The 575304-nt window shown below is 42.7% G+C and overlaps 8 protein-coding genes and 2 pseudogenes across 19 annotated transcripts; 4 read left to right on the top strand and 6 right to left on the bottom strand.

Annotated features, from left to right (window-relative positions):
• Window positions 1-26261: 26261 nt before the first annotated feature.
• FBXO3 (F-box protein 3) lies at window positions 26262-59872 on the top strand. Its single transcript, XM_079787068.1, has 11 exons — window positions 26262-26389; window positions 30609-30698; window positions 33803-33966; window positions 41605-41719; window positions 43301-43505; window positions 44742-44787; window positions 48048-48132; window positions 48946-49068; window positions 50961-51076; window positions 52304-52494; window positions 58695-59872. Exons 1-11 carry the CDS (start codon window positions 26286-26288, stop codon window positions 58860-58862), a joined length of 1407 nt encoding a protein of 468 aa, XP_079643194.1. The 5' UTR covers window positions 26262-26285; the 3' UTR covers window positions 58863-59872.
• A 2839-nt stretch (window positions 59873-62711) lies between these two features.
• Window positions 62712-78836, top strand: CD59 (CD59 molecule (CD59 blood group)). Its single transcript, XM_079787067.1, has 4 exons — window positions 62712-62781; window positions 67653-67731; window positions 71585-71686; window positions 77180-78836. Exons 2-4 carry the CDS (start codon window positions 67665-67667, stop codon window positions 77374-77376), a joined length of 366 nt encoding a protein of 121 aa, XP_079643193.1. The 5' UTR covers window positions 62712-62781; window positions 67653-67664; the 3' UTR covers window positions 77377-78836.
• Window positions 78837-84839: 6003 nt separating this feature from the next.
• LOC307109838 (uncharacterized protein C11orf91 homolog) lies at window positions 84840-86469 on the top strand (the record flags this gene model as incomplete). Its single annotated transcript, XM_079788800.1, has 2 exons — window positions 84840-85320; window positions 86384-86469. Exons 1-2 carry the CDS (start codon window positions 84843-84845, stop codon window positions 86467-86469), a joined length of 564 nt encoding a protein of 187 aa, XP_079644926.1. The 5' UTR covers window positions 84840-84842.
• A 13567-nt stretch (window positions 86470-100036) lies between these two features.
• On the bottom strand, window positions 100037-319118 carry KIAA1549L (KIAA1549 like; the record flags this gene model as incomplete). Of its 3 annotated transcripts, XM_079789062.1 has the most annotated exons (22): window positions 100037-103159; window positions 104950-105101; window positions 106729-106877; window positions 109509-109606; window positions 118448-118798; window positions 130687-130816; window positions 136069-136286; window positions 139991-140169; window positions 147156-147286; window positions 151579-151769; window positions 158006-158169; window positions 164921-165092; window positions 171330-171481; window positions 176248-176307; window positions 177976-178138; window positions 185847-185980; window positions 186755-186974; window positions 189926-190041; window positions 191937-192554; window positions 192926-194764; window positions 195134-195478; window positions 318875-319118. In XM_079789062.1, the coding sequence occupies 22 exons, from the start codon at window positions 319116-319118 to the stop codon at window positions 102878-102880; spliced, it is 6108 nt and encodes a 2035-aa protein (XP_079645188.1). In that variant the 3' UTR covers window positions 100037-102877. The 3 variants fall into 3 exon arrangements, with proteins under 3 accessions (XP_079645188.1, XP_079645186.1, XP_079645187.1); XM_079789060.1 differs by having other exon boundaries at window positions 192926-195478; XM_079789061.1 differs by having other exon boundaries at window positions 192974-195478.
• Window positions 319119-330138: 11020 nt separating this feature from the next.
• On the bottom strand, window positions 330139-395069 carry HIPK3 (homeodomain interacting protein kinase 3). 4 transcript variants are annotated; one of them, XM_079787676.1, is made up of 17 exons: window positions 394482-395069; window positions 372795-373890; window positions 350350-350473; window positions 347761-347880; window positions 346232-346318; window positions 345561-345745; window positions 343441-343600; window positions 342947-343070; window positions 339913-340034; window positions 339482-339609; window positions 339230-339391; window positions 339011-339073; window positions 338418-338711; window positions 338001-338141; window positions 336377-336612; window positions 334910-335037; window positions 330139-334044 (listed from the first exon to the last, which is right to left on the bottom strand). In XM_079787676.1, the coding sequence occupies exons 2-17, from the start codon at window positions 373886-373888 to the stop codon at window positions 333571-333573; spliced, it is 3642 nt and encodes a 1213-aa protein (XP_079643802.1). In that variant the 5' UTR covers window positions 373889-373890; window positions 394482-395069; the 3' UTR covers window positions 330139-333570. The 4 variants fall into 4 exon arrangements, with proteins under 4 accessions (XP_079643802.1, XP_079643803.1, XP_079643804.1 ...); XM_079787677.1 differs by having other exon boundaries at window positions 339482-339606; XM_079787678.1 differs by lacking the exon at window positions 339011-339073.
• On the bottom strand, window positions 376694-394463 carry LOC307109110 (S-phase kinase-associated protein 1-like; annotated as a pseudogene). Its single transcript, XR_013815278.1, has 2 exons — window positions 393700-394463; window positions 376694-379055 (listed from the first exon to the last, which is right to left on the bottom strand). The product of XR_013815278.1 is annotated as an S-phase kinase-associated protein 1-like (transcript).
• A 49951-nt stretch (window positions 395070-445020) lies between the features above and the next one.
• CSTF3 (cleavage stimulation factor subunit 3) lies at window positions 445021-523562 on the top strand. The gene is made up of 21 exons (XM_079788672.1): window positions 445021-445195; window positions 464769-464870; window positions 464990-465085; window positions 498368-498400; window positions 498718-498815; window positions 499805-499871; window positions 499956-499990; window positions 500075-500201; window positions 502020-502097; window positions 502911-503073; window positions 505785-505894; window positions 506495-506611; window positions 506876-506950; window positions 508485-508628; window positions 509081-509183; window positions 512068-512137; window positions 513441-513636; window positions 516263-516416; window positions 517106-517200; window positions 518466-518526; window positions 518963-523562. The coding sequence occupies exons 1-21, from the start codon at window positions 445169-445171 to the stop codon at window positions 519163-519165; spliced, it is 2154 nt and encodes a 717-aa protein (XP_079644798.1). The 5' UTR covers window positions 445021-445168; the 3' UTR covers window positions 519166-523562.
• LOC307110381 (cysteine-rich and transmembrane domain-containing protein 1-like) lies at window positions 450130-451821 on the bottom strand (annotated as a pseudogene). Its single transcript has one exon. The product of its transcript is annotated as a cysteine-rich and transmembrane domain-containing protein 1-like (transcript).
• Window positions 523563-523709: 147 nt separating the features above from the next.
• On the bottom strand, window positions 523710-550997 carry TCP11L1 (t-complex 11 like 1). Of its 5 annotated transcripts, none has more exons than XM_079788673.1 (12): window positions 550766-550997; window positions 550281-550433; window positions 548355-548454; window positions 547254-547437; window positions 542564-542696; window positions 539793-539913; window positions 538507-538727; window positions 535208-535344; window positions 532430-532626; window positions 528209-528390; window positions 525836-526008; window positions 523710-524142 (listed from the first exon to the last, which is right to left on the bottom strand). In XM_079788673.1, the coding sequence occupies exons 4-12, from the start codon at window positions 547411-547413 to the stop codon at window positions 523940-523942; spliced, it is 1527 nt and encodes a 508-aa protein (XP_079644799.1). In that variant the 5' UTR covers window positions 547414-547437; window positions 548355-548454; window positions 550281-550433; window positions 550766-550997; the 3' UTR covers window positions 523710-523939. The 5 variants fall into 5 exon arrangements, with proteins under 5 accessions (XP_079644799.1, XP_079644803.1, XP_079644800.1 ...); XM_079788674.1 differs by lacking the exon at window positions 550766-550997 and adding an exon at window positions 525052-525124 and having other exon boundaries at window positions 523960-524142; window positions 550281-550737; XM_079788676.1 differs by lacking the exon at window positions 550766-550997 and having other exon boundaries at window positions 524011-525378; window positions 550281-550737.
• Window positions 550998-555495: 4498 nt separating this feature from the next.
• Window positions 555496-572846, bottom strand: DEPDC7 (DEP domain containing 7). The gene is made up of 9 exons (XM_079788881.1): window positions 572733-572846; window positions 562990-563380; window positions 560932-561059; window positions 559926-560115; window positions 557815-558026; window positions 556970-557112; window positions 556662-556787; window positions 556310-556388; window positions 555496-555796 (listed from the first exon to the last, which is right to left on the bottom strand). The coding sequence occupies exons 1-9, from the start codon at window positions 572803-572805 to the stop codon at window positions 555603-555605; spliced, it is 1536 nt and encodes a 511-aa protein (XP_079645007.1). The 5' UTR covers window positions 572806-572846; the 3' UTR covers window positions 555496-555602.
• Window positions 572847-575304: the final 2458 nt, after the last annotated feature.

Genomic DNA, 575304 nt, shown 5'->3' with positions numbered 1-575304 from the left:
CCATCCATATTTTACTGTTGGGGAAACTGAAGCACAGACAGGTTACGCAACTTGCCGAAGGCCCTACAGCTAATAAATGACAGGGGTCGGCTTTAACCGAGGGAGGGCCTTCACCTTGTGCTCGGCTGCCTCTCTCGGTCTCACTCACCTGAACCTCAGGTTTACCACCTGCAGAATAAAAAGTAACACCTTCGTCCCTATGTTATTTGAAAATATCTTGAGTTTAGCCTAACCAGAAATGTAACCGAAGCACACTAATACAAGACTAACACCATAATGATGGTATGCAAAAAGTGCTATGGAAACACACAGAAGGGAACAATTAAATTGGCCCAGGGGTGGCTAACTGGAGTGAAGTGGAAATGACATTTGAAATGACCCTGGACCCGGAAGATGGTGACACTGGAAGGGCAAAAACTCAGAGACCTTGACCTTCAGAGCAAGGTGTCAGGGGAGCCCAGGGTCTTCACGCTGACTGTGCTGGTGGGGCTGGGGCTGAGCTTTGGTCGGAGAGGGGCCAATGAGTAAGTAAATAGGGGAGATGAGTTTGTCACAAATCTAAGTCAAAACCCAGGAATCTCTGAGGGGCAGAAGCAAGGGAGGTAAAAGATGGGCCCGGAACATCTTTCTATGCCAGAAAGTAAGGAAGTGTTCAAAAGAATAATATAAGCATGACAAAGAAGCCAGCTTGTAGGGGCTATCAATGGCCACATCTGGAACAACTTGACTACCGAAATAATTAAGGACAATAATGAGCTAGAAACCACTGGGGTTGGGGGGGGGGGAGAGGTAATTTGTGAGCTAATGCCAAAAATAAATAAATGGAGAGAAGGGAGGGCTCTTGCTCACAGCAGAATCTTGAGCTCCAACTGGTAAATGTGAAGAGCGTGTGGGAGTAGGAAAATCATTTTGCAACTCTCACAGTACGATGACAGAATCAAACAGGAATCATCAGTCGCTGCTACATTTCTACAAAGAAACAGCCGGATACTTGGATGTTCTCAAAGTGCCTTCCCATATGTTGCTTATTAGCTGCAAGGGGAGGGGGCAGTCATTACACAGTGGAGACCTGGATAGCACCTTGAGCAGGTGGTCAGTGAGGGGCAGATGGGCACGGTGCGCCCCCAGATGTGATACCCTGCCAAGGACACAGGACCACTCTCTTTAGTATTCTGACTGCGAATGCATGACCGGAATCTAACTATGAGACAAATTACCAGACAAACTCAAAATCATGAATGTCGTACTTTAAAAGGCCGGGAGCAGACTCTATTGTTCAAAAATGTCAACATTGCCTTGACCAGTTTGGCTCAGTGGATAGAGCGTCGGCCTGCAGACTCAAGGGTCCCGGGTTCGGTTCTGGTCAAGGGCATATACCTTGGTTGCGGGACATGCCCAGTGGGGAGTGTGCAGGAGGCGGCTGATCGATGTTTCTCTCTCATCGATGTTTCTAACTCTCTGTCCCTCTCCCTTCCTCTGTAAAAAAAAACAAAAACAAAAACAAAAACAATAAAATATAAAATTAAAAGAATGTCAACATTGTAAAAAGCAAAGATGGGCTGTGTTCTAGATAAAAGAAAGCTGAGGAGACCTGACCACTAAAGCCAACACCTGGCTCTATGCTGGATCCAGGGCTGGAGCGGGGGACATTTCTCTGAAGGACAGCCTTGGGTTCATTGATAAAATTGGAATGTGAATGGATAGATTTGTTCAAAGCATAGCTGGTAAATTCAGTGGAGCCGATACCTGCACTGTGTTCTCTGGAAACACACACTGAAATATTTAGGAAAAAAAGTCATGAGGTGTATAACTTATTCTCAAACGAGTGAGAAAAAATTCATGTGGGTGTTGTGTGTGTTTGTGGAGAGAGAGGGAGAATCAATGTTAAAGCAAATGCGGTAAAAATGTTAACAGGAGATTCTAGGTAAAGGACACATAAGTGTGCTAGTTTTATTCTTGCAGTTTTCCTGTAAGTTTTAAACTACTTTCAAATAAAAAGTTTGTTAAAAATTCAGGAATTTAGATTATTTTTTTCTCTTTTCATGTGTTTTTTGATGATTTTAGAGAGAGAGGAAGGAAGAGAGAGACATCAATGTCAGAGTGAAACATGGATCGGCTGCCTCCTGCACACCCCCTCCTAGGGATGGAGCCTACAACCCGGATATGTGCCCCGATCAGAAATTGAAGCCATGACTTCTCAGTACATGGGACGATGCTCAACCAACTGAGCCATACTGGCCAGGGCTGGACTTTTTCTTGTTTTGGGTTTTCATTTCAATTAGGAGAAGAACAAGGAGATAAAGAGAGAGAAAATATACTTTCGAATTCAGTAATATACTACTATTCATTTCTCATCATTTCAATGCACTTTGACCTTGGAAGTGAAGGTCATGTGTCTCAAGCAAGTAATCTGCCCCCCCCCCCCCCCGATACACATGCACTAGAGTGTTTAGGAGGATTCACTGCGTGCCAATGCCTGAAGCAGGTTATTTCGAAACCTTATAAAATGAGCTTACTGCCAGTTCTGCATTTCCTTTGCAATTAGGATCAAGATGTAATCATCTGGCTCTGAAATGTGCGTATCAGAGGGCCAGGAATCGAAGCTATAATATTTTATGTCTTATACCTAGATCTAAGAGTTGAGTTAAAAGATGTTTCAAAGCGCCAAAGCCATTTCCGTTCTCTACCAGTGGCTGTGTATAAATTCTCCCAGAAAATCATCATTTCTCTGAGTTAATAGAATCTTTGAAGCTAAATCAAGTCAATTTCCATTGTCACATTGTGAAGCTTTTGAACTGAGCCCACTGAATTATCCTATTTGATGGCCACCTTGAGGATGGCTTTGTGGTGAGCCTAAGAAAGCCCCCGGCAGCAGCCCCTGTGGACCCCAGCCTTCCCACCCCGCCCCATGCACTCTCATTACTTAATGAGCAGCTCAAGGCAAATGCCCCCTTCATATGCAGTAGGTACAACAGATATGAAGGCAACGTAATGTCACAGAGAGAACACTAAAATGGAAATCTGATTTGGCCGCTAGTTAGGGGTGTCTTTAAGCAGACCCCAGTTTCCTCATTTGCACAGAATTCAAATCCTAATATAACCAATGAAAGTAAAATGTCCAAAGCATTTGCCAACCTGGAATCTTTTCATTGCACTTAATGTTACCTGACAAAATGAGAGGGGGTGTAATGTAGAAGAGCAGTTTTTAGAGACGAATGGGCTTGGGTCTAGTTCTAGTCAGTCTTCTCATCTGTAAAATGCAGATAATAATACTTACATATATTAGCATATTCTTGCAAAACATTATGGGTAATCTATGTAAAGCAACAAGATTAGTTCCTGGCATTCGTGATGCCATAAATATGTGTTGAGCATCTTCTACGTGCCAGGCACTGTTCGTGGCAATGGAGACACCATGGTAAGCAAGACAGGCATGATTCCAGTTACTATGGCCCTTATATTCTCCTGGGAGGAAGCAGAAAATAAATAAGTACATAAAGAAATGGACATGTTTATTTTAATGATAAATGAAGTTAAGATACAGAGTGATGTTTTCATTCTAGAATTGGGGGTGGTCAGGGAAAGCCTAGGTGAGCAAGCGACTTTGAGCTAAGTCCAGATGACATGAAGCATCCAGCCATGTAAACATTTGGAAACAGAGGGCAAGTACAGTGGTCATAAGCCAACAGCGACTTGGGGAGTTCACAGAACTCTCAGACGTCCCGGAGGAGCTGGAGAAGACAAGCCATCCTGAGGCCAGATCATGCAGGATCTTGTAGGTCTGGAGATGAGCTCAGATTTTATTCCGAGCAGAATGGCAAGCATTTGGGATCTTTTAAGCAGGAGGGTGACATACTACTCTGATTAGCGTTTTAAAAGATTGCCCTGCATGAATACATGGAACAGACTGACAGCTGTCAGGGGGGAGGGAGTTGGGGGACTAGACAAAAGAAGGTGAAGGGATTAAGCGATAGAGATAGAGATAGAGATAGAGATAGAGATAGAGATAGAGATAGAGATAGAGATAGAGATAGAGATAGGTACAGATGTAAATAGCAAATATTATGAGTATAGGACTGATGAGTACTGGACTGAAAATTTAAAACACTGTTTAGAATTAACATCACTATGTAGCTTATCTGACCAATAGAAATGCACTCCTTCTATTGATATAATTGTTCCCTTTCCTGTTCCCATAAACACCCCTTGCCTTTGTCTCCTACTTGGAACACTATTTGGGTTTCTGTCTTAATGAAGCAGTGCTTCCTGAATTGCTATTTTTTTTAAATCTCAAATTAATAATCATTTCTTCTCACTTTGGCCTTTTATTTTTAGGGTAACGCATATAAAATTTCTATAAGGAAACATAAGAGGAAATCTTGCAATCTTGAGCTAGGCAGTAATTTCTTAGATGCAATATAAACAGCATGAATCACAATTTTTTAATTGATAAAATGCACTTTATCAAAATTTTAAAATTTTTGTCTTTCAAATAAACCATTAAGAAAATGAAAAAGCAGCCCAGCCAACGTAGCCCAGTGGTTGAGCATCGACTATGAACCATTAGGTCAGGGTTTGTTTCCCCAATCAGGGCACATGCCCAGGTTGCAGGCTCGATCCCCAGTGTGAGGTGTGCAGGAAGCAGCCTATCAATGATTCTCTCTCATCATTGATGTTCCTATCTCTCTCTCCCTCTCCCTTTCTCTCTGAAACCAATATAAATATATTTTTTTAAAAAGAAAATGAAAAAGCAAGGTATAGACTGGAAGAAAATACTTGCAAAGCATGTATCTGATAAAGGACTTGTATCCTGAATATATAAAGAACTCTTATAGCTCAATAACAGAAGACCACTCAACTAAAGGGCATAAAAGATCTGAATAGACACTTGGCACTGAAGAAGATATGCAAATGAAAGACTCCTCAGCAATAAAAAGAAAAAAAATACACCTACTGATACATGCAACATGAATGGATCTCAAAAGCATTGCATTAACTTCGTGAAAGAAGCCAGATACAAAAGACTTCCACTCACACAAAGTTCTAAAAAAGGGAAACGTACAGTGACAAAATCAAAACAAATTAGCGGTTGCCAGGAGCTGGGGTGTGGGGCAGGTGGGCAGGGGTGGAGCGTGGGCAGGGAGTATAGATTCACCTCAGAATGGCGTAAGGGAGCCTTTGGGGACAATGCAAATGTTCCATTTCATGACTGTGGCCGTAGTTACATGAGTGTACATTTGTTAACGTGTTGAATTGAACACTTAAAATTGGTGAATTTGGTCATATGTAAATTATGCCTCAATAAAGCTTATTTTAAGAAACAGAACATGGTCTCTTGTTGGACAGGACTAGAAATATATATCGGAATAGATTCCTATGCCCTTTGACCATACACAATACATAATCACAATACACAACAGCTGTGTGGCATGGGAGATAATAACGGAATATTACAGGTTGTTATGGGGACCAAATTAAATGATGTACATAAAGCAATTTGAATAGTGCCTGCATGGAATTCAATCACCAGCTCAGAGACACTTTCTAAGCCTCTTGTCTTTATTCGGACTCACTCAACAGCCTTCTCCACAGCCTTCGCTGCTCACTCCACAAGCTTCTGTGAGGGCTTGCTCCCGGTGGTTTTCCTACGGGGAGTGTTGGCCCTAAGAGTGTCCAGTGCCCCAGATAATTTTATTTTCAAATGTCAAAATTACATTGTGTATTATAGTTTAATCTCGCATGAGTTTGGTTAGTATGAGTCACCCCCATCCCCCTGTCCCATCGCCTCTAGGACACAGATAGGATCATAGGTCTAGACTTGAAAGGCCTAGGACCTCATTCCCTAATGTCAATGAAGGAGGCACAAATGAGTGGATGCCCCTGGCACCTCTTCTGGACCATCATGCTTTAGTGGTAACTCAAGATGGTGGCAATAAATGCCAGAGAGGAGATCCCCTGTGCTAAGCACTCCTGTCTTTAAAAATAGTTTAGGATACAAGAAGAATAGTTTACCTTGTTTGGCGAGGGGCACAGTGAGGGAGGGAATGCGTGAAGGAGGGAGTGAGGGAGGGAGGGACTAATGAAATATGATTTAATTTTCTTGGAATAGGCATAACTCTGGCTTATTCTGTGTGGCTATTCTGGTTTATAAATGATATTCTCTTTTTTTGTTCTATGGGGAATTCCTGACCTTGACCTAAAATAGACGTTTTGGTTGAATTCTCATTCCCAGAAAGAGCAAGTAGCAAAGAAACAATAAATTCTCTTCTAGTGCTTCCTCGTTATTTCCTTATCCTGGCACATGCAGAATGGGATGCTGCAGCGATGGGAGGATGCTGCTGGTGGCAGGTGTTGATAATATAGACCCAACTGTAACTGATAATATAGACCCGACTGTAAGTACATCCGGGTTCCCCAACACACCGATGGCTTGGCCTCAGGTCTAATAGCTGCAAAGGAAGCAATTGCTAGAGAGGAAGGAATTGTGGTCTAAATGTTGGCTAGTGTAATACTAACTCTGCAGCCAGAGACCTGTATGGACCCATGACAACATTCCTGGATAGTTTTCATGAAAATAAACCAATACCACTGCTGAATTTATATTTGCTCCTTGGACATTGGCTTAATGTCTTTGTTTGACCCTAAATTCATGAATGCAGGAGAAAGGCTGGATTTGGGGATGTATTATTGATGAATTTTTATTTATTCATTATCCCTTTTTGACCGTCTTTCCAATGTATTTCGGTAGCAGAAACAAAAGACATTTGAAATCATTTCTTAAAGTTGTAAAATTGGAATCATTTCTACCTACCTGCTTCATGGGGTTATTGTGAAAGTAAATAACGCATTAGAACAGCACATGCCACATAGTAAGTGCTATGTAAATGGTGGCAATTATTATTTACATGTTCACACTCTGAGAACGAAATCCCGAGATTAAGAACGAGTCAAAATGTTAAACTTGCCAAACTCACCTTAAAGGTGTGTGATTTTTACAGGAAATGTGGCAACAAGATGCTTGGGAATTCAGTCAATGATACTATCCGTATACATTATCACACGAGAGAGATCATAGAATCAGGGAACTGGGACCTCGAGGGAAAGACCAACACTTCCCTTTCCTAGATGCAGAAAAGGGGATCCCAAGAAAGAAGCCACAATAGCAAACCTGCAATCATGACCAGCAGCCCACAGTCCCTGCCCAGGGCTCTCCAGAATGCTTGCTGTGGCTAATAAGGCATATCGTATCTAATAAAAGAGTAATATGTAAATTGACCATCACTTCAACACACAAGGTGGCCACCCCCATATAGTCAAAGATGGCCGTCCACATGTCGACACAAGATGGCTGCCACAAGATGGCCGGCAGGGTAGGGCAGTTGTGGGTGATCAGGCCAGCAGGGGAGGGCAGTTGTGGGGGACCAGGCCTGCAAGGGAGGGCAGTTGTGGGGGACCCAGGCCTGCAGGGGAGGGCAGTTGTGGGGGACCCAGGCCTGCAGGGGAGGGCAGTTGGGGGTGACCAGGCCTGCAGGGGAGGGCAGGTGGGGGGGACCAGGCCTGCAGGGGAGGGCAGTTAGGGGTGGACAGGCTGGCACAGGAGGGCAGTTAGGGGTGACCAGGCCGGCAGGGGAGGGCAGGTAGGGGAAATCGGGCTGGCAGGGGAGCAGTTAGGCATCGATTAGGCTGGCAGAGAAGTGATTAGGGGGTGATCAGGCTGGAAGACAGAAGCAGTTAGGGGCAATCAGGCAGGCAGGCAGGTGAGTGGTTGGGAGCCAGCAGTCTGGATTGTGAGAGGGATGTCCCAGTGGGATTGGGCCTAAATGGGCAGTTGGACATCTCTCGAGGGGTCCCAGATTGGAGAGGATGCAGGCTGGGCTGAGGGACAAACCACCCCCTCCCCAGATCTCCTGCTATTACTGACGGACTCCTCCCAGCTATGATACCTGGGCAAATGGTACCGCATGCAGCCAACAAAGACACATTTCAAAGGAGAAGAAGCAAGTGATGCTACATGTTGCAAAGCCACCCAATATTCAAATGTGCTCTCCTGAGCTGTGTCTAATGCCAGCATCCTTTTTTTAAAGAGACATATCCGTTTCAGTCAAGGTTTTCATTTCACTTTCCCCATTCCTCACTGCCTGGACTAGTGTAAACACACACACACACACACACACACACACACACACACACACACACACACACAAAGAATTAGCAGCTCCATTACTTTTTAATTTAATGCCCTTGATCAGGACGACAGCAGCGAGGCATGAGAGAGATTTCAGGGAGGACGGTGGTTAGGCCGCACTTTCCATGAATACTGGTTGCAGCAGCCGGCTCTGCCATCGTCCTCTCAAGGTAATGCCTTGCTTGCCATTGTCATTGCATCTCGGCATCAGATTGTTGGAATTCCACACGCATCGACAGCACACCGAAGGGCCCCTGCCAATGTGTGCCGCTCGCTGGGAGAAGAGCTTCAGGAAGCATTACTCATTTATACGACGCCCGGGCTCCCGCTGTAAATTCAGCGCGCAGGACTGCCTGCAGGTGTGGCCTTCAGCTTAGCTCTCTAATCCTGCGACCCTTTACCCCCAGCTCCTTCCCATAAACATGTGCAACAAATCCCCGGGCTGGTGTCCCAGCTCCGGGAGCTTCTGTTCCTGCAGATGGAGCCGGGGCTGCCAGAGGCGACCTGGAGCCGGAGCCAGGATCTGGCTTCAGACCAGCCTTGGGGTGACAGCCCTGAAGCACAGCACACACGCCCCCCCCCCCCAACATTTGCATACCGCTGAAGTCTGGTTAAAATGCACATCTGTCCTACACTAGTGAAGCAGCTGATAATGGCTCACCTCCTGTTGGATGGGGCGGGGGCGGGGGGGGGGGAGCATTAGCAAGGGAGTTTGGGGAGATTTTTTTTTCCTTTTTTAAATACATTTTATTGATTTTCTTACAGAGAAGAAGGGGGAGGGATAGAGAGCTAGAAACATCAATGAGAGAAAAACATTGATCAGCTGCCTCCTGCACACCTCCTACTGGGGATGTGCCCACAACCAAGGTACATGCCCTTGACCGGAATCGAACCTGGGACCCTTCAGTCCGCAGGCCAACGCTCTAGCCACTGAGCCAAACCGGTTGGGGCGAGATTTTTTTTTTTTTTTAATGAGCTAGGAAAAAGTCTCACAACATAAATGGAAAAATAAATGCTGTGTAATCCCAAATCTTATATATATGTTTTATCTATGCATGTGAGTATGCATACACATACATGTTTAACGGAAGAAAATACGTTAACATGAACAGTGATGGGTTTTTTTTCTTTATCTTTGTCTATATTTTGTAAAAACAAACAAGTGTTGTTTTTATATCCAGGCAAGTAAATGCTGTTTAGAAAGAAAATTTCCAACAAGGGTGTTTTTTAAAAGAAAAGGACTATTTTCAAAAGGTTCACTACACCTCAGCCCATAAAGCCCCCATTCTGAAAGGAAGGGGTTCCTGCCCGCTGCCTCCTGCTTACAGAGGTTGCCACAAGGGGGTCCTCTAAGCACAAGTCTGGGGTCCAGTGAGGAGTTGGTCTAGCAGGATCATCAGTGACCACATCAGTCCAGAGAGAGAGAGAGAGAGAGAGAGAGAGAGAGAGAGAGAGAAACATTGACTTGCTGCTCCACTGATTTATGCTTTCATTGGTTGAGTCTTGCATGTGCCCTGACCAGGGATCGAACTCACAACCTTGGCGTATCAGGATGATGCTCCAACCAACAGAGTTATCCAGCCAGAGCGAATTCTCTCCAGATCGACCCAGAGGAAATAGCGAAGGCGGGAACAGAGGGGAAAGAGGAAGAGGGGAAAGGATGAGCCACTTGAGTGGCTAGAGGTGGACTGCTGAGAAGAAATGCAGGACTTGATGCTGGAGCTGCCGTGGGCCCTGGACGAGCTTTCGGTTCTAGGGTTCTATGCCATGCAGATCCATAATTTCTACTTTTCCCATGAGGTCTTGGTGGTTGTTCCTGGGTATCTCGGAGAGAACCATGGCCAAGAATCCCGTTTTCCTTAGCACCGCGGGTATCCTCATAACCATCTATTTGGGGTCAGGTTGTACTTTGATCCTTCTAATCACACAAGGTAGGAACTTCAGGCTATCAGAGCCCTGAAAACAGGCAAATAGGTGCCATAGGTCATTTTATTCTTTATTAAATACACTACCAAACCAAGGCTACCGCCAGCCCATGTGGCATTTTATACAAATTTGGAAAAGCTACCCTTTCCTCAAGTTAACACAAAAGTTATGTTACTTATTTCTCAATAATAACAAATACTAGGAAACAAAGTGACTGTATATAAATTATACAAATAAATGATTGACTAAAAAATAATGGAAAATTCAAATGTTTAATTATAATATTAGAAACTTAAGTCACTTGGATTTAATAATCTGTTGTAAGATAGATACACGTCTTTTCTTGGTAGAAATGATTCTTTTGCTAGTTTTAAGGCTTACTTTTTTTTTTATAGCTCATATGTTGCAGAAAGGATCACCAGATTGGTCATCTTTCTTATGGTACTGTGGACTTTGCACTGGTTTTAACATATTTAATTTTGAGAGGCCACATTCTTCACCTATCATGGTTAATTGTACATCGAAAGTTTCAAAATTGTTTGAAAATGGATCTGGTAAATTATTGCCATAAAAATATTGCAAAATGTTGGTGAGAGAATACTAGATTGTACAAAGACAACTTTAGGTTTTCGTTCTTTATACGTTGAAGAATGAGGCATAACACTCTTCAATTTCAACTGTACTTTCTTTTTTCCAGTGTAAAATTTTTATATGTAGAATTAGGCAGCTGGACTCAGTGTGGATGGTGCCAATTTTAGTCAGGAGCCAGTCGAACGTATGCCTTCTCTCCCTCAGGCCTGATCAGGGTGTTGACCTCGGCCACCGCAGTGTCATAGAGCTTCCTCACAGCCTGTTGGATCTGGTGCTCGTTGGCCTTGACATCCACTGTGAACACAGTGTATGGCTGTCTTCTCCCTTCTCCATGGCGGACTCGGTGGTCAGGGGGAGTTTGATGCTGGCACAGTGGGCAGGCTTGTTTCTCCTGGGTGCGCTCTTCCGGGAATATTTAGGCGACCTTCAGAGCCTCAGTGTCTTTGGCCACAGAAGGTGGGTGACGTGCGGATCTTTTTTGTGTGGCTGTGGACGCCTTTCAGCGCCGCTTTCTTTGCCTTCAAAGCCTTTGCTTTGGCTTCGGCGTTGGGAGGGGCAGGGCTTCCTTCTTAGCTTCCGGCACCATCTTCGTAAAAAGGCTCACTGGTACATTTTTACCCATTTTGATAGTAATGAGCTCTCTAGAACCTTGCTCCTCCAAGGACCCGGCATCCGGCACCCCCAGGAGCGTGGTAGGAAGGCATAATCTCAGACCTCACCTCCCAATGACTGAGTCAGAATTTGCATTTTCATGAGATCCCTGGGTGCTCTGTTCACACGTGGAAACGAGAAATACTGATCTAGGGTGCTGGAAAGGCCGTGATATCTCCCAGCAATGTAAACTTTTCCTTTACAGAGAATAGAGGAGAAATAGAAATAGATTTTGGATAAGTGGGTTGTCTGTGGAAATAACGTTTGAAACGAATCTCCCTCCCCTCGCTGGTATTTTCACATTGAAGAGTTGGGGTCAATGTCAAGTTAACTGCGACATGTTTATCAGCAATGACATCCTTTTGGAGTGGTCATAAATTCATTTTTCTTGGAAGATTTCTTTAGCCCATTACAGGCTGTCAGGGGAATAATATACACTGACTTCTGGTTCCCACCTAATTTTGCTTATCACACTAATTTTACCTTCATTCCAAATTAGTCCTGAGCAGTGCATTTTTTTTCTTTCTTTCTTTTCCCCCTTCCTCCTACCTCTCCCCATCCCCCCAGGGGTGCCACCCTTACCTTCCTCACTGGTAAGCTCCAAGGACCCTTCCTGTGCCTTTATAACTTGTTTCCTCAGTCCATTCCCTCTTCGAATTACTTATTCCACCTCTGTGATTTTATAAATAAACTAGAGGCCCGTTGCACAAAGAGATTCGTGCAATAGGCCTTCCTTCCCTTGGCTTCCACCACTGGTTTTCCTCCGGCACCCGGGACCCAGGCCTTCGCTCCGGCTAGAGTCTGCCACCTTCGTCTTTGCTGCAGACTCCGGCCAGAGTCTGCCATCTTCCGGGCAGACTCCAGAGTCTGCAGTCTTGTCTTCGCTGTGGCACTCCGCTCCTGTAGATCCCTTCGCCCCCCCCCCCCCCCGCCCTCCCTCTCATAGCAGGCGTCCTGCCCCTCCTGGCCACTCCACTCCGCACCTGGAGCAGCTGGGCGGCCGCTATCTTTGGCCTTCTAATTTGCATACTCACTCTGATTGGCTGTGGGCATAGTGGAGGTACGGTCAATTTACATGTTTGTCTATTATTAGGTAAGATGTTATAGTTGGAGTCTTGGCTCTGAATTCTTCCCTAGCCAGAACTCAAGTACTGAGGCTGCTGAACCCAGGTCTGGCCTTCATGCCACTGCCAGCATTTCCTCGTCTTAAAACAGTAAAATGGAGAATTTTAGAGGTAGAGGGGACCCCAGAGATGATCTTGCCCAATATCCTTATTTTACAGATAAAAAAACTAAAATTCAGAAACCAAATAAAGAGATCAAAGATGGCAGTGGAGTAGGTGCAAGCTATACTCATTGCCTCTTAGGTACAAACTGGAATTACAAGCGAAATATAGAGCAACTAATCTGAATAACCAACGGAAGACTAGCCGAAGAGAAGCCTCATAGCAAGGATTTACAGGTGGAGGATTTCCCTGGAGGCTGGTGGGAGGGTGACACGGCTGGCCCTGCTTCCACAGGTGGCTGCTGAGATGCTGGAGGGACACCTCACCCTAAGGAGAGCGAGGGCTCAGCCGCAAGCTGGGCTCCCTGGCCCGCTGAGCGGTGCTTGTTAAAGAGAGTATTTCAAAGGCATGCATGCATGTTCTAGAACCTCTGTTTGTGTTCACATCATCAACAGGCGCGGCAGACTCCCTCTCATTACGTTTCAGCAGCAAGACGGCATCTACTCAATTTTCCCATCTCGGATTCAACAATGACCTTAAATTTTATGGTCCATAAATGCATTTTCAATATACTCCACCACTTGGTTAAAGCCAAAAGAGTTGTTATATAATTCCTTAGATGATATAAAAAATTCAGTGCTGGCAAAATAGATGTGTGCTGCATGGTTCCATACCGAACGTCAAGAAGATGCACAACAAAAAATATAGAATGCCCTCGATTTTTTTTTTAATTTTTTTTTTGAGGATCTGTGGCAATCCATCATGTTCTCTACACTTTCTTCCGGCATTGCTCTATCCAGTTTTTCTTTAGATTCCGTTTTTGTAAGTAGTCTTCTGAAAATACACACACCCTTTCTTTTGTTTTGCCATCTGCTGGACAACCCCTTTTGTCCAAATGGTCGCATCTGAAATGTTTACTTTTTTGGAAATCCACAAATCTAATAACTTCCAAATGGCTTATGCCAGGAGTTGTATCTAAAATAATCAAATAATATTTGCATTTCTTACCTTTTTCAAAAACAGGTCATTCATTGCATCTGCTATAACTTTATTTGGTTTTACATTTCATGCCTTAAAATGTGTAATATTATCTGTTAATTGATGTGCCATCATGTAACCCAATTTTGTGTACTCTCCACCAAAGGAAGACAATTCTCATCATTGTACTCATAGTTCTTTGGATAAATCCTCCCCTTACCTGTGGCCTTACCAAAAGCTGAGCGTGCAGAGTACGTGTTCCAATGTGGTTTCTCCTCCTCTTCACAGCATCTTTGTCACCTGCATCTCTCTCATTGAACATCCTCAAATTAAACTTTGACTTTTTAACACTATTGTTAAAGTACATTCGCCTTCTTTTTATTAGTGATATGTGATATATGCTGCCAATTTTTGCTCACATTTTCATTCTTCAGTTTATTTTTCATCCCCGAAGAATTTGCCACATAGATAAAGCACAGAAATAACAAAGGTACATTAATTTGAGGTTTATGATCATTAGTAAGAATTTATGAATAAATAATTTCTGAAAATTTTCTACCTATATGGATGGTAGTTAAATTTGATTAAATTTGATGGTAGTTAAATTTGTTATATAAAACAGACAAATTTCAACTAGAGTGTTATTAATATTCAAATTCTTAAATATTCAAATTATATAGCCAGGTACCTGGCTATATCCAGTTTAATGTGTTTATTTTCCCTTCCACTTTTTCTCAAAATTAACCAGTCATGTGTGACATAAATATTGATGGTAAATTCCCATCCTAGTCCAGCAGTCTTTGCTGCCCCCATTCTCAAAAAAAAAAAAGTATTCATTTTCATTTTCTTTTCTGTGTTCTGATTCTGAAATTAATTTTAAAAACTCTTTCATAATAGTCGAGCAAAAAAATAATTAGTATTTTATTTTAGAACCTACATGTATGTAACATACAAAGTATATAGTTAACTAGCTGCTAAATATTAAGTGTTAATATTCTTACTAACAGGACATCTGTAACAATGAGCAACTGCTATTATGTAATTACCAGATCATTAAAAGGGGAATTTCTGATTTATGTGCATGTAATTTATGTTGTGGATTATGTGTGCACATGTAGAGCGATGGAGAGTTACAATAATGAAAGTTGTAGGTTTGCGTTGGGCAGTCAGCAGCACCTTGAGTGCAGCCGATCAACAGCAGGCGGCGTGATGCAACCTGCAACGCTAAATTAGCTGGGCACTAACAACAATGGGGACTTTGCCATTATTTTTGAAACCCTCACCTACCAGCACCTCGATTAGAAAAGCAGTTTCTTGTTCAGAAGCAGAAATGCTTTTAGACGAACCGACCTTAGGGCTGTTGTTGGCTTTGATGAGCAAAAGCAGAACAAAACATGGGAAACCTCTTCAGACACGTTGCTGCCATCTGCAGGGAAATTGTGATAAATGTACAGTCACCCCTCTCTGTGATACCCAATGGCAATAGGCAGGCAAACGGGGCAAGAACGGCGCCCTTCGCCCTTCGCCCTTCGCCCTGCCATAGGAGCATGGGCGCAGTGCCCACGAGAAACAGTCAGCCTCGGCTACCCGGCTACCACCCCCCGGGAGTCGGCTGGTGCCACTGGAAACAGGTGACCTTCTTTAGCCGCGAGGTTTTGTTTTTGAAAACCACAAATCTCAGCATGGACTCTGGTGGGGTGAGTGTCCTCAGGGACAAACAGGCCTTTAGCTGACATGAGAGTCCCTTCAGGGTAAGATGTGACAAGACGAACAGCTGGCGAATGAGGCGTGTCCGTAAGGTCCCCAGTGGAGGAGACGGGCCCCTGGACCATCCGAGGCCGGAGGTGGCATCCTCTCACACAGACCAGCTGGGTAACTGGTTTCTGGAAGAGGCTGGCAGATTCCCCGGCTCCCTGGATGCTTGGCAGCCCCTGGAAACGCCAGGTCCACGGGCCCTGGGCCCCGGGGGGGGGGGGTCTGCAGGAAGATCCCAGTGCAGGAGCTGGGGGGCCCTGGCGGGGAGGGAGAGGCAGAGACGGGCGGGAAGACTAGGGCCTGGGTTTGGTCCCGAGAGGCAGGACACAGGGCGGGGTGCCCGCAGCCCCCTCCGCAGGGTCACTTTGGAAGGTGCTGGGGAGAAAAGGCCGGCAGGGGTGCGGGAAAGCCCAGACTTTTCTGTCTGAGGCTGGCCTGTGCGCTGGGCCTTGTCCCTGGGCCTTTGGGCCAATTCCCTCCTCTCAGGGCCCGTCACCAGGGGCCCTTGTCACCCATTCTAGAAGCTTCTGTGGCCAGTTTCTCCAGCTCCCTGCTTTCTGAGAGCCCGCTGCTTGCCCAAAGCTCCCAGGATACTGTGAGCACCGAGGGGGGAGGGGAGCACGGAGCCCACCCTGCAAACCCCTGACCTGCCCCTCAGGCCACAGGGCCTGGAGTTTCCATAGCGATGGTAACCAGGCTAAGAGGCTAATCTGAAACTGCTGCCTCTTCAAGCTGCTCCAAAGACAGTGATGGGGGAGAGGAATACAGGGGAGAGTCCCACGGTGAAGAATGTGGGGGTGTGGGTGGGAGTGGGAAGGCGTGAGCGGCGGACAGCAGGCCCATTTTCCCCTCCCACTCTCTGCAATGACGTCCACACCTTTTCGTCTCTCCTCCCACCTCCCACAGCCCTGGTCTCCTCCCTCTCAGCTGCTGCAGGGCTTCCTGTAGCCAGGAAGACAGATAAACTGCCCCTGATTCTACCAGGAGCCAGTATTCCTGCTAAGCACCGGGCCCTCCCCGCTTCCTGGTCTAGGACATCCCTCCTGCAGTTGACCTCCGCCCACAGCATCATTCCCTTTTCCCTCTCCATGGGACCACTTTCCAGCAAATGAAGTCAAGCCGGGAGAGTGAACTATTAAAATCAACTCCACTGAGGTACAACTTGGATATAACGTGCACCCGTTGTAAGTGTAAAGTTAGAGGAGTGTTGATAGATGTCTACACCCTGGGTGAATCCAGCTCCTCTTTTTTTTTAAAAAAATATATTTTTACTGATTTCAGAAAGGAAGGGAGAGGGAGAGAGAGATAGAAACATTAATGATGAGAGAGAATCATGGATCGGCTGCCTCCTACACGCCCCCTACTGGGGGATCAAGCCCACAACCCGGCATGTGCCCTTGACTGCAATCGAACCCGGGACCCTTCAGTCCACAAGCCAACGCTCTATCCCTGAGCCAAACCAGCCAGGGCCCAGCTCCTCTTGTTTATGCATTCGCCTGTCGAGATTCACCTGGGCTGTTTCTGTTGGCTATTATGAATAAAAAGTTCAGTGAACATTCAAGTCTAAGTCTTTGTATGAACGGATGCTATCATTTCTCTTGAGTAAATATCTACAGGCGAATAGCTGGGCCACAGCATAATCTGTGTTTTAGTTTATGAGGAACTCCCAGACTATTTCCCAAGTGGTCGTACCAGTTTACATTTCCCTCGTGGCCTATGAAAGTGCCAGGGGCTGCACTTAGTAGGGCCAGATTTTTCTCCCCAACTTCAGCCGTTGTGTGTGAACAGAGCTATGTTCATTTTAGTTGCAATTTGCATTTCTCTGATGACGATGTTGAGCCTCCTGCCGTGTACTTATTGGTTACTCATCTACTTTTTATTTTGTGAAGTATGCCATCATTTTCCTATTGCATTCGCTGTCTACATAGCACCACCGATGTGTCCAATTAAACCAAGTACATTTATTGTCTCGGTTTCTGAGTCTCCTGCTGAAGGCCTCATAGGCTTCGTGCGAGCCGGGCGTGGGCCGGGGCTGCAGGCTCACCTGAGGCCCAGGTCCTCCACGCGCACGTGGCTGTTGTGCAGCTGTAGAACTCCTGGTGGTTTGCTGCAAGGCCAACAGGAGAGCCTCCTTTAGAAGACTCACCTGATTATGTCAGGCCCACCCAGATGAATATCTCTTTTGATTGACTCAAAGGCAACTGATCAGGAACCTTAATTACATCTACCAACCCCTTCATATAATGTAATGTAACCTAATCACAGAGTGACATCCATAATATCCCCAGGTCCTAGCCACACTCAAGGGGAGGTCATGGCACAAGGGCGTGGGTCATCTCAGCATTCCTCTCACCCTACCCATTTTTTGGTGACAGGACGATGCTCCAACCAATTGAGCCACCCAGCCAGGGCACCCTACCCATTTTTAATTGGTTGGTTTGTCTCCTTCATATTAAGTTATATGAGTACTTTATATAAATTCTGGATACAAGTCTGATGCCAGATATGTGTGGGGCAAATATTTTCTCCTGTCTTCTTTTAGAAATCTTATAGTTTTAATTCTTACACTTAGTTCTGTGACTCGTTTTAAACCAACTTTTGTGTATGATGTGAAATAAGAGTTGAAGTTCACTTCTTTTTTCCAAAATGGATATGCCATTTACCAGCACTATCTGTTAAAAACACCATCCTCCCCCCAATTGCTCTAGAACTTTAAGTGAAAAAACAATAGCCCTTATGCATATATTATTCTTATTGATTTCTATTAAATCTACACATACTTAGCTCTAGCTGGTTTGGCTCAGTGGCTAGAGCATCGGCCTGTGGACTGAAGGGTCCCAGGTTCGATTCCAGTCAAGGGCACATGCCCGTGTTGCAAGCTCGATCCCCAGTGTGGGGTGTGCAGGAGGCAGCCGATCAATGATTCTCTTTCATCATTGATGTTTCTATCTCTCTCTCCCTCTCCCTTCCTCTCTGAAATCAATAAAATATATTTTAAAAAATAAATATACAGACATTTAAATCTACTTCACTACTGCATGTTTATATTATCTGAAAGTCAGGCAGATTACATTCTCAGCTTTGTTCTTTTGGAAAAATTGTTTGGCTATTCCATGGCCTGGGAATTCCTACATAAATTTTAGCATCAGCTTGTCAACTTCGGAAACAAAAACAAGCCTGCTGGGATCTGTGAATGCACCCACTGGTCGCTAACCGATTCCCAGAGCGCACGAAGGAGGTGGAGTCAGCTAAGCTGTAAACCCACCTAACTATGATCAAAACTGATCCTTCACCTGAGTAGCTCCCTCACGCATGGCAGGGCTGGAGTCCCCATCTCCTCCTACTGCCCCTGGTCCGATGTGAGAGAACAGCTTACCCTTTGGCACCTCTTTAGGGAAAAGGGTTAGGTGATTCCTAAAAGCCTTTACAGTTTTCAGGATTTAATGTGCTCCATGAGTGGTTCTCAACTCTGTGTACCTGAGAAACGAGCAACACCTGTGCCCTATTCCCAGGCATAGAAGATGCAATTGACTTGCGGTGGAGACCACAAGCCAATTATATAACATCAGGCACCCGTAATTTTACAAAAGGTCATCAGATGATTCTAATGTGCCAGACAGGACTGGGAACCCAAGATCGCGTTTGGGAGGGGAGCTGCTGATTTAAAGGGACCTGGTCCTGGTCAGACAGACAAAGTTACGGTCTCGTGCTGCCCTCTGGTGGTCAGATTGCGCACTACAGGCAGCTTTCCACATCTAAGTGTTTCAACCTGGGGCAGGAATCTTTAATTGAGGACAAGCAGAGAAGAGGAAGAGGAAGGGTAGAAAAGAGGAAGGAGAAGGAGAAGACCTGGCTTCTCCGTGACCCAAGGGTGAACAGAGTCACAGGCATTTCCCTCCCCACTTTTCCCTACGACAAATGAAATTCCCAGAGACTGAGTCCTGGGGGCAGTCACATATATCTCCCTCTGGGTCCACACGCTAGACCCTGTAAGGGGGATTCAGAAGGAAAAATGCTTAGAGGAGCTCCTTTTTTTCTCCTGTAAGCCAAGTGGGAGACTTGAGGGGATGTGTAAATATTTCTCTCTTTTCCGTGTCCAGCGTGGCTAGAGAGTGGTCCGGTTCCTGAGTAGGGGTGTCTGGGGATTGAGAAAATGAAAGAAAGAGACAGACACAGAGATGGAAGGAAAAAGCTGGGGCTGGGTGGGACCACTGTCCTCTGACAGGGACAGGGACAGGGACCCTGAGCCAATACAGCATGTTTATTTTATACAGCAAAAAAAAAAAGGAAGTTTTACTAAAAGTCAAGACAAAGGAGATTATGTGCATTCTTGGGTGGGCCAGAGTTGTATTCATGCCTTTTGCTTGGCTGAATTTAAATGACAAAACCCAACCCCTGGCACCTGGGCTGAAGGTCAAGCTGACAACACTCCTGCCTTTTGGCAAAGCGTGTTTCCAGGACGTGGCTTTGCCAACGCCACTGGATTCAGCTGACAATAATTAAAGAAATGCCCATGTGCCTTCCCAGGCGCTCTCTACAGGAATGAGATAATCTAGATAAAGGTCTGGAAAATGAGTCTCCATGTAGCTTTGTTTGTTCACCGGTCACTGTAACGTTGGGCAAGATCATTTCTCTGAGCCTCGGAGACGACTGGACACCTCACAGCACTATTCTGAACACCAGAGTGTTTGTGGACAAAGTGCTCTGTCAGGTCCTGGCACTGGAACAGACTCCAGACTGTCCAAACTCCAGGCCTCTTTGATGTGGTATAGGCCAGGGTAGCTGTCTCGGTTGCAATTCTGGTCCCGCCTCTACTGCTTCGTTGCGTGGACCCCGCCACACGGTGAATGCTAGATAAAGGCTAGCACTCACCATCACCGCTGTTACCTCCACATCACCACTGTGGCGGGGCGGGGGGGTCCCAGCCCCCTGCTTGGTCCTTGGCAATTTTCCCCGCCTCCTTGTGGATCTGCGTGGATCTCCCATATCATCTGCTTCTCCCTGGGTGGAAAACAAGTCGTTTCTGAACTTCCGCAACTCAGCATTGAACTTCCGATCTAGGTTATAAAGTTCCTGCTCGGTCTCTTCCAGTCTCTTCCGATGACCAAGAATGCTTTTCAGGTTTTTCTTCTAAGACGAATGTAAAATGTTTAATAATAATAATAATAATATGTCAAGGGGAGGGAACCGTGTTACCGGAGCGGGAGGGCACAGCCATGGCCAACCCCAGCTGGTGGGGATCAGACACCCTCATTTCTCTTTCCTGCCCCTTCCCCAGTCTCCTTCAATGGCTTCCCACCGGCGGAACCATCCGGAAGCCAGGTGACAAGAGAACCAGACGAAGGAGCTCCCAGCCTCCTGGGGCCCAGGGCAGAGCTGGGGCGCGGACTGACCTTTCCCTTCCTCCTGGAGAGCGTTCCCACCCCCAGCACACCCCAAAGAGCCCAGCATTAGCCCACCCAAACCTGCGTGCCCAGTGTCCCTCACTCAGCCACGCCCATGTCCGCCCCGGACTACAGGAAGGACGGTGGGCAGCCTGACCTGTTTAATCCCCAACAGGACACAGTGAGACCCCGGCCCTAGTGGCTTCCCCGGACCTACAGGCTACTGACGTGGGGGGTGGCGCCCTGGCCTGTGTTACATCTCGCACACACCAGAACGCTACATCTTCTCAGCCCCTGGTAGGAGACATTGTGTCAGTGATGTAACCTTAACATCAGCCACAGGGGAGACTTTAAATGTATCCAACTGGCAGCTCTGCTCACCACGCATCCAAGAAAGTTCGTCTCAATTGCATAGGCTGCCGGGAAACACGTTGCAAACAAAACAACAGACATTTGTTGAGCAAGTGAAGGGATAGTTAAAGTCTCACCTAAGGAGCCGGGGACCAAGTCCCACAACCTGGTTTGAATGACGAGGAACTGTACCTTTAAATCCCCTCTCCATTCCAGGCTTCGGATGAGCCACGGGTGTGTCTGGGTGTGTGCTCCACAGGACCAACGAAATCCATCCCAGAGTTTTGCATCCACCCAGCAGCCCGCCTGCCATGCTAACCTTCACACATCCCAGGAACGTTATCCTTCTCCCTGCTTCCAGCCATAAAGCAGAAGCATCCCCCCCCCCCCCCGCCCCCGGATTCCCTGGACTCCACGGGGGCAGCCTTTAGGCCCGGGGTCTTTCTTTTGGGTGACACACTTGTTTGGGGGAGTTGGTGTCTGGCAGTTCCGTCCTGGCCGTCCCACCCCCTCATCTCCTGGGCTCTCTCACAACCGGACAGCCACCCTGGGACCCCACCCCCACCCCCACCCCCAAAATCTCCTGAGAATGTCTCTTGCCCCTAAGAGGCCCAATTGGACAAGGCCATTTCCCAAAACAGTGTGAGACAAAGTGGAGCGTGACCTTCATGCAGCTACTAGCACCACCAATGCCATTGGGAATAAATACAAAATGTTGGGGTGCGGTGGGGGGGGGGCGGGTGCTGCAAGCAGAGAAGGAGGAGACTGCACGGGGCCCCTCTCCCTAACCTCACTCCCCATCCAGTCCTCCCCCTGAGAGTTGTGACTCCGGAGCTGGAGGGCACAGCCATGGCCAACCCCAGAAGACTGGACACATCCCAGAAAGAGCTCAAGAGAGAGGGACCCTACATGATGGCATTTACCTGTGGGGCGGGCCACAGCCAAGCCACCATCTAGCGGGAGCCTCCAGACCTCAGCATCTGGTGACTGCCTGGCCTGCCTCCCAGCAAACTCAGGTCCCCTGGGGCAGCTCCTCGCTGAATCCTGAAAAGAGGGGGGCAATGAGGCTGGAGGGCCATAGGGACTTGTCTCTCCCCGCACCGGGCAGCAGTGTATCTCTCACCGCTAAAGAGCAATTGCATCAACGCAGAAACCGCACTGCGCTCATCCCGATTCCTTACAACCCCGAGTCCAGACCCCTGGGATAAGGTATGCATCAATGTCTGAGCACTAGCTGATGGCAACCTTGTAGCTGATGAAGCTACACTATCACGACCTAGAGGTAGGGCACAGTGCGCTAAACACGATTAGCCCGCCCTAGCCGGCTTGGCTCAGTGGATAGAGCCTGCAGACGGAAGAGTCCCAGGTTCAATGCCGGTCAAGGCCTCGTACCTGGGTTGCAGGCTCCTCCCCAGCCTGGGCCCTGGTTGGGGCTCCTGAAGGAGGCAGCCAGTGGATGTGTTTCTCTCACATGGATATTTCTCTGTCTGTCTTTCCCTCTCTCTTCCACTCTCTCTAAAAATCAATGGGGGAAAAAAAATCCTTGGGTGAGGATTAAAAAAGAACTATTAGCCATATTCCAAGGTGACACGGGGGTTCTGAAGAGAACATGGACGTATATTTATTTCTTAGGCATTATCCATCCCTATTCCTGAGAGGAGAGAGAACCCTTTTTTTAAAAAAATTGCCACGTACGGACTCTTCTTTCAGAACCTTGTGCCTTTCTGATCTACCACGGGACTAGAAATGGCGAGAAATACTGTTTGAATGAGATCCTTCTGTGCTCTTTAGAGATTAGCTTCCAATGAGCAGACCAGGAGGGACTGCTCCCCGCAACAGGCACACAGACTCCAGAGCCCTCAACCTCAGCCTTAGCCAGAGGCCCCAAAGAGCTAACTCTCCAGCCATTATTGGGGATATGGAGGTGGAGGGGGTAATAGGAGACCACAGCCCAGCAGAGGGCTCACCAGCATCCTCCTCCACCGCCCCTACCTGCTCCATCTTGCGTTGGGGAGGAAAACGGAGCCTGGGTTGGGACCTCCCCGGGGAGGCGTGGGCTGTTGCAGAAGGGGCTGCCAACAGATGGCACTTGCCAAGGTGGGAAGTGGCAGAGGCTGGCAGCCTGGGCGAGAGGGGCCAGGGAGGATGGCAGGGGCTCCGAGCCCAGCCACCTGGAAGAAGCAAGCCCTCCGCCCGAGTGTCCGTTCTGGCCTTCGGGGGAGGGGATGAGGGATGGCCATTTAGGAAGATAAAAGCATGTAGTTAGGTGCACATTTTTTCTTCTGGCCATAGGCTCCAATATGGCTTGCACAGCGCTGTGGGATCCTGGGTGATTTTATTTCATTTGATTAGGATTTTGTTCATGATGGATTTTTAAAAGCATTAGTTTTGATTTTTTTAAAATGGCATTAAAATAGTATGTATTTTTATTATTGAGAGTGTTCGGCACTCCCGCCCCCTTACAGGTTGTGCTGCAGGTAAGTGTCTCTCTCGCCTCACCTTCATCCTGACCATGATGGTAGGGTAGCTTCACACCTTCAGTTTTCTCCTTAGGTCATAACTGGACCCAGTCCAGAGGAAAGGAAATGGCGGTAAGAGAGCAGAAGCAAAGGCTTTCGGATTAAAACAAGTAGAGTAGCCCTAACCGGTTTGGCTCAGTGGATAGAGCGTCGGCCCGTGGACTGAAGGGTCCCAGGTTCAATTCTGCTCAAGGACATGTACCTTGGTCTCGGGCACATCCCCAGTAGGAGGTGTGCAGGAGGCGGCTGACTGATGTTTCCGTCTCATCGATGTTTCTAACTCTCTATGCCTCTCCCTTCCTCCCTGTAAAAAAATCAATAAAATATATTTTAAAAAAATAAAACAAGTAGAGTAGCCCATCTGAGGGAGAAGTAGAGACAAACATAAATTAGGAGCAAATGCCTTTATGAAAATATATATGTGTATGTGTCTCTATTTTCCCTGTAAGCAGCAATGACTGTCTTCACCCATTCAACTTGAGTTTAAACTTTCTACTTGTTGAATGCGAGGCTAGGCGGTGGGGTTACAGGGATGAAAAAGACTGAGAGTTGAGTCTGGGGAGAGAGACAAGCAGAGAACAACTGACTTCAGTCCAATTCTGTACGTGCTTTAAATGCCGGCATGAATAGCTTGGAAGTCCAGAGATATAAGCAGAAGGGTTTGTGTTTGGCTTTTGCTGGGAGTGTCTCCTTTGTATCCGAGGGGCTTTCATGTATGGAGATGACGGCGTGTCCCCATGGCAACGCCCCTGCCATGGAAAGAGTTGTCTTACTCACATTTCCCTGGAGACGGGGCACAACCAGGCCACGCAGGGCCACGGCGGAGCATCAGGCCTTGGTCAGGAGGCAGAGCGAGAGCAAGGGGAACTTTTAGGCCGGAGACTTCATTGGGGCCTGCAGGGCAGAGTAAACAGTTTGGGATTGGCTGGTTGGAAGAATACATGTGGGCTTGGGGGTACAGGGGTGCTCTTCAGTTGCCTGGTGCCTGGCCCTGAGGTGATCGAGAGCAGGGGAAGTATTAGCTTGGTGTGTGAGTGTTAGATAAAGGGGGTGGTTGCTTGCATAGGAGAGGTGTACTCCCAAGTAAGCTGCTTGCTATCTTTAGGAATTAGCTAGCCCTAGCAGGGTCGTCTATTCCCAGTCAGCACCATTTTTAGGATGTCAAAATCGTAAGATGCCGAAAATAAACATGGTTAATATCATCCTGTGGAGGGGGGAGGGAAGGGTAATTAATATTAGACAAAACCATAAAGCATTAATGATATGGTGAGCGGAGGAAATGGAGTGGGATTATTTTTTTGGGGGGGGAGGCGTGGAAGTTGGGAAGATCATTTCACTTTTCCAAATAATTGGGAGGAAACTTTATCCAGCATATGGAAAAATTTGGAAAACTCAGTAATGTATGTATGTATAGGCTTGAAAAATGAATATTTATTGGATCTAGAGCTTCATTGCCATCCATAAGCCACCTGGTTTTTAGAGTAAACGGGCTTCAGAGTTAGGCATTCTGAACCAGTCCACCATCCCACTTCTGGCAAAGGACGTGACCTGTGTGAAGTGGAGGTCTGACTGCAGTCCCCAAAGCCCTTACACCTTCCTGCCTTTGGAAAAGCAAAGAAAAATAAGGAACCAGGTAAGATAAATGATGTACTCTCTAGCTCACAATTCATGACACTTCTCCCTCTCCCAGTCCCGCTCTCATACCTCCTTGGCAAAGCTGATCCTGCTCACTTACCCAGGGTAATGGTGGTGGGGGGAGTGTTCCACTCACCCTGTGACATCTGGATGCTTAACCCTCCGAGATCAGACCATGGCAAAAAAACAAAACAAAAATCCATTGGGGGTAGGGGGGAGAGATCAACCAAAGGACTTGTGTGCATGCATACAAGCCTAACCAATGGTTAAGGACAACAGGGGGGTGGGGGCATCCGTGGGGAGGGGTGGGGGATGGGAATGGGGGATGAGGACAAATATGTGACACCTTAATCAATAAAGAAATTAAAAAAAAAATCCATTGACTACCGACGCTGCATTGCTCCAATTGCCGTAAAATAACCACGGCGACCCAGTGACAGCGGCTGACCCTTAGACTCAGTCCCGGCACCCCTTTCACTCGGGGTGAAAATGATGCCCTCGGTGCTCGCGTCCCCCGCGTGGGAGGAGAGCCGCCCGCCGGCGCCTCTGGCTGAGTCCTGCCCCTACTCAGCGGAACGTGGCTGGGGGCCGCCTCGCTCTGCGCCAGGGACCCGCGGATCGAGGGAGGCTGAAGCGGGGACGGGAAGGGTTTCCAGGTCGGAAAACGAAGAGAAGCAATGGGTTTGGAGGCCCAGGGCGGAGAGGATTTAGCGTGAGATTTGGGGCGAAGCTTTGAGGATACGAGGTGTAAAATTTCGCATGAGGGACTGGAGGCTGAACATTTTGGAACCAAGGCTGTCAGGGGGCCGGGCCGGGCCAGTTTGGAGACCTGAATGGGACAGGGGAGACCAGCGAGCTCAGGTGCTGCAGAGCTCGCGCATATCCTGGAAGAGCCGGCACTCAGGACGCAGAGTGGGCGTGGCCTCTCCTGGCCCCGCCCCCACGGCCCGCCCAATGGGCGGGGCCAGCCCGGCAGTTACATAACAAACCTGAGTGAGTCGCTGAGGAGCGGCGCCCGTGCCGGCGGCGGGGGCGGGGCATAGCCGGGCCTGGGCGGGGCCAGGCCTGCACCGGGCCAGGCAAGATGGCCGCCGTGGAGCCGGAGTCCGCGCCTCTGACCCTAGAATCGCTGCCCACCGACCCCCTGCTCCTGATCCTGTCTTTCTTGGACTACCGGGACCTCATCAAGTAATGGGGCGGCGCGCGTGGCAGGGGCGGGGTCCCGGGGGCGGGAGGAGGCGGTGAGGCTGGAGGGACAGGGGGCCCGGCTCGCTGACTGGACCTGGACCTTGCGGGAACCAGAGGTGATGCGGGGCCGCCCTCCTGCGGAGCCACCCAAGGGGCCCGGGCGAGACCGGGGCAGTCCGGGCCCCGCCTTGAAGGTCTTCCCTCCGGGACCCAGACCCGAGGAGCGACGGGAGCCCTGTCTCCCAGGCCTCGGTGGAGGCTCATTTCCGGGGCGAAGGAGGGACTGCTTCCCTCTGCCGCCCCCCACGACCCCCGCACCCCACACACCCCCCCGGCCTGCACCCGCTGTGTCCCAGCCCCGGCCGCTTGGCAAAGACCCTTTCCGGCCCGAGCGCTCTTGTCCGCGGGGGCCCCGGAACAGGCAGGCAGGGCGCCGGCGAGAAAGGAGCCGGGCGACCCCCCTGATCCCAGGTGCGGCTCCCGCGCACCTTTGTACCTGGCGGGGCGCAGCGCACTCGGGGACTTCTGCTGCTGCAGACATTGCCCTGCGGTCAGCCTTCCTCCTCGCTGTCACAGGTTGCATTTTGTGTTTCTGGGGACTGACTTCCGTTGGTGCGATACAGGTGACCGCTATCTCTCCGGTACGCGCTGGGTCGCCCGGATTACTAGCATCTGTTCCAAAAATAAACACCGCTTGCCGGTCGGGGTGGTTCAGTGCCCAGTTCCTTCAGCCCAGTTCCTTCCGCGCTTGAGACTGGCTGGGATGGTGGAAGAGATGGCGCTGTTTACACCCTTGACAGCTGGTGGCATGGCTCTTTTTTTTTTTTTTTTTTTGTGCTGCCACATCTATTGAAGAGGAGGTGAAGTCGCCCTCTTAAGGACGGGTAGGCGAGATTCAGGGTTTTTGTTTTTGTTTTTTGGGTGTGTTTTTTTTTTTTGCACTTGATCTTAGCCAAAAGGCCGAGAAGCGATGTGTGTTTTTTTTTGGATTAACTATTGGATTCTGGCCGTTTGATGATGGTGCCCTGTGTTATCAGGGATCCTTACAGAAATAGAGCCTTTTGGGAGCTACTGGGAGCTGTTGGTTGGTCTAGCTGAGTAGTGACCGAGGGATAACGCCAAGTGTCTGGCTGTGTAGTACCTGTAACACTTATTTTTTCCCAAAAACAAATTTTTGTCTGCAGGCCGGTACTAAAGCAGAGATAAAGTTTCTCTTTTCTCTGGGGAAAGGCTGATCCAGCTGCAGGCTGTCTTCATCTGAAATATTCTAGTTGCGATAGCCTCTTAGAAATCGAAGACAGACACACACCCTTATGATCTATGGACCACATTGCTGCAGGGTGAACTTTCTAAGGCAGATCTTGCTGTCATTCTCCTTAAAAACTTAGACGCCTCTTGTTTGCAGACTATAAGCTAAATTTCTGGAAGCATTTAAGACGCTCACCATTTGGCTCAGTGTGCTGTAGCCAAGTCAGACTTTTGCCAGCACACCGCATGCTTGTGTTCTGTGGCTTCAGCTCTTGACCTTGCCCACAATGCCTTGTCCCCTTCTTCCCATCCTGGCAAGATGACATTTCTTTAAGACCCCCCCCCCCACACACACACACACACACACTTGGTTCCTTTCTCTTAACTTCTTTCTCTGTTTATTTGCCATGCCAGATGGGTTGTGTACACTTCTTAAATGTAAAGACTGTCTTGTTTATCTTTGTGATCATCATTTATTCACTGATTATTTTTTTTAATGCCTGTTGTGTGTGCCAGTCTGTTAAATGTCTTGGATACAATAGTGAGGAAGACAGATAAGGCCCCTCTCATGAAGCTTACAGTCTAGTGGGAAAGATGGAAAACAAACAAGTGCAAATACAAGAGATACTAAGTGCTATGAAGGAAATAAATGAACTACTATGTTAGGGAATGAGAGGGAGAGACAATTCACTTCGGAAGGGGCTACCATATATGAAGGACGCCATAGAGCAGTCCTGGCAGAGGGAACAGTGTGCTCAGAAGCTGATTGGACAGCGGCATGGCCTGTTGGAGGAGCTAGAAGGCTGGTGTTGCAGGAGGTAGGGAGTGACTCAGGCAGAGCGGCTTGAGAAGAAGCTGGTGAGCTCATGCAGGACCTCGGGAGCCGAGGTGAGGAGATCAGATTTTATTTTAAATGCTTTAGGTAGTAATCAAAGTTGTAAACAGATGTGACAGGATCCCTCCATAAATGTTTATGAAAGTGAGCTGAGTTGAATACCGTATTAGGGTTCTTGAGAGAAAAAGAATGTGTGTGTGTGTGTGTGTGACTTATCATAAGGTATTGGCTCATGAATCATGGAGGCTGAGAAGTCCTACTATCTGCCATCTGCAAGCTGGAGACTCAAGAAAGCTGGTGGTATAATTCCAAGGGCTGAGAGCTGGAGAGCCGATGGTGTAGATGCCAGCCTGGGTCGGAAAGCCTGAGAACCAGGGATGCCACGGACAAAGAAGATCCCTGGCTCAGCTCAAGCTGTCAGTCAGAGAGCAGATCTAACCTTCCTCTGCCTTTTTGTTCTAGTCAGGCCCACACTGGATTGGATGATGTCCACTCACATTGGGGAAGGTCATCTGGCTTACTTAGTCTATCCATTCAAGTGCTAATCTTTTCCAGAAACATCCACACAGGCACAACGCAGAAATAATGTTTAACCAGCTGTCTAGGCATCCCTGGGCCCAAGCAAGTAGACACCTAACATTAACAAAAACCATTGAATTTTATCCACAGAAAAGTTTCCAATGTACCGCAGCTTCTTTCCTACACTGTATTCCTTCTAAGAAAAATACAGCCCGACTTTGTCAAGTGTCCTGCTCATCGCTAAGCTCTGAAGGTTTTGGTGCATATTGCTGCACTGGATTAGGTTGGATTGGATTCATTCATTAGGGTCATTGTGTAATAGCAACTCCATAATTTGAATCTCCTTCTCCATTCCAGGGTGACTTATTATGTACCAATCATTCTTAACCCTCAGTGTGTATCAGAATTACATGTGGCACTTTTTAAACATACTTGTGCCTGAGGTAAAGATCTTGCCCCAAGCAAACGGAGTCGGAATCTCTAGAACAGTAGTTCTCATCCTTGTTGTACATCAGAATCACCTTTGGTGCTTATTTCAGATTCCTTTATGTTGTTTAACTCTTGAGACAGAGGAGGAGAAGGATCAAGAAAAGGACTCTGAATTACAAAACTGGACAGATTTAGTGTTTGCAAATGTTTGTTTGGGCATCTTGTGAGCTTGGCAGAAAAGGGTGAGGTTGAATTTTGTGTAAAATCTGAAAATTGAGGAACAGTTTTTAACATGGTCTTGACAAACCCCATGTGATTTGAGATTCCATTAATTGATTAGCCATGGCCCAAGTGAGATCTTTGAATACTATTTTCTATAACTTGTGATTCCTCTTCTGAAAAGATAGAAATCCATTTTCCTAATCTTAGGTTCATCCTTTTTGTAAATTAAACATGTAGTGTTGGATTTGCAGGATAGGAACACTGTTGTATTAGGACACAGTATAGCACTGGCCGGTGTGGTTTAACATATTTTTTAAAAGAACACAATGTAGAATATAATATGTAACAAGGAATTTATTTGTTTCTAACATTCCATGCTTTTGAGCAGTTGATACTAACTTGAATAGCTATGGCTATTGAAATAGAATTGTTATGATGGTGACACTTTATAGATGGGCTCTCCAATAGTTGGTATAATTAAAAAGTGGTTTTAGCTGCAATATTCATTTCTTTTAAGAAAAATTAGAACAAAACAAACAAAAGTCTTGTGTATTAATATAAAAGGTCTCACAGATCTTAAAAATAAACACACTGAACAACACTCTTCCCGTGTGCAGAAATGATTATCATCACAAGGAGTGAAGAAAGGCTCTTTGATTTGAAATTAACTCCAGTGATTTATATATTTTGTAGACTTCCATAAGAAAATTACCATTGTAGAGATTTTGGGGTTTATTTGTGAACTCAAATAAGATTTCAGTACTCAAAAGGTAATTATACTAGCTAACACATTAAACAGATTTTGAAAATACTGTTTTGTAATTATAAGGGTAGAAAGTGGAAAAGGAGAAAAGCAAAAGGAATAGAATAAATCTTAACGTTGAATATTTTCATCTTGATTTTTAAATTGTTTTCTTTTTCTTTTCTTTTTTTTTTTATACTAACCGTGAACCTGGTTACTGTCAGTTGTTGCTACGTCAGTCGAAGACTTAGCCAGCTATCAAGTCATGATCCTCTGTGGAGAAGACATTGCAAAAAATACTGGCTGATATCTGAGTGAGTATTCAAGAAATATGTGTTCTTGAAACTTGGCCCCGGCTTCTACAACACTAGTCTATCCGGGTTCTCCTCTCTAACCCCTCTCTCTCTGTCTCCTTTGGTGGCTCTTCCGTGCCTGCCACTAAATGCTGGTGTTCTCCCAGCCTCTGTCCTTGGCCCCTGCTCTCTTCCCTCTGAACTCTCCGGCATGCACTGTGGCGGTTTACAGTGACTGCTTGTGTGCTGCTCACTCCCAACCCTGGATGTCCTCCCTGACATCCCCACTGGGCTCCAGACTTATTGCATAACCTCCTGCTCAACATCTCCATTGGATGACCCACAAGGGCTCATGAATTCAGTAAATATTAATAGATTTGACAGAATAAAAGTGTAGATAGCAGAAGGTGGGAGTTGGGAAAAGTGAAAGAGGGTAGGATTGCTACTGTCTTTTTCTTAGATTGAGGGGAATTGGGTAGTGACTGAAGTTGTAAAGCAAGAAGTAGAGGTTTAAATGTATTATTGAAAGTTGCAAGCTACTTAGTAGAACTGAATATTAATAACAGCTGTCAAACATTGGGAGGAGGGAGAATGGAGAGGAGAGAATTTTAAGTATTGCTGTATCCTGATCTTTTTTGTTTGTTTTGTTTTGTTTTTGTTAATCCTCACCTGAGAATATTTTTCCATTGATTTTGAGAGAGAGTGGAAGAGAGGAGGAGAGACAGAAAGAAACATCAGTGTGAGAGACACACATCAATTGGTTGCCACCCACACACACCCTGCCCAGGGTCTGGGAATCGAGCCTGCAACCAAGGTATGTGACCTGACCCTTAGGCTGAGGGCCGACGCTCTATCCACTGAGCCAGACCATCTAGGGCTATCCTGATCTTTTACTTTAGGGCAGTGGTCAGCAAACTCATTAGTCAACAGAGCCAAATATCAACAGTACAATGATTGAAATTTCTTTTGAGAACCAAATTTTTAAACCTAAACTTCTTCTAATGCCACTTCTTCAAAATAGATTCGCCCAGGCCGTGGTATTTTGTGGAAGAGCCACACTCAAGGGGGCCAAAGAGCCACATGTGGCTCGCGAGCCACAGTTTGCCAACCACGGCTTTAGGGTATCAATAGATAGATGTGAAATTGATAAATCAAGAATTAGAGGCATAAACATTTAAAATTACAGAGGTAACTTTCAGAAATAACTAAAGTTTCCTTTGAGAGGTTGGGCTTCATAAGTTCTTTGGTACTTTTTTTGGTTTTGATAAATATGTATGTATATATTATTTACACTAATAAAAAAATACTACCCCCCCCAAAAAAAAAAAAAACACAAAAAAATCAAACAATTCCTGAATTGTCCTTTTCTCCATCTTTGAACTTGATCATCCTACATTCCTGGTCTTTGGGGCAGCACCATCCATCCACTTGAGCTTCTAAGGCCAAACCAGGAGTCATCCCTCATTTCTCCTCTCCTCTCTCCCTTCCTGTCTCCCTCCTTCCTTCCCTCCCTCCCTCCATCCCTCTCTCCCTCCGTTTATTCAGTTACTAAGCCCTTCTGATTTTAGCCTCTATATTTCTTGAATCTTTCTACTCATTTCATCTAGCTACCAGTTTGAGTTCAGTTCATCATCTCTTACTAGGATTACTGTAAAACCCTCCTGACTCATCTCTGAGCCTCTAGTTTACACCCCTCCCACACCATAGCCACAATTCTGTCTTTGAACTACCCTGTTACAACCCTTCAGTGGCTCTTCATTTCCTGCAGGATATTAGCATGTTACCTTACGGCCCTTTGTGGCTGTCTTCTCTTGTATCACTTCTGCCTGATATTATTCTTTCTTCCTGATAAGACTGCATTTTTGAGGGCAAAAAGTACGCCTTATTTTTAATGTCCTCAAGTGGCTAAGTAGAAAATAAATATTTGTGGAATTGTATCAAATCTGAATGTTGAATTATGTGATTACTATGATGCTATATGATTCTCTGGGTGATTCAGTGTAGATAAATTAGATTAATATTATTGTATCATTAGATTCCAAATATTTTCTAAAATTGAACAACTACAGTTGACCCTTGAACAGCTTGGGTTTGAACTACATGGGTCCATTTATCTACAGATTTTTTTCAATAACTATTGTAAATTTATTTTCCTTAACATTTTCTTTTTCCTAGCTTACACTGTTATAAGAATATAGTATATAATACATATAATATACAAAATATATGTTAATCAACTGTTTATGTTATCAGTAAGGCTTCAAGTCAACAGTAATTTTTTTAAAAATATATTTTATTGATTTTTTACAGAGAGGAAGGGAGAGGGATAGAGAGTTAGAAACATTGATGAGAAAGAAACATTGATCAGCTGCCTCCTGCACACCTCCTACTGGGTATGTGTCCACAACCAAGGTACATGCCCTTGACCGGAATCGAACCCAGGACCCCCCAGTCTGCAGGCGGATGCTCTATCCACTGAGCAAAACTGGCCAGGGCAATAGTAGTTATTAGTTAAATTATACTCTCATTTTTTTAAAAAAATATTTTTATTGGTTTTAGAGAGAGAGGAAGGGAGAGGGAGAGAGAAACATCGATGTGAGAAACATCCATTGGCTTCCTCAAGCCCGCAACCTGGGCATATGCCCTGACCGGGAATCAAACCAGCAACCTTTCTGTGCCCTGGACAACGCCCAACCACACCAGCCAGGGCTTTACTCACATCTTGTTGTCTGGGACGCAGGTCAGGGAGGTCTGCACCCCTAACTCCTGTATTGTTCAAGGTCAACTGTACACACACATTTATAATTTTGTAATTGGTATGCTTTTAGAAGTAATTGAGATTCACACTCCATATTTTCTTCACATATTTTACTGAAACTAGAAAATTTAGGAAACAGGTAAGTAGAAAGTAAGAAATAAGTGATTCATACCCACCATGCCAGCAATAACTCCTGTTGTTAAATTTTTTGGTGTCACTATTTGCTAGTCTTCATTTGTAGCTAAAATGAATGAAAAGGAAGGCAAAAGTTACCAAAAATTTCCAATGAAGTTTGTTGGCAAATGTCTAGAATATGTAGTAATTTTATTTCAAAAGATTTTAAATCTCATTTTTGTAATCTGTTTAGGGAAGAGAAAACACAGAAGAATCAGTGCTGGAAGTCTCTCTTCATTGATACTTATTCTGATGTAGGAAGATACATTGACCATTATGCTGCTATTAAAAAGGCCTGGGATGATCTCAAGAGATACTTGGAGCCCAGATGTCCTCGGATGGTTTTGTCTCTTAAAGGTATGGTGAGCCACCCAAGATGCTAAGTAAGTTGTTTGCCATCACAAAATAAAAGGCAGAACCAGGATTTCAATATCAGGCTGATTTCAGAGCTATGGTCTTAACAGCAGTTGAAGGCAGAAAGGACCTATTCATCCTATTATTTAAAATGTCTTAGGACCTTAGAGAGCTCGTCCAATATTAGGACATTTGGAATATGAGAATGTAGACATTTCTCCTTTCAGGTACAGAGTTACCAAGAAACTAGGATACAGAGTAGCTTCTTTTTTTTTCACTCAATTTGATATTCCGAGGCCTCCCTGCTCACTGCTCTGTTCCTGGTGATTGGAAGTGAGGTGTTGTTGTCAGAGAATTCCTTGACAGCCCCTGTTTTACTCTCAGGTGTCAGCTCTCTGGGGGCTTTGCCATGAGTTGGAATAGGATAAAGGCTCTTTGATATCTAGAATGCAGGGGCTTTTAGGAATGCCAGGCCCTGTGAGTTTTAGGACTAAGTCAGGGACCTCCTCCTCACCTCAGGGGCCATAGTCCCTGACTCATTTTCAAGGCACCTAGAAAGGAAACTGGGAAAGCAGGTGAGTATTGGGCTTGGGGAAACTTTTATAAGTATCTTGAAATTATGATACATTAATATAGGGCGTCCCAAAAAAATGTATACACACACTTTGAATAATTATAAAGCCAGCGTTTATTAAAAGCTATTTCATTTTCAGAATTGAGCTATCAGCTGTTAAGTATATATGCATTTTTGGGGGACACCCTGTATATCTTTTATTAACCTGTCCAATGGTATGTATCATGTATCTTCAAATTTCATATTTACCTTACATGTTGGCTTAAATTTTTAGAGTTGGCGGGATTTTAGAGATCACTTAGACCAGGGGTTAGCAAAGTTTTTTTAAAATGACCAGATAGTAAATATTTTAGGCTTTGAGGGACAGACAGATGGTGTCTTGTTTTAACTATTTAACTCTTGCTGTTGTTGTAGAAGGCAGCATAGGCAATACATAAACAAACAGGAGTGGCACTTTTGCAAGAAAACTTTGTTCATAGAATCAGGCGGCAGGCGAGGGTTTGGCCTGCAGCCTAGAGGTTGCTGCTTCCCGATTTATACCAGCCCTCATTTACAGGTGAAGGGACAGGCTCAGAGAGTTTAGGTGACTAATGCAAGGTCACATAACAGTAAGTGACAGATAGAACTCTCATCTAGGTTTCTTGGCTCCAAGTAACTTTTTCACGGTCTCCTCATACAAGCAAGCTCGGGGGCAAGGAAAGTAAATGAATATTTATTGAGAGCCAGTAAAGCATGTTACTAAGCACTTGGAGCTCATTTAATCCTCGCTGTAATCCTCTCAGGTAGGTGGCATCTCCCATTTCACAGGCGAGGAAATAGGACTAAAGAGATGCGCTAACTTGCCGGAGTCAGTCAACGCAGAGCTGAGCGTTCACCTGGTCTGACTCCCAGGTTCTCTTGTAGTAGCTGCCTCTCTAAACCTTGACTTCACTGTCTTGTAAGCATATATTTCTTTATATTTTTCTTTTGCCATATTTGTTTGGTTGGTTTTTGGCTTTTAAAAATTTTCTTTCTCTCTAGTTACCTATTTTTTAAGAAATTCATAGTTTCTTAATGTTGTATGGTCCAGGCAGTTATTCAGTTTGTTTTGCAATAAACTTTTTAAAATAAAGTTTCCATTTTGGAGTAATTTGAAATTACAGGAAAGTTGCAAAAAAACAGTACAGAGAATTCTTGTATACTCTTTACCCAGTTTCAGTTTCCCCTGATGTGTTGCCTTGTGGGACATTTGTCAAAGCTAAAGTCTTCATTGGAAAATTATTATTAACTAAACTCCAGACTTTATTCAGATTCCACTAGCTTTTCCAATAATGTCCTTTTCAATTCCTGTATCCAACCCAGAATACCATATTGCATGTGGTTATGTCTTCTTAGTGTCCTCTGGTCTCTGGCAGTTTCTCAGTTTTTCCTTGTCTTTCATGACCTTGACAGTTTGAAGGAGTACTGGTAAGGCATTTTGTAGAATGGCCCTCATACTGACTTTGTTTGAAGTGTTACTCATGACTAGACTGGAGTAATGGGTTTTCAGAAGTTACTGCAGAGGCTCGGGGCACCTCATCACGTACCTGTGGGGATGTGATATCCACACGCTCTCACCAGTGATGTAAACTAGCCTCCAGAAACGTGCACAGATCCTAAGTGCACAACTCAGTGAATTATCACAATGTGAACACACCCATTGTAGCACCCTACAGGTCAAGACGTAGAATAATCTGTACCTAGAACCCTCCCTCTTTCTCAGGGGTAACCACTCTCCTCATTGCTGTTAGCACTGAGTAATTTTCTCTCTTTTTGAACTTTATGTAAATTGTATGATTGAGTATGTATTTTGTATGAATTATTTCCTTTTTCTTTTGTAAAATTCAACTGTTGTCTCTAACAGTAGTTTGTCATTCTTGTTGTGATATAGTACTCCATTGTTTGAGCAGACCACATTTTATAGGTTTATTCTGTTGATGGATATTTGGGTTATTTCTAGTTTTTGGCTAGTACCAATAATGTAGTGTAAAAAAATTGTAAATAATACAAATGTAAATCATTTTTTATGTACACATGAGCTTATTTCTATCAGGTAAATACCTGGGATTGAGTTTACTGGGTTGTAGCGTGTGCTTATATTAAACTTCAAAAGATACTGTTAATTTTTCAAAGGGGTTCTACCACTTTACATTCCTGCCAGCACTTTAATGTTGTCATTCTTTGTATTTTAACCTTTCTAATGGGTGTGTAGTGATGGTTTTAATTTGCATTTCCTTGAGTATGTACATTTACAACAGTTTTATTTCTTGCTTTCCAATCCTTAGATGTTATTTATTTCTTTTTCTTGCCTTATTGCACTGCCTAGGGTCTTATTAAACTGTCTAGGGCAGTGGTCGGCAAACCGCGGCTCAAGAGCCACATGCGGCTCCTTGGCCCCTTGAGTGTGGCTCTTCCACAAAATACCACGTGCAGGCGCGCACGTACAGTGCGATTGAAACTTTGTGGCCCAGGCGCAGAAGTCGGTTTTCGGCTCTCAAAAGAAATTTCAATCATTGTACTGTTGATATTTGGCTCTGTTGACTAATGAGTTTGCTGACCACTGGTCTAGGGCCTTCAGTGCAATGTTGGAAAGATATGATGTAAGCGTTCTTATCTTTCTCTTTGCAGAGAGAAAGCTTTTGACATTTCTCTGATGATGTTTGCTGTAGGTTTTTTGTACATGTTCTTTATCTGATTGAAGCAAGTTCCTTCTGATAGTAGTTTAAGAAGAGTTTTTTTGTTTTTGTGTTTTTGATAATTGAATTTTTATCAAATGTCTTCCAGTCTTATGATTATCATGATCTTTCTACTTCATTCTGTTAATGCACTGAATTACATTGCTTGATTTTCTGAATGTTAAACCATTACTCAAATAAACTTACTTTGGCTATAATGTATTATCCTTTTTCTATATTGTTAGATTTGATTGGCTAGTATTTGACTGGAGTTCTTACAGATATGTTCATGAGAGAGTTTGGCCTGTAATTTCCCTTTCATAAATGTCCTTGTCAGGTTTTGGTATTAAGATGATACTGGCCTTGTAAAACAAGTTGGGAAGTGTTGCCTCTTTTTCTGTTTCCTGGAAGAGTTTATGTAAGCTTGATCTTATTTCCTGTGTAAATGATTAGTAGCATATACTGATGAAGCCACTCAATCCTGGAGCTTTTATTGTAGGGAGGGTTTAAACTAAGGATTCAATTTCTTTATTAGAAATAGTACTCAGATTTTTTACTTATTTTCATGTCAGTTTTGATAAGTTATGTTTTTCTAGGCAATTGTCCACTTTATTTACATTTTAAATTGCCATAAAGTTTTTCATAAGATCCTCTTACCTTTGTAATGCTTGTTGGAGGGGTAGTGATTTCACTTTCCCATTTCTGGACTTATTTGCGCTTCCTCTCTGTTCCTCTTGCTCAGTCTTGCTAGGTACGGGCTAATCAATTTTAATAGTCTTTTCAAAGAACTGGCATCTGCCTTTGCCAATTCATTTCTTATTTCATTAATTTCTCTGATTTCTTTGAGTTTACTGTCACTTTTTTCCTGATTTGAGATGATTTAGCTAATAAATTTTCAGGGTTTCTTATTTTTTTCAAATGTTTTTAGGGCTATAAATTTTCCTGTGAACATAGTTTTAGCTTCATATCACAAGTTTTAATATGTTGTATTTTCATAAACATGCAGTTCAAAATATTTTCTGATTTTTTTTTCCTTGACCCATGGGTTATATAGAAATATATGGTTTGATTTCCAAACATATGGGGCTTTTTTAGAAGTCTTTTTTATATAATTTATATTTTAATTCCACTGTTATTAGAGAATATACTTTATGACTCTAGTCATTTGAAATTTGTTCTCTGGTCCAGTGTATAATCTATCTTGGTAAATGTTCTGTGTACACTTGAAAAGAGTGTATATTTTACCATTGATATACACGTATCAATACATATCTATACTAATAAAAGGGTAATATGCTAATTAGACTGGGACACCTTCCAGGAGACCTTCCAGACATCCTTCCAGACAAAGCCATGGTGGCGGGGCCGAGGCAGAGGCGGTTAGGGGCGATCAGGCCAGGAGGGGAGGGCAGTTGGGGGTGATCAGGCTGGCAGGAGGGGCAGTTGGGAGTAAGTGGGGGGGGCAGTTGGGGGAGAGCAGGCTGGTGGGGGGGCAGTTGGGGGCAAATAGGCCAGCAGGAGGGGTAGTTGGGGGGCGATCAGGCCAGCAGGCAGAGTGGTTAGGTGCGATCAGGCAGGCAGGCAGGTTGGCGGTTAGGAGCCAGCGGTCCTGGATTGCGAGAGGGATGTCCGACTGCCAGTTTAGGATTGGGCCTAAACCGGCAGTCGGACATCCCCCAAGGGGTCCCAGATTGGAGAGGGTGCAGGCTGGGCTGAGGGACACCCCCCCCCCCGCCCCCAGTGCACAAATTTTGTGCCCCGGGGCCCTAGTATATATAAAATTAGGCAAAACTTGTTGATCTTGTACTCTTGGTTATTTGGGGGGCTACTTGTTCTATTAGTTACTAACAGAGGTATGTTGAAATTTCTCACTGTGGTAGGCAGAGTCTGAGAGAGTTCCCAAGATTCCCATAGTCACTGTTACATGCATGGTATGAAGTCTCCCCTGGTGTGTGAGTAGACTGTGGATATAATTTATTTCACCTCTGTGGTTGGTCACGTTATATGACAAAGATGAAAGGGTTTTGCAGATACAATTAAAGTCCCAAATTTGTTGATTTGAGGAAATTATCCCGAGTGGACCTGACCTAATCAGGTAAGTCCTAACAGGAACTGGGCCCTTTTTTGAAGTCAAAGAAATTTGAAGCATGGATATTTCTCCTGTTGGCCTTGAATAACCAAACTGGCATGTTGTGGAGCGGCCAGGTGATAGGGAATGGCCGGCGGCTTCTAGGAGCTGAGGCCTCAGCTGCACTGCAAGGAACTGAATTCTGCCAAGAACCAGTGAGCTTGGAAGGGGACCCCAAGCATGAGATGCATAAGGTGAGATAGCAGCCCCGGTTGACACCATTGTTTCAGCCTTGTGGGGCCTGAGCAGAAGATCCAGTTCAGTCACGCCCAGATTTCTGACCTACAGAAACTGTGAAATAATAAAGGAGTGTTTTAAGCTGCTAATATTGTGGCACTAGGAAACAAATACACCTGCTATGATTATAGATATATCTTTTTCCACTTTTGTTCATTTAAAAAATTATATTTTGAAGTTGTATTATTAGGTACACAAAATTAGAATTATATTTGTGTAGTGAATTGAACCTTTTTGCCATTATAAAAAGTCCTCCATTACCTCTAATAATGCTATTTGCTTTAAATTCTAGTTTGTGTGATTTTAGTGGAGCTATTCTAGCTTTCTTTTCTCTATCTACATCTTTAAGATGTGCCTCTTGTATATGATCATGTTTGTTTTTTATCTGATGTCAGTCTGTCTTTTAATTAGATTATTTACTCCATATTTAATGTGATCACTAATATATTTGAATTTAAATATACTGCTTCTATATGTTTTTTTATTTGTGTCATCTGAGTAGGTGTTTCTATTTTGTATTCTTCTTACTTTTATTCTGTACTCCTGCTTTTTATTTAATTAAAGTTTGTTTTAAATTAGTATGTTTACCATTTTCTGGACCACAAATCTTAGAATATTTTAACTCCAATTACCTTTGTATTCTAGTTTTTGTGATTTTAATTTTAGTGTATTTTATATCCCTGGAAATGTTGTTGTTATTTTATTTACTTAATATTATCTTAGATTTAGCTTTTCTGTTGCTCTTTATTGTTTCCTGCACCTTCATGCTTCCATCTGGGATAATTTTTCTTCTGCTCTAGAATTCCTTTGTTTTTGTGTTTGTTTTTTTAATGAGGGACTGCTACCGCTAAATTTTTTCAGATCTTTTTTGGCCTAAAAAAGCATTTATTTCATCTTCACTTTTGATATATCTATTCACTGGATAGAGAATTCTTGTCAGTAGTTATTTTATTGAGCACTTTGAAGGTGCCATTCTTCTGGCTTCTGTTTCTGTTAAGAATTTTGTGGTCAGTCTTATTGTTCCTTTGAAGGTTCCTTACGTGGCTTTTCCCCTTCTCCTGCTGCTTTGAAAATTTCTCTGTCTTTGATTTTCCACAGTTTTCCAGTTGTGTGTCTAGATGTGATTTTCTTTGTAATTATTCTCCATGGAGTTTATAGTGCTTCTTGAATCTGTGGTTTGGTGTTTTCATCAATTTTGGAAAATTCTCTCAGTCCTGTGATACTGTTGAAAGCATTGCTCAATTTCTCCGCCACTCAGCCTCGTGTTTGCTTTCAGAATTGGCAATTGCCTCAAAGACAAGGTGACTCCTTTGGAGGCCTGGCTACCCTCTCAACTTCTCTCTTCTGGACCCCTCACCCGACCATGTCTCACTGTCTTTGAGGTTTTCCAAAAGCCTTGAAACCAATTTTGTGTTGTTCAGTTTTTCTAGTTCCTCAGCAGGAGGTTTGATCCAACAACCTGGTGGAAAGTAAACCTCTTTACTTGGTGTTTGTGACTACTTCCTACTTTTTAAAATTAGAGTATGTGGCAGGCTTACCAACGTGCAAAATTGAATTTAAGTTAGTGGCCGCCTCACAGCATGAACATACACCAAAGTTCAGTAAGAGATTCCTTTAAGACTCTTGAACAGTGTCAGTTTAGAGAACTTCTGGAGATTGTTTTTAATGAGAAGTGTGGGTATGTTAGATTAAGAAAGATGAGATATGCCCTAATGTTTGCATTGCAATGTGAAAAATTATTGTGGATTTCATTGGCGCATACCTTTCCATATTTTACTTAGTGCCAGTGTTTCCCGACTGAATTTGCTTGCTCAGAGCTTCAAATGTCAGCCAATCTAAAGTGATAAGTTTCTCTGAATTTTCAGTTCACTTCCCTATATTTCAGCAATGCATTTCGGGCAGAACTCATTTGCTCTAAGATTGTTTCACTGGCTAGCAGGAAGACTGTATTTCGTCTTAGATTTAAGGCTTATTGTTTCTTCATAATTTGCTTTTTTGTGCATTTGCAGAGGGTGCTCGAGAGGAAGACCTAGATGCTGTGGAAGCTCAGATCGGTTGCAAACTTCCTGATGATTATCGATGCTCATATCGTATCCACAATGGGCAGAAGTTAGTGGTTCCTGGGTAAGATGCTTGCTGTTTTGGTTGTTTTTAATGATACAACTTATTTTCTAGAAAGAAAATAAACAAACTGTAGTTGTAGTTGCTCTTAGTAGATTAAATAGCATAGGAGTTCCCTTTTCCTTGTAGCAATCCATAGACAAAGTCCACAGCTTGAAGTTGACTTTACCAAAATAAATGTGTCTCATGGAAACCGTATCTTTGTCAACACCTCCTTAGAATGAAATGAAGTCTGGTTGGGTGTGGGGCAATGCGACATAAGGGAAATGCATGTGGAGGTACATTTTAACTGAAACTGTTTAGCACGCTTCAAGTGTTTACCTTGTTTATAGCCAGATCATTTGTTTTGGAGAGCCTGGCGCAAATTCTGTGTACCATACATGTAAAAACAATCATTTGTTCAGAACTACATGTACTAAACTAAAAAATATATAGTTTTGTCCTATTCAAGCATGGCCTATAATTAAATGGCCTATTTTAAACTTCGAAAAGATGAAGTATTCATTGCGGAACCTTTCGGGAAAAGCAGACCACGTAGTTTGTAGCTGTCAAATTCACTCAGTTTTAAAAACTATATGCTTTGAACGGGTCTACTCCTTTTGTTTTTGATTTGTTTTTTATGCAATTAAGCTATTTGAGTGACAGTGCATTTGTGCAATGCCAATAAGAATTCAGGGAGAACTTTGCATTGTTCTTACCGGAACATGATGTCTCGGTGTGTGAAGAATCATATGAGGCTCTGTTTCCATTTTAGGTCTGAATACTACCTTGCAATCTCAGCGTGATCACCTCCCACATTCCCTGTACTCACTCATTGAGTACATTTCTGCAATATGGGCAGTTAGGAATAGATAATCCTAAGTTATTGGCTTTTTTTTTTCTATTCTATTTTCCTGTCAAACTGAAATTTGACAAAATTAAAAAACTGTCACACTTCAAGAGCATAGCCTATAATTAGAGAATTTTATTAAAAGAGTTGCCCAGAAGTGACATGACAAGAAGGTCATGCATTTCAACACAGGGATTTCTGTCTATCCACTGCCCAGTGGTGGGATGTGGGATAGGAATCTCATTAAGGACCCACACCTGTGTTACTCTCATGCACATGCAGTGAGATGAATTTAGATCCCATGCATTCCAAGTTAATGAAAATTTGGTCAAGGTTTAGGCTGATTAACATGTATACTATCTAGTAGGATAGAGTAAGCTAAAGGTTGTAACAACATAAAGGTATCAGAGAATTTATCCCTTGAAACATTAAATTAGTCATACACGTATATATAGCAAAATATCAGCAAATCAGTTTATCAGGCAAGATAGGTTCCTGAACGCAATAAAACTATTTTTCTTTTTATAAAGCTGACACACATTTTAGACATTTAGGCTTTTAATTTAAATCAATCTTTCCACTCAAGAGTTGGCTGTAATGTATAAATTATAGTGTTTTGGGCATTTCCGGTTTAGAATCGACATGTTAACCAGTTCTTATAAAGTTGTCCGTGTGAAATTATTATTCATTAAGAAGATGAAGCACAGATGTTTGTTTGGCACTGCAATTGATTAAATTTTTGAGTCTCTTCTCAGGTTGTTGGGGAGTATGGCGCTGTCCAATCACTATCGTTCGGAAGACTTGTTAGACGTGGATACGGCTGCTGGAGGCTTTCAGCAGAGACAGGGACTGAAATACTGTCTCCCTTTAACTTTCTGCATACACACTGGTTTGAGTCAGTACATAGCAGTGGAAGCTGCAGAGGGCCGAAACAAGAATGAAGTTTTCTACCAATGCCCAGTAAGTAGGAAGTGTGCTTAAGTGTGGCTTTAAGATGTGTTCCGATGAGCGTATAACTGTGAGCGTTAGGAATTTTCAGGGTTGTTGAATGGGTATAGGGCATTATGCAATTTAATTATAGACCTAGCTAACCAGACACAAGTGGCATGGAATGCCAAAAGGAAATGTTACCAGTGGACAAACAATGCAAACTGTGGTTCATGCAGACACAAAGCTGTGACTTGTGTGAAGGCACTTTAAGTTTAAGGAAGACTAATGAGCTTTTTGTTGAAGTAATTCATTATAATATACATTTCTAACTTTAAAATTTTAGCTTTTGAGCATCATTTGATCCAAGTACAGTAGGAACTTTTTAAACTCCTCAGTATTTGAGTTGTTGAAAAATGAAGATCCTTTTTAGAAGACTTTTGTTATGATTTTAGTATTTTGTTTGTCTTATTTCTTCAGTTTTCAGTAATTTAGTAACAACTTCTGCTTCCATTTTTACCTAGCTGTGAACTTTTAACTTAAAAGAGAAACTTAAAATAGGAAATACTTTTCATAGTTATCTGAGATATGTGACTTCATAAAACATTTAAAATATTTTAAGAGCCTTCATAGCTTTTCATTTTTCTAAGCATTTTCACATCTTTTATCTCATTTTTGACTTGATACCTCTATAAGGTTATAGGATGATGGCTTGATCTCTTTATAGAGAAAAGCAACTAACCTAGAATTCTTTGGGTTTCTTGATTGAATCCAAAGCCTTTTCTCCTAGGATAATTAGCTGTATTTCTTCTTACCTTAACTTCCTAATTCTTTTCCTGAAGGACAGTTTTTTGGTTCATTGTCACAGTAATAGCAGTATATAAGCATTTAATTGAGCTTTATAGAAAGAACCTAAATGTAGAAATCATGAAGCAGAAGCTGACAAGTGTGAGGAATGTCCAAGAATTGGTTAGAGCACTTAAGTTATTTTATATTTGTTTTGCCTTTTCTTCAGGGAAGAGTACAAATAATGAACAATGGGAAATTAAGAAAATGTATTTTTCTTATTCTTTTTTTCCTTCTTTCTTTCCTCAGAACCTAGTTAATATAAGGTGATTCCTCTTGCCTTGGACTCTTTGGGGAGTACAGGCATATCTCATTTTTTGTTTGTTTGTTTGTTTGTTTTTAATAAAAATTGTGAATTTATTCAAAACAAAACACATGGTGGAGAGTATTTTCCTTAATTAAAATATTCTTTTTTTCACCTAGGACCAAATGGCTCGGAATCCAGCTGCTATTGACATGTTTATCATAGGTAGGAGAAAAAAAGTTTTATTTTTTCCTTCTGTCAAAAATATTAAATTAAATTGGTAGAAACTTTTTAGTTACTTAACCAGCTGACAATTTCATACTTGTATTTCTTAAGGCTTGCTGGTTTAAAAAGTGCTATATCTAGCCACTCGTTAGAATAGCCCTTATACTTTATTTGAATTTGGTTTCTATTTGGAAAAAAGCCATGCCCTATACAATCTTGTGCTCTTAGGACTCTGCTATGGAACACTAAAATGTATAGAATTAATATGAGTAAGTATATAGTTCCCTTACATGCACATGTATTTTCTATCACTCATATTAATACATAGAGATGTTGATATATAAAATTACTTTGTACTTTTTCTCCTTTTTTTTAACGTTGCATTTTTTAAAAAAGATTTTTAAAATTGGTTTTTAGAGGGAGAGGGAGAGAGAGAAACATCAATGTGAGAGCAAAACATCGATGGGCTGCCTCCTGCTCGCCCCTTACTGGGAATGAAGCCCACAATCCTGGCATGTGCCCTGACTGGGAATCAAACTGGCAACCTTTTTGATGCATGGGATGATATCAACTTAGCTACACTGGCCAGGACAGTACTTTTTCTCTTTTGGTGCCGATGCTATAGTAAAATACTGATAAATAACACCCTATACTTCCAAACAGCAGTCTTTGAAAACCAGTATAAACTGGGCTTCATGAACTCCTTGGCACAACTAGTTTTTCTAGGCCTTAAAGAGGTATTTCTCAAAGGAATACTTAAGAGAAGCTTGCTGACTATCCACTCAGCTTTTTAAAGGTATTCCTGGCGCATGTCAAACATCCCCAGAGAGTCCTAGACTAATAGTAAAGGGGCCTTGCAAGCTAAGGCGTCTGTATTTAATTATTTCTTCTAATTGGAAGCTTGAACAGAGTCTAGACTGCGGCATATTCTAGATTTTGTGGCACACTTCACAGTATCAAGCTCTCACTCCTACGTAGTAAGTTATAAAAAGCTTTGACACTTAGTCCCTGGCTGTCAGCTCGCCCTGACTCACGTGGTCTGTGGTTTCTAAGTGAAGTACTTGCTGGGTTTTGCTCCTGCTCATTGTCCTCTTTGGCATCTCCGCGTAGCACATACTTTCAGAGGTGATCATCATGCTGTGGCGAGTGGTGCTACTGAGTTTATACACTAAAGGCTGCCTGAGCTCTGAAGTAAGCTGCCTGCCAGGCTCCTGGAGTTTCTTGCTCTCGGTATGGTGCTGGTCTCACGTGGTCTGGGAGACCCCGCCACTGCAGCAGGATACTAAGGTCTGATGATACTATTCTGGTAGTTGGGATTTCTCCTGGAATGGGAGAGCAAAGCGAAAGATTTGAGATGAGGTGGGAAGTTAGTGCTGGGAGGAAAGCAGTTTCCTGTAGGCTGCCTTGATAAAGCCCCAGCGCTACCAAAGAGACTCCAAGATGCAGGCTTACTCTGAAAGGTAAACTGCCTTGGAACATAGAAATTACATCCTGGGTCATCTAGGTTTGACTGTCTTGGAATTTTTAGTAAAACGTAAGATGGAATCTCCTGGTGTTCAGTGCATTTTTTTTTTTTAAAAATATGGAACGCTTCACGCATTTTCGTGTCATCCTTGCACAGGGGCCACGCTAACCTTCTCTGTATCATTCCAATTTTAGTGTATGTGCTGCAGAAGCAAGCACTTCAGTGCATTATTAATAGGTATTTAAGAAAACTGGATTCTGTATTCAGTTCAAATAAGTTTAGGAGTAAGGACTACACAGGAAACTGTCCTCATTTTAAAGAACACACTTTGTTCTAATATGTATTACAATAAATTTAGGTACATGAAATACACTACGCCAATTTCTGTTTTATGTAAACCATGAAATATGAAAAATGACTTTAAAACTCTACAGGAAAATTACTAGTTCTCATGACATAAAATTGTACCCTCTTTGAATTGTAATGCCTTTGTTAATGTCATTAAAGATAGGCTTCTTAATATCTTGCTCCAAGTAAACAGATGATCAGTGCTCATTTTGAATACAATAACATTTAATAAATAGGGAGTTAGAATGGGCCATTTATAGACATTAAGAACCAACTATTGTAGTGTACTTTCTCTCAGTTGATGCCTTTAAAATTGTAAAGCTATGTACCCTCAGACCCAAGCCTAAATTGTATCTTCTATCATTCTCAAAGCAGAATATGAAGTAAATGCTGTAAATTTAACATCTGACATTTAGCATGGGGGAGTATAGGAACTGGGTTGATAAAAATAAGATTACAGAGAAATGCATTGGGCATCACTGGTTAAGGGACTAATGTACACTAGTCACTGAGATGTATTAACAGTAAGGGGATCTGAGAGTTACGTTGTATTACCTAGAGGGGGCAGGCATAATTTATGTAAATGCTTGTTACTGACCCAATCACTAGATGAGATGTATGGTCTGGACTGGACTGTTCCAGTTATTCTTTTATGCTTCGAGCTGCTCACTGAGAATATGGAGGCCCACTGTGCGTTTGAATCCCTAGTAGTACACCTAAACTACTTTGGGATTGGTCTGATCCCATAACTCCTGTTAGATGTCAAAGATCCTGCCCCCATGTGGACACAAGATGGCCACCACAAGATGGCCTGCAAGGGAGGGCAGTTGTGAGGGACCAGGCCTGCAAGGGAGGGCAGTTGAGAGGGACCAGGCTGGCAGAGGAGGGAAGTTGGGGGCAAATAGGCTGGCAGGGGAGCAGCTAAGCATCAGCCAGGCTGGCAGCGGAGTGGTTAGGGGGTGATCAGGCTGGCAGGCAGAAGCGGTTAGGGGCAATCAGGAAGGCAGGCAGGCAAGCAGTTGGGAGCCAGCAGTCCTGGATTGTGAGAGGGATGTCCGACTGCCCGTTTAGGCCCGATCTCACCAGGATCGGGCCTAAACGGGCAGTCGGACATCCCTCCAGGAGTCCCAGATTGGAGAGGGTACAGGCTGGGCTGAGGGACAACCCCCCGCCGTGCACGAATTTCGTGCACCGGGCTTCTAGTATATAATAAGTGTGAGAAGTACTTTGAAGTTAGTTGGAGGATTCCCTAGCAAGGTTGTTAGGAAGAAGAAGGATTGAATTGAGACTAGAAATTGTCCTAATAAAGGACTAGTGGAATTATATCTATAAATGTTTCTGGGTTTGGTATCACACCTTACGCAAAGAGAAATTACAATTGTTTCCTTGTTTCCTGCAAGGATTTTACAAAACGATTTGTCCTTTCCCCCCCTTTTCTGGTTTACAGGTGCTACTTTTACTGACTGGTTTACTTCTTATGTCAACAGTGTTGTATCAGGTGGCTTCCCTATCATCAGAGACCAAATTTTCAGGTATTTCACTTGGGGCTTTTTGGGATGGAATGATTGTAATAAGCAAAAATCATCAGTTACAGATCATAAGATGAAGTTTCCCAGGAAGGTTAATAACCGAACCTCTTATCATTATAAATCTATTCTATTCTCATTTTAAGTCCAAAACATCCAAATACTTGAACAGCCAGTATTTTTCTTATTTTGAAGAATCAAAAGAAAAAAATCTGATTTGATGTAGAAGTTATGGCTTTATAGTAGTTGTATAGTTTATTTTTAGAAAAAAAAAAAAAGCTGTTTGCCAGTTAGTAGATTTAGTATGAATAATAAGTTAGTAACTATTAACTCCTAGCAAATATTTGTTATCTCTAAATGGAGCATCCAAGATATTATAGATATTATTAGAGGTAATATTGGTCTACAGTAGCCTGCTTGGCAGAAATGATAGATTCAATATACATTAGAGGCCCCTATAATAATATGCTAACACATTTTTATGATTAGAACCACTGTTTGCAGGTATAGCTGGGTTTTCAGATGGTCCCCTGAATTTCCTCAGCTCTGAAAACGGAGACAGACTCTTTTTAGTTTCCAAGTAAATTACTTTACTGCCACCATCGCTGATCCGGAGTCTTCAAAGCTTTCTGGTTTGCTTATAACTTCTAGTTTTCTTCTAAGCTTAATAGGACTATACCTTTAAGATCTCAAATGTGATTTAAATTTTCAATCCTAAAGTGAACTCGAAGCTATTTTGCATTGTATCTTTAAACCTTTTATCTTCTAGAATTGAGGTCAGTTGACTAAAAAATGTTTAATTTTTTTTTATTTACCTAGATATGTTCATGATCCAGAGTGTGTAGCAACAACTGGAGATATTACAGTTTCAGTTTCCACGTCGTTTCTGCCAGAACTTAGCTCTGTACACCCACCCCACTATTTCTTCACATACCGAATCAGGTGAGACTGGTAGATGGGGTCACCTTCCAGTTAGGAATGGGTTATGTCCTCTGGATGTGTTGTTATTATTGCCCCATTTGATATAAGATATAAAACACATTTTGAAAGGCAGTTTCTTGCTGATACAGAGGACAGTGGATAACAAAGTTTTCTACAGTATAGTCAGGTTTTTTCCCTGCTTTTACTTTTATTTGTATTTATTGATGCTGAATTTACTCTGGGGCCGTAAGTTTTTGTTTCTCCAGTGTCTTCTGGGGTATTTTTTTGGTTTAGGAACAAGCTGCTCTTTTTCAGTAGGATCTTCTCAGTGTGGCAGGGAGAGCTGATGTGTGGGTTAATCCGCCCATAAGCGCTGTAAACTCTGCTCCCCGTACCTGGATGTGCTTAATGACCAGAGAATCTACATCTACACCCTTAAGTTCAGCGTAACTTATGCATTCTTAAGCATGTGTAGCAAAATTCAGCACTTCTCGGCCATGGACGCTGTGTCCAGCCCCACTGTATGGCCTGGGCACACCTACCAGCTCCACCATTGCAATGACGGAACGGCACACATTGCTTCCATACAGCGACATTCTTCAGATACTTGGTGGCTTTTAAGATATGCATACCTTTGATGGCATGAGCAGTTTCATGAGTATTGTTAAAATGAACACGAAGATTTTAACCTCTGGATTTGCATGATTTTGTGGGGTTTTCTGGGTCAAGTGAGTAATTAACCATTTTCAAAGGTCACTTCAGGCTGTTTATGGGAAGAGTGAGTACAACGTAGTTTACAAAATACCTTGAGTTTATATGAACGCCTAAGTTGTTTCTTGTAAATACAAGTATTGCGCCAGGTACTTTTCAAGGTGGGCCACTAAACTGTAATCATATGGAAAGGTCAGAATTAGAGCTGTAATGTTTTGGAAAGCTATCAAACTGCCCAAGGTAATACCATGCTTTTTAAATTTAATCTGGTCTGTGTACATTCAATTAAAAGTCTAGTACATATTTATTGAGTGCTGCCTGGATATCAAACAGGGTGTTAAGCCCTGGATTTGATGAAATAAAAAACAAATATTAAATTCACTTTAATTAGAAGCACTCTCTGCTATGCCATGAAGACAACTCATTGATCAAAGGGACTAAGGATACTTTGTCTTTAGATATATTTTTATATACCTTATGATGTTATATAGAGGAAAGTATACTTCCCAGGAGCATCGTAGAATTTTAGTATTGTATGTAGCCTTTGACGTGTCTAGTTCCACATGCACAGATGTTTGTTGTTTAATTTAGATGTTGCCTAGTTAATGATAACCTACATATGCTTAATTAATGATAACCTACATATGCTTATAGGGTACTCAAAATGAAAACAAGGGACAGCAGATTCCCAGAGGAAGGGGGGAAATGATAGTATTGGGAAGCAGAGTCAAGGTGACCCCAGTAACTGAGTAGTGACATTTCGCTTTGAGCTTTGTAGACGCTAATGGAGAAAGGGAAACGGGTTGCATAGCCTTGTAGTGAATAAAAGCCTGTCGGTTTTTTAGAACCGAAGTTTTTCATGGCACTGTATTCTAGAAAGTGTTTCCCATACTGATCTTTATTTGAACAACAAGAGTGTTGTAAGCACGGTGCTTGTGAATTTTTATGTTGCCCTTTCTATTGTTGATCCTCACAAATCAGATGCGGGAGTTGCATGAAAGCATTCCCATGGGAGAGTTAGCTAATCAGGCCAATATCTTTGAGAACTTCCGGAAATAGATGATGAACACAGACTTTGGGGTGTGTTTCTTAACTTCCTTTGGAAATTCCCTTTATGTTCTTAACCCAAATGTTGTAGCTCTTAAACAAAAGAAACAAAAAAGGCCTGATTTGTGTCTCTACCACCCCATTTCCTTCTCCAGGATTGAAATGTCAAAGGATGCACTTCCTGAGAAGGCTTGTCAGTTGGACAGTCGCTACTGGAGAATAACAAATGCTAAAGGTGATGTAGAAGAAGTTCAAGGACCTGGAGTAGTTGGTATGTAACGCAAGATTTGGTTTATACATCAGTTGCATCTAAGACCTTTTGGAGAGCACATATGTGGCACAGCTTAGAAATGCATGATGTAGTTGGTGGTTGACTGCATCTTTTTAATAGCTGTGTTTACAGTGTGAAAGGTGTCATAGATTCTGGGCTTCTCCTAACTACAATACCTTGCTTCATAAATATAATATATAAATGTCATTATTCTATCAGATTAGAATCTTAAACAGAACTTTGCTAAAATTATAGCACAGGGATTGAGTTTACATTCTGTGAATCACCTGGGTTCCTTGCTTTTCCTTCTTAAGTTCTTTTCTTTCCCACTGAATAATTATTCATTGTAATATTCTGTAGGCAGAGAGCAGAAAGAGAAAATAAATTTTATATTTGTCATCTTTTGAAATTTAGGGGAGAAATGTTAAAATTAATAACAGCTTTTTTTGTTTGTGGATTTCAGTCATCTCTAGCTTGATTTCCATTGACATTATAATTATCTTAAGTTTCTGAACCCTTAGATTTTTCAGATTTTGTATTGTGCTTCAGAAAAATAACATTATTTAAGCTATGCACTTCTGTTATCAGACCTAAGCATGTACCGAATTCAGTTTAGATTAAAGTTGTTCTAATTTATTGCCATGAATAAAGTCATGTTCTGCATGTTTGTTTAAGGAATTTTTCCTGAATTGATTTGGGGATCTAGTGCTAAACAATTGTATTAAAGCTGTATTTCTTTTTCAATAATTTGGTCCCTTGGAGTAATAACTCTCCCTTGTGACTGCCATTTTGTCTGGGCTAAATGCTTAAGCTGCATGCTCAGAATTTTATGTTTTAGCCTGTAGCTACTTTTAAACATTTAGATTATCCTTATCACTGTTTAAGCTAGTGTCTGTGACACTTATTACCCATATCTTAAAAATGGTGTCTAAAATGCTTCAAAGCATTTTGAAAAAGAAAATATTCCTTTCTTATTTTGCTTTATTCTCCTAGAATTCCCCCACCCCACCCACACACCGCTATAGAGAATTAGAGGGATTACCAAAAAAGCCAAAATACGCGTAATCCCATCACTATTAACATTTTGTTGTGTTTCCTTTTAGATTTTGTTTGTAATTGTGCATTTTCTTTAACATACTTTACACACTCCCATGGAGACATATCTAATTTGCTGTGATGGAGAACTGGATTTTATGCTTCAATTAATTGTTACTACTTTCTCTGCAGGTGAATTTCCAATCATCAGCCCTGGCCGGGTATATGAATACACAAGTTGTACCACATTCTCTACAACATCGGGATATATGGAAGGATATTACACTTTCCACTTTCTTTATTTTAAAGACAAGATCTTTAATGTCGCCATTCCCCGGTTCCATATGGCATGTCCGACATTCAGGGTGTCTATAGCTCGATTGGTAGGTTAAATTTTCCTCTGGTGCTGATTTACATAACTTTTTAGAATTGACTCCACAGAGGGTCTTTGTTGATTAGCCAGACAAATAGTTTATAAATTGTGTTCCAGAGAACCCTAGGAATTTTGAGGGAAGTACCTTGGGGTGGGTGGGACATGTGAACATGTGGTGGGGGAGGCAGACAAGAAGTAAGCGAGGCTCTGTACTCTTCAGTCAGAGAAACTCTGCTGTTACCTGGTTTTGTTTGTTAGTTCGTTTTTAATAGCTTTATTTTTTAGAGCCGTTTTAGATTCACAGAAAAATGGAGCAGAAGGTACAGAAATTTCCCACATACCCCTTTTCCCCACACAATATTTCCCACCAGAGTGGTGTCAGTGTCAAAACTATGGAATTTACACTGACACATCATTATCACCCGCAGTCCATAAGTTACATTAGGGTTCACTCTTATTGTTGTATATTCTGTGGGTTTGGACAGATGTATAATGACACGAGTCTACCATTAGTATTCTGTAGAGTAATTATTCGTTTTAAATATGTCTGTTGCCTAATGAGAAACACACTAGACTAGTTAATATCTGCTTTCTTTTATTTCATTAAGACAGGGAAAACAATTTTCTTACAGTGTTTTTGCTAAAACTCCCATTTTGTAAAATAATACAAATATCCTATAGAAATGATTACAAAGGATTTAATGGGTAGACTTGTACTTTTAGTAGTCTCTCTTTGGGATCATTTCCTAAGTCAACTAGGTATATTTTTTAAATCTCATTTTTAGGGTTACCTTAAGGCAGGTTTAGCAGTAACCCCAATCTTACGGGCTATAAAATGATTAGAGACAATTATGAGGCTCTAGTTATACAATAGGAATAAAATGTGAATTATATACCCAGAATGTAATTGAGTTGTAGGCATCAAATATTCACCAAAACCCTCTGGCTCCTGGGATGACCCTGAGGGGAGGCTCTAACATAAGTCTGGGAAGATGGACATGATATGAAGCTGACCCAGAGTGGACACATTCACAACTCCAATTTGTAGAAAGAAGGATGATGATGAGACTTAGGCCATGATACCTGTGGCATGTCTGTGGAAAACAGTCTACAGCAGTGATGGGCAACCTTTTGAGCTTGGTGTGTCAAATTTCGCCAAAAAAATGAGCATAACTCGGGTAGTGTGTCACTTTGAGGAAAAAACATTATTTCGCAAATGTTTCATCCTCAGGAGCAGCAAATGTTTCATCCTCGGCATGTGGCCGCCTCAGCGGCCGCGTGTCATCAGAAATGGCTATGCGTGTCAGTGCTGACACGCGTGTCATAGGTTCGCCATCACTGGTCTACAGGCTGGGTTTGGAAGTGAAGTTTAGCCTCCCTCCCAGTGGAGGAGTGCTTTCTACTGTTTATTTCCAGTTCTAGGAGTTTGCTGCTGATGGCAGTCTCCCATTTGGACCAGCCCGAGTTCTGTATGAGGTTGTTATTATCCCTAAATGTTTCATATGATTGATCAGTGAAGTCATCCGGGGCTGGAATTTGCTTTGTGCAAACGTTTTAAAATATGAATTTCTTTAATATTCATATTTTCTGTTTCTTGTCTACTTTGGCTAATTTGTGTCTTTTAAGGAATTTGTCCGTTTTGTCTAAATGCTGAATTAATTGTCATAAAGTTACCTACAATATTGATAACCCTTTTAATGGCTGGAAAAGATATAGTCATATGTCCTCTTTTGTTCTTCATATTGGTAATTTATATCGTTTGTTCATCAGTTTAGCTAGGGGGTTATCACTTTTATTGATCACTTAAAGGAACAATTTTTTATTTCACTGATTTTCTCTATTGTTTACTCATTTCTATTTTCACCGATTTTTCCCCATAGCTTAGGTAGAAGTTTAAGTTATTGATTTTAGACCTTCTCTGTAAGCATTGTTTTAGCTACATTTCATAAATTCTGACGTTATGTTTTCATTAACATTTAGTTCAAAATATTCTCAGATTTTTTTGTAATTTAGTTTTGATCAATGACTTTTCTAGAAATGTGTTAATTTCCAAACATTTGGAGATTTTCCAGTTATCTTTGGGTTGTTGATTTCTAATTTTGTTATGTTTAGAGAACTCATGGTGTATAATTTCAATCCTTTTAAATGTTTTATGGCCCAGAATTATGGTCTATCTTGGTAAATACTTGTGTATTTGAAAAGAATGTATATTCTGTTATTTTGGGGAATATTATTCTATAAATGACAGGTTGAACTGGTTGATTTTTTTTTCAAGTCTTTTATATATTTACTGATCTTTATTTTTTTTTTTGGTCTTTATTCTCTGAGGGATGATTGTTGTAATCTCCAATTATAATTAAGTTTTGTCTACTTCTCTTTAATTCTATCAGATTTGCTTCATGAATTTTGAAGCTCTATAATTATGTGCAAATATACTTAGGATTGTGCCATCTTTTTAATGAAGTGCTTATTTTATTGTTATAAAATCTTTATCTATCTCTGAAAATGCTCCTGTCCTAAAGTTGCTACTATTCCTGACATAAAATGTAGAGTGCTGAGATTTATTGAGACAGGTAGTTATTATTGGGTCAACTTGATCCTGTTGAGGCTTTTTAAAATGTTTGTTAGGGTGAGTATAAAGTAGTCTTTACTTAAGGACAGTCATTTCAAACTTTTCAGTCTCATGACCCCCCTTAAGCTTTGAAAAGTTATTGGAGAGTCCTCAAAAAGTTAAAAATGGAACTATACAATATGACCCAGCAATTCCAAAGAAATAAAAGACACTAATTAAAAAAATATATATGCACCCGTATGTTCATTGCAGTGTTATTTACAATAGCCAAGCTATGGAAGCAACCTAGGTGTCCGACCGTAGACGAACAGGTAAACAACACACACACACACACACACACACACACACACACACACACACACACACTCTAGAGGTCCAGTGCACAAAATTCATGCACTGGGGAGGGGGGGTGTCCCTCAGCCTGGCCTGCGCCCTCTCGTAGTCTGGGGGATGTCCGACTGATGACTTAGGCCCACTTCGGAGTGGGCCTAAGTCATCAGTCAGACATCCTTAGTGCTGCCGCAGAGGTGGGAGAGGCTCCTGCCACTGCCGCTGCGCTCACCAGCCGTGAGCTGGCTTCTGGCTGAGTGGTGCTCTCCCTATGGGAGCACACTGACCACCAGGGGGCAGCTCCTGCGTTGAGCATCTGCCCCCTGGTGGTCAGTGTGCATCATAGCGACTGGTCATTCTGCTGTTCGGTCGATTTGCATATTAGCCTTTTATTATATAGGATTACTCAGCAATAAAAAAGAATGGAATCTTGCCATTTGCAACAACATGGATGGACCTAGAGGGTATTATGCTAAGTGAAATAAGTCAGAGAAAGACAAATGCCATATAATTCCACTTATATGTGGAATCTAAAAACAAAACAAATGAACAAATAAAACTAAACACAAACTCATAGATACACAGTGGCCAGAGTGGTGAGGGGTGGAAGAATGAGCAAAAAGGTGAAGTGATTAAGAAGTACAAATTGCCAGTAATAAAAGAAGTCACAAGTGCAGCATAGAGAATATAGTCAATAATATTGTAATAACTATGTATGATGACAAATGGTTACTAGACTTACTGTGGTGGTCACTTCATAATGTGTGTGTGTATATATATATATATATATGTCTAGTCACATTGTTGTATACCTAAAGCTAATATAATATTGTATGTCATCTATAATTAAAAGAAAGTTATGAGGACTCCAAAGAACTCTTGCTTATGTGGGTTATATTGATATTTATCATGTTAGAAATTAAAACTGAGAAGTTTTATAATATTTACTTACTCCTTTTTTAAAGTTTACAATTTTTAAATTTATAATTTAAAATTACAATAATAAACTCATTACATGTTCAACCCTCTCTTAACTATGTTCTTACTTATTTAGAGTTCTAGTGTCTTTCCAACAACAAATAATAGTATAAAATCTTTATCTGCCTTGCGGAAAATGTTGGGTTTTTTTCTATCAGGGATGAAAAAAACAATAAAAAGGAATGAAAATTCTGGACTTATTTTCTAATCAACATGAAGAGGCTGTGGGGGGGGGGGTTGTACTTGTGTTTACCTTTCCTGTTTAAATATTCATTTTCTTTTTTAAAATATTTTTATTGACTTGTAGAGAGAGAGAAATATCGATGTGAGAGCAAAACATTGATCGGCTGCCTCCTGCATACCCCCTAGCAGGGATCGAGCCCACAACCTGGGCATGTGCCCTGACCAGAAGTCGAACCAGCAATCTTTTGGTGTACAGGACGACGCCCAGCCAACTGATCCACACCTGCTAGGACAAATATTAGTTTTCTAGATATGGAAATTGAATTGTTCTCATTTTGTGTCCTTTAACAATATGATTAATTGGGGGACTTAATCTTTTCTTTTGCTTTATACTCTGAATGCCACTTTAAAATATACTTTTAGTTGGTCTTTTTCTGGTCTAGGTGGTTTGTTGTTTGTTTTTAGACACTTTAGAGGTGCCTACTGCTGATTTATTTTCTTTTTTGTCTGTTCCTCTTTCCATCTGCTGTTTGTGTATGTACAATTTTATTTGTGATCATCAGCAATCTTCTTCTTTAGCCACATTGGTTTCTTTAACAGTTTTTGTTTTCTTCTTCATTAAGATAATTAATAACCATACTACCTGAATTTATTGTTTCATAATTTTTTAATCCTTTCCTCCTTCCCTGGTCCCTTTTTTCCCCTCTTCCCAAGTCCCTTTTGTACCTGCTATTGGATTTCAAAGTCTTCATTCCCTAGATGTAAAAAAATATCCAGAGATTAAAATAATGGATTATCTTATATTTACATATCTTTGATTGTTGTTGTTTGTGTTATAATGAATCCCAGTGACTATTCCTTTGACAAATCCTAAAAGATAATACCTTTCTCCCACATCGATTAATTTGTTCACTCAACAAATATTTACTGAGTACCTACCAGGTGCTGGGGAAAATGCAGTGAACAATACAATTAAAATCTCTGCCTTGGAATTCACATTCTAGTTAGAATAGACAAAAGTTAGCAAATGAACACCATGTACTTAGGCCAAGTAGTAACGTACACTGGAGGATAATCAGAATAAAGGGGATAAGGGGTGTCCTGTTGAGTTGCATAACATACAGATGTGTCAAGAAAGGCTTCTGTGACATTTGAGTTGAGACTGGAAAGAAGTAGAAGAAGCCCTTGGATGTATGGGTGAAGGGTGTTCCAAGCTAAAGAACAGCAAGTGCAGAAGTCCCGAACCACGAATGAGCCTGGTGTGTCTGAAGAACTGCCTGGAGGCCAGTGTACTGGAGGGAGGGGAAGCCAGAGTGGATGGAGATGAGATCAGAAGGGTAGGTAGAGAGGGTGCTGCGTCATGAAGCCTTGGTGGAAGGACTGTCGCTGACCCCACATCCAAAGTTTCCCAGCATTTCCCACAACACCAACTAGGATCTCCTTGCTGTTCAGAATTCTGTTCGCACAGCGGCTCCTCTCATTGGGTCTTCAAAAGTGTGAGAGAAAGTTGACAGCAGAATAAGTCATGATTGATAGAGGAGGCACTGCTTAAGAGGAAGTTTGCAGGTGATATTCAGATATTGCCTAGTTAACGTCACCATCGCCCTATGCTGAGAGCCTCTGACAAGTTAATTTAAAAGTAGAAGCTACCAATGGTGGTTGAATGGAAATGATGTGTCTTTATAGTAGGAACTCAATAGAAATCACAGACCTCTTATTGACAGTACATAAAAAGTACCAGTAGAGGTCATGTTATACCTTGTTAATATTTTCACATCTTTTCTGTAAGCATACAGATTAAAAATTGTTACTTAAATCACTAATATGATAAATTCAGTAAAATTTTACTTTGAGTTGTTAGGAGTGGTCTGTTTGCTACTTGTATCTGAATAACAACTACCATGTAAAAGTAAGTACTATATTAATGAAATATATTTACCATGAAAACCACATTGAGCATTTTAAAACATGTAGTAGGATATACACTGGAATCGGTATGTGCATTATGGAAATGTGCTGTTCAAGCCGATAAAGATTCATCTGTGGCGTGTCTGGTTGTTCAGAGTCTAGATAAAGGAGATACTTGCATTAAATAAGTATAAAAAACTGATGGGAGTTCTTATCAAAAGACTGTTTTCTCTTTCAAGGAATTGGGTCCTGATGAGTATGAAGAGATGGAAGATGCAGAAGAAGAGGAGGAAGACGACGATGACTCAGCAGATATGGAGGAATCTGATGAGGATGACGAGGAGGCGAGGCCCAGGAGACTGTTCGATGTCCCCATTCGCAGACGCCGCTACTCTCGCCTCTTTTAGCAAAACTGCTAATGGGAGCACTGGAATGAATCCAGCCTGTCAAATAGATTTCTCAATAATGTAAATAACTAAATTGTTCCCAGCATATAGCAAGAAAACTAGCATGAAATATTGTTCCAGGCCCTGGTCTATGCAACTGATTCTTAATTAGGAATTGGATTGTTTGGGTTTACTTTATGTTTTGGGGGTAGAGGAGGAAGTGAAATCTTTTTTTTTTTTCCCTCTCTCTTCTAGAAGTCAATGGAGGAATAGTTCTCTAGCTAAGGAATGGCTATCTCTTTGTTTAAATGAATTTTATACTTATAAAAATGTGGAAGTGGGAAGGAATTGTTATGAAGATTTAAATATAGCAGAAATACCTACCCAAGGATAGAAACTGTGACTGAAAAATTCTGTGAAATGATTTCTTGCAGTTGTGAGTTATTTAGAAATGAACATAATTTGTAATTAGGCTAATCCACTTAGTGGTTCCTATATATTTTGTACTCACAAGGAACTAATTGACTAAATAGCTTGAATGCTGGTTGTTTTGTCCTTTCTTAGACAATCTGCTCTTGAATTTAAAATTTTTATTACTATAACCTTGAATTTAAAGTCTTTATCACTATAACCTTGACTTTGAATTTAGTCTTCAACTCTCCCACCCTTGAATTTGAAACCTTCAACACCGCAACCTGGAATTTAATTTAAAGTCATCAACATTAATAACTTTTATCGTATTGTTCACAGATGCATCATTTTTGAAATGTAGCGTGTAAAAGTATGTATTGTGTTTACTAACAAAAACTTCTTCACAATGTCTCATGTAGTCTACATTTGTAAATACTGCTTCTGTTTTGTTTCTCCTTTATACAGTTGACTGTCTAACTTTGTGATAAGTGACATGAATTTTTTGTTGAGATTAAGTATGTTTATCTGAAACATGAATTTTTTTTGTAATTATATAATTGGAAGTTTGGAATGAAGTTCTCCAAGTGTCAAAAACTCACATTTTGAAAACAAATGTTGGTTCTGCTGCTGTATTTTGTATAATTGCTTATTTCCATAAACTAGTATTAGTAGCTTTTGTTCGTAAGATGGAAGAGGAGATGGAAACTGTTGGCCTGTTGCTAGAGGTCCATTCAAAGTCACTTCCTGGCTTTACCCTGTCAGGTGCCCCACTTTCCATTTTCCCAGGAGCAGCTCTTTTGTGGAGAAAACTGTAGGAAGAGGGAGGTGTGTAGACAGGGTGAAGCTGCTGCCATCAGAGACCATGAAGTCAGACTTACCCTTCCATATTGGCACATGTCAAAATGTTCTGAAATGGAGTGAGTAGTTTTTCCTGCTTATTTTTTTAGAGTGTTATCTGGTTGCTAAATCCTTCTATTATGCCTATCTCTTCTTTTTAATCAACCCACTGATTTTAAAAATTTTATTTTTATTGTTGACACTATCACAGATGTCTATCCTCCCACCCTCCTTGCCCACTTCCGCCCAGCCCCCAGCCCCCATTCCTTCTGGCCATCACCACACTATTGTCTGTGTCTTTGGGTTACGCATGAATGTTCTTTGGCTAATCCCTTTACCTCCTTTCATCCAGTGCCCTCACCCCCACCCCTCGGACAGCTGTCAGTCTGTCTCATGTAGCCATGCCTCTGTTTCTATTTTGTTCATCAGTTCATTTTGTTCATGAGATTCCACATACAAGTGAGATCACATGGTATTTTTAAACTTTCCCGCTAAAGCAAGAATTTAAAACTAGTTAATGTTGGGAGTTAGAGCTGGCCCCTGGGTCCCTTGCCATGGGTAAGTTTCCTTTTTCTGGATGACCTCTCCTTTCTCTCAGTTCCCAGAGCACGCACGGTGCAACTCCACCAATCCTTGCTTCTCCGAATGCTCTAGGCTTGCTTATCCTCTCATCAAATTCACATTCTCTTAGTTGAATGAGTGACCTCTAGTTCATACTAAGGTATTAATAACAAGCTCAGCTTTTTTATTTCATTGGCAAAAATATGTCTTCACACATAAATGGGGTCTAATCATTGGTCAGACTTTTGATGAAAGCCATCTTTATCTCTGGCTCTGAGTTGGCTTGAGAACACCTATCCATTTGTGTAACAGTTCAAGCATCAGGATGAAATGGGTACCTAACAGCTTTAACAGCTTAGAGGTTTTTCCCTCTTGTGACAAGTCAGAGGTAACAATCCAGGGCTGATATGGTGGCCTAATGGTGTCAACATTCCAGATCCCTTCCATTTTTCTGTTCTGCCATCCTTGGCACAAAACTAATCTTAAAGGTCACCTCATGGTTGCAAAATAGAAGCTGCTATTATATTGTGTTCCAGGAAGGATGATAAGAAAAAAAAATTTTAATATCAAGCATAAGACTAGAGAGGTAAAGCAGCAGGTCTCCAGCACGATGGCCAGAGAAGGGGCGGGGGATGCAGGGATTAACAGGCAGCATGGAGACCTAGCTGTAATGGCCCGAGTACGACCTGCTGAAGGTCTCTGACTTAGGGCAGGCAGGAGTAGTGAAGAGGCTGTGAAACTGAGATAACTAAATGGTGAAACAGACTGGAGTTGATGAGATGCGAGGGAGTAGGAGAAATCAAAGTTGATTCCCAGCTTTCTGGCTTCATTTACTGGGGGGTGGGGGACAGAGAACAGCGGAACATTGGAAATGAGTTCAGATTTGGACACATTTGAGTTCAAGATGGCTGTGCCACATGTAGGTGGAGATGTCCAGTGGTCAGTTGGATATGAATATGAAGATTGAGAGAGTGGTCAGGACTGGAGAATAAATAATAGCAAACCATCTGCAAACAAAGTGGACACACTAGAGTCTCCCAGGGAGCACATATAGCAATGATTCTCAGTCCCATCCATCCTGGGGACTGAGATTAGATTATGTGTGGGTCATGGGAAAGAATCGCAGACTAAAAGGTCAAGGAACTGGGAACAAAATCAGGAGAGATTGGCATCTCAGAATCCAGAGAGTTTCAAAGAGGGAACAGCTAATGGAATGCATATAAGAGAATGCATCCGAAAGAGCTTTGTAAACAAGCTCTCATTGGAAATGCAGGTTCAGCTGATTTAAGCCGTGCCAAATGAAGCTCATTTCCTGATATCTATAAGCCATCAGAGGATCCTGGCAGGAGGAACACGTCACGATCCATTATGATTTTCCCTGCTTGAATTTTACCGTGGCCGTACCCTCCTGACTCAGCATAAGCAGCCATGGGATGCAATATTTGCTTACCCTGATCCTCAGTGTCTTCCAGTCCCCGACAGGTCCATGACCTTTTGTTCTCCACTCCGCCCCCCCCACGCCCCCACCCCCCCCACACACCCATGACACTCTCTTATATTGATTTCAGAGAGGAAGGGAGCGGGAGAAAGAGAGAAAAACATTATTGAGGAGAGAGAATCATTGATGGGCTGCCTCCTGCATGTCCCCTGTTGGAGATCGAGCCGGGCCCATGCCCTGACCAGAATCCATCCGTGACCTCCTGGTTCATAGGTCGGGGGCTCAACCACCAAGCCACGCCAGCCAGGGCCAATGTAAGCATTTAAGCCCGTAACGGAGTTTTATCTTAACCTAGCCCTGGCCTTGGGTCTTTCTGAACCTAAGCCAGTGGCTGTCCAGGGTGCCCGGGACGCCTGCGGTGCCCCCGGGGGCCTGGAGCCTGCAGCCTGCGCTTATTGTGTTGGTAACCTGGACTCCCAGACGGGGGCGCGCAGAGTGGGGCCGGAGCCGGGGCGGGGCGGGGCGGGGCCGGAGCCTGGGCGGGGCGGGGCCGGAGCCGGGGCGGGGCGGGGCCAGAGCCGGGGAGGGGCGGGGCCAGCGCGAGGAGGCGGAGTCCGCGGGCGCCCCGTATAAAGGCGGCCCTTCGGCATACACTGCGCGGCGCTGGAAGCGGGACTCCGGGTGCGCTATAAGGTAAGGCCTGGCGGTGGACCGAACCGCGCGTGGAGCTCGGCAGGCACGTGCGCCCCGGGGCAGCTGGGCCCGGACCGCCCCCCGCCCCTAGCGGGCCGTGCCTCCCCCGCCCGAACGCTGTCCCCTTGCGCGGGCCTCCGCGCCTTGGAGACGGCCCCAGCTTTTCCCCAAACCCCAGGGCCGGGTGTCCTCCGAGGCCCTGCCCTTCCCTCTCCGGAGGCGCCTGGTTGCACGCTTTAAGCTCCCCAGAGAGCCCGGAAGAACCCCGGCTTTCCCTGCTTACAACAAAGAAAAAGGGGAGCGCGGGCACTCTTTCCGAAACACCCCAAATTCCGCGGGCCGTGCCCTCGATCCCCTCGGGAATATTTTCCTCGAACCCAAACCACGGAAGGGAAGCCCTTGCAGTTTAGGCAAAAGAAATTGCGCCTTGAAAGGAGGTTAACGCCATCCCTAAACGGTCACAGACCTGCTCCTAACGGACAGGTCTAAATTTTGAACTTTATTGCACCGGGCAGTGCTGAAAACCAGACATTTTTAAGTCCAAGTTTGGTGTGAGGTTCTGTTTTTTTTTAACGTTATTTTTATTGTTGACACTGTTCCCGATGGAGCTTTTGTTTTCCTGGGCCGGCTTGGGCTGCGCTCTAAATAGGATCTGACAGCCGACTTTTAAAGAAACGTTAAATCGTGATTTGAATGGTTTTTAAGGAGAAGCAGGCTCTTTGAGGACCTTGGAAAATGTGTCTACTCACATATTCCATTTCTCTGACACGTAGGAACCTTTTTGATGAAAAAAATGGCTCCTCCGCTGGCCCCGCCCCCGCCCCTGGCGTCGGCCCCGCTCTGCGCGCGGGGGGTTGGCGACTCCAGGTCTGCGGCCCAAGTGCGGCTCCAGGCCACCTGGCCAGGGCGCGGTCCATGGCCCCGGCTCCTGGCCCAGGTTCAGAAAAGGTCCATGGCCAGGGCTAGGGCTAGATGAAGACCTTTAAGAAAAAATGTTAATTGATTCTTTGAGAAACATCGATTTGTTCCTCCACTTATAGATTCTTTGGTTCATTCTTGTATGTGCCCTGAATGAGAATCAACCCTCAACCTTGGCCTCTGCCAACGCTTTAACCAACTGATCAAGACCTTTAAAACCTAGGAAAGTTATGGTGCCCTTCAATTTGTTATTGGGGGAAAAAGGAAGAAACTCCAAGACTTAGATTTCCGTGTGTGTGTGTGTGTGTGTGTGTGTGTGTGTGTGTGTGTTTACTATTATATTAAAATGTATTTCAACACTCTTGTGCACATGCAAGCCTCACCCTGAGTCCAGCTGTTTACTGGCTGGATAATCCCGAGTGGACTACTTACTGTCATTTTCTTACCAGTAAAACCATAGAGCTTACTTTATTCCGTGTTACAAGGACTAAATGAGATAATTCATGGAAAGGGTTCAGTTTGGCACCTGATATGTGGGGGCCAAATGTGGCTGTTAATAGTTCAGGTGCCCATGTTCCCCACTGGGGACAGTTGACGCCCAGTTTTTCAAGGCAGGCACACAGAGCTCAGAACGTTAATAGAGGGAGGTGGCAGTGTTTCCCAAAATGGGGGGAAATTGATGACCCCCAAAGCAGATAGGAACTTGCCTTACTGTGGACCAAACATGCTTGAGATTTGTGGCTTCTGTGTTTTCAAAGTAGAAACAGGAGATCGCTGAACTTTCTTGTACGAAAACATCCCATTAGGCTGAGTGACTTGGAAGATAAAAGTCCAAAGAGAATGGGTTTTAGGAGAGGACAGTGGTCATTTAATGGAACTCATCTTGAACAGCTCCAAGCACAACCTCTTAAAAGGATCACATTTAAAACTCTGGGCCAGCTCTTGAACCTCAGCCAGACGTTCACAAACAAACCCAAGCCCAGAGGTGCTTGAGCTTTTCTAACGAAGATGTTTTTTGCCTGGCCCCCCATAGCTTTGTGAAATATTCATTAAATGGTTGACTCTGCGGAATATCTCCATTAAGTAGCTGGCTCTGCAGTTACAATCTCCAAGAGCAGGGCCATGAGTAGACTCTCTGTAATAAGAGGCCTTCTGGAAAGTCCTGGAACACATTTCCGAGAAGGCCCTGGTAACAGAAGCTTCAGGTTTGTGTAGTTCAGGGAGGTCTGGGGTGGTTGACTGGCAGCAGGACCTCAGAGTGGGAGGGGCTGTTCATTGTGATGTGGCTTTTTGTTTGTCTCTCCCTACTGATGTGGCAAACCTCCGAGCCCTTGACACTACTAGTCACCAGGTAATGTGAGTTACCAGACCCTGGTGAATAGAAGTGGGATCCACCCAACTGTGGCTTTGCAACTGATCTGTTGCCTTGGGACAGGTAACTGCATCCCCCCAGGGCCTCCATTAATGAACTATAAAGCAAGAACGTTGGGTTTTATCTTTGAGGACTGTCTAGTCTTAAAGTTCATCAGCGTTTGAGGCCCCAGGCTCCCAGGAACAGTAACTATACTCTTGGGCATCTGTGAATCTCTTCCCTGGTGGGCTCAGTTTAGCAAATTTATTTCGGAAGCTGAATTCACAAGAAGTCTCCCCACTAGAGAGTAACTGGTGAAGCACTCACACCTGGTCTTAAATGTGGTTCTGCCATGTACCAGCTTTGAGGTGGGTGTATTAGTTTAAAATTGGGACTGAAACAAATCACTACAAACTTAGCAGCTTAACACAAAAGTATTACTCTTACAGTTTCGTAAATAAGAGCCTCAACACGTTCAAGTCGAGGTGTTGGCAGGGCTGTGTTCCTTTCTGGAGGCTTTGTGGGAAAATCTAGTTAGCACAATTACAGTCCTTGTGGTTGGAGGACTGAAGTCCCATTTCCTGGCTGAGTGTCAGTTGAGGACAGTTCTTAGCTTCTATAGGCTTCTATTGCCTCAGCTGTGGCCCCCTTCCTCTTTCTTAAAATTCAGTAGTAGGTGAAATCGGTATCACTCTGAAGCTCTTGCCTCTTCTGTTTTCCCATATCTCTGAGACTGCTGCCTTCCTCTTCCTCTTAAATGTAGTCACCCAGCTTATTTTATACATTAGAATCAAAGGAGGTGACATAGGGTGGAATCCAGGAGATTCATTGGTGGTAGATTAGGGAGGTGAGAGAAAGCAAAGCTGATTTACGTTGGTGGGTTGCGGATGGTTAATAATTAACACTATAGCACAGAGAGATGGTATTCAGGGAACAAAATAACAGGAATGGTTCTGGGGCTTCGTGCTCTGGTGTGGTGGGTGTGCCCCAAAGGGTCTGGCAAAGGAGAATACTCTGAAATTCCAAAGCTATGTTATGTTAGATACAAAAAACAAAACAAAACAAAAAACCCACACAAAACAACAAAAAAACAAGATAGGTTCCCTTAAGGGAAAGACTAACCTTTGTCCAGGAAGCTGTAGGCCCATGACTACCTGCCATGACCTGCTTTTAGTTGGGAATTTTTATGTTCAGACCGTCCTGTGTGGTTACTTCGGTTTCTGAGTTTGTAGGGCCTGCCACGCAGGCCTCCCCCAAGCTTGTAGGTTTAGCATGTGGTCCCCTTTTTGTCCACAGACAATTAAAAATCTCCCTGTGTCTTGACTTCCTTAGCAGACAAAAGAGGGTTTAAGGCATTCGGCCCTGCCTCCTCTCCCCTGATGCCCACTGCTACACATGTAGGCATGCATGTAGTGCGGACTCGTCATCAGAGTTACCTGAGGAGGAGATAGGCCTCTGTGCTCCATCTTCAGCAAAGTCAACTTTTAGTGGAGAATACCAACAGCATGTTGCCAGTCAGTTACTGAATTTTCCCAGGGCAAACAGGGTGAGGAAAGATGGGAAAGAGGATAAGAACAAAGGCTAAGTATGTGACCAGCAGCACATTTCCCAGGAAGATCCACCCGTCACAACTAGACAAAGGGAGGTGGAGACAACTAGAAAAGACAACTCATTTTTTTAAATAACCCAATAGGAGACAATAAAACCTAGACGAGGTATGGGAGAATCGGGGACTGTTAACCCCATAGTCCTCAGCCAATGAGGAACCGGGGGAAGGACTCTCACACGCTAGGGATAAATTGCCTGTGACAGGCTCTGGCGTGCCTGCTCACCCAGACACCCAATCTTGCAAGACTGCATTGAAGGTCTCATTTTCACCATACTTCCTGTCTCTGAGTCCGTTATCTGACTTCGGACAGGTGAGCATTTCTCACTCCTGGAACTCCATTCACTTCCCCAGAGTGAACAAGGAGGTGTTCCCATTATACTTGCGAAAGTGGGGAGCGGGAGCTTCCAGCACGCCGAGCTGTTGCCTCCTGTTCTGCTCCCGGATACAGGTTGGCGCCCTCCAGAGTCCCTCGTTGGGCCGGATGCCCTCAGTGGCACGGCCTGGAGAAGTGGCCTTCACTAGGCCGGCGCAGCCAACAGCACTGGGTGCGATTACAGCAGAGCAGGAATCGCAGCTGCTGCGTTAAGTCCTTTCCTCACATTCTCAGTTGACCTAACAACCTTTATGGGTGGAGAAAGGGTGCGAAGCTACTAGAGGTTAGAGCTAGGGTGGGGCCGGGAGGTCCTGACTCGGCCCTGTGTGCTGTGACTCCCCACGGCTGCCCCCTCACCAGGATCCACATCATTTCTTCCGTAAGCTGAGGTCTTAGGGCAGGAGAGGGACCCAGTGATGCCCCATCTGAGAGCATCCTTTGGTTCATGGCACCCCACCTGGTAGATTTCCTGTTTTCTTGGCCTGCTAGCTCCTTCCCCGCGTTTCCTGACACCCCCCCCCTGCCCCCCCACGACCTTCCAATTCCTGGGTTCTGCGATAACCAGTCAGTAGTCAGTCATTTGCTGGTTCCTGACCGTTCTCTGTGTGTCTTCCTTCCAGGTTCAGTAGACAATGGGAAGCAAAGGAGGGTTCACCCTGCTCGGGCTCTTGATCATCCTTTCTGTCCTCTGTGATTCAGGTGAGTGGTCCCGAGGGACATGGATCTTGACCATCTGGGCCCCCTTGGCCACCCGCTTCCTTCTTCTTAGGCCTCAGAAGACTGAGCTGATGCCCCTGGCCTCCGCCTGGCGTTGGTGGCTTTGCCTTCCAGTGTTACCGGCCCAGGGCCGTGTGCCAACTCCTTTCTGCGTTACAGCCTTCCAGAGTTACAGCCATTCTGGGTTACAGAGCTGCTTGTGGGGTGGCGGAGGGGCGGAGGGGTACTCTCAGCAGCTTAAGTTTCACCCTCTCCCCACAAGCTGCTGGGACACCAGTGGACCCACCATTAGCGTGCTGTGCTCTGTCCTTCTGCCCCGACCTCTGTGCGCCACGAAGAGCTGATGCTTCTAGCATTTATGCGCCGAACGCTGTTCTGAACACTTCACGGGCGTTTACTTATTTAATCCTCACGTCCACCCTATGGAGTAGGCACTGTTTTTATCGCCGTTTTACCAGTACAGTTGACAAGACGGGGGCCCAGAGAGATCAAATAGCTTGTAAACTGTCCCACGGAAGTGGCATAGCCCGAATTTGAACCCAAACCGCTAGGCACCAGACCATCTGCTCTGAACTCCTTCACCGCCCTGCCGCCCCTCCCTGGCTCCTGGAGGTATTCGTGTGTTTCTGAGTCTAAGCCTCTGTAACACTGGACACACCAGTGTGACTTGCTTTGCTCCGTCAGGAGGATCAAGTTTTTCATTTTCTGCCTGTGTCATAGTGGTGCCGCCAGTTTTGTGGGGGGAGGGGACAGAGAAGGAAATAGCAGTGCGGTGAGCAAAAGAACAAAGGTATCTGCCATGCTGGAGCAGGTCTCACATATTAGTCGCTTTAGTGGCCACCATATATTGAAAGCCTGTTACGTAGTAGGGACTGTGCCGAGCCCGCACTCATTGCATCCTTCCAGCCATCCCGTGAGGGGTTAGTGCTGTTAAACCCATTTTATAGTTTGAAGCTGAAGCAAAGAAGAAACCAGCCCAAGGACACATTTGAATATGCTCTCCCTTTGCGGGGCGGGGGGTGTAGGGGGGAGGTGGGGGCCAGGGGGAGGGGAGAAGTGATGACTCATCTCCTTCCCTCCTCCCTCCCCACCTCTGCTGATTCTAGCCAGGGGATGTTACATTACAACACTACATTACTGTCTGGATTCTTCTAGCCAGTGTGTGTTCTGTAGTTAGAATCACCTGATCATGCCCCTTTCCAAAGTCTGTTGATGGCACAGGTCTGGGTGTGGGGCCATCAGCTGTTCTGTGAGAGAGTCGGCATCTGGAGCAGATGCTTCTACCCAGGCTTAGCAGTGAAAAGATCAGAACAGTCGACCGATGACTTATTGCTGGTCCCTGACCTGGGTCTCCCCCATAATTTGTGCCATTTTCCTCTCTTTCCCACTCAGGACGGTTAGAAGAGTGACATGGTTAGACCAAGCTGCGGTTTCAGAACTGGCAGCCTTGGTTTGAGGCCCGCTCTCTCACTTAGTAGCTGTGTGAACCGGGGCAAGTTAGTTAACGCCTTAGTCTTAGCTTCCTCCTGAAAAAAATGGTGATGGAGATCACTGCGCCTACCTCTTAGAACAGTTCTGTGAAGGCTGAGCTTCACACGTAGGTGCCCAGATGTGTGAACACTGAATGAATGTGTGAGCTCTGAACACTTCTGCCCACTGAAGTTCCAAACGCGAGCTTCCACTCTGACTCAAGGATGGATGGTCAAGAAGGCACATGAACTCTAGCTCTAGCCAGGAGAAAATTCGAGGCCATGGGCAACCGAAGAGCCAGGCTAGAACAATCCCTCCTCCTTCCATTCTCTCCGCTCCTGTGTGTGCACACGTCGGGAGCAGAGAAGAGAAGAGAAAAACTGCCTCTTGTCCCTTCTCATGGTGGCTCCCTCACGCAGGCATGACAAACACTTCCTGGGGAGGTGAGGCAGAGTGGCATAACGGAGCCCTGCCCCAGGCATGGCAGAAGGCCAGCGGGAGGAGGGAGGTCATGTCTCTAATTAGAAGAGGGTGTGTCCGCATGAATCAGGAGCGTCGTCTTGCAACTCTTCTCTGCCTCTCCCCGTGACAGAAGTGAAATAGGAACTGTCTTTTTCTTGTCACCGTTGATCTAAAGTGGAGAAGGAAAAATAATCCAGCAAAACCTGAAGTCTAGCTAGCCAAGAGGAACCCTAAGAACATGAACTGGAGCAGAATCGATGTTCACATCAGAGAACCAGAGGCAGTTTGCATCCGATGGAGCCGGTTCTCGTGTTCGGTGACACCTGGGTGCCCCACCTGCCTGGGTTTGAGGTGTTCTCTCTCCCTTGATCATGTGTGCTGCTGGCGATGGGTCAGCTGCTGAGCAGGGAGCAGCTTCAGTGAGGGCACCTGACCCAGAGGTCGTCATCTCTGTAGAGGCCAGAGAGCAAATGGTGAGGTTTTGCAGGCCAACAGACAAATTCAAGGATATTGTGTCAGCTTTTTTAGAAATAACGAGAGAAAACAATACAGATTTTCCGTTGACAAAATTTGAAATGTTATCATTGAATACAGTTATTTGTAATACAGATCTAATGGGAAGAATGGAATTCTTTCTGGGAGAATAACATTTTGCTTACTTGGGTTTCAGAAATTAGTGTTCCCTCTCATCCAGTTGGTGGCAAGTATTCATCTGTTAGTGCTGATCTGTAATGAGATGTTCTGTAGTTCATCTTCGACAATGTCTTTTCACACAGGTAGCTACCACCAAGTACTGATTATTAATCCGTGGAAATGTGATTTCATAGAGCATATTTGTTGCTGGGGAGGCATTTATAGAATTTCCTCAGCTTATTCAACTTCCAGTTGAAATGCTTAATTAGAATAGTTATATGGATTTTTAAATACGGAAATTTCCTTTGCACTTGCATCAGGGTCCAAAAACTGTTGCTAGAATTGTAGTTTTGTCAGCAGGGCACAAGGGGATCTCCGGCCTGAGACAGTACTCTGCACCCCCAGTTCTTGTCTTGCTTATGGGAATAAATTCAAACAAGAGACGACAACAGCAAAAGCAGACAAGGATTTATTTGTAGGAAAGCGATACACTCAGAGAGGGCCTGAGCGGGCAGGTTAGCTGGCTGAGACCAAACTGAGTGCCCCTGGTATTTGGGAGTTTAGAGGATTTATACCCCTAGATTGGCATGCCCCTAGGCAAGGAGCTAGTCATACCCTCCCTCATATTTCAAAAAAAAAAAAAAAAGTATCTTTAAGCTATAAGACTCCTTCATCTAAGTCAAGGCTGGGGAACCATTTTTATGCCAAGGGCCATCTGGATATTTATAACATCATTTGCTTAATATAAGTCACTTAATGTAAATTTATGTTGCCGTGAAAGAAGCTCCTAGATGCATTGAATTTTGAGTCTCACCTGTGGTTGCCTGTCAGGGCCAGACCACATGATTTCTCGTGCCTCGTGGTCTGCAGGGCAGATGTTCCCACCATTGATCTAGGTCTAAGCCACGGTTTAGCTCCCATCGTGGTGGGGCTCTGAATCTTTCCAGCTCACAGAGGGGCTTGCTGCCTCCATTGTCTATTTTCAGTTTGTTGCATCTCACACTTATTTCCTCTAAGACCCAGCTGAGAGCTTAGAGGTCCCCTCAGAGGTCAGCTGCCTCTCCCAGCCTCTTGCAGCTCATATCTTTCTCTCTGCCTACCCTAACAGTCTGAGCTTGGAGAAATCCACCTGCTGCAAGTGTGTGTGTGGGAAAGCAAGCATGCTGACCTCTGCCCCGTTGTCATGGAGAGGGTGGGCTTCCTGCTGCAGCCAGGAGGGCAAGTCAGTGCTGGTGAACCAGATTCTGATGGCTTTTCTCCCTGATTCTAGGTCATAGCCTGCGGTGCTACTCCTGTCTCAACCCAGGGGGTGCGTGCGATCTCATCTCCAACTGTTCCGTTAATTTTGATGCATGTCTCTACGTCAAAGCCGGTAAGAGCCTCCCCGCCTCTCCTCAGGGTAATGGGATGATGGGAACCCGGAGAAAATATTGGGCCACTCTACCCTCATTAGACTTGCATCCAACAAGTAACAGGTACCATTTCATAGCATCAGCTACATGTAGCACTAAGCACTCCTCATGTGTTTTTAATGGAATGCTTCTCACCTACCACTCAGGGGGATGTTTTTTATTCTCAGTTGACAAATGAGGAAACAGAGGCTCAGATGAAGCAACAGACTAAGGACAAGTAACCAACCCAGGATTTGAATGTGGGAATCCATCTATTCCAATGCTTATTCTCCTAACAGCAATGCTGGCTGCCTCCCAGTCTTTTAAGAGCCTCCTGTGTGTCCGAGTCTGAGCAAGTGGCTAGGAATGCAAAGATGAAGAAAGGTGATGAGATTATGGCAGAGGCCTGTGTATTAGCTGTGTCAGAAATATAAAAGGAGAAAAGTGTTCCTGAGTGTGACAAAGGCAGGCGCCACCCAAGGTTTGTGGCCTCAGAGAGCAGGACGCTCAGGGAAACGGGGTGGGGACCGCTAAGACTGCATTTCCCATAGTGGTCAGGCCCTAGAGTCTCTGTCTCCATAAATCCTATTAAAATAGGATCCAGGAAGTGGTGGACAAAGGAAGGAAACAAGCAACAGCGTGCCCTTTTCTGTTCTTGGTGGATGTGGTTCTGGGTTGAATCTAGGTGTGGAAATGATACTGGCGAGGAATGGCTATGTCTGGGTCTCCTTAGTTAGGTAACGCGCACCAGTTGTATATGAGCACAGAGACCTGGTTCTTTCTTAACCTGCCACCAATAGGTTCTTTCTGCCTCTTTTTTACTTATAAAAGGTGTGTGTTTGATGGTAGAGGTGGGGAGGAACCTGGGAAGAGGGAGGTAGACTAGAGCCAAAATATATTTTCCAGGTCTCAAATCCCATTGTTTCTTACCTCAATTATTAGGCTTTTATTTTAATTTTTTCCAACTTTATTAAAGTAAAGGTGTACAAGGTGCTGATTTGATGATATACATATACATTATGAAATGGTGACCACAATCAACCTAATTAACACATCCATCATCCCACATAGTTACCTTTTGGTGTGAGGGAGAACACTTAAGATCTATTCTCTTAACAAACTTCAAGTATACAATACAGTATCATTAACTATAGTCACCATGCTGTACACGGGACTCTCAGAACTTACTCATCTTAGAATGACTTGTTAAGCTTTAAAAAAGCTTGATGTAAACAATGAGGCACACTTCCTAGAAAGGACAAAGCCCAGAACACTGACTTCACCAAATGCTGGCAAGGATGTGGAACAATAGGAACTCCCATCTGTTGCTGGTGAAAATGGAAAATGGTGCAGACAGTTCGGTAGTTTCTCCAAGAAACTAAACATACTGTCACCATATGAGTCAGAAATTGTGTTCCTCGATATTTACCCAAACGAGTTGAAAGCATATATGCCCACCTTGACCTGCATACAGATTGGTAAGTTTTATTTATGAGTGCCCAAACTTGGAGCAACCAAGATGGCCTTCAGTAGGTGAATGAATAAATAAACGGGCACATCCAGACAGTAGACTAAAAAGAAATGAGTGATCAAGCCATAAAAGGCATGAAGGGAACTGAAATATACTAGTATTTTCCTAAGTGAAAGAAGCCAACCTGAGAAGGCTGCATCCCACATCATCCCCACAAGAGGACATTTTGGAGCAGGTAAAACTAAGGGACAATAAAAAGTCAGCGGTTGCCAGGGGTTAGCTGAGAAAAGGGAGGGGCGATGAAGTAGAGCACAGAATTTTTAGGGCGATGAAACTGCTCTCTGATACTATAACGGTGGATACATGTCACACATTTGTCAAACCCCTTAGAATGTACAAAACCCAGAGGGAACCCAAGTGTCAGTTATGGACTCTGGGTGATAATGATGAGTCCCTGTAGGTTCATCAGTTGGAAAAAATGTCCCACTTTGGTGTGGGTTGTTCATCGTGTGGGAGGATGTTTGGGGTGGGGGTGCCAGGGAGCTCTATGGGAACTCTGTACTTTCTGCTCCATTTTGCTGTGAATCTAAAACTCCTCAAGGATGAATTTATTTTTTAAGAAGGATAACGTGAATCTTAATGTTTTTTCTTCTCATGAACATTAGTCCCCTTACTTAAGCTAGACATCTTGGAATAGATATATTCTGACCTTACTGTAAGGCAGATACTAACAGAGCATCTAAATCCCCCTCCAGCTCTGGAGACATCAGCCTGGGAGAGGCAGGGCACACTCATAAACACGAGTCAGAGGCCAGGCACTGCATTAGAGAAGGCATTTAATTACTCTAGCCACCCCACCCCCACCCCCCAGCTGTAAAAGGGGAATGCCTATCTCCTGAGGCCAGTGAAGCTCTTAGAGGAGAGAATGGGTGTCATTGTGCTGTGCAGATTCCGTCCGGAAGAGAGGCGGGTCTTGGGTGTTCCCTGAAACACCATTTACTGGCATCCTGGCCGGGTCCTGGAAGTGTAAACCGTGTACTTGGAGTCTGGCAGAAGTGTCTGATGGCGGTGTCAAGTGATCATTGCCGTAATGGCCTGCTACACAGGCACACTAGGACGGTTGTGCGCTGTTGCTCGGTGAAGGTAGGCTCAAGCCAAATCTCCGAAGAGAGAGGGGAGGGTGTGCCGAGCAGAGCGAGAAAACCTCTAACATCCCAGTGACTTGGATATCATCCACTTTTATTTGGGTGATTCCGATCGTGGCTTTGGTGAGAGACGAACTCTCCTAAGGTTATTATGCAAATAAGATAATTCAAGTGAAGTGCTTGGCTCACTGCAGGACACTCAGTAAGTGGCTCATCGGTAGCAATGATTAATGCATTACTTACTCTCTGTTCTCCCCAAGCTGATAGGCTTCCCTAATTAAAATTCTGTTAGCTTTAATGCGTTCCCAGTTCCAATGCCTGAGTACTGTTACATGCAGCAATATCTTGTCCTATTCAACGGTATCCTTAGCACAGTGTTAGAAGCACACACTTACATACCGATGATCCAAGCATGTAGAGCCTCTGCTACACTTGCTCACACTTCAGTGTGGGCCTCTCAGAGGTGGTGAGCCGCCTGTGAAGAACAGCCGGACGGAGTTGGGTGGGTGTAGTTCAGTGAGTCAGCAGGGTGGGGCAAGTGGAGTTTATCAGGATTTGGCACCTGCCTGCACCTCTGCAGACTGTGGGGAGAGTGCTCAACGCAGGAACACTGGCAGCTGTCCCTCCAGCCCTTGTCCTGAAGCCACACGATTCAGTGTTCCCCTCTCTGTGCCCTGGTGCCTTTTGGGCTGCTGGCTCTTTGCTGTAGCTTAGGGTGAATGTTTGCGAGTGAGTGAATCTGTGTGTGGGCCCTTTAAGAGGGTGCCTGGGTTGCCAGCAGCCCTCCATCTCACCAGATGGACTCCCCGCTGATCTTTACAGCCAGATGTTGTGGAGACTCCTCTTCCCAGGACTGGTGCTCCAGGCTGGGGGACCTGGTGTGGGGCTGGGACCCCTCACCCCTCGTGAGGTACCTCTGCAGCCAAGATATCCCTCCTGATTCTCAACTGCTGCATGTGGGTGTGAGACCAGCCTGTTTCTCCTCTCTGTCCTCCTATCAGTCTCAACGTGGCTGCTGCTTTATATCCTTAGTTACAGGAGCTCCATTCACTAGTCTTCAGATAGTTCTCAGGGTGTTTGTTCTGTAATTTAGTGGTAATTTTGATGTGTTCATGGGAAGAAGCAAGCACAGCATTTATCTACTCCACCATCGAGACCGGAATTTCTCATTGTAGTTTTGATTTGTATTTTCCTGAGAGTATTTTCCTGATAACTAATGATGCTAAGCATCTTTTCATGCATTTATTGGCCATTTGTATATCTTCTTTGGAGAAATATCCACATCCTTTGCCCATTTTTTAATTGGGTTATTTGTATTTTTATTGTTGAGTTGTGTTTTATATATTCTGACTAGCCTCTTATGTCAGATATGATTTGCATACCTTTTACCCTCTTTTGTGTATTTCTTGATAGTGTTCTTTGAAGCATAAACGTTCTTAATTTTGATGAAGTCCAATTTATCTATTTTCCTGCATGTTTTTTTATTTTATTTTATTGATTTTTTACAGAGAGGAAGAGAGAGGGATAGAGAGTTTCTCTCTCATCGATGAGAGAGAAACATCGATCAGCTGCCTCTTGCACACCCCCTACTGGGGATGTGCCCGCAACCAAGGTACATGCCCTTGACCGGAATCGAACCCGGGACCTTTGAGTCCGCAGGCCGACGCTCTATCCACTGAGCCAAACCGGTTTCGGCTCCTGCATGTTTTTAAAACTCAGGCTCTTCCACATCAACACCTATAGGTGTATGTCATTACTATCCATATGAATATCATTGTATGGAGCTCTACAGTAATTTCTTCAGACACTTCTTTTATTAATGGGCTGGTTTTATAGTTTACTAGAGGCCCGGTGCACAAAATTCATGCACTTGGGGGCGGGGGGGTCCCTTAACCTGGCCTGTATCCTCTCGCAGTCTGGGAGCCCTTGGGGGATGTCCAACTGACGGCTTAGGCCCGCTCCCCAGGGGAACATCCTTAGCGCTGCTGTGGAGGTGGGAGAGGCTCCCGCCACCACCACTGTGCTTGCCAGCTGTGACCCCAGCCTGGCTTCTGGCTGAGCAGTGCTCTCCCTGTGAGATGGGGCCAAAACTGGCTCTCTGACATCCCCCGAGGGGTCCCAGATTGTGAGAGGGCACAGGCCAGGCCGAGGGACCCCACCGGTGCACGATCGAAGCTGGGGAGAGATGCGGGAGGTTGGCCAGCCAGAGAGGGGCCATGGGGGTGCTCCAGGGCATGTCTGGCCCTTCTCACTCAGTCCTGATCAGCTGGACCCCAGCAGCAAGCTAACCTACCGGTCAGAGCATCTGCCCCCTGGTGGTCAGTGCACGTCATAGCGAGCAGTTGAGTGCCTTAGCACATCATTAGCATATTACACTTTGATTTGTTGAACGGCCAACCTGTCGACCGCACACTTAGCATATTAGGCTTTTATTATATAGGAGGATTGCTGTTACAGATAGTACTGCAATGACCATTTGGGGGGCATATATCTTAACCTTTTTTACAAGTTATGTCATAGAATAAAATCTAGAAGTGGAATTGCTGGATCATGTTGTGGGCATGTGTTTAAAAATCTGGGTAAGTCTCTTACAACATCATTATGACTGCCTGTTGCCTCCCCTCCACACACAATCCTACTGGCTCTGATGAGACTTTGGTTTTATGGGAAAGTTCCATTGAGAGCTGTGTCATCACTTACTTAACTGTTCCCCTTTGCAACCCAACTGGGATGCCCATTCTTGCCCACATGTCTCTACTGCCACAAGGTCAGTTCCCAGGAGTGGAATTGAGGGCCCAAAGGCAGGTCTGGAACTTTGCCCGCTTGTTTGCTTACCCTCGTGTGTGTTTCTCCCACAGAGACACGGACATACTACCAGTGTTGGAAGTTTGACAACTGCAACTACAACTACCTCGCAAAAAACTTAGGCGAGAAGACTCTGCAGTACGAATGCTGCCAGAGGGACCTGTGTAACAAAAGCGGCGGGACGAGCCTAACAGGGACCATCGCTCTGCTGGTGACGCCGCTGCTCACAGCGTTCTGGAGACTTCTCTAAATCAATACCAGGAGCGGTTCTCCTCACTCCCTGCGTCTGTGTGTTCCTTATTTCCTGTGCTGCCACAAAAGCTTTCTATTTCCTTACTGGATCCTGTTGGGAAAGACCAAAACTAGCGTGAGCAACTTGGATAGAGAGAGAGAGAGAGAGAGAGAGAGCTGGAAAACCAGTCCTGTTTGCAGAGAAGGCCCCTCTGAGGGAGGAAGTGTAGGAGTGAAGCCTGTGCCACGTTAGCTGGGTTAGTGGCGTGCTGCTTCCTCTGCTCGTTGCAGTGATGGCTTGAGTAGATTCTCTGGCATCGGCACTTATTTCCCCGCGTGTTCCTTGGATGTAGTTACCAGTATGATCAGTGCTTTTGCGGGGAGGGGGGGCGGCGGGTTGGAGCAGAGGGCCTCTTTTCAGCAATCTCTTTCACGGGATGCTTTCATCCCCTCCTTTAATGGCCCCTGTGTTGCCATGTAGGCATGATGAATGTTCGAGATGTGGGCTGTCAGGGGCAACGAGATTCTAAATGCAGAGTGATTGGAATGACTGCTGTATTCTCCACTGGAAGGTGTCTGGCAGAGTAGGAGACAGGCTTTCCAAGGTGGCAGGGCATAGAGGCACCAGGTCTGCCTTTAGAGAGGTACCAGTGGCTGAAATCTGAATTTTCTTCTTTTCCTAAATTTTGTATGGGCTTTGCTGTCTTTCCCTAAAAACAACTTAAGCACTCAATTAATGGTGTGTTAAAACTATTCCCCTCCCCTTTTCCTTGGAATGATGGCATATTTTCGCTTTGTCACAACAGTTCAAGACTAAATATTTGGACATGCTTTGCTACAAGTGATTTACAGTATCGTGTGCTTATTTTGAGTATTATCAGTGGGAATACCCGCATGTGTATGTGGATTGTAAGAATGCAATGGGAAGATGTCATCACGAGCAGCAACAGGCCCACAGGGATGTTCTGCCTGCTGACGTCAAGCCTGTTGACTCCTAGCTGCCTCGGCACAGATTATGTGATGTTCATTTGTAAGGGCCGACAGCATCCTCACAAATGTCAAGACTTTGAGAAGCTCTACCAGTTTCCTAAAGAGAGAGACCCCTTTTCAGGAGGGCAAAGTCTTGCCTTTTTTGTATGTGTGGATACTGGTGAATAATTCTCAAGATCTGGTAGACTTAGTAACATTTATATTCTTATAACCTTGTCTGCTTTTAACAGCATGGCCTGACTTGCCGATGAAAGTGAGATTTCTTGATTAACATTTAAAAGAACAACAGGCCTTGATTATGTAATCTGCGAGATAAAGCGGAACGAATGATGCCTTTTTGAAAATAAAATGTAATCAAATGCATGCGTGTGGTCATTGGGCCCGGAAGGATAGCAGCGTACGCAGCATGCCCAATGCCAGGAGAGAGTGTGGGCGGTGCCAGTTGTCTCCTGTTGATGCCATAGACAAATAAAGACTTCCTCCTCCAGACCTGGCGTTCCCTGTGCTCTGTGTTCCCTGTTGGCGCCGTGCTTTTCCTTACGTCATCTTTCATTCTGTTCCAAGACAAAATGGTAGTTGTGACTCTTTCCTTAACAGGACTTTTTCTGCCCGAGGAAGTACTGGCCATGCCACAGCCACTGGCGTATAGGATTAGTCGCCATAAAACTTGTCTTTGTCTAAACTAAAGCTTCCTGTTTGTGCACACCTACATTATTTTGGAGTAAAATAGATGACCACAGTACTTCTGGGTGGGTGTCTGTGGGTCCATTGTAGGTAAGGATGTCCTTTTCGGTCCAGAGCCTATGGGATGGGGGGGAGGGGGGCGGGGAACAGCATGCACCCTGCAGAGGGCGGGTGCACTGAACTGGGGGTCAAGGTTCTGGGATTGTGGAGTGGGGAGCTTCTTTTCTGTGATGCGCTTTCCTAGGCGTGCTGCCATTCCCATCCTCACTATTATTGGCTACATGCAAGTTAGCCAACCCCAGTACATTGGGCCTATAACTTCAGCTAGTGCTCATGCTGGCTCAACTCGCCCCGCTCGGTCTGGCGATATCTTTTACAGATAGGTCAATATCAACCAACCTGGAATACTGATGGGGTGGCCCTTGAATGTGTTGGTGTGATAGGGTGCTATGGCCAGAACTGAAACTCAACATTATAATTCATTGACTCAACTAGTATAGCTAAAGGGGGACCTGGCGCCAAATTCTTCAACAGGGAATGTCATGGTCACAACTTGAAGGCTTACTGTGTGCCAGCCACTATTGGAAGCACTATGTATACGACTTCATGTTGCTCTGTAACTGAACAGTAGTATTGCCTATACCCAAATCCATCAGAGTTCACAAATCACCGTTCTCTACTTATTTTACTGATTGGCACTGTGTGCCTGGTCAGCTGCCCATGGAGTGAGTAAGGTCTCCATGTCATAACTCCCTCAGACCTGTGTTGCTCGAACTGGTTTGAGAAAGTTTCTGTTCTTTGTAACCAAACATCACTGACCAAGATAACTACTAGAAGAGTTAACTGACAAATGCTAACTAAGCCGCCCTTTCCCCTGAGCTATGGGAAGAAGTTGAAAACACACTAATGATTGGTTTGGAAATAACGTATATACATTGTGAATAAAGTAGCTTTGAGATTTTTTTTTTAAATTTCGGTTTACAATAAGATCTCTCTGCAATAGACCTTTACTTAGGTCTTACTTTTTGAAGCACAATGTAAAGGCCCTTTTTCATGCCCCTCTCACGAGCTCTGAGGCCTTGGGCATGCTACCTCACCCCTCTGACCCTCTGTGTCATCATCAGTTGTAACAATGGTACCTGCCATAATGGACATTGGCTTTTTAGCCACTGGGCCTCTGTTCCCCCTCTCTTCTGATAACAACCGCCATTATCTGCTGGGGAATCAATTCCACCCTGGAAGTGCAGTCTTGGGGGGACTTTCATGAAGGTGGTCTAGCCGCCTCTCGCCGGGAGCTGGGCAAGGTCTCTCCTGCAATTTAAGTCTTGAGTGGAGTTAGACAAGGACTGAAGATATTTTTGGGTTGAAGCGGTGAGTCTCTCAGGAAGGCGACAATTAACGGACAACTTAGAGTAGCTTAATCAGAGTCGGATTCTCTTGCATAAGAAGGCAGGCATCTCCTGGCCTTGGTTCAGCTGCTCAACGCCATCAGGTGCATGGCATATTCTTGGTCTTTCCCTCATGATCACAGAGTGACTGCGGACTGCCAGGTCCAGGGCAGGAAGAGAAGATGAAGGGGAAGCTTCAGTTGTTTCTGTCCCTCTTACCAGGAAAGTAAAATTTCCCCGGAAAGCCTCCAGCTATGTTCTGGTCCTATCTTCTGGCTGGAGATGCCTCCTGGCCACCCCTAGCTGAAAGGGAGACTGGCAAAGCGGTTTTGTTTTTCCAGCCTCTGTAGGGAAGGCTGAAGGGAAAAGGGTTAAAACTAGTCATTGAGAACAGCCAGCCAACTGAAGAGGCCGCTGGTTCCTTCCTGCTACCTGGATTCCTAAAGTTGCCCTGGTCTCTGAACCCTAAAAACTCAATTATTTTTTAAAAAATAATATTTTTTTATTGATTTCAGAGAGGAAGGGAGAGCTAGAAACATCAATGATGAGAGAGAGACATTGATCAGCTGCCTCCTGCACGCCCCCTACTGAAGACCAGACCTGCAACGGGGCATGTGCCCTGACCTGAATGGAACTGTGACCTTTCATAGGTTGATGCTCAACCACTGAGCCACACCAGCGAGGCTCAAATCCTAGTTCTTAAGCTTGCAGTTCCACAAACTATCTCATTGCCCTCGGTATAAAATCTCCGTATCAACTTCTGTTGCTTGGGAGCAGAAAAATTCGGACAGACCGACCCTCTTAAGTGTTACTGCCAGGATAACCTGAGAACACGATGTAGGAAGTGGTGAAGTAAGCGTTAGCTGCCATTACTTGACTCTGGGCTGCACAGCTAGTTGATGCTGGTTGATGAGACGTAAACTCAGCTCTCTCATCTTCCAGCCCCTGCACTCTCCATTCCACTGCTGCCTCTCAGGCTGCAGTTCATTAAAAAATATGCTTACTCTGCGAGTGTGTGGGAAAACACCCGCCCAGGGAGACAGGAATAAGGGTGGGCTGCGTTTTGTTTTTGTTTTGTTTTTTTTGTGTTTTTTTTTTTTAGAAAAGTTCTTGAAATAGTGGGTGTTGTGAGGGAACGTGGAAATGTGTGGGCCATCCGCTCCTGACCATCACAATGTGGAATTCAGATGAGGAATAAAGGCCGTTGGTGCTCCTCAAATAGCCAAACCCTTGAATTGTGACACAAACAGCTTCCAGTTACAGCCCCCCCTCTGCCAGCAAGAGAGAGCCAGCCAGCGTGAAGGTGACCCTGCCCCGAGAGAGAGCCGGGGGAACGGGTGGGAGGCTGTAGGAGGGAATGGCCCAGGGGCTGGGAGCTGGGGCCAGCCCCTCTGTTTGGAATTCCAGTTCTGGTGCTAACCAGTCGCAGGGCCTCAGGCAAGTTACTCAACCTTACGTGCCTCCGAAAGTGGGGAAAACAGCTACTGCTTAGGTTCCTTGGAATGAGCGGACGAGTTAAGACAAGTGCTCTGTTTAATGTCACTGTCCTCCGCAGGGCAGCAGGCAATCCGCTTCTAGGTGCAGGGCTTGCTAAATGATCTGGAGTGGGTTCAGTGGTCAGGGAGGGACACCCCCTTCCCTGCTCCACTGTCCTCCTCAATTTGCCAGCGCTTAATGGTGGATCAAGGAATCCACATAAGACTGTTTACTAGTAATAATCACAGTCACCTACTATGTGTCCCAGGTTTTGCTTCTACATATTTTCACCACATGCATCAACTTTGTGAAGGTAGAACTTGCCTTCATTTTATAGCTCAGAAAACAGATCCCAAGAGCTGACACGACTTTCCCAGAGTCACAACGAGTCCTGGGTTCAAGCATGACTTCTGTCTTCGTATGTTCAGGCTGCTATAACAAAAATCCCACAGACTGGGCGGCTTAAGCAGGAAACATTTCTCACGGGTCTGGTGGCTGGGAACTCTAAGACCAAGGCTCCAGCAGATTCGGTGCCTGGTGAGAACCCATGTCCTGGTTCCTGGGTGGCGGTCTTCTCACTGTGCCCTCACATGGTGGAAGTGGCAGGGAGCTCTCGGCAGTCTCTTTAGCAAGAGCACTAATCCATTCGTCAGGGCTCTGTCCTCACGAATTAATCACCTCCCAAAGGCTCACCACCTAATACCATCTCACGGGGGCTTAGGTTTTCAACATAATAACGGGGGGGGGGGGGCAGGAGGACAACACAATTCTCATTCTGTAACAACTCTGCTGTATCCAAGCCACAAGTTCTACATGCTCCTAAAAGCTGTCCCGAGCCAAGGCAGGCATGGCCAATTGTGACATCCCCTTAAAGAGGCAGAGAATCTGGTTAAGGTGTGATGGTTGGCATTCTGTCCAGATGCAGAGCTAACGTGATGGAGAGGCAGTGAGACTTCTAGGGGAGCAAGTGTAGTCAAACCCAAGTCCATAAACCCAATACACTGTAATACCAATCAGTAAAGCAGTGAGAATGCAACAAGGAAATCGTTTATTTTTGAGAGGCAGCCAAACAAGGAGACAGGGTTTTGAAAGCCCAAATCCATCTCCCCAAGAGGAAAAAGAAGACGAGGGGTTTGAAGAGGGACTTGACTAGAACAAGCAAAGAGAGAGGAGCTAAGTGATTCTAAGTCTAATAAACAATGGAATATTACTAAGCTATTAGAAAAGATGAAATACTGTCATTTGCAATAACATGGATGGATCTTGAGACTATCACGCTAAGTGAAACAAGTCAGATGGAAAAAGTCACTCATATGTGGGATATAAAACAAAGCAACAAGTGATCAAACAATTGGCAGGCAGACAAAGGAGAAGAGTCGATTGAGAATGGCTGTTAGAGCCAACCCATGTTCCTGCCAAATTTCCCAGGGCTGCGGGAGATCAGGAAAAGGGACCCTGGTGTGGACTGTAATAAATCTGAAGGGAGAGTGACTTCAATGACTCCAAACACATTCCTTACCAGAAACTACTAGGCAACAAACTAACCACTGAAAGGAAATCCTGCTGAACCCGTCCAAATAGCCCACACCCTTTCCTTGGTACCTTGCAAGGGAAGCACCAAGATCTCTCACATGAGTAGCCAGGATTAGTCAGACTGAGGGGAGGCAAATTTCCATTGAAAGCTTTGGCCTAAACATGATCTAATGATCACTGGTGTGAAGGAATAAAGATGGGTAGGGACCAGTTTAGGCTGCTGGCCAGTTGAGATCTGAGTCAGTACCAGCTGTGCATGTGTGTGTGTGTGTGTGTGTGTGTGTGTGTGCGCAAAGGGAGTCAGATATACAGGCTGGATGTCTTTGGGCAAGTTGTTTGACGTTTAAGAGAAACAGGCTGCCTCCTACAGTTGCTTGTGATGACCAGACAGAAGACAGAAAGGTGTGTGTGAAGCACTTGTAAGCTTAGAAACTGTCCAAGCATAAAGGGCTTGTCTAACACTGAGCAGCTTTTTCTCCCCATACTAGCGGATCCAGCCCAAGGAGCCTGTGGTACTGAGCATATAATTGGACCCAATAAGTATTTGGGAGCTTTTAAAAACAGTGTTATAGCCTGGCGGGTGTGACTCAGCATTGAGCATGGACCTATGAACCAGGAGGTCGCGGTTGGATTCCCAGTGTGGGGTGTGTGGGAGGCAGTCGATCAGTGATTCTCATCATTGATGTTTCTCTCTCTCTCTTTCTCTCTCTCTCTCTTACTCTTTCTCTCTCCTTCCTCTCTGAAATCAATAAAAATATATTTAAAAAAAAACAAAAAAACAGTGTTATGGGAACTGAAAGGGATCAGAATATACCACCCCCAAATATGCCATTTTGGCATAGGGATTATTTTAAATGGAAGGTAATTGAGAAAGAGAAGACTCAGCCTAAAAGCAGAGCATACTCTTTTTTTCTTCCTATAAACGGAGAGGAAAACTGAGGAATGTTTTCTCTTGCAGTTCTGGCCAGCTTTCCACTTGGTGCTTTTGTCTGATGTCCTGTTAGGCTGGGATAGCTCCGGAGCGAGGCTTGTGGAATTTAGGGGTGGGGGGGTGGGGAGAGTAGAGGGGCTGAGCCCGGCTTGGGGCTGCAGGGGAAGGGTGCTGTGGTCGAGCGGAAACCCAGGCGTTGGGCCGGGCTTTAGGGCGCGCCTGCGGGGCTTCACACTCGCGCCCCGCTGCCGGCGCCTTTCTCACTCCAGGGCCGCGGCCTGCCACCTGCCAGTGGGCGGGGCCGCACTCTGGGGCGTGGCCAACCGGAGCTTAGAGCCCTGCTTGTTAGGGGCGGGGCTAACACGGAGGGGTGGGGCCGAGCTCCCTCGGGGCGTGGCCTGTGGAATCTCAGAACCCGGCTACTCGAGGCCGGCGCGGGTCTCCCGGCGCGGGGTTCCTCCCACGCAGCCTCCCATTCAAAAGATGCCGAAGGGGCGGCGCGGCCGCCAGAGCCCCACGATGAGCCAGCGGCCAGCCCCGCCCCTCTATTTCCCGTCCCTCTACGACCGCGGGATCTCCACGTCCCCGCTCAGCGACTTCAACATCTGGAAGAAGCTCTTTGTACCGCTGAAGGCGGGCGGGGCGGCGGGGGGCCGGCCCCTGCCCCAGGCGCCCCCGGCGCCGATGCCCCTGCCGCCGCCCCCGGGCCTGGGTCCCCCCAGCGAGCGCCCCTGCCCCCCGCCCTGGCCCTCTGGCCTGGCCTCCATCCCCTACGAGCCTCTGCGCTTCTTCTACTCGCCGCCGCCGGGGCCCGAGGTGGCTGCCTCGCCTCTGACCCCGGGCCCCACCACCTCCCGGCTCGTCTCTGCCTCCCACCCCGAGGAGCTGTGCGAACTGGAGATCCGGATTAAGGAGCTGGAGCTGCTCACCATCACTGGGGATGGCTTCGACTCCCAGCGCTGTGCGTGACCTCCCCGGGCCGCCGGAGCCCACCCTTTGGCTGCCTTGACACCATTCATGGCTCCATGTCCCCCTCCCCAGGTTCCCCCCAAATGTGGCCTCAGGCTCAGACTCCAGCACCCAGGTGTCCCAGATTTCAAGCTGATCCCCCAGAACCCAGATCCCCCCCCATCCTGGATTTCAACCGACTCTTTTCCTGAGCCCCCAAACCTGGAACTCCAACCACCACAAACCCCCTCCTGAACCTTAAGCCTCTTGCACAGTAACACAACTACCCCTGGAGCCCCACCCACCACAGGCAGCCCCTTTCTCTAGAGTATTTATCTTCAACTGGGATCCTGGGCGGGAGGTGGGGGAAGTAGGGGAGGGCCGGTTGGAGTGTCTGTAGAGGGCAGATGGGAATTGTGCAAGACCCAGGAGGCCCAAGGACAATGCTGGATGATAGCTTCCCTGTGACACTCCCAGCTCCCCGCCCCTTGTAGCCCTCTCACCAGGGTCCTGGACTCTGCCATCTGATCTTAGGTTTGAAGTCTCAGGGATCTTACTTAACCAGGGAGACCAGGCGTGCTGGTGTGGGTGGGATTCCTGGAGCATGCAAGCTGACTGCGGGAGAGTAAAATCACACAAAGTCCAATTCTACTCCCAGAGGGCCTATTGCTCTGTAGTATATTCAGTAGCCATAGGCTGTTCTGTAGACTTTGTTTTTCCCATCACCCATCTGACTAAGGCTAGCACTTGACCACTGAAGGCGAGAGACCATCCCCACTCAAAAGATCATCCCCATTATTCTATAAAATTACCCCCCCCACACACACACACACAGGGAAGGGTGTATGAAATAACCCAAATGTTTAGGTCCACAAGGCAGCTGGTCTCTAGAAACAATTCCTAGAAAACTTGGGACTTTTCCAAGTCCTGTATTTCTCAACTACATGGTCTCCACTTATACATGTTTTGGATCCTAATGGTTTTGGGGCTCCTGTAGGGAGCACACAGTTGCATTAGCAGCGTTAGAACAAAGCCCTTCTCTCTACTCAAGCCAAGTGTGTCTTGCTCTCCTGCAGATAAGTTCTTGAAGGCGCTGAAGGATGAGAAGTTACAAGGACTGAAGACCAGGCAGCCTGGAAAGAAGTCAGCCTCTTTCTCCTGAGGAGCTGCCCACCAGAGCCCGGGCAGCCACCTCCTTAGGTGTTAGTGCTTAGATAATGTGTCCTGTTTGTTGTCATTTCAAAAATTGTTATTTTCTGTTCAGTATTTACTGCTGTTCTTGTTGCTCCCAGCATGTACTCCACATACAGTGCCCACGTACGCGGTAAATCTCACGGTGTCTCTCCTCTCTGTGCTGTGGCTGGGGGAGCTTTCTCACGGGGTCTGGAAGCTGCTGCCCTGCTGGCATTCAGGGGCTCCCAACACCAGGGGAGGGGACTCCCAACACTGCCACATCAGGAGGGAATTGGGGAGAACCAAGGGCGATATACTAGTATATTTGGTTCTGTTGCTGTGTCCCTACTCAGAGGGGCTCTTGAAGGACAGGAATAGTGGATTTGTTTGTTTTCCAACAGCTTTAGTCCTTGGAAGTATTTCATCTTTTTAGTGGTTTCTGGACCACAAAACTTTTTGATGACCTGATCAAAGCCAAGGTCCTCCCTAGAAATTAATATATTCAAGAAGTAGTTGAGAGCTGATTCTGTAACAGACACCCTCCGGGGCTCTTGCGATCGGGGATGGGGGAGACACAGATACTGTTATAAATAGGTAAATCATAATATGGTATCATAGATGATGACATACTAAGGGGGCGGGGGGGAGTAGGGTAAGGATGGTCAGGAGGGTCAGCAGAAAGCAGGATAGAATTTCAAATATGGTTTCCTGAAGCGTTAATGTGTAAGCAAGGCTTGAAGGTGGTTGAGGTTGATAGCCATGTGGCATCCTGGGAATGTTCCAGCAGAAGGGCCAGTACAAAGGCTGAAGGTGGGAGCATGCTGGGATGTTTGAGGTCTGCAAAAAGCCCAGGTGGCAGATAAACACAATTTACCGTCTTAAATGGAGGAGGAGTGAGAGCAGAGTGGAAGGAGTGAGAGGAGAGGGTCCATTCCTGTGGGACCTTCCAGCCGTGGTGAGGACTCCGGGGTTTTCCTCCAAGTGGGAGGGGGCGTGGGTAGAGGATTTTCAGCCAGTGAGAGACAGGATGTGACCGTGCTGCTGGGCTGAGAACAGACTGAGGAAGGAAGGAAGCAGGGAAAGCCGTTTTGGCTGCAGTAATGAGTCATCCAGCTGAGTGAGAAGTGACAGGGCGGCCTCATCTTCCCTGTCCCCTTTGCTTGGTGAGAGGTGTCTGTGGGGCACCTGCTGCCACCACCCACCCCGCCCCCCCTTGCCAGGTGCTGTCCCTCTGGCGAGGAATAAATGGGAGGAGTGAGATCTCCGTGACACAAGCACGCAAATAAAGAAAAAATTATTTTATGAAACAAATCTTCAATCAAGTATAACATTTTTATTTATTTTTTATTTTTGAATATTTTTTATTGATTTTTTACAGAGAGAAAGGGAGAAGGATAGAGAGTTAGAAACATCGATCAGCTGCCTCCTGCACACTCCCCACTGGGGATGTGCCCGCAACCAAGGTACATGCCCTTGACCGGAATCGAACCTGGGACCTTTCAGTCCGCAGGCCGACCCTCTATCCACTGAGCCAAACCGGTTTCGGCAAGTATAACATTTTTAAAAATATATATATTTTTACTGATTTCAGAGAAGAAGGGAGAGGGAGAAAAACAAACATCAATGATGAGAGAGAATCATTGATTGGCTGCCTCCTGCACGCCCCACACGAGGGATGAAGCCGCAACTTGGGCATGCGCCCCGACCAGGAATTGAACCCTTACCTCCTGGTTCATAGTTTGACACTCAACCACTGAGCCACACCAGCCGGGCTCAAGTATAACATTTTGATACTTGGCATCTAGATGCCCTGCCAGCAGCAACTGTAGGTCGGAGCCAGAGAATTTGTGAAGTTTGGGCTTCTTGCGAAAGGAGAATGAAAAGGAGTTGGCCAATGAGGCAGATGTCTTAGAAGTGCCAGAATGTTGTCCTTGAGTGGACCGGAGGGGCGGGATCTAGAGGAATTGGCTACAGATGGCAAAAGAAACGGCTCATCTCTGTGAACAGGAGGTCCCATCTGTGCGATGAGGGTGCAGACGCCGGTAGAAGGGTAAATGCGGTGGTGGGAGCCCTGGAAATTGCATACACCTGCCCAAAAGTCTGCAGCGTCCTCCAGGTGCTCATGCCCTCGGACAAGGTCCGGCTGGAAACCCTGGAAGTGAGTGCGGAGCATGATGGAACCAGCAAGTAGCAGCGCGCGCACGTGACTCTGGGGGTAGCTGTTAACCAGCTCCAGCTGCTTGTGGCCCAGCCAGGCGGGTGGGCACAGTGTCAGGTGAAAGCTCTTGCTTTCTAAAGCAGCCATGAATTCAAAGGTTTCCAAACACAATTCAGGCCAAATAAAGCCAGCTGGACGGTCCCTCGGCGTCGGTAGCTTCTGCTGCACCCACGGGAGTCCAAGCACCTTGGGCGGGGACTCCAGGCTCTGCCTCCCCTCCCCAGGAAGAAGCCAGAGTCTTGCTGGCCAGGCTGGTGGTTGTTAGAGAGCATCTTGTTCTCCCAGAAAACTTCAGGCTGGCCAAGCCAGTGAGGGGCGGGCTGGAGAACCTTAATGAGAATAGACCCGGCATCCGGAAAACCCAGCACCTATATCCAGTGGGTCTTGTTTCCCATTTCCTCCCCAGAGTCCCAATGGCCTCCACTCCTCCCCCCAAGCCCCCCATGCTCCTAAGATTGGGCACACCCTGTGCTGAGCACAGCGGGAGGCCTTGGCATGAACAACCTCATTTAATCCTCACCAGCACCTTGTGAAGTAGGTTTGCCATGTTTTACAAATGAGGGAACAGACAGACACAGAGCTAGGGAAAGGCAGAGCCCGGCCTGGAACGGGGTCGGCCACCTTCTCCCAGGCTCTCTCGCTGGGTGAGGCACAGATTCGGGGGAAGCCCAGGTGAGCCTCGACAGGAAGCACCTGGCTGGATGCTGGTAGGGCATGGTTTGGGGGTTGGCTGGGTTGTTTCCCACAAACTTTGCAAGTGAGAATGGGGTTAACAGCATGATATTACAGCCAAGGTCCCAAGAATGCCCACACCCAACCCTATCACCTATCCCCTCCTCCCATGCACAGTGGGGAGGCAGGTCATGTGAGGGTCCATTTTGTCAGCTCCTCCCGAACAAAAGGAAATGGAAGAGGTTGCTCCCCAAAGAAAAGGATGATTGACAGATGGAAGCGAGAAGGGTCCCTGTTGAGAGAACACCATAGGAAGAAATAACAGATGAGCGCAGGGGCATGCTGCCAACCTGAACAGCTCCTGAGAGCCAGTGGTTGAATTTTCATGAAATCTGTAAGCTGGCTGTTAAATGCTGCCATTATTAAAAATTACACTATGTCAACTTACAATTAAGCTTTATTTAAAACTAAGGTAATAGACACTCAAAATCCATCACGTCCTAAGCATTTTGCTACATTTTACAATGACCCATGTTCTTGAGATTATTTCTATTGGTATCTGTCTGGTGGGGGGCTAGGGTGCATTACTTCCTAGTAATGTCCTGCTGGTGACCAGAAGCCGGCTGAAATGGGAGTTTTCATGCCCTGAACTTGACAAATGTACAGATTAGAGGTGTTCCTTCCCCCACCCTCCTCAGCCAAAGCGTTGGTGTTAAACATTTACTAGTGCTCCACCAGATAAACAGGAAATAAAAGTACCGCTTTGTTTATAACTGAACTAAAGGTGAGCTGCTTCGGAGCCTTGCATGTTGAGCTGAAGGTATAAATGAAGCTCTTGCTGCCTCTAGCTCCTGTGCCCACTCAGGTCCACACCTGGCGGAGGGGACGCACCTGGCGGAGCCTGCTCAGGAAGGCAGGCTTTCCCTTGTACCGGGCCCGCAGGGAGCACAGGTGTGTGGCTTTAAAGGTGGAGTGAGCCTGCCCACTGGTGAAGCAGGGCCCAAGGAATGTCCTGGACTCGGACCAACCAGATTAGCAACATCTACTTTGGGGAAATTAGGGTAAAGAGAGGGCAGAGTAACAGCCGGCAGGGGTAGGGAGGACAAGATCTCCGAAGTGATCTTTTCCCAGGATCATCTAGTGAAGTCGACTGAAATCACGGACGAGCGGACGAGCGAGATTGTGCCTTTGAAGCTGATTTATTTGTAAGCGAGCCCAAAGCTTACAAAGCTGCCCAGCAGGGGAGGGGAGGGGTCCCGAAAAGGGTTGCCAATGAGGCTCCTTGGTCTGGGGATATACTAGTCTGTATCTGCTAACCAATAAGCCCCCCTGGTTCTCAAGGCCCCTCGCTTCTTTCCGCCTTGTTCTTCCTCTGGCCATGTAGCTACGCCACTCTCCCCCACTCCCGTTCCTGTCATTTCCCCGTTTGCATATCTTTCTTCTTAGACTCTGAGAACAACCTGTTGTAGCCCGACATTTGGCCTTTGAGGTTTGGCCAAGCTGCCTGTTAGTTATTTTTCATCTGAAGTGATTTGCTCGTTATTTTCTACCTGACCCCTGTCCTTTTCTGTCTAGGTGTCTCTAACGTCTCTCACTTCCTCTCCAGGGGCAACCGTTTTGCCCAGCATGGATTATGAAACCTGATAGCGCGTGTAGCCAGCTATTTATAGCATGACCCTTCCATTGAAGATCTGCTAGTCAGAGAGAAATAGGAATGTCAAGTGTGATGGGAAAACCTCCAACTACCTTATCCAAGTAATCTGTGCCCCACGCTGTGGCCAAGGGGGTCAGGCAGGACCCAGAGCCAGCAGAGGCCTGGCTCCATGGAGAACAAGGAAGAGAGAGCTGGTCACCACTTCCGGGCTTTCTGTCTCCCTGGAGGGGAACACCAGGGGCTGCCTCATGGAACACTGCCCCTTGCCTTTCAACGGTGTCTTGATTTTGTAACCAACCGGATACACGACCTTGGGAAAGTTTTCTAACCTCTCTGAGCCTGTTTCCTCATCTGAAACGTGGAGACCTGCTCTCAAAGGATGGTTGGGTGGGGGACCACAAAGTGGCGGCTGTGAAACTTCCCCCAACAGGGAGTCATCACCATTATTACTTTCCGTGTGTTTAGGACACAGCCCTCACTGTTGAGCTACTGGTGCCTGGAGGGGTGGAGACCACAGGATCTGAGCCGGAGGGAGGCCCGATCTGCAGGTGGGGAGAATTCTGCCTTGAACTTGCAGAGCCCAAGAGTGATCAGCGGGGTGAGCTGGCCGGGAGGCAGTTGGACTCTTTACTAGGGAGGGCCAACCACATTTCTCCCGGGCGGCATCGCCCGCAGCCGACAGGCAAGGCCGAGGGCTCGACCTCCCCGTAGCCGGTGCCCCAAAGAGGGTTTTAGTCATCACCTCGTCCTTTCATCCCGTCCACACCAGGGCATCAGCACATCCAAGAAGGCGTCTGTGCAGTGAGGGAGGGAAAGTGACCAGAGAGAAATGCAGAAAATGCATCCAGGACACAGCTGGTTGGGAGGAAAACGAAGGCCACTCAAACTAGCTGCTTAAGTAACAAGAGTGGCCAACAGAAGGGTTCTTTGTCTGCAAGCTCAGAAACTAACGCGAGAGAAACAAAAAAGGAGGCCTCCAGGCCTTTGGACGGAAAGAAGGAGGTGCCGCCGGACAGCTCAGCTCCAACCAGCATTCCCTGGAGAGGAGCGGTGACTGGCTTACCTGGCCGACATGTCCGTCTGTCCCTGTTTGGGACAGGTGGCCAGGGTCCTGTGATTGTAGCCCCACCAGGGGCACCAGGAGCCGGGGAGCAGCTACAGACAAAGACACCACATGTCCCCTCATGGGCCTCAGGCCAATTGGCACCAGGGCCTGGAAGCCACCAGGAGCCTGGGCAGCTGCCCCCTTACCTCTTTCTTGCTACATACACCTGCTGCACCCGACGCCCTCCCCTGTTTTTTCTCATAACTTAGCCACTAAGTGACTCATGGGAACCATGTTGATTTCCAGAACAAACTCTTTCCCAGTCCAGTTCCTCAGAGAAGAATGGAGTGACTCACTCAGCTGGCTTCCAGCTGGGTTACAAGTTGGGGGAGAGGCGGGAGGGAGCAGCAAAGGTCACATAATCCGCTGATGATTCAACAGGGGTCTGAGGGACGATTCTTCCGAAAGGAGGAGGAAAGATGAGCTATCTCATCCGTCCATTCACAAACTCACCCAGGACCATTGCTCTCATCTCGGAGTTTATCTGAATGCAGCACAGACATTCTGTCACCGACACAGTGCACATGCATGACGCCAGCATTCATGTGCTCATCTGTTCGTTCATTTATCCATCCAATTGTTGTTTTCAACAAAGCTGGTTCTAAACTTCTCGGAACCCTTAACTCACGTGGAAATGTGCACGATCACGCCCCCTTCCCGGGTGGTTGGGAAGTAACTGGGATAACGTGGGTCCACTGCTCAGCTCACCACCCGACACACAGCCGGTGCTCACCATCACTTTGCCCCTTAGGGTTTGCCGGACAAATTGGCTTCAAGGTTTCTGGTCATGAACACAAAATGCTCCTGTTTCTCTCGAGGTGGGATCCACCAGGTGGCAGCATGGATGTGGAAGTGGGATGAATCAGCCCCCTCCCTTCCCAGTCCTCTCACACGCAGGGCTGACATTATCAGCGTGTTCCGTATTATCTCCTAGAAGAAAATCCAATTTAGAAACCTTCTGGGAGGAGGAGACGCTGCGGTGATTAACGGCCTTCGTGAAAGATAAACACAAGAGCAGCCCCGCCTTTCCCAGGGGCTGCAGGTGGCTGCCCTTGGGGAGCCGTGTGTTCTTAGTGCCAGGAAAAATCCCAGAACCAGTTTCAAGGTGAAAATTCCAGTTCCCAGGAGTAAGCAAGCTGGGCTGCACTCAGTCATATATTGTTTGTGTTGGCGTGCTTGGCCTGCAATCACAAAGCACCACAGCCTGGGTGGCTTAAGCAACGGACAATCACCCCTCACAGTCCCGGAGACTGGGAAGTCCAAGGTGAAGGCGCTGGCCAGTTCAGGTCCTGGCGGGACCTCTCTTCCTGGTTTGTAGATGGCTGCCTTCTCGCTGTGTCCTCAGGTGGCAGGGCCGGAGCGAGCCTGGTGTCTCTTCCTCTTCTTATAAGGACATTCATCCCATCAGGAGGGACCCTCCCTCATGACTTCATCTAAACCTACAACCCCGAATCTCAACACACTGGGGATTAAGGCTTCAACGTGTGAGGGTGGGGATGGAGGGGGAGACACAATTTGGTCCATGGTATTATTTACAATGAATTCTTATTCCTCTTTCTTTTTTTTTTTAATCCTCACCTGAGGATTACTTTTCCCATCTTTTTTTTTTTTTTTTTTTTTTTAGAGTGAGTGGAAGGGAGGGAGGGAAAGAGAGAAACAACGATGTGTGAGAGAGAAACGTCAATGTGAGAGAGACACATCGATGGTTTTAGGGCATTGAACCTGCCATCCAGGTACCAGGCCTGTCTCAGCACAGAGGCGGTTGTCCCACCCCTGCTACACAATCCGAGGGCGCCGCAGCCCTCCCAGTCCTCGCTTGGTCTTCAGAGAACATTGCTGTGAACTCTTTGGTGAGCACCTCAGACCCTGTGCAAGGACACAGGTCCACAGGAGCTACCCCCAAAAGTACTAAGTGCCCCTGCCACTTTCGTAAAAGCTCCCTGTGGTTGTGTGGAGCCAGCCTGTCCCGTACTTTGAAAATATCCTCAGACTGTAACGATGTAAAGCAGAGATACGTTTTATTTCTTCCGTCAATTCAACGCCAGAGAGAAGCCTTTGTGCCTGATAGGGTCAGTGAACCAAGAACAAATTTCCAAAGTCAAAATATTGAGTCCTCAGTTCTAAAACCCTTACGTGCTAAAAATCCCTCTTCTTAAGGAATACCAGAAAATTCCTTAATCTGACCAATGCTCCAATATGCAATAGCCAGAACCACATTGCCACGACAGTCCCCTATGTTCCTTTTCCTCTCCATCTTTATTTCTTTTTCTTTTTTTTTCCCCCCCATCTTTATTTCTTATTCTTCAGGCCACCTTCCACTCCCTCCTGACAGCCTCTATTATGGTGATCTACGCCTTACCCAGCCAGTTCTCCTCCATATTTCCAATCAATCCAGGCCACATCCCTGTTCATGGAGCAGGATGGTCTATTTCTGACCCTCTCAGAAAGAAGCGGGGGAGGGCTTGTTGTAGAGTGTTTGTGAAATCTACAGCAGCGGCCAGTAATGTCCTAGGCCTTCATGTTCACTCACCACTCACGACTCACCCAGAGCAACTTCCAATCCTGCAAGCTCCATTCATGGTAAGTGCCCTACATACTAGTAAGTGCACGGCCTACACTGGGGATCGAGCCTGCAACTGGGCATGTACCCTGACTGGGAATCAAACCAGGACCTCCTGGTTCTTAGGTTGATGCTCAACCATTGAGCCACACCGGCCGGGCAAAAGGCAAGCTCTTTAATATGTTCAGAGAGGGCCCATCAGAGTCCAGAGCCAGCTCGGATAGCCCATTTCAGAGACCAGGTAACCAGCAGTGCTTCTACCTTCCAGCGTTTGCCAGAGCTCTTGGGCTTGGAGGAGAGGTTGGTGGTGAAACTGTTATACCAACAGAACTTTATTTCGGGTCCAAGGAGTCAGATGGCTTCTCCATAAATGTGGGTTTGTCCACGTGCAAACACAGGCACTGAAATGTTAAGATAAAGTACCCAACTGTGCAAACCAGTATTCCTCATGAGCGCACCTCCCAGAGGTCAGAGAGAGGTCCAAAGCAATGATGTGTCCAGCTAACCATCTGTGCACCTGTTACAGGTAACGGGCCATCGACCTCACCCTCACGAATGTTCCCATTACTTGGTTCCACACGCCTTCGTAGGCACATTCTTTCTGACTTCCAGTCACCAGCAGAGCTCCTGAGTTGGATGCATGACGTTTATGCACAGACATCCGGAGGTTGTCCTTTGGAATACTTTGCTCTCCTGCTTCTGGTGGGGACCCAGCAAGGAGGGGCTGGGTTTGCCGTGTGTCTTTTCCACCTCGCTGGGTCTGTGTCCGTCTGCCACTCCTGGAACTGAAGTAGGCACCAGCACTTCCTTTCACTTGATCATTTCATTTGTCCTGAAAAGTAAGAGCAGCCAGGGTCCAGGAGGAAAGAAAAAGAGAGTGGAGGAGCAGGGAACCCTTTGTTCCTGGGACCACTGGCTGATTCTCGGCAATGATATCCCACCAAAGCATTTTGTGGAGACTCCAAGTTTATTTCTCACCTCTGCAATGAGGCTGGCTTTTGGGGGTGTTCCTTTGCGCACATTGGAGCCCTCTTTACAGAGGGACAGAGGCGGACAAAACCACTCCTTCGGTCTCTGGGTGATTCCGGAAGTGCTCGCAGAGAGCGCTTCAGTAGATTAAGCTCCCGTGAGAGACACACTGCACTGCTGCCTGAGCTGCCACGTCTCAACGGGGCCATGAAAGCCCCAGCGGTGGCTCTCCGTCAGGGCACAGGGCCTCCTGAGGACACTGAGTTGGTTTTTATTTGTCTACTAGAGGCCCGATGCACGAAATTTGTGCAAGAGTAGGCCTTCCTTCCCCTGGCTGCCAGCACCGGCTTCCCTCTGGCACCCGGGACCTGGGCTTCCCTCTGGCACCAGAGACCCGGGCTTCCCTCCGGCTGCTGGCAGGCACCTTGGACCCAGGCTTCCCTGCTTCGTCCAGAAGGCTGTCCAGTCTAATTAGCATATTACGCTTTTATTATTATAGATTTTTGTTACAGGAGACAGGCCCTCTTTCCTGTACTCAGAATCTCCTTGGCCTCAAGGCTACTTATTACTCAATGTTCTGCTTTCCTAGATTTTTGCTTTGAATACGGCCCATCATGGCCTCTTGGAGCCCTGACCATTCAGAGTTTCTACTGCTAAGAGACTCTGCTTCTTGTTATTTCCTACAGAGAATCCTGCTGGCCTAGCCCCATGTGCGGAGCCGGTTTTTGTGGCTGTTCAGCCTAGGAATGTGTGTAGCTCTCGGGTCGGGTGTCTCTCTTGTCCACGCAGCTTAGGCCAGAGGCTGAGCCTGGAGCATAACACATGGTCTCCGGAACAGGCTGAACACGGGGCAGGCATCGTGAATGCTGGGCGCAGCACAGGGTGGGAGGGGCAGGTGGTCTCGGGAGTTTGTGTCCATACCACGTCATCCCTGGATTTCCTGGGAGCCACTAACCTGGATGGGACTTCTTTCTGTTCCGAGAAAGGCATGTGAGCTGGCATTGGCTTTTTGGCCCCAAGAACACAGCCATGGATAGGTGGCTTCTCTGGGACCTGCGGATGGCCCATCGGCTCATGCCCCAGGCTGCGACAGCCTCTGAGACCACACAGGGTCTGCCACGCCTACAGGTGTTGTGAAGGGGGTTCCATCTCACCATCTGGCCAAGGTAGAATGAGAAGCAGGCAGGTTTTGGGGTAGGAAAGCCTTTGCCATTTTATTTCACAATAAAAAATTCTGACAGCACAAGAACATTCTGTTCCCGGCAGTGGCCAAGGATGTACGAAGTTAATTAGAAAGCAAAGCCTTAAATGACAACAAGCTGCCGCCAGGGCACCTGTCCAGGGCCTGTGTTTGCACACTGCGTCTCAGGGGGTTGGTAAGGAACCGTGGTCTGGGTTACATACCCTTCAGATCACTGACAACAACAACGGCAGCAAAATACAGCTCTAGGAGAGGCTGGATTTGGTGGGCACTTAAACACTTAGGAAAAAGTCTTTTTTTTTTAATGTTATAGAATATAAAAATTTTATAGAACATGTGACAAATTAGTTCTGTGAATGGAAGGTGCTGACATATTTTGCTTGATAAAACTGAATTAGGAAGCTAATACTTTAGTACGAATACACTTTTCAAAGCATTTTCACATATATTAGGCCACACGATCCTCACAAACACCACCAGAGGAAGGAAGTGCTGATGCTGTTATACCCATTTCACAGGTAAGGAAACAGAGGCTGGTTTATAGTGAGATGACCAAGGCCTTGACCATTTATTACACCTTTTTCAAAATTCCCAGACCAATGATAAACCTTCTCTCATTTTGTGTGTGGGTGGAGGGTGAGCTTAGATGCCGGAGACTAAAGCCAACAGCAGTTAGCATATATAATGCAAAAAGAATCATTGGAAGGCCAATGGGCTTTGATATTCAGCAGGGCTGAAAATCATCATAATATTGCCCTGCTGTGGGTTCAATGACTCATGGCAATTCCCTAACCTGATAATCCTTTTTACTGTTTACCAAACTTTACCTTTGATATGCCTGTATGCATTGCTAAAGGACAAATGTGTATTGAAGTAAATAAAAAGTGGACCAGGCCAGAAGTTGGTGTGTCTCTTCAAGAAAGAGGCTCCCTCCTGGCCCCCAATATCTTCTAAATTCATATTTCTTGCATAGCATTTTCATTTGTGCATTGGCCCCTCCTTCAGATCCTGAACCCTGCCGCAAAGGTCGTGGCATTTAGACATCAGGTACAGATGAGGGAACATAAGGTGAGGCCACGGTCTGGCCCAGGTCAGAGAGTAAAAATAATTTCTAGATTTCATTATATAATGGCTTTCACTGAAGTGTGGGTTTGACCTATGGAGACAAATTCTGCCATTTCCGAATTTCCCCTTTTTTTGAAACCTGCATAATCAAAGCAACTTAATGTCCTCTAAAAGAATTTGCTTCCAGCACTATTCATTCTATTTTGTAAACAGTCCTTTTCGACATGCTAGCACTTAACACAGGCTAGAATTCTGTAAACGTTCACCTTAAGAAATCAAGAGACCTATCAATTCTTGGGAACACTAATTTATTATAGTTAGAAGGGCAGAGCCACAAGAATGTAAGTCTCCCTTGAAACCAATTTTGTTTCAAAAGACACTGCTGAGAGGCTTAGGGGTTCTCTCATTCATGTAAGTGTGCGGCCATGAGCCACGCTAATAGCACCTGAGCGGAGGTGATGCATTTCGATTTACAAGTATTTATTGTCTGCTGAGCAAGACAGTGTGCTCACTGGGCCTTGGTCAGAAATCGCTTCTGAGGCCCAGCAGCAGTATCAATAGCACTGTTGGTGAGTGGGGGGTGGTTGGGGCGGGTCAGGCCAGTCCGCCAAGGTTTCAAGCTCATGCATTCTCACTGATGTGCACATCAAGGATGCCTTCTCCTCTCTGTGGCAATATCTGTAGTGACTGCTCACCTGCTGGCTGGCATCCTAGGACCTCTGGTCAATTCCAGTCGCTAGCAAGTTCCTTTTGAAGGTCCTGTCCACTCATACTCCCTTCTTTGGGGACTAGCCCCCAACAAATCCCTCATTGAGAGGGCTGGCCCCTGGGGGACCATGCTCACATTATATGACCCTGCCTCCTTGTAGCTGGTTGGATAGACACCTGACCAAGGAAAGGCCAAACTACTTTCTGGTGTGTGGCCGAAGGAATCGATTAAGTTTAACTTCCGTTCTCACATTTTAAGATAATATCTGTTATTTTATTTATTAAACACGGAGTACCTGTGTGTTGTGTAGAAAAAAAAAAGCAGCTTATTTATCTGTAATCAATATTTAAATCTCTGATCCATTTCCCAAATTTCTGCCTGCTAGAGAAGCATTTCCTTTAGTCAGGTATTTAAATCCCTTTCCACCTCCATCTGCACTCTCAGAAGTTGTTGTTGTTTTTTAATCACAAAACTAACAATATTCTATCCATTCTTCCATGAAGATTGCTCAGAAATCACATGTCCTTCTGTTAAATTCCTAAATTAACAAATGTACCATACAATTTGTCTTGGGTCCAGAGAATTGAGTCTTACATAATCCAGTCTGATTTGGTCAGCTCAGGCTGCCATAACTAAGTACCATAGACTGGTGGTGGCTTATAGACAACAGAAATGTACTTCTCACAGTTCTGGAGGCTGCGAGTTCAGACCAGGGTGCCAGCATGGTAGGGTTTTGTTGGAGACTCTTCTGGGTTGCAGACTGCCAACTGATTATTTTATCCTCACAGGCAGAAAAGAGGGCATCCCTTTTATAAGGGCACTAATCCCATTCATGTGGGCTCCACCCTCATGACCTAAGTACCTCCCAAGGCCCCACCTCCTAATACCATCACATTGGGGGTTAGGATTTCAACATATAAATTGGGTGGGGGGAGGGCACAAACCTTCAGTCCATTGCACACCATGGAAGAGGCCATTCCTGCTCCAGTAACACTGCTATCTCAGGTCACAGGTACCAGGACCCACAAACAGACGTTTAGACATTTTCCTGAACCTCGGGATTGCCTCCCCAACGCAGAGCATGGAATCTGCTGCCTCCCAGTGACACGTGGTCATGGCCCCTCTGGCTGCCTGTTTGGGTCCATGGCATTGAGAGGAATACACCCCTAGCCTTGAGCAGCAGTTGAGAACACCATTTCCTTGGCAGCGTTCTCTAGAAAAAGCCAAAATGCATTTCTTTTCAGACTGCAGGAAACTCACGAGTTCCAAACGAGTTCCAAATGAGTCAAAACGAGTCAAAACAAGTTTTAAAACTCAAGAGTCAAAATGAGTTCCAAAACTCACGAGTCAAAACGAGTTCCAAAAAAAAATGTTTATTATGCTACAAAGGCATTGTCCTCTATACACTTTATCTGAAGTTCTTTACACATTCCATCATCTTTTTTCCTTCACAGGAACATAGGGAATGTCTCAGATGACCCTCGTCTACTTTTTAAACCTCCTAGCATAGTTCAAGAAACCACAGACAAGCATGCAGGCAGCATGGTGAAATGGGAAGCAAGTTGGGTCATGAATCAGCAGGCGTGGGCCGGGGCCCTGGGCAGGTCACTCCATGTCTCGGGACTCTGCTTCCTTCTCCAAGGTCACCACCGTCCTGTGGCTTCTCCAACTGCCTGGAGGGTCATGAGGACCACAAAGCCTCTGGGCTCTCGTGGAACTCTATTTTCACTTCCACGAGGCACTTCTGAACATTTGCCTTTTCTCTGAGCCAGCTTCCCAGGTCTCTGTCCCATCCATGAGGTCAGAAGACTCTTCTGAGAAGGGACCCCGTCTTAGTCACAGGATATCAAACCATGGTGGCTGTCAGCCCACGGGTGGGAAACCATGAGCAGACGGACCTCTTTTCCGTGTAAGGTTTGCCTCCCACGTACTTTCTTAAACCGCTGGTGTCTAGTTTAAGGGAGGGTTTGATTAAGCATGCTGCGTGTTCAGTTGTCTCAGTTGACTAACTCAGTATTTCATGGATTCTGTAAAGACTGCAATGATTTGTTTCTCATCCTCTTAGCAAGCTGGGGCCGCAGGCTCGTTCTCTGTAAGTTACCGGCACATGTACAGCTCAGACACTGTCTCTGAAGCATGTGCATATATTTTAATTACACTAAGGTCTTAAAACTTCGTTTCCACATATAACATTTCCGGGCATTGACCAAGCAGACAAAGTACTGGGCTGATGTCATTGCACTGATGAAATATTAATATTATTGATAAGGCGGGACAATGTAGCTGACTCTATCAGACTCATACCGTTTGCATGAAAAGGCTGAGTTTCTTTGGCTCTTTGTTCATTCAAGTGCATTGAATACCAGTTTAGATAGACTTAGGCATTGTGTTAATCTGTCGATAAAATCTCACACTGTCCATAGTGTTTTGCAAGCTGATTTAGGTTTTGGATTACAACAACTAGCCATTGGTAGAAATATACCATATATATACACATGGAAATTACAAAAATACATTTTATTTATAGCTGATTTGTTTTTTTTAAGTAACAAAAAGCTAACACTATGAAAGATCAACCAGCATACCAAAAGACACTACCTAACATCATCCGAACAAGAGGCTTGTCTGGGACTTTCCTGACACGTCATCTCCGGAACATCCCAGAAAGAGCCACTGGCCATTGGGAAATAAAGACCGCTTCTTTGAAAAGTCTGTGCTTTGACAGTCGAATCTCCCATTCTAATCAGTTCCACTCCCACTCTTCTCTCACCTTTTAAATTGCCACCTTCTCTCAGTAAAGACCAAAGAAACTCGTGAGGAGAATGGAAAGATGGGCTCAGGGAATGGATACGGCTGAAGCGAGATGGATCTTGGGTGAAGGTAGGACAGGCCCTCGTTCTCCAGCAGACGCCAAGTGAGCCCTCAGTGTGGGGGAGGGGACCCGCGTTTTCTCCCCGAGGCCACCTGAATGAAGTCAGCAGCTGTTCGGCTTTGCGCTGACTGTGCGGCAGGTGCCTGGGGCTGGGAGACGCTGCCCACCCAGAGCTTTGGAGGCCCACGCGCCATGAGGGCAGGTGATTCTCGACATCACCCCCACAAGGCCAGCAGCCCGGCCGTTTCAGCGAATGTCCTCCAGTGTCCCTTAACCACAGGGGGTGGGGGAAGGAGGGGACTGGCTACCTCCATACACTTTTTAAAATGTTATTTACATTTACACGTAAATCAATGGATGTTCTACATTCAGAAGCTTCTATGAATAGAGGCTGCAGGCTGGGGAGGCTGGACCCACGCTTCCTGCTTCTAGCAGGCATCCATCATTAGTTCCTTTTGCGTCACTCGGCAGCCCAGGCTGGACGTCATTGTTGAAAAGACAGAGATATTTCTCATAAAAGTCATTGATGTATCTCTTATCCCAGAAGAGAGAGGAGCTTCATTCTCAGGCCACAAGAAAAAGCTCCACCAGGAACTGTTCTCCCTTTGTAGGACCCTAAAAGCTCTGAGCACCGCTGCTCTTTCAGTTGGATCCCGGCTCACAGGGTACTCTGGTTCCAAAATTACAACACCTTTTCAAACACCTGTCAACGCAAACCAGCCATTCCCTCTCATCTTCTCTCTTTCCTGGCCTTTGCTTAATAGGGGGTGGGGGAGAGGTACAGTCACTGATGGCACTGGTTTTCATCTGATGCACCTGACTTTGAATACGAATCTCTAAAAGAAGAGGACTCGGGTTTCTTGGCCGGAGTCAGGGCCTCCCTTCCAGACAGGAGGTGATTTTAACGAGGACAGTCATGGCTGAATGAGAGAGTACAGTCTGGTGCGTAATCACACGCCTGCATAGCCTTTAACACAGGAACAGTTAACATGCAGGAGTCACCAAAGAGAGAGCTATGGCCTCCACCTTCTGGTGACTTACTGAAATGTGGCATTGGACAGGAATCTGTAGCTTAGCTAGTGTCTCTCCCGACTAAGGCTCCGTAGGGAAATACACGGGCAGTTTGAATATAACACAATATCAAGCATACGGTCCCAAGCAGGGACCTCTGGACATACAATCGGTTGAAGAGGCCGAGAATCCAGTCATTCAAGGGTTTCCTCTGTTTCCCAGAAGCCCCACGGTTCACCTTTTCAGAAACTAAGGATGAGGAAGACTCACCCACTGTCTATGCCTCAAGTCCCAAACGCATTAGGCTGGAGAAGCCCGAAGACGGTTTCCTCAGAGTCTGGAAGCCCCCGGGGCTAAGGCATTAGACCTGGAACTCAAACATGTCTGTCTGCTTCTTGGCCAGCTTGGCCACCTCCTCCCGGATGGCCTTCACCAGGGCCGCCGTGGAGATGTTGGTCAGGGGAGTGTCGGGAGGGTCGTTCTCTGCCAGGCTCTGCTGGGAGGCCGCCGCGGAGGGCACGGGGCCCTGCTCCAAGCTGGGGTGCATGCCGGCCGGCTGGCTGTACTGCCGAGGGAGCCTGGAGGGGGAGTTCTGCTGGTAACGTGACCGGGGGTAAGCCTCGATGTACCCTGGGAGGGGGACCTGCAGAGGATGTTGGGAGACAGAGGAGGGGCCTGGGGTTAGGAAGGGGCTCGTCATAGATGCACCTGACACTGGAGGCAGGAGGGAAGTGATTAGGAAGAAAACGGAGGCCACGTACCGTTGTACAGATACAAAACCTGGAGTCAGACTGGTTGGGAAGTAGGTAATTTGAATATTCTCACTGGATATGCTGGTGGGAACATACCTGCATCTACATATGAATCTACGTGGCTACCTTTTTAATATAAGCAGAATCCAGCAAACAGAAGTGTTGTAATCCAAAAATTACAGTACTTTGGAGGTATCCGATGGGGGAAAGAATCCTACAAGCCACCAGGGACCTTCTTACAGATGTCATTTTAAATATTTTTATTATTGATTTTTTACAGAAGGGAAGGGAGGCAGATAGAGAGAAACATCGATGAGAGAGAAACATCGATCAGCTGCCTCCTGCACACTCCCCACTGGGTACATGCCCTTGACCGGAATCGAACCCTGGGACCCTTCAGTCCGCAGGCCGACGCTCTATCCACTGAGCCAAACCGGCCAGGGCCAGATGTCCTTTTAATATAGTGAGGGATAATAATGGTGCTGAATCATTGGCTAAAGACAAATTCAATTATGCTCCTCTTTTAAAGAAGAAGGCAGAAGGATAGAATTCATTCCAGAATTTTAAAAATGCAAGATGGCATATATTTTAAAACATTTTAGAAATTCAAGGGGTAAGCTTTGATCACCAGGAAAATTAATATATGTAGAATAACTTCACCCCTGATGATGTCACTTAGATCAGACATCGCTACAGTAAGAATAGACACCAACTGTGAGGCTGAGTTGAATCTGTAAGGGTGGAATGTATGGACCCCAGGAGTGACCCGGGCCTTGGGTGTCAACATGTTTCCTAACTCTAGCATGCTGAGACCAAGCCCTAAAGTGACATACAGTATTGGGTGCCCTCAGGCCCAGCCCGGGGAGCCAGTCTTTCTTTCTTTCTTTTGTAATTTAAATTGAGACAGTCTTTCTTATCCATGTTGGATAGACTCACACAAAGGGGACTCCCCACTCTAAGGGCCATCCAGGTGCTGGTTTTTTCCCCTTGGGTTTTTTTGTTGGTTTGTGTTTTCCACTTAGCAGCCCTTGACAGGTTTGGGTGTGAATATCGGTGCCACAACTCCTAGTTGTCATGACGGAAGAAACCAGTCCTTGGCTGAAAGTCACGCAGGAAGCTTTAGGGGGTGCATGCAAAGTAATTCAGTCCTGAGTTTCTAATACTTCATTTTCCGGTATTTCATGTAAACATTTTTACAGAATTTTAAAGCTAAAAGGAACCTCTTTAAAAACACTTTGGAGCCAGACAGAGGCAGGTTTGAATCCTGGCCTTAGCACCTTACAGAAGCTGGGTGGCTTTAGATTAGGCCTCAGTTTTCCTCGTCAGCAAAACGGGACGCATCATGGGACTAATAACCCCTACCTGTTAGGTTGGCTGTGAAGATTAAATAAGACCATATGAATAAAATATCCAACATGGTATCTAGCACATAGAAAATATCCCCCGAATGGCAGTCATTAGAAACATTTCTTTGATTCAGGAAGATGTAGAACCTGGCAGGTCTCAAGTTCCTCTGTCCAAGGACAACCCCTCTTACCACGTCTCCTTTAAGACGGCTGACGTTAGCCAGCGGGTTGGTGGAAGGAGGAGTGAGATAACACACTCGTCTCAACCCCTCACCCCTTTGCTCCCTGAAGTGTGTCAAGCAGGTAACGTTGTGGGGAATCAGCAAGGGTCTCACCGAATCGGCCCACTGGCTCGGGAGCTCGTTCTCTCCCGCATAGGACATCCAGGCCTGGCTCCGGTAGGACGAGGGGGGCGTCGGGATGAAGTAGCCGGTGAAGCCCGGTCTGTTGGCAGCGGGGATGGCGAACACTGCGGGCACCGTGTTGCCTGGCATGGAGGAGATGGATGGGAGAGATTAGGCCAGCACCCCACCCACTCAGCTGACATTTGCACAAGCTGAGGAAGCTGGGAAGCAGGGGGCGGGGGGGGGGGTCTGGCATTGGGGAAGTTGGTAATGGGGGAGCAGCAGATCTCCACCTGTAGCCTCAGCCTTGTTCGCTGCCCAGTCAGTATGAAAGGCCTGATCTGCCGACTCAGCCTGTCTTTCTAGAGAAATGATTGCTCAACTCCCCTGGCTGAGCCCTCTCCACTTCCCACACCCGCAGCCCAACACCTCAGACCTGCTGACAAGAGGAAAGGGCACCTCAGTGTCCAGGTGTCGCCCTCCCAGGAGGCAGGGTATTTTTAAAGAGCCAAGAAAAGAAACCAAAAGCAATGGATCCCCCCGGTGAAATTTCTGGGCACAGTGAATGCTTTAAAGCGTTGACAACTGGGTGCTTGCAGGTTTAGCCTAAAAGGTAAGGTTTTAATAAACACAACACCATTCAAGGGCGGGTACAGACCTCCATGTTCATTTCAACACTGTTGGTAATAATAAAAAACTGGACACAACCAATATGTCCCTCCCTAGGGGAAAGGATCGACTGTGGCAGATCCTGTAAGAGCAGATCACATGGCAGTTTAAAGGAATGAACTAGATCAGTGATGGCGAACCTATGACACGCGTGTCAGCACTGACACGCGTAGCCATTTCTGATGACACGCGGCCGCATGCCGAGGATGAAACATTTGCTGCTCCTGAGGATGAAACATTTGCGACTAGAGTCTTGGAGTTAGTTTTTTCCTCAAAGTGACACACTACCCGAGTTATGCTCAGTTTTTTGGCGAAGTTTGACACACCAAGCTCAAAAGGTTGCCCATCACTGAACTAGATCTATGTGTATCCAGCAACCTGGAGGCGAGGGGGGCTGAGTCAAGTGAACAAAGTGCAGGAGGAAATGCATAGCTTGATAGCGCTGATGTAGATGTCAAATATATAAAGCATTAATATATGCCAGCGATTTTCAACCGGTGAGCTGCAACACACGGGTGTGCTATAAGAATGTTTAAAACATGTAATACCTGACTCTTTACACTGACCTCTTTTCCCTTAGATGGTCAAATTAAAAAAAATGACGACAGCCAACTCAAAAATAGCGATCTGGTGCGAATGAATCAAAATCAGCAAAATACATTTCTTTTGGTGTGCTGCAGAATTTTAGTAATTAGTCTATGTGTGCCATGAGATGAAAAAGTTGAAAATCGCAGATATATACTGTTACATACATGCATATGTAGCAAAAGGTTAACACCCAGGATCTAAGACTGTGATGACCTCTGGGGAGAAGGGAATTTAGATGGAGATGGACCGTTGTTATCTGTAATGCTTTTAAAAACATATCATTTTTAAAAACCGGAAATCTGGCAAAATGTTAACATATACCCTGACTGAGACACATCTTAATATTTTGTCAGATTTCAGATCTTTTTGAAAAATAAAAGGAGCAGCTCTTGGATTCCTGAGGGCGGCAGGTAGAAGGTAGAGTGTGGATGTCGGGGGCGGGGCGGGGGGGAGGAAAGGGAGGGTGTGAGGCTGGGACCAGGGTCCGATGCAGGCTTTTCTTCTCTTGCCCACCTGAGTAATTTAAAGCTGACTGATCCAACTGCGCCACGGACACGGGGCCTCTGGACACCTGCGTAAAGGAGGCGCTGTCATGCAGGTGGGCCGGCTCGGGCCCAGCGGACTCGGACATCCTGGTCTTGCTGCCAATGTCGGAGGTGGACCTGGGTGGGCAGAGGGGCTACGTTAGCCGCTTCTGGACCATGGCCGGCTGGGCAGTCACCTTGGGGAACCGCAGCAGCCTCCAAGCCCCATGAGGATTTGCCCCCCAAATAACAAAGGGGCCAACACGCCCAGACCAGTAACAGTCATCGTGGTGGCCCAAGCTGGAGACATTTTTATTTTTACTTTTAATATATTTTTATTGATTCCAGAGTGGAAGGGAGATGGAGCGATAGAAACATCAATGCTGAGAGAGAATCATTGATCGGCTGCCTCCTGCATACCCCACCCTGGGGATCGAGCCCACAACCTGAGCATGTGCCCCGACTGGAAATCAAACCATGACCTTCTGGTTCCTAGGTCGAAGCTCAACCACTGAGCCATCGTGGCCGGGCGCTGGAGACATTATTAGATATTCAAGGTCAGTAGCCCCTTGAGGGCGGCTCCTGTGTCTCTGGGGAGTTCAGTGCTTAATTTCTACATAAAATTAAACCAAGCAATTAGCACTGAGCATTGTCTATCTGAGAGGTGATGACATCATCAACAGCCAATGAGAAGGCTCCATCTGAAGAGCGAGGGTGCTCCCCGCTCCTGACACCAGGATGGGTGACTCAGAGGGCCCTGAGGACTAGTTACTGGACAGGAACAAGATGCCCAAGGCTCTGGGAAGCTCCAGGCACAGGAGCCGAGCACTCGGGCACTTCCTGGGCATTATGAATAGGAACACATTTTTTTTCTGTCCCAGGCAAGCAGAGAATCTGGCCCATTTAACACATCGTATTTCCACCAAGTGCTCAGAAAGCCAGGAGGGCAGCCTGGGCTCAGCGGCCTCTCCCATTGTTAGGAAGGGTGAGCCTCTCCCATGGTTAGAGGGTGCTTTCGCCACAGAGACTCCAGGCTGCCCTACCATTAACACGGCAGGGAGGCAAAGGAAGCCACAGCAGGTGGCAGGCTGCCAGCCCACAGGCCACCCTCTAAGCAGAGATCAAAACCTTTGGGTTTGTAGAGTGGGCCGTGACCTCCTATTTGGCAAGGATGGCAGTCAGTGCGGAAGTACAGGGGAGGAGACGGGTGGTTGAGAGAAGAGATGAAATAGATGCTGGGTTTTGGCAAGTCTACCACAAAGGGTGGATGTGACGCTCCTCCCAGCCAGAACCCTGGGGAGTAACTGAGGGAGGGTTGCTGCTGAAGGCCCAGCCGTGTGGGGTGGGTCTCCCTTTCTTTCTCAATCCCTCCCTCCTCACTCCCCAGCCCTGGCCTCCCTCATACTGTTCCCAGCATCTGCTACTCCGTCAGAAAACCCTTCCCAGGAGAATGCCTGCACCCTTCCCAGGAGAATGCCTGCACCATACACTTGGTCCCCTTTGAGGAATCCCAGAGCCTCTGAGAACAGTTAGGGTGCTGCTCTCATTTTACAGATAAGGAACCAGGGACCAGAGGGGCGAAGCAACTTGCCTGGGCTTACACAGCAGGTTCCTGGCAAGTCAGATGGAACCCTGGTCTGCTGCTTCTCACCGGACCCTGAGCTCGGCTGGGGCCACGGGGTGGGGTCTACACACAGCCGGGGATCCTAAGCCGCTGGGATTGAGGGCAGGGTTGCTTCTGAGGGAAAGCCATTTTTCTTTACTGTTTTCACACAATTCAAACCTGTGGTCCACAGACAGGGTGCGACTAGTGTGTTGGGGGAGGCTAGGGTCGGAAGCCAGGGCAGTGGCCCGTACATACCCCTGGGACCAGTTGTTTCTCCCAGCCCTGGACATGATGTGTATTTCGACCTCCCCCAGTGCTCACGGCCTTTGTGTTTCTCGTCCATCTTTAGTAAAAACAGGTGCTGCCCTGGCTGGTTTGGATTAGTGGTTAGAGTGTTAGCCCACAGACTGAAGGGGGGTTCGATTCCCAGTCAGGGGCATGTACCTGAGTTGCAAGTTCAATTCCCGGCTTCAGTCTGGGTGTACAGGAGGCAACCAATCAATGGGTCTCTTTCTCTCTCACTCTCTCCCTCCTTCCCTCCCTCCCTCCCTCCCACTCTCTAAAAATCAATGGAAAAAATACCCTTGAGGGAGGATAGGAAAACAATAACAACAAAAACACGTGCTTTTTATATCACAGAGCAAAGGGAATGTGCGTCACAGAGGACATATCTGAGTTCATGTGCTCTCAGCCTCTCCCTCTTGAAGTCACGAGTTGGGGTGAGCGCTGAGACGTGCTGCTCCCTGGCCTCTTGGACACCACCCCTAATAACAAAGGGGGCACACATGGCAGGAGGCAACTAGACATCGAACCCCCCTTCAGTCTGTGGGCTGACACTCTAACCACCTGTTGTGGTGGCCCCCGCTGGGGTAATTTTTACATGTTCGAGATCAGAGACGGAGCTTTCAGGGCATGGGGCAATGACACTGGGTTTCTTCAATTGTGGGTTCTCCAGGACTTTCTATTTACAATGACAGGAAAGCCGGTTAGCCCTCTATGTCCCTGACATCCTTCATGGTACTCAGGTGCCCCAGGCACATGGCTGTCTGTATGGGTGATGCACCAGAATGGGGCACGGCTTGAAGGAAGCCTGTCATGTCGGGGTACACAGGTCCAAATCCTTTCCAAATATTCCAAACAAAGCAAGCACAGGAAAGCATTACCGCCTGAGAGAAGCGACCGCTACGGGGCCAGTCCGGGGAGGTACAGGCGGAGGCGGAGAGCCCATGACCATTTCAGGAAGCTGGGAGAACCTGTAGGCCTGTGAAAGAAACAAGCAAATAGAGGGAGATCTGTTAAAACCCAGGGTCAGCCAACACAGAGATCCTTCTTATGTAAAATGGAAGCAAATTTCGGAGGGGCAGGCTTTTCTTCCTTCCTCAAACTTCCCCCTTAAGATAATCCTTAAGATGTCTCCCAGCCCCCTCTTCTATCTCATCTCCTATCACTGTCCCCTTTGCTTAGGCCACTGTGGTCACTGAGTCCTTCAATTGTTCTTTGCAAAGGTGCTCTTGGCAATTGAATACTCCCAGTTCTTTCCCGCCTGGGCTTTTGTACATGCTGCTCCTTCTCCCTGGTGTGCTTTTAACGTTGCTTGTTTATTTATTATCTGCCACCAACCTAGACTGTAATGAGGGCAGGGACTTTGTTGCCAGCTAGCTCCTTGAGCCTGGAACAATGCCTGGTATATTAAAGACAATTCATAAATATTAGATGAATGAGCCACTGATTGCATTTTGCTTTCTCACTCATGGAAATGAGGTTTAATGGGGGAAAGCAATGGGCTTGGAATCAGGAGGTATGGGTGGAGGGCCTAGTTTGCTGATGAATAGACTTTATGTCCCTAAGCAAGTCAGGTGACCTCTCTGGGCCTCAGTGTCCTCTTTTGAAATGGAGAAAAGACACCTTGCTCAGAGGGGTGCTGCGAAAATCAGGCAAGTGAGTGTATGTGTGAAGTATTTTGCAATCTAGAAAGCACTATTCAAAGATAAATGATTGGAACTGTCACAAAAATAAAGACTTTAGTCAACACTTGAGTGGATAAGAGGACAACGGTTGGTGACAGGATCAGAGAGCCAGGCCACAGCCTTCTTAGCAAGAGCAAATCTAGAAATGCCCTCTGGGGAGATAAAGCTTAACTTGTGCTTCTCATTCATCTTTTTCTTTAGGTACCAAGGCCTGCCAGATCTCTCGATGACCAGATGACAAGATTAGACTGAAGGCATCAGGACCGAAAGCAGCAGCAGAGGGAATCTTTAAACTGAATGAGTCTCCCTCCTTTCAGCATTATGGCAGACTGTATACTCATTAGGGCCAACCCACTAAATAACAACCTGATCCTGGATAAAACACACCTTTGAAGCACAGTAGCAAATGCAAGATGTAAGAGGAATCTCAAGGACTCCACTCCACCTTTCATTTTTGCTTACTATTCACTATTTCCAGCTCTGGTTTCAGCTCATGGTTCTATTTTAGATTGCTGAGGTGTGTGTGTCGGCAGGGGCGGGGGGAGGGTGTACCCTGGTGAATTTGGCTCTTCACTTACCTGCACGATGACAGCGTGGGGATTTCCCTGAACCCTCAAGTTTTGCTGAGAATTTAAAAATCATTGTCCTAGGTGTCCTTCCCACTTTGCATTTTATTATTACCCATAAACCAACAAGTAAGGACATACCTTTCCCAAAAGAGAGCCAGGGGTTGATAGTCCCTCTTCTCTCTTCTGGCCTCTCACAACCAGTAGAGGAGACAGACAACCTATTTTTGTCCTGGTTCTTGGAAGGCTTGCTCTCTAGTCAATACAGTTTCCAGCCAAGAAAAAGCTTTCTATGTCCATGGCTGTCCTGTACCAGTTCACCAGAACTGATGAAAAGTGCTGAACTTTGGACAAGTACTAAGGGAATTCCTTTCTTTGGAAAAAAAAAAAAATCCAGGTACCCAGCAAGACTGCAGAAGAGATCAGAGCCCCCTGTGGGCTGTATCCTCAGGGCCTCAAACAGGCAACCTGGGTCCTGGGTCCTGGGTCCCACATAGCATCTGCCTACATCCCCTCTGTGCAAGTCCCCCGTGGTTCACAGTCCTCCGGGCTCTAATACTGGCTTCCCTTCTCATGGATTTGGGACCTGGCTCCCTGCTGGCTGCTTTGTGACTGGGACCCCATTGGAAGCTATTGCTCAAAACTGTTGCCCGGTTCCACGTTTCATGATGGTGGCATAGGTTGCCCAGCTTGGTGACCAAGGACACTGTCTTTTGGAATCTCTGCCCTCTCCTAGGAAGGAGTTCAGAGATCCAGGACTCAAGGCAGTCTTTGTAACTAGGTCTTAGATCTTCGAGGTGGAAGGAGCCTGGGTATGACTAGAGTCAGACACCCTCGGACCAGAAGTTTTGGTTGTCACCTAGAGGGAAAGAAGGTGCACAGTCTGCTCCAAGTTTCAATCCTCATGTCCCTGGAGAGGGGGGAAGGGAGAGGGGTCAAGGCCAACCCCTCTAGCAATCCCAGTAGAGAGTGAGTCCAGGTGAGACCCACCTGTGCTGGTCCCTCCTGTGCATGTGCATGCATCCAGGAAGAGGAATCTGGTCAAGGGTGGCACTATAGGGGTAATAGTCCAAGGGGGCAGCCTTTGGCTAGAGGAACAGGTCAGAAGGTCTCAGGCTTTACCTCAGGGAAGGAGCACTGACAGCCAATGCCAACCATCCTCATTGGAGGCCCTTGTCCAGTTCAGAGTGGATGTGCCAATCTTTCCATACCTGTTGACAACACTGGGTTTCACCGCATGGTACCCCTCCCACTGCATTGTGCTGACCCTAAGAATATTGCGCCAGGTGAACAGGTGTCCACCGAAAGCCACATGCAGCTATAAATAACTTTACATCCTGGTAGTTCTATCAGTTCACCAAGAGCTACTGAGAGAATATCTGAGGCTCCCAAGGCCTTGGGAGTCATAGAAGGTTCTAGTGGAAAGAGAGCAGGAGACACTCAGGCCACACCCCTTACCTTAGCAGAAGGGAGACTGAACCCCAGAGAAGTAAACTGTCTCATCAAAATCACACAGCCAGGTAAGGGCACTGTCCTGCAATTCTGAGCTAAGGTGGCATGCTACAGCGGCAGGAGTTTGGAGTCAGACAAAGATGGGCTGGAGTCCTGCTTTGATCCTTACCAGCTGTTTGACCTTGAGCAACTTACTGTCTCATTAGGTGATGAAGGTACTAGTATAATATCTCCATTTCAAAGGCTGTTTGGAAGACTCATTTCACATCTTATAGTAGGTACTCGAGAAGTGATATTCCCTTCCTTCTGAGACAGGATTTTTAAAAAATATATATTTTTATTGATTTCAGAGAGGAAGGAAGAGGGACAGAGAGATAGAAACATCCATGATGAGAGAGAATCATGGATCGGCTGCCTCCTGCAAGTCCCCCAATGGGGTCGAGCCCACAACCCGATCACGTGCCCTTGACCGGAATCGAACCTGGGACCTTTCAGTTTGCAGGCCGACGCTCTAGCCACTGAGCCAAACTGGCTAGGGCTGAGACAGGATATTCTGATATAGTAATTGTAGCAACTAAGGTCCTTATCCACCCCCCCCCCCCCACACACACATAGTTCTTGAATCCAAGGCCCTTTCCCTGTCCCAAGCATTGAGGGCATCCCACCTTCCTGCCCCAGGGAAGGCCACGGCCAATGAAGATGGTCCAAGAGCCAGTTCTTATTGGTATTTCAAAAGCCAGAGCTATTGAACAGCAAGAGCTTAGGATTCTATCAAAAATCTAAGCCCCAAAGTGCTCAAGGTCTAAGGTTGATGCCCAAACAAGAGATTTGGAAGAAGTGAGGTACGTTTAGACTACTCTGCCCCTAGATTAGGTAAACTCGCTTTGGATAGATGAGAGGAGAGGTAGAAGGAGGCAAGGGAGCTTAGATGCTGATGAGTCTGATGAAGGGGCTGTGTGTCCTGCCTCGCTCTGGAGGGAGGGGCAGGGGAGGGGGAGGAGAGGACACAAATACCATAGCAATGTTTGGAATCTTAAAGAAAGGGACCTGAACCCACTTTTAGGAAAGCCCAGGAACCAGCAGCACAGAATTCCCCCTCTTCCCCCAGAACTCATAAGCATGCGAGGAAGAAATGGAGAGGTCTGCAGAGAGCTTATTAGCAGGAGGACCAGGACACAGCTGTGTTCCACCTGGTCTATCACCTGGAGACCCAGCAGAAACAAGGACTTCTCAGGGACACCAGCCAGAGCAGTGAGATGAGGACAGACTGGGGCCAGATACTGAAGCCTTCTCCCCACCCCCTCAGCATGGTTTGGAACCCCAACCCCAATAAGCTTAACGCGGGGATATGGAGGGAGACTGCCCTGACTGACAGTAAGCTTCTGGCATGTGGAGAAGATTACAGAAAAATATCGAAGGTCATGTGTCTTACACACCTGAGTTTGTGGGCTGAAATAAGTATGCTCCGGACTTCCTCTCCCCCCTCCTTCTCTCTTTCCCACGCGGCCCTCCTGTATCGACTAAGGGTTTTTATTCACGCGAATGTTTCTAAACTCAGAGGGGCATGCATTTGCCAGATGTTGGGTGCTTAGTTGGTTTTCAAAAGGAATTTTTCAGGCAAAAGGAACTTCCAAAGGCAAAGATCCCTTGCTCAGGCTGGCCTGGGAATGACAGTGACCCACCTTCAATGATTCCTGAGTTGGACGATGCCCCATGAGCCACCCTGGGGAGGACCCGCTCCCGGGGATCCAACTTCATCCAACCACCAATGACTTTGGGGTAACTAGAGGTGAAGGGAGCTCCGTAACAACTGACATTGAATTTCCCACCTACTGGACAGATGGGACCTCAGGACAGATTCAAATTTGATTTGGAGAAACACGAGAAATGTAACCTTTCTTGAACACAAGAAATGATGTCTTTCTATCTCACCATACGCAAAGGTTTGGGAGTGGTCTTTTTACTTTGTTTTGTTTTGTTTTTGAGGGGAGGGGAGGAAAACATGTCTTCCTTACAAGGGGCAATGACAGGAATGGACAAAATCCCCTCAGACTGGGTACGCCTCCTTCTGAGAAGATCACACTGAAGTTTTGGAGATTCGACTTCTCATCGGAGCCTGGAGGGCATGCTTACGATCGGCCTGGCCATAGGGTGGAAAGAGAGTGAGCCTTGAAGTTAGACAGCTCGAGGTCCTAACCCCAGTTCTTCCCTTTATAACTGTGTAACCTTGACCAGTTTCTTTACTTCTCCAAGCCTCAGTTTCTTCACTGAGTCATAACACTGACCTCATAGGGTGGTTGTTGGATGATAAGAAATAATGTCGGCACAGCACTTAGATCAGTGTCAGGTACACAGGGAGCTTAATAGATGGCAACTGCTATTATCATCATCATCATCATCATCATCATCATCATTGTCAGTTCCATCTGTAAAGCCTCTAGTAATTGTAGAGGGAGATGCCTTCACCTGCTACCTTTCATGGAAACCCCTTCTCAGACACCCACAGGAAGGCCGGAGGATGGTCTCCCTCCCCTTGGCACAGACCCATTACAGCTGCTAGCCAAATCCCATTGGTCATTAGGTGTCGAATCCAATTTCTTCAGAGACTTAAGGGGTAAACTATGGTCAAGAGTCTCCTAAAATGCCGGGCGGAAATCCCACACTGCCAGCAGTCACCTTTTCCCTGGTATAAATGCCATCAGCGTGGCCCCGGGCATGGGCTAGTAAGACCGCCAGCCTCCAATCATCCTCCGGCAGAGCACAGAACCCTTCCTTTTGGGAAGCTGAAAAGTGATCACAGTGATCCTTCTAAATTGCCATCTTTCCTATTGATTTCCTCATTACCGTAGCGCAAGGGGGCTCCACAAGAACTTGGGTTAAGAACCATCATTTTGACTTGTAGGCTATTGTGCAATGTAGGTAGGCTATTGTCTCCTTTCATGAAAATAGGGGCCACATGTGCTGTTAGCAAAAAAAAAAAAAAAAAAAAAAAAAGGAAATCTTAATAACAAAAGAACTACCTTTTATATCCTATGGGTTGGATGGCTTCCCTCTCTCTTATTTCTCAAGCCTTTTTCCTTTGTGTGTGTGTGTGTGTGTTGTCATTTTTAAAGTATATCATGTTGATGTTTTTGCCCTTCTTGTCACAACTGCCAACCCCGTGTTATGACAAAGGGAACCATCTAAGTTTTCATATGTCCCACAATGACATTTTTAGGTGATTTTGTTAAACCGAGCGTAACGGATGTGGTTTGTGGCATCTTCTTGCCTGCCATTGGTTTTAAGGCTCATCCTGTTGATTAAGCTTTTCTCTCTGAAACCCAGATCTCTGCATGGACTCCCAGAATCTGGCCTCCAGCCAAAGGGGTCCCGCTGTTCTTGAGAACCATCTTTAGACATAAGTGCAGCTTCCCTGGAACTCTGAGTAGGGCACCCAGAGCATGCACTGAAAGGAATTTCACAGAACAGGAGAAGATGTCATCTCAGAACTGTCGGGGGAAAGGGATAGAACTAGTGGGGCCCACTGCAAAGGAGAGGATATTTTCTATATTAATGACCAGCATTTACTGAGTAATTCAATGTGCTAGGGGCCGTGTAAAGCACTTTAATTAATATCGGCAAATGACTACTGGACACTGACTAGGTGCCAGGACTGTGCTGAACACGGTACCTGGATTTCACCCTCCCTGCAGCCCACTTGTCCTCACCACTTTATGACTGAGGAATCTGAGGCTCAGAGTTGTGGTCACTGGCTAAGGTCATTCAGCTGGAGAGTGCCATTCTACTCTGGACTGGGGGCAGAGTCCTGGGACATGGAGCTCAGGAGGGATGAACCAATGAGACTGAAGTCAGTGTGAATCACTATAGAATGGATACAGGTAAGTTTTCTCAGGGGACAGACACTTAAGAGGTAGTATATCCAGGGAGGGGCAAAAGTCACTTTATGGTTGTTTTATGAAAAGTAATACAATCATGAATAAATAATAAGACAAGAATTAACTATGTTTTGAGTACTCACAACCTTAAGCCTACTTTCCCCCACCCTGTGTGTGATAAGATTAGAGTGTTTTCTCAGTCTCAGTGAGGAGATTCGTTCTTCCCCCATAAAAGTGGGTACTAGTTTAATGCTCAATTAGTAGAAAACTATAATAGGACTACCATGGGAAAATATATCAAGGTGACAGGTTTGTACGGTTCAGTGAGAATTTTTTAAATTTTCTAAAAAAAGGATTGGGACTCTAGACTGATGGGAGCTGGGCCAGTGGTGGCCCCAGTGTTGCTGTCACTCTTCCGGAAGGCAGCGCTTCTTGGCCGTAGCCAGCAAGGTTCCCTGACAGCAGAGACGAAAGTCGTATTCCTGAGATCTGGACATGGCCCTAAAGCCCTGTTTTAGCTTAAAATTTGTATAAAAATTTTGCATTACTCCACCCCTCTCTCAGAAAATGGGATGCAAAAAAGATGCCCCGTGTTCATCCTGTTTCCTTTATTGTCTACACTCTCTGGATTTGCATATTGCAGACTAAGAAAGCTGACTTTGACACCAGTTCTTCTGATAATGTCTCACTTTGTCCAACTTGGCTTTTACTAATGAAAAGACCCTGTGGGCCAGCAAACAAGTATTCTGGCCACCTGGCCTTCTGGCTTCTCCTTGCAGGTTTGTGAATAAATAATTGTTCTGAGCTTAATCAGCATGAGTCAGAGTCCCCAGATCTGACCACACTGGAACAAATGGACAAAACAGAAATTCTGTACCTGCAATGATGATGACCTCACCCAAGCATAGCCTCAGAGGTTCCGTTTCAAACAAACTTTAGTCTCTCCTGCTAATGCTTAATCAATAGCGAAAGGTCAGGCTAGAGAATGACATGCTAGGAATGACATGCTAACATGTTTGATGTTATTACAAGGCTCTCCAAGTCCATAGGCTTCAGAAAATGAGAGGAATGATATAAATGGCAATGTAACACAGCACGAGGCAGAAAAACACACTGGTTAAGAATATGGGCTCTGGCGCCATACTGCCTGGCTTTGGGCCCTGGCTCTGCCCTTTTCTGGCTGTGTGACTTGAACAAACTGTGTAATCTCAGTTTCTTCATCTGTAAAATAGGGATAAAACTAGTACCTGTGTCAGAGGCTTGTAGTAAGAATGAAATAAATGCGCTAACATACACATGACACCTAGATCAGTACCTCGCAACAGTGAAACACAACAAATGTTAGCTTTTATTATGTAATTACATATCACTATGACGATTTATAAGACTCTATTAATGAGTAATCCTTGGGGATAGGCCGAGGTGGAATCTATACATGGAATCTATACAAAGGTGGAATTTATACATGTACAAGGCATCGTCTATTATGGTGTATGGCTTATAAAACTAAGTCTTTAAAAAAAAAAGATATATGTAGATACTATGATAATGAGCACAATGCAAACTAATTAAAATTGTTGTTTATTCATGGAAGCTTGGGTCATTGGGTGCTTTCTCAGCTACTGAAGTGCAGTTACCACTAAATGAAATAAACGTGACTGACACCTCTATGGCATTTACTGTGTGCCTGCATTCTTCTAGTATCTGGCATATATCAACTGGTTTACTCTTCACAATAACGCTAGGAAGTAGGTTATTTTAATTTGCTGATCTCATCTGTAGAGAATTTAAGTGACATCCCCAAGTGACAAAGCCAGTGCGTGGCAGACCTGGGATTCAGAGTCCAGCCCCCTGCCTCCAGAGCGTCTGCTCTGACCCACCAGGCTACACGGACCCCTCACAAGCAGCTCTGCGATGCGTTTGACATTTAAAATGGGTCCTCGCACTTGGAAACGTAGGAAAACCATCAGTGCACGAAGAATGAGGTCAGCCCTTCACAGGAGGGATAACAGCAAAGGAAATTCTTCCCGAAGTGCATTACAGTTGGAACAAGGGTGTGTGTCCAGAGGACTCAAAGGCTTAGGCCCGGATCATGGGTGGAGGACAGGATGAGAGCCCAGCAAAGTCCCATCTCCAAATTTCAAGGTGACTTATCACCAGACGCCCCCCTCGGAGACCCCTGTTGGAACACCCTGGGCAGGACTGACCTGATAATAGCCGGCGGGCAGGATGTCTGACTTACCGGCCGGGGCAGACTGTACTGGTACATTTCTGGGCGGTAGGTCGGCACCCACTGCACCCCAGCTCTGGGCCGCGTCATGGTCCCCGGGGCGCTGGTCACCACCTCCGAGTAGGGCAGGTGCTGTGTTGAGCCGTAGGCCTCCTGGTGCCGGCTTTGGCCCGCGTGGCCCGCGGACGCTAGGCTGAAGGCCTCCTCCAGCAGCATGTGCATCTGCTGCCGGACCTCGTCGATGGAGGGCTGGGAGCTCAGCGTGGACGTCTCCGAGTGGCCCTTCACTTGCCGCGACCTGCCGTAGCCCCGCGGCTCGTTAACTCTGTCAATGTTGGTTTCCTCTATGATTTCAGGCTCAGTCTGTGGGATCAAACAAATGCCCATGGATTTGTTAGTTCACTTTCCTTTCCATTAATGCTGCCTGTAATGTGCTCTCAACTGTCCAGCTTGGACTGGTGATATCAGGCAAGTGTGCCCTATCCAGGGATTCATGTGATGGACAGTCAGCTATCATTGCACCGGTAAGGCCACACTCAGCTATCCCTGTGCACTCACTTATCCAGAGCTCGAGCAGTGCCACGGCTTTACTAATGAGCATAATGACCATGAGAAATGGCTTTTCATTGACGACATGAATGGTATTCTCTAAAACCTTTTAGAGACATTCTCTGCCCCGATGCCTGTGAGGTACGAGAATCTAGAGCGTTCTGCAGTCTATACTCCAAAGGTTGGCACTCTAGATTCTAGACTAACTCTCTCAGTGGTCCTGGGCCCAGCCATTGGTTAGCAAATTGCTGGCTGCCTGATGCCAATTTCAGAAAGCATAACAAAACCTGCCTCTAGATCACTGATGTCAAGGTGTGCACACTGAGTCAGAAGCTCTGGGGGCAGAACACAGCATCTGTACCTTAGCAAACCCACCCAGAGATCCTGATGCCTGGTGAAGTTTGAGAATGTTCTCCCGCCTTTCTCCAGGGAACCTTTCATTTAGGGAGTAGCCATGGTATCTACATGGGCAGAGAGCTAGGACTTTATCAGCTTCCAGAGCCGGCTGCATGGACTGTCTTGTGCTTGCCTGTCAATGAATGCTTATTTTTATGGTTGATTTTTAATGGCTGATTTTTATTTGATGGTTGATTTTTTTTTTTACAGAGAGAGAAGGGAAGGAGGAAGAGACAGACAGACATCAATTTTTGTTGTTTCACTTATTTATGCATTCATTGGTTGATTCTTGTATGTGCCTTGACTGGGGATCGAACCCACAACCTTGGTGTATTGGAATGACGCTCTAATCAACTGAGCTACGAGCCTGGATTGTGGGTGGTGGCCTGTGGGATTGGGCAGAAACCAGCTCTCTGACATCCCCTGAGGGGTCCTGGATTGCCAGAGGGCACAGGCCAAGCTGAGGGATCCCACCGGTGCATGATTGGGGCTGGGGAGGGATGCAGGAGGTTGGCCAGCTGGGGAGGGACTGCAGGAGGGCTCCAGGGCGTGTCCAGCCCGTCTCACTCAGTCCCGATCTGCCGGACCCCAGCAGCAAACTAAACTACTGGTCTGTGCACATCATAGCAAGCGGCTGAGTGGCCTTAGCATATCACACTTTGATTGGTTGAACAGATGACCAGATACTTAGCATATTAGGCTTTTATTATATAGGATGGAATTGAAGAGGAAGAATAAAGGACTCTTGAAGCCATATATCCTAGAATTTCTTGAGTTATGAGCCCCAAAGTGGGTCGATGTCTTACATAGTCCTCCTTCCCAGGATACACACGTGTGTGCAGTATCACGTTGCCTCACCCCGGCACGTCATTTCTGGAGCACAAGAATTTGAAGGCTCTCTCCAAAACGTGCCTCCAGGCAGCGATTTTCAGCTCAGTGTCAACCACAGTTTCACCCAGCAAGGAGAACAGAGTCTGAACAAACTCTGCCGCTTCACAGCAAAGGCCAAGCAGGGGTTTCAGCGAGACAGATTTCTGGCCCATCTGGCCATGATGGATGGCTCTGGCTCCAGGCCCATTTTTCTCCCCACCAAATAAGGTCCTCTGAGCAACATAAAACAGTGCTGCTTCTCTGCCTTTAATGCCCGCTCGGGCTGCTTAACAGCCTCATGGCAAGTGCTGCCTGTCACCGAGGAAGCAGAAACATATTTACAAAGCTGCTTGTGGAAACCAAGCTGCAGGGAGTTTCCACCTCCTCTGTGGGGAGAGGAGCTCTCAGGGCAATGGGGGAAGTCAGCAGTTCCTCCCGAGCCTGCATCTCAAAGCGGCTCTGACAATAGAGGGAAACTGCCTCTCAGAACAGGGGTGTGTGTGTGTGTGTGTGTGTGTGTGTGTGTGTGTGTGTGTCAAAATAAGGGTTTGATGACTTCCCTTCCGCCACAGGTGTGCAAATGGAATTTTAAAAACTCTCAGCAAATTTTCTAACTTCACTCTGATTGCTCTCCAAAGGATGACCCACAACCACTTTGGAGCTAGAAGGACATGCAATCAGCATGCTGTGTTTCTGCATCTTAGGTGAGTGGAAGTGACATTACAGGGTCTCGCGTAGATTCCTAAGCAGGGTGGCACTTTTTATCACACGGAGACTATGGGGGTGGACAGTCAAGAGTAAAAGAACGTGCTTCCATGTCCTTGGCAAGTGGACAGGTCTCAGCATTACTCACTGCTCCCAAAGCAACCCTTCCCCACCCTGCAGGAGGAGCGTCAGGCTCCGTCCTCTTCTCTTTCCCCCTTAACCTGCTGCCCTCCACAGAGCGGTGGGAATACAATCACTGGGCAAGTCACAACATCCCATCTAACTTAAGTTACAATGACTGGCTGCCCTGTGTCACCTTAGCGATCACCTTTGGAAGTGCGGCCAGTGTGGGGGCACTGGGGAGAAGGTCTTGGCACCTTTTACAGAGCACTTCTGTCGTCCCACCATGCTGGAGAAAGGCGCCATTTGGAAAATACAATCCTCTCTTTATGACAAAATTCATATCCGTTCTGAGCTGTCTAAAGTGTTAGAATGGAAAAGAAACAGAAAAAAGCGTATCCCTCTCTCTCCCCCATGGATTCTGTTAGCCAGAGTTGTGACAGCTCATGTAATTCTCACAAGGACCCTATAAGCAGGTACCATTTGTATCGCCACTTTATAGATGGTAAGGCACAGCGCAGAAGGTGAAGTAACTAGCCCAAATTCACACCGCTACACTGAGCTGGAACTTGGACGCAGCCCAGCTCCGGAGGCCCCGAGCATAACCGTTCCAGAGTAATTCTGTGAACGCTGAGAATAATCTATGAGCCACTGTCAATTAATTAAAAATACCTTTTAAAAAGGAATCACCCTGAAAGTAAACACGAAAGAGTGGCTCCTCTCATGGGGAGCTATTTTGCTTCTTGGCTTTGAGGTGAGTCACCACCTGCTTTTTTCCCTCCTCTTAGCTGAGTGGGCACTGCAGGTGGCTGGAGACAGAGGGTCAATCTGGAGAGTCAACACTGCTCCATAACCAAACAGCCTCTCCCACCGCCAACTCACACCTGCTTTTTCTCCTTTTGTAAAATCCACAGGCTCACAGAACCCCTCTTTGTCATTCTATCTGCCTCTGAAACACAATCTCTACCTTCAGCCAGGGCTTCCCAAGCCCCCGGGAATAGTGGTCATTGGCTCATCACCACGTTGATCCTCCCCTTTATGGAGGGAGGGTCGGCCCAAGATGAGAGGCTGAAATGGAGGGAGGACCGGACAGGGAGGATTATGTGGTTTTGCCCCTTAAAAAGCCCAACCATCAATATTCTTCAGGTATGGGGCGCTGTGCATGGCCTCCGCATCCATCCACTCTTCTCCCTGTGTCTCGGGGGGTCTAAGCTGGCCCAGCTCCATTGGTGAGGTCTGATTGAGTTAAATCAATCCGTGTAAGCCTCCTCCTCCCCTTACCCTCACTGCTACAGTTTCTGATACAGGGGTGGGCCCTTGACCTACAGCGGCTCAGTCAGAGTACAACCCATAAACCCTGTTCACATTTGCGAAGAGAAATTCTCTTCTTGCGTTGGTCAAAGCAGTATGCAGATGTGAGGCCCGAGGCTGTGCAGCCATTTCCCCCCAGAGAGAACCAACCTGCAGATAAAGCCAACACGTGCAGAGGACAGTGCTGCCCGAGGCAGAGAAATGAACCGGAGCCCCCACCACACCATGCCCGGAGTCACGGTACCCAGCACATTCCCTTAACGACTTAGGATAGTTTGAGTTGGGTGAGCTTCCTGTTCTTTTTTTTTTTTTAATATAATGTGATTTATTTATAAATGAGAACAAATTAACAATGAACACTTTCAGAAGTTGAAAACGGACACCAACAGTACTAAATACATAGCCTTTTAATTTTCTTCAAATTCGGAGCTTTAATTATATAAAGATGAGTAGTCAATTATGTAACCTAAAAATATTTACTTATTAAACTATATTAATACTTTCAATAAACTATACAAAAAGATAAGGAGACAAACATGCGCATTTGTAGAATTGCACGTCAGTCATGCCAGATCCCTGTGAGGGAATTCCCAACGCGACCTCATTCGCCTGTGAGGACACAGAGTAATTCTTGTTTAGACATACACATTCATTTACTTGTCCGGCCTGGTCAGCCCTCCACTGCTTGATGCTTTCCTTCCGCTATGAATGTGCACGTCCAGTTGCCTGCTTCTTAGAGCAGACGTTTACCTTCCTCATCCACCAGCCATTGGAGGAGGACGGGGGCCACGCAGATGATCAATTCGGCCCTTTCTCCTGGGAGGCTTTCCTGCAGGCCCTCTGCCATCATCATATCTGGAATCAGATGAGTTTCCGTAGCCTCTTCCCTTTTTTCACATCTTGCCGAAGCAGAGTTTTGAAAAACAAAACCACGAACTCAGCTCTTCCCCAGAAGAAATCTGTTATCAAAGATAATTTCCATGGGGACTGGCTCCTGCGGTCCAACACTTGTCCCTTCGATGTAAACCATCTTGATCCTCGTGCCCCTCCTCGAGCTTTCCGTTCTTTTAGCCAAAGCATCCCCGCTGATCAGCACCCTTTAGACTTAACTTTAAACGGTGGTAACAGCCTTTTGTCTATACTTTTCACAGGCCAGTCAAAGCCAATGTTTACATAGTTCAAAGTTATAAATCTGCCCCCTATTTTTCAGGTCTCAGCTCAGGAGTCACCTCTTCTGGTCGACACACTTGTTAGTTCATTTGCTCAGCAAAGAGAGACACTGCATCTCCTACGTGCCAGTTCCTATTCCGGGTGCTGAGGTTTCCAGCATGAATAAAACATGATTCCTGTCCTTGAGGAGTCCGATGGGGAAATGATGTACATAAACCTGCTTCCCGGCTGGAAGACCGGGAGTAAGAGCTTTGATTGGAGTGAGTCCCAGGTGCTACTGGAACACCAAGGACAGGCATCTAAGTGAGGCCCATGGCGATAAGGTGTCAGAAAAGATTCTGGGGGAGATAATATTCAACCGAGTTCTGAAAGCAGTGCCTGGACAGGCGGGTCTCACCTGGGAAAGGGGTTTGCCCCAGGGTACATTTGGTAAGGTCTGAACACATGTTTGGTTGTCACAATGGGGAGGTGCTACAGACATCTAGTGGTTAGAAGCCAGGGAGGCTGCTAAACATCCTATGATGCACAGAACAGCCCTCCAGACAAAGGATCACCCAGCCCCAAATGTCAATAGTGCCGAGGTTGAGAATCCTTGTCCTGCACGGAGCAGGTTGGAAGGAATGTTCAGAGCAGAGGGATGAGCATGTGCAAAGACACACACACACAGACGGGGCACCACATGACGAGTCTGGGAAGGGCACGTGGGGCTGGAGACAAGGGTGGTGAGCTTCGGCTAGAAGGGCAGGCCCTGGCCAGACAGAGGGTGAGTCCTGAGCCAGAAGCTGAGCGTTTGAGTCTATTCCCTGAAGCTGTGGGAGCTACTGAAGGATGTTAAACAAGGGTGTATGGTTTTGAATTCCTCTGGTAGTTATTGGACGGCTTCAGCAGGTGAGTACTGGGGACTGGAACCGGCGGAGGCTGTGGGACAGACAGGCTCGAACCTTCAGGAGGACTCCCTGCTCCCACCCAAGGTCACTGCCACAGCAGAGTGTGTGTGTGTGTGTGTGTGTGTGTGTGTGTGTGTGTGTGTGTGTACCTGTCTGTCCGTAAAAGCACCTTGGACAAGCACTAGAGTTAATCCATCTTTCTCTTCTCCACAGAGCCTCCCACAGGTAGTACATGTGGGGTTTTTGATGCTAATGCCAGCAGAGAGGTAAATATCATGCATAGTAAAACCTTTGAAAATCCTTAAATGGGCCACATAGTACACATACATGGCTCAGGTATACAACCTTATAAAGAAATATGCAAAACATAATCTGCAATGTACAATATGAACAGAATATACGCAAATGTTTTTGTTTTGCAATATTTAAGTTACCTGTTTCCTTTGTCTTTCAGGGCCTATGCTGTTGAATTTTCCTATGTTCATCGCAGATACGATGCAATGATTCCACTGCACTCAATACATGTTTGCTGGAGGAAAGGAAAGGGACAGCAGTTCCCAAGGGGGGTTCTCATTTGCCTGCTGGCCTCTGGCTCCTGTGGGGGTTTGGAGGCCACATGTGGGCCGAGGAGAACAGGGTTGGGGGACTAGTGCAGAGAGGACGCCGTGCTGTGCTGCTCAGGACCGGAGAGCACACTCCCCCCAGCTTCGGGCGCACGGCCAGCTGCTCAGCTATCGACTGGGAATTGACCTTGTTACTCAGGACAACTCTGCAGGTCCATGCGAGCTCCTGAGCTCCCCGTGGGTGAGCTGAGACCGTGTGGTATCTGTGCACAGCCCAGCTTTGAACTCTGCCCAACCCTGCTTCCTTCCCTTCTCCTACAGGTATTCATACCAAGAGCGTGCTGGGGATCCTGGCCTACAATAAGCGGCTACACTGGTCAAGAGGCGGGGGTGGGGGTGGGGGTTGGGGGGTAGGGGAAGGCGGGTAAAGAGTAGGAGCAGGAGGCATCCAGATCCGAGGGAATCAGAGAACGAGCAGGCAGATGGCACTGTGCGCTCACGACAGAAGGGAAGCTGCTTGTCTCCTGCCCAGCGGGAAACTGCCCATGTTGGGGGCGGTCCTGGGCCTGCAGGGAAGGCCTGGCTCTGAGTGAGGCCACTAGGCAGGCCATCCTGAATCCTGGCCTGCTCCCTCCTAAACCTGCCTCCTGCTTCCTGACCCCCTTCTCCCCACGCCCCACCCCCCCTTGCCAAGGGGCCTCCATCTTTGTGGGGTTAACAAGTATCTTTCTGGGCAGCCACAAGCCAGGTGAGATACTGCCTACGCCCAAAGGCCCCCTTCACCACCAAACACACCCAAAGGCCCTCTTCACCACCAAACACCTCACCTCTGCCTCAAGCTCAATGAGGGACCCAGATTTCTGATGATCATGCATTTCCTTTGGATTAAAAACCTCTGTTAAAATACAATGTACTATAAATTAACTTAAGATAACAGACTAAGCCAGGGCTATTAATAGCTGAAAGCAGCTGGCAGAGGTAGGATAAAGAAATTGACGGCTGAGATGGGAGACACACGTAACACGGTTCTAGGTGGGATGCTGAGGGGGTGACGGTGGGGGGAGTGGGGTCAACATAAGAGCACCTAGTTCTTCGGGCGGCAGCAGGTGGAGGCGAAGGACAAAGCCTCCAAATCCAACCATTTGCCTCTCAGTGAAACTAGAAGCTGATTGTACTTTGTCCTGGGAACACCATGAGCTGCCAGGACATTCCCATGCTTTGCCCTGGCCTCCGACCGTCATGCCGAAGCAGTAAGATGCTGGGAGGGTGGGAGTAGGTGAGCAGGAGAGAGTCCTGTTAATAATGGGATTTACAAATGTGTCTAGAAGGCCCCAGACTTGCTATAGGCTATTGCAGTTAGGGGGTTGGGGGGTGGGGGGGAGAGGAGGGCAGAGGGAGGGAGGAACTTTCCAGATCATATTTCATCCCCTTGCAAATGGAACCCATCAAAACAACTGTTCTGATTCCTTGGCCTCCTTCCAGTAACCACTGCTCACCTGGATCAAAGGGAAGCCGGCTGCATTGTCAGCCCAGAGAGGCCAGCAAGACCAACACCCCATCACACACAACTCAATGCACCCGGCCTCCGGCAGGCGGCTGGGGCCTGCGTGCTGAGCGGTGCTCCCATCTTCCCCTTTGCTTTGCTTTCCTCCACCGATTCCCCCGACTGCTTCCCAGTCCTGCTCTCATCTCCCTTTCCCGTGGTGCCGTGCTGGGGACAGTGGATGGCAGCTGGAACCTCTCTGCAGCGTGCACTCCTGTAGTGCGGAGGCTGACGGCTAAGCTACATGCATGTGGCCCTCCATGAGCTTCTGGTAATTACGTGCACTAGTGTGCAGTCTGGGCTGAGGACGTGAGGCAGCGCCCATCTTTCTGCTCCTCGTCAGATCCAGGGCAGCCACTTCCCCATCTTCCGGCTTCGGGCAGAGGCAGCGGCCCCTCCTCAGGAATGTTCTGGAACATTGCTCCAGCCCTCCGACGACTTGAGGAGCGCCCAATTCTTCATAGTCATGTTTTGTCTATTTAAATGGCTTCGTGTTTTCTGCAGCTGAACCTTCTCTGGTGTAGCACCCCTTTTTGTGTAGACTAACATGAACTTTTCAGATGGAAAAGCAGCTGGCGTTCCCGAACATTTCACACCATTTCCCGGAAAGAACGCCTCTGGAATGAGAACCGGTGACTGGTTGCCGTGGCAGAGCCTTCCATCTCCCTTCTGAGGTGCATCGATGAACCCATCACCCTTCTTCACGTTCTCTACCCACTGCCCACGTTTTAGGGTCTGAGCCCGCCATTCTGCCTCGAATGCCCTCTGAGTGCCTCCGGGGCGTGGAACCTCGGACAAGGAGCCCAGAGAGACCCGAGGGCAGTAGCTTACAAAGGTCTCTAGTTCCGCGACAGCAGCGTTCATTTGCAAAGCTGTAATTCAGACAATCCATTCAGTCTCCTTCACAGCCAAGGCACATAGCTGACCCCATTCCTGTCATAGATTTTTAAACTCCAAACACAGATCCAGGTTGATTTTTATTTCTGGGGAACAATCGGATTATTACTTGCCCTTTGGAAGCAAAGTCTGATTCATCAGCTACAGGCAGAGGTTATTAATTCGGCCGACTCAGGGCGGGGGGTGGGGGGGGGGTGGGGAGAGGGGATCACTTGGGTTTTTATTCTGCCCCAGAATTCACATTTGGGCCATTTTCTTTTTCTCACTGCTTCATTGTTTTCTATGACTTTCATTTGGAAAATAACATTTAAAAAATATTTTGAAATACAGATTTCTTTTTTTTTTGCTTTTAAATATTAGGCTGACATGATCTCTTGTACCCATTTTATGCGCTGGGAGGGATTCATTTCAATGCCAAAATTTAATTTGATGATATGGTTGGGCCATCTAGGAGTGACCAGTTTTGGACAACTTTCTAAAATCATGCATTCTTCTAACGGGGGTGCTTCCTTCTAGAAAATCACTACCCAAATGAGCCACAGGTTCTGCCAGGAGTGTGTTCCATCCCTCCGTTGTTAGCGTGACTAGGAGGTTGAGAATTCTTGCAAAACACACTGATTCCCAAAGCCCTGGGAGCCAAGAGGCTCTCCTGTGCGGGCCGGAAGGGGAGCCCATGGGAAAACCTGGAACAGTCCAGGCCTCCCTCAGTCCTGGCGCTAAGATTTGCCTGTGGAACATGTATTTGTTTGTTTGCTTGCTTTTTACATGCAGGCTTTTCTGTTGGGACTCTAACGTAGTCAACTTCGGGAAAATTCACAATTAAATCAATCTCCCAGGGCTTTGGTTCCTACCAGGTCAAGGAGCAGCTACCCCTGGTGTTTCCTGATCTGGCAGAAATGACTGGAAATTCTGGCCCGGCTTCAAGTTCCCCAGTCCCAGTAGAAAGACTGACATGCTTCCAGCTGAATGCCCTGCTCACTGCTGGGCGGATGGATTCTTTTGCCAGGAGTGCCTTGACTTTTTTGGAAAATCCAGAGCTCAGAAAATGAGTGCATTGTTTAAAACGATGACTCTTCTCTTTTTCTACTTTATCTGCTGGTCCATTTTTTTTTTGCTTGTGTGAATGCTCCATGCAAGAATTCTCGTGAGACCTGACATGGAGCCTCTTCGAGAGATTCAGAAATATAGAATATCTTCTAGTCTTATGTTAGGTGAGGACAGATGTTTAGGAGGGTGGGTGTAGATAGAAGTCATATGGCATGGTGATTAAGGAAATGGACTCTGGAGGTGGGCAGACAAATTAGGTGACCGCTCTGTGCCTTGGTTTTCCCATCTGGACAATGGGCATAATGAGAGTACCTGGATGGCTTTGCCAATCCAATTAGACAATACGCAGGGAAAGGCTGGAATAGGGGCTGGTCTACGGGGTGCAGTCAGTAAATGATAGCCACTTTTCATATGATTAGAATCAAGAACACAGGAGGAGACATAGGAAGCAATTTCTCTCTCATAGCCAACAGTCCATATTCTTAAAAGCTGTTCCCTAGATGATCATTTTCTCCCAAGGAAACGTGTTTGCTTATTATTTCCGAGATCATGTGCACACTTCAAAGAAATGTATATTTTTAAAAAGTCTATTAGTGTCTTCCTAATGTAATCTATGATTGGAGTATTTGTACATGTTTGTGAGGGGGTGAGCAACCTCCTTTTAAAAATCATCTCTCTCCTCCCAGGTAACTTACTAACACGACATTCCCAAAGTACTCCAAGAGTGAGTACTCTCAAGCATGGTACAGTGGTTAAAAGAATATGCAAATGTTCTCTTTCCAAAACACGGAAACCTCTGGCCTATTTCCTCAAATAGTAAGATTTATGTGCCTAGAATCTCACAAGAAACCTATAAATACTAATCTTGAGATAACGTAAGAATCCTGTCATACCTCAGAGATGCCTTTGCAGAAGAAAAAGCTCCCCCCACTACAAGCAGCCAGAAAGAACAGGCACTGTTGGGAGGGAGAGATTAACAGGAAAAGCCCAATGCCCAATATTCAACCACAGGCTGACTGTTAAATTGATGACCGAGTTTGGTATAAGAAATACTTTGATGAGGAGAGAAATTAATGTTGAATACTTTAATCTGGAGGGGGGGGGAAATGATTTGCCCAGAGCATCTAGAATTTCAAAAAACGAAACTATCAAACTGTCTTATATTAAAAAAGGAAAAAGAAACAAGAGAGAAGGATATCACCACCAACACAAACATCAAGTTTAAATATAAGGAAGGTAATTAGAAATTCAAATTAGGTAGGCTATCTCTGATTTTAATCGGACCATTAAAAAATTTCATTTTTAGCTATTGTAGAATACAGTGACCAATCCTGAGGGGGCGGGGAGGGGAAATATTCTCGCCATTAAATTAGTATGGTATATTTAAGAAGTGTCATTTTCAAATGACAACCTCACAAATTATGACAAAGCTTTATCCAGACATATTTCGATCATAGCTCGGTTACAGAAAGCTTTTTATTTGTAATAAGAGAAACACTTTAGGAGAACGGGAAAGGAACACTTTTCATAAGACCTAAGAGTATATTCAAGACCATCTGAAATTCCAGGGCTGGGTGAAGCTTCCTGAACATCTCAGCAGGGTATCGTTCATGTGAGCGCAACTCAACAGGTACAGTGACATGTGACAGGAGGCACAATGTGACAGGAGGCACCAAATCATAACTGATCATCTGGGGAAGTCTGATGGGATCAGCAGAATTTTTGCAGTTTGGAGATATCACTGCATATTGCTTATACTTCATCACATGAAATCACCAAATCTCTCTGTTGACACCTCACCGTGTCCATGGCAAACTGAGAAGTTATGCAATCAACAAATCCAACTCCTCAGCATTGCTATGGATTAAAAGCAGCCTGTATTCAAATGAGTTCTAACCCATGGCCATGGTTCTTACTGAGTTTCTAAGAACAGAGTTTAGAATCTGAGTTTAAGGCCAATACTGGACTATTTCTAGATGACTGCATTTGGAAATCAAGACCCTTGTACCAATCATTTCTTACTCTGGCAATTCCAAATAGCCTTACTTTGCAAATAGGTAATAAGAAATAATAAAACAGAAAATATCTTACTGCATTTTAAAATTCCACAGCTATATACTAAACTGAAACCTACGGGATACTCTATGCCTTTTGCTTTCAGGGAAAGGAAAGCTTGACCCAACAGAGACTCACATCATATCCGCTGTTACGAATTCCACGCCGGGGTCGCTCCCGCGTCACCAGAAGGTCCATCTCGGTTTCCCCCGGACTAGGGCTATTCAGAGACTGCCGGCTTCGGTAGACAGAGTTCTTCGTCTGTTGCCTGTAGAAAATCCAACAACTGTTATGATGCAGCAAATGCCCTGACAGATGGAATTCTCCACTGATCCAAAATACAGGCGACCAATGAAGGGTTCGGTTGGATTCACCTCACAAATCTCAGAATTGATGGTATTGGCTCCCCAGCCACCGGGGGCCATAGAAATAGTGGAATAAAGATTTTTTTTTCTTCCAGATGTTATAACCATGTGGCTGAACTGTAAATGCTCTTTCATCTGGTAACTACAATCCATCGCAACACTGCAACCTCATCTAAAATCCTGCTGATGGCTAGGCCAAAGGCTTCCCCAGGACCCTTAAAAAGAGCTAACACTGGAAGAACAAACTTGCTTCTGTTGACTGTTGACTCAGCAGCCTCCTGTTCCTATTAATCTTTCTGATTCTGCAGGCAGGGTTCCATGATGTGTTAATAAACCCTCAGGCTAATGGGGTGCTTAATACTGCCACTTGGATAGACGTTCTTTTCTACCTTCACCACAGTGGTCTCCCCTCTGGCCTAAGGAGTTATAAACTAGAGGCAATCTGTGGCTCCTCCATCCATTGGTCCTTCTGTCCACCCATATCTAGTATTTACTGAGTACCTACTATGTTCCTGTCACCATGAAAGATGATGGAGATCCACAGTGAACAAGACAGAGCTTACATTCTAGTGAGAGAGACAGATAAACCACATGATAATTTCAGAGTGGCACGTGCTCTCTAAACAGGGTAAGCCCCTTGTGTAAGAAAAACAAGGAGATGAGAAGCACAACAAAACAGTTGTGGGGATGTAAAGTACTACATAGGGAATATAGTCAATAATAATAACTATGCATGGTAGCAGCTAGGTGCTGGAAATATCAGGGGGAACACTTACAAAGCATATGATTGTCTAACCACTATGCTGCCTACCTGAAACTAACACAAAATAATATCGAATAAACTGTAATTGAGAAAAATTCTAAAAGCCAAAATAAACACACACACAAATACCTGTTCATCTAGACTTCAAAAATGTGACACACACTTCAATAGCTGATAGCTCAATTTTGAACACATTTTAATAAACACTGCCTTTATAATTATTCAGTGTACTAGTATGTATACATTTTGGGGGGATACCCTATATATGTGATATTCATATGCGTGTGTTTAATCAACGATAAAGTATAGTATTGTTGGCAATAAAAGCCTTATAATAATGTTCAGAAAAACAACAAGGGGATGTCGAGGGTGATAGGATGGGGGACGACTTTAGACAGGATGGTCAGGGAAGGCCTCTCAGGAGAGGTGACAGTTCAGCCGAGTCCTAGGCAGCCACACGCCCACCTGGGCACCAAGCACGTCAGTCCCAGGGGGCAGCCCGTTCAGAGGCCCCACTCGGCTCCCCCTTGGAAACGCCGACATTTGCCACCACTGTCCTGTTTCCACTTGTCGTTAGAGGAATTTTTTGAAGAGGAGGAAAACAACAGCAACAAATGAGGCTTGTGGCTTGGCTTTGCTTTTTCCACAGGAAGTAACAAAGTGGGGAGTGAGGCCCCGTGGGGACAGGCAACTTTCATGTGATCCTTTGAGTGACAAAATCACCAACTTCCTTCTCATCCAACAAGAAGTTTCCCTCTGTTAATAACTTGCATTTTAGAGCATCTATCCTGAGAGAACTCCCCAGATACCACCTATTTTCTGTCTTGATTCTAACATGCTATCTATTCACGGGTTGAAGGTAAAACAGTTGCTTTATTTGTTCTCAGTGGCTTTGTGGGAAACCAGAAATCTGGCACTATACATGCCTTTTCAAGATCACACCCCCACCCACCACCCCCGAATGTCAAAGCATGGCAGTCACACCCTGTTAATCTAGACCAGACAATAGGACTCCCAAAGCAAAACACTACCCTCAAAATTAGCCCAGAGAATGAAACAAACACCAATTGACCTACGCCCTCACCACGAGGGCTTACACCTTTTTAGAGAGCACCTGTGATCTCTGCTTGCCTGGTACTCACATGCTGTTCTCTGTGGCATTCACTTACTCCAGGGGTTGGCATGAGAATCAGGCTGTACAATCACAGCATCGCACCCCCGGGGCCACAGGGATTGGTCAGAGGGAGTTGGTCCGAGGACACTGAATCCCCGGGCTTTTACTAGAGCAACCAGGAAACAGGCATGCTCTTGGCATTGAGGTTTCTAAGAAGACAGACTATAAGCCTAGAGGTGCTGCTGCCGCTGAGAGGAAGAGCCTGCCTGAGAAGGAGCCAGCTAAGAGTGAAGAGAGAGCAAGACAAATATGGGAGACATTGCATGATCCCTGGGATCTGGCCACACCGGAAGCCCTGACCTTTCCATTATGTTCAATAACAAATTCCCTTTTATTTAACCCGTTTGTGCTGGATTTCCATCACTTGCAAACAAAAGAATCCTGACTAATGTAAGAGTGTAAAGCCGGCCATAATAAAACGTGCCCTAGAGTTGTCTGCAATGAGAGGCTTCCTTTAGGAATGGAGCGCAGTTTTGTAAAACAGAATCTGTCCTGAGTGATTTAAGAGAGACCCCACAGAACTCTCTTCCTTGACCTACTTACAGACCTTTTTTTTTTTTAAAGTAGATTTCACAGCTGCCCTGAGATTGCAATTAGCCCATTTAGAAAAGATTTACTAATAAGGGTGGTTGGGAATAAAACCCCAGGATTAGTAAAGTAGGTTATTTTGGAAGCATTAGAAATACAACGTGAGATTGTGGAAGCTCTTTCAGGAAACATGAGTGTGGGTGAGAGCTTAGATGCTGTAGTGCACGCTAGCCGCCTTTAGGGTACACAGCTTCTAGGCTGCTGTTTACTATGAACCGCAACGGAGCAGACCACCAGTGTGCACGGTGTGCAAGCAACTACTTAGAAACAATTAGGCTCCTGGGTAGAGAGATTACTTATTCTAACCAAATAGAGTTCCAAGAGGTGTGTTAATTTCTTGTTGTTATTTTGCTATATTCCTTAAAAGTCAATAAATTTGGAAACTTGCAAATTTGAGAAGTAAGTTTTTCTTACCTCTAAAAATATAATATGTCTCAATTCAGCCTCCTCAGGTACCGCCTTGTCTCATCCATGTAGGCACCAACTAAATGGCCAATTCAGTACCTGAGGAGGCTGAATTGAAATGCTAAATTTTGTTTGATTTTTTAGGAGCTTTTAAATCCTACTATAGTTTAAGAAAGCAGTTCCCAATCTGTGTTCTAAAGAAAATGTGGTACACATATACAATGGAATATTACTCAACATAAAAAGAATGAAACCTTACCATATAATATCTTCTAGCCTGGATGGACCTAGAGGGTATTATGCTAAGTGAAATAAGTCAGATAGAGAAAGACAAATCCATATGATTTAACATATAGGTGGAGTCTAAAAAACAAAATAAACGAACAATCAAAACAGACTCATAGATACAGAGAACAGACTGATGGTTGCCAGATGGAAGCGGGTGTGGAGGATTGAGTGAAAAAGGTGAAAGGGTCAAGAAGTAAAAATTGGTAGTTGTGAAGTAGTCACAGGGATGTAAAGTACAGCATAGAAAATACAGTCAATAATACCGGAATAAATATGTACGGTGCCAGACGGGTAGTAGACTGATCAGGGGGATCGCTTCACAAGTTATATAAGTAAATGTCTAGTCACTAGGCTGAACATCTGAAACTAATATAATACTGAATGCCAACTATAATTGAAAAATTTAAAAAAATGTTAAAGCTTCAGCGGAAAGTTTTGTTAATTTCTCAAATAGCTTCCAAGTTAAGTTCTCATTTGCACATGATTTGATTCCTTTTCTGAGTGTCAGCAGGAAACCCAGAAAAAACAACCTCCCACCCTGTCTATGACAGACTGCTGAACTGAAAGGTCTCAACATGCACAGTAAACACTAAAGAAGCCCCAGCCTCCCCATAAAATCCATATCTCCTCTTCTTTCTACAGTTATCAACACGGTGACACCAGCATTGTGTCCCCTGTCACAGTGTGATGTCACATCAATAGCTTGCCGTCCCTACCCAGCCTAATGAGAAGCATGTTCAATGAAGCACTGGGTTAACAATCCCTTATTTCTCTGTTGAAAACAAATTCTGTCAAGTCCATTCAAAAATGTTAGCCTCACCTCCCAGCTTGATTTTGTGTCTTCCATCCAAGCCTGTCACATGGTCATGTCTGCTTTTAATAAACACCCACTCAGGCAGGAACGGCCCTGTCCCACCCAGTCTGGGAAGAGTGTCTGCCAAGGCCAGGGGGTGGGTCAGGGCATCGGCATGCTCTCAGCCAAGGGGCCATCACCAAGGAGAATGTATATTTGGGAGCCATGGTCTCAAACCATGAAAGCGTGTTTCTGAAGAAGTGCTTCGGGGTGGGGAGGAGAAGAAGAAAGATGGGCGCGCACAGCTTTGCTAGAACCTCTATTCCTTGACCCAGCAGGTGAGACCACTCTCTGCTTAGCTGGCAACACAACTTGGAAGGATGATAATTCAAACCACTGGGCCTAACCTGCCCTTGGGAGGCCGGGTCCCCTGATAGACTGTTACAGCACCTCACATTTCAACTCCCATCACACTTGTGAGTAATAAACTTTTGAGGTGGTTATCTTTCTCACCCAATTCGGACCTTAAGAGCAGCAATTGGGCTGTCTTGTCTGTCATAAAATGATGAATGAGTTGAATGGATGAGTGAGAAAAAGCAACATGACTGTGACAGTATTCAGCATCTTGTGTGGTGGCTAATACATAGTAGGTGACAACAAATGTCAAATACATCAACAAATCCATGAATTAAAGAGGTGAACCCAGCACGGAGCTCCGAGTAGCTACGTGGTAAATACTTACTGCAGCTGAATGAAAAGGTGAGGCATGAAATTTGCTTTTCTTATGCAAGAGCCTCTAAAATAATTGAAAAATACCATGCCCCTTGATCTGGAAGTTGCATAACCAGGTAGGTGATAATGATATCGTCGCCCAGCTCTGAAACAGCTAAAGTTTGAAAATATCATTAAGCGGAAGGACAATTATGGTTGTTTGCCCAAGGATTTGTGGCTTCAATTTTATTCTCCTCCAGACTCATTCTGGAGCACGTGCTCGCACAAGAGGATGGTCTGGCTCAGTGGCCTTCAAAGATGACAGTCCTAAGCGAACAGATCAAGGGACCAGGACCGCACTGCCCAAGGCACCCTCTACCCTCATCCCACCAATGGCACAGCGACCTTCAAATAATTGCCTTACAGGCCGCACCTGTTTTTAGACTCGGCGAATGGGGCACACAGTTCTGGGTCTGGATCCAACACGTGCTCGATTTCCTTTTGGGATTTCTCATACATCTTTTTTCTTTCCGTCTGGGCCTTGTTTGTCTCCACCGCAGGGAAATCATAATACCCCTTCCTCTTGGCTTTGAGGCGCAGCTTGTTCCGGTAGTGTTCGATGTCTGACTTCTGCTTCAGGGCTTTGTTCACCTGGGGAGAGAGAGATAGTCTCAAGCCCACACCTGACCCTGCACAGCGGAGGCTCACAACTCCAGGAGAAGTAATCCTAGGCTTCAGGTCCTGGCCTTCGAGCCAGCCAGACCCAACTGTGATCCCTTCCAATACCAGCTCACAACAGCGGGCCACAGACAACGTGGAGTCTGGCCCGCACCCATGTTGCCTGAGACCTTCCACCAAAGCCTCCTTTTCCCTAATCTACCTGAGTCTGTTCAGACATAGGCCTGGTCCACTCTTTTAGCTTTGTGTTGTGGGCCTTAAACCTTTTTTGTCCCCCCCCCCCTGCATGAGAGCCTCTGATTTAGCAGCCCCACTGGATCTTGGTGCCCAAATCTAGGTTCAGCCCTGAGGAACCCAATAATCTCCCTTGGCCATCAATCTACCCGAATGAGACAGGCGGTTCCTGAGGAGGCTGAACTGAGATGAACGGGGTGGGAGGGGGCAGCAGACATCCTGCTCCCGAGGCCTCTGCACACTATCGATCTGCATTTGAGTGCTTATTTTTGTCAATTTGTATTTTTCTCAAGAGATAAAGAATTTTGAAGCCTTGTATGGCCACTAATGCCAACCAGTTTCTGCTCTAAAGGGCAAAGCCAATCTGGTCTTCTAGAAAGGAACATACCTTTTTGACCTTCAAAGATACAAACAACCCTAGCTGGTTTGGCTCAGTGGATAGAGCATCAGCCTGTGGACTGAAGGGTCCCAGGTTTGATTCCGGTCAAGGGCACATGCCCGGGTTGCGGGCTCGATCCCCAGTAGGGGGGCGTGCAGGAGGCAGCCAATCAATGATTCTCTCTCATCATTGATGTTTCTATCTCTCTCCCCCTCTCCTTTCCTCTCTGAAATAAATAAAAAATATATTTTAAAAAGGATACAAACAGATGACTATGCTAAATAAACAACAAAGGATGAAGATGTTACACCCATGAATGAAACTGAATGGTGAAATCTGCCTGACACCTACTGGATGACATGGAGAACCATTAGTGCTGTTTGTAATCAGACTTGATTGTATTAATATAACCATGTGTAGTGTTGTTATTATACTTTCTTTAAAATAAATATTTTTAAAAAATATGTTTTTATTGATTTTATGGAGCGAGGAAGGGAGAGGGAGAGAGAGAAACATTGATGAGCGAATACTACTGATCGGCTTCCTCCGCATGCCCTCCACTGAGGATCGAGCCAGCAACAGGGGCATATGTCCTGACTGGGAACTGAACTAGCAATCTTTTGGTGTATGGGACAATGCTCAACCAATTGAGCCATGCTGGCCGAGGCTAAAATAATATTTAAAAGAATTTCCTGTAATTCGTAAAATGAAAATTCGCCTGGTGCATATTATCAACCTACATAATATGAGGACCAAGGTTCACTATCTTAGATACTGTAGTTTTACAATGTTTGAAGAAATAATAACTGGAAGACATTTTTTTCCCCTAACTTTTGCAAAGATTTCCCCAATTGGGTCCCTAATTCTATTTTTAGGCTGGAAGAATTTCACTGTTCCTTCATTCTGCTTGCCACTGCAAAATCTAGTAAAGAAGGAAGTTAGCGTAATATCCTCTGGGCCAGGAATCCCGTTTCTGGAATCTCAACTAAAGCAACATTCCATGAGAGGTTCAAAGTCAGAGATGAAAGTTAATAATCCCTAGCAATCAGACAGATTAGGATCAGGTACTTCCTGATATGATGCCCACAAAAAGGCATATCACTCCTGTGGTTATGCCAAAAATTGCATAACCTCAATCCCGTCACAAGAAAACATCAGACAAACTCAAATTGAGAAACATTCTACATGACAAGTGGCCAGTACCTTCGAAAGAGTAATGGTCATGAAATACAAAGAATGACTATCCCAGACTGGAAGAGACTAAGGAGACAACTAAATGCCATGTAGTATCCTTGACTGGATCCGAAATGCGAAAAAGACATCAGTGGGAAAACCAGTAAAATGCAAAGAGTATTGTACCAATGTTAATTTCCTGGGTTTGATAATTATTCTATGGTTCTGTAAGATGTTAACATTAGGGTAGCTATGTAAAGAGTGTATAGGAGGCCCTGCCTGGGTAGCACAATTGGTTAGAGCAGTGGTCGGCAAACCGCGGCTCGCGAGCCACATGCGGCTCTTTGGCCCCTTGAGTGTGGCTTTTCCACAAAATACCATGGCCTTGGTGAGTCTATTTTGAAGAAGTGGCATTAGAAGAAGTTTAAGTTTAAAAAATTTGGCTCTCAAAAGAAATTTCAATCGTTGTACTGTTGATATTTGGTTCTGTTGACTAATGAGTTTGCCGACCACTGGGTTAGAGCATCAGCCTGATCTGACAAGGATATAGGTTTGATTCCAGGTCATGGCACATATGAGAATCAACCAAGTGGAACAACAAAGTTGATATTTTTTCCCCTCTTCTCTTCTCTTCTCCTCTCCTCTCCTCTCCTCTCCTCTCCTCTCCTCTCCTCTCCTCTCCTCTCCTCTCCTCTCCTCTCCTCTCCTCTCCTCTCTCCTCTCCTCTCCTCTCCTCTCCTCTCCTCTCCTTTCTTCTTCTTCTTCTTCTTCTTCTTCTTCTTCTTCTTCTTCTTCTCTCTCTCTCTCTCTCTCTCTCTCTCTCTCTCTCTCTCTCTCTCAAAATCAATAAATAAAATTTTTGTGCTTCAGTGCCCGAAAGTGATGAAGAGGAAGGCGCAGTTCTGTTTGACAGTGTATAGGAACTCTGTACTATTACTAAAACTCTTTCTTTTTGGCTTAAAATTATTTCAAAATAAACGTTTTAAAAATTATTAATTGAAGTGATATTTAAAATAACCAAAACCAAAACTGGAAACAAAAACATACCTGGAAGGTTTGAACAATGGGAGACGAGTTTTTTAATCCATGGCATACCTTCTCAACTAAGTCATTAACAATGATCATCAGCAAGACAATAGCAACACAGCAAATGTCTAACATTCAAGATGATGGGATTCTAAAATATAAACGAGTTTGATCAAAAGCTTGAAGAAAAGTTGTAAGAATGAAAACAGAGGATATGCTAGAGTAGTGAAATTATAGTGATTTTTCTCTCTTATTTTCTGAACTTCCTATGTTGCTATGTTTTCTTTAAAATAACCTTTGTGAAATCATCATTTTCTATATATGTTACAATTCTTTTCAGACTCTTAAGAAAATTGATGATCACATGATATCCATAGAAATCCTTCTAAAAGCAGCCAAAGGGTGGTTTCAATCTTGCTTCAACAAGTGAAATTCATTTCAAAGTCTATTTAGTGGGCACATCCCTGTTTGAGTGACAGGATCTTTTCCAGTGCCCTCTCACATTAAGCCCCTTGCATTCCCACTACAATTGGCATCCGATAATGTACAGTTTAGGAGCGTTATCAAGGAAGGTCAAAGACTGTATGTGGGGAGGAGTTTCTGATGTTTCTCTTCATAACTACTGTTTTTAAAAAGCCCCCTCTAGACTTTCTAGAATGAAGGTAAAAAAGATGCTCTGAAAACATCACCTAACGAATTTTTTGGGGTGACGTGTGCCCTGATTCATTCTGCTGAGGCTTGTGCACACAGAGGTGGAAATGACCGAGGGAGCCCTATGTACCTGGACGCAGCCTGCCCCCGGCATTCCCAGGTGGTGCTCCTGGCCGCCTGGGCTCTCTCCCGTTCTGGGTGCTCAGGTGCTCACCTCACCGTTGAGCGCTGCGGCCTCCTGGCTCCGGTCCGGGGTGGGGTGCACCACAGGGAGGGCTGTGGGTTTTACTGCGATGAGCTGCACGGATCCAGACGACGAGTCAAAGGGATCAGCAGCCGCCTTGCCAGAGCTGTCGAACAGAACCGCGCCTTCCTCTTCATCACTGGCGGGCACTAAAGCACAAATAAACACATCGGTTTTATGGCCGGAGGGGCGCCTCAAGAACATGGGGGATTTATGTGTGATGCTAACAGCCCAAGGACATTACTTTACTCAAAACCTCAGAAACAACAGGGTCTGGTTCTGTGCCAAGGGCTCACTGCTACACAGGTATTTCTTTTCAACGTACGGCCTGCTGTGCTATCCATGGGTAGGAAAGAATTTTAAAAGTCTGAATTTAAATGGTAACAACCATTTTTTTCAAACTTGTGACAAACACCTTTAAAAAAAAAAAAAAGAAGTAAATTATTTTTCTCCAAGTTTGAGTCAGAGATGGAAAAAAATGCCACTTGGCCAAACGTGGAACTCTTCTTAAAATATGACAATCCATTGAATAACAGCATTCAGTTCAATCTCTGCCACCAGAGTTACCCATTTTTGCACCATGTTAAGGTCAACCAGCCACAGTAATTGCAGCTGACACTTTTTTTCTCCCTTAAAGGCTGCCTCTCAATGATTTGAGTTTTAGTTTCTTTCATTTGTCTAAAACAAAAAAAAGCTAAGAAATAACCACCAGAGAAACTAATTTAAAGCTACAGACAACTCCCCTAATTAAACAGAGCAATTTTCACCTACGCTCTTTTGCATTAATTCTCGCCTCTGACAGATAATAATTCTACTGCGATTGCTTCCAGAACTAAGCTGACAGAAGGGGTTCCAGGGCCGGTGGTACTTGCTGATTTACTTCTCCTTAAAGCATCTTCCCATTAACTGACTATAAGAATGACAGTTTATTGAGCATGGCTGGGCGAGAGATAAATTAAGCCCGTTCAAGCAACTAAACCAGCAGGCAATTTAGGAACAAAATAGGTGTTATTAAAATACGAATGTAATAGAAGTGTATTTATCTTTCCTCCTGTCTGCTCAAGAGATTGGGATGTTATTTAAATCATTGAGAAACACATAGTTTGTATCCTTCTGTCGCTTGCCATAATCACAGAACATTTGTCTAATTAAGCCAAGTAAATTGTGGCTAAAATGCTTCAGAGTCTAACAATGGCTATAACTGGAGTATTTTTTGGTTCTGTGGACTTATTGGCAAATAGCAGGCCACCAAACTGCCAATGACAGAGGACAATCTCTACTCAGACATGTTACCAGAAGCATAGGAGTTTTGCGGGACACTCTAGTCTGACCCCCATTATCTCCCACCTGGACACCTGCTATGAAAGCCATCTATGGTGCCCAGCCTCCCAGATGATTACCTCCTCAGAGTCACAGACACAATAAATAGGACCGACCTGGGTAACCAAAAGGAAATTGCAGAAATGACAGTGTGCTGCTTCCATGGCTAGGTCATTAAAACACATTGTGGCTCCCACCTTGCTCTCTCCTGGACCCCTTCCTCTGGGAAAAGCCAGCTGCCATGTTATGAGGACATTCACGTAGCCCTATGGGGAGGTCCATGTGGCAAGAAAATGAGACTCCTGCCAACAGCTATGAATGAGCCATCTTGTAAGTGGATTCGGCAGGCCCAGCCAAGTCTTTAGAAATGACGATAGCCCAGACGGTGACCTCATGAAATTCTGAGCCAGAACCACCCAGCTAAGCCACTCCTGAGTTCCTGACCCACAGACATTATCCAACACCATAAATGCAGATTGTCGCTTTTGGTTACTAGGTGTTGGGGTGATTTGTTACGCAGCAACAAGTGACTAATACATCTCCTAAACAACCCCCTCCTCCAAGCTTCCAGTCTTGACCTCCTAGCCCTAAAATGCATACTCCACCAGCAGCCAGGAAGGATCATCTTTTTAAAAGACAACCAGGTCACAGTACTCCTTTGACCAGAACCCTCTGGAGGCTTCGTGTCTCTCAGAATAAAACTCAGGCCGCCCAGTTTCTGTACAACCTGGTCCTGGCGACCTTGCTGAGCTCATTCCTCCCTCTCTCCCTCGTCCCCTCTCCAGCGACAGCAGCTTTTCGAACAGGGTTTTGTTCATTTTGCTCAGGAAGCTCTTTCCCCAGTCCTTTACATGCCTAGTTCCTTCTCAGTTTTCAAGTTGCCGTTTGAAAGAAGACTTTCCTTGCCCACTCGTCTAAAACAACCTGCCTCATCACCCTGTTATAGTTTCTTCACAGCATGCAATGCTATTGATTTGTGTACAGACACTAGAATATAAGCCCCATTCTTGCCCATATTTTTAAAGGCAATACCTATTGCCTTTAATAACGGCTCATAGGCAGCTGGCTTTCAGCAGGGATTTGCTGAGTAAATGATGAATAAAGGAATGACTAAAATTTCCTGACTTGGAAAGGAGATGTTAGTACCTGCAGAACAGGTAAACATGTGAAGAGATGGTACTTCATATTTTTATTGCTTCTGGGCTGTGACATGCTCACTGCCCGCCCCATGGACAGGATAAGGGGAGGAGCATAACTCCAAGGAGACAGAAAAAGGATGCCCCGGGCACTGTACAAACTATAGTCCTTTTTTCATTCTCACTGTCAGAATAGTCAAATTCAGATTTGCACAATAATTCCTCTTGGTTTAAGAGAAAAATAATTAGTGATCCTCCCCCGCCCCCCCCCAAAAAAAAACTATATGGAAAAATACATTAAAGGGCATTACATTAAATATTAATACTAAAATGCTGTGTGAGTACAGCAGGTTCATGGGAATATTTAATGTATAATTAGTCCCCAAAGAAAAAGCACAAGAATGCTAAACAAAAGGGCCACAGTTAAACTGCTGAAGTGTCCTAGATACCATCGCCGCCATCACAATAAATGCCATCATCACAGTAAATGCCGCCACGCGGATCTGGTTGTGCCTTAGTTGCAGTATTGGTCTGAACTTCTGCAAATCAGGCTAGGAAGGGAGATTTCGTCTCTTGATGTTTATTTTACATTGGCATGGCGGGGGAGGAGGGAAGCCCTCCCATTTGAGGCAGATAATGCTCTTGAACAATGCACGCTCTTCATTCCTGGAATTTCCCTTAAAGCTTAGAGACTATTTATAACCAGCGTCACTGCCCTCTGGTGTTTATCAGATAATAAGCAAGTCTTCACCTCGCTGGGAAGGCACAGAAAGAATGAAAAATGAAGCTGTGTTTCTGAGCTAATATCTCTGGCACGTCTCTCAGGGACTTAAAGGAAGGTGCACAATTAAGGGTGTATGGAAGTTTTTGCTCTTAAATGACTGAACATTTAAATATATATAGTATGTCCTCGTCTGGAACTAATTATTAATTCGTTTCCTGGAAAACACTTTTTCCAAGGTGACATTGGTTCTTTTTTTCTTTTTTAATTCCAGAAAGAGGAAGGGAGAGAGAGAGAGTGATAGAAACAACAATGATGAGAGAGAATCATTGCTTGGCTGCCTCCTGCACGCCTCCTACTGGGGATCGAGCCCGAAACCCAGGCATGTGCCCTGACCAGGAATCAAATTGTGACCTCCTGGTTCATGGGTCAATGCTCAACCACTGAGCCACACTGGCTGGGTGACATTGGTTTTAATTCAGAAGTAGAAGTGTCTGTATTTGGTTGAAAAAAAATGCCAAATTCTTTTGCTTTCAAAATCCTAGCTGTCATCTCTGTCTTTCCCATTTATATTTAAACACTAAAGGCCTGGTGCATGAAATTCATGCACGGGGGGAGGGGGGTTCCCCTCAGCCCAGCCTGCACCCTCTCCAATCTGGGACATCCCTCTCACAATCCTGGACCGCTGGCTCCTAATCGCTCACCTGCCTGCCTGCCTGGTTGCCCCTAACTGCCCCCCGCTGCTGGCCCGGTTGCTCCTAACTGCCTCCCCCCCACTGGCCTAATTGCCCCCAACTGCCCCCCCTGCTGGCCTCATCACCCCCAACTGCACCTCCCCCGCCACCCTGGTTGCCCCCAACTGCCCCCCCCCCCCTGCTGGCCTGGTTGCCCCCAATTGCCCCCCTGCTGGCCTGGTCGCCCCTCACGGCCCTCCTGCTGGCCTGGTTGCCCCATGCAGCCTGCTTGTTCAGTTGTTTGGTTGTCCCTCACTAACCCCCACCCCCCCCCCCACCGGCCTGGTCACCCCACGCAGCCTGCTGGTTCAGTTGTTTGGTCATCCCTCACTAACCCCCCTGCCGGCCTGGTTGTAGGCAGCCATCTTGTGAGTGTGTAATGGTCAATTTGCATATTACCTCTTTATTATATAGGATTGTCCTGAAACAGACTCTAAAGTAGGCAGCTAATGAGGCCATTGAGCTACAAGGACCCACTCAGCTGCGTTCCTGGAGGGATAATGTCTTTCCCTTTTAAAGGTCTTATTTTCACAAAAATGGAAAATCACAAGGTACACATGCAACAAAACTGGTGGGAAACAAACAGTTTTAGAATGACAGCCCAGAACATTAACATTTGTTAATTAACCTTAGTAACTCCAACCTCTAGAATGGATACCGAGCCATAGAACAACGGTATCTGAATATTCCACACCAAGAGAATAGTCCATTCTCAGAGACCACAGTCACACACTAACATACCTTTCGCAAGCTGACAGTATGATACCTTTTTGTATTTCTCCACAATTTCAGTGTTATGTCTTTCCTTCCTCCTTCCCTCCCTCCTTTCCTTCCATTCCTTAGGTTCATCTTCCAATAAAACACATTACTGATTTTATGGGGGGTAGACTATAACCTAGCATTATGATAAAGTGGAGCCCTTTGATAAAAAAGGACAAGTAAGCGTAGGTTCCGTTGAAGGTCCAGCCTAGAATTCTGATGTGCTTCAGCATCTGTTTACATGAAATGGGTTGGTGCTACCACTTCTACTTGAAAATTTCAAACGGAAACCTCACTGGGTGGGAACCAGTGGTGAAACAGCAGCGACCAACCCTGAAAATTCACTGGGTTGACTTCTGGCAAAAAGACAATGCAGCGAAGCCCTGGGAACCGGGAGAAAGGGTGGCGTTTACATAAAGCTGTTGCATGAACACCTCAACCTGGTCAGTAATTGCATTCTGCTGGTGCGCCGTGCTGCTGTCATTTCTGAACCTGATGTGTAAATAAGCACAGTGACCTAAACAGAATAAGGAGGCCGGCCGAGCGGGTGGCAGAACAAGGATGGGGGAGGTCAGCAGGGACATTTCGAGCATGTCTGTGTCTCCCCAGCGGCGTGGGGAGCGATGGGGTCTGAAACCGGCCCTGCTCCTCCTTGTCTATGAAATAAATGCGGGGGACAGGGAAAGGCATCATCTCGTACGTGTGTATTTACTGACAGAGGAGTCTGTAGGCTGCACATTCTTATGCGAGAAAAAGGCCACAGAACAGTATGTACATTGATCCCATTTTACAAAATAAAACAAAGCTACACGACAGAAAACAAAGAGATGCATGTGTTTTTATATGCATAGTAAAAAGGTCTGAGAAAGACACGCCAAGTTACTCAAGGTCATTTGAGGACTAGGGTGGGTAATGGGGGACCTGGGGGAGGGAGGACTTGGACTTGACCTTATATATTTCCAGGAAGAATATAAAGGAAGGCGGGGAGGGAGGGCTGGGAGGGAGTAGAGAAGCAGGGAGGGTCCCTTGATTGGGTGGTGATGGCAGTCTCTGCACTTGGTTAAAAGAACTTTCCCCCGTGTCTTCACTGTCCATTGTCTCTGTGTTGCCTCCCTCCCTCCCTCCCTCTCCCCTTCTCTCTTAGCACCTCGCTCTGGGAAGGAAGAGAAGAAAGTTGCTAAGTTCACGTCCCCCTTCACACGTCAGAGCTCGGGCCCTCTGTGAGCTGGCTTGGCCGAGCGCTGATGGGCAGGATTTCTGGCCCCAAGGAGGACAGATGTCCCAGGAAAACCCCACATGTCAGGGCCTGGTTCTGGTGTGGAAAGCAGTTTCCGCATTACAGGGCAGGGGAGTTCAGGAGAAGAAAAAATGTAAGGATCAAATCAGCATGACATTTTAAACAAGTGTTTTATATGATAGCTGGGCATGGGGTCCATTGTGGGATTCTTTCTTTTCTGTCTCTCTTCGTTCTTTTGTCAGAAACAAAGAAATAAGTAAGTGACATTTGAAAGCAAAAGAATATTCTGGCACTAGCTTCCAGAGAGAGCCCCCGAGCCACACCTCATCCAATTCCTTTAAGAAGGAAGCACAACCAAGCAGACTGCCAGATCGCTGGGCTTCCCCCCTGGCATTGCTGTAGGACTCTGCCTGCAACCCTTGGACCTCCAGAAGGAACCTTCCTTGATCCGGTGGCGGCATGGGGCACTTGAATCTGGTCTCCAGGAAGCCAGCATCACTCATGGAAGGACCGAGTGGAGAGGAGGACCAGAACAAAGGTGGGATTGGGAAGACAGGGAGGCTGCACCATGGAGTCCGGCAGATGTGAGCTATGTATAGATGGTGCCACAGCACAGCCAGGTGGCTCCGAGGACTTACCAACAAACCCCAACACCAAACCTTTATAAGGAGGGAGAAGATCTGTTTGAGAAACTCAACAGTTAAGCTTCCCTGGAAAATAAAGGCAGGAGCATAGGCTGATGTCTATGATAATATTTATTACTGTGCTGTTTCTCCTGGGAGAGTGGATTTGCAGCATCTGGACTCACTGGCCTAGCATGAACCCCTGGAACATATCAGGGGAGTCAGGGAAAGAAAATGGGGGGAATCTCCAAGACAAGCAGCATTTCAGAGACCTGCCACCCAAGAGGACCTGGTGCTAGAAATGTCGATTCACCCCAGAATAGAAAAACCTCTAAGCAAACATCAGTTCATTCTGCATTCGAGTTTTTTAAAGCCCTGCACAATTCCGTAAGAACAGGAGCCAGAATAATTCAGAGACGGGGGTAAGGCAATACTCTAACAGGTAGGTAGGAAACGGACTTGTGGCCTTTGTAGGACAAAACAGAAAGAAGAAATGAGGGTGGCACACTGGGGTGTGTGAGTGTGTGCAGGCCTGTGTGCACGCATGTGTGCTCGCGTGTGTGGGACAGGCTCGAGGGCGGTACTTGGCAGGGAAGGCTTCTCACCAGTTCTCTTCCGTGCCTCCTCCTTTGTCGCTTTCTGCTGCACCGCCGTTCCATTCTGGGGCGAGCGCCTCCCTGAGCTGGGCTTCCCTGATTCGTTGCTGATGACAGAGCCATTCTCACTGGGTGACCTGCTGGAGGTAACCATAGCAACAAGGAGATGGTAAGTTTCAACTAGCACAGCCTCCTCTCAAGGTTATTTTATTTGCACAGTTTATGTCTGTAGCCTTTCTTTCCGGTTTTATCTACAAAAAAGGAAATGATTCGGAAATGATTAAAACACCCCTACTGCAGCAGGGGTCACGTAGCTGGCTGTCCTGAAGTGCGCTGACCGGTGCTTAGCTCGGCAGGGAAGTTCAGTGAGCGCAGCCCTCAGTCCCCATCTCTTTTTCATTAACGCCCGGTGACTGTGGAAATGGTTTTAAGCATGCCCGCTTATTAAGACACAGCACTTCGGAGATGTTGCCGAGTATTTGGTTCATGTGGCATCTTCAGGGGCACGTAGGGCTCACAGCTCTCTTTGGCTGTTCTCTATAGAGAATATACCTTACTAGAGGCCCAGTGCATGACTGAATCATGCACGTGTAGGGTCCCCTACACGCTTTTGCTTTCGATCACCTTCGATCGCGGGGGAGCTGGGTGCCTGTCTGCTGGTGCACCAGGCCTTTCGGAAGCCTCCGGCTAGGTGGAGGCTTCTGAAAGGCCTGGTGCCGGAGCAGACAGGCACCCAGCTCCCCCGCTTTTGATGGTCCGCGGCAGGACGTGAGCTCGCTGCCCCAGAGGCCCCTTCTGTTCCGCAGCACAGCCATGGCGCAATCGGCTACCACGGCCACCCCGAATCCCGCCCCCGTGCCTCCCGCTGGCCCAATCGTGGGCATAGCGGAGTGATGGTAATTTACATATTACCATTTTATTAGGTAGGATACCTTAGCCACTGAAGGTGAAGTCACTCCATCATTAAATTCTTCTCTCTCTCATTCCCACACACACACATTCTTAACTGTGCTAACTGCTAACTACTTTCATTTGAAACTACCAATGTGAGCTATTTTCATTCATTCAGGAAATACACTATGAGCGCCAACTGTATTGGGCATTGTGCCAGGTACGCAGGTATAGAGGGCAGGTATAGAGCAGTGGTCGGCAAACTGTGGCTCGCGAGCCACATGCAGCTCTTTGGCCCCTTGAGTGTGGCTCTTCCACAAAATACCACGGCCTGGGCAAGTCTATTTTGAAGAAGTGGCGTTAGAAGAAGTTTAAGTTTAAAAAATTTGGCTCTCAAAAGAAATTTCAATCGTTGTACTGTTGATACTTGGCTCTGTTGACTAATGAGTTTGCCGACCACTGGGATAGAGGGAGGTGGCCAATCAGCCCTGGAAGCCAGAGCTCCCCCTTCAGGTAGTGGCTCTCCCCACATGCCGGAGCACCTTTTCTTTTTTATTTATTTTTTAAATTTAATTTTATTTTTATTGATTTTAGAGAGAAAGGGAGAGGGAGAGAGAGACAGAAACATCAATGATGGGGGAGAATCAATGATCGGCTGCCTCTTGCACGTCCCACACTGGGGATCGAGCCCGCAACCTGGGCATGTGCCCTTGACGGGAATCGAACCTAGGACCCTTCAGTCCGCAGGCCGATGCTCTATCCACTGAGCCACACCGGCTAGGGCAGCACCTTCTCTTTACAGTCTCTCCTGCGTTTAGACAAGGGAAGCCACAGGGCCTTCTCACCTTCCCTCGGGGGCTAGACTCTGGCCTTCTGGACCCAGTGGGAAAATGGGCTCTGGAGAGCCCCTGCTGAGTTCATGCTGAGTGGTGAGTTCACGCTACCTGGGGCCTTCGATCACGCCAGCCTGTGGGTGGGCTGAGCATAAAGGCCTTCCCTCTGTGGGAGATAACCAGGGGGCAGGTATCCAGAGGCCTCATCCAACCCCTTGTTCATCTATTGTCAACTGTCCAGATTCAGAACCTAATGGCACTGACCCCTTCCATGGAAATTGGGATAAAATGCAGCACTTGGTAGTGGTTGCTCCTCTTCCTCCTCCTCCTCCCTCCCTCCTCATCCTATGGGAACTTGGAATTCTCAGTTCTGTACTCTTCCACACACTTCGGCACCCCAAAAATCAGGAACACTGGAAGTGCCCACTCACAGCCATGGGCCAAGGCAGAGTCTGCCAAGAGGGAACACATAGTCCAAGTGGGATGTTCTTGTCGAAGTTCCACAGACGAGTCTAAGTTTGGGAAGTGTTTACTCTATTCCTAATGCACACGAGCACGTCAAAGGCTCAGATCTGCCCTGTCATAAAGAGACTCATCGCATTTTGTTTAATTCAGCATTTCCTAGTTTATTTTGCTATAGATCTCATATATATATATGAGATCTATAGCAAATATATACCGTATTTTCCAGCGTATAAGATGACCTTTTAACCCAGGAAAATCTTCTCAAAAGTCGGAGGTTTTATACACCGGAAAATACGGTAACCCACCCATCATTTGGCAATAACTCACTTTAATTCTAAATTGTAAATACCGTATTTTCCGGCGTATAAGACCTCTGACTTTTGGGAAGATTTTCCTGGGTTAAAAGGTCGTCTTATATGCCGGAACATGCGGTATATATTTTATTGATTTTTTACAGAGAGGAAGGGAGAGGGAGAGAGAGTTAGAAACATCGATGAGAGAGAAACATCAATCAGCTGCCTCCTGCACACCCCCCATTGGGGATGTGCCTGCAACCAAGGTACACGCCTTTGACTGGAATCAAACCTGGGACCCTTGAGTCTGCAGGCTGACGCTCTATCCACTGAGCCAAACCGGTTAGGGCCATAACAACTTCTTAAACTCTGATTCATCCACTACCACTTCCTCCAAGGTTCACATCAGCCTCTTTGACCTTCTTGCTCTCCTTTAAGCAAATCAAGAAGTTCCTGCCTCTGGGATTTGCATATATTGTTCCATCTGCTTAGAACGTTCTTCCTCTAGATAGCCTTGATGTTCACACATCATTTCCATCAGGACTTTCTCAAATGTCACTCTATCAGAGACGCCGTCCCTGACTTCCTGCTAAAATAGCGTCACAGCCCCCTCTCCATCTCTCTATGTCCTTACCATGCTTCGGTTTTCTTCTTCACATTCACCACCACTAGACCTACTATATATCTCGTTCTCTGTCTGCTTATTGTCTACCTCTTCACTAGATTGTAAATCCCAAGAGAGCAGGGAATTTGTCTTGTTCACTGCAGTATCCCCAGTGCCTGGTAAACAGCAAACAATCAATAAATATCTGTGAGGTGAAGGGAAGGAAAGATGGAAGGAGGCAGGCAGGGCGTAGCTTTTCCAACCATTGTGGTCTCGAGGCAAGGGAGAAGGGGGTTGGCAATGGGAGTTTGTTAAGCCAGCCAACAGGGCTTGCCTTAGGGTTCATTACCTCTTTACAAGGCAATTGCGAAGTCCTTATAGTGAGTCTCCTGGCCTCTAGCCTAACTCTCCCATCTATCTTCCATATTACCACCTGAGTCATCTTTCAGGCTGGCTATTACTGTCGTCCTGAAGAACTTTCCATGGCTTCCCATTGGCTAGATTACAAAGGTCAAACTCCTGAGCTTGCAAATTAAAACCATCTACAATTTTAACCTGTCTTCTGGTTTCATCCTTCACTACATCCCGGCCCCCATGAACTCTAAACTCAAGGCAACTCACCATTAAGTGAATGTGGCTGTCCCTTATCTCTCCCGGCTCTTTTAGACTGGATGCCTTCATCTCTTTCCACCTATTGACACTCCACACACCCTTCAAGGCCCAGCTGAAACATAACCTCCTCCACGCTGCCCTCCCTCATCAGAATTAAGCTCCTCCTCCTCTCTTTTCCACAGCACTTTGTTCAGACTCCACTGCGGGCGTCGGCACATCGTGCTTGGATTCCAGCTATTTATCTCTTTGTCTCTCCATCACGAGATTTGTGGGGTCAGGAATCAATCGTAAACCTCTCTGTAGTCCTCCCAATGCATGTCAATGAACTCTCTTCATAGTGAAATCTCAATAAATGGTCTTGAACTAAAATCATAAACCACCGAGAAACTGCCAGATAAACTGCAACTACGCATGCCGAATCCAAGGAACGGCTTTTCCCGTAAGTTACAATGTGTAAGGGTGACATGGGTGCCAAATTTATTATAACAAATGTAAGAGCTAGAGCTCTGCTGTCGTGGTTGATCTGCAATGCAAAACCTTACAAAGGCTGGCTCAGGAGAAGCAGGTATTGTGATTCTCCTCATCTCCTTCAGTCTCCTTTTCAAATGTTCAAAATGAGCGTGAAGGGGAATGTTTAAAGAGAACAGTGGGATTCACTTGAGGGCTTTGGTTCCTCTCACCATCAATTATTTCTCTTGTTGACACGGAGCGGCCAAAGTTGGCCCCATGCCTACCTCTTTCTGGTTTCGGTGGACTTGGCCGTCTTGATGGTGCTTCCGTCCTGGGCGACGTCCCTTTCCTGCGAGGCAGGAGCATCTCTGGCAGGGAGCGGGAGGACCACCGTCTCCTGGGTCACGGGGATGACCTCCTCGTCCGCCCCCTGCTGGCCCAGGTGCTGTTTGGCATAATCAAAGCCTTGCACAGGCTGCAAAGAGGAAACAGGTCTGCAGTCACATTTCTGATAAAGTGTGGCTCTAACAGCGGCTTTAGGAGAAGTCGGGCGGGAAAGCGCATGTGTCAGGACCCTACTTGGCTTTCCAATCAACAGGAGCTCACTCATCTCCATCATAAAATCAGATTCCGTGTGGAGTCCACCAAGCTTCAGAATCTCTATATAAGACTTACTCAGAAAAATGAATAGTGAAAACAAGATGCAAATAATGTGTATGAGAAAAAACTTCATATAAGGATTTTATTTTTATTTATTTTTAAAGAGCTGGGCATTACTCATGTAGTCTAGCTCCAGACTCTGCTCTTTTTTTAAAAAAATTTTAATATATTTTATTGATTTTTACAGAGAGGAAGAGAGAGGGATAGAGAGTTAGAAACATCGATGAGAGAGAAACATCGATCAGCTGCCTCCTGCACACCTCCCACTGGGGATGTGCCTGCAACCACGGTACATGCCCTTGACCGGAATCAAACCTGGGACCTTTCAGTCCGCAGGCCGACGCTCCATCCACTGAGCCAAACCGGTCAGGGCCACTTAAGGATTTTAGACCACTAATTTTAAGTCTCTGGATATGACTAATTAAAAACTCTTAATTGATACGTTAAACAGGTCCTGTCATCTCCTACCTAGGAATATTCCAACATCCCTTAACTCCCGTACAATAAAAGGTGCGTGACTTGAAGTCACTTGACTTGCCAAGTAACTTGAATTCTGAGCACCAATTTTCTCATCTGAGAAATGAAGACCATCCTATCTGCTTCACCTCCACCACGCTTCAGTATTAACGGGGAATCACAGATCTGAAAACAGAGGGAGAGAAACATGCCACCCTGTGGCATTTACGGAATCACTGTTTCATCCAGCGAACTCCCTTAAGCAAGTTGGCTGTCCTCTCATTTGCTTTGGGGACATTAGCAAGGCTTTTACTGCACCATGTCTGAAAGCCCAAGTGAATAGGGCAGCTGTGAGCAAAACCCAACAGACATCTATTAGTGTGGCAATAAAAAACCAAGAGGCCTGTTTAAACAATTCCTGGGAGTGTCCCCATCCTGTTCTACACTTCAAAGGAGCACAATACACATCTGAAGCAGGACAATGGGGTAGTTAGTAGCGACAGCTCCGAAATCAGACCGCCTGGGTTTAAATCCCGACTCTGCCACCTATTAGCTGGGTGACCTTGGGTAAGTTACCGAGAGTCCCTGCAAATCCATTTCCTCATTGGTAACATGGGGATAGTAACAGTGTAAACAGGATAAAATGTGTATGGGTGTGAGAGTGATATTTAACTGTCCTCGAAGGGATGATGGGTGGATTAAATAAGTAAATTTAAGTCCAGCATTTAGCTAAGTGCCTGACACATAGTAAGTGCTCAATCAATATTAGCCAATATCGTTTGCCTTGCTACTAAATCTTAGCCCAGATGGAATGGACATCAGTGATTCTCTTCACGAAAATGTGGGAATAAAACTCAGTTTCCACCATTTGAGTTCTCACAGAACTTGATTTGATCAGAAGCTCTTCCTTCAGCATCTAATTTAGCTGAGAAATAAAGCAGGAAGGCTCCAGCGACATTTAACATTCTAGGACTGTGGCCCAGCTGGTCAAATCTTGCAACCGAATCTCAGAACAGAATGGAGTTTTATTGTTAAACCCAGCAAAGCTTCCTTATGTTAAGCTGTCTATAGTTTTGCCACAGACCGTTCCCCCAATTCCCAAGGAAACTCTCTCTGGGCAGTGTGCTCACCCCTCCCTCTTCTCTGAGACACTCACACTCTGACCCTTGTAGCCCGCCCTTGGCATGCCAGGATCTGGGAACGTTTCTGAACTAGTGTTTGTCTATTTATTTCCCACCCCGCCCGTGGGGCTACATGAAACAGAATGGAGCTTTCGGATGACTGATAGTGTTCTTAGAAGCTCTTATAACCAACTGGTCACCAATTGCATTCAACTGAAATGTTTCTAGAAGCTGACCTTTGCTCTCCAAATCCACTGTTTTATTGACTCCTGCCTTGGTCTCATTACTTCCATTCTGCTCCTTGGCAGGCCTGCCCTTAACAAGCCGCCAAAGTTATCTCCCTTAAACCACATCAGGTCATTAAAAATGATTCCTGGCACTAATCTCTACGACAGGGCCCTTCCCATTCTGGCTGAACCCACCTGCCCAGCCTCATCTCCTGCTGGCCCCTTTTCTGCAATACTCCCAGGACCCACCCCCCATTATCTTATTTGATTTTGTTCCAGCTATAGTTATTTAGCAGTGGCTTGTGCCAAGGAGATATAAAGATGAATAATAACTGTCCCCCTACCCTCAAGAACTTCACAGTTGCAGCTTCACTTGCTATTGCTGGTACAGTACCAAACACATTACATAAACATGTCACTCCTCACTACAGTTCAAAGAGGCAGGTATTCTTATGATTCCCCATTTTAAAGATGAAGAAACTGAGGTTCAGAGAGGTTAAGCAACTACCCAGGCTCACACAGCTGGTCCGTGGAGCCAGAGCCCGAATACCTAACCACTGCTGATGATTCTTCCCACGGCCTCTCCTTTCCTTCCGCAGCCTGCCATCTTGGTTGGGGCATCTCCTACTGTACTTGGCCTTGCTTCTGTGCTGAGACTCCTGGCATGTGAGTGAGTAGCTGGGAGTCTCCAATGGCAGCCAAGACTGCCCAAGAACCGAGTGAGGAGGGCAAGCTGTCTCTGGCCCTCTAACCTTACCCTCAACTCTCTCTGGATTTGGCTCCCCACCCTTCACATTGGGCTGAAGTTCCCTGCTGGGACTGGGCTGATAACAGGTAAGCAGAAATAAAGATATTAAAGAATGACAAGCTTAAGAGGTGGTCATAGTTATTAGGTTAATAACAGCCCCTGCATATGTTCAGTACTTAGAGCCTGCAAAACGCTGACACCTCACTTTGTCCTCACAGAATCCCATGAGCTAAGCAGGGTGAACATCACAGTCTTCATTTTACACATAAGAAATAAGAAGCTTAAAGAGGTTCAGTGACTTGCCCAAGATCACACAGCTAAGTGGTGAACGACTCCTAGTCCCTTACTCTTCTGACTGACAGGGTAGTGGTCTTTCAACCCCCAACAGAGAAACTGCCCGAGATGAATTGCCCATTAGATACAACTAGCGATTCCCAGCCCATTCAATACATCATCATGAAGTCTTTATAGTTACTTCATTGAATTTTATAAAACTATCACATCAAATGATCTCTAGCAATTCCAAAAGTAGACACGTTACCCAGATATTTTAAGTAGAAAGCATTGTCATAATAAAAGCCAACTTGTACATAATATTTATTATATACCAGTCACAGCTCAAAGTAATTTACATAACTCAATCCCCACAACAACCTACCATCCTCCTTCCACAGATGGGGAAACTGAGGCACAAAGAGGTTAAGTACAGGTCATACGGAGAGTATGTGAGAGCGAGGAAACAGTTGGGCATCTTTGGGGGTGACTGACCTGACCTGAGCAGATGACCATGCCAACCACTGCAGGCCCTCCAAGCTCCATGTGCACCTGGATACGGCCCTGACTAGTGTCTCCTAAGGTTGCCTGTCCCTCAGAGCCATGTTCTCGTCAAGTATATGAAGAGAACAATGGGAAAAGGCTGTGGACTCGATGACAAAGAGTAAAGAGAAGCGAGCGACGAAGAAAAGAGGTGACTGCCTGGCCCTCCTGCGTTGATCATCCTCTCAGCACTCTACCTGCAAAAGCCCAGTTGACAACAATGGTAACGGGTCTGTCTCTGAAGAAGGGTACGGGCCTCACACCCTGGCCTCAGCTCCCAGGACAGCCATATCACCTCCTCTTAGCACGGTCAGTCTATCACGGAGTCTCAGCCAGGATCCCCCGTGCCCTCTGGCACTGTGGCCTGCATTCTAAAGATGCAGTGATGTCCAGGAGACTGGGAGCCCACCCTCCTGGTCTGTGGATTGGTGGCAAAGGCTAACTTTCTCACTCCACCTCGTCCCTTGGCATGCAATGCATTCTGCTCACACACAGATCATGAGAAGTGGTGCAGGTGGCTCTCCTCTTGCAAACACTGCAGTGTTGCTGGGTCGCAAGGGCAGAAGGATGCAGTAAGAAAGAGTTCCGCCCCACTGGTCCGCCGGTTCCCTTTGATCAAAGGGCTTCGGCCATCAAAGTGCATAGTCCAGCCTCATTATGGGAGACAACAACCAGCATCACCACACACAAGTGAATTCAATCATCTCGTGCAACAGTGGGTTGCTTGACTTTCCACATCAGCAGTGACCAGGTAGGAACATAAAAAGGGGCTCTGAGAACCCACGAACATAATCTGTTCCCACTTCAGGTGGGCTGCAAGTCAAAAGGTATGCTGAGATCATGTGCCAGCCAACTCATCTTGGCAAACTAATAAAATTTTGGCTTCACCTATAACACAAAGGTGGCATTTACGACCTCAGTGTGGCATGTTTTGTATCTGTGGACTGGGCTGCAATTACATTCTGGTGATTACTGCTGTGTCTGAGAGGCTCAGGTTGTAAGTAAGCTCAGATTGAAATGCACCCCTACTTGGAACAGTTTCCCTTTTCACTGCTTGGATCATTACCAACATTGTGATGCACCTGGGAAGCAGCTTGCTTTGTGTCAACAGAATCAGAACAGCATTCTTCGGGGTCTGGCTCTTCAGTATCAGGGAGTCTACTCAGGCTGCAGATTCTCAACAATTGAATTGGTTTAATAAATAATCAAATTCATTTGATTTCTTTGGCTGAAGTGAGGGGTGATCACCCAGGAAGAATGAGGCATGTGTGACTCCCAGCAAGAATGAGCTCCATGACATGCATTCCAATGGATATGCAATTCCATTCACCGCCTCATTCCTGCGCCGATGGACAAAGCTCGGGAGCTCAGAGCTGCAAGGGGGTTCTACCTTTCAAAGCTCAGGGTTCAGAGAGGTGTATAAAGTAAAAGAGCCCAAAGACACAGACATGGGCCTCAGCCGCCACTCTGCTGAGAGTTATGTCACTTTGGACAAGTCCCTCAGTTTAAAAAAGTTTTTATATATGTTTTTATTGATTTCAGAGGGGAAGGGAGAGGGAGAGAGAAATAGAAACATCAACGATGAATGAGAATCATTGATCGGCTGCCTCCTGCAGGCTCCACACTGAAGATCGAGCCTGCAACCTGGGCATGTGCCCTGACCGGGAATCAAACCATGACCTCCTGGTTCATAGGTCGACACTTAACCACTGAGCCACACTGGCTGGGCCCCCACAGTCTCTCTTTAGTGATAAAATAAAACCTTCCCTGACTACCACCTACCTCATAGGGTTGCTGTGATGAGCAAGCGAGATGATAGACCTAGAAGAGCCCCACAAGTTTTAAGACATTATTTAAACATCAGGTATTGAAGGTTATTAGATTTCCTTTACAGAATTATCATCGAGGGAGCTACGTGACTGGAAAATTAGCCTTTGGAATTTCCTCCATCCACTTCCCTTCCAGTCAGCAGAGTGGCTGGGGCAGGCCTGTGGAGGCTGGGAGAGTGGATGGGGCTCCTGGGCAGGCTTCACTGGAGCCACTGGAGTTTGATGGCGGACTGGCCGAGGCTCTGCAGCTTGCCCATCATGGCAGCTTCTAGGGTAAGCCACTCTGGCCAATGGAAGAAGGAACATTTTGAGGGTCTAAGGTGCCCCAAAGAGCTGTGTGTTATGAGCCAAGAGACCTAATTCTATCAGTTCTTGCTACTTACTAACTGTGTGATCTTGAAGGAGTCCCATCTTTGTAAAAAGGGGGTGTCAGAGATGAGGTCTACCTAGATTTCTGTGCCTCCATTTCCTCCTCTGTAAAACAAGGACCCTTCTGCTCGGGTTGCTGCAGGATTGAGCTGCTCTATGTAAAGCACTTCTAGCGAAGAGTGAGCAGGAGATAAGCATTAGCTATCGTGTCCTGATTATAAAAATAAAGGGTGTGCAATGAAGTAACTCTACTTAATGACACTTAAAAATGGTCACAATGGTAAAGTTTGTTATGTACATTTTACTATAATTTTTTAAACATGAAAACACATAAATTAATGCATGAAGGGTCTTCTTCAAAAGCAGGGCTTGTTAGGATGTTTCTGAAGGCACTTCCATGTCTCCAAGGCCAAGAGAGGAGAGACAGGCGGGGCCGCCCTGCAGGCCGGGCTCCTGCTCCCCTCCTCCCCGCGTCCACCACGTACCTTTGCTCTCTGAGGCAGGTTCATCACGGCGTCTGGCTTGAAGTCGTTCTTGTTCTTCCGGCAGAGCACGGCAGTGATGATGATGATGATGACCGTGACCACGGCGATGGGCGCCAGCACCGCGGCGATGATCCACAGGTTGTTGGGTGGGTTCTTCACCACAGCTGCGGGGAAGAGCCAGCGGAAGCACATGACAAGGAGCACTGGGAAGGGAAAGGCCACTGGAGAGAAATCTCCCCCTACCCCCCAGTCCCAAGACGTGGGATGGTTAAGAGGATTTAAGATCAGAAAGACTCCTGCCTTGGGCAAGGGACTCAAGGTCTCTGAGTCTCAGTTTCCTCATCTGTAAAATGGGGCTATCACATTGAGAGGCATCAGGGAGATGAGACACATGTGGTGCTTTGGTAGTTGCTCAATAAAATGCTAGCCTTCACTATGACTAGGAGGAGGAGGAGGAAGGTGGAGACATATCAATTTTCCTCATCGGTGATGCCCATGAATCAAAAGAGAAGAAGAGAGAATACATCTGAGCATTAGAGTAGTGCTGGAATCAGGAGGCGAAGGCCACAGAGAGATGACTCTAAAAATTGTTGGGAACTCACCCTCTGAGTGAGCAATGATTAAAGTGTAACCAGTGGAAACCTCCCTTCCACCTTCCCAAATGGCTGGCTGGGGAAACTTGGAAATGCTTCCATCTAGTCAAAAGGATCCGGCTGGTCCGGCTGGTGTGGCTTAGTGGTTGAGCATTAATCTATGAACCAGGAGGTTAGGGTTCGATTCCTGGTCAGGGCACATGCCCGGGTTTCGGGCTCTATCCCAGTAGGGGGCATGCAGGAGGCAGCCAATAAATGAGTCTCTCTCATCATTGATGTTTTTATCTCTCTCTCCCTCTCCCTTCCTCTCTCTGAAATCAATATATATATATAAATATATAATATTTTAAAGTTGAATGACAATCTAAATGAATCACCTTTACCCCCGTTGCAATTTGGCTTCCCATGGAGATTTTCAAACAGGATAGAGTAATGAGCAGTTAAAAGGAGAAATACCCTCGCCTTGATAGTTCTAATCCATATTTCAAATAGACATACTGCCAATCTGGTTTATATATCAATTTCTTGGCAAGTCTGGTTGGCATGAGTTGACCCTCCTGATCCTGCTGAACTAGACTGGCAGAGCTGAGGACCAGGCTCTGGAATATAAAGACCCCGCTGGTAAGTGCCCCGTGGTGAGGACCTGCCTGGGGAGCCAGCCCTCCTGTCTCTCTGACTGCAACCACCCCCCGACTTCAACTGGTGTCATGTTAGCCAAGATTTGCTCTCACCAGGCAGCACTTAGCTCTGAAGTGCTGTTAGTGCAAAAGAACTTCTTTTCCCCAGTTTCTGTCAATCGGTGATTAATCACATTATTAACTTCTGAAAACAGCTCATTAAATAATGTGCTTCTGTTGATATTAAACATTTAATAGTTTTATGCCTTCAACATTTTTTTAAAGCTTAGACCCACTGTGAAAAACACCAATATGCTTCTTTTTGGGCTGTGCTATTCTATCCCGATAAAGAAAAATGTATAGTGCATTAGAACATGATACACTAAATATACATCTAATTTTTTTCATTAGCAGGAATGAAATATTGACATGTGTTCTGCTTTTACTCAGCTTTATGGTTTTGGTGGATATGTTCCTTCTCAAAGCAGTCTGTAAAATTCTTTCACCTCTATTGAAATGAGGAGAGAATTGATTTATCTTATGTACATTAATAAATTGATTTAATAGTCAAAGAGACAGTAAAGTGAGGTCAACTGAAGTCATCCAAACACAATATATTCATTGGCATAATGATCTAGAACTACAAAGTCATGCACAGAAACAAATGGTTGTTTAACTTGCAAGAATCGCAGTAGAGAAGGACAGGAAAAGGAGACAACATTTTGAGCCTCCACTGTGTGTTAGGCACTGTGCTAGGACCTCTGCCTGGGGCTGTTCTTATCCCCAACTTGCAGGTGAGCAAACTGAGTCCCAAGGGGTTAGGTGCTTTTATGAAAAATCATTACCCTGAAATACACAGTTGAAGTCAGTTCTGAGTTCACACACACACACACACACACACACACACACACATTTGTCAGAAAGAATGAAGTCAAAGGGTCCACATAATCTAATCTAAACTAAAAAGAAATTATTCTTACATGGAACAAGTGTTGAAAGGAGAAGAAATCTATTCAAAAATGTCTCCTGCTCATTTTTTGTGGCTGTGAAAGCTCATGACTGATGTGAGTGGTTGGGGAGGAGGGCCTAGTCCAGGGCCCAGCAGCTGTGAGTTCTCCGTCCACGTTGCTCTCATGCCCAAACCACCCCACGGCTGTCATTCCACTCGGGGTGTGGCCCACAAGGCTCATGGGGGCCTCTGGCCTCCCTGCTGCTTCCCTCAGTGACTCCTGGCTGGTCTCACACCCTCCCCTCTGCCTGGACCCTTGTCCCCAGATACCCCAGGTGGTCACGCAAAAGTTACTACTTCAGTGATCCTCTTCCTGACACCCTCCCCCCAACAATTTAAAATCACAACCCTTATCTCCTCGGCACCCCCTAGCCCTTCCCTGCTTAATTTTTCTCCATGGCACTTATCAGCATCTAACATATTATTTGTTTTGTTGATTTGATCTGCCCACTCAGGAACATGGTTGGATTTTGTCTGTTCCATTCATTGCTGCATCTCCAGGGCCTGGGGCAGTCCCAGGCACATAACAGGAGTCTAAAAAATGAATTTGTTGAAAAATGAATGATCATGCGTTCCTTGCTGTCTGTACATGACATTTTTGAGATAAATGTCGGATGGTCCTGTAAGATAAACCAATTCCTGCTCTGGCCTGGTTCTGTGTGGGGAGAGTCTTTTCTACTCCATCACTTAGATGACCACTATGAAGGCCTCTCACTCCAGATCCTGCACGGGGAGCAGATGAAAACCTTCACAGGAAATGCAGCCACTTCTTTAGAATTCACTGCTGCCTCGTTACCTAGAGGTGACGGGGGTCAAGTGTCACTGCACGCTCCACTGGAGGGCACTGCACACTGGCCCAGAACTGGCCATTTATTTTATTTTATTTGTTAATTCTCACCGGAGGGTATTTTTCCATTGATTTTTAGAGAGAGCAGAGGAGATGAAAGAGAGGGGGGAAGAGTGAAAGAGAGAAACGTTGATGTGAGAGAGACACATCAATTAGTTATCTTCTACACGGGCCCAGACTGGGAACTGGTACATGCCCTTAACCGGGAATCAGGCCCGTGACCCTTTGGTGTGCAGGCCAATGCTCCAACCACTGAGCAACACCAGCTAGGGCCAGAACTGGCGATTTAGAAGACACTGGATGGACATGGACAATGGTGTGGTGATTGTGGTGTGGGGAGGGGGGAGGTATAAGAGGGCATAGAGGGAATAAAATGGTGATGGAAAATATTTTTTAAAAAAGAAGACACTAGAAAAGACGGAATGTTAATAACCCCCCCTCAGAGGGACAAGGTGTTCATTCAACACGGTGACTATTCAAAGTGCTGACCTCAGATTCACATTGCAGGATGATTTCAAAACCATGAGGAGAAAACTGGACTTAAAACATCTCTGTTCCTCTCTTCTTCACTGGCCTCAGCTTCTTCCTCATCCAATCCCGGGCATGGAGGCATTTCCCAGGGTCTGTCCTCTAGCTATTCTCTCCCCGTGCACTCGGATTGTCTCGGGGATTTTAACTCTATCCTGTATCTGCGGCATTCTCAAAATCTGGTGTTAACTTTAACCTCTCTCCTGAGATCCAGGCTTGAATTCCAACTTTCTTAACTTCAGCCGTCAATATCCCATCAATACCCCCTCAATATTTTATCAGCACCTCCTCGATACCCCCAAAGCACCCCTTAATATCTCATTACTTTAAACTCAACGTGGCCCAGACAGAATAAATTACCTCTCCCTTCTAAAAATGCTTTCCCTCTCCAATTCCCTTTCTACTTTCATTAATAGCACCCTATTCCATGAAGTATATGGGTTCTTAACCTTCAAATCACCTTTCCATCTTCATTCCCTCTCTCCCTTGAGTCCTTCTACCTTATGGATAGATGAGACATTCAGCTACCACTGAATAAGTGCTTAGTAGGATTGTACTAAGCCCTTTCCATGCAATAATTCTCTCATTTAGCCCTCTGAGTAGCTCTACTAGGTCTGTTTTTTATAGTACCACTTTACAGATGAGGAAAATGAAGGTCAGGGAGGATCATTCATTGGTCTCTGAGCTCTATAGCTACAAAGTGGAAGAGCAGAGGGTGGGGTGAATCCAGATCTGTCTTACTGCAAAGGCTCTGCTCGCAACTGCTCTGCGTTAGTATCTTCCATCTGTGTGCCTCCCTCAGGGTCTGGCATAGGCATTTAGCAATGGTTTTTTTGCCTTCACAAGAACAGAGCCAGACAGTAGTTGGGGCCGGATATCCAAAGATAAAGGAGATGTGGTAGCTGCTTTTAAAGAGCTCAAGAGGAAGAGAGCGACAACAACTCGTCTGCTCAATGTGATGAGGGCAATGGAAGCCCCTGGAACTAAGAAAGACTGGGGGAAGGGGGCTCTGCCTCATGGGTCGAGGAAGGCTTCAGAGGAATAGAGAGAGTGAGGGATGAATGCTCCCATGTGGCTGACACATTAGGCAGGAAGGAGAGAAAAGTAGGCGGAGACCAGGTTGGGAAGTGAGCTGGACATTGGTGGAGTGCCTGCTGTGAAGGGCTTGGGAGACCCCTGTCACAGAGTCTGGATTTTATTCTGTGAACAGTGAAGACCCATCAGATATATACCTTTTAATGGAGTAGGTGTAAGATCAGAATCTGTGTTTTCCAAAGTATAGATAGTGACTCTAATTGCAGTAGGGACGGTGCATTAACGACAAAGCGACTGAGGCTGAGTTATTTGGAAAGCACCTGCCAAGTCCAAGAGGACATAGCTATGAAAGGAGAAAAGGAGAGAGAACTGTGAATCACTGTAGAAGGGAGCTGAGAGGACCACGTGGACTCGGAGGAGACGAAGAAGCTAGGCTGAGGGACAGCAGCTTGGGAGCCAGGCTAGGAGGGTCGGGAGCCTGGCTCTCGGAGTCGTAGCCACACCTCTGGGCAACCCCCTAGATCAGTGGTCGGCAAACTCATTAGTCAACAGAGCCAAATATCAACAGTACAACGAATGAAATTTCTTTTGAGAGCCAAATTTTTTAAACTTAAACTTCTTCTAACGCCACTTCTTCAAAATAGACTCGCCCAGGCCGTGGTATTTTGTGGAAGAGCCACACTCAAGAGGCCAAAGAGCCGCATGTGGCTCGCCAGCCGCAGTTTGCCGACCACGGCCCTAGATGGCCCCTGGACTCTCACTTCCAAAAGGCTCCACACATCTTCTACTCTGATACGATCTCTCTCCCACCTGTGCTCTCGTACCTTCCACTGCTCCCCTTCAACTGCCATCAGCCAAGTCCCCTTCGCCTCCACCACTCCCCCTGGCACTCCATTTGCCTCTTGCTCTACATAAAACCAGCTCTCGCTTTTCTGCCCCTTCCCAAGGCTTCAACAGCAGTGAGGAGGCCACAGCACCGATAGGTCTAAGTAGAGGATGGATGAGGACAGGAGAGGCGATGCAGAAGAAGAGACAACGAGCCAGGTAAAAATCTCCAGTAAATGAATCACATTATGTACAGTCTCCTTCCCCTGCCCACAAGGGCTGACTCTCTAAAGCAGTACACGTCTCCAAGCCCATCAACTCCTCCTCGGGTTTCTGCACGCCAGGCTATCTGAACAACTTGCTTTTCAAGCACACCTGGTGCTCTTCACTTCCATTCTTTCTCTCATGCTGCTCCCTCTTTCTGGAAAATACACCCTTCCCCTCTCTCTGCTGAAACCTCAGCGAGGGATCGTTAAGAACACACGTTTGCAGTCAGACAGATTCACATCTTGGCGACCTCGGTACTAGTTCTGCAGTACTGACCAAGTTAGTTAACTTTTCTGAGCCTCGGTTTCCTCATCTGTGATTTGCAGATGAATAAAGTTGTCCCAATGAGAGGGAAAAGTGAGAAAGTCTATATAAAGCAATGAAAATAGTAGCTGCACCTTAGACGGTTTGGCTCAGTGGATATAGCGTTGGCCTGCGGACTAAAGGGCTCTGGGTTCGATTCAGGTCAAGGGCACATGCCTGGGTTGTGGGCTCAATCCCTAGTAGGGGGCCTGCAGAGAGCAGCTGATTAATAATTTTCTCTCATCATTGATGTTTCTATCTCTCTCTCCCTCTCCCTTCCTCTCTGAAATCAATAAAAAATATATTTTAAAAGAAAATAGCAGCTGCCACAGGGGAAGGTATTCAAAGAGGCAGCTATTATTTTTAGTTTCCCTTCTCTGTTCACTCTTTTCAGATGCCCCTTCAGAGCAAACCTCCCTGGGTTGACCCCGGCATCACACTGCCCCCTTGTAGCACTTTCCTGCAGTCCACGCCTTTGTATCCTGCATTAGCTCCCTCTCTGCTCCTTAAAGGCAGGGCCCATTTCTGTATGTCTTCCAGAACCAAGGCAGTTCGTGTAGGACTCTATAGATACTTAGTGAATCAGATTATCTTCAATTCCCCAGCAGACGACTACGATCTCAGCTACGGTGATTTCTCCAGCTATTCACTGAGGAGGAAGAGTGGGTAGAATTTGGGTGTAGCAATATCATTACTACCTTTCTAATATTGAAAACATATCCCTTACCCAAAACCTACTGCTTCAAACACAGCTGACTGATTTTAAAACCTTCTAGTACAGAAATGTTTATCTCTGGGTCCGTTAACAGGAGCTTAGGGAATCACTTTCATTCGCAGGAAACATTTAATGGCGTTAAAAATAATGAATGGAAGGAAGGACTATCCCCTTACGGTCAGCTTGCAGGAGGACAACGTGATGCAAGGTCAAGGCCATCCTTTGGGAGTCAATGGTGCTCAGAATCTTGGCAGCCGCGGTCCCCAGCAAAGGCTTCCCGTTGTACAGGGTGTAGTAAGTCAGCTCCGCTGGGTCCTTGGGTCCCGGCACCCGCTGCATCTTCACCATCTTTCAGGAAAAAAGAGGCCATGTTTATAGGGCATCTTGCATAGACCCTGCAATCCCTCGGGCGATCAGCAGGCTCTCTCCTGACTGCTGAAGCCTTCCGAGGCCAAGTGGACCCCCAGTGTACATTTGAGACACCAACCTTAATGTGCCGCCCTATCACCAAACCCGCAAGAAACCCTGCTGTCGCTGGCGGGGGAGACAGGGAGCAGGAAATATGAACATCTGGACAGCACAGTTTGAGGCTGCAGAAGAAAACGCTGAAATGGAGATGTCTCCCAGCCTCCAGAGAACGCTGGCCTCATTTGAAAATAGGCCTGCACATTAATTCAGGGCATGTCAGGTTATTCTCAAGCAAGATTTCTAATTTCTAATTCCTGTAAAATTATACTACGTTAGTACAGCTTTGGTAATATTATTATATTTAAAATCCTTCTTTCCTGAAATATTAATTTTTATTGCATGTAATACTATTATATTTAAAATAGTTTTTCTTGAAATATTAATGTTGATTGCATTATTATAGTTAAAATCGTTTTTCTTAAAAAAAATAAAAGAGTTGGGGGGGAAAAAAAACAACCACAACAAAAAACACACACACATAAATTCCTGCAATTGCCAGAGAGGGGTGGGGAATGAACTTATATGCCTGCAATTCAAAAGATCGATGATAAAAACAGTACCTGGAGACTCAAAGTTCTTTTTCTAAAATAACCTTTGTTGCTTTTTCCCACTGTACAAGTTACACATATTCACTACAGAAAATCTGAAAATACAGAAAAGCATCCAGAAATAAAACAAAATACAAACAATCTGTACTCCCTCCACCACAAGCTAATGACTACTTTCATTTTGGAGTATTTGCTTCTATTCTTTGTTTTCTCCCACACAAATCTTTTATTTGTTATTTTACAAAATTATTTATGGCACTCTCTATAGTATAACATATTGCTATTTTTACTTGTATCTTTAAATGACCTTAAATATAACAAAAGCATAAATGTCAATTCCTACATTCTAACTCAGACCTCATAAATTTATTTAGCAAATCCTTTATTGTTAAACACTTAAATTGTTACTCATTTTTCAGCACTGTGATTAACAACTGGAAATCATTACAAATATGTAAAACATACATTTTAATACTGACATAATGTTCTATTGTATGCATGCCTCATACACATAACTAACCTTCATTTTTGAACACTTAGGTTGCTACCAACTTTTCACTATTATAATTAACAACTAACAGACATTATGGTACAGTATTGTGTCTTTCCAAAGTATGTATACAGATTACGAGTTTTACAGGATATTGAAAGATATTACAAAAATGTTTACAACAGCATTGTTAAGAGCAAAAAAACTAAAAAGTCAAAATTTACTAATAGTAGAATGGATATTCTACTATACTAGTATGGGATAGTCACATAATGAAATGTTATAGAGCAATATAAATGAACTCTGGCTATTTGTATCAATTTGGCTGAATACAAAAGTCTGACATTGAGCAAAAACAAAACAAAAACTCACCCAAAACAAAAAACAAATCATAGAATATAAAATTCAAAAACAGGCAAAACCAAATGACGTACTGTCTAGGGATACACATGATTGGTAAAATATATACAGAAAATGCAGGCACAGTCAATTCTGATAGAAAGGAAATGTGTACAGTAAAAGAAGACACATATAAAGCTCCCCCGGTAAGCTAAGAATAATGTTCTCATCCTTTGGATCGTGGGTTCTTTATATTAGTGGTCTTTAAACTCTACATATTTTTATACCCCTTGGTATATATGCTATATATAAAACAATTAGAAATAGATATTACTACAACCAAATAACAATGGGTTTAAAAAACTCTGACTGGATAATTCACAAAGCAAGAAAGACAATGAGCATATTAAAAAAAATGCTCAGTGGGGAAATTCAATTTAAGCCCTGAGACACCACTATCGCCCCAGAATGGCTAAAATGAGAAGTGTTGATGGGACTGTGGAGTGACTGGAACTCCACATCTGGCTGGTGGGAGTGTAAAATGGTACACTTTGGGAAAAGATGGGGGGGGGGCAGTTTCTTACAGAATGAACATACACCAACCCATGAACCAGCAATTCAACTCCTATTTTATACCTAAGAGAAATGAAAGCACATGTCCAGAGAAAGACCTTTAGGAGAAGGATCATAGCAGCTTTGTTTATAATAGCTAAAAATTGGGGAAAGCCCTGGTATCCACCAACAGAAGAATGAGTAAACTGTAGTATATTCATTCACTAACAAAAATAAACTTCCCAATAATGCAACAGCATGGATGAATCTCACAAACACTATGCTGAGTCCTGGCCAGGTGATTCAGTCGGATGGAGTGCCATCCCGTACACCAAACGGTTATGGGTTCAATTCCGGGTCAGGGCACATACCTACGTTGTGGGTTTGGTCCCTGGTCAGGGCACGTGTGGGAGGGACAACCGATCGATGTTTCTCTTTCTCTCTCCCTCCCTCCCTTCTTCTCTCTCTAAAAGTCAATAAAAAAACATTTCCTTGGATGAGGATTAAAAACAAGAACAAACACACTATACTGAGTCAAAAAAGCTTTACACAAAGGAGAACATATTGTAGGATTCGATTTTTGTAAAATTCTAGAGTAGTGTGGAAATTATATATTTTTTCCATTTAAAACAGTAACATAGTCCGCACTGTTAATTGCAGAACCTAGATGGTGAGTATATGGATGTTTACCATGGCATTTTTTTCAACATTTCTGCGAGTTTGAACATGTCCACAATAAAATGTTGGAGAAATGTAGATATTACTAAAAACAAGGGTCTTGTTGGCATTTAAATATAGAAACCATATAATATGTGGAAAGGAGGTTTCTTTACTACTGGTCTTTCAGAGTGTCTGGTTTGCCAATATGCCTTGGGACTCATCAGGAAGGGGCTACGGGACGCAGCCTTACCCACACTCACCTGGCCAGAGCACCTTTGTCAGGGCACCTTACGGGACCGTTTTCTCGACACCGTCTGAAAAGCACTGCTCTCACCCTTTGTCTCCGTGTTTACCTCTATCTTCAAAATGAGTCTCTAGGAGTAAGCTTGTGACCATCTAAAACAGTGGTTCTCAACCTTTCTAATGCCGCAACCCTTTAATACAGTTCCTCATGTTGTGGTGACCCCCAACCATAAAATTATTTTCGTTGCTACTTCATAACTGTAATTTTGCTACTGTTATGAATCGTAATGTAAATATCTGTGTTTTCCGATGGTCTTAGGCTCTACAGCAGTGGTTCTCAACCTGTGGGTCGCGACAATTCATTAACAGTAGCAAAATTACAGTTATGAAGTAGCAACGAAAATAATTTTATGGTTGGGGATCACCACAACATGAGGAACTGTATTAAAGGGTCGCGGCATTAGGAAGGGTGAGAACCACTGAAAGGTTCTTGTCTAAATTGCTCACTTGCCCTCCAGAAAGGTCAGACCCAGTTACCCTTCGAAAGTACCCATTTCCTTGCATCCTCCGCAACACTGGGTAGTACCATTTTACTGATCTTTGGTAGGTGAAAATGTAATCTTGTGGCAGTTAAAACTTGCATTACTTTTGTGACAAATGGAGTCAAACATTTAAAAATGTTTCTCGGTCCTGGCTGGTGCAGTGGATAGCATCAGCCTGTGCACGGAAGGGTAGCAGGTTCAATTCCCAATCAAGGGCACATCCTAGGGTTGCAGGTTTGAATCCGTCAGGGTGCCTGCAGGAGGCAACCAATGATGTGTCTCTCTCACATCGATGCTTCTGTCCCCTCCGCACCCCCTTCCGTTCCCTTCCACTCTCTGGAAAAAAAATATCTTCAGGTTGAGGATTAACAAAAAATAAAAAAAAATGTTTATTAGTGAATTTCTTCTTTGGATTCACTTTTTCAAATATACCTACTAGGGAAATATCTTTAAATTCTAGACCTCTAAATCTCCATATTCATGAAAGTGGCCCATCTTTTAAAATAATCAGATCCCAAAAGGAAGGTCTCTGTGTGGAAAGATGGTGTCAGACATGTGGAGTGAATTTTACTTGGGAAACTTGGGCACGTTATTCCTGTCCCTCGTGGGAGAGGTGGGTAGCGTGTCAGTACAACCAGTTAGAAGGTGAATGAGCTTTCAAATATCTAATAACTTCACTCCATTTCAATTTATTAGCAAATCCTTCTTTGCAAGATTTCTCCAAGGGTAACGTTAGAAGGTGCTCTACAGCCCTTGCAAACGAGGGATCTGCAGAAATCAATCCCCACTTGCTTCGCTCAGACTTTTCAGGTGACTAGAGGGGGGGCCAAGCACACTGGGTACCCAGAAGAGAGAGAAGCACATCTCACTGGGGGCCCCTATCAACACAGAAACTGTTGTTAGATTGTTAGCTTTACTAATCACACCAAGATTGTAGGTGTGACTAGTAAATAATGTGCCTCCCGCTTCAGCGGAGGCAAATCCCATGTCACTGTCCTCGGAGCGACTTCCTTTCTGCTGTTTGGAGAAGTGTGAATTACAGAGCTCAGTGGAACCCACAGAGGGGAAATCACCAGCCATGGAAAGGGAAATTAACCGTCTGGCTTTACCTCAGGACCAGGCTGTCACAGGCCACAAAGACCTTTAGAAACAAAGCCACATCCAACAGGACAAGGGACCGAAGTCACCCACTGTGAACGTGAGGCCTGGAGTCGCCCTCGGGGGCACAGCTGACTCCAACAGGAGAGGGGCTCTTTGTACTTACAAGACTGCCTGGGGCATGATCTGCAGACAGGTTGTGGTCATGACTGTAACCGCCTTTCAAACGCTTCCTCGCTTCCTGGCAGACAGTGCGATGCCATGCATGTATGTTTGGGTTAACTTACACCCACCGAGCGGTGAACTGCCAATCAGGAGTCCACACCCCAGGGCAGTGGGCTAGATTCCAATGGGGAATTCCACCCGGGAGGCAGCTACCGAGGGTGCCCTTCTGTAATGTGTTATCTTGCTCACAAATGTTAGAAATGGGTTCTCCTTTGGTGAAATTAGGGCTATGCAAGACGTGCGGGTTGGCTAGAATACGCTAGGGACAGTCTCACTCTTGCTTGAACCAGGCAAAGAATCTAGAGGCTGAGTCCCCACTTTGGGGACGGCTATTATCTGCTCTTAGGGTCCCGAGGAACAGACTCAGAAGAGTTGAGTGTTTATAGTTTATTTGGGAGATGAAAGGAACTGGCAAGAAGGTGAATAGGTGATACAGGGGTGGGGGGGGGGGGCGCTAAAAAGGGTGTGTTATTAAGCCAGTTACCACAGTGGGTAATGAACGCTTAATTCTGTGGAAAAGCTCTGGAAATGATGGAAAAGATACATTTCAGAATTCTCCTAGCTAGGAGACCAGGGAGCTGAGGTATTTATACCCCACCCCAAAGGTTAATTAATTCCCAGGCACTTCCGGCCACCATGGTGTGGGCTACGTGGGTTCCTGCATCTCAAGAGCAATCTCTATAATAATAAAAGTGTAATATGCTAATTAGACCGGAGGTCCTTCCAGACGAAGCTGGGGCTTCGAGGGAAGCGGGTCTGGGTGCCAGAGAAAAGCCGGTGCCAGCAGCTGGGGGAAGGAAGGCCTACTCTTGCACGAATTTTGTGCACTGGGCCTCTAGTCCTTCCATAAAGGTTCAGAGGTGGCTGCTGGCACTGATAGAAATGGAAAGGGGATCTGGGCAGAGCACCAACAGCGTCTGCTACGGCTCCTTAGCCTAAATCCCTGTGTGGCCATGTGTCCGTTATAATCCTGGGAGGCTCTACTTGTCCAAACTGACTAAATAAGGAAAACAGAACCCGGCACCTGGAATGCCGATGGGTGCATCTGCCATTCACAGCGGTGGTTGGTGAGAGGGCCTGGGAGTCCCAAGAGCTGAGACTTCATCCAGCCCACGGAACAGGCTGCTGAGTAGCCTGTGCCTGCTTCCTTACAGCTTCCTGTGGAAGAAACATCTGCATGCCTGCAGAATTAGTTCCGAAACCTCCTTTCCTTGTCCTCTAGTAGTGAGAGCAGCTAACGCTCACCATCATTTTGATGTTATGACCCCTGACCCCGCACCCTAAGAGCAGCGCTGATTAAACGGCTCGGTCCGTCTGCAGTGTCCCTGCTCCTCTGCCGCAGCATGATGACTTAGTCTCAGGCAACACAGCCCCCCTCCCCCAGGTATGAGAAGACCCCAGAGGCTTCGCGAACACCCACCTGCACGGTGTAGCTTCCCAGGGTGGTGGCCCGTTTAAACCGCCGGCCTTGCTGTTGGGACATCATGAACAGCTGGGCCAGGCGCTGCTCCATGACCCGGGCGAAGCTCTGGTTGTGCAGACCCACCAGCGAATTGTCCACGCCCTGCAGCACTGCGGGTGCAGAAGGCAGAGGGGCTACTCAGCGGACAGGCTCCCGGCTGACTCAGAACCACAACCGCCTCCATCCCTGCCCCAGCCACAAGGCGCCACGGGCCCTACCTCACGTGAGGGCTTGGCCACCCTGACCTCACTTCGCTCTCACAACAAACAGCCCCAGGAGGTAGGAATTGCTATCCACATGTTATAGATGCTGGAAGGTTAAGTGACTTGTCAAGGTCACAGCCAGTAACTAGAAAAGTGAGGGTTCAAACCCAAAGCCTGGACTCTCTCCTCCATGGGCTGAGACACATCTAACGCTGCTGTAGTAAATCCAAACCTTATTGAAGATTACGTGTTGTTAGAGTCCCTACGGGAACACAGCCTAGATACAGGTCTGGCTAACTGGATTTCCCGCTGGTTCCCACTCAGAAAAGCTCGGGCTCCGGGCTACCCTTATTTTATTTTTCCTCCTCAACAGCTTTGCTGAGGAATCTAAGCTCCGTCCTGCAAATCGGGCCCTTACAACCTGGCAAACCGCCCTGTTCAGTGTCCTCATCTTTCCCTCCTCTGTGGCCACTTTGAGAGCCACCCCAAAGCTGCCCCCGGCCCCTGGGGTACTCTTCCATCTGAGAGCAGGACAGTGGGACAGGAAGAGCGAGCTCTTGCCAGTGTGAAACTTTCAGCAAGCAGCTGGCCCTGCCTGCGTCCGAGTCCTCCTCTGTAGAAAGGGTGTAAGTCCACATCACAGCAACTATATTCCTAAAGAGATCCATGGTTGAAATGAGACCAGGTGTATAAGGGAGCTTAGCACAGTGCCCAGTGCATGGAAGGCACGTGACACTCCTCTTTCCATTGTCCTCCACGCTGAGCTTCATCTACTCCAGGGCACCTGCAATCAACAGGCAAGGCGTCGGTGATGGAATTCCAGGCCATGGCTGGTGCCTGGGGGAGGAATTTAATGAACACCAGGGCTAGGACTGCAGTGGTCACTTACTATGGGAGTGACTGATTGTCTTTTGCTGTCAACCCCCCAAATCTAGGCTTTCCTCCAAGTCCCTTGGGAAGCACACTTCATCACAAACGCTGCCTTCAAACACAGCCATCCTTGAAATTAAAAAATGCTAAAAACAATCCTTATCTTAAAGAAACCAAAACTTACATGGGCTGGGGAGTTTGTCCTACCACAGTCCAGCTAAGGACCATTAATGCCAGCCATCTACTGGGATATGGACACAGCTTGGTTATAAAGAACGTGCCGTTATGATCGCATTCTGCTCAGGGCCAGAACAAGCAACGGACACTGAGCTACAGAGAATTATTTTTAACTGATTGAGAGAGAAGTAAAACCCACAGCTGAGTCTCAGAAATTACTTCTCTGAGGCCATAAATACCGAATAATCCCCATGGAGGGCATAAAGCAGCTCTCTTTCTAGGGCCCTTGTGAGGGACTCCCAGCTCAGCTGTCAGCGGAATTCCTGCCAACAAAGAGAAACGCTCAGGTGCCGTTCCCACTGGGGCAGGCCCCACAGAGGCCCCTGGGAATTCCCCTGACACAGCCTACCCCGGGCCCCAGGCAGGAGAGCCCCGCTCTTGCTCATTTGGAGCTGCCTCTCTGGTAAAATTTCATAATCAACCACTGAAGGGTTACTTCTGAGTTGACCTCTCCTGACCAATGGGCAGAGTAGGAGAGAGGACACAGAGAACTTCATCACGGGTTGATTACTTTGTGAGAATCCCAGTGACATCAAAGAAAGGGATAGCCAGGTGATGAAAAAGCTCCAGAAGTAGATAGCAGTGACGGTGGTACAACACTGTGAATGTATTTAATGCCACTGAATTGTACATTTAAAAATGGCCCAAACAGAAATGTTCATGTTGTGTGTATTTAACCACAATTTTAAAAGTTGTTGTTGGTGGTGGATGCGGGGGGGGGGGGGGGGGGGGGGCGGGGGGGCGGTGTTCCAGGGAAGTGTAGGAGGTTGAGGGAACCTCCCACAGGGTTACATGGAATCAGCACCTGGACAGCTCCGATGTGCCTCCTTGTTCTACGTGTAAAGAGACTGTGTCCTTAGGAGGCAGCCGGCTGAAAGTTCCAATGACCAGGCCTGGTTCAGCTTCCTGTATTCGATCTGAACTGTTTTATTGGTGGTTGAATCCCACACATTCAGAGCCCAAAGAACCTGAATGTTCATCTCCTATCTTCTGATTCTAAGGGAGAGAGTGGGACGCCCACAGGTTCTGAGTGACTGGACACACTCGGTTCGTATGTAGCAGAGCTGAGACCAGAAGAAACCCTGCGATTGCTGGGTCTGGAGCATTTTGCCTCTGGTGGGTGAAACAGAGACAGATTTCAAACCTAAGCTGGGCTCTCACCTGCGAGGCAGCAATATTAAGGCTGTACCTCTCTATTCTGCTGGATTGCAAGACACATGGACAGCAGAGTAGCTCCTGGGCTCTCTGTAAAGACGGGCTGACCACAGGAGTCACCCTCAGCCAATGACTTTCCACCAAAAGGAGACCCACACTCAGGGAGGGGAAAGACGTATGCAGTGTGCAAAAACATATTTAAGTTCTGTGGGCATACAGATGAAAACATGGCAGGGTTTTATAATACAAACTAAATAAAGGAAAGTTGCTCCCAGTTATCAATGGGCAATAGGTAGGGTGCCCATGATGGCTGTCTGGGAGTGAACGGCAGAGTGGTTGGTTATTCAAGCGGCTGTGGGTTTGAATAGGATGAACAAAGCTCTCTTCATCTCTCTGTTCCCAATCTCCTACCCCTTCTGTAACTAATGGTAAAAGGTTGGTGGTGGCTGCCCATGGGATGAGAAAGAGCCAAAGCGAAGGAGGATTGTCCTGAGGCTGGTTTAGGTCCCTCCCAATCTCCCCCCCCCCCCCCCACAAGCACTAACTGATCCAACTGCCCCAAACACAGTGATGGAGGCCGCCGTTGCTTCTGATCACCAACAACAAGAAATGAGGGTTACCGAGGTGGGGGTACAGGTGTTAGGTCCCAGGAGGATCCTGAAAACAAGACCATGTGTGGAGTTTCTTATTAAGGTTAAGTCACTACAGTAGAGGCACAGGCACATGAGGGCAGGCTGAAACAGGGGGTCGTCTCGGACATCCAGTATTCAAGAGTGGATGTGCTTCCATTCAATGTAAACCTTCAAGTTAATAGAAGGGGGGAAACCTCTGCAAATTAAAAAGCAGCATTTCTGGTGGAGAAAAAAAAAAAAGGTTTTGTAAATGTTACATAACCTGCTGGTTTGGAAAATGTGTTGCTGGGTTAGCACTGTCTCTCTCTTGGGCATAAACTCTGGTGAGGTTTATTTTTTGAAATTTTTAAACACATTTCTTAAGTTAGTCTTAGCAGGTAAAAAAAAAAAAATCTCTGCATATCCATGGCTCCGCAGGAGAGAAAGAAAAGCAATTTTCTGCAATTTAGGAGAAGTCTTGAGCAGGCCTCCTCGCAAGGCTGTGCTCCTGTGTCCGTGTAGGCAGTGGCCCTTCTCGCCTGCGCAGCGTGGGAGGGAGGAGATGGGAGGGAGGAAGCGGGTTTTAGTTGGGCTTGCTCGCCCAGGCACATCTTCCATGATTTACAGGACCTCCCTCCCTCTTTGTTGTGGGCTGGACTGCTTCCTCCCAAAATTCAGATTCCGAAGTCCTAACCCCCAGTCCCTCAGAATGCGACTGTATTTGGAGACAGGTCCTTTAAAGAGGGAATTGAGGTAAAATGAGATCACAGAAGTGGACCCTAATCCACTATGACTGTGTCCTTATAAGAAGAGGAAATGAGGACACGGACACACACAGAGAGAGGTCCACGTGAAGGCACAGAGGGAAGGCGCCCATCTGCAAGCCAAGGAGAGAGGCCGCAGGAGAAACCAACCCTGCTGGTACCTTGATCTCGGACTTCCAGCCTCTAGAATCGTTGAAGCCCCCACCCACCCCAGTCTGGGGGACTTTCCATGGCAACTCTAGCAGACCACTACCTCCCCTCCTGGCCCTTCCCTTTATGGCTGGCGTGCTCACTTTTCCTCCTATAAACACCTGCCTTCTCTCTTTGCTGCCAATCATTGCTTCTTGGCTTTTCAGAACTACTGTCGGGATTTTGAAAAACAAGAACTGTTTTTGCTGTTTCATAAAGCTCAGCTGGGAAATGTCAAGGGGAAAAAAAGAAAATGCCACCCAAACACCCTTCTCCTTCCACCCGCCCTCCCCGTCAGGACACGCCTGGGCTCCACAGGATTAGTGTGGGCGTGGGCCTCATGCCTGGGGAGAGCGGAGGGTGCACGTTGGCATTCCTCTGACTCCCACTGGCATTCTGTAGGGCAGTGCAGAAAGGCCTACAGTCTTGACACAGACAACCATTCACACGGACACGCCCTGGACATCCACAGGTAAACGCTGCTCCTTCCGATCGGTCCACTTTCTGCAAAGAGGGGGCCACTAGCTGGGCCTTGCAGCTTGCTATTTTGAATGGCTTATCTAATGTTCATCTTCAGGGTGGTGTGTGTGTGTGTGTGTGTGTGTGTGTGTGTGTGTGTGTGTGTGTTGTGTGTTTTCTTGTTTCAGCTTACTCCACCCACTCCTGGTTCTGTGAAAGTAACTCCCTGACTCATAGGACAGGACAAAAAAAAAAGGATGCCAATCCTATCACTGAGTAACATGCAGTTTTAATTTTTTTCTTTTTTTTTTTCTTTTTGACATGCAGTTTAAAAAAACACACAACAACCAACCAACCTGATAGAGTGAAAGGGGAAATAAGAGATTACCTGTAATTACCCAATAGTCTCTGGTTGTCTCCGATATGTCAAGGTTGGGATATTCCAGCGCTAAAACAAGTAAGAAACACACCAAATTACTTTCACGAGTTTTATATGTAAATATTGTTAAGGGACATGTACATAGGTGAACAAAGCTGAGTCCTGCTTTATCATCCTGAGGAGCTCTATGACATACAGGCCCGAACTGCCTTGCTGTTCTTTAAACGAAAATGCTCAGTGAAGAGCTCCCTTTCAGATGAAGAGTTTCCTAGGGTTTGTGGATTTCTGCTCTTTCAGTTTTTCCATCAAAACCTCTTAAGTGGAACCCATCTTAACTGTAGCTTTCTCTTGTAAAATACCCAACCGGCACTACCATTTTTAGGAATGATTCTCTCTCGAATGTATTTTTCCAATGTGAAGGATGAAGTTTAGCAGCCAAATGCTCGTTAATGAACATCTTTTGACAGGTGCAGTGACCATCAGCGTTCATTCATGTGAAGGGCTTAGCACAGCACTGGCACACAGTAAGTGCTCAGCAAACCTTAGCTGTTGTGATTGTCAAAATATCAAGATGAAAGAAAGTAAATTCTTCACTTGCTGCCAGGTGACATGATGCCTTCCCTTATGACACCACCTTTTCCATTAAACCCATCTTTCCTCACTGCGCGGAAATTCGCAAAAGCTTGCTATTAAACAAACGTTCAAAAAAATTTAGAATGGCTATCCTGTGCTAAAGCATAGCCACACACATCATCTCCTTTGTTTACACTATCAAAAGCATCCACAGAAGGACATAGAAAGGATTTTGCTAATATCTATAATAATAAAAGCGGAATATGCTAATTAGATTGGACGTCCTTCCGGATGACCTTCCGGATGAAGCTGGGGCTACGAGGGAAGCCCGGTCCCGGGTGCCAGAGGGAAGCCGGTGCCAGCACCCGGGGGAAAGAAGGCCTACTCTTGCACAAATTTTGTGCATCGGGCCTCTAGTGTGATTTATAAAAAGCTTGCTCAGTGACCTTGGGAAAGGATCAATCGTTACATTTAAGAGCACAAATCTTTACTTCCTTTGGGTACCAAGTAAGTGTCTGGAGACAGAATGTAGGCTGCATCGTCTTCAAAGCCTGTGCCTGCTGCATGGTGGTGAGGATTATGTAACCAAGGCATTAACAGAAGACGAGGCCACAAGGCTATGGGGACTTCATCAAGGGAAGTCACGATGCTGATGGCAAATTAGCTGCACTGATATCTGTAGCCAGGGCAAGGCCGGAAGGCCCCGGGACATTTGCTGATGGTAGAAGTGGGGGAAATTATAGCAATCCGTATTGCCATGAGGGCAAGTGCCCTACCAGGTGGGCCAATAAACTCAGAGGCAGATGGCTTGGGTTCAAATTCCACGTCTGACCAGCCGTGTAAGTGTGGACGCTTCATTAAACCTAACAAACTTTAGTTTTCTTATCTGCAAAATGGTGCTAATAATTTTGCACCTACCTCATAGGGTGGTTGTAAGGAGTAAATGAGATAAGAGATATGCAAAGAGCAAAGGCATCCAGCAAGTGCTTTTTTTTCAATGTGCAATAATAAATTTGTCATCACTTCCATCTCCGTGTTATCACATAGTCCAGTTGTTTCATGACAGAAGATGTAGTATGCAGCCTGGCACCATGGGTGTTTGCAAAATGGAGAAAGGCCCCCGGGGAAACGGGCAGAGTCCCAGCGTGACGGGGACATACTCACGTTCAGCAATGGTGAGCGGCGGGTAGGTGAGGTAGAACCCCACCAGCTCAGCTGAGAGCTGGCGGAGGAGGCTGCTGGCGACGGTGCCATTGAGGAAAGAGCTCCGATTGGCCACCACGTACACCAAGGTGACAGTCTGGGAGGCGTTGGACGTGCTCACAATCTGAATCGACACAGGAGGAAAGGGGAGGGAGACATGCCTAATAAGATGAGGGTCTGTTTCATGGAGGCCGTGGGAGAAGACGTTTCAGCAGAAGTTGAGGGGAGGACTGAAAGGGAGGTGGGGAAAGAGCGAGGAAGAGACAAGAATAACAACGGTCGTCACTCACTGATTGCGGGCTCCGTGCCAGGCATCGTGCGAAGGGCACCTTATCTCATTTAACCCTCACCACCACCCCGGGAGGTGTATCAAATTAGGATTCCCTTTGACAGAGGAGGAAATTGAGGCCCGGAAGGATCAGGGGGCTGCCCAAGGTCACACAGCTAAGAAGTGACAGAGCCAGGATTCAAACCTAGGCAGTCTTTGAGGTTCTGACCCCTGGTATTTTCCCCAGGGGCTAGATGGTCTCAGATTGCTCCTACAGCACGTATATGTTCAATTTAAGGAGGACTCACGTGCTCCGATAGAAAAAGCTCAAGTAAAATTGGGGGCGGGGGGATTTTCAAGTTGGAAGGACAGGGAATGTATAAGCCCAGTAACAAATAGTGATTACAAAGAAATTCAGAAACATCAATAGCTTCTTTAGAGAGTGATTACAGTTTCTTGTGGCCTATGAGTTCAATATAGAACATGTAAATATAAGTATGAGATGGTGTGTTTTTCTTCTCTCCTTTTGTCCAAGTCGGTTTTTTCGTTACTGGAAAACGAGGTTTTCTGGGTCAGGGTATGGACAAAAATATCCCACAGATGAGATTTGAAAAACAGATGCAGTAGGAAGTCATTCCACTTGGTGAGACGGCATCTGTCTGCTCCTTCCTCCTCCCCATCCACTTGCCACCCCCTCTTGTCCTGCTCAGCACCCCCAGAGGCAGACCCTTGTGAACCAGACCACGCCAGTGGGCTCCTTTGCCCTCTGGCTTCAGCTAAAGGGAGGTCAGGCCCTAGTCGGGTAGCTCAGTTGGTTGGAACATCCCCAAAAGGTTGCAGGTTCAATTCCCAGTCAGGGCACATATGGGAGGTAACCAATCGATGTTTCTCTCACATCAATGCTTCTCTCTTCCTCTCTCCCTTCCTCTTTCTCAAAAATAAATTTTTAAAAAACATCCTTTAAAAAAAAAAAAAAAAGGAGGCGGGGAGATCAGGAGGATGTGGAGAGAGGGAGAGTGAGATCAGAGTATTGGTGTTGGGGATTCCCTCTCTGTGGGGTCAAAGCTCCCGTTAGGCAGCTCGGGCCTCTGGCTTCCTGTAACTGTTCCTTCCCCTGCCCCCTCAGCCCCAATTGTTCCTGTTTCGGGTACTGCACCGTCCCTGTGGTTTCCCCAGTGCCTGTCAGGCTTCTGCGAAGAGTCCCTTCTATTGAATCTCCTCACATTGTCTTCATTTGAGTGCCCTTTCCTCCTGCCAGGGGCTGGCTGCTCTCCGTCTTTCCCAGACCTCTGTGTGCTCAGACATCCATATACCCGCAACTTTCCTTTAAACCTTACTTTGAAGAAGACGGTCAAGAATACCTTCTTCACGTTATTTTCCCCATGCATGCAAGTTCCTTTTAAATTCTCTTATATAGTCACAGAGTATATAATATAGTCCCATGACTAATGACCTAGGGAGTCCACATTGCTGGTCAGCTCTTACAACTCTCCTCTCTGCAAGTATTTTTGGAATGCGGTTTTAGCCACAGGTACTCATGCCTCGTTCTCAACTTACCAAAAAAGAAAGGCACTTCTTTCTGAACAATTCAAAAGACCTCACTGTACTGTCACCCATAAAAGTAACCACTAAAATAACTTCACAGCCTTTATCTCCAACCTTTATCTCTACTGTGAACATTTTATTTTCCGCCTTTCAACAAAACCCACTGGGTCCCAAACAGCCTGCAGTACGGGTGCCTCTGTGCACACTATACCTGACCAGGTAATTATGATACCGTTACAATAAGCTGTTTATTAGTAACAGGAAAGAAGTAAAAGGGAGGCTAGAAAATATAGGCATCCCATTTATGCAGCGTTGCCAGAAAGCTGCAATTAACATTCTCCGAGTCTATTCCCTCCAGATGGCGGGGGGAGGGCCTGGGCAATAGACACATGCCCAGTAAGGTCTGGGTGACGTGGGAAGGTGCTTACCTGTCAGTCACACCTGGGAACAAGTCAGTGGCTAGAATAGGCAGGGCCACTTGCAAGCTGGAGAAGATTTGCTACTTAAGCTCCTGAACAAAGGAGCTCCCCCTCCCCTGCTCTCTCTTGCTGCTCACGCCTGACTCCTGGCTTGCAGGGGCTCCCACACCCTGCATTCACCCACGTGGCTCATGGCCATGTGGGACCCACACAATAGACTGACGGGCTGAATCTAGCCTGATGCTACCTCAGACCCCCCTCCACCATGGAATGAAAACTCTGGACACTGGCTTTGCTTTTAGCTCTACAAAAGCCCCAGCTGCTCCGTTTTCAGGACTGAGATAAGGGACATGGGACTTTATACAACCCGAGGAATGTCACTCCACGAAAATAAGCCTTTTACCACATTTTCATCTTCCCGTGGGGACCTCCAGCAGCATCCCAAGAATCCCAATCCCACTGCAACGGAGGAATCCCGCGTGTGTAATCCTCTGATGACAATTAGTGTATACCTTTTTAAGCTAAGAATATTTTTATGCAAGTATAACTGACCTATAACATTATATCAGTTTCATACATTTCTATTGTGGTAACGCGCATACATTTTACCATTGTAACCATTTTAAGTGTACAGTGTGGTGGCATGAAGTACATGTACATCTTTGTGCAACCATCACCACCAGCCATCTCCAGAACGTTTTCATCACCCGAAGTGCAACTGTGCCCATCGAACAACAACTTCCCATTTCTTCTTCTCACCAGCCCCTAGCAACCACCATTCTACTTTCTGTCTCTATTAATTTGACAAAATTAAATACCTTTTATAAATGGAGTCATACACTGTTTGTCCTTTTTGTGTCTGACTTATTTCACTTGGCATACTGTCCTCAAGGTTCATGCATGTCGTAGCATGTGTCAGAATTAAGTTCCTTTCTTAGGAGGATTAGCATTCCATCGTATCTATATACCACATTTATTTGTCCGTTCATCTGTGGGTGGACACTTGGGTTGCTTCTGAATTGGCTGTTGTGAATAATGCTGCTATGAACATGGGGTGTACAAATACCTGTTCAAGTCCCTGCTTTCAATTCTGTTGGTTATATATCCAGCAGTAGAATTGCTGGGTCATATGGTAATTCTATGTTTAATTTTTTTGAGGAACTGCCAGATAGTTTTCCATGGTAGCTGCACCATTTGACATGCCCACCAGCAATGTGCACAAGGATTCCAATTTCTCCACATCCTTACCAAAACATAGTCTATGTTTTTAACAATAGCTTCCTAATACATGTGAAGTGGTATCTTGTGGTTTTGATTTGTATTTCTCTACTGATTAGTCATATGGACTATCTTTTCATATGGTTATTAGTCATCTGCATATCTTCTTTAGAGAAATGTCTATTCAAGTCCTTTGCCCATTTCTTAATTGGGTTGTTTGATTTTGTTGTTGAGTTGTAGGAGTCTCTATGTAGTCTAGATATTAACCCATTATTACATACTATTAGATTTGCACATATTTTCTCCCATTCTGTGGGTTGCCTTTTGACTGTGTCCTTTGGTCACAAACGTTTTTAATTTTTATGAAGTCCAATTGATCTATTTTTTAAAAAAATTTTGTTGCCTGTGTTTTTGGTGTCATATTCAACAAATCATTGCCAAATCCAATGTCATGAGGCTTTTCTCCTCTATTTTCTTTTAAGATTAATAGTTTAACTCTTACATTTAGATCTTTGACCCATTTTGAGTTAATTTATGTACATGGTCCAACTTCATTCTTTTACTTATGGATATCCAGTTTTCCCAACACCATTGGTTGAAAAGACTGTCCTTTCTCCATTGGTCTTAGCACCCTTGTCAAAAATCGTTTGACCAAGGTCATATCACTGTTCCCTGAAAATTATGCCCTGTTCCCCATCATTTCTTTACTCTTAGACTCCTGTGGCTTCTGACCTAATCTCTCCCCTCATGCCACATTTCATTTACCTAATTAGACCTACAATCCTGGCCACTGTGGCTCAGTGGTTGAGCATCGATTCAAGAACCAGGAGATCCCAGTTGAATTCCCAGTCGGGGCACATGCCCCAGTTGCAAGCTTGATCCCCAGTCAGAGGTGTGCAGGAGGCAGCCGATCAATGATTCTCTCTCATCATTGATGTTTCTGTCTTCTCTCTCTCTCCCTTCCTCTCTCTGAAATCAATAAAAACATATTGAAAAGAAACAAATAATAATAATTAGACCTACAAGGCTGACTGAATGGAAAGCTGTTATTTTGCCTACCCAGCACCCATTATCCCTTCCATGACAGCATCACCCTTTTTTCTTGGGGAAACACCTTCCCTATCAGTTCATGTGCTTTGGGTGGGGCATCTGAACCAGGCCTACTTGATTGGGACATTTCATCTCCTTGGCCACAGTTACTGGTCCAGAAACAAGCACAGAATCCAAGTGGGTCCAATGAGAGCTAATCCCAGGATTGTTACTGGAATGACACAAAAAGGCACTTTGGCTCCACGAGACTGTGAGCAATAAGGATGAGGTAAACCTGGAGGTGCCAGGGGCCACCCCACAGGGCCTAAGGATGCTGCAAGAGCAGGGCAAGCCAGGAAATGAAGAGAGAACTGCATGAAGAAATCATGTGAGCACCTGGATCTAATTGTGCCTGAAATAAATAAACTCAACCTTTCAGTTACATGAAACAGTCACTTCCTCTTTTTGCTTACCCCTGTGAGCTGGGATTGTCATTTGTACCAAAAATTCTTTAAAAAAACTAAAAAATAAAATTATATATATAATTTATATATATATATATATATATATATATATATATATATATATATATACACACACACACACACACACACACACATACATATACATATACACATATATATGTATGTATATATATTATTGATTTCAGAGAGGAAGGGAGAGGGAGACAGAGATAGAAACATCAATGATGAGAGAGAATCATTGACTGGCTGCCTCCTGCATGCCCCCTATTGGGGATCGAGCCCGCAACCTGGGTATGTGCGCTTGACTGGAATCAAACCTGGGACCCTTCAGTCCGCAGGCTAACACCCTATCGGATATTGCTTTCAACAATAAAGATTTTTTAAGAAGAGCTATTGCCCAGCCAGCATGGCTCAGGGGTTGAGCATCTACCTACAAACCAGGAGGTCAGGGTTCCATTCCTGGTCAGGACACATGCCCAGGTGGTGGGCTCGATTCCCAGAAGGGAGGGGCAGGAGGCAGCTGATCAATGATGCTTCTCTCTCATCACCGTTTCTATCTCTCTACCCCTCTCCCTTCTTCTCGCTCTAAAAATCAATAAAAACATATTTTAAAAGAGAGCTGTTGATAAACAGCCCTAGCTGGTTTGGTTTAGTGAATAGAGTCTATCCACTAAACCAAACCAGCTAGGGCTGTACCAAAAATTCTTAATTGAATCAACTGTAATCTACCCTCTAATATCAATGCTATACAAGTAAAAAAATAATTGTAAGTCACATTTTCAATAACTCTCTAAACAAACTAATTAAATATTTATGTGGTCTTATTCCACAGACGATCCAAAGTGCTTCACAAATTATATTTAATACAATGAGATGGAAAGTTATAATCACAAAACCAGGTTCTGGAAAAACAGATTAAAGACAATCCCAGGGGAATGGCTATCATACAGCTATCTATGCATGATACAGGGGCTAAGAGGGTTACTAACCCCAGGCAACAACTTTGTCTCTGGGCTTCCTGTCGGCCAAGGCAAAAAGAGAAATGGGGTTCACCCAGTTAACCATTCATTCCTAGAGCTATTAAGGAGGAACTATGTAATGCTTTCAACAATAAAGATTTTTTTAAAAAGAGCTACTGCCCGGCCAGCATGGCTCAGTGGTTGAGCATCTACCTATGAACCAGGAGGTCAGGGTTCCATTCCTGGTCAGGACACATGCCCAGGTGGTGGGCTCGATTCCCAGAAGGGAGGGGGCAGGAGGCAGCTGATCATGATGCTTCTCTCTCATCAATGTTTCTATCTCTCTATCCCTCTTCCTTCTCCTCGCTCTAAAAATCAATAAAAACATATTTTTAAAAAGAGCTGTTGATAATCTCAAGGGCATCCAAAATCTATTTAGATACAATTCTCAAATTGCCTGTTGTAGTCTTTTCCAAGAAAGGTCTCTTACTTGCTAAAGCCAAGGACCACTTTCTTATCTCGGTGTCCCTCCCAGTGTCTGCTGAATAGCAAAGTGCTCACTATGTCTGTGCTTCTGAATAGAGCATGTTCTAGCTCTAAGCAGATTCTACCTATGAAGTTCCAAATCCCATCAGGAAAAAAAGCTCTCCCACCAAAGAGCTGAGTCATACTCCTTACATAAATCTTAAGTCTGTGAGACGTTTTTAGATTTTAGTCTAAAATAAACCAAATCATAATGAGATACTTCCACTTTGGATTGATCTAGAAAAGGAAAGCTTCTCATTCAAATTCAATTGAATGCTTTCTACATCATATTGGCTTTGCTGATAATTCACTTATGCTAAATGTCAATTTCAAAACCACTGAGTTTCATTGCAAAGGCTTTTAGTTTAGAGACAGTGGCTAGTTCAGTTAATTAGAGAAATTTGGTGGCTGGATAAATACCATTAAGAAGCATCTGTCTTTAGTGGGATGGTATCTACACAACTGCAAAAAAAAATGGGTCTGAGAAAGGCTTCTGATAACATATCTACTGAAAATCCAGGAAATTGAAATACAGTAAACCAGGAGTGAGATTTTCCTGGGAAATAATCCATGTGTTTGTCAAAAGTTTCACCAAGGGCCCCATTTCTACTTTGCATTGATGCCAGTGTAGCATGATGAATAACAGTGTGGGCTTTGGCTCAAGTCTTTGTTCTATTTTGTACCAACCATGTGACCTTCTGGAAGTTTCTCACCTTTCTCTCAGTTCCGTCCTCTGTGAAATGGTGATGATAAACCTCAGAAGGAAGTTTTAAGTATTATGTAGCAAAACATTCGTTCAATACCTAGCACAGTCCTGGCACATAGGAAGCCCTAAATATACAGTTTGTGTGTGTGTGTGTGTGTGTGTGTGTGTGTGTGTGTGTGAGAGAGAGAGAGAGAGAGAGAGAGAGAGAGAGAGAGAGAAGTAAGGTGACTGACTGTTCATGTGGATATTTGGAGAATGAATCAATGAAAATCACAGAATAGGCACATCTTAGTGAGTCAGCTATTTAAAAACGATTCATTTTCTATGAGACAGTTGACATACCTTATATAGTATATTCTAGTTCAATTTTTAAAAATAATAAATGTATTGGAAAGGCCAGAGGTATCTTCCCGTGGGAAAATAAATACAAAATCCCAAACCACAGCAGGTGGAGAGCGACACAGCATCCGTATCCCAGACAGCCTCATCAGTTGCCGGGACTGACGTGACTCAGTGGCCCCAGAGTGGCCCTGTGTCCTGCCTCCATCACACGCCCAAAGTGCAAAGTACCATTCACCCCAGGAAGCTTGGAAACGGGGGACCAAGTCACCTCGTGCCAACGTCTACCTGCGTTATGATTGGCCTCTGCCAGCCACACGGCTCGAGTGCCCTCCTCACCTGAATCGTCAGGTTGCTGTGGGCACTCAGCACCTTCCTCTCGGCATCCTGGAAGGCCTTCTGCAGCCTTTGCTCCATCGTCTGAGCAAACCGGCAGGACTGTATGTTGTCGGACTGGCTCACAAACTGAAGCACTGGAACGAGAGTAATAAACCCGCACTCGGGCTTAATAGCAGTCATAATAGAAAACCACAACTTTTACATCAGAGCCATCAGGCAAGGAAGGGAGACAAGGTTTGCTTGTAGTTTTACTAGCGGAGGTGGCTCTTAGCATGATTTATAACCTAGAATTAAAAGTGTGACGAGACCCGAGATCCCTTGGAATGCAAAGGACTTTGTGATTTCATTTGATTGGAATATGTAGACATCTGCGCCAAGAGGCTTAAAAAAAATAACCTAAGGCATCAAAATGCCTTCTGCTTCTTTGGAGGGGGAAAATAATCAATTGGCCTGCATGGCTAAGTTGATGAAGTCTTTCCATTCCAACGGTTTCTCTATGCTTGTGGTTTGGAATCAGCAGGAAGCTTGGAAGAAAGATCCCAAGGCCTAAGCTCAGAGATTCTAATTCAGTGGCATCTGCCATGTGTTGCTCCAAAGCGTAGATTTTATGGCTACTGGGCTTTTATTAGGACCCATAATGCAGAAAAAAATAAAATCGACAGTCCTTGGTGCACAAAAGTACCAATTGTATACAGTAGGAAGAAAGGCTCCTGTGAGGAAATATTTCTAATAAATCCAGGAAAAATTTAGGTTGATGTGCAGGGCACTTGGACATTTGATTAGAACGCCCTTTGGGGAAGGAACAAGAGATGACAGAGCAGTTAGCAATGGAGTTTTTAAACGGGTGTCTTCTTGGCACTGCCCCTGATCCCAGAACAGATAGAATCCTTTCGTCCTGAGTGACTTGCCTGTTTTCAGCTGGAAGTAGCCTGCAGGCTGGGGATGCCATGGGGAGGCGAGTGCCGCCACGGACTGCAAGCTTGGGGTATGTTGCTTCAGATCTGCAGTGACGTTGCTGACCCCGTAAACACCCAGCATTTCGATCACCACGGCAGGCAAGTACACCAGCCTCCCTTTGGTAGCATAATAACCAACTGTGACGTTATGAGAATGTTCCAGAATGTCCACCTGCAAAACAAATGGACCCACAGAGCTCAGTATTTGTTTCCACTTTAAGTTCTTGGTGTTTCCTAGGACCATTTAGCACGGCTGGGGAAGAGGATGTTCTCGTTCAACAAATATTCTAACAACCCTATAAAGCAGACGATGACTGGCAAGTCTCAAAATATCAGAATACAACAAAATATAAACTATGTTGAACCTACATGGAACAGAATTAAACCTGCGTATTTTTTATTCCTTAAGTGCCTCAGGATAATCCTGTGAGCACTAATTATCTCCCAAGATGGCAGGCGAAACAGATTTCCAGGGAATGGCATGCTAAAAAAAATAGCTTTATTATATTTCTCATCATTGATGGAAATTAAAAGGCGGAAGTGAGAGATCAAGTGGGGGTACCTTCAGGACAGGAGTCAAACAGTATATGAGGTGACTTCCTCTCTCTAGAAGCTGAGAGAAGAATGGTTTAGGCGTCACCCCATTCTTGACATGTAGTTGGTTCAAGACTGAGGCAGGGGTGGGCCATAAAGAGAGTTTCTCTTACAGCTGAGTCCTAAGAGATATGATCAACTAAGCTCTTCTTAACCCAACTGGAAGGTTTTGAGGCTTTAGATTTTATTATTTATTTTTGCTTTCTTCGTGTTTTATATTAACAAGTCAGGGTGGTTTTGTGTGTGTGTGTGTGTGTGTGTGTGTGTGTGTGTGTGTGTGTGTGTGTGATTTTCTTTACTGATTAGGTATTACATATGTGTCCTTATCCTCCCATTGCCTCCCCGCCCCGGACTCCCCCCACATGCCCTCACCCCCCCCGGTGTCTGTGTCCATTGGTTAGGCTTATATGCATGCATACAAGTCCTTTGATTGATCTCTCCCTTTTACCCCCACCCTCCTCTGCCTTCCCTCTGAGGTTGGACGGTCTGATCGATGCTTCTCTGTCTCTGGATCTGTTTTTGTTCATCAGTTTAGGTTGTTCATTATAAGTCAGGGTGTTTTAAACACCCACTTTCCCCCCTTATTGTGGCATCTCCATTAGTAGTGTCACATGCATTTGCCGAAGAGATCAAGAAAACTGATTTTGCAACAGGCTGGGTATGCCTTTGGCTCCTCCACACTTTGTTTCCAAAGGTGGTGTTCCAGAGGGGCGGCTTTAGGTGATTGATGGTTGCCAGAGGGGAGGGGAGGCTGGGGCTGGGTGGAAGAGTTAAAGGGGTTAAGAAGCACACATTGGTAGCTACAAAATAGTCACGGGGATGTGAAGAACAGCATAGGAAATATAGTCAATGATATTGTAATAACTATGTATGGCGCCAAGTGGGTACTGGAAATATCAGAGGATGACTTTGTGAAGTATATGATTGTCTAACCACTATGCTGTACACCTGACTCTAATACAAAGTAATATTGAATGTAAACTGTCACTGGAAAATAAAAATTAAAGGTGGCTTTAGGTGGAACAAGCTACTTCTGGATGGAGCATGGACACAGCAGTAAGGGTAAGGGATGCCAGAGAGAAAGTGACTCTTGCCCCAGTCCTTCTCGTTACCCCAAGGACCAAGTCTCAGTTTGGGGATTACTTACTTTTAATACCCCCCTGATCCTTAAAATCACATTTTTGCCAACCATGTCTAGCTTGAATTTAACAAGCTGCTTCCATTATTCTCACTTTTATGATTCCCTTTTCTTAGGGACTTCCGTTTGTGGTGGTAATATCAAACATCCTTTCAAAAGATATATATTGAAGTTCTTAAAAATGAGCCAATTAAAAAAAATACATTCTGTCACAGCAGTCTGTGATGAGATGCAGAAAAGGCAAAAACTATGAAGGTCGTTTGCAAATGAGAGAAGTTTAGTGGAACCTGTATCAGGCAACCAATAGAAACATTCTCTCTCTCTCTCTCTCTCTCTCTCTTAAATATATTTTTATTGACTTCAGAGAGGAAGGGAGAGGGAGAGAGAGATAGACACATCAATGATGAGAGAGAGTCATTGATTGCTGCCTCCTGCACACCCCACACTGGGTTTTGAGCCTGAAACCCGGGCATGTGTCCTGACCAGGAATTGAACCATGACCTCCTCATTCATAGGTTAATGCTCAACCACTGAGCCACGCTGGCTGAGCCACGTTTTCCACTTTCAAATAAAGTTTCTGCTGCAGAAACCACAGATGCCTCACATGGAGTGCGTTTCTTTCTTTTTCTTTCTTTCAAAATTATATAAAAGAGACTGACAATGGCCAGCAACTCATGTACCAAACCTTATTCCTAGTCCTTGGTGTGGCAGTGGAGGGAGGGGGCCACCAAGCCAACTGCAGCTGCAGAACAAAACATCAAAGGAAGAGGCCAGAGCAACAGTTTCAAGTGTTGAAAAGGGTGGCCCACCGACTGCCAATTGCATTTACTGCTTTAAAACTTGGAATCAAACCAAAAGCGTGTAAAGTGAGGCTTCCATCACAGCGAGCAGTGGTTAAATAGTACTTGGCATTAGAGCGTTTGAAGGGGGGAAAAAAAAAAGTGTTTACTTCCCCGTCTGCTGCTGGCAATTTGAGCAAAGTTGGACTCAATTACAAGTCAGAGTAATTTTCAAATGTCCCGAATTAATCATTAACTATTTACAATGGCAGGGAAGATAAAGGAAGAAGTAATGGATGATTTCTGGAGAATTACACGAACAATTACTAAATACTTTTCCCAGACAATGGAATAATAGGACCACTTAAAACAGTATGCCCAGGCTTTAAGAAAAATCTGGACACAAGGCAATTAGTCTCAAGCTTCCACCTCAAGATTTGACCTTTTTCTCCAACAACAACACATGAACTATTTGCCAAAATGAAAAAGAAAAAGAAAAAAAGATGCTACGTGGCTATGGTAGCCAGCGGGGAAGGAAAATGATCTGAACCTACTCTGGTCCCCAGAGGAAGACTAGGCCGGATTAGACGGGTGACAAAGCAAGGGGCTTACGTGAGCCGAGACGTCGTTCTGGTGGGAAGCCTTGCGCAATGCCTGCGTGAGCCCTTTGGCTATGCTGAGCTTCAAGGTTTCGCTGATCTGCGCTCTCCTTTGCGTCAGAAAGAGAACTGTGGGACAAAACCGGAGGATGGTGATCAGGGGAAGGCAGCAGACTCCCAATACATGAGCCCTCCTCTCCTCCCCAGCCAACACCCCCCACAAGTTCTGAGCGAAGCTGGTGAGTGCAGGTCCAATGCGGGCAGGGCTGGGGTAGCAGCTCTGCGGGGCCCCACTCAGGTCCTAAAGAAAGAAGGCCCTCGCCAGCCATTTGTGCGACGAGACAGCCATCTTGCCGGTGGCACTTCATTTCAGACAATGCGCTGCTTCTGACTTGGAAAGGTGGGGCTCAGCAGGACCCACGCCGGGTGGGTCTGCATGTAAGGGAGTTCCCTCAACAGCATTCCCAGGAGCTGACTTAGGGGCAGGCGCTGAGCTAGGTGCTGCAGCCTGAATCAGGAAGGCAGGCCCCACCCGACAAGAGCGACAGAGACGGGGTTGGAGACCAGGGTGAAAATGGACTGACAGGTGCTATCTGAAGGGAAGCCTAGGATGCTATTGGAGGCCCTAGGAGGAGCATCCAGCTCTGATTTGGGCAAGGGCATGGGGACCTAGGAAGGTTTCCTGGTGCTTCTGCTGAGTCCTGAAGGATAATGGGAGTGAGCTTGCCAGGGGGGGAACCCACTTCCACCCACTCCTACCCACTCCCAGTGGAGGGAAGACCAAGTGCAAAGACACAGGGGAGAAGAGGGAAGTATTTCAGTGTGTGTGTTTAGGCTTGGTCCTGAGGGCAATGGGACATGAAGGGTTTTGAATGAAGGCACGCATTTTAGAAGGTTCCTTTAACTGCAGACTGGAGAACAGGTTGGTGGGGGCGGGGGGGAATGAAGTCTGAAGGCAGAGAGATAAATGTGGCCATTGGTTGCAGACATTTAGGTGAGAGATCGTGACAATGTGAACTAGGGAAGTGGCAGCTGTGGTGGAGAGAAAGCGTATTCCAGGAGAACTGAAAGGAACTGGTGATTGACAGGGTGTGGCTGGGGAGCCAGGGGGTTGGTGAAGATGAGAGGGGGAGAATGTTCCAGACTTCTGCATCCAGGTGGTTGAGGTTGTCACTCAGAGGTTGGAGGCATAGATTTGGAGAGCAAGGGGGAGGGGAAGTGGGAAACCAGCTGGTATAATTTCTTGAGATATAGGAAGAGAAACTGTACTGTCTGCTATGGCTAGTTTCACAATTTCCCATCGTAAAATAGGATAGGTCTCAAGAAATAATTTCATTTAGTTCTTTGTGGCGTGAAGAGGAAGGTGGGATGCGGGCATTCAACACTGGCATGCTCCTTCAAATACTATGTCTGGTGCTTTCTGTAGCAAACACCACCACACTATTAACATCAAAAGAAATCCCGGGTGCCCACAGTGTACCGTAGCTGTACTTTTAGTACTTGCTGATTGAGAAAACCCATGACACAAAGCCTTTCTGAATTCCGTGGTACTTCCCCAAGTTGTATATTTACTAGCACATCAGACATGCATGTGACACATCACTGCAGACAAAGCCTGTGCTTCTTCAGACCCCTGCCCTCTGATTTTAGGACTGATCCCGAGTCTAGATGGTGCCACAAAATGCTTGTCTTTACCCTCCGTCACTGGATAAAGATCAGGGGTTCTCAACCCTGGCACTACTGACATTTTGGGCTGCTGAACTGTCCTTTGTCGTCAACCATCCTGTTCATTGTAGGATGGTTAGCAGCATCCCTCATCTCGACCTCACCAGATGCCAAAGCACCCTCCCTACCCTTCAAGACCCCCACACATCTCCAAATGTGCAGATGTCCCCGGGGGAGGAGGAGCTAAACTGCCCCTGGTGAGAACTGCTGATCTCAAAGAAATCGAATAATTCTGTTGCATCTCTGAAGCCATCATGTGCTCGCTGCTCCCCAGTAAAATCAGGCGAGTGGAGTCTTACCTGTCTTCACCAGGAGTTTACTGGACATCTGACACTCCAGGTTGGACGCCATTCTGCCAGTTGTGACCATAGCCGTCGACACAGCAGGAAGGGCGGCATTTGGGTTTTCTGCCAGCAGAGGCGGCAACCGGGTAGCCCTTACCGGTGCGGTGATGGACGTCCAGGCTGCCGTGATGGTCAGCGAGCGGGTGGTGGACGCCCTGGGCAGGTCTGGGTTGGTGGGGTGTGGGAGGCTCGTGTGCATGGCTTGTGGTTTCCTGGGGAGGTGTGTGGTGGACAACAGGCCAGAGGCGGTGCCCGTGTCCCCTTGCATGGCTGTGTGAGTGCTCGTGGCGTGTGCTGATTTTGCAAACATGTAGGCTGGCGTGAAGGAGAAGGCCGGGTGGCCCGCCCCGGGGGTCGCCTTTGGGCCAGATGCTGTGTTGTTTGTGACATGTCTAGCGAGAGCAGTGGTCACACTGCTCTGGACTAACCCCGAGGCCAACGCCGAAGGGCTGCTGCCTGTGCCCTTGGCCACCAGGGCTGCCGACAGTGCGGGCGGACTTGATTTCCTCGGGAGCAAGGAGGAGGCTGCTGCAGCTGCTGTTGGGTCTGCCCTGGACGACACTGCGAAGTCCACTGTAAAGAGAGAGAAAGCAAAGTTTGTCACAGGCCCCCAGTGCACACGTCACTTGTGGTGACGGAATGGATGTCACTGATGGGTTTGCTGGGATGAAAAGCCGCTGCGCTCTGAAATTTAGGCCACATAGCTTAGGCTCATTACGTCAAGTGAGCATAATGAGAATGCCAGGTACAGCAAAGCTATGGTCGGTAATAAGGACACCTAAGTTCTGAATACTTTCAAAAACACCAAGTCAGCAGAGGGTCAGGGACACGACTCCTTGGGGCTGCTGAGTCTTTCATCAGCGTGGAAGGGCGTGTCTGCTCCTGAGCAAAGCTGGGTATCTGTGTTGAGCTTGAAGATGTTTTGGCCACAGGAGCAGTCATACCTGTTTGCTGGGTACCAGGAAACAAACTTCCTGCATTAGTGGCTGCACCTGTCCATTTCTTGGGGTGCTGAGAAGGCGGGAGCACTTTGGATGGGGTCCTGAGTGAGGCCCCGGTTGACACAGGAGATTCAGCAGTAGAGCGATATCTCGGGAGACTCTGGAATGGTGTGGAAGCATGGACCACAGGAGATGGGTAGAAGTTGCTGGAAATCTGGGAACTTGTATCCGTTCCATCTGAAAACATCTCCTGCAAGCCAGCTGTGGAAGGCAGATTTGGAGAGGGTAGCAAGAGAGGCCATGTTGGATGGCCAGGCCTCTGTACATGGGGATGAGACTTGACCTGTTGACTTGTGGGTGGGAAATCTTCGACTTCCGTTGCTTGGAAGTCTCCGGAATGGCTGTTATTACTTGTAGACGAGACAGCTATATGGTTTCCAACCATGGTAACGTCTGACTGTTGGATGGGCTGGTTGGTGCCTGTATCAAGGACTGAGTCCTGAGTGCGAAAGCCTTCTGCAGTTGCTCCATGCCCAGCAGTGCCTTTGAGATCGTGGGAGTCTATTGTATTAACAGCTGAAGCTAAAACACTGGGGGCAGGAGAGGAAGCTGGATGAGGTTTCCAACTTGTGGAGTTAATTGTGTGCCCATTTATAGCATAATTTGTTTGCTGCAGCAAGCCAGATAGCGTTGGTTCTGTGGAAAGGGATCCAGTTTCCGCGGAAAGGGAACTCCAGAACACATCTGTGACCGCTGGCTTTTTCACGCTTCCCATTGTTGAGAAATCATAGACCCCGGTGGAGGAGGGAAATGCTGTCACCTGTTTGGAAGTTGAAACTGGCAGCTCTGAAAGGCCCGTCGCAGCTGCGTCCGTCCCTGGCTTGCTGCTGGAAAGGCCGGGAGATGGGGAAACAGTCTGGGCGGCTCGTGTGGAGGGGAGGGGACGTGGAGGTGATTCTGAAGCAAGGTCTGTTCTTGGTGTTGCAGGGACAGCGGATGGAACAGGAGCAGTGCTGAAAGCAGAGGCGAATCCATTCAGAGTGCGAAGACTCGGAACCTCTTTACTCAGGAGGGTCTGGAGAGCAACTGTCAAACCTGCCTTTTCGTGTTTCCTTAGGACAGCGGTCACGCCATCTTCTTTCTGCAGCAGGAATGTCCAAGTGGTGGCAAGGAGATTCGGAAATTTGCTTGAGAGGAGGAAGTCGGTAGCTGCAGTAGGAGGGGGTCCATTGTGGCCCGCTCCCCGAGGAGTTGGCGTGCGGGGCTGGGTGGATGGAGAGGCATGGTTCCGTGCCGGCTGCAGGACAGTGGGGAAGTCAGCCACTGCGCCCTTCGAGGGCGATGCAGGAACCGCCCCAGAAAGGATGGCTTGTCCTCGGCCGGCTGGAGTGGGAGGCAGAGGAGAAGACACCCGAGAGGAAGAAGTGTGTTCTGCTTCAGAATTCCCTGGAGCTGCTGACAGGTGCAGTGGGTTAGCCGAGTCCTTTGCAGTGGCGGCGGCTAGTGTCCTGCTGGTCATTTCCACCGCCCCTGACTCGGTGGTCTGGAAAAGTGAGGGCACGGCCCCACTCTTCAGAGCTGGCAGAGACACCCCACTGTGCACTGTTTCAGCCACCTCAGCTGTGATTGGCTGGGTGGATGCAGGCCTTGATGCCGCTTCCAAGCTTGACCAGGAGGGAGTTCCATGGGGCAGGTGAAGACTTCCAAGTGCTAGGGGAGGGGGAGACCGATGGGCCAGTCCCGGCCCGGACCTCAGAAACTCTGGTGTGGGGGAGCCTGCTGCGCGAGGATCCTCCGTGGGGGACGGCTCCGAATACTGCTTTGTTGAAGGTCCCGAGAAACCTAGACGGGGGATGCTTATTAAATCCTGGGCGTTTGGGGATGGAGTGTGGTTCATTTCGTCAGCAAGTGGGTTTAGGGGAGTAGCCACGCTCTGACTTGGAGGGCAGTCAGTTGGAGCCGTTTGGGGGACTAAAGGCACCGTGGTGGGTGGCCCGGCTGGCTTAGAAAAGATGATGGAATGAGGTGAGGCAGGAGCTGATGACGGGGATGGAGATGGAGGGAGAAGCGGGGGGATGTCTGACCTCAGAGAATGTCGATCTGAGATGGAAGGAGTCCCTACCCATACCGGCTGCGATGGGAGGACAGGGCTCAAGGACGTCCCCGAGGGGACAGTGGGCAATGCGGGGAGCATGCTCGTGTGAGGCAAACCTGACACACCGGCTGCTTCTCTTCCCCCTCGCGGTCTTGGCTGGACCGGCGACTCGGTGGAATCCCCGGAAGGCTCGAGGGAGGCGCTATGTCCGCTGCCTTGGTAAGGGGAAGAAGAGAGGTCCCCGGGGGCCCTGGGCCTGCGGTGTGTCTTGGGAGGAGGTGTGCGGGTGAACTGCAGCACGCTGGTGTTGTCAGGGGTCGGGCCCAGCCCATTCTTGATTCTGTCCACGGCCGAGGAAGACCGGACTTCTGAGAAAGGCCATGTTGGTGAAATCGGTGACAATTTCCCGGGAGGAAATGACTCTGGGTTTGGGGTGACGGTTATCTGTAGGTTGTCTGTTCCTGTGAAACAGAACACCAAGCGGTCAGACATCAGACAGTAAGTGCCTGCGGTGGTAGGTCCTGGAGAGAAGGCGTGGGCAGGAAGGCGCTGCTCAGACCTCCGCAGACCCTGGCACTGAGGTGAGGACACATTAAACCAGGGGTCCTCAAACTTTTTAACCAGGGGGCCAGTTCACTGTCCCTCAGACCGCTGGAGGGCCGGACTATAGTTTAAAAAAAAAACTATGAACAAATTCCTATGCACACTGCACGTATCTTATTTTGAAGTAAAAAAACAAAACGGCAAAAACACCCACATGTGGCCCGCGGGCCGCAGTTTGAGGACTCCTGCATTAAACACCCAAACAACGCATTCAGTAACTAGAAATATGCAAATGCTGCAGCTGACCTACAGGGCAGGAATGGAGACACGCACATTTTAATCTCAGCTTAGTTGAGCCAGGCTTAAATAAAACCATAGTTCTCAGAGCTTCAGCAAAGGGGTAAGTCAGTCCCGTAAGACTATCGCACAATGACCTGTACACGTATGCACACACAGGTTAAGAATCAAACGCTTCCCTTGCTTACCAAGTTTGCATCGAGTCCTATGAAAGCTAAACTTAGCCTTGAACTTAGAGGCGGGAAACAGATCATTAACACAGTAAAGCATAAAGCGTTTTCAAAAGTGCTTGGCCAGGTTGGGTGCAGTCTGTCATGAACTACTGTCCAAAATGGTGAGAGCTGCGTCCCCAGGCTCCCAGATCTCAGAGCCCCACGTAAACACCACGATGCATAATGATGGATTAGTCAGGCCTCCGTCTTCCTGAGCCCAGGAGCCTGCTGGTCGCTAATTCCCAGGACTCGGGCTGTGATGCTCTGGGTGTACTTGAATCGTCCCCGCCCCGTGGCAAACACATTTTAACCTCGCCAAAGCCCACAGGGGCATAAGGCCCCTCTGCTGCTGCCTCTCCCCTCTAAGCCTCTCTCTTCAGTCCCCTCTTCGTGGCTGCTTGTATCACAAACCCCAAGCAGACACCCTCCTTTCCAGAGTCTGCTCCTTAAGGAGTGTTCTCCAATCAGGTTCAAGGGGCCTCCCGCCGCCGCCTCGATTGCCTCCTGGGTTCCTCAAAACTACTCCTGTCACCCAGACAACGGCCGTCCTTTCCCCCTCAGTGCTGTTCCTTTGGCTGCTGGGGACCCCGAGGAGAAGTCAGCCTAGGTTTCCAACCACGGTCATGAGACCATCCCTCTGTCCCACTCACTGCCCACCTGTGGGTTTTCTTACTTGCAGCCCTTACAGAAAAGCAAACCCAATCACCAACAGCTCTCAGATGTAGGAAGCAAAGCCAACCAACTAATAAACATTAATACATACCCCAGGCCCCTCTTCCTCATCTGCCAGAGAAATATATCTGCAGTTTCTATCGGGTCCCAGAGTCAGGCTGCCTGGATTCAAGTCCCACTCCTCCATCTGCTAGCGGTGTGGCCTTGGCCAAGTTACTTCACCTCTCTGTGCCTCACTTCCTCATCAGTAAAATGGGGGCAATTACAGTACCTACCTACCTCCCTCATGACATTCTCTTAAGGATTACAGTGGAGTGATACATTTAAAGTCCTTAGGACAGTGCTTAGTGCTCCAAAAAGGCTAGCTATTGATGGTGCTATTACTGTTTATTTGTTCGGCCCAAGGTAGACACGGACGCACTCAGAGGCTTCCCCAGAGAACCCCATGCCAGTTAGAGCTCATTGTCACGATCCCACACATCTGTGGGGGCACGTATAGTCTGCAGACTATTGCCACACCCTAATCCCACCTTGAGGAAGAGGAAAGGCTATTACCCCTGTTTGACAGTGGAGGAAACCAGGGCTCAGCGGGATCAAGTGCTAACTTGGCCAAGGTCACACAGAGAGTACGTCTCACTTCTTTCAACTTCAGGCCCAAGTCTCCCCAGTGCTGTGCGTGGGAAGGAGGCCTTCCTCCACCTCCCGGTCTGGGCTGGGCTCCGTCCTCCCAGAGGGACCCCCTCAGACCGGAGCCCCCACCTCCTGAGTTTGATGGCGTGTCCCTCTTTGGCGCTGCGGGGGCAAACATCACTGAGCACAGCTCCACATCACAGAGACCCGTCAGGCTCCGACTCCCAGAGGTCAGCAGAGATGGAGGAAGCGCCCTTGCTGTGCTAAGGCATCCCTCCCACGCCCCGCAGTTCCGGAGCTTGGCGCCGGGGACATGCTTGCCTAAGATGACTTCTCTTGGGGCTTTTTAAAAACAAAATGCACCGGTTAATAGAATCAAATTGCCATGCCTTGAAGCGCTGCCAGCAAATAAGATTGTGTTTAATGCTTTGACATTCAACGTTTTTGTTCACAGGGGTTTTCTTTTTGTAAGAAGTTTACGGCTTTCGAATCCCTTGTGAAACAGGCTTAGAAATGAAGTTGACTTCCCCCCCATTCTATGCAATGCCACTTTCATTTGTTAAAACCTCGGTTTATGTGATCATTACAGAAAATTTAGCAAAGACGGAAAAGTAGAAGGGAAAGAAAAAGAATCCCACGCCTCCCTCCGCGCTCTCCACATGCAGGCCCCACCACAGGGAGAAAACCAGGGTTCACACTGAGGTGAACTGCACGCCCGGACTTCATCCTTGGAAAAGCTTTGGTTTGCTTGCTTTACAGACCTGTAACCACACTGCATTCCCAATTCTGCACCTGCTCTTTCTCTTTGAACAGTTTATTAAAGCATATTCCCATAGTGGATGAGGATGCGTATTATTTCCACTACGATGTGGTATGTATTTTTACTTGTTTAAACATCCCCCAACTGTCAAGGTACAGGTTGTTTATAAAAGTTCAGCATTATAAATAACTAGAGGCCCGGTGCATGAAATTCATGCATGGGGGGGGAACCCCTCAGCCTGGCCTGCACCCTCTCCAATCCGGGACCCCTCGGGGGATGTCCAACTGCCTCTCGCAATCCGGGACTGCTGGCTCCTAACCGCTCGCCTGCCTGTCTGCCTGATAGCCCCTAACCACCTCTGCCTGCCTGATCACTCCTAACCGCCTCTGCCTTGGCCCAGCACCCAGGACCCAGGCTTCCCTCCTCTGGCCGGCCGCAGGAACCCGGGACCCGGGCTGGCTTTGCCCAGGCCAGCTGCAGGTGCAGGCACCCAGGACTGGGGGCGGCTTCGCCCAGGCTGGCTGAAGGCGCCTGGGACCAGGGACGGGCGGCTTCACCTGGGCCGCAGCTGCAGCCACTGGCACCCAGGACCGCGGGCGGGTGGCTTTGCCCGGGCTGCAGCTGCAGCCACTGGCGCCTGGGACCATGGGCAGGTGGCTTCTCCAGGACCCAGCTTTGTCAGGAAGGATGTCCAGAAGACGTCCGGTATAATTAGCATATTACCCTTTTATTAGTATAGATGGCCTCATCCCTTCCAATGTTGTCATCACAAACCCTACGTGGCAGGTGGGACAGACACAACGACCTCCTCTTAGGCTCTAGGACACCACACACACACACAAGTAAACCAATGGGACTTGGGGTTCTCTCTCCTTCCCCTAGGCCCTGGCATCCTTCTGATCTTTCTGATGGGGTCACTTGTAAGTTTAAAAACTTAACCCCACAAAATGGCATAAACTCAACCATAAAAAAAACAACAAAAAACACCCACAACTGACCACCGATAACTGACCCTTCATAACTAGGACAATCCTATTAGCAAACCTTTCCAAATTTTCATATTAATTTTTACCATTTCATTCTAATGGTCTTAAGGGAGGCTGAGGCCAATAAAACCCATTAGACAAGAAAGACGGAAGATGTAGGAAAGTCTGTACCTAGCGAAAAGCAGTAACAGGGGCTTAGAGAGTTGGGCAAACTAACAGCGTATCACCAGGCTTCACACCATGTTGAAAGGTTTAGACATAAACCACTTCTCAGGAATAGTCCCAGAATTAAGATATCATTCTTCCCACGATCTTTATTTAGAGAGTACTCTCCCTTTCTGCTTAGTGTTATAGCCGAGTATCTCCCTTATTGGGACAATCACTTAGCATGAACCCCACAAATACATACTGAATGCTTTATCTGATGGTCACCCCCTTACAAAGGTTAACAAGCTGTAATCCTCACAGAAAAGGTGGTTGAGGCCACTGTTTAGGGTGTGGGATCTGGGGTCAGGGCTGATGGGTAATTAGCCTGACTGCCTTGCTCCAGCTGTGTGAACTCAGGCAAGTTCCGCACCTTCTGTGCCTGCTTCCCCTTTTCTAGAATGAGATAGCAACAATCGCTGTCTCACAGGCGATTAGCTGAGGCTTAAAGGCATTGATCCAGGTAGTTTTTGGGACGAACACACCCTGGTAGGTGGTCAGCAGTTAGTAGATGTTATCGTGATTACCATCATGGAGCACAGAATCTAATTAAGAGGTGTTGGAGTCATCTCTTTTTTCTAAACTATGACAAAAAGAAACTCTTATACTGCCACTTTTGTCATACACGTATTCTATCTTCTCGGGAACAGTTCACATTTCTTGCGATGAATCCCTTTTCTCCGATTGTAATTCTCCACCGTACCTGGGCAATCCCACTGGCTTTCTTAGCTCTAGTAAGACTCCTGCATGAGATTTCTCCCCTGAAGTCTGCCTAGTTCCACAAGCAGGCACGTGGTTTGGGAGATAACTATTCAGTATAGTGGCAAAGTGAATGCTTTCCTATTGAGATTCCTTACAAATCTAACTACAACTCTAGCTGAGATGCTGAGAGGAGAAAGCAGAGAGAGAACAAGAGCTTCTCATATATATTCTCATTTGTGTATATGAGAATACTTTTGATAATTAATCCAGAAATGAAAAAAAACACACACACAAATGAAAATATGAAGGAGGAGCCACTATTGAAAAAGGCACCAGGACTAGTAATATTCAACTGAGTTCTATATAACTTTAAAAATAGGTAACTCTAATGTTATTAAATCAATTCAGGCCTTTGAAATATATGATAATGTTCCCAATTTGTTTTATGAAACCAGTCCTGCTTTAATAGCAAAATCCAATAAAGATACACGAAACAATAATAAAAATATGTAAATAAATACAGGGCAGCCAAGCAAAAATGTGTGTGTGTAGGGGGGAAGATTGTAATAAAAAATAGGAACCTATGTGTACTCCAGGATCACATTTATGCAATTACACAAAAATTATGTATGTATATATGTAAATAATAATAAATGATTCAATGCATAAATTATCAATAAATAACACTTTTATAAAGTCTGTGACAGTCAACACAGGCACATGTACCAGCACATAAATACACAAACATACATACACACAAAAGAGGAATGTAAGGCTTTTCACTGCATTTAAGGGCCAAATGGTCTGATCTTAGGCCAAACTCTGGACTCTTACTATATTCCTGAAGGTTATCATTTGCAACCCCAACCTTGCACCATCTACAATGTGGCTCACAATAGGCAGAGACCTTCTCATTCATTTTGCATCTCACAGAATATTTCATGAGGTTGAAAAATAATAATAAACCTGTATTAAGGACATGCAGACAACCTGACATACTCTAAAACTGAGAAAAAGCAAAGATAACCACGTCAGAACACCTGTTCCAATAAATACTGGCCCCAAGCAATGATTTGAGGAGGAAAAGTTCTGTATTCGAAACCATTCAGGAAATCCCTTACGGGAGAGTGACAGTGCAGACAGTATGAAAGCCTAGTAGTAAACAAAAGTCCGGTTTAACCTAGAAAATCCCCAAACTAGCTGACTGTGGAACTCTTTCTTCTTTTCCTGTTCTGCATGATACCAGTGAATGTCCCCAGGAGCCGCTGCTCTGAAGAACACCTTGAGGAAATTCTAGCGTAGGTCATTTCAGAGTTTAAAGTCGTGGCCCTTGGGTAATTTCAGACACAGAGAAAACTCAGAGAAGAACTGATGGGTGGGCTGAATCCACTATGGAATCAGAAGACATGTTCTTTGTCATTATGTGCTTGGCAAATTCTGCTCCTGTTTGCTTGTTTCACAGTGTATTTTACCAGACGTACGCATGACCTCTTCCCTCGATGCCCATCACTTGAGATAGCATTGGGGTGAGCACCAGGAAAACGGTCAAGTGCTGTTGTAAAGGTAAAGGACCATCATTATTATACTGGTTGGCGCTAATGCCATCTTGGGCATTAAATTAATTTAGGTAAAACGATAATATCAATAACTTGATGGTTTTCCTCCCTAATTGGAGACATACAAGAAAAATGCTCTACTGGAAAAGGCTGTGTGATACTTCATGGATACTGATATTCTTACAATCAGACACTAAAAACCTGCAAGTATCCATGTGGGAGCCAAAGAAGCAGAATATGTTGCCAGTATTAATAACAAATACTATTAACTCTTAATGAATATTCATTGATGACTGATTTAGGCATAAGTCTATGAATATCTATGAATAGTTCAGGATTTGTTAATACATCCTATCTAATAAAGAGGGAATATGCAAATTGACCGTCACAAAGACGGTGGCGCCCATAGCCACAAGATGGTGGCACCCAGTCCCCTCAGCCCCGCCAGGGTCCCCCAGTCTCGGGAGGGTGGCAGGTGCACAGAGTCCCCAGTCCTTTCAGCCCCGCCGGGGGTGGGAGGAAGGGGCAGCAGGCACGCAGTCCCCAGTCCTTTCACAGAAAATGGGTTGCCTCAAAAGTTGGTTAAACTTCTTAGGACAAAAAGCATTAAAAATCTTTGAAAAGGGAATTCCAATATTTATAAAAGCTTGGACTAGACAATTCAAGGTTATTTCCACTACAACCTTCTATGATTGTGTGATATTAACATTCTGAATTCACATAGTACTAGCTGTATTGTATGTGAGCTGATATCATTTAAAGGAATGGCCATTATTATTAAAACAACTCATAAAACCACACTGTTTGTATGTCAAGGACATTCTGTGTGATTTTCCTAATGGCTGGAGTTAATGCCCCTAAATCGGCAGTCAGACATCCCCTGAGGTGGTCTCAGATTGGAGAGGGCGCAGGCCTGGCTGAGGGACACTCCCCCTCCCGTGCACGAATTTCGTGCACCGGGCCTCTAGTATCCTTATAAAAAGAAATTATCAACCAATTCTAGCAGGACTGAATAATGATTAAACAAATTGACTCTAAAATTTTAAAAATGTTTATTTTCGAACCTTTGAGAAGCACCTAAATTAAAAAAGATGGCCAGTATGTTCATAGTAAATAATGTCATTTAGCCCAGCTGGTGTGCTCAGTGGTTGAGTGTTGACCTATGAACCAAGATGTCTCAGTTTGATTCCCAGTCAGGGCACATGCCTGGATTGTGGGCTCAATCCCCAGTGGGGGGTGTGCAGGAGTCAGCCAATCAATGATTCTCTTTCATCATGGATGTTTCTATCCCTCTCTTCCTCTCTGAAATCAATAAAAATCTATTTTTGAAAAGTATAAATTCCATTTATACTTTATTTGCCTTAATGTTTATATATGTGGCCATAGAAACATAGCATTTATTTTTTTTAATTCTATAATTTAGAAATTTCCGAGACTACAATTTCTTTCACTTGGCATACATTAATAAGATCTATCTATATTCAGTTTCAATTTATTCAATTAACAAAAGTTCCATTTCTATTTCCCAGTGCTTCCCTAGTAATAAACAAAACCACGAGACATGATTTTTCAGTATTGGCAATGGATTTTCCTTTATCATTCCAGTCTCCTCCAGGCCTATCTGTGCCTAGCAACAGACTTTCCAGATGCCTGGCTGGAACTAGGGGTGCCCATAGGAGGGAGCCAGGATGCTGGCTCTCTTGCCACTTGGCCTATCCAACACAGATTCCAGGAGAAGACTAGGACACCGTTTGGTGGGAGCAGGAAGGAGATGCCACGTGTGTCTGCCTAACTGCCACCTACTTGAAAGACCAGAGTGCACAGTCTAAGACTCCTACCACAGACATGAACGTTATCCTTTCTACGTTCATTCAACTAGCACAACCTACATCAGATAGTTCTCATTTTCAAAGCATCCAGTCTACCTAAGAGTGAATTCCCTAAGAAAAGGTGCTATGCATGTAGCAATAAGTGATTTTAATCAGTGCCAGAAGAATGGGGGGGAAATGAAATTTAATAACAAAGGTAAAAATTATTTTCTAGCCTTAATTTGAATATTGCTGAACAATGGAACTGACTTTGTAATAATCAAGTAGAAAGCAAGAGAATAACTTTATTCTATGAATCCAAAAACCAGAGAATGTCACAGTTCCTGGGCTCACTGCCACTATCTATATAGGACAAAGGCAGATCCAATTCTGCCTGAAAAGCAATGAACAGAACAGATTAACACAGCGTAGTCTCCAATATGTAGTCGATTCTGCTGTGATTTCATCTACATAAGTGAACACACAGATAAAATTAATGGATAATAAAGACTGTACTGAGAGTAGTAGTAGAAACCTCACCCATGGGCCTGGGATCTGGAGTCTGATCGGGGTTCTCCCGCCTTCTCCTTTTGGGATGTTAAGCAAATCACTTTGCCTGACTGGGTCCCTGTGTTCCCCCCCACCCCACCCCAATTACATGAGAGGGTAAAATCAAATCAAATCATAAGAGCTCCTCAATTACACTCTGATTTAAAACAAGAAAGGGATTTTCAATAGCTTTATCACCCTAGACATAGTTTGATCTTGCCCAGCAAAGAAAAAAAAAATTTGCTGCATCTTTTAATCTCTTTAATCTCCAGATACCTCCCTCCATTCCCTTTGTTCCCTTACAAGGATAAAGAACCTGGGCCCCTTAACCTGTGGCGTTCCCAAGGCCTGCACTGAGCAGATGCACACTCAGATGCGTATGCTTTCTGCATTTCCTGCAAATGACAGAAATGGGAGCATTTAAGTTCTCATTTTCATCCTATATAATAAAAGGCTAACATGCAAATTGACCAAACGGTGGGACAACCAATCGCTATGACACACTGATCACCAGGGGGCAGACGCTCAATGCAGGAGCTACCCCCTGGTGGTCAGTGTGCTCCCACAGGAGGATTGCCACTCAGCCAGAAGTCCTGAGCTGGGCTCACGGCTGGCAAGCGCAGCAGCGGTGGCGGGAGCCTCTCCTATCTCCGTAGCAGAGCTAAGGATGTCTGACTGCTGGCTTAGGCCTACTCCCCCAAGGACATCCCTTGAGGGCTCTCGAACTGCAAGAGGGCACAGGCCGGGCTGAGGGACCCCAGCCGAATGCACTTTGGGGGCGACCAGGCAGGCAGGCAGAGGCGGTTAGGGGCAATCAGGCAGGCAGTGGAGCAGTTAGGGGCATTAGGCAGGCAATCAGGTGAGTGGTTAGGAGCCAATGGTCCTGGATGGCGCAGGGATCAGGCCTAAACTGGCAGTCAGACATCCCCCGAGGGGTCCCGGATTGGAGAGGGTGCAGGCCAGGCTGAGGAACGCCCCCCCCCCCCCCCCGCGTGCACGAATTTCGTGCACCAGGCCTCTAGTTAATTTAAAATATTGTAAAATGGGAAGTAAATGACAACAACAACAAAAGCAGTCTGTATGAACGGCACCCCGCACTCTTCCTCATTCACCTAGAGCTCTACCCCTTACTGAGGAAGAATAAAATCGAAGGGCCTGTTCTCTACCAACACCAAATATTCTTGTTACTAGAAAGCCAACTTTGGGCTCCTAAGCATTAGAGATGTGGGTTTTATCCCTTGCCGGTCTTTCTATTTGCATTCCCCTCCTTTCTTTCTAGACCTTCAGCTCCCCTGCCTACAGAGCTGTTACAGAAGGTGGCCCTGTCACGTGGAGACTGCCTCAGTAACTCTTCCAGGAGGCAGCCTTTCAGCAGAAATAATAGACATTCGCCGCCTTAGAAGTTTAAGCCCATCTCTCCTGGGAAAATGAACTTCAAAAGGCGCCTTACGAAGCAGCATCATGCAGGAGGGGCAGAAAGGGAGAGATGTTTCCTGGCATCGTCGTTGAGGAGACAATTCTGCCACCAGCCATTACAGCTGGGTCGTCTGCAGCAATGAGAGTTCCGTAGGCAGAGCAGATGTTCCAAAAGCTGTATCATTGGTAAATACAGATGAGAGATGTGAATTAAAGATGTGACCTCATTCAATATCATATTTGAGGGTAGCGGCAATGAGAACATTGAATCTAATTGGAGCTAAGAATGCAAGGATCTTTTTTCCAGTCCAAATATAACTGCAGAAAACATATTTCGAAGAAGTAAAATAACTCTCACTGTTGCCTGCCTCCATCCAGTGCCAAGTGAGCCAGTCTAATCCTGAGGCTCCTACATAAACGTGGCCGATTCCACATCTTTGCTGAAATAACTGCCAATTCTTCGGCCACAGGAGAAATGAAAGGCTGGATTGGATGGAGGTCATGATGTAAAAGGGTGATTAACTAGGAAGAAAAGGTAGAGGAGAGCATTTATATTCCCTTCAACATTTCAGGGACTTAGGAATAATGGCTTGAAATATCCCATCCCACTAAGAAAGGTAGGAGGAAAACTGGTAGACATAGGGACCTCAACTTTTATTTCTGAGTTTTCAAATACAGTTTTATTGTACCAATGGAGAGTCACATTCTGCTTTAAAAGCCAAGAGGCTTTTTTCAAAGATACAGTGGAAAGGAAGGGAGGAGACACAGATGAAGGAAGACCAGCAGGAGGTTCAGAGATAAGTTATAGTTTTTTCTTAAAAGAACTCTTCAAAAATGATGGGCAGATATGCACGCCCATCCATTTTTTAAAATGCTACAATGATGGAAAGAGTGAAATTTTGACAATTTCCTAACTGTTTGCTTAGAGTTTCTATTGTATCTTCTTTACCTGCCATCATCTTTATGTTTTAGATGCTCCAAGGAAAAATCACATACACAAACTCCATGGTATTATAAACTTCACCTTTATTTTTATTTTTAAAATATATTTTTATTGATTTCAGAAAGGAAGGGAGAGGGAGAGAGAGATAGAAACATCAGTGATGAGACAGAATCATCTATTGGCTGCCTCCTGCATGCCCTCTGCTGGGCATCAAGCCTGCAACCTGGGCATGTGCCCTGACCGAGAATAATGGGTCGATGCTCATGGTTCATGGGTCGATGCTCAACCACTGAGCCACGCAGGTCTGCTCTGCTCAACTTCACCTTTAAATCAGTCATCCACGGGCAGAGTTTAAAGCTATACTTGATTGCCTATTCCAGTTCTGACAGCACTCATAATCCTAGACTCACATGTTCAAGACCTGTAGCATCCCCTCCTTTTACACACACCAACCTGACCTCAGCAAGAACAAAAATCCATATGGAGAAGTTATTCTTGCGCTATTCTCCCTGCCGTGTTTTGGCTTCAGTTCTGGGATTTCCCAGGCCACACAGTTGGTGATCATGGCAGGGAGGAGATCAACTTTGTCATGAGAGGTTTTTGTTTTCATTCAGACTCTGTGTTGGGCATCTGCCTCTTGGCACTCATGGTGCCTCTAGAGGCCTGGCAATGATCACTGAGGCAATAAAGTGCCACCCACAGGACAGAGATGGAAAAACACTTTTTGGGTTTCCTTGAGATGGCTACTTCATCTTGCTCCAGAACCTGGTGAGTTCTCCTGGATCCTCCTCCGTTCTGTCACTCTGGATCTGCAATCCTGGAAAAGAGGCCCATTTTTGGGTGGAAGGACTGATGCCCTCCTCCTCCTACAGCTGAGGCCCTGGTCATCTTTACAGGATTTCCAGCAGAACCTGAACTCTTTTTAACTGAGAGGTGGTTCCAGTAGTCCTGGATGGTCCTCTTTCTGGGGTTCCCCACTTAGAAATGTTTGTGCCTGGTCCTGAAGCTCTGGGGGTGGGCCTAGATTTCTTGCTTAGAGATAGCCAATTGGTTACATTACAAAGGTGGGTCACCTCCAACTGACTGGCTGTCTGGACTGTTGTGAGGATTCTAAGTACAATCCCAAATCAGTCGGTAAGTGTGCTGGGATCAATTAGTTACGTCTGCCATGGAGGCTGTATTGTAGAATGGAAGCAGGAGTGGACAGCTATCTAGCATCCTGGACAAGATGAGCTCTAAGGTTTCTTCCAGCATCTAGCCTAGCTCCATTCATTTTCAGATAAAACCAGGGCCACGGGTGGTTAAGTGACTTGCCCAAGGGTTATCAGCACTGGGCAAGTCTGAACTAGAGGCAGGTCTTGGCTTCCCCATGACAGTGTTCCTTCCACCACAGATGTACCATGTTACTTTTCTGAAGCATCAACTGGGAGACAGTGAAGAGAAAATGAAGTGAGGAGGGCCAAGGGAGAAGGTGAAACAATGATGAAGGGACCAAATAGAAAAGAGGAAAAATGAGCAGGGCTGGGCCAGCAAACAGGTGTGACTTCCAGGCTGCAATTGGCACACAAGTAAGCTCTTTCCACACCTGGGAAATCAAAGATACTGACGCTTCCTCACCACCCACCTGAGAAAATCTACTTGTGTAACACACACACACACACACACACACACACACACACACCTCCCAGTGCCATCCCTGAGCAGCAGCTGTCATAGCCTTGGTTGAGCATACCACTGGTCATGTGAATGTGGACCAGACGCTTGGGCCCAGAACAGATAACTGGTCTGAGCTGGTTTAATTGAACTTCCCCTCCCAGGAATCTGAAACTGGGACCTGGAGACACTTGTCATTCCATATTGGGTGCTTGACGAGGGATGTGATACCAAGCAGGAAGCCATGTTTGGCATACATACACACCACAACAGGGAATGCCGATTTGAAGAGAGAGAGAGAGAGAGAGAAGAATGAGACAGATACAAGGAGCAGCAGGGGCAAGAGACCATGTGACCTTGAGAGAGAGAGTCAGGGAGGTTAGGTGCTCCAGGTCCACATTTTAGGGGGACTCAGCTGTACTCTGAACCACTGGGTTTTGTGAGGTACCTCATGCTTTCCAAAATATAATCAGCACTTGGCTTTAATTAGCTCAGATAGGTTCTGTACCCTGCAAGCAAATATGACCACTGGTTAGGCCAATTGAACCCTGGTTGGTTATCATTGTCTATGAACACAGTAATACTGCTGTGTGTGAGGGAGAGGGAGAGATAAGAAGTGGTACCCTATTAAAAGTCAAATGTTCTCAGAAAAATTCAAATGAATATGCTAACCTTTGCAATGATATAGTACTGACTTTTATCCACCAAATAAGGCATTTGGGCAACAGATCAAATTAAACAAGATACAGGCTACTTAAAATCTATTTTGATGATTAGCTTCAGAAATTAATGTGAAACAAGTTTATGTTATTCATTTACTACCACACATTTCATGCACAACAACCCCAGAGATTGGGCTGCAAAATCCTGAGAACATGGCACCCATTTGCTGTTCACAAATTACTAAAAATCCCACATGGTAAAGCCTTTAAAATCAACTGCAGGAAAAATCAGTGTCAGATCAGATTCCAGGCCTGTAAAATTGGCTGGTGGTATATGAAGAGCTCCTAAAACTATGAATAAATAAAACACCAGCAAGTGAAGAGGCAAAGCATGTTGAAAGACAACTCTAGAATCTCCTTGTATGAAAGCAAATGATATGAAGTCAGGAGAAATAAACTCTTTTAAAAAACAATTCACTTTTGTGGGGATTGGATTTTTGATGAAATCCTCCACAGGTGGCACAGAACGTGAGAACGTGGAGATGTCACCACGGCCAGCACTGGTCAGTGCAGACCTGCAGAAGCCACGAGGCTTGTAAAGGATTCACTGGTCCATGGCTTGCTTCCAGTACACATTCTGGGAGAACCAATTTTCCAAACTAAATTTTTCACTGTTTCAAACTTTTTTTTGGCGATTTTGCATAAAATACCACCCTAGTTTTGCTGAGTTTATTCTTCCTTTAATGTTTAGTCTCTAAAGAGAGAAGCCTCCAATGCTTTTCTAGGTGTTTAAGGAAAGATATCTGGAACCGTGAGGAGCAGATGTGCAGCTCACACTGCAGCACGGCTCACCCTGTCTAAGGGAGGTGCCCTTCTAACTGGTGCAGAGAGCTGTAGCTGCATCCTCCCTTGTCCTTTACCTCCTTGGACACCTACCTGTCCAGATGCCTTAGACTGGGGCATAAATAAAATGATATGAAATAGTTGGGGCAGTTTTCATTTTCATTTTCAGCAGTAGAAAGCCTTGTACAAGGTAAATGACCAATAAATAGACATCCTTTTGTCCAGATGTAGAAGACACCTTTTTGAGCATCTGTCCAACACATGGTCCCTTCTCTAGAAAACGCCCTCTCCTGAAAACATGAAGTTGGTTCGCTACCAACTCCAATTCTGATTGTCCCAAGAGTGAACACCTGCACCAGGGGAAGCCAATCACCCTGGGCCTCCCAGCAAACAGGGCATCCCTGGGCCACAGAGCATTTCCATAAGTTGTGTGTGGGACACTGGGCTCCATACCACCTTTTCAGGTTGGCTCTTTGTCCCATGGATACAGAGAAAGTTTCCAGATAAACATAGAGGAGAAGACCAGAGAGAATGAAATGAGAGAATTTGGGGGGAGGGGGGAGAAGAAAGGAGGAGAGAGAGAGGCAGAGACAAACAATGGAAACAGAGAGGGCCAGCCTGGATCTGATGGTTCTTTTCTCATCATGCCCAGCTGTACTCTCTCTTCTCACCACAATGCAACCCTGCAGCCTTCCAATAAGACCCCCCCCCCCATCTCTGATCCAGCTAGTGTGAGAGACACTAGCAATCAAAGATGATGACCATCCAAACCTTACGTACGCTTCAAGCCACCTCCACCTCACCTCCGTGAGGAAAAATGCCCATCCCTCCAGTGTGAGATTCCACTTCTCTATTGGAGGATCTTCTGTTGAGTTGGAAAATATTTGTTTTATTTTCATTTTACCCTATTTTTAAAAATATATTTTATTGATTTTTTACAGAGAGGAAGGGAGAGGGATAGAGAGTGAGAAACATCGATGCGTGAGAAACATCGATTAGCTGCCTCCTGCACACCCCCTACTGGGGATATGCCCGCAACCAAGGTACATGCCCTTGACCGGAATCGAACCCGGGACCTTTCAGTCCGCAGGCCGATGCTCTATCCACTGAGCCAAGCCAGTTTTGGCCATTTTACCCTATTTTTGTAGTTTATCTGTGAACAGCTCAGTACAGTCCCAAACACCTCATAACATCTGGAATCTGCTTTTTTTTATGATGCTCGATGAGATTTTATTATAAATCTAGAGATCAAAAGGAAAGCTTCCCAGCTGACACTTCTGAGCACTGTATGGGGAGCACCTGGGAGAACGCGCTGTCCCTCATGCCTGAGGTCAACTGCACCACATGATGAGAGCACGGGGGAGGGGCCACAGCCAATGAGTGCAATTTTCTTAGTTTTCTTTTCTCTCTTCCATCTCAGTGGATATGAACAGAGAGCCTTGGAATCTGACAGACCCAGATGAAAATCCCAGCTCTACACTTAACTCACTGTGACCTTGGGCAAGTCACTTCACCTTGCTCTGTGCCTGTTTTCTCACCTGTGAACTCCCTTCCTCGCGTCGTTGACAGGACTAAAGGAGACAGTACATTAAAGGGTTTAGAACGTTGCCTGGTACATAGACCATTAAAAATAATTGGCTGGCCCAGCCGGTGTGGCTCAGTGGTTGAGCATCAACCCATGAACCAAGAGGTTACAGGTTCAATTCCTGGTCAGGTGGGAAAGTGAGAGCTAAGACAGCGGAGATGATTAACCTAAGCTAGAAAGGTTAACAAAGTATTTGACCTTGTGCAATCAAATCCCCGAGCCTATGTCCTTGACCTATGCCATCTATGCAAGGAGTTTCCACCCATGGACTCTACAGAACACTCCAAAGCCAGCATGCATTTGGGACTCAGATTTTATGGTGGCCCATCCTGAGCACCAAGGCTTTGCACTGTGTGGTCTGAGTGACCAGATAGCTCGGGTTCACCTGGGCAACCATGAATTTCAATGTTGTGATGGAAGTATGCACAGGTGTTCAGTAACACTGCATGACTGATTTCCTGGTTAACAGGAAGTTCTCCAATGTCTTCTAGTTGAAATTCTGTTCCTTTCTGAAAAGAAATGAAGTGTACTGAGGACCAGCTACTTACTGAGGTTTCACATGTTACCGCATTCATCCTCCCAACACTTGGAGTAGCTATCACCGTCCCCATGTACCCATCAGACTTCCATTGCACAGTTTAAGCCAGTGTGCACAGGAAAGGGCTTACCAGGGATGATAAGTGGCTTAAGGGTCTTACTGGGAGTTCTGCAGAAACGGCCTCTAGTGACAGAGCTTCCAAGAACACATCCAAAGTCACCAAAGAATTGGGCTACAGCAGAAAAGGAGCCAACACGGCTATGCCTGGGCTCGCCTGGAGAGACGGCAGCTGCAGGAATGTGGCCTCTGCTTCTGGTCTCGTGGAAGTGCCTCTGCGTGGCTGACTGTCGCTCACACCCGGAACCCTACCTGTACTGGAGCCAGAGAAATGTGATTTTTAACTTCCTAGCTCTGAGGCCTTGGATGGCACATTTGGAAAGAGGGTAGGGGACGTGAGCGGTGTGGCTCAGTGGTTGAGGGTGGACTTATGAACCGGGAGGTCACGGTTCGATTCCCCGTCAGGGCACATGCCTGGGTTATGGGCTTGATCCCTAGTAGGGGACGTGCAGGAGGCAGCGGATCAATGATTCTCTCTCATCATTGATGTTTCTCTCTCTCTTCCTTCCCCTCCGTCCCTGAAATCAAAATATTTTTGTTTTTTAAAAAGAGGATGGGGGAAATGGAGTTTCCAGTGGAAACTTCCCAGAGTGAGACTTGAACTCAGGCTGGGTGACTCCTAAGCTGGTGTTGTTCCCACAGAGCCATGCTGCCCCCACTTGCTTTCCCTCCTGTTTGTTTCCATGTCTTGGTTGCTCTTGAACTCAGCTTTGCATCTGGCCACCACCGCTCCACACCGACGGAGTGAGACTTGAAGACATGCCACAGCTGACTCTGAGGAGCAGCCGATTCAGCAACCCCTGCAGGTGCTCCCTCCTGTTTCTGACCCCCTAGGAGCTCAGGGTCTTCACCCCCACAATGTACTGTGATTGCCATAAGTACCTCGGCCTCCCTCTCCTCTCTAGCCATGCCCGCATCCTCTCCAGTATCACCCAACCTTGCTCTCACGGCTGCCTGCCCCAGTTCTTGGAGCTCCTCTTTCTGGTGAGCATATCAGAGGCCTGAGTCCAATATCAGGGTCCCCAAACTCTGGTTACTTTAGACACAAACAGTCCTGGGATTCTGAAAACAAGCCACTCAGTACAATCCAGCCAGTACCTACGATGTCCAATAATGACAGGTCCTTCTGTAGTTTTGGGGCCCCATTGTGATCACCAGTTTGCTATAAGCTATCCATTTCCCAAAACCGCGCTCAAAAAATCTGCTCTTATTTGATGCTGCATATAGAACCCCACCCCCAAGTAAACCCGGCAGCAGCACAGCCATTTCTGAAACAGAGAAACGAGCCCCCCAGGGGCGAAGAGGAGAGAATACAGAACTTCCTGGTGGGGAGTCACCTCTCCGTGCCTCCCGTTTGTGAGGATGATCAGAGCGGCATTCCCGAGGGCAGCCCGGGAGGGCAGAGGTGGCCACCTTCATCCCAAACACAAATCACCCCAGGCCCTGGCTATAAATCCCAGCAGCAGCAGGTGTGCGCCGCCGAGGAAGCGCTCCTGCAATTTAAAAAGTGACATTTTAATGGATTACGCAGATCAGTTAAGGCTGTAAATCATACACCGCCTGCCTTCCAGGGGATCCCAGGCACAGGCAAGAAGAGGAGGCAGCATAAACACTATGAAAATTTTATCGCTCCTTCTGACCTTTCCATACGTCACTGTGAAAACGAACATTAACCTTCACTTCCAGCCAGGCCTCTCTTTCTGCTGCTTAACAAAGGCAATAGTTTGTCTCTGTAATAACACGTGAGCTGGCTCGCCTGTGTACGTCCTGCACATCACCAGTGTTATATGATGTGGTGCCATCAGCCCTGGAAATAAAATACGCGGTCCTTTCTGCTAATGGAGTGAGGAATGAGGATAAGGGGGAGCAGGCGCAAGGCTCGCTAGAGGTAAAATCCACAAACAGAAGCTAACGCGGGGCCTAGAAGATTGCTTTGTTGTTGTTTTCTGTTTGCACAAACGTGCAGGGTAGGTCTGGTCTTAAAAAGTGACACTTTAATGGATTACACAGATCAGGGTACGAAGATAAGGAAGGAGTCCTTGTCTGAAAAGACTGTGGGGAAGAGAGACGTGCCAACAAATCATTAGAAATACAATGCGGGGAGTGTGGAAAACGTTAGAAGAGCGGTGGGCACGGAATAGGTAGGCACTCTGCACTGGGGTGTCAAGGTCACAGAGAAGGTGGCCTACCTCACTGGTCTCACTTTGGAAAACAAGTTACCCCCTCGGTTGTCACTTAAGAGTTAAACTCTCCCAAAGAGATAACAGAATCAAAGAGCTAAAAGGAGACCATGCCCCAGTCCTCTCATTTTATACATGAAGAAACTCAAGCCAGAGGTTAAATGACTTGTCCAAGATCACACAGTGTTACAGACTACATTGTGCCCCTTCCCCAATTCATAGCAATGTGACTGCATCTGTAGACAGGGTCTTTACAGAGGTCATTAAAGTTAAATAATCATAAAGGTGGGGCCCTAATCCAATAGAACTGCTGTCCCTGTAAGAGGAGAGAGACACCAGGGATGAGGCCACACGGAGAAAAGGCCGTGTGAGGACACAGCAAGAAGCCGGCCCTCTGCAAGCCAGGAAAAGAGGCCTCAGGAAAAACCAAACCTGCCAACATCTTAATTTTGGACTTCCAGCCTCCAGAACTGTGAGAAAATGAATTTCTGTGGTTTAAGCCACCCATCTGTGGCATTTTGTTACAGCAGCCAGCGCTAACAAATACGCACAGCAAGGAAATGGGCTGGCCTGGGGCAAAATCCCAGGATTCCACTTTATTTGAACACCATTCTTTCCCTTTCCCATTCAGCGAACAGGTCTCAAAAAAGACTTGCATGTTGGTGGTGACAAATGTCCGCCTGCACAATAGAGATGCGACATGGCATGATTAACATTTAACTTTTCCTCTTTTATCTGCAAGGAGCAAAGTAGAGCAATTTATTTCTCCTCCTCTCCTGATCTCTCCCCCTTTTGAAGATTAGGCATCTACTGGGCAGTGAAGTGATAAGGACAGGCTAAGAGCAGAGGCCAGCGCCTGGGCTCCTCCCCCAGAAGCCACCATGCTTTGAAGGGCAGAGCTTTAGCAGCATGCTATGGTAGGTAACGTGAACTGCTTTGCTCAATACCAAGTCCAACTTCTTTCTAGCATGCAGAGGCTGGGAAACCCAAAACTATACTTCCCAGATGCCCTTGCAGCTGGGTTTGTGTGTGAATTAAGTTTCGGCAGTAGATATGCATTGCACACGATTTTAGTCAGGAGTGAAGTCATGTGCAGAGAAGGCAGGGTGCACCGCATCTGTTTTGCTGCCGTGGGTCATGGCTACGTCAGTGTAATTCTCCAACCCTCAGCTCTGAAGCAGCTTCGTGACTGTGCAGAGGCCCAGTTCTTCAAGGTGGTTTTAGAAGTTATTCCTGAAAGTTCAGCCTAGTGTCTATTCTACAGCCTTCCCACATATTCAGCAAGGTAATTTAGTACTAACACTTATAAGAAATCTCATTTCTTCATGAACTAGCTAGAGTAGATTCAATTATCTGCAACTGAACCCTTAAAGAGTCATATATCAACGCAATAAAATTTAGCTTGTAAGGAGCCCTGGCTTGTGCTAATGAATGAAGAATAGGAACTAGTAGTTGAGTACTTACTCTGATCAAAGTATGTTATACATACCATACAATATAACCCTCAAAAATACCTTGAAAAGTAGGTATGAGTGTTTCTATTTCACAAATATAAGGACTAAGGTCACACAGCTGGTAAATTACTGCCAGGGGTCAAGCTGAGAATCCAAAACTGTCGACTCTCATACAGCTCACTATCTACACCACACAGCTCACTGCCTACACCCACACAGCTCACTGCCTACACCCACACACACAGCTCACTGCCTACACACACACACACACACACACACACACACACACACACAGCTCACTGTCTACATCCACACACACAGCTCACTGTCTGCATTCATGCGACTGTTCAGCTGATTTCACTGACAGGACTTTAACTATTCTACTGTCTTTACCAACATAACTTTGCTCTTCCAGAAAAATCTTAGCCAGGAAGATAAAAGTTGCAAATAACTCCATTATTCACTTCGGGGACTTCCCAAAAAAATCTACTTAAAAGTGCCCAATTTTTCAATGCATAGCATCAAATGATTATTGACACTCCAAGAGCCTTTGAAATGATTGGCTTGCTGTGTTCACTAATCTTCAACTATTATATCTTGATCTTTGCCCAATCCTAATTAAGACACCCTAAAATCCTCATAATTTACTCTCCTCCCTCTGAGATATTAGGACTCCATCAAGGCGGTGTTCCCTGGACTGACGCCAGCAATAAGCTCAGCGTGGCCTCGGCTGCAGGTCACTTGGTGGCATTTTGGGAGCCAGCGTTCAACCAGATCCAGATCTCCCTGTATTCTCTCCACTACACCTTGATGTTTCCCACTTGAGGTGCTGTTGTACCAGCGATGAGGTATTTCCCCCAGAAAGCAAGCTGCTCCTGAGTTTGGCACAGAAAACCTAGCAGTACTGGACCCTGTTCCTCCCAAGCATCACGCCTGCTCTTCCCAAGCATCACACCTCCCGGGCTCCGTCTGCTCTACATCAGGGCCCGACGCTGGGGGCTGGGGGACTCCTGCAACAAGCTGGACTTTGGCACGGTGGGTTTATGAGGGCAGAGCTCCAACATCAAGTGAAGTCTACGTGCAGAAACCCTCCAAATAGTTTATGTCCCTCTAATGGACCCAAACCCGGGTGTTTCCATAGTTTGAATGTAGCAGACATGGTGATGAAGCAGCCCATAAGCTCGACAAAATATGGAGTGACTTTTTAATGCCAGCGCCTTGCAGTCCCATCATGTGTTTTTGAATCAAATCTAGGTAAACTGAGGCTGCAGCCAAAGGAGAGTAATGAGAGGAGACAGCACCATAATGCTGCACCTGGTCTTTACTTTGTAGCTCATAACGCACTTTTGCACACAGCTCATTTACTGTCCCATCAACCGAGTGTGTCCTCATTTTACAAACAGAAAATCAAAACGTCCTCCCCTGTAAATAGCCAACGAGGGAAGGGTAGGGCCAGGACCCATCCCGTTTCCTAACTTCAGATTTCCAAAATCCACCCTTGGGCAGGGCAGGCGGGGGGAGGAACAGAAAGAAGACTGCCCGGGTTCCAGTCCTGGCACTGCCACTTTGAAGCTGATAACCATAAGTAAACTTCTTAACTCCCTCTGCCTAGATTTCCTTCCCTGTAAAAGGGGGATAATAACAGAAATCACAGGGTTGTTGTGTTGATCAATGTCACGTGCCATAATATAATTTTCCCTGAATAATGCCTAGCTCAATAAACGAGACGTGTTCAATAAATATAAGCTATTATTGTTATTGTGGTGGTCGGACATTCAAATCTTTGCACTTCGCCACTGGAGTATTTTGTCGTCTTGGAATCTTTTTCCCAGATCCCAAAAATATGGCCTCAAAAAAAAAAAAAACAAAAAAAAACTCCAGAACTGTATCTACAGGTGGGAAGGATCACAGAGAAGATGCCTTTTCACTAATTGTTACAAATATCGCTACATTAACCTCCTAGAGAGCACAGATGGTGGAAGAAAGGAGCTGTCCCCACTGCTTTGCTCAGACCTGAGATAACGCGCAGATGAGCAGACATGATAGGTGAAATCTCAATTTGATGGCAGTGGGAATAGGAGATCATCAGAGGGAACTGGGGAGGGGGTGCAGAGCAGGAGTGAGAAATACCATGGATTTACAACTTACTAAAATCTACAACTGATTTGGAATCCAATGTAAATCAAGCACAGGATATTATGTAACAGGGATAGGAGAGAGAGGTTGTGTTGGCAGCAGAATTAAGCTGACTGGCAAGGAGAGACAACAGCTCAAAGCTACAGAGTTTCAACCTTCACTGGCTGAAAGCGCAGGGAACAGGGATTCTCTGGACAGTTTCCTGACAACCAACTAATGAACTTGGGTGAAGAGAACATGCACTTCAAAGAGTTTTGTGCTTAGGGTGTTTTGTTCTGTAATTTACGAACTTATTATGAGGGAAGGATACAGAGACCTGAGGGTGTGTGATAGAGAGAGCTCTGACTTCCATGTCCCAGGCACTACAGTTAGAACCTTGATCCCACCACCTATGAGCTCTTTACTTAACCTCTCTGCACCTCCGCTCAATCATCTGTGACGATGCCTAGTTGATGGTCTTGTTATGAAAATTAAAGGAAATAACCAGTGGAAAAGGATTCACTGTCCACAGCAGGCAGGTAATGCATGTCGGTGATGGTGAAGATAGAAGATGGCATGAAACTTCTTTCATCAGATGGGGAAAACTTACATGATTAAGGAGATTTCAAAATAACAACTTTTAAAGCAGTTTTGAGGGCAGAACTTGGGTGAATGCTGTGTGAGACAAATAACAAAAGTGGGTGTGCTCTGTTGACTCTCCCTGCTGCATATCAGAACAGCCCAGCCAAGACTCAGCGAGAAGAAGTAAATAATTGAAGGGCTATATTCACAGAATTGAGAGGTGAGAAAAGCTTGGAATAAACACTGAAAGCGCTACTGAAAAGTGAACCAGTTTAAGCCCTGCCATATTTGAAACTGTCAAATAACTTTTTGGAAGCCAACACAAGAATTCCAAGAAAAGGAACTCTAGCAATAAAGTTATAAACACACTTAGACATACTTCCCTTTATATAATGGGAATATTACTGAAGGTGTGGGTTAGCAATAAAATAAGTCAGACAGAGAAAGATTAATACCATATGACCTTGGACAAGGACTCACATTTCCTGTGCCTCAGCTGTCTCATCTATAAAATGGGGATAATAATGGTAGACACCTCGAGTTGTTGTAATTATTAAATGAGTGAATACAGCTAAAGTTATTGCGATAGCACGTGACACATAGCACTAGATAAATGTTAGTAGTTGTATTATCAATTACATATAATATCCTCCATACATACAATTCCCCCAAATCAGATTAACTTTCTTGATAACTGCTGGTTATTCTCTTCATAGTACTTATCAGTATCTGAAATTATTTATATTTGTTTGTCTTCTGTCTTCTCCCACAAAAACGTTATCTCCATGACAACAGTGACCCCCATCCTTCTTGTTCAATACTCCATGCCTGGTTGCCCTGGAACATAGAAGGTTCAATAAACGTTACTAGGATAAATGAACTGCAATTACCACTGTCCTTTACTACTTCAATTATTTCCATTTTTTAGATTGAAAAAGCAAGTTTGCACAGTGAGAGATACTGTGTTATACATATCTGTTTGATCCTTATTTTCTGATAGCACCAGTAGCAAGAGCTGGGAGAGAAAAGGATTTATCTAAAAATGTATTTGCAGCTCTTTGATTCCCGAGTTAGAGTGACAAAGGACTTTTGCATTTGAAAAGAATGGCAAACAAAATCTCTCTTTTAACTCCCTGGAAATTTTTACAAGAAAATAGGCCTTTCCAACAGCTTCTATCTCCATTGTCTTTTTTGTTCCTGCTCCCTCTCCTCTTTGTTGCCACTCCTTATCCTGACATTTAGAGCAAAATTTCCAGGAGAGATTGAACAGCGATGTGTCAGCACCACGGACAGCAACATGCAAATTGGCATTTTGAATACCCCAGTTTTATGGTTCAGAAGATGAGGATTGCAGGTGTTCCAAGTTAAGGAACACCCCATATAAATTCATTTATTTTGCTATGAACTGCACTGTGTTTTAACAGAGAATAATTTATGCTTTTTTTGTTTGCTTGCTTTATCAAAAGGGGATGAATTTGACTTCTTCTTTATAAGGAAACTACGGTTTGAATGCCTACATGAGCCGGTCACTGTGTTGCAGGTTTCATATATTTCTTATCTTATTTAGTTCTCATATCAACACCACAAGAGTACTAGATTTAGAACCGGCCAGAAAGCTCTAGGTTTAAATCCTGACTCCACCTTGGAAAGTTACTTAAACCCTGTAAGCCTCTTTCCTACTCTATAAAATGGAGATGGTATCTCCTATCGGCCTGAAAAATCCAGTCTAAAACTCCTCTTTATAAGAAGTCTCGGGCCGAAACCGGTTTGGCTCAGTGGATAGAGAGTCGGGCTGCGGACTGAAAGGTCCCAGGTTCGATTCCGGTCAAGGGCATGTACATTGGTTGCGGCCACGTCCCCAGTGGGGGATGTGCAGGAGGCAGCTGGTCGATGTTTCTCTCTCATCGATGTTTCTAACTCTCTATCCCTCTCCCTTCCTCTCTGTAAAAAATCAATAAAATATATTTTTTAAAAAAAAGAGCTCCACCAGAGATTTAAAACAATAGTTAACTTTAAAAAAAAAAAAAAGAAGTCTCAGTATTCCTATCTGTAATATTGAGGTGATAACTGTGTCCTGTAGGTTGAACGGGAAGTAGGAGTTAGCACAGCACAAAGGTAAGAATGAACGTGCCAAGTTTGGGAGATAGTGAAAAGACCACCCTGATACCAATGAAGAGGAAGAAACCGAACACAGGGGTTGAATATGTGGGTGGGAAAGGGAAAGAGCCAAATTTCAGAGGGCCTTGAAAACCAAACCAGAAACTTCCGCTATATCACAAGCCTTGAAGAACCTCTCCAGTGGCCAAGACTACATTTTCCACTTCTCTCTCCACTCCTTCCCCCCTTACACAAGCTACCCTAGAGCTACCACATAGTAAGGGTTTAATAAATGCAAATGTATCAAAGAATGGTTTTGATGTAGCTAATGGCCTTGGAGGCATCCAAAAGGATTACAACCTGCTGCAATTATGGGCTAGCTCTCATAAGAGGAAATGGAAGTGAGGTAACTCTGAGGTCCTACAATTTGGTCCACAACATAACTGCACAAAACCCAATGGAGAGATGGAAGTGTTCATTCTGGCTTTGAGGAACAGGAAGCCTCTGCCCATAATATTCTCTTCGCTTGTTCAATCAACAGCTGTTTAACAAGCATTTATTAGATGCCAGGCATTGTGCTAAATAAACCACAGGGCTAAGACAGATCCGGAGCCTATCGTCAATAAACTTTACATTCTAGAATGGGAATACAGATGTCCCTCTCTCCAAAACGCTCAAATAAATAAACTATAACCATTCCTCCCTAGTTAAACCTATGAGAGTTCGTATACAAGTCTAGGTAGTGAGGGATGCCACCCAGTGCATTAGTTGCTCTCCAAGCTTCATCAAAGAGTTCTCTTGCATAGTCAAAGTTCAGATGGTACTGATTTATTTAATAAGTAATTAAGTCTACACAGTTCCTGGGTTTGGGGAGAGAAGCCTACTTGCTGAAACGGACTGATAGAGAAAACAACCCAGAGGCTAACATGGGGAAAAGAGAGGTGGCTCTTTTCTATGCAGCAGAATGTCCAGTGGGGAGTTGGACTGTCAATTGCTCAATGTGATGGTTGCCGGGGGAGGGGGGGGCAAAAAGGTAAGTTATAAGATCTACCAACTCTAGTCAACCACATACATTTCCTCCCAGGAGTCTGTGCGCGTCACCAGGGTGAAGAATCAACCCTCCTACCTCCTGACCCTCACAGTTCATGTACGAAGAGGTCCAGCAGCTCCACGTGGTGGTCTCGTAAGGCGTGCACTTCGTGTGAAGAGTCCATCCCCTCCCATGACCCCTTTGCAGAAAGGGAATGGGCACATGCTCACTGCGGCAGATCACCTCCAGAGACGGCGCCAACAATCCCTCCCCTCCCCGCGTGCACAGGCTCCAGCAAGATGTGGAGTCTCTTTCTCCTCCCCCTGAATCTGCACTGGCCTTGTAATTGCTTTGACTAACAGAATGTGATGGAAGAAATGTCCCAGGACTTCTGAGCCCTGGCTTGACAAATCCTGGCAGCTTCTGCTTCTCTCTGGGAGGAAGCCAGGCACCACGTTAAGAAGTCGAAGAACTCTGAGACCTCCCTGCTATGTGGAAGCCAAGCTAGCAAGGTGGGGAGACCATGTAGTGGAGAACTGAGAAACCCATACATATATGGCCCCAGTTGCGCTATCCAAGCTGGCCCCCAGCTGTATAAACCATCCCAGACATGACGATACATATACGAGTCATCGCCACCGTGACCTGTGGAATGGGACACATGAGGAAAAGGTCCAGCCAGCTCATTCCTGGGTAAGTCAAACCACGCATTGTGTTCCAATTGGGGCACAAGGCACCACTGAACATTCTTCTCTCGAGGTGGTCATAAGGTTCTGACTAACAGAAAAGACTGAAAAGACGAAGGAGTTCAGAGGGGGCCTGGGCCAGGCCTTGTCGGGTGATAGTGGAGACAGACGGTGTAGGGCAGCTTCCTGGAGAGTCCCTATATAATACTAATACGTTTTCACATCAGACTCAATCCCACTAATAAGATAACTTATGGTATTAAAATTAATCTTTATTAAGGATTCACTAGCAGTCCAGGATTGTGTTAAATGCTTTCCATACATGATCTCATTTCACCCTCAAAAAGGATGTCACGAGGTCACCATTATTAGTATCTCTGGTTTATATGTGAGGAGAGCAAGGCTCAGAGAGCTTACATGACTTGTCCATAGTCAAACAGCAGAACTGGGATTTGAATCCAGGTCAGTCTGGCACCGTAGCTCAAATAAACGTCAAGATCTGGCAACTGCAAGTGCAACAGCTGCTACTTCAATTGCATATGTAAGTCCTAATAGACTTTTATTTTGTGTGCATATATTTATTCAATATAAACTTCACTGGTAATTTTGAAGAAGGGTTCAGTAAACATAAAATGTGTTATGCTCTTTTTAATTATTTTTTTGCTGTGTTATTTTTTATATTTTAATTTTCAAAATTTTTATTTTTGCAACATAAATGGGGTAAAAAGGAAATTTAATAAATAGGTTGCAATCCTCCACCCCTAGAGATACCAAGAAAGAACAAAACGAAGAAAAAGTGTGTGGAAGAACTTTTACAGCGCTCTAGAGTTCTTACTTCAGACTGCAGTAAAGATTCTAATTCCTTTTTTATTATTTTGGAGAATGGAGTGATGTTTCTTTGAAACTGAAATCATACCTAAACATGGTCACAAGACAGCTGGGCTTTATATGGGCTGCAATAACAGCATCTTAGTTTTCTCAAAAAAAAAAAAAAAGTGTCGCTTGCTTATGCATCAAGTTATACATTTAGGGGTGGCGCTTTAAGTTACTTGTTGAATGTTGGGTTGCTTCAGAGTTTATTGTTACCCACCTTGTGCTGGGCAGTATTCTAAGTACTGAAGACACAACAATGGATTTTTTTTTTAAGTCTTTCTCTTGTGGCATTTAGGTGGGGAAGAACAATTGAACAGGACACAAAAGTGCCGAGTTCTATGAAGAAGAGAAAGTAGGATGCAGCGCTGAAGAGAGCCAGGCTACCTTAAGCTGAGTAGTCAGGGAAAGCTTCTCAGAGAAGGTGACACTGGGGCTGAGATCTGAGTGATAAGAAGGAGTAACCCTGGGAAGATTTGGGGAAGCGATTCAGGCAAAGAGAACACCAACTGCAAGGGTTCTGGGGTGGGAATGAGGTTGCTGTGTTTCAGGGACAAGAAGAAAGATACCCTGTCTGGAAAATGATACCCCAAAGGAAAAATTACACAAGGGGGGATCAGAAAGGAGGCAGGAGTTAGACCATAGGGTGCTATGGTTACCATAAGGATTCTGAGTTTTATTTTACTGAGATGGGAAGCTATTACAGGCTTTTAAATGAGAGAGTGACATAATCTGAGTTGCGTATTTTTAAAAGACCACACTGGCTATATTGTGAAGAATGAATTGCAGCGTTGGGGGAGATGAAGGCAAGAACAGAAGCAAGACAACCTGTTAGGAAATTATGACGGCGGCCTGGTGAGGTTCATGGTCACTGAACATGAGGCGTGGTGGTGGAGATGCTGAGAAAGGGATGGAATTGGAAACCATCCCTACTGAGATGGGAAGAACATGTCTGGGAGCGGCATTTAAACGCTGTGCTTTGGGCATGTCAAGTCAAGGTCTGTATTAACCTGGAAAGCAATGTTGCCAAAGGGATGGCTGCTGCTGCCGCCCCCTGCGGCGCTGTCCTGGGGTCCCTACTTCTCAGATACTCTAAAGAAGGCCACCCACTTCAGGGGCTGTTTGTCTCTCGGTGATAGGTCAGCTGCCAGTTTTAAAGTGACCTCTGCACTCTAATTCCTGGGAGGCTGTTGATACGCCTGACAACATTCCTCAAGGACTAGATGTGTATGAATGTTTTTACAACCAGGTATAGTTCTCCTTTCTTTGCATTTAATAAAGAAGGCTTTTTTTTTCCTATCAGGATCACTCTGGCTTCAATGGCTGACTACGATGAAAAGCGATGCGACTATAGATGCGGATAAATTATTTACAGCACGCCCCCCCCCCCCCCCGAACTACACATTCTTTCCTCTTGCAGGGGATTTGCATGTCTCTGCACCTTTGTTCAGAAGCTTGACATTCAGCTGAGCATGCAGGGGAGACTCACCAGGCCAAAGTGGCTCTTTTCTGGGACTGCAACACGATCCAAATGAAATCTGGCTTTTGGGGAAATGTCCATTTTCACTGGCCACTTAGCACCCTCATTCTCTAAAGTGCAGTTCCTTCTTCTGTAACGCCAACAGGAAACCCGAAGGCACTTAGGAACTCTTTGAAGTCCAGAAAGCCCTGCTGTTGCCAACGCCTTTGAAGAGAGCCTGCAAAACCCCGGATTTACACATCTGCAGCCACCAAGTAGCTCTTTGGCTACATGATTCCCTCCAGCAGGTCTAGCGAAGGGAAAACGCGCATGCTGGTACTTAGAATGTCCTCTTGCTTAAGCCTTCCAGGGATTCTCTTAAAAAAAAAATTACCTAACACCATGCAAATCCCCAGTCTTTGTGTTCGTGGAATAATGGGTTTATGTCCCATGAGTGGATTTGGCTTTTCCACCAGAAAAGGAAGAATATCTGTCAAATCCATTCGTTCTGGTCTTTTTTGGTAGGTGGTTCCTTGCATTGGGTTCAGAATAAAATATATCTACACAATTGTTTCTATTTTAATATCAGGGGTCATCTTCTACAAGGAACAAAACCAATTTTTGTTTTTGAACCACCGGGGGAGATTTTAAAGCTTTTAAAGGACATTGATGTCTTGACCCCATCCTCTGAGGTTCTGATTTAATTAGCCTGGGAGGGGACTACTCTTGTCGGAGACCCGCTGTTAGAAATGATGCTCTCCCGTCATCTACAATCCCTTAGTCATGCTGACCAAGACTTACTAGTAAATCCCAGGAGACAGAGTGTACCATTGGCTTAGGTTGATTCCTAAGCCTGCCCCTTGGCAAGGGGAAGACAGGGCACCTGGTGACCAGCCCTGCCAGATCATGGCATCACTGGGGAAGAGATAATTCCCTAAACAGAGACTGCGGTGCTATTAGGAGAGCAAATGGAGGTTAGGCAGCCAAAATGTCAAAATGACAAGTCTCCACCATCCCCCGCCCCGCACATCCCCCGCATACAAAGGCATAATTTAACTCATACACAACAATGACAAACAGTCCCCGTGACTCTGGAATTTTGTGTTTTATCACAACCATCCTTTCAACAGAGCAGGAACTCAGAGAGATAGCTGTACGATGCCCCTGGCATGCATGAATATGCACTAAGACCTTCTGTCTACACTTCCACGAACTGGAGGTGCAGGTCACAGAATGAGGAATCCTGCTCTTTCTACCTTTGAATTAGAAATCATGACAACTGCATGGACTCCCACTAGGAGAAAACACTGTTTTCCTGATGGTGAGCGTGAGCTGCATCATCCCCCTCCCCCACTCGGTATTATTCCTGCAAATATTAATGCTAACCAAGCTGAAAGAGTTACTCCAAACCGCACTGAGAACTAGCCACCAGAGTGATTGGTATTCGTCTGGTGACAGTACTGCGGGTGGAGAGGATAATGAACCGAGTATGTGGGATAGCGTTTGATAGGAAACGAAGTGCCCGTGCCTGGGACAATCAAATCTAACGTGGCTAAAGAAGCAGAACTAACACAGTGACCTCTGCAGCACAATTATCATGGCTGTTGGCATCTCTGATCGTCTCTGAGACTGTTTCAGTGTTTGAAAAGAAGTCAAGCTTTCTCTGAGCAGCCTAAATAACAAAAGGTAGAACCGTGCCCATGACTAGTACCCATGTGAAATTCTATTTGGGAACAGATGAGAAACACAGAGATGAGAGGAGGAGAAGAGAGGGGAAGGGAGGGGAGGGGAGGGGAGGGGTGGGAGGGGAGGGGAAGGGACTTCTTTAAATCCTGCCCCATCCTATCCATACCCTAGTCTCCATGTCTCTTCACTCCAGGCATTCTTAATCCAGGGTCCAAAGACACCGTGACCTCACTGATGTCAGATGGGAAATTTTGCATGTGTATGTCTCCCTGGCAGAGACACCACAGGTCCCATCAGACATTTGAGGTTTGGAGACTGAGCCCCACAAGTGTACAGAAACCTTACCTTTTTCTTCTTCTTGCCTATTTCGACTACCTTCCTGGGCCTCATCCTCTGCAAATCGATCTTGTCTCCAAGCCACTTGAACTTCTAGTATAAACCAGGTCTCTCCTCCAGTTCTTGACTGCCAGTCCTCTTTTTCTTGCCAGTGGTCTGTCACTGGTCAAAACTGGAGGGACCAGCAGCCTCAGATGACCTCACGGGCCAGCCACTTCGAGGAGGAATGTCTTTAAAAGGAGTTTGACACCGTCTTGTTTTCAGCCAGCTATGACCCTCAAAAATTCCGATTCCTTAGAGAAAATGGGCTTTTCTATAGAAACATAAAATATGCAAAGCGTTTCGTTGGGGCTTTTGTTTTGGTTTGGGCTGCAAAAGTACTCCCAGATTCCAAATCTAGGACATACAAGAAAATAGCCAAGTGGGAACTGCAACCAGTCAGTCTGGCTGGTTGGAACGTTATGGATTGCGTGTTCCAGATCCTTCTCCTCACACCCCCCAAATTAGCCTTCGCCAGACAGTTTCCTATGTGTCCCTACAATTTGGTCTTGCCTTCTCCTGCAGCACCATATGAACAGTAAAGGAACCAAAAGCATCAAAAGCCCCACGGGACCCGCTGATGGCCAGCTAACAGTTTTCACGTCTCAACCCCTAGGAGACGTAAATACCCTTGTCAGAGCAGCCTCCAGAGCAGGATTCCACAGAGCCTCTCTCCATACGCTCGCTGCGGTCATTCATCACACTCTAAACACGTGAATTTAGCACCTGGTATAAATCAAGACACTGAGCCAGACGTCCAAGTTTCAAATATGAAAGTGGTTTCAGCCTTCAAGAATCTCAGAATCTAGCCGAGGAGTCAACCTACCCCGTACCTGCAGTACGAAATAACAAGTGACATGACAGATAGGAACAAAGCACTAAAATAGACTGAGGAGGGAGCAGACTGGTTCTGTTTGTTATACAAGTAGCAGATCCTTGCTATTCAAAGTGTTTGTGCTGGACCAGCAGGGTGACATTTCCTGGCTATTTGTGTGAAACGCAGAATCTCAGGCCCCACCCCAGATCTACTGAAGTGGAGCTTGCATTTCGGTAAGCTCCCAGGTGACTTATAGGCATACAGAGTTGGAAAAGCTCAGTGTTAAATGTCAACAAAAAGGCAGGCACCTGGGTCCCTGCTAATTTACCTAATTGTGTCTGCAACAAGGATGTGCCAGGAATAATCAGCGGGAAAACATTTTACATCTGTTGGAATGTATATGGATTTGGGATTTAGAAAAAGTTGGGTAAGTTGAGAAGGAAATTAAGTAGTTCTATGAACTCTCACACCAGACTCAGCACCTTCCTGGCCTGAGCCTTGGGTAAGAGTGAGGGAAAATAGTCCATGCTCCCCAACATTCTTAGCTGCCCAATCACCTGTCCTGTGTTGTACTATGGATGGCAAAAGTGGCACTGGAACCCCCTCTCCTGACTTGCCCTGGGAAGATGTAAAACTTATTGAGTCAGAGAGACTGGGTTTGAATTCACGCTTTGCCACTTAACCTCTATCTGTGCAACCTTGAGTAAGTCACTTGATTTCTCCTAATGTCTTTCAAACTCTGCATCTGTAAGAAGTAGTAATTATCTCAAAGATTGTTATGAGATTGTATTGAGATAATGATTATAAACTGTCTAGAATAGATCACTGAGTGCCTGGCCTATAGCAAGAATCAGTAATGTTTGGTATTTTCATTATTTTTAGCTGCTGCAGTAGATGCTGGCCAGTTGTTCAACGAGCCCATTTTTCTTCAGACCTGAGCACATATCTAGGTGTTTTCCAGACCTCCATTCTTTTTTGGAGTGGCCATGGAATGTCTTGGCCAATGAAATGGAAGAAATAGATGCCACTTCCAGCCTGTTCCATCAAAACCTCCTATGCAGCCTTCCCCTCTCTCCCATGTAATGTTGGATAGAGTAGCTTTGAAAATCATGGCATAAAGATGGCAACATCTCCATCAACCTGGGCCCCTGAATGACCATATGGGGCAAAGCTACATCACCAACATTATAATCACCTTCATTACAGATTGGACTGTACATAGGTGAGAAACAAACTCATGTTGTGTTAAGTCAGCAATTTCAGGTTGTATCTATTATAGTGGCAAGTGTCACCTAACTACACCTGGCCAGTACAACATCCAAATTTTTCATTGTTTACCTACAGTGATACTGGGATGATTTAATAACATAGCAAATGTGGAAATGCATTATAAACTGTGAAGTGCTATGAAAATGTATAGAGAGATTGAAAAAAAAATCAGATCTGGAGTTACGACCAAGTTCAAATCCAAGCACTGCTGCACACAGAGTGGGTGATCTTGCATAAATTATTCATACCAGCTGAGCCAATCTAGAAAATGGAGATATGAGCTCTTAGGCAAGTATGATAGACTGTTATAGGCGAATGCATCATAGAAATAAAAGCTGTTATTCTAGAGGCAAGATGACTCAGTGGTTAGGAATTCAGCTTCCAGAGTTCAAACATTCAATCTCCTACTTCCTGTTGAATAACTTTAGGCAAGTTAATGTATGTGCCTCAAATCCCATTTCCATAAAATTGAGATAATTATAGAATCTACCTCATATAGTTATAAGTATCAAATGACTGGATATGCATAGAGCTCCTAAAAGAATATCCAGCACAATTAATAAATGTTGATGGCTACAAGGGACAGCAAAGAGAAGATAGATGCAATGAAAATAAAAAAGAGGACAAGTTTTAAAAGATGATTCTAGATTTAATTTCCAAGATTTCAACTACACCTAAGACACAGAGTTCTTATTCATCAGCAAGCTCCCCAACCAACCCCAATCAACTGTGGATTCTAATACACCCGACCTTGGGTGTTCAACTTCAGACCATTACATCAGTCTTCCTATTAGCCCAGGGGTCCTCAACCCTGGCTGTGCATCAGTGTCACACGAGAAAACTTCTGAAAAATGCTGATGCCTGGGCCACAGCCCTGGTTAATTAAATCAGAATCTCTGAGGATGGAATCCAAGGACCAATTTTTTTTTTTAAGTTCCCAAGTGATTCTAAAATGCATTCACAGTCACAAACCAATGCTTCAGCTCATGGACTTTTGAGGGCAAGGGAAGAAAGAAGAGCTTCCAAAACTGAAATGCTAGAGCTCTGTTAGAACATCCCATTTCCCATAGTCCCAGGGCATTTACTCAGTCATTCGATACATGGTCAGGCCCTTCTGTGTGCTAGCTGCTAAGGAGACAAAAGCAATAGATCACGGTCCCTGCCTCCAGGGCTCATTATCTAGCAAACCGCCTCCATCTAGAGGACTAGACCTCTTGGTCAGTACATATCACCTTCCCACTGCACAGCCCTGCCCCCCAAATCAGTCTCCATGGTCCACAGAGTCTGGTGAATGATCTACAGCTGGGGCTAAGAAATGGTTAATAACCTTCTCAAATGACTCTGTCCCTGCTGGAACCTGACCTCAAAACTTTGGACATCAAGCAAAACAACCAGCCTTTTCATTATTAGATGCTATCTTTTCACCATTAGCTGGACTCCTAAAGGCCAGGCAGAGCAAAGAAATGCACTTTATTTATGACTGAGTGAATAATCAATTACTATGGTGGTCCATGTGATACTTCCTGATATTCATCATGGGCAGGCTCTGTTGAAAATGCTCAACGCCACTTGCTTTCATGGGACCACAAAGTGTTTGATGGGCATGTAGCGGTTCCAATAAATGAAATTGCTAGGAACTTACGGGCTAAAGTAAATCTTGGCTAGAAAAGGGCTGAGCATACCTGCTCCATCATCAGTATTCAGGTTTCTGTGGCATACCTAATCGCCATCAGAAACTGAGTTTTGCAGGCAGCTCCTTGGTTGAGTTATTCACAGAGTCTTTTTTTAAATCTGGAAAGGCCTTGACATTTGAAAGATGTTAAAAGAACTGCTAGACGTAGGCAACGATTCAAAGGATAATTTGTCCTTCATGAGATGACAAAGTAAAAAGCTGTTATGATATCTCTTCTATCATTTATTAGCCTTTGCTAAAACACTGTTCTCAGTATACCACTTATTACAGAAACATAATTAAATGAATTATAATTTCACACGTAAACCCAATGCGTAAATAGTTCTTTTTTTTTTTTTCAACAAGCTGAGTAGCAGCATTGCCCAAGGGTTTCCTAAAAAAAGTCAAATGTCTTAAACCAACAGAAACAATAATAAAACCAAGCAAGGTCTGATCCTAAACCAACCTTAAAAGACAGAGGTTCTCAAAAGCTTTGTTGACTTCAAAGGGCCAATTGGCAAGATGACCAAATGCTCCCTCCTTCAGTCCAAGTTCCCCCATGGACAGGCTGAGTAGGACAGGAGCCCGCACCTGAGGATGGGAAGCACCAAGGCTCCAGGACAAAATCCTCCTGTCCAGGAACAAAGCAAGCCCAGATGCATGCCAGCGGGATGAATTCTACCTTCACAAGGTCTCTTTCACCATCTCTAAGTGTCATGCCACCATTCTCAATCAGCTATTCCCTCTAGACAAATGTATCCAATCCTTGGATACTCTGCCCACCCACATCACCCCAAAGTCATTCTACTCAAGGTTGGGTTATTACTTTCCCAAAGGGCACCCCAGAATGTACGATTTTACTGCACAACCTCCAGTTCTCTTATCCACCCCTCAAACAAGATACTTGTTACTACTCGACTCCCAGGAGAATTTCTCCAACCCTCTTATTATACAAAGGACCTCATATTCTAGCACAATAGTATTATTAACTAGGTTAGCTTATAAAGTAAAGGCCTTGACTCCCAAACCGGACAGAGGCACACCAGAAGCAAAGGATGGAGGGAAAGGAAGAGGAAGGTAGAGAAGGGGTGGGGAGGAGAAGGGGAGAGGAAGGAAGGGGAAGAGAGAAGAAGAAAGGAAAAAATAGAATGGGGGAGAAGGAACAAAAGGAGGAGATGGGGAAAAGATGACTGAGTGTGGTTTATCTCTCTTATGAAAACAACAGAAAAATACTGAACATTTAAAATCATTAATAATCAAATAGAGTTTCGCCCAATCATGTTAATCTAGTACAAACTTTTAAAAACTTTTTTATAATGTAGCATATCAAAGAAAGTCCTTAGATACATATAATTATTAAATATGTGCCAACAAGGAATTTAGTGAAATTCAGCATTAATTTTAATTATTTTTTTAAATGGTGCAGAATTGCCTTCTTAGCCTAATGGGAAAAATAAGTAAAGTTATTATGAAGTATTAACTTGATACCCAATGGAAACAAAACAACAATGCCCCATTGTCACCATCTCTATTTAGCTTAGCTCTAGAAATATTAGCATATAACTTCAAGAAAAAAATAAAGTGCAAAAAATGATGAAGGGAAAAAATAGAAGTATCAGTATTTCCAGATGACGTATTTCTATTCCTAGAAAATTAAAGTAAATTAACCAGAAAATAACTTGCTCAAAATTGTGGCTATTAAATAATCCTCAAAAACCAATAACCTTTGCTTATATCCATGCCAGACAGCTTAAAAATAAAGTTAGGGAAAATGCTATTTGCAATGGTAATATAAAACATTAAGTGCCTGCATATTCATTTAATTTGAGATGCACAAGACTTATAGAAAATTGTAAAACTCTGTTAAGAGAAATAAAGAAAAAGCGAATAAATGGAGTGATGCTCCTTGCTCCAAGAGTCCATGTCCAACTTCCTCTTAGATGAAGAGGAGGATGCCTGGGGACTGGGCACTATGGGGGATGTGGGATGAATCCATGGGCTTGGAAGGGACAGTTAAGAGCTTAGCGACCGTTCAGGTGCTAAAGATGAATATATGTCCTGCGTTGACTTATAAATTAATTCAATATCTACTAAGATCTATTGGAACACATTCTAGAACCAGACAAGTACATAGTAAACCTCATCTGGAGGAATAAGGAATAACAGAGACTTTTAAAAAAAGAAATGAAGGTAGATCCATTCCACTGGATTGTAAACTGTAAATCTGCAGAGATGCCACATTAAAAACAAGCATCACTGGGCTGATGTACACTTCAAAAACAGAATCCAAACTCTAAAAGGCATGCAATAAATGACATATTAGAAGCAATACAAAAATGGGGGGAAAGAACTACTGTTAAATGCCAACTTAAATAAAAATGATTTATTGTACCTTAGATCGTAGTGATATAAAATAATACATTTCAAACACAAAAAGAATTATGTATTAAAACTATCTAAATTATACTAGAAATGAGAAGTAAAGATGAGAAAATCTTACTATTAAAGAAATAAAAGAGAAAAGATTCATGGGTTTGAAGAATAAATTTTTTAAAGTAATGCAGAAATATGACAAGCATAACTGATAAAACATTCACTATTCAAAATAGCATATATAAGAACTGATATGAATATATATAAAAAGCCCAGATTCTAAGTGGGCCAGAGAATATGGTCCACTTAGCTGGAAAAAAAATCTAAACGGGGGTAGGGAGGAGGAGGGGGAAGTAGAGAAATGTACCAGCACTAGCTATTAAGACAAACAAACTAAAACAACTTTAAGACATTGCTAACGCATTAAACTAAAATAAATACAAATGGGAAACCTTAGTGCTGATACAGGGGGGGGGGAGCAAGTTGCTGATGGTAGGTTAGTGGAGGATGGTGATGGTACCATGTTCTCTAAGTAGCAGCAAAGGTACATTCCTCCTTCCCTGTGATATCCAAGGAGGTAGCTGGCTTCTGATGGGGGTGGCACATAGCTGCCAGGGAATGGAGCCATAAGGACTCCAACCTTGCCAAACCGTGGCCCATTCCAAAGTTTTGCACAGAATGACTAAGAGATCACAGGAAATGGCAGAACCAGTAACTTTCAAATGGGCCATATGGACTCAGGCAATGAGCATCTTATATTGATCATATGCACTAAAGACCAGAGATCCTTCCCCAAAATTTATGGGTAACTCCTTATTGCTGGAAGCTAATTCCAGCATGTCATAAATGCAAGAAGTTTCATCAAAAGGTTGATGGAACCTTGAGAATTGCCTGCTGGAAATGGCTAAGGCATTTCCCCACACCTAAAGATTTGCACAGATGATTGCTTGCTGCCAGACAGCTGAGGACGTTTCAATCTACATGTTATTGCCTCCTACTGGCCAAACACTTGTACAGCCGTAGTCAGTTCCCCCAATCTGACAATGGATTCTGTATACTAAACCTTGCCTTTGATCTGTATATCTACTTTACCTTAATTAGCCTTTTGCACTCGGATGTCGAGTGTGACTCGACACGGTTAGCATCGGTAGCAGCTCCTATGTCGAATTGTATTGAATGTATCAATAATTTGAAATATAAAAAAATCCAAATAAATAAGTTTGTATGAAAATAAACTCCAGTTTTTTATTCTACTGCCACGCTTTGTAAAATCTGGGGTATTTAAAAAATTAAATCCTGAGTAGAATAAAGGAATCGAGAAAAAAGCAAGCGAGTGCAAAGGGTTAATTTGTGTTAATAAAAAGCAAGGGGTCCTGAGACAAGCAGAACTTGGTTCCTACAGCCAAGCTCCTCTGGCCCCCAAAAATGCCTTCCAAAATTATGTTTTGTCTCTAGACTCTTTAATAATTGACAGCAGCCCCTTCTCCGGATTCCTGAACCCTTCTAGATGCTGGACAAGAGCCCCGGCACCTTATAACTCTGTTACAACCTTAAAGATAAAAGACAACACCCAAAACATGGAGTTCCCATATGACCCAGGAGTTATACTTCTGGGTGTATGCCAAAGAGAAATACAAACATAGATATATGCAAAAACTTGTGCCCAAATGTTCTTAGCGGCATTCTTCAGAATAGCCTAAAGGCGGCAACAACCAAAATGTCTATCAACTGGAGAATAGTATATAAAGTGAGGCGTATCCACACAATGCAATATTACTCAGCCATAAATGGAATGAAGTGGCACATGCTACATGCTACAACATGGATGAACCTTGCAAACATTATGCTAAGTGAAAGAAGCCAGTCACAAAGGAGTATCCTACCTAATAATAGACAAATATGCAAATTGACCATACCTCTGATACACTCACAAGCCACGCCCACCATCCAATCAGGGCAAGCATGCAAATTAACCCAAACCAAGATGGCTACAGCCACAGAGAGCAAGGTTTCCTAGGTAACAGAGGAAGCCAATCTTTCCACCTGCCCTTGCCAGGCCTAAGCCTCCACTCAAGCTACAGTTTCAATTATAGAAGGTAAACAAATTCAAACAAATGGCGGCAGAATGGAGCTTGAGAGAGCAGGCCAGGGTTGCCACCAGCAACAGGGGAAGCAAAGCTTTCCGCACACCCTGGCCGGGCCCACCCGCTTAAGGCAACAAAGTTTCAATTATAACGCCAACAGAAATGGCTGCCAGCCTTGGAGGGATCCCTAGGCTTGGCTCCGCTCCAGGCTACAAAGTTTCAATTGTAGAAGGAAAATAAATTCCAGATACCAGGGCCTCCGCTTGGGTTGCCAGGGGGCGTGGCCGGCCTGCAAACCACCACAGGCCCCTTGCTCAGGCCGCCCCACACTCCAAGGGAACCCCCACCTGATCCAGGACACCCTTCAGGGCAAACCAGCTGGCCCCCACCCCTGTACCAGGCCTCTATCCTATCTAATAAAAGAGTAATGTGCAGATTGATCATCACTGCAACACACAATATAGCTGCCCCCATGTGGTCAAAGATCCTGCCCCCATGTGGACACAAGATGGCCACCACAAGATGGCCAGCAGGAGAGGGCAGTTGGGAGGCACCCGGCCTGCAAGGGAGGGCAGTTGAGAAGGACCAGGCCTGCAAGGGAGGGCAGTTGGAGGTGATCAACCCTGCAGGAGAGGGCAGTTAGAAGTGACCAGGCCGGCAGAGGAGGGAAGTTGGGGGCAAACAGGCTGGCAGCAGAGTGGTTAGGGGGTGATCAGGCTGGCAGGCAGAAGCGGTTAGGGGCAATCAGGAAGGCAGGCAGGCAAGCAGTTGGGAGCCAGCAGTCCTGGATTGTGAGAGGGATATCCGACTGCCCGTTTAGGCCCGATCCCACCGGGCAGTCGGACATCCCTTGAGGGGTCCCATATTGGCGAGGGTACAGGCTGGGCTGAGGGACAACCCCCCTCCGTGCACGAATTTCGTGCACCGGGCCTCTAGTATATTATATGTTCCTATTTATTAAAATGTCCAGAATAGGCAAATCCATAGAGACAGAAAGTAGGTTGGTGGTTGCCTGGGGCTAGGAGGGCTAGGGGGTTGCTAATGAGTAAAAGGTTACTTTTTATTCTTTTTTATTTTCAAGGTTACTTTTTAGAGTAATGAAAATGTCCTGAAATTGTGATGACTGCATAGCTCTGTGAATCTACTAAAAGTCACTGAATTACATACTTTCAAGGGTGAATTTTATGGTATGTGAATTATATATCAATAAAGCTCTTAAAACACACACACACATATACACCATTAATATAAACCTCCCTCCCATCCTGATATGTGAAGGCTTATGGCCAAATTTAGCTTGACTTAGAAAAATAGGCTAATAGGATGTTTCCTGTAGTCCAGACTTTCACAATAAGTTCCTGCCTGCTAAACATATTACAAGTTTTGCAGGAGGCAGCCGATCGATGTTTCTCTTTCCCCTTTTCCTTCCTCTCTCTAAAATCAATAAAAAAAAAATATTTTAAAAACACACGTTTTAAATGGAGACCTTACTATAGTCCTCAGCCTCTCTTCTCCCACCCATGCTTGGTCTTGACACTCCTACCTTTTCCTGTTCCTTTTTATCCCTTTTGTAATTCTCAATCAAAATGGGACCAGCATCAGCTCCTGTTTTCCCTCCCGACAATTCTGTGAAAAACGCACACCTCAATTCAATTCCCACACCTAGGGTTATGCTCTTAACAACAAGAGGAAAGGTTTGATAATCACAAGATCTCTTTTATGACAATTCAACAGAGAGCCTTCTCTTATCCCCCACGCTGCTTTCATTTCAGATTTTCTAATTCAACTTTTCAATTTCCCACTGATTCTCCATTCTATTCCTGGCACTTCCTAGCCTTTCTCTGTGGTTCAGCCACTTCAAGGACCAGCTTGTCACCTGTGCAGCCCAGACCCCCTGCCCACTGCTGCCTTCCTTTTGGGTCAGATTTATTTTCACTCTTCCCCAATCCTCTCTCAACCTGGATGTCCTCCAAGCTCATCCCCTCAGCAAGCCATTTGTAAATTCCACATTCTGGCTTTTTTCCCTAATGCTGACCAATCACAAATCTTCGAGGAGAGGCCAGGTGGTGGCTCCTGGGTGGTCTGTGGATGGCTTCAATGCTCTCTGGCCTTGCTCAGAGCTTCCCCAGTCTCCACAAGAGCAGCTGTTGGCTCCTACCCCAAGGCTCCCCAGCCCATCCTGACCCCAGTTGGCAAATCCACAGAAGGCTATCACTTCCACGCCCTCGGCTATGCTTCCTCTCTACTCAAACAAAGGCCAAGAGGACAAAGACATCATAATGATCGCCACTGAAAAGAAAACTGAAGTTTTGTGTGTGTGTGTGTGTGTGTGTGTGTGTGTGTGTGTGTGTGTGTGTATATATATATATATATATATATATATATATATATGTAATCATATACCTCTGTCATTTACTAACTGGGTGACTTTAAAGGGTAACCTGCTTAGCCTCTCCAAGTCTGAGTTTTCTTATGTGTGAAAATGGGGATAATAATATTGTGAGGATTAAATGAGATAGTTCAAGAAAGGGCTTGGGGCTGTGGCCATTCTAATCAGTCCATAGAAATCAAAATCGTAGATTATTCTTTACATGAAGGGCAAGACAAAGAACCATATGGGAAAATGCCATTACTCTCTGTGACCAGTCTTTACAAGGACAGAGGTGGAGGCCTCCCCGTCCACTCTCCCCTGTTGCTATGCAGCCTTCTGCAGGCAGAGCCTGTTAGCTCGGAAAATCTGCTCCGCGTGGTCATAACAGCTCTGCAAAGCCTGAGAAACCTCTCTCTCTCTCTCTCTCTCTCTCTCTCTCTCTCTCTCTCTCCCTCCCCTGAACCAGTTCAGCCCAATCTGTGTCTTTTCCAAGACAAAGCTGCAGTCCCTACAGACACAGGGTTGCAGAAATCTTTGCCCACAGTGAGGGCTGCAGAGCCAGCGATGCCTGTCGGGACAGAATAAAACACCTCTCCGAGCTCCGTTAGCCTGGCTTCCACGGCAGCTGCAGCCGCAGGACTGCAGGAGGTAGTGCCATGATACCGTGGCATCAGTGAGTTCAAGGTCAGGGAGATCTGCATGCCGCTGAAGACGATGAATTTAAGTTGGAATCAAAGTCCCCTCTGTGCCCTATTGTGGGGAAGTAAATCCCAGAGGAAAACTCAAGCCTTGCCCTTCAATGGGACAAGCCAACACCCCCTCTGGCTGGATCTTGGCCTACTGGTCCGAACGCACCTGCTCATCTTACCTGTACTTCACAGGGCTCCACACTACACACTGTTTTAGTAGAGCCCTGTGCCCCTGGGGCTGTTTCCCGGTTCCATGAACTTGGACAAAGCTGAAATATGTTCCTGCAGTGACATCTGTGCATTCAGCAAACATATATTATGCACCTACTGTGGGCCAGGAAGTGTTCTGGGCGACAGGGATAGACATGGTCCTTGGAGGGGCTCACAGTTCTGGCCCCCAATAGTTCCCAAAGCAAATGGCACCTTAATGTAACTGGAAAGTGAGGAGGGCTTAGCCAAAGAGAACTGTGTGCATACGGTGAGGTGTGTGTGTGTGTGTGTGTGTGTGTGTGTGTGTGTGTGTGTGTTTCCCTGGGCATCCCACGCAGGTATACTCCTCCACAAATTATTCATCACAGTGCCTTTCTAAAAACCCGCGTACACATCTTACATCTTGAAATGGATTGTGTTCCATCTCGTTGGGCAGAAGGTCAGAGAGAACATTTCTGTGAGTTATACCTCACTGGACTGCTACATCTTGTTAAACATACATTCACACTCGCTGAGATGTCTGAGACAGACTCCCCTGTGCTTCTGAAGTGAGGGGGTCAATCCCAATCTACCCAGTCCACACCTCTCTTCCCCTTGGGTTAAGATCCCACCAAGAAGGCTAGGGGAGACTCCTCAAGAGCTGATTTTGCTCTCATCTTAGTAGACGTGGCTGACATGTTACTGCCTTGGGCCTGGTTGCTGACTCTGAGCTGCTAAGACCCCAGTCCCCTAGGCTCCAGTTTGCTGGCCTGAGATCTGCAATCTGCATTCATTCATTCGTTCATTCATTCACTCACTCAAATCACATACTATGTATTGACCTCCCACTCTGTGCCCAGCACTTTCCAGGTGCCAGGGATACAGAACTGAACCAGACACACAGGTCTGCTCTCATGGAACCTGCATTCTAGCAGAAGAGACAGATAATAGATAAGCACACAAGAAAGTAAATAAATGAGACAATATTATGTAGTGACAAGTTTGGTGAGCAATCAAAACAGAGCAATGTGTTTCAAAGTGGCATTTGGAAAAGTTATTGCTAATAGGGAAGGCCAAGCTAAGGTGACAACTGAGCTGAGACCTGAACCATGAGAAGGAGGCAGTCATGTAGACACTGTGTGAGGGGGCAGGGGCGGAGGACAGGTAGGTGCCAATAGTACGGAGGAGTTTGGATTTCATTCTAAGTAGAATGGGAATCCATTGGAGAGTTTTAAGCAAGAGTGGCATGATCTGACTCACACTTTTAAAAGATCACTGCATTAAAAGTGCTCTGGATTCTGGCCCTATAGAATCTACCTGCTCCTCCTTTTCTTGGATGACCTCTCTGAACTTGACTTTTGGTTTACTAACCCTGAGGTTCTCTCTGGTCAACATCTGGCCTCAGGCTCTCTGCTGTCCACAGTCAGAGAGGAAGATGGGCCTTCTCAATGAGCACCCACCCCCCATTCATTCATCTGAATGCCTTATTCCCTAATCAGCATGGTCTGCGTGCTCAAGAGCTGAGTCCCCTGATTACAGCGTAAACTTCTCTTTCGATAAAACTGCAGCTTCTCATTCCCTTCAAAGCCACCAGCGTGGCAGCTTGCCAATTTCAGAGCAGTAATAGATTTCCTGAGTGGCATTCACACTTGCCATCTCTCACTCGGGCTGTCACTCCAACCGGTTGTGCGGGTTTCCAGGTTTTAGAAGACCACTTGGGGGGTCTAAAGCAAAGCTTCCCAAGGAGGGATGCACACATCTGGGGAGTTTCTGAAGGTCCCAGATGTGCCCAGGCCCACCCCAGACTTAAGAATCACAAGGGGGGTGGTATCTGTATCTTATTAAACTCCCCAGGCAATTCTGAGGTGTACCTGCACCTCTGCTTAAGATCCACTATACTGGAGGCAGATAGGCTATATTGGCAAGCTCACCACTGCAAATTCTTTTTTTTTTTAAACAGGCTAAGTAAAGAGTGAATAAAAATGCATCCATACACAAAAAGCCACAGAACCAGAAGAAGCCAGACTATCTCTTCCTTATGTGGATCAAGGCTACATCAAGAAGGAGAAGAAGAGGTGAGGATTATGGATTAGTGGGTACAGGCAGCCCTGACCCTCTGCTCAGAAAAATCACTGTAGGAGATGACATGTACCTGCTTCTTCACCCTCATTGCTTTCAATGTTCACACCTGCACAGAAGCGACCAGCAGATCCACACACTCGGTCTTCAACACCACGTGCCCTGGTACATATTCTGCCAGACTTTCCATTCCCTTGGATATTCCCCCCTGAAAATTTAAAATATTTGCACCAAGCCCAGCCGGAGTGGCTCAGTGGTTGAGTGTCGACCTAGGAACCCGGAGGTCACGGTTCGATTCCCAGTCAGGGCACATGCCCAGGTTACAGGCTCCATCCCCAGTAGGGGGCATGCAGGAGGCAGCCTATCAAGGATTCCCTCTCATCACTGATGTTTCTATCTCTCTCTCCCTCTCCCTTCCTCTCTGAAATCAATACAAATATATTTTTTAAAATATTTGCACCAAGTAATTGCAATTCTTACACTATTCCTCACACTAGAGCAGCGGTCGCCAACCGGTGGCCTTGGGACCACTGGTGGTCCGTGAGGTCCGAAAGGTTGGCGACCGCTGCACTAGAGTGTTTATGAAGATGACAGGCCCTAACATCCCTGACCTGAAAAAAGTGGAACCCTAACAAACTGAGCAGCAATGCCATCTCATTTGGCAGATGTTTACTGAGCACCTACTCCGGGCCGGTTTCTATGCCATACACTTCACTTACATTATTTCATCGTCCAACCCCCTCATCGAAGTGCTTATCATTCTCTCTCTTGGAAAAACGGGCAAGTTGGGAGGCCAGAGAGGTTCAAGGGCTTCCCCAAGGCATAGTGTTCATGCCAGTGTGGAGACTGAACCCAGACTCGAATCTAAAGTGGGTGGTCCACCACCATGTTGCTCTTTTTGTGAGAATCTCGTGTATGGCAGCCACTATGTGGGACGAAAAGATGAATCAGCTCACACCCCTGCCCTCAAGTTGCTCCCAGAAAACCAATGGGCAAGGTCAACAGGTAAAGACACCTGACGGTGGAGACGGTAAAAAGATCACTGGTTGCCAGGAGTTAAAGGAACAAGAGCAATGAATAGGTAGGGTATGGAGGACTTTTAAGGCAGTGAAACAATTCTGTAGATAGATACTATACTATAATGATAGATACATCATACACTGCTGGGAGAAATATAAAATGGTGTTTTTAGAATCTTTGAGAAAACAGTTTGGCGGGTCCTCAAATGAGTAAACATACAGCCCAGCAATTAGACTCCTAGAGACAACTAAAAACATAGATACAGATATAAACTTGTACATGGGTGTTCACTGCAGCATTATGCACAATAACCAAAACATGGAAACAACCCATGTGTCCATCAGCTGATGAATGGGTAAACCTTAAAAATGTCATGCTGAGTAAGAAAAGCTACACACAAAGGCCACATATTGGATGATCCCATTCACATGAAATGTCCAGAATAGGCACATCCACAGGAAACAGAAAGGAGACTAGTAGTTGCTTAGGACTGGGAGGAAGGGGGAATAAGAAGTGACTAATAGATACGGGGTTTATTTGGGGGGTGATAAAAATATGTTAAAATGAGATTGTATTGATAGTTGGACAACCCTGTGAATATATAAAAACCACTGAACTGTACACTTTCAATGGGTGAACTTTACGACAAATAAATTATATCTCAATAAAGCTGTTATTGAAGGAACACCAACAACCAAAACTCCACTCAAGGCCCATTTCTGCTCAGACCCGACGCAGCCAGAGCACCTAACTGCTCCCTCTTCCAACACTTACCTCTACATTCTTGGGGCCATTTTAAAAATTATTTGTTGATGTTCCCATAACAGTTTAAAAAGGAAATAAGTTTAGTACCTTCATTCCACCCAGGACTAGGGAGCAATAAAGCACACTCACAGAAATTACAATAGCACAAAGCCAGAATTATGATCATGTAAACGCCATATTTTAGCCGGGAAGAGTTCATTACTATATATATATATATTTTAAAGCAGTGCTGGGAATGCTAATCAACACTCACAAAATTTAATCTTCTCACTGCATACATGATGTTTTCTCCCACGTTTTATTAATAGCACGTATCATTCACCAGCTCGTGAAAGAGGAACGCGGACAGGCAGGGACGCAGGGGCGGGAGCACAGAGGAAGGTAAGTGCTCCATCAACACACACCCTTCCAGGGAACGTCACAGGCGTGTCCCAGGTCTGGGGTGACACAGGTGCCACATCCGGTGCTAGATGGAACGTTCTTTGCTGGGGCTTGGGATTTCCTCATAACTCCAGTGAACTGACACTAATTTCTTTCTGAGAATTTTTTTTTTTTTCCAGAAGGTGTGACACCTTTAGAGATCATTGGAGCCACCCTGGAGTGTCGACGGCCTCACCGAAACGGTGGTGCCATGGAAACTACTGACAGGAGGAAAATAGGAGATTGTGTATCCGTGTGAAACGTCCGGACGTGCTAAAATCAGCTCTTCTCTTTCAAGAGCTGAGTGTAATACTTGCCAATTGATCTGTTTCGGGATCCAAATGGCTTTGCTCACACTGCCATTCCCCCCACTGGGCAAGAAAAGCTTCGGCACTTAAAAAAAAATGATTAAAAACTCCCTGCTATTTATAATGATGGATAAATGTCACTGAGAATTAAATGTTTTGTCAGTGGGAAAATGTGGCTGTCTGGAAAAGGCTGTAGATACACGTGTGGAATTAATGTGAACACTCAATGCCCTACTCCAAGAGAGCTCGAAAGACATGTTTTTTGGTGTGTTTGGGGTTTTTTTTCCTTCTTCTTTCTTTTATAACTGCAGGATTTCTCCCTTTCTCATTCACCTGAGCTCCGGGATAGTCTGAGACAAGCAAGGCCAACTCCAGATGCTACACCTCACTCACTGCAGAGTGTCACCGTATTTTTCCTCTGCACTCTCCAAATAAAGCCAGCACCTCTCACCCCACAGCAGGTTTTCATTAAAGCTGATCTAGAAACAAAAACCTGAGTCTACTACACTGTCCAGACAGGGAAAGCGATGACGAAAGTACACAATGGCAATACCGTTCTCAGATCTGACATCAGGATTCTGCTTTGTGTCCAGGTAACCAGAGTTCATGGCAAACTGCTCAACCAGCAGCCAAGACCCTTCATCTTGGTCTTTACCAGCCTCTCCTCCTATGTGCACCTTCAACTCCAACCAGGCAAACCTACTAACCTCCTGGTGGCCGTGCCATGTTCGTCCCTACCACTAATTTAATGCAGCACATCCCACCCCTATGTTCCCCCTTCAAATGCTAACATGAACCTTCCGTTTGCTCCACAGTCACTCTCTCTGCTGTACATACCTTTTATCTTATTTTTATTTTTCCCATCACCATTTATCCCCTTTATGCTCTCGTCCACCTCCACCCATCCTCCTCCACCCCCACAATCACCATGCTGTTGGACATGCTTCCTTATTAGAAACTAGTGGACCGGTGCATGAATTTGTGCACATTGAAAGGAAATTAATTAGAAGAAATATTTTAATACCGCTATTCATCCTTTCTCTATAAATCATGATTGACAATGACAGATGGAAACACACGCGTGCGATTGGCACCAATGAGAGCTTTATAAATATAGATAAGCTTGCTTAATTAGACCTGCTTTCTGATTTAGCTAAACTTTTTCCAGCCCAGTAAAGCACCCCAACTTCTCTTTCAGGTAATTGTCAGCAACAAAGCAGTAAATATCAACACGAAGCAGATTATTATTGTAGATCACACAGGGAGAACAAAGGGTAAAATATTTAACTGCAGCAGTATTTGACTATATTCTGCACAGTGAAAAAACCTGAAGTCATTTTCAAGGTCCACCACTTCTTATTTCTTTTCAGTCAGGTCAAGTTTCTAAACTTTCTAAATCTCCATTTTCCAGCTAATGAAAAGAAAATAGGATTCCACCGAGTCTCCTATCTACCTACTCCAGGACTTCTGTGAGGATCAAATGAGATGAGGCAAGGGAAAATGCTTCACAGACATTTGGTTAAAGTGTGAAATGTTTGCACCTGGCTATAAAGCAAGTCGTGCTCCTGGACTGAAGAAACTGCAAGGAGGCTAGTTGTCACTAGGGAGAGGAAACCGGGCATTGCTACATGACGTCATTACCTAGCGCCCACAGCCAACATTTCTGGACCGGGCCGGGCTATAGGCCGCATTTTGCGCCATGGGGTCTTAGCAGCATCAGCTGCGATTGGAGGGCTGTCGCTCTGGGGTGGTGGCGGGGCCTGTGTCCCACTTGGGGGAAGCCAAGTGTTGCTTTGTGGGCACCAGGTCCACAGTGCCGTTTCTCTGTAAATGGCCAGTGTGCATCATGGCAGCTCCTGCGATGAGTGTCTGCCCCCTGGTGCTCAGTGCACATCATAGCGAACGGTCAGATGGTCACTTAGCATATTAGCCTTTTATATATAGAGATGTTTCAGCTGTTTCATTAGCATGGGTGTGCTTGTGTTCTGGTTCCCACTCATTAATCACAACCTGCTCCATTACAGAGCAAAAGACACCAGCATTCTCATCTTAATAAATTCTAGACTGCCCTCCCCACTCCTCATCTCTTCCTCTGCTGCTGCTCAAAATGTTTAGCTTTCATGCATTTGCATATCTGGAGTAAGTCACTCAACAGTGCTGGATCAAAGACTTGGGGATGGAGGAAGATGGCGGGCTAAGAAGTCCAGACTATATCCCGAGTGCATCACAGAACTCCCAGGCAGCTGAATCAGGCACCTTGAGGTGGAGGGACATGCAGGGCCGATCAAGAAAGGGCTGTAAGCCTTGTGAAGAAGTCTGAACTTTATCCTGGGGCCATCAAGAGCCATCAGAAAGTTTTAAACAGGAAAGTGATAGAAGCAAATGTGCATCTGGAAAAATCACTGTGGCATGACAGGGATGGGGAGATGGAAATGCTAACTTCTTTGAGCAGGTAAATGTTAATGTTTTTCAGAGGGGGGTGAAGTACAGGGCCCCTACCCCAACTAGCTTTCACACGCACGCACACGACTCTGCAGTCGTGCATATCTACAATGTGTTCCTGTTGGTTTGGCTGTGTCTCCCATTCATCTTCATATCTTCAGGGCCCAGCACCGTGCCTGACACAGAGCAGGCCATCAGTAAGGGTCTGCTGGTTGAATGAATGACTGAGTGCCTGAATGAGAGGATGCAAGTATGAAGGAACCAACAAATGGCAGAGAGCAAGGACCTCAGGACGTATTCATCGAAAGGTCATGGGCTTTGGAACCAGGCAGGACTTCATTTACATCACAGACCTAGCATTTACTGGCTGTGGGAGCTTGAGCAAGTTACTTCACCACTCTGGCACTGGTCCTCGTGGTAAAAAAGAATGTCATAATTTCTGCTCACAATATTATCACAAAGATCACACGAGACAGTGTGTATACACTGCCAACCGAGGTTCTGGCACTAAACAAACGTATCTCTGCCCCTTTCCGTTTTGCTTTGCCCCCTCCCTCCCAGCACAAGCACAGCGCTCCAGAAACTCAGCACAAGGAGAAAACTACGAAGCAGAGGTTCCAGGCCTGCACCTGAGACCAAGTGGAAGACAAACATTCCTGGCTAATAAAAGGCCAAACTGGCCAATCGTCATCCCAGCAACTGCCAAGCCACTACATCACAGGAATCCTATCTAATAAAAGGGTAATATGCAAATTAGCCGTCACTCTGTCACAAAGATGGCGCGCCCATAGCCACAAGATGGCGGCGCCCAGTCCCCTCAGCCTCACTGGAGTCCCCCACTCCTGGGGGTGGGGGGCCTGCTGCTGAGAGCGGGCAGTGTGAGCAGCCTGGTGGAATGCTTGCTTCATCACCGCGCGACAGAGGGCCCCTGGGCAGTGGGCACGGAGAGGCCGGGGCAGGACGCTTGCTTCGTCGACACAGCAACACCCCGGCCGCGGAGGGCCTTTGGGGGACAGCGGGGCCAGCCCGCGGCCTCCGCGGCTGAGCACAGGCCCGGAGAGGAGAAGGCGGGCCCGCCTCCCACGGAAGCGGCAGGTGGCCTACTGCGCGCACTATCACGCGATGGGCCACTAGTTTAACCCTTTGCACTCACTTGCTTTTTTCTCGATTCCTTTATTCTACTCGGGATTTAATTTTTTAAATACCCCAGATTTTACAAAGCACGGCAGTAGAATAAAAAACTGGAGTTTCTTTTCATACAAACTTATTTATTTGGATTTTTTTATATTTCAAATTATTGACACATTCAAAGAGTAATTTTAATCTCTATAATTTTTCATGGTGTGGTATTTTTTGAAACATTCACCCACATGAAGACCTGGTTTACATTCACATGTTTCGCAAATACAAATCGTCTCTCTTCTTCCTCCTTTGATTTTTCTGTTAGAACAAGCAACACAATCTTTGTGTTTTCTGTTAGGGTGAGATGTGATTATATGGAGCTTTCCATCTAAACGTTGCTCTAAGTTAGTGGATAATAATCTACCCCTGGAAGTTAGTGTACTGGTCTAACCTTTTTCACGTGACTGATGTGTCTTAGAAACAAATAGCCTTTGAAGATGCCATTGGTGAAGCTTAGGTGGTGGCATCAGTTGAGACGGCATTTACGTTTTACTTGTCCTTTCATGCTAATGAAAACAAGAAAAGATACTGGAAAAATAGACAAAAATCCCCCTTTCTCCCTCCCCCCACCCCCCCCACCCCCGCGGTGAAACTACGTGTCTAGTGTGGCTCGACATACGAGCTGCTACCGATACTAACCGTGTCGAGTCACACTCGACATCCGAGTGCAAAAGGTTAAAATAATTCTTTAGAAAGCAAAGAAGGTAAAGCATTGAGGGAAGGTGTCATAAAGAGTAACACAAAATGACACAAAACAGTCTTTCCTGAAGAGGTTCAGACTGTCTGTGACCAAAGATTATCAACCAGAAAAATCATCACAGACTTCAACGGAGCCACTTTTTCAATGGTGCCCTTGGGATGAGCCTGTTGACAGTCGTCATTTCTTTTCTTCTGGTGCAAGCACATGTGGGTACGGGCTTGGTTGTTCTATTGCCCCAGAGGCTGCTGTTTATTCTGGGTGGTTTCAATGGGTGGTAATTATAATTAAAGCATCTTACAACACCACCTGTTTTTTTTTCCCCAATTCATTTACCCTGGCTTTCCAGAGGGACTAACAAAGCAATACAAATAAAATTGAGGTAAAAGGGATGAGCCAACAATAATAAGGATGACTATGGCTCCTGGGACTGAGTGTGAAAAAAGTAATGACATTCATGTATGTGTTACCTCGTGTAGTTCTTATAATAAGCTGAAGAGGGTTATTATATTTTATTATTTTTATTATTTTTCAGTGAATAAAGACATCAGGAAAGAAGCTGCCAATGAAACTACGACAAAACACTTTGATTTTGGAGATGTTAAAATACCCAAAAAAAAGTATGGCTGAGAATCAAAGAGACATGGTATTACTGCCTCGGTTTTATAGGAAAAGAAACTGAAAAACAGGGACGTTAAGAAAGTTGCTAAAGGTCACTGGTCAGTAAGCTGAAGAATCAGATTCTGAATTCAAGCATCTGATGCCACGGGGCTCAGGCTGAATACACTGTCTCCTAGTGTTGAGCTTCCTGGCAGCCATGGTAAAAATGAGCTTAGGTTGAATGGCATAATTCTTATTATTTGGGAAGAAACACACTGGCTTCTCAGGAAAGCCAATGCTATTCCTAATACAAAACTCAGATAAAAATTTCCTAAAGATGTTACACACGTGGCAAGTTGCTGATGATTTTGTTCAAACCTTCAAAAACAATCTTCCATCACGAAGGGCATGTGGTCACCTTCTCATAGTCTACTACAACCCACAGATGGAGCTAAACACCTCCAGAGAAAACAGAAATATATCCCCTAAATTATCTATCCTAAACTTCAGTGTTCTCCATCCAGTTCTTACAGACAATTGGTTTATTTGACAGTTCAAGATATTCTCCAGCAAAAGCCCAAGGGAAGGACTGCTGATTGATTCATCCTACCCATAGAGTGATTCACTCTCGATTTAGGAATTGGCTAGACACTACAGAGCTCAGACACTTTTGAGATTCTCCAGAAAGAGTCTCCGCCACCTCGGCTCAGCCTGGCAAAGGCTTAGCAGTCGCGAGCCAGCAAGGAGGAAGCTGACACTTCCCTCAGCACCGTGTCCTGATGTAGCTCCAGAGTGAACAGCCTGGATCCAGAAACCAGCCCTAATGCTCATTAGCTCCGTGATCCCGCACAAGTTGAGATGTCTTGATTTCTCCATTTCTACATCTGCAAAATGAGGGTCACAATGCTATCTCCCTCCCAGGGCTGCTGTGAAAACATAATGAGACAATTCACATACAAGACCTCGTATGTCTGGCACATGGTGAGCACTCTATAAAGGTTGGCTGGTTTTATTTTTTGGCTAGATATTTTTTTAACGAGATCATTTATTTAGCAGTAGTAACACTTGGGCCCTTGGGGAGAAAAGGTTGCACGGGTGTGAACCACGTAGTTATTCAGGCATGAGGTATAAAATGCCTGGGGACGAGCAGCCGTCACGAGACACTGCAAACACCTACAAGATGCCATTTCGGTGATCCTGGATGCCCTGCGTTGAGGGAGGCAGCTTGGCATATGGGAAGTTTAGAATCAGGCATTTGCTCAAATCCCAGCTTAGCACTGACCTGCTATGCAGCTCCAGGCAGGCTAGTTAACCTCTTTGTATCCTACTTATAAAATGCAAATGCTATCGCCTACTGTGCAGTGTTGCTGAAACAAATGGGAATAATATGCGTAAAGTTCCTGGCACACCATAGATGCTCAATACCTAACAGAGAGCATTATTACATCAGCCTGTCGAGTTTTCTTTAAGGATCCATTTTCCTCTTTACTGAAAGGGTGGTCTATAAGAATGTTTTGTTTTCCTTTTTTACTAAGCAAAAAAACAAACAAACAAACAAACCCGATTTCTTATGAAAACATAAAGTACAACTGATTACTCTTTAAAGATATTTATATATATGGAAAAAAACAATCCTCCAACTTAATTTTAATGCTCTTTTTTTCCCTGTTTTTAAATAACCCAGCAAAGCAATTTCACTGTAAAAATTTTAGAAAGTTGAGATTAAATAGAAGGAAGAAAATGAGTCTCTCATAATCCCATTGTGCAGAGATAACTATACGTGGCGTTTTGGTCTCTACCTTTCCAGAGTGTTTTTCTCTGCATGTAAACATATACATACAAGTCCATTTTTAATAATCCCATACAGCAAAAAACAGCAATCCCATTTCTCTCAGAGTCATCTCTGCCTGTACCAATCTTTGAAAGGAACAAAATGTACATTACTTAAGAGGGGTTTTTTGTTTATGTAATCATTTAGCAGGAGCACATAGGTATGGGAATTATTTTTTAAAATATGTTTTTAATCAGTTCAGAGAGAGAAAGGGAGAGGGAGAGAGTGACAGGAACATCAATGATGAGAGAGAATCATTGATTGGCTGCCTCCTGCATGCCACACACTGGGGATCGAGCCCACCACCTGGGCATGTGCCCTGACCGGGAATCGAACCATGACCTCTTGGTTCATGGGTTGACACTCAACCACTGAGCCACACTGGCCAGGCGGGAATTATTTTTAATTAAACATACTTTGCCAAGGCCTACAACCTGCCAAATATGCATACATCTCCCTGCAACCAACAGTACATTAGCACATACCAGGCAGACAAATGCACACACATTCACAATGAACGCCCAAGTCAAAGGTACTCAATATTCATGTATTCAAGCAAGCCTAGGACATGATTGAATGTATCAGCACATACATACCACGCCATGTTTTTAAGCCAGCAGTTGGCTCCTGTAAACCAGGAACCCATTAACTCACCCCTCATATACATATATTCAACCATGTGAGTCCAACAAATAGAATTTCTTTTCCAGCCCATATCTCCATCCTCACAATGCCAGGAAGCCAACTTTGGTTGGGCTGTGCTTTGTGATTGGTTCTGGAACACTTCAAAATCACATTCATATGTGCTCAGCCACCTCCTCCACACACCTCATCTCAATCTCTGTGGGCCCACCCCCTCGCATCAAGAGGTACTCCTGAAAAGTCAATTTTCTAACTCTACTCCAGGGGAGCTGAGGTCCCTCCCTGGGGCCTGTGAGCATCTGGGATTAATTATTTGCTGCATTTGAGAGATTCGGGTAGCCCCATCCTAGGTAGCCATGACTCATACATTTTAATCACTTTCTTTGAAAGGAAGTGCTCTCATGAAGAGTAGGGAGTATGATGAGGAACATAAAAGATACACTGTGCTTTGTTGAGGGAGAAAAATAAAGATAAAAGGAGCGTGTGGAACAATGGCTATTTCTACAAGCTGAACAAGGGACAAGACTGATGGATGGTTCGGATGCAGGTCATGAACCAGAATCAGTTTTCCATCTCCTCCAGGACACTGGATTTCCAACTCCTCGCCCCTCTTATAGTGACAAATAAAAAGTAATATGTTATGCTGCTCATAGGGCATTGTTGCATTTAGCAAACCCTTCTGTGATGAGCATGATCAGACAGGATTTATGGGAGACAGAGCACAACCAAGTGGCCAAAGGCAATGTGACATTAGATAGCAGATCCGTTTCGGTAATGGCTCCAAATGTGTATGATCATTTCCAAAGGAGTTGCCACAAAACACCCTTCAGAAAGACCTGCTGTGCCACCTCCTCTCCCCAAAACACACAGGCAGATGGAGGAAGCAGACCTCTGAAGGAGTATACAGGAGATCCGTGCCTATGGCACGACATAACGCGATTTTCGCCGGAAGTCGGAACCCACCTACAGAAGCACCTACGTCACTCACATGGAGCACATACACAGCAATAATGAAGTGAAACAGTAAAAAAAAATTAAAAGAAAGATAACAATTCCTGATCTTTACTTGTGGTAAATGAATAATAAAAAACATAAAGCACATATGTACATACGTCAAAATGACGGAACTTTTTTTTTAATAATTAAATGGGAGATGGGGACGTAACCACGAAACGACGTAACCCGGGGACTGTCTGTAGTTCCGAATGAAGGCAGATGTGAATCCCACCTGCACCCTGCCAAGGTTAGAAATAGCTGTACCTGAGCTAAATGGTTTGAAGCCAGCATCCTTTAACACTATTATCAATTCAAGCTGCTATAACGAAGAAACAAGCTCTCCACCAGCACCCAAATGCCCAAATTTATAAATACCGTCCATTTTAACAGCCCAGCTCACAGCAGCTGGTAATTACAACCAAGACTGAAGAACTGAGGATTACTTAAAAATAACAATGTAAAAGTAATAAGCATGTTGTTTAAAAGCTTGAAACCCCTCATCTTGCCACTCCTACCTTCCCAACTGTCACTTTCAGCTGCCACCCTTTCCCAAAGTCTAAGTCTTTTGCTCTCAAGTTGAACGCTGTTCATTCTTTGCTTTCCCCAAATCTATGCAGAACTTCCCATGTGGGACAAAAGCACCCGCCCAGTGGGCACCTCAAGCCCTCATCCCAACTACATTCAGCAGGACAGTGACACCTGTCACTCGATCAGCGAAACTGTTAGTGAAAAACACACCTGGGTAGGGGCCACCTATCCTTTTTCTTTTTTGGTCACCCTCTTTTTCAGATGTCTGTACTCTGAATACTTCCGGTCCTGCAAATGGAGCCAACAGTGACTGTCCTGGAGTCCTGCTCTGAGCCAGCCACCAGCTGTGAGCATCCAAGACAAGCCCACTCGAACACAGCTCCCCTCCCTTCGTCTCCCTGCTGCCAGCTGGTCCCACCTCACCAAACTGCGCCTTCCTATAATTGAAGGTTTTGCCTAAAGTGCATCTGGTTCTTGGATCTCTTCCTAATTAGGATTTTTTTCCTAATTAATCTAGAGCTATCATCTATCCCCTATGACCTGAAGTCATTCAACCGCCCACATTAATGTGCTTACCTTCAGTCCCACACCTAACATTTGCAGATCCTGGGGCAAGAATACAAGTGAAGGTCCATACGCTACAAATGTAAATATTTAGAAGTTATCAATGAGGCTGACAAATTACTACGTAAAGTATGTTCTATCCCAGTGGTCGGCAAACTCATTAGTCAACAGGGCCAAATATCAACAGTACAACGATTGAAATTTCTTTTGAGAGCCAAATTTTTTAAACTTAAACTTCTTCTAACGCCACTTCTTCAAAATAGACTCGCCCAGGCCGTGGTATTTTGTGGAAGAGCCACACTCAAGGGGCCCAAGAGCCGCATGTGGCTCGAGAGCCGCAGTTTGCCGACCATGGTTTTATCCTATCTTAATACTGATTCCTTCACAATGACCTCGAGGGCCAGCTTCAAATACAGAATTCTCACTCTGGCCCTTGGCCCCTGGCCCTCAGCTGGCCCCATCTTATTTTCCCACCCCCAGCACCATCCCACACCACAAGCAGCCTCGTGCTAATGCAAATGCTGAAATCCTCTTATCTCAGCCACTGTGAACAGTTACTTCTTTGTCATTTCTTGGGCCTATGGGTACAAACGCTGGTGCCATAGTCTGCCGTTGGGAGGAGGGAATGAGGCCCACACAGGCCATGGAGGTGGATGTGGAGAGGGAATTACAGGGTCATGCGTATCCAGAGTATGACACATGTTCTAGATACTAAGAGAAATGTCATGGACTCTGGATGGACCTGGCCCCTTGTCCCTGCATATCCGCTCTCCTCATGGGGACGTGCGGACCGAGAAGGGCTAAAGGGAGTCCCCACTGCCCAGGCCTAAAGATGGTACCGCTCATTTTTGAAGGCATATCCTATTCCTCTCTCAAAGCCTAGTTCAGAAGAGCTCACTATCTCCAGGAAGTCCTCCCTGACCACCCATCCCCCCCAAACCCAGTAGACTCAATAAATGCTTACTAAACCGATGCTGTGGAAACACCAAGATGAGCATGGATTACCTGAATACACACTGAGCTCGTGTTTATCCGTCTTTTCTCCCAAAAGAGATTTAGCTTCTTGTGAGCCGCATTAAATCAAAATGCCATGAACTCCTGGGTTCATTACCAAGTGTATGGGAGTCAGGTAGCAACTGAGCAGTCCGTTAAACTAGGCCTCCTCCTGGCTAAGAGGTCCAGATGCTTTTGTAACGGGATGTTCAAGGCTACTTGTTGTAGTCTCAGAGTTGCTGAGGCTCCACAAGGCAAAACCATTCAACAGACACCAAGCACCCTCTTATCTTGGACCACCTTGGCAGGATCAGCCAAGAAACTGAGTTGCCAATTCCGCCAGCTTGAGCCCAGCACCCACCTCCAGGCTCCATAAGAGAGGGAGAAGAATCCATTGGAAAGGCAAAGGTATTTCCTATGGAGAAGTTATCCCTGTGCTGAGTATTTCAACACACCCCACACCATCCCCCGGAGAGGGGACTGACATTCTTTCCTCACTTGGAAAAAGGAGAAGCCTGAGCAACGGGAGCGTCCGAGAACCCTCCAAAGGGCCTCGTAATGAGCCAGCGATTGTGCACCTGCCAACCCAGCAGGTCCTGATATCAAACTACAACATCAGGTAAGATCATTGCTCATCTTTGACCCTGACCTTCCTCTCCCGCACCCCCAATTCCCCTCGTCACAGCAGCTAAAGGAAGGATAAGGAAAAGCAAGACGTAGAGATGAAACCCATTAAAGACTTCTCTTCCCCCCTGTGCGTTTCCTGTCCAGGGGAGACCTGGGGGAGAGGGAGGATGGTTAATTGAGTGTTTAAAATAGATTTTTAACAAACTTTAATTGGATTTTGATATTACATTGCACCAACATTTTTAATACGTAGGAAAAGAGGCTATTTGTTTATTATCTGAGAGTGGTTAGAAAAGCTAAAGGATTGAAAGGGAACGATGTAAGAAAGAGCCCTACAAAGTTCAGCATGCTCAATAAACCAATATATTTTCATTAACTCACATGTATAAAATACCTAGGTTACTAAAGGCACGCATAGACCATATGACATTTTCATGACCCGCCCCCCACCTCCAACACAGTATCAGTTGCCCTTGGGGGAGAAATAAATTTGACCACTGATTTCAGTTTTATAAGACTGAGAAAGTCATTTAGTTCCCTGCTCAAATTATAGGCTACCTGTTAAACTGGCTTTAGTTTCTCATCTTTTCATTTTCAATCCACACATATGATGAAGACCATCAGCCAGGCAAAGAGGAGGCCCCCTGGTCAGGAACTGAGTACCTTTATCTTCCGACACTCACTGGCCTCCCACTTTTCCTAAGAGAGGTCTTCTTTATCTCAACCATCACTGGCAGATCAGACGGGTGAGCTGGTGAACACTTCTTGACAGTGTTTCAGCTGAAATGTTTGTGAAGAAGAAACATTTTTGCTCCCTACCATCTGTTTGGCAGAACGGATGGCCATTTTTCCCTACTGCTTCCAACATACAGCTTACAAAATGAACTCTGAAAAAAAAAATGAAGATAAGTACACCAATTACATAGTCCAGAATTAACCAAAAACCTTGTGACCTCTGTGGTTTTTCCAGAACCCTGTGTCCATTTATTTAAAAAAGGTTCTCAGAAGCATAACATTTGTAAATAACTTGTCTTGCTGCTCCCAAATTATCCAGACAACATTTAAGGAAATCATCTCAGATACAACATTTTTCTGCCCATGATTTTTCAGAACCAAATCTAACTAGAATTCCAATATGAAGTTAATTCAAATACTCAAAAACCATAAGCCAAACAAGAAACGAATACTGAAGTGTCTCTATATGGTTGCTTTAATCCCTACATGAAGCTTGGATTCTCCTGACTTTCTATGGCAATGATGTCCAAAAGAATTTTTAGTAATGATGAAAATATTGTATAGCTGCGCTGTCCAGTATTATAGCCATTAGGCCATACGTAGTTAGTGGGCATTGAAATGTGGCTAGTGCAAGCAAGGCACTGAATTCTTCATTTTATTTAAGTTTAAATAGTTCTCTAACCTTTATTTTGCTGGCAATCCAGAGAATTCCCTTGGAGAATGAGTCCTTGCTTTCTGGAAAACTAAGCAACAATCACTAAACACTAAACCTTTGCTTTGCCAAATGGTCTTAAAACCTTTGTTTTGAATCCTCACCCGAGGAGTGAGGATATTTTTCCATTGATTTTTTTAAGAGAGTGAAAGGTGAGGAGGAGAAGGGGGGGGGGGGAGAGAAACATTGATGTGAGAGACACATGCCCTTGGCTGGGAATCGAACCCAAGAACTCTAACCACTGGGCCACGCCTGCCAGGGCTTTAAATTTTTTTAAAGCAACAAAGCCTTTTCATCTTACTTCTCCTTTCTTTTCAAAACATATTTCTTCTACGACAATGCCAATGCTTTAGACATTAGAATGTCTTTCTAAAATAAATGAAGGGAAAAAATAAAATATATACCCATATACCTTCTTCAACAGCATCCACTGAGCACAATTTAATTTTTCCTGCAGGTCTCAGGGTCACTGTTATGAACACAGGCTATCAGACTCAGAAGAAACACATCAATTACTATAATGCATCTTAATGCAATGAAGCCCTCAGGGTCACTGGGCTCTATGGGGCTATTTAAGCCTACCCCCGGCACGGATTTTTATAGCTTTCCATCACATCTGTTGCCTCGCTATTGATGTCAAGCCCAATTACTGTCAGGGTGTTTACCTATGTTTATGCATTGCCTCGCTTGTTTCAAAAAGGCAGTTGCCTGTGTCAATGGTAGCCCCCTTTCTCACAGTCATTTGTTGCCTCTGATTTGCTCACACTGGGATGCGAGAACTGGAGTTTGTTAGAAATGTTTGTAAAGAAAGAATAGTTAGGGCATGAACAAGGGTATGAAGAATTCTCAGTAAACGTGTTTGAATGCCAGGACTTCTTCATATCTAATTCCTCAGCTCAGAGCCTTTTCTGCTTACGGCTTGGTTCCAGGCAGAGAGCTTTCGTAATAGCAGCCTGCAGGTAGTTCAGGTCTTCACTCGGAGGGATCCTAATCTTGCCCTTAATTGTTATTTGACTTTTTACTCAGTATTCCTTGTCTCCCCAAATAGAATGTAAACATTTTGGTAATGGCGGAGTAAAAACCTCGGGGAATAGAGGGAGGGGGGAAAATGTGCTTATCTTATTTGTATTCCCTATAATATTTTGCCTGACACTGTTCACCTAGAAAAGATCAACTGAAATGTTGAGTGAACTAATCCTGTGTTTTCCTTTTGAGTTTATTTTCATACAGCTTATGCATAATAAAAATGGTTTTCAAAGTTAAACATTGCTTAAAGCAGAAACTGCAGGTGCTCAACAATGTTTAAATATTAATATTTCTTGGCTATTTTTATCTGGTTTGTGAGGATTTTAAATGGAAACTTAATCGCCTTGGCCATATTCAATTATATTCATGATATGATCATACACTGTCACCTCTGACAACTCCTGCTTTTGGAGCCCCCAGGAGTGAACCAGGAAGATTCTAGAATTCCCTAAACAAAACAGAACTAAACTAGTGACATTCCAGAAATGAGCCAAATACTCTAGGAACGTCTCCCCAGCATCCCTGTGTAGGGGGGGAACAATTAGATCTCTGATTCTAGATGCCATCCGTACTCCTATTAATGAGGCCTAGGAGTGAATCAGCAGTTTCAGCCAGCCATACCACACTGCTGACTCATATCTGAACTTACAATCAACTAGAAGCTCCCCCTGTGGCAGTCTGACTTCAGTAACTATTACCCTCCATTCTCTACCCTTGCCAGTCATCCTAGGATTTGGAGGAAGCTTGAAGCTAAAACCCTCTCCAGAAAAATTTAGAGACCCTCCCATCCTTGCAGATGTTCTTTCCAGAAATAATATGACTCCTCCACAAAAATCTCAATTTTTCACAGCTCTGCAACTCACTCACGCTCACTATCTCGTTTTCTTCATCTATCCTGTGACATTTGCAAGGATCCAGCTTCCACCTGAAAGAGCGGTGCCATCCTACGTGAGCCGCTCTGAGAACGCATGTGGCTTCCCAGGATAGAATCAGATTCATCAAAACAATCTTAAAAGTGCACATCAGCTGGAAAGATCTCTCTTTAAGTGTAAGCATGAGTCTCTTTTGGCCACGTTTAAATCACCGGAATGAGCAGTAGGAAGCGTGCAAGAAAAACTCCCATTTCATAAAAGGATTAGACAGGGGTTTGGACCCCACCACCTACCTCACTCACCCCAGCCTCCAGGTCCTTGCAAAGCATCTAACATATCACAGAGTCAGCTGGTTATCCAGGCAGAGATAGTGTGGTGACAAACACCCGATGTTTGTGATTTCAGTGAGAGGAAGATGCAACCATAGGATGAGATGGAGGTAGTATTGCACCAGGAGATAGGCACATGCCAGGGCAAAACTGGGCACATGTCCAACAGCCAATCACAGAGAGTTCCAGAAAAATGGTACTGCTGGACTTTCTTGTTAAGAACTAAGAGTTATTACCAAGAATAATAACTAAATATGGGACTAAATGTCTCCTCCTTGGCCCCAGTGGTCTCATTTGCTTGACTCTGCTTTGCCCCACTAACCTCCAGTCAACGTTTGGTTAATAAATGAGATCGTCTTCTGCTATTTGAAGCCATCACTCAATCCACCATTACTGACCCTGAAAAGTGAGCCTCAAAGGAGTGAGGAACCAGGATCCATTTTACAAAAACAACACCTAGAGATAACATACAGTAGAAATGTTGAAAACCAAATGTACTGGTTTTAAACCTACTATAAAATAATAACACATGTTCATTATTGGCATTTGAGGGGAGGAGGATGAAAAATAGAAGAAAAAAATACCCATAGTCCACCACCCAGAGACAATTACTGTCAACTTTTTATTCCAATTTAAGATCAAGTTTGAGTTCTACTTTTTCAGTAGAACCAAAAATTAATTGCCTCTGTAACATTCGAAGGTTTATTCTTTGAAAATGAACATTTACATATATAAGTGTGAGTAGAGGTGAATAACAATAAAAAAAATGTCAACGTGAGTTACTAAGAAAAAATTATTGGGGCCAAGTTGCTTCTTTTGAAATAGTTTTCAAAGGTGTTAATACATTGAGATTCCCTGAACACGGCTGACCTTGAGCAGAAATTTCACAAAGACAGTACCTGGAAATCTATGAAGGTTTCCTCTTTTCTCTGAGCAGCTGTTTCTTGAATTTCATATACAAGAGATAAGTAGAGGGCCACAAGAAAGCACTTACTAGCATGCCAACATTTTTTCCAAGCACTGAAGTAGACTGGGAAAGTAATAACCTAAAAAACTATCAAGCTAGCTCTAGAGTACAGTAGTATAAATAATATCTGACTCAACCTATCCTCATCACAGACCTGCAACCTCCTTTACTGTAAAATATCCTGAACTGTGTCTCGATCCAGAACCAACGTGACATTAAAAACATCTCCAAGGCAAGACAGATGCCAAAAACCTATCTCGCGTCAAGTCTATAGGGAAAACTATATGTATTGCCACTGCAGCAAAGAAATGTATTTTTAAAGACAAGCACATGCAGTACAATATTGAGGATAAGGCTCAAGAATGGGAAGGACATGCAACCCTGGTATTTGTGTTTCTGAGTCTATGTTTATAGCTGCAGCACAAGCAATATCTATAACTAGTGGCGTTTTCAGTTCAGAAATACCTATAGAAAATGCTTCCTCTGATGTATGTTTTTTAAAATAAATTATTCTATAAAAGTAACTTCTGGAAAATGGTTTTCTTACCTTGTAATTATACTTTTGGTTTCACACAACAGTCATATGAATGAGACACCTTAAAAATGCATCTTCCAGCCCAGTGGGGCCTTCAGATGACCGCAGTTCTGGCCAATATGTTGGCCATGAACTCATGCAAAACTGGAGTAGAACCACCCTACCAGGCTGGTCCTGAATTTCTGGCCCACAGAAACTGTGAGACATAAGCAAAGTCTATCATGGTTTCAAGCCACTAGGTGTTGGGTTATTTGTTGCAAAGGAAGAGATAACTAATACATCAACCAACAGCTGAGTTCTCCCGTCCACCCTACAGCAGTGCGTAGCACAGAGCAGGAACTGCAAAAATGTTCAATGAATCGATGAATGTTTTTTTTTAACTGACATTTATTGAATCCTGATCATTCCAGGCACTGTCCTAAGAACTTTATACCTGTTATCTCATTTAACCCTATGAATTAGGAACTATTACTCCCCCCATATTAACATGAGAAAACTGAAGCTCAAAAAGCTTCAACAACATGCTCAAGGTCGCACAGGCGGCAAGCAATGGAGCCAGGATTTGAACCCAGGAATCCGAATCCATTCTTAGCCATTATGCAAAATTATTTGTTGGTGATCAGCTACTTAAAGAAGAAGACTCACATCATTCATCTCTGTACCCTTCATGGGACTCAATGCCTCAACAATAAATATGGAGTGAATGAATGAATGAATGAATGAGCATGACCAGACATCCCTTTCACACTTAATTACAAATCCTTTCGATAACGGACACAAATTATTTCTTACAGTCTTCATATTAACCAGCTTGTGTGTTCCTTCTGGATTACAATCAAATTCTAAATATAAATTGAATTTCATTCTTGAAAAGCACTGAAATTTCACTAAACAACTGCTGTTATCCAACTTCTCTCTGGTTCGCTCCCCTCTACTGTTCCTACTGTTCTGCTGGCTTTGTCTACTCTACCAGCAACCACCCCCACAACAGAGGTTTAGAGATAAAATTAGAGCTGCCAAGGAATGGTGCCTTCATCACCTCATCCTCCCCTCTCCCTCCAAATCCAGCTGGGAACCACCGCCTGCTCTGCTATAGGAAGATTCAGGGACCACTACCTATTTCTACATCCCTAAACCTCTCTCCCACTCTTTCACCATTTATTTTGGGCCGGCTCTGCAGCAGGCGCTGTGTGAGACAAGTATTTCCAGAAGTTGACAGACCAAGGAGAAGAACAGAAGAGAACATAGACAGCTACAGAGCAGTGTGCATAGCAGGGAGAGACCAGGCCCCAGTACACTCAGGGCATGGAGAACACCATGAACCTTGGGCCTCACCATCTGCACCCTGAACTCAAGTTTCATCTTATTTGGAGCAGGCCTAGTTATTGAGAATTTCTTTTCGGCGCAGAGTGTCGTGTATTAGCTAGTGAAATGTGTTCTTTGACAGGCTTAATTAGTACATACTCTTTACATGCTTTACTTTAATTTCATTATTAATAGCTGCTAGAAGCAAGGACAGTTGGTTTTTTAATGAATTAATTAGAACCTCTAATACATGCACATGCCAAAACATTCGAACAATACAAATAGACAATGAAAAGTAAGTCTCCCCATCACCCTCCAGACCTCAAGTTCCCTTCCCAGAAATAATCATTGCTACCAATTACTGGTGCCTCTTTCCAGAAATACCCTGCTTTATGAATGGACACATTTTACACATGAAGACAGACAATGCACTTGTCTACACCTTTCCATTTCCATGTAATGACATATCTTAAGAGTTCATTCTACAAAGGTACATGTATCTCTATTCTTTTTAATGGCTACGTAGAATTGTATTACTGTATATGAATATAACATAATGAACCAGTCCTCTAAGAATGTTCAATTAGATTGTTTCCAATGATTTGAGGCAGTTCAATGTTTTCCTTCATACTGAAAAGAACAGGGAATAAACAATAGTTCTTTCCACTGTGGCAGTTAATGAATAAATCACAGCTTTCCAACATAAATTGATTTTATTTTTCCTTTTTTGTTTGTTTGTTTTCTGAGATCATCTTTAATTTATAAAGTCCATAACCCTGATCTTATCCAATTTTATATTTTACTGGAAACCCAATGAGTACAAAATTAAGAACTTAGAAGGTTCCTTTGCAACATGCCATGTTATCATCACAGCAGAAATGCTTTATTCGTATATACAGGGTGTCCCCAAAAATGTATACACACTCTAACAGCTGATAGCTCAATTTTGAAAATTAGATTTACTTTAATAAACACTGCCTTTATAATTCTTCAAAGTGTGTGTATACTTTTGGGTGGACAACCTATGCATGTGTGATAAGACTGCTGCTTACAGTGCCTCTGTATAACTGGTACCAATTCCACTTCCTCTTTTAGGAAATTGAGGAAATTAGTCTTATCATCAACTACTTTTTTCCATCAAGAATAAAGATGTAATTTAAATATGCTATAGAGTTTAATAATGTAGATACCTCTTCAGGACCTGTAAATAAAGATGTATTTCAATAGATTTGGCTTTTTTTTTTTCAATTCTATGGATTTTAAGTACTAAAACTATCATTCTGAAGAGAATCTATAAATTTCACCAGACTACCACAGGGGCCCAAAAAAGGATGAGACTACTTTGACTACTAATGAATTACAACCAATGTTGGGGTGCCAAGCAAAATCAACAACTTTGAAAAGCACAGCATCTTACCCATCCACCATTTACACCTTTAAAATTGTCTGGCATATCTCATTAGCAGAAGCTGTTTCCAAGTCAGGTGTAAGAGGCTCAGTAAACCAAGCTCATTTATTGGGTTCTTTGATGTGATATTTTGAGATATTTCTTACAAAAATAGCTTTCTCTCAAATAGCACTTGGCTCCAAAGCAGATCACTGGATGATCAAAATCTCTTGCATCAACTTTATTATCAGATGTGCTGACGATCTCACTGTTTAAGAAAAAACATCTTCGGCTTTGTCTTTTCTCTCCATGCTACCAATTTTTAAAGGTATGTATTCATTTGAATGCTTGAAGGAACTAATGATTTATTACTCTTTGACTTGTCTATGTCATTGGTAAAAATCAGGCAAAATATTTTGTTAATGAAAACAGGGCTTTAAAATGTGGTTAACTGCAAAGAAGAGTTGCATTCATGTCTTAAAAGAGTGTTCTTAGCTTGTCATTAAACAATCATTTTCAATATCACACATATTTTAACAAGTCATATAAAGACAACTACTTTGGTTAGATGTAGATGCCAGCTAACTCTGAGCCCAAATTCAAGGGCTTCTCTACCACGCTGACCTTATCAGTGAGTTAACCAATTGTTTAACAGTGAGGTTGGTTTTTTAGTCAACTCCTCCAGGATAATGGGTAGATTCATCTTACAACATGGTGATGGGGTGATTAAATAAAGAGATCCAGGACCAAATCCCTTGCATGAATCACTATGAATATTTAAGAAGATGATAGTGTTTAACACTATTTAAAATTATCTTAGATATAGCCCTGGCTCAGCTGCTTGGAACATCGTCCCGTGCACATACACATACAAAGGCCGTGGGTTCACTTCCCAGTCAGGGCACATACTAGGGTGAGGGTTCGATCCTGGGTCGGGCATCCATGTTTCTCTCTCTCTCTCTCTCTCTCTCTCTCTCTCTCTCTCTCTCTCTCTCTCTCTCTCTCATTGATGTTCCTCCCTCTCTCCACCCCACTGAAATGGGAGCTCTGTGAGACAAGGGGTCTTACTGTCATGCTTGTTCATTACTGGAGTCAAACCTCTAAAACAGTGCCTAGCACATGCAGAACCTTGGTTTCTGCAACAAGGTGGGTGGAGAAGCCTCTTCCAATACAAATCGTTTATGGAAAAGAATACAATTTTTTAAAATTTGATTTAAAACGTGACTGGGGTTGCAATTAAGTAAACTGGAAGCCAGAAACTGGAAGAAAGTGTAATGTTACTGTGCAATGCAGAGCTGGCACTCACCCCACGGACATCAGCTGACCAAGGAGCCTGGGTTCTGACACTGCCGGGGCTGGGGGCCAGCGAACAACAACGCCGGGGGCCTGGTCATGGCCACCGGCCAGGTCAAATGCCCCTTTCCAAAATGCCACAGTCCTCGAATGGAACAACCTCAGGCAACGAGGCAGGGAAAAACAAAAACAACCTGTCCTTCAGGAGACGTATCTATACTGGCCTGGCGCATAGTGAGGCAGAGGAAAGAAAAAGTCTCTTCTGAGACTCTAACCAACAGCCCACACTCATAACTTCAGGGGCCAGAGTTCACACTGCTTGGAAGACTAATCACCACCACCACCGAGCCGAAAATGTGATTAAAGCAGCGCTTGGCTGTCGTTATCCTGTCTGGAATAGATGCAAATCCTTTCTCTCTGGAGAAAGACACTTCAAACAAAGGTCTCTAATAATTCCCACAGAAAAAGTTTCAAGGCACAAGAAAAACAAAACACGAAAAATAAGAGTAAGTGAAAGTTATCCAAAAACTGGAGATTTTGCAATGATCAGATATACAATACATAAGTAAGTTTAATATGTGTAAAAAAAATAATAGAGGCGAGTAAAGATATGATGAAGACAATTGGCTAAATAATTTTTAAAGAGCTAAATAGAATTTTCTAAATATAAAATATAATAATGAAAGCAAACAAAAAAGGGTATGTAATATATTGGGCATAGCCAAAAACAGATTTTATGAACCTTAAAGCAGACTTGAAGAAATTACCCAGAATGTAGCACAGAGAGACCAAAGTAAAATACATGAAAGAATTTAACCTGCTCTTTCTGGAGCACAGAGTGAGTTTTAACATTTGTCTAACCAGATTTCCAGAAAAGAAAAAAATAAGGAGGATGAGGTAGAGGCAATATTCAAAAAAATAAGGGCTAACATTTTTTTAAATGAAAGATGTGAATTATGAGCTTGAAGAAGTGCCATAAATCCCAAGCAGAATGAATAAAAAGAAATCGGTATCTAGACATTAAAAATGTCAGCATTTAGTAAAATTGAAGAAACCAAAATCAAGAAGAGAATAATAGCAGCCAGAGAGAAAAGGCAGACCACTGACAAAGATTAAGCTGACTTCTCAGCCTCAAACATGAAAGTAAAATTATGTCTTCAAAAAGTTGACCATAACTGTCAATCTAGAATAAGCTAAGCTATCTCTCAAGACAAGGCCGAGAAAGGCATTTTCAGGCAAACAAAAATGGACAGAAGCCATTACTAACAGATTCTCACTGGAGGAATTTTAAAGCAATGTACTCAGAAAGAAGAAAAGTGATTCTGAAGGAAGATCTGAGCTGTCAGAAGGAATAGCTAAGCAGTGACGTGTGAACAGGTACAATTGAACAAGTTTTCTCTCTTTGAGTCCAACCTGGGTGTGTTTTGAGACTTGACCCAAACTATGCTAGTTAGAAAAGGGAGGGGAGCTGGGGCTTATTACTCACACAAAAAAGACAAATTTTACATGGCTAACCATAAATTACTCAACTAAGAAATGTTGGACATAATTTATTCTTTCATTTTCATGCAAACTATAGTGCTGTAATTTAATACCATTTCACAAGAGAGAATTCTATATGCAAATGAAAACTTTCAAGGGAACAGTAATTTCACCAAATCCTTTTGAGAGATTATTCTTAGGCCCCTTTCTGTAAACATCTTATTCAATAACTTCCACCTTCTGGCTGAGACTGGTTCTCTCGCAGATGAATGGCACGTGGTGATTCAAGCTTCCCAGGCCCACAAGCTAACTCGTGCAGACTCTCCTCCTTGGTATTAGCATCCATTTCAGAAAGGAGGGAGAGAGACTGGGAGAGTCCAAAACAAAACCAGTTCAGCATGGACATTTTTTTCAGCTCTAAATCACTAATTGACCAGAACATGTTCAGAAATTACCAAACTCACCAGCATACGATGGATCCGATGTCCTATGCAAGACAAGAACCATAGTGTCTGAGCACCCCAAGTACATCTTTTTTTAAAAAATATATTTTTTTATTGATTTCAGAGAGAGGGAAGGAGAGGGAGAGAGAGATAGAAATATCAATGATGAGAGAGAATCATTGATCAGCTGCCTCCTGCACGCCCCACACTGGGGATTGAGCCCGCAACCTGTGCATGTGCCCTGACCAGGTATTGAGCCCAAAGTTACATCTTAAAGGATCCTCAAATCCCTGCACATTGATCACAGAGAAGCATAAAGGGAAAAAGTCAATAGAGGAAGAGTCCTTCTGACCCCATATGGTGCTTTCAGGAGCTACCGCAGCGTGATGAGCATCTTCTGACTGACAACAAAGACTCAAATACCTGGGTCTCTGAGGGATGTTTCTGGAACTGAATCCAGTCAAAAACTTCAAATGATAGTAATTCTAGAAAGTTACAGGGAATCAAATAATTGGTGTCACAAGTTCCACTTGAATGAGCTACCGTCTCTTTGTCATGGGAGGCACGGGTGCTTCTTGCCTCCCGGCCTTTCCTTGGGTGTGCTGGCCAGCGTGGCCCCTGCTAGAAGCAGCGGCCTTCCACCTGTCACCCCAGGACAGGTGACCTCTCCAGTCTTGACTCCCTCCTCCTGAAGTGTCCCAGCCAAAGATAAGACAAGACCTAGGTCCAAATGGGTTCTGTGATACACCAGGCATTAGATAAGGAGAAATGGGGGTGAAAACCAGGAATAGAACTATAAGTCTGGGTCTTAACTGGTTGCCAGTTGACTTTTCTGTTCAAACAAGATAATTTAGTGAAGCCAACAGCCAACAGTCAGTAAACCATCAGCTTAACTAATATTTCCACAGAAATAATCAGTAATTTGACTCAATTAATCAAATTTACTATCTCTCTTGAAATAGTATGGTTCCTTCTAAAACGATCCATCTGAATCAAATTTTTGTCCAAAAAAAAAAATTAAGAAAGGAAATAATATCTGCCCAGTTTGCCAACAGTGGAAAAACAGGGACAGGAGAGTGCCTGGACAGGGCCGGAGAGAGGTTGGCAGGTGGCAGTGGGAGAAGGAACAGATGAGAGAAAATCTTCTGGATTCAGAGAAGGAATGCAGGCCGGGTGCAGAGAAGGAACCAGGGAAGAGGCCCGTTTACCCAGCCTGGACACACACAGGAGGGGGGGAGGGGCAGGTGGGGGAGGGGCAGGTGGGTGAGGGGCAGGTGGGTGAGGGGCAGGTGGGTGAGGGGCAGGTGCTCTGTACCCACACCTGGCCTAGAGCAGCAGGATGAATTCCCAGCTGACCCACTGGGACAAGAGTGGGAATAAATAGTCAGATCTGATCACTGTAAGTGCAGGAACTGGATGGGAAAGAGCAAGCAGGGTGAACATCTTCTCGGGGTTGGCCAAGGCGAGCCTGACCAGCAGGAGGTGGGAAGTTGTAATAGTCCTTATTTATCAAGGGTTTCCTACTAGTATGTGCTGTGCATGGACAAACACTCTCATCCTCACAACCATCCTGTAAGGTATGAAGTGTAATTCTCCTATAAATGAGGGAGGGTTCAGAGAGGATGCAGGGTGTCTCTTCGGTCAGTAGCAGAGCTCAGAAGTGTCTGCGGCTCTACACCTCCTGGTCCATGGCTCTTCAGTCTCCATCAGAGCTGCCTGCCAGTGATCACGCTGCTTGAATAAACACCCTTTTCTCTTCCGGCATCTTCTCAATATGTCATTTTTTCTTTTTTAATCTAGGCTAAGAGGAGATAAAAGCCTTTTTCCATTCACATCCACAAAAGGCCACCACCCCAGCATAAATCTATTTTGTCAAGCTCTAATCCATTTTTAAAATAATACATATACATAAGAGTGCTCTAAAATTTTTAACGTGCTTTATAAATGGAACATAGTGTTATTAAATAATTACCACACTTGTTTATTCAGGCCAACTCATCTGAGAGTATTTTAAGACTAGAATGTTATAGACAAAAAATTTTAGTGCTGATAAGGCGAGACAGCTAGAACTACTGCATAGAGGCTTAAGTCAACAATTCTGGTGTATAAGTAAAACCTTCTTCCTTTCACAAGCAAAATGTCCATTTTCCAAAGGATTCTCCGTGTTGGGGTTGAAGGATTCCTAGGGGGTGGGGAAGGTATTAAGGGACCTGGGCTCAAATCCCAGCCCTGCCCCTAGCTCAGTGGTTCTCAACCTTTCTAATGCCGTGACCCTTGAATACAGTTCCTCATGTTGTGGTGCCCCAACCATAAAGTTATTTTCGTTGCTACTTCATAACTGTAATTTTGCTACTGTAAATGAATCGTAATGTAAATATCTGTGTTTTCCGATGGTCTTAGGCGACCCTGCTATTGGTTCTCAACCTGTGGGTCGCGACCCACAGGTTGAGAACCGCTGCTGTAGAGCCTAAGACCATCGGAAAACACAGATATTTACATTACAATTCATAACAGTAGCAAAATTACAGTTATGAAGTAGCAACGAAAATAATTTTATGGTTGGGGCACCACAACATGAGGAACTGCATTAAAGGGTCGCGGCATTAGAAAGGTTGAGAACCACTGCTCTAGCTAGTTGGCTGTGGGTAGGTGTGATACCAGACTCTTTCACTTCCCTCCTTTCCCATCTTTCCTCCCGCATCTCAGTTCCTCCTCTGAAAGGTGGTTTGCTGTCCCAATTAAGAGTGAGACCCTTGCCCTAACCGGTTTGGCTCAGTGGATAGAGCATCAGCCTGCAGATTCAAGGGTCCCAGGTTCGATTCCGGTCAAGGGCATGTACCTTGGTTGTGGGCACATCCCCAGTGGGGGGTGTGCAGGAGGCAGCTGATTGATGTTTCTCTCTCATCAATGTTTCTAACTCTTTATCCCTCTCCCTTCCTCTCTGTAAAAAATCAATAAAATATTTTTTTTTTAAAAAAAGAGTGAGACCCTAGCCGGTTTGGCTCAGTGGATAGAGCATCGACCTGTGGGCTAAAGGATCCTGGGTTTGATTCCAGTCAAGGGCAGGTATCTTGGTTGCAGGCTCCTCCCCGGCCTGGGCCCTGGCCAGGGCTCATGCAGGAGGCAACCATTCGATGTGTTCCTCTCACATTGATATTTCTCTCTGTCTCTACCTCTCCTTCAACTCTCTCTAAAAATCAATGGGAAAATATCTTCGAGTGGAGATTTTAAAAAAATAAAATATAAAAGAGTGAGAATTTGGGGAGCCAGACTGCCTGGGTTTGTGTTCTGCCTCCACCATTACCAGGTGTGACCTTGGACAAGTTACCTAACCATTCCGTACATACTTTCCATCATCTCTACAAAGGATAACAACAGCACCTACCATGATGGTTAATTTTTCATGTCAACTTGACTGGACCATGGAGTATCCATATATCTGGTTAAACATTATGCTGGGTGTGTCTGTGAGGGTGTCTCTGGATGAGATTAACTTAGTAAAGAAGATGCCCTCCACATGGTGGGTGGACCTCATCCTACCCTTGGAAGGCCTGAATAGAATAAAAGGCCAAGAAAGAATTCGCTCTCTCTGCCTTGTCTTCAAGCTGGGTCACTGGTCTTCTCCTGCCTTTGGACTCAGACTAGAACTAAACCACCTGCTCTCCTGGGTCTGCAGATCTAGGATTTCTCAGCCTCCATAACTGTGTGAGCCAATCCCTTATAATAAATCTCCCTACATATAGATATAAGTATAGGTTTAGGTACAGGTATGAATAGATATATAGATATCTCCAATTGGTTCTGTTTCTCTGGAGAACCCAGACTAATACACTCTCTCAGAGTTACTTTGGAATAAAATTAGCTAATACTCTGGCACATCATGAGACCTCAATAAATATAGCTAGCCACTAGACATTTAAGCATCCTAGTCCTGTGAGTCTTCTAAAAAGAACCATAAAATGTGTAGAAACAAGAGGTTTTTTAAAAAGCTACAGGACTGTGAAAATTTAGGTTACGTCACATGCAACCATAAGTTTCCTCATTTTCTTTACTGAGACAGATGTGTGATTTACAGCAACACTGTAACTATGGTGAATCTACAAAAAAACTACAAAGAAAGGACCGATGCCAGGGTCTCAATTACAGCCCCACTTGCTTCCTCATCTTTGGACTTACTGCCTCTTTCTAAAGCAAATGTCGGCCCCATCCCTACTCAGATGGCCTTTGCATTTGCTGAACTTAATTAAAACAAGTCAAGACACTAATACTCAGACATAAGCACTCAGAGTTAATTAGCCAGATACAGTGCAATTCTTACTGGGCAAGTCAGAGAAATACCCTTGGAAAGGCTAAAAGGAAAGGGCATACATATCATTGTGTGGTTAAGGGAACAGGCTGAAAGATAAAAAATCTTGAGCTTTTCCAAGTAACCTTTTATTTGCCCAGTTTCCAGAAATAACACAGCTTTTCCTTTGACCATTTCTAGGAAATAAAACACCAACCCACCATTTACATTGCAAGCTGACATCACTCCTTGATTCTTTTCAAAATCAAGAGATGACATCAGAGCGACTTTCTTCTGGGAACCAATCACACAAACGGCTTTATGTATTTTGGTGGCTTTCAAATTCAATACCCAAATGGCATTTTTTAAATCTATTTACCACAAACTATTCAAACTACCTAAAGAATCTTTTCAAAAATGCCCATATTTTCCATGCCTATAAGCTGAGATCACAAATATAGGAGGAAAGGTACTTTCCGCTCAGAATCTCAGCAGCTTTACAGAGGACAAAACTATCGTTGTGCCCAAAAAGGACTACAAAAACTATTTCCAGTTATGAAACCTCACCGGGACTGGATTCTCAAACACCTTTCCAAAGAAAAGTCATTGCAGGTGATCTCCAATTATAAGTCATCATGAGGCAAGGTCAAGTGGAGTGAGATTTCCCTGGTGCTACTTCAAAGGTTCATTCAACTAATATTAATTGGCCACCCATTATGTGAACAGCATTGGTGCTAGGTGCTTGGGTCTACAGCGGTAAACAAAACAGGAACACCCCCTGCTCTCTCAGAGCTGCTTCTGACAGGGTCCTGGTAAGTCTGATCCTATGACATGACAGAAGCTGCTTATGGGACCCTGCAGGACGCTGACATCCCAAAGGGCACAGCAGAGATCTGGGGAAATTGAGACAAAAGCAGAGCAAGGGCCCAGCCAGCGTGGCTCAGTGACTGAGCATTGACCTATGAACCAGGAGGTCATGGTTCAATTCCCGGTCATGGCACATGCCCGGGTTGCAGATCCCCGAAGAGGGGTGTGCAGGAGGCAGCTGATCGATGATTCTCTCATCATTGATGTTTCTCTCTCCCTCTTCCTTCCTCTCTGTAATCCATTTTTTAAAAAAAATTTTAAGCAGAGCAAGGGCAGGTGTAAACAGCTCTAGGAGAAACTGCTTCCAAGTTACAGCACACTTTGCTTATAAACATGAAACTATGCAAAAATAAATGTAGATGGAAAACCACTTTTCAAAATCAAAGAAGAAATAATTGGCCAGATCTTACTTAACAAGTTATCAAAGCACACCCTCAGGATAAGTTCAGGCCTTTCGGAGGTACAATTTTCCTACATGCTGAAATTTTTTGTTAATCAAGGGAAAAAAGCTCAGTTACATAACATTCATCCCACCTACATTCCCCAAACATGATCATATTACAAATAAGAGTCTGTTCCAGCATTTCCCAAAAATATTTTGTGAAAAATAGGCAGAGAGAGAGAGAGAGAGAGAGAGAGAGAGAGAGAGAAATGGTCAAAAAAATCTCTTTTTGGAGATTTATAATGAACATTAGCATATTACAATGATAAGTCCCACATATCTTTGTTCCTGTATTGGACATAGTTATAAACACTGGGACTACAGCAATGAATGAAAAACAAAGTCCTTGCTTGCAGGGGGTTGACATTCTAATAGGGGATATCAAGCAATAAATAAGTGCTAAGGAGAAAAATTAAGTAGAGAGATATCAGAAAAGGGAGAATATTGGGTGGTTTGTTTTTGTAGGTTTTTTAGGGGGGGGGGGGTTGGGTTTTTTTGAGAGAGAGAGGTCAGCAGACACCTCATTGACAAAGTGACATTTAAGCAGAGACTGGAAGGGAGAAAGCCATGTGGCTTTCAGGAGGAAGAGCACTCCGGCCAGAGGAAGCAGTATGTGCAAAGGCCCTGGGGTAGGAGTGTGTTTGACAGGTATTGGGTACAGTGAAGAGTTTAGTGTCGGCTGGAGCGGTATAAGCAAAGCGGGGAGTGGTAGGAGGCAAGATGGGAGAGGAAGCCAGAGCTAAATCAAGTAGCTATTTTGGCTCAAACCTGGAGTGAAATGAGATGCAATTAGATGTTTCAGAGCAGAGCTGTAAGATGATCTAACTCACAATTTAACATCACTCTTGCTGTTGTGTTTTACACAGAATAGATGGTGGAGGCAAGGGGAGAAGCAAGGAGACCAATTAGTAGACAACTTCAAAATTCCAGCAGACAAATGATGGTGCTTTGGATCAAGAAGACTGCAGTGAAGGTTGTGAGACAAGATCAGAATTCGGAGATATATTGAAGGTAGAACCAGGTACATGAGGAAAAAAAGAGGTCAAGGACAACTCCAAGATTTCTGGCCTGAGCAACTGGAAGGATGGAGTCACCCAGGGAAGTGGAAATAGAGAAAGAAGAGATCTGAATGCTGAGCTCTGAGGAAGTTTAATGTGTAGAGGTCAGGAAGATGAGGAGGAATCAGCAATGGTTGCTGAAAAAAATGAAGAAATAATGGTATGTGGGAAGCCAAGCGAAGAAAGCATCTCAAGAAGGAAGAAGTGATTCTTCCTTAAATGCTGCCGTGAGGACAATAAAATAAGGAATTAAAATGGATCACTGGGCCCTGGCCAGCTAGCTCAGCTGGTTAGAGCATCCTCCCAATATGCCAAGATTAAGAATTCAATACCCAGTCAGGGCACATACAAGAATCAACCAATGAATGAATAAGTGGGACAACAAATTTATTTCTCTCTCTCTTTCTCTCTCTCTCTCTCTCCTCTCTCTCTCTCTCTCTCTCTCTCTCTCTCTCCCCCCCCCCCTTTCTTCTTCTCCTTCTCCTTCTTCTTCTCTCTCAAATCAATTTTTTAAAGAAATTTCTTTCAAACAAAATGGACCACTGGATTTGACAACGTAGGAAGCCATTGGTGAACTTGATAAAAGCAAGTCTGTGGACTGATAAGGATAAAAACTCAATGAGAGTAGATTCCTGAGAGAGAGTGGGAAACCCAACAACAAAACAAACAACCCGATGAAAAATGTGAACGGACTTGAATAGACATTCTCCAAAGTTCTAGAAACAGCCAAAAAGCACATGAAAAGATGTTCAATGTCATTAACCATTAGTGAAATGCAAATCAAAACCGTAACGAAATACCACTTCACATCTACTAGGGTGGCTAGAAAAAAAAAAGCAAGAAATACTATCAACTGTTGATAAGGGTACAAGAAAATCGGAACCCTTGTGCATTGCTGGTGGTGATGAAAAATGGTCCAGCCACTTGGTCCAAGCCTCCAATAGCCTGATGCTCCTCAAAAAGGGAGACATGCAATTACCGTTTGGCCCAGCAATTCCATTCCTACGGATATGGCTGAGTGTACTGAGAAGAGATATTCAAATACTTAAATATGAATGTTCATAGCCCCACTGTTCACAACAGCCAAGGGTAGAAAGAAACCAAATGTCCAAGGATGGTTAAATGGATAAACAAAATGTGCTATATACATGCAATAGGATGTTCCAGGCAATAAAAAGGAACGAAATTCTGACGCACGCTACATCATGGATGAACCTTGAAAACCTTACCGCTAAGTGACATAAGGTCAACATATTGTATGACTCCATTTATATAAAATATACAAAATAATAAATCTATAGAGACAGTCCTGTGCTTAAACAGATAACAGGGGATAAAAAGACACCGGTGTCCCTTATTCCTCTCTTTTTTTATGCAGAAATGACGACGGAGGGGCCAGGTCTGGAGGCCCGCAGGGGAGCACCCGGTAAGAGGACAGGACAGCAGAGTGGCACAGCTGCCGGAATCTGAGCTCTGAAGTCAGACTCCCACTCAAGCTGAGTGATCCGAGGCCAGTGAATCTCTGGGCTACATCATAAAGATGGGGGGAGGGGCCATTACCTGCCTCTCAAGGATGCCATGAGGATTAATGACGATAAGCACTTAGCACTCAGCTTCTAGCGTATAACAGGCGCCCCGTGTAAGGAGGTAATCACCACTGTTAGCCAGTCAGCCCTGTCAAATGGGCCAAGTGAAAAGGGGTACAGCCCAAACCCCGTCAGCTCCAGGTACCCAACCACCTGCACACCAGGATGGCCGCCGGGAATCTCAGAGCTAACACACCTTGCTCTCACTGACAGTCAGGGACTGCGTCAGTCAAGATGTACCTGGACTGCTTTAGCTCAAGAGTAAACGAGTGCTTCTAGTTCCTAGGTTTATATGCCACAAATAAAGGCCCCTCCCCTTCTATAAAACATCATCTCTCCATGCTACCAATTCTTAAAGGTATGTACTCATCTGAATGCTTGAAGGAACTAATTATTTATTACTCTTTGACTTGTCTACGTCGTTGATAAAAATGAATTCATTTGAATGAAAATGTATTCATTCAAATGAATACATACCTTTAGAAATTGGTAGCATGGAGAGACGATGTTTTATAGGAAGGGGAGGGGCGTTTATTTGTGGCATATAAACCGAGGAGCTAGAAACAACAATGCAGTGTCACGTTTTTGACGTGTGAAATTATTTTAGACTTACTGAAAATTACACCAACGCTACAGAGGGTTCAGTACCCTTCCGCCAGCTCTCTCCCACGGTAACATCTTACATAACCATGATACAAACTACCAGCTACTCCACAGACCTTATTTGAAAGCTGCCAGCCTGGCCTCTGATGTGCCTCTTCTCCTGCAGGGCCCAATCCTACAGTTCGTTCTCAAGTCTGCTTAGCCTCCACCAATCGGAGACACTTCCTCAGGCTTCGTTTCACACAGCCTTGACATTTGCAAAGAGACCTGGTCAGGTATTTTGTAGAATGTCCCTCAATTTGGGTTGGTCTGATACTTTTTCATGATCGAGTGAGTTTGTGCATGTTTAGTAAAAATCCCCCAGATGTGATGTTTGCCCTTCTCAGTGCATCAGAAGAGGGGGTACACGTCACTACACCCCCTTACTGGTGCTGTCCCCTTTGACCATTTGGCGAAGGTGTTGTCTTGCTGGGTTTCTCCACCCATATGGCATTTGGTGCAGAGTGAAATAGAATTCCAGCCTTTCCCCTGATCACATGGAAATAAGCACATGTTTTCATCCACATTCTCACATCTGTATACCGCTAGATGCAATCGAGCCCAGCACCCAAAGGGTTTATTTTTGTTTCTTCTCTTATTCATATTCTAGAGTATTTTATCCTCAAATGTGTTTAAAATACAAGAATTTTAGCTACATCCTCAGACCATCACACCTGCTCCCTTGCTCATTCAGCCACATCCAGCATCCCTTCACTCCCTAAGCGCCCCCAAACCCCCTATCAGAACTCAGGTATCAAAATTTCTGCCCATGATGAGCTCACATTCAAGGCTCTTAACAACCATCATCTCTATTTCCCACTACTTGGAAGATATGTGTTATTAGCCGCTTTTGAGAGAATGAAGAAAGCTCAGAGAGTTTAAGTACTTTACCCCAGATCTGAAAACGAGTAGGTGGGAGAGCAGAAATTCACACACAAGGCCATCTGATGTTCAGCCTTCTGACACAATACCAACCTGCAATAGTAAGTCTGATCAATGTGAGAGGAAACAGCTTCCCTGCGATCCAACTCCCCAAACACCAACAAAAAGGTGTAATCCTATCATAATGACAACTACTCTTTCTATGTTGTGCATGTGGTCCTTCCCTAGACCTTTTTCTTTCTAAATTCTGTAATAGCTATGAGATGGGCAGCATGTACCCCACTTCACAGAGGTCAGAAACAGCAAATCACATGCCCAAGATCTGAAATCAAAACCAAATCCAAAAACCTAACCTAAATCCGACCACACCTCTAACTTACAGAAAATACAACACAAAAATACTATCAGCAAAATCCAAGCTGAGAAATCCTATAAGAAAAACCACCTAGTTTCCTTTTCTTTGCACTTTTATGTGAAAAAATAGAGATGAAGAACCGATAGATCAAAAGAAACTAAAGAAATTTTTATAAATTGCAAGATGTGGACCTTATTTGGATCCTGATTCAAACTGTAAAAACAAAAAGAAAATGCATAACGTTTGATTCTATTGGGAATATATCCAGAAATCTGATATTAAACAATTATTAATTTACTCAGATGTGATAGTGATATCTTAGTTGTTTTAAAAAACTTCCTATCTTTTACAGATTCATGTTGAAATATCTATGAATGAAAATAATAGGACATCTTGGATTTTATTTAAAACTAGAGGCCCGGTGCACAAAATTCATGCAAGGGGGGTCCCCTCAGCCCAGACTGCACCCTCTCCAATCCGGGACCCCTCAGGGAATTGGGCCTAAACTGGCAGTCGGACATCCCTCTTACAATCCAGGTCCACTGGCTCCTAACTGCTTACCTGCCTGCCAGCCTGATCGCCCCTAACCGCCTCTGCTTGCCGGCCTGATCGCCCCTAAGTGCCCCCCCTGCTGGCCTGCTCGCCCCCAAATGCTCCCCTCTCCCGCCAGCCTGGTTGCCCCACACAGCCTGCTGTTAGGTCGTTTGGTCATCCCTCACTAACCCCCCTGCTGGCCTGGTCGCCCCACGCAGACTGCTGTTCAGTCATCTGTCCAGTTGTTTCAGTCGTGACAGCCCCTGGCATTTTATATATTAGGATGGTATTGGGGGGAAGAGTAACAGAGGGTGCTATAGTTGAAACAAATTGGGCATTAGTTAATAAATGATGGGCTCATTATACTATTCCTCATATTTTGTGTATATTTAAAATCCTCCATAATAAAGTATTACCCAAAAAAAAATGTCCAAGATCACACATACTACAAATGAGGGGCAGAATCGGGACTTGAACTCAAGTGACTCAAGTTCAAATGTTGTCTTCCTCCCACTCTTGCTACTGCAACTGATGTCTTTCCTATATATTCATCCCATTTCAAATCTTCTATTCCAAAAGGAAATGCCACAACAAATCATTCATATACTCCCGAAGATTCTTCTTTGAAGCTACAGTACAAAGCACAAAATACAGCCATTAGAGAAACAAGTATTAGCAGGAAGATCCCCTGACACACCATGGTGACAGAGAAACACTTTCAACACCTGCACTTCTTTTGCTGCAAATTCAGAGAGAAAATCAGCAGAGAATGGGCCAACGAAGAGAACTAAGAGTCCCCTAAGTGACACATCTTTACAATAGACCTTGAGGACCAAGAAGAGCTATTCTGTAAGAAACAGAAAATATTCTCTCTGCTCTAGATAGTAAAACCTATGAACACTTTAAAAAGTGCCCTTGCATTAATTAATTCATCCTAGGCTCTCAAAATTTCCTTGAGATAGAGTTAGATCACATATTAACATCCCTACCCTACACAGGAGCAAATGATATATAAAGAGGTCAAGATGTGATACCTGGACGAGACTTGAAGCCAAGATTTCATTCATTCATTCATTCATTCAACAAGCACTGACTCCCTGCCTGCTTTCTATTCTAAGTGCTGGGTATAGAGATACTGGAGACCCAAGGTCTCTGGACTAGAGGGGTTTAAGCTTCCCCACACCCTGCACAGAGTCCAAGAGGGAAGCACTTCCCCAACACCTTCTCCCACCCAATCCCCATCCTGAGTCCCACAGACACCCAGGATTCTGCAAAAGCAGGCTGGCTGTGGGTGGTTGCTAAGGGCACTGTGTATTTAAAGCTTGAATGAAGATCGTCCTTATCCTGGTTGAATCCCTTCTGTTTGCCCTTCTCATCAGTATCCAGAGCAGGGTATGTATTTCCACATGTAATAAAAGACAAAACCAGAAAAGGAATGGTGCCAACTTTACCCAAGATAAATGAATCACATTTATGTCATTCCGCTAATATTTACTGAGCACTTACTATAAGCCAGGTACATGGGTGACCAAATTAATGGATGTAAGACAGCCTCAGCAATCCAGGAGCCTGCATTGAGTCGGGGCTATAATCACATACATAGCAGCCCGAGGGACAGCGTTGTTTGTGCAATGTACCGTTGGGTTTTTCAACACCAAACAACTTTGAGGAGCCATAAGCTTTTCCTTGTTTTTCATGACAACGTCCACTGATCTACATCTCACAATAAGCCACATGTGTCATATACTACAAATTTAGCTCAGAAAGAGGAGTCGGCATGGGGAGGTTGAAAAGGGTATATTACAATTGATCACAATATAAGGACTGGCATCTCATTTTTTTAAAGCTCATTTTAAAAGGAACGCATGTTTAGGGATCACATCCAGCTGGGGGGTGGGAGTGGAGAAGAAACGTCTCAAGGAGGATGGAGCTTCTGAGGGAGACCTGGAAGGAGGCAAGAATCCTAGCAGGCAAGCTGGTGTGGGAGGGCATTCCTAAGTGGTCCAAGCAAAATGACAACGGGCAAGAAAAGGGCAAAACCCACCCTGGAAACTAAGGATGCAATGCATTTGGAGGAAGCACGCAGGGCAATGGTTATCGTATGTGTGACTAAGGGTCACCCGGGGATGCTATGGACCGTCCTGTACCCACTCTCAGGGATTCTGACTCAGAAAATCAAAAGGGTGGGTCCTGGGAGTCAGCAGGTATAGGTGGATCAGGATGACACTCTGGGAATCAGTAGTACAAGAGGCATGGTGAGAGACCTGGCAGGAGGGGTGGCCACGCATGCTTGGCTCCAGGACACGTACTTCATAGGGCAGGGGTCGCATGGACAAATGTCATGCCATCAGAATTACACTTGAAGAGTGTGAATCTCAAAGTGTGGTACATACAGTTCAGCAGCAGCACCTAGGAACTTGTTAGAAATGCAAATTATCGGACCCCACCTCAAATATACTGAATCATATTATTGATAGTGTGTTATGGTCAAAACTGTATTAAAAGTCCCACCCGTTCCATTCCCAGCTAACTTCACATTATTATTGTTATCAGCCCTTCCTCCCCAAAAACATGGGTGGTGTGCTGCAAACCAGCTTGTATTTGAGTGACTTACTAATCTGCTTTATCAATCACGTGCCATTAACGTTTGACCAAGGGTCTGTAAATGTGTTACAATGATGGTGTCCAGTCAGTACCTCTCAAACCTGAATGTGCACACAAACCACCTGGAGATCTGGAGAAAGTGCAGATCCTGAATCCGTAAGTCTGAGGTAGGACCTAGGACTCCGCGTTCCTAGCAAGGTTCGAGATGATGCTATTGCTACTGGTCCACAGCCCACCCTGGGAGCAGCAAGAAATCCTAGGAGTCTAGCAGTTTAAAAGCCCCTGCGTTAGGACACCACCTCCCCAGCAGCTGGGCTTTCCTCTCAGATCTGGTCCCCAGCCCCTCTGCCCACACCCCGTGTCTTCCCCTTCTCCTAGTCAGCCACTGAGTCAGTATTTCCAGGGGCACAATCCCGAGTGGGAAGAGGGGCTTTCTGTGCCCATCATGTCCACAGAGGGAGTTAATGGCCCTCCCCAAGGACTCTCCATGCGCCTCCAGAGGGGCCTTGGCAGTCAGCAGGCTCCGGCTCATTTGTTTGCAGAGCTAACTATCCATTATTTAAAACATAAACCATCAGCTTGAGCTGCGTTGGGGGCTGCAAATCAACAGTCATTCCTCGGGCCTGGAGGGGCCCCTGTCACACTCCCGTGAGTTCCATCAGAGGAGAACAGTCAAAATCCCAGCTGAGACCACCGCACTGATGCGGTGGAGACCCGTGATGCCTGCAGGCAGCACACCCCTAACTTTTGGGAGCGCGGTGTGAGCCTGCTGCACACTGCACCAGGTGCTGCTCCATGAGCTCATCAAATATTTCGTGGTTATGAAACGTTTCTGCTAAAAAAAACTGCAGAGTTGCAGCTCAAGTCTTCGCTGTAAATATTTATTAACTGCAACCATGAGACACAGCTTCTCTATCACTTCAGGATCCGTTTTCTGGTTTCCCCTGCAGGGTAGCTCAATTCCCACTCCCTCCATCACTCCCTGAAAAGGTATTTCTTGTGCTCGCTTCAGCAGCACATATACTAAAATTGGAACAATATAGAGAAGATTAGCATGGCCCCTGGGCAAGGATGGCACGCAAATTCGTGAAGCGTTCCATATTTTTTAAAAAGAAAAGTATTTCTTAGTTAGCAAACTGTTGTATGAAAATCCACATGACCTCTATAAGAACAGCTCCACTAAAATTAATAAAAGGTTTCTGAGATATAAATCAAGAGTCTTACCATTTGAGGTGGATGAGTGGGGAGTAGCTTTGTGGATGCTTTTTCTGTACATGAGATCGTAAAACGATTTAATCACTGGGGAATATTTATCACAATACTGTCAGGCAATGCACTATAAAAATTTATGCAGCTAAAAGCTCGAGTGTACAATATAAAGAGATTGCTCAGATGTTTTGGACATATTGGCCCAGCTCCAGCTTTATTACATGGAGGTTTAATATTATAATACGTTCTCTTTGAAGGATCAGTCTGCCTCAATTGCCTTCTCCTGCTGAAAAAAAAAAAAGCCATTCAACAAATTCTATTTAATTGTACACTTAACAAAGGAGAAGAAAATAGCACCATCCCAATGACTCTCTAAGGAAGGAGAGGGGAAAAGTCTAAGGAATAATAAATCTGAAAAGATGAGGGAAAACAGACTGAGAATAGAAACACTTTGCGCCTCCAAAATGGATTCAAGAACCACCAACATATCCGTAGTGTAAGCAGAAACCATCAAGGATAAAGATGGGCTAATGAAAATTTCAAGGTATGATTATAATTAGATAGCCATGCACCAAACCCATTACTCAGTTCTCACAAAGCTTGCCACTCAGCACTGAAGCAATAATAAATTTTTAGGTTGCCCATTTTTATTTCTATGTTGAGAGGCAAATGTAAGAGAAAACCACCAAGGATATAGGGCAAGGTCCTGGCATGGAAGATAAGAGACCTGAATTCTAGTCTCAGACTCTCAGAGAGTCTACAATAGAAGCTCAGACGGGGCACGTGGCCAGTTCCCCAGGGCTTCATGTAAAATTCCGTTTGCCATTATTTTCCTGCAATGTTGTCCCCACCCCTCTGCAGCCCTACTAAGGGCTGCTTATACTTTTAAAAAATACAAACTCTCCCCATGAATCCTTTCATTGCTGAGCACCGACTCAGACACCCTCCAGCACAACATTCTTGGGCCCATATACGGCAGAGGCCCAAAAGCCAATTAAAATTTCCAATGGGACAGAGATGTGTCCACTTTCTCCTCTAGCACATCTATCCCCAGTGGCCAGAGCTTGAACCAGGCCACTGGTGTGGACTCAGTATCTCTAAGTAATGAAGGAAAGATTCCACAAGCCACTCATCATATAAAGCCATGACGAAAATTCTGAGAAAGGTCACGGGCCAGGTCTGTTCATTTATTCAACAAATGTTTACTGAACTCCTAGTTTGGATGCTGGGATATTCCAATAAACAAAACAGTCACCGCCTTCAAGGAGCTGAGAAAGCAGACAATAAACAAACAGTATATGTCAGGTGGTGAACGTTGCCATAGAGAAAAACAAAGCAGGATAAGACAGATGGGGAGCTCCCTAAAGTAGGACGGTTAGAGTAGGAGGAAATTTCTGGTGAGCATTTGAGCAGAAACCCGAGAATGTAAAAAAATGCAGTCAAGAGATGATATAGGGAAAGCATACAGTAAATGCAAAGACCCAGCAAGGAAGCCAGATGCAGAAACAGCAGATGTGGTAGAGGAAATGGCTGGAGGTGGGGAGCAGATAGTACAAGGCAATGTTCTTCAAACTGGGGGGTTACAGCCCACGTGTGAGTCACAAAAGCAATTTATCAAGTCACAACCTACACCTTTAAAAATGAAACAGGACAGAATCAAATAGAAAGTACCCATGTGCACTGCCTGTAGTAAGACTAAGCATTGTCTGGTGAAACTTTGGCGCTGCATGTATGTGCATGTGCTCACATACATGTGCGTCTGTGCTGAGGCACAATATAAAGTATGCGTCTCACAGTGAGTGATGGTCAAAAAGTTTGAAAACATGCATGCAGTACTTTACAGATCTGCACTGTGCAATATGCTATCCACCAGCCAGGGGTGGCTACCTAATTTAAATGAACAAAAATTAAACGAAATTTAAAATTCAGTTCCTCAGTCGCGCGAGGCACATTTCAAGTGCTCGGTAGCCACCTGTGGCCAGTGGCTGAAGTGCTGGACAGAGCAGACGTAAAACTTTTCCAACAGAACAGAGTTCTCCCGAAGAGCACAGCTGTAGGTCATTCTCTCTCTGCGTTTGTGACCCCGCTGTCCCCCGATAGAATTACAAGTGTGTCCAAGATGATCAGCTGAATGGGTTTTCTGAATAGAAGGCTCTGAATTTATATTTTCTCATAATCCAGCTGGCATCCAGCTGCAGATAAAACCAAAATATACTGAAAGTCACCCTGACATCTACCAGCCACATGCATGGGCTGGTAGGGATCAGTCTGCCTCGATGGCCTTCTCCACAAAGCAACTATTAATATTTGTTTTGAATTATAAAACCCCAGAGGAAGGCACTCCAGGAATGGGCAGCTGGCCAACTGTGATTTTTAAAAATCCATTTCCTGGCCCTGTGAAAAGGGCTGAAACTAAATCCAGTGAAGGCATCATACCCCCACGTGGGGCTCTAATGGTTACCAATCAGTGTTATGAGAAGTCCCGCAGGCCGAGGAGGCGGGGACACATCACATGGAGGGTTTTCGGGACCCCTAACTCGGGTATCCACCCCACCTCAGGATGGGTGCTCACGCTGTGTTGTCTGCGGCTGGCTGCTGCTGGAAAGGGCCTCTTAATCGTGTTTGCAGCTCCTTCGTTCTGGCTCTCTCCAATGGCAACAGTGGAAGGAAGCCTATTGCTGAAAGGGTCCTACTATCTCGGGCTTTGACTTGCTGTGTAGCTTAGAAAGGCTAAATGACTGTGCCAGCTTGAACTGTACGGTCCAGACGACATGGGCTTGGCTAGTCCACGGGGTTCCCCAAACCGATGCTGCTCCCTCTTAGAACCAGCAGGAGCAACGCTCACCTTACGGTCACACCTTCCACTGCCGCAGGACCTTGGCCCTTCCAGCTGCATTCTGGGTGATGTACTTGCCTTCTGGGTCCAGGTATAGGCAGGCAAAGGAGGATCCCCAGGAAGCATGTTGCCAAAGGATAATACATCCATACATTCGAAAGCCAATTTCAGAACAGGTAGTCTAACACCTAAGACTGACAATGGAGTGGAATATTTGAAATTGGGACGTCTATGAAAATCCATCATGTATGGGCATCACATTCAGGCCATCCAGGTGCATATGGTGCAATCCAGTGTCGAATACAGTGCCTAGAACATGGGGGGGGGGGGACGCACTCAATAAACATTTTTGAATGAGGAAATAAGTGAATGATACAGTATAAAACATATAATGTTCTGCACTAACCTAATCTGTCTACAACTTCATTTGTCTTTTTATTTGGAGCAGGAAGCATGGAAAAGCAGACTTGCCTTACCTAATATTTTGCCAGTCTTATCTGTAATGCACGGAGGAATGAAAACATAAAGGAAAAGATTCATTGATTTGACTATATTAAATGTCAAGTGTCAAAAAACACCATAAAATTTTAAAGGCAAATAATAAATTGGGGGAAATACTTGCAACATGATAAAGACTGAATAGTATGACTCTATAAAGAGGTCTTAAAATTGATAAGATATAAAGTACCTTAGCAGAAAATGAACAACAGATGTGAACAGATTCTACACAACACACACACACACACACACACACACACACACACACCACAAACAGCTAATAAACACATGAAAAAATAAAGTTCAACTTCTCTGCTGGTGATCACATTGAAACAATGATATGAAACCATTTTCAACTATCAAATTGGCAAAGGTCTTCTGTTGTTTTGCTTTTTAATGACAATACTCAACACTGGCAAGAGTGTGGAGAAATGGGTTCCCTCCTACACTGTCCATACACGTATGAAAGATAGTTTGATAACATGTGCCAAAAGCCTTAAACATGTGCACTCCTTTTGACCCAGTAATTCTATTCCAGGAATTTATTCTAAGGAAGTAATCAGAGACATAAGCAATTACTTATGTGAAAGACATTCATCAGATGTTTATGGTAGGGGACAGCAGAAGTCACCTATAAATCCATCAGTAGATGGGCTGTTAAGTGAACTATATTACTAGCCTATGATAGAAACTATGCATCATTTTTTAAAATTGTCTTTTTACAATTTTTACAATAACCAAAAGAAGAAACCCAAACATTCATCAACTTATGAATGGATTTTAAAAAGTGGTGTACACATACGGTGGAATATTATTCAGACTTTACAAGGAAGGAAATCTTGTCACATACTACAACATGGATGAACCTTGAGGATGTTTTGCTAAGTGAAACCAATCAGACACAAAAAGACAAGTACTGTAGGAGTCCACTTATATGAGGTATCCAAAGTATTTAAACTCATAGACAGATAGTAGAATAGTTGTTACCAGGGGGCTGGTAGGAGAGGGAAAGGGAAGCTGTTTAGTGGGTACAGAGTTTAAAATTTGCAAGATGAAAAAACTTAGGAGACCTGTTTCACAACGCTGTGAATATACTTAACACTACAGAACTGTCCACTGAAAAGGAGTTATGGTGGTAAGTTTTATGTTACTCATCCTTTACCATAATTTTTTAAAAGCCCTTTTACAAGATTTCCTAATCATGCATGGATTATCCATTTTGTAAATTGCCACACTATAAAATATACTTCATGCTAAATCCAGACTGCACATAGCTTAATTTTGGTGTGATTCTGAAGGCACTTAAGGATGTTGCAGGACTCATTTATAATGATGGTCTTCATAACTCCCAGTTACAATTTTAATAGACTTCTTGGCTTGTGTGCTAATTGCAAGTAGCAGTTAATAAAAATACTAGGTAGTAGATTTGCTGAATTAAGAAATTATAACGTCACAGATGCTTTGCCAATGGCTATCTCAGAGCTTTCCAGCGCATTTCAAATATTCTGTTTCCAGAAACACCCAGATCCCAGAGATTACATGTCCTCACACACACATTACATGTCCTCACACACACATCTTTGTCAGATCCCTGCTCTGCTTTTCTTTTCATAAATGTAAACATGCTAACAAGAGGCACTAGACATATGCACGAACTCTCACCCTCTACAGCAAGGCGGGCTCAAAAGACAGCCCAGCAAAGATGAGTGGGGCATCTGGACCTTGGTGCGGTGCAGAAGTCCACACCAGCAGTTTGTTTAGATGAACTGTTTCATTATATACTTTTATAATTTTTCATTATAATTGTCATGTTCTTTGTTTTCCCGGTGCCTGAAAATGTTCCTGGCCTGTTAAATTAGGATAGGTTAAAATTTAATCTATCTAATAAAGAGGTAATATGCAAATTGACCATCACTCCATCACAAAGGTGGCGGCGCCCATAGCCACAAGATGGCAGCGCCCAGTCCTCTCAGCCCCGCCAGAGTCCCCCAGTCCCAGGGAGGCAGCCGCTGACAGCGGGCAGCGTGAGCGGCCTGGCAGAATGCTTGCTTCATCGCAGCAGCAACGAGGCAAGCGTTCCACCCTGGCTATGGAGGGCCTCTAGGGAGTGGGCATGGAGCGGCCCAGCTGCGAATGGGGAGGGCAGTTGAAGGCCATCAGGCCGGCAAGGGAGGGCAGTTGGGGGCCATGAGGCCAGCAGGGGAGGGTATTTGGGGGTGATCAGGACAGCGGGGGGGAGGGCAGCTGGGGGCGAGCAGGCTAGCAGGCAGAGTGGTTGGGGTGATCAGGCAGGCAGGCAGGTGAGCAGTTAGAAGCCAGCAGTCCCAGATTGTGAGAGGGATGTCCGACTGCTGGTTTAGGCCCGATCCCACAGGGACATCCCCCAACAGTTAGATATCCCCTGAGGGGTCCCAGATTGGAGATGGTGCAGGCCAGGCTGAGGGACACCACCACCCCCACACCCCATGCACGAATTTCGTGCACTGGGCCACTAGTCCAATAAATAGGTGAAGATACTCAATCACATAGATTGTACTAGAATATAAAGTAAAAAGACTAAACCAGGGTGGAGAACATTTTTTTATGCCAAGGGCCACTTGGATATTTATAACACCATTTGCAGGCCATACACAATTATCAACTTAAAAATTAGCCTGCTATATTTGGTCAAACATTTAAGTAACTGACCCCTAATGCCTTGGCAGGGCCAAACCAAATGATTTCACGGGCCTTCTATGGCCTGCGGGCTGGACGTTCCCCATCCCTGGACTAAAGTCTTAAGAAGTTTTCAATAATTACCTATTATGCTAAATGACAACATAACAATCCTATGTTGCACACATTGTTAAGGGAACACATCTTCTCCTAGAATTAATTATTCTAAATCCAGGTCATGTTCTGGAGACCACTCACTCTGCAGAATGTTAAAAGGTATTCTTGATAAAAGGATTCCATGTTCAAATAAGCTTGGAAGATTCTAGGGTTAACAAAGCAAAATTGGTTTCTTTGCCGTCAAACTTCTCAAGCTGTAGAACAAGAATGTCAAACTTGCCGAAACCGGTTTGGCTCAGTGGATAGAGCATCGGGCTTCGGACTGAAAGGTCCCAGGTTCGATTCCGGTCAAGGGCATGTACATTGGTTGCGGGCACGTCCCCAGTGGGGGATGTGCAGGAGGCAGCTGGTCGATGTTTCTCTCTCATCGACGTTTCTAACTCTCTATCCCTCTCCCTTCCTCTCTGTAAAAAATCAATAAAATATATTAAAAAAAAAAAAAAGAATGTCAAACTTGCAGCCCTAGCCGGTTTGGCTCAGTGGATAGAGTGTCGGTCTGCAGACCGATGAGTTGCAGGTTCAATTCCGGGCAAGAGCACATGCCTGGGTTGCGGGCTCCATCCCCTGTGGGGGTGTGCAAGAGGCAGCCTATCAATGATTCTCTCTCATCATCGATGTTTCTATCTCTCTCCCTCTCGTTTCCTCTCTAAAATCAATAAAAATATTTTTTAAAAAGTAAATAAATAACGAGGCATGAGGCCTGCCGGCCGTGAGTTTGACATGCTTGCTCTAGAAAGTGAGGGTGAATATTCATCTTTAGAAAGGGGGTTTCCAATACAGCATTTCCCTAAGCCACCTGAAAATGAAATGCTTTTACATGGGGAAGCTCAGGAGAGTCATGTTCCCCTGAGTCAACTATGGAAAATCTGCATATTCCCTCTTGGAAAGCCTTCGGGTATGCCAGGATTGTGTATGACCCTGGTAATGGAGTGTATCCGTTAAGCCTATAACTAGAATCAGACTACCAGGGTTCAAATCCTATCACTGTCACTTCCTAGCTCAGGCAAGTCATTTAACCTTGATCCTCCCCTGGTGGGAGAAGGTATCAACTTCCTAATCATGGTGATCTGCCTGCCATGCCATCAGCCACAGAGTAAATGACCACACTGATCAATGCAGCAGCTGGTTAAGAGGAGGTCTGTTAAGGCACTCCTTACTATCCGACACTAGATACTTCAGTACTAATACTAAAGCAAGGCCGCACCCAGAAACACCACTTCCTGCCCCACGGTAGAACCTAGCTACTTTCCTAACATAGTCCAGCCCACACGGTCTTATTTATAGGAAGTCTGCAAGGATGTTAGCAATTCAGGGAATGCCTATATTCGCAAATTCAGCCAGTCTACTTAGCCTGCAAAACAAGCTCCAAGAACAATACATGTAATTCTTTTCCCAATATGGATATAAATAATAGGAGTTATTCATACAATAACCCAAGAAGACAAGTTCCCAATACCCACTGGACATAATGTTGGATAAACATACAGACTTTTCTTTCTGTGCAGTTCATATAAAATATTCATGTAAGAAATAGGACATTAGCTGATTTAAACATCATCATTTTTACTGGCTCCAACACAGGCTTAGAAACCTTTAACTTTAATGGAAATTAAATGCTTTGCGTTTTAGATGTTTCCTACTCTGTCCTTTCAACATTAAAATAACTGGAAGCACCACAAAGCAGGAATGAGAGTGACGCCACATTTCAGACCTGCAATTGTAAAGTAAAAGGTGTTTCACCTTCAAGGTCAGAAAAGACTAGGCAGAACAAGACGTCCTCGGCGCAACTAGAATAGAAGGCATGGTGAGACCCAAGAAGAACCCTCTCCCCTGACAAACAGCAAGAAAAGACTCAAATGGAGGAGGAGGTCCGGTGGGCATTACAACCATCAAACCTCTGTCTCCACCTTGATTTCTCAATAACCTTCAGTGACACTCAACCTGTGTGTGAGAGCATTGCCTTACTTCACACAAATGCAATGTTCCGGAAAGTGGGGATACACTGAATGCCGCTCAAAAGCACTAGAAGACCTCCTCTTTAAAAGGAAAACTATAACAAACTCTCCCTTGTCGTTGAAAAAAGTTACCTGCACTTGGATCCCTGCCATTTGAATTTCACAAATCAATAGAATGAAAATTAAATGTAAGTAAAAATGAAAACAAAACAAAGCAAATAAGGTTGGGCAATGAGCCAAGAATTTATACTTTTTAATTCTGTCAAATAAAGCCCTAGCTGGTGTTGCTCAGTAGTTAGGAGGGTCTCAGGTTCAATTCCGGGTCAAGGGCACATACCTGGATTGTAGGGTCTATCCCTGGCCCCAGTTGGGGTACATGCAGGAGTCAACCAGGCAACCAATCAATGTGTCTCTCTCACATTGATGTTTCTCTCTCTCTCTCTCTCTCTCTCTCTCTCTCTCTCTCTCTCTTTCTCTCTATCTATCTCTCACTCACCCCCCTCCTTCCCTTCCACTCTCTCTAAAAAAAAATCAATGGAAAAAATATCCTCAGGTGATTATTAACAAATAAAAAAATAAAATAATATTTTCAAGTAAAGACATTTAAAGATTAAAACAAAACAACAACTACTACCACAAAAATCCCACCACCCATCAGCAGAGAGGTTCACAGCCCTGGCTGCACCAGAGAATCCCCTGGGGAGCATGGACCCCACCCCAGTACTGGGCCCACCCCAGGACTCTGATCCATTGCCTGAGGTGGAGCCAGGACACTACTCTAAAAGCTCCCCCCGTGTTCTAATGTGCAGCCAGGTGTGAGGACCATCATCATTGCATAAAAGAAAGGACATTTTAAAACCAAACCAGTAAGGCTATAACCTCAGGTTATGGGGTGGTTATTAAAAATAAATAAAATTAGGCTTATGAAAAACACACTATATTGACTTTGCACTTCTCATTTCACCTCTAACAACCTAAGACCAGCATTTGGGGACATCTGGTCTACCCCAGCAGGCTGCACTATCCCATTCCTTATTCTACTAGTATTTGTAGCCCATTAGAACTTGGCTTGTGCCCTCTCCACTCCACTGAAGTAGCCTTTTTGAAGCCCAGGAAGGAATCTTGTGTAGCCAAATGCAATCCCTTTTCCTCATTTCGCCTACTTTACATCGTTGTAGTCTTTCATAGAGTGAGCTAGCCCTGCCTTCGAACGGTCTTCCTCCCGGCCTGGCAAACAATTCACTATTCCCCTAGGTTCTGGCTTCCAGTTTTGCTCCTGTTGCTCCCCTTTCTCAGAACTCCCTTCTGCTTCTTCATAGACCCAAGCCTGTATCTACTTCAAGGACAAAGTCAAATGCTACCTACTCATACACCATCCATGTTCCACGCATGGGCCCACAGGGAACCCAGTAGAATGTAAAATGCAATATTAATTTCAAGGGGTGAGACGAGGTCATAAACTGAAAAGCCAACTTCAACGTCAAAAGCCATAAAGATTGAAAACCTCGGAAAGCAGAGCACGAGATGCACTGAGGCAGGTGTTTCAGAATCAAGATGGTTAACCGTGTCCATTACAGTAAGAAACCTGCAACCAGAACTAATCCAGGTACTACCTCTAACTCGCTGGTGATCATCGTTACTGTTTGGGGGGGTGGGGGGGTGAGTTCCATGAAATTCATTCTCTCATTTAACCCTCGAAACAACTCCAGAAGGAATGTATTACTGCCCCCATTTACAGATGCAGTATACATCAGCAATGCAGCTAAACGACTTGCCCAAGTGTACCCAGCTAGTAAATGGCTAAACCAGGATCTGAGCCCACTCCTTTGCATTTCCAAAGCTTGTGAGACATCTCTCTGCTACAACCCACTGCCTCCTTTCATGGTAACTTCTCTAAGCCTTAGCTTCCTTTTCCAAGAAATGAAGGGGCTGGTCTTAGTGATTCCCATGGTCCACACTCCAAATCTAATATTCCACAGGTCTGTGAAAAAGGATCGGGGAGGCAGAAGTAAAGACACAGGAGAGGGCCACAGACAAAGAGAAATAAAAGACAAAGGCAGCAATAACAGACAGAGGCGCATGAGCAAAGACAAAATGGCCTTTGTGGCCCCCACTAGCCCAGACTCCCTTGGGGTTTTTCCTGGCTGTTTTAAGCCTTTTTCCTATTCCGAGATGGGTGTTAGGTAACTTTATCCTGTATTGAGTTTTCCTTCCCAATCTCATCCCAAAATGCCCTGGGGGCTTACAGAAAACCACTATGGAAATGAAAGTACCAGGAAGAAAAAGAAAAGATGTGAGAACACACTAGAAAAGCTAGCTTTGGGGGTTTTCATTTAAAATTGAGAAAGAGGATTATGATAATGATCAACCAGAGTCATCCAAAAGGGGTGTTTTCCAAAGAAGGAGAATAAATAAGGAGAACAAAAAGGAAGAAGCAAGCAGAATGACCTTGATTTAGCAACTGATCTTTACAGATTTTCTTTCACCTTCTTGATTCTGGGAAAAGTCACAATCCAAAGTGTGTGACATGAGAGCCTCTACCCTTAATGAAATTAGTGGATTAACAAAAATGTCAGTGAAGCGCAGAGGAGGCGGGAACTATCTTGGAAAAAATGCTGCCTCCTTTCATCTCCAGGAAAATCAGCAAGAAAAACGAGAACTCGATGGAAACTTTCAGGACCGTAAATGTCATCCAATTTACTTTCCTACAAACAGCCCTTCAGAGAACATTAAATTATGAGCCACCCCCTCCTGACCTCTGATAAAGGATTCTGCAAAGCCATCAAACCAATACGTTAGTACACCAGGGCCTTTAAAAGTCTAGGGTTTCACAAGTGTTGGCGTTCACACGATTTGGTGTTGGTGAGGGAGGCACAGTTTTGAGATTCTTTTCGAGATTCACAAACTCCTCCCCAAAAAAGAAAAAGCAAATGAATACAGATGATGATCCCAGCCCCTCAACACACACCCCCCTTCCACCCCCCATCATCAGTCACATTTTATCTAACATCTCACTATTATGTTGTTTTAAAGGAGAAAAAGGTTTCCCACAATAGCAGCTTTTGGCCTTTTTCAGAATCCAGTTTAAGGACAGGACACCTGCCTAATCTCTAGGGCAGCGTCTGAGGTGAGGCAACCAACTCGTTAATAGAAGAAAATCTGTAACATCTTAGACTTTTAGAGATGGAATGCAGAGATGAAAGAAGAAAAAAAAAAAACACTCGCTTACACAAGATATCTGTGTGTAAAAGCTTCCCTAAAAGTTCAGGAAGCTCTAAAATGTACATGTACATTTAGCTTTGGAAGACATTAGAAACCTTTGAATCCATTTTTGCAGATGGGGAAACAGAGGCAAGTGATTGGCCCAAATCCAAGTCCAACAGCTGGTAAACTTCCAGCTCAGAATTTAGTTCTCCTCTGCCCGTTGCCCTCCAGACCAGTTATTGGTTAAAATAACATCCCTCCTAGCTCCAGAACGTATTAGCTCAGTTATTACACGTTTTGGAGAAGAACATGCTGCAAGAGACACTTTCAAATCTTGCTATTTTGTATAAAACAAGCACCTGTTCCTTACTTTAAAGAGTAGAATTCATTGGGTTGTGTGGTTTTTCTCTCCTGGAGAAAGTACATAATTAACTGAGTGAAATTTCTATTATCTTAACAGCTCTTAAGAAGAGAACTGTCTTGTTTAGGAAGGGGGGAAATGATGAGCTTCTTGGGCTTAGAAGGTGAGACCTGACAGGCAGGGATCACTGAGAGTAAGGTCAACAGCTCTGACTGAAAACCGATGAGGAGTTTGGGGATTAAGGATAAAAGAGAAGAGAAAAGACAGAAAGACTAAGGGTTTTTTAGAGCTGGCTGATGAACTTTCAGAACAAGGACACAGCATGAACTTTTTAAAGCCATTTGCCTTGCTGCAGTGTAAATCCTTCGGACTCCCCAACCATCATTAATGTCTTCTTAGCAAAGCCAACAAAAGCAAAAACAAACCAGTGGGATCACGTCATGCTAAAAACTTCTGCCCAGCAACAAAATGAAAAGGCAACCTACAGAAAGGGAGAAAATATTTGCAAATCACATATCTAATAAAGGGCTAATATCCAAAATACACTAGTATACATGCATACAACTCAATAGCAAAACACACACAAAAAAAAATTCATTTTTTAAAAAGGGGAAGAGAAACTGAATAGACATTTTTCCAAAGAAGACATACAAATGGCCAACAGGTACATGAAAGATGCTCAACATCACTAACCATCAAAGAGATACAAATCCAAACCACAATGAGATATGATTTCACACCAGCTAGAATGGCTATCATCCAAAAGACAAGAGGTAAGTGTTGGCGAGGATGTGGAGAAAAGGGAACCCTTGTGCACTGTTGGTGGGAATGTAAATTGGTATAGTCACTATGAAAAACAGTATTCATGTGCCTCAAAAAGTTAAAAATAGAACTACCAAATGATCCAGCATTTCCACTTCTGGGCAAATAACCAAAGGAAACAAAATAACTCTCTCAAAGAGATGTCGGCACACCCCATGTTTACTGCTGCATTATTCACAATAGCCAAGACATGGAAACAACCTAAGTGTCCATCAATGAATGAACAGGTAAGATGTGGTGTACATGTACAGTGGACTATCATCCTACCTTATAATAGACAAATATGCAAATTGACCGCACCTTCGCTACGCCCAAGCCACGCCCGCCAACCAAGCCACGCCCACCAACCAATCAGGACGAGTATGCAAATTACCCCAACAAAGATGGTGGCTAATTTGCATATCAAGACAGCGTAGAAAGAAGCCAAGAGATGCTGAAGGGAGCAAAGCTGTGGAGAAGCAAGCAAGCTGGGGGGAGGAGAAGGGCGGAGTGGAGGCGGGGCCAGGGGAGAAGGAAGGAGAGCGGGGCGGGCTGGCGGAGAAGGCGGGCCGGGGGACAAGGGAGGAGAGCAGGCAGGGTGGGGTAGAGTGCAGCAGGAAACCCTATTGCAGGATTTTTCCTGCAACGGGAACGCTAGTTCAGCCATAAAAAAGAAGGAAAGCTTGCCATTTTCAACAACATGAACGAACCTTGAGGACATCACGCTAAGTGAAATAAGACAGAGAAAACCAAACACTGAATGATCTCAATAATATGTAGAATCTTAAAGAAACTAAACCCATAGGAATAGAGAACAGATTGGTGGTTGCCAGTGGCCAAACACTTATCTCTTATCTTTTTGATGATAGCCATTCTAGCTGGTGTGGGTGGGGAGTGGCAAAATGGGTAAAGGTGGTCAAAAGTTACAAACTTCTAGGTATAAGATTAAAGTTCTGGTGATGTAATGTAAAAAAAATTAAAATAAAAAAAATAAAGTCTCCTGTGTACTTGGGAATGCTGAGTTCAGGTGGATTGTTTGGAGAAATTAAGAAAAGGGACTGAACTTAGATGGATGTGTGAAGAACAAGGATCGAGAGTCCCTAGCTCAGTGGTTCTCAACCTTTCTAATGCCGCGACCCTTTAATACAGTTCCTCATGTTGTGGTGACCCCCAACCATAAAATTATTTTCGTTGCTACTTCATAACTGTAATTTTGCTACTGTTAATGAATCATATGTAAATATCTGTGTTTTCCGATGGTCTTAGGCTCCACAGCAGCGGTTCTCAACCTGTGGGTCGCGACAGCAGCAGTTGGGAACCACTAGCAAAGTCGCCTAAGACCACCGGAAAACACAGATATCTACATTACGTTTCATAACAGTAGCAAAATTACAGTTATGAAGTAGCAACGAAAATAATCTTATGGTTGGGGGTCACCACAACATGAGGAACTGTATTAAAGGGTCACGGCATTAAAAAGGTTGAGAACCACTGCCCTAGATAAACTGGGTCATTCGTGGGAGCAAAAGCTCAAAGGCAGAGTGAGAGTAAGAACATAAGCCCCTGAGGACAGTGCATGACATTTAAGTAGGGCTTAAGGGGCAAGAAGACCTCCTCTGACACCTGGGTATATGAAAGCAAAAGTTAACCAAAGAGTTACAAACATGAATGAATGAATGAATGAATGAATGGGAATCAGAAAAAAAGTTGCAGCAGAGTAACTGCTTCTTGGAAAGTACCCTGATCCTTTTCAGTTAGGTTTGTGAAGATTCAGTGAGAGGTAACCCCTTCAGGGCAACATGGGGTGAAGGCTGTAAGAAAGAAGCATGCAGCCCTAACCGGTTTGGCTCAGTGGATAGAGCGTCGGCCTGCGGACTGAAGGGTCCCAGGTTCGATTCCAGTCAAGGGCATGTACCTTGGTTGCGGGCACATCCCCAGTGGGGGGTGTGCAGGAGGCAGCTGATCGATGTTTCTCTCTCATGGATGTTTCTAACTCTCTATCCCACTCCCTTACTCTCTGTAAAAAATAAATAAAATATATTTTAAAAAAAGAAAGAAAGAAAGAAAGAAAGAAAGAAAGAAAGAAAGAAAGAAAGAAAGAAAGAAAGAAAGAAAGAAATGTGCAGGATGGAGAGCCTCCCGGAATTTCAGGGTTCTGGGGGGGCTTTGCTCTCTGCCAGATTACAACACGGCATCAGCAAGGGTGAGCTTGTGCTCCAGCCCCCCTATCTACGTCCACCTGCCTGTGCGATACGCGAGGTCATAGGATTTGGATCAAAGATCACTTGCAAACAGAGACACCAAATGGAAAGCCAATGGGTCCGGCAGCCGCCCCTCCTCTGCACATGTACATCCGTGTGGCCATATGGCCTGTGCACATGTGAAGCATAAGTGGGAGCCCACAGGAGCCCCCTCCCCTCCCAGTCATTCTGAAAATGAGCCCAGCAAATTAAAGCAACACTCAGTTACTAACAGAAACGGGAACAGCGAGTGTGTTGAGGTCCTGGGATTCTGGATTCTATTTTTCCCTCTTCTCTGCATGCCAGTGGTGAGGGAAGTAACATGGTTTTCTTATACCCCCCTCTCCACATACACACAAATTCTAATAAAACTGCAACTGTGTTACAGAAGTGAAAGAGGATCATAGTGATCACTTTCCCCTCTTTGACTGGTATAGTAATGAGTTCGTTTTCCTCCAATTGCCAAGATCACCCAAGGCAGTGGTCGGCAAACTCATTAGTCAACAGAGCCAAATATCAACAGTACAACGATTGAAATTTCTTTTGAGAGCCAAATTCTTTCAACTTAAACTTCTTCTAACGCCACTTCAAAATAGATGCTGAAACCGGTTTGGCTCAGTGGATAGAACGTCGGCCTGCAGACTCGAGGGTCCCAGGTTCGATTCCGGTCGAGGGCATGTACCTTGGTTGCGGGCACATCCCCAGTAGGGGATGTGCAAGAGGCAGCTGATCGATGTTTCTCTCTCATCGATGTTTCTAACTCTATCCCTCTCTCTTCCTCTCTGTAAAAAATCAATAAAATATATTAAAAAAAAAAATAGACTCGCCCAGGCCATGGTATTTTGTGGAAGAGGCACACTCAAGGGGCCAAAGAGCCGCATGTGGCTCGCGAGCCACGGTTTGCCGACCACTGACCCAAGGAAATGGTAAACACAGGTAATAACAAATCTTCCTACTTGAAGAAACCATCAACGCCCCTGACAGCAGGCCAGGTCCACAGCCTACTGACACAGAGCATCCCTCTTCTAGAGCACGGAGCAGACGCTAGTCGTACGTAGCCTTTGGTTCTTTAGCAAACCAAGCATGTAGGGGGATACCAGGAAAGATATTACCAGAGGGTATTTAATCAGGAACTTGTTTATGGCAGTTTCATTTGAATTCTCTGTTACTCAAAACCACTGCTTAATAATTTTGTAAAAAAAAATGAGTGTTGTAGTACTAAATCATTTTGGCTATCTTGTCATGTCTTTCTGTTATCTTCCTACCCACTCCTTCCACAAACCTAATTTAAGTTTTCCTACTATACATTTTGGCATCAATGCATTGATGATATTTATTCTACTTACAGCAATGGCTGGGTGATCCTCTATTTTCATTCCTCATTCTTCTTTTCTGGACTGAAAGACGCATGAAGGCAAGAATATTATTCGGTTCACCAGCTTTTTCTTCATTCCTATCCCCAAGGGCAATTGTTGAACAAATGACTTGATATAAACCAAAAAGAAAAATAATTTTCTGGGCTGTTATTTTATCTGACGTTAAATGAAGGTTTTATTAAGCTTCCTTCAACAAGTAAATTGTGTTTATGGTGCCTCACCCAGCTTTTCACCTTCCCATGTGTGCAAGAGATTTAAAGGATCCATTTCACCCTCCCTGAGAGTCTGCAAATATTAACTTCATTTAACAACAAACAGTACAGGGCATGTCGGAGAGCTGACACGAAGGGCCCACATTCAAAATAACTGTCACTAATGTCTATGCTCGGGTGCATGACACTGGTGATGTTACCTCTCAGTGAATTTAGAATATCTAAATCAGTGTTTATGAAATGTTTTCATCGGGCCCCTGAATACTAAGGAAATTCTTTTCTCCCAGAAAAATACAAGTGAATTTAAACATAAAATTTTTTAAAGACTTATAGGCACACATCCCCATGGCAGTGTGTTTCAAAGTATGGATCATTAGTGGGCCATGAAATCAATTCAGGGGGTCATGACCTGCTGCTATGGGAAAGAAAGAAAGGGAGGAAAGAAAAGATTGAAAGTGAAAGGAAAAGAAAAGAGGTAATGAAAAGTATTATTTCTTGGCACTTTTTTTCGTTAGTTGTGTGTGTGTGTGTGTGTGTGTGTTTGTGTTGGGTCAAAGTGTAAACTGCGGTTTTTACTGTGCATTGCCATCAAAACAATGTAGGAAAGACTACCCTGGGTTCATGGACCCCCATTGCAAAAGATTAAGGATGAAATTGTTGCCCTAGCCGGTTTGGCTCAGTGGATAGAGCATTGGCCTGTGGAACAAAGGATCCAGGGTTCGATTCTGGTCAAGGGCATGCACCTTGGTTTCAGGCTCCTCCCTGGCGCGGACCCTGGTTGGGCTCCTGCAGGAGGCAACCAATCAATATGTTTCTCTCACATCGATGTTTCTTTCTGTCTTTCCATCTCTCCCCCACTATCTCTAAAAATCAATGAAAAAAAATATCCTCGAGAGAAGATTAACAGGAGAAAAAAAAAGGGGGGGGGGGGGAACCATCACCTGACTTTGTTGCCAAGAGTCTCAGAAAGGAATACTGCCTCTCATGAGAGTTGTTTTTTTGTTTTGTTTTTTTGTATTGATTTCAGAGAGGAAGGAAGAGGGAGAGAGAGAAATATCAATGATGAGAGAGAATCATTGATTGGCTGCCTCCTGCACAGCCCACACTAGGGATCAAGCCTGCAACCCAGGCATGTGCCCTGACTGGAATCGAACCGTGATCTTTTGGTTCATAACTCAACACTCAACCACTAAGCCATGCCAGCTGGCTCTCATGTGAGTTTTAATCAGAAGAGGGACATGTGCCAAGACAGAGGTGTGAAACAGAATGCCGAGTTTGAAATAATCCAAGAAATTAAGCTTGACGGGCACAGGGTACAAGGCCTTGCATCTAAATGAGGACACCAAATGGAAGAAAGCCGATGGGTCCGGCAGCCACAAACCAAAGGCCATCAACTCAATGAGGCAGAAGCCAGGTGGGTGACACAGGTGAGTGAAGCATACCTGGGAAGGTGGGTCTGTGACGAACTGGAGAGGACATTCTCCATTTAAGAGTCACAACCGCCCCCCTGTCCAGCCAGCTGCTGCCTGGGGGGGAATGCAGGAGTCAGAGGGCCAGGGCTTCTGGTTTTCCATGATCAACCAGAAATCAAGAGATCTTATGTACAATGTCCTGGTTTTTAATATATGCAAGTAAAGCCCAAAGAAAATAGTTCTTAAACATGGTGCACAAACTACAGCAGGAAGGCTGGGAGGGTTGGGTTGGGGTGGAGGTAAGAGATCAACCGAAGGACTTGTATGCATGCATATAAGCATAACCAATGTACGCAAGACACTGGGAGGGGCGTGAGGGCATGTGCCGGGGAATAGGGGAGGCTGGGGGAAGGTCAATTGGGGGGAAAAAGGAGACATATGTACTACTATTTGTAATACTTTAAACAATAATAAAAAAAAGAATTAAATCTGAGAGTCAAAGCCAGAAAATGTTTTAAAGGACAATTTTATTCCTTAGTTCTATTTAGGGTAAAGCCCAAGAGGTTGCCAAGTCCTAAAATAAAAACTTCAATACTACTAGTGGTTACTTCATCTGACCAAATAATTCCTTTCTGGGCCTCAACCTCTTCTCTGTAAAATGAGAGAGATGGATTTAGATGCTTGTTTACCTGTCACCCAGCATTTATTTTGTTTTTTATTTGTTTGCTTGCTTCTGAGGGATTCCCCCTGTGCTCCAACGCCTAGTCCTGTCCCTTTGACCAAGATTCATCCCACCTCAGCCTACCATATTATAGATACTTACAACTGTGCCCTAACACTTAACAAATGGGGTTTATAACACTCACTCTCTTCACCTCTGGCTGGCTGTGAGAAAAGTATGAGAGTCAAAGCCAGAAAATGTTACCCAGCAAATGTCTGGCGAGCAGGTGAGTGCTGATGGTCACTCAGGGGCAGTTACCCTGACGAATGGGCTGGATGAGAGTAAGAGTGAGTCTTCGAATGAAGACAGACACTGCACCTGGCATACAGTAGGCACTCAATAATTACTGTTGAAGTTTTCAGACCAAGATGGCGGCATAGGAAAATACCTGTACTCGCTGCCTCACACAAGCACATCAAAATTACAACTAAAATACAGAACAACCATCATCCAGAACCACCGGAAAGCTGGCTGAATGGAAGTCCTACAACTAGAGAATTAAAGAAGAAAGCACAGAGACTGGCAGGAGACACGAAGGCGCAGAACGGGCTGATTCAGCACCCACATGTGACGCTTTTTAATCGGGAGATTGTCTCTGTGGAGGCCGCCCGGAGGAGCAAGGGGTCCCACGCCCACACCAGACCCCCAGCCCAGAGTCCCAGAGCTGGGAAAAGAAGTCCCTGTAGCTACAGGCTGTAAAAACCAGTGCAGGTTAGGGCTCAGTGACACAGCTGGATACCCCTTAAAAGGCAGGCACACAAACTGAACTTACAAGGTCCTGCTTCCTCTGAGCTCCAGCATCAGGGCGAGGCTCTAGGGTACACAGATACATATGAGGAGGAACTGGATTGTCTGGCATCGGGGCAGGAACTCAGGGGCAGCTTTCTCCCAGATGGAGGTGCTCACAGGAGTCATTGTTCCTATGGTGGGACCATCCCGGTCACAGGGCTGACTGGCAGCCATTTGTTTGCTCCACCCTGGTGATTCCCTGAGACCCAGCCCCATCCAATTTGCAGCCCCACCCAACCTGTGTGCAGCAGCTTTTGCAAATGAATGGCTTGTCCTTGCTCAGGCTAAAATCTGTCAAACAAGCTACAGCTGGGTCAGGGAGCCCCAAACCTATCAAAAGGCCTAATAAGACCCAGCACCAGGACCAGCCTGCCTTGCTTCACAGCTGGGCCTCTTTTGGGCACTTCCAAACCCGATACAAAGAGGAGGAATCTGTAGATCTCTCTGTAGCTCCTGCTGGGTGGCCCCAGGCAGTGGCTGACTTTACTCCTTCCTGGAGACTGAGAGCTAGTAAACCCAGTGGTCAGTGTCAGACCATATCAGATTACAACTCTACACATCCATAAGCAACACACTCAAGGGGCAGAATCAGTGAGCACCAAAGTCCCACTGAAGCAAGTCCTGCTCCATAAGGGTGTCTCCTGCACAGCAGCTCTCCCACTGTAGTCGCAGCTGGTCCTCACAGCCAGTTGGCCTGGAGGTCAATTAATCCCAGTGACACCAACAGCAATCAAGTCTCAACTATAACAAGTCTGTGCACACAGCCCACAAAGGGGTGCACCTAGAGTGTCCACTCAGGTGACTGGGGAGGCTGAGCCACTGGGCCCTATAGGACACCTACTACACAAGGCCACCCTACCAACTCACGGAGACATAGCAGCTCTATCCAATACACAGAAACAAACACGGAGAAGCAGCCAAAATGTGGAGACAAAAAAAAAAACATGTTACAAATGAAAGAAATGTAAGAAAGCAAACTACTGGATACAGAGTTCAAAACCACGGTTATAAGGTTACTCAAGAATATTCTAGAAACCTCTAAGGGTCTTAGTGAGACTTTCAAGGATCTTAGTGAGAATGCCAAAAAAATGGCAAAGGACCAGTCAGAAAATAAGCATACACTGACTGAAATAAAAAATAATATGCAGCCGAAACTGGTTTGGCTCAGTGGATAGAGCGTCGGCCTGCGGACTGAAAGGTCCCGGGTTCGATTCTGGTCAAGGGCATGTACCTTGGTTGCGGGCACATCCCCAGTGGGAGGTGTGCAGGAGGCAGCTGATCGATGTTTCTCTCTCATCGATCTTTCTCACTCTCTATCCCTCTCCTTTCCTCTCTGTAAAAAATCAATAAAATATATTAAAAAAATAATAATAATAATAATATGCAGGGATTCAACAGTAGACTAGAGGATCCCAAGAATAAAATCAACGATTTGAAATATGAGGAAGCAAAAAACACCCAACCAGAAGAGCAAAAAGGAAAAAGAATCCAAAAATATGAAGATAGTGTAAGGATCCTCTGGGACAACTTCAAGTGTACCAACATTCATATTATGGGTGCCAGAAGAAGAGAGAGAGAGCAAGATATTGAAAACCTATTTGAAGAAATAATGACAGAAAACTTCCCCTACCTGGTGAAAGAAATAGACTTACAAGTCCAGGAAGCACAGAGAGTCCCAAACAAAAGGAACCCAAAGAGGACCACACCAAGACACATCATAATTAAAATGCCAAGGGCTAAAGACAAAGAGAGAATCTTAAAAGCAGCAAGAGAAAAGCAGTTAGTTACCTACAAGGGAGTACCCATACGACTGTCAACTGATTTCTCAACATAAACTATGCAGGCCAGATGGGAGTGGCAAGAAATGTTCAAAGTGATGAATAGCAAGGACCTACAACCAAGATTACTTTACCCAGCAAAGCTATCATTTAGAATTGAAGGCCAAATAAAGAGCTTCACAGACAAGAAAAAGCTCACGGAGTTCATCACCACCAAACCAGTATTACATAAAATGTTAAAGGGTATTCTTTAAGAAGAGGAAGAAGAACAAGAAAAAGATAAAAAATATGAACCACCAAATGGCAACAAATAATCTATCAATAACTGAATCTAAAAATCAAAATAAACCAATAAGATATCAAATGAATAGAATAAACTGGTGAATAAAATAGAATCAGAGGCATGGAAATGGAACAGGATGACGATTCTCAGAGGGAAGGGGGGCGGAAAGAGATTAAACAAAGATCTTATATGCATATATGCATTACCTATGGACACAGACAATAGGGTGGCGAAGGCCTGGGGTGGGGCGGGACCCGGGTGGAGGGGGGCTATGGAGGAAAAAAAGAGGGACATCTGTAATAATCTCAACAATAAAGATTAAAATAATAATAGTAATAATAATAATTACTGTTGAATAGATGAATGATATAAGAAATCTATTGGAGATTTTTTAAAAATATATTTTATTGATTTTTTACAGAGAGGAAGGGAGAGGGATAGAGAGCTAGAAACATCGATGAGAGAGAAACACCGATCAGCTGCCTCCTGCACACCCCCTACTGGGGATGTGCCCGCAACCAAGGTACATGCCCTTGACTGGAATCGAACCTGGGACCCTTCAGTCCGCAGGCCGACGCTCCATCCACTGAGCCAAACTGGTCAGGGCTATTGGAGATTTTTAACTGAGCATACAGCTGCAAGAAATTCTCAACATCCATCTCAGATTTGGTCTTCTGGTATAAATTTATATGAATTCCATAAAAGGTAGCTGCAAACCCAAACATTATATTCAATATTGCCGGCATGAGAAATGTAGAGGTCACCAAGAGCAGGGAAAATGACGAGTCCCCCAGACAAATTCATAACTCACCAAGCTCCAAGGGCAAATTCAGAACCATATCCCACGGCATTTAAATTTTATTTAGATGCAGCCACAGTGTGACTCAGGTCTATGCGTTTTTAAAGGGATGAAACAAGAACAAAAGCACAATTGATTCCATCTACTCTATGTGTGAGTTTTAAAGAATTCCATAAAATGTTTGAGAATTCTTGCCAGGGTACTTAAGTTTAAAACACTATGGGGGTCAAAACACAATCTATTCAACTCTTATTATCCCCAAATAATAAAAGTTTGGAAATAAATGGTGTGCATCTCAAATCTGATATGAGGAGCCCCGGCTGGGTAGCTCAATTGGTTACAGTGTAGTCCCAATAGGCCAAGGTTGTGGACCATACACGAGTCAAACAATGTTTGCATAAATAAGTAGAACAACAAGTTGATCTCTCTCTCTCTCTTTCCCTTCCTCTCTCTCTACAATCACTTTTTTTTTTTTTTTTTAATCTGAAATGAGGAGACCCACACATGGATATCCTCATGGCCACAGCCATGCTCATACCCCTGTGTGGCCAGAGATTACTAGGAAACAGTGGTTGTGAAAGGACTCTGGAAAGCATACTATATGTGTCTATCACACAAAACTGCTTCATCACATCCTCAGGCTTGGGATGTGGCTCGCTGGGCAAAGGGGCAGATACAATCACGCAGGGCAATTAGCATAACAGTGGACAGGAGGACAGACCCAACATCATTATGTTGTGTGGTCTGGGCAAGTTACATTGCCTTTCCAAGCCTCAGTTTCCCCGTCTGTAAAATGGGAATAATTACGGTCACATCTCGTAAAGCGGCTGTACAGATTAAATGCCATCGTCAGGCACCCAGCAGAGTGCCAGGAACGTTGACCGAATAAACGGGAACTACTACTTTCATGCAACTTACATGACGCAGAGTTGTTCCGTGAAGACAGTCTACAGTTCCAGGCACTTCAGATAAGAGCAGCTTAAGGATAATTTTATTCCACAGTGTCCACTGTGTGCTGCGGCAAGAATGTATTTCAGGAGCAAAATGCCAACTTCACTTTTTAAAGCTTCTGTCGCTGGTACATGATTCTCTAAGACCTGCTCTGGTGAAAATCAACAATTCAGAAGTTCCCCGAGGACCTCTAGCACCCTCTTAGAGCATGATCACAGGCATTCAGCCATCACCACCCGTTCAGGCAGGTTCTTAGCATCAGAGAACCACCAGTCCATTCCCATTGTAACCCAGAGTAAGGGAGATACTGAATTCGACAGCCCAGTCCATGAGGAATAAAAATGAGGTAAGTTCTTTTAACATTTACTCTCTGTACCACTTATTTTGCACCTCGATGTTTTACCATCCCATATTCAATTAGCTATTTTCATGCAATCATGTCCTTGTGTATTTGCCTTAAAAGAACTATCGGTACCACTTTGGAAACCTCATCTAGCACTGGCTTTCCTTAACTCATCGTGGATGTTCAGTAAATATTTGATTGGTTGATTTCTACATATTTGCAAGTATCACTGACTCTTAAAGACGTGCTGTACCTGAAAGGCCAGAAACTAATAAGACTGTCAAAATAACCATTGTAATATATGACATTATTGTCAAAATAATAGAAATTAATTTCCTGTTAATACTAAATTCATAGCATATTATTAAACACTAGTAGCCCATCGCGCGCAATAGGCCACCCACCACTTCTGCGGAAGCCGGTGGGAACCACAGCGCGCCGTCAGGAGCCGTGTGGCTTCCACGGGGGGTGGAAGCAAGCCGCCGGCGCCCACGGGAGGCGGGCCCGCCGTCTCCTCTCCAGGCCTGCGCTCAGCCGCAGAGGCTGGGGGCCGGCCCCTCGGTCCCTGTCTGTGTACGCTCTGGCTCTGGGGGGCCGACCCAAGCCAGCTCGCCAGCCCCCGTCTCTGTCCCCATCTCCACTCTGGGCCTCACCCGCGCGCAAACTCCTCCTGTCTGGTCGTGACCCGTTACGGCGTCCCGGCCTAATTTGCATACTTCCTCTTTATATAATAGATCCTTCTTTGTGATGGCTTAAGGTAAGAAACTACCTAATAAGGAATCAAAAGTCAGTCTCCTATCAGCATGAGTAAGGTTAGCTCTCTCCAGCAAGGGTTGGCTTTATGATGCCACGAGCCAAAAAGCTGAGCCCACAGGCAGATGAGCCACAAAGAGCAGCAGGAGTGTCACAGACTGTGACCAAAACACGGCCACACCCTTCTTCCTTCTTCATCGTTGTCATTCTGAATTCACAAAACTAAGAGAGTACAATCTGGGACCATTTCCAAGGTTTAAGAAGAGATTTTTTTTTTTTTTAAATAATAAGACCAACGTAGGCACAAGTGGAAGAGATCTCATCCATCAGCTTGCAGAGCCAAGCCAAACCCCGGGGTCGGGGAGAACAGATGGCCAGTGGGCAGTGGACAGAGCCAGGGGGATCCAGACGATGACCCTCTGGATGGCATGCCACCATGGGAGATGCCGTTTGGAGGAGGTGATGCCCATTTCACCAGATGGTCAGCTCGCCGCCTGGAGTCTCAACCACCAGGTAAGCTTGGTGACTTGTGAGAATTTTATTTCACCTAAGCAGAAAAAAAACTAACAGAAGACAAAAACTGCATCTTCTGTAACCCTTGGGTTTAATGAGTATAAAATCCTGAAAAGGTAATGACATTTGAGTTATTTTCTAGAAGCTGTTCTTTGGCTTTATGACCATAAGCCAAAAAAAAAAAAAATTTAGAATAGGGAAGTGTTCTCCTCCCTCTTTCTCCCCTTGTACCCCCCAAAATCTTAGGATATTATAAACACTAACTGGAGCTGAAGGAACACACTGGTTGAAAATCAGTATACTGAAAGAAATAAGTACATAATAAGCACTAAGTAAATGGTAGCTTTTATGGTTGCCTGGGGCACAAGAGGATTCATTCATTCATATAACCAACAAAGGCTTGTGGAACACCTACTGTGTGCCAGGCACTGAGTATACAGCGGTAACCAAAACAGATTCAGTCCCTGTCCTGCTGGAAATGGCATTACAGTGATTTGAACCCAGGTTTCCTTATCCCCAAGACCTGTTACTTGTTAAATCAGGGATTGCAACCTCCAACGCCTAAAGGGGTCACAATGGTGGTAAAAGTAAATGAATTGTGTCAGATACCAGCTGGCTGTTCTCCAAACCTGTTCTCCTCCACATGTCCCAGGTGGGTGTGGCCAAGTGACGGAGCCACATGAAACCAAGGAATGGGGCCAGCCTGAGGCATAGTCCTTTCGGACCTTCTCCCCTTCTATCTGCTGGATGCAGACAAGCACAGCGGACTTGGAAGTCAATACATGACTGAAGTGGACCCATGTGGTCAATCGTCTGATTGTTTTTGGAACAACCTGGAAATGCTGATTTTTATGGAAAAGCTCCTGCCCTAGTTGGTTTGGCTCCATGGAGAGAGCGTCGGCCTGCGGACTGAATGGTCCAGGGTTCGATTCTGGTCAAGGGCACATGCCCCGGCAGTGGGCTCGATCCCCAGGTGGGGCGTGCAGGAGGCAGCCGATCAATGATTCTCGCTCATCACTGATCTTTCTATCCCTCCCTCCCTCTCCCTTCCTCTCTGAAATCGATAAAAATATATTAAAAAAGAAAAGCTCCTGACTTTTCAACAACTTTTATTTCTGTTTGACAAGTGTCTAATTTTTGAAAACACATCTGTGGACAGAAGTCATTCCTCTGAGTTGTGATCCCTGAACTCTTAATCCAGTGACTGACACAACAGTAGCTGTTTCATAAATGTTGGTCCTCTTATTCAGAAGTCAACATATCCACAAACTAGGACAAATCTCCAATGAAACATAAGAGAGGAATCTGGCAAAATTTTTCTCTTGCTACATCCCCAGGGAAATTAAACGAATAAATTAATTGTGCTATTTTTATAGGAAAAGACACTGATCCTCTATCAGTAGGACACAAAACTCCATGTCTAAGGAGAGAGCTACCCTGTCAATGCTTCCTCGCTCTGTCTCCCAGGGCCAACAACACCCTTCATGAGGGCTGGCCAGGGTTAGGGACATAGTCACATCAGGCAGACGATGGGGAACATCAACAGAATTGTAATACACCAACGCCAAGACTCCCAGGCCCCTTCCCAGATGTGCGAGGGAAAAGAACCGACCAGATGGGCCTTGAGACCTGTGAAGACGTCTGGCAGGCCGGCAGAGGTGGTAGTCCCAAGACTATCGTGGCTTTTAGCATAATTGCGTGAACTGAGAGTGGCCTTGTGGTCATAAGTAAAAGCCTCCAATCGAGACAAATAGTGTATAGTCAACTGAAAGTGGTCTAACAGGCCACCACGTGGGCATCGCATCTCTAGCTGGGTTTGTAAGATGGAACCGATGCCCCTCCAGAAAATGAGGTCTGGCATCTTAAGACTGGTGAAAGGGTTAATCACATATCACAAGTGAGACCTTATAGGCAAAGGAAATTGCAATGTTTTAGAAAGCATCTCTATGGTGCCTACTAGATTGCACACTTGGGACGACATTCCTCAAGGTACTCTAGGCTGTGTGTGCCGAACCTCCACCCTCTCTTCCTTGAAATCTTATTCCCTCTCGACTAATTATTAACTCGCCTAATTGACTGGCCTATTAAACCTAAACTTCAAACTCCTTGAAGACATCCTGCACTTGCTGCGTCAGCTGTCTTGCATCCAGTCCGTAGATGGACAGGATCATATTGGTGCTGAGCCAACCATGCGCATCTCTTCCCCACTCTGTGGTCACACTGGTAGCTTGAAATCGGCCATGGTTGGGAGTAGGTATTCCATGGAAATTGACCAACACTATAAATCAGGCTGCATTGTTTTTCACAGAGCCAGCTTACCAGCACAGGAACCTGTTCTGTGCTGCCATGAGGGAGGAGACAAATTTGGGAGAGCTTGCCCTATCCACACCACCTCATTTAAAACTGCTCTCTACTTCCCTGACCGGTTTTTCTCAGTGGTTAGAGCATTAGCCTGTGGACCCAAGGGTCGCAGGTTCAATTCCCGGTCAAGGGCACGCACCTGGGTTGTAGGTTCAATCCCTGGCCCTGAGTGTAGGAGGCAACCAATCTATGTCTCTCGCACATCCATGTTTCTCTCTCTCCCTCTCGTGTGCGTTCTCTCTCTCTCTCCCCTCCTCCTCCTCCTCCTCCCCGCTTCCACTCTCTCTAAAAATCAATGGGGGAAAAATATCCTCGGGTGAGAATTTCAAAAATAAAATAAAACTGCCCTCTACTAAAGGCCATGGCTGAAGGGAAATCATTTTTGTGCCATGTGACCCTTTTCCTCTGGCCTCTGCTGATCAGATGAGGGAAAGACTCCTCACTCCACTGGCCAGACTATGGCAGCCTAATCTTCCCTCCTGGGAAATACAGAACTGGGACCAATACAGAACTGGATGGTTCTGAAAAGTCTTGCCAGCCTTGACCAGTGTCACTCAGCACCAAAGGGTCAAGAGTTCAATTCCAGGTAGAGAGGACATATCTGGGCTGCAGGTTCACCACCCACTCATGGTCAGGGCTGGTGCAGGAGGCAACCAGTCAATCTCTCTCATATCAAAATCAATCTCTCTCTCTCTCTCTCTCTCTCTCTCTCTCTCTCTCTCCCTCTTTCTCTTTCTCTGTCTCTCTCTCTCTGTCTCTGTCTCTCCCCATCCCGCCCTCCTTCCCATTCTCTCTGAAAAGCAATGGAAAAAATATCCTCTGGTGAGGATTTCAAAAAGCAAAAAGAAAAGGCTTGCCACCTCTGGCTGCAGTGAGCACCACAGCAAGCAAAAGCCCCATGTAAGGTCTAGTTATGGGGGAACCCAGAAGTTATAGGTAAGCAAGAAAGCCAGTCTGCAGAAAGAGACAGAAGGCTGGACCCAGCCTGCAGGAAAAGAGAGAGGCAAGAGGCCACCCGATCTGTGAGACACAACGCCAGTAACCCCAGCCTCTTACTGCTGAAGCAGGCTATGGGCTGTGGAATCAAATTGCTGGGGTCAAACCCCACCTCTGACACGTAAACGTGACACTGGATCAGTGACTGTTAAATTACTCTGTGCCTCAGTTCCCTCATCGGAAACATGGGGTCATAACAGAACCTCCTAGGGTTGTCACGAAAATCAAATGAGCTGGCACAAGTAGCAACTGCTCAAAAATGTTAGCTATGATTTCTCTCAATTAATTAGTGTCCACATGGCCCAATTGGACATTCCTACACTGAATATGTCACATGTGATCCCCCTGTGGCCTTAGGCCCCATACGTGAGCTAGTTTTTTTACTTGAGTAGCTCGGTCATATGTCTCCTGAGTCACAGACTAATGTGAAAATCCCTGGACCACTGTGTGACCATTAGCAAGTTACTTCCTCAACCCTCTCTTAGGAGTGAACTGAGATTCAAATAAGAAAAGAGAGAACTTCAACAACTGTGAAGTGCTATAGCAAACTCTGGGGATTAGCATCCCTGTAGGGGAAAGTAATCATATTACATTAGCCATAAGAATTGAAAAACACTTATTTAAAATGTTATCTTTACTGTTGGACTAGAGACAAGAAATTCTCCATCCCCCTTAAAAAAAAAAAAAAAAGTTTTGCTTCTGTAGGATTCACCAGGTTGATTTGTGTGTTCACCTCCAATGTTATCTACACTAATAAAAGAGAAATATGTAAATTGACCATACCTCTGTGATGCCCACCAGCCTATCAGGAATGAGTATGCAAATTAACCCAACAAAGATGGCAGGTTAATTTGCATACACAGGTGCGGAGCGAAGACTGAAGACGACTGAAGACTGAAGAGGCTTGGCTTCTCCTCTGCAGCCGGAGTGAAGGCCTGCCTCAAGGCTTGGCTTCTCCTCTGTGGCCAGAGCGAAGGCCTGGGTCCCAGGTGCTGGAGGAAAACCGGTGCTGGCAGCCAGGGGAAGGAAGGCCTATTGCACAAATCTTTGTTCAACAGGCCTCTAGTTAAGATGATAACGGGAGAATGCCAAAGACAGCTCTACACTGCTGATTTTTTAAACATACTTCTAGCCAGTTTAATTATATTCAAAATAATGCTCAGAATCCAGATCGTCCTATTCTGTTCAAAACAAAGACTCATTATCTGATAATGACATCTGTAGGTTTAGAGATATTTTTGCTCAGCTCTTTCCAGCAAGGATTTATAAGCTGTGCTATTAATTTCAATGCATTTTCTTCTCCAACTTCAGAGCTTTCTTCAGCTTCCCTTGGTTCGCTCTTTGACCTTTGGCAACTAGGAAGTCAAGTGGCCAAGAAGCAGCATTCATTAGCCAGGTTGGAGGCAGAGGGGTAGGTCTGGGAGTCCTGGTTTCATTCTGACACTTACTTCCATATTTCACATCAAAAGAGTAAAAGTTAGAAATATTTGAGACCTTCCTATTTCCTGGTACTGCATAAATACCAAAGCCACTTTGTGTTTCTGACATCAGGAGATTTAAATCTAAGAAAATATTTTAACATATATAAATCCCTTCTCGTGGTTAGGACGCATTAGGCAGTCTCGCCTGAGTAGACACATGGCAGGTGCTGCAGTGACCTTGGGCTAAATGCTTGAGGCAGCCACTTGACCTTATTTACATCTACATTAGTTTAAACACATTGTTTATCCCCATCCTGGCTGATGTTTAACAGGGTCCATGATTTTTCTTAAACATCTGAAGGAGTATTTCTCAGGGAAAGAAGCCCAGCTGTAGAAAAAAGAGGAGAAATGGCCTTAAGGAGATACTTTAACTCTGTAGGTTTGAATTTGATCTGTGGTTTTAAAACAGTCTTCTTATATAAGAAAGGCTTTTTTATGTTTCAGAGAGAAGTTCAGATCCTCTTATGACAAAATGTACTTAGCATGGAAAGAGGGCCATGACACAGTGTTGAGTGAAAAAAGCAGGGTACTAAACATTGTACCCTTTAATTCTTTAAAAAAAAAAAAAAAAAGACTAAATGAACATATGTATAGCCCTTGCTGGTGTTGCTCAGTGGTAGAGCATTGGTCTACACACAAAAGGGTCTTGGGTTTGATTCCCAGTCAAGGGCACATATGTACCTTGGTTGCAAGTTCAACCCAGGCCCTGGTAGGGGCATGTTTGGGAGGCAACCAATTGACATGTCTCTCTCACAATGATATACCCCTCCCTCTCTCTCTCTCTCTCTCTCTCTCTCTCTCTCTCTCTCCCCTCACCCACACCCCCCCCCCCCCCCCCCGGCCCTTTCCACTCTCTAAAAATCAATGGAAAAAAATATCCTCGGGCAAGGATTAACAACAACAACAAATGATGTGTGTATAAATATTTGTATGAAAAAAGTTCTGGTAGGACCCATCATACTTGCTTGACAGCACAACTCTAGGGAAAAGCAATGGAGCCAACGGGGCCTTTGCCATTTTACTGCATATGCTGTGTAGTATCCCATAAAATAAAAGGCCAGCCACCATAAGTGTAACGACCGGAACTACCACTCAGCCAGTCGCTATGAGGTGCATTGACCACCTCTCGGTCCCCTCCCCGCCGCCCGAAGGCTCCGATCACAGCATGGCAAATGGGGGAACCAGGGCGAACCAGGGCAAACCGAGAGGTGGTGGCGGGGCGGAACTGGGGACTGGCGAGTGGGCAGAAGATGGCCCTGATCGCAGGCTGGGCCTAGGGACCCTACCCACACACGATTTCGTGCGCTGGGCCTCTAATTTGATTTTAATAAAGTACATATTACTTTTATAATTTTTAAAAAGCCAATAAAGATTAAAGATAAGCCAATATTTACATGGGCTTCAAGTTGGAACCATGTCAGCAAAATATGGGAAAACTGTTCCCTTTTCAGAATGAGAGTACTTGATTGGGCTTGCCATTAATGTAGGAAGAGGTATGAAATGCAGTTGGTCTAACCTACCAAAACATCTGCTTAGAACTCATAAACACACAGCCAAGGAAATGAGGAAAGGGAAGATCTTGAGGCTCTGACGCATGGATGAGAAAACTAAGACCCTGAAGAGCGAAGTGACTTGATAAAACAACAATCAGCCAGGGAAGACCTGTTTTCTGAATATATCCAAGACAATTTCCCCTCACCCAAGCTTTTCTCCTAGACCTGAAACCAACCTTTTGTCAAAATGTCTAGGAAGTATCCACTGGCAACCCTGAGAATGATGAAATGTACTAAAGTGCCTGATACTTTTTATTTTACTAAGAAATCCTTGAGCGATCTTCATTCTCACCTATAAAACCATACGCCTAAAGGGAGAAATGATACTAATTTTACACAAACACTTTCATAAAAGAGAAAAGAGAACTTCCCCACTATTTTTTAGACCAGCATTCGCATTATTAGAAAAAATTTCAGAACAAGCAAAGCTACAGACCAATATCTTTCATGAACATAAGATGTTAAAAATTCCTAACAAACAGATTAGAAAATCAGACCCAGCTGAAACATGTATCATGACTACACAGACATGTATCCCAGGAATGCAAGGTTGGTTCAACACTCTAAAATCAACGGCATTTTAAAGACAAAAAAAAACAACAACAACAACAACAAAAAGAAAAACACAAACAAACCTCGTGATTATTTCAAGAGAGACAACATTTGACAAAATTCAAACCCATTCATGATAAAAATTCACAGCAAACTAGATATGGAAGAGAATTTCCTCAACCTGACAAAAGGACCTCTACAAAAACAAAACGAGTCTGGTCAAGATGGCAGTAGGTAAATTTGGTATTCACATCCTCCCAAAACCACATCAAAATTACAACTAAACTACAGAAGCACCATCATGCAGCACCACATGAAATCTAGCTGAACAGAAGTCCTATAACTAAGGATATACAGAAGAAGCCACATGGAGACTGGCAGGAAGGACAGAGGCATGGGCAGGTGCCTCACCTACATGTGGTGGTTAAAAATCGGGAGGGATATCTCGGCTGCTGCAGAGGTCACCCCTGAGGAGCGAGAACTCCCAGAGCCCCACACCAGACACCCCCAACCCCAAGTTCCGGTGCTAGGAAGGGAAGGGATGTCCCCATAACTTCTGGCTGTAAAAACCAGCAGGGCGTGTACACTGGCTGGGGGAGAAGGCTGCTGGAGTCACCGCAGTCCCTCTTAAAGGGCCCACGCATGGATTGACTTGGACTTGCTCCCTCTGAGCTCGAGTGCTGGGCAGCAGCTTGGGAGATGCCAGGGACCTACGGGGAGAAACTGAGTTGTCTGGCTTTGGGACAAGAGCTGGAGAGGCAGCTTTCTCCCAGACAGAAGTGCTGGGAGAGGCCACTGTCCCTCTTTGGAGCCCTTCCCCAACAGACCCCGCAGGCAGGCAGGCACCTTCAACCTGTCTAACACTGTGCGCCCCGCCCTGATGAGTCCCTGAAACCCTGACCACCCACTTCGCAGGCCCACCCAAGCCTCTTCCAGTGGCTTTTCCATACAAATGGTCTGTCTTGGCTCATGCTTCAGACTTCCCTAAAATCTCTCATAGCTTCACATATGCTGAAAACTACACAACACTGGTGAAAGAAAAGAAAGGATACCTAAATAAAATAGAGAATGGTATGTTCGTGGATCAAAAAAAAAAATCAATATTGTTAAGATATCAATCTTCCCCAATTGAGCTAGATTCAATAAAATTCCAATCAAAATTCCAGCAAGCTTTTTTTTTTTTTTTGAGAAAGATTGACAGGGAGACACTAAGAACTACATGGAAAAGCATAAGACCTAGAATATCCAAAAAGATTTTGAAAATAAAGAAAAAAGGAGGATTCACACTACCTGATTTCAAGAGTTACTATAAAGCTAGAGCAGTAGAACTCAACCCAGGGCAATTTTACCCCCGCCCCGAGGTGACACTTAGCAATATCTAGAGCAGTGATGGGCAACCTTTTGAGCTTGGTGTGTCAAACTTCGCCAAAAAACTGAGCATAACTCGGGTAGTGTGTCACTTTGAGGAAAAAACTAACTCCAAGACTCTAGTCGCAAATGTTTCATCCTCAGGAGCAGCAAATGTTTCATCCTCGGCATGCGGCCGCGTGTCATCAGAAATGGCTACGCGTGTCAGTGCTGACACGCGTGTCCTAGGTTCGCCATCACTGATCTAGAGGCATTTGGGTTGTTACAACGGGAGGGGCAAAGTTACTCCCATCTCCTGGGCAGAGACCGGGAATGCTGCTAACCATCCTACAACGCACACAACAGTCCCCAACACAAAGAATTATCCAGCCCCCAGGTCAACAGTGCCGAGGTTAAGAAACCGAGCTAGAGAAAGGGACGGGAAGTGACAGAAATGTTCTATATCTGGATTGTAGTGGTGGATCCATGACTGTATAATTCTGTCAAAACTCATCACGCAGCATACCCAAAAAAGGGTGACTTTTACAGTATGTAATTTATACCTTAATAAACCTTTACCTTCAAAAAGAAAAAAAAACTGGTGGCTCATGGGTGTGTTCTCTTTATAGAACATTACATTTCAAAAATCTGAATTAGCCAGAACCGGTTTGGCTCAGTGGATAGAGCGGCAGCCTACGGACTGAAGGGTCCCGGGTTCGATTCCGGTCAGGGGCATGTACCTTGGTTGCGGGCACATCCCCAGTAGGGGGTGTGCAGGAGGCAGCTGATTGATGTTTCTCTCTCATCGATGTTTCTAACTCTCTATCCCTCTCCCTTCCTCTCTGTAAAAAATCAATAAAATATATTTTTTTTAAAAAATCTGAATTAGTTGGGGACATGTGACAATATTTCAAATAAAGATCCCGCCTTTCTTAAGAAGTAAGCATGTTGGCACCCTGAGCCCCATTCTCTTGCAGGCTGCAGCTGAGTGGAGACCACCTCTTTAGCCAAGACAGGCACCTTCGGTCTTGCCACATTCCCCCACTCAACCCAATTCACAGAGGTGCGTTACCCACCTGCCGCTCCCCAGCGAGTAAGGGTTTCCCGTCCTGGGCTATAGGCAGCTTGAGGGAAGGAGCTGAGCCCAGCCTGTGCTCCACAGATCTCCAGTATCTAATGAAAAGGTTGGCCTGGCGTATGCCAGGTGACTGATAAATACTGCCGGGTAATATGACTCCTTTGCCACCTTCCCACCAGCTACAATACCTGACATTTACAGCACTCAGATTGCTAACTGCTCCTTTGGGCCTGGGAGTCCCCAAAGTCACCATCCAAAGGCAGTCATCCCATGACCTAGAATAACGTGTCCCTCTGTGTGTTTAGAAGTCCCCTGTAATACGCTGTCAAGCAACGAAAATGTTTTCGGGTCATTCCAACTATTCATTTTTGTCCAGAGAAGAGTAGAGTTGTTGTTTGTTTTAAAAAAAAGAAAAGAAAAAGAAGGAAGGAAAACCACAATAAGGACTTGACATTTAATGAAAATGAAAAACGGGAGGGTGAATATTCTCAGATCATATTCTAGTAATTTAAGACTTGAGATAAGGAAGCTGAAAAATTCTGTCATTCGAATTTCAGTTTCTCAAAATTTCTACAGTGATACTCAGTTTTAAGGAAGGATGTGGGGCAGGGAGGGGATATTTTGACTTCTGTTTGATGTCAATGTTAAAAATATAGTGTTCTGTTCCCCAAATCTTTACTTGGTGTGTGGGGTGGGGAAGGAAAGAGACGCAAAGGTTTGGGACATCTTGCAAATTTTTCAAAGCACTAATAATTAATATTGAGAGTAACAAGTGCAAGGATATTTTACTGAGTTGTCTACATCTGGGGGAAAAAACAACAAATTAAATACTCTTTTTAATATATATATATATATATATACACACACACATATACACACACACACACACACACACACACACACACACATATATATATATATATATATATATGTATATATAATTGATTTCAGAGAGAGGAAGAGAGGGATAGAAACATCAACGATGAGAGAGAATCATTGATCTGCTGCCTCCCACACGCCCCCCACTCGGGATCGAGCCTGCGATCCACCCCCTGCATGTGCTCTGACGGGGAATCAAACATGACCTCCTGGTTCATGGGTTGACGCTCAACCACTGAGCCACACCAGCCAGATAAACACTCGTTATGTACATCATTAATGTTAAAAAGTGAGAAAGTATAAACATAATTTAATTATATCCCATCATACCCCTCTCTTGACCCACCTCCCCTATTACTCTGCTTTCCTTTGTAGATAAAAGACTTTAAGTAAGGTGGGGTTTGTTTGTTTTCCCGTCTCTTGAGTTCTCTTCTTCCTTTCTCTCTTGAACTCATTATAGTAAGACATCCTTCTTACCACCATCCAGCCTACATTTATTTGTTTATTATCACTTGCTATTCAAAGTGGGGTCAATGAACCCTGGCATCATCACCCTGTGCTTGCCAGAAATGCAGAACCTCGGGCCTGAATCAGCATCTACACGTTAACAGGATCTTCAAGTGATTTACATGCACAGTGACGTCCGGAAAGCACTGGGCTAGTTCCTAAGTCCCACGAGAATGGGAGCTGGTTTCCAATCATTATTGCAACCTCAGAAAGCCGAGGCACTCCAGATATACTGAATGAATGAGTGAATGAATGAATGAATGAACAGATGTGCTGTGCACCTGTTTCAAACAGAATCCCCACTGATGATGTGTGCAAGGCTAGAGAGGGGCAAGAAAGACATCCGAAGTCAAAACTATCTCCCCCATATATTGTGCTAAATTAGAGATTCCCTGGTATCAGCACATCTTTCTTTCAAAATGCAAATGAAGCAGTCCTTCACAACTTACTGTGGATTACTTAAATGAGGTCTAACAGAATCAGCCAAACAGAGGAAATAGGAATGGAAGAAAGCTGAAAACGCAGAAAGTGCCTACTCTGTGCTGGCCATTGTAGCAGGCAAGGTGGAAACAAGAACTTACATCAAGAACTCACCAGGTGGTGGGAGAAGCAGAGGACCCTTCAGGGGAGGACCACGACGGGGAAGTGCCTGACAGGAGAGCTCGGGAAAGCCCCAAGACAGTAAAAGGGTCCAGAGCGGTCCTCCCTTTAGCAACCTGCGTTCTGGCCACAACCTGTGTTCTTTCCTTTTCCTCTGCCTGAAATGCTACCATCACCTGCCAACACCTCCTCACCCTTCAAAGCCCCCACGCTTCCCGAATCCACTGCCCCTCGTTTTATTAGATCTGACCACACGTATCAGAGTTCAGGGGCACTCACCGCCCTCTTCATGAGGGGCTTCTACAAACTACCATACCCCTCCTCACCTCTGTATCCCCGGCCCCAGCACAGCACCGGGGCACAGTATCTGTTTGGTCGGTTTCTGCCACTTGAGAAGAACACTAGCACGCACTGAGCATTTATCATGTACCAAGCGCTGCTTTACACACTTTAGATGTAGCCATTCACTTAATCCTCACCACAACCCAATCAGACTGGAGCTCTCATTGTCCCCATTTCGCATACCAGGAAACCGAGGGCCTTCACGTCAAGGAATGAGCGCTGTACCTGCACCGATGGGCAGGCGGTCAATGTTTACTGACATGAACCGAATGGGTGACCAGCAGTTAAGAAGATGAGGAAATGCCCTCACCGGTTTGGCTCAGTGGATAGAGCGTCGGCCTGCGGACCGAAGGGTCCCAGGTTCGATTCCGGTCAAGGGCATGTACCTTGGTTGAGGGCACATCCCCAGTTGGGGGTGTGCAAGAGGCAGCTGATCAATGTTTCTCTCTCATCGATGTTTCTAACTCTCTATCCCTCTCCCTTCCTCTTGGTAAAAAATCAATAAAATATATATTTTTAAAAGAAAAAGAAGAAGAAGATGAGGAAGTCAAATTTGAACTTTACTCTTGGGTCTGGAGCCCCAGAGGGCAGAGGAAAACCGAGGGTGTCAGCGCTTGCTGCCATAAAGAACCTTCTTTCCCACACCAACCTCCCACGTCCAAAACAGAAGTGACCGCCTGGGAGCAAGGGCTCTGTGGAGCTGGAAGTCAGGCGAGCACTGAGGGAGGATCCTCAAGGCAGCAGCCTTTCCTTCAAAGAAAAGGGACGAGAAGCCGAAACCGGTTTGGCTCAGTGGATAGAGTGTCGGCCTGCGGACTGAAGGGTCCCAGGTTCCATTCCGGTCAAGGGCACGTACCTTGGTTGCGGGCACATCCCCAGTAGGAGGTGTGCAGGAGGCAGCTGATGGATGTTTCTCTCTCATCGATGTTTCTAACTCTCTATCCCTCTCCCTTCCTCTCTGTAAAAAATCAATAAAATATATTTCAAAATTAAAAAAAAGAAAAGGGAAGAGAAGGAAGCCCGACGCCTCAGCAACATTCAAGCAGAAGAACTTGCGGTGGAGCGGATGGAGGTGGGCTGGGGATAGGCCGCAGGGCCCCAGGACACGGAAGTTCTGAACAACGGCTACGGCATTTTCCAGAAGCAATCTGTTTTTCCCCATTTTTCAACAGAGGTAAATGTCTGGCTTAGCTTTAAAAGCTTAGACAACAAGGAACAGCAGGGATGCAAGGGACAAGCCTGTAGCAAGCCAGCACTTGCAGCAGGATCTTAACATCACGGGTTCAGCTTCTCATGCTACTCAGCATCGACCGTATTCTGTCGAGAGTGGCAGCACCGACCCGCAGCTACCCCTCAGGAATACTCGTGTTTCAGAACCGGTCGTTGGCTGAAAGCCCAAGGTCCCGGAGAAGTGTCATCCATTCTTCTCCTGCCTCCCTCCCGACCCTGCTTCTTCACAAGAGCCCCCTGGGACACCCTGCATTAGGTCCAGGACTCACCCACCCTGCCTCCAGTGGAAACAGAGAACAAACTAAAGCGGACGGAGGCGAGGTGGGGGGGGGGGGAGGGCACCAGTGTTGAACTCTTCCACCGAGAGAGAAACAAATCATGAAACTGAATCGGTGGCGAACACGCTGGAAACCCGTAGAGCCCAGCGGTCGACTCTGGATCCACACTCAGGTGAGCTGGGCCACCGGGAATTGCTCATCAGGGTGACAGCACAAAGAGCACCCCAAAAGGACAGAGGAAGCAGCCTTTCCTTCAAAGAAAGGGAAAGAGAAGGAAGCCCGACGTCTCAGCAACATTCAAGCAGAAGAACTTGTGGTGGAGCGGAAGTCACTCCAGTGAGAGGGGGGGAACACAGGACTTTGGGGAACAACATCAACTTTAGTGATTTTTACTATCACTTTCATCATCTTTCCTGGTGATCCCCATACTGAGAGAAAAAGGAAAAAGGACACCCCAGCAAAAACCAAAAGCTCCAGATGGGAAGTCCCCCGAGTCTGGCAGCCTGAGAGAAGAGCCCAGTCGCGTCACAGGGGTTCGGAAGGTCAATGTACAGAGGCCGGAAGGGAGATCAGAAATGCAAAACCAACAAGAGGGCATCCCCTGACATCAGGCCGAAGAGGAACAACGCACACATCCCAATGTCACATATTACAGGTGGGCGGACAGTATCTGCACGCAAACAAACAACAGCCAAAAGTTAGCGCCTCATAACTTGATAGATTACAAAACTCTCAAGGATCTGATTCGTTTTAAATAATTTAAGGGCAATTCTGAGCCAATGAACACCAAGTTATTTACATGTGTTTGACTCAGGACTCACCTTTTACCCATGATACCAAATTCACTCATTGAAAACTGCTCGAAGCATATAAATTGAGGGTTAAAATGCTCCAGGGGCTTCTCTCGGGTCTCAGGCACACAGCCAACGATGACCAAACTCTGTGCCACTTTAACCATAACAGAAAATTTCTGGGCAGTCAGTCACTTGCACACACAGACACCTCACGTCAGGGACATCTCTTTTCATGAAGCAAAGCAAAACGGGCTTTGAATTAAGCTGTTGAGGATAAGAAATATTTTTAACCTGAAACACTCTTATCTAAAAGTGTGAGTTCCTTTTAGATGATAATTTTGGCTTTCATAATCTAATCTAATTTGGGGGAAGGGGTACACGGGGGGGGGGGGGTAAGGGGGAGTAAATAGTCCTCATTAGTCCTTGCTAAAAATCACAAACTATACAATCATATTAGCTGAAGTGAACATTATATTCCTTGACAAACAGACTGTACCAAGAGCCAACAACTTCACCACAAAAGCCTGCCCTTTCCAAGTGCCATAGTAATCATTCTTATTTCAAAGACAATTGCTGACTGCGCCGTGTACATTTTAAATCCTCCCCGAATAGTTACAACAGGTTTCTCAAAATCTTCCAAGGAATGACAGATATCTATTCCCTGAGGATTCTTGGGAGTCTGAGAGCCAAGCGGGATGGTTACCTGGCCTCGGTACACAGCTGATTATGTATACTTGATCAGGGCCTGGATCCCTCTGTAGCAGGCAAGCAGTTATCTTAGGTACCTCCAGCCCCAGAAGAAAAAGGCGTCTCCTGTCAACACGGGGGAAACTATCTGGGAAGCCCACATGGTAACTGCCTTAAACTCTGGCCATTTCACGCAGTTAAAACAAAGTGGACACCCAACAGGGAGCCCAAAATATAGTGGACGTCCCCACGCTGACATATGTCCGACAAACACACGTCCCTTCTAAGATGTGCTAACCACACCATGCCTTTATCTAGCCGAAGCGTGCCGGTGGGACCACAGGGAAGGACCTGCAACTTGTCCAGAACGGAGATCCGAGAGCACCTCTTCCCACTTCCCCGCCCAGCGGCGCTTTCCCGGGAGACGCGTCGCTGTCGGTCCGCCGGCTGTGGCGGCAGCCAAGGGCGGAGAGAACCCCAGCGCCGGTGCCGCCAGGACCTCTCCCTCCACGGCCGCCGCGCCAGGTGCCAGCCCCTTAGGACGGCCCGGGCCTCACCGAAACCTCCCCGAGCGCCAGGCGGGCGCCGAGTGCTTACCCGGGAGCGCCAGGCAGTGCCCGGGCAGGGCCGCCAGCAGCAGGAGTCCCAGCAGCAGCGGCGGCGCTTCCAGGGGCGCGGCGGTCCGGGGACCCCGCGCGCGCCCGGAGCCTCTCACGCCCGGGCAGCACGCGACTCCCGCGCCGACCGCGCCGAGCCCGCGCGCCCCGGGCCGGCCCCTGCGCTCCCTCGCCGCCGGCCCAGCTTCCCTCGGGCCCTGGGGCTTCGCCTCCTGCCGAGCCATGGGGACGCTTCACACATCCAGGCCGCCGCCGCCTCGCTCCGCACCGCGCCCGGGAGCCCAGCCTTCGGTGCCCCGGTGCTCACCGGGCATCTCCGGCCATGGCCCGGGCGCCGGGGGGCGGGAGCGCCGGGCGGCGCCACTTGCTCGCTCGTCCTGCCGCGCCGGGGCGGGCTCCGGGAGGCGGCTTCACCCGCGCCGGGGTCGGGGCCGCATGGAGCCGCGGGGGGAGCGCGCCGGGGTTCCCACGGTGCGGTCGCCGCGCGCCGGGCAGGGAGGGTGGGACGGGCGCCGCCCGGGGGGCCCCTTCCCCGGCAGCTCCTACTGGCTGAGGGGGCGAGGCTTCGAAGAGCGGGGGCTGGCGGCCGCGGGCGCACTAGGGGGCCCGCCTGCCCACCGCCCGCTCCGGCCTCTCCGGCCCGCTCTCCTCGCCCTCTGGCTCGTGCGGGCTCGGGTCCGGCTCTGGCTCCCGGGCGGACAGCGCTACTGCAGCTCCGAGCGGCGCTTCATTGACAAAGAAAGCACGTCGCCACCGGACCCGGCGAGGCAGGCGAGGCCGGCGCGCGCGCGCATCCCCGCGCGAAACCACGGCGCGTCCCCCCGCTCTCGCGCGCCCCGCTGGCCGCGGGCGGGGAAGGGGACCTTGGGGCCGGAAAGGGGGCGGGGAGTGGGCTTCCCTCCCCCTCTTTTCCCTGCCAGCCCCCCATCTAGAGGAGAAGAGGTGGGCAGGAGAGGACTTCCGGTCCTGAAAAGGGAGGTAAATGGTCCTCGTCCAAGTGCTGAAGAGGCCGAAAGCGCTTCAGCCTGCATTTCTGAAAGCCCTTAGCTGGCGGGAGGGCGCGCTTTGTGCTGTTGGTTCCCCGCTCCTAGAGGAGCCAGTGAGCACCTGCATGCCCGGTTTACCTCTGAGCAACTGCAGCAGTTGTGTCCTAGTTGCAATAACATGCTGGGTTAAACACATTATATAAATACTAGAGGCCCGGTGCATGAAATTCGTGCGGGGAGTGGGGTGGGGGGGGGGGGGAGGGGGGATGGCAAGGGCAGGTGTCACTTAGCCCGGCCTGCACCCTCTCCAATCTGGGACCTCTCCGGGGATGTCCAACTGCTGGTTGGACATCCCTCTCACAATCCGGGACCTCGGGCTCCTAATTGCTTGCCCACCTGCCTGCCTGATTGCCCCTAACCGCTTCTGCCTGCTAGCCTGATCACCCCCTAACCGTTCTCCTGCCGGCCTGATCGCCCCCAACTGCCCTCCCCTGCCAACCTGATTGCCCACAACTGTCCTATCCTGCTTGCCTGATCGCCCACACCTACCCTCCCCTGCCACCCCCCCCCCCCGCCTCCTCCGCCAGGCCCCACCTCCGCTGTGCCCGCAGCCATCTTGTGATGGCCATCTTGTGACAACGTTAGGGTGTGACGCATGAGGGCATGACAACCACCTAGGCCAGTGGTCGGCAAACCGCAGCTCGCAAGCCACATGCAGCTCTTTGGCCCCTCGAGTGTGGCTCTTCCACAAACTACCACGGGCGCGCACATACAGTGCGATTGAAACTTCGTGGCCCATGCACAGAAGTCGGTTTTCGGCTGTCAAAAGAAATTTCAATCGTTGTACTGTTGATATTTGGCTCTGTTGACTAATGAGTTTGCCGGCCACTGCCCTAGGCTATTATTGGTATAGATTGTGCACTGCACGATGGGGAGACCAGGAGAGAGTCTTCTCCTAAACGTCACCTTCCTCGAATGGAATTAAGCAGGCACCACCCAGTGGGACAAAAGGCCCCAGAGGCAGCCGAATGGCCCCCTGGCTCTTCCCTCCTCAGGCTAGATGGCCGTAAGGAAGTCACCCAGTTCATCAGCGCTTCCTACATCTCGCAGTCCCGATAACTATTGAGTGCCCACTGCTTGCCAACTGAGCCCAGGGGATCAAAACTGCAAGCCCCTGACCTGATGAAGTTCAAACTTTATTCAGTCACCAATATTACTGGCCGCCTGTTGTGTGTCAGGCACTGTTCTACACACTGAGGACAACAGCCATACACAAAATCCCTGCCCTCCTACTGCTGATATTCGAGTGCAGATAATACCGGCATGAAACAATAGATAATATGTCAGTAGTGATCAATGCTTTGGAGGAAAAAGAATGAAAATCGAGGATGCAATGTTTTCGTGTTAAATAGGGTTGCAGGAAGGCCTCACCGAGAAGGTGACATTTGAGCAAAGACCTCAAGGAGGTGAGGGAGGAAGCCGGGCAGAAAGAACATTCCAGATAAAGGAGGCAGCAAGGGCAAAACCCAAAAGCAGAGCATGCCCGGTGTGCTCAAGGCCCAGCAGTGTGGGAAAGAAGTAACACCATATTTCATCGAAGACACGCATCTCTTACATGTTAACGTTTCAGAAGTCAGATGTGTCTTATAATGCATGTAAGACTTACTGAAGTATAGGAATGCCTTGTTGGGTTATTAATTAAGCTTGCTGTCCAATGGAATTAGTTCTGCTGTTTCTCAGAAACTTGCAGTCCAGACGAGGCAATAAAACGACTCAAAAAGTCCGTTTGAGACACTCACGAGAAAGGCAGCCCGTGGCCATGATTCAGGCAACATCACGAGACAGGAGGAGAGGTCCTGGCAGTGGTCTGTGATCCCGGGCACAGGGTGGGGGGGGGGGGCAGGCTGTCAGGGCAAAGTGGCACTGAAACAGGGCAAGGTTTGGAGCAGCTTAGGAGTTGAGAAGCAGAGAGCGCTGAGAGAGAAGAGAGCTGAGCAAAGGGGTGGGAGAGAGTCGGGAAAAAGCATGTGTGGAGCCCTGTGGCTGCTTGTTTGAAGCCTAGAACTCTGTTAGGGGGAACTGGGAGGGAGAGAGGAGGAGGAATGTTGGGACCCACTTGGGGAAGGCTTTGGACATATTTGGGCTTTTTCCCCAAAGGAAAGGGGCGGGAGAGGGGAGGGAACATGTACCAGGCTTGGTTGGTAGCAGCTGGGGACGCAAAGGTGGGTGTGATCAGAGAAAATATAAGCCCTTCAGTGTCACAGCCTTCCTTCACCTCACCTCTTAGCTGCACTTAGAACATGCGGCGGTGATGGGTATTGATAGGACAAGGTGAGCGAGCCCCAGCCAGGAAGCTGGAGGGGCTGGCTGGATTCATGTGGCAAAGACAGAATGTCCCTGGCCTCGAAGACATGGAAAGATCCAGAAGGGGGAAGGGCTGCAAAACAAGAGAGTGGAGGTTGGACCACGGCTGGGTACTTTATGAGCGGTTAGAGTGAGTGGAGAGAGATTTTCGGAGCAACTCCCGTGGAGTTGAGAAAGAGCAAATGTGTATCTTAAAAAGGTTTCGGCTGTGTGGCAAATGGGATCTTCCCTTCAACGTGATTTGCCAGACTTAGGCAAGATATAAATTACTTTTCAGTGACTGGGGTTGTTAAACTGGTGTTTCATTTCATTTTTCTCCCTGATGACACTGGCCTCGAGGTCAGACACAGTGAGGGGGGGCGAGGAATACACAGACAACAGCCACTGAGAGGGACCACGTGGTGGGTATGCAGTAGAGGGTGTGCAGATGGCCCATCATCGTGGACAAGTGGGTGAGGGAGGCTATTTCTGCCGGGAGGAGGAGGAGAGGTGAGGAAGGAAGGTAACATTTAAAGTTGGCGTTTACTAGGCTCAGCAAATGGCAAGGTAAAAAGGCATGGACGTTTGGGGCATTTTGCAAGGAAGGGTGAGGTGTCTGGGGAGAATGGCACAGAGGGGACTTGGGGAGACTCTGCTTCAAGGCGGGAGACCTAAGTTGGAGGCAGATGTGCAGAGGCTGAGTTTGTGCCTTACCCTCATCCAACAGGAACAACTCTGGAAGCATTTCTGCTGGAGCAGGGAGCTTGATGAGACAGCTCCCAGTCCTTGATTGTGGAGTCTGCACACAGTCTGAAACTTGACTACCTCTATTTAAATTCAGGCTCTACCATTCCCTAGCTGTATAACTTTGGGCAAATCACAGATTCTCTCTCTCATCTATAACACGAAATGATAAGAGTACCTACCTCCCTGGGTTGCTTTAAGGATTGAGTAGATACATGTCAAGCTTTTCGAAGTATACTTGACACATTGTAAGTGTTCAATCTTATAGATTATATAACAACTAGAGGCCCGGCGCATGAATTTGTGCACAGGTGGGGTCTGACCGGCCCACCCCAATCGGGGCCAATCTGGCTGGGCTGGCCATGGACAGTTGGCCGGCCAGCCCCGCCCCCTGGTTGAACTCTCAGTCAAACTCCTGGTTGAGGGGCAATTTGCATATTAGTCTTTTATTATATAGGATTACAATCCTCTTAAACCATAAACCCTTCTGTTAATATAAGTCTTTTAAAACTAGAGCATTGAGACTTTCCCTGTGTGTGAATTTATTGTTGGGTAGCTTTTAAAAATCAGTGTCAGTGTCTTTTGCCTGGCCAGTTTGGCTCAGTGGTTGAGCATTGACCTATGGGCCAAAAGGTTGAGGTTCAATTCCTGGTCCAATAGGGGCCATGGCAGGAGGCAACCTATCAATGATTTTCTCTGATCATTGATGTTTCTGTCTCTCTCTCTCTCCCTTCCTCTCTAAAATCAACAAAATGTGTGTGTGTGTGTGTGTGTGTGTGTGTGTATACTAGAGGCCCAGTGCACAAAATTTGTGCACTCTGGGGGTTCCCTCAGCCCGGCCTGTGCCCTTTCACAGTCCGGGAGCCCTTGAGGGTGTCTGACTGCCAGCTTAGGCCCACTCCCCTGGCAGTCGGACATCCTTAGCGCTGCCACAGAGGCGGGAAAGGCTCTCGCCACCGCCGCTGTGCTCGCCAGCCGTGAGCCTGGCTTCTGGCTGAGCAGCACTCCCCCTGTGGGAATGCACTGACCACCAGGGGGCAGCTCCTGCATTGAGCATCTGCCCTCTGGTGATCAGTGCACATCATAGTGACTCGTCATTCTGCCGTTCAGTTGATTTGCATATTCGCCTTTTATTATATAGGATATATATTTTTTTTTAATCCGTTTTTTTTCCAATTTCTGGGCAGTAGTTTCAGCCCTCACCTGAAATTTCTCCCGTTACCACAGGGGAGGGGAAATACCTGGGCCTCTCTTTCATCCTTTTTTGCAATAAGCAGAGGAGACCTCGTCTTTGTCACTAACACTCCTTGTTGGTACAAAGCCCACGTCTACAGTGAAGTCCTTCTTTCTGTGCCCGGAACCGTGCCAGGTCCTGGGGTTCCTACGATGCACAGGCCCTGCCCCTGCCTCAGTACTTGCCATGTGAGGGAGATGAATAAGCACACATTTATGCCACGCTGGGCAAGTGCCGTCAGAGATGCGGTGGACAGTGCTGTGGGCATGCGCTGGAGAGGAGCTGGAGACCCAAGCAGGAACATATGCCATGTTGAGGAATTAAACCATATCTTTGTAAAGCATGGTGGCCCTAAAGTGCCATGGTATGTATTTCAGACATCTTAGATTCCTTAAAAAAAAATTTTTTTTTAAAAAGAGGCAGAAATTTAAAATAAAACTCTAAACCTGGTTTTCCTTGCTTTCCGTGCCCTGGAGAAAACACTTCACAGTGTTGCATGGAACCTGCACCAGGCCCTTCCTGCATCTCACTGCGGGGACGGGACGCTGAGAGGAGTGCTTCCTGTGGTATTGTGGGTGCCCTGCAGGCAGGACCCGCCCTGGAGCCAGCGAGACGCAGTTGAATTAACAATGCCAGGGGGCAGCAGGGAGCTGTGGGGACCGCTTTATAGCAGAGTGAGCAGCGTGATCAAATGCAGGTTTCGGATCAACCAAAGGACTTGTGTATCGTGCATATGAGCATAACCAATGGACACAGACACTGGGGGGGGGGGGGAGGGCATGTGCTAGGGGGTGGGAGCGGCTGGGGAGATGTCAATGGGGGAAAAGGAGACTCATGTAATACTTTAAATAAAGGATTTAAATTTTTTAAAAATGTGGGTTTGGGGATCATCATTCTGGCTACCTCATAGAATGGACTAGAAGAGGGATGAGACTAGGAAGAGGCGGCCCACTGCAGGGCTGTTGCATATTATAGGTCACCTTGGTTTCCCTTCCCCTTGTTTCCCCACCTATTTTCCTAAAAAAGCTTCCCAAACTCACATCAAGGCCCAGCTCAACAAGGAGGTGCCAGCACCCACTAGGACCAGCCCTGAGTGCCCAGGTGGGCAAGGCTGATCTCAGTTCTGGCTCTGGCCCGACAGCAGCCTAAGGATGAATTGCTTGTTGATTTGAACTGGTCTTTTTTTAAAAAAAATTTTTTTTTATTGATTTCATAGAGGAAGGTAGAGGGAGAGAGATAGAAACATCAATAATTAGAGAGAATCATTGATTGGCTGCCTCTTGCACGCCCCACACTGGGGATCAAGCCTGCATCTCGGGCATGTGCCCTGACCGGAAATCTAACTGTGACCTCCTGGTTCATAGGTTGAAGCTCATCCACGGAGCCACGCCAGCTAGGCTGAACTGGTCTTTTGTTGGTGACATTTCAACTGCCCAGGTACTGGCTAAATATTCTCCAAATCCTCCAGTGGAAGAAGGCAATTTGGGCTAATTTGTCTTAGTATTTCTGTTGCTTTTGGGGCTCATGTAGTAACAGAGCAGGGATTCGGTCCAGGCCTTGGAACTATGGTACCAACTCTTTGCCTTCAAGTTCCAGCTTAGCTCTGTTAAGCTCTTTTCTCGGGCTCTGTAGGGTGGGAACCAGGATCGGCCATTGAAAATCTCAGTGACTTACAGCCTGTGTTTCAGTCCTAACTTTATCACCTAATGACCTTGGGGAAAATTTTAACCTCTCAGTACTTCTCTTTCAGAAAACAGGAGATATCTACCAAAGATATTAAATAAAAACTTATGTCCAAATACTTGCTTAAAAATATTTGTAGCCGTGTTATTCACAATAGCAAAAAAGGAGAAACCTAAATGTTCATCAACTGGTGAATGGCTAAACAAAATGTATTACAACAGCACACTATTCATCAATAAAGAGGAACCAAGTTCTAGAAAATGAAGAAAAGTCACTAAAATAAAAATTTTAAAAAGGAACAAAGTTCTGAAACATGCTACAACACGATGAACCTTGAAAGCATTATGCTAAGTGAAAGAAGCCAGTCACAAAAGGCCAAATATTATCTGATTTCACCAATATAAAATGTCCAGAAAAGGCAAACTCAAAAAGACAGGAAGTAGCATTAGTGGCTGCCCATGGCCGGGGGAGGTAAAATGGGGAGTGACTGACTGTAAATGGACACAAGGTTTGTTTTTAGGGTGATAGAAATGTTCTAGAATTAGACTGCGGTGATGGATATATAACTCTGTAAGTATACTAAAACTCATTGAATTGTATACTTAAAACTAGTTAATTTTATGTTATGTAAAACTTATCTCAATAAAGCTGTTAAAAAAAAACTGAGCCTGGCACAAAGTGCTCAATAAATTGTTGATGATATTCTTCTTCTTAAGCACATGAAGGGAAAGATGTTTATATTTAAATTTTCATTATAAAGTTCTATTATTTTTGAAAGGTCTATAAGAAGTATAATATAAACAACACATTCTATCGAGGATATTAGCTCACTAGCAATAAATGCCACCTCTCCAACCAACCAATGCCCCTTTTCGTTTGCCAAAACACTTCTGTTTTATTAGGAAGTCCAATTAAGTGCATCTTCAGACCAGATGAAACTATCGCCCCATTAGAGGCATAATAGTAACATGATAGGAGGAGGAGAAATTGAGGACATTCAGCTCTTGGGTTGGGGTGAATGAGGACGCCATGAACCAAGATCTGGGAATCTATGCATGCATAGAAGCCTAATCAATGGACACAGACAACAGGGGGGTGGGGGCATGAATGAGAGGTGAGGGGGAATGGGGGAATAAGGACACATATGTAATACCTTAATTTAAAAAAAAAAAGATCTGGGAATCTAGGAAAAAAAGCTGTTTTGGGAAAAAACAACAGTTAGTAAGGGCACCCAGGTAGAGATGTCCATTAGCCAAGTTTCACAAATTTTAATGTGTATACGAATTTGTGGATCTTGTTGAAAGTAAGATTCTAAGTCTGAGGTCACCCAAGAGTCTGCATTTCTAAAAAACGAAGTGATGCTGATCCTGATTGATAGACCACACTTGGAGTAAAAGACATTAGGTCATTGAAAACAGGCTTATATCTTATCTCAATAAATGAAATTTTATATAATCAAATCCCTTTGTTTCCATTCTTCACTTCCACCCATCTCTGTCTGATTTGCAATGTCTTCCCAATGATTCCCCCCCATTGACAGTAGGCGTGGCTGTGTGGCTTATTTTTGGCTAATGGAATGTGATAGTAGTGACCGAGTGCCAGGCCCATTCATAAGCTTTAGGAGCCGTTGCAAGGCCCAGCGCTGCATCTTTTCCCTCTCCCATTAGGAGGACACGTCCAATATCGATTCAGCCCAGATACAAAGATGAAGAAAACCGTGGGCCACACGTGGCCTTTGGCCAGGAGCAGAGCTGCCACCAACCTGGGACGCCATGTAACAAGAGCAAGAGATAAGGGTGGTGTTTTAGTTACTGAGATTGGGGGGCGGGGGGGGTGTCATTTGTGACTGCAGTATATAACCTAACAAAAGCTGACTAATAAATTCTCTCAGCTATTAATGAAATGAGGCCTTAGGAAATAGAAGAGCTAAAATAAATGTGTATTTTAGAAGTTACTAGATTTCCTAACATATCCTCTTTATGGACACCAAGATTATATAGAATGAGGTTGCAGGCTTATAGTAAACCTTGAGATTCTCTGAATGCAAGTTGTCAGAATTTTAAGAGACTACCAGCCTTGGAAGGACAGTTCTGGCTAAGCCATTCTTCCTGTGGATTTGAACGAGTCACTGCCCCTCTGCTGTCCACATAAACGAGGAATGTGGAAGTACCAAATGCTTTATGGGGTTCTGTAGTGATTGCTGAATCTGGCTTGTATCAGAGTATTAGAGTCAATTGTTAAATTTTCAGGGATTATGTGGACCAGTTGTTAAACACTAATGATTAAAAGTTGAATTACATAACTTAGTTGAATTGTATTAAAAACAAAAGTAACAAATACAAGAGGCCCTTGCTTTATGTGATTCCCATCTGCACAGGTTTTAGTTAAAATGACATCAGTCTGCAATCATGTGGCTCCAAAGTTAGTTACCACAGTGTATTTATTTTACCACGAGTGGTTGCAGGAAGAACAAACTTTGCCACTGGTTCTTCAGTCCATAAATCACTATATAAATAATAAATGCACTTCATGATCAGTGACCAATCACATCACTTCTTTCAAAGATGACCATTGGTGATCAATTGCCACTCACATGTCCTTCAGTTCATGCAGACAGCAGTGTCCTTTGATGGACAGGAAATGGTCCATACCTTTTTTGGACTGTATGGCAAGTCTACATGGCAGTGGAAGAATGGATGGGTGAATGATGTCTTCTGCTGATTCTACGATAAACCAATAAGTACATCTAAGTAGTCCTTTAAGGATTCACTGAGGCTTGAAATCCTTTCTCACGTTTTCAAAATCTACTTACAAAGGTTAGAAAAATTTCACATTATATTATCAATTTTCGTGGGACATGGTCCACACTGCTGCTATTTCTACTTTATTGTCTTTGAAGTTCTTCTAGGACCAAACTTGAAAGAAAAATTACTAGAGAACTCTTTCTCCCCCTGCTGGTCATACTATAATATAGCAATACTGTCAAAACTGAAAGAAAACTTGAATAAACTATTCCAGCAAACTGGCTATTCAAAAAATAACTCTGGCATGCAGATGCACAAAGGAATACTATACAGCAATGAGGATAAATGAACCACAACTACACACAACATGGGTGTATTCTTACAAATAAAATGTTGGGCAAAAGAAGCCAGACACCACGGTGCTTACGTTTTGCTTCACGTAAAAGTTTACTGCGATATCGAGAATATTTATTCTCCCTGGTGTGCGCTCGAGTGCCCCCCCACACACAAAACTTTCTTACTGATGCTGCTTCTCAAATTAGATCCTTGAAGTGCGAGGTTATAACCCAAATCACCTACTATAACCACATTCTGTTGAAGTCTCATGTTTTATATCTTAAAAATTCATGTGAATCCCCTAATTTTCCTCCATGCACACTTAATAGAAATATTTACCTCAAACAAATTTAAGAAAATAATATTTCAATGAGATGGACCATGGGTACCACGTGGCTGTAGTACTCAGACTTCAGTTTAAAAAGAACCAGTGGAGCTGGGGTATGGAGACTGGGAGAAAGAGGTAAAGGGATTAAGAAGTAGCTACATAATAGTCACAGGGATGTGAAGTGCAGAATTGGAAATAAAGTCATTAATATGTGATAACTATGGAAGGTGCCAGCTGGTAACTGGAAAATATCAAGGGGAACACTATATAAAGTATATGATTGTCCAACCATTAAGGTGTATACCTGAAACCAATACAAAATACTGAAAGTAAACTGTAATTGAAAAATAAAAAGAACTAGTGGAAAGTAAACTAGTTACAGTTAAACAGCCTGGGTCATATCCCAGATTCACCATTCACTAGCAGTGTGACTTTGGTCAACTTACCTAGATATTTTGACCCATTTCCTCATTTCTATAATAAAGATAATAATACCTATCTCACACAAATGGTTCTGAGAATTAACTGAAATGAAGTTAGGTTCTAAATGCTACTAGCCCAGTTGTCGGCAAACCGCGGCTCGCGAGCCACATGCGTCTCTTTGGCCCCTTGAGTGTGGCTCTTCCACAAAATACCACGTGCGGGCGTGCACATACAGTGCGATTGAAACTTCGTGGCCCATGCGCAGAAGTCGATTTTCGGCCTGGGCAAGTCTATTTTGAAGTGGCGTTAAAACACTCAAGGGGCGCATGTGGCTCGTGAGCCACGGTTTGCCGACCACTGTACTAGCCAATCCCTTCCCTACCCTATAAGCAGTCCTGGGTTGGAAAAAAAGTCAACAAGCTGTTTGCTGCAATATATATATTTTAATTCAAAGTGAATCGACAGTAATACACCATAAATTCTTATTTTGACACTCACCAAAATAGTCACCTGGAAAACCCGCTTTTTGTGACAAAGTACAGAAGGCTTGGTCACATTTAAATCACTGAGAACTAGAGAGAAATACTATCGCAAACCGTAATAGACATTACAATCCATAAAAATTTTCCCAGTCCTTATTGTAATATTGCACAGTGCAATTGCTACATGGCAAACTAGTGTAGCATAGAAAAGCAAAAACAAACAAACCAAAGAAAGAAAGCCACAAGTCTAAGATTGTTAAACAGTTAACAGTTCAAACTTAGTAATCAAATCTATCATTGGTTCATTAAAATAGTCCTCCTACACCTTGCAGTGTATGATTTAACTTTTACTTAATGCAAACAAAGTTTAAAATAAGTAGTAGAGATTTTTAAAATGAAAAGGCTTTGCTACTACAGTAACATACTTAAACACCCTGAAGGAAAAAAAAAGTAAACTAAATATCAGGATATTTGATAAAAAATAATTTGTAAATTAAAATAGTATGCAAATACGCAACTTGAAATTCATGCAGTGTTTTATTTAAGAAAGCATTAAAACCAAAGAAAACTGGTAAAAATGGCTTTAAAGAAGGTATAAATCCAAACCTTTTTTGTCAATACGCTTTAGGCTTTAACATTTTTTATTTTTAAACACATAAAAAGCCCATGATTAGAATCAGTTCAGAGTGATGTATTTAACTGGGGTATGCCTTTATCAAGCATTACTACTATGAAAACACTGAAGTTTATCATGTACTGTCTACTTAACAAGACCATCGTAGTCGTGGAACTGAAAAACAGAAAAGAGGACATTTCAGGGGAGTGAAAATGGCTCTGAATAAAAAACTGCGCCGGTTTTGTACCTGTTGAGGTACAAACATCAATCGATCCTTTGCACCTGTTTCCAGTTTCCGCTGCCAGCACTGATTCTTTTCCAAGAAGTGACCAGATACCAGTAAGCTGCTGGACCACATAAATAAAATTAGAAGGCTGTGGAGGGCAACGGCGTTTATTTAAATAGTGACTCCATAAATTTGCCATCTGTAAATAATCTTTTAAATTAATCTTAGGCTACTCTTTTTTGTGTAATATATACATATTTCTATTTATATAAAATGCATAGAATTGATTACTAAAAACACTGAAACTTGTGGGGAAAATTAAGTCCTTCATTTTCAGTGTGACTAAAAATGTACTGCTGGTTTTTATTTTATGATCTAATACTGTAAATTTTAAAATCAATTTCAGGCACATTTATTTCATTGATGATTATTAAATAAAACACTGCTTGTGTTAATGGAGTAAAGAAAAGTTTGTCCATCATTAGCTTATTGTCAACACTGTACTAGAGCTGTACTAGTGGTATGCAATTCATTTATCAAAGAAATGCTATAAATCCAAAACATTTGGAGAGCTTTACACTCAAATGCTTTGTACTGTTTATTCCAGTAAATGCTGTAAGATTATATTCCAGATTTTTAAGGAAAAAAAGTTAAGTCAAGCCTGCAAGATACAGCTTTCTCAAGTGTCTACAATGCCAGTATGAAAATAAAAAATTAAGTTACATTGATACATCCAAGTTTTTATATGCAGTGATGAGCACAAACATTAATAGAGATAAAATACTGATGCAATTAACACACCCAAAATAACATATGCAATTATTTTCCATCATTTACAATACAGTAGTTACAATGACACTCCAAACAGAAAAGCAAAGTAAAAAATCAAAACCCCAACTTCTATTTCATGTAATTAGACTTATACAGAAATTAGAAGGCTAAGTAACAACTAGTTAATCACCTAATTTCACAGCTATCTGAAGTGGCAATCGTTATATAGCAGCTTATCTATGATACATTCAAGATAAATGATACAATTTATTACTTGCCCATAAGCTAAAACACAGCCTGTTTAATACCTTTCCTTACATTCCACCTCTACACTACAATATACTTGAGGTCTATGCAAAAAAGTAGCTACCTTTTATATAGGAAATGGATGATTAAGTCTTTGGTGCTGTAAAGCAACTTCATTTAAACACCACCACCATCACCAAAAAAACGAAAGAGAGAGTAAGAAAGGAAAAACCCAAGACACACTTCCTAGGAAGAAATGCATGTAATTTCTGTCCCTGACGGAATGTATTAAATAAGCAAACACCACCAACAAGCAAACAAGTACTACAATGTAAAAATACTTTAAAAAAACAACCAAAACCCTCACATGCATAAATGAAAAATTGCACACAAAGAACTCACATCTTTTCAAGCTTCAATAGTAAATATTCTGCTACTACTTATTAAATACTGCATGGTTTGCCCAAGCTAAGATGAAACCACATCATGAATCAATGAGCAATTTGCATTTTCTTTCATTATCTACTCAAAGTCATGCCTACTGAACCTCTAAATATTTTATTAAATCCAATTATACAGCAAACACTCCCAAAATAAACTTAGATTGTATAGCAGTTTTACTTAACTGTATATAAAATGCTGTGTTGTGACAGATATCAACTATCCATTAGATACTGAATCAATTTTTCTTAAGCACTACTAACTGCTTGCTTTTCTTGAAGCTAGATCATTCTGAAAATTCAGACAGCAGAATTCAGCTATAGCAAACATGCTGCCCTCTTAGTAAGGAAAAAACAGCTACAACCTGAAATCATACCACACAAAACCAAAAATGAACATTACTCTATCAAAAGAAAATAAAGAGTAGGTCTGACTTTTAAGTGCTGCAGTCCTCAACGTTTATATATAGGAAATAACATTAACAACCTCCAATATGTAAGGCACTATGTGTGGGAACGGTTTACAATGCAGCTGAGAGTATTAGAACAACATTAAGAGCAAAGTCGAGGCAACGTTTTGCCCATGCAAAGACACATGCAAATGTAAGGAACAATAGCTCAATTTCTTAGGTAAGTGACCCAACATGTATACACTAAGACACGGATAATACAATTCACTGGTATGCTGTAATTTTGACATATGTGCATCTGTTGCTCTAAGTCTGTACACAGAATGGCTTCCCAAATGTGGACGTGTCTTGCACTAGTTAGAAGGCAATTTTATAAAAAATAGCAGGAGCAAAACTGGACTTCTGCTCCCATAAGTCACCTGTCTAGAGTTACTACATAAGAAGATAACATGACCAAAGACAAGTTATACCAAATGTGCAAAACACATTAAAAGTGAGTTTGTTTTTTTTTTTTAAAGCTCAAAGTTGTTTAAATTGCACCCAAGTCTACATGATTCAAAAATAAGTTTCTTGTGCCATGGCTAATATTTATTAAATACCATGTTTTTATTTTTAATCAAATGTTTCTATCATTGAGCTTCTTCAATATACTCCTTTTGAGTTTTCACATATATGGATACTGGCTGAGTTTTGTTGGACTCAATGGAAATCCAGTATACGCAGGTGATGCTGCAATGTAAGAATGTGGTGGGAAGATTGGTTTGTACTGAGTCTGATGAATAGTTGGGGATGGTAACAGGCGGGGATTTATGCCCACTGGGACCTGGTGAACTAGGCCACTAGGATGGGATATACTGTAAGTCGGATGCTGTAACATAGGTCTTGAGGTACATGGAGAGGCTAAGAGGTGGGCCACTGGTGCAGCACTACTGAGGGCAGCTGTTGGGTATGGAAGTAGAGTGGGCTGTCCTCCAAGGTGCGTACTTCCAGCCAGATGAGCATGCACAGCTGTGTGATTGGGACTTCCATGAGAAAGAGTGAATGGATTACTGGTAACACTAGTAGGGATATAAGCTTGCTGTCTTCGATGTCCGAAGTTTCCATTCCATTCTTGATGCCCAGATCCTAAGTGCTGAACCTATCCAAAACAAACAAGCAGACAAAACACACTAAATACATATTTATAAGTTAAAAAGAAAAGGAAAAGGGAAATTACAATAAACTCTGTGACTGATATCTCATAGAGGATCTCTCAGATCTTAGATTGCACTAAGTATAAATCAAGAGAAAAAAGATACATATTAGTACTAACATTGTAATATTTATTACTACATATTATGATAATAACATTATGATTATGATTATAATAATAATCACTATCCCCCACCACTACAACTAATAGCTACCATTTGAGGAATACTTATCATGCGTAGAGCTAACATTTTACATACAAGACATTATTTAATTCCAAAACAACCCCATAATACAGCTATTATTCCCATTAACTGTGGTTCAGATTTGCTGAAGAGACCTGGCTACGGTAATATTTGGCAAAACCAGGATTTGGACACAGATCTTACTCCAATAGCTGTGATCTTTTCTTTCCCCAAGTTTGGAAACTCACTGCTGAGCACCGTGCTGAATCGATGGAAAGTACTCAATAAGACATCATCTCTCACTATCACCATGACTAACACATAAGAAATGTAGCCACCAATCCATTACTGTGCATTCTGATTTAAAGGGTCTAAGAAAACAAACACACTAAAAATTATATTTAAGAGAATCTAAGAGCTTCATTTTTCTGAGGCATTCCATTTCTGTGGATAATCTGCTTAATTTTCCGATATCGGGTTTATTACTCTTTAGTCACCTGGGATAAGGAAAGGGGTAAACTTTATTAAGATTGCATACGGTTTCAGAACCTTTTCCCCTTAGGTGAAATACTGCTGCATTTAAATTCCAAAGGCTCTTTCTTATAAATTCACAAACGACAAACGTACCTGACTGAAATTCAAATGCTGCGGCTGGAATGCTGATGTCAGTTTCTGCTGACGAGTACCCACTGTGGAAGGCTGGTTCAATCTTCCAGGAGCACATCGTCCTTTTATTAATGGCTGGCATATAGAATCTGGCAATGAGCAAAATGTTAAAGCATTAATGCTTTTTCCTTCTCATATAAAAATTAGAAAGGTCTTTAGATATTTTACACAATAATGATTTGAGAACCTTAAAATTAAATAAAAAGAAAAGGGATCTCATGATTTCCAAGCACTGGATGACATAAGAAGAGATTTCTTTTGTACAACTTGGCAAGATCAAGTTGGAAATTCAGAGATGACTTTTGGTAATACTATTCTCTGTGTTCCTAAATTAAAATCTTTTTAGCCCTAGCCGGTTTGGCTCAGGGGATAGAGCATCGGCCTGTGGACCCAAGGGTCCCGGGTTCTATTCTGGTTAGGGGCACCAGAATACCTCAGTTGCAGGCTCCTCCCTGGCCCGGGCCCTGGTCAGGGCTTGTGCGGAGGCAACCAATCAATGTGTTTCACATCGATGTTTCTCTCTGTCTTTCCCTCTCTCTTCCACTCTCCCTAAAAATCAATGGAAAAAAATGTCCTCATGTGAAAATAAAAACTAAAAAAACTTTTCTGAGAGATGAAAATTAAAACCACAATGAGATATTACTTCACACCTGTCAGAATAGCTACCATCAGTAATCAACAAACAAGTGCCGGGAGGATGTGGAGAAAAGGCTCGAAACCCTAGTGCGGTTTGTGAGAATGCAGACTGGTGCAACCCCTGGGGAAAACAGTATGGAGTTTCCTCAAAAAATTAAAAATGGAACTGCCTTTGGACCCAGCGATCTCACTTCAGGAAATATAACCTAAGAAACCTGAAACACCAATTTGAAAGAATAGATGCGCCCCTATGTTTACAGCAGCATCATTTATAATAGTCAAGATCTGGAAAGAGCCAAATGCCTACCAGTAAAGGAGTGAATTAAAAAAAACCTGTGGTACATTTACACCATGGAATACTATGCGGCTGTAAGAGGGAAATCTTACCTTTTGTGACAGCATGGACGAACCTGGAGATTATTATGCTAAATGAAGTAAGCAAGTCAGAGAAAGACAAATACCATATGATCTCACTCATATGTGGAATCTAATCAACAAAATAAACTGATGAACAAAATAGAAACACAGGCATGGCTATGTGGAATAGACTGACAGCTGTCAGAGAAGAGGGAGAAGGGGGGCTGAATGAAAGAAGGTGAAGGGGTTAACCAAAGAACATATATGCATAATCCACAGACACAGACAACAGTGTGATGGCCAGAAGGAAGAGGGAGCGGGGGCTGGGGGAAGTGGGCAAAGCAGGGGGAAATAGAGACATCTGTAATAGCTCCAACAATAAAAATAAAAAGGCCTTTTAAGGGACTATAAAGAAATAGGGAGGACTCAGCTTACCTGTGTTTGCCATATGCTCATCAGCATTTAATCCATTCTCTAGTCCCATTGGTGGCACCACAACAGTACAGACAGCTGGCTTGGGTTCTGTGTTGGAAGAGGGCACCAGTTCTGTGTTCTGATGAGTGTCCTCCACAAAACTGCTCTCTGCAAACGGACTATCGTGTCCCGAAGAGTCTGATGTTGGAGAGCCATCCACAGTATCACAACCACTTTCCTGCTCTTCATCTGACATACTACAGTAAGAAAGTACTTTTATGAATAATATGCATTTTACATTAAATGTAAAGTTAAATGATATCCAGGCTCCAGCAAATTGGCAACAAACTTATTCAATTATTTCATATCTAATTATGACTTCTTCCTTGGTCAATAACGCTTTTTCCATAAATTTTTTATACTCTCATGTTAATTCTCTCTTCCGACTGATAATCCCAATCCTGTCCTGTTTAGGAACCTCCTTTTAGCACTGGATTTTCTCTTCTTTCCTTTCCCAGCTGATCCTTAGTAGTTCATAAATCCCACTTTATAAATTCCAGAACTTTTCATCAAATACTACAAAAGCAGCACTCTTCTGGATAATTTAAATGACATGTCTAAACACTAAGGACATTTCGGATTCAATTCTAACGTTAAAATACATCTCTTCAGTGGTGCCTTGTGTCCTTTTAACCTACTAGTTATTTGAAAGGTCTTCCCCACTCCTCTGCAGGCCTAGCAAGAATCCCATTACTTCTCATCTTTTCCTGACCCTTTTGGGCCCTGACAATCTCTCTCCTTGTGATTTCTACAGCATTTATTGTCTGTCTTAATCATTCATTTCATATTTAACATTTTGAAGCATCTTTCTATAGGTATATTTTGGTTACATATTTTTATTCATATATCTTATACATACATTTATATATACATGTTTTCATATGTACGTACATATTTATGTATATGTGTGTGTAGTATCAACTTCCAAACCACATTATAAGCAATTTATAAGAAGATGTATTAAAATTACTTTGTCTTTCACAGAGCTTTGGTTATAAGTATGCAATACCTGACTAAGGAAAAAGAGAAGACAAATGTATAAAATTAAGACCTAAAAGTTATTCAAATTTTGTTTTCACTAAAAAAAATCAAAAAAATCCTAAAAGCTAAAATCAAATGTATTTCGCTTAAACTTTTGTGGCAAATCACTTAATGTGTTAGCGCATCATGCTGGCTAGAGGAAGCTCACTACCCTAGTGGCAATCCATGTTCCTGGGCAAAAGGAAGGGTAGGCAAGGAAATATGGATGAAACCGCGCTAATCAATCACCAATGAGAGAAAGAATCACAGCAGATATTCTATTGACACTGGGTCATCACTTTATTATGCAAAACAGTCTTGTTTTATCTTGCTAAAGTGTATGCTCTTATTCAAAACTTAAGTTATAATAACAGTGTATGAAGCTAAAGTTGAAGTTTTTGGCTTTTTACCCTTTTAAAAACAGATGATTCTTTTAAAATCTTTATTAATTTAAACAACTACAAAAGAAATCATAGGCTTTTAGTTAACTTCATATGTATTATATGCCACTATTAAAATTCCTTTACCTAAAAAAATAAAATAAAATAAAATAAAATTCCTTTACCTGTTAGGTCTCTTGCAAGGGGATGGGCTGGACTGCTCTGAGGAGCTGGTGCTCAGAGTACTATCAGGACTACTTAATGAGCACATCCGATCGATATTCAAAGTGCTCTGGCAAGCTTCACAATCTAGACTACCTTTACAACTAGTAAGAGAGAAGGGGGAGAGAAATTTAAAAATGAGAAGATATTGTCAAGTAGCCAAAATTTAATTCATCTAAGTATATGAATCAGTTAAGAGTAACCTACATAGACAAAAGCTAATAAATACAGGGAAAACGCTATCACCATGTTAAATACTATTTAGGAAGTTTACTCCAAAGACACTAGGTTACAGAAAGTTATTGTTCGCCACACCAGGGGGCGCCATCGTTACTATTTAAGGGTGCAGCATCAACACAGGAAACTGCTTTGGCACTTACTCTCTGAGAGAATGTCTCTGTGTTGTCTCTTCCTCGTCCGTGTCACTGCTGATAGTGATCACACTCACTGCAGGACTTGGGGAGTCAGCTATGATGATGGTTTGCCGCTGCTTGTCTGAAACTGATGTATCAGGGTCCTGCCTGACAGATGTTTCACAACAATTTCTTGCCTCTACTGAGTTATGATTGTCCCGTGTTTCTATACAATTTACTTCCTCGACATCTTTCCCATTTGCTATCTTTGGAGAAATAAATGCTGAATGTGGGATATTGGTATTCTGCAATGCATTACTCCTGCAATCAAAGAAATAACATGTCATTTCTATAGTCAAAATATGAACATGACATTTTTCTAAGAAATCTCATTAAAATGAATAATGTGAATTTTCACTTGGTTCAAGATCATGTATATAACACACTAACATACAGATAAGTTTTGTAAAACATAAAATATTATCTCTAGAAACATTAATGTAGGTTGCATTTATTACATTCAAATGGCCATTTTTTTTTGTAAATGTGATATCTGTGTCTAAAATGGTCTAAAATTATAGGTAGGTAATATATCAAAAGGGCAATAAAGACAGTCTTACCAACTGAAAGCATTTATTTCCTCTCTTCCTGGCTCCCATTCCATTAGTTTTACCAAAATACCTCTGAGAAATTGAGAAGGGAGCTGGCTTAGTGTTTGTAACAAAGCTATCAAAGAGGTCATTTTGAATACAACAGAGTGACCCTTTAGTGTACATGCAAAATTTATCTTAAAGATTAATTCTCAAAATGCAGAGCAAAGTTAAAATATCAACACCAACCTGTTCTGGCACAGTTTATTCTTCTTGGTAGCGGCAGGCTGAGGCCAGACAACATGTGCAATGCCCACACTAATTGGCTGAGGAGCCGATAAAGTTATCTGATTGGTTAGAAGAGGTTGCGGCATCACTGAGCTATAATGACTACTGTGTGAAATCATTTTCCTAAGGAGAAAGTTGAAAAAGTTGAATTTCTTTTTTAACAAAAACTATTTTGCAAACTATTCAAAAAAAGTACTTTTGTTTCTAACTTACCCCCAGTCTCCAAGCCTTTGTGAACCAGCCACACCCTCAGAAGTTAACGAAGTGGCAGCAGGAGCCAAGGGTGTTACTTGCTGCCAGGCAGGTACCAGCATCTGCTGTGTTCTACCAGACCATGTCTGCTGCACCAAAAACAAACAAACAACAACAAAGAGAAGGAAGGAAGAGAGGGAGTAAGGGAGGGAGGGAGGGAAGGGGAAAAAGTTACAAATCATTCATCATTAGATCCTAAAATCAAAAATACATTAAACAATCATCTAATAATTTAAAAGTTAAAGTCAATAATCTACAAAGGCTTGAATTTCCATCCAGATTATTTTCATTGTTTCCCAACATCACAGGCTGATATTTTACAAATGGATCAGTACCCCTACTTGAGTATAAGGAGGACAGCACATATGCAGAAAGGATGAATTATTACCCACCTGAGAAAGAACTCCTGGTCGGATCTGGAGTGGCTGCACAGCTGTGGCCTGAGTAACCAGTGGAACTGTATTATCTACCCTTATTGAATAACTAGTGGGTTTACCATGCGTTGTAGGAATACCTGTGAAATAGAAAAGAATAGTTCTCAAACATAAGTTAACTCAGAGACTAAGAATTTTTCTTCCTAAACTCTTATAAATTTAAACAATTGTTTAAAATCTGGTTTGAATTGTAAAACCATCCCCTACATAAAATTTTCATTAACACTAACAAAGTAATCTAGTAGGAAAGCAATGTACATTTTATCTACCTTCTGGTACATTATTCCAGAAATTGTTATAAAGCAATTTGTTGCAGCAGTTACTTTCAATATAGGTTGGCAGATTGTTTAATACAATCAATTTTAGATAAAAGTGATCTTAGGTATATCTGACTGGCCATTAGAGAAAAATATAATTGTCTTCTTTTCCTACTGAAAGATAATTTTACAATTTTTATTGCATGAATATATTTAAGTGTTAATCCTAAAGAGGAGGGTACTATGCTAATAAGTGAAATAAGTCAGAGAAAGACAAATACCATATGATTTCACCTATATGTGGACTCTAAAGAACAAAATAAATAAACAGACAAATAGAAACAGACTCACAGATATAGAGAATAGACTGATGGTTGTCAGAGGGGAGGGGGTTGAGGAGCTATGTAAAAAGGTGAAGAGATTAGGAAGTAAAAATTAGTAGTTATAAACTAGTCATGGGGATATAAAGTACAGCACAGGGAATATAGTCAAAAATATTGTAATAGCTATGTATGGTGCCAGGTGGGTACTGGAAATATTGAGGGGATCACTTTGTAAAATTATGTGATTGTCTAACCACTGTGCCATATACCTGAAACTAATACAAAATAACAATGAACGTCAACTATAATTGAAAAATAAAAATTTTTAAATTCCAAAGGGAAAAGTTTATTTTGTTGTGTTTATTTTCTGCACAGAGGAGTTTATCTTACTGCCTGGGTGTTCTGAGCTCCACCTAAAGAACTAGATCTGAATTAAATTTAACAAAGATCTACAGATTATTTTTTTTACAGATTATTTTTATAAACTGACTTTCTTGCCCCTTCAAAAAAGTATGTCTTGATCAGCAAATTATCCAAGAAAAGGACTATAAGCATACCCAGCAATGTAGATATATTGCAGCATAGATAATCTCATAATTCACTTTAACAAGGATTAAAGGGCAGAGCAAATTCTCAAATCCCAACAAAAATCACACTGTCCTTAAATTTTCCTCATAATTAATATTTTAAGATAAGAAGAATTCTCCTATTATCTTCTCCCCTGAAGAGGTCTAATTATTTTTTTATCAAGTGTTAACATTTGTTGAATTTAGGGTAAAAGGCATAGTATTATTTTTCAAACTTTTCTATATGCTTAAAATTTTTATAGTTGAGAAAAATCAAGTAAATAAACACAGCAAAATCTTTAAGAGTCCTGACAATATAATGATGTAGGTATTTTCGTTTTCATTATTAGATACCAGCCATGAGTCACTGTCACAGGAATAGTCCACCATTGAACCACAAGCTCATCTTGTGAAGCAATCATCTAAGTCAGTGGTCGGCAAACTCATTAGTCAACAGAGCCAAATATCAACAGTACAACGATTTAAATTTCTTTTGAGAGCCAAATTTTTTAAACTTAAACCTCTTCTAACGCCACTTCTTCGAAATAGACTCGCCCAGGCCGTGGTATTTTGTGGAAGAGGCACACTCAAGGGGCCAAAGAGCCGCATGTGGCTCGCGAGCCACAGTTTGCCGACCACTGATCTAAGTTGGTTTTTTTAAAATATTTTTAGTGATACAAACGTTTCAATAAGACCTTATATGAAAAACCCAATATATATAAAAAAGATGAAAGTAAATCTACACGGGTAAAACAAAAGTGGCTATAGAGTTGACATGTTTTCATATCTCTTGTTACCAGCCAATCAAGGCAACAAACATATTCTTCTTGGTGCTTTGTTAAGCATTGTGGTAGATTTTTTAAATTTTTTAAATTGCTTAAATTATTAAATCAAATATAAAATTCAAATAACCTTCAGAATCCAGAAATATTAAGAGCTAGAAATGACTAAGACAGGATCTATTCAGCCTGTTTCCTTTGACTAAGACGAAACAGGTTAACAGATGTGTTTAGGATAACACAGCAAATCAGAGAAACAGAACTATACCCCAGGTATACAGACTTAGCAACAATTTTTACTTACACATACATACCTATACATACAGTATTAACATCATGTTTCAAAGGTTCAGTCAGGGCCCCAATTATAATTAACCTCTTGCTTTTTTAAGATATAACTAGATGTTAAATCTTAGCAAGAACAAGATGCTATGAAAGATCTAGGAAGTAGGGTTTTATTCTCGTTATTCCAATCACAAAATCTGCTGCTATCACCCACTAAGAACCACGAAGAAATTCCCCTTTGAGAATTTATGGCCTCTTCAAAGGAATTCTGCCACCCATCACACTTGAGGATTTAATTTGGTATTTTTATCTACGTAAGAAATTTGATTTAGTCAAAATCAATCCTTTTGAAAAACAAAAAACTAAGATATGGTTCAAGAACAAGACTATAACATCTGGGACAGAATTCCTTTGACCAAAACTTAACCAGGTGAACTCTCAGTCACTTTATTGTCTAGTGATGATAGATAATATGTACTTAGCTGAACTTCTGGAGCAGTGATACTCAGTACAGGACAACCCATAGCTTTCAAGCTCATTAATTTCTACTAAGGTATTTTATCGTGCTAGACTCTACAAGAAATACAACTGTCATATGACCCGTGTTGTCAATGATGAAAGAGTTTCCAATACTCTGTCACTGGTCTAAGGCTACTGACAAGCTTAAATGCAAATGTTGCACTAAAGGTAGCAAAAGCTGTACAATATATTTAAGGAATAACTAAATTTGTTCAAGAATAATGCATGCCTAAATTCAAAGTGTAATTTAAATGAAAGAATACCTTGGATAGCTGGGGGGCAGATAATAAGTGTCTGCTGAAAAGCATCACCACAGCCAAAATGAGCAGTTCCAGCCTGCAGAGGAATTCCATGGTGCACAACGGAGTGTGCAGATGTGGTTAATGCCTGAAATGAGCAATGTACGTGGCATTATACAGAGCAGTCTTATTGCTACACACATGCTTTATAAAGAGAATTAAAACACATTTCTTAAAACCTTAATTCTATGATAAAAATGGGTCCAGACACTGACTTTACTGAGTTCTACTATTCATAGAATTGTGGCACAGAGGGCAGGTAGAGGGTATTGAAAGAATGAAAGGTGAGAAGAAACAAATGAATTTGGGTAGGTCTGTTCCAGTTGTTCCCTGAAATATTAGATATTTAATAGAACAGCCATAGAAGACCTCACCAGCACCGTAACTTCTAACTGCTGACATGAGACTTCAAAAGCAAAATGAGCAATCATAAAAAGAATAAATTCTTAGATTCTTACCTGACTTCTTAATGTGCCAAGTTTAGTAAAGCTTGCTGCCAGATTAGCTGTACTATTTGAAGAAACTGGTCTTAAAAGTGAAGTTTTATTGTGATTATTTGTGTCACATGAATTTGGGTGGGACTTACAAATATCCATAATATGAAAACAGGACTTTACACTGCAAAACAAAAAAAAGTAAGGGAGAGGTCACTGTAATATTATTTTAAAGGTATAGAATAATCTAAAATCAATGTACATTAAAAAATTATTTCCAAAGGAGAAAGATTCTGACTTGCACTTAATCTGCTTATTTCCAATACTCTTTCTACCAGAAAATCCTACAAGATTTAATTTTAAAGCCAGCAAGTGTTATCTTGTATCTGCAATATTTTTTAAGACATAAAAGCAACAATAAGCTTGTTTTTGTTGTTAGCACCATATAATTTTATGACCCCTCTCCCCTCCACCCTAAATAATTTTTCCTAAATTTCTAGATCTCCACATCCCTAAATTAATGGTACCAATTATGGAGTTATCATGTTATTTTCAAAGTGCTTATATATGGAAACCACTAGACATTTTTTAAGTTTGGAGGAGTGGAGATAGTAGTTCAACTTTATAAAAAATACCTCAGTGGTGGAACATCAACCCATGAACCAGGAGGTCACAGTTCCATTCCCAGTCAGGGAACATGCCCGTGCTGCAGGGTGGATCCCCAGTAGGGGGGGTGTAATTTTAAGGGTAATCCACAATTAGCAGATATCAGTTATCCCTATACCTTCTTCATGCAGTCTTTCTAAAATATTAACAGATGCTGTTTTAAATCATATACTTTATCCCTTCAGCCTATTAAAATAAAAAAAAGGTCTGGGGTTCAAAGAATTTGCAAGGTTCGCCTAAGGTGATTCTGTTAAGGCGTTCTCAATTTGAGCATACATTTTTCTCTACTACCCCGTTAAAAAAACACCTCCTTTCCTCCATAACACAGGAGAAAAGGGGGAGGGGAGGAAAGCAAATGGTATGAAGGGAAATTGAAAACAAGAGTTTGGGGGACTCAAAAGAGAAAAAACTGTTAACTTTCCTGCTAATACACACACACACACACACACACACACACACACACACACACGCATATATGGTTATTAAGATAAGACTATCATATAAAAACAAAATCACTCAGTCATTTCCAGTACAAGTGTTTTGGAAAAAGAACACTGCAGTGCAATTGAGATTTATGGTCTAGTTCAACTCTGCCACTTACTAGCCCATATGACCTTGGCCAAGTTAGTGTGACTTCTTTTGACTCAATTACTTATATTGAATAAAATAATTGAATTGTTTTTAACACACTAATTTTTTTATAGACAATACTAGAGGCCTCGTGCACAAAATTCGTGCTTGGGTAGGGTCCCTAGGCCTGGCCAACAATCAGGGCTAATCGGGACCTTCCGGCAGCTGGCACCTCCCTTCCCCAGCTGCCAGCTGCCGGCTGGGGCCTCCCTTCCCTGGCTGCTGGCTGCTGGCCAGGGCCTTCCTTTGTTCCGCGCCGCCCCCTAGTGGTCAGCACACGTGATAGCGAGTGATCAGTCTCCTGGTTGAACTCGCACAGAGACAATTTGCATATTAGGCTTTTATATATATACTAGTAGCCCATTTGCAGGAAGAACCCTGCAAGCGGCCGTTGCGGCCACGTGCGCTGCCACCACCGCCGCCGCCGTTGCGGCCGCCGCGCCTGCACCCACGCGCCGCTGCTGCCCGCCCCGCCCCACCCCGCCCGGGCTTTCCCTCTAGCAGCCACCTTGCTTTCCGCTTTTCCTCCCTCTTCCTTCTAAGTTGTCTTCAGTCTTCACTCCTCCCTCCCTCAGCGTATGCAAATTAACTGCCATCTTTGTTTGGTAATTTGCATACTCGCCTTGATTGGCTGGTGGGTGTGGCTTTGGCTGGTGGGCGTGGCTTGGGCATGGCGAAGGTGCGGTCGATTTGCATATTACTATTTTATTAGGTAGGATGAATATATATATATATATATATATATATATATATATATCCTACCTAATAAAATAATATATATATATATATTTATTATTATTATTATTATTTTCCCAGAATCACTTTTAAAAGTTTTTAAAGTAACATACTGGTTGCTATGAGGAAAATCTAGAAGATGTTTCATATTAACAAAAGGATGGTTCAACGTTTCAGCTGGAGTAATTCTTAAATCTGCATCGATCAGCAACATTTTCTTTAACAGACTAACAAATTCTCTTCTATCAGCTTTCTCAGCCAAAAGATCACTTCCTTCCAAATCCATCACTGTGTTCACCTGCAAAATCAAAATGTCAAGTCATCAAATAAAAATAAGTCATCTCATACGCTAAAATTTCAGTTAAAAAAAATGCACCACAACATAGAAAAGAACAAAGAACTATAATTATTTTGAAACAAGAAAGAACAGTTGAGCTTAACAAATTCTCAAAATGTTTTCAAGCATCAAATAGGGTTCAAAGAAGGAAAAAAAACCTTTTCCCTAAACAAATCCATTTCTAATGAGATATAAAGAAATTTGTTTGCTAGGATTTTCCCTTTAAAAAAATACATTTTTTAACTAAAAAACAGGATTGTATAAATTACTTAATAAAGACAAATACAATTTATAGTTCCTGAAAGATTAAAAACTTAAAATCAATTTTGTCTGAAAGAGTTAAAAACAGCAAGCATTCTAGTCATTTAGAAAATGTTTTCATACCCTTGACAATCAAGCCCAGCACCTTTAGCATGTAGGATTCACAACTGTGACTGTGGTACTCACATGCACTATATCATCCAGACTGTTGAATATGTACTTTCTGGCTTCTTTAGACTTCATTCCTGTCTCTGCCTCATGTTCTTCTAGTGTCTTATTGAATATATCAAAGAGGGAAAATAATATGTTATTACCCATCACTTGTAAATTCTTTATTTCTTTAATTCTGGCATATTTAGTCTAATATATTGAATATTCTAAGCCAGTGGTTCCCAACCTTTTTTTGGCCATGCCCCACCTAAGCATCTCTAAAATCCTGATGCCTCCCTGTGACATATAATTCTTATTATTCAAAAAGTGAACTCCTATTTACATGGAAGAGGCCTAAAATTCCATTAACTTGATCTAAACAAGCTTCCAAAGAACATGGCAACAATGGTAACATATGTACACATATAATACCTTAATAAAAAAAATGGAGGAAAAAAAAAAAGAACATGGCAACATGAAAGAGAAAAATAAAAGAACGAAAGGACAGTTCAAGTACTGAGGAAGAAATCACTAAGAAATTATTAAAAATAATAATAATATAAAGTGATATGAAAAAATTAGCAAATAAAGTTTCAAAACATATAATAGTCCTAGCTGGTTTGGCTCAGTGGATAGAGCATCAGCCTGTGGACTAAAGGGTCCCGGGTTCTATTCCAATCAAGGGCACGGCCTGGGTTTTGGGCTCGATTCCCAGTAGGGGGTGTGCAGGAGGCAGCCAATCAAATGATTCTCTCTCATTGATGTTTCTGTCTCTCTCTTCCTCTCCCTTCTTCTCTGAAATCAATAAAAAAAAAATGTAAAAAAAATTTTTAAACATATGAGAACTGAAATGCATAAATATGTCACAATACATATTTATATACTGTATATGAGGTCCATAGAACCATAAGAAATGCAAAAAATTCATTGTTAATACTCATTCTTGAATTGCCCCCCTTAAAAATCAAATTGCCCCCCTGTGGGGCATGTGTCCCACGTTTGGAACCACTGTTTTAAGGCAAGTAGTAGTTTCAAAGGAGTAACTACCATAAATGTATTTTTATTAAAATACAAAAAAATTAAAAGAGCTTGGTTCAGGTAAAAAATATATATACATACAACAAATTCCTTAAACAAAATAATTACAAAATTAATATTACATTAAGGATTTATTGATCCTCCAAAGATCCAGGAATAAATTCAGTACTTGGGTTATGTACTAAGTGGTTAGATTCAGTCCTTGTCCTATAAAGCTTAATAATGTAGACCTGGATAAAGAAGATCAAACACACAGAACAAAAGTAATTATACTCATAAAAAAATTTTTTTAAATCATTTAAGATAAGTTAATAATTATGTTGCCAGGTCAGAGAATGAGCTAAGACATTCAAAAAAGGGCTTTCCTCCTTAAGGAGTGGGGGGAGGGGTATCTATGTCAAAAATGAAAATTCAAAAGAAGGAAAAATGCAATAAAATAAAAATAAGCATGGAGGGCATTATCCATGCACATGAGACATCTGAGAAAAATGTTTTTCTAAATATATATATTTTTTTAAATGAATTACCTTTAATCTCCAACCAGAATGAGAAATATCTGTTTCTCTGCAAAAAAATCTTGTGGATTTTGTACCCACATTTAACAACTGTTCTCCTGGTAAACCTTGAGTCTGAGAAATGTATCGAATCTGAAAAATAATTTACAAAACAGAAGAGTTTATTCTTTCATGCATTAGATATTAATTGAATACCTATTATATATCAGACATTATGCTAGGTATCAGGTCAAGAATTAAATGATATAGTCTATGCCCTCAAGAAATTCACAGTCTAGTGGGGAATACACGAGTCAATAATTATAATGCAGTTATAAGTATCATATAATTATAATAAATACCATAATAAATGCATGCTTTATGGAAAGACACAGAAGGAAAGGGATACCTAAAATAAGTTCCAGAAGAGGTGATGCTCAAGTTGGGTCTTAAAGAACAAATAAGGAAGAGTTTGTTAGCCCTGGAGGAGTGGGGGAAATCTAATCTATTATGATTTGTGTTAAGGTTATAATATGGAAAATCAGGAGAAAATGCCCACACATTCAGAGTGGAAGCACAGAGGTTCAATAAGGGAGAAATGGCAAGAGATGAAATTGAACTAGAGGCAAAAGGATTTTATTTACTCCAGGAGGTAAAATAAAATGGGAAACCACTGGAGACATCTAGGCAGGAAACTGACAAGTTACATTTTTAACATCTAAGAATGGTTGAGAAGCTGAAGCCAGAGGAGAGATGAGGGCGTGAACTGAGAGACTGTAGGGATCGAAAGGAAGGAGTGGATTAAAGAGAGACTTAGATTGACAGAGACTTGGTGAATTACGACTATGGGAGCACTGGAGCGACCACATCCATGTCACTGGCTTGGCTGAGTCAGTAGAAGAGATATGGGTATAGATGAGCACTCTCAGAATACTGAAATGTTCCAGCCTCAGGGCCTCTGAACTTAATATCCTTCTGTTTGGAACACTCTTTGCCCAGACATCTGTATGGCTCATCTTTCACTTCCTTCAGCTCTCAGCTCAAATGTCACCTTATTCATGAGGCCTCCCACGACCCACCAATAAATAATAAGCTCTTCCCTCTTCAGTAACCCATATCTTCCCTACTCTGTTGTATTGTTCTCCACCATACTTTCTACCAGCTGATAGCTCTCTATGATTACTTTCTATTTTCTTACCCTACTCTCCATGAGAATGTAAAGTTTCATGAAGGGAAGGACTTTGTTTTGTTAACTTAAATATACATCCATGATAATGTCTGATACATAGCAGACCCTCAAATATCCGTTCTCCAATTTAATGGCTAAGCAGCACAGGGAAAAAAAGAGGCTTAACTCCTCTAACGTGTGTTTGAGAACACAGGGTTCTCATTTTTTAAACTTTAAGGACTCTGCTCTATTAATTAATCCATCCTCCCCTGCATCTTCTATTTGTTCCTCTCTCTGACATCATTCCCCTCAATTTACATAAATGATTAATATCTTCTATCACCCTCAAAATTTCCTTTAACTATTTAAAATTCTTTCCTCATTCACTTAAGAGTCTTAAAATAGTAGCCTATATCTTACTTCTCATCTCAACACACTACAATTTGAATTTTACTATCGCTCCCATAATATGGTTAAGACAAGTAATGGCCTATTAATAATTGACATATTTAATAGTCCCATATTAATCCTTTTCCTACCTTGATACTATTACCCATTACCTTTTTACTTAAAAACTCTGTTCCTTCCATTTCCACATTTTTTCTGGTTGGCCTCTTAATTCTTGACACTCTTTAATTGCCTTCCTCCATGACATTGCCTTCAAGAGTTTTATATGTCTTCTTCCTGCCCTCTACAAGCCCATGTGTCCCTAGTTTTATCTCTAACTCGAAATATTTAACTCTTGCTCTGGAACTGTAGATTCAACTGCTAATTGAAACTCTCCAATCAGCTGGCCTTTAGGTACTTCAAAGTGAACATATTCTAAACTGATTTTCCCTTAAATCTGTTAATCCTCATGTCTTCCCCCTTTGATAAACAGCAACACAACCACACAAATCAGAAACGTGAAATTTATGCCAGACAAGTCTCTCTCCCTCATCACCCTCCCCAACATCCAAAACCGTAACCATTTTACCTCATGGCACTTTTCTTAACTGGCCCTCTCCTCCATCCCTATTTCAGGTCTTCTTCAATTCTGAGCTATACAATTTCACACGCCTCCTAATCAGTATACCTGCCTCTCTAATGACCTCATCCATTCACTCCCAATTTATTATTCACACTGCTAAAGCACTATTATTTAAATGGACACAGTCCAATAATATAAAAATGATGCCAAAAAAAATCTCACACGAACTTTATGAAACTGGTTTTTGGGCCTGTGGACTCTAACTTTATTTATGAAATTTACTTAGTGTTATAAAAGAGTTTTTAAAAATCAAACACAGTTTTGAGATCTTGAATTTAAAATCCACAAGATCTCAGATCTAGACATTTTATTTTTAAAAGATTTTCCACATGTATTGTATACCTAAAGAAATGCATTCTTAGTAATCTACTATTTTTCTTTACAATCTACCAATTCGACTAGATTCTCTTGACAGCTCTGTTACCTGGTCATACTCCAAGGCTCCTGGGTAGAGCGGCCATCCAAGGAATAATTCTGCAATCACGCATCCCAATGACCACATGTCTATGGCTTCACAAAATGGCAGCCCCAATATAATCTCTGGAGCTCTGAAATTTAAAAAAAAAAATCAGGATGGGTTTCCTTTAAAAGTATCTGATTTCATCTGACATTCTAAGGAAAGTTAATAAATGACAGAAAAAGATACCTTCTATTTATAGTAACTCTTCACTTTTCAGAACTCTTTGAAACCTAGTCATGATCCTGAATTAAGCTTTAGAAGGTGCAGTATGTACAACATCACTTTGATAAAATATCTACACTTAAACCTCATGGTTTTATTAACATAACATTAAAAAGGAAAAAGCATACACTTGTTTTTGAGACTACAGCAGATTAGATATAAAACACTAGAAAGAAAACTGGCAAACTATTAAATACATGCACTATGACATCAACAGAACTGAAAACCAGACATTGAGAGATAAGACCAAAACAAAATAAAACCCCAAAGGCTACAAGTGGATCTAGACTTAGATAATATTTCAGAACAGGATAATAAATATTCACATAATTAGAGACGTTAGTCATCCAAAAGAGACAAGACCAAGTTCAATATATTCTGCTTTAAAAGGCCGAAAAGTAGAGGATATATCAAAACAGTTAAAAAGCATTTTAGCACTTAATGAGCTTTGATTATTTAGAAAATGTATTCCATGAAAGATATCATTCCCACATACATTATGTTTCTACTTCACATGGCTTTCCCATGAGAAGATTAATAACCTAAGACGGGCTCCACAATAAAGCTATGTAACTCCAAAGTAAGTCACACATTCAGAGTTTACTAGATTTGCATGTTCGTGAGTATTTTCTATTTTAAAAACAATCTCAAACTTACAGAGATGTTGTAAGAATAGTATAATGAAATTTTTTTCCTGAACCACTTGGGAATAATTTGCCAAATAACTATATACTTTGTATTTGCTACAAACAGGAATATTCTCTTAAATAAATGCAATACAATCATCAAAATCAGGAAATGAACACTGATACTTCTCTACATCTAAGCCTCAGACTCAAAGTTTGGCCAATTATATTAACAACTAGTAGCCCTGCGCACGAATCCGTGCGCCAGTAGCTCTCTGCGGTTCCTGGCGGCTCCGCGCCCGCTGCCCAGAGGCTCTCCGTGGCCCAGAGGCCCATCCGCGGCTGGACACGGAACACTGGCCTCGTCGCCGGGGCGATGACACAAGCGTCCCCCACCGCCACCACCACCACTCCGTGCCTGCTGCCCAGAGGCCCTCCACGGCCAGGGTGGAACGCTTGCCTCACCGCCGTGACGACAAAGCAAGCATTCCACCAGGCTGCTCACGCTGCCCACTCTCAGCGGCTGCCCCGCCCCCCCCCCCCCCCCCCACAGGACTGGGGGACTCCGGCGGGGCTGAGAGGACTGGGTGCTGCCATCTTGTGGCTATGGGCTCTGACATCTTTGTGATGGGGTGATGGTTAATTTGCATATTACCCTTTTATTAGATGGTATGTCCAAGTCAGAATCATGCATTGCATTTAGTTGTCTTATCTCTTTCAATCTTTTTCTTTTTTATATATAAATATATGTTTGGTTTTTTTTTACTCATTTCAGAGAGGAAGGGAGAGGGAGGGAGAGATAGAAACACCAATGATGATGAGAGAGAATCACTGACTGGCTGCCTCCTGCATGCCCTATACTGGGGATGAGCCAGCAACCCGGGCATGTGCCCTGACCGGAAATCGAACCGTGACCTCCTGGTTCATAGGTGGATGCTCAACCTCTGAGCCACACCGGTCAGGCTCTTTTAGTCTATTTCAATGTGAAATAGTTCCTTACGTTTCTCCTTGACATTGGCTGAGACATTACAGACGAGTTATTGTAAAATGTCCCCCCTAATGTGGATATGTCTGATGTTTACTCATAATTATATCTGGTTTATAAATCTTTAAGAGGAATATTACAGAATTGATATTTTCTCATTATATGCTATCAGGTGGCATACAATTTTGATTTCCATTCCTGATAATGTTCACTTTGATTACTTGGTTAACGTGGTGTCTACTAGATTATCGCCACTATTTTGTATGCCATAAAATATTATCATTTTCTATGTGTATCATTACATGTAAAAGGCTGGGAAGCAATACCTTAAAGCACTCATAATCTAGATGAAACTGTCAGAGATGTCAGTGTTCTACCAGCCAGTCTTACAATAAAATAAACTCTAAGAATTGGACTATGCATGAAAGAATAATGCATCCCTTGGTAATGAATCAAGCTTACGTTTTTAGTCGCTTCTTAATTGTTTCTCAAATTCTTCCCCTGAGCTAAATATATTTTTCTATACAAATGATCATAGCAGGGATTCTGATATGTGCAACATTCTTCTGCTTCCTTTGCAATCTACCTTAACTCCCTTCTGAGCACCAAAAATGTGGCAGTGCTAAGGATACAGAGGGAATAAACTTCATTTGAACTTTTGCAGAACAGGCAAGGCACACATTGAACATGTCTACTGAATGGAGACTATAAATAAACCTGTTTACCACTCTATCACAATTAGCAGGCAAGTGTCAAAACCACAAACTCAAAAAACTAGGCCATATGCTAAAAAAAGGCAATCTCTACCTTAAATGCTGTTTCTTTTCTTTCTTTTCTTTTTTCTTGCCATGTGCTTTCAATCAATTTTATCATATTAAGACCAAATCCTTTCTGCTTTTCTAAAACTTTGAAACACTGACAAAGTATAAAGTGGGTAAGCTGAAAAAAAAACTTCTTTAAGTGGGAAACTAAACTCTAGATGGTTTGTAGGACTTTTGCTAGACCCCAGAAGGGAATGTTGGCAGTAGATGCCTCAAATAAGAACATAGTGAAGTACTGTCACTCAGAAAAGATGACTATTAATGGAGTATTTTATTTGGTTTATTTAACTTTTATTTACTTTTTGAACTGAAAATTCAACTACTGACAGAAGAAACCCAGCCTTGTTAGGAAAAGATGTTTCTCAGTTCAGGAACTCAGTACGTCCAGTGTTAGAAACACTTATCTATAATAATAAAGGCGTAATATGCTAATTAGACCGGACAGCCAAACGACCTTCTGGACAACCTTCTGGACGAAGCCAGGGCTGCGAGGGCCAAGGCAAGCCGCTGCAGCTGCGAGGGCTGAGCCCCTTGCATGAATTTCATGCATCAGGCCTGTAGTGTTCTTATAATAGAGAGAGGTGCTTTAGGTTACCACGGCAAATGCCATTAAACTTTGAACTCATGTGATGATTTCATGGCTATCATGAATATGGCTACTAACTTAGTTTTCCCACAGACAGAGAATATATCAGTTAGACCAACAAGAACATCAGTATAGTACTGCTAGTCTTAGCTTCTTGTGACTCTAGTGTCAGAACAACATAGGTCCGTCAGGTCTAGCACCTTGATCAAACAATTTCTGAAATGACAAAGCTGATGATTCTCTCAGGTAATGTCTCTCAATAAGACTGCAAGGTGCAGCTATCTAGGCTTCTCTTGATGATGCTCCTATACAAACATATATCTACATACTTCTCTACTTGTGACAATAAATGAAATGCAACAGAAACTTGAAAATGGTAAACTCAATAAAGATAAAAATACTAAAATAAGGACGGTCTTCTCTGAGGTAGAGAAAGATGCAGAATGCATTTTTCTAAAGTAACAGTTTTATTAAAATATAATTAACATACCATATAATTCACCCATTTAAGTGGTAAAATTTAATGGTTTTTAGTATGTTCACAGAATTGTGCAACCACCACCACAGTCAATTTTTAGAACATTTTTATCATCCCAAAGAAACCCTATATCCATTAGCAGTCACTCCTCATTTGTCCCAAACACCTCCATTCCTAGGTCATCACAAATCTACCTTCTGTCTCTTTAGATTTGCCTATTCTGGACATTTCATACCAAGGAAATAAAACAACACATGGTCTTCTGTGACTTGTTTCTTTCTCTTGGCATAATGTTTCCAAGGTTCAACCATGTTGTAGCATGTATCAGTACTTCATTTTTTATTGCTGAATAGTACTCCATTGTATGGATATACCATAATTATTTATCCATTCATCAGGTGATGGGCATTTCAATTGTTTTCACTTCTGGGCTATTATGAAAAATGAGAACTTAAGCAAGAGAAGCCATGTCAGCTCACCAGCCTACTAAGTAAGAATACACTCCAGTGCTAAAGAAGGTCAGAGCAGAGTCTATACACCAAATACAAGTACATATTGCCTAGGACAGAACTAGCCAGTACAGAAATGCCTTTGATGGAATATACAGTATATCCAAAAGGGAAAAGAAGGTACTAGTGTTAAAAGAACTATTGATTTTTCTATTTTGTTCAATGAATCAGGCTTTATGAGTTAATCTTGTACAGGTATACCCCTTTATCAAACTTCTAGGGCACTAAAATAATAAGAACCCCTTGTCCATATATTGGCAATCCTATATACTAAAAGGCTAATATGCAAATCAACCAAACTGTGGTTGATTGATTTTTCTTTTCTTCTCCCTTCCTCTATGAAATAAGTAAAAACATATTATTAAAAAAATAATAAAGGACTAAGTAAGAGAATGTGTGTAAAATATAAAACAATACATACATTCCCCTAAGTTAGTCATGCTCCCACTTTCCTAATTCACACCTCTCTTCTCAAACTACCACCTCCTCCCCCATCCTCATTCTTGATTGTTTTCACTGCATCCTACTTTACTGGAAACAAAAAAAGATGGAATTTGAAAGAAACTTCTACATTCTCCCCACATGTACTAGCCCACTTGCATCTGTCAGTGCTGTTATCTAAGGTATCCATGTTCACTTACTGAAGTATACCACCAATTTCCCACTCTCTCTTATCAATATCTCTCCATATACAAGACCATCCCCCATCTGCCATCTTGAAAAATGTCTCATTTATACACTCTCCTTTAGCCATAACGCTTCTCTACGTTCCTTTTACACCAGGTCCTTCTTGAAGCACTGTTTAGAAAAGATGCCTCCAATTCTGCCTCTACTTGAACTCACTCAAATCACTACCCCATCTTTCCACCAAAATAGCTCTTGTCAAGGTCACCATCAGCCACTGCATCACCACATCCTTAATTTACTTGACTTACAGCATCGACAAAGCTGATTGTGTTCTCCTGCACTAAACACTGTACGCATTTGGCTTCCGGAACACCACTTAGTTCTCCTCTTTACCTCTCTCGCTCTCCCCTCTCAAATTCCTTTCTAGTTTCATCTCATTTCCACAACCTTTATAAATTCTGGAGTGCCCCCAGGCTCAGCCTTTGGATATCTATTATCTCTATGTACATTCACTTCCCTAAGGCAATCTTATCCAATCACAGTTTTAAATACATACCACCTCTATTCATAAGGCCCCCAAATGTGTATCTCCAATCCAGACCTCTCTCAAGTCCAGATTTATGTACCCAACTGCCTACTCAACATCTCTTCTGAGTATCTAGCAGATATCTCAAATTGATCATGTTCAGTGGATTTATCAACCAATGGCAGCTATTGGCAGTCATTCAAGAATGCTAAGAATATCTTTGTTAAATCAAGTGCATGAACCAAGCACGTTATCAACCAAGAGACTTTTTACCTGTTAGCCACTTTGTACCTGGGACAGTGTTTTGACTACATAATAAAAACAAACACAATTTACTAAATTTTAACAGTGGGCACCATGGAAATAACTGTTAATGCATTATCTCATTTAAAGAACATGTTCTAAAAACAGATTTCTGCATTGTTCTTCTGCTCCAAGAAGAAGAAATAAAATGTTCCATATAAAACAGAAAAACCCCTTGGCCAAGCTACAGAATCATAAAAAATAATAAATCATTGTTTTTGAAGCAACTAAGTTATGGAGTTGTCACAGCAACAAATAACTGATATACTGCCCAAAGTACCCAGAAAGTGGTGTAGTAATTGAGATTTCAAATGCCTGATTCCAAAGGCCTTTTTTTTTAATAGAAATGTTCTATTTTTTATTTTTTAAATATTTATTGTTGAAAAAATTACGTCTACTTTTTTTCCCATTGACCCCATCTAGCCTGTCCCTGGCTTCACCATACTATTATCTCTATATCATACCACCTCAAATTAGAAAATCCTGTGTCCAAAAGAAACATAGAAAGCCAAACTAACAGAAAACCTAGAAATGGACACCAAAGTCAGTTTTAGCAATTCAATTAAAGTTATGCACTAGTTTTATTTTCCACAGAATAGGAAAATACTAAATGACCTATATTTTCTAATAATTTCATAACATGAGAGACTACTATGTGCCTTTTTCTTTTTTATCCTCACCTGAGGATATTTTTTTCCATTGCTTTTCAGAAAGAGTGGAAAGGAAGTAGGGAGAGAGGGGGAGAGAAAAACATCGATGTGAGAGAGACACATCGATTAGCTGTCTCCCACACTTGCCCCATTCAGGGCAGGGATCACCCCTGCAACCCAGATGGGTATTTACGTACCCTTGACAGGAATCTAACACGAGCCAATGCTTTAACCACTGAGCCATACCTGCCAGGGTGGTATGTGCCTTTTTTGATTAACTGGTCTTTAGCTTTCTAAGACAATCAAAAGAAAAAAGTATTTTGCTGCTATTTTTTAAACCCACTTTTCATTCTGTATAATTCCTTTAAAAATATATAACAGCAACAGCATAAAGCAGTTACATAACACTATGGACTAGATAATCCTCTAAATGCTTTATAAGTATTAACCCATTTGATATTCATATCAATCCTTTTAACAGATAAAGAAACAGATACAAGGAGAAGTAACTTGCCTAAGGGTCACAAAGCAAGTACCAGGTACAGTTGGGATTCAAAGCCAGGTTTTATAACTTCAGAATCCATACTTTTATCTAGTACATCTTAAAATAATTCCTAGTGTTACTAAAACTACAGACTCAGACTTTTATGTACTGTAAGTTTTCCCACTCAGATGCTATACTTACCATTGTGTTCTTTTTCGCTTTAAAAATATCACCTTTGATTTTAAGACTAATCAGGAAATATAAATATACTTATGTGAAAAGAACTCTAGTTGACATTTTACTAAGCCATTTTCCTGGTCTTTAAGCACTTACTCATCTTAACCATAAATAATCTTCCACATTAAATACACAGACGTCTGCTGGATGCCTCTTAGTCACAATAAGGCTCTTATTTTGGCAGTTACTGTGTTCCTAATGATGACTGTGCAGCATCCTTCTGCAGAGGCAATTAGGAAATGAGCTAAACAGTGGTTGTGACGATCTACTAGCTCACAGGTGTGATTAATCATAAATAACAATTCAACGTCATGCACTCAATAAATTCTAACAAATCATAACCCTATACTTAGCAGAAGACAGCAAAGTGGCTGCAAAATGCAGGTACAGGAAAGCATGTGTTTGTACAAGCACAGCAAATCTTAGAAAGGTTACACACCCAGGTTTTATTGGCAATGATCTCTGACGAGGAGGGAAAAGTATGCATTTGCACAACATTTGTTTCTAAAATAAACATCTCATATTATAAAATAAAAGATTAATGTTTAAAAATTATCAGTCATCAAATTAGACTAAATGATCAGGGATTGGTGAATCTCCTTTATTTATTTCCTTTCATTATAAGGAACATTTTTCTAGTGAGAAATTTTTTTATTGAGTTTATTGGGGTGACATTGGTTAGTGAGCATTTCTGACGTGGGAATGCACTGCCTCAGGAGGGAAGGAACACTGGAGGTGTTTCCCTTAGAGGTGCTATCATTGTGTGTAGGTGATACCATGAAGGAGACTCTTCTAAGAGAACAGAGGAACTTACACTGGAGTACCTCCAAGAATCCTTTCAAACGATAACACAACTAAAATGTATAGTATTAAAGAACATTTGACAACTGGAACTTTAACAGAAAGATGACTGTTAAAATACACTAATGAGTTTATTCCAGCTTAATCAGTACTCTTTTCAATATCCTGCAGAATGGTGCTTTTTTTAAAACCAACAAAACCTCAACATTCTTATAAAAAGGCAAATAGATTTCAAAAGAGACAATCAACCATTTTTAGAAATATTTTTCTTTTTAAAGTTATGGATGTTTTTAATGTGTTGCTTTAGGCAATAATATCACTACAAAACACTGGGTATTCACACAGATTGTATTTTTACAACTAACCTCAACTACTCAATAACATGTTGAAATGTAATCAAAGTACAGGCTCTTAGAATAGGCACTCATTCAAATGCAGCTCGAGTCACAGGCTAAAAATATCACAATTAAAAATATCCTCATTGCAAGGCCACTTAATCTCTGAGTATGTAGGACAATGATCCAGGTCAAAACACCAAGTACAAAGAACAGCAGTAATAATATTTTCAAAACCTATTAAATGTTATATCTGAGAGGTGGAGGATAGGAGACAGCAAAGATTTAATATGCATTACCAATACCAGTATACAGATGTATAGCTTAGAGTCCTGTGCCCAAAAAGATTGATACATCAATAATCTGCATATGTAACTAATTAATAGCTAGGAGAAATGTATTTCACTTGTAGACAGCACTATTTATTTTATATTTTATATACCAAGCACAGTTACAAGATCACTCAAAATTCTCATGATATGAAAGAGAAAACTGTTAACATATATCAAGAGAGAGAAACCAAGAGCTGGATTAGTAGGGGTATATGAAAAGTATCTGTAGAAAATAAAAGAAAAACATGTCAGTAACTGAGGCTGAATGTGTGTTCTTTATAGGTTGGCTTATATGCTATTAGATGTAGAAGATATACATAACTACATTACTAATATCTTACATTTGTATTGCATCTGTACTTCACCACCCGTTCAAGTATTTTATTTTATGAGGTAACAAAGATATATTTTGTTATCCCAGTTCTACAGGTGAGTAGGAGGAAAGTTCAAAACAGCCCAGAATTTCTTACAATTTTTTAAAATATGTTTTTATTGATTTCAGAGAGAGGGAGAGAGAGAGAGACAGACAGAAACATCAATGATGAGAGAGAATCACTGATCGGCTGCCTCTTGCACACCCTCTACTGGGGATCAAGCCCACAACCCTGGCATGTACACTGACCGGGAATCGAACCCTGAACTCCTGATTCATGGGTCAACACTCAACCACTGAGCCACACCGGCCGGGCAGAATATCTTAAATTTATTTAACTATGAAATATATTTAAAATTATAATGTATTATCAGTAGATGCCAACAGGAGCTCATAATCTGTGAGGTGTGCTTCAAATAAATCAAACAAAAATTATTTAATTGCAATAAATGATTCAGTTTTAATAATTATTAAATTAACGAAATAATTATTAAAATAATTATTATATATTTATAATAATTATTATTATAATTATTAAAATAACGAAAATGTTTATGAAGCCCTTATTAGAAGTCACATCCCATTCATTATTTCATTAAATTCTAACAAAATCCTCTGAGGCAGGTACTGTATTATCTCATTTTAGAGATGAGGAAACGGAAGCACAAAACTTTTCAGGGTCTCTCAGTGAGTGAGTAGTGAGGCTTATCCACAAAGTCTGAGTGAGAGACCAAGCTCCTCGACACCATGGAGATCAATCATTTCTATCTTATGAACTATTGCAAATGTGTTACGTAATCACATGACCACATACCTGTGCATTACCAAGCAGGTAGAAGATTAGGCCCTGATCCATTGAGCAGTCTCTCATACAACCTAGTGGTGCTCTGGAGCACACCATTTCTTAATGGCAAATTATCTCTTAACAGCTAGGCAAACACATTACTATTTTTCTCGTGCTTACTTTTCCTTGTAACTTTTTATATTGATGTACCTTTAGACTTAAAAAAAAAGTGCAAAATTAGTACCAAGAATTTTTATATACCCTCAACCAGATTCCCCAACTGTTAACATTTTACCACATTGGTTTTCATCACTTTGATAAACACACACAAATATAATTTTCTGAATCACTTGCGAGTTAAGTTGCAGCCACTGTATCCCTGTACCCTAAGTACTCCATCCAGTCTGTACTTCCTAAAAACAAGGAGAGTCTCTTGCTTAGCTACAGTGTATTTGTCAAAAGCAGGAAATTACTATTAATACAATACTATTTATTCAGGTTTTTCCAATTGTCCAATATTGCTGTCCTTCAAAACAAACAAAAATTTTAAAATTAAATAAATCCCAGGCCCATGACTCTTTAGCTTCCTTTATCTGGAATAGCTCAAGATTTCTGTCGTTTTCATGATATATCATATTTTCAAAATACAGACTAGTGAGTTAATTTGTGGAATGTCCCTCAATTTCTGTCCACTGTTTCCTCACAACAAAGTTTGAGTTATCTATTTTCAGCAGGAATACCACAGGAGTTGCACTATCTTATGCTTAATTTTTAAAAGTGTAAATTAGAAAGCATATTACTACTATCAATTTTTTCAAGGAGTATCTATTAATACTTCTCAGAACAAATTGTTACATGCTGGTATAATCAAATAGGGAAAGACTCTGGACTATCAGAAAAGTGAATCCAAAACCCAGTTCTGGCAGTTACTTATAAAACTGTAGGCCTTACAGCATGTTATTCATTCATTTGCAAATGAGAAATACACTTGTGGTTCCAGATTATTGTAGCAATAAAAACAAGTAAAGCCCTGGCCAGTTTGGCTCAGTGGATAGAGTGTCGGCCTGTGGACTGAAGGGTCCTGGGTCCTGGGTTCAATTCCAGTCAAGGGCAAATGCCAGGGTTGCGTGCAGGAGGCAGCTAATCACTGATTCTCTCTCATCATTGCTGTTTCTCTCTCTCTCTCTCTCTCTCTCTCTCTCTCTCTCTCTTTCCTTTCCTCTCTGAAATCAATAAAAATATACATTTTTTTAAAAAGTAAAAAGAACCTGGCACATAATTAATCTCCCTTTCAACCAAAAAGAATCGGAAATCCAGTGCTTGAGTGGTTTCCCCAACGTTGCAGGGCCAATAAACAAAATGGTGCCAACACAAAAACCTGGATTTAGTCTGTAAGTCTTATAAGCAATAAAATGTGACTCTACAGTTCTGTTAATATTTATGTGTGTCTTATCTTACTTATTAAGAAGAATGTTCGGTCCTTAAGATCAGGAGCTGCCTCTCAGTTGGTTTTATACTTCATATAGCCCGTGGCAGAGTATTTTACAAACTAGTCACTCCTTAAAAATGTGCTCAATGAACACAAAACATGCAATTAGACACAATGCTCCCCAAAATACATTCCATTTTAATATACATTTAAAATGAAATTCTCAGATATCTGATAACCTACAAAACGGGCAACTTCTGGACCTAGACAATTGGAATTTAAGGGATTATGAACATATGAAACACCCACACATATATTTTCTCCCAACCTAACCCTGAATAATTTCCTACCAGAACCATTAATCCCAACAAATAACCATTCTAAAGAATTGCCAGGAATCATTTAGAAGCTTTCAAATATATTGAATTATAGTCTGCCTAATAAAAGAAAAATGGAAGGTTACTTAGTAGCTAGTGTCACACTAATATCCCCAGCAAGAACTATAAAAGCTAAATAACACACACACACACACACACACACACACACACACACACAGCTAGCTGTGTGTATGGCCTACAGCTCATAATGATGAAGTCAATTATAAATTATCAATTATAACTAATTTACCACTGTGGTGTGGGGTGTCAATAGTGGGGTAGGTTGTATGTGTGTGGAAGAAGAAGGGATATATATGGGAACTCTGTGGTTGCTGCTCAATTTTGCTGTGAACCTCAACAGCTCTAAGAAATAAAGTTGATTATTTTTAAAGCTGTGTGAAGTCATCAGAGCTCAGACGACAGCTAGGACTTAAGGGAACAAAATCCCAGAGCAAAGAGAAAACTTATTAAAGTGAGCCTTACGTTTCCTCGAGGTAGTCACCAGAGGCTGAACAGAAAGCAACGGCAGAGCCTGCAGCTGTCCCACTGGGCTGGGAAAACAAAACTGGAATTCAGAACCTGCCAAGCAAGAGGGGCCTTGGCAGATACTCCAGGCTTTTCCACTGAAACCACAAAGGCCTACACCCTAGGAACAAGGGCAGACTGAAATAGACCAGCCTCACTTGGAATAACATGATCTACATACTCCACCTGGCTTCCAGAATGAAAAAGAATGATCTCTGGAGGAAGATATTATCACCCAGAGTTCTCTGCATAGCAATGTCCAATGTTCAAGAAAGTAGATGAAATGGTAGGAAATTTCACCATAAAACTGGAATCTACATTTTATTTTATTTATTTTGAAAGTATTACATATGTCCCCTTTCATCTCCCATTGACCCGTTCTGCCCCCTCTAGGCCTTCAGCACCCTATTGTCTGTATTCATGGGTTATGAATATATGCATACAAGGTCTTTGGTTGATTACCTCCCACCCACCCTCCCCCACCTTCCCTCTGAGATTCCCTACTCTGTCCCATGCTTCCATGTCTCTGGATCCACTCTGTTCATCAGTTTATTTTGTTACTTAGATTCCATATATGAATGCAATCATGTGATACTTGATTTCTCTGACTTATTTCACTTAGCATGATATTCTTCAGGTCCCTCCATGCTGTCTCAAAGGGTAAGAGATTCTTCTTTTTTACTGCAGCATAGTATTGCATGGTATACTAGGTGTACCAGTTAATAATGCAGATTTTTTCAATAGATGGAGTTACACATATGTTGATATGTATGAAATTTGATATGTATGCTATTTTGTTGTATTGACAGCAAGCTTCAAAACTTCATATGTCAAATTTGCCGAAGGTATTAACATCACAGATATTTTTACGCTTAAAATGTTGAATTTCGTGCCCAAAAAAAAGCATTTGTGGGAAGTTTTAATTCATTAGCTTATTTTGAAGAAAAGGTTATTGTATACTTCGGGAAGCTTATGGTGAACATGCTCCATCTCAAGATACTTGTGAACGCTGGTTTAAACCCTTTAAAAATGATGATTTCGATGTGAAAGACTAAGAACATCCAGGTCAACCAAAAAAAATTGAAGACCAACAATTACAAGCATTATTGGATGAAGATGCGTGTCAAATTCAAAAACAACTTGCAGAAAGATTAAACATTGCTCAGCAAACAATTTCCAATCATTATACAAGCAATGGGAAAGATTTTAAAGGAAGGAAAATGGGTGCCACATCAACTGAACGAAAGACAAATGGAAAACCGAAAACTCATCAGTAAAATGTTGCTTCAACGGCACGAAAGAAAGTCTTTTCTGCATCGAATTGTGACTGGCGAAGAAAAGTGGACTTATTTTGAGAATCCCAAATGCACAAAATCATGGATTGATCCAGGTCAACCATCAACATCGACTGCAAGGCCAAATCGCTTCGGAAAGAAGACAATGCTCTGCATTTGGTGGGATCAGGAAGGTGTGGTGTATTATGAGCTTCTAAAACCAGGTGAAACTGTTAATACTGATCACCACGAACAACAAATAATCAATTTGAACTAGGCTTTGATCGTGAAACGACCAGAATGTGCCAGAAGACACGGCAAAGTAATTTTGCTTCATGATGACGCACCATCACACACTTCAAAACCAGTTAAAGGCACGTTAAAAGATCTTGCCTGGGAAGTATTAACCCACCCGCCATATTCACCAGACCGTGCTCCTTCAGATTATCACTTGTTCTGATCGATGGCACACACTTTCTGAGCAGCACTTCAAAACATACGCAGAAGTGGAAAATTGGGTCTCTGAATGGTTTGCCTCAAAACAAGAAAAGTTCTTTCTTTTGGTGCGGTATCCACAAACTACCTGAAAGATGGGGGAAATGTGTAGCTAGCAATGGACATTACTTTGAATAAAGCACTTTTGATGTTTCTCTTGAAATTATCGTGTTTTCTTTGATTACAAAATCCGCCATTATTAACCGGTACACCTTTTAAATGTACCACAGCTTTTTATCCACTCATTTACTGATCGGCACTTGGGCTGTTTCCAGATCTTAGCTATTGTAAATTGTGCTGCTGTGAACCCAGGGGTGCATACATTCTTCCTGATTGGTGCTCTGGGTTTCTTAGGATATATGAAATCTGCATTTTAAAACAACAAATTCTTGATTTCTAGATACCATTGCCCTACTACGGTTCCTTGGAGAAATGGCTGATTTTATGGCTGAGGCAGGGAAAGTATAAGGTGAGCCTGGAAATCTTCTTGTGCCAGAAAAATACTCAGCAATAAAAAATAAAATAAAAATGATCTACTGAAACAAAATATCAGTAAGTCATAAAATTACTATGTTGAGAGAAATAAACCTTAAACAAGAGTACATGCTGTATCATTAAATTAAATGAAATTCTAGAATAGAAAAAAATAAGGTGTGGTGAAAAACTCAGATCAGTAGTTACATATGGAAGGGGTGAGAGGGACATGAGGGAACTTTCTAGGGTGATGGTAATGTTTTTATTGATTTCAGAGAGAGGAAGAAAAAAATAGAAACACTGATGAAACATCCATCAGCTGCCTCCTGCACACCCCCTAGTGGGGATAGAGCCTGCATCTTGGGCACATGCCCTGACCAGGAATCCAACCAGCAACTTCCAACTGCAGGGTATGACACTCAACCAACTAAGCCACACTGGCCAGGTGATAATGTTGTATCTTGATACAACTTTGGGTTACAGAGGTGTATGGCATTTGCCAAAACTCACTGAACTTGCATTTCACTGTATATAAAACTTAATTCCAAAAAAAGAACAATAAACACTGAACTGCTTTGTGAAAGACATGCTTAAGTGTTTCATAACACAGTGTACTGATATCTACAAATTACTCTGAATTACCTCATCAAATAAAGATAAAATGATAAATGGATAGAGAGATATCTACTAGTATGATAAAGCCAAAGTAGCAAAATGTTAATTGTAGAATCCAGGTAGTAAGTGCATGTTCACTGTACAATCCTTTAAAGTTAGTTGTAACTTTGAAAAGTTTCACAGTAAAATATTGAGGGTGGTATTTAAAAATAGGCCAAGTGCATTTAACACACACACACACACACACACACACACACACACACACACACCCTTAGACACAAAGTTGATTAAACTGAACACAAAGAAAAAACTTAAATGCAGTCAAAGAAGAGAAAAAGGACATGTTAACATCAAAGAAGTCAATTTTCTATACATATAATGGAAGCTAGAATGCAGTAGAATAACATCTTTAAAATGTTGAAAGAAAATAATAATTCCCAAAGTATACCTAGAGGACAACCTACTTAAAAAATAAGTTGTTGGCACGCTAGCTGGTTTGGCTCAGTGGATACAGGGTTGGCCTTTGGATCAAAGGGTCCCGGGTTCGATTCCGATCAAGGACATGTACCTTTGCTGCAGGCTCCTCCCCGGCCCAGGCCCTGATCAAGACTTGTGTAGGAGGCAATCAATCCATGTGTTTCTCTCACATTGATGTTTCTCTCTGTCTTTCCCTCTCTCTTCCACTCTCTCTCTTCCACTCCCCCTAAAAATCAATGGAAAAATATCCTCAGATGAGGATTAACAAAAAACAAAAAAAAGTTTGTTGGCTTTTTTTCTATAAGTGCAAACAGACCAGAAGCAGTACTGTGAAGAACAAGTAGATGGACCTATACTGTCAATTATGCTAATGACACTGTGATAGTGGTGTAAGAACAGACAAAATGAAGGGGGGATACATGGTGATGGAATGAGACTTGACTTGGGGTGGTTAACAAACAATACAATATACAGATGATGTATTATAGAATTGTATACTTAAAACCTATATAATTTATTAGCAAGTCACCCCAACAAATTCATTTAAAAATTTTAAATGTAGTGGAGTGATGAAAAATTAAAACTTGATTTTATTTTTTGCCTATTTAAAGACAACGATGTGAAGAAAAGGACCTTTTCACACACTACTGGTGAAATTATAAACTGGAATAGTACATTTTTGGAAGGAAACTCAGCAGTAGCCATCAGCAAAATGTACGTATCCTTTGACCTAACAATTGTCCTGGAAATGTACCTACAAGTGCCCACACAAGAAGGTTCCCTGTGGCATTATCAGAAAACCAATTAAATGTACATCAGAGAGGACTGTGTAAATAAAATACATTATTTAAAAATTCTAAAACACAGCCACAATATAAAGGGGAAATTATTTCTGCTTTGCTTGATAGCCTTCTCTACCAGTAAAGTTTTCTTATAGTGAACATTCACTATTACAATTTTAAAAACATTAAATAAAACCATTTTTCATCTAGTACACTGGTTTTGGGGTATATTCAAAAATTTTTGTAATTCAGTGTTTTCTTACAAAAGAAACATTTGTTATTTTAATGTCAAAGTTTAACACATATTAGATTCTCTCTCCTAAGTAATACAATCTCATCACACCAGCTGACGCCTAAATTATTCACTGGCCACTGAACTGGCACTCTTCCATGGCAGCAGGCACTCTGTGAATAACATCCAAGGTGCTGAATTCCATTCACGGGAAAATGCTCAAGACTCAGAAACAAACAGGCACATACATTCTGAAGTGTGTGAGGTCAGGACTGGCATCTAATCCGTGAGATCATTATACCCGATTAAAGTACATTCATGAGACCATATGCACCTTAAAGACATAGCCATGTTGTTCAAGGAAAAACATTGATAACACCTAAAATTCCAGGCTTTTACTCAAAGTAAAAAAAAAAAAAATCACAAAAGTGATCCTTTTACCTTATGAATAACTATTTAAGTTATAAGCAATTCTAGAATATAGTCCTTCAAACTTATTATAAAATTGCAAATCAGCCCAGTTTATATGGCATTACATATATTACATATTTCACATCTACAAGCTACAGAATTAACAAACTCACTTTTTTTTAATCCTCACCCATAAATATGTTTTTATTAATTTTAGAGAGAAACATTGATTGTTTGCCTCCCATATATGCACCACTGGGGGGTCAAACACACAACCTAGGTATGTGCCCTGACCAGAAATTGAACCCGCCACCTTTTGGTGCACAGACAATGCTCAACCAACTGAGCCACCCAGCCAGGGCAACACACTCGTTCGTTCATTCATTCATTCATTTTTGTAATAGAACATTTATTGGGTAAAATACAGCTCCATAATATAAAGTAACATCACAAAAATATCTATTACCTATTATATCAAACTAGAGGCCCAGTGCATGAATTCATGCACAGGTAGGGTACTGCTGGCCCCGGGGGAGGGGACACAGGAGGTTGGCTGGCCCGCTCTAACCCCTGGTTGAACTCCCAGTTGAGGGGACAATTTGCATATGAGCCTTTTATTATATAGGATACTCCCACCTAAATACCTTAGGTACTCATGGGTATAAGCAGGACCCAGTATTAGAAGGGAAGTTTCCTGTGATTACTGAAAAGAGTTCAAGGCGAGGCTGGACAAATAAACAAGTTACAATGTTATTAAAAGTAATGCATGTGGCCCTGGTTGGTTTGGCTCAGTGGACGGAGCATCCGCCTGTGGACTGAAGGGTCCCAGGTTTGATTCCGGCCAAGGGCACCACGCGCCCAGGTTGTGGGCTGGATCCCCAGTAGGGGGCGTGCAGGAGGCAGCCGATTAGTGATTCTCTCTCATCATTGATGTTTCTATCTCTCTCTCCCTCTCCCTTCCTCTCTGAAATCAATAAAAATATATTACAAAAAAAAAAGTAACGCATGTGTTCAGCTGGTCTAGCTCATTGGTTGAGCACTGACCTATGAACCAGTAGGTCAGGGTTCAATTTCGATTCAAGACACATGCCCCGTTGTGAGCTCGATCCCCAGGAAGCAGCTGATCAATGATTCTCTCTCATCGTTGGTGTTTCTCTCCCTCTCCCTTCCTCTCTGAAATCAATAAAAATTTATTTTAAAAATATATGTTTAAAAAATTTGAGGGACAAAGAACCAAACCCTTTTTTTTTTTTAAATATATTTTATTGATTTTTTACAGAGAGGAAGGGAGAGGGAGAGAGAGTTAGAAACATCGATGAGAGAGAGACATCGATCAGCTGCCTCCTGCACACTCCCTCCTGGGTATGTGCCGGCAACCAAGGTACATGCCCTGGACCGGAATCGAACCTAGGACCCTTGAGTCCGCAGGCCAACTGAGCCAAACCCGTTAGGGCAAGAACCAAACTCTTAATAGAAAAATGGGCAAAGGACATGAACAGGTCACACACACACACACACACACACAAAACCAGAAACTAATGAGAAGGGTTACCAAAATGGGCTGGGTAGGAATGACGTGGAATGGATGGGGGCAAGGGCATGTCACACTTCTGAGATAACCTTTTGGTATAGTTCTTATTTTTAGATCCATGTTAATGTTTCACATAATCAAATAAACAAACAAACACAGGGGGGACCCAGAATGAAGTACAAATAAATGAACTTAATTATATTTTAAATAAATAACATAATCATGCTGAAGGTGGGGAAGAAGAGGCTTGGGGAAGAACTAACCTAAGTAACTCTGATACACAATAGTTTGACCACATACTCCAAGTCTAAGGCTAAAAGATTAAAAGAACTATAAATAAATGTTGTACTCTAGTTGGCAAATTAGCAGTGGTATTGGTTAGCAATTTCAAAACTACTTTAAATGTATTCTAGAATTGAACAAATAAGTAACATATGTGGATAATGAGAGTCAAGTTTCCCAGCATCAGAGAAGGCATTATAAGGGAAAAAGCTGGTGTGCCTCAGTGGTTGAGCATCGACCTATGAACCAGGAGGTCATGGTTCGAATCCCCAGTGAGGCACATGCCCAGGTTGCAGGCTCAATCCCCAGTAGAGGGCATGCAGGAGGCAGCCAATCAATGATTCCCTCTCCCTTCCTCTCTCTGAAATCAATAAAAATATATATTTTTAAAATAAACAAATAAAGGAAAAAGGAGCCCTGGACAGGTAGCTCGGTTGGTTAGAGCATGGTCCCCATACACCAAAGTTTCGGGTTCCATCTCCAATCAGGGCACATACAAGAATCAACCAATAGATGCATAAATAAGTGGAACAACAAATCGATGTTTCTTTCTCTTTCTCTCTCTCTTTCTCTCTCCGTCTCCCCCCCCCCCCTTCTCTCTCTAAAAATCAATAAAAACATATCAATTCACCATAGCTAAGATTTGGAAACAGCCTAAGTGCCCATCAGCAGATGAGTGGATTAAAAAACTGTGGTACATCTACACAATGGAATACTACGCTGCGGTAAAAAGGGAGTTCTTACCATTTGCAACAACATGGATGGAGCTGGAGAGCATTATGCTAAGTGAAATAAGCCAGGCAGAGAAAGATAAATATCACATGATCTCACTCATTTATGGAAAATAATGAACAACATAAACTGATGAACAAAAACAGATCCAGAGATAGAGAAACTTCGATCAGAACGTCAAACCTAAGGGAAGGTAGGGGAGGTTGGGGGTAAGGGGGAGAGATCAACCAAAGATCTTGTATGCATGCATATAAGCCTAACCAATGGACACAGACAACAGGGGAGTAAGGGCATGAATGGGGGGGGGGGGGGGGTGTTGGGGGAGGGGGAAATAAGGACACATGTAATACCTTAATTAATAAAGAAATTTAAAATAAATAAATAAATAAAGGCAAAAAAAAAAAAGACTAGCCAATCCTATTTTCCCTCTGGAGGCTCATTTAGGAGTCATCTCTCCCCAAAAGCCTTCTCTGAACCCTCAGATTGGGCTAAAGCCATAGTACTGTGCACACACCTATTCCCTAGCATTTTGAGACAAACTACTGTTCTCCATTAAATGATAACATCATGTTTTAATCACCACTGTACCCTTAGCACCTAGCACAGTGCCAGCAAACAAAAAGGGCTCAACAAAAATTGTGAGCGTGAGTTTGGACCTATCTGCTTGTATAAGCCTCAGTTTTTCTACTTATTAAACAGGAATTCCACCAATTGTCTTACTCAACTCCAGGGATGAGACATGAGAAACAAAGCAGGAAATATACGTAAAATCACTTGGAAAAATGATGCAGGTTACATACATAGTTATTTCTATTTATAAAGTAACCCGGTATAAAATATTAGTTATTACTTGGGGGGGGGGGGGGGAGGGTCATTCTATGTACCTTTATTTTATTACAGAAACATTGTCTTTGAAACTTAAGGATTAAAAAGGCATGAGGGGGTGGGACTGCCCTAAACAAAAACTGATAACCCTAAATTGTTACCTTTACATGCCTTTCTGTCAGCATTACATGCAAAATAGAACACATTTTTTTACTTCAACAATTGATGATAAATTACATAGTATTAGTACAGTAGCAAAGAATATAACTGCTAAACAGCTTACTTTATAGTCCACTTTCTTGTCTCTATGTTCTGAAATGACTCAGAACCACAGGCTAAAATCTATATTTGAAAGAAAAAAGATATTCATGACCTCAATGTTGCCACCACACCTCATAAATACAGCACCTTCTGCTGCTAAAACCTTTTATGCATTCAACAGCCCTATGTGTTCTTGACAAAAACCACACTCAAGCAGCTGAATTTAGAACATGCTGACCTTGAGCAAATCAATGCCCTTAGCATGTACTTCTGGCTTATATCACCACAAGAGCTAGACAGCCTCACCATCTATAGTAGTCAACAATTTCTGGCCACTATCCCCTATCTATTTTAAGATATCCCTACTACATTTCTGTGTTGCACAGTTCAAAGAAATAAAAGAACACATGAACCTGTGTTTAAACACAAATCATTTACCTTGGAACCTGGGGTATATGTGTTCCTACTGTGATTAACTCAAAATATATTTAATTTGGTAAGTTTCCACTTCCTCCTTTCATTTTTCAAATACAATATATTTTTTAACAAAGAGTAAAAAAAAAAAAAAAAAAAACAAGAATAAGACACTTCTATTTACTGCCAAACCAGATTTATAAGTAACCTCACTCATAAATTAAGCCAGATTTGGCAATGTTTTCAAAAATAAACTACAAAAAACATTTAAAAAATAATAGTTATGTGCTTTTCATGCAAAATTATACTATATATTAAAACAGTACCTAAGGGCTATACTACATTTTCACCAACCTACCTTAATGTTTACTAACTCTTCAAATTCTTGAATTTAATTGACATAAAGCCCATTTCAAATTTTTTGTGGGTTTTTTTTCCCATTGTTTTTAATCAATCAACATCAGGTAACATCAAACAAAATGCTAGCACTAGTTTTTATTTATTACAAATAAAAACTTCACTTTTTTCTAACTCTAAACACAGAACCTGTAAGTTAGCATCGCAATTGTATAGCTTCCGAAATTCAAGTAAATTATTTACTTGAAAAATATATATTAAAACAAATTAGAAACTACTAATTATACTTAGCAATTATTCACAGCTTTTTTTTCATTGCCAACAGAGGCTAACATTTGTGCAAAGGCTTAATACTAGTAGAAACAAGTGTCATGGATATATAGCATTTTAGATTGCTTTGTAAAAGATTTCCTTTACTCTCTTGAAACATTTTATAAAATTATAATATCAAGTATAAAAATTAAATAAAGCTTTTTTCCTACTCTGATCGGAAAGATTTCAAATAAAGAAAAGGAATCTAGGACATGGACTAAATCTGATATGCATAATAATGCAGGACTCAAAAGAAAATGAAGTCATTTATTAACAAACGAACTAAATATAGAGCCCAAGCAGATGGAGCCTGGGGTTTTATATAATACTAGAGGCCCAAAGCGTGAAATTCGTGCAGCAAAGGGCTTGGCCCTCACAGCCACAGCGGTTGCCTCAGCCCTCGCAGCTGTGGCTTCGTCCGGAAGGATGTCCGGAAGGTCGTTTGGCTGTCCGGTCTAATTAGCATATTACGATTTTATTATTATAGATGCTGACTACTGAAAGCTCTTAAGACAGAATCTATAGAGTACAAAGGGGACGGGGCGGGGGGGGGGAGGAGAAACACCATTATTATTCTCAGGCTGGTAAATAAGATTTTAAAATAATGTGTCCAGAAAAAAATTAACTAAAAGCTAATCTTATATTTCATTAAATTGAAAATGGCAAGATTTAATTTTATGCTGCGTACTATTCCACTGTGTACACGCATGTGCGTGTGCGTGCATGTGCGTGCGCATGCATGTGCATGTGTGTGACATCTTCTTTATCCAATCATCTACCAATGGACACTCAAACCTAAACTGATCTTGTGTTGATTTCTTTCTTTATTCGAAGCAGTCTTTTTTCATCACATATACACACAAAATTATTTCATTTGGCATAACTTCAACATTTATTTAATAACCAAAGAATAATTGTCACTTACCTGTAGTACCGAGATTGTAGGTATGTTGAACAAACAGTCTTCGACACGTGACTGGCTGACCCAAAGTCTATCACTTTAACCCTGTAAGGCTGCCGAACAGGATCCACCAACATAATATTCTCTGGTTTGAGATCAGCATGAATTAAACCAAGACTTTTCAATTTTTTCAGTGCAGTGGCCACTTGTTGAAGAATGGGTCGAATTACTTTTAGTGGCAGGGGACTGAATTTATTTTGTTTCAGAAAGTCATACAAGTTTTGTTCCAGCATCTCAAAGACTAAACAAGTATGATTACGGTGCTGAAAGCATTCATAAGCTCGTACAAAGTTATACTCATCAGCATTCTCAGTACTGAGTCTTGCTAATATGCTCACTTCTATCTGACCTTGGCGTGCATAAGAAGGATGATTCTTCAAAATCTTGATTGCTACGATTTCATTTGTCCCTCTTTTCCAGCATTTGACGACCTGGCCAAAAGTGCCTCGACCAAGAAAATCGAGGACTTCATACGTGTTTTTCATGGAGCATAAGACTTCATGCTGTACTAACTGATAGTCACCTTCTCCAGTAGTGCAATTCTGTTTTGTTCCTGTGGTAGTTGTCACAACTGTCACTGGATTTCCCATGTTAGTTTGCAACATTGCAGGAAGTATGGACAATTCATCGACAATCTGCATTGCGCTATGATTATCCAACTCCTCACTCTTGCGCTTCAATCCACATCGCTGAGGGCCTCCTAGGAAATGTAACCTAGGTCTCCACGCCCCAATCGGAGGTGCCTCCACTTGAGCTTGCTGCGCCTGAGCTGCTATTACCTTTGTAGCACCCGCAGTGTTTTTTAAAACCACAGCACTTGTCTGCAATGAAAAGTTGTGTCCTCGAGGTCTGTTAAATGCTATCTTTGTCTGAAAAGCACTACCCTTTATGAGAGGATGAGAATTTTCAACGTTTCTACCATTCACGTAGGTCCGTGGGTAGTTTCTTTCCTGGAATACACAACTGCTTGGCTCTACTTTGAGTTTCTTCACACTACAAAAGGCACTTGACTGAGTTTGATAAACATATGGTGGGTAGACCAAGACTTGTGAGGCCATACCTGCAAAAGAAAGAGAAAAAGGACTTATTAATTACAAAAAAGTTCAATTTTAAATCTCATAAAGAAAACTTTTAAGGGTCAAATCCATAATTTATAAAAATAATTAAATTCCATCAAGATTTTTTCCCCTTGAAGAATAAGTATTTCAGTATCTCTACTTTAGCTAATGCTTCAGCTACTTTGAATGTTGCATAAGTCATTCCTGTACCTGCACCCATAAAAATAGATTCAGAAGCACAGATGATGAAACTCACAGATAAGAATTTCTAAGCCCTGGCCAGGGTGGCTTTTAGAGCATCATCTCATACACCAAAAGGTTATGGGTTCAATTCCCAGTCAGGGCACATGCCAGGTTGCAGGCTCCATCCCCAACAGAAGGCAGCCAACTGAGGTTTCTCTCTCACATCAACGTTTTTCTCGCCTTCTCCTTTCCTCTCTCTCTCTCAAATCAATGAAGACATATTTTCTAAAAATCAACTAAAAAACATTGTTTTAAAGACACACATATGAAAATGTGATCAGTACTGAAGATTTATAAAGATCTACAAGAAGAAATAAGTGAATATAACAACAACAAAAAGTCTTTAGAGACAGAAAAAAAGTTTTTACCTAAAGAAAATCTCAAAAATGTTACCTCATAATAAACAATAGCCAACACTTCACAAAAACAAAACAACAAAAACTAACAATACAAACAACAAACAAGTCACCTTGGTGAAAGTTATTTTAGGGACTATTTTCACTCAACTGGAAATAAGTAAACAACTACATTATATCAAAGTAAACCTTTGATTCTGTTTATATAAAAAGCTTCCATTCGGATTTCTTTTCTGTACACACCTATCAACTATGCTTCCAGGATATATTAAAAGCAAGTAGACAGAGGTGCAGTTCACTTTCAAAAGTGACCTTATTACCACTCTTTAAAGGGAGACAGAATGGAACAGGAAATGAAAAATACAGGTAAGATTGCTGTATCAGGTAAAATGTACCACTGCTCCTCTAATCTGACAGCTTCAAAGCTAACAGAGCTAGAGGGTCACACTATGTAAAAACAGTTAACGTTCTCCACAGTTAGAGTGGCACTAAGTTCACTAATGGGAGGATGAGTTTTTAGTCAAATTACACAAATATAAGTTATAGACTATAAGTGACCTCAGGCTGTTATGATCAGCACCAAAGACAAAAAGATTGAAAAATACTGGGCAAAAAGAAGTGAGCCTGCTAAAAAAACAGAAAACACCACGGCGCATGAGCGTGCACGCACACGTGCTTCTTGATCTACTACCAGGTCCCCATCCTATTCTGGTCTTTACCTGGATCCAGTCACCTCTCAGAGCCCTCTCTTTAGCTTCCTCATCTAAATCAAACCCCCAAGATCTGACCTGCCCATATCAACAAAGAACTGCACACTCTGTCCTCAAAATATTATTAACCTCTTCCGCTGATTACCTCCTACCACACAAATGCCCAATATTCTTTGATAAATTCCAGTTCTTGTCCTTCTAGTAAAATAGATTCCAAATTAACACTTCTCTTATGTAACACAAAAGATGCTTAGCAGCAAAAGAATCCAAAATTCTAAATCTAATTACAGTGGCTCTCAAATCGTTTTCCTGACACATCTCAGGTATGATGAGCTTTGAAGAAGTGAAGTACTTTTTTTAAGGGAGGTAGTAATCAAGTGCCATACTTTTGTTAGAGAAGTAACCCATGTTAGGGAAGGTGATTTTCACCAAAGCATTTTTATGTACACAGCAAATGAATAATTAATTTGATCATTCCAAGAAAGGACTTTTACACATCACTGCAATGACTTTCAACCCTACATAATACCTTTTTGAAAATAACAGGGCCACCCTAACCAGTTTGGCTCAGTGGTAGAATGTCAGCCAGAGGACTTAAGGTCCCAGGTCCAAGGGCACATGCCCAGGTTGCAGGCTCAATCCCCAGTGGGGGGTGTGCAGGAGGTAGCCTATCAATGATTCTCTCATCAATGATGTTTCTATCTCTCTCTCCCTCTCCCTTCCTCTCTGAAATCAATAAAAATATATTAAAAAAGAAGAAGAATAGGGTCAACATATTTCACGTAGCTAGTGAACCAAAGAGAAATTATGCTGTCCTTAAACTACGTTTGCATTCCTCACAAAGTCTAACAGAGTTGAATTAAAAAGCATCAAACTATTCTATTGCCTCACATCTTTTCAAACTTATTTTTTATAGGAAACTACAACATCGGTTTTACTACAAATCTAAATTTTATACAAATGACTAAATCTTAGATCCACAAGGTCTGACAATCAAAGAGATTAAAGGAGGTATAAAGAAGTCTTCAAGGTACTAATACCATCTATCGTCTAGTTTCACGTAAATAATAGTTATTCCAGTGTGGCTTATCAGTAGAGTTAAAGATTTCGCTTTCATGAGTACTTAGGAAGAAAACTACGGTGTGGCCCAGTGACTGAGTATCGACCCTGAACCAGGAGGTCATGGTTCGATTCCCAGTCAGGGCACATGCCCGTGTTGGGAGCTCCATCCCCAGGGTGGGGCCATGCAGGGGGCAGCCAATCAATGATTCTCTCTCACCACTGATGGCTCTCTCTCTCCTTCTCCCTTCCTCTCTGAAACCAATAAAAAAAAAAAAATTTTTTTTTTAAAAAGATGCTGCTAACTTGAGGAATCTCGTTTTCTTTATTTAAAAAAAATATTTATAGAGTAGAGTGGGTAATCTACTGCTTTTGCTTTCAATTTGTCCTCAATAATTAGAAAACTCTCCCTCAGGCCCCCCTGGGAGTTCCCAGCACTGTCAGCTTCAGCCCACCAGCACAATCTATTTTGCTTATGGGGAATGGATCTCCCATAGCACAGGCTTCCGAGCAAAAATCCCACAAGAAAGCTTTTCTTTTAACAAGATACAAATAGCACAAACTAAAAGCAAAAGATTGAAAAACTTGACTTTATTAAAATTTGAACTTTTGTTTAGTTATCAAATGATACCAGAAATAAAGATAGGCCACAGATACAGTGAAGATACTGGCAACACATATAACTGACAAAAGATCTAAAGAAATCACACTGCTTGGCAAAGCTCAGTAGGAAAATAGGTAAAAGACATCAACAAGCAATTTACAAAAGAGGGAAATAAAGGCCAAAAGACTTCTTAAAAGAAAATTCTCAACCTCGACTAGTAATAAGGAAAATAGTAATTAAAACTATGGTAGGATTCCATTTCATACCCATCAGAATGACAAAAAATAAGATAATACCCAATGTTGAAGAGTGAGGCAACAGAGACTTATATTCTAGGGTAAGACGTACAAACACTTTAGAGAGCAAAACTGGAAATGGTCAGAATCTAGTAATTCTTCTCCCAGGTATATATCCTGCCTACAGACACTCTCACACATAAGTACAAAACAGGCAAAATAATGTTCACTGCTACACTGTATATAGTTACAAAATTTTGAAATAACCTAATTGTCACAAAAGGAATTGTTAAGGTGCAGCTTTTTTTTTTTAAATATATTTTATTGATTTTCTACAGAGAGGAAGGGAGAGGGATGGTTAGAAACATTGATGGGAGAGAAACATCAATCAGCTGCCTCTTGCACACCTCCTACTGAGGATGTGCCCGAAACCAAGGTACATGCCCTTAACCGGAATCGAACCTGGGACCTTTCAGTCCGCAGGCCTATGCTCTATCCATTGAGCCAAACCAGTTAGGGCAAAGTGCAGCTTTTTCATACACACACACAAGTGTGTTTTATACCACAGACATCATATATTTATTTATATACCACAAAAAAGAAAAAATAACAATTGTAAGGGCAAAGCATTGATTTTAAAATGTATCACAATTTCAAAGCAGTTACAATGTACGAAAAGCTGTGCATGTTAGAATTAATCATGCGCAGCAAAATGAATTAGCTGAAATTACACATTCAACATGGATAAATCTCAAAACAACAATGTGGGGAGGGGGGTCAAGTTACAGAAGAGCATGTACCATTTATTACAAAATTAACAGCGACAAATATATACTGTGCTTTTAGATATAGTAAGTATGCGGTAAGGTATAAAAACATGTGTGGAAATGATAAAAATGCCAGAAAGAAAGAAAAAAAGACTTCAATTATATGTACTGTCATTTTGCACCCAGGATGGCAGTTGCATGAAAATTAATTCTATTACTCTATACTTTCATAGCCAAAATTTACATTATTTTTATTTTTTCTATTTCAGAAAACTTTTGCAAGTTGTTTTATTTACAATGCCAAGTTTTAAAAGGTCACTGGACCTTTTAACTGGACAATAAACTAGGCAGAAATTGCTTTGCAAAAAGAGGGAAAGCCCAAAATGCCACTGTTTATAGAGAACCCACAATTTAGTTTTATTCAGAGCAACGAAAAAAGATACTTTTGATCATATTGGAAGAAACTTAGCCATACATTTGGAATCTAAACCCAAATTACACATGCAATGAGGACAATATTCTGCTAATACAATTGATTTGTATTTGTCTTCTGTTTGTATTATATTAACAATTATAAAAGAGCAGTGCTCTAGTATTTGGAACAATCCTTACAGTGTTAGTGTCAGGCACAACTTTTCCTTCTCTTCACACCACTGGTTCTCTTTGCGTACCTGGGCTTCCTCTTCTTCAGTAAAGTCCATTTTGATATGCAAGGTCTTGTAAATCTTCTCAGCAGTTTTCCCCTTGATCATATTGGCAACAGTCTTGCATGTAACATCAAGCAAACCTTTGATGTCTAAATAGTTTGCAGCCAGAATAAGTTCAACAAGTGTTCCTTGGTCAACGTTGAGGAATTCGTGGTCCCAAACAGGGATGTCATCTGTTTGCTTTTCTTTGTTCTCATCGTCCTCAGGAGGAGGAGGTCATCCTTGTGGTGGGCGCACCACTGAATGACCTTTTTAATATTGTCGCATTAACATTGGGTAGAGGAACTGGGTCATCATCGCCTTCTTCATCCATTCCCAGCTCTTCTAACATGGTCTTGATAGTCACAGACTGTTTGCCAATTTCAATATCAACTTCAAATATCTCTCCATCAGAACGCTGCAACTTAATTGAAGGCATGGTGCTAGTCTCAAGGAGAGAGCGGGCGGAGGCTGACGAGAGCAGCTAGTGGGGCAGCGTGAGCAGACTCAAGAGAGAAAAGTGGAGAACAAGGCCACTTACCATTATTTTTAAATGAAGGGGGGGGGGGATCTACCAAATAATGGAACGTCTTTAATTGTATTCTTTTAATTTCAAAAAAATATAACCAACCATTTTAGATATTTTATTAGCATATTCAATTAGCCATACTCTATTTCATTCCATTTATATTTCTATCTTCAATTTTTTTTTTAATTCAAATCAAGTAAAGACATTTAGGAACAGGAAGAATTTAGCAATAAATAAACATTTTTTTTAAAAAATCTTTATTGTTGAAAGTATTACAGATGTCTGTTTTATCCATTGACTCCTTCTAGACTCCCCTCTCCCCACCACCACCACCACCAAATAAACATTTTTTTCATCAATGAGCTCCCAGCAAGAGGCAAAGATATGTACATATATAACTACAACACTGAGGGCAATAACATAAGGATGCAGGCAGCAAAGAAAAGGGGATGATTAGTATATGCCCTAAAGGAGCACAAAGGATTCAGTAAAAAGTTAACCTAAAAGTTAAATTTGGAAGGTGGTGGGAAGAAGTCTGCTATGAAGGAGAGGATATTCCTTGCAGTACAAACCAACAGCATATGTAAGGACAGAGACTAATGAAAAACACGACATACTGGCTACAACAGCGCCCACAATTTATGGTTGGCCAAATCGGACCCAGACTATTTTTGTATGACCCACAAGCTAAGAATGGTTTTTACATTTTTAAAGAGTTGTTGTTTTTTAAGACCACATGTGGCTTGCAAAGCCTAAAATATTTGCCAACTAGCTCTGTAAGAAAGTCTGTCAATCTCCACACTAAAACGTAACTTGCCAGTGGAGAGGGCAGCTAGAGAAAAAGATGGTCCTTGAGAAGAAAGACAACTTTAAAAAGACATTGTAAAGAACCTTGTCTTCCAGGCCGAGTCATAGTCAAATTAAAACACAGGATCATATTTGTATTTTTAAAAGATTACTCAGGCAAATCTGTGAAGGATAAACTAGAAAGGAATAATAATGGAGCCGTGGAAAGATGATTGTAATAGTCCAGATGATAGCTGATCAGAGCCTGAGCAAAGGCATACACTAAGGGGATGAAGTCGAAAGGACTGACTGTCAATAGGTAGGTAGAAGGAAGAACCACACAACTTGGTGAGGAGTGAAGAAAGGAAGGAACTGACACAACCATGTTTCTGGCTTGAAAAAATGATCACTAAATAATAATAGAAAACGTTTTTTAAAAAAGCAGAAGGAGAATTTAAAGGTAAAATTGAACTCAATTTTAGATGCTGAGTTTGAGGTGCCTTGTGACTTAGCCTGAGTTCCCTTAAATGTAGAATCTTAAAGAAAGACGTATATTCAGGGAGTTTATTTTAGAAGATTACCTCAGAGGGCAAAAGTGAGGTATCTGGGGAATAAGTCCGGAAAAAGAAAAAAAGCAAATAATAAATGTAAAGGAATGATAGAATTAAAAATTTACCATTTGGCAACAATCATAACTGATTCAAGCAAGAATTATCAATGGATGCAAAAACTGGTGGGTGAAAGTTGGAATAACAACGTTTGTTGGGAGACAATTCAACGTGAGCATGTTTCTCCATGTCTTGTAAGCAGAGACACCGACTGCCTTTGTTCTGGAGTCGCTTCTGAAAGGTGTTTGTATATTGAACAGCCTTCGTAGTAGAAATAGTGTTTTCCTCCTGAGCAAAGGGCAGGTTGTCTAATGTCCAGTAAGATAAAGATAATGACTCCCTCTTGGCTAAATGTCAGGCAGGCTTACTTGCCCCTTATATAAGATTCAAGTCTCCTACAACATGACTCCTTTTGTGCAGGGGTCACCTGGTCCTGTTCACATCACCCAGTGGGAACCGAGCTGGGGGACAAGGCAAATACTGACATACTGACTACATTGCTATTACTATGAGTAAAAAAGTCCTTTATCTCTGGCCCCCTCCAAAAAAAGTCCTTTATCTCCTATCTGCTGCCAGCGTCCATGGCTAATGTGTTATCTTGCAAGACCCTTTCGAGTTCTTGCCATTTACACAGCTTCAAAATACACCCCCACAAGATAGGTATTAATCAAAAAGAAGAAACCAACAGATGCCACCTTAACCAAATGATCAATGTTAACATCACATGCCTCCTGATATGATGAGCTAGCAGCAACACACTTCACTGTGATATTTCTAAGCTCAAGACAAACAAATCCAAATTGAGGGCCATTCTTAAAAAACACATAGTATAGGTCAAAATGTCAATGTCAGGAAACAACACAAAAACTGAAACACTTTTCAGATTACACAAAACTAAAGAGACATAAAAACTTGTAGGGAAAAGTTGGGTAAAAGGATATCATGTCTATAACTTACTCTCAAAAAGTTCAGCGGGGGGGAGGGGGGAGTAATACAATATAAAGAGAAAAGGTAAATATTTGCGAATGGGGTAAAATGTTAATGTTTAAAGAATTTAGGTTAAAGATATACAAGAATCCTTTGTACTATTTTTTAACTTTTCTGTAGGTCTGAGCTTTTGTCAAGTGATAAACAAAAAGAATATGAGTGACAGGCATAAAACAATGTTTTTCTTGCACAAGGCTGCTCTTCAAGGGTTACACATTTGGGGATGAACTGCTGAATATGTTAGGCAAGCCCAAATCACCTAAAATCTAGAATGATCAGGCATACAATGAGCCCTGGGATCCATCTTCTGCCATCCTATATAATAAAAGGCCAGACCATAAGCGTAACAACCGGAACAACCACTCGACCAGTCGCTATAAGGTGGGAGGCCTACAAGGGAAACCAGCTGGCTGGTGGTGGCGGCAGGGCAGGCCGAGAGCCTGCGAGGGAAACTGGCTGGCTGGTGGTGGCAGGGCGGGATGAGGGCCAGCGAGGGGAACCAGGTGGCTGGCGGCGGCAGCGGCAGCCAGGGACTGGCAAGTGGGCAGAAAATGGCCCCGATAGCAGGCTAGGCCTAGGGACCCTACGCGTGCACGACTTCGTGTGCTGGGCCTCTAGTCATTAATAAAAAAGTATTCATAAGCAGTGAAAGAAAATCTTTTCATTTAAAAGTATTACTTAATTCACAGTATTTTTGGAACTTTTAATTATTGTGTAATTTCCTCATCAATAGAGACTAAAATTAGAATTTCACTATGTGGACAAATAAATTTGACAATAAAAAGGCCTTTTCATTCTTGAAAGGATAGAAAACCCCAGTACTATTCTATGCAGGGCTCTACAATAGGAATTAGAAAATGGAACTACATAACTAGCAATATTCAGATAATAAAAAGTAGTTTCTAGTCAAACTTTTATTTCTAAATTTCTTTGTAATTTAAGAGCATATTTATAAAAGACAAAATAACATGTCTTCTTAGAATAAAAGATGGGATATATAAAAAAATATGCTTTTAGTGTGAATAGTAAATGAGTTTAACTCTTCACTGGCTGTTTAAATCTCAGTATTTTAAATACCTATATCATTAACAGGTTGTTTTACCAGTATTCTATCCAGGAAAATTAGTTACACTAATATATTTCACATAAATATTTTCACATAACTGTACCACCACATGCTGTAAAACTTCATAAAATAAAACCTGCTGTCTGAGATGCCCACAAAACATTTATTTGAAAACACTAAAGTCTTGGGTATTTTCCATCAGCATTGTGAACAAAGCATCTCGGGAATGTGTTGACTATAACACAAAATCAGCATGTTAAATAACAAGCTTCGTCTGACTTAGCAAAAAATTCTAGCTTTTGGAACAGAAAATGACCTGTTGGGTATTTCAAAGCTGCTAGAAATTACCCTGCCAATATAAATCTTTATTTAAGAAAGGCTAGAAGGAGTTAATTAAAAACGGTATTCAAGGACTATTCTTACTACAGCATATAATTCCCTAGTATTTTTCAAACCATGTATCAAAACTCAGAAATGGGAATATTGACTAAAAATAAAAAGTTCACCCAAAGCACTCTCTTCCTTGAAGTAAACTTTAAGCTTAACAACTCAAATCTAGTTTATAAAACTTAAGTACAAAAGAACATTTTATTTCAATTCATCATACAATACCAATGTCTACCAGTGGGGGTGGGGAATGACTGCTTTGCAGATATTGCAAATAAAATAGGATGCTATGATAAAGCCAGAAAAAATAATAATAAGTTTTATAACTTTGGGTTATGACAACTCCCTTAACAGAAAGCCAAATAATTTACTTTCTACTTTATAGGAAATATGTCCCCAAAACCACCACGAGCCTTGGTCGGTTTGCCTCATTGATTAGAGCGCGGGCCTTCAGACCAAAGGGTCACGGGTCAAGGGCACATACCTGGGTTGTGGGTTTGATCCCTAGCCCCAGTCCAGGTGGAGGTGGAGCCAAGGCAACCCACCAATCCATGTGTCTCTCTCAGGTGGATGTTTCTCTCTCTCCCCCTTGCCTCCCTCTCTTCCACTCTCTCAAAACACACCATGACATTTTTATTTACTTTAAAAATCCATGTAAAGATAAGTATGAAACATGAAAGATGAAGAAAGCAAAGGTCAAATAATTCTTACTGGAACACCTCCTAAACCAATCTACTTTTTCCCCCCTTTTAATCCTTAAAGAATGACATGTTTTTATTGATTCTTTTAGAGAGAAACATCAATCAGCTGCCTCTTACAGGCACCCTGACCAGGGGATGGAACCCCGAAACCTAAGTATGTGCTGGAGCCGGTATAGAACCTGAATCCTTTTGTTGTAAAGGAGGACGCTTCAACCAACTGAGCAACCTGGCAAGGGCCTAATCTACCACTTGAAACAACTCAAATCAACAGGGGAAGTTCAATCCTAGATTAATAATTTGCTCAAATGTCCAATCAATGTTTCTCTCTCACATCGATCTCCCTCCCTCCCTCTCTCTCTCTCTCTCTCTCTCTCTCTCTCTCTCTCTCTCCCCCCACTTCCCTCTCTCCAAAATCAATTTTTTTAAAAATTTAAAGTTTCAAACATAAACAACAATAAAAATGAGTAAGGCCCTGGCTGGGTAGCTCAGTTGGTTAGAGCATCATCCCAATACACCAGATTTAATCCCTGGTCAGAGCACATATAAGAATCAACCAAAGAATGCATAAATAAGTGGAACAACATATCAATGTTTCTTTCTCTTTCTCTCTGAAATCAATAAATAATTTTTTTTAAAAAGAGAGAAATGAGTGAGGACACAAAAGAGGAAATACAGAAAAAGAAACCAATTTGGAAATAAGGTAGTCAATTCGGTTTGAGCTACCCGTTGGGGAGAAATAATGAGATCATAGTTCAAAAGATGAGCTGAAAGCTCATACCTGAATAGGGTATAGTAGAGATTATGCAATCATCTGGAGAAATACGGTACATAAGCTATGAATGAACAGGAAAATACTGCCAAGGGCTGAGAAGTAAATAGAAATTTACATAGGGGCTATAGTACACATTTAATAAGTTTGGAAGAAACAGAAAAAATAGGTCCAGAGACTTAAGGAGGCCCAATTAAAGGATAGCCACTTAAAATCTCAGATACCTTTTTAAAAGGCTGAAGGAAAAAAAAGACCAAGGAATAAAAAGAGGGGACTTGAAGTTACTGGAGAGGCTCAAGATGCTGAAAACACAATTCAGAATGAAATCCACAACAGAGAATAGGAGGTAATCCTGGAGGGAAAGGGATGTTGCTTTCCTGAGAAAGTAGTGAAAATACAATGTGTACTGGTACAAGTTACCTTCAGAGGTAGAGGGTTGGAAATCTGCAGGAAGTTCATACCTATTGACCCGTATGAGGGAAACAGACTCATCTGCTACACGTAAAAGAGGTGAGGAGTACAGTGGGTTTTGAGAAGTTAAATGTGTATATGACACATTCACAAGTACCTGGTCAGGTACCTGTCAAGCTACTTGATAAAGATTTTCTACATGGAATAAGGGACATAGGTAGAATGTAGCATGCCTGTATTTGGTTACTTTTATAATCTATATACATAAAGAGGTAATATGCAAATTGTCCGGGACACCGTAATGTCACGACCGCTCAGGAGGGGGCTGCGCGCAGGTGGGTGGGAGGGGACTGCGTGGGAGGTGAGGCAAGCCATGGATGCCGTGGTGGCTTGAGCAGGCCCGGAATGAAGGCAGACAGGGGGGCCTGCCAGCGCCGGCCGCAGCAGCTTGAGCAGGCCCAGAACAGAGACAGCCGCCGCACGCCAGCAGTCCCGTCTCTGCGCATGAGCTGCAGAGGAAACACCTTTTCTGACCGCTCATTGGCTAAGCTCCCAGTACACCACTTGCAGTGTTCTTGGTAACTTGGGTAATAAGAATCCAAGAAGGTGATCTAGGGTTTCTCCACCGCACTCCTGGAGGAAAAAATAAGGTCCACTGCTGGAGGGGCTAAGAAATGTCATATCCTACCCTAGCCAGTTTGGCTCAGTGGATAGAGCCTCGGCTTGCGGACCGCAGGATCCAGGTTTGATTCTGATCAAGGGCATGTACCTAGGTTGCAGGCTCCTTCCTGGCCGGGGCCCAGGTCAGGGCTCATGCAAGAGGCAACCAATCAAAGTGTCCCTCTCACATTGATGTTTCTCTCTGTCTTTCCCTCTCTCTTCCACGCTCTCTAAAAATCAATGGAAACATATCCTCAGGTGAGGATAAAAAAAAAAAAAAAAAAGAAATGTCATATCCTATGAAAGAGACATCTTGAAAATGCCTAAAGAAAGTTGTCATTTTTTCGTGGTGAAGGGACTGGAGTCCGTGTTGATGAAAACACCTTGGCAGCTGTGGTGGCCAGCAGTGGCAGCAGCAGCAGAGTGATGGGGGTGGCGCCTTCCCCTGATTAGCCCAGTCGCCTCCCTCTCTCCCCACCTCTCCCTAAGGTATCAGTAGGACATCCCCTGAGGGCTCCTGGACTGTGAGAGGGGGCAGGCTGGGCTGAGGGACCCCCCCCCCCTCCAGTGCACGAATTTCGTGCACCGGGCCTCTAGTAATAAAATATTTGATTCCCCAATTCTATTAGGCACTTTAGGGATAAAGAAATCTTTTAAGACATGGTTTTTGACCTGAAGAAACAGTTCAGATACTATTTTACATTTTTAAATGTAACCTTTTCCTAAAATGTAATATTGTTACCTTCTAATAGGTTATAAATTGAGGTATTTCATTTTCTTCAAATCAGAGTAAAGGGAAACAATTTTACACATTTAAATGTGAGATAGTTTAAAGAGATTTTGCAAATTACAGAGTAACCATTAGAAATACTTTCAGAAATGCCATGCTAAGATTAGGGCATTTTACAAGGCAAACATTTCAACTATTTTATACTCAAAAGCTACTGGTAAACCAATTGTGTTACAGTCCTTAACACCCTAAGTAAGTTTTGATACAGAATTCCATTTTAAATATACATGTATAAAATATTGAAATATTACCAAATTGTCAAATTTCATTTAAGAATATGTCATATAGAATTATAGGAGGAACGAAATACAATACTTGCCCTTTGCATGACTCTGCTTTAAGAACCCCAAGTTAATTGTACTTTTGATTTACATAAGTTAAATATACAAACAATATCCCTTCTGTTTAGTGCTTTCAAATAAGTTACAGCTAGTAATTTCAATATTCTTAAAAGGACCTTAAAATTGAATTCTATCTATACCCTATTTTTCCCCTTCTATTTTCTTTCCACAGGTCGGCACAGGAATGGGGTTTGAAAAGCACTGTATCCCAAATTTAGAAGAAAGGTAATAATATAATTTTAGAAAGGCAAACCTATTAGAATTTTCTCAGGCAATGCAAGAATTATGCCCAAAAGGAAAAGAACTGAATTATTAACTATATATGAGAAATATGACCTTTTCCTTGATTTATTTAAATTTTTATTTACTGATTTTGAGAGAGAGAGAGAGAGGAAGAGAAGGAGGGAGGGAGGGAAAGAGAGAGGGAAATAGGGAGAGGATGGGGAGAGAGTAAGGACAAGAGGGAAGGGAGAGAGGGGGAGAGAAAGAGAGAGAGAGAGAGAAACATCAATTTGTTGTTCCACTTATTTACACATTTATTAGTTGAGTCCTGTACGTGCCTTGCCCAGGTTTCAAACTTGCAACCTTGGAGTATGAGAATAACACTCTAATCAACTGAGCTACCTGGCCAGGGTGATCTTCCCCTTGATTTAAATTAATATACAGCATGTCTTTATAACCTTTAGACTATTAAACTGGTTATAATTTTATTATCACCAAAATAAAATTCATAGAATTTTTAAATGGTTTTTGTTTTGGTTTGGTTTGGTTTTGTGGTAAGGGTGGTGACACACAACATGAAGAAACTGAACTATTCCTGGTAACTTAAATATCTCATATTTAACAAAATGAAATGAAGTCTTAAGAAATTTGATTGTGCTATACTAGTATTTAAATCATTATTTTCCTCAGGCAGTATTTTCCAACTCATGCACACATACAGATATAAAAGAAAATTTCCAGTACTTAGCTAACTTCACCTACTACTTGTTCAAAGCAGGGATTGTGTCTTAACTCTCTTCATTCATAGCACAGAACTTAGCACTTAGTGACATTCAAAGATGTACTAGATAAAATAGTTTTCATACAAATATTTTATAATTTTTCTGCCCGACATTAAATTTTTTTTCATCTGTGGTCAGTCGGTGATCCAGCTATAATGAAATATTTAAAGTATGCTCAACAGGTTAAAAATCTAATATTTTTAACCCAATACTATTCTTAATTAACTAAAATATATGAAACTATAGTCCTGGTTGGTATAGTTCAGTTGGTAGGAGTGTTGTAGGGTCAAGGGTTCGATTCCAGGTCAGGGCACATACCCAGGTCGCAGGGTTTGATCCCCAGTCTAGGCATGTATGGGAGGGAACCGATCCATGTTTCTCTCTCTCTCCCTCTTCCTTCCTCTCTCTCTAAATTCAATAAAAACATACCCTCGGGTAACTATTAAAAATAAATAAAATAAACAATACGAAACTACAACTAATAAACTGCAGGGATACTTGTGCCTTCTCCACTGAAACTGATTGTAAGTTAGACCAAAATATGTTTTTGTTTTGTTTTGAGAATGTAGTGAAGCATGGCATCATAACCTGTAATTTTCCATTTGTCACTATACTCTATTTAATATTTCAATAGAAATTGTAACATATTACATATTTAAGTCCTCGGAAGCATTAATTTAAATTATACGTTAGAAGAAATGTCTCTAGAAAGTCAGGTTCAATTTTCAATATGTTATCACTTTATCTAACTTATTAACTATTTAAGACTGTAGCATTATATATCTAAAGTCGTATAGTTTACCCAACCTACAAGACTCTCGTTGTATTATTAAACAGATAACACAGTCAAAATACATGCAAATAATTTTCAGGCCGTTAAATAACTGCTTTATAGGGTAAGATACATTTTCTAAGCAAGTTTGCTATTTTATTTTTTAAAAACTGTAAAGTAGTTTTCAACTTATGGGTAATATGAAAGTAGGGAGAAGCTGAAGAAGTTGAAGTTAATATAAATGTTTTTTAGTAAGTCAAATACTTTCGAAAGATTTCTAAACTGTAATAATTGGCTAGTCATATACAGCCAAGTTTCACATTGTTTATCACAGCTTAAAGACAATTTTCTTGGTAAGCCATCCGTAATCAATTATAATTTATAATAAATGGCTACAAAATTTTAAAGAGGGGAGAGAGTGACTCATATTGTGTTCATGTGATTATTTCAATGTCTATCATAATTTTTTCATATTAGAAAAGATGCTTCAGCATTAACAATTATGCCCCAAAAAAATGTATCTGACCATCCCTGCCATCCTTTATTTTTTTCATCCTTTGTTTTCAAGGTAACCAAGTGTTATAACCTAAAGGATCCATCTTTCACAATTTAGGTCCTTACCTTAAGGAAAAAGTACAGCTCAAATGACCAAAGAACTTCATTTTCTTTTATTATTATTCTCTAAACCTCCACTTCTTTTAATTACAAAAAAGCAAAGAAAATACAACATAAAAAGTGTATCAGGAAACCTACTCTTTAAAAGAAGAAATGTTTATCTCAAAAGGTAAAAATTGACTGTGTCACTGATATCAGAAAGGTCAGGGCTTAATTCAGTTTGAAAAACCTAGATTCATATATGATGTGCATCTTTTTTTTAATATATTTTTATTGATTTCAGAGAGGAAGGAAGAGGGAGAGAGAGAAACATCCATGATGAGAGAAAATCATGGATCGGGTGCCTCCTGCAAGTCCCCCACTGGGGATCGAGCCCACAACCCAGGCATGTGCCCTTGACTGGAATCAAACCTGGGACCTTTCAGTTCAAAGGCCGATGCTCTAACCACTGAGCCAAACCAGCTAGGGCTATGAGGTGCATCTTAATTTTATTATTAAGGATCTCCAAAGACAAAAAAAAAAAAAGTATTCCTATAAATCAAACCCATTTTAATAGGAATAATATGTTCTATGCTCGTCATCCAAGTCAGGCCTAGAACATAAGATTTTTCTTTAATTGGATAGAAAGCTTATATTCCCGAAATTCTACATTAAGCAAAAAAGTCTTTTAGATTGAAAAACAAAAGACACAAAGTGGAAGGGGGCAGGATTTAAAAAAAAAACTGGTCGAGGATGATAAACAGATACTATTTCACAAGACTGATCACCTAGCAGGTGTCACGGCATTTTTTTTCTCTTCATTTTTTTAAGCCTCACCCGAGGATATGGTTTTGTTTTGTTTTGTTTTAACTGGTTTTAAAGATAAAGGAATTAGGGGGTGGGGGAGTGGATAGAAAGAGAGTGGGGGGAGATCCATCTGAGAGAGAAACATGGTTCGGTAGCCTCCTATTCTCACCCCAACCAGGAATCCAATCTGCCACCTTCGTGGTGTACTGGAGGACGCGCCAGCCAGCTGAGCCACCTGGCCAGGGTGTCACTGCATATTCTCAATCTTTTCCCCAAGCTACCACAATACTTAATTGACTATAACTAAATGAACTTTGGATGCTAGCAACTTCAACATTTAAAGTGAAAACAGATTTATAACCACACCAATCTCTTCCCCGCACTGTGGCCCAGCTTCCTCTCCTTACCTGCCCCACCAGCTTCCCTCTCACTCCCTCTCCCACAGGGAAAAAACAAACAACTGGCACTTTTAGAATATTAGAGAAATTGTTTGGTAACAAAATACATTTAAGGTAAAAGATACTATACTGTCTTTGGTTTGTTTTATTTCAAAGCCTTCCTGTTGGAAAAAGACAGCTTACAGAAGTACTGATTGTGGGGCCATGGCAGGGTAGCTCTGTTGGTTAGAGCATCATCCCAATACACCAAGGCTTTGGGTTCAATCCCCAGGGCACATACAAGAATCAACCAATGAGTGCATAAATAAGTGGGACAACAAATCCATGTCTGTATCTCTCTCTCTCTCTCTGTGTGTATGTCTCCCTTTCTTTCAAATCAATAAAAAAAAATTTTCAATAAAAATTATATAAAATATTTTAAGTACTGATTATTTCATTCATTTCTAAACATAAAAGAAAAAATCAATTAAATGACTTAACTATCCCAAACCACAAATGGCACCCTAAAAATACAGTATTTTCAATATGCACCCAGGTTTTTTAGTTTCCACATAAATACCAAGAGCAGAGGCTCTAAGTCCCTTAGCATAACAGCGGTGTGCCTCAGAATCAAGGCAATATGTTGCCTTTGTGTAGTGACATATGGCCCAAGTATCAACTGAGGAAAGCAGCGTGAACTGCTCAAGAGGTCAAGGTCTAATTTGACAAACAGTTGGGTAAAATATATAACATACACCCTCTATCTCTATTCTAGCTTGGTCCTAACCGTGATTTAGATAAGGTCCAAACCAACAGCTATGACAAAGCTACAGAATCAGCACACTAACACTAGGTTATTTTTCACCAAACCACTCTTAATTACACCAAGCCAACCAAAAGAAGTGGACTGTATTTCCTTAAGGTGTGTGGGGCGAGAGAGGCAACTTTTAAAAAGCAATACAATATACTGGTAGATTCTTCCATTTTAACAAAGTTCTAGTTTGTCTAGAAGTAACTTCCAAGTTAACAAGCCACATTAGAAATCTCAACTTCAGACACTAGGAAATAAGGACAGCTGCAAACCCAGAAATTTTACATGAACATTTCTTTTAACAGCAACAATATAATCATCACATAGCAAGTTATTTTGTGTCCGCGGCAAGAATAACTCTAAAGAGGTATTTTAAATATGGAGAATTTCAAAGTTCCTTAGATCAAACACCCTTAAATTTATATATTGCTATCTACAAATGTAAAGTTGCAATGGAATGACATTTTTTGTCTCTGAATTAACCACCAATAATGCAATTCTAACCGACCATATCACCACTCTTAGTGAACTGCTAGACTGAGAATAGCATATTAAGAAAGTTAACTCCTTTACCTTGCAAAATTAACTTCAAAAGTTACCAAAATAAGTCATTCTGACATTCAAATGGAAAATAATAGCCCTAGCTGGTTTGGCTCAGTGGATAGTGTCCACCTGCAGATTGAAGGGTCCCAGGTTCAATTCCCGCCAAGGGCACATGCCGGGTTGCAGGCTTGATCCCCAGTAGGGGGCGTGCAGGAGGCAGCCGATCAATGGTCTCTCTCATCATTGATGTTTCTATCTCTCTCTCCCTCTCCCTTCCTCTCTGAAATCAATAAAAATAAATATTTTTTTAAAAAAAAGAAAATAGCATGCAAACAAGTATTTCATTCAATGGGTGGGAAATAGTATTTCAGCATTCTGAAATTTACATTTGCCCCATACTCACTTCCATATATAGGCGTGTCCCCAAAAAATGTATACACAGACTTTGAGTAATTACCAGTATAAAGGCAGTGTTTATTAAAAATACATTTCATTTTCAAAACTGAGCTGTTGTTAAAGTGTGTAAACATTTTTGGGGACACCCTGCATATGCCTTCAGTGCTCATGTATGAAATGTTAAAAACAAAAGCTGAATAAAGAAGTGCATTTGACAACTGTTGCTATTTTAAATTGCAAGGGGGCTTTCAATTCCTCACGCTAAACAAATACTTATATGCCCTGCCGTACTAGCTACAGCAACCTACCTCTGTAATTTGCACCTTATTATGGCATCCCATGACGGAACATCCAAAAAATTAAAATAGTATGATCTGAAGCTTCTTTTCAAGCATGTTTACAAGAAGAATTATCTCACAAAACCATCCACTTTTATGTGACTCTAAATCTCCATGCCTAGAAGCCAATGACTGGTTTACAAGCAAGATAATGACTAGTTCACTGGAAAAGGTATTATGACAATAAACTAAGACTGGCTCGCCATGTTATGATCTGCTTGCCTAATATGTATGTTTAGCTACTGGAGTCAGCAATGTCCAAATATAAAATTGAAACATTTAATGGCTGGTTCTGTTCTAGATTTCAAGCTCATCTTACCTTTTTAAAGCATGGTTTTAATCTAAGAAATTTTTTTAGTATTTTTCCCTAGAGTAGAAAAAAAAATTTACAAAATTGTTATTCCATTTTCCCATGACAAAAAATGAAATGTCCAAAATCTCAACTATTTCAAAACACCTCTCTACCTTAACAGAATTAAAAAAATAAGTTTTAAAAAATAATCTTCAAACAGGTTCAACATTATATCCCCAAAATAAGAAGCTTTCAAAAATTTATGAATGCACCCATAAGTATACCATGAAACGCCTTGTTGCATGAAATGCCTTGTTGAATTAAGCATAAAGAACTTTATTTGGTTGGTTACATTTCAGTTATTGTTAAATGACATGAAGGCATAAGGTACCAAATAAAACTATGAAAATGTGTGTTTTTTTTAAAGATCACTCATATTTTGTTTACTTAAGTACTGTTTAATCATGACCTATCAAAACCTTATCATGGCTCATTGTATAAAATTAGCACTGAGCTTGCAAACATAAGCAGAATCCAGACTTATCAAACATATGGTGAGGCTTGCCCAGCTTCTGAAAAATTAAACGAGAATGCGGGATCAACATGTTTTCGTTGGGAACAAACAAAACCCACCGATTCTGCTCACAAGTTTTCATCCAAAATATGATCAAAGGAGGGATCTCTTAAAATATTAGAGAGCCCAGCAATTAAAACTTTGGGGGGAAAAATGAATTGGCTTGATTAGTACTTCCGCTTCAGAAGCTACAGATAACAAGCCAACACCTAAAAATGTTTTTAAAAAAGAATTCAGCCGATCTCCCAACTACTGGAAGGTACACACACAAGCACAGGCTGGTGTGCCAGCTTCCTTTCCCGGCCCTGTACCAGAGACATCAAAGTTGACAAAAGACTGAACCATAAGATTTCCCTCTACACTAGACGATAATCTGAACAACTTCACTGGTGCTCAGAGGAGCTCTTTATAATTAGAAGCAGCGACCCGACAGGTGGAAAAATACATTCTAACCAGGGCAGCAGGAGGTTGGGAAAACACGGCTCAAGGACTGGACGTGTTGTGACTCCTCTGTCGCCGGTCCAGGTAACCCACACACACCCTTCGGAGCCAGTACTCCGGCAGAGACGAGCCTGGGAAACCACCGGCTCCGCGGAGAACCACGTACCATTTCACAACAGCCTTCGCCCTCCCGACGGGAACACCGACATCCTCGCCGCCGGTCCTTCCGCCACTGCTCCCGGCGCCGCGAAGGGAGGCGGGCGGCCGCCACCGTAACGAGAAGCCGGCAACAGCCCCGCCGCGCGGCCGCCACGCCTTCCTCGGGCCGCGGCAGGGGACGCGGGGCGGCGGGTCACATTTCTCCTCCCCGACCGCCACACGCACTCACGGCCCCGCAGCGCACACCCTCCACGCCCGCCGCTCGGCGACGCCGGTGCCTGCCTGGGCCCCAAGGCCAGGACGCAGCCATCGGCCGGGCGCTCGAGTGGCGTGCGTGCGTGCGCGTGTCTGTGTTTGTTCCCCTTAATGGAAGGCAGGAGGTGTCCGCGGCGACGGCCTCGGGCGGCGGCGGGGGAAGAGGCACCCCGTGAGACCAAACAAAACTTCGGTTGCTGGGAAGAGCCGTTGCGCAACCTTGGCAAGGGGCGGCTCGGCCCCAGCGCGGCTTCCCGGAGGCTGCGCCACGGCGCGCACACGCCACGCACACGCCACGCGCGGCCCACACGTTCGGCGGCCTCCGGCCTGGGGCGGCCCGGCCTCGAGGGAGACGCCTGGACTCGCGAGGGCCGGGAGGACACGCGCAGCACGAGCGCGCAGGGGCTGCGGATGGGGGTGCAGAACGCGCGGCGGGTACGCGCCGCTCCGGGGCGCCGGGCCGGCGGGGTTCCCGCTGAGGGGCCCCGGGCCCCGCGAACGAGCTGGTCCCCCAGCCCTGCCCCGCTCCCTTACCTTCCTAGAGGCCTGCGCTCTCCCCTCTTCGGGCGGCCGCAGCCCTGAGCATGTCCGGGGTGGGTGCGGGGCCGTGCGGGGGACGCGGAGCCAGGCGCTTCAGCAGGCGGCACCACCCAGCCCGGGCTCAGCCCCTCTCCGCGGCCGCTGCCATCTTGTCCTGGCGGCTGAGAGGAAACGGCGAAACACCCTCCCTCGGCCGCGGCTGCTGCTGCTCTGGCTGCTGAGCGCCGGGCCCGTCTCCCTCATCTTCCTCCCAGGGATCTGGGTGGGGTCGGCTGGCTGGGGCGACGGGTGGTGCGAGGCCGGCCGGGCGGCCTCCGACTGCGGGGCCTACGGGAGGCGCGGGGTGCGGGGCCCGCGGCGGGTGGGGCCCATTCCTGACGCCCCTGCTGGGAGGGGAGGGGAGGGGAGACAGCCGGGAGGCGAGGACTGCGGGCCCGCCGCTCGGTCTCCTCGGGTCGCCGCGCTGCCGGCAGTCGTCACCAGGCAGCTGCCGGCGGCCGCCCAGTCTCGGGCCCCTCCTCCGCGCCCGCCGGCCTCCGCCGCCTCCGCAGCGCCACCGCCCGCCCGGCCGCGCAGCGCGCTGAGCCCGGGCGGCCCCGCTCCGCTCCGGCCGCGGCGCCTCCGCGAAGCCCCTCCCCGGGCCCGCCCGCTGGCTCGCAGCCGCGCCCTGGGCGCTCCGAGCCCGCCTGGCGGCCGGCGGGGATCCGACCGAGCTCCCTCGCACCAGCCCTCCCCCCAAAAGAAGCGTCCGTCAGCTGTTCCGAACCTCACCTTCCCGGGCCCACTCCGCCAAAAATAGGTATTTTTAAAATATCCTAACCCCCAAAGAAAGGATGAAAAAGCGGAAGCAGGATTTTAACAGGCCTTTTGAGACCCTGTAATCAGTTTCCCCTTATACCCCTTTAGGGTCTGTTTGGGGGGTTTTCTGGGGTCGTTTTTTGGTTTGGTTTGGTTTTTAAGTTCCAAAAATAAGGAAGGGGGAATGCTCAGTCAAGTGAACAATCCCCATTTAACATAGGTCCTTCCCGCTTCCCCATTCCAAAGAGGCAAGAAAATGGTTCAATCAGGTTAAAGAACAGGGGGAAAGCCCTCTTGGATATTTTCCAAGAGCAGCTCTAGGACCCAAATGCCAGTAAATGTGAGGTTCACCCGCCTCCGTGTGGATAGTTCTCCATCAAGTTGTCAATTCCACTCGCAGAGATTAGTTTCCTCCCTCCCGGAGACTGGGAAATCAACAGAATGGCCCATCTCAACGTAATTATAGAACTGTAGAATTTTAGACATGAAGGAACCTTAGAGATCTTTGGTACAAACTCCTAAGTTAGGACAGGGGTTCCAAAAACTTTAGGTGACCTGCCCAAGGTTATACAGCAAAGCCCTGGTCTTTCCCTTTCCTTAGGAAACAACTGACCTAAGAACCTATCATCCCGAGGATTGTTGTGGGTTTTCTAATTGTTTCCTTTTGTTCTGAATTAATGTTTAACTTTTGGGGAATGGAACACCTTTCACTGAGCAATGGAAATGCCCTTTGTTCCCTTCATAATCTTCACTAGAAAGATTGAATCTACCACATACCTATTTGTCCGCAGACATTTTCTCCTCTTCCCCCTTCCCCCTCCCCCCCCCCCCCCCCCAGTCATTTTGTTGCAGAACTGGGCAGGGTAAAGGGAGTGGCTAATCGGTGCATATTAATACTAGTTTTATTCCCGGCTGCTTTTCAAACTGGAAGAATATATTTTGGAGGATGCCTTTAAAAGAGAAAAGTATGCCCTGAGGCAGTTGCAGATAAGATTTTCAAGTGACAGTTGTTTTCTTCAAGTTAGGGAGAATAACCAGTTGAAAAGTCTTCCAAAATAGAAAAACAGTGAGTGTCTCTCAGAGAGAACAGCATGTTAGCCATTCCTTTTTACTTAGTATTATTTACCTTTGTTGTGTGTTTTTTTATGTTTTCATTGATTTTTAGAGAGAGAGAGGAAGGTAGAGGGAAGAGGGAGAGACATAGAAACATCAGTGGGTTGCCTCTAGCACACCCCCCCCTACTGGGGATCCAGACTGCAACTCAGGCATGTGCCCTGACGGAATGGAACCAGCAACCGCTTGGTGCATGGGTCTATGCTCAACCACTGAGCCATACCAGCTGGGCTACTTTGGATTTTTTAAATATATTTTATTGATTTCATAGGGGAAAGGAGAGAAAGAGAGAAACATCAATGATAAGAGAGAATCATTGAGCAGCTGCCTCCTGCACGCCCCCTACTGGGGATCTAGCCGGCAACCCTGGGCATGAGCCCTTGACTGGAATTGAACCTGGGACCCTTCAGTCCACAGGCTGACACGCCAAACCAGCAAGGACTACTTTTGATTTTTTTAAAAAAAACAATAGTTAAAAGAACCAAAAAACGATTTAAAAAAAAACATTCCTCAAAGGACAAAGTTACAGTAATAGAGAATAAGTTAGACAGGAAAAATATTCCACTAGAGCTTCAAATTTTCAGAAATTTTGCAAAACAGTTCTCTAGATCACCTCTAATGGAAGGCTTCCAATTTATGTTTTGTGGCATTGCTACATCTATGAAGAAGCTGAAGATTGAGATTCCCCACCCCCTTTCCTGTCCCTGACATTGGCACTTGAAACACCAAGACACATAAATTCCAGGAAGGGATTCTGTCATTATTTCATTTTTTTAACCATTGCATTGCCAGTGCCTAAAACAGCGATTTATAGTTGTCTTTAGTAAATGTTGCTAAATAAATGAATACTATTAATTCAAGTTGTCCTCTATACCTATCACCGCCTAACAATCTCTTTACTCCAACCTCTCCTCTTTAATCCATTCTGAACATCAACATCCAGAAAATTTTTCAAAATCCCTGATTTAGCCATTTTATGAAGTTTGCAAAAAAGAAAAACAATTTTGGTGCTCACTCTCCCAGAGCAAGCCCATGCCTTTTCTCCCCTTCTTCTCCCTCCCTACCCCGCCCCCCACCCCCCCCACCCCCCCGCCCTTTACTTACCTCTCTCCTACGATCCCAAGGGCCCTTATTTTTATTTTATTTTTAGGGCCCTTATTTTGCCTCTAACTTCTAAATAAACTTTCTCATGTAGTTTGAAAAAAAATGGAGTTTTCATAGTGTTATTTTTTACATGCAAGATGCAAAAGCCATGAGTGTGGCGGGGGGTGAGGCATAGAGATTAGATATTTTGAAAAACTGAAAGACAGTTTTTAGTCAGAGTGAGGATGAATCAAAGCAGATGAGGGGTAGAGGGAGAAGCAAAGGCCAGCTTGTGCTTTATGAATTTATTCTACCAGCAAAGGAAGCTATTGATTTATGAGGGGCACAATATGATCAAAGAAGACATTGGTGCCCTGGCCGGTGTGCCTCAGTTGGTTGAATGTCGTCCCAGGCACCCAGAAGTTGCTGGTTCGATTCCCATTGAGGGCACATACCCTGGTTGTGTGCTCGGTCCCCAGGAGGGGCAAGCAAAAGACAGCAGATGGATGGTTCCCGCTCATGGATGTTCCTCTCCCTCTCCCTTCTTCTCTCTCCCTAAAATCAATTTTTAAAAACTTAAAAAACAAAAAAGTCATTGGCTTTGGGTGCGGGAACCATCTATTTTTCACTTTTTTGTATTTTTAAATTTTTCCTTTCAGTAACTTTCAGTCTCATTCAGAGTAAAAGCTGAAAGCCTTACTATGGCCTTTAAATGGTCTTTGAGACCCTAGACAGAACTGGCCCAAAGGGAACTCACCTGCTCTTTGTCTCCTTACTCTACAACCTTTCCTCAAACTCCACTCTCTCGGACCTCAGGTACCTGGACCACTCTCTCTGCCTGGAACATGCCTGAGTCTTCACCTACATCCTTTTCAGGTCCTTACTCAGATGTTACCTTCTCAGTGAAGACTCCCATATACACGTTACACTCCTTATTTTTATCCTTAGGGCTTACCACTATCTAAGTACTATGGTATAGATTTTCTGTACCCTCTGCCCACCAGAAGGTAAGCTCCCTGAAGGCAGAATTTTTTGTGTTTTGTTGGCTGCTCTATCCCCAGAGCCTAGCATACAGAGGAACTCAATAAGTATTTGAAGGATGAAAGAATGGATTTTCTATGTAAAGCAGCGTGAAATCCTCCATAAACTCAGACTGCAAGCAGTAGCAATTGCATCCAGGTCTTTCCCCAACCCCCACACCTCAAAATTAATGTGTCCCAACGCCAGTCCTCCTTGTACTTACTTACCTTGTGTTCCTCACAGCCGTTGTTCTTTATTGTACCACCTATAGGTGTGGTACAGTATAGAAAAAAGGCCCTCCCCAGCCTTAGCAGATGATGCTGATGCTTCTCCAAAGAAAAATGTTGAATTTTTTTTTTTAATCTTCATTGTTGAAAAGACGTTGGAATTTTGTCACAGTGCCTGAATCTCACCCCAGACTCCCTTTCCTCAAGGAAGTTGGTTGTTGTCCTCCAATCCCTAGATAACCTTACCTGCCATTGGGGCTGGTGGGGAGGACCAGCCAACCAAAAGGAGCTTCCTAACTACAAATCTCCAGCAGGAGAGGTTCAGCGGGGGGCTTCAGGTTCCTCCATCCCAGGAGGTGCTCACCTTCCTATGCAAATAATTTACTTTCTCCCTGGAGATTAGCTTTGTGTACCTGGGCCTCAGGGAGGGGCAGCTGGAACGGAAAAAAAAAAAAAGTTAAGGAGTGTCTCACTCTTACCTACATTTGCATAACTGAAAGGCCCACTCAAGTAACTCTTTGTAGCCCAAAGATCTGTTTCTCTTCTTTTTAAAAAAATAAACAACTGCTCAGAGGGATGGTGGGTGGATGGGAAGAGATCAACCAAAGAACTTGTATGCATATAGGCATAACCCATGGACACAAACAATAGGGTGGTGAAGTGGGGGTGGGAAGGTACGGTGGAGGGGTGCTTGAAGAGATCAATGGGGAACAAAAAGGTGGCATATGTAATAACTTCAACAATAAAGATTTATCCCAAGAAATCAGAAACACCAATCAGAAAGGACATATGCACCCCTATGTTCATAGCAGCACAATTTACAATAGCTAAGATTTGGAAACAGCCTAAGTGCCCACCAGCAGATAAGTGGATTCAAAAACTGCCCTGACCAGTTTGGCTCAGTGGATAGAGCGTCGGCCTGTGGACTGAAGGGCCCCACGTTCCATTCCGGTCAAGGGCATGTACCTTCATTGCAGGCACATCTCCAGTAGAGGGTGTGCAGGAGGTGGCTGATGGATGTTTCTAGCTCTCTATCCCTCTCCCTTCCTCTCTGTAAAAAATCAATAAAATATATTTAAAAAAAGAAAACTGTGGTACATCTACACAATGGAATACTACACTGCAGTAAAAAAAGAAGGAACTCTTACCATTTGCAACAGCATGGATGGACCTGGAGAGCATCATGCTAAGCAAAATAAGCCAGTCAGAGAAAGATAAATATCATCTGATCTCACTCATTTTGTGGAATATAATGAACAATATAAACTGATGAACAAAAATAGAGCCAGAGGGAAAAACATATTCTAGAATATAATAGAAGAAATCCTGTTATTTGCAGATTTTTAATATTTCCTATAACTTTTGTGATATGTTAGTACAGTTTTGGTAATATTATTATACTTAAAATCCTTTTATTCTTGAAATATTAATGTTTATTGCATGTAATATTATATGTAAGATTAAAAAAATAAAGATTTAATTAAAAAAAGAAACTGTTCCCTTTAAATTCATAAAGATAAAAATAATCTCATCATAACCTGGAAATTCATAAATGTTATCTTAATCTAAGAGTTTTGTATTAGTCAGCAAAGAGCAAAACTCTCAAATAATAAATAAAATTCATCCTTGAAAATTATTCAAATTGCCCATAAAGTATAGTGTATACAGTTTTGTGTATATAACCTTGTACAATAATAAGTACATATAAATGATCTGCTACTTGTCAGTAGTCCTAAAGTAGATTTTTCACATTTCACCTCTTAGAGCACTTCAGAAATTTTATGAACCAGATTCATCATCTTAAGACGCAATCTAGCCCTAACTGTTTTGGCTCAGTGGATAGAGTGTTGGCCTACGGACCCAAGGGTCCCAGGTTCAATTCTGGTCAAGGGCACATGCCTGGGTTGCAGGAAGCAGCCAATCAATGATCCCCTCTCATCATTGATGTTTCTATCTCTCTCTTCCTCTCCATGCCTCTCTGAAATCAATAAAAATAGTTTAAAAAATAAAAGATGCAATCTAGTAATCACTACTCTCTTTGTTACCATCTTTTTAAATTAAATTTATTGGGGTGGCATTGGTTAATAGGGTCACACAGGTTTCAAGTGTACTTTCTATGACACATGATCTGTATACTGCACTGTGCCCATCACCCTCAGTCAAATCTTCAATTTCTTTCTGCATTTCTGCAAGAGGTGCAGATACTGTTGATGCAAGAAACATCCAGCCGGCTGGCCTGGCTCAGTGGTTGAGCATAGACCTACGAACCAGGAGAACCCGGTTCTTCGATTCCCAGTCAGGGCATATGCCCAGGTTGTGGGCTCGATCCCCAGTGTGGGGTGTGCAGGAGACAGCTGATCAATGATTCTCTCTCATCATTGATGTTTCTATCTCTCTTTCCCTCTCCCTACCTCTCTGAAATCAATAAAATAAATTTTAAAAAATATATTCAAAGCTGTAAGAATTTTTTGAGCCAAACTGACTATTGCCAAGAAGCAAAAATCTCAATGGATTGAGAAAATACTCCAAAGAATGGCAGTTTTACCACTTATTTTATACATCAGAATAAAAGGGAAGACATAAGGGGGTTACATTCGATCCATTGGTGGTAGATTAGGGAGGCAGGAAAAAAGCAGAGGGGGGGAATCTCTAGGATTGGACAAAAAGTACAAGGAATAGACACACACGTCTTTTACAGGTGAGTATGGGATAGTTAACAATTAACATGCTAAGAATAGCAATGGCCTTCTGTGTTCTCCAGCTCTGGTGGGAGATTGTGTCCTGAGGGTACAGAAAAAGGAAATTACCCAATGATTTAATTGAATCATTGTCCACAGGGCCTGCCAGCACCCACAGTGTTTAGGTTGTTCTCTCTCCGGAGCTTCTAGAGTTTAATTCTCAGAAGTTAAATGTACTTTCAATGCAATATAACAAGCTAGAATAGCTTTTATTTTATTACAATTATTTTTTGTTAACTCTTACCCAAGGATATTTTTCCATTGATTTTCAGAGTGGAAGGAAGGGAGAGAGACAGAGAGAGAGAAAAAAAACATCAATTAGTTGCCTCCTGCACGTGCCCCAATTGGGGCCAAGGATCGAGCCTGCAACCAAGGTACATACCCTTGACCGGAATCGAACCCGGGACCCTAATCATAGATATTTCCCTGCCTTGCTTTTCCACATTTATGTAATCTTCCTTAATTCCAAATGTATAAAAGAAACTGTGAATGTCATTCTGAGAAGCATTTTTTCTTAATCTTGTTGAGACCTCCCTCCCAGGAGTGTTCTCTGTTTGGCTCCAATGAACTTAAAAAAACTCTTCTAAAAATGTTCGACAGGTTTGGACATTCTTATACCAACATTCCTTTCTTCCTTACTGCTTTATTCCTACCTACTTGTGATGCCCGTATATTACACTCCCCCTACACACCTGTCTTCTCCCTCCTCTGTTCTATGGCACTCCCTTAGAATTGCTTCAGATTATGCTCTGGCTGCCAAAGGTGCCCACCCTGTGACACTCCTGTTTCCACCTAGCATCCAGAGATCCTTAACATCAAAACTGCTGCTTCTTTCTTTGATCAAAATACGCATTCCCCAGCCTACCCAGTGTGGCTCAGTGGGTTGAGCATTGACCTATGAACAAAGAGGTCACAGTTCAATTTCCAGTCAGGGCACATGTCCAGGTTGTGGGCTTGATCCCCAGTAGGGGGCATGCAGGAGGCAGCAGATCAGTGATTCTCTCTCAGCATTGATGTTTCTACCTCTCTCTCCCCCTCTCCCTTCCTCTCTGAAATAACATTTTTTTTAAATTATCCATTCCCCAAGTAAATTCAAGTTTAATCTTAGGAAAATATGCTATTTAAAACATACTTTTATTAAAATAGCCAAAGCCCAAAGTCTTTGTTGGAATTAGAAAATGTACTTCTCATGACGCTTTGCTTCCATCTGTCAGAAAATTGTCTTAATATATCACTTTTGTTAAGGCAACACACTTTTCTGCCATATGTCTGAAAAGTGTCATCGTAAACACACAAATGTTGACTCGTGCATGGGCTGAGCAACAGCCCTGTTCATACAACCTTCTTTTTTTTGTCCTTTGATCTTCTTGGGAAGTGGGGGAAAGAGACTGGACAAGGAGGGATTAGCAGACTGCTCAATTACATGTGTGATTTTGGGTACATTTTATACTTCCCTAAGTCTTTTTCATCTTTGAATTTGATACAATAATGCCTACCTTGCAAAGAAGCTGAGAATTAAATGAGATAGTTTATGCAAACCCGATATGTAGTAGGCTCAATGTAAAGGTTAGGTGAATCTAAATGTTTAAGAAGGTCTAATTAGTAAAACTTCAGGCTAATGGGAGAAGATATTTAGAGTCACATTGCTCTAAATCTATGTCCACTTTGAGATCAGCCGCCGAGAGCAGGGAGAGAAGGGGAAGGTTTGAGCTACAAAAGGAAACGAACGCTTGCCTTTCCTCAAGATTTCCCTTCTCTGCTTCCCTTCCTCTTCTCCTCTCCTACTGAAAGCAAGTCACTCTCATGCTTAACCCTCTCTTCTTTCCGTTGTTACTTTGTATATCTGTGGTATTATCTTCAGCCAATTTAAAGTTTCCTGTGACCTTGTGCTCAGGGGTTTTATGGGTTTAGAGAACATACAGGCATCTGAAATCTTCCCAGTCAGAGCTGGTGTTAACTGTAGCATCAGATCATCTTTCATCTACCTTGTTGTTCCTTAAAGTCTCTGTGCCTTGGTCTCCTTGTCTGTAAAATAAAGAAAACAGAACGATACATTCCTCATGTTTGTCCTGAGGATTAATGAGTGAATGGCTGTAAAGCACTTGGACCAATTCCTGGCACAGAAAATGCAAATGTTGGTTATCATTATCATCATCATCATCAATCTTGTTTTTTTCTGTTCTTTCCCCCTATAGTCCATTCTCCACACAGCATCCAGAAGGATTATATAACATATAACCCAACTTGTACATCCCTCCATTCACAAATATTAAAGGATTACTATGTTAGTTTTTAAAATTTGTTCACAAATTATTGGACACGTCTCCCTTCAAGAAGTGGACCCTAGTTTCCCTCCTTTGAGTGTGGGCTGGACTTGGTGACTTATTTTTACAAATAGAAAGAAGCAGAAATAATAGTGTACAACTTCAGACACTAGGTTATAAAAAGTACTATGGCTTCTGCCTTGATCAATCTCTCTCTTTCATCATTTCCCAACTGCTAGGTTGACAGTAGCCCAATGGAGAAATGAAGGAACTGAGACCTCTGGCCAGCAGCCATATGGAAAAGCTCTAGCTTCAGTCAAGCTTTCAGAGGACTGAAGCCCTGATTAACATTGACTGCAAAACCTTAAAACCCTGACCCACAACCACCAGCTTAGTCCCTCCTGAATTCCCGATCTATTAAAACTGGGAGAGCCCTGGCTGGTGTGGCTCAATTGGTTGGGCATCAAAAGGTTGCCAGTTTGATTCCTGATTAAGGCACATACCCAGGTTGTGGGCTTATCCACAGTAGGAGACAGCTGATCGATGTTCTCTCTTTAAAAATCAATTAAAAAACACACCTGTGAGATAATAAATGCTTGTTTTAAGTCATTAAGTTGGGATAATATGTTCCATGGATAACTAATTAAATCACCCAGTATGTACTAGACAGTGGGGATACAATGATGTACAGGACAAACAAAATCCATGTCCTCGTGATATTTACATTCCAGTGGGGTTGACAGAATATAAACAAGTAAAAAATTAAAAAAAAAATTCAGGTAGCAACCAATTGATGTTTCTCTTTCATATCAATGTTTCTCTTTCTCTCCCTCTCTCCCTCTTTCCATCCCTTCTAAACTCTCTAAAAATAGCAAAGGAAAAAATATCCTCAGGTGAGGATTAACAACAACAAAAGAGTTGAAAGAAAAAAACCAGCCGAAACCGGTTTGGCTCAGTGGATAGAGCGTCGGTCTGCGGACTGAAAGGTCCCAGGTTCGATTCCGGTCAAGGGCATGTACATTGGTTGCGGGCACATCCCCGGTGGGGGGTGTGCAGGAGGCAGCTGGTCGATGTATCTCTCTCATCGATGTTTCTAGCTCTCTATCCCTCTCCCTTTCTCTCTGTGAAAAATCAATAAAATATATATTTTAAAAAAAAGAAAGAAAGAAAAAAACCACCATTGTAGGAAATACTGTGCTCCTATTAAAAATATACTCATTAGTGAACCTTAACTCGAGGATTTAAAGAACAGAAAAATACCATCTCTTTTTCATTTAAGGGAAAAAAGTTAATCAGTGGCTAAGGAAAAGGAAATGTGCTTAGTAGAACCAAGTGTGTCCACTTTAATTCAGTCTCTCTCTGTTGGTCCCAAATGTTTAAAGAATGAATTGACTTTCATACTGTTTTTCTAAAATCCCCTATTACATTAGTTATGCACACTCAGCCCTTAGACAACCTGTTCAATGCCATTGTTGCCACAGTACTTAGCTAGAGTTGACATAATCCCAAAATTATGAGCACCAATCTAAGCAAATTAGGACATGTTGCTTTTCCTGTATTTGCAAAACAAACCCAACATTTTAAAAATACAGCCTAACACTGTTTCAATTTTTGAAATGAGGAAACAGATGACAAGCCTAAGGAAATCCTAGACTAGATATTTATAAGTTCCAAAGATATAGTTGTTGAACTCCTCTTTAAAATAAGCCTTTTCTAAAGAAGTATGACTAATTAAGCATGAGTGCATGGGCATATGCAGGAAATTGTATTAAAATCCTACAAATCAGGGAACAATCCAGAAAATCTCCTGGTGAGTATGTGTCTTGCAAATAGATAAACATCTTTATAATGTTAGTGTTCTTTAAAATTCTCCAAAATTGGCATCAGAGCAGGATGGCACCATTGAATACATGACATTTTTGCTTCCTTTTTTGACAAAATGAAAAATATTTTGAAAAGCAAAGGAAATTAACTTATAAACACTGAGTGTAGAATGGTTTGAATTTCTTTATCCTGAGTCACAGGATGAAAAATAAACTAACTCATTAGTATTATTTAATTTGCTACAACAAAAGTTTGCTTAAGATTTTGTAGATCACACTGCTGTAATGACAACAAAAGTATAGTTTAGTAGAGTTTAACTTCTTTTTTTTCCAACCCCAACCTTCCTTGGTATTTATTGTCTCCCCCCATCTAGAAACCCCACCCCCAACACTTGTAAATAAAAGGCCTCCTAGTCTGCCCAAAGCTCTGAACTACCAAGGTCGGGTTTAACTTCTCATCAAATGTAGCAGAGCAGTTCTATTTGCTGCTGAAATACTGGGTTATATTATTGCGTTACATCTGCCTCTGGGAATTATGTTACAAAAGGCCCAACTTTGCTTACGTTTCTCTTTGTTTCTGTTTTTGAGTTTTTAACGTAACGTGTTAAGGATGGCATTCAGGAAAAAATAAATTACTGAAAACGACGAAGTATCCAGCAGAAAAGAAGTTTGCTCACATAGTGGACAAATACCAAGATGGTTTTATTTCATAGGATCATCACTGTAAAAAATTTAATATGTCCTTACAGATAAAAATTCACTCTATTGTAAAGAAAAATATCATATTAAGTAAGGAAACTTCAACTAGTAATCCTCACCTGAGATTTACACAATCACTTCTTTCCTGTATACCATGTACATTCATAATAAGAATAAAAAACTTAATATAGAAAGATTCCAACTCACTTTTAACATGAACTTTTTAAAATTAGGGACTCATACATAAAAGACTAGCTCCTTTATAGGATTATGCAGCTTCTACAAATCATTAAGAAAAAGGCTAATTTGATTTTTAAAAAGGTACAGATAAACTCATACACTTGAGAAATAATAAATATATATTTATTAATATATTATTTATAATTAATATATTAATAAGAAATATATACATATGTAATAAATATATGTATACATATGTGTGTATACATATATATTTATTATTTCTCAAGTGTATACATATATATTCTTTGCACCATTGTTTATAATACCACAAGATGGCAACAACCTAAATGTCCACCAATAGGAGCTCAATTAGATAAATTATGCATATCTATACAATGAACTACTGTGCAGCCATTAAAATAAAATTTAAGCAGATATCTATGTACTAATATGGGACAATCACCAAACTATACTGTGAAAAAAAGCAAGGTCTAGAATGTAGTTCACATGCTCTCATTAGTGTAGCATATAAAGATTTATAGATATATGCATATATGCAAATACATAGAATATCTCTGAAAGAATAATAACTGTTCTCTCTCCAAGAAATGACCTGAATAAGTAGGGACCAAAAGAAGGAAGAAGACTTACTTTTCACTGTATATTCTTTTCCATATTTTGAAGCAGTTGCTAGGAAGGATATGTCTTTGATTTCTCAAAGACTGGTGACATTGATTTAAGGATTTCAGAAGAGACTGTCAGCTACAATTCTCACTTACATGAGAATCCCACTGAATTATGAAGATGGGGTATGGCAGTAGCTGATGGCTTGGAGAGAACCAGGCAAGTTTTTAAGAAGTCAATTTCCAATTCACCTTTGTGGAGCTCTCCTCTTTTATTTTTCAGTATTGTTTCCTTAAAAAGCTTCTACCCTCTATTGCATCCCCAAGAAATGCATTCCTTTAATACATATTGTAAAAGAGGGGTTTTCCAAATTTTAAAATTGTAAAGACCCACTTTAAGTCAATATATTTTGCAGAGTAAATTTAATTTTCAATATACATTTATACTGAATTTATATAGTTATCTACATTTACTAGTATATTTACTTTTATCAAGTCAATTAAGGGGAATAATGAAGCCATTTTGATGTATGTGAAAAATAGAAATGAGAAATTCTGTATAATCATTTGTCATATATCTGCCTCTGCCTCCAATTCATTTTTTTTTCCAATTCATTTTTATACTTTGTTTTGGTTGTATAGTATCACAGTACCCATCACACAAATATATAGTTACAAGGAGTAATAAGTTTTTGTTGTTATTGTTGTTTTGTTTTTTGAATTTAGAGAAAGAAGAAAGGAGAGGGAGAGAGAAACATTGATCGGTTGCCTCCTGTACATGCCCCAACTAGGGATTGAATCCGCAACTAGGGTATGTGCCCTGACCAGGAATCGAACCCTTAAATCTTTCAGAGTATGGAACAACGCTCTAACCAACTAAGCCACACTGGCTAGGGCTCAAACATGTAATCTTCACTCATCTCTTTTTAATTTCTTTTTTGGCCTTTGCAAATAATATAACCTATAGTCTCATTGATATGTTGGTTCCCTTTCTGCCACTCAATTCATTAAAAGGATGCCACCTGTAAGCATTTGCAATTTAAAAAATCATTTCCCAAATAGTCCATTCCATCTTAGCATCACTCTGTAGTTCTTTTCTTGGCAAAAGGTACCTAAAATACCATAGCATTTTTTTAGCATGAAAGTGATGGGGCTGCTGGGCTGGTGTGGCTCAGTGTTTGAGCATCTACCTATGAACCAGGAGGTCATGGTTTGATTCCCCAGTGAGACACATGCCCAGTTTGTGGGCTCAATCCCCAGTATGGGGTGTGCAGAAGGCAGCCAGTCAATGATTCTCTGTCATCATTAATGTTTCTATCTCTCCCTCTCCCTTCCTCTCTGAAAAAAAAAAAAAAATCCTATCTAATAAAAGAGTAATATGCAAATTGACTGTCACTCCAACACACAAGATGGCTGCCCCCATGTGGTCAAAGATGGCTGCCCCCATGTGGACACAAGATGGCCACCACAAGATGGCCAGCAGGGGAGGGCAGTTGGGAGGAACCAAGCCTGCAAGAAAGGGCAGTTGGGGGCGATCAAGCCTGAAGGGGAGGGCAGTTAGGGGTGACCAGGCTGGCAGAGGAGGGAAGTTGGGGGCGACCGGGCCTGCAGGGAAGGGCAGTTGGGGGGGGACCCCAGGCCTGCAGGGGAGAGAAGTTGGGGGGGGGGATCAGGCCTGCAGGGGAGGGCAGTTAGGGGTGACCAGGCCTGCAGGGGAGGGCAGTTAGGGGCAATCAGGCTGGCAGGGGAGCAGTTAGGCATCAATCAGACTGGCAGGGGAGTGGTTAGGGGGTGATCAGGCTGGCAGGCAGAAGCAGTTAGGGGCAATCAGGAAGGCAGGCAGGCAAGCAGTTGGGAGCCAGCAGTCCTGGATTGTGAGAGGGATGTCCGACTGCCCATTTAGGCCCAATGCTACCAGGATAGGGCCTAAACGGGCAGTCAGACATCCCTCGAGGGGTCCCAGATTGGAGAGGGTGGGCTGAGGGGCACACATACCCAGGCTGGGCTGAGGGGCACACATACCCTGTGCACGAGTTTCGTGCACCGGGCCTCTAGTATATATATACCATTTGAGACAACAGTCCAATTTGTTGAAATAAGTGCTTGCTCTAAATTCAAATGTTTATTACTGTTTTTATAAATGTGGGAGAAATTTGCAAAGGAGGCTTTTTTATTTGTTGGTTGTGAATTCTACATCTAAACTGTCAAATAGTTAAGATTCAAATAAAAAACAGAATGTGAAAATCAGCAGTAATTGAACCAATTTAGCAAACATTTATCAGGACTGCTTACCATGCCTCCACTTAAAATAGAAATTTTCAGCTTTTATGAAAACTGCACATTTTCAGACACTGAGGCATCCCTGTGAGATCCATCAGCCTGTCATGTTCCTTCTCTCTGAAGTACACATCTCCCAGGAAATGGCCTCACAGAGCTCTAAAAGCACGAGAAAGGAAAATTTACATCATCCTTTCAATGGTACCCTACCAAAAACTCAGAGATAAGTCTGAGTTTGTTTTCCTGACTGTTGAAAATAGGCTGGTTGCAACAGAGGTGTCAGATTGCTTCTCTCTGTGTCAACTTCAAGTTCAAATTTAGGAAGTCATTCTGCCATCAGAACATGTTGTGCAAATTAACAATAGATTTCTAAGCTGAAAATACATTTTAACAGATCTAAATTTTGCCTCGGTTGTTCTTTTTCCCAGCTCATTATAGGTGCTCTGTAAAAATCATGGTTACTCCCATAATTCACTGGGGATAAAATCACTTACCAGAGTCAACATTTGTAAGAAAATTTTCCAAGAATGACAGAGAATGCTTGGCTTTCAATGTTTTGAATGCTCTTAGCCAATAGACAGTCTTTCCATGAAATCTTGGAGGGAAGCAATTGTTGATTCCCTATTACAATTATTTTATTAAATTAGGGACCTTGTTTAGCAAGACACTAAAGGAATAGGACAAGAGACAGATAAGTTTTGATGAGCAGGAAGTGTGAAACATACAGCAGTATTTGGAGAGGGAAAGATCACAAGAGTGAGTAGTACCCACAGTGGTAGAAATGCTTAGGCGTATGAGATGGTTCTGGAAGCTGTATGCACTCCCTGGGAAACTTAAATAGGGCAAAGTACGCTTGTTAAAAGCTGGAGCTTTTTGACAGCCGGTGTCGCAATATGCCTTCTCTGTTTCTCAACTTGTGTGGGCCTGATCTGAGAAATCAATTGAGGACACGTCATTTTCCCACTTTGTAAGTGGTTTGGTGATGAAGAAGGCAACACCACCAAATGGTACCCAGGGGACCTGGAAGAATTCATGAACCTCCCTGGATTACTTCTTTCCTAATTTAAAAAGGCTGTCAACCTATATGGTTGTAAGAGGTCTTTTTCAGCTTTGGGCTCCTATGTGTCTTTTTGAAATTATATTATGAAGGGTTATAGTATGTTTACTGCCTACTGAACACTAAACAGAACTGTCTAACATCTTCATTGACTTTGAACATCTGTAATTCTGATGGGAAGCCTGGTATCAGCAGATCAATTATTCTTTCTTCAGGTATATAACAGATTCATGAACATGAATGAAGAAAGGCATAGCCATGCTGAGAAGTCATTAGTAGCTAGTAAATTACTTTGTTCTTCAGATCTGAAGTACTTAACTGTAATTAAGTACTTACCATTTAATTGGATTTTCTCTGATTAGACTGTGTTATTTATATTTGAAACAAATACAAATATTTTGTATAAACAAAATAGTGCTCATGCCTCCAAAACAATCCGCGAGTAAAAGTGTTCAAAGTTGCTTCTATTTTATAAAAGTTCCTAAGTTATTATCATTTCTCATTCTTTGAAGCCCGTGTAGGTTTTACTCCCCATAAAATCCGCACCATGGCCCTGGCTGATGTGGCTCAGTGGTTGCTAGCTGTCCTGTGCACCAAGAAGCCAGTTCCATTCCCAGTCAGGGCACATGCCTGTGTTTCGGGCTTGATTCCAGGTAGGGGATGTGCAGGAGGTAGCCGATCAATGTTTCTCTCTCCCCCTGCCCCCCACTTAAATATCAATTAAATATATTTTTTAAAAACAAAACATAAATTTCAATCAAAAAGATTTCCCCCTACTCTGAATTCATTCTGAACATAGAGATGTTATCTCTCAGCATGGCACCTAATTATCCTTGTGCATTGGTTTAAGATTTTTCAAAAATTATTATTTTATTAGAGAGAGAGAGAGAGAGAGAAAGAGAAGAGAGAGAGAGAGAGAGAGAGAGAGAGAGAGAGAGAGAGAGAGAGAGAAAGGTTGTTGTTCCACTTATTTGATTTGGAGCATTCATTGGTTGTTTCTTGTACTAACTAGTATGTGCCTTGACTGGGGATTGAACCCACAAACTTGGGGTATTGGCTCAATGCTCTAACCAACTGAGCTACCTGGCCAAGGCTGGTTTTAAGATTTCAAACTCTTGGAAAGTGGAATCATTTTCCTTGGTCCTCAAAGTTTAATACAATGTTAGGCACACTTTCACAGGGTTTACTTTGTGTCAGAGACATTGTGATAAGCATTTTATAATATAACTAGAAGCCCGGTGCACGAAATTCGTGCACAGCGGGGGGTTGTCCCTCAGCCCAGCCTGTACCCTCTCCAATCTGGGACTCCTGGAGGGATATTCGATCCCATCGGGCCTAAACAGGCAGTCGGACATCCCTCTCACAATCCAGGACTGCTGGCTCCCAACTGCTTGCCTGCCTGCCTTCCTGATTGCCCCTAACCGCTTCTGCCTGCCAGCCTGATCACCCCCTAACCACTCCGCTGCCAGCCTGGTTGATGCTTAACTGCTCCCCTGCCAGCCTGTTTGCCCCCAACTTCCCTCCTCTGCCAGCCTGGTCACCCCTAACTGCCCTCTCCTGCAGGGTTGATCATCTCCAACTTCCCTCCTCTGCCTGCCTGGTCACCCCTAACTGCCCTCTCCTGCAGGGTTGATCACCTCCAACTGCCCTCCCTTGCAAGCTTGGTCCCTCTCAACTGCCCTCCCTTGCAGGCCGGGTGCCTCCCAACTGCCCTTCCCTGCTGGCCATCTTGTAGTGGCCATCTTGTGTCCACATGGGGGCAGGATCTTTGACCACATGGGGGCAGCTATATTGTGTGTTGCAGTGATGATCAATCTGTATATTACTCTTTTATTAGATAAGATAAAGGCCTGGTGCACAGGTGGGGGCCAGCTGGTTTGCCCTGAAGGGTGTCCCGGATCAGGGTGGGGTTCCCTTGGGGCATGGGGCGGCCAGAGCGAGGGGCCTGTGGTGGTTTGCAGGCCGGCCACACCCCCTGGCAACCCAAGCAGAGGCCCTGGTATCTGGGATTTATTTTCCTTCTACAATTGAAACTTTGTAGCCTGGAGCGGAGCCAAGCCTGCTGCTCCCTCGGGGGCAGCAGCCATATCTGTGGCAGTTAATTCACCTTCTACAATTGAAACTTTGTAGCCTTAAGCGGGTGGGCCCGGCCAGGGTGTGCAGAAAGCTTTGTTTCCCCTGTTGCCGCCGGCAACCCTGGCCTGCTCTCTCAAGCTCCATCCTGCCGCCATTTGTTTGAATTTGTTTACCTTCTATAATTGAAACTTGGTAGCTTGAGTGGAGGCTTAGGCCTGCAACGGCTATGGAAAGCTTGGCTTACTCTGTTACCTGGGAAACCTTGCTCTCTGTGGCTGTAGCCATCTTGGTTTGGGTTAATTTGCATACTCACCCTGATTGGCTGGTGGGCGTGGCTTGGCTGGTGGGCGTGGCTTATGTAGCGGAGTGATGGTTAATTTGCATATTACCATTTTATTAGAGAGGATTCTCACTATCACTTTCTAAGAATAGATTTAACTATCCTCTTTTTAGGTGCACAAAATTGAAATCACAACACAATGAGCAAGTAATAAAGCCAGAGCTTCCAACAAGGCAGTCCGATGCCAGAGCCCATCCTGTTAACTACAATGCTATAGAAATACATATAAATTCTGGTGGCTTTGGGAAAAAATAAATGGTGCTTTGTTCTATTCTGAATGACAAGTATGTTTACTCAAACTAGAAACCTTTAAAGAATCACATTTTTGAATAATGAATACAAATAAAATATTCTCTAAATTAGTGCATAACTATTACATAAAATTTTATTACATATAAAACGGTGCCTAAATAAGTCTTTTGAAAAACTTGTATTTATTCATATTAATAGAGGTTAAAAGTCAAATCCCAGATTCTCTAAAATGTTTTTGTGAGAAAGCACTACTAAATGAGTTAAATAACTCTTATGCTCAAATACTGTAAAATGAAATACCTAAGCTGACCTTTGTTTCCAGAGTGTTAGTGAACACTTAAATAAGGTGAACTTACAGTTCCATGTGTGTACACTGTGGTTACTGGTAGAAGGGGTAATAATTTAAAAAAAAGAAGCATGACCCAGTGTTGCATATTTCTAGAAGTTTGTTTCTGCAACACATTTTGGTCATGTTCTATTTTTATACGAGCCTCAGGGAATCAGGACCGGGAAATATGTCTCTAAGGACACGAATCAGAGTAAGTTGTTCTAAAGTCAACAAGTACTTATTGAGTCTTTTGTGAGCCAAGGGATATACTAGGCACTTTGGGCTTTACAAAAAGAAGCCTAATACCTAATTTTATGTTAAAAAACAAACAACACACACACAAAAACACACACAGAAACTTATGGTTCCTAAAACCCAAGTTCCCTTTTCATCAAGTGCCTTCCATGTTGCAAAGTTTCACCAAATGTATAAATCTGTTGCCGTGCTTACTAATGTGGAATGTGATGTAACTTTATGTGGCAGTCACTACAGGCCAGTGTAAAAATGGGGCCAGAAATGAGGTCCTGCAAAGGTTTAGAATGCTGTGATTCTAACTAGTATGGAGAGTCACCTAAAATTTAAATATATACAGCATATGACTTTCCAGCATTTCAGAGAACAAATTGCACTAAACATATTACTCAAGAACCTTGAGTCTTTTCTATTCTGGCAGCCATGGCTTCCTCTACTCAGCCAGGCATAGGTGTCACCTTGCTCAGCCCTACCTAAAGGCTTCGGGAAGAGGAGGGAAAACAAGAGAAGAGAGGAGGAAGAACAATTGTCAGGGACTTAACCACTGAGTTTTTGGGGTAGTTTGTTAAGTAACATTATTGTGGACTGATAGGCTGAAATACTGGTATTTACTGCTCCTGTTCGTCTAGTGTTACCTTGAGGCATAAGCAACAATGTCTGAACCAGCTTATCTGGTGTATTTTTTCTTCAGTATCCAATTTCAGACATGCCTCTTTTCACCCTTAAAGAGAAGGGAAATTAGATAGTCAGTTAATTGCCAAAGCCAATTAATTCTAGCTCTTAAATACCTTTGAACAGCTAACTTAGGCCATGGCAGTGGGGGTGGGGCCAAATTAAATCATTGATTATCCCTTGGTGCATTAAAAGGGTTGGAATCAGACCAAGAGCTAGAACTTCTGAATAAGAGAGTAAGGATATACCAGTAAAGAGGGAAATATGAGTCTTTTAATTATAAAATGATTTTTAAATCAATTCTCAGTATAAGTAACAGAAATATTATATCAGAGCATTCACCACACATGGCAGCAAGCAAGTCTTAACTCAGGCTAAAATTTAAGTGTGGCATAGAGATCAAATAGGCTAAAAATATGAGCTGAAGCTGTGTAGCCTAGCTAAAAACATCAATCGGTAGAGCTTCTTTTGTTAAAATGGAATCAGGAAATTTATTTTGTAAATGACTCTAGTTTCATGTTTTGATTTTATTTTTTGTTCTCTTTTTTCTTAGGAAAATAATCTAACCTTTGGCATTATAAGTTGGGACAACCCTTTCACAATTTGGCAATATATATTGAGAGTTTTTTAAATGTTTATACCCTTTCACCCAGTAATTCTGCTTGCTTTTGGCAATATATCCTAGGAGAAAAAAAAATTAAAGTGCATGAGACTGCAGCCCTAATTATGAGTGCTAGGTTAGCAAACAGTGTAAATGAGCAATAGCAAAAGGCATGAGTAAATATGGATTATTTTGCAATCACTAAAAATTATAAATATGGAAACTATGAAGCAACTTGCAAAATAGCTGAGATAATGTTACTTGAAGTAACCAGGATGCATACGTATATATACACCATGAATCAAGTATTTTAAATTATATTTTCAAAAAGACAAAAGGGAAACACATAGAAAAATAAAAACAATCCTATATAATAAAAGGCTAATACGCAAATCAACCAAACAGCTGAACAACCAGTTGCTATGATGCACACTGACCACCAAGGGGCAGACACTCAACGCAGGAACTGCCCCCTGGTGGTCAGTGTGCTCCCACAGGGAGAGTGACGCTCAGCCAGAAGTCAGGCTCACGGCTGGTGAGCGCAGTGGCGGTGGTGGGAGCCTCTCCCGCCTCAGCGGCAGTGCTAAGGATGTCTGACTGCCAGCTGGGAGCGGGCCTAAGCTGTCAGTCAGACATCCCCTGAGGGCTCCCAGACTGCAAGAGGGCACAGGCCAGGCTGAGGACACCCCCACCCCTGAGTGCATGGATTTCTTGCACCGGGCCTCTAGTATGGTTATATAGTAAGATTATGAAGCTTTTGTTTTATTTTTTAATTTTGCTCTATTGTTACACTATTTTGTTGGTGCTGTACATAAAAAATGTGTAGTAGTAGAAAAACCAACTTTATTTCAGCTGAATTAAAAGGACAGGATTGTTAAATTGGGAGTTAGAATGCCTTCAGTGGTGAGTAATGAAAATTAGCAGCAGCAGCACTGTAGCTAACTGCATTGAGCATTTACCATTTTCCAGGCACTGAATTAAAGGCTTTTACCTGCAATTTGTATCACTAGTCAATACCTACCTATAAAATTAGGTTGACCTATGAACAAGGAGGTCGTGGTTCAATTCCTGGTCAGGGCACCTGCCTGGGTTGCAGGCTCAATCCCCAGTAGGAGGAGTGTGGAAGGCAGCAGATCAGTGATTCTCTCTCATCATGATGTTTCTCTCTCCCTCTCTAAAATCAATAAAAATATATTTTTTAGAAAAACTACCTAGTTGACATCTCTTCTTAAATGTCTTGTAGGCATCTCACATTTATGTCCAAAATGAAACTTCTGATATTCCTTCCCAAACATGCTCTACCCACAGTATTGCTTGTCTCAGTTGTTGACAACTACATCCTTCCAATTACTCAGGACAAAACCCTGGAAGTCATGCATCTAATTTATCAGGACATCCTGACAATTCTACCTTCAAAATATGTTTAGAGTTTGACCATTTATCACCGACTCCACTGTGAGCAACCTAGTCCAAACCATCTATCTTGTTCCCAGATGACTACAGTAGGCACCTAACTGACCCCCCTGCTTCCACCCTTGCACCTCCTCCAGTCTATTCTCAACACATGGGAAATATTCAGAGGGATCCTTTAAAAACCTGTCAGATCATGTCTCTTCTCGGCTCAAAACCCTCCAATGTCTTCCCATCATACTCAAAATAAAAGTCAAAGTCCTAACAATGGTCAATAAGACTCTATATCATCTATGTTTCCCTCACTTCTCTGACCTTATCTTTTACTCTTCTCCCTTTCCATCACTTCACCCAGCCATAGCACATTAACATCTTTGATAATCATAAAAATATCAGTTATTCTCCTTCCCTAGTATCTTTGTCTTAAGACCTAGCTGTTCCTCTGCTTGGAATACCCTTCACCCATATGTCCACATGGCTCACTCCTTCACTCCCTTCAAATCTTTGCTCACATGTCACCTTCTCAATAAGACAACCCCTGACCATCCTGCAATAATGCAGCCTGCCCTTATCCTCCCAATATACTAGTACAAGATCTCTCTTACTCTATATTTTTCTGTAACAATCATCTTTTAACATGCTACATACTTTATTGTATACTAGTGTCCCGGTGCATGGATTCATGCACATTGAAAGGAACTTAATTAGAATAAATACTTTAATATCACTATTCGCCCTTTCTCTATAATAGAGGTGTCAACCAAATTCACGATCGATAATGACAGATTGAAACACACATGTGCAACTGGCACCAGTGAGAGCTTTGTGTGTATCACGCATGCATGAGTCAACTTAGTCTTTTATATATATAGAATAAACTTGCTTAATTAGACCTGCTTTCTGATTTAGCTAAACTTTTTCCAGCCCAGTGAAGCACCCCAACTTCTCTTTCAGGTAATTGTCAGCAACACAGCAATAAATATCAACACGAAGCAGATTATTATTGTAGATCACACAGGGAGAACAAAGGGTAAAATATTTAACTGCAGCAGTGTTTGACTATATTCTGTGCAGTGAGAAAACCTGAAGTCATTTTCAAGTTCCACTATTTCTTACTTCTTTTCAGTCAGGACAAGTTTCTAAGCTTTCCAAATCTCCACTTTTCGGCTTATGAAAAGAAAATAGGATTCTACCGAGTCTCCTATCTACTAGTACCTACTCCAGGATTTCTGTGAGGATCAAATGAGATGAGGCACGTGAAAATACTTCACAGACATTTGATTAAACTGTAAAATGTTTCCACCTGGCTATAAAGCAATTCGGGTTCCTCGGCTGAAGAAACTGCAAGGAGGCTAGTCATCACTAGGGAGAGGAAGCCGGGCATTGCTATGTGACGTCATTACCCGGTGACCACAGAGACCGTTTCAGGGCTGGGCTGGGCTGTGGGCCACATTTTGCACCATGGGGTCTTGGCAGCATTGGCTGCGATTTGGTGGGGTGTTGCTCCAGGGTGGTGGCAGGGCCTGTGTCCCACATGGGGGAAGCCAAGTGTTGGTTTGTCAGCGCCAGGTCTGTGGTGCCGTTTATTTTTAAATGGCCAGTGCACATCATGGCAGCTCCTGCGTTGAGCATCTGGCCCCTGGTGGTCAGTGCACGTCATAGCTACCAGTGGGAGGGACACTTAGCCTTTTATGTATATAGATTACTTACATCCCTATTATAATGTACTAGTAAGCTCCATGAGGGCAGAGATATGGTTTATTTTTAGTACCTGTAGATGAAGAAATGTAACCACATTGCTGCCATTTGGCAGAACTGGGAATTTCCCAGAAGGCATAATCCAGAGCTATACTACTATAATATGGATGAATCTCAAGTAACTATGCTATACTACTACAACTAATCCAGCTTAGCTGCCTGGGAGAAAAAGTAAAGCTAGGGCAGATACTCTTGCTATTTTCTTCTGAAGTTCTTGTTGAATCCAGTTGATTTAAAAAATGGGAATGGAGTATGAAGAATTAAGGGAACAAAAAGCAGTAAGTCACTGGAACTTTAGTCTTTTCTAGACCACAAAGACTGCCTTGACTGGGAAGACAATTCTGTCTTTCTCTTCAGTCGGGAGGTCTGAAGACATTAGAATACCAATGTGTTTTGTGGATACTATGTAAATATCTCATTCCTCAGTGTGCAGACCCTAAGTGACTCCGAGAGCTAATCCACCATCTTGACATCTAGGTGAACCCAGATCCTTGACATCCTCTCCTACCCGCCGGGTGAGATGTGGATATGTGCACTGAGCTCTGGGCTGATCACGGAATTCCCATTAATTCTCTCTCTGGAGCAAGGCACTGTTGATGTTCTTAACTCTGGCACCAAAGCTTTCCATCACCTTTGATCATCCACACATTCTCCCAGCTTTTAGCTATAAAATAGAGTCTCGGGAGTGGGGGGTGGAAGAAATGGGAATCCATTCATCTTGCTGCTGCCCTAGACTGCTTTCTCTATGTAGTAGTAAGTTTCCTTTTAAACTGACAAGCTGGACTTGTCTGCCTCTCAGCTCCTTCAGCATTGGGGGGCTGTGATGCTTAAATGGCCCTTTCACAAAACATTCATCAAACTTGCAATTTATTCAATAAATTTGATTACTCTGGATACCTCTGTAAGTGGAATCATACAGTATTTATCCTTTTTGTGATTGGCATATTTCATTTATCATAATGTCCTTGAGATTCATCCATATTGTAATGTGTGAAAAAAATCTTCTTCCTTTTTCTTTTCTTTTTTTCTTTATTAATCCTCACTCGAGGATAATTTTTCTATTGATTTTTAGGGAGAGTGGGAGAGAGAGGAAAAGACAGAAACATGTGAGAGAAACACATCGATTGGTTGCCTCCTGCACGAGCCCTGAGACCCTTTGGTCCGCAGGCCAATGCTCTATCCATTGAGCCAAACTGGCTAGGGCAAATTTCTTCCTTTTGAAGGCTGAATAACATTTCATTGTATATATACAACATATTTTCTTTTCTTTTTAAAAATCTTTATTGTTGAAAGTATTACATAGGTCCTCCTTTTTCCCCCATTAACCTCTTCCAGCCGGCAATAAGAAAAAAAGAACTCACCATTTGCAACAGCGTGGATGGACCTGGAGAGTATTATGCTGAGCGAAATAAGCCAGTCAGTGAAAGAAAAGTATCACATGATCTCACTCATATGTGGAATCTATAAATGAACCAAATAAACTGATGATCAAAAATAGACCCAGAGTCATAGAAGCACAAACAGACTATTGAACACTACATTTTCTTTATCAATTCATTCACTGATGGACACTTTTGGCTATTATGAATAACGATGCTAGGAACATGAGTGTACAAATATCTCTTCAAAATCTTTTTTTCAATTCTTTTGTATATATAACAGGATATGAAATTGCTGGATCAGTATAATTATTTTATACTTTGAGGAACTATCATACTGCTCTTACTAGAAGCTGCGGCATTTTACATTCCCGCCAGCAGTGCACAAGAGTTCCAATTTCTCCAATCCTTGCCAGGACTGACTGACTTGTTTTTTTAAAAATTATACCCATCCCAGTAAGTATGAGGTGCTAGCTCATTGGGGTGTTAATTTGTATTTTCCAAATAATTAGTCATGTTAAACAGTTGTTCATGTCATTGTTGGCTATTTGTATACGTTCTTTGGAGAAATGTCTATTCAAGTCTTTTGCCCGTTTTTTAATTGAGTTTTCTGGTTGTTGAGTTGTAAGAGTTCTATATATGTACTGGATACACTGTTGATTGTGTCCTTTGATGCATAGAAGTTTATAATTTCTTAAAATATATTTTTTTATTGATTTCAGAGAGGGAGAGAGAGACAGAAACTTAAATGATGAGAGAGAATCATTGATCGACTGCCTCTTGCACACTCCATACTGGGGATCAAGCCCGCAATCCAGGCATGTGCCCCAACAAGGAATCAAACCATGGCCTCCTGGTTTATGGGTTGACGCTCAACCAATGAGCCACGCTGGCCAGGCTCAAACTTTGATATAACTGCAAACCACCTGGGTATCTTGTTAAACTGTAGACTTCAATTCAGTACTTTGGGGTGGGGCCTATTTTAACAAATTCTTTCTGACAAGTGCTGATGCTGATGCTAATGCTCCTGGCCCATGACCCAAACTTAAGATAGCAAGATGCTAGGGCAGTTTTTTTTTGTTGTCTCACTATGAAGTCCAATTTCCAGCCCAAGAGAAGGGGGAAAGAGAGGAAGTGAAACAAGCAACTTCCTTTTAAGCAAGTGATTTGGAAGCTGCAGAAATTACCTCTATTCCTATTCCATTAGTAAAAATTTAGTCATGTGGCCATACCATGACTCGAATAAGCTATAAATCTATTACCGTGAAAAATGGGGAAACAGATTTTGGAGGATAACTAATAGTCTTCCATGAATCTTATTCTAGGTCAGTTTCTTCATCTGTTTTACCAGGGCCTTTATGCCTCTAATATTTTGGGATTTTGTGACACCAAATGTCCTCAACTGTATAAATCTGGATCTTGGATTTACTATTGTTGCTTTCTTATAATGTGACAGAATATTTTTTGATTAACAGGATTTCAGGTGTGAAGATGCAAAATTGAAGAAACCTAGGGAGCTGAATTTCTGTGTAGGAGAAAAAGGAGAGATTTAGGAGTTTGGAGAGAAGATTCCAAGGGTTGTAAAGCTGACTGTAACCAGGCAAGGCTGCCTGAAAAAAGGGTCAGAAGGGAGAGAAGGTATTTAGTATCTCTCCTCAAGAGATGAGCTTGAGGAGAGAACAGAACTCTTTAGTGGGGATATTTATTAAAGTTTACTCTGTGTTTTTTGATGTAATCCTCCAATCCATTTTCTCTACAAAATCTTCTCTCTACTGCCTTGTAGAATGGATTTTCTTCTTGAGATATGAAGTACTGACTCCTAGCCTAAGGGTAGCACAAGGCAACAACAATGGCTATTACTGGTTATATAATGTAGTAGATTCAGTTATCTTTGATACTTGCTTTAAAAATGAAAGAAAAATACAACACACACACACACACACACACACACACACACACACACACACACATGGCTGCTTACCACAAAGCTGAGCTGGAGGAGGAATACGTTCTAATTTACACAGGGGTTTGGAATTTCAATTATTTCACTGACTGGCCAATTTCATTACAGAAATGAAACTATTATTGGAAATAAAAGTGCTGTGGGAACTTTTAATTTTCAAAGTGACCAAGAAAATTATGATCTTGCACAGGATTTCCTCTGAGGTTTAAAGGGATAGTGAAGGGAAAGAATGAAGTTGATTTTCACTTATACCTTATTTTGAGTGTGACCCATTTAATAGGATTGTTACAAAAGCATGTATGCACATACCATACATTCTGTTCTACGCTTTCCTTTTTTATCAAAATATAGCTGGGTGACTGTTCCATATTAGTATATACAAATTTATGCATTCTTTAAACAGCTGCATAGTAGACCATTATAAGAATGTGCAATGATTTATTTTAATTGTTCCCTTTTAGGGTGTTGTCAATATATTAGTAAGTCTTAATCTGTAAAGAAAAATGTAGAAAGAAACTTAAAGCATACACTTTAATGCTTCTACTATACTTAATCACACACTTTCTATATATCTATTTTATGTGAAAAGTATTTCCACTTTACAGAAACTGTAAAAACACACACTCATTGCTAAGCTTCAGAGTAATCCACATCTCACTTAATTATTCACTGGATGATTGTTATTAGTGATTGAAAGCTGAAATTCTGAAATTGAAAGCATTCAATATTAGGCAAAGCAATTATAATTAAACTAGGGGCCCAGTGCATGAATTCATGCACCTTGAAAGGAACTGTGGGCCGCAAGGCTGTGGTTGGCACAGAGGCGGGTCTCGGCCCATCTCCGAATCCCTGCCCAACCCTTCCCACCTTGGCCCCTGGTCCCCTGTCTGCCAGCAGCCCTGCTCCCACCATCTCAGCTCCCACATGCTGAGGGCGCCGGCCCCGCTTGCACCCACTGACGGCGGGGAGTGATTGGGGCCAGTGTCAGCAGCGGGTGTGAGCAGCAGCTGCTGCCCCAATCACCCCTCAGGAACAGAGAGGCAGGTGGAGAAGCCCTCAAAGGCGATCAGGGCCAGCAGCTGCCGCTCGCACCCGCTGACGGTGCCAAGCAATCGGAACTGGCACCAGGCACCGGGCGCCGGCACCGGGCGCTGGCAGCGGGTGCAAGTGGCGGTTCTTGCACTGGCTGCAGGTGCAAGCAGGGTTGGTGCCAGCAGTGGGTTCGAGTGGTGGCTCCAGTGCTGGCAGGGGGTGCAAGAGGCAGCTGCCAGCTCCAATCGCCCCTCAGGAGCAGGGGGAGGTGGAGAATCACCTGAGGGGTGATTGGGGCCGGCAGCCGCCGCCGCTTGCACCTGCTGAAGGCACCAAGCAATCTGGGCTGGTGCCAGGCAGGTGTGAGCAGCAACTTCGGTGCAGGTAGCAAAGCGCGGGGAGCAAAGAATTTTCAGTAACCACCAGAGGCTCGACCTGATGACAGTGACCAGCGCCCTGCCTTGGTCTGGCGTCCCCACTCACCTGTTCCACCATCCGCCATGGCCGATGCCCACCATGTTCCGCACCAGCCCCCTGGTGGTCAGAACACGTCATAGTGACCTGTTGTTTGGTTGTTCCACCATTCAGTCTATTTGCATATTAGCCTTTTATTATATAGGATTAATTCTGGAACTTGGCCAAGCCACATGAAAACATTTCCTATTATAATAGTTTAATACTACTGAGGCCGAAACCGGTTTGGCTCAGTGGATAGAGCATCGGCCTGCAGACTCAAGGGTTTCAGGTTTGATTCCAGTCAAGGGCATGTACCTTGGTTGCGGGCACATCCCCAGTTGGGGGTGTGCAAGAGGCAGCTGATCGATGTTTCTCTCTCATCGATGTTTCTAACTCTCTATCCCTCTCTCTTCCTCTCTGTAAAAAATCAATAAAATATATTTTAAAAAATACTACTGAGATGGGTATAAGTAAGTCAGTTATTTTATTATTTATTTATTTTTATATTTTTATTGATTTCAGAGAGGAAGGAAGAAAGAGATAGAAACATCAATGATGAGAGAGCATCATTTGATCGGCTGCCTCCTGCACACCCCCCACTGGGGATCGAGCCCGCAACCTGGGCATGCGTCCTTAACTGGAATCGAATCTGGGACCCTTCAGTCCTCATGCCGAAGCTCTATCCACTGAGCCAAACCAGTTAGGGTATAACTCAGTTATTTTAAAAATCAATTTTTGTCTGTTTAACCAAGTTTTGTGCTTATTATATATGAACATTGTTCTAACTTCATTACTAGTGTGAACTTATTTAATCCTTTAATAACCCTAGGAAGTATTGTCATTATCACCAATGTACAGATGAGGAAACTGAGGCCTAGAGAAGCTAAGTAAGCTGACCAATGTCACATAGCTAGAAAGTGACAAAGCAAGGATTTGAATGCAGGAAGTTTGACTCTAGACCTCATGATCATAGTCACTACACCATATTATCCCCCGTACACTGAGTATAAGTCTATCACAATGATGCAAAGATTAAGACTCATGGAGTGCTTTCTTAAAGCAAAACTAGTTTTCAAAGCTGTAATCTTCAACACCATCATCATCAACAAAATTGGATGATGAAGGCACACTACACCAAAGACACCATTCTGGCATTGAGGATAAAAGAGATACAACATGGCCACTTTTTAAAAGAAATTTAATCTAATTTCCCTTTTGGGTCAAAGGAAATTGCCGGGGTTGACCAGCAGAGCCTGAACAACGGATGAATGATTACTCTGACACAATGTTTGCTGTGAAAGAGGGGACTAAGAGACTGCCTGGCTAAAGGAACCAGACAGCCTCGATCACCTGCCTCTTCAGGCTTTTATTGTAATAGCAGTTTGAGATAAAGTTTATCTTTTAGATACAATCAGTAGGGTGAGTAATCTTGGGAGGACACATGTGTCTGCAGTGTCCTTTAAGCAAGGACACCTAAAGAATAAGCATAAAGATTCCAGTAAACACCTGAGGGTCTGCACGTGCACAGACTTGTTTAGAAAGGTCAAGGAACAATTAGGGGCAGCCGCCTTTGGCCAAACTCCCCTAAGTCGGAATTCTGATAAAAAGGGTGAGCCACCTTCAGCCCACTTCCCTTTTTGGAATTCCCTCCTTACATACTTTCCATGCTCCCCCACAGAAAATTGCCAGAGGCAGTATTCTATAGAGTTACCAGGTCAGTTCCAAAGAAAAAAACATGAAACCTGATCATTATATCCAAATGAGGAAAAATAAGAGAAAGCCAGGATGCAAATTCATTCAGCTTGGGACTGGAGGAAAGCTAATAGGTGAGATGGTTCAAAGCAGACTAAAGCAAAGACATCTTAAATCCTTACCTGGGTGAGAATTTATTTTATTTTATTTTTTTTAAATTTCTTTATTGATTAAGGTGTCACATATTTGTCCTCATCCCCCCATTCCCATCCCACACCCCTCCCCATGGATGCCCCAACCCCCTGTTGAACTTAACCATTGGTTAGGCTCTTATGCATGCACACAAGACCTTTGGTTGATCTCTCCCTTCTCCCCCCACCCTCCCCTATCCTCCCTCTGAGGCCCGATAGTCCGATCGGTGCCTCCTTGTTTCTGGTTCTGTTCTTGTTCATCAGTCCATGTTGTTCATCATTTCCCCTAGATGAGCGAAATCATGTGTCACTAGAGATGTACTTATAAGAATTGAATGTGCGACGGGCAATAATAGTTATGCTGACAGGCAAAAAATCAGTCTGTAGTGAGTTTCTTTCTGGACCAACAGTTCTTTTGAGACCCAATATCAATGTCCACCAGTTCCTTATGAGTACATGTCGGCACTGACCCCTCAGCTCTGGATGGTGGACAAATGGTGATAATGCAGGTCCGACTCCCTCTGGTTTGGTCTCGGCCGGACCCAGGGGGGGCACGGCTTCACCCGGACCTGGGGCCCAGGCTCACCCGGATCCAGGGGCCCGCGGCCTCACCCGGACCCGGGGCCCAGGCTCCCTGGGTGAGAATTTAGATGTTGGCCACAGATTATTACTAGTGAACTTTGGTGTGGGTGTGGTGAGAAGAATCAAAGAGTCAAAGAGTTAAACCAATGGGGAAAGGGTCCTATGTGCCCATCTATATATATAAAAGCCCAGCAACTGGAATGGCGGAATGACCAGAACGACTGTTTTCCCCCTTAAAATGGAACCACTCTTCCCTGGCTGGTTTGGCTCAGTGGATAGAGCGTTGGCCTGAAGATTGAAGAGTCCCGGGTTCAGTTCCAACCAAGGGCACATGTCCGGGTTGTGGGCTCCATCCCCAGTAGGGGGCATGCAGGAGGCAGCCGATCGATGATCCAGTCACTACGATGCACACTGCAGTGGCTAACCGGCCCGATCCAGCCCTTGATCGCACCCCCCCGAACCTCCACAGTCCCTCCCTCCAACTTACCCCGCCCCCGATTGGACCCCCCACCCTGATCAGGGGCAGGGCTGGCTGGCCAACTGCCTGCAGCCCCTTCCCCCTGCCTGCCACCCCCCCTCCGCATAGGCCCCAGTTGGGGGCCATTCTGCTAACCTCCCGAGGTCCCTCCCCCTGGCTGGCTCGACAGCCCCCAATAGGCCTTGATTGCGGGCTAGGCCAAGGGACCCCACCTGTGCACGAATTTGTGCACCAGGCCTCTAGTCCTATATAATAAAAGCCTAATATGCAAATTGACCGAACAGTGGAACGACCGGTCTCTATGACATGCCCACTGACCATCAGGGGACAGACGCTCAGTGCAGGAGCTTCCCCCAGCCCACAGGCCCCAGGCCAGCTAAGACGGGTGCCAGGGGGCCCCCAATCACCCTGCTGGTCGCCTCCCAAGGGTCGATCCAGAGACCAGCCCTGATTGCCGGCCAGGCCTAGAGACCCTACCCATGTGTGAATTTCGTGCATCAGGCCTCTAGTCTACTATATGGGAAATCAAGGCTCCAACATACTACTTCTGAACTCCAGGTAGTACTCTTAATAGTACACACTAGAAATTTATAGACATGATTGGCTAATTTAAAAAATATATTTTTATTGATTTCAGAGAGGAAGGGAGAGGGAGAGAGACATAGAAACATTTATGATGAGAGAGAATCATTGATCGGCTGCCTTCTGCATGCCCCACACTGGGGATCGAGCCTGCAACCTGGGCATGTGCCCTGACTGGGAATCGAACTGCGACCTCCTGATTCATAGGTTGAAGCTCAACCACTGAATACACCGGTCGGGCATGATTGGTTAATCTTGATAAGCATTCAACTGAGAGAGATCTAAGAAGGGAAAACTCAGATACCTACGGAGGCCAGGCTGGTGACTATAAATGAGTGTAGCACGTCAGGGTAGTCAAGTTAAGAGTGCTTACTCCCTCTGACACCATTCACCAGCCCCTCTGGGAGCATCAGCTTAGGATTTTATTGTTTAACTATTTCATGCCAACAATCATTCTGTATGCAGTAAGCAGCTACTCTCTAGGGAAAGTGATATTTAGCTGAAAAGTCAAATAGCTTAAAGAGACGTTAATAAACATTCCAGTTTTATTCTTTAAAGATTCTAAGGGGAAGTCAGGAACGTAAGGATTGATGGGTCTCCAACAAAGGATATGTTTACTACAAAGGCAGAGACAGCTGAATTGCAGGTTCCTCCCAGTACTTTGTTTCCTTAGTGTGTAAACAGACTTCATACTTATTTTCAGAGACAGAAAGGAAGGGGGGAAGCTAAAGAAACTGGGTCAGACCACAACCAGTCTTAGGTGGGATGGAGTGGGGGAGGAACCTCAGGAAATAGAGCAGGTGGTGACAGCTGTGAGGAGTAGAGGAATGAGTGCTGAATCCCTAGGGAGCCTGCTGAACGCAAGAAAGAGACTTAGAGGGAGGTGACCTAGAAGTGGGAATAGAGCTGGTACCTTTTTAAAAATATGTATATTTTTATTGATTTCAGAGAGAGGAAGAGCAAGGGAGAGAGAGAGAAACATTAATGATGAGAGAGAATCATTGATCGGCTGCCTCTTGCATGCCCCCTGCTGGGGATTGAGCTTGCAACCTGGGCATGTGCCCTTGACCAGAATTGAATCCAGGACCCTTCAGTCCACAGGCCAACGCTCTATCCACTGAGCCAAACCAGCTAGGGTGAGCTGGTACTTCTTAACAGCCTTGGGAGTGGGGTTCTGGAATAGTGCCCAATGAAAACACTTTTAAAGCAACCAAACTGGAGAAACTATGAATTTCTGCCTGATTGAATAAAATTAGTTAAAGAAAATGAGCTGCTGTAAATGTTTAGATCATTTGGTTTGATTTGCCCAAGTTGACTCTCCAAAGGCTGCCACCACTTAGCATTAAATCACATTTCCACTTGTCTTTGGGGGTTCACTTGTAGTCAAGTAAGAAACCGCACTAGAATAGCTCAACCATTATTTTAGCTTTTTATTTATTTATTTATTTACTTACTTACTTACTTATTTATTTACTTATATCTTGTCTATTTAAAAGACTTTCCTAAATTGATTTTCTTCATCTCCTACATATCTAAAAAAATTTACCTTCATCTTATTCCCAACATAAGCTTCTTAAAAAGAAAGTAATGGCCTTAGCCAGTTTGGCTCAGTGGATAGAGCATCAGCCTGTGGACCAAAGGGTCTGTGGTTCAATTCTGATCAAGGGCACGTCCCTTGGTTGCAGGCTCCTCCCCAGCCCAGGCCGTGGTCAGGTCACGTGCAGGAGGCAAACAATTGATGTGTTTCTCACTCCTAGGTATCTCTCTGTCTTTCCCTCTCACTTCCACTCTCCCTAAAAATCAATGAAACAATCTAGGTGAGGATTAACCAAAAAAATAAAAATTTAAAAAATTTAAAAAATAAAAAATAATGAAAAGACAGAGGATAAGAAAGAAGGTGATGAAATTTGTTAGCTTTGCAAATAAGGAGCCTTCAGGCCTATAATCTAAACATTTTAGACTTTTAGATTTAATATTTTATTGCTATTTCATTTTTGTTTTGTTTGTTTCTTTCAAAAATTCTACACATAAATTTTAGGAAAATAGGAGTATATGACCACCATAGTTATCTTATTCCATATGCCACAATTCGGAAAAATAACAGATTTATTATTTTAGAGGGCAGCCAAGAAAGAACTTCAGACAATGAATGATATCAGAAACATAGTTCTTTATTTGGGAAATGTAATAATTTGATATATTATGCGTCTAAACAAATTCAAATAAAGACTTAAAGTAGACTAAAAATTTATGATAGGAAAGAGGATATTTGCAGGTTTCCTCAGTGAAAAAAAATTCGGTGGGCCTCTAATTAATGGTTAATTACATATAAGTAGATTTGTCTAATAAATCCTCTGTTTCAGAGTTATCTAGAAGGTTTTTTTAAATCCAAATTCCCTTTTAGTTCACTTTAAGGCACATAATGGCTTATTAAATAATTCTGTTCTCTAAAATGAAGTCAAATATATTGTAATGGGCTACCAAATTACTTAATATACATGCAATTGCCTTTTAAAATATTTATTTTGAAAGGGTCCACATATTGTTTGTTACCAAAAGCCCCTCTAACTATAGTTCAACACTTTAAGATAGCTAGTGAAATAAGCAATTTGGTAATTGCCTTTTGAAAATAAATTTAAACAATGCCTTTTTAGTTGCTTAGCAAAATATTTATTACAAATAAATTATACTCAAAATAAGTATGTGTTAAAATATAGATATCCCTTAAAGATCTTTTTTTTATTCTTGGATAAATTTACCTCCTCTAACAAAAAGATTCCAGAATGTGGCAGGTGGGTGGTGCATGAAGTCTTACAGCCTAAGCAAAGCAAACTTAGGAACAGATTTTAAAAAATAGATTAAGTGTTTTCTAAGCTACTGCTTGCCTACACTAGCCAGCTGAAGGCTTTAAATAATGTAATCCCTACAACAACTGCCAGCTCCAACTGGAAGCCTTAAACAAGGACTGGAATCACTGAGGACTCCAACAGGTGCAGTCTAATAGTGCTCCCCTAAATCTGCTACTGCACATATGTAGGACACTATATTCTTAAATTCAACAGGATACTAATTAAATTAATTCACATGCCTCTTGTTTTGTCCCATCTTCCACTATCATATTACCTAAGACATTTCTCTCTCTCTTCCTCCCCACCCAGAGAAATACTTAGCACAATGTGTGGCAGGTACTGAGTTTGCTTTCAGTGTTACTTTTCTAAGCAAGATCCTTCTTCTTACAGGTTAAGTTTTGGAAAGAAAATTAACTAGTAAATTACTTTCTTCCTATTGTTATTGCTCTGTCTGTCCAACTAACTTTTCTATATTAGTACTTACTAAGTACCATTAGAATTGCTCAGATTTTTTCCTTTTATACATTTACTAGTGACCCGGTGCATGGATTCATGCACATTGAAAGGAAATTAATTAGAAGGTGGTTGGCGGGGCAGGACTGGGTGAGATAGGCCAGACAGGCCCTGGAGCCAACCTCCCGCAGTCCCTCCCCAGCATCTGCAGAGTGAGCAGGGTCCCTCCAGCTCTCTGACATCCCCCAAGAGGTCCCAGAGTGCGAGAGGGCACTCTGCAAAGTTGCTATCCTACAGGGTGTGGAACGCAAATGCAAGTGTGCAGTGAACCAGATACGGGCCGACAATGCCCCAGCAACAACATAACCCATGCCCAAAGATGGAATCCCATGGCCCCATGAGGAATTGGGCTCCCTCCTCTTTGGTTTTGGGGTGCGTCACCTGAGAACCGCTGCTGACAAGTCACTGCAGCTCAGCAGCTCCTGCGTTGAGCATCTGCCCCCTGGTGGTCAGTGCATGTCATAGGACCAGTCGAATGGTTGGACACTTAGCATATTAGCCTTTTATATATATAGATTATATATATAGATAAGCTGTATCAGAATGTATTTGTTGCCGAAACCGGTTTGGCTCAGTGGATAGAGCGTCGGCCTGCGGACTCAAGGGTCCCAGGTTCGATTCCGGTCAAGGGCATGTACCTTGGTTGCGGGCACATCCCCAGTAGGGGGTGTGCAAGAGGCAGCTGATCGATGTTTCTCTCTCATCGATGTTTCTAACTCTCTATCCCTCTCTCTTCTTCTCTGTAAAAAATCAATAAAATATATTTTAAAAAAAAGAATGTATTTGTTGCTTATGTATTCAAATATATTTACAGATAAAATTCACACATACTTTTTATATAATCAAACTGAGAACTTTTGCTATCAAGTTAAATTGAAAAAACAAAAAAGAAAAGACCACTATCATGCCCTCAATGATCAAAATATTATGAAATTATAATAAGATCTTTGCCAGACATGCAAAAAGGAAGTTTAAAAACATATACAAAAATTAATTCTGCCTTGAGGGTGTGGCTCAGTGGTTGAGCATCAACCTATGAACCAGGAGGTCACAGTTCAATTCCCACTCAGGACACATACCTGAGTTTCTGGCTCGATCCCTGTTGTGGGGCATGCAGGAGGCAGCTGATCAATGATTCTCTTTCATCATTGATGTTTCTATCTCTCCTTCCCTCTCCCTTCCTCTCTGAAATCAATAAAAGTATATTAAAACAAAAAAATAATTAACTCAAAATGGATTAAAGATCTAAATGTAAGACCTAAAAATATAAAACTCATAGAAGAAAACACAGGGGGAAAGCTCCAGGACATTGGATTTAGTAATGGTTTCTTGGACATGACACCAAAAGCATAGGCAACAAAAGCAAAAGTAGACAAAGAGCACTACATCAAACTTTACAACTTCTGTGCATCAAAGAAAACAATCAACAGTGAAAATCAACCTACAGAATGGGAGAAAATATTTACAAATCATATATCTGGTAAGAGGTTGATATCCAGAATATATAAAGAACTCTTCCAATTCAACAACAACAAAAATGGGCAAAGGACTTGAATAGACATTTCTCCAAAGAAGATATACAAATGTCCAATAAACATATGAAAAGATACTTAGCACTACTAATCATTAGAGACATGCAAATCAAAACCATAAAATAACACCTCATACCTATTAGGATGGCCACTATTAAAAGAACATAAAATAACAAGTATTAGTAAGGATGCAGATAAATCAGAGCCTTTGTGTTCTGTTGGTGGGAATATGAAATGGTATAGCCACTTTGGAAAACAATATGGAAGTTCCTAAAAAAAATAAAAATAGAGCAACTATATGATCCACCAATCCCACTTCTAGGTATAGATCCAAATGAATTCAAAGCAGGCTCTCAAAAGATATTTGCATACCCATTTTGACTGCAGCATTAATCACAGTAGCCAAGAGGTTAAATAAAGCAACCTAGGTGTCCATTAATGGATGCATGGATAAAGAAAATGTGCTATACATATGACCTAGCTATTTCACTTCTGGGTATTTGTCTAAAGAATATGAAAAGACTAATTCAAAAGGATATATGTACCCCTATATCCTTATGTTCATTGAAGCATTATTTACAATAGCCAAGATGTGGAAAAAACCTAAGTGCCCATTAATGGATAAATGGAGAAAGAAGATGTAGTGTATATATAATGGACTACTACTCAGCCATAAAAAAAGAAGGAAATCTTAGCATTTGCAACAACATGGATGGACCTTGAGGATATCACACTAAGTGAAATAAGTCAGAGAAAGACAAATACCCTATATGTGGAATCTAAACAAAACAAATGAACAAACTCATAGATAAAGAGAACAGACTGGCAGTTACCAGAGGGGAAGAGGGTTGGAGGGAGGGCAAAAGGGATGAAAGGGATCATTTATATGGTGATGAATGGTGACCAGACTTACAGTGGTGAACACGAGGTAGTGTATATAAATATTGTACTATAATGTTGTATATCTGAACTACATATAATCTTGTATAGCAATTTTACCACAATAATAAAAGACCAATCTGAAAAAAGAGAAAATGTGGCATATACATACAATGGAATATTATGCAACTTAAAAAAAAAAGGGAAATCCTGTTATATGCTACAACATGAATGAACCTCAAAGACATTATGCTAAGTAAAATAGGTCAGTCACAAAAGGACAAATACTGTATGATTCCATTTATATGAGGTATCAAAACCATAGAAACAGAAAGTAAAAAGGTGGCTATCACAGGCAGGGGAAAAGGGAAGGGGGAAATTAATGTTTAATAGGTATAAAGTTTCAGTTTTGCAAGATGAACAAGTTCTATAAGAGATCTGTTGCACAACAATGTGAATATACTTAACACTACTGAATTGTACACTTAAAAACAGTTAAGATGGCAAATTTCATGTTACATGTTTTACCACATAAAAAATAAAGATAATTAATAAATACAATCAAGGGGGAGTGTCCCAATATCTGCCTTTTTGCCCAAATCCTTTCTCTAATACTTTTTTCTCCACCCTACTCCTCCAAGATTTACAGAATTATTTTTCCAACTTTTTATTTGGTAACATTTAAAAACCAGAATACTTGTAAAAACTATAGACTGAAAACTCATGCTAGATTCATTTTGCCACATATATTTTTCCCTCTCTCTCTGTCTCTCTCCTCCTACATATAACATATATACATGTATATATGTACATAAATAGCCCTGGCCACGTGGTTCAGTTGGTTAGGCATGGTCCCATGCACCAAAAAGTTGCCCGTTCAATTCCTAGTCAGGGCACATGCCCAGGTTGTAGGTTCCATCCCTGGTAGGAGGCGTGCAGGAGGCAGCTGATTGATGATGTTACACTCTAATATCAGTGTTCCTCTCTCCCTCCCTTCCTCTCTCTCTAAAAGTCAATAAACTATTCTTTAAATAATTAATTAATTAAAAATCTCTCTATATAAAAGCCTAAGCTACCAAATGACCGGTCGCTATGACAAGCACTGACCACCAGGGGGTAGACGTTCAATGCAGAAGCTGCCCCCTGGTGGTCAGTGTGCTTCCACTGGGAGCACTGCTCAGCTGACTGGGATGAGTGGGGCCGGGATGAGTGAGAACGGCTCCTCCCAGGATCCCTGCAAGCCATGCGGAGGGACCCCACCAGTGCACAAATCTGTGCACCACACCTCTAGTAATAAATAAGATTCCATCTGTACATTGATTGAAACACAATGAAACACACTTGGGAAATCCCATCTCCATTAAAATGGATCAATAATTGTTTATCTAGAATCACTTAGAAATTGTCTGGGTATATATAGGCAGCAACTTTCTATATGACTACTAACCACTGTCTACATGAAAATGGTAGGTTTGTTAATCTATTGTCAATTGGACAAGAATTTTACATTATTTTTACAATTATAGTGGTGGATTTTCATAGATGATTTTATTATTTTTTTCAGGCCTCCTTTGGGCCAATAAGAGACATTTATCAAGCAGTTGGCTGGGGCTATGGTGCATGCTATGATTAAGGAAGCTAGCAAAGATAAATGAGCCACATTGGGATGAAAACTATGACCTCATTGACAAAGAGTTCCAACTAACCAGCACAGAGATAATAAATACATACTTCTTGGAACTTGGCTTTCCCTCTTTTTCACAAGTGTTTTCTCTGTAGTCACTGAAGTATAGAGACATTTTATTCTCTCTAAACTTCCAGCAGAACTCTTTGTGTCAGGGATCACACACTCCATCCTTCTGTGTAATATTACCAGTAAACAACTAAATGGCCATCAGAGTCTAAGTATTTGTTGCCTAGTAAAAGGAATTTAGGAGTCTTTGGACGTAAATCACCACCGAGAGTATAGTAGTTGTATTATACTGTACAGAATATTATTATACCAAAGATTATGAGGCATACATACTTTACTGAGAGTCTTTTGTGGGCCAAATTCATGTCCTGAAAACAGACATGGCATATTAGCTAATGTAAATTTATGGAGATTGTAGATTTTCCCCTAGAAAATGAATACATCTTTTATACAATCTCTGGGGTAAAGGACAATTATGAAACTGTGGAAGCAAAGTATTAAAAATATTCATTATTTTTCTGCAACAAGTTGTTTTTAGAGTTGGTAAAATCTGTTTTTAAAAATTATTTCTATTTCAAATGAATTATTTGTTGAACAAGCTCACATAAAAGGTAAGGGAACACGTACACCAAAAAGGTTGTGAGTCAATTCCCAGTCAGGGCACAAACCTAGGTTTTGGGTTCAATTCCCAGTTGGGGTGCATATGGGAAAATATCGATTGATGTTTCTCTCTCACATTGATGTTTCTCTCTCTCTCCTCTCCCTGCCCCTCTCTCCTTCCCTCCCTTCCTTCTTTTCTCTCTAAAATCAATGGACATATCCTTGCGTGAGGATAAAAAAGAAAAAGGTAAAGGAACAGACAAAGAAAGAAAAAGACATCCTATCTAATAAAACAGTAATATGCAAATTGACCGCACCTTCACTACACCCATAAGCCACGCCCACCGGCCACGCCCACCGGCCACGCCCACCGGCCAACCAGGAGCAAATATACACGTTAAACCAGCAAAGATGGCGGGGGGAAAGGGCAGCACCCATGTCAGTGAGATCCAAGCCATGATGGTGGACCAGGGCAGGCGGCGTGGGTTAAGGCCGGCAGGCGGCTGCCCAGGTCCGCCATCCCCGATCGCGGACCAGGGCAGGCGGCGTGGGTTCACGCCCGCTGCCGCCTGTCCAGGTCCGCCATCCCCGATCGCGGACCAGGGCAGGCGGCGTGGGTTAAGGCCGGCAGGCGGCTGCCCAGGTCCACCATCCCCGATCGCGGACCTGGGCAGGCGGCGTGGGTTAAGGCCGGCAGCCGCCTGCCCAGGTCCGCCATCCCCGATCGCGGACCTGGGCAGGCGGCGTGGGTTCACGCCCGCTGCCGCCTGCCCAGGTCCGCCATCCCCGATCGCGGACCTGGGCAGGCGGCGTGGGTTAAGGCCGGCAGCCGCCTGCCCAGGTCCGCCATCCCCGATCGCGGACCTGGGCAGGCGGCGTGGGTTCACGCCCGCTGCCGCCTGCCCAGGTCCGCCATCCCCGATCGCGGACCTGGGCAGGCGGCGTGGGTTAAGGCCGGCAGCCGCCTGCCCAGGTCCGCCATCCCCGATCGCGGACCTGGGCAGGCGGCGTGGGTTCACGCCCGCTGCCGCCTGCCCAGGTCCGCCATCACCGATCGCGGACCAGGGCAGGCGGCGTGGGTTAAGGCCGGCAGCCGGCTGCCCAGGTCCACGATCACAGATCACGGACCAGGACAGCTGCCTGCCCAGGTCCATCACTGATCTCAGAGCTGGGCAGGCAGCGTGGGTTAAGGCCTGCAGCCGCCTGCCCAGGTCCATGATGAGGGATCACGGACCAGGGAAGGCGGCGAGGGTTAGCGCCCGTAGCTGCCTGCCCAGGTCCGCCATCACCGATCTCGGACAAGGGCAGGCAGCTTGGGTTAGCGCCCACAGCCGCCTGACCAGGTCCTGGATAAGGGCTTCGAGTCAGCCATTGCCAGTGGCAGCTGACTTAAAGCCCCTATCAGGGATCATGGACCAGGTCAGGCAGCGTGGGTTAAAGCCCACAGCCGGCTGCCCAGGTCCGTGATCACCGATCTCAGAGCAGGGCAGGCAGCGTGGGTTAAAGCCTGCAGCAGGCTGCCCAGGTCCACGATCATGGATCACAGACCATGGCAGGCGTCATGGGTTAGCACCCGCAGAGGCCTGCCCAGGTACCGGATCACGGATCCAGGTGGCGTGGGTTAGCACCCACAGCCGCCTGACCAAGTCCCCGATAGGGACTTGGAGTCTAGCATAAGGAAAAGAATAGTCAGCAAAAGTAGGAGACAAGGTTTCATAAGTTCTCCCCCAGGTCACCACTGTTCTCTTATACATTTAAAGTATCCCAGACTTTGCATGATGGGATTTGATTTGAATTATGCCTGATAGAGATTTCATGACATGAAGTGTAGGCTCATTCTTTCTTTTTGTGGTTGCCTGACTGAGAAAGGCCTTGGAATGAGAGAAGGCACTTTTATTTTCCTTTTTCATTCTTTAGAGGCTGAGGAATTACAGTTATATGAAGAAGTTAGTGAGAGAATGAAAGTCTCATGCTGTATTATTCTGTAAGTTTTATCATGTGGACTATCAAAAACTTGGTGGGATCCTTTTCAAGAGGTGTTACAAAAATTATGTTGAAATTAACATTCAAGAGTAAAAGGAGAGAAGTGAGTGGTGGGTAAAGGAAAGAACTTTGTCCTAGAAACCAAATAGAAGCCACATAAACCTTCAGATTCTTACTCATTGTGCTTTGGAGGTATCCTATCTAATGAAAGAGTAATATACAGATTGATCATCACTGCAACACACAATATAGCTGCCCCCATGTGGTCAAAGATCCTGCCCCCATGTGGACACAAGATGGCCACCACAAGATGGCCAGCAGGAGAGGGCAGTTGGGAGGCACCCAGCCTGCAAGGGAGGGCAGTTGAGAAGGACTAGGCCTGCAAGGGAGGGCAGTTGGAGGTGATCAACCCTGCAGGAGAGGGCAGTTAGGGGTGACCAGGCCGGCAGAGGAGGGAAGTTGGGGGCAAACAGGCTGGCAGCAGAGTGGTTAGGGGCAATCAGGAAGGCAGGCAGGCAAGCAGTTGGGAGCCAGCAGTCCTGGATTGTGAGAGGGATGTTCGACTGCCCGTTTAGGCCCGATCCCATCGGGCCTAAACGGGCAGTCGGACATCCCTTGAGGGGTCCCATATTGGAGAGGGTACAGGCTGGGCTGAGGGACAACCCCCCTCCGTGCACGAATTTCGTGCACCGGGCCTCTAGTCCTATCTAATAAAAGAATAATATGCAAATTGACTGTCATTCTAACACACAAGATGGCTGCCCCCATGTGGTCAAAGATGGCTGCCCCCATGTGGACACAGATGGCCGCTACAAGATGGCCAGCAGGGGAGGGCAATTGGGAGGAACCAGGCCTGCAAGGGAGGGCAGTTGGGGGCGATCAAACCTGCAGGGGAGGGCAGTTAGGGGTGACCAGGTCAGCAGAGGAGGGGAGTTGGGGGTGACCGGGCCTGCAGGGAAGGGCAGTTAGGGGCAAACAGGCTGGCAGGGAAGCAGTTAGGCATCAATCAGGCTGGCAGGGGAGTGTTTAGGGGGTGATCAGGCTGGCAGGCAGGCGAGCAGTTGGGAGCCAGCAGTCCTGGTTTGTGAGAGGGATGTCCGACTGCCCGTTTAGGCCCAATCCTACCTGGATCGGGCCTAAATAGGCAGTTGGACATCCCTCGAGAGGTCCCATATTGGACAGGGTGCAGGCTGGGCTGAGAGACACACTCCCCCTGTGCACAAATTTCATGCACCCGGCCTCTAGTAAATAAATAATTTATCAAATTGTGGTTGTCTCACAACTTTAGGATGCAATAAACCGAAATTTATTCAGTCTAAAAGAAAAAGGGTTAACTGTAAGAACATGTATCATTTTAAATTAAACCATTTCATAACTGAGATGATTTTAGGAGTGGTTACATCAGCGTCCACTTGGTCAATCTCTCTCTCTCTCTCTTTCTCTCTCAGTTTTAGTGTCTCTCTTCTTCCAGCTTCAACTTTTCAAGTAAGTTACATGTGACTGGATTAATTTTATGTAGAGTTTATCTATTGGATAGACTCTGATCCTAGTACCCATCCCTGAGAAAAGCATTTAGCTTCTTCTCTTAAGAGGAAAGAAGAAGCAGCACAAAGTCTATATCCACCAATTATTATAGGCCCCACATTTTTTTTATTTTTTATTTTAAAAATCTTTATTGTTGAAAGGATTACATATGTCACCTTTTCCCCCCATTGACCCCCTCCAGTCCATCCCTCACCCCTACCCCAGGGCTTCACCACTCTATTGTCTGTGTCCATGGGTTATACATACAAGGTTTTTGGTTGATTACCTCCCAGCCACCCATCCTCCCTCGCCTTCCCTCCGAGATTCTGCGCTCTATTCCATGCTTCCAAGTCTCTGGATCCACTCCGTTTATCAGTTTATTTTGTTAAATTAGATTCCACATATGAGTGAGATCATGTGATACTTGTCTTTCTCTGACTTATTTCATTTAGCATGATACTCTCCAGGTCCCTCCATACTGTCTCAAAGGGTAAGAGATTCTTCTTTTTACTGCTGCATAGTATTCCATGGTATAAATGTAGCACAGCTTTTTTATCCATTCGTCTACTGATGGACACTTAGGCTGTTTCCAGATATCAGCTATTGTAAAATTGTGCTGCCATGAATATAGGGGTGCATACATTCTTTCTGATTGGTTTTTCGTGTTTCTTAGAATATATTCCTAGAAGTGGGATCACTGGGTCAAATGGCAGTTCCATATTTAATTTTTTGAGGAAACTCCATACTGTTTTCCATAATGGCTGCACCAGTCTGCATTCCTACCAGTATAGCAGTGTACTTTTCTCCACATCCTCACCAGCACTTGTTATTTGTTGATTTATTGATGGTAGCCATTCTGACAGGTGTGAGGTGATACTTCATTGTCGTTTTCATTTGAATCTCTCTGATGATCAGTAACAGAATTTTTTCCTATTTCTCTTGGCCATCTGTATGTATACTTTGGAGAAGTGTCTATTTAAGTCCTTTTAGGCCCCACATTTTAAAATACATATACATATTTTTATTGACTTCAGAGAGGAAAGATAGAAACATCAATGATGAGAAAGAATCATTGATTGGCTGCCTCCAGCATGCCCCACATTGGGGATCGAGCCCATAACCCGGGTATGTGCCCTGACTGGGAATTGAACCGTGACCTCCTGGTTCCTAGATCGACACTCAACCACTGAGCCATGCTGGCCAGGCTAGGCCCCACATTTTTAAAAACAAAAAAATAGCCCCCTGCTCTGACCAGTGTTGCTTGGTGGTTAGAGTATAAGTCCGAGTGTTGAAGTGTCTCGGGTTCGATTCCCAGTCAAGAGCACGTACCTGGATTGCTGGTTCAATCCCGGGCCCTGGTTGAAACACGTGATGGAGGCAACCAATAGATAGGTCTCTCTCATATCAATGTTTATGTTTCTCTCTCTCTCTCTTTCTCTCTCTCTCTCTCTCTCTCTCTCTCTCTCTCTCTCTCTCTCTCTCTTTCTCTCCTTCCATTCCTGCCTTCAATTTTCTAAAAATCAATGGAAAAAATATCCTGGGCCCTAGCCAGTTTGGCTCAGTGGATAGAGCATTGGTCTTCGGACTGAAGGGTCCCAGGTTCTATTCCGGTCAAGGGCACATGCCCAGGTTGCAGGCTCAATCCCCAGTGGGGGGGCATGCAGGAGGCAAATGATCAATGATTCTCTCTCATCATTGATGTTTCTCTCTCTCCCTCTCCTTTCCTCTCTGAAATCAATAAAAATATATTTTAAAAAATATCCTGGGATGAGGATTAACAATAACAATAAGCATATATATTCATATCCTACCTAATAAAATGGTAATATGTAAATTACCATCACTCTGCTACGCCCACGATTGGGCCAGTGGGAGGCGCAGGGGGCGGGACTTGGGGTGGCCGGGGTAGCCAATTGGGCCAGCGGGACGCTGAGCTCGCATCGCCAGCGGTGGCGTGAGCTCAGCCTCTGTTCTATGGCTGTGCTGCGGCACAGAAGGGGCCTCTGGGGCAGCGAGCTCACATCCCGTCGCAGACCATCAAAAGTGGGGGAGCTGGGTGCCTGTCCGCTCCCTCACCAGGCCTTTTGGAAGCCTCCCTTTCGGAAGCCTCCGCCAAGCTGGAGGCTTCCGAAAGGCCTGGTGCACCAGCAGACAGGCACCCAGCTCCCCTGCAATGGAAAGCGAAAGCGTGTAGGGGACCCTACACGTGCATGATTCAATCATGCACTGGGCCTCTAGTATATATATATATATATATATATCCACAGAAATAAAAATATTATGTACCAATGTTTACTACAATGGAAAATGTATGCATTTTGAGTTATGCTTGAATACAAAAGGGGCTGTGAAATCAAAAATGTTTTTCAAAGTGGTGAGATTATAATTGGCTTTTTTTCTCTCTCTTAATTTTCACAAATAGTTTTACTGCTTTGACTAATTTAAGAAAGTTTTTAAACAATGAATATAATTTAACAATGCCCTGCTTTTTTTAACTGATCAGCTCTAGATTTTTACTTTTAAAATCCTTTTCAACTCAAGCAGTAGAGTCAGATTAAATTTAAGAAATGTGTAAAAGATGTGTTTAATTAACATTCTAATAGAAGATGACTCAATAGTCATTTCAGGCAGTTTCATCATGTAAATGGAGAATTCATTAGTTGGAAGCTATTATATTTTAAAAAATAAAATAGCAGATATATTTGTGTCCTGCTTACACACACTTTTAAAGTATTTGTCTATCCCTCTACATAGCTGTAGACATGCACCTATTGACTTTTTTGTAAATAGGTCAAACTATACAAAGCAGATTGGAACATTAGGAAAATATGGCTGTGAGGGTCAGGAGGTCAGGTATGCTTAATGTATTTATAGCAAGTGGGTATATTATATCAAGTGTAACATACACTCATTCTTTTATAATCAATTTTAATAGACATGAATTTCAAATTAGAAATAACTATAGAAAACTTAAAACAATTTTTAAAAATCCAATCAATTGGTTAACAGAGCTTTTGCTTTATTACTAGTGATGCTTGATTGAGTTTTTCAGATTCCAAAGGACCACTATTAGCATTCATAGCCAGCGGAAACATTTCTAAGTGTTTAGAATGATGGATCAGGGGGAATATATATTTAGCAGAGTACCTAATTACAATGATTGCTCAGCAATTTAATAATTGTCACTTATGTTTCTAATAAAATTAGTGTGTAAGTTATAAAAAGTTAGTTCCTTAATCATATGGTAAGTTCCTTAATCATACTAAAAAGTTAGTTCCTTAATCGCTTGGTCTTAAAAATTCTGATATTTCTCATGATTTACCATAAGGAAGTAATGTTCTTAACGAAATTTGTTTAATCAAGTGGAAATTGTATTTGTCTGCCACCTGGGGGATTCATGGAAACATTGCAAGTAGCAAAATTCACAGTAATAAAATATTACAATATACTGTATATGCATATAAGGTCTTTGGTTGATTACCTCCCACCCACCCATTTTCTCCCGCCTTCCCTCCAAGATTCCTCACTCTGTTCCATGCTTCCATGTCTCTGGATCCACTCCATTCATTTTGTTATTTTGTTAATTAGATTCCACATATGAGTGAGATCATGTGATACTTGTCTTTCTCTGACTGACTTATTTTCATTTAGCATGATACTCTCCAGGTCCCTTCATGCTGTCTCAAAGGGTAAGAGATTCTTTTTTTTTTTTTTTTTTACTGTTGCATAGTATTCCATGATATAAATGTACCACAGCTTTTTTGTTGTTGTTAATCCTCACCCAAGGATATTCTTCTATTGATCTTTTAGAGTGAGTGGAAGAGAGAGGGAAAGACCAAGAGAAACATCGATGTGAGAGAAACACAACATCGATTGGTTGCCTCCTGCATGCACCCTGACCAGGGCCCAGGCTGGGGAGGAGCCTGCAATTGAGGTACATGCCCTTGACTAGAATCGAACCCTGGACCTTTCAGTCCGCAGACCGATGCTCTATCCAGTGAGCCAAACCAGCCAGGGCCCACAGCTTTTTTATCCACTTATCTACAAATACTTTTTAATAAATATCAGATGATAAATTTTCTTTTTTAAAATTGTTAGTAAGACAACATTTTTAATGGATTTCCTAATGTTAATCTACTCTTATGGATAAATCTATCTATCCTGTATTTTATGTTTTCTTTTTAAGCTCTGTTCTGTGCTGTTTTCAATTTGTTGATTTTGATTTTGGATTCTTCCAGTTTTGCTCATAAGTAAAATTGGCCTTAGGATTAGTTATAAAGCACCAACCTTGTACAATTTTGGTATCAGAATTATTTTCAGCTCTAAAATGACATTGGGAGTTAATGAAAGGAATGAACTAAATAAATTATTAAAACATTAAATAACTACTATGATAGAGGACAAATCCCCAAGCTCCAGTGATGATTTTACACATTTCAAATGATAGCTAAAATAAAATTCTTATTGCTTTTTAATTCATTCAAAAGTACCCACTGGATTCAATCCACTTGGTAAGTAAGTTAATAATATAGCTAATATCCATGAGAAATTGGCATTGTGTCTGGCCTGGTGCTAAGGTACATAGCCCTCTGATATGACCCTTAATAACCTCGACCTCCTTTCTTTCATCCCCCTATGTAATCCTCTTCTCTCTCTCTCTCTTTTTTTTTTTAATATATTTTTATTGATTTTTTTACAGAGAGGAAGGGAGAGGGATAGAGAGCCAGAAACATCGATGAGAGATAAACACCGATCAGCTGCCCCCTGCACACCTCCCACCGGGGATGTGCCCGCAACCAAGGCACATGCCCTTGACCGGAATCGAACCCGGGAACCTTCAGTCAGCAGGCCGACGCTCTATCCACTGAGCCAAACCGGCTCCGGCCTCTTCTCTTGAGAGGATTCATTGGCCAGCTTCTGATGAATCAAATATCATACAAGTGATGGAATGTCACTTCTGAGGTTAGGCTATAAAAGATGGTGGTTTCTGTGCTGGATATTCTCTCTCTCTTTCTTGGACTGCTCACTCTGGGGAAGGTCACCTGCCATATTGTCAGGTAGCCCTGCAGATGTTCATGTGAAAAGAAACTGAAGGAGGACTCTGGCCAACAGTCAGAAAAAAAAAAAGAAGCCCTCAATCTACCAGTCCTGAGGAATAGAGGCTCATATTAGTGAGCTTGAAAGCAGCTCTTTTTCTAGTCAGGTTTTCAGATGAGACTTCAGACCCAGCCAACAGCTTAGCTACAACCTAATGAGATCATTTAAGCCAGAGGAACCCAGCTAAGCTGGGCCCAGATTCCTTTACTTTCAAATTATTTTGCAAAAAAACAAAACTATATATGTCAATACATACATATAAAATAAACATGCCAAAATGTTAGTCACTGAATGAAGGCAGTGGTTATATGGGTATTCACTGTATTATTCTTTGAACTTTTAATTCTTTAAAGATTTTTATTAAAAATATTAAGAAAAAATGGCATTTGAGTGAAACTTTGCATGTGAATATGACTCTTAAAGAATATTGTCCTTGCCAAAACCGGTTTGGCTCAGTGGATAGAGTGTCGGCCTGCGGACTGAAAGGTCCCAGGTTCGATTCCGGTCAAGGGCATGTACCTTGGTTGCGGGCACATCCCCAGTAGGGGGTGTGCAAGAGGCAGCTGATCGATGTTTCTCTCTCATCGATGTTTCTGGCTCTCTGTCCCTCTCACTTCCTCTCTGTAAAAAATCAATAAAATATATTAAAAAATATATATTGTCCTTATATTAGTTCATCATAGACAAACTCAGAAAACAGATGAAAAAATTATTTGACACAGTCTAGGTACTATATATAATATATACTGTACATCCTATTAAATGTACACTATTTTTGAATTCTGCTTTTTCACCTAACCATATCATGGATATCTTTCTATCTTTACTGGCTGCATGACATTCCATTGTGGAGATGCCTTGTGATTATATTTAACTAGCACTGTTGTTGGGTGGTGGAATCAACATCTGTTAACATAAATCTTTTGCTCATGTGTCTGATTACTTGAATGGGCAAGAATTCAGGCTGTGCAAAGGGCAGAGGTGGAAATGTGGGCAGAGGCGGGGGACTGAAAATAGGCGTGTATGGGATGGAAAAAGTTGAATAGTTTACTGGGGTGTGGACCGCTGTCAGTAAGGAGACTATACGGAGCCCTCTTATGAGGACCCTTGAATTGAAAAGAGTTTGAGAAGACTTGTTCTCACTTCATCTTGGGCCGTGCAGGTACTCTTCTGACCTTTTCATGTATAACTTACTAAAATTGCAGGCACTGTTGTTATTCCTGTCTATAGGCAAGGAAACTTGAGGCACAGAAAACCGAAATTGCCCACGGCTACCAATCTAGTGAGAGATGAAGCCAGGATTGGAAAGACTATGGTCTGGCCAGGGCCTGAGCGCTATGACGCCCATTTTGCAGCCGAGGAACCAATGGTGAGATGATGAGCTTAAAACCCGGGCCTTACTGACTTCAGAGTCTTAGACACCGAGGTAGATGGTAACAGCAATAAATTAATATGGCCTTGACCTGTCCCTCTCGTCCCCTAGAAGCGTAAACATCATTAGCTGAGACTTGAGAAAACCTCGATAAGATTCCTTATCTCCAAAATACAGAAGGCAATTAACATTTAGTATTGCCCCTTAAGATGGCCAGTGTGCCTGAACTTAACTGATTGGCAGTCAGGATTCAACAGTGACGAACCGGGACCCACAGCTTGATAATTAAATTCCAAAAGCCGCGCGAGCCTTCAAGCAAGTTTCCCGCCTCCTAGCCGGTAGCAGCCAGTTCCGCAACAGTCGCTGCCGCCCAGGGCCGTGACGTCATCCCAGGCCATAAGCCCGCCCCGCCCCCGGTATCTCTGCTTCTGCGCGGCCGAGTAACCGGCGAGTTGCGCTCGTAGCCCCGCCCACTGCCCCGGAAGTTAATGCCGAAGCCACGCCCCTCCTCGACCGGCTGGGGCGCAGCCATTTTAATTCATATCTGAGTGGGCGGTGGCGTTTCGTGTTGGCCGTCTGGCCCTGCTGGGCAGGGGGTGACTCTATTGGTTTGGGGGTGGTTTTTAGTTTAATTTTTCTTTTCTAGCTTCACATCTCGGGCCAACTTGCGCGTTCTAATTATCTGAGATCATGTCAGGAGACGCAGCCGCGGAGCAGGTGAGGAAGGAGAGCGGCGGGGCCTCGTGGCGACCTCTTCTCTCCATGTCTCTGTTCGTCCTGATTCTCCAGCCATGTTCGCTTGAGGAAGGGATCGGGGGGGAACGGCGTACAGAAAAATGGTGGGAATGGGGAGCAAGAGCTGACTGAGATTTAAAGTTATTTTTTGGCTTTTCTGTTGGAGGCATTAGTATGAATACATTTGATTTAGACAGTAACTGGGAAGCTGCTTCGACCAGTTCAGGTTCCTGGGACAGCCTCGGTTGGATGCCTTCCTTTCATACCATTTCGATAGGGTAGATCCATAGGAATTGATTGATTAAGCATGCACTCGCTGATTTCGAAAAACTTGGCCATCTTCGCCCGCCCCTTCTCCGATATAGACTGTACCCAGAAATAGGTTAATAGCTTGAGAAATAATTTGAGATTAAACTAATCTGGGAAAAACAGACTCTTGCTAGGGCGAATGAAGGAAACAGTCTGGGAGTAAAGCCTAGTTTTGCTGGGTAAGAGTTAGGAATTTTGTGGCTTTCTCCCACTTCCTTCTTTATCTCTTCTGTTTACATTTCATTTTCGTTTTGCATGAGACAGATATTGCAGAATTTGATAAATCGAAACTTGAGAAGTCTGTTTCGGTCCCTCTAAATAAAACCGTCTGTTTTAATACTGGGTATAAGTGATGTTTAAATATTTCAAAATTAACAATTTTAGATAATTTGTTTCTTTTGCCCTTGATTCAAAATTTTGTGGGATAGGGTTTACCTTTTAGTTTGAAAGATGAAAACGGATATTTTATGATAGATGTTACTCAGTTAGTTTTTCAATTTAAGTTTTGGTATATGTTTAGGTAAGTAGTTTTTAAAATGGAAGCTAGCTGGTCTGCAGTCTCAATTTTCTGAAATTTCCCATTGCCATGGCAACGAAATACACTTAGGTTTTCGTTTTCAAGTCCCCAGCTTATAACCTGGAGGTAGTCTGTGTGACTAAATTTTGGGAAAGTTTGGCTAACCGAATTTTGTGTTTGCTCATCAACTGATTTCAGTCCTGAACTCTTTGCAGTGTTTACATTTTACTTGATGCCCAAGAATGCAAAGTCTTATAATTATCAAATCTGTTTATGCATACTTACCCTTTTTTACCCTTTTTCTGGACTCAATCTGAGAGTCAAGGGAGGAGTAATATATGGAGGTTTCATTGAAAGTTTTCAGAATCCATTGTTATTTCTTATATTTTTCTAAAATTATAAAGACACTGAAATGTTGCTGTGACCTCAGATTTTTCAGAACTGTGGTGTTTTAAATGGGAGAGATGTTGGTGAAAATTTACAGGGGAAAAAATCTCATCCAAAAGTTTTATTGTTTAGAACAGAAAAAAAGTTAAAAGTGCAGTGAACACCTACAGTACAATTATTCACTTAAAATCAACAGTTAAACATTTTGCCGTATTTGTTTTATCTCCCATACAAATTTGTCAACACATATTTCAGCATTCTCATTATTCAACATCAGCCCCACATAATTCAGCATTAATCCTTTTACATAACCATCATGCCATTTTCCCACCTAGGAAAATTAATATATGATTTATAAAAGCCAGTCCATATTCAAATTTCCCCAGTTGTCCCAAAATGTGATTCATAGGGTTTGTTTGTTTTGTTTTGTCAGAATCTAGTCTAGGTTCACATTGTGTAATTTGATTGTCTCTTGAATAATCCCCCAATTTTTACCCCATAGAACAGGGGTGGGAAACGTTTGGCCTTCGGGCTGTATAAGGCCTGCAAAACAATTTGGTCTCTATTTTTAACAGAAAAAAAAATCATTTGGTCTGGCCATGCCAAGGCTTTAGGGGTGAGTTAATTAAATATAGCAGGCTAATTTTTATTTTTAAAAAAATATATTTTATTGATTTTTTACAGAGAGGAAGAGAGAGGGGGAGAGAGTTAGAAACATCGATGAGAGAGAAACATCAGTCAGCTGCCTCCTGCACACCCCCTACTGGGAATGTGCCCTTGACTGGAATTGAACCTGGGACCCTTCAGTCCGCAGGCCAATGCTCTATCCACTGAGCCAAACCGGTTAGGGCAGCAGGCTAATTTTTAAGTTGATAATTCCGTATGGCCCTCGAATGATGTTATAAATGTCCAAATCGTCCTTGGCAGAAAAAAAGGTTCCCCACCCCTGCCCTAATATGTCTATACTGAGTGGCCAGATTATTATGATCTCTAAACAAATAATAATCTGGTCACTCAGTGTATATCCTCCTATATAATAAAAGGCTAATATGCAAATTGTCCCCTCAACCAGGAGTTCGACCAGCAGGCAGGCCAGACCCCACCCATGCATGAATTCATGCACCGGGCCTCTTAATATATACGTGTGTGTGTGTGTGTGTGTGTGTGTGTGTGTGTGTGTATTAGAGGCCCAGTGCATGAATTCATATATATATATATGTGTGTGTGTGTGTGTGTGTGTGTGTGTGTAGTATATATATGTATATATCAGAGGCCTGGTACATGAATATGTATATGCATATATATATATGTATATGTATATACACACACCACACACACACACTGAGTGGCCAGATTATTATGTGTTCAGAGATCATAATAATCTGGTCACTCAGTGTATTTGAAGAGTCCAGGACAGTTTTCTTTAGAACTCTCATATTCTGGATTTCTTTTATTTTTTGTGTATGCAGTGTCATTTAACTTGTCCTTTCATCTTTTGTATTTCCTGAAACCTAAACTCAGCTTTGATAATATTTTTGGATAGAATACTTTATAGCATTACATTAAAAGGCACTTATTTCATGCTAGGTTATTCCACTGTTAGTGATATTTAAGTTTTATCACTTGGTTAGGGTGACACTGCTGTATCTGTTCATTGTAAATGATTATTTTCCCCTTTAATCTGTGGGTTGATATTGTGTTCCTCAGTAATCTACCTAGTTACTTATCAATTGATAATTGTTGAATAAAGCAGTTATTACATTGGAGGTGGCAAGTGGTGGGGTTTTTTTATTTTAATTTTTATATAATTATTTTTTTAGAAAAGCAAGCAAGAATTTGACTGCAACAAAAACAGGACAGTGAAACAAGGAAGGCCTGGGCTGGGCTGCTTTGACTCACCGGAAAGGCAGAGAAAAGGGGGCCTTGGAGATAGGTTTAGGGGATTAGCCCGGGAGGAGCTACCACTGCCCTTTGCTCCCCTGGTTACAAATCTGGGGTCCCTTGGAGATGAGGAGATAGGTGCTTGTGGGAGGAGAGGGGGGAGGGAATGGCACAGGCATGCTCTCTGGAGGGGCAGTGGGCTGGGACCTTTTTCAGGGGGTTCAAAGGCTAGGCATTTAGGGGAGGGTCAATAGAATACTAATCAGCTTTATGCTGGTGAACCAAAATGAGATTTATTCTCTTTAATTTGTCCTTGGGTATGGTTGACAAATGGCATTGATTGGATTTCTGTTATCTATCCCCGAGTAGAGTGATTTAAGCTATTTACCCTCTGGTTGGGGAGAAGAGAAAATCATTTACTCCTCTAAGTGTCCTTGGTTTAGGGAAGATAGGATTTACTAGGTGGTTGCAAACTGCTGTTTAACTATCTTAGTTTTCCTATCCCATTTGTCCTGGAATTTTCCTAGCTTCTTACTATACTATAACATTCTCCCCTCAGAGATTTTCACCCTAAAATCTTTTAGGGTTGAGAGGGAGAATGGTCTGTCTTCAGTAGTTGTTTCCTGCTGAAAATGGTTTTTAAAAAATTCTAATATTCTGTCTTTACTTACTGACTCATATTTTTCTGTAAAGGAGTTTCCTGTTTTTTTTCTTTCTCCTTTTCAAAGATTATTGAGTATCACTGTGAATTTATAGGTTTCTCTTTATTTTGTGTGTTGAAATCAGTTAAAACCATTTTCTTTTGGATGTTCACCTTGTCCCAACTTTGATGGTGGTCCTATATCTTCTTCCTATCAATCTAAAAAATATTTTTTGACATCTGATTACCAACAGAGTCATCTTCATAATAATACTTTCTTCAGTTTTTTAATGATACATTTCAAACATTCAAAAAAGGAAAGAATTGTATACTGTTCCTATTATAGAGCTTCAACTCATGGCAAATCTTGTTTTTCTCCACACTTTCAGTTGTTCTTCCCACCTCCATTACTTTAAAGCAAATTCCAGATACTGTATTATTCAACTTTAACTGAAATGATGATTAAAAGATACCTTAAAGAGTGAGATGATTAATTATGGATTAACTAGCTTGCTTTATTATGTGTAAGACAGCAGTCAGTGAAAATTCAGAGGAAAAGAGGAGTGCCTGAAATGATGGACAAGAAAAAAGAGACGAAGTAAATGTGATGAATAATAAGAAAAAAATCAAAACCACTCTGAAACATGGATTTGCTTTGGAAAGGTGTCAAGGGATGGAATAGACAAAGAATCCTGCAAGATAATGAAGTGTAGGTTTCTTTTAGCATTGAAGCTTAAAAATGTTTGTTGAATAAACCCAATATTTTTAATTTGTTACTCAAAATATGGATGATCATTTCATTTCTTTCTTGGTACTGAATCTCTGCCCTTTGAAAGTGGGAAATGATTGTAGACAATCAAAATCACTGCTAAGGTTTATTGTAATTTTTTTTACTCTTGTAAGGAAGTTACATTTTGCATTTCTAGAGTTATTTAAATGATCTTGCAGTGTTTGTGGGTATTCTGGAGCTTCATGTTTACTGTCTTTGCCAATTTAATGGTGACAGGACTGTGTGTACTAGTATTTAGGTTCCCCCCTACTCCCAACAAAAATACATCTGGGTCCTTTGTGGAATTATGGCTATAGTCCTATTTTGTAGATACTTTTTTTAACTGCTCAATTCAATTTTTGATCTCATTCTTTCTTAGCTCCGTTTTACCTTGTGCACTACTCCCTACAGCATTTTTTTTGAAGTTTAGACAAATTTATTGAAACATACAGGGTGTTAGCAAAGAAATCATTCAGTGATATGTTACATTATGCCACTACCTTGAATGTATACTTTAAAAATTATAAATATATATTTCATAACTAAGCCTTTGGCCAAAAAAATAAAAGGGAAGTCATTTAGCACATTTGTGAAAGGCCAATAGAAAATTAATTTTGAACATTAGAAAGATAAAGTCACTGGATTAAACATCAGTAACCCCTGCTAATCTAGAATCCCACTGTGTTGAAGGTAGAAGTGTCTGCGCAGAGCTAGTCATTTATTTTAGCAATCAGAAGAGATGGGGGCAGACACACCTGTTGGAGGTGGCCGAAGAGCTGACAGGACAGCAGGGACAGGCTGGTCAGGTGAGCATGTCCCAAGACAGCAACAACAGAGCAGTCCAGCACGCTGTGAGGCAGGAGGATGGGCCCAGGTCATCCCTTCTTTGGTCTTCTACCACATACACTGGTTTTAGGAGGCTCCTGAGGTCCTCCTTGCCAGCCATACTGTGGGTATCCTTGGTAGGGGTGCCCCTGAGGAGGTGGGTAAGGTCCTCCCATAGGTCCTGGAGGATAGGCCTCAGGCCCCATTCATTGCTTGTTGTGGATAAGGTGGGTACGGGGCCGTGGACCAGGGCCCGAATACGGTGGAAGGTTCCCTGGGTTCATTAGGGAACTGCAGAATATACCTCTTCATCAGTGGACTGGGCGCCGGTTGGGACGGAGCAGACGGGACCAGGCGAGACTGCACAAATAGCGCCACACCAGCCGCGACCCTACAGCATTTAGTAGACTGTTGTTTAGAGTTCCTTATTGAGTTTGAGCTTGGGTTGAAGGTGCTGCCTTACTTACTGTTGCATCTTACAAACCTAGGAAATACAGCCAGGTGTTAAGTAAATGAATGGATTAATTTGGACCAAAGCTATGTGTTATACATGACAAAGTCTCAAATAAATTAATCTCGAGAAAATAAGTACATAATTAATACAAAGTAAAATATTTGGGGTATAAGTGGATGGTTTATAAAGTTTTATTGGATAAGAGGGAGAGAAATGGGTTAGGCCAGGTCAGTTGATATGAACCTTTAAGTCCCCAAAATATTTCTACATTCTTACCTTTTGGAAATAAGACTTCACTTTTTAAACAAACTATAGCCTATTCTAAAATTAGGGGAAGGCTCAAATATAAACAAAATAATCCTCATTTTGAAAAAATGTCATGACGAAGAAGCACAAAGAAATTGCCACTTCAGGGCCATAAGTCAGTGTTTTGCTTTTGGGGGAAAATAAGTTTGTGGAGATATAGAAAATATGAAAAATATGTGTTCTGTTATATACTTATCAATGAGGAAAGGAAGATGAAACACCCACAATGTTGAAAACTGAAGCCTGGTTTATTTTGTTGGGTAATTATTAGTACTTACTAGAGGCCCAGCACACGAAATCATGCGCAAGTAGGTCCCTAGGCCTAGCCTGGCCTCCCTCACATGGCCTCTGCTGCCCTGCCACGCTACATGAAGCTCTCTGCCCCAGGACGCTCTGCGATGCCCAAGGCCGCTGCCCCTCGACTGCTCCGCGAGGCTCCCCCCACTCCGTGACTGCTCCTCGAAATTCCCGGCAGCTGCTCCACAGTCCCCAGTGCCGCCCCTCCGCTGCCACCTGTCCTCATGACGAGCAGCTTGGGGGCTCGGTGCGGGGGAGGGACCGAGAGGTGCTCCATGCACCTCCTGGTGACGGGTTGTTTGGTCGTTACAGCGTTAGGACCACTGGGTTTTTATTCTGTAGAAGACTAGCAGTTAAGAGATAACAGAAGTGCCAACTAATTTTAAAGCCAAAGTTAATGTGTGTGGGGTGGGGGGTAGGAAGAGGGAGGGAAAGGGCCAAGAATGTGTTAGATTATGTTTTCTTTGGGCCCAATTATTTTTATGTTTTTAACAACAAAATCTTTCTGTAATAGCATTTCCTACTTTTCCCCCTCCTTTTTTTATTTTTGTGGTAATCCTCACCTAAGGATAATTTTCCATTGATTTTTAGAGAGAGTGGAAGGAAGGGGGGAGAGCCACAAAGAGAGAAAAACATTGATGTGAGAGAGACATATCTTTTGGTTGCCTCCCCCACGTGCCCCACCTGGCCAGGCATTGAGCCTGCAACCAAAGTACTTGCTGTTGACGAGAATCTAACCTGGAACCCTTCGGTCTGCAGGCTGACACTATCCACTGAACCAAATTGGTTAGGACCCCCTCCTATTTTAAAGTGATATTTAGTATAGCAGTTTGGACAGGCAAATATGATTTGGTCTTTATTGTTAATGTTTATTAAGAAAACGGAACTATACAGAATATTTGGCTATGATTGTTTCTAAGAGATTGATCTGTGTTTACAGAACTATTGGTTTTTCTTAGAGGTGGAGTTTCAGGGAATACCAGAGTTGACACATACTGGATAGACCTTCTAGGACAACATCTGGATTCAGATGTTTGTGCCTATTAAGTGGACAATTGCCAAAAACAGTTCATAGATTTAAGGTCTTCTGCCATTGTCCCTGATTCTCTTTAAACAAGACCTAGCTGTGAATTTGAGTTGTTTGGTTTTGCAGGACAGTTGGTAATAATGTGAGAATTGATCTAAAAAGGAATTTGAGTTGGGCCAATGTTTAAGCTATTTTTAAGTTAGTAGATATTTTATAATAAACAGTAAATACTGAATAAAGCCAGAAGGCAGAACTATGTTCTAATTTGTATTTTTCTGTTTCACTTAGTTTATCTAATGAATTAATATCTTGGCTACTCTTGGTTTAAAGAAGCTACATTTTTCAAATTCTAAAAGATAAAGATTTTTATTTGTAGTTTGTAGCTATTTGTTTCCTAGGAGATAAATAAGCAAATATGATAAGTATAATTATTTGGATCAATAACTTTAGCCTATTTTTCCCTTCAGTTTTTGGATTGTTTGCATTTTAGTAGATTTTTAGTTTTTGAAAGGGTTGAAGGGATTATATGCAGGATACATACACAGATTCATAACAAAGTCATCTAATAGAGCAGAGTTCTGTTGCACTGCAAGGAACACAGTTAGACTAAGTAGGCATCCAGTCCTAATGTTACCTGTTACATAAAGTGCTATATTCTCTAGGCATATAAATTGGCTCAGTTAGGCTTGTACTTGCACATGTGCGTTGGGCCTCTAGTAAGTACTAATAATTACCCAACAAAATAAACCAGGCTTCAGTTTTCAACATTGGGTGTTTCATCTTCCTTTCCTCATTGATAAGTATATAACAGAACACATATTTTTCATATTTTCTATATCTCCACAAACTTATTTTCCCCCAAAAGCAAAACACTGACTTATGGCCCTGAAGTGGCAATTTCTTTGTGCTTCTTCAAGTCATGACATTTTTTCAAAATGAGGATTATTTTGTTTATATTTGAGCCTTCCCCTAATTTTAGAATAGGAAGGGGGCGGGGGAACATCAGTGAGAGAGAAAGGTCATTGATCGACTGCCTCCTGCACGCCCCCTACTGGGAATCGAACTGGTGATCTCTTGGTTCCTGGGTCGACGCTGACCCACACTGGCCAGGCTACCTTAGTCTACTTTTTAATTTTTATAGTTTACCTATTAAGAGACTTCAAATGTATAGTATAGTATGTGCAGTTTTCTTAATGCTTTAGCCAAAAAAAAATTAGAATGACTTAGGTCTGATGCCACTTTCTTTTTAATGAAATAGCATTTGGAAAAGATTTATTTACAGAACAGATAAATCAGGTAGTGCTTCTCAGAATGGAGTCCTTGATCCATTGCATCATAATCATTTAGGTGCCTTTTAGATGTATAAGTGCCTGTACCCCAACTTCAGACATACTATAACTCGTTCCGTGAGGTTCATAATATTCGAGATGAGTACCACAGGTGATTTTTATGTAAATGAAAGCTTGCAAACTACTTCAATAGGGATTGAAGATACCTGGACTTTAGAAGTTGTTTTTGAGTAAATTCCTTTTTGTTGTTTTACTTTTTTAAAAACTTATTTGTTTTTCTTCTTCTTGAATACAGTTCTTGATAAAATTAAGTGGGGAGAAAAATTGCAAATTTTTTGAGAATTGTTAGGCTTTTAATAGAGTGTTTTACTGATTTTCCTCCCTCTACTATAGTCAGTCATTACCCTTAACAGTGGAAAATACTGAGAAAAAACAGGTTTGAGACTCATCCTCTGCTTGTTCTGTTGGTCATGGTCAAGAACTTATATGGGTTTAAATTCTTTACCACCACCACCCCATACTTTTGACATTTATCACTTGGGTTAAACTTTCATTGACTTGTATTTTAACATAATTTTGGTGTGACCTCTAGAATAACACCCTCTTCATTTACCACAAAGATAGAGAGCTCTTTAGAAAAAGACGACTGCCTTTTTTTTTCTTTTTCTTTTTTTTTTTTTCCTGTCCATGTTTTACTGCCCTAGTGGGATCGGGAAGAAGAAATTAGATTATTCTTCCAATCACAGATATAATAGTTTGCCACTTCTCATTCCCTCTCCCCAAATTAACAACTTCCCAATATAAGTTAAGCTGTCCTATAGAGAGTGGTTTATAGTTTTAATAAAGCTTAACTCAGCGTTTTCCAGGGCTATATGAAGTCCACAATTGCTTTTCCGTTTTCCAACTACATAACTGGTTTTGTAGTTATAATCTTCCAAAACAATTTATATGTATAAAAGGCTAATATGCAAAGTGTCCCCTCAGGAGTTTGACTGGGAGACCGGGAATTCGCTCACTATGATGTGCGCTGACCACCAGGGGGCAGCACAGAACATGGTAGGGGGACCAGCGGTGGCAGCAGGGTGCTGAGGGAGTTAGGGAAAGAGGAGGCAGGGAGGCGGGGAATCTGCTCAGCCCTGATTGCTGGCCAGGCCTAGGTACCCTACCGTGCACAAATTTCATGCACTGGGCCTCTACTATATTAGATTGAAAGCAGAAGCAGATAATGTCTTTAATTCAGCTAGACAATAGAGAATCACACAAAAAAGTAAGTTAATGCTGTTGTTTTCATTGAGTTTGCTTTGGAAAAAATTTTTAAATGAACTTATTTTAAAATGAATTAAATTAATTTTTAAATTTTATTTTTAATATAATAATTTTGATAGAAATAACCCTTATTTTTAAAAAATTCTTTGTCTCCTTAGTATTTAAGAGTGCAAAGTTATTCTGTACAAAAAGTTTGAGAATTGTTGCAGGGTGCCTGTGAGGCCAGTATCTTTTTTTTTTTTTTTAATATATTTTATTGATTTTTTACAGAGAGGAAGGGAGAGGGATAGAGAGTTAGAAACATCGATGAGAGAGAAACATCGATTAGCTGCCTTCTGCACACCCCCTACTGGGGATGTGCCCGCAACCAAGGTACATGCCCTTGACCGGAATCGAACCTGGGACCCTTGAGTCCGCAGGCCGATGCTCTATCCACTAAGCCAAACCGGTTTCGGCGAGGCCAGTATCTTAAGTTCAGTTTCTTTGAGTTAGCTTCACATAGCAAACACAAGGGTAAGCATGGAAAGTGAAAAGATAACTCACTGAACAGGATAACATTTTTATAAATTATATATCTGAAAAAGGACTTGTATCTATAACATAGAAAGGACTATTGCAATTCAGTAATAAAGATAAACCAAGTAAAAATGGGTAAGAATCTGAATAGATATTTCTCCAAAGATATACAAGTGGCCAATAAGGAAATGCTGAACTTTATCAGCAATCAGGAAAATGCAGATCAAAACCACAAGGAGATACCTTTCACATACATTAGGATGGTTATATTCATCAAAAAGATAAATAACGCCGAAACCGGTTTGGCTCAGTGGATAGAGCGTCGGTCTGCGGACTGAAAGGTCCCAGGTTCGATTCCGGTCAAGGGCATGTACATTGGTTTGCGGGCACGTCCCCAGTGGGGGGTGTGCGGGGGGCAGCTGGTCGATGTTTCTCTCTCATCGATGTTTCTAGCTCTCTGTCCCTCTCCCTTCCTCTCTGTAAAAAATCAATAAAATATATTTTTTTAAAAAAGATAAATAACAAGTGTTGGACCCTTATAACACTGCTGATGAGAATGTAAAATGGTTCATTAGTTTTGAAAAAACAGTCTGACAGCTCAGCTGGTGTGGCTCAATGTTTGAGCGTCTACCTGTGAACCAGGAGGTCATGGTTTGATTCTCCATCAGGGCACATACCTGGTTGTGGGCTCGATCCCCAGTGTGGGGCCTGCAGGAGACAGCCGATTAGTGGTTTTCTCTCATTGATGTGTCTATCTCTCCCTCTCCCTTCCTCTCTGAAGTCAATAAAAATACATTTTTCAAAAAGCACATAATTAAATTCACATTTTTTTCTGATTTTTGTACTCATTTGAAATTGTATATGTTGCTATGTATCTCTGTATGCTCCATACAGTTGCATTGATTTTCTGGTTTTTAATATTGTACTAATACATATCAAAGAAGTTTCCAAAGTCCTACTAATATCATTGGTAATGTGTATGCCTTAGAAACTAGTTCAGTTTTTGTTCTGGTTATTTGACTTGGGACCCTATCCTACTCCCCATTAACATCTAGAGAGTGAGAATGGAATTACAGTTTATTCCAAAGGCAAAGGCTAGATTTTAATAGAGTTTCTTATAGTAATAAGTTCTGGGACACAAAAGCATGGGACAGTTGTTCTTTTGCCATAGTGAGCAGGGTTCTGACCTCATTCCATTATAAATAGGCACTGGAAACTTGCTGTAAGTTTTTTTAAAGTGACCTATTCCTCTGATCTGTCAACAGATTCAGGAAAAAATAATAATACAACTCCATTTTTTTAAAAAAAATAGATTTTATTGATTTTAGAGAGGAAGGGAGAGGGAGAGATATAAACATCAATGATGAGAGAATCATTGATTGGCTGCTTCCTGCACGCCCCCTACTGGGGATTGAGACCGAAACTTGGGCATGTGCCCTTGGCCGGCATCGAACCTGGGACCCTTCAGTCCACAGGCCAGCACTCTATCCATTGAGCCAAACCAGCTAAGGCTCCATTCCTTTTTTAAAAAAGTTGATTTTAAGAGAGAGGGAGGCAGGGAGAGAGAAAAAAAGAAACATTGATTTCTTGTTCCACTTCTTTATGTATTTTTTGGTTGGTTCTTGTGTATGCCTTGATCAGAGATGAAACCTGTGCTACATTGGCATATTGGGACAATGCTGTTAACCAACTGAGCTATCTGGCCAGGGTATAATCCATTCCTTAAGGAGGCGCAGTCTCCTTGTAGAAACTACTAACACACTGTCCAGTTTTCAATTTTACTTTGGCCTATAGCAGTATGATAACCAGGCCAGAAAACAAAGACATTGTGCTGTTAGCTACCTAAATGGTTCATAGCTGTAAGGATGGATGACTTTTTTTTTTTTTTTTTTTTTTTTTAATCCTCACTGGAGGATATTTTTCCATTGATTTTAGAGAGAGTGAAAGACAGAGAAACATCAATTGGTTGCCTCCTGCATGAGCCCTGACAGGGCCTGGGCTGGGGAGGAGCCTGCAACCGACGTACGTGCCCTTGACCAGACTCGAACCTGGGATCCTTTAGTCTGCAGGCCAACACCCTATCCACTGATCCAAACCGGCCAGTGCTGGATGACGTTTTATTGTGATAATTAAATATTAAATGTCTATAATAACCAGAGTATACTTTAGTCATTTTGGATAGCTTCCATTGTTAATGCACATGATGGAAAATTATCTATATAGATTACTTTATGAACATTTAACTACATCCTTGATCAGAGGAAAATAGGGATGTAACAGATTTTGAAAAGAGCTGAGCCATGGTTCTGTTAGCAATTTCATGTAATTTAATTATATTTCTTACTAGAGGCCCAGTGCATGAAATTCGTGCATGGGGGGAGGGTGTCCCTCAGCCTGGCCTGCACCCTCTCCAGTCTGGGACCCCTCGGACATCCCTCTCACAATCCGGGACCGTTGGCTCCTAACCACTTACCTGCTTGCCAATCTGGTCGCCCCTAACTGCCCTCCCCTGCCGGCCTGGTCCCCCCTAACTACCCTACCCTTATGGCCTGGTTGCCCCTAACTGCCCTCCCCTGCCTGCCTCATCCCCCTAACTGCTCTCCCCCTGCCAACCTGATCACCCCTAACCTCTGCCTTGGCCCCTGCCACTGTGGCTTTGTCTGGAAGGACGTCTGGTCTAATTAGCATATTACCCTTTTATTAGTATAGATTATGAAATTGGGTTATTAGTTACTTAACGAGGAGTGATGATTAATGCCTGACATAGATGTTCAACAGATGTTTTTTGCATTTGATCTACAATATCCTTTGTATGGATCCTTAGATCCATGGTAACCCTTTCCCCCAGGTGTCTGTGGATAGAATTTTATGGGTTCCCTGAACTTGGATGGGTTATATAAACCTTTTATTTTCATGAGTCTCTTAACTCAAATTGAGCCTTTTCTTTAATCATGAATATAGGTAAGAAACCACACTAGTAGTGTTAGCAACAGCTATGATTGAGACATAAATATTCAACATATTGTTGCACTCATCACTAGACTCGCCACTGGATCTTGTTATTTAATGTGTTAAGTACCTATCCTATCTAATAATAGAGTAACATGTAAATTACCATCACTCTGCTACGCCCACGATTGGGCGGCGGGAGGCTGGGGGGTGGGACTCGGGGTGGCCTATCAGGCCATTGAGAGGCACGGATCCGCTGCCACTGAGGGGGGCTACCCTGCTGTTGAGAGGCGCAGGGGGCGGGACCCCCGCCCCCTGTGCCTCTCAACGGCCAGATCCGCGGCCGCTGAGGGGGCCTGCCGCGGACACCCAGCTGCACCTCTCAACGGCAGAGTAGTCAGGTGTCCGCGGCAGCCCCCCTCAGCGGCCGCGGACCATCAAAAGTGGGGGAGCTGGGTGCCTGTCTGCTCCAGCACCAGCGGACAGGCACCCAGCTCCACCGCGAAAAGCGAAAGCGTGTAGGGGACCCTACACGTGCATGATTCAATCATGCACTGGGCCTCTAGTTACTATATAAGACTTTGTTTTAAAAATATTTCAATAATATTTTAATAAAATTAGTTTCCTTTGAAATCTCTCAGAGTTAGTATATTTAAAAACATTATTCTGAGAAAGGGTCTTTAGGCTTCACCTAGAACTTCACTGGAAGGTTCTGTGGCACCAATAAAGGTTAGGAAGCCCTGGAAGCCATGGTTTTCTTCTCCTCCCCCCGCCCCCCATCACCATGTATCCCCTCTATGCCCTCTTCCATCCCCCCTATCACCACACTGTTGCCCAGGTTTGTGAGTTCTCTCCTTTTTATTTTTTGCTGAGTCCCTCCCAACACTTCCTCCTTATGCACTGCCCTCCTCCCCCAGCTGTCTCTATTTTGCTTGGTGTTCAATTCATTAAATTCCATATATGAGTAAAATCATATAGTACTAGATTTTCTCTTACTGGCTTATTTCACTTAGCATAATGTTTTCCAGTTCCATCCATGCTGTCACAAAGAGTAAATTTTTCTTCCTTTTTAAGGCAGAGAGTGGTATTCCATTGTGTAAATGTACCAAGTTTTTTATCTACTCATCTACTGATGGGCAATTGGGCTGATGATGAACATAGGGGGGTCCATATATTCTTTTGAATTAGTGTTTCGGGTTTCTCCAGATAAATTCCCAGAAGTGGAATTGTTGGATCATAGGACAGTTCCATTTTTAAAGTTGATAAACACATTTTTAATTTTTTGAGGTAACTCCATACTGTGGAAAGCCATGGTTTTCAACTGAGGCTGCACATTGGAACAACCTGGAGAGTTAGTTTTTGTGCGTTTTTTTAAATAGTGATGTTCCAGTCCCCATTACTAGTATTCTGATTTCATTGGTTGATGGTAGGGCTTGCACATCTTTTTTAAATTCCCTTTCTTCCAGTTGATTCCAGTGTGCTGCTAGTCTTGAGAATCACTAGTGTAATGGTATCTTAAAAAATTAAGATCCTCGTTTATTTTAAAATATTTTTTAAAGCTTGTTTTTTAAAGAAGTAAACTCTTGAAATAAGTCTATTTTGTTGTATCCCAAGTACCCCTTCAACAGTGTCTAGCACATACTGGCAAGTATTTCTCAGGTGAATAGTAAAAATTCAGACACCAAAAGAGTATACAGTGTAAAGTGAGTGTATGTTTTTGTGTGTCTCCCCACTTTTTTTTGAAACTCTATTATGGAGAATGTTTCATGTTGCAACTATAGACCTTGTTCTTTTTAGTGACTACAAATTTCATAATAATATTTAGTCAGTTTTTTTATACGTGATTACTTAAGTTATTTCTGGTCTTATGCAGCAATAAAAAGCTTAGTAGCTAACTATTCTTCAGTATACATGTGCTGTAGGATGCCTTGCCAGAAGGGGAATTCAGGGTCAGGCATTCTTAATAAATTTTGATCAGTATTACTACTTGTCCCTGTTGACGATGTGAGAATGTCTGTTTCTGTTTACCCTTGTAATCCTATATAATAAAGAGCTAATATCCTAATGGTCTTGCCGCCCTCACGCTGTAATGGCCGATCAGCAGGAGGCTGCGTGCGCAGCGGGGTGGAGCCGCCGCGTTGCTCCAGAGACAAGGCGGAAGTGGGGAGGCGTTGCTCCAGAGACAAGGCGGAAGTGGGGAGGCGCCTGAAGGAGGCAGGACCATCGTGTGCCGAGGAGGGCAGGGGTGAGAGCCGAAGCGCCTCCATCACCAGTCCTTCGCCACCCACCGCTTGCACTCAGCGTGTGTGCGCCGCCAGGAAGCAGGAATCGAAACTCTGCAGCAGGCACAAGGCTTGCACGCTCTCTTCCAGTGCCATGAGGGGACGGAGCCGCCATTTTGCTCTGGAGACGGGGGGGGGGGGGGGGGGGGGGCGGGGGGGGGCGGGGGGGCGCGGAAGTGGGGAGGTGTATGGAGGAGGTGAGACCAGCCTGAGGCGACTCACGGGACCGAAGCGGCCAGAGGAGTCAAGGGTGGGGCCAGGCGCGTTTGAGCTCTGGGTGGAGAGGTACCTTTAGGGTGTCAAGGAGGGGCGGTGCCGCACAATTTCACGCGCCGGGCTTCTAGTGTTAATTATAATACACTTTTGATCTCTATTTTATGGTTTCTATTTCTATTTCTTCTTTTGGATTTTCCTTTGTTAATCCTCATCTAAGGATATTTTTCCCATTGATTTTTTAGAGTGTGTGCAGGGGGGAGAGAGAGAGAGACATCTATGTGAGAGAGACACCTTGATTGATTGCCTCCTGCACTCTCTCTGACCCAAGGGCCAGGGATTGAGCCTGCAACTGAGGAATGAATTCGACCAAAGACCCTTTATAGTCCTCAGGCCAATGCTCTAACCACTGAGCACCGACCAGGGCTCTTTTTTCTTTTGAGTGTTTACAGTTCATTTTTTCTATGAACTGTTTGAATGCTTTGGTTTTCTTTTTTTTTTTTTTAAGTTGTTGGTCTTTTATTGATTGTACAAGTTTTTTAAAAATATATTTTTATTGATTTCAGAGAGGGAGAGAGAGATGGAAACATAAATGATGAGAGAGAATCATTGATTGGTTGCCTCCTGCACGACCCCTGGGAATCAAGCTTGCAACATGGGCATGTGCCCTTGACCGAAATCAAACCCCAACCCCTCAGTCCACAAGCCGACGCTCTATCAACTAAGCCAAACTAATACTTTGGCAGTGTGTTAGGGATATTTTTAAAGTTTGTCTTTTGACTCTGATTATAATTTTTTGGACCCAAATTTAAACTTCATGAATTAAATTATCATTTTTTTTCAAAGGCTTCTGAAGAGCCTTTTCCAACCAGAGATGAATTTTAGTGTTTTTCTCTTGTTCTTTCTTGTGTTTTTATTTTTAATATGTCTTTGATCTACCTAATTTTTACCTTGGTAGAAAGGGTAAACAGGGATTCAATTTTATTTTGACAAAGCTCACTTTGTAGTTACTCCATGACTATAGTTAATTTAACATCATACTTTGCATAATCCATTCTGATTTTTATTGATTTTTAGAGGGAGAGGAACGGAGAGAGAAAAATACCCATGTGAGAGCAGAACATCATGCCCCCTACTGGGGAGTGAGCCTGGAACCCCAGCATGTGCCCTGGTGGGGAATTGAACTGGCAACTTTTCAGTGCATGGGATCATGCCCAACCATCTGATCCATTCCCGCCAGTGTGACAGAAATGTTCTATGAGATGTTAATTGCCACTAAAAAGAAAAGGAGAAGAAAGGTGTTAGAGACAGTGCTTTCCTCTTTATCCTCTCTTGAATATATAAATAAATAAATATATATTTACATATATTTTTATTAATTTCAGAGAGGGAAGGGGAGTGAGAAACATCAGTGATGAGAAAGAATCATCCACTGACTGCCTCCTGCCCCCTACTGGGGATCAAGCCTGCAACACGGGCATGTTCCCTGACTGGGAATCAAACCATGACCTCCTGGTTCATAGGTCAATGCACAACCACTGAGCCACACTGGCCGGGCTTGAATATTATTGTGTAGGATCACTATAGATTTCCAGAAGTCATGAAAAAACGCAAAATGAAACTTCATATAAGTTAATGTTTATCTGACTTATTTAGAATCACTTTCTTTTTGTGGTACACAGAAGTATTCTTAACAATTTGGGAACTAATACTTGTTTTCATGCATCAGGTGCTAGCTACTATTAATATTATATTTCTACTAGAGGCCTGGTGCACAGATCTGTGCATTGGTGGGGTCCCTCAGCCTGGCCTGCACCCTCTTGCAATCCGGGACCCCTTGGGGGATGTCAGACTGCCAATTTCAGCCCAATCCCCGCAGGCCAGGCCCAGGGACCGTGCACCATGCCTCTAGTATGCATGTTAGATCTTTGGTTAATCTCTTCCCACCCTCCCCACTCCCCCCTTCCCTCTGAGATTCATCAGTCCCATGTTTCCATGGCTGTGCGTTGAGCATCTGCCCTCTGGTGGTCAGTGCACGTTGTAGCTAACAGTCAAACGGTTGCTTAGGTTTTTATATACACTGAGTGGCCAGATTATTATGATCTCTGAACGCATAATAATCTGGCCACTCTGTGTGTGTGTGTGTGTGTGTGTGTGTGTGTGTGTGTGTGTGTATTAGAGGCCCAGTGCATGAATTCGTGCATGGGTGGGGTCCGGCCAGCCTGGCCAGGGGGAGGGGACATGGATGGTTGGCCGGCCTGCCTGCTGGTCGAACTCCTGGTCGAGGGGACAATTTGCATATTAGCCTTTTATTATATAGGATAGACACTGAGTGGCCAGATTATTATGTGTTCAGTGATCATAATAATCTGGCCACTCAGTGTATATAGATAATAAAAATAAAACTACCTTAGTAAAGGTTTAGAAAATACTGAAAGATAGAAAGGAGCCGGGGGCGGGGGGGGATCTAGGGGGGGAAAATCACCTATACTTCTATCATCCATCACCCACATTACCCTAAACATTTTAGTACAGTCTTTAAATCTCTTATTGTAGATTTATTTTGTAGCTTTTATTATGCTGTATATAAAATTTTTGAGTCATGTTTTTAAACTTTTCTATCAAAATAAGCGTTCATGTCATTTCATGCTTTATGGCTCAGGATGAATGCACTATAGCAGTGCTTCTCAAAGTTGGTCCAGGGACCTTACGGGTTCCTAAGACTTTCAGAGAATCTGTGAATTCAAACTGTTTTATAATAAATTTAAGGCATTATTTGCCCTTTTCACTCTTAACCTCTTGTGAGTGTACAGTAGAATTTTCACATGATGTGATATTATAACAGATTGAATGCCGAAGCAGATATGAAAATCCAGCTACATTTTTAAAAGTCAGACATTAAATTTATAAATCTGTAAAACAAGGATATTCTCATTGAATTTTAATAGTTATTTTTCATTAAAATGTTGCTTGTCTTAATATGTAAATAGTTTTTAAAAAATATTTTTTTATTGACTTCAGAGAGTAAGGGAGAGGGAAAGAGAGATAGAAACATCAATGATGAGAGAGAGTCATTGATCGGCTGCCTCCTGCACTCCCCACATTGGGGACTGAGCCAGAAACCCAGGCATGTGTCCTGACCGGGAATCGAATCGTGACCTCCTGGTTCATAAGTCGACACTCAACCGCTGAGCCACGCAGGCATGGCAATAGTTTCATTATTTGAACATGAATAAATATGTAACATTTTTTCTCAGTTTTAATTGTAATGGTAAATATTGAAATAAACCACATAAACAACCTTTTTGGCACACTTAGTAATTTTTCAAAATATAAAAAGGGTCCTGAGACCACAATGTTTCAAGACTGCTGTTCTATAGTATTTAATGTAAAAGGTGGTTTTATTGAAATTTTTAAATATCTTTTTAAGGTATGTGATTACTTGATTTTGTTTTTATGCAGTTGACTTAAGATAACATATAGATTACAGAAAATACAGGCCTCTTTTATAAGAGAACATTTTTATTCCTTGTATTGTGATATTGTATACTGATATATTGTGCTTGAATAAGATTAGGCATGAAAATTTTAAAATGGTAACTTCAGTTTGTTATTTTTCTCTCCTCAGGCAGCTGAATATGTCCCAGAGAAGGTGAAGAAAGCTGAAAAGAAATTAGAAGAGAATCCATATGACCTTGACGCTTGGAGCATTCTCATTCGAGAGGCACAGGTTTAGTGATATAGGATTACATTTCCTTCTCTATGGGTCCAGTCACACTACTTGGTTCTGCAGTAAATATTTTCATAATCCTAACGCTGTAAATGCTGTTTATTGGTTTTCAATTTTAGAATCAACCTATAGACAAAGCACGGAAGACTTATGAACGCCTTGTTGCCCAGTTCCCCAGTTCTGGCAGATTCTGGAAACTGTACATTGAAGCAGAGGTTAATATTTTATTTTATTTTTCTTATATAGCATCTGATGGGAATTGCAGCATACACTATAGTGGTAAAGACAAGTTAGGGACATAGATAGCACAACTCGGACAAGGAGGGTTTAAATGTTTTTTGCCTTTATTTTGTAAAATAGGTATAAAGGAGTGATTAAAATGAATTTTTGAAATTTGGGTCTTTACAAGCTGATGATTGTTGCATTTTGCAATTGCAACAACATTAAAACAGTTTCAATGGTATTGGAGTGCTTTAGCCTTTTATTTACTTGTCATGTGTCAATTTATTGCCTCCTGTGTCATTTATTTAGAACTCATTTTTCTTTTGATTCCTGCTTACAAAAATATGAACTACTGGTATTATAAGAAAATACAGAAATGTTAACTTAGTTTTATAGGTTATTTTGAACATCTCTGGTGAAATGAAACATTTAGATGGAAAGTTATTTCAGATTTTAATTTCATGAAAATACATGGTTTGTCAATAAATGTAAGCACTTCAATAATTTCAAGAAAATTTTTTTCTGCCGGAAGAAGTTTACATTATAAGGAATAAGCTAATGTGACTTAAACTTATGTAATCATAATTTACACCATGATACTTTTAAAAAATTGCTTTTTAGCTGTCTTGATATTTGAAGTCAGGTATGTTTATTTTAAAGAGTAAGGGCCCCATTCTTAATTATAATTAGAAGGGAATGTTCCTTTTTTAAGACTGGAATTAGCGGTCAAATGATAATAAAGTGTTAATGTGTTGATAACATTTGGCACCAAGTAATCATATTTCAGGTTATAAGTTAATGGAATGGAAAGGGTGAGGTGGGAATAATTGATACCCACATTATAACTTATGAAGTATTCTTACTTTCAATATTAATTTTGTAATATAAATTCTCAATCAAGTACACTGCAGCCTTGTCATATTTTCCACACTAGCTGAAATTTGATGATATGTGGGTTTGTTTTGGACCTACTCAAAGGGCTTTTAGTTATCAGCGATACTGAACAGACTTCAGCACCACACAGTGTTGTTATCTGTGATGTTGTCTCAGAATAGACTCAACCAATAGCAGCTTTAAGTAGAGGCTACAGTGTACTCATTGTATTTGTGATATCACTTGTATTACTTTGGGAGGGGGACAATTACTGGATGACAGCAGGAACGTGTGCATGTTAAATTTTGTGTGTGTGTGATTGTATATGTAGTATGTGTGTTTGTATGTTTGCTGTGTGAGAGAGATTGTACCTTATGTGGAGTCTGGTTGTGGTTTTGGCCCAGAATCTTATCCTTAAGTTTTATCCTATGGGGCCATTTCTTTTGTTAATATATTTAATCATCAAAGTAGACTGATGATTCATGAAATTCAGCAGGTGAGTGAATAGGTCTGTCTAAAGTATGCTGAAGCCAGTGCTGCTTTGTAATACTTTCGAAAGCAAGGAACCTGAATCACATGTACTTGGTCTGCATTCCAGTTTGACTTTACAAACACAGCTTATATGCAAACTCATCAGAAATGAACATCATTGGTATATAATAGTGTTTGTATAATGAAGTAGTACTTTCTGAGTTTTAGAAATTTCTTTCAGTTTCTCAAATATTCAGTCATTATTCATGTGCTTTCTTATAACATAAGTTAAACTGAAATTGGCAGTTAGACTCCATTCTATAAGTTTAAACACAATGAGTCTGTTTCTCCAATTTCCTAACTAAAAATATGTAGTGTATTCTAAAAAAGAATTTCAAAACAGACCAGATGTTATTCCAAGGGGCTGAAAGTTTAAATATCAAACTCATTTTATATATTTCAGAGCTGCTAGCAGTTGACTGATGTATTTGGTGATGTTTGCAGTTATTTTGCACACATAAACACAAATCTGAATATACGTATAAAACATCTTTTGAGAAAAAGTGGTAAATAATATATTGTATATTTTGTAAAATACATGTTTCCGGTTTAAGAGTTAAGATGTTAAATTGAATCTTAATTTCGAAAATCCGTATCCTGAGCTGTGTTTTTCTCTTTTTTGATTTGCTGTTTTATTTTTTTTTTTAATTTTCAATTTTTTACTTTGATTAGCCTGCGAGAGGCTAAATTTTTCTTTGCCCATATTTCCCAATGTGGCCCTTAATATTTCTGGTGAAGACACATAACCTATTCATAATATGTTAAAATCTAAAGTAATAATGTCTTTACATCAAAGATAGTACTAACAATGTTTACATAACGTCCTGTATGCATTCTCAAGAAAATAAAATTTTGTTAATACATTTGTCGTAACTCAGTACTTCATGGTGGGGAAATTGTAATGTTTCATTTATTTATGTTCAGCTAAACCAACTTGTATGAGTCCAAATACATTTAGTTCTTTTCTAATAGAAAATACATAATATCTTTCATAACAACAGATTTGATTCCCCAGAGAAGTTTCTTATAAATCCTACTTAAGATCAAAGTGGGGGGAAAAGCATATATTTTGCTTTTAAATTTGAAATATCAATTGCAAATAAATAATTCTCAGTAAAGTAGTTAATGACACTAATCTGCTATTTTTTAATATTTGCAAATATATCAGCTTTTCTCATATCAGTAAACATTTAGCAAATATACCTGGCTTCTTGTGTAAAAGTTGAACTTTATAATGTCATCCTTAATTCATTACCTACTTTTATTTTTTTACTAAAGCATAGAAAGTGTTGGAGGTAAATTTTGGTTGTTCTAATGGAAGGGCATTTAGGACCAACATCTTTATATTTATGATATTACATAATTTCAAAATTAAGCCAAATTACTTTAGTGTTGTATCTATTATACAGTCATGTACCACATAACGACAATTGGGGTCAATGACGGACTGCATATACAATGGTGTATACCGTAGGTCTGTAGTATGCTATACCATCTAGGTTTGTGTAAGTGCACTCTGTGGTATTCACACAATGACAAAATCACCTAACAATGCATTCATTTCTCAGAAAATAAGCCTGTCGTTAAGCAGCTCGTGACCATATAGGCAATCACATTTTGCCTCAGGTATGTGAAAGATAATGTTTTACTCTTGAATTCCAAAACTGCTCCTTTACATGATTTAACTGTCATAAGAAAAACCAATTGTATGACCATTCTTAAAGTGCTATAAATATCAAATATAGTCTAATTGTAATTGTTACATGAAAATACTTTTGCTGCTGGTTAGTTTTATTTTTAATATATTTTTATTTATTTTAGAGAGAGGAAGGGAGAAGGAAAGAGAGAAACATCAGTGATGAGAATCATTGATCTGCTGCCTCCTACTGGGGATTGAGCCATACAACTCCGGCATGTGCCCTGACTGGGAATCAAACTGTGACCTCCTGGTTCATGGGCCAACACTTAACCATTGAGCCACACCAGTCAGGTCACTGGGTAGTTTTAAAGTAAACATTTTAATACATTTATAGCCATTTAGTTGATATATGGATGCCTTAAATCTGCAGTGTAGGTGGGGTTTTTTGTTTGTTTTTTCCTGTTCCACTTATTTATGCATTCATTGGTTGATTCTTTTGTTGTTGTTCTTAATCCTTATGGGAGGATATTTTTTTGGTTGATTTTTAGAGAGAGGGGACACATGCACACACCCACACACTCACACACCCACCACTGCCTTCCACATGCTCCCTGATCAGGGCTGGGGATCAAACCTGCAACCCAGGTACGTGCCCTTGACTAGAAATCAAACCCAGGACCCTTTGGCCAGGGCTCATTGGTTGATTCTTATATGTGCCCTGACTGAGGATCAAACCCTCAACCTTGGCATATCAGGGCGATGCTCTAACCAACTGAACTATGTGGCTAGGACTAGTGTAGTATATTTTTGAGTTTAAGAAATGTGAGTTTTAAAAAACTAGAGTTAATGGAATGTCCCTGAGAACCTGAATGCTCTTTAATTAAAGAACCACTTTTTAGAGTGGTCAGAAGGGTCACTAAGTATCACAAAATTAAGAAAATTCAGTTTTGCCATTCTATTTTTTAAGTTTTTTTCTCCCTGGTGACAGCGTGTAATGTACAACATCTTATTGTTAGAAATAATTTGTTTTGACTTGGGCCACATTCATAAGCAGTTGTCCCGTGAAAGGATGATATTTTTTTATTAGTAGATAAAGGAGAAATGAAAGTAATGCTGCTGGTAATAGCAACAATGTATCTTGCTGTCTGTGAAAGCTGTAATTCTTGAATAAAAGCAATATAGAATTGATTGCATTTTCTTTTAAAGAATTTAAAAACATTAATACTTAAATAATGGGTTGTAAAGTATATATTTTCAATTTTTTCATAATCTTTCTACTTGGGAAAAATCATTTATAAATACGTTTCTTCATGGCAAATGGAAGTGAACTCAGGATGGAACATGAGTGACCTAAATTGAAATAAACTTCTCTACTGTCTACTGTTTTAATGCCTCTAAATAGCAGTTTAAACTGTATTATGTTTTGTACATATTGAGCAATGTTATTTTTTTAATGCAGATAAAATTATGGCTTTATTATGTAGATTATAATTTTTCTATTCAGCTTGCAATCTTTTTTTAAAAAAATTGTACTCTTTTTTCTATAAATCTTTTCCTGTTTGTAATAAATGTTGGTCCATGTCTGTGTGATTATTCAGATTGTACTCTAAAACACAATATGCTCTGTAGTTTCTTAAATGCATGTATAATGTAGTGTGGGGTATAAAAAAAACTCAGGAATTATTTGCAAACACAGACCTGAGTGATTTAATATCTGAAAATGCTTTGAGTAATACCATAACTATTTTAAAAACAAAGGAAATATTTTCATGTTTACTACTGTAGGCAGTAAACTTCTTTTTTGGTTTTATTATAATGTCTCAATCCATTTTCCTTTATATTGTAGCATAGATGGTTAGGTGTTGGCACTTCTTACATGGCCTATACATATTTTTTTTTCCTTGAGAGCCTTTTCTCTTCACCCAAGGCATTTGTGTATAACAAAACTATTTGCAAACAGACATAGTTAATTTAGATTTAAAAATTTTTTATCTCATTTTTTATTCTTTATGTCTTGTAGGTAGTTTATTATTTTATGTGAAATGTAGGCATTTAATTTTAAACAAAACCTTGCATTATTCAACCTAATTGCCTTTATGTTCCTCAGCTTTTTATAAAGCAAAATTATATTCTTTGCAGTCACTGATAAGCATTTAAAAAATAGTTATCTTTTCCCTCTGCAAAGATTCTTAAACTTTTAACTCAGTTTCTTTATATTCTATTTTTGTATGTGTAATAAGAGTTATGGTATATTCTGAAAATGTGGAAAAGGCATCTCTAACCAGATTTTAATAAAAAGTACATACATTATATTTGTTGTGAAACAAAAAGGGCTGTTTGATCGTATCATTTGCAGTTCCCCTGTGGGTAGTGTTTTAGCCTAAATTTCTTGAGCATTTATGGAATAGCATAACATTTAATATACAATACCTAATAGTTTAAAAATTATTGGGCATTGTAGTCAATAAGATTTTTAGGGGGTTATTTTGGTATATGACTCTCTATGCCTATCTCAAGAGGTATTAAAGATATGCTCCAACATGGCATCCATGAATAAACACAAACACATTTAAGCCCATCATAATATTACCGTTAGAAACTTCCACATTTGCATATAGAACTAATTCTAATACACACAAACGTTTTAGGGTGCTCTGTATTTTGGTTCTCACTTGAGCATAAAGGAACCAGGTGGCAATTAATTGACTGTCTTAAAAAACAAAGACCTCTTAAAGTCAAAGGTTCAGCTATTTTCTAATGGATTCATTGTGGGTTTTTTTTGTAACAGCTATTTATTTGAATAAGTCTGTTTCAAGGCACTTCTAAGAAATGAAGATGTTAAAATAATACTAGTGATATCAAAAGCTGTACTTCTGAGTGGACAAGACTGCATTTATTTGTTTATAAATAATTTACTTTTTAAATTTCAATTTTTATTACTAAATAGTTTTGCTCTTACAAGTCTGGAGCAGAAAACAAATAGTATAATGGTGTCATCAATTGAAGTCTATAATTTTTTTCTCCTACATATTCACTGTCCACAGTAATATCAACAAAATTATGAGTATTTGCTTTGAATACAACTTGTTGAGAAACTAAACAGCGTTTTTAATAACCTGGGGTAAATTTTATGATTTTGTATGCTAGGAGGCTTCCAAAGAAAAATTTTCTATTTGGAAATACTAAGTAATAGTTACAAAAACAAAGACTCTTATGTCAAAGACAGTAAATTTAAATATAGTTTATAATAATAATTTGAAATATAATATGGTCCAAAGAGAAAGTGAAAGCTATTTTTAATATTTCTGATACTTTTATTCATGTGATAGAACATGTTCAATTACAACCTTTTTTTTTTTTAAGCAAGATTTTTAGCTTTGGCATGTACAGATAACATTATTGTAAGTCTTTGTCTAAATATTATTGTATGGAAAATGGTCTTTTCCTTTTCCAGTTAATTGAGATATAATCGACATATAATAAGGTGTATAACACAATGATTTGATATATGCACATATTGCAAATGATTATTGCAGTGTTTAACATACATCACCTCACATAGTAACAAGTGAAATTGTCTTTTGTGGTGATATTTTCTGTTCATTTTCATATTGAAATTGGAGAAGAAAAGTATTGATAATTGCATGATGATGGTTTTCTTGGAAAACTTTCTATTTAACAAACCCTGAATATGCAAGTATTACATATCTAAAGCGAAAGTGAACATTGAATTTAAATAAGAAATTTAAAGCTAGAAGACAAAATGAAGTAGTTCAGCCCTCTTATTTTATATATGAGTGAAATTAAGAGATTGTTGTCCCTTAAACTCAAAGCTTACAAACCATACCAAACGTATAGGTATTGCAGTTAGCTTGCTAGTATTGCTGACACAGCCTCCAAAGAATGGACACATGGAATCTGTTATTGTTAGGTGTTTTTGGCAGCCAGTTTGGGGAATTGAGACATTGGAGGGCAGCAATTGGATCTTAATGCTGTGAGTATATTTCTTACCTTGCAGAGTACTCCCTAAAGTTGTCTGGACTATAAAGTCTTTTTGCTAATTCTTTTAAATGTACCTTGCTGTGATTTATCAATCAGTATATAATCAATCAAGACTTAATCTTAGAGGCATGTATTATATGCCTGAGAGTATTCTTGACAGTGGTCACTTTTTGAGGTCTGCAGTCAGGGTTAGGGTTGTGTAAGATTGGATTTCCCAAGTTCACAGAATAGTTGTGAGATTTACATTCAAAGAACACACTCTAAGTCAAAAGAACTTATTTATATAAGTGTCTGGCTTAATTTTTATGTAGTTAGCGGAGTGGTTACTTGCCATGTGCCTCAATTGCAAGGTGAGAATTCTACCCATTATCTGTCTTATTAAAACTGGCCTGATCATTTTTTGTAGCATAGAAAGATGTTTTACAATTTGTTAATTTTTTTAAATGCAGAGAATTTATAGGTTACTCTATAAAAGACATGGAGGAATAGAAATGACACAATTTAGAATATGGTGATGGACTTTCTATTCTTGGTCTTCCATTGAATTACTGTGACTTTGGAAAGCCATTAATCTCTTCTCTCCCCAGTTTTTATTATGAAATTTTTAAGACAAAAATTGAAAGAGTGGTATGAGTATTACTGTAGATGCCTGTGTACCTTCCATCTTGACCTAGTGTTATGTTTTGCCATGCATGCTTTCTTTCTCTGATTATATGAAGAATATATAGTCCTCCATAGCCAAAATATCATCACACTGAAAAGGAACAGCAGTGTTCTAATATATCTAGAGGCCCGATGCATGAAATTCATGCAAGGGGCTTGGCCCTCACAGCCCCGGCTTAGTGTCTGGAAGGTTGTTCGGCTGTCCAGTCTAATTAGCACATGATGCTTTTATTATAGATATTCAGCTCATGTTTACTTTTTTCTAACTGTCAGATTTATGATTTCTAAAATTCCCTATTTCTATGATCAGTGAAATCATTTGAATTTCTATGCCTTCTGTGTATCAGTTTACCACAGATTTCATACTATTCTTACTCTTGTCTCCTAAGTAAACTAGTAGGAATTCAAGTGTTGTTTTCAATGATCTGTAAATTGGACAAATGGAAAAGTTTCATTCACTGTTCCAGACAAGAGTTTTCTTTAGACTGCCATAATACTGAGGAATGGGGTGGGAATTTTAATTTTTGTGACTCCTACCCAAAATATGCATGGGACTGTACTGGAGTTCTTAAAAGCAAGCAGATGCTTTTCAATTATGTTACATTTTAGGTGTACATCTACAAAACTGAGTTTTATGGAAAATTCTATTCTATATGAACATTATATAAGCAGAAGTGTGTGAGAGACATTTTTGAAGGTGAAATATATTCTAGAATAGAGTTTTAGGAGTAAAAAGATAGTCTTCATTTTAAAAATCCATTGTTCACTTTCAGTTGTATTTTGATGGTGATTTTTTTTCTTTATTCTGATTACTTGCCTCAACAATAACTAAAATTTAATAGGCTTTTATAATATTCTGGGAACTATGTTTAGTGTTTTATGTGAAATACTAGGTTATCACATTTTACCTTTTGAGCTAGGTATCTATTATCCCTCATTTTCTTATTTTGTTCAGCTTTTCTGAGATTTAGAGGACGTAAGTAGCTCTCCTAAGCTCAGTAACATTAAAGGTTAAGCTACTGGGAAGTAAGTGGAAAAGGTGGTATTCTAATTTCTGGGCCTAGGATCCTAGTCACTAACCACTATACAACTAAGCTAAGGAACCTAAAGTAGAGTACATTGTAGAAATAACTATATAGTGGGTTCATAACTGACTTTTCTTTGCTTAAGAATATCTTACATTCTCATTTAGCTATTAGGATTTGGGGTTACATTTGAAAAAATAAGTTCAGCAACTCAGAGCCACATACAATTTCTACAAATCTTTTAGAAGATGGCGTTACAATCACTTCTATGCACCTCATCTCGTGGTATGTATAAGATATTAGCTCTGATTAGCTCTGAAACTTTGCCATTTGTATTTTCCCCTTCACAGTTTGAAGTGTTTTAGTCACTTGTACTTGGATCTAATTTCAAATAGAAATCCTGTACATAAAACAGGCAAGTTTTAGTAATTATGGACCTTGAAGAACAACACATTCTTTACAACCCCAAATGCTTATTTACATTCAGTATTAATGTGAAGACAGTAAGTTTTACTTCTGTTTCTGGTTTAGCAATTAGGAGTCTTATTAGAATGGAATATCTACTTACTAAACAGTTTTCTTTTTCTTTTTAATATATTTTATTGATTTTTTTACAGAGAGGAAGAGAGAGGGATAGAGAGTCAGAAACATCGATGAGAGAGAAACATCGATCAGCTGCCTCCTGCACACCCCCCACTGGGGATGTGCCCGCAACCAAGGTACATGCCCTTGACCGGAATTGAACCTGGGACCCTTGAGTCCGCAGGCCGACGCTCTATCCACTGAGCCAAACCGGTTTTGGCTAAACAGTTTTTCTTTATACTTTCCTATCCATTGAACTGTAGAAGTGTTGCAAAATATGTTTTCTGATAGCATAGACTATACTTTATTGTTTTTGGGGTTTTTTTTTTTTTTTTGTATTGGATGGGAGATCTTGAACATATTTAAATTATAGTCGTGGCCGGTGTGGCTCAGTTGGTAGGTGCATCGTTCCATACAGTCAGGGCACATACCTAGGTTGCTGGTTTGATCCTTCGGGGCACATGAGGGAAGCAACCAATCTGTGTTTTTCTCTCTCTCTCCCTATCTTCTCCCTCTAAAAATCAATGAAAATGTCTTTGGGTGAGGATTTTTTTAAAAGTTGAAATTATGAAACAAAACTTATTGAAGAAATAAAATATTGAAGTCAGAGGCACACTATCTAGCTCGCTTTTAAAAAAAAAGTTTTGAAGGAGGATCTAGACTCCTGTAGTTAATGGGAAAATCACAGTTATTGAAACTGGACCAACATTTCCAGTTATTTGTATTTTGTGCTTTAGCAGAAATGTTTTTTAAGTATATCTCTCTGTCGCTGGAAACTGCACTGTCTTCATGCAGCCTCCTGATACTGCTCAGTATATTCTGAGTAAACCATTAGGATATATCCAAACTTGAATTATCTATCTATGAAACAGTTTTGCAATTCTAAGTTTCCACAATTGAACTGTAGAAATTTGGTGTTCTATTCATTAGTGCTTATTCTAAGATACTTTTTGTTTTTTGTTGTTAATCCTCACCTGAGGATATTTTTTTTCCTTTGCTTTTCAGAGAGGGTGGAAGAAAGGGAGGGGGCGGGGAATTTGTGTGAGAGAGACACATCAACTGGTTGCCTCCTGCATCAAACCTGTGACCTTTTGGTGCATGTGGCCAATGCTCTATCTACAAGCAACACTTTTAGATAGGAAGTGCCTAAGATACTTTTTAGATAGGAAGAAAGGTATAAGCTGTAGTTTAACTTTCAGGAGATTCTCTGCAAATTAAAATATGCCGAATTTTGTGCCCTAGCCGGTTTGGCTCAGTGCATCGGCCTACGGACTGAGGGGTCTGGGTTCAATTCCGGTCAAGGGCACATGCCTGGGTTGTGGGCTCGATCCCCAGTGTGGGGCATGCAGGAGGCAGCCAATCATTGATTCTCATCATTGATGTTTCTATCTCTTTCTCTCCCTCTGAAATCAATAAGAATATATATTTAAATAAAATGAAATATGCAGAATTTTGTTAGCGAATCCTTTGACAAGTGATTTTATATGTGGAGCCCTTAAAAGTACCCTGAAACAGTGGGTGTTTAGTAAAATGACTTAAACAGAAGCCTATTCATATACAGGGTGAGGCAAAAGTACATTTATAATTCACATGGAAACAAATAATATGAGAATAAACTGTTTCGTGTACTCACAACTATAAACCTACTTTTGCCCCACCATGTATTTGCCTGGGTTATATTCAGATAAAATTACCAAAGGTGTTGCACTGTGTTTTAGTGGTACAATTGATTAATTTATAGATTCTCAAAGTCATCTTCAGGCCCCATATCATCTATTTTTATAGGTTTTTATTTGGCTACAAGCAGAAAAGTATATAAGAACGTCTTGTTTCAGGTTCTTGCTTTGATTTTATATATCAGAGGAACATGGTGAATTTCTTTTCAAGTATGTAGTGAGTAAGTGCATGCTAGACACCTTAGATGCTATTGACACCTCTGGACAAATTTACAGTTTGGTATAGGAGATGATTATAATAATAGGTGGTATGCTATAATAGAGAAAATACCTGTTTGATACAAATATTTGCTGAAAGGGGAGAAAAACATGCTTTATTTGAGGCATTGAAACAATCTGATGGTTTTAAAATGTTTTAATTGATTTTAGAGAAACATCATTTGTTATTTCACTTATTTATGCATTCATTGGTTGATTCTTACATGTACATTGACTGCAATCTTGGTGTATCAGGATGATGCTTTAACCAACTGAGCCACCTAGCCAGGGCCACAACTTGATGGTTTTTTAGCTGAATTTTGCTTCTAGTTCTTCCAAGTATTTTAGGTAACTATTACATGAAAATTTTTTAAATTACAAAAACATAGGAGCTTGGTAGTTAATCTGGAATTGTAGCTAAACTGTTAATTAAAGAACTAGAGAAAAAGCATAAACATCTGAAATTTTATAATGGCTAAAGTAATGTGAATGTAATTTTGCTTTAGGAAAACCTTAAGTTGAGATATAATTCTGGGCCCTTCCCTTGTTTTAACTCAAATGCCTACACGAATTTAGAAGTTTGCTTTTCAAAGGAAAATTGCATATTGGCTAGAAATTCCTTTTTGGTTTCATTTTTGTATTTGAGTCTTAAGAAACTAATAGAAATAAGAAGCCATGAAACCTTTTATTGCCTTTAATAATCTTCATATAGTTTTGGGGAAAACCAGAGTACAGGCAGGTCTCGGGTTACGTCGGACTCAATGTACATCGTTTCCATGGTTACGTCACCATCTCCCATTTATTAAAAAAAAAGTTCCGTCATTTTGACGTATGTACATATGTGCTTTTATGTTTTTTATCATTCTCTTACCACAAGTAAAGGTCAGGAATTGTTATCTTTCTTTTAAATTTTTTTTTCTGTTTCACTTCATTACTGCTGTGTATGTGCTCCATGTGAGTGACATAGGTGCTTATGTAGGTGGGTTCCGACTTCCGGCGAAAATCACGTTATGTCACGCCATAGGAAGGGGTCTCTGACGTAACCCGAGGACCTACTGTATTCATTTTGGGAGAGAAAGGAAGACTTTTTCTAAGGGAGAAAATTGAGCAGTTCTCTCAAGTTGGTTCCTAGAAAAACTTTCACTGTGAGTAAAATGTTTCTACCACATTGCCGGTGTCTATTCAGTAACAGTTTCCAAATTGATTCATGCACAGAAAAAAATGATCCTTGTTTGTTATGAGAGATGTATTAATGAAAAAATTTGAAACTATCTCCTTATTTTGTTAAATGTGTATGTTAATATGCAAGTGTGCACTAAAAGGGACAGTTATACCAAGGACAGAGAATTGATTGCCAAGATTTCAAAATGCCACTTTTATTGATATTAGTATCAAAAATCAAAACTCTGGAACTTATTTCCTGGCATCTTGTGACTATTAATAGAATACTTAAAGGCTGGCTAAAATTAAGAAAAGTGAAAGCATAAGAATTGGTTTTCAAACATCTGTTTAACAAAAATTATTGATAAGTCTACATCAGTCCCTAAATTTTCTTTTCAAAATTTGGTCAAGTACAAAAATATTAGGGAATATTGTTGACCCATGGCAATACGTTAGATGAATAATGAGAGAAGTATGGAATTGTATTACTGTCGTAGTGATTTATTGTATTTTTTTTGGAACGGTATTATATGGAATACATTGCTTTTATAGCAGTAAGAGTAATTGAGGATTATAATGGAAATTTGGTCACTAAATTTGTGACTTATGATTCTTGATTAGGTTTGGTCACTTTCTGGAATCTTCCAATACATTAGAATAAGCAGGGTTCCATTACAAATAGAAGATGGATATAGAAAAAAAAAATCAAAATAAATCATACATTTATATAAATTTATATTTCTGTCTAACATTTTTATATGTTTCATAGACAGTTATTAGTCATAAATTCAGATAGGTTGTTTAAATAATTTTTAATAATTAGAAAAAGTGTAAGGAGTAAATTAGGGTACCAACTTAAGTATGGGATTTGGTGCTTGGTATCTTTGGTAGATAATTCACATAGTAGTCTCTTCTTCAGTCACACTGGCTTTATTAAACATTGACATATTCCCACCTCAAGGATTTTATTTGCATTAGCTGTTTTATCTTCTCTAAAGAAATTTATTCTGATAGCTGCCTGACAGAATCCTTTGGTTTCTTCAAATTTTTGCTAAAGTGTTATCTTCTCAGTGAAATCTGCTATGGCCATCCTATAAAATTACCACTTTTAGCCGGAACCGGTTTGGCTCAGTGAATAGAGCGTCGGCCTGCGGACTGAAGGGTCCCAGGTTCAATTCCGGTCAAGGGCATGTACCTTGGTTGCGGGCACATCCCCAGTGGGAAGTGTGCAGGAGGCAGCTGAATTGGTGTCTCTCTCATCGATGTTTCTAACTCTCTATCCCTCTCCCTTCCTCTCTGTAAAAAATCAATAAAATATATTTTAAAAAATTAAAATTACCACTTTCATTTCTAACACCTTAAAACTTGCCTTTTTTAAACCTATATTATACCATCTCCTGATAGAGTAAACATTTTACTGAGCTTAGGGTTTGCTTTCTGTACATTGTTATGTTTTAGGAACCTAGAACAATGCTTGGTATAATAGTGGCACTCTAAGTATTTGTTGTATGAAAAATCCACAGTGGAAAATAAAGTTCAGTTTATCATATTTTACAACTTGAATTTAATTTCTAAGATTTAGAGTATGATAACAATCTATAACAATATATTAGTTTTCATAAAATTATATGTGGCCAATACCTTTACTGTTAATTTACATTTAAAAACTTATACATTAAAAATATATCTTTACAGTTTTTATAAACATACAAAAGATATTTGCGTATCTTAAAATAAGCTTCATTTGTATTTAAAATTATCTTGATGTATGACCAAGAGAAAGGTTTTTAAAGAATTACCCAATATAAAAAGGTATAACTAATTTACCTAGTGCTTGGAAGTACCTTTTTTAAAAAAAAATGTTTTAGTGATTTCAGAGAGGAAGGGAGAGAGAGCTAGAAACATCAATGAGGGGAGAGAATCATTGATTGGCCACCACTTGCATGCCCCCTACTGGGGATAGAGCCTACAACCCGGGCATGTGCCCTCACCTGGGAATCGAACCTGTGACCTGGTTCATAGGTCTGTGCTCAACCACTGAGCCACCCCAGCCAGGCTGGAAGTACCTTTTAAGAAAATGTTTGCTTGTGTTTTCAAAATACTTTCAGATAAAATTTAAAAACCTGATAAATCCCTGACTGGTTACAATAAACTTAGCCACATACAGGGCATCCCCAAAAAATATATATACACACTTTGACTAATTATAGAGGCAGTTATTACTAAAATACATTTTGTTTTCAAAATTGAGCTATCAGCTGTTAAAGTGTGCACACATTTTTTTTTGGGACACCCTATATATTGAAGTACAATTTCCAAGGCAATTGTATGTGTATAAGATACAAACTTGAGTTTTCACAGGTTTTGTCAAATTGGTAAAGCATAAGTATTCTAACTCCCCTCCCCCCCCTTTTCACAACTTTTACTGATGTCGTATATGTGTGTAATGCCAACATGTAATTTAGGAGAGGACATTCATTAAGACATCTAGATATTAAAATATATATAAATTCCTATTTTAACTTAATCCATAAGCTCGACTTTATATAGGTTTATTTATTTTTTATTTTTTTTTAAGTATATTTTATTGGTTTTTTACAGAGAGGAAGGGAGAGGGATAGAGAGCTAGAAACATCGATGGGAGAGAAACATCAATCAGCTGCCTCCTGCACACCCCCTATACCAAGGTACATGCCCTTGACCAGAATCAAAACTGGGACCCTTCAGTCCGCAGGCCAACGCTCCATCCACTGAGCCAGACTGGTTTTGGCGTATATATATAGGTTATTTATATATATATATGTTTATTTTTAAAAACCATGTAAAAGATTACTCTAGCTTTTGTCTTTTAAAAAGGCAGAATTCTGTGTTAAATATTGTCATTTTTCTTTTTCTTGTAGCTTTTACCCAAACTTTCTTATGTATAGCAGACATTAAAAGCAAGCTCAAATTGGTGGGTTTATAAAGTGTTTCAGAGAGCTGAATTACACTTATTTGGGAATGCTATGAAATATTACAGATCTATTCGATTGAGTTCTATAATATATTTAACCTTTGGAAATGTAGAGTTTCAATGAAGATTGCATTTTAAAGTTGTTAGTTACTTTTTTTTAATAAGAGTTTATTTGAGACAGACTGACAACATTGCTGGGAAGCAAGATCACAAATGTTCCTTTGGTTGCTTTAAACTAGTTGCTAATTTTTTTGAAAGCTATATGTTAATAAAATATATTTAAGAGGATTTGCTTAATAAGATGAGCTCTGTTACGTAGATCAGCTCTCACTGAAAACAAGGCAGGCTGCTGAACAGAATTTTTGAAATATCTTAAAAGCATTGAAGAACTGAATGCATTGTAAAGAATTACCAAGCAAAAACCCATTTGGAAGACAAACACAGTCCAAACAACCTTTCCTCCCCTCCCCGAAAAAGAACATTGGGAGATAAGCTGAGTACCTAAACTTTTTATTATGAGAGCCTTTGCCAAGCTGAGAAAACTTAGGCTGAAATTTCAGTGCTTCTAGAGGTTAAGGCAGCAAAAGTCAAAGTCCAAGGCATACCCAACGAGACATCCTCTCCCTTTAAAGCTGTGTGCAGGAAATACTCAGGATGACAATGACCAGAACAAATGAAGGCTACCTTCCTAACCTTAGGAGACTGAGGAAAGTTGCTATCTATGATCCTGAGGAGAGTGGAATGGGGAAATCCTAAAATGTTACAACAATAAGTTGGCCTTTGCATGGATTTGTGGTCCAAATAAACATCACTTGGGTGTTTCAAAAGAATTTGAACCATGAATGTTAGTGGACTTGACCTGAATTACGCTCTTAGGTGCCTAGTAAAGCTTATTCAAACCCCTTTTTTAAAAAATACTTTTAATTGAATTTTCAAGAGTGAGAGGTAGAGAGAAACATCAATAAGAGAGAAACGTCGATTGACTGCCTCCTGTGCGCCCCCTACCTGGGCATCTGCCCTGAACAGATATTGAACTGGCAACCTCTTGGTGCCTGGGATGACACTCAACCAACTGAGCCACACTGACCAGACTCAAATCCTTTCTTGATGAAAAGTAGTTCAATTGTTAAAAACTAAGCAAATAAGGAAATGGCATATAGTAGAAACATCTGCAAAGATTCCAAAAACTAGAATTAAGGTTGAAGTAGGATGATATAACCCATTAGAGCTGAAGAGTGAATTGGAGAACTGAAGAAAAACAGATTGGAGCTTAAAGAGACTGAGATAGAAAATAAACTAAGGATTAAGAGCCACAATGAATAGAGTGAAAATTTGCAATTGAAGTTTCAGAAGTAGAAGAGAGATGTTGGGACAAAGCACAATTTTAAGAGAAAGATACTAAGAATTTTCCAGAATGGCTAAAGAATGCAACAGATTCAGGATGTTCAATGAATCCCAAACAAAAATTACCCACCTAGCCTTATGAGAATGAAACTATAGAAAACTAAAGACAAAAATAAAAATCACAGAAGCAGCTGGATACAAAGACAACCAAAGGACTGGCAGTTAACTTGGCAACTCCGCAACAGCAACAATGGAAGCCAGAGGACTGGAATTGCCTCTTGAATTTGCAGAAGAAAATGAACTGTCAAAGTTCTGTATGCAAGGAAAAAAATCTGTGGAGTGAAAAAAGATAGTCTAGACACAGTGAAATAACATTGTCAGTTACATGTATATTATTGGACATTACTGATTGTAGCATAACTTCAAAAAATACAGGAGCACTGTTTATGGCTGGTTTTCTCTAAAGCCAAGATGGCAGCCAGCACCCCCTCTCTGAAGAGTGTAGGGTTGCTATTAATCATGTGGTATCTAATCATGTGGCACATCAGTGATGCTTATTTATCTACTAGAGGCCTGATGCACGAAATTCATGCATGGGTAGGGTCCCGAGGCCTGGCTGGTGATCAGGGCCAATCTGTGGGGCAACCAGCAGGGTGAACAGGCGCCCCCGCCCCCAACCCGCCTTGGCTGGCCTGGGGCCTGCTGGCTGGAGGTAGCTCCTGTGTTGAGCATCTGCCCCCTGGTGGTCAGAGTGCATCTCAGCAACCCGTCATTTCACCAGTCATTCTGCCGTTTGGTTGATGTGCATATTAGGCTTTTATTATATAAGATGGCCTGTTATTGAAGGCCCAGAAGAACCTCATTTTGCCACATTCTTTGAAAACCAAGCTGAGGTGAAGAGGGAACATGGAAAGCAATTCATAAGATACCTAAGAGTACAATCTTCCTTCCGGTGATTAAGAGGCCTGAGAGCCCTAGATGGTTTGCTCAGTGGATAGAGTGTCCGCCTGCGGACTGAAGGGTCCCCGTTTTGATTCCAGCCAAGGGCACATGCCCCAGTTGCAGGCTTGATCCCCCAGTAGGGGGTGTGCAGGAAGCAGCCAATAAATGATTCTCATCATAGATGTTTCTATCTCTTGCTCCGTCTCCCTTCCTCTCTGAAATCAATAAAAATATTAAAAAAAAAAAAAAGAGGCCTGAGATAGACAACTGTGGAACGGGCATACAAGCTCTAGAGTCTGCTCTGGAATTGGAGAACCAGTTAACCCAGCCCCTGCTAGCCGTAAAGACCATAGCTTCTGCCAACAATGACACTAATATCTTATGCTTCATGGAGGAACAGAAGAGTAATACAGACTACCTGCAACGCCAGCTGGTATATCTTAAGGAATTAGGAAATCAGGCCCAGGAGGAGGAAGCCCCATTGAAAAAGCCTGCAGTGTTAGGTAAATAGACCCAACATCTGAAGTCAACAAAGCAAGTTTTCCCATTGTAGTAGGTCCCAAAATCAGCTACTGACCCTTCATCTCCATTTGTCAAAAGACTGCTTTCCTTCATTGGTGTGTGTAAAAGTAAATCCTTTTGCATTATTAAAAAAAGATACAGACATGTATATTTTAAAGAATATCTTTTCATTTAGTAAGAATCCATCAAGTTACTCTTTATTTTTTTAATAAACTGTCTTCCCCCAAGTCATTCTGTCATAATGATAGTTCTCATAAAATGAAAGGACTTTCATTAGAATTGTAACAATGGTATTTTTTAGCTTCCTTTTAAAGAGTTAAATGATTGAATTTTATTTTTATGTTTATTAATAAACTTGGTAAATCTCATTTGATTGGTTTAATGCCAGAAGTTTATAAAGTTTGTGGCTTCCAACAGTTTCTTAAATGTTGACTTTTATTCATGTTTTTACCCTTGTATATTACTACAGTAATCTCATTGCTAAATGTTACAAATCTATAAAACATTTTTTAAAATATAGTTCAAAAATCCAAGATAACACAAGGTACCTACCATGAAGTCTTTCATCAACCTGTCTTTGAGGCACCCAAATGTTTACTTTGTTTGTTTTTTTCTCTCCTTTTACAGAAATAATTAGGTAATCTTATGTTCTATTTTTCACTTGCTTTAGTTTTTTGCTTAAAGTAAGTTTTAGAGGTTTTGTTTTTTTAAATAAGTACTTACTATTCCATATTTTGTTTAACCTGTCTCCTCCGGAAGGACATTTAGTTTCTTCCCAAACCAGTTTTATTGTAAACATTTCTGTATTGACTATCTGTGTACGAGTCTTTTCCATTTGTATCAATATATCTATATATATAAAATTTGTAGATGAGGACTTGCTGAATCAGAGTATGTGGGATTAAAAAAATTTTTTATATCCAAATGGCCTTCCACAGAGGTTTTAACCATTTAAAAGCACATTGATAATGCTTGAAAGAACCAATTTCATATCCTCTTTACAAAATATGTTATTACACTTTAATTTTTTGCCAGTTTTCTTAGGTAAGAATTATAATCTCGATGTGGTTTTGATTTGCATTTCTCTTATAAATGAGATTGAGTACATTTCATATTTTCAAGGACCTTGTATATTTATTTTTCTGAGGACTGATCTCCTTTACCCCATTTTTCTGTTGTTTCTTAATTTGCAGGAACACGATATATTAGGATAGTTAAGGGAAACATTTAACCTTTGCATGATTACTAGAAGTTCAAATAATTTTGAGATAACTAAATAGTATGTTATCTTTACTGCTAATGTTTTTCTTAATGTCAGATTAGAAGGAATGATAAGTATCTTTGAAAGACCAATATTTTCCTTTGTTTTGGTGTTTTACTACTTGCTTTAAATATTTTTCTTTCAAATACATGTCTTTTGCTTATAATTTCACTTAGTTCCTTAAAACCCATTTCTCATTTAAATCTTGTTTGCAAATTATTTTTCTTATACATGTCTCAAATCTTTTATATTGCTACTCAATGTTAGAAAGACATAAGACTTGAATTGCTGGTATGTAATGATAATAATTTTAAATAGATTTAATAAGAGTATGTTTCTGTTGGTAGTTACATTTTTTTCCCCTTAAATTGATTTGCCTATAAAGTATTTGTGAAGAAAAATCTTTGATTTACAGTATACATTTTCTTAAGTTATTCAATAAAGTCATTGAAAATATGAGAAAAATGAAAGCATCTTTTAGGAATCATAGAGATCCCTTTGATGTGAGTTTTACGTAGCATATGGATTATATTTGTACTATTTAATATTAAATATTTTAAAAACTAGTTTTCCCAATCATGAGGTAATTAAACATTTCTTAAAATATAGTTTATAATAAAATATTGATTTTTTTTCCCCTGCACCCTCTTTCCTCTGTTCCCCAGCCGCAGGATATTGATTGCTTTTTTTTTTTTTTTTGAGAGAGAGAGAGAGAGAAAGGGGGTAGGGGGAGAGAAATATCAATTTGTTGTTCTACTTTTTTATGCATTGACTGGTTGCTTCTTGAACCTGCAAACTTCGCTAATTGGGACTAGATGACCCTCTAACCAACTAAGCTATCTGGCCAGGGCCCATACAATCTAGTTTTCCAACATGCTTGCCTTCCTATTCAACAGTGTATCTCAACTGTAGCAATTAAAAGCCCATCCTTAAGATTATTTTAATACTTTTTGTGTGTGCATATTGTGGGATGATGGAGGGCGGGGAACAGAAGAATGGTCTTGTTCCTGTTCAGGTTTAGGTAGTGATTAGGAAAGGACTGTCGGGAGCTCAGGTTCTTTGGGAAACAGTATTAGGGAAATGTTATTTTTCCTATATCACAGCTTTTGGTAATCTGACAGCTCTTACTAATTTGTTACATAAAACCAGGACAAAATTAGATCCGTATATTAGAATCCACCAGAAAGAATGACCATGTATTTATTAGATTGCAGGAGCCTTCCTCCAGACTTCATTTATAGGATAAAATGTCATCTTGATCCAGAGCTTGTAGGTTTTTTCCCTCTTGAACTTTAATTACATTTCAGGTATAGTGCAAAAATCTCCTTTTAATGGCAGGAATTCCCATCTGATCTTTATTTCCTTCTTGTCTACTGAAACCTTAGTGGGTATTCCATATGGGATTTCAACTTAGTTACTTTCGGTGGTATCACTTTGGGAAATATCAAAAACATATTTTGGAGGGATGAAATGTAAATACAAACCAAACATTTCAAACCAACTGATATAAAGTTCCAGATAAAATAGTGCACGCTTTTGTTCAGTTTTTAAATGTGACCCTGTTTGGAGAAATGCACTTAGGAACTTATGGAGTAAGGGGGGAAATATTTAAATAAGTACCCATTAGATTACATTTTAAACGTTCTGGAGATAATACTTAAAATTTCCAAATAGAACTTAACTTGTTAAAATAGAACCAAAATTTCATCTTTGGAACATGTCTCTCAGCGGAAAATGATTCATCTGTCTCTTAATTGTGCTGGAATTTAGTGATTTAACCTGATTTTTTCTTGGTTTTTATAAAGGTTATTTGGTAGGTATATCTACCTATTTAAATGTCCACTTTTAAAATCCCAGTTTCTCACCTTTTACTTTGTTATCTGAGGCAGTGTTAGATGGCAAATCATGTTTTCATTCAAGAGAATTAATGAAAAATAAAATTGATTTGGGTGCTTACATGGAACTCTCTAAGCCATGTGAAAATCTTTTCAAAATCCATATTAGAGTTTCAATAGGTCCTTATCTATTTTTTAGGATAGATAGTATTTTATTCTGAATTGATTGAAAGTATAATTTGTATCACTCTTCCTAAAACCTTTTATTTAAGTGTGGTATTGTTTTAAACAAGAATAACAGAACTCCTGAGCTTTCTATACAAGTTCCATGTTTTCATGTTTATATTTCCATTAGTAGTTAAATTAGTATAATATTAATTCCACAACTACTGAATATTTAATCAGTGATAGATTTTTAGCCACATTTACTTAGCCATACTTATTGAATGTCTACTATATGTTGGGCACTATTCTAGGTACTTGGAAATAAACTGATAAAAGTCTGTGCCTTTGTGGGATTTTATATTATTTTCTGAAAGGTAGTATTTATTGAGCCATATCTCAAAAAAGGACGAGATCCTGGGACATACAGTCTTAAATTACCAGCAGCAGGGCTAGAGAAAACAAACATGCCCTGTGGGATTTTTTTCATGATGGAACTAGAGGCCCGGTGCACAAATCGGTGCATCAGTGGGGGTCTCTTGGCCTGGCCTGTGGGATTGGGCCAAAACCGGCTCTCCGACATCCCCCGAGGGGTCCCGGATTACAAGAGGGTGCAGGCCAGGCTGAGGGACCCCACTGGTGCACGATCAGGTCTGGGGAGGGACATGGGAGGTTGACCAGCCAGGGAGGGCTCCAGGGTGTGTCCGGCCCATCTCGCTCAGTCCCGATCAGCCAGACCCCAGCAGCAAGCTAACTTACATGTTGGAGCGTCTACCCCCTGGTGGTCAGTGCATACCATAGTGAGTTGAGTGGCCTTAGCATATCATTAGCATATTATGCTTTGATTAGTTGAACGCTCTACTGGACACTTAGCATATTAGGCAGCTTTTATTATATAGGATGATACCTAGATGGTCTACTGAAAATATACAGTTACTATATAATAGGCCTTCATAAACAGTTGTCACTGAAGCTAAATATGTGGATGAATGAAAATTTTGGAATTAAATGGTACAATTTTAAAAAGCAAGCATAATGATATATCAAATGAATGGAAGTTGAAAAAAGAGATGAGGAAGGAAAAACAGAACTTGTGATTGCTTAAAAAGGAAAATAAAACTTAGTATATTTCTTATTTAAAAGAGTAATATAGCCCTATCCGGTTTGGCTCAATGGATAGAGCCTGCAGACTGAAAGGTCCTGGGTTTGATTCTGGTCAAGGGCACATGCCCCGGTTGTGGGTTCAATCCCCAGTAGGGGGCGTGCAGGAGGCAGCCAATCAATGATTCTCTCTCATCATTGATGTTTCTATCTCCCTCTCCCTTCCTCTCTCTGAAATCAATAAAAATCTATTTTTAAAAAATAAATAAAATAGTAGTATAATGTGTTTATTGCAGGGAAATTTGAAAAGTGTAAGCATAATGGGAAATAATCCATATTTCTACTATCTTTTACCACTGTTAGCTTTTTTAAATATAGATATCTATAAAACAAAACCTCAAAACTTTGTTGTAACATGTTTTTTATATTTTTGTTATTCATTATACAAAATGACTTTTACATACGCTAAATTAGTACATACAAATGTGTGCTACTTAAGCAATCCTTTATTGTTGTACATTCATATTCCCATTTTTTTGCTTTATAAGAAACTAACATACAATTTTACTTAGGTATCTTTAAACATGTATGATCATTTAGAATTGGTATTTCACTATCAAAAGTTGCTGGCATGATCTTTCAAATTGAGTTAGGTAATGAGATTTTTTTAATTGCTTCAGAATTTAGTAAAATAGTTTGTCCAAGTGTAAAGAGGAAAAGATTAAGTAAATGTATAATTCTGGTGAAAAGTATGACTTGGAGAATATTTGATGAACATTTTAAAAGAATGTGGAATTAAGTCATATAAATTAAAAGTAGAAATAATGTATGCATATTGGATTGAGAGAACTAGAATGGCTCATAATACAAATGCTGATTTTATTGGATACAATGATAAAAAGTATCAATGGTAGAATTGCATAATGTAATTAAAATAATTTCAGATCTAAAATTGAGAGTTTGAATAGCAGATTTGGATAGAAACATTTTAGTCTGAGGAATGCACTATAAAGTTTTATGGAACAAGGAAATGTGTTGTTTTCCACATTCATAAATCTGTTGATAGGAAAATACTGGAAGAGTAGGCACATTGCTCAAAAAGTAGAGAAATGTAATCCAGTTTTTGAAGTGCTTTAAGAAAGACTAGGTAAAACATTTTCCTTGATACTAGGTGTCTAGTATAATTTACACTTATTTAGCAGTATAAAACATCTGTCAGCTCTCTTTTTCCTTAGTGTTCTCCTTTGATTTCTTAGATGTGATTTTATCCTTTCTCTTATCTCAAGCACTCTGGGTTTCTGTTCCTTTTCTCTGCCTGGTAATGGCTATTTTTGAGATAATAAAGCAGTGACTCAAATACACATCTTTAATCCTACTGGTTTTATTTGAAAACTAATACCTTATGTCCTAACTTTAAAAAAATTTCTGAGTTATTTATGGTTACCACATTAAATCCAATAAAAAGTAAACTTGGCCTTGGCTAGTGTGGCTCAGTTGATTGTCATCTCATGCATATAAAGGTTGCCAGTTTGATGCCCAATTGGAGCAGCAGATGGATGTTTCTCACATCAATTTTTCTCTCTCCCTCTCCCTTCCTCTCTAAAATCAATATAAAAACATTTAAAATTAAAAGAAAAAAGTAGTCCTAACCTGGTCGGCCTGCGGACTGAAGGGTCCCAGGTTTGATTCCAGTCAAGGGCATATGCCTGGGTTGCAGGCTTGATCCCCAGTAGAGGGGGTGTGCAGGAGGCAGCTGATCAATGATTCTCATCATTGATGTTTCTATCTCTCCCTCTCCCTCTCTGAAATCAATAAAAATATACTTTAAAAAAAGTAAACTTGCCCTAGACAAGTAGTTCAGTTGTTTGGAGCATTGTCCCCAGTACTCCCAGGTTGCAGTTTGGTCCCTGGTCAGGGCACATATGAAAATCAACCAATGAATGCTTGAATAGATGGAACAACAAATCAGTGTTTCTCTTTTTCTCCCTCCCCCCCTCTCTTAAAAATAAAGCAATAAATAAAATACTGCATTAAAAATAATAAAAAAGTAAACTTTATAGCAATTACCATAACATTTTTCATTTTTGTTCCCATGAAAAAGTACCTCTGGTTTTTCCCGTCTGTATTACTATTTTTCTCTCCCTGTCCCCCCTTCTCCCAAAGCCCAGGCCACTGTTACCCCAGTTAAGGATGACAACAACAGTTTCTTAGCTATTTCTCTGCCAGTGCCTTCTTGCCTTACCCTATGACACTGAAAGCCACCTTCCTATCTCCCCCAATGTCACTCTCCCTCATCCCCCTACCCTACTGATAAGCCATAGTTTCTGTACTTTCATTATTGGGTGACATCCAATTTTTGTGTATGTCAGTTTTAAACTCTGCTTGGCTTTCTGTTTAGGCCCTCTATAATGGACCGCCAGCACATTTAGCCAGCCTACTTTCCTAATACATATTCTTTCCACCATTACACAGAAAACTTCAGAAACTCACGTTATTTCATTGACTTACACAAACCCTTTTTCCTGGATTTCATCTGCTCAGCAAAACTTTCCTCAGTAACTAATTTGCATGGGACTCCTTTTCCTCTTAATTTTATAGGACATGGAGATATACTAATTAAATTTAGTCCTCTATTCTTCCCAGTAATTTCCTGTTTCCAACTTGATTATAAGATCTTTAATAAAATTCAGATCCATGGCCCCATATCCACCTGGTCAATCTGAAGCACACACTGCAAATATTTTTTAGTTGGTTCAGAAAAATGGAAGATTAACACCAAATTTGGTTAGTACAAAAAATAAAAATGGCCCTGGCCAGTGTAGCTAAGTGGGTAGAACATCGGATTTCAGGGTAACTGGTTCAGTACTTGACAAGGGTATATACTTGGGTTGCAGGTTTGATCCCTGGCCCCTGTTGGAGTGTGCGCAGGAGGCAACCAATTGATGTTTCTCTCTCCCCTCCTCTGTCCCTTCCACTCTCTAAAAATCAATGGAAAAAAATGTCCTCGGTAAGGATTAACAAAACACAGAAAAAAGGAATGTAAACTCAATCTAAAACTAATTTGCTTAGCAAATTATAATTTCAATTATAATGTTACTATAACTGGTTTATTTTCTCTACTCATTTAACAGATATGTTGTTTCTATAACACATTTTAAGTGTCTCAAGGAACAAAATTTATGGGACAGCAAGAGATTTTAGCCAATTTGTTAGATCTACATCTGTGTATATGTAAGCATACATTTGTTTTTTAGATTTAAAAAGAATTTTAAATCCTCACTTGATATTTTTTTCCATTGAATTTTAGAGAGAGGGAAAGACAGAGAAATATCAATGTGAGAGAAGCACACTGGTTGGTTGCTTCCTGCACAAGCCCTGACCAGGGCCTGGGCTGGGGAGGAGCTTGCAACCAAAGTACGTGCCCTTGATCAGAATGGAACCTGGGACCCTTTGGTCCACAGGCCGACGGCCTATCCACTGAGCCAGACTGGCTATGGCAGTGTCGATCGATGACCCAGCTCTATTCCTGATCAGGGCACATGCCCAGGTTGCTGGCTTGATCCCTAGTAGGGGGCGTGCAGGAGGCAGCTGACTAATGATTCTCATTGTTTCTATCCCTCTCCCTCTCTCTGAAATCGATAAAAATATATTTTTTAAAAATTTGGTAGAACTTAAAGTGCCATTCTTCAATATTTTCCAAATTCCTTAAAATAACTTAGGTCTGTAATATCCAATACATTTTTTTCTGGGTATAAGAAATTAGCCCCAGAAGAAAGTAGTGAAAAAGGCTAAATGAATGGAAGATGGGATTTGTGTTCAGGATGCCATTTGCTTTTAGGTTTCAGGATTGGGGCTAAGCTTTTTAGAATGAAAAAGCAGAATCAGCTTCTACAGCTCAAACTCAATTTACTAGTAAATTGTCTTAAATTCCACAAAAGTGCAAATCTTTTGAAAGATATGGGGAACAAATTAGGAATGTGTATTTGCAATTAATTCATTTATTTATCCCACTTGTTACAAGCAATTGCTATGTAAACTCATTTGAAATGGGGTCTAACCCTGTAGTGTCTTAAAACAAACATTGGCTTGTCTCAAATGGTTATTTATTTATTTTTTTAAATATATTTTATTGATTTTTTACAGAGAGGAAGGGAGAGGGATAGAGAGCTAGAAACATCGATGAGAGAGAAACATCGACCAGCTGCCTCCTGCACACCCCCTACCAGGGATGTGCCCACAACCAATGTACATGCCCTTGACCGGAATCGAACCCGGGACCCTTCAGTCCGCAGGCCGACGCTCTATCCACTGAGCCAAACCGGTTTCGGCTCAAATGGTTATTTTATATGAAATCCTAAACAAAGTATATAGAGACTTCCTTTAAATTGTTTGGTTTGTTTACTTTCCTCTATAGAGTTATGTCCATTGGATTCACTTGTCAAAAACGTTTTTGAATTATTTAAAATTAATTGTATAGTTACTTATTACTGATGATTATAATTGATAGGTACTTCTAAAAATAACATTTAAAAAATTCTCGCCCTAACGGGTTTGGCTCAGTGGATAGAGCACGGGCCTGCGGACTCAAGGGTCCCAGGTTCGATTCCAGTCAAGGGCATGTACCTTGGTTGCGGGCACATCCCCAGTAGGGGGTGTGCAGGAGGCAGCTGATTGATGTTTCTTTCTCATCAATGTTTCTAACTCTCTATCCCTCTCCCTTCCTCTCTGTAAAAAATCAATAAAATATATTTTAAAAAATAAAAAATTCTCATAAGAAAAAATTTGATATTGAGGAAATCAGCCAAAATGCTCTTTACTTGTAGAGATTTCTCCGTAAAGAAAAATGTTAGTTTTATAGGCATTTACACCATTTTATAAAATGTTCAATGAAATATGAAAAATATTCCTAATATTACTTAGGGAAACTAATTTATTTTCAAACAGTTAAATATTGTTGCTTCTTTACATCTTCATATAAAAACTAGAAGCCCAATGCACAAAATTCGTACATGGGTAGGGTCCCTAGGCCTGGCCGGCGATCAGGGCCAATCTGAGGGGCAACCGGCAGGGTGATTAGGAGGCCCCCGCTGGCACCCACCTTGGCTGGCCTGGGGCCTGCAGGCTGGGGGCAGCTCCTGTGTTGAGCTTCTGCCCCCTGGTGGTCAGTGCGCGTCATATCAACTGGTCATTCTGCCGTTTGGTGGATTTGCATATCAGGCTTTTATTATATAGGATGTTCCTTTACCCAGGTAAAGGGCACAGATATCTAAACTGTTAAAAATGGATGTTACCATAGTTATCAATAGTTTATTAGATATTTCTTCTGATAAGGTTTACATTTTGCAAGGTTAAATAATCTTCTATGATTATTAGTTTCAGTAAATGCCCAGAGGGTAGTTTTAGTTCCAAAAGATAATTAATGTTAAATTATGCTTGAGAAATAATCATAGAAGGTAACAAAGGACTAGAATTAAGTGTTTAAAAGTATCAGGAATAGGGACCATTTGAGATCTTGCTTCCTGCCATATGCAATCAGTTTGACTCAAACTTATAAAAAAATTTTTTTTAATGTATCAAGAATAGATCCATGTTTATTCAGTGTTACACTTGTTTTACTCTTTCCCCAATAACAACTCTAATTTAATAAAATTCAGAGCCTGCTTTTGCTAATCTAATTATCTTCCTTTTTTATAAAATAAAAATAGGAAGTTGACAATTTGACATTTTTTATTCCTTTCCCTCCATAGCATCTTTTCATGTCTTGGTAAAATTAAAATGACTCAACAAAAAAATAAAATTTCAAGTGTATGATAAATTTTTTTCTCTATTTTTCCCCCCATCGCCATTTATCCCTTTATACCACCTCAACCCATCTCCTACCCCTGGCAATCACCACACTGTTGTCCAGATCCATGAGTTCTTTCTCTGATTTTTCTTTTTTTGCTCAATTCCTCCACCACCTCCCTATCAAAATCCCCCTATTAGAGCTGTTTGCCTATTCTCTGAGTCTGTCTCTATTTTGCTTGGTAGTTTCGTTCATAAAATTTTACATATAAGTAAAAAAAAATTCTACATATGAGTGAAATAATATGGTACTTGTCTTTCTCTGACTGGCTTATTTTACTGAGCATAATGATCTCCAGGTCCATTTATGCTGTTGCAAAGGGTTAAATTTTCTTCCTTTTTACAGCCGAGTAGTATTCCATTGTGTAAATGTACTATACCTGTTTTATCTACTCATTTACTGGTGGACACTTGGGTTGCTTCCAAATCTTGGCTATTGTAAATAATGCTGCAGGGAACATAGGGATGTATATATTCTTTCAAATTAGTGTTCCGGGTTTCTTCAGATAAATTCCCAGAAGTGGAATTGCTGGGTCATAAGGCAGTTCTGTTTTTAATTATTTTTAAAATATATTTTTATTGATTTCAGAGAGGAAGGGAGAAGGAGAGATAGAGATAGAAACATCAATGATGAGAATCATCAGTTGGCTGCCTTGTATGCCACCCACTGGGGACCAAGCCCGCAACCCTGGGCATGTGCCCTTGACCAGAATTGAACCCGGGACCCTTCAGTCCCCAGGCCGACGCTCTATCCACTGAGCCAAACCAGCCAGGGCTGTTTTTAATTTTTTGCGGCTACTTCATACTACTTTCAACAGTGGCTGCACCAATTTGCATTCCCACCAACAGTGCACAAGGGTTCCCTTCACATCCTTGCCAACACTTGTTTGTTGACTTATTGATGATAGCCATTCTGACAGGTGTGAGGTGATATTTCTCTGATGATTAGTGACATTGAGTATCATTTTTTAAAATATATTTTTATTGATTTCTGAGAGGAAGGGAGAGGGAGAGAGACATAGAAACATCAATGATGAGAGAGAATCATTGATCTGCTGCCTCCTGCATGCCCTCCTACCCCCACTGGGGAGCGAGCCCGCAACCAGGGCATGTGCCCTTGACTGGAATCGAACCTGGGACCCTTCAGTCTGCAGGCCCATGCTCTGTCCACTGAGCCAAACCAGCAAGGGTACATTGAGCATCTTTTCATGTCTGTTGGCCATCTGTACTAGTATGTCCTCTTTGGAAAAGTGTCTATTCAGGTCTGTTGCCCATTTTTTCATTGTTTTTTTTGTTTGTTTGTTTTTCTTTTTGTTTTTTGGTGTTGAGTTTTATAAGTTCTTTATACATTTTGGATATTAACCCCTTAGAAGATGTATTGGTGAACATGCTCTCGCATTCCATGAGTTGTCTTTTCATTTTGTTGATGGTTTCCTTTGCTGTGCAAAAACTTTTTAATTTCATGATAAATTTTTATGACTAGCAGTAGATATATCAGAAATGTGAGTATTAAAAATTATCCTCAATTTTTTCTTGTAAGGATTTTTTAAATTACAAAAATAATATAACTACATTATAGAAATTTTGAAAAAACAATTATTCCATCACACTTAACACATAAATTGGTCATATGTTGGTATATTTCCAACCATTTAAAAAAATCTCTGCATTAGTATAACTTGTGATTCATGTTACAAAACAGAATTCTACACTTTTAACAACTCAGATGGGTTGCACATTGAAATTTGAGAACTGAAAACAAAAATAATTTTTAAGGACCTGTCATTTGTAATTATATAGCATTACTTTTAGTAGATAGATATAAGCAAGTTTTAGTATGCTTTTAAAGCTATGTGTATGTATTTAAATGGAGGCATTTTTGATTGGTTAATGATAGACTTGAGAATCTGATGTCAAGACAAACTTGAAAGCAGTATCAAGAATTTTTTTAAATTTAAATCAAGCTTTGGTTTTCAAGTAGCACCCTGTAAGCATGTTTATATATATTATACATATAGAGACGTAATTTTTACTGAAATGCATGAATGAAATCATATACATGATGTAAAGCCTCTTTTTTCTTCTCTCTATACCTCCACTGATAGAACTCTGCCCATCAACTACATTAACAACTTTGTGTGTGTTTCTTATTTTCTCCATGCCTATAAAATCATATACAAACATACATGTATACAAATAAGATTATTTATTATTATTTTTAATCCTCACCCAAGGATATGTTCCACTAATTTTAGAGAGCAAGGGAGAGATGAACATGGATATGAGAGAGAAACGCTCATCAATTGCCTCCTGCACATGTCCAACCAGGGATGGAGCCTGTAACCTGGGTATGTACCCTGACCAGAAATGGAACCCGTGACCCTTCGGTGCATGGGACGAAGCTCCAACCAACTGAGCCACACTGGCCAGTGCAAGATTTATTTTTTGAGCATTATTTTACAAAAATGGAATATATTATACACATTTTAATCTTTTTTTTATTCAATAAAATCTTGTGAAAATTCCCTCAAACTACCTGTTAACAGTCCTAGTTCATGAAATATTATATACCTAATGGTATATAATATACCTATAGTTTCATCAATCGTGGTGCATTCATATAATGGAATATTATATGAATGCACCACGATTGATGAAACTATTTTTCTATTGATGAACATTTACTTTGTTAACTGTTTTTGTTTTTCCCATTTTGTAAGTTTGCATGTGTTGCCATATTATCTTTAACCATTTTCATTTTCTCTTCTGGAAATCACCTATTCATATTCTTTGCCAATTTTCCCAGTAGTTTGATTTCCCTAACCCCGTGGTCAGCAAACTGCGGCTCGCGAGCCACATGCGGCTCTTTGGCCCCTTGAGTGTGGCTCTTCCACAAAATACCACGGCCTGGGCGAGTCTCTTTTGAAGAAGTGGCGTTAGAAGAAGTTTAAGTTTAAAAAATTTGGCTCTCAAAAGAAATTTCAATGATTGTACTGTAGATATTTGGCTCTATTGACTAATGAGTTTGCCCACCACTGCTAACCTATTGTAAGAACTGTATATAATCTGTCATTGCCTTTGGAAGCTGGTGACTTCAACTCATCTTACTTCACTGCCATTCTCAGCCTATTTACCTCTACTGAGCATGGCAGCTGGATTCAAGGAAACCTCGGGTTTTATGGCTGTCTCAAAGAAGAGGGCTGGTGGAGAGCCTACGGCAGTGATGGGCAACCTTTTGAGCTTGGTGTGTCAAACTTCGCCAAAAAACTGAGCATAACTCGAGTAGTGTGTCACTTTGAGGAAAAAACATTATTTCGCAAATGTTTCATCCTCAGGAGCAGCAAATGTTTTATCCTCGGCATGCGGCCACCTCAGCGGCCACGTGTCATCAGAAATGGCTACACGTGTCAGTGCTGACACACGTGTCATAGGTTCGCCATCACTGGCCTAGGGCAAGGTATTAGTAACTAACCCATAGAAACACTTGGAAGTCCTCGACTGCCTTTCTACCCCAGAGGAATGTGGACATCAGGTGGGCTGAGCCCTCCCTACTCTTGAGCAAAGACTTCTTTCTGGATCTTTGTCAGAGGACTATCAACAGCCTATTTCCTGTCTACACCTGCTACATAGCTGTCATATTAGGGAAGGGATCAGTCTATCCTAAGGCTGCCAACACAGCGTCAGGGAATAAACAGAAAAAATAATTGCAGTTAATGATGCAGCAACTGTCAGGATAGGCCCCAACAAAAAAGAGCTGCTGAATGGGAGAGAGAACAACTTGAACAAAATAATATGAACACAATGAAATTGAAAGGTCAGTATTAAAATCTGGAGCCAAAAATCATTGCTTTTGAATCAACTACAGAATAGATCAAATGGAGGAGGATAGGGACATGGAGACAAATTAGTGGCCTGGAGAATCTAACGGAACAAATATTTTTAAACCTAGATCAAAGAAAGGGTAAAAATAATTGATTTTGAAGATAGAATAAGGAGGCATAATGTGTATAATAGGAGTTCTAAAGGAAAAAGGAACAGAAGGAAGACAATTTTAAAAAGAAGAAAATTCTCAAGCTGAAAAAGAGACTGTCAGAGTTCTCACCTGCAATATCTTAAGCCAGAAAACTGGGAAAATTGATATATACTGCTGAAGGAGAAGGACCACAAGCCAAGATTTCTCTAACCAATCCAATTATTCACTTAGGGTAAAACAAAGACATGCTGATAAATCATAATTGAGCAACCAATCCTACCTACCATCTGATGAAAATACTTGGAAAAGAAAAGGAAATCTAATTATATTTAACCTTGGTCTTGGCACATGCCATTCCTCCTGATTGGAATAACTCCTCCCTTTATTTACCAGTATAACGCATCATTCTTAACATCTTAACTTTTTAGGAAATCTTTTGCAACTCCCCAAGTCTGAGTCTTGTGCTCCTCCTAAATGCACCTAGCACCCTGTACTTCCCTCATTTTGGCATTTATTTCCACCAATTGTAAGCTCTATCAGAACATGGGCAGACTGTGCAGGTTGTGTTCACTGGTGGCCCCAGGGCTTGGAATAGAGTAGTTTGCCTGAGTGCCTAAAATTTTGTCAAAATTAGCAAAAAAAAATTCTGTTCTACTGTGCTTTGTATTCATCTTGTTGACTATTTTACAAAATTTCAACATAAATGAGTACAAGAAAATATTCATATAGGATGAATTTGTATAAGGCATATATTTATAATGCATATATCCATAATTGGGTTCAAACTTCTATTATTTATTTTAGAAAGGCAGAATTAACAGTAAAGTATAGAGATGAATTTGCAAGATTAGTTTTTTTTAATGAGAATTAGTGTTTTAATACTTTAAGAAGAATGATGTTAATTCAATATTTTTCTGTTTCTCTTCAGATTAAAGCTAAAAATTATGACAAGGTTGAAAAGGTGAGTTCTATTAAAGATACTTTGACTTTTTATGCTGAAGCTTAACTGAGGACTTACCATATAAGGAAAGTATAGTAAAATGTTAACAATTATTAAATCTAGGTAGTGATTATATAGTTCATTGTACTTATTCAGCACTTCTGTATGTTTGAAAATGTTTATAATAAAAACTAAGAACTAGGAAGGAGTTATTTGCCATTTGTTTGTAAGAAGATATATTTGTGAAAGGAGCTAAGTTTGTTTTTTAATGTTCTGTTTTACCCACGTACCTGTGAAATTTACCCACGGAGTCTGATAATATTTTCTTGTATTTATAGTTATTTCAGAGATGCCTTATGAAGGTTTTGCACATTGATTTATGGAAGTGTTATCTTTCATATGTCCGAGAAACCAAGGGCAAACTACCAAGTTACAAGTAAGTTAAATCAGGGTCTTAAGAATGCAAGTGATCCCCAGGCACACAGTCAGTCCCACAGTAACTCACCTTCTCTTAACTCCAGGGAAAGAGACAGGCTTGTTGTCAAAGTTAATAAAGAGCATTTTATTACTTGTCATGGCACCGCTCTTGGTAGGTTGTGATGCAGTGTGTTACTTAAATATTGCAAGGCCTGTTTGACAGTTCTGTTGTGTAATTTCCCTGCTCTGACTCTCGCCCACCCATCTAACTACACTGATTCTAAGTAATGGACCTTCCCAAATGTTAAAACACACCTCTAAGTTTTATCTATGACTAGAATTCTATCTTCTTTTCCTCATTATCCTTAATGTCTTATATTGAAGTGGAAGTTCTTTTACTCTAAATTTTACTTAAGAGCTAATAGATCTTCATGTGTAACTTACCTGCTTACACCAGATATTTCCACATTTTACTCTGGTTTACATATAAGATTAAGCAATTTAAAGGATAGAAAAATAAATAAAACCTGGGCCTGATCATTGATAAGCTCACAAGCAGAAGGTAAAAGAAACAAATGACATTGGCAAGCTAACCAAAAGAAGTACTTTGTGTACTTGCAAGGATGCTTTTACATTTTTGTTTATACATACAAAAGGTTCAAATGCTGTTCTGATACTGCTGTGATCAGAAGTTATGATTGTGTTTTAGTTATAGATACATTTTTAAAAATATATATATATATTTATTGATTTCAGAGAAGAAGAGAGAGGGATAGAAACATCAATGATGAGAGAGAATCATCAATTGGCTGCCTCCTGCATGCCCCACACTGGGGATTGAGCTCTCAACCTGGGCATGTGCTATGGACCGGAATCGAACCTAAAATCTTTCAGTCCACAGGCCCATGCTCTATCCACTGAGCAAAACCGGCTAGGATTAAAAATCATTTTTAAAATAAATAAATACAATAATAAAAAAAAAACACATGTCTTTCACATTTATTTCAGAGAAAAAATGGCTCAAGCATATGATTTTGCACTGGATAAAATTGGGATGGAAATTATGTCTTATCAGGTAGAGTTAAAATATTTTTAATATATACACCTTATAAATTTGAAAATATCAAGAAAGATACTAACGTTTTATTTTATTTCTTAGATTTGGGTGGATTACATCAATTTCTTAAAAGGCGTGTAAGTATTTTTATTGATTTTTTTTCAGTGTGCACAGTTGATTTAGGTATAATATGATTGATGGCATTTCTTATCCAATACCAGGGAAGCTGTTGGATCTTATGCAGAAAATCAGAGAATAACAGCTGTCCGAAGGGTTTATCAACGAGGTTGTGTTAATCCAATGATCAACATTGAACAACTCTGGAGAGATTATAACAAGTATGAAGAGGTAAATTAGGCCAGAGTAATTATAATAACCACACCATTTTAATTTTAATTTTAATGCTTTGTGGGTTTGTGGATTCTAGCCTTTCTGATATTAGGTACCTGCATATCAGTGCTGTGCATGTCTGTTTTTATGTTGATTGTAATGAAAGAACCACTTCTGATGTTTTTGCAAGGTTTTGAGAAACTCATTATTATTTTTTAGAGATACTCTGGAAAAATCAAAATTCTAACAAAACCCATTTTTATTCATTTGTTAAACTATACCCACACATTGATCCCTTATGAAATGGTACCTTTTCAGAATTGTTTTTCCAATAGTAGTGATCAGTTGCAATGCACCTCTTTTACCTAGTTATAGATACGATTGTTGGCTTGCATTTGTGAAATGTGGAGCTGCAATCCAAGACTTTGGCTCATTGGCATATGCTTTAATCATCTGAGCTAATAAGTAAATGTACGTGCCAAATAAGCTTCATTGTTAAAAGAAAGTTCCTCATATGTCCACTATGATTTGGAAGAACTATGCAGAGTATTAAAATCGTTCCCCCGTAGGTATGAGCAGTAGCTCTCTAACTTTTTTTTGGGGGGGGGGATTTTAAAAAATATTGAAGACTACAAAGAACTTTTCATTTTAATATGGGTTTTATATATCATATTTTGCATATTAACATTAAAACAGAAATTTTAAGATACTTTTTAATCATTTAAATTTACAACAGAAAACTCCTTACATTTTAACATAAATAGTATTGTAACAAACTATAATTTCCAAAACAAGAAAAAATTTAGTGAGAAGATTGGCATTATTTTGTATTTTTGCAAGTTTCTTTAATAGCGAGCTTAATAGCTAGATTATATTTGCTTCTAAATTCAATCTTTTATAATATTGAATGTCACATAGTCTGAAAAACTCCACTGTATATTTGTAAGAGAGGCAAATGATGTCTTAGTATTACATGAAAACTAGAGGCCCAATGCACGAAATTCATGCAAGGGGCTCGGCCCTCGCAGCCCCGGCTTTGTCCGAAAGGTCGTCCAGCTGTCCGGTCTAATTAGCATATTACACTTTTATTATTATAGATTGTTTTGATCTTATGGACCTCACTGAAAGGGTCTTGGAAATCAGTTTCTTGGTCTACTCTCTGAGATCTGCTGGACATGAACGATAATGTTTGTCTACTTCTACCACTGCATTTCTTTTTTCCCCCCTGCAGTTATTTTGCAAGTTATGCAGACTTAGAAAAGTACTTTTCAGGATTAATCCACAGCTATTCTCCCAAATGAATCTGTACGTCATTATTATTTTTTTTAATTAATATATGTTTTTATTGATTTCAGAGAGGAAGGAAGAGGGAGAGAGAGAAGCATCCATGATGAGAGAGAATCATTGATCGGCTGCCTCCCGCAAGTCCTCCACTGGGGATAGAGCCCACAACCCAGGCACGTGCCCTTGACCGGAATCGAACCTGGGACCCTTCATTTTGCAGGCCAATGCTCCATCTACTGAGCCAAACCGGATAGGGCTCATCATTCTTTATTATTCAAATTTTATATGAAATAGAATTTGTATCCTTTCCAAATCATTCCCTAACTTTAGAAATTCCTGATCTATGGAAATTTATTGCCAGTTCATATCAGACTTCAGCACATCTTCCTTGATCTCTGAAGTATATAATGTGATTGAACCTTTATTTTATTAACAAGAAAAAGTATTTTAAAATAAAAAATTTAAAGTAACTTAGTACATGAATAAATTTAACTATATTGTGCTAATATGAAAGTATAGTTAATTTAAAACATATGTTTTCTTTTTCCTTAGGGTATCAATATTCATTTAGCTAAAAAAATGATTGAAGATCGGAGTAGAGATTACATGAATGCTAGGCGTGTAGCAAAGGTATGAAATTTTGTCAGGCCACTTATTTTAATGATTGTTATGAGTATGTTGTTTACACAAGAGCTTTTCCTGTCTGGTATTATTCTTAATATTTTCAATCATTAGAAATCTTAATGACAATTAGTTGCATTGTCTGAGCAGATGACATACTTGAAATGAAATACCTCTTTTTTTAAAAAAATAGTTCTTTATTATTGAAAGTCTCCTTTTCCCCCCATTGACCTCTTCTAGTGCGCCGCTGCTAATGAAATACCTCTTTACAGACATGTTAAAGGGCAAAGGAGAATAAATTGAGTTTGGAAGAAAAATTTTAAATATAGAAACTGGTCGTAGAGACAAGGTTCCAACTATAATTGATGAAGTTCTTATCTTCCCTCCTATTTGCTCATACATATCTGAATACTGCATTACTGTTGTCTGATAACAGCTCTCAGAGACAGGCTTTTGTCTTGTGAGCATAGCTTTTCACTAATTGACACCGTGAGAAGTTAGGGAAAATAGTCTAGTGATACAAATTTAAAAAGACACAGTTTCTCAAAAGATGGCAGTAATGATGCCACCAGGTCATCAGTCATGTTCTGTCCTGGAGAGAACATGGAAAGGGGTGTTCTTTTCACCCAGTCCTGATAACCTGTTCTTGGGTAGGTAACTTGCTATAATCTTTCTCCCTGATTTTAAATATTTAGATTATATTAAAGTGGTATTTGGAACAAATTGGCATTTTAGCAAATTAATTATTCCAAACTGATCAACATTTTATATATCTGAGTTGTTCCTATGCTTACCAAAGAATGCTAAATGCTTGTTATCTAGGAATATGAGACAGTAATGAAAGGTTTGGACCGCAATGCTCCCTCAGTGCCTCCTCAGAATACTCCTCAAGAAGCTCAGCAGGTAGATATGTGGAAGAAATACATACAATGGGAAAAAAGCAACCCTCTTCGTACAGAAGATCAGACCCTTATAACAAAAAGAGGTAATAAGATTAACCCTCCTGGGATTCCAGTTACATGCATGTTACGCCACTTGATATTATCTCATAGGATACTGAGGTTGTTTTGTTTCTTTTTTAATTTTATTGATTTCAGAGAGGAAGGGAGAGGAAGAGATAGATAGAGACATCAATGATGAGAGGGAATCATTGATTGGCTGCCTCCTGCACATTGGATCAAGCCTGCTCCCAGGCATGTGCCCTTGACCGGAATTGAACCTGGGACCCTTTGGTCCGCAGGCCAACGCTCTATCCACTGAGCCAAACCGGCGAGGGCCTGAGGTTTTTTGTTTTTGTTTTTTTTTTCTCCCCCCTTTTTAATACATTTTATTGATCCTCCACAGAGAGGAAGAGAGAGGGATAGAGAGCCAGAAACATCGATGAGAGAGAAACATCGATCAGCTGCCTCCTGCACACCCCCCACTGGGGACGTGCCCGCAAGCAAGGCACATGCCCCTGACCATAATCGAACCCGGGACCCTTGAGTCCGCAGACCAACGCTCTATCCACTGAGCCAAACTGGTTTCGGCCTGAGGTTGTTTTTTAACCTGTCTTTTTTTCTCTTATGTTCTTCAGATTTAGTAATTTGTATAGATCTATCTCCATGTTCACTGACCTTTGTTTTATCATATCCAGTCTACTGTTAAGCCCATCTAGTGAATTCTTCATTTCAGATATTTTACTTTTCAGTTTTATAGATTTCCATTCTATAAATTTTTGTATTTTTTATAGTTGCAGTTCCATATGCATTACCATCTTTTTCTTTAAATCATTAAACATATTTATAACCGTAGTTAGAAAATCCTCGTATGCTAATTCAACATCTGGACTATCATGGGATTGGTTTCCTTTTCTCTTGACTGTGGGTCACACTTCCTTTTGGACATTGTACAGATGTACAAGTGAAACACTGTAAAGCTGGATGTGGTTATCTTCCTATGAAGCGTGTTGAGTTTAGCATGGAGTTAAGTTACTGGCAGATCACCTGGACTTTGTAGTGACTTGGTTTTACACTAAGATTGGTCTGTTTTACGTTTGCCCTTAATCTCAGGGTAAATCTCTTAGTCCTGTGACATAGGGAACATAGTCTTTTTTAATAATTTTTTATTATTATTGATTTCAGAGAGAAAGGGAGAGGGAGGGAGGGAGGGAGGGAAGGAAGGAAACATTAATGATGAGAGAGAATCATTGATGGATGTCTCCTGCACACCTCCTACTGGGGATCGAGCCTGCAACCTGGGCATGTGTCTTTGATCAGAATCAAACCTGGGACCCTTCAGTCCACAGGCCCACGAGCCAAACCGGCTAGGGCAAGGGACATAATGGAAAGTAAAGGTGTTTACTCAGTCCGTAAAACTTGATGGGACTCAATTCCAAACTTGGTCTCCAATACAGTGGACAGCTTCAGCGATATCTATTCAGCTCTTTCAACCTTCCAGCTTTGCTTTCTACTTATTACATTTTATAATTGCTTTCTTCGTGTACTGGTATTTTTTCCTGTGCATGTATATTTGGGTACCAGCTAAAGATTTGAGGGCATGTATGCCCAGATTTTCAGGCTTTACCTTCTATAGCTCTCTTTTGGGGAATTTCCCCCTTAATTTTCAGCTGCTCTCATAGCTCAGAATTCCATCTTACTTATCTCAAGCCAGTAAGTCTTCAGCATTTGACTTGAGTCCTAGCTATCCCAGAACTAGACACACAGGGGTATGCCCTTGAGGGGAAAAGCCATATTAAATATGGACCTCCCCAGTGTGGCTCTGGTTTTTTAAGGGCTCAGACTTATCTGGTTTCTGTTCTTTTGGTCATTCTCTCTTAAATAGTTGCTTTTGTATTTTTCAGTTTATGAATTTCATTTTCGGGAGAGTTAATCTGATACAAACTCCTCTGCCACTGCCAGAACTAGAATTTGGAACTTTAAAAAATTCCTCAATCTTGCCTTGCTTTACCACCTATAGGCCTTTGCAAATACTGGTCTTTGTTTTGTTTTAGTTTTTTGCCTACACCATTTTTGTATCTACTCCTGACATTCCTGCACTCCACTTACTGTCTCATCTGACCAGCTTATATCCCTTCTTCAGGTTTCGCTTTAGATGTCAGTTCCTTAGTGAAGCCTTTCTTGAGTCCCTAAACTATGTTAAGCCCTGCTGCTGTAAGTTTCAAGAGTACCCTGTACTTACCTAATCACAATACTTTTTACATTTTGAGTATAGGAAGTCTTAGATTCACTGGTGTATTCATGGTGTTTTTTTATATTCCTAGCATATGGTTGGTGTTCAATAAGTATTAACTTTATAAATGATGGATGGGGCGTGGGAGGATGATGGTACCAGAAATCACTAAAGCTTTTATTTCCAATTACCATACATTATTGGAGTGCCATTGCCTTAGCCCCGTGGTCGGCAAACTGCGGCTCGCGAGCCACATGCGGCTCTTTGGCCCCTTGAGTGTGGCTCTTCCACAAAATACCACGGCCTGGGCGAGTCTATTTTGAAGAAGTGGCATTAGAAGAAGTTTAAGTTAAAAAATTTGGCTCTCAAAAGAAATTTCAATCATTGTACTGTTGATATTTGGCTCTGTTGACTAATGAGTTTGCTGACCACTGCCTTAGCCTAGTAATTTAATTGTGATGCTTGTATTGATAGATTCGTAAATAATATTTATTTTAATTGAATGTTGTGACTGTCTTTCCTTAGTTATGTTTGCTTATGAACAGTGTCTGCTTGTGCTGGGCCATCACCCTGATATTTGGTATGAAGCTGCCCAGTATCTTGAGCAGTCAAGTAAACTGCTAGCAGAGAAGGGGGTGAGTATTCCTTTTGGTCCCTTTTGTCTTTCCATGGTTTTGGCATAGTAATAATTCGATAATTATAGCACTGAGCCCTGGCCAGTGCTGCTCAGTGATTAGAACGTCAGCTTACACACTGGAAGGTCTTGGGTTCGATTCCTGGTCAAGGGCACATATCTGGGTTGCAGGTTCGATCCCTGGCCTTGGTCAGAGAGTGTGCAGGAGGCAACTGACAACCAATTGATGTTTCGCTCTCTCCCCCTTCTGCTCTCTCTAAAAGTCAATGGAAAAAATATCCTTGGGAGAGGATTAACAAAATTTTGGTAATAAAGAATAAGTGTTGAAAACTTTAATTTTAATGTCAATATGAATCTTAATGACACTCTTACATAATTAGACTTCCTTAGTCAGAATTAAAATATAGTAGCTATTTTTCAAGGTATTACAGTGGTGAATCATTTAGAGTATTTTATGATTCTTCTGTTAAAATAATGGAATGAGTCTTTGAAATATTTTAAAAATCCAGAAATGCATATGTGTCCATATGTGTGTATGTATTTTATTCTCTTTCAGCTATATTAACATTTTTATAGTGAGCTTTTCTTTTTTTTCTCTTAGGATATGAATAATGCCAAACTATTTAGTGATGAAGCTGCTAATATATATGAACGAGCCATAAGCACTTTATTAAAGAAGAATATGCTTCTGTATTTTGCATATGCAGATTATGAAGAGGTGAGTAAAAAAATATTTAGAACTTTCTTAAAATTGGACTTTTTACTGCAGGTCTGAATTTTTTTTTCTGGCTGCTTCTTTGCCTAGAATATTGCTTTTGGTAGACAAAGATGATACAAAATGAACATTTATTAGTCCTCAGCTCATTACGTATTTATGCTCAAAGCAGGTGCCATTGTGGGGTGCAGCCTCTGGATTCCTCAGAGCTCTAATCGTGCTTGTTTAGAGTATATATTCATATCCACTTCTTCTCTACCACCTTAGAGTCGCATGAAGTACGAGAAAGTTCACAGTATATATAACAGACTTTTGGCAATTGAGGATATTGACCCCACCTTGGTGAGTACATTACAAATCTCTTTCCTACCTTTGCAATCTGCTTTAACATAAAAAATTTATGTACATACAACAAAATTCACTGTTTTTATTGTTTAGTTCTATGACTCTTGACCAATAACATTGAATCATGGGACCATCATGATGATGAATCATGGGAATCATCATCCAGTGACATTTGTTCATCACAATTATAAATATAAAATACTTCGGTCGCTCCCAAACATTCTCTCATGTGACCCCATTGTAGTCAACCCTTCTTTTTTCCCAACCTCTGGCAGTTACTGATCTGTTCTCTACTCAGTCTTCTTTTTTTTTAATGTAGCAATATGGCTTAGCTACTGTGGCACTTTCTCTAACACCTTCATTGTGATCATGGTTAGAGCCATTTATGCCACATAATTGTAGCATAATAAATATTTCTTTTTAAATAAATGGAGGCAGTAGAAACAAGCATCCTGAGAAGAGATTGGACAGAAACTCACTTTGTCCTGAATACTGCTCTGTAATAAGGGTTTGCAAAGTCCTGAGTTTTGTAAAAGTACCACAGAGCTCTTTCAGTGGGAGGGGAAGGGGCAGGCCAGTGTGTGAGACTCTAGACCCTCTGCCACAAGTCAGCTACAGCTGTACTGCTTTTCTGTTTGTTTATCTTGGCTTTCCACTGTTCTGATTGCCGGCATTTAATAATGATTTTTTAAATATATTTTTATTGAGTTCAGAGATGAAGGGAGAGGGAGAGAGAGATAGAAACATCAATGATGAGAGAGAATCATTGATCATGCTGCCTCCTGCATGCCCCCCACTGGGGATTTAGCCCACAACCAGGCATGTGCCCTTGACTGGAATTGAACCCAGGACCTCTAATAATCATTTTTAAATTCATTTAGCAAACTGCTCTGTGCTAGATTCCAGCAGTATAACGACAAATTAGGTAAATTTTCTTTCTTCAAGGAACTCATAGTTCATTCCTTTATTTGTCCACTTGTAAAAACTGGGTAACAACAGTTTGACATCATCAAAACTGGGCAAATCAGGTCCCTACTCATCATCCAGAGACATCTGCTCATTGAACAAATATCAATAGGTGCTGAGTATAAAATGGCTCATAAATAGTTTAAAATGGCTTATAAAGTTACATTATTGGTCTTTGGAAAATAATAGTGGGCTTTTATAGCAATAAATTAAGAAAATGTGAAGGCTTTCCAACTTGGGCCCAGTATAATGGCTCCCACAAAAAGGGTGGTGAGAAGAAGGGCTATTCTGCCATCAACAAGATAGTGACCAGAAAATACGCTACCAGCATTCACAAGTGCATCCATGGAGTGGGTTTCAAGAAGCCTGCCTCTCAGGCACTCAGAGAGATCCGGAAATTTGCCGTGAAGGAGATGGAAACTCCAGATGTATGCATTGACAGCACGCTGAACAAAGCTGTCTTATACAGAAAACATACTAGTATTAAGATAACGTAAGCCAGTTTCAAACACCACGGATCACATTCTGCCTTATTTATAGAACACACATACTTGGTTTTACATAGGTATATATCCAATATATGAAATTTGCAAGAAGAGCAGAAGGTATCAAATCTGGAAGAATGATATTTAAAAAAGCAAGAGAAGATACCAGAACCCGCCATCATGTCTACGTTACTGCAGCACTCATGGAGTATTACTGTAGTAAAGTAAGTACTGAAATAAAATATGATGAAATCATTTCCTTCATCTGAGATACTTAATTGAAAGAAAGGTAGTCCTAGTTCCTGTCATTAGGCTTTAATAGCTCTTATCATAAAGGAAGTCTTTTTTTTAAAAAATGTATTTTTATTGATTTTAGACAGGAAGGGAGAGGGAGAGAGAGAGAGAAACATCAATGATGAGAGAGAATCATCGATTGGCTGCCTCCTGCAAGCCCCCTACTGGGGATCAAGCACCCAACCTGGGCATGTGCCTTGACCAGAAATTGAACTGTGACCTGATTCATAGGTCGATGCTCAACCACTGAGCCACATGGGCAGGACTCCATTTTAATTCTTAATATAACTTGTCACATTTAGGTACTATAGTTTTAATATCCTTTTGAGTATCTTGTCTGACACTTCATGGAAATCAGTACTTTTCCTCTCTTTATTTCAAGGACAAATCAGTTGCCTTTAAGATTTTTGAGCTGGGGCTAAAGAAATATGGAGACATTCCAGAATATGTTCTGGCTTATATTGACTATCTTTCTCACCTTAATGGTAAGTAGATCTATAATGATTACATAATATTAAGCCATCAATGTTATTCTCTGAAATTATGTTGCTGGATTTTTTCCTTCTCCAATGTATTATAATCATGTTATCACACCAGAATCAGGCACTTGATAGCACTCAGAAAATATTTGTGGCCTGTCAACCAAGAATTTGTATTTATTGAGAAATGGTAGGTGCCTTTTGATTCTGCAGAATGGTCTTTAATGCATCATCAGTAAACTCCCATCAGTAGTAGGATAAAGCTGTATATTTAGAGTTGGAGACAGAGTTGTCCATGCTCATCTCTGATGACTCTGGGTAAATTGTCTCTTGTGTGGGGGAAGGGGACAGGGGTGATAGGACAGGACAGACAAAAAACTACAGCCACCAAAACTCAAAGGTGCCCAAGTAGTAAAGTAAAATGCTTTGAGGCTACTGGGGAACCAACTTCAAAACCAAACATGATGTTTATTTAGCATCTTTATTTTTATTTCCCTGTTCTATAATAATAATAATAATAATGGCCATCCGTTGTTGAGTTCCTACCTTATACCAGGCACTGAGCTAGGGTATTCATATATACTGTACATGTATATCTCATTTAGTCCAGTTACCCACAGTCCAGGATAGGATTTGACCAAAAAGTGATATCATAAAAATTGATTTCAGAAAGAAATATACAAATATATGCCATGTGAATGATTATAGAATTAGATATCACAGGTATTGACCAATGATTTTAATGATAGTTTCAGGAAATAATAACATTCTGTATACCTAAATAGTAGAAAAGAATACAACTTATATATGATTTTGTATTTCAGCTTAGTGATTCTACACTCTGGAAAAGGACTTAACTTCAAAAAGTGAGACAGTGGAACATTTAACTAAATTTTTTTTTCTTGTATGAAATTAATGTTCCTCACTAATTTTTAACTATTTTGCTTGATTTTTTTAGAATAGTTACTAGTATGTATAATATTTGCTATTCTAAAATTGAGGATGATATCTGATGTAGGCATTTTTGTCTTCCAGCCTCAGTGTTTTAGATAGTCCTCCACTCATTTATCCATCCACTCATCTATCCGTCATTTATTTATTCAGTACCTTCTGGTTAGTAGGGCCTGGGAATAGAAAGGTGAATAGGACTCCATTCTTCCCCTCAGAGCATTCTCATGGGGGAATCATGTGTGTAAACATAATTCCATCATTATTTGGTCCTTAATTGAAGCATGAGTTCTGGGATTAGGTGTATGAACTTGTTTCAGGTTTCTCAACTGCAGAACAGTCATAGTAAGATTACCTTTCATATATGAGATGATTATATGAAGTTTTGACTTTTATATGGATGTGGTAAGCATGCTATACATAAATGTTAACTACTTAGGATATGGTGGCAATCATGAAAAAATGTGCTAAATTCTGTAATATAGCCCTGAGCAAAGTACTTTGGAGGCATAGAGAGGAGAGTATAATTTAAATTCTAGAGCTATGCTGTGCTATTATGGTAGCCATTTTAGACTACTGAGTTTTGAGCACTTGCAATGCGGCCAGGCCAAAATGAAATGTGGTGCAAGGGTAAAATATCAGATTTCAAAGAGTTAGTATGGGGGGGAAAAAAGGTAACATATCTTGATTTTTCACATTGATTGCATGTTGAAATGATAATAATTTAGATATATTGGATTAAATAAAATATATTAAATTCCACCATTTTTACTCTTTCATTTTTTTTATTTTATTGATTTTCTGAGAGAAAGAAGAGGGAGAGATAGAAACATTGATAAGAGAAAAACATCCATCGGCTGCCTCCTGCATGCTTCCTACTGGGGAATCGAGCCCATAACCAAGGCATGTGCCCTGAGCCAGCAACCTCTTGGTGCATGGGATGACACTCAGCCAACTAAGCCACACCGTGGGATGTTTTTACTCTTTTAAATGTGGCTAGCAGAAAATTTAAATTATATATTTGGCTTGCATCATATTTCTGTTGGGCAATGCTTTCTAGAGGGTGTCATAAAGAAGGGGACACAAGATGGGTTGTGAAGGATAAGCAGTAGTTAGCCAGGTAAAGAGAGGAAATGTGTTATTCCAGGCAGAGTGGAAAGTTATATGGAATGGTAAAAAGTGTGCCTAAAGCAAAGTGTGGAACACAGCAAAAAGAATAAAATGCAAGATTTACTTGCCAGTCACCATTGATACCACCACTACTGCTGCCGCCCGCCCTGGGCACGAGAAAGGGATGTGGGCAGCGCCCCCCCCCCCCCCGCCCCCGCCCCCGGAACTGGCCCCAGGGAGCACAGTGCAAAGAGACAAACTTTTGGGAAGCTTGGGAACCGGGGCCAGCGTGTGACTTTCTTTTCAAGTGGGGGCAAAAGAGAGAGAACCTAGAGTGGGGCATGTTCTCCTCATTCTTAATTCATTTTATATTTGCACATTTGTCTACCAGTCTAGATATTATTGTACCTATATAGGAATTTAAACCTAAATACAGAGTAGTCCTGGTATTGCAAAATAAGAAACTCAACTATATCTCAATTTGCCATCCTTCCCACTCATTGTATTTAAAAATATCAACAGTCACACTTCTAATGTCAGCAGATACATAATTTTCATTATTTTTAAAGGCAAATGATGCCAGGCTCAGACCTGTGATAGTTATACATTACAACTATAGCATACTAAGGAGGGCTGAACTACAGGTTAAAAGACCTGGTTTCAAGTTATAGCTCGGTTACTCAATAACAGTGAACCAGATCAACTACCTTAGTTTTGTGAACCTCAAGTTCCCTCATCTTTAAAAATTGGTTGTGATAATAGTTAATGCATGTGCAAATACACTGCTGAATTGTGAAACTCAATTTAATATTTGAAAACTCTTTTATCCTAGAGGACAATAATACCCGAGTTTTGTTTGAACGCGTTTTAACATCTGGAAGCCTTCCTCCTGAAAAGTCAGGGTAAGCCATCGTGAAAACCTGTTGGTCAGGTCCTGATGTGGCTTGAATACTTGAATTGTGGTCTATGGAATGAACATTTGCTTGTTGAGTATAAATTTCAGGAGAAATTTCCCATCTCTCTCAAAGCTTAACTTAAAAATGCCTACCTGCAATATTTTCATACCTGTTTAAGATAATTTTTTAAATTTTTTGTTTAGTTTTAAAGATACATTTTTAGTGTTTGTATACTGATCAGAATTGTTTTGAGAGAAGCCTTAGCAATTTATTATTGACTATTTTAATATATTTTTCTAGTTTACTATATCCTTAGAAATTGATCTGAACAAATTAGAAAAGTGTTCTGAAATTTTACCTTCCTTACTTGAGAGCAAAGATTCTTATAGATTGAAAGTTTGTTTGACACATTATGTCCCTGATTTATGGCTTTACTTCTATCAGTTTTACCAAACAGAGGAGGAACAATGTAAAGTAGTGATATAGTGGAAATAGTAAGGCTTTGAAGTCTTGGGTTCAAATTCCAGCTTAGCTAACCTACATCCTGGGCAGATCTCATAACCTTGCCAATCCTTACTTTCCCATCGAGTAACAATAATATCTACCAGTGACAGATTTTTGTGGTAGTTTTATACCTGGTATATAATAGGTATTTGGTATATTACTTTAGTACAGTGGTGCTTAATGACACTTAGAGCCTCAGAGAATTAATTTTGGCTGTTAGAATAGTAGTGAGGCATAAATTGATCCTCAGTGATCCATATTCATGGGAAAATTGGAGAGCTTTTATATTTTTATTCATAAGTTTGCAGTGAAGAATGTATTCTATGTTGTAATTCATGCCACTCAACAAAAGGTGAAGCCACATTCATTATTCAGGAGAAATTGGAAGTCTATCCAGATTCTTTTTTTAGCTCTTCTACCTGAGTTTACCTTTTCCAGGGTAAATATCTGTCTTATTGACCACAAAGAATAGGAAGGTATGCTAAATAAGTAAAAAATCACAACAGAGCTTAAATATAGAAGTATTTAGGGTGAAATATTATGTCTATAATTTACTTTCAAATATTTAAACAAAAACAAGATAAAGCAAATATGGCAAAATATTAGTAATGATTAAATCTAGGTAATTAGGTAATGATATATTTGTTGCGCTATTCTATTTTTCTATAGTTTGGAAATCTTTATAATAAAAAAAGAGACATAATTTTTAAAAGGGAGAGGGGGAGCTTAAGGCTTTTTTTAATAAATGGATTTCCTGCCCCAAACCCAGAACAATTAAGTATTGATTATATTTATTTTCTTACAGAGAAATCTGGGCCCGATTTCTAGCTTTTGAAAGTAATATTGGTGATCTAGCTAGTATACTCAAAGTGGAGAAAAGACGGTTTACAGCATTCAAGGAAGAGTATGAAGGCAAAGAAACAGCTTTACTGGTAGATAGATACAAGTTCATGGATTTATATCCTTGCTCTGCAAGTGAACTAAAAGCACTTGGTTATAAGGTATGTACTTAGGGTCAAGATGTGTGTAGTGTCCTTATTTTTCCAATGTTTTAGAACACTTCATGGATAAACCTCGCTCTAAATTCTGAAGTAGAAATTAATCTAGTTTTAGAATAGATTTGCAGAAAACAAGAAAAAAGTTCAGGGAATTTTCTTGGGTCTATGAAACACTGAATATCAAATGTACTGCCCTGGCCGATGGCTTAGTTCAGTGGTCGGCAAACTTGCGAGCCACATGCGGCTCTTTGGCCCCTTGATTGTTCTAACGCCACTTCTTCAAAATAGACTCGCCCAGGCCGAAAACCGACTTCTGCGCATGGGCCACGAAGTTTCATTCGCACTGTATGTGCGTGCCCGCACATGGTATTTTGTGGAAGAGCCACACTCAAGGGGTCAAAGAGCCACATGTGGCTCGCGAGCTGCAATTTGCCGACCACTGGCTTAGTTGGTTGGAGTGTTGTCTTGTACACCAAAAGGTGGTGGGTTCGATTCCCAGTCTGGGCACATACTTAGGTTGCGTGTTTGATCCCCAGTCAGGGCGTGTTCGAAGACAACCCATCAGTGTTTCTCTGTCTTCCTTTTTCTCTTTCTAAAAATCAATAAACATACCCTCGGGTGAGGATTTTTTAAAAAGTACTGAACAAAATGAAATGTAACAAATACTGAAATTGTCATTGCCCTATGTCTGATGGGCAGATAGATGGAGGTGTTCGGAGGGAAGAAAAACAGCAGAAAATATGACTGTCATCTTAGGTATTATATTTTTTCCTCAATAGTTCTTAAAACTGAACGTATTTGGACAGCTCTTAAACCAAATGTAGCTCCTGTTACATATTTGTAGGTATAATGAAGAAATATTACAGTTTGTTAAGTCAGTAAATTTCCTTGAGGGATCTATAGCTTTGAAACATCAATCCTTTCACGGGGCCCTTGAGGAAATTATCTTATCTAGGAATGGAACTCCTCTGTGTAGACCACTGAGTCATAAAACAATCTGGCTACCTGAACCTGTTCCGACGCAGGGGGAAAAATTAATGTTTACACAGCCCCAGAAATAGCCCTTGCTGAGAAAACCATTGCTGTATTATTTCTTGATTTTTCTCTGTCATGTTAGCAAAGACCAAGGTGGAAATTCAAAGGGAAGAGTCCTAGATTGGCTCCTTTAATCCAACCAGCATTAGGATATTCCTGACCATCATTCTCCATTTCTTCCCTGCCCTCTTTTGGCCTGGGTCTCACTAGTCTGCTGTCCAAACCAGGTTGAAATATTTGAGAAAAATAACTCATAATTAAGTTTCAGACCTTTTGGTTAATGGATGCTCCAGTTCTGTGCCAGTCTCAAGTTCCTTTTCTGAACTAAGGGGTTACTGCACAGAGCTGAGCAGGTTCTCCTTCTAGTTTAACTGTTTCTCAATGAAAAGCCAAATATATTTTAGACTGTGTGAATTTATTAGAAAAAGTCTCAACTTTGCAAAGATGAAAATGGAAATTATGGAAGTTAATGAAAATAAAGAGCTATTTCCAAGTAGAACGTCTTGAATATGAATTTTCCATCTTATATTTCTCTTTCTACTCTTTTATTTTGGAAAGATTAATGTGTTTCTATGTGTGTAACATGTTAGAGAGGGAATGTGAGAAAAGAGTAATTCCCAGTGGGCCTACTCATTTAGATTTGCCTCCAACTGCCTGTGAGCAGAATTTGAGAAGGTGAAATGCTTGTATATCCCTTGATGGTGGCAAAAGGACTCTTTTGATTCCAGACAGGTAGAGGAACACAGGTTGCCTGTAGCAGAGGAACTTCTCTGGGGTGGGGCATCGGCTAATAGGCGGCTTCCTTTGGAGAGTTGTTCTCAGCCCTGGCGGGCACTGCCAGATACTAACATGAAGACTGATGGGTGTGAGGTCAGAGGGGCCTGTGCTCCCAATCCTCTCTACTTGTTGGCTGTATGACCTTGGAAATGCCAGAGCCTCTTGGAGTTTTCAGTCCCTTCTCTAACGTGGAGATGTTACTATTTGCCTCATTAAAAAAAAAGAAATAAGGGGCCAGAATTATCTGACAAATAATGGCTGCTCAATAAGTGTTCCTTCTTCCTATAATTGTATGTTGGGAATATTTTATTTCATTAACAAAATCTTAACTAGTGTAAGCAATGATAAGCTTTATTTTAGCTTTCATGAAGCAGGACCTCACTTAATCTAGCTTCTTCACTTAAATGGATGTTGTTCAATTCCAGTGGAAGGGAGGTGTCAGAAAAGTACCTAAAATTGCAGATTTTCTTCCAAATTACCCCAATGTACTTGGTGTACTTGGTGTCCAGTCTTATGTATTTACCTACAAAAGATTGTGTCTATCTAACAAATGTCCTAAATGATTTTTCCCCACCCCTAAATGATTCTTAACAGGTTGGGTAAGGTTAAAAAACACCAAATCTTTAGAGCCTTTTAGCTTTCCTTGTTGAGTATTTAGCAATCTTTACCATCAGCAAGTTCTTGCTTATTCCTCTCCATTCTCTCTTTCTGTGGTTTTTGCCCAATTATCAGTGTATCCTCAAGATTGTAGAATTGCACAGTTATACTCTATAAGTCCCTTTTTCAGGTTTAGGATTCTTCTGTTCTGCATTTTCAGGATGTCTCCCGTGCTAAGCTAGCAGCTATAATTCCAGACCCAGTTGTAGCTCCTTCTATAGTGCCTGTTCTGAAAGATGAAGTGGATAGAAAACCAGAATACCCTAAACCAGATACTCAGCAGATGATTCCATTTCAGCCACGACATTTAGCACGTAAGCCATAACTTTAGATCCAGTACTGATTTAAATCCAGAGGTGTTGGGGGGGCAAGAAATGTGACCTTTCCATTGTACGTTCACTATTAGACTAGGGTCACTATGAAAAGTGACTGGACTGTAATCTTTGAACTATGTTAAGAATGTCTTTAAAACAAACAAAAAACTCAATGACCCAGATTCCAGTAACCCATTTTGGCAGTGATACTTAGACAGCTTTCAGAAATGCTGCTACATACAGATTATCTGTATAGCTGGAAACTTACTTCAGTGATGTTATTTGGTATTATTTATACTTACTAATGGACAGTAGTCCCTCTAGATCCTATTTGAACCAGCCCCTTATGATTAAATATGTTGTTGAACAACTGACTTTAAACAGGATTGCTGAACAAATAACTTGTGAGGCTTAGAAATGGTCTTTGACAAATGGACTTTAGTTCAGACCCTGGGTTGTCTTATGCAAAGTCATTTAAGTTTACTCTTCTGCAATGGGGTCGAGACGGCTTTCACTGTCTCACCCTCTTGAGTTTGTTCAAATGTGTAAAGCCCTGAACACAACTTTAAAATGTCCAGAAAAAAGCAATATAGACATAGAACATCTTTATGTACAAATTACTTATTTTAGCTCTTAAATGTACAGAATTCTTCCATCCCGTCTGATTCTTCCTTTTCTTTCTCTTACAGCTCCAGGTTTACACCCTGTACCCGGTGGAGTGTTCCCAGTACCGCCTGCAGCTGTTGTTTTAATGAAACTTCTCCCTCCTCCGATCTGTTTCCAGGTTAGTTCACAATTTTCATGATAGATACTTGCTCTGTGAGTTAGAGTAACTGTGTGCTTTTCCTCTGGTATCATGGGAAATATAAAGTAGTGCTTTTTTAACTTGTCAGATTTGGGGGATTAAAATTTGTGTCAACATCACTAATCACCAGAGAAATGCAAATTAAAACCACAATGAGATGTCACCACACACCTGTCAGAATGCCTATCATCAATGAATCAACAAACAAGTGTTGGTGAGAATGTGGAGAAAAGGGAACCCTTGTATACTGTTGGTAGAAATGCAGACTGATACAGCCCTTGTGGAAAACAGTATGGAGGTTCCTCAAAAAATTAAAAATAGAACTACTGTATGACCCAGCAGTTTTACTTCTGGATATTTATCCAAAGAAATCCAAAACACTAATTTGAAAAGATACATGCATTCCTATGTTCACTGCAGCATTATTTACAATAACCAAAATAAGGACACAACCTAAGTGTCCAGTTGGATAGTAGACAATTATATGGTATACACACACACACACACACACACACACACACACACAATGCAATATCATTCGGTCATAAAAAAGAATGAAATCATACCCAATTGCAACAACATGGATGGACCTGGAGGGTATTATGCTAAGTGAAATAAGTCAGACAGAGAAAAATAAATAAGATATGATTTCACTTATTTGTGGAATCTAAAAAACAAAATAAATAAACAAATAAAATAGACTCATAGATACAGAGAACAAACTGATGGTCGCCAAATGGGAGGGGGGTTGGAAGACTGGATGAAGAAGGTGAAGGGATTAAGAAGTATAAGTTGGCAGTTACAAAATAGTCACGTGAATGTAAACTACAGCATAGGGAATATAGTCGGTAATATTTTAACTATGGCCCAGGCCAGGTAGCTCAGTTGGTTAGAGCGTCGTCCCATTGTGCCAAGGTTGGAGGTTTGATCCCCGGTCAGGGCACACACAATGAATGCATAAGTGGACCAACAAATCAATGTTTCTTTCTCTCCCTCTCTCTCTCTCTAAAATCAATCAATAAAATTTGTTTATAAAACTGAGAATTAAAATAAAACTTTTTTAACCATGTATGGTGCCTGGTGGGTACTAGACTTATCAGGGGATCACCTCATAAATTATATAAATGTCTTAACCACAATGCTCTACACCTGAAACTAATATAATATTGAATGTCAATTGTAATTTTAAAAGTATTTTTAATAAAATGTTTAAAAATAAATAAAATTTATTTATATCAAAATAGGGTCCTTTTGTACAAGTGGATGAACTGATGGAAATTTTCCGAAGATGCAAGATACCCAATAGTAAGTCATGAAAACTCCACTTCTTAGAGTGGAATTCACATGGTTGTCTCCTATGCAGGAGAGATTGTTAATCTTTGCCACTTAAGTTTCCGAAACCAGCTAGCCATCTTATAGAAGTACAAAGCAATGTAGGAGTGACCCTTGGCACAGAGACTTCTTCATATTCTAATTTCACTAAGTAACATGTCATAAAAGCTTATCTTTTCTATTCATGTGAACATGCACTATTAGATTTGGCCCATGAAAACCGTTTTATTGAAGTTAGCAGTTTTTGTCTTTTCCCTTAATTATTTAGTGTTAGTAGTACTATACCATGCTTTGCTAATAGTAGGGTATGAAATTAACTATAAAGTATCTAAAGTAGTACATACATACTCTTTCATAGCAGTGTGATTTTCAACATCTTCCAAAAGCCCTTTTTGTTTTATTTCAACAGCTGTTGAGGAAGCTGTGAGGCTCATTACGGGCGGAGCCCCAGAGCTCGCTGTGGAAGGCAATGGCCCGGTGGAAAGTAATGCAGTGCTCACCAAGGCCGTCAAAAGGCCCAACGAGGATTCAGATGACGACGAGGAAAAGGGAGCTGTCGTCCCTCCTGTTCATGACATTTATAGAGCACGGCAGCAGAAGCGGATTCGGTGAAACAGGCTCAAAACCTGCCTCTAAAAGAAAACTTTTATCCAGGATTCCCTTTTTGCCTCCTAAGTCACATGTTTAAAAGAGACAATGCTTTGTTACAAGGTTCTTGGAAACAAAGTTGTATTGTCATTGGTGCCTCTATCATATGGTTCTTGAGAAAGAAAACCAACCAACCTGTGTGAACTTTACAATATGGAACTGAGAACAGCGCAAAACGGCAGAACCACATTTTGTTCCCTCTTCAAGGGTGTCTTGTATGTGCCGCTTGAAGACTTTGTGAGTTTTCAATAGTTTTATTTTAAAACTGGATGGCTTATGATTGTAAAGCATTTTATCACATTTTTCTGAAAACAGTTGTTCTCCGTTTGCTTATGTAGAGTCCTGCCTTATTGTTTGTTTTTATTTATGGCAGAATGTATGGAATCTGTTTTGTAGTTTAAAATTTTAAAACAATCCTTTAAACAATAAAAGGATCTAAAAAAAAAAGTCTTGCCTCCTCCTGCTGCTTTCATTCAGAATTTAAAATAGCTACTTAATGTTATTCAGCCAATACCATCAACATTACAAGAAGAATCACGTTATTTACTGTGTGTATCCTTAACTGCATGTCCTCCCTGATCTTTTTTTGGTACTAACTGGAAACATGAGGGATCCATTTTTTAAATATGTATTTTTATTGATTTCAGCAAGGGAAGAGAGACAGAAACATCAGTGATGAGAGAGAATCATTGATCGGCTGCCTCCTGCATGCCCCCGACTGGGTATCAAGCCCACAACCTGGGCATGTGCCCTTGACTGGAATCAAACCCAGGACACTTCAGTCTGCAGGCATTTTCCTGGCCCTTAGAGATAAGAGATTCCAGGAAAAAATTGACTCACTTACCTTCAAAGAGCAACAACAAAAGAATTCAATGTGAATATAGTGCTTCTGAACTTTGCCTCTTTCACTCTTGGCTTTTGCCACTTGCAGAAGGAACTCCATCAGTGTGGGGGCGTGGCGGGGCGGCAGTCATGAGAGTCTGTGAGGCATTACAATTTCAAACAAACTTAACTTTGTCAATTTAGGAACTCATGAGGGAAAAAATAATATTGTAAGAGTTAATTCTTACAAAAGAAGGCAAAAGAATTCTTGAGATTAAGGAAGACTAACTACAGGAAGTGTATTTGCGGATAAAGCTCCTCTCCTTTATCCTTGGAGAGGGAGGGAGAAAAGCCCCAAGTACTCTGGGCTGAGGCAGGCAAAGGAGTGCTGCCCCTGGGTGCTCGGGCTTGGGGCTAATATCATACAGCACAGCAGCCACAGAGCAACCGTAACCATAGAACCAATCCCAGAAGTGACCTAACTGAACACACTAGAAAAACAGAATTTTGTTTTTTTAAAGTTCTCCTTACTTAACTTTTATTGCTTTCCAATAAAACTAGGGAAGATTTGTCTTTTAGTCTAAACTTTAATAGGACTTCTGGCCACAGAATACTGCATGCATCTCTGACTATAATAAAATATACATAAACATGTAGCATGTACTTGGAGAAATTGCATTCCTCCCAATCAACCCTTCCCTCTTCTGAAGCCTGGTTCATGTCTACGGGGTCAATGTTCATCTGGCTGCCTCCAACCCCGTCCCTCCAGCCTACCCCTTATTGCTTTGTTTCAAGGTATTTTTTTTAAAATATATATTTTATTAATTTTTTACAGAGAGGGAGAGGGATAGAGAGTTAGAAACATTGATCAGCTGCCTCCTGCACACCCCTACTGGGGATGTGCCCGCAACCAAGATACATGCCCTTGACCGGAATCAAACCTGGGACCCTTCAGTCTGCAGGCCAACGCTCTATCCACTGAGCCAAACCGGTTAGGGCTCAAGGTATCTTTTAATTTCTTCCTTGACCTCCTTGTTAATCCATTCATCGTTTAGTAACGTTATTTAGCCTCCGTGTCTTTGTGTGTTTTTCGGGTTGTTTTTTGTGTATGATTGATTTCTAGTTTCATACCACTATAGTCAGAGAAGATGGCTGATATGATTTCAGTCTTAATTTTATTGAGACTTGTTTTGTGTCCCAACATATGATCTATCCTAAGAAATGTTCCCTATGCACTTGAAAAAAATGTATATTCTGCTGCTTTGGAGTGAAATGCTCTGAAAATATCAATTAAATCCATCTGATCTAGTGTGTCATTTAAGGCTGCTGTTTTCTTATTGGTTTTGATGTCAATGGGGTGTTAAAACCCCCTACTATGACTGTATTACTGTCAATCCCTCCTTTATATCCATCAAGATTTGTTTTACATATGTAGGTGCTCCTACGTTGGGTGCATAAATGTTTACCAGGGTTACATGCTCTTGTTGGATTGCTCCTTTTTTAAATTATGTAGTGTCTTTTGTTTCTTATAGCCTTTGTTTTAATGTCTATTTTGTCAAAAATAAGTATGGCTGCCCCAGCTTTTTCTTTCATTTCCATTTGCATGAAATATAGTTTTCTGTCCTTTACTTTTAGTCTCTGTGTATCACGTTCTGAGGTGGGCCTCTTCTAGACAACATATATATGGGTCTTGTTTTCTTATCCATTCAGCCACCTCATGTCTTTTGATTAAAGTATTTAATTCATTTACATTTAAAGTAATTATTGATAGGTATGTATTTATTGTCATTTTATTTTTTTAACTATGTTCCTCTTTCCTCTTCCTAGTCTTCTTAAAGTAGGCCTTTTAACATTTCTTGGCTCTTTAAGAGGGTGCCTGTGGCCCTACCATGTAGCTCAGTTGGTTAGAGCATTGTCCTGATATGCCAAGGTTGCAGGTTTGATCCTGGGTCAAGGCACATACAAAAAGCAACCAATGAATGCATAACTAAGTGGAACAACAAATCGATATTTCTCTCAAATCAATAAATAAAAATACTTTAAAAATAATTTAAAATAAATAAGTTGGTGCTTGGTCTTCAGTGGACGTTCGTCTCTCCCTGGCAGACAAACCTCACTGCTTTTCACAGCCAGATGTTATATGAGTTCCTATTCCTGTCTAGTGCTCTAGGCTTAGAACCCCCCGCAGCTGAGTTATACTTCTGGTACCTCAGCAACTGTCCGCTGGAGTGGGGCCAACCCTTTTGGATCTCTGCCCTTCCTACCAGTTTCAAAGTGGCTTCTGTAATTTCTTGATTATAAGACTTCTCTTCAGTTAGTCTTCAGTTGTTTATTCAGGATGATTGTTCTATATTTCAGTTGTAATTCGTTTGGTCCTTGGAAGAGGTGAATGTAGCTTCCACCTACTCCACCGCCACCTTGGATCTCTGTCCTCATTACCTTTAATAAAGGGATTCCTTGCATTATTTCATCCCTTGCTGTTCTGGCAGTTGGAGACCACTCCAATAACTTCATGGCTCTGCTTCTAATACAATGTCTCTGTCTGAAATACACATGCACGTTTTATATTTTTAATAGAGCAGGTAGTCTATGAGACCAAAACTCCTCTTTCAGTTACAAGATACTGTTGGGAATTCTGGTCACTGAAGTTCCTCAAAAAATACTGCTCAACACCCAGGGATTTTTCTATGACTCCCTTATCAAAGAAGTAGTGAGTTCACACTATTTTATCTGAAATTCTAATCCAATCAATACAACAGTTAATTGTATGACAGTGAATTTTTCAGTGAAAACTCCAGACATTTATCTCCTTTTATATTACTATATTTTAAATATACATATATTTCCTCCTTAACTCTCCAAAGCTTAGGAGTCAAAGAACTTCCTCTCTGTAGATCCCATAAATCATATAACTGCTATCATCCAGGCTCAGGAATAATCTATAATAATAAAAGGGTAATATGGTAATTAGACTGGACAGCCAGACGACCTTCCAGACGAAGCCGGGGCTGTGAGGGCCGAGCCCCTTGCACGATTTTCATGCATTGGGCCTCTAGTTTTGTATAAAACTTTAAAATCAATTAGCTCTCCTCTAGAACAAATGGGTTCTGGGACTCTGGCTGAAACAGGAAGGGGAAAAGCAATAAATAGAGTCAGTGTCAGGGTGGGGATAGGGGCGAATAGTAAGACTATAGCCCTTTTATCTTTATTTTTTAATGTATTTTTATTGATTTCAGAGAGGAAAGGAGAGGAAGAGAGAGATAGAAACATCAATGATGAGAGAGAATCATTGATTGGTTGCCTCCTGCACAAATGCCCCAACTGGGGATCAAGCCCGCAACCTGGGCATGTGCCCCGACCAGGAATCGAACCATGACTTCTTGGTTCATAGGTCAATGCTCAACCACTGAACCACACCGGCCGGGCTATATATGGCCTTTTAACACAAAATACCTGGAGGGAGAAGGGGTTCGAGGCTGTGCCAGAGGGGCAAAAGTCTAGACAAGGTCATGGCTTATTCTCTTTCATTCTTGGGTGTCTAAAAGAAAAATTGCCCAGGTAACAGAAGAGAGGTCCCAGCTTCCTGGGAGAAACAGCTACAGTCATGATAGACTGGGGGTGGAGACACATGGCAGTCAACCATTCCAAAGCTGAGTGCTTCCTGTGAAACTCAAGATAACAAAAGCTTTCTTAATTTATAAACTTGCATTTATAAATACAAACCCTCAAAATAGAATTCAGTGCATTTTTCAACAAGTCTTTTCAACAGTGATACACAATAAATATATTCTTCCTTTTGGAATCGATGCTATTAAATAGAAATATACTAAAGAGCCATTTTCCAAAGCAACATTAGAGTTAAGAACAGGTATTCTGAGTGGAGTAGATAATATTGCTGCTATCGGGAGCATACGTGTTAGGATCTAACAAGGATCTTACTGAGGACTGCATCATAGTAGGGACTGAAGACCATCTTGTTATAGTTGACCAGACGAACAAATTTAATAGCAACTTCCTCCAGCTCTTTGTGGACTGGACCCAATCCCCCAGGTATTGTGGGCAATGCCTTCTCATGGCCTGAGGCAAGGTAGGTTTCTAAGAAGGTCAGGATTCGGCAATCTGTGATAGAAAAGAACGCAATTAGTTGTTTCTTGCCCAGGGTGACTTTACAAACATCTGATTATGCTTCCGTTTTTAACTGAAACATCACCTTTTTAGGAAAGTCTTTCCTGACCACCTCCCAGATCAGGTACCCAGAGCACCTTGCACTTCTGAGCAGTCATCACATTTGCATTGTTTCCTCTACCCCTCTAGATGGTTAGTTTCATGAAGGTAGGACCCATGCTTATTGTGTTCTTCATTCTCTCCCCAGCATCCAGCACAGTCCCTGGCATGAAACCTGGCCCCTATCAAAGCTCAAAATACATTTGGAAAGCAAGAACAAACGTATGAATAAATACTGGGAAACCAGAGTATTAACAGGCTCTGCTCTCAGAGGAGCAAGTCATACTGCAGGAGCCATTGTTGAAGATCACATAAAAAATGGGATGAAAAATAAAGCAGGAATTACAAGTTCAAAAACGAAAAGAAGATTCCAGCACTGATGGCTTGTGATCTGACTTTCCCCACTAAGCCCATATGAAAGAAGCACGAACTTCCTTCTTCAATGCCTACAATGGGAGGCCATGGAGTTGGTGGCATTTGTAAAGTTGTCCTACTCTGAGGAATAATTTAGGTTGATGCTTTTTTAGCCCATTCCCTTCTGCAATGCTTCTGCACTCTCCTGTGTGTCCTCATCAGCCAAAAAATTGTGAGTATAAGCATAGTTCTTACAGATTTTATTACAAAAGCAATAGGAACATTTATATTGAACGGACTTTTCCACACTACCTGCCCACACCCTGCCCTGGGGAACCCTCTCAGGAGTAAATGACTTACACCCTTCAGAACCCAGTAACGCAGAGAAACTGCTAACTGATCACCAAAGTTAGTTCGGTTTTCTAAGGTTCCCAAAGCTGGAAGCCTCACCCAGAAGTGGAGATCCTCGTGTCATTCCTTTGTGAGGGCAGGTTTCTATCTCCATGTCTACAACTGGCTGTTACTACACAACCAGGAGGGCAGAACAAGGAGCTGCTCGTTAGCCAGGGTCTATTTACAGGCACTTTCCTGCTTCTCAATAACATTAATCTTGATGATCAGAGGGCACGGCAATATCTTCAAGAGGCTGCTCCGGAGTGATGCACAGGTGAAATTGTGACCATTGCAGGACTGGGACAAAATAATTTTTTCAAAACCACTGATCCACGTACCTCTTTTTTCATAAATATGAAAAAAGTTTAAAAAAATATTCTTTTACTAAGAATAAAAAAAAAAATCATAGTATTAGAAGCAGACCCACCACTGGTCCATCCTTCTCTCCAACCTGAAATCTAATAACCATGAATCATTCTGGTTTTGCTGGAGCAGGATTTTTAAAAAATATGTTTTTACTGATTTTAGAAAGGAAGGGAGAGAAAGAGAGAGAGAGAGAAAGATGAATTATGAGAGAGAATCACGGCCCACACTGGGGATTGAGTCCGCAACCCAGGCATGTGCCCTGACCGGGAATCGAACTGCGATCTCTTGGTTCAAAGGGCCACGCTCAACCACTGAACCACGCTGGCAGGGCTGGAGCAGGCTTTTGAACCAAGGGCTGTAATTTCAAACTCAAAGCCTTCAAAACAGTGATGGCTGTGTGGTCATTTGCCCAAACCTTTGGGTCACCCTAATGGCATGTGGTGATCCCTGCTTCCTGCCCTCCCCCAAGACGTACCCATGATCCTGCGGATGGGGTTGTCAGGACTGGCCACGGCCCGGATCTGGCCCTTGAGCACGGTCTCCTTGTCCGTGGTAAAGGGGGTGAACCCACACAGGGAAAGGCAGCTGCTCACCTCCAAGCAGACTTTCTCACCAATGGTTGTCAGGGCATCCTTCAGATGGAAGGAGCTTGAGTAGAAAAGGGAAAGGAGAAGCCAGGGAAGAAAGAACCTATCAACAAGGTGCACATCTGGCCACGCCTGATAAAAGTCATGTGACCAATCTGTGGACTGATGTGTTCAAAGGAAACATCTGTGACTCTCTTCGCTGCCCATAACCTCTCCCCTCTCCAGTCTCTCCCTTCTCCCAGAAAGGACAGTGAAAAGGGAAGAACTCAGATAACATCAGGACCAACAACTCAAAACCCAACTTCTTGCTAGCATCTGTGTGGTGAAAGAAGCCTGGAACTGACTTAAGAATATCTTGAATAACTCTGGAACAATACACAAGACACCAGAAATTCGGTAGCCATGGGACAGAAGTGGGAGAGAAACTTTTCATTCAATACACCTATTCCCTTTTAATTTTCAAAAGACGTGAGTATAACTTTAAAAGAATGAGTAAAACGGAAATCTAAAGGTTAATAAAATTAATTCTTGGAGCCCCAGGTGTCCCTAGTGTGTCTGCTGGGAACCCTCCCAGCAGCTGTGTATTCTGGGAGGTATTCTGCTGGTCTGCTGGCGGGTATTCTGTGAGAAGGCAATTAAGTTCCTTTGTTCTGGGTCTAGATTCTTCGAACGGCAGAATTAGTGAGAGCAAATGTGCAAGCCCTGGACTCACTGCCGGCACCAGCTCTGACTGCCAGAGTGAATATGGCCATGCAGGGCTGGACTCCTAAGGACGCGCCGAACAGGGCCCCTCTCATCAGTAACTTTGACAGAGCAGCGTTACTGGAGGGGGACCTGGGTGACAGCTCAGGGTTACACCTGCGCAAGGGCCCCAGGCTAGGCCTCAGCTCAGCAAACACCCTCCTGCCCTATTGAACCCCTAGTCACAACATGCGGACGTGCCCCTCACTGCACCAAACACATGCACTTTATGCAAACTCAGCAGTAAAATCCCCCCTTTTGTAAGGATGAAAATGTTTTGGGGACATTCCCCTGGAGGAATATTCTCAATTGGACCTTGTCAGACCTCGCTTACTTAGAACCATTCTAAATTTTCCATATGCTGTAAACCACATAAATGGCCTAATCTGACTTCACTGTAAGAGCAGTTACAGCAGCTGCCCTTAAAAGTTGGATTAGCTCTGGCTGGTTTTGCTCAGTGGATAGAGTGTCGGCCTACAGACTGAAGGGCCCCAGGTTCAATTCCGGTCAAGGGCACATGCCCAGGTTGCGGGCTCGATCCCCAGTAGGGGTGTGCAGGAGGCAGCCAATTATTGATTCTCTCATCATTGATGTTTCTATCTCTCTCCCTTCCTCTCTGAAATCAATAAAAATATTTGTGCTGGTTGATAAAATAATCCAATATACCCAGCACAAAATGTCTGTGAGAAATGTGCAAAGGGCATAAAACTTTTAAAATATTTTTTTATTAATTTTGAGAGAGATAGAAACATAGATGAGAAACATTAATCAGCTGCCTCCTGTATGCCCCGTACTAACCCAGGCATGTACCCTGACCGGGAATCAAACTGGTGACCTCCTGGTTCATGGGTCGATGCTCAACCACTGAGCCACACCAGCTAGGCAGCAAACAGTATTTTTTTTATATATATTTTATTGATTTTTTTACAGAGAGGAAGAGAGAGGGATAGAGAGTTAGAAACATCGATGAGAGAGAAACATCGATCAGCTGCCTCTTGCACACCCCCTACTGGGGATGTGCCCGCAACCAAGGTACATGCCCTTGACCGGAATCGAACCTGGGACCCTTGAGTCCGCAGGCCGATGCTCTATCCACTGAGCCAAACCGGTTTCGGCTGCAAACAGTATTTTTTAATGGAATAGAATAGAAACACCTGGGTGTATTAAACATAGTTAGGGTAGGTTGCAATTTTCGAAAATTTTATTTACATATGTGATGTGTCTAAGTGTGTACTAGGTCACAATAGAAAATTAATTTCTTACTATGGGTCCTGGTCAGAAATATGTGAAAGCCACTATCCTAGAGCCTTTCTAACATGGAGTTGATTCTAACTTTGACCATATGACTGAATAAATTCTGCTGGAGTAAAGAAAGCTAGAGAGCAAGGTCTCTCGATTCCTAGAAAGTGGCCCTAGATCCTGCCTTACACTTGGAGACCCCTGTTCCAGCCTGCTCTCTGCCTACCCGCTGCCTCCCACCCATCCATTAAAGTCCCTCTACACAGCTTTTAGCCTCTTACGGCAGATGCATATCTGTTAGCAGGATCTTCACGATCATCTTGAGTTTCTCAGCGAAGTTGGCCTGGCTGGAAACGCCTGAGGCGGCCATGCTGAACGTGACCAGCAGCACCGCCCCCAGGACAGTCAGGTGTTCCAGCTGCAGCTGGAGCTCTTGGAAGCGAGCCTGGTCCATCAACACTGTCTGTGAGGAAAACAGAAAGCACCCTTTAGCTGTGGAATCCGGCTGCCAGCAGAGGGCGGTGGGGCCACAGCCCCCACACAGCCCTCTGAAGTGTCCCTCAGATTTTCTGGTCATTTCACAGCCACAAAGAAATCATGTGTGAATTATCCTTCCCTTCACACATGGGCTAAGACTAGGAGCCCCTTCTTCCTTAGAGAGGCTGCAGTAGAGCACGCCCATTAAGAACACGAGACAGATTGGGTGTGAGCCAGACTCTGTCATTTAATAGCAGCATAAACTTATGCAAATTTTTTCAACTCAGCCCTACGCAGAACCAGGATTCCTACCTCACAAGGCTGTTTTAAAGATGAAAAAAGACCATGGATCTGAAGTGGCTGACAGAGGCAACACTCAATAAATAGAAATTATGCCTGTCTGGTATGGCTCAGTGGTTGAGCATCAACCTATAAGCCAGGAGGTCATTATTCAATTCCAGGTAGGGGGGGTGGGGAGGAGAGGGCTCATGCCTGGATTATGGGCTCCGTCCCCAGTGTGGGGTGTGCAGGAGGCAGCTGATCAGTGAGTCTCTCATTATTAATGTTTTTTTAATCTCTCTCCCTCTCTGAAATCAATACAAATATATACTTTAAAATAAATAGCCCTAGCTGGTTTGACTCATTGGATAGAGCATCGGCCTGTGGACTGAAGGGTCCCGAGTTTGATTCTGGTCAAGGGCACATGCCCAGGTTGTGGGTTCAATCCCCAGTGGGGGGCATGCAGAAAGCAGCCGAGCAATGATTCTCTCTCATCATTGATGTTTCTATCTCTCCCTCTCCCTTCCTCTCTGAAATAAAAAATACATATACTTTTTAAACATTAAAAGAAAATAAATAGAAGTTACATCATTAGATAGGAAAGGGTAATGAGGTACAGAGCAAGGGTAACCAACTCATCCCAGTTTGTCCAGGACGGTCTCGGTTTTAAAACAGAAGTCCCCACGTCCTGTGAGCCACCACCATGGTAAGAGTGAAATGCTCCACCTCTCAGACTCCACCAGTGCAAGGCTGCCTGGTTCCAGGGCCTTCAGGCTAACCGCTCCTGCGGTGTCGGGCACACAGACACGCTAATCACTAGAGGAACTGTGCCGTGGCTGGAGTTTTACAAATCAGCCCCTCCCACATTCCATTGGGCTGGTGTAAAAGAAGCCTGAACTCTGTACTTTCAGAAGGTGGATTTGAGGATGAGCTCTCCCATCTTGTTGGTGCCTTCTTGATCAATAAACCTTCCCTTACTCTAGACTCTGATGTTTTGAGTTTTAGTCTTTCCAAGAATTGGGCACACAGACTTCGAACCAATAATACCACCCTCCCCGCAACACACACACATACACACACACACACACACACACACACACACACACACCAGTCCTGGGCAAACCAGCGATTCACCCTATCTGGTACCAGAGTGAAAGAGGAGAGAAAGTCCTTGAGGGCAGAGCCTACACTTATTCACCCTCAGTACCTAGCGAAAGGAGATGCTCATAAATTGGTAAGTGAATGAAGAAAGAGAAAAATAAACAGTAAACAGAAAAAGTGGGAACGACAGATAATAACCCAAAGCCTCCTGGAAAGCAGTCAGTGGTAAATTTCTATGGCTGTGTCCTGTGTTAAAGACATCCTGGGTCCTCCCAGGGCAATGTCCCCTGTGTGGAGTGAGGGAAAGAGCAGAAGAAAGACTGAGGAGATATGACTTCTGACCTGAGTTTTTACAGGTTAATCAAATAAACTTTCAGGACCAGTCTTGCTATAAGAAGCTGACACACCAAATCAAGACAACAGCAATTTGGGGTCTTAGCCCAGAATTCGTCTCAAGAAATAAAAATGATCCTTGAAGATTGAGATTCAATTGTTAAACACAAATGCCTCAACCAACTCCGTCTTTTTTTTTTTTACTTCATTTTGCTACACAGCAGCGTCCTTACTTTGATGCCTCCCAACTGAATGCAGTATAGTTAGTTTAGGACTCGAAAGATTCCCAAAAATCAATTCCAAAAGTAATCATCTATCCCAGGGGTCCTCAAACTTTTTAAACAGGGGGCCAGTTCCCTGTCCCTCAGACCGTTGGAGGGCTGGACTATAGTTTAAAAAAAAAACTATGAACAAATTCCTATGCACACTGCACATATCTTATTTTGAAGTAAAAAAACAAAACGGCAAAAACACCCGCATGTGGCCCGCGTAGTTTGAGGACGCCTGATCTATCCCCGATGAAAACACCATCCTCTTCACAGCTATTTTTTTAAGGCTGAGAATTGCCCTCCAGCAGAGAACAAGCCACTATTCAGAAAGAACCGGCTCCCTACTCCCTACCCCTAATTCAGCACCCTCTTTAGAGCCTCCTCTGGCATAAAACACGGAACTCAGAGGCAAGAGATGAAACCTTAGGCTTTCATTGTCATGAAACAACCATAAGGAACTTAGAGATAATGATATTTAGAGAAGTAGCAGTGCCTGAGGCTAGAGATCAGAAGCCTGAGTGCCCTCAAAAAAGAGGGGAGTCTACATACCAAACCAGCTTTGTGCAGACAAAATGGGAAATCCCTTGTTAGTCATCTCCTCAAACGACTACTGCAGTTAGAAGAACTTATTGTAAAAAACAAAAAAACAAAAAGAAAAAATATTGCTCTGCATGGAAGGGGAAGAAGTTTCCTTAGATAAAGCTAACAGGCAGCATCACTGCTGCTGTTCGATCAAGACGAGTAACAACAGGAGAGCAGTTCAGCAGCACAAGTTGGAAGCCCATACATTGCTGATGGGACCATAAAACGAGCAGATACTTTGGAAACCAGATTGGCATTCCCTCAAAATGTCAGAGTCACCACATGACCCAGCAACTAATCGTGTGAGATACCCAAGAGAACTGAAAACATACGTCCACACAAAAACTTGTACACAAATGTTCACAGCTGCTCAATCCACAATAGCCAAACGGTAGAAACAATCCAAATGTAATCCAAATGTTCATCAACTGATAAAGGAATAAACAAAATGTGGTACTGCCATGAAGCCTTCAAAAGAAATGCTGACACATGCTACAACATGGATGAACTCTGGAGACGTTACGCTGAATGAAACAAGCTAGACACAAAAGGACAAATACTGTATGACTGCACTCATATGAGGTGCCCAGAGTAGTCAAAATCAGAGACACAAAATAGGAGGGTGGTTGCCAGGGGCAGAGGGAGGAAAGAACGAGTTGCTGTTTAAAGGGCACACAGCCCTGGGTGGGGAGTTCAGTTGGGAAGAGTATGTCCCAAAACACCAAGGTTGCGGGTTTGATCCCTAGGCAAGGCACATACAAGAGGCAGCCAATGAATGCATAAATAAGTGGAACAACAAATCGATGTTCCTCTCTCTCTTTAAAGTCAATGAAAAAAATTAAATTTAATTTTAAAATAAAATAAATGAAGGGTACAGTTTTGATCTGTGAAGATGGAAAAGTTCTGGAGATGGATGGTGGTGATGGCTGCACAAAAATGTGAATGTACTTAATGCCTTCAGAGTCTCTGGTGCATTACTGAACTATACACTTAACACTGATAAATTTTGTAATGTGTATTTTACCACAACAAGAAAAGTACAACTAAAAAAAATAGGAATGACGTACTGACACATGCCACAACATGGATGAACATATCCTTAGTGAAAGAAGCTAGACACAAAGGCTGATACTGTATGATTCCACTTATAAGAAACATCCAGAATAGGCAAATCCACAGAGACAGAAAGTAGATTCGTGGTCAGGGGTGGAGGCGGAGGGTGGAGGAGGTAGTGACTGCTAACGGGTACAGGGTTTCTTTTTGAGGTAATGAATATGCTCTAAAATGAAATAATGGTAATGGTCACATTACTCTGTGAGTATCCAAAAAAAAACACTGAATTGTACAATGTAAAAGGGGAAATGTTGTGGTATATGAATTATAACATCAAAAAACTATTATTTTTTAAAAGTTCGGCAGCACAAAAAGCAAGGAGCAGTTACCCTGCTCTGGAGCACTGACCTCGGGGAAAGGTTGCTGGAGGTGGTCCCACTTCAGAAGCTTCAGGTACGCGTAGTTCTGGACAGCAACAGCACTGGGCATGGGACTGTCCCCCGAGCCAGCGGCCCCTCCCTCAGCTGGCAGGGCATTTTTATACTTCTGATTCATAAGGTCATCTGCGGCTTCTCCCAACCACTGGGTGACAAAGTCCAGGGAATCTGTGAAAAACAAGGCTGTGGGCATTACTGTAACAATCAGGAGGGATGCTTCTCGGAATGACCTTTGGGAAGATCATCCTGGAGGTGTGGTCGAGTACAGAGAATGGACTTTGGAATCAAATAGAACTTGGTCCAAATCACAGTATCACTAATTACTGGCTGAGTGATCTTAGCCAAGTCATAATCTGTCTGAACATCAGTTTCCTAAAATAAGGAAATGTACATCACGTGACAGTCTGTTGTGAGGATGAAACAAGATCGTGACCTATAAAGCACCTAGCCTGGCCTTGCTACCTACAGATGGTCAGCGAACCGCTCTCCTCTCTCCCACCCTGGCTTTTCCTTGTCTAGATCTTAGTCTCGGATCAAGCTGGTTGACCAACATCCTTGCAGGAGGTGAGCTCTGTCACACGTTTGATGTGTATTATGCAACATTTGGAACACTGTTGGGGGACCTCAGTTGTTTTTCATCCACTATCACTCTCTCCCTACTTTTCTAAGTAGAGTAATGCACTAGGGACTCTGAAGGACACAAGAGAAAGAAAATGAGGCTCTGGCCACATTATCTGAGCAAGAAATCCCTCTGGCAGGTCCTGGAACAGGGTTTCAGCTCTGCCAGTGAGTCCACCTGAACACCAGTGGGCAGCCAAGGCCATGGCTGGAGTTCACTTTTCGTTGATGCAAGAGGACACACCTCTGCTTCTGTCAACACAGGATCACACGGAGCTCTTGGTTGTGAGCTTCGCTCTTGCTTTTAGCCTTCTGCCAACAGCATTCTCGTGGCCCAACAGGACTGGGAAACCTTGGCTTTTACACTGTGAGTATTAAGTTCTAGACTCTGGCCCTTCGCGGGGTCCCGGCTGCCGGACCTGGCTCTCACACTAAGTCTCTTCCGCCAGTCAGACTGCAACCCTGCATGTCTCCTGAGAGGCAGTACAACCCTGGTTGAGGAAGTGAGCTGTGTGGTCCATCAATTCTAGCCAAGAATCTCTCAAGTCTATGTCCACATCTGTAAAATGAGGTTAAAATATAGGGCCCACCTCAGAGGCTTAGTGCGTGAGGGTTATACTTGATAATGCACATACACCCTGGGCACAAGCGTGGGACGGAATAAACATCAGCCAGTCTTCCTCTGGTCTGATACTTCTACTTTGCTGTCCTCCTCCTCCTGGCCCAGCACCATCCCAAACTTCTCTACCTGGGGCTGGATGAACAACTGCTCAGGGCTGAATGGACTATGCTGGTCAGGCAACACAATCTATGCCGAGACAGGCACTTTCACTTTGTGACCAGCAAAGTTAGAGGTTAAACAGGACTAGTCTTAAAATGGATCTGAAGATTGCAATTTACCCAGAACAATAGCTGTGGATGCAGAGACCCACAAAGCACCCTCAAAATGCAACATAATTTTGGATTCTATAGTCATCTGTTTTCCTGCAGTCGTCTGAGAGGTTCATAAAAGTAAGACTTTTCTGGGTCTGCAAACAGATTTATGAATATGAAACAGAAGCAAAGTGAAATTTCTTGATGTACCTCACAGGGAGGAGAAAAGTGAATTCAACAGTCACAAGAAGTTTGTCACGTTTTTGTTTTGTTTTTTAATTTAATTTTTTATTTCAAAGAGGGAAGGAGAGGGAGAGATAGAAATATCAATGATGAGAGAGAATCATTGACTGGCTGCCTCCTGCAAGCCCTACATTGGGGACCCACCCAAAACCCCAGGTATATGCCCTGACTGGGAATCGAACTGTGACCTCCTGGTTCATAGGTCGATGCTACACCACTGAGCCATGCCGGCCAGGCTGTCATGTTTTAAAATCAAGGCCAAGCCCTGGCCAGCTTGGCTCAGTGGATAGAGTGTCAGCCTGCCGGCTCGGGGGGTCCCGGTTCGATTCTGGCCAAGGGTACATGCCTGGGTTGCAGGCTCAATCCCCAGTGGGGGTTGTGCAAGAGGCAGCCGATCAATGATTCTCTCTCATCATTGATGTTTCTGTCTCTCTCTCCTTTCTCCCTTCCTCTCTGAAATCAATAAAGAAATATATTTTAAAAATAAATAAATAAAATAAATAAAATCAAGGCCAAGCATAAAATTTATCTCAAACTGGTGTCATCATTAGAAACCTATTTAAGATCTTCATTCTTTCAAATTTCCATTTTGTGTGTTTCTTTTTTTTTAATCCTTACGCAAAGGATGTGTGTTTTTTATTGATTTGAGAGAGAGAGAGAAACTTCAGTTGCCTCTCATATGTGCCTGGACCGGGGATTAAACCCACAACCTGGGTATGTGCCCTGACCAGGAATCAAACATGTCACCTTTCGGTGCACAGGACGATGCTCCATCCAACTGAGCCACACTGGCCAAGGCTCGAATTTCTATTTTTATATCCTACTTATATTTCTCGTTTGTCACTTAAACTTTCTTTTCAAGTACTAATGTCTGTGCTTTTCTGTCTTCAAATAAGACTATCCTCATACTAAATTTTAGTTTTGTTTTGAAAATAATATTGTTAATGCAACAAGCTACAGCAACTTAAATAAAAAAACAGACAACAAAAGAACATCCCAAAACATTTAAACATACTTGGCTGCTTCTCCAAAAGCTCTTGAAACTTCTTCCTTTCATATTCAACTGACTGTTGCATGAGATGTGGCCTGATGCTACTGACAGCAAAGTTTGCCATGTCCACTTTCATTAGGTCCAACACAGAAAAAATTGCCCTAAAAGAAGAGAGAGCAAAGGAATTAGAACAGGACACTTGTAAAGTAAACATAGTTTTAACAAAAAGAGGTGATCTGAGACAGTCTTTTCATCTCAGAAAGGGTGGCAAGAAAAGTTAGAAAAATCATGAGAAAGTGAATTAAGAAAAACACATTTAGAAAACACAAAAGCTTAAGTAATAGTTTGAAAAGACTGCAAATTTTCAAGCTGCTTTCTGTCCCCACCCCTTTACCCCTTACCCCCAAGCAAACATAGCTCTCCCCACTGCCTGTCTAGACCAGAATGCATTCCTTGGCTTTGGGGCAGCCCTCACAGCAGCCACAGAGGAAGGAAGGAGCCCAAGATCCCAGGTTAAGGGCACAGAGTTCATCACCCAGTAGCTACTCTCATAGGTTAATTCACTTTCCTAAGAAAGAAAGGAAATTGACTCTCCTTTCTCCTCTCCTCCTACCTCAGTGTCTCTTATTTCAGGGCATGATTTAATTTCTAGTTCTGGTGGCAGAACTGTTGTTTCATTCTCCGAATGTACCCAATGAGCAGACTTGACACAGTCATCGCATCTTAAGAATCTATCTTTAGAAAATAACCTAAAATACAGGTAAAAGTTTTGAGCACAAAGATGTTCATTACTGGGTTAAATAGTAAATAATTATACATAATCTAATTGTCTATTTTCACACACAAAAAAAACCACCTTAATTATATGCAAATGAATATTTTGTAGCTATTGAAAATGCTTATAGGGAGTTTTTTTTTTCTATTTCCTCTTATAGGGAGTTTTTAAAAATCATATAAGTTGGTTATAAAAGGGCAATGCAAGAGATCCTTGTGGTGTTAAAACTGTTCAGTATTTTGAATGTGGTGGCAGATACACAAATTTACACAGATAACAAAATCATATAAAAATACACAAACACACAAATATATATATATATATATATATATATATATATATATATATATATATATATATATACACACACACACACACACACACAAGTAAAACAGGAAACCTAAGTGAGAGAAGTAGATTGTATCAGTGTCAATAGTCTGGTTGTGATATACTACATTTTACAAAATGTTACCATTGAGGGAAAACTGGATAAAGTGTACTATATTATTTCTCACAACTCCATGTGAATATACAATATCTCAATGATGCTTTAAATTTCCAGAGACATGGAAGCATGGAACAGAGTGCAGAATCTCAGAGGGAAGGTGGGGGAGGGTAGGTGAGTGGGGGGTAATCAACCAAAGACCTTGTATTCATATATGCATAACCCATGAACACAGACAATAGGGTACTGAAGGCCTGGGGCGGGGGTGGGGTGGAGTGAGGGGTGGGGAGCAGGGGCGGTCTGGAGGGGGTCAATGGGGGGATAGGAGGGACATATCTAATACTTTCAATAATAAAGAATTATTTTAAAAAAATAAGTGAAATGATTAGGGTATAATGTTAACAGAAAAAGTCAGGCCTGCAATGCCCACTAGGTCTCCTCAGGTTCAACTGAATATTCAGACTCACAAGACTATCATAAGCCACAGCCTTGGCACCATCTGCTAGTCTTCACACAGCTTGCCAACAGGGCAGCTCCAAACATTCCTCTTCAACAGGAGTTACAGTGCCAGCCACAAGCACACAACTCAGACATGTGGGAGCCACCTGGCTTAGAAGCCTCAGGTGAGAAAATATTTTGTAACAACTCTACAGCATGGCTTCCAGGGTCCTCACTAGGGGCACGTCCATTATAAAAGCTACCTCACTAAAGGAAGTCCCAAGTATGGAGTCCCATCCAGTATCTATAGTTCATTATCAGTGCTTTCAGTCCAGACAATTCACCAATCAGAGTTCACTTTTCCCATAAGCAATGTTGCCTGGGACCATTTTGATACAAAACATCTTTATCTGTTCACAGGAACACACAGCTAAGCAGTTAACCAAAAGTCCAAGTCTCAGGCAGCATCAGTCAATTCTTTGCCCACATTAGCATAACAATTATATAAATTTAATAATAATTATACATATGTAAATATAAACATGCAAAAGACCAAAGAAAGTTAATTTAAAATGTTAGTTAATAGGATTATATTAAAGTGAAATTTATTGAATATCTTGTTTGTATTTTGATTATGTAGGAGAATGTCTACATTCTTAGGAGATGCTGAAATATTTAAGGGTGAAATGTCACAATGTTTGCCATTAACCCTCACAAGGTTCAAGAGAAAAAAACATACACACATGCATACATACTCACATGTATACATAAAGAAAGCAAACTGGGAGCCCTGGATGGGTGGCTCAGTTGGCTGGAGCATCATCCTGTACACCAAAAAGGTTGTGGGTTCAATTCTTGGTCAGGGCACATGCCTAGGTTGCAGGTTCCATCCCTGGTGGGGGCGTGTATAAGAGGCAACCAATCAAGGTTTCTCTCTTACATCGATGTTTCTCTCTCTCTCTCTCTCTCTCTCTCTCTCTCTCTCTCTCTCTCTATCTCTATCTCTATCTCTCAAATCAATAAAAACATATCCTCGAGTGAAGATTAAAAAGATAAAATAAATAAACAAAATACAAAGAAAGCAAATTGACAAAATGTTAAAAACTGGTGGATCTACATAAAGGGTATATGAGTGATAATTATACTGTTTTTGTGACTTTTCTGTAGGTTTGGAATAAAAAAATATTAATGGTAAAAAACTAAAAAATATATATATCAACATTGTAACAGTGATTGTGCCTTTTGGTGGTAAAGTTATGGGTGAACTTTTTTCCTTCTTTCTACCTTTTTATGTTTTATAAAATGTTTGCTTTTTAAATTTCTTTTTAAAAAATGCATGAGTTATCTGCCCACAGACTGAACGGTCCCAGGTTCAATTCTGGTAAAGGGCATGTACCTCGGTTGCAGGATCTATCCCAGGCCCTGGTTAAGGTGTGTGTGGGAGGCAACCAATCGATGTGTTTCTCTCACATCGATGTTTCTCTCTCTCTCTGACTCTTCCCCTCCCTTCCACTCTCTCTAAAAATCAATGGAAAAATATCCTCGGGTGAGGATTAACAACAGTAACAACGAAAATGCATGAGTTATCTCTATTTGAGGAAGTCTAAATCTGAAAAGAGGTTCTGTGTCCTAGTGCACTTGAGGTGATTAACACAACTCCCATACCTGAAAAGGGGCACTATTTCCTTAATGTCCTTTAGCTTCTTAACTTCCTCATCTCGAGCAGGTGCACACAGTGTTCCCATCATGCCAATAATGAATTCAACCAGCTTGGAAATGTCAAGGGCCCCATTCTCTGCCTCCTGCTTTATGAGATCCAGATCCAAGACTTCCGTAATCTGGTTTCTCAGTCTAGTGTGACCAGGCAGCAAGAAAGATAAGAGAGTCTGCAAAAGAGTACAGCCAAGTTTAATCAGTTTCCTAGTCAGACATCATTTTTTATTATATACTAGAGGCCCGATGCACGAAGATTCGTGCAAGAATGGGCCTTCCTTCCCCTGGCTGCCGGCACCGCCTTCGCTCTGGCCGGAGCCGCCTTTTTGCTCTGGCCCTGAGCTGCCTTTTCGCCTTCCCACGCTGCCTAGAGGCCCAGAGTGGCTGGGGTGGGTGGTGCAGAATGCCTGCATCATCACCATGGTGACGATGCAAGCGTCCCGCCCCGCCCCTGGCTGCTCAGCGCCTGCATATGAAAATTAACCTGCCATCTTTGTTGGATTAATTTGCATACTCACTTCTGATTGGCTGGTGGGTGTCATGACAGTACGGTCAATTAGCATGTTACTCTTTTATTACTGTAGATAAAGGGATTTACACCTACCCAAATGAGGACTTACCAACTGTTACTATAATGTTGCACATATTTTAACCCCTCATTCAACAAATCTATAGGAAAAACATGTTTACAAATCATTTAGACTAGCTATTTAAGTTTCCATTTAAGTTCTAGGTAGAGCTCAACTGGATACAATATGAATAGAAGTGAGAAAAGTAAAACACATTAATTAACACAAGCCTGTGAACCAACCACAGATGCCAATTTCCACAGAAACTTCTCTTCTTTGATACTACTGTTAAAGGTATCACAAAAACAGCCCTACCTTTCACTAATGCCTTCTCTATTCCTCAGGCTGAATCACTTTTTGGCCACTATAAATTGAACGTGTCCACACCTATTAAAAATTTTATAAATCACCTATATTTCATAAAATAAATTTTCTCTAAATAATTGTTTTTTAAAATACTAACCTTTTCTTTGTCTACAAAGGAATGCCTTCAAGTTATCATAGCTTGTTTGAAAATTTAAAAAGGGAATTAAGCCAAAAATACTCAATCCACATTTCGGCAAGTAATTTAACTTCATCCTTAATTTCTTTAGTCTTCTGGCACAGTAACAGAGAAGTTGAATATTCCTAACACACCAGAAAAGCACCACAATTTGCTCTTCACCTTACCTCTTTGATCTCCCCGAGAAGTTTAATGGCATGGTCATAGGTTGGGGGGTCTTCACTTAGCTGGACACTCAAGCAATCCCAAAAAGCTTTATGTACAATCTCCTTTACTTTCTTCTCCAAACTGGAGGCAAATAAGGTGGGGGGGGGGGAAGCAAAAACAAATAAAATATTTGAGCTCAAATCACATTTTAAAAATTAAAACAGCTTTTTTGAACTATGATTTGCATACTATAAAATTCACCTGTTTTAAGCATACCACTCAAAGATTTTTAGTAAATTCATCAAGTTGTGCAACCATCACCACAGTCCAACAACAAAACATTTCTATCACTTCAGGAAGACCACTCGTGCCCAAGTTGTGCGCCAGGTTCCAAAGATGCCTGAAGGCATTCCCAGAGTACAAGCCATTGGGCTGGGCCACCCTGCTCCCTACCCTCGACCTAGTTGAATACAACCTATCTCCAGAAACCTAGAAGGCACAGCCGAGCAGGTGGCCATAAGATACTGGCTTACAAGAGAGTACCTGCTTCAATACAACGACTTCAGCCTCCTAGGGCCCATCAAAGATCCTGCTTTGACTCGCTGGACCTACATAAGATCAGGAAATGTCTATCCCAATTTCAGACCCACTCCCAAGGCCTCACTCTTAGGCGCTGTGATTGGAATTGGGTCCCTCTACCCTGGTATTACATTTTTAAAACTGATAGGTAGGAAAGAAAAACTTATCCAGGAAGGAAAATTGGATCAAACATATAACACCTCACATTAAGTCTAGTATGATGACTATACGTAATATTGCTTAAATAAGTCTTCTATTAATCATTATAAAAAAATAAATAAAGTATCTCTTGTGCCTATTAGGAGTCAGTGCCCAGTTCCACCCCAACCCAGGTAATCACTAATCTACTTTCTGTCTCTATAGATTTTCCTTCTCTGAATTTTTCATGTAAATGGAATTGTACAGTATGAGGACTATGGGTCTGGATTCTTTTACTTGGCAAAATGCTTTCAAGCATTGTCATCCATATAACCTGTATCAGTGCTTTGATCCTTTTTATGACTGAAAAATATTCCATTACATGGATATACCACATATTATTTATCTATTCATGTGATGATGGGACATTTGGGTTATTTCTACTTTTTGGCTATTATCAAATCACTTTCAAAAACACAAATTCTACAGGTGTAGGGTGAGAATTTTTTTTAATTGGAATAAAGGAAAGATTGACAGACAAACTAATCACATGTCTTATTTTTAATTAGTGATTTATTTCAATCAGTACCTCACTGGAAAGAATAACTTTCAACTAATTTGACAGATGGCATTAAACCAGTTAACAGCATTAACAATGCCATATGATAAAAAGAATATTAGAAAGTTTAGAGCTGCTAATTTTTAGGTTTTTTAATACCATTAAGTTTCCTAAGGTATTTATGATTAAGTAGTTTAAAATAACAATCTGGTGTATATGTGTGTGTGTGTGTGTGTGTATTAAAGCACTTTGTTTCCTAAAAAATATCCTATTTCCATTTGATATGAAACAACTGCTTACACGAGGTACCAAACTATAACATCTTATAACACTTAATTAAAACCAGTAATTATAGCCCAGCCAGTGTGGGTCAGTGGTTAGCGCATCAGCCCACACACTGATGGGTTGAAGGTTTGGTTCCAGGTCAAGGGCACGTATCTGGGTTGTAGGTTCGATGCCAGGCCCCGATCAGGGCACATGTGGGAGGCAACCAATCGATGTGTCTCCCTCATATCGATGTCTCTGCCTTTTTGTCTCTGCCTCGCTCTCTCTTCCCCCCTTCCTCCTTCCCTTCCACTCCCTCTAAAAAATCAATGGAAAAATATCTTTGGGTGAGGATTAATAAAATAAATAAATAAAACTTGTAATTATACTATGAGAGCAAAAGAAGTAATTCTGCATTATTAATGTGAAAAAGTACTATCTTCGGAGAACACATGAGAAATGTCTGTAAAGTCACATTTAAAAGCCTATGGCGGGAGACACTAGAGCTTGCCAACCTAGCAGCCATTCCTCCTCCTTTCTTTTTTCCATGGCACTTTCACAATTATAATGGCCAATGATTTTTCTTTCTTATTACCACACATCTTAAAAGGTGCACCTTACAATCAATAGAGTATTAGATTCAATGTGGTATTTTCCAGGTGCTAGGGATACAGAGAACAATGTATAGTTCTTGTCTATAGAGCAGGGGTGGGGACATCCAGCCTGCTGGGCCAGAGAAGGCCCACAAAATCACTTGGGCTGGCCCTGCCAAGGCATTAGGGTGAGTTAATTAAAGGTTTGACCAAATAGAGCAGGCTCATTTTTAAGTTGATAATTCTGTATGGCCCTCGAACGATGTTATAAATGTCTAAGTGGCCCTGGGCAGAAAAAAGGTTCCTCACCCCTGATGTAGAGTTTACAACCTGGTAAGAAACACAAGTAAACCAACAGCTACAGTGCAATGTGATAGTTAGGAAAATGAATGAAACAAGCAATGAAAACACAGTAGGAGGCAGCTAAGTCTATGGAGAAGGGAGAAGTGAACACGAAAGATTTTTGTTTACATTTTTGAAGGATCAATGGTCCTTCGATCCACTTTCAAACTCTAGTAATTCTTGGTAGAGGAGTATTTTTTAGAAACATACAAACGGAGAGGTGTATTTGAATATAGTGACATCAACTGAAGAAAACATTCCCAGAACTGGGAAATGACAGTATTCTACTAAACAAGTAACTCAGTAACCACCTTACCTGTCTTCTGGTAATTCCACAGGTTTAATCTGGAAGTCTCCATTGACTACAATTTCATGGGCTAGAGCCATGTTAGTGACTCCTTTTGCTGTCTCTAGAAGCTCTTCTACTGTCACAAAGCGAGGAGGACTGGCTGTAACAAAAAACCCAGTGTAAGAGATCTGCTTCTCTAGATTAGAATTTCTATTAAAGTAAGGAGAAGGAAGTGGTTCTGGGACCAGTTAATAATTTTTGGTTATGCCTCTACTTATGAAAATATTCTGGTAATTTCAAACAATAAACCTATATTATTATTTTTTTAAAATCTAGAGTCCTAAAAGCAGAAATCGTTTACAATGCTCAAAACCTGTTTTGTTTTACTAAGACTGGTCAATGAGAAATGATCACAATGAACTGAGACAGAAATGATCACAATGAACTGAGACTCCCTGTTTTTTTAAACAGGGAGTCTTAAATCTGGCGTCTCTAGAGAGACGCCAGATTTAAGACTCCCTGTTTAAACGAGAGACGCCAGATTTAAGACTCCCTGTTTAAAAAAAAAAAAAAAAAAAAAAAAAGACTCCCTGTTTTGCTCCCATGAGCAGTTCACATTTTGCTGCACCAATAACACTGTCCATGAATGAATCTCCCCAAATTAAAACAGCAGCAAGTACTTTAGGTGCCAGGTGCTGTTTAAACATTGCTAAAACACTACCCTGTACAGACACCAGGAGAGAACATGAGTTCTAAAGCTGACCCATGAAGAAATCAGAGGGTGTGTGACACAAGAACTTTGTAGAATACAGGCTCACTGTATCAACACCTTGAGGCCTCTGATTTCTCCCATCCCGCTTCCCTGATATCCAAGTCCTGTAGATTTCACTTCTGTATCAACAGCTGCAATAACTGGACTCCATCTCTCTCTCTCCTTTGATAAAACTTGAGATTTATCTTCCAGAAATCTCCCGTGTTCTGATAATTCTGATAAGTACATGGATTTTTTCTGTATATCAATAAAGCTGTTTTTAAAGTAAAGTCCATGATAGCAGTTCTTTAGCCTATAACAGAATTGGGTGGGGGAAGGGTAATGCTTGTGAAAACAGATTGCTGGGCCCTCCTCGCGGGTTCTGACTGAGCTGATCTGGGGTAGGGCCAGAGAATCTGCATTTCTCACATGTCTCCAGCTGATACTCACTCATGGTTGCAGAAATCATACTTTGAAAAGCCATGGCCTAGAAGATGACAATATTAATTTTATGTCATCTGACAGGATCTGGGTTTAAAATTAGGTAAATAATGTCACTAGTTTACACAGGGTTTAATAGTTACAAAGTTTTTTAAGTTGGTGAAAAGTAATTTTCCTTCCTCTTACTTTTTTCTTTTGCTCATCAGAAAAAGGGAACTAAATCCAAGAGCTGGTCATACACTGTCTGGTAAAAATTTTTATTTGGTTACATAAGAGGAAGTTGGAAAAATGCAACAAAATTCTAAGCATTTCCAGAAAAATATTAATAAAAATAATAAATAATAAATTGCTTCATTAATATTAAAAAATAGAATAAATATCCAAAATCAAAGCCCAGACAGAAATTCTCAATATTATTACGATGTTACCCTAACTGGTTTGGCTCAGTGGATAGAGCGTTGGCCTGCGGACTGAAGGGTCCCAGGTTCGATTCCAGTCAAGGGCATGTACTTTGGTTGCGGGCACATCCCCAGTGGGAGGTGTGCAAGAGGCAGCTGATCGATGTTTCTCTCTCATCGATGTTTCTAACTCTCTATCTCTCTCCCTTCCTCTCTGTAAAAATTCAATAAAATATATTTTTAAAAAATGCACTGGACCTATAAAAGCCAAAATCATTTTGAAAATGATAAAAGGATAAAGTTGGAGGACTCACACTAACTGATTTCAATACCACGTAAAGCTACAATAATCAAGACAGGGTGTTCTTGGTATGAGGATAGATATATAGATCAACTAAAGAGAGCAGAAGATCCAGAAATAGGCTAATACAACACACATACAGTAAGTATATGTGTGGTTAATAAGGCAAAATTAATTTTTTGATCAAATGGTGCTGGAACAATTAGATAGCTTAGTATGTGTAAAAAATGACTCTCGACCTGGCCGGTGTGGCTCAGTTGGTTAGAACGTTGTCTCATACACCAAAAGGTCGTGGGTTTGATTCCAAGACAGGACACATACCCAGGTTGTGGGTTTGATCCCTGGTCTCAAGTACAGGAGGCAACCAATTGATGTTTCTCTCTCACATTGTTTCTTTCTGTCCCTCTCTTCCCCTTCTTCTCTCTAAAATCAATTTTAAAAAAACCCCACATATCTTTGGGTGAGGATTAAAAAAAAGTGTGTGGGGGGGGGCAAAATTATAGTGACAGGAAGCATATCAGAGGTTTCCCAGAGATGGTGGAGGAAGGGGAAGATTGATGTGAAGAGGCACAGAAAATTTTGGGAGGTGATGGGAATGTTCTAGCAGCTCATGATTGTGGTGGTAGTGACACAACTGTAAAGGTATTGGTCAAAAGTCATCAATCTGCCCTGACTGGTTTGGCTCAGTGGATAGAGCGTCGGCCTGTGGACTCAAGGGTCCCAGGTTCGATTCCGGTCGAGGGCATGTACCTTGGTTGCGGGCACATCCCCATTAGGGGGTGTGCAGGAGGCAGCTGATCGGTGTTTCTCTCTCATCGATGTTTCTGACTCTCTGTCCCTCTCCCTTCCTCTCTGTAAAAAATCAATAAAATATATTAAAAAAAAAAAAAGTCATCAATCTGCACATTTAACATTGGTGAATTTTACTATGTAGTATAAATTATGCCTCAATAAAGTTGATTAAAAATTTGAAGGCACTCAGTAGGGATTTGCTATATATACAACAATTACTAAATTTCTTCAAGCCAGTATTTTCTGTTACCATTCATCAGAAAATGGAACGTCCACTGTAGTATATCAACATCATGCATCAGGAGTTTTTAAACTCCGAGTTCTTAATCTCTTAAAAAGAAATCCAGAGATTGTCACCAGGGCTTCCAACTTTTGTTTTAACCTTGGTTTTGCAAAAATCTCCAAATGTATGATCATCTTAAATTTATGAAATAACAGAAACACACCAAGTTCTCCTAGTAATAAAAAGGGTCCACCAATGCTTGCTATAATAATACAATGTTAGCTTTCATCTTGGCTGCTGACACGCCATCCAGACGGAGAAGACCTGGAAACTTCGGGGCCACATGAGCCACAGCCACAGCCGCATCAGCAGGCACTGGAAGCCCCTGGGAGGCCAAGGGAATGCTGGTGGCCTGCATCATCACAGGATCAACTTGGACAAATGTCACCCAGGTTACTTTGGTGGCATTACCACTTAAAGAGGAACCAGAGCTTCTGCCCAACTGTCAATCTTTTTTTTTTTTAAATATATTTTATTGATTTTTTACAGAGAGGAAGGAAGAGGGATAGAGAGTTAGAAACATCGATGAGAGAGAAACATCGATCAGCTGCCTCCTGCACACCCCCCACTGGGGATGTGCCCGCAACCAAGGTTCATGCCCTTGACCGGAATCGAACCTGGGACCTTTCAGTCCGCAGGCCGACGCTCTATCCACTGAGCCAGACCGGTTAGGGCGCACTGTCAATCTTGATACACTGTGGGCCTCGGTCAGTGAGCAGACACAGGTAAATGCTGCCAAAACAAGGCTGGAGCTGCTCCTATCACTGATGTCGTGATCGGGCTACAACACGCTCTGGGGAAGAGAAAGCTCCCCAAGCAGCCTGTCAGGGTGAAGGCCAAATCCCTCAGCAGTAGGGCTGAGGGGAAGACTAAGGGGGGGGGGGGGGTGTGCCGGGGGCTGGGGGGGGAGGGGAGGTCTGTGTCCAGATAGCTTGAAGCCACATGGACAAAAGTTCATGAAATGCTAAGTGCTTTCCCTCCCCACCCCCAAAAGGGTACTATGTTGGCTAATAAATTACCTGGAAACACAAAAATGTTTGTACTTCTTCCAACTATGAAGAATTGCTGATCATCTACACTTTAAAGAGATAACATCGGCAATGACATTCTTAGACTATGACATCCCCTCTTAAAACTTTCATTTTTGGACTCACTTCAAAAAACATGAGTATTCTTAATAAAGGACATGAGTTGGGGCAACTGCTGGGAATTTCTGCAGAAACTGCCACCCTTTCATCTTAGGAGGCCTGCTCCCTGCCAGGGATCTGAAGTGACTTTACCACATGCGTTCAGCAATCCGAATTCCCTCAACCTGTGAGAACTCAACCCCCAGGCAATGAACCCAGGGTGTGGTGAAGTCGCTCCCTTTTAATTCCCGCCCCCCCTTTTTTTAACCTGCACAGGCACAGTCCTGGCTGGAACCTGCTTCAGACTTTCAAACACTCTCTTAATTAAAGCTGCAATTTATACTCCAACCTCCTATTTTTCAGAGCACTTCGGAGAAACTGGAATGTCACTGAGGCTGCAGGAAGGCAGGAACATTCTGGACATTATTCTAAAACTTTAATTTCTCATGCAATTGAAAACCCACAAGCGACTAGGCTGCCAGTTAGAAGAGAAAGAAGAAACTGTTATTGTTCTTAAATGCTAATTAGTGGCAAAGTTATCATATTATTAGAACCTAGCTCAAGGAGGCCTAATAAAAATATCATCTGAAAATACTGCTTTTAACCAAAGTTAAATTTGCTTACAGTGAGGTCTTTGCACTCTTTGGGTGCGAGGAGAGCCTGACTTTTTTTCCTGTAAAGCTACCTCAGAACCGTCCATGGCATCTTCAAGGCCTTGTTCAGAATCATTTGATTTTGATTTTCCTGCTTCATTTAGATTGGACTTTTCAAGATTTCCAGACATTCTCAATTAAGTTTATTCACTTTCCTAAAAAGAAAAAAGATAATGAACCTGGGAAGAAGAAAAAAAAAGGAGCAAAATGTTCTAGCTCTGTCAGTAACTGGCAGTGAGACTCCTGACAAATCATTTAATCTCTTTGGATTTCAGCTTTCTCATCTGTAAAAGAAATAGGCTTGCTAGGATCTTATCCAGTTAGACTACTCTACTCCAATGTTGAAACATATACTTTTGTTATTTATCAAATTTATGGGCCTGTATCTCAGATGGAGAGTAACAAGTTTGAGCATTTTTGTCCCATTCCTGAGTTCCATGTAACATTAGAACACAGGGCTATAAATTGCCTGCTCCCATTTTAATTCAAAGAGTGATTCGATTCTTAAAACTCTTTACTTGCATTCCTGAGTGCTGGTAGGGAAACTTTGGAAATGATGTGTTAATGTTTAATCAGGCTGAGGAGTCGGTTCCCGGATCCCATTATGTGAATGAGATACCTTGGATGACAGATAGATGGTAGACTCCTATGAAGCATTTAAGAAGAATGTGTGGGGCAAATATTTTTATTAACTCCTTACCAGTCAGCAGAAAAGGATGATGAGTAAAGCAGGAAGTAGCAAATAACCATGATATATGTGGCTGGGTGCGGTTTTAATTTTTTTAGTTGCTGATTAGAATGGAAATAACATGTCAGTTTGGGCCAGTTAATAAAGGCCTGGAATAATAACCTCTTATTTACTGTATAAGTTTTTGTCACGTTGGTTTCCACCCCCCACCCCCACCCCCGTTTTAGAGTTCTCTATTCCTAAGGTATTTCCAATTGAGGGAGGAGAAAGATGTAACGTTCCATTCCTGCATTTACACTACTGAAAATAATCAGTCTTTGTATTATGAGCATTTGAAGATCACAAAAACATTTTCATAAACACTAATTAGACTTTATCACACACCTGGAAGATAATCCAGAGATCAGAAGGAATGTCAACTGCTTGTGGGAGGTTTGGTAGACGCTCTTCTGCACATCAGAGAAGACTCACTTGATATAATTACCTGAAATGTTAGATACCGCCATTAAGTAGAATGAAGTTACCGGAATTTACATTTTCAGGCCTGTATTATTCATATGAAGACTCCTTTTTTCTTTCTTTTCTTTTCTTGAATGGCAGCTTGCCACATGCAGCACCTCATTTGGATGTGTCTGGGGTCTCGGAAGCTTGACTACCCTATGGCTCTACCTGGAGAGCTTGTTTGGAGATTCTAGCAGGAGCGTGCAGCTACTGGTATACCCTTGACCCAAGAACAGTTAGTCCTATCCTCTAGCGGGAAGGCCATCTTTGACCAAGAGCACAGCTTGGGGAGAAAGGCAGATGGAGTGGTGAGGGAGGAAGGGGACACCTGCCTAACCAGCCAGATCAGCCAAATCAACCCTGGCGATCAGTGGGGTGACAGATGGTGCAGCCAGATCACCCTCACATCCTGAAGAGTCCACATGGCTTTCAAACAGTTCCCCTTTACCTTCCAACATCTCACTCCAGACACCCATCTCCTCTCTGTCCTAAATCCTATTTGGCTCTGGAAATGCTCCAAGATCTAATAGATAAACATTACCAGCATATCCTAAGAGAAAGGACAAACAAAAACACTTCTAATTTTATCCCTTTCACATGCTGGGAATGAGCTCAAGAAGGATGAAGTCATTCATTCTATGCTCTGAGGAGGAAAGGCAGGATACTTAACTGCATAAACTAACCCATCCTTGTAAGATTAGGCTCGAGTCCACGCTCCTCCCAGGACCTTCCCCAACCTCACCAGTATTTGCACCTTTCTCTGAACTCCTGTAGGACTGGTTACTGGACATCTGGCATTCATTGTTGCCTTAAATCCAATTCAAAATATTCTTATTTAAATAGTAATAGAAAGACGAAAAGCATTTCTAAGCATTTCCAGAATGGAAATGGTTTAGAACAATGGTCGGCAAACTCATTAGTCAACAGAGCCAAATGTCAACAGTACAACGATTGAAATTTCTTTTGAGAGCCAAATTTTTTAAACTTAAACTTCTTCTGACGCCACTTCTTCAAAAGAGACTTGCCCAGGCCGTGGTATTTTGTGGAAGAGCCACCCTCAAGGGGCCAAAGAGCCGCATGTGGCTCACCAGCCGCAGTTTGCCCACCCCGGGTTTAGAAGGAGAAACAGTCTTACAAGGAAACACGGTGCAACTTAAGCCTTAATGGCATTATGAAATCACTAAGGAAATAGAGCAGAGAGAGAAACTAATTCTGCCTGGAAGGAGGTTGGTATTACCAGAAAAGGGGACATTTGAACTGGTCTTTCTGAAAAGAGCAAGATTTCATACAATTTAAAAAAAAATGTCTGGAGGGGGAGAGGAAGAGCACAAGTGGAGGCTCATAAATAAGTAGACTAAGTGGCAGGTGATGAAGGTAAAAAGACGGGTTGGGGCCACATTGTAAAATTGCTAGTTTTCTTTAAAAACAAACCAAAAACAGAACAAAAAAAAACAACACTTTTCACCTAGATTTTTAACTTCTTAAGGACCAAGACCAACCATAGTCCCCACATAAGCTCCATACGCATATCCCCCAAACAGCTACCCACTAAGGATCTGTTGGTAGCTGTGTCATCTCTGTGATGTCAGCGTCTGTGGGAGGGATGGGCGTTGGTCTCAGACATACATGCGTCCCAATTCTGGCTCTTTACTAGCTGTGGAACTCCAGTTCCCTCATCTGTAAAATGCAGCTCACCTACGCCTCTTCGGTTCGGGGGGAGTTGAAACGACAGAACGCGCATCACAACAGATGGCTTCCCATGAATGGCAATGACAGCTACAGGGCTAGAGGATGCATTTAACTACTTACAGTGTGCTCCTTCACTCAGCATCCCCCCAGGCCCGCTAAGCCTAGAAAGGGAGCCGAGGGGAGGAGGAGCCTCGCTCCTGCCGTGAAGACCGTCTCTCCGAGCTTCACCCCGGGCCCACGCCGGACACCAGAGACTCCCCAGCAGAAAGGGTCCTGCAGCAAAATACAGGGCGAGCTCGGTCCACCGACGCCGGGAACCACTTCCTTCCCCGGGCACTCGGTGCCACTCGCTCCCAGATGCCTTTGTCCACAACTGTTTGGGCCGGCGAGGGAGGGGCCCAGCTGGGGACCAGCGCTGGGAGCGGGGCGCGCCTGGAGGGCGGCCTCGAGGGGTGGGACGAAGGCCGCGCTAACCCCGCCCGCGGTCCCTGCCTCTCCCTCGCCTCCACCCGCGCCATCCCCGGGACCCGGCCCGACGGGGGAAGGCGAAGAAGTGCCTGTCATTTCCAACTCGTGCTTGCAGCCTCCGCGCCCGCTTCCCTCACCTGCGGCGGAGTCGGCGTTTTCCTAGCTGCCTCCGGGGCGGGGAATCTGGCCGGGCCGGCGCCCCGGCGGAGGTGGGGAGAGATGCGCGGCGGGCAGGGCGGTTCAGCCTCTGCCCCTCCAAGGCCACATCCCTCGCCGCGCAGCGGGCCGCCCTCCCCGCCGGGTAGCGGCCAGCGCAGTCGCTCCTCCGCGTCGGGGAGGGGGAGGCAGCTCTTAACCGGGAGGCTGTTAAGCCCAATGTGGGAGGCGCCATGTTCTGTACGGAAAGGTAGGGGGCGTGGCTAAGAGCAGGGCGGCGCCATGTTTGCGTACGGAGAGGCGGGGGCGTGGCCCCGAGCGGGGCGGGGCCACGTACGGAGACGCCGGGTGCGGAGTCCGGGCGTCCGCCTCTCAGGGACGGCGAGCGGCGGAGCGGGCGGCGGGAGAGGGACGCGGCTTCAGGCAAGTGAAGGAAAAGGGCAGGTCGCCCAGCCGCAACGCCGTTCAAAGCTTCCCGGCCCAGGTTTTCCAATGTAGATATTACTTCAGATGGTGTAGCCGCACGTCGTTTATTCCCCTCCCCTCATCTTGGCTGTTAAAAAAGGGCATGCCCACCCCGGGGTAGCCAGGCCTCACGGGAAGGGCACAGACAGGGTTTGGTTCTGGGGTCATCTCTTAGATTTTAAGTGGCTGCTACACTTTTTCTGTAGGAGGAGTGAGACTTGAGCCCCGAAAAGACGGAAGGCGTGGGGCAGACACACGGTTCCCTCGAGGGGTTCCCTCAGGCTCAGGGAACGTCCCAGGGAACCCCTCGGAGCGGGCGTCCGTCCGGGTTCTCGGACGGAAAACGACCGCGCTCGGGCGAGGCCGCTGTGCCGCCGCCTCTTGCTCCGTCCCAGGGAGTGGGGGCCGTGACTGTCTCGAGGCTGTTCCTTGGAAGCCCTTCTTTCCTCAGCCTGTAGCTGTAACATAGCGCACACGGAGAGAAATCGTTTTGTGTGCCTCACGTTAAAAAGTAAAAAAATAATTTTAAAAAAAGGTGCGTGACTCCTCACTGGGTTCATTTGTAAAAAATGCTTTTGAGACGGAGCACTAAATCGTGTATGCTGTAAACACCGGGAAGGTAGTAATTGTCTTCTACCGGCAGCTTATGAACTTGTTATAGTCAAAGAACGAGACTAGCCCTAACCGGTGTGGCTCAGTGGATAGAGCATCAGCCTGCAGACTCAAGGGTCCCGGGTTCGATTCCGGTCAAGGGCATGTACCTTGGTTAGGGGCACATCCCCAGTAGGGAGTGTGCAAGAGGCAGCTGATCGATGTTTCTCTCTCATCGATGTTTCTAACTCTCCCTCTCCCTTCTCTGTAAAAAAAAAAAAAATCAATAAAAAATATTTAAAAAGAAAAGAACTAGAATTAAACAAGAGGGAATGGCATTGGTGCTTTCAAGCACTACTTCTTAACGGGTAGTTACCCCGAAAGTAGTGAAGGCTGAGAGCGCACATACAACTCCCTCAGGCCATTCACTAACTAGCACATTGTTTTCCTCTAAATACACCCAGTTCCCCAGACCAGGAGGGAAAAAACCTTAAGATACTCGACTACCTGGAACTAAGATTCACAAAGAAAACATTCCGTTTTCACTTCTGAGTCCAGACTGCTGTCCCATAGAGTCTCTAGATTGGGGCTCCTCAACCCTGACCACACCTCCACATCTTCTGGGGGCAGTCTAAAGCTATCACCCGAAACTTGGGGGGCAAAGGGGGAGGGGGTGCCAGGCAAGAATTGTTAAGCTTCCCAGGTGATTGTAAGATGCAGCCAGACTAGAATCACCTCCCTAGCAAGACCTACCCCCTCCCTCCAGGCCCTCGGTGAGAGTGCTCTACCTTCCTTGGATTAATATCATTTTCACATGTGGAGAGGACAGTGTGACAATACCAAAACCTTGTAACCTTTTGATATATTTTGAATTGTTTCCTTTGTATTTTAAAAACATACTGACTCGTGTTTCAGTTTTGGCTACAAGGACTGGAAACAAATTACCTCAAGGTAAAGGGAGTTAGCTGCAAGGCTGGCTGCAGATAGGGTTTGGGAGGAGAAAGCTGGCAGCTCTGGAGATCACCGCTGCTCTGTCATCTCGAGTCACACTAGAGCTGTCTCATCCCATCCCGCTTCCTGCTGCAGGCTATCTCACTCCCCTCTCTATTATAGACTGGTTTCTCTTTGTTGTTTCCTTATGATTTAGATTTTTTTTTTTAATCCTCACCCGAGGATATTTTTTGCATTGATCTTTTAGAGAGAGTGGAAGAAGGAAATATAGAAACATCGATTGGTTGCCTCTTGCACGCACGTGCTCCCCTCCCCGGGGCCCCCACACACCCACACACACCAGGCCCAGGCTGGGGAGGAGCCTGCAACCGAGGTATGTGCCCTTGACCGGAATCGAACCCGGCACCCTTTGGTCCGCAGACTGACACTCTCTCCACTGAGCCAAACTGGCTAGGGCTAGGTTTTTCTGTACAGAATTTGAGTAGCCAAGCTGATTTGTGTGCAAAATCAGTCACATTGGCCTACAGGTAGGCTGTCCTAGGATCACTGCTTAGCCCTGTCTCAGCAAGGTTGTGATGTGGCTCACAGACACCTACCAATCAGGTGTCTAAGTGGGGATCGGTCACCAAGAGGGCATCATGGATGAGCAACAAGGATTGACAGTTCTGGTGATACAGGAGGGTTGCCCAAGGCACTCAAGGTAGCACTGATAACACTTGCAGTAAACAAGTTTTTCTGAAAACTTGATCCTATTCTTGCTTTTGAAGTTTAAGGTAAACTGTGATTTTACTAGATTTCCCATGGAATTATCAGTATTAGAATGCTGTTTGTGTGAGGACCATAAATATAATTAGGCATTTAGTTCTTCATTGCACTGAAGGAGAAGTTGTTAGTTTTGGTTGGCAAATAATCATGCTATTTGATTATGCACAAAATAAAGGTTGCAAATCAGATAGTAAACACACAGTTGCACTTCCACTATGGTCTCACTACTTTCGGTAGTTTCTGAAAACTTACACTTAAATCATGAACCGTCTTCTCTTTCACCTCATTGTAAAGAGAGCTGCCTTCCTTTCTTGCCTATGCAAACAAAAAACTGACGAAGTTATTCCCTGCTTTATTAGAATTGCTGTAATAGTTATACTTAAACTTGCTCCCATGTAAAGGCTGTCATTTATAACTTAGAAAATAAAATATTTATTGACTTGCTAGCATATTGATGCATCATTTTAGTTTTCCCTACCTTTCATTAAAAATCTAAGTTTATTTTTATATTTATTTTTTTTCTAAAAATCAAAGTTTAAATAGATGACATTCAGTCTCATTTTAGTCTTTTGGTTTTATTATTGTAAGGTTGAACAACTTCAAATTGTATTGTATATATTGATTTGTATATTTACCAAATATATCTTGATAGTGCAGTAGTTCCAAAATAATCAGTAATATAAAAAGTTGTTGAAGACATAGCTCTAATGGCCAAGAAATATAGATATGAGCAAGTGACCAGCTTGAGAGGAAGAGGGAGATGTGAAAAGAAGAAGAATGGGAAAATAAAGAGAAGAACCTATAGATTAAGAGAGACTTAAGAAGCACATTAACCAATTGCAATTATGGACCATATTTGGATCCCTATTCCAATAAACTGTTAAAATCATGTAAGATCAGAAAATGTGAACACTGTCTGCACATTTGATGATGTTAACCCTTTGCACTCGCTTTTTTCTCGATTCCTTTATTCTAATGCTAACCGTGTCGAGTCACACTCAAAATCCGAGTGCAAAAGGTTAAGGAATCATGGGTCTGTGTGGTTATATTTAATGTCCTTATCTTTTAGCCAAACATACTGAAAAATTCTCTATATATAAAAGCCTAAGCAACCATTCAACCGGTAGCTATGATGCGCACTGACCACCAGGGGGCAGACACTCAACACACAGGCATGGAAAAATGGAACAGACTGATGAATTTCAGAGGGAAGGGTGGGGAGGGCAGGAAGAGATTAACCAAAGATCTTATATGCATACTAGAGGCCCAGTGCACGGATTTGTGCACTGGTGGGGTCCCTCAGCCTGGCCTGCGGGGATGGGCCCAAAACTGATAGTCCAACATCCCCCAAGGGGTCGTGGATTGCGAGAGGGTGCAGGCCAGGCCGAGGGACCCCACCAGTGCACGAATCTGTGCACCAGACCTCTAGTTTATAAAGTGATATGATGTCTGAAATTTGCTGGGGTGGGACCAAGGAATGGGTAGGAGTCAAGGTGATACAAGATTGACGACAAGCTGAGAGTTGAAATTGGATAAGTATGTGGGAGTTCAGTCTTCTATTCTCCCCATTTTTTATATATGTTTGAAACTTTCCACAATAAGCTATAAAAGATGTTGACGTTTTCAAAAGCATTAGGGAAGTTCAATTTCTAATTTGTCTACAGTCTATGTTAATTCATAAATTTACTTCATCAAATTTTATATTTTTAAGGAGTACCTCAAGGTACAAACCACACTCCTATTAACTTGTAATTATGGACATTCTTACTGTTTAATACTTTCTTATGTAAACACTATAATGTCATATCATTTAAATTCTTATGTTTTAGAAAGTTTTATACACAAGAATTATAAATCAACTCACGTAAGAGAGGTCAATACTTAACAGCAATATACCATCTAATAGCTTAGACACAAAAGGTTATACAAAAAGGTTTTATTAAGTATAGTTTAATATTTAGAAGAACATTCAAAATTACAAATGTGATTGGGTCTTTAGGATACATAATTCTTAAAATACACTAGTTATATACAGACATTAGAAATTCAGTCTCCAAAATATTCAATAAAGATGTCTGGGTGACACTTATAGAACTGACCTAGCAATTTTTTCTTCTCTTTGGCAGACAGTTTTGGATCCTTATCAATAGTTTTTAATAAATTCAATAGCTCATCCTTGGTTGTCTTCTGTGTGTGGTCCGGATAATCACTTAGATCAATTCTCTCACAAAAAGTATATCCTTAAATATTAAAAGTAAAAAGTTTAGTTAATCTATTCTTTAGATTTAACTATAAAAATCAAGCAATATTTTTTAAAATATATTTTATTTTTATTTTTTTAAAGAGAAGAACGGAGAGGGATAGAGAGTTAGAAACATCGATCAGCTGCCTCCTGCACACCCGCCACCGGGGATGTGCCTGCAACCAAGGTACATGCCCTTGACTGGAATCGAACCCAGGACCCTTCAGTCTTCAGGCCGACGCTCTATCCACTGAGCCAAACCAGTCAGGGCAATCAAGCAATATTTTTATATTTAGTCCCATTTTGTAAAATGCACAGAAGATGCTAAGCACTGCCAACTTTCTAACCCTTGTCAATCTGCATCTGAATATAAGGAAGCTCTTTGCTAAGTCTGAGGAGGTTGTTTAAAGTTTAGTTGAAATTAGGTACAATTACTTACAATAAAACACTTTCAAGTAAATAGTAAGAATTTATCTTTGGAAGATCATGAAAATAATATTTCTCAGATTACCTGTGCCTGTGTTTGGATCTCTTCCCTTCTGAATGGCCATGAGCTTAACACTGACAATTTTATGTAGAGTTCCAGGGATCTTAAAAAAAGAAGAAGGAGGAGGAGGAGGAGGAGGAAGGAGGAAGGAGGAAGGAGGAGGAGGAGGAGGCGGGGGAGGATGAAGGAAGGAAGGAAGAAGGAGGAGGAGGAAGAAGAAGGAGGAGAAGGAGGAAGGAGGAGGAGGAGGAAGGAGGAGGAGGAGGAGGAAGAAGAAGAAATAATAAGAGGAGGAAGAGGAGGAGACATTATTCAAATGCATTTTAATCTAGTGACCTATTACATAAGCTCAAATGAACTACTTTCAGAGTTTTACCTTAAAGACATCTTTTTGATGATCCATTAAAAAGAGTACCAGAAGATCAGTTTTGCCTTTAGATAAATTTTTATTGTCAACAACAGCTTTTGAGAATATCCTTTTCACAACCATTCGGTTGTCACTCTATAAAAATAAAACAACACATACCTAATGGCATATATTTAAAAATTCAATATAAAAGGCAAATGTTAAATATTAATAACTATTATCCTATTTCAGCATGCTGATGATGGAATAATGTGACACATGGGTCCTATAAGTATTAAGGATACCGAATACAATGAACATTTAGACAAAAGACTTACTTCTTCCTGTAATTTAAATTCAGAAGGATGTGCTGCAACAGCCATGAAATACAGTAGTCTTCTAAACTCTTCTCTGTTCTGGGAATCCAGAAGCTTTAGAAAGAGCTGAGTAGCTTCTAATGCTATTTCAGTCTTCCCATTCACTTTAGCCAAAAGAAAAGTGCTTTTAATTTTGACCAAATATGACTATATTAAAGGGAACAATATTCAAGGTAAAGCTTAAGCTAAATAGTAAACATATTCAAAATAATTTTCAAAAGCAAAGAACAAAACAAAAAGACTAGGAATTATGATGAATGGCCAATACCATCAAGGAAGCCAATTCTCGAATTGGCAACTAATATCCTAAATCCTTGTCATATATTATTCTTAGGATGTTAAATCTAAGTCTTGGCTTTGTATATAAATTCCCAGCCTGTTTTTCATCAATTCAGTACATTTTGAGGGCACACTATAGGTACAGTACTGATGTATCCAACCCTACCTGAGAAAAACAGCCTGGTATATTGGTAGGTAAAGGGACAAAGCAGGAGTCCCATTTTGAAGAGACTGAAGGAGAATAATGGTGGTACTAGGGTTCCTTTCTAAAGAAGAGAACTGCTACTCTATGCTTAATGAACTTCCAGCGAATGAGAGTGGCATTCTGTGGCCACTATAAGTTGTAGGTCACTTCAGAACTTATCAAAGCCTCTTTCCAAATGATCCCTAGATGTTTTGAAATAAACATACAATCCAGATCCACTCCTAGCTTGACATCGCACCATTCCGATTAATTTTGCAGACATTTTTTTTTTCTTGTTTCTTCCAAAATACAAATTCTAGTATCCAGTAAGATTCTTACTTACCTAAGAGCTCTGCAATTCCATTATGAACATCACATAAGTGATTTAACAGAGGTTCCCTACTACTGTAATATTTGCCAATGGCATTAAAAAGAAGTTCTTTCACTAAGTCTATTCTATCTGGTTGCTCAGGAAAGTTTCTGCTTATGTCCACCACCATCTGGTCTGGAAGGTATTCCAAGCAGTCAGTTGCTGCCGAGAGCCACTCATCTTCCCTATGTGGGGAAAAAAGAACCATTTTAAAAAGCAAAAAGTAACAAATATACACACAGTACCCAATTTACTAGCTATTTCAAGTTTGCCACCAGGATAAACTTCTACACACTTAGGTAAAGATAAGTGTAATTATTTTTAATATATAGCAAGGTCATGTATCACAGATAAAAAGTTCAGCTTATATATCTTCTTTTTCTTACCTTTTTAAAAAGTGAAAATGGAAGCTATCCAGTACAATATAGAGCTGAAAAGGACATCAAAATTCAAACTCTATTCTTTACATTTACAGTAGAGGCACAGAAACTCTTAAGTTACTTGCTTAAGGTCCTAGGCAGGACTAGATCCCAGATCTGATTCCTAGACCACTATTTTTCTAATATAGTGTTCCTTACTTCAGAGCTCTATATATGATGTCATCTCTCACTTTGGCTAGGAGAGAATAGAGGAAGATAAGGTAGGGTTTCAGAATAATAAAATATTAATTACCATTTCTAATAAAATACCAGCTGAGTGACTTCAGAAAAAGGCTGTATTTCAAGATATAAAATAACTTTTAATATTTGATTTGTTAATATATATAGTTTAAAAATATTCATGTACTCTACTGCTATAGACTCAGAACAACTATATCTACCAGCCAGGTGCATTATCATGGGCAGGTCACTTCACCTCTCTGGGCATCAGTTTCATCAAGTTTATAATAAGAAGCAGCAAGATTATCTTTAAGGTTACTTCTAGCACAATTGCTGATTCTGTATTTAAATTTAAGGTCATAATGTTTTCACGTTACTTTAGATTGTAGAAATGTAATTTAAATTCCTGTAGAATAAGTTCCCATTATACATGCAGAGTTCAATAACTAGTAAGTTGGGATTAATTTTTACATATAAGGTTTTAAGTTAGCTTTTGACATTCAACTATTTGTTTATTAATAGTTCACTGGAATGTAGATCCAGTGAAGTACTAAACATGTTAAGTTGTATTTCTTTCTAACATTTCTATCTTTCTAACTATGCTGGAACACTATCTGCTAAGGCAAAATTATTAAAAATTAAATGAGCTTAAAATACAAGATTTTAACCTTTAATAATTATATTTAGGAGAGGAGCATCAAAGTTATAAGGAATATAGCGCTCTGCTTTAAGGAAAAAAATCATAATTTCCTTAACTTGAAGAATTTAAGCCTTTAAACCTTAAGATTTATATTCAGAAGAATGGTAGAGGTGAGAACAAGAGTTACTTTCATTATATTTACTTAACAAAACTAGTTAACTTAAAAATACATATTTAACAGGTATTCTAGAGGCATATAAAAAGCACATGTGGAGCCCTGGCTGGGTACCTCAGGTGGTTAGAGCATTGTCCCAATACACCAAGGTTGCGGTATGATCCCTGATCAGCGCACATATAAGAAACAACCAATGAATGCATAAATAAGTGGAACAACAAGTCAATGTCTCTCTCTCCCCTCTCTCTTTCTCTCTTCCTCTCTCTCCAAAAATCAATAAATAAATTTAAAAAAATTTTTAAGCATCTGTGGTCAAAAGATTCTAAGAATTTGCCAAATCTGTTCATTTTTTCCAGGTTTCTTTGAAGACCGGACAACCCTAAGACACCAAACAGACCTACTAAGAAGATGGAGCATAATCATTTTCTTCACTTGATGTACAAGTAAGTTATATATGAAACAAAAATTAATATGAAAAAATAATGAAATATAAATCTCTTTCTAATTTTGACCACAGTGATTTTGTTCTTTACTTTCCCAAATACTGATAATATCAACTGACAATGCATCTCTGATTCCATGGACAGAAGAATTCAGAAGATTATCTTAAAACAATTATCTATAACCAACCTACAAGCACACTCAAATTATTATACGTATTTCCACATACTGAGAGTCACCATAAGCCTTGAGAATCCCTCGATCCAGGTAGTTACTATTGTTGACCAAGTCAGGCTGCCTCTTAGGTTGAGAAACTTTAGGTATAACCTCTTGCTGTTTGAGTAAGGAGTCAAGAAGTGGAAGGTCTACAAGTTGTAGTAGACGCGCAATTGTTTCTTCTTGCCAAACTTCATTAATAACTACACAGGAAAAATGACAGGCCGAAAAGTAACAATAGTTACTAAATATTCACCAGGATATTTGTCTAGGCAGGTCTAAGCTAATAAATTTGTGGCAAAAAGAGAGAGAGAGAGAGAGAGAGAGAGAGAGAGAGAGAGAGAGAGAGAGAGAGAAATAGTCAACCTTATTAAGGGATTTCTGAAAACAATTCAAGATTTGTTTAAAGTGTAGGAGAACAGACTTTGGACAACAGGAATTCTTTTCATTCTTGTACTATAAAAAGCAATATGGCAGAGATAAGAAATCAAGTCATAAAGCATGTTAATAAGGACTTTGGAAGAAAGAATGGTTCATTCAATCTGAAAACTCATTTGAAACTCTTGGCTGCAGATTATTTCACTCAAGGTTTCCACAACTAGGATGGGGGAGGGAAGGTGGAAATCAATCATTAAATTATATTCCATTGCCACAGAAAGGAAGAATATAAGAATTCTGTTACTATTTTAATGGAATTTTCAAATTATTACTTAACTAATAAAATCTTAGAGAAATAAATATCTGAGAGCATATTTTAAATAAAAATCTGCATGCAAAACATTTCAGATTTGAACCTCTGCCAGCTGACAGGACAAAAGTCAGTGTTCAAGAATTGCAACACTGATCTATTTGTTAAAGATAATAGACCTCTGTTAAAACTTAATATAAACAGTTTTAATACACAGTGCACTCTTTCTTTGTGCTGTGAATATTTAAATTCTAAAAAAGGTTAAGACATTTTTAAATAACTTTATTTGAAATTAGCCTTCTGCTTCTTACTTGCATCATCTTTAGCTTACCTTGTGGAGACAAAGCTGCAGAGATATTTACATGAGGGGAGTTAGCAGGCTTTAAACTCAGATTTTCCCACAGGTCCTCTAAACTTGCTGATTTGATATCAGATGATTTAAATAATGCATCTGTATAACTAAAATGAATTTATTTCATAAATTAATGTTTATTAGTAAGCCCACAGAAATATTTTAGTATTCAAGAGACAAGAGTTTCCACAAAGTTTATGTATTTGAGTAAAAACACAATACATGAAAATTCTAAGAGCAGAATAAAATACAAAACATCCCACCTTTTTTTATTAGGCCTAAATATACATACTCTAAATTCTCCTTTGAACATTTAGATTTAAGTAATTCAGTGACTAAAATGTTAGTCTGAATTTTTTTTTTTAATAATTTTTTAAATTATATTTTTAATCAGAGAGGGAGAGGGAGAAAGAGATAGAAACATCAATGATGAGAGAATCATTGATCGGCTGCCTCCTGCACACCCCCCACTGGGGATCGAGGCCGAAACCTGGGCATGTGCCCTTGACCGGAATCGAACCCGGGACCTTTCAGTCCGCAGGCCGATGCTCTATCCACTGAGCCAAACCGGCTAGGGCGTTAGTCTGAATTTTAAAACAAACTTCATTATGCTTAACTAGAAGCCCAGTGCGTGAAATCGCGCGGCCCCACCCACCCATGTGCGCCTACCCGTGTTTGCAGCTCCCACACCCGCGCGCATGTCACTGCGCACACAGCTTCCTAGTGACCAGTCTTTGGTCGTTACGACATTATGACCACTGGGTTTTTATTATATAGATGTTTTTTATCAGTTGTCTCTATTTCTGGGGCATTCTTTGGTAGACAGTGCTAATAATTTTCCAAATACAGATCTACAACCCTTTATCCACAATTCTGAAACCCAAAAAGCTTGGAAAAAATCTAAAGTTTATTCAGAACTCATATGATGATAAAACTTGTTTTGAGATCATCATAGTTTTTATCCCAGTTAGTATGAATATTTTGTTTACTGCAAAAACACTAATAAGTTGATTAAAGATCCTTCTAGAGGTGTTATCTAATATATATGTACAAAATACCTTTCTAAAATCTCCTAAGTTCCAAATTCCTAAATGAATCAGTCAGGTCCCCAGAGGTTTCAGATAAAGCATGTGGACCTGCATCTGGAAAATGTTGACTTGGCCTACCTCACCCTCATATTTCCTTCCCACATATAGCAGTAAGTTTTATTATGTTTTAAATATATAGTTTTAAAATATTTGAAAGTCAATACACTAAACTTGTGTCAGTTCTGAATTATAAGAGCTTCAATTAACTCTGCATGGTTCAGGTGAGGGGAATAAAAGGAAAAAGTTGTGGTTTTTTTTTTATAACAAATAAATCAGTTCATTATGTACTTATCACCTACATTCATTTCAGTCACTGGGTTTTACAGTTCTGTCCCACAGTCTCCCTTTAAATGTTTCCCTCATCTTCACCTCGGCCATTTGCTTCACCCTCATCTGTAGACTGCAATATTGCAATAGATTCCAAATAGCTCTCCCCATTATGCTGACCGTACAGCTGCCAGGATGACCTTTCTAAAATGCAATCTCATCCTGCTTAAAATCTTTCTGTGGCTTCTCAAAACTGTATGACCAGGCATAAACTCCTTAATATGTCATATGAAACCTGTGCATTTTGGCTCCCACATGCCTTTCATACTTCACATCTACCATTTTGTGGAATCTAGTAATACCCTGCCTGCCTGCCTTCACCTTCTCTGTTCTCATACCATTTTGTGGATAAGCTCTCTAACATTTTTTACACTATAATTGTAACTTGAAGCAGAAAAATCAGTTTGTTGATTGTTCATATTTTATATTTAGCAGAAACAAACAAGAATTCTAAGAGAGAGCAAAAATAAAAAGTTCACTCTACTTGATCAAATTTACCCACGGACCCAGATTTTAGCCTAATTTACTAATTCAAAGGAAACATAAAGCCAGTCAGCATCTTATTAAAAAGTAGACAAAATCCTGCCAGTATGCCCATGCTAACCTTATATTATATACTAACCTAGAAGATGAATGTAGTTTATTCTCTTTGCCAAATTGACTGTCTTGTTTGGGTATTGTTGTGAATCTATAAAGGCTGCAACTACTATCTTCAAACGTAGGTTTTTTGTCTTTTCTAAACACTCTGGTTGGAACTGCTTCAAATACTTTGTAGTCCATAAGTGCTTGACACACTCTTACTACTTTGGCCCGAGGAATATCTACATCACCAAAATATTTATTCTGAATTAGGTGAGAAAAAATGACATCGACAGCTTCTGAACCAACAAAGCAGTCATTGTGTCTTTTTAAATGGTGCCTTCGTTTTTTCACCTCCACTTGTGTTTGAAGAGTGTTTATAATGCTACTCCATACATATGTGGCTCCAAATGGTTTCTGGGCCACACTGAAACCTGCAATGGAAAAAAATCACAGAGTAACCTTATTTATTTATGATAAGGTCTAAGCAATCCTTAAGCGAAAAGTGGCAATTTCTAAAGTTATTAAAAGGAACAATTACGAAGTCAGCTTCTTATTGAAATATCAAATTATTAGTAATAATTCATTTAAAAATGTAATGTCTACTATATGCTAAACACTGTCCTATGTACTAGGATACAACAGTGAACAAAATAAAGTCCCTGATCTCACAGACATATACTTTATGGGAAGATACAGACAATACAAATATGTTAGATCAATGCTACGAAGAAAACTAAAGCTAGGTTAGGAAGAAAATGCTATTTTAGATGGACATCAGGAAACACCTTTCTGACAATGTGATTTCTGAGCAGAAACCTGAGTTTCTGGGCACCATTTAAAAACCAGGAAGCAGCCCAGCTGTTGTTGCTCAGTGGTTGAGTGTTGACCCATGAACCAGGAGATCACCAGTTTGATTCCCAGTCAGGGCACATGCCTGGGTTGGGGGCTCGATCCCCAGTAGAGGCCATGCAGGAGGTAGCCAATTGATGATGTTTCTCTCTCATCAAAGTTTCTATCTCTCCATTCTCTCTCCCTTCCTCTATAAAAACAACAGCAAAACACCACCACAACAACAGAAAGCAAGCTGTGCATATATTGGAGGAAAACAGAGAAAACAGAAAGAGCAAAGGCCTTGAGAAGAAAAAGCATGGCTTGTGTGGGTGACAAAGGGAAAGAACAGTAGGAAGTGAGATCAGAGAGGAGTCAAAATAGGGTTTGGGGTTCGGGGTTTGCAGATCAAGTAGGACCTTATGGCAGTTACCAATTATGTGCAAGGAACTCTATTAAGTGCATAAATGATCTAATCTTCATAGCAACCCTATGAAGGAGATATCATTTTTTTAAAAAAATATATATTTTATTGATTTTTTACAGAGAGGAAGGGAGAGGGATAGAGAGTTAGAAACATCGATTAGCTGCCTCCTGCACACCCCAAACTGGGGATGTGCCTGCAACGAAGGTACATGCCCTTGACCGGAATCGAACCTGGGACCCCTTAGTCCTCAGGCTGATGCTCTACCCACTGAGCCAAACTGGTTAGGGCTATCATTTCTTTTTAAAAGATGGAAAACAAATTCACAGAGGTTAAGGGTAATTCCAGACATTATAAGAGGTGGTATTGGATTTGGCTCATGTTCTATATAATTTTAAAGCATTTATCAATCAGACAGATAGATAGAGATATAGTTATAGATACACACACATGGTTGTTGCATCAGTATAACAGTAAGGAATATGGGGAATTGTAATTAAAGAAACTACTGCTGGAAATTACATTCCTGCCTTCTTAGATAAAATAGAATATGGAAGGTGAAAGCAAAGATAGTTCCTGAAGGACATGAAAACTCCACTTAATGCAGTAGAATCAAATTTTAAGTGGGTCATTTGGAATTCATCTTTTGTGTGCAATTAATTAATGAGTGTAGTCAATCATCTATATATATAAAAGCCTAAGCGACTGTTATGACCAGATGACCGGATGACCAGCCGGTAGCTATGATGTGCACTGATCAGAAGGGGGCAGACGCTCAACGCAGGAGCTGCCCCTGGTTGTCAGTGCCAATTTCCTGTAACTGGCCAACCTCTTGCGGTCCCTCCCCTGGCCGGCTGACCCCGATTACTGGCCAGGATGAGGGACCCCACCTCACCTGTGCACGAATTTGTGCACCGGGGCTCTAGTTATACTATAATTTTGTAGCTACTAGAAATGTTAACATCTTTACCATGAAAATTACTAACATACAAACACACATATACATAAAGCCCTTGACTGCTAATTTGTAGATTTTCTTTTATTTATTTATTTATTTGTAGATTTTCAATACCAAAAGCTGATGGATAATTTTCTATCTACCTATTATTATGATATTATTTTAAATAATCATTGATTATTTTTAATTATCAAAATTCTACTTTAAAATTCAAGATACTTTATAATCTAGTAATAAACAAAGAAGGAAGAAATGTATTCCAGTTTTCCAAATACCATGTGAGCAGCTTTAATAATGAAATTATAGAGAATCAACTAGTAAATCAAATTGGAACTAGATTTAATGCTGGTACAGTATTTAGTCTCTACTGAATAGAGCCAGAATCAGGCATTTGATGGAATCTCAAAATATGTCCAGGTCATTCATGGTATCCAGGAATCAGGAGCAGCTATACTGTTTCCAGCCACAATGACTAAACAGAAGGAGTATTAGCCATTACTATGCTTAACTTCCTAAAGTACTAGAGATTATAGAGAAGATTTAAATTAATTTAATGTCTGCTTTTTAGTCTTCTTCATATCTTCATTGTATTATTAATAGCTAATGTTTAGTACTTACAATATGGCAAGCTCTGCCTTCTCTCATTTAATCCTGATAAACTTCTCTGAAATAGTTATTAACAATCCTATTCTGAGGTAATTAAGGCTTAGTGGATTAAACAAACTTGTCCTCAGTTTCATAGGTAGTAAATATATACTAGTTTTTCCTAGTACTTAAATATAAATATATTAAAGCAAGCCACCAATTAATGTCACCCCAATAAATTCTTTTTAAAAATATTTTATATTTTTAAATATATTTTTATTGATTTTAGAGATGGATAGGGAGAGATAGAAACATCAATGATGAGAGAGAATCATTGATTGGCTGGCTCCTTCACACTCCCTACTGGGGATCGAGCTTACAACCTGGGCATGTGCCCCTGACCAGAATTGAACCAGGGACCCTTCAGTCCACAAGCTAATGCTCTATCCACTGAGCTAAACCGGCTAGGGCCCCAAAAAATTCAATAAAAAGTAAGCCACCAGATAGTTTTAGCATTAAATTCATTGAAGAATTGGATTAAGTGAAAGACCTTTAAGTGAGCCAATAAGAACAGGAGAGCCCTAACCGGTTTGGCTCAGTGGATACAGCGTCAGCCTTCGGACTGAAGGGTCCCAGGTTCTATTCCGGTCAATGGCACATCCCCAGTGGGTGTGTGCGGGAGGCAGCTTATGGATGTTTATCTCTCATCGATGTTTTCTAGCTCTCTATCCCTCTCCCTTCCTCTCTGTAAAAATCAATAAAATATATTTTTTAAAAAAGAACAGGAGAAACAAAACATACAACTTTAAGATTTGTGAACCCTTAACTAAGTTATTTAAAAACACTTAGTAGTTAGCACTCCTAAAATAAGGCAGGATATCATAAATTCTATAATATGTCCTATCCATAGTACACAAGGGTAGGACAGGAATGGAAAATAAGCCAGATTCAATCTTGTAGAGATCAGATTGCCTTTTAAGTACCAGTGAAACAGACTTCTGGTTTAGTGATAATATTAATGATGAAACACATAAGTCAGCTGAGCTAAAAGATAAGGCTGAGTCACTTATTAATTTGAGATCAATAAGACAATGGAAGTGGGTGAGAGGTAGGGGATACACAGCCTCAATGACGTGGAAAAGGCTAATCTGCACAAGGGAATTAAGAAGTAAATAATAAATTTCCTTATATTAACTTGCTGCTTAAATATGGGAAATCAGGAAGTTTTGCAGGTTGGATAACACAGTATAAAAGATTAAAGAACAGGTTAGAGCAGGATAGTAGGCACCTGTGAGCCACACAATCTTTTCAGAGTCCTCTAGGCATGATACAATTCAGCCCTTTCAGGTCCCCTCGTTCTCACTGGCCATTAATTCCCAACCTTTGCACAATGAGATAGTTCCCCTCAAGCATTGCCACCCATAGACCCAAACTAGCTCATGTTCATACAGATACTTTAATACACAATATATCCTGGATTTAACAAGTAAATGTGCCAAAACCCACACCAGGGGAACCTGTTTTTTTAATGCTGACTTCATCAGTTGAACACAGATTCCCCAACATACTATTTTAAAGCTTCTTATTTATCACCATCTAATAGCTGAAATGAACATTGGTATAGCAGGCCATGTCCAGTAAGATGAATTACTGTGATTTCTAAACAGAATTCAAGAAGTCAGAAGTACCCGAAACCGGTTTGGGTCAGTGGATAGAGCGTCGGCCTGCGGACTGAAGGGTCCCAGGTTCGATTCCGGTCAAGGGCATGTACCTTGGTTGCAGGCACATCCCCGGTGGGGGGTGTGCAGGAGGCAGCTGATCGATGTTTCTCTCTCATCGATGTTTCTAACTCTCTATCCCTCTCCCTTCCTCTCTCTAAAAAAAAAAAAAAAAAAAAATCAATAAAATTAAAAAAAAAAAAAGAAGAAGAAGTCAGAAGTATACAATGAATGCTTTGTAAGCCCAGCAACCAGAATTGAAGCTTTAGTTTATCCTCAAACCTCATTTGTATGTGAGCTGGAAAATTCTTTAAAATTTATACTGTTAACATCTTTTTTAAAAATACATTTTTATTGATTTAAGAGAAGAAGGGAGAGGGAGAGAGCGATAGAAACGACAATGATGAGAGAGAATCATTGATTAGCTGCCTCCTGCATATCCCCCACTGGGGATCCAGCCCGAAACCCAGGCATGTGCCCTTGACCAGAATCAAACCTGGGACCCTTCAGTCCGAAGGCTAATGCTCATTCCACTGAGCCAAACCAGCACTGTTTACCTCTTGATGCTTCCTTATTTATGTTTGATCAAATGTGTTCTAAAATCATCATTACCAAAGATTCAAAGAGTCTGCAGACCAGCTGTGATCACCCTGAATAAAAGGTTTACCTCTTGGTTGGTTTCTTCATTTAGTGCTACAAGAGTTGAATGCTATGTTTAATGCTGGCTTCAGATCTAAACTGCTGATTATAGGATTTTAGAGACTGAAATTATACCTCTCCATTTAGATACAGATATTGAACTCCAAATACAACGTAGTAAGAAATGAAGCATACAAAAATTTTTACCCTATCAGATAAAAAGCTTTTTGGAAGGTGGCCTAACAAGAGGCTCAGAAATTGTTTTAAATCAGATCTGTAACATACTACATATGTCTTTAAGCACTATATCAATCTAGGATAGTTAATATTAATCTTTTAAGCAGTCTCACCTTTATTTGCTTGAAAACAATAACCATTTTTCAAAAGCAAAGACCTGCCCTTTTATGTATTTGAAGTCTACCAAAAAGAATTACCAATAAAAAAGTTAAGCTTCTAATATTGAACTCTGATATATATTTGTAATACAACAGATAAAAAAGTTAAGCTTCTAATATTGAACTCTGATATATATTTGTAATACAACAGATAACCATCTTCACTTCTAAAAATGCACACTAAATAATCAAGCTATTACTATAATAGTTCCTAAAAATCAAGTTATAAGGCAGACATGTCAGGAAATTACACTTACTCAAGAGTTACAAGGGAATAATCAACATCAACTATAATCTGTGCAATCAGCATTAACTGTGGTCCTGCTAGCAAAACGTACTTAAGGACTAAAACACATAATAATTGAAATAGTGAGTTTATGTTTACTCCTTAGATCAAAATACACATTATAAAATTGGATCCCATGGCCCTGACCAGGTAGCTCAGTTGGTTAGAGCATTGTTCTGATATGCCAAGGTTGCAGGTTCAATCCCTGTTGGGATACATACAAGAAGCAACTAATGAATACATGGAACAGACTGACAAATGTCAGAGGGGAGTGGGGTGGAGAGGACTGGATAAAGGAAGGTGAAGGGATTAGCTAAAGAACATATGTGCATAGCCCAAGGACACAGAAAATGGTATGGTGAGGGCTAAGGGAAGGGGTGATGGGGGCTGGGTGGAAGTGGGCAAGGGTTGGGGAATGGGAGATCTACAATAGTGTCAACAATAAAAAAAAAAAATTAAAAAAAGAAGTCATGGCCAGTGTGATTCAGTTGGTTGGAGCGTTGGGGGGGGGGGGGGGGGGCGGGTGCTGGGGGGGGGGGCGCGGGCGGCAGACGATCCCATCTTTGTTGTTATTGTTAATCCTTACGGGAGGATATTTTTCTCCATTGATTTTAAGAGAGAGTAGAAGGGAGGGGGAGAGATAGAGACAGACATAAATTGGTTGCCACAGGCGCCCTGACCAGGGCCTAGGATCAAGCCTGCAACTGAGGTATCAGAATTGAACCTGTGACCCTTCAGTTCGAGGGCCGACGCTCTAATCACTGAGTGAAACTGGCTAGGGCTTTCACATCTTGTTTCTCTCTCACATCAATGTTTCTCTCTTTATCTATCTCCTCCTTCCTCTCTCTAAAATTAGTTTAAACAAATAGAAGCAACCAATAAATGCAAAAATAGGTGGAACAACAAATCAATGCTTGTTCCTCTCTCAAATCAACCAATAAAAATAAATAAAATTGGATCCCAATGTAATATAAACATACACACAGAATTACTAAAATATGCTAAAAATGAACATGCAATAATTTTATTTTCATTTTCAGGCATTAAACTACCCCCTTACCACCCACCCGCCAAGTGCAGATAGCTCATGGTAGGCAGTTTCCACAAAATTTTACTTTTTAATCCTCACCCGAAGATATTTTTTCCATTGACTTTTTTTTTTTTTTGAGAGTTGGGGGCGGGGAGGAGAAACAAACATCCATGTGAGAGACACATGGATTGGTTGCCTCCCACAACCAATGTATGTGCTCTTGACTGGGAATCCAACCCAAGACCCTTCAGTCCGAGGGCCAACACTGTAACCATCGAGCAAACCCGGCCAGGACAGTTTCCACAAAATTTGAAGAATAGTGACCTGGTGCCTTATTTCTTTCAAATTTCCTTATAGTTTACAGAGATTCAAATTATTTAAATGCCTTATGGAGTGCTTTACATAATACAGTGGTTATTCAATACGTGTAAATTATTACCAACTTTTTAAAAGAAGGGTTAATACAGTGGTTCACAGCGGGTGATTTTACTCTCCACTAGACATCTGACAATGCCTAAGAGACATTATGGTGTCACAAGCTGAAGAGGGGGGATGCTACTGGCATCTAGTGGGTTGAGGGTCCAGAGATGCTGCTCAACATCCAATAATGCAGAGGGCCAGCCACCAAAACAAAGCAAATGTCAGGAGTGCCAAAGTTCAGAAACTTTTGGTTGATCAAATATAGTTCAGACTTGGAAACTTGTGTTAATGCAGTAGGTACAGTGCTAGGCTCTATGAATACAAAGCATAAAATAAGACCAGGGGTTTTGAAATCCCAGAGACTTGGGCTCCATTCTTGGCTCCATCATTTTGTCTATTCTAAAATTTTAAATATTTATTCAAAAAGTAAAAAGGCATATAAAAATCCTCTACTTAAAATATTTTCTCACACACACACAAAGTAAAAAGAAAAGTGACGGTATCTTTCTTCCTCTTCCTCTCTCTGAACTGATAGGACACAGTCTCTACCCTCAAACTTAACTCCTCATCAGAAAATATAAGAATTCTAAATCATTTAAGATTTAAGAGAATTTTATTTAAGGATTTTTTTTCAAAAGATGTTTTAAAACAGTACTTAGAGAATTTGTCAAGACAAAGAAAAAGGACTATATTTATTAGATACCAACCAAATCCTGACAATAGATAAAGGTAGAGAATTGTGTTCTGAGTGTTAAAACTGGGCAGCTGTGACTGAGTGGGGAAAAATTCCTGTACACTGATTCCAGTATTGCAACACTTTTACTGCTTATTGGTTTGGGAGTCCAAAGTTTGTTTTCCTCTTATATGGCATTAGAGTTGTCATGCAGAAGACTGAGATTGCCTCTGAAAAGAAGGCTGCAAGCAGGTCAAGTATGTAAAATAAATCTCTACCAATAAGGAAATTTAAAAATATGTTAAGAGAACTATCAACAAAAGTAGGCATTGGCCACTGCTTTAATTCATACAGATTAATGAGATAGCATATGGGAAGTACTTTGAGCTCCCTGGAAAAGTGATACCAGGTGAATTCAAAGAATTAAGTTACAGTATAAAGGGATAGCAGGATAACACACCACTTTCTTGTTTGTCTATATTAGAAGACAAATATCTTTTGAAGTACTTACTGAAAGTTAACGTACAGATTTTTCTACATAAATCAGGTCCCTAGTCGTACAGCCCCTTTAAGGTATGGCAGAGTTATTAATCGGTAGAGAAACAAACGTGCAAAGCTGCTTGCCAGAGCACACAGAAAGGGAATGGCAAGGAACCAGGAACGGAGGCTCCTATTACTGTGCTTACTGGGACTGGGACAAGGCAACTAAAGGGTGGAAGAGGTAGGTTGCTAACAAATACTAACAGGTAGGTTGCGACTGTAGCAAGCAAAACAAATGAGAAAAGGCAGTGAGTGGGCCCTTTTCTGCCCACTGCACCTGGTGTGCAGAGAACAGCGGTCTTGTCCTTGGGTTCAAATCCACTAAGCAGAACTTCAGCTCTTCTTTCTGAAAGTCATCTACTTAATTTTGAACACATATTCCCTTACACCATCTAAGAATCTGTTCACAAAAGCCCAAAGCTTAGAATTGGTATTTGAGTTGTTGGAGAAAATAGGGTGCCATATTTTTAATTATGTAAAATTTGGGGCTTTCTTTCACTCAGAAAGTGAGCCTAAAGATTTCTCATGACTATTTCCAGTATCATTTGATTTTAAATTCTTAAATGAAAATGATGAAAACTATTTTCCTTCTCTTCACAATGTAAAACAAGAAAAAATTCTGAATGTAGATATCATGTGCTTTTCTGAATCCTTTAAATTGGACCGGAATAGGTCATTATTATGATTATTCTTAGAAAAGTACAGAAGAAAAGCAGTTCTTAATACAATTTGTCATTAACTTTTGAAGGTTAAAAGGAACATTACTAATTATAAGTCAAACACAAGACTGGGGCCACTGAGACGCACCTATTTGACCCAACTCAATTCACTGACCACTGTCACCTGGTCAACATTTTACAAATGAAAAGCTTTTTGTCAGATAGGAACCAATTCCTCTAACACCCCACACTGCAGCTACAGAAAGGGGGGAAAGTTGCAACTTATCTAAAAAGAGGGGGGGGAGGGGAAGCCAAGTGTTAACTATATTTACCGAGTTATAGGTATGCTAGAATCGAAATTTTGTAACTGATCATCCGATTCCGTTCATTTGGACATTTAAAGAAACCAAGATACTAAACAAAGTGCCCCCAAAGATATGATTAAACTGGTGGCAGAATTCACCAGCGTCTTTCCTAATGTCATGCAACCATTAAAAAAAAGTCAAAAACCTGTATTCATTGAACTATTCCTTATCCAGAAAGTGTATCCCGCGCGAGAACAGTAGCCTCAGCTCCCCTGCCCGCCCGGTGACCCTCCCCCTCCCCGGACAGGGTCCTCAGCACCTACCGGGAGGTCTCTGCGCCGGGCCGGGGAGAGCGGAGAGGTTCAGTGCCGCCGCCTTCTCCCGCACCGTGGCCATGATCGTAGCTGCCGGGACACCAGCTCTTAGTCCGCTGCGCCGCGAAGTGGGAGCCCGCTGCTGACAGTTAATTGGTCCGAGACGGGGCGGGGCTCCCACCAGGCCCCGCCCCACCCCGGCCACCGCGCGCCCACACCGCCGGTCACGTGCCTGCCTCCCGGCGCACGAGGAAAAGGTGCGGGCCCCACCCTCCAGGACAGCGCCAGGTAGAAAGTCTTTCAGTGCGTCCTGCCCTGTGGGTTCACGCCGGCCCCCGCGCAGCCGCATCCCCCAGCCGCTCGGCACCGTCCAAGCGCAGGCGAGGGGAACGTGCCCGGAGGCTCTGCCCAGCCTGGTGCAATGAGCTCAGACCCTTCGCTGTGCCTCAGCGTCCTCACCTGTGACGCGGCGGGGGTATTAGAACCCGCTTCGCGGTGTTTTTCATGAAGATTACACGAATTAATGTCCAGCATTTTAGTAGTTGGGTCTGGAACATAAGTGCTTATTAAAATTATGTCATGGTAAAAAGAGCACCTAGTTTTTCACACATTCTCTCCATGTAAAGAACAAACAAATCTTTATCTGGCCCAGGAGAGCAACGACTAGAGGTCACAATCAGGAGGGCATCTGGCTGGCCTTAGGGCTGGCGGCCCAGGCCATGGGTGCTGCCTCCAAAGTAACTGTGGGTCAGATGGGTGGGGACAGAGTTGGCTGTGGAAAGGGAGTGAAGGCGAGGAAAGCCGGGAGGGAGGACTGTTAAGGGCAAGTTGAAACCAGGGAATCCAGGGGTCCATTGTTGGGGTACCTCTGAAAGGATGAGTGATCTAAGAGAACAATACAACTGCCAGATATTTACCCATTATTTTAAATTTGGGTATTTTGCAATTATTTTAAACCTTTTGTACATATAATAAATGTCTTCTTGGAAGGAGGAAGCAGGTTATAAATTAGGATGGTATTTAAGTGGGAGTTCATTACTTAGCTTATTGGAAGAAGCTCTACATGTTGTTTCATAAAATACATACTAAGAAGCTGTCACCCTAGGGGCCTGAGTTTGGTGGGCAATTGCTCTTCCTAAGATTTAGTAGATTGCTAATGGTTTAGCCCTTTTTTTTTATGTGCTCTCTCCCCCTGGTGGTTATAAAACCTGGCCTCACTTCCCTTAAAGGAATTTCCTTTGTAATTTCTCTGTTGGTTACTGCTCAGAGATAAGATACAATGTAGGATCAGTTTCCAGCACGCTTTAGGCCTGTTGTTATCTTTAGTCTGTCCCAGGTTACATAACTACATGAACACACAAGTCCATCCTCACTACTTGGGAGAAAAAAAGCTCATCCTATTTCTGAAAACAAATCTTGACAAACACCAATGTTGGGTCTTTTGATAAGGTTGGTTACTTCAGTGACCATCTTGATAATTTATATCACCTATCAAAGAATTTTTACCAGCTTGTGCTGTATTTGTCTATCTCATCTGAAATTCTCTATTTCCTCTTTACCTAACCACATTCTATATACCCAGAGGCCTAACTCAAATCCCGCCTTCTTTACTGGACATATATTTCCAGATTACCTTGATATATTTCTTCTCTGACCATCGATGGCATTTTTCAAGTACCTTATTATTTGTATAGATAGATGCTTCCTAATTTCAGCATACACATTTTGATTAACAAGATTGGAGAATGGTCCAGGGCAAGAAGCATATTTTAACCTTTCAGATTTCTCTCAGTATCTGTAGTGTTGGGCACAGAGTAGATGTCTTGATTATCCCTATCAAAATACAGAGCTTTTGAAAAATATCAGCTTCATACTTTTTAAAGTTGAATGGTTAGGAACCTCTATTAAAAGGACCTCATAAATATTTCTCTCATCTCTAGCAAGTATCACAAATCAGACAGTTTATGACGTGAAAGAAAATTTCTCCCATCCCTTTCTGATTAATCAGTGTATTGCTACACAGCCTGCAGCCCTTTTTCTTTCTGTACTATAAAACAGTGGTATGTATCCAGGTGGTAATTTTTACAGGTATTTTCCCCACTCAGAGTGCTTTAAAATTACATTTATTGGTTGTTTCAAATAAGTATGGCAAATCAATATTATGTTTAGTATAAACTTCACTTGATCTAAATTTCTCTAAGCCAGCCCTAGCTGGTTTGGCTCAGTGGATACAGCGTCGGACTGTGGACTGAAGGGTCCCGGGTTCAATTCTGGTCAAGGGCACATTCCCAGGTTGCAGGCTCGATCCCCAGTAGGGGGCGTGCAGGAGGCAGCCGATCAATGATTCTCATCATTGATGTTTCTAACTCTCTCCCAACCTCCCTTTCTGAAATCAATAAAAAATATTTTTTAAAATAAGTAAATAAATTTCTCTAAGCCAGTCAAAAGGTAGAAAACAGAACAGAAAGTTCATGTTTCACTAATCTGTCCTGGTGCAATTCTAAATTTAAAAGTTATAGCCTGGCTGGTGTGTCTCAGTGGTTGAGCATTGACCCATGCACCAAGAGGTCTCCAGTTCAAT

The sequence above is a fragment of the Cnephaeus nilssonii genome, assembly GCF_951640355.1.
Source record: "Cnephaeus nilssonii genome assembly, chromosome: 13".
Lineage (NCBI taxonomy): Eukaryota > Metazoa > Chordata > Mammalia > Chiroptera > Vespertilionidae > Cnephaeus > Cnephaeus nilssonii.
Note: the sequence above shows the minus strand (reverse complement) of the source record. Positions and strands in the feature narration are given on the sequence as shown.

Excerpts from the sequence above, each read along its gene's own strand:
- CSTF3 (XM_079788672.1), top strand. The coding sequence starts at position 445,169 with ATGTCAGGAGACGCAGCCGCGGAGCAG. Across the intron at positions 505,895-506,494 it reads AACTGCTAGCAGAGAAGGGG|GATATGAATAATGCCAAACT; the intron begins GTGAGTATTCCT and ends TTTTTCTCTTAG. Across the intron at positions 517,201-518,465 it reads CTCCTCCGATCTGTTTCCAG|GGTCCTTTTGTACAAGTGGA; the intron begins GTTAGTTCACAA and ends ATATCAAAATAG.
- TCP11L1 (XM_079788673.1), bottom strand. The coding sequence starts at position 547,413 with ATGTCTGGAAATCTTGAAAAGTCCAATCTAAATGAAGCAGGAAAATCA. Across the intron at positions 526,009-528,208 it reads CTAACAGATATGCATCTGCC|CTCCTTCCATCTGAAGGATG; the intron begins GTAAGAGGCTAA and ends TTTCTACTCAAG. Across the intron at positions 524,143-525,835 it reads CCCCATCCGCAGGATCATGG|ATTGCCGAATCCTGACCTTC; the intron begins GTACGTCTTGGG and ends TTTCTATCACAG.
- CD59 (XM_079787067.1), top strand. The coding sequence starts at position 67,665 with ATGGGAAGCAAAGGAGGGTTCACCCTGCTCGGGCTCTTGATCATCCTT. Across the intron at positions 67,732-71,584 it reads TTCTGTCCTCTGTGATTCAG|GTCATAGCCTGCGGTGCTAC; the intron begins GTGAGTGGTCCC and ends CCCTGATTCTAG. Across the intron at positions 71,687-77,179 it reads ATGTCTCTACGTCAAAGCCG|AGACACGGACATACTACCAG; the intron begins GTAAGAGCCTCC and ends TTTCTCCCACAG.
- DEPDC7 (XM_079788881.1), bottom strand. The coding sequence starts at position 572,805 with ATGGCCACGGTGCGGGAGAAGGCGGCGGCACTGAACCTCTCCGCTCTC. Across the intron at positions 556,788-556,969 it reads AATTTAAATTACAGGAAGAA|AGTGACAACCGAATGGTTGT; the intron begins GTAAGTCTTTTG and ends TTATTTTTATAG. Across the intron at positions 556,389-556,661 it reads ATCAAAAAGATGTCTTTAAG|ATCCCTGGAACTCTACATAA; the intron begins GTAAAACTCTGA and ends TCTTTTTTTAAG.
- FBXO3 (XM_079787068.1), top strand. The coding sequence starts at position 26,286 with ATGGCCGCCGTGGAGCCGGAGTCCGCGCCTCTGACCCTAGAATCGCTG. Across the intron at positions 44,788-48,047 it reads TATTGACATGTTTATCATAG|GTGCTACTTTTACTGACTGG; the intron begins GTAGGAGAAAAA and ends TCTGGTTTACAG. Across the intron at positions 49,069-50,960 it reads TTCTTCACATACCGAATCAG|GATTGAAATGTCAAAGGATG; the intron begins GTGAGACTGGTA and ends TTCCTTCTCCAG.
- HIPK3 (XM_079787676.1), bottom strand. The coding sequence starts at position 373,888 with ATGGCCTCACAAGTCTTGGTCTACCCACCATATGTTTATCAAACTCAG. Across the intron at positions 336,613-338,000 it reads CCTTGCAAGAGACCTAACAG|TATGTCAGATGAAGAGCAGG; the intron begins GTAAAGGAATTT and ends TTCTTACTGTAG. Across the intron at positions 335,038-336,376 it reads TGAGCATATGGCAAACACAG|ATTCTATATGCCAGCCATTA; the intron begins GTAAGCTGAGTC and ends GCTCATTGCCAG.